At 45.6% G+C, this 556,634-nt stretch overlaps 15 protein-coding genes and 2 long non-coding RNA genes across 84 annotated transcripts; 8 read left to right on the top strand and 9 right to left on the bottom strand.

Annotated features, from left to right (window-relative positions):
• The first annotated feature begins 10,374 nt into the window (after positions 1-10,374).
• On the top strand, positions 10,375-25,600 carry LOC142084836 (uncharacterized). Its single transcript, XM_075155927.1, has 5 exons — positions 10,375-10,471; positions 20,356-20,820; positions 21,910-22,239; positions 22,404-22,570; positions 23,373-25,600. Exons 1-5 carry the CDS (start codon positions 10,405-10,407, stop codon positions 23,415-23,417), a joined length of 1,074 nt encoding a protein of 357 aa, XP_075012028.1. The 5' UTR covers positions 10,375-10,404; the 3' UTR covers positions 23,418-25,600.
• On the bottom strand, positions 15,174-29,749 carry LOC142084842 (uncharacterized). The gene is made up of 2 exons (XR_012674454.1): positions 25,903-29,749; positions 15,174-25,175 (listed from the first exon to the last, which is right to left on the bottom strand). It is a non-coding gene; the product is annotated as an uncharacterized LOC142084842 (long non-coding RNA).
• Positions 29,750-29,759: 10 nt separating this feature from the next.
• On the bottom strand, positions 29,760-39,667 carry LOC142084843 (uncharacterized). 4 transcript variants are annotated; one of them, XR_012674457.1, is made up of 4 exons: positions 39,595-39,667; positions 39,018-39,554; positions 32,688-32,820; positions 29,760-31,211 (listed from the first exon to the last, which is right to left on the bottom strand). It is a non-coding gene; the product is annotated as an uncharacterized LOC142084843 (long non-coding RNA). The 4 variants fall into 4 exon arrangements; XR_012674456.1 differs by adding an exon at positions 34,540-34,615 and having other exon boundaries at positions 39,018-39,644; XR_012674458.1 differs by having other exon boundaries at positions 39,018-39,150; positions 39,242-39,644.
• Positions 39,668-39,844: 177 nt separating this feature from the next.
• Positions 39,845-46,145, top strand: MMACHC (metabolism of cobalamin associated C). Of its 3 annotated transcripts, none has more exons than XM_075155931.1 (4): positions 39,845-39,951; positions 42,414-42,608; positions 42,974-43,126; positions 43,659-46,145. In XM_075155931.1, the coding sequence occupies exons 1-4, from the start codon at positions 39,880-39,882 to the stop codon at positions 43,968-43,970; spliced, it is 732 nt and encodes a 243-aa protein (XP_075012032.1). In that variant the 5' UTR covers positions 39,845-39,879; the 3' UTR covers positions 43,971-46,145. The 3 variants fall into 3 exon arrangements, with proteins under 3 accessions (XP_075012032.1, XP_075012033.1, XP_075012031.1); XM_075155932.1 differs by lacking the exon at positions 39,845-39,951 and adding an exon at positions 39,958-40,721; XM_075155930.1 differs by lacking the exon at positions 39,845-39,951 and having other exon boundaries at positions 39,958-42,608.
• Positions 46,146-54,876: 8,731 nt separating this feature from the next.
• Positions 54,877-62,741, bottom strand: PRDX1 (peroxiredoxin 1). The gene is made up of 6 exons (XM_075155936.1): positions 62,554-62,741; positions 59,324-59,440; positions 58,302-58,455; positions 57,894-58,016; positions 56,900-57,030; positions 54,877-55,260 (listed from the first exon to the last, which is right to left on the bottom strand). Exons 2-6 carry the CDS (start codon positions 59,427-59,429, stop codon positions 55,175-55,177), a joined length of 600 nt encoding a protein of 199 aa, XP_075012037.1. The 5' UTR covers positions 59,430-59,440; positions 62,554-62,741; the 3' UTR covers positions 54,877-55,174.
• Positions 62,742-66,937: 4,196 nt separating this feature from the next.
• On the top strand, positions 66,938-90,672 carry AKR1A1 (aldo-keto reductase family 1 member A1). Of its 15 annotated transcripts, XM_075155869.1 has the most exons (12): positions 67,066-67,492; positions 70,043-70,085; positions 70,937-71,030; positions 71,430-71,525; positions 75,954-76,073; positions 77,845-77,996; positions 80,671-80,866; positions 81,450-81,649; positions 82,687-82,759; positions 84,224-84,310; positions 84,438-84,482; positions 89,889-90,672. In XM_075155869.1, exons 3-11 carry the CDS (start codon positions 71,010-71,012, stop codon positions 84,444-84,446), a joined length of 954 nt encoding a protein of 317 aa, XP_075011970.1. In that variant the 5' UTR covers positions 67,066-67,492; positions 70,043-70,085; positions 70,937-71,009; the 3' UTR covers positions 84,447-84,482; positions 89,889-90,672. The 15 variants fall into 15 exon arrangements, 14 of the variants coding, with proteins under 14 accessions (XP_075011965.1, XP_075011968.1, XP_075011967.1 ...); XM_075155864.1 differs by lacking the exons at positions 67,066-67,492; positions 84,438-84,482 and adding an exon at positions 66,938-67,059 and having other exon boundaries at positions 88,576-90,672; XM_075155865.1 differs by lacking the exon at positions 84,438-84,482 and having other exon boundaries at positions 67,062-67,146; positions 88,576-90,672.
• Positions 90,673-91,828: 1,156 nt separating this feature from the next.
• Positions 91,829-104,019, top strand: NASP (nuclear autoantigenic sperm protein). Of its 4 annotated transcripts, none has more exons than XM_075155860.1 (15): positions 91,829-92,009; positions 93,180-93,230; positions 94,066-94,176; positions 94,750-94,830; positions 95,026-95,123; positions 95,838-96,734; positions 98,592-98,674; positions 99,596-99,672; positions 99,799-99,872; positions 100,940-101,128; positions 101,388-101,554; positions 102,032-102,085; positions 102,175-102,246; positions 103,237-103,371; positions 103,853-104,019. In XM_075155860.1, the coding sequence occupies exons 1-15, from the start codon at positions 91,948-91,950 to the stop codon at positions 103,904-103,906; spliced, it is 2,205 nt and encodes a 734-aa protein (XP_075011961.1). In that variant the 5' UTR covers positions 91,829-91,947; the 3' UTR covers positions 103,907-104,019. The 4 variants fall into 4 exon arrangements, with proteins under 4 accessions (XP_075011961.1, XP_075011960.1, XP_075011963.1 ...); XM_075155859.1 differs by having other exon boundaries at positions 99,587-99,672; XM_075155862.1 differs by lacking the exon at positions 95,838-96,734.
• Positions 104,020-109,862: 5,843 nt separating this feature from the next.
• Positions 109,863-143,323, bottom strand: GPBP1L1 (GC-rich promoter binding protein 1 like 1). 5 transcript variants are annotated; one of them, XM_075155923.1, is made up of 13 exons: positions 143,216-143,303; positions 135,937-136,007; positions 126,910-127,799; positions 125,919-126,033; positions 124,568-124,697; positions 123,921-124,204; positions 121,067-121,139; positions 119,670-119,863; positions 116,801-116,941; positions 112,923-113,081; positions 112,040-112,164; positions 111,040-111,142; positions 109,863-110,789 (listed from the first exon to the last, which is right to left on the bottom strand). In XM_075155923.1, exons 4-13 carry the CDS (start codon positions 125,976-125,978, stop codon positions 110,643-110,645), a joined length of 1,416 nt encoding a protein of 471 aa, XP_075012024.1. In that variant the 5' UTR covers positions 125,979-126,033; positions 126,910-127,799; positions 135,937-136,007; positions 143,216-143,303; the 3' UTR covers positions 109,863-110,642. The 5 variants fall into 5 exon arrangements, with proteins under 5 accessions (XP_075012024.1, XP_075012025.1, XP_075012023.1 ...); XM_075155924.1 differs by having other exon boundaries at positions 135,948-136,007; XM_075155922.1 differs by lacking the exon at positions 135,937-136,007 and having other exon boundaries at positions 143,216-143,323.
• Positions 143,324-143,965: 642 nt separating this feature from the next.
• Positions 143,966-146,415, top strand: TMEM69 (transmembrane protein 69). 2 transcript variants are annotated; one of them, XM_075155929.1, is made up of 3 exons: positions 143,966-144,278; positions 144,668-144,730; positions 145,364-146,415. In XM_075155929.1, exons 2-3 carry the CDS (start codon positions 144,686-144,688, stop codon positions 146,090-146,092), a joined length of 774 nt encoding a protein of 257 aa, XP_075012030.1. In that variant the 5' UTR covers positions 143,966-144,278; positions 144,668-144,685; the 3' UTR covers positions 146,093-146,415. The 2 variants fall into 2 exon arrangements, with proteins under 2 accessions (XP_075012030.1, XP_075012029.1); XM_075155928.1 differs by lacking the exon at positions 143,966-144,278 and adding an exon at positions 144,306-144,504.
• Positions 146,416-148,279: 1,864 nt separating this feature from the next.
• On the bottom strand, positions 148,280-155,669 carry IPP (intracisternal A particle-promoted polypeptide). 2 transcript variants are annotated; one of them, XM_075155920.1, is made up of 9 exons: positions 155,302-155,669; positions 154,757-155,188; positions 154,289-154,444; positions 153,366-153,533; positions 152,414-152,551; positions 152,000-152,122; positions 151,101-151,321; positions 149,870-150,123; positions 148,280-148,724 (listed from the first exon to the last, which is right to left on the bottom strand). In XM_075155920.1, exons 1-8 carry the CDS (start codon positions 155,588-155,590, stop codon positions 149,899-149,901), a joined length of 1,752 nt encoding a protein of 583 aa, XP_075012021.1. In that variant the 5' UTR covers positions 155,591-155,669; the 3' UTR covers positions 148,280-148,724; positions 149,870-149,898. The 2 variants fall into 2 exon arrangements, with proteins under 2 accessions (XP_075012021.1, XP_075012020.1); XM_075155919.1 differs by having other exon boundaries at positions 148,280-150,123.
• An 88-nt stretch (positions 155,670-155,757) lies between these two features.
• Positions 155,758-384,590, top strand: MAST2 (microtubule associated serine/threonine kinase 2). Of its 37 annotated transcripts, none has more exons than XM_075155885.1 (32): positions 155,758-155,870; positions 157,805-157,881; positions 211,180-211,327; positions 215,001-215,143; positions 273,329-273,360; positions 314,574-314,665; positions 321,477-321,552; positions 323,882-323,902; positions 326,488-326,566; positions 331,812-331,966; positions 340,533-340,608; positions 341,911-342,120; positions 347,091-347,237; positions 349,238-349,339; positions 353,014-353,146; positions 354,796-354,857; positions 355,496-355,581; positions 357,555-357,763; positions 359,138-359,276; positions 359,709-359,841; positions 361,192-361,357; positions 362,400-362,501; positions 364,108-364,230; positions 366,448-366,557; positions 368,740-368,894; positions 369,610-369,914; positions 372,607-372,822; positions 374,636-374,862; positions 376,381-376,503; positions 377,557-377,693; positions 377,845-378,032; positions 378,733-384,590. In XM_075155885.1, the coding sequence occupies exons 3-32, from the start codon at positions 211,183-211,185 to the stop codon at positions 380,808-380,810; spliced, it is 5,970 nt and encodes a 1,989-aa protein (XP_075011986.1). In that variant the 5' UTR covers positions 155,758-155,870; positions 157,805-157,881; positions 211,180-211,182; the 3' UTR covers positions 380,811-384,590. The 37 variants fall into 37 exon arrangements, with proteins under 37 accessions (XP_075011986.1, XP_075011984.1, XP_075011990.1 ...); XM_075155883.1 differs by having other exon boundaries at positions 157,805-157,886; XM_075155916.1 differs by lacking the exons at positions 155,758-155,870; positions 157,805-157,881 and adding exons at positions 160,761-160,887; positions 161,655-161,722.
• Positions 166,589-179,370, bottom strand: LOC142084840 (riboflavin-binding protein). 2 transcript variants are annotated; one of them, XM_075155933.1, is made up of 6 exons: positions 179,211-179,370; positions 178,193-178,350; positions 177,364-177,463; positions 176,108-176,236; positions 170,927-171,038; positions 166,589-166,947 (listed from the first exon to the last, which is right to left on the bottom strand). In XM_075155933.1, the coding sequence occupies exons 2-6, from the start codon at positions 178,329-178,331 to the stop codon at positions 166,711-166,713; spliced, it is 717 nt and encodes a 238-aa protein (XP_075012034.1). In that variant the 5' UTR covers positions 178,332-178,350; positions 179,211-179,370; the 3' UTR covers positions 166,589-166,710. The 2 variants fall into 2 exon arrangements, with proteins under 2 accessions (XP_075012034.1, XP_075012036.1); XM_075155935.1 differs by lacking the exon at positions 179,211-179,370 and adding an exon at positions 178,658-178,675.
• Positions 384,591-407,696: 23,106 nt separating the features above from the next.
• On the bottom strand, positions 407,697-487,259 carry PIK3R3 (phosphoinositide-3-kinase regulatory subunit 3). 2 transcript variants are annotated; one of them, XM_075155856.1, is made up of 16 exons: positions 487,122-487,259; positions 485,795-486,491; positions 481,382-481,477; positions 481,058-481,135; positions 472,078-472,209; positions 469,041-469,242; positions 468,603-468,688; positions 418,871-418,982; positions 416,412-416,510; positions 414,788-414,968; positions 413,856-413,981; positions 412,966-413,108; positions 411,632-411,808; positions 410,704-410,778; positions 410,159-410,329; positions 407,697-408,721 (listed from the first exon to the last, which is right to left on the bottom strand). In XM_075155856.1, exons 2-16 carry the CDS (start codon positions 486,105-486,107, stop codon positions 408,520-408,522), a joined length of 2,193 nt encoding a protein of 730 aa, XP_075011957.1. In that variant the 5' UTR covers positions 486,108-486,491; positions 487,122-487,259; the 3' UTR covers positions 407,697-408,519. The 2 variants fall into 2 exon arrangements, with proteins under 2 accessions (XP_075011957.1, XP_075011959.1); XM_075155858.1 differs by lacking the exons at positions 468,603-468,688; positions 469,041-469,242; positions 472,078-472,209; ... (2 more) ...; positions 485,795-486,491; positions 487,122-487,259 and adding an exon at positions 437,292-437,566.
• Positions 487,260-494,635: 7,376 nt separating this feature from the next.
• TSPAN1 (tetraspanin 1) lies at positions 494,636-499,513 on the top strand. The gene is made up of 7 exons (XM_075157042.1): positions 494,636-494,693; positions 495,843-496,049; positions 496,478-496,552; positions 497,277-497,375; positions 497,745-497,882; positions 498,373-498,456; positions 498,732-499,513. Exons 1-7 carry the CDS (start codon positions 494,637-494,639, stop codon positions 498,783-498,785), a joined length of 714 nt encoding a protein of 237 aa, XP_075013143.1. The 5' UTR covers position 494,636; the 3' UTR covers positions 498,786-499,513.
• A 6,296-nt stretch (positions 499,514-505,809) lies between these two features.
• Positions 505,810-522,563, bottom strand: POMGNT1 (protein O-linked mannose N-acetylglucosaminyltransferase 1 (beta 1,2-)). 2 transcript variants are annotated; one of them, XM_075155854.1, is made up of 22 exons: positions 522,476-522,563; positions 521,229-521,423; positions 517,974-518,082; positions 517,470-517,585; positions 517,108-517,173; positions 516,556-516,669; positions 515,772-515,889; positions 515,373-515,471; positions 514,717-514,844; positions 514,050-514,120; positions 513,678-513,753; positions 512,169-512,252; positions 511,971-512,012; positions 511,699-511,757; positions 511,077-511,149; positions 510,646-510,774; positions 510,194-510,319; positions 509,976-510,040; positions 509,554-509,598; positions 509,240-509,375; positions 508,630-508,739; positions 505,810-508,339 (listed from the first exon to the last, which is right to left on the bottom strand). In XM_075155854.1, the coding sequence occupies exons 2-22, from the start codon at positions 521,337-521,339 to the stop codon at positions 508,237-508,239; spliced, it is 1,980 nt and encodes a 659-aa protein (XP_075011955.1). In that variant the 5' UTR covers positions 521,340-521,423; positions 522,476-522,563; the 3' UTR covers positions 505,810-508,236. The 2 variants fall into 2 exon arrangements, with proteins under 2 accessions (XP_075011955.1, XP_075011956.1); XM_075155855.1 differs by lacking the exons at positions 517,470-517,585; positions 522,476-522,563 and having other exon boundaries at positions 521,229-521,403.
• Positions 522,564-522,831: 268 nt separating this feature from the next.
• On the top strand, positions 522,832-530,224 carry LURAP1 (leucine rich adaptor protein 1). Its single transcript, XM_075155853.1, has 2 exons — positions 522,832-523,032; positions 526,408-530,224. Exons 1-2 carry the CDS (start codon positions 522,832-522,834, stop codon positions 527,095-527,097), a joined length of 891 nt encoding a protein of 296 aa, XP_075011954.1. The 3' UTR covers positions 527,098-530,224.
• A 5,816-nt stretch (positions 530,225-536,040) lies between these two features.
• On the bottom strand, positions 536,041-548,457 carry LOC142085250 (uncharacterized). The gene is made up of 3 exons (XM_075157041.1): positions 547,813-548,457; positions 546,658-547,710; positions 536,041-536,597 (listed from the first exon to the last, which is right to left on the bottom strand). The coding sequence occupies exons 2-3, from the start codon at positions 547,133-547,135 to the stop codon at positions 536,422-536,424; spliced, it is 654 nt and encodes a 217-aa protein (XP_075013142.1). The 5' UTR covers positions 547,136-547,710; positions 547,813-548,457; the 3' UTR covers positions 536,041-536,421.
• Positions 548,458-556,634: the final 8,177 nt, after the last annotated feature.

Here is a 556,634-nt window from a genome sequence, read left to right as displayed (position 1 = left end):
ATAGAACTGTAAGTCTGTTAATTTTGCAGACAATAAAATATGCTAGAACTCTGATCTCTACTAAAAAAAAAAAAAAAATCATTTCAGTTGAAGCATAAAGGCTTTTCATAAATTAGCCTAAATATTAGCTGTAAGTCTCTTTTAGGGGGACAAACAGAAAGGTATAAACTTAAATAAAATTACATTCAGTACTCTCTAAGTTTTAGCTTTCAACTATCAAGATACCACCTATCAGAATATCCAAGTGGAAAGTCCCCCGTACTTAAAGCAAATACAGTTCCCACCCTCAAAGGAATGCAACATTAAGAGCGATCATCTGAATTTATACAGCACTTTTCATCTTAAGGCCACAAAGCAAATATATATATGCACATACACCTAACAGTCGAGCCTGTCATTAAAACATGATTCATGTATTCTTACAGGGTAGCACTTAAAATAGCAAAACCCGAGCGAAGCTTTCACACCTCTTGGCAAAGTGACCATTTTCAAGGTAATGCCCATTCGGCTGGGCAAAGATCCTAGCCGAGTTCAGGCAGACCCTTGCCCCCGGATCAGGGCACGGGTTTCTGCAGCCGCCTTTCCCCGCAGCGCTTAGGCGTTCTGCAGCACCCGCTCCCCCTCACACCTCGCCCCCGGGGCGAACGCAGCCCCTCCACGCACCTGCTAACCCAAACGCATCACTCACCCCACCGCACTGCCGGGTGCGGGGGGGCGGCGGGACCCCGCCGGCTGCCCCTCTCCCTCCGCTAGAAGGGTGCCCTTCCCCAGAGCGGCTCCTCTCCTCCCTCACCGCCTCCAGGGGGTGCCCCCCACCCGCAGGGAGCTTCCCCTTGCTGGCTACCCCGGAGAATCGCGGCCCCCCCCCCCGCTCTCTACTCGCGCCCCCCTCCGCCCCTCGCGCGCTGCTCCCAACCGCCGCGCGCGCGCCGGCCGTTACCTGAGCGGCGGCGCCAGCAGGGCCCGCGGGCGGCGCGAGCTTTCATGGCCGCATACCCCACCCGCGGCCAACCCCCAGCCCCTCAGCAACCCGGCGAGGGTCTGTCCCGCCGGTGCGGCAAGCGAGGGGGCCCCATGTGAGGAGGGAGCCCAGCTGCGGGACCCGGAGCCGTGATCGCCGCAGCTCCTCCTCCCCCAGCCGCGGCCCCCGCCTCCTCCTCCTCACGCGTCCGCCCCCCCGCGGTGAGCGCCGCCGCCGAGCCGCCCACAGCGCCGGGGCGGCACCAGGCCAGGAGCCGCCCCTCCCTAGCAGCCAATCGGCGTCGGGCGAAGCTGGATGGACGGTGGCGCTCGACCAATGGAGAAAGGGAAACCGGGCTGAGGGATCCGCAGGTAGTCCACGTGAGCGCCCCTTTCTAATTGGTCATGAGCCACTTGAGAGGCAGGCAGCTTGACCAACCATACGAGCGACAACAACTCCCGAGAGAAGAGCGGGAGCCAGTGGCAGGAAAGAGAGAGGGGCGTTGCTAGGGGCGCCTCGCTTTCACTGGTCAGCCTTTGAGGGCGGATTATAAATAAGAGAGTTAGCCAGTAGGACTGTGGTGCGCGTGGTGACGGGCGGGCGGAAGAGCCAATCCCCGTATGTTTATAGGCAGTGATAGGCGTGAAGCTGTCAGCGGAGCGGTCACGGAGGCCCCAGTGGGCCGGGCCGTTGAGGCGGGGGCTGCGGGTCTGCGCCAGCGGCCGCCGGCGGGTAACCGACTGTCCGGCCGGGAAGCGCAGAAACCCCCGTTCTGTTCGAGAGGGGCTGTCTGGCGGCCCGCGGGGCCTCGCCGCGCACCTCGGGCCTGCGCCGGCTCGGTCCTCCGTGCTGCGGGTTCCGCCGGCTCTTCGTCCGAAAACCTGACCAGCACCGCAGCGAGTTCCGGCGCCAGCCCTCACCCCTCCACCCGCACAGCCGTGTACGCACCGCTGAGGGAATACCCGGCTTTAAAGTGACCGTAATTGGGCTGCGCGGCGGCATCCCTGCTGTTACTGCCTCTAATTACCTGTGCCCCTACGACGTTTCCCGCAGGATTCATCCCTTGTTCTGGTCTCTTCCTCCCTCCGGCTTTCCCAATTCCAGCATTTTACTCAAACTCTCCCCTTTTTTTCCAGCTGCCTGCACCCCAGCCGCGGTGTCAGTCACAGCAGAGGAGCACGCTGCACAGAACATCCTGCTCAGCCCCTCGAGTCCCTGCCTGTAGCCTGCTTAACGCATCTCAAATTTTCTGAGGTTTTGGCTGCCAAGCTGTAATAAGTCTGTGATTTTCACATATAAACTGTTATTTTTCAAACTATGACTTATCCACATGTAGGCAGCTTGTAACAGGTATAGAAAAAGATACCTTTCTTCCTGCTAGGACATGCTGCCAAACTTCAAGTATCCGTTCCAAAGCACGGCGGGACTAGAACGTCTCATTAAATGGTTGTAAGGGGGTTTTGGTTTTGTTTTACATTGGCAAGGGATTGATTTTTTTCCCTGACCTCATCCTTGGCAAAGGCTGAGCTATTTTTACTGAAACGCTTCAAAAAAACAAAGTTCGTTTGCTGTAGAGTCTTGGATAGAATAACCGTGTCCCAAACAGTTAAAAACAGCGGAGTTATAACTAAAAAGGGTCTTGGACAAGAACACATCGCATAACCTTGCCATCCCATGTTAGTACTATGTTTTCTCATTACCCTTTGTCATTAAGTTTACATCTAATCTTTTCAGCTTGATCCAAAATGTGCTTGAGGGTGTTTCATGTTGGAAGCATCAGCACCAACTCTACAAATAATACTGAACAGAGATTTACCCTTACAGTTGGATTAAAATCTCTACTCTGCAATTTATTGATTGAACTTAGCCTCAGAATTTCACCCAAGTCTTCAGTGAAACTTTCTCTGTAAATTTAACTGCAAAAAAAGTAATAATTTCTGCACAGGTAATAGATTAGAAGTATTTTGTGTAGGGAAAAACATTGTCCTGTTTTCTTAATTTTCCTTCTCAATTTCCTTCACAGGAAATTTTCCCACGCTCCCAGATGTTAAATATCAACCGTATGCAAACATCTATTCTAATGACAGCTCAAACACAGGGTGCAGCAAAGCTTTTGTAATTAAGCCATTAAACAATTATCATATCCATCATATTTTAATCAGTGACAAAGCAGATGGAATTACTCAGATCCAGAGTCTTCTGCTCTCTGACACTCAAGCAGAACTGAGCTCCAGAATGGGGCTTTTCATCAAGACTAATTTTTTAGAACTTATTTTTTGAAGTTAAATTTCAATGCTGTGCATTTTGCTGGGATTTACCAAAGCAAGTGTAAAAGACTTTACAAAGCCAACTCCGAAACATCTTCGTCTCCGTTTTCATTCACCATGCCAGGGTGCAGCGATCCCTGCGGCCTTGTACCCCCTTAAAGAGACCCCCAGCCTCACTATTCCCTCAGTATCCCTCATCCCTGCTGGATTGGAAGCCATTAGTTAGCTTCAAGATGACATCTGGTGGTAGCTTTTTATTACTTCTCTTTTTGGGAACTAATCCCAGCACTAAAGCAAATGAATTATCTTTCCCCAATTCCCCATCATAAATTTCACCTCTTTGCTGCTGCCCAAACAAGATATACGTTGTCTCTGCTTTTGGCTTGCAAATGTCTTACTGGTAATATCCAGCAAAAAGCATTTATCCTATGGGCTGATGCAAAGTAACATCATTAAAATATGCCAGTGTGATTCAGTAAAGTTAAATCTCAGTTGGAAACACTCATATTGTATTTCATATAACATCGCTTGAGGTCCTGTGATGCATGTCATAGATGAACCCTGTTTTGAGAGGGAAGCAAGATAGTCTTATGACCCCTCCTACAGCTAGGCCTACGTTTTGAAAGTGGAAAAACGTGTGTTTTGCTGGTGACCACGTGTGTATGTACATCAACAGCAGAACCTTTGTCTGAGAAAGTCCCCCGTCCCTCCTCGCAGCTGGCAGAAGTACCCTAGCAAATCTGTGGCCTTGAAATCTGCAGAAGACGAGTGGCTTTTGCAGTCTTCCTCTGTTTCCCAGAGAGAGGAAAATGAACACTGCATTAGAAGACTCATCAAAGAGACTCATCAAAGGCAAAGTCTTGCAGATGTCACAGCATACTTTGTTCTAACGATCTCTCTCTTGCACCCCAGAAGGGTCACGCAGCCTGTAAATACCGCAGGAAGCTCTGCTCGCGGCGGGTATTCCCCTCTCCTCCAGCTGCCCCCGGGGTTCTGCCCCATGCAAAGACCAGCCACTCCAAAACACAGCTCTGTGGCTTGCGGTTTGCTCCTCTGCTCTCAGACTGACGCTCTTCCCCAGGCAGATCACTCTGCCTTTTCAAATGTAACCGGTTTGGCAAAGGAGCAGCCAAGGGTTAACTCACAGGGTGGCAATAAAAATAGACATGAGAGAAGTTGGGTGAGAGCAGGCAGGAGGGGGAATTCCCTTCCTCTGGGCTGTGGAAATGCCCCGGAGGAGAGAAGTTTGGGCGATTTCTCCTTCCCAAGGAGAAAGATGCTGCAATGTAGCCATGCAATTTTTGCCTCCACTGTTGCAGAGCAACGTTTTCCCCAACGGAGAGGTTTTGTGGGCTCCAAAATTAAAGAAGTGTCAGGCAACGGGGACTGTCTCTCTCCCCTCCCAGGAGACCATGACGCTGGGTCAACTGCACAGCACTGTGATGAGATTGGGCATTTTTAGTGATTTAACCCATGAAATACTTTATGTAATGAAACCCATCAAGGAAAAACATCTTCTTTAGATAGGATTGGTCAAATTCTGCTCTGATTTACACCACTGGAGATCTGGAGTCACGTCACAGGAGCCGAAGGAGAGGGTCCCAGTGGGACTGCTTGGAATTTGCCCTTGTCTAATGTCAACGCTGTCCCTTTTCTAGACCCTGTCCTCGGTGGACATTTAACATGAAAAATGGCTTTCAAATCCCTTTAGGCTTTCAGTCACACACCAAACCCCTTAGATTTTGAAAAGCATCTTAACGGGTTCCCCTGGAGGCGCATTCTCCCACAGGCAGCCTTGCAGGTGGCCTTTGCAAACCAAGATGAGGTTTTCTCATGGATGAGAGGCCATTTCCCACCGCTCTGAGCAGGGGAGGGCACAGCTGGGGCTGCGCTTGGACCGCACGCTCCTTGTCATGTCGCGACCATCCTCCCGGCAACAAGGAGGGCTCTGCGGGGGCTGCCTGCACGCTGTCCTCTGGACAAGGATTTACATGCCTGATGATGAAGAAGAGGGTTAATGATTCTGTCTCTCCATCGATGCGGACAAGGCAACCAGCATGTCCTTGTGCACAAAGCCATGCTGCCGCGTCAGCCCAAACCTGGCACCGCGCATCTCTGCACGAGACCTGGCAACCGTGGGATTGTCAGAGCATCTTCCATGTTCCTCTTCCAGGAGGCTGGGCAGAGCCCAGGCGGGAGGCTGGCAGCAGCGCCAGACACCCTGCCTCCGGAACCAGAGAGGGCTTGTGCTGGGGCAGATGGATGTTCCCATTTTGGCAGCTGCCGTGCTGTGACTGTCTTGTGCTCCCCTGCCGGCTCATCACGGCCATCTGCTGACCTGGCTTCAACTCAGAACTGTCCACACTGCAACAGTGCCATGGCATGGCTATAGCCAAGCTCCTGGTGGTGCCACGGGCATGGAGCGGCACAGAGCCGGACGGCTTGCTCCAGCCTGCTCCACGATGCTCCCAGCCATGCAAGCACCAGGTCAGTGAGCCAGGACTGACCTTGTGTCACTGTGCCTGGGTGGCTTCAGCCCTGGGGAGAGCCCATCAGACCATGCTCCAGCTCTCAGGAGCTGAGGGGCAAAGGGTGAGACCCCAGGGCTCAGGGCAGGCCTGGGGCACGGCTCCTCTCAGCAGCCCCTGAGTTTTTGGGTTGTCCGACACCAAAATACCAATTTTGTAGGGGAAAACCTTAAATATCTGACAAGGGTGTATTCACAGTAACACCCACCAGAGTGCAGAAAGACGGACTTGCACTAGCTTGGACCATGGTGGATACCCAAAAAGACCACGCAGTCCTATTAAGCATCAAGGCCACCAGCCCACATGGCCATCAGTCCCACCCCTCCTGCCCCATGCCAAGGCCCAAAAGGGTTCCTGCATTGCCCGGTGCACTGTCCTCATGCCCCAGCTAAGCCAACTCCTCTCTGGCATGAAAGCACAGCTTTTTGCCTCCCCGGGCTGTGCAGCAGCCTCCCCTCCTCTGGTTACACTCCTCACACTTGCTGCCCTTACCTCTGCAATTACAACGGTGCAGAGACCTGTTGTGGCACTGAAATCAGAGACCTCTGCCACAGCAGAGCTCTGCAGCTTGTCCCCCCAGCCACCCTTTCCTTGGGCACCCTCAGTTCTGCCCCTGCTTCCTCCAGGCTGGGCTTTCTACAGAGCTTCAAGACCTACAAGCACCCAGCTGCTGCCGCCAGATCCCTGCTTGGCTGCCTGAGAGATCCCGCTCTCTGAACGTATACATTCAGATCTCCCAGGCCCTTAATTTTCCCCAGCTCCCTGAGCCAGCGAAGTCCCAGTGTTTATTATTCCTCTGCCCAGGCCGGTTCTCTGTCTCTGATGCTTTGCTGCCTGATCTGCTTTTTTTCTTCAGTTTTGTTTTTGTTTTCTTCCTTCGCTGGGTTACAAAGCTGTGAAGGGCCCTTGAAAAGGAAGATGAGTCAGGACAGATACACAGGGGGGAGAAGACAAGCTCCCAGCCTTGAAGTCAGGTTCACTGCCTGCGTCACTGTTATTAAAAATAGATGAATGGCAGTGCTCTTTGCATTGGAGGAGCCACAGAGGAGATGTAATATCCCGGGCTGCTGAGCAAATGCTCCCTTGGTCTGCCTGCAAGTCACACAGTAGCATCTTCTGTTCTTTGATAAATTCCTTTTTCTTGGCTCTGACTTGTGGGATTTAATTTGCCTTTCAGAAAATACTGGTTTAATGTTTCAACCTTGGGGAGAGGGGGGATGACTCACCTTGAATTAGCTCTTCTGCTGCGGTCAGTTGGCTACCAGCTCCCTCAAGAACTAAAAATCCCTTCAAGTGCCGAGTTGTCTCCCTTTGAGAGCAGCCCCTCTCTCCATCCCACAGAGAAGTGCTTCTGGAGGGTGAGAGCGCAGCCGTCGGGGGGTGATATATTGTCCCATTTACTCCAAGACCAACTCTGATCATGCCCAGCCCTCCTGAACAAGCAGGTTTGCAAGGTGACGTGGGGCAGGCTGGGATCCGCTCAGCTCTCTGCAAGGGCAGGGTGAGATGCGTGCCAGCGGTGCTCCCGGTGCCCGGTGGCGAAGGACAGAGGACAGAGAGGCTGAAGCGCAAGAAATGGGATGATTTACGTGAACCCAGAGCCCAGGTGAACCACCCGCGTCCCAGCAGTGCTGGCCACAGCTGCCATCCCTCTGCCCAGGGCTCCTGCTGCTGCGACCACTCAGCTCTGGGCTGTGTGAAAGAGGTGATCGGTCTTCAGATTGCGCGGGGGCTGCGCTGGGGTGACGGTGGCAGCGGGACCAAAGCTGCGCCGCTGCTCTGCTCGCTCAGAGGACGCTCAACCCGTGTCGTAGCCCAGGCTGTGGGACACAGCCCAAGCACTGAGCTTACGCATCTCTCCCAGGGCCAGCATCTCCCTCCCTCCTACTTATACTCTTTACTTCCCCTCAGTATTTTCCACTCACTTGTTTTCTATTATCTGCTTCTTCCTATTAAATTAACATAATCAACATTATCATCTCTGGCCTGCTCCGCGCTTTGGCCGCCAGCCAGAAACAAAAGGACAGGAGCTAAATAAAGCCACTGGAAGAGAGAGCGTGACACTGGCAGAAGTCGATGCCGTGTTTTTCAAGCACAAAACTTTCTTTTAGAAGTTATTCTAAGTCCTCAACTCTCGTTGCTACCCAAACCTGTCTGGTCTACATGCTGCATGGGTGTGCAAGGGTGTTTTCAGTCCTCCTCGAGAACAGCCCAGGGCGACTACCCCCTGAGCAAGTCAGAGCCCCTGTACAGCCCACATGGGCATAGGGAGCTGCCGCCTGGTATCTGAGGGGAATATTTTTGCTTGCTCCATGAGAAAGTGGCAGTGCACCAGCACGACGTTAACGTGCCCCTTGGTTTTCCTCCTTTCTCCAGGGTGGGAAAGCAGCAGTGTCACTGCAAAGACACTGTCATGCCAAAGAAGTCACATTTCTCGCTCCCAGCCGCCCCTTCCATGCCATGGGGAGCCGAAGGTGCCTCATTAGTGTGTTAATCATAATCCTAATGAGTGCGGAGATCAGCTAAAGTAATAGCAGTGACCTGCAGGGGGGCTCATCTGCCCAGGTTTATCGTGCCGCTCACAAACCCCTTGGGGAGTGCCAGCCCAACACTCTCCTTGTCCCCCAGCTGTTGAAGATACCCCGTGCCATATCTATACGCTTAATTAAAGCAGAGGGACCAGTAACCTTGACGACTGAGAGCCGCTATCTATAAGCCAGCTGAGATGGATATCATTTCAGCGTCTCCAGAGAGACCAGAGGAGAGACCTGAGTCAGAAGCTTGCAGGCGTCGGACGCGCTCGTGAACCGTAGTCACAGCCAGCAGCGCCAATGTCCTCTGGAGCTCATGTCCTCCCTAGGGATGGGGGGGGGGGAAATGCCCTGGTCCCTCGCTTGGTGAGATTTGGCAGGCTCCGAGGTGCCGGGCTGGGTGGTGCACACTGTGGCACCAAGAGCACAAACCTGACTGGCACAAAGGAGGCAAAGGAGGCTTTGCTCTGCCAGGCAGCCCTGTGGCGCCTGGGGGGAGCAGAAGACTCCTATAACTCACCAAAAAGTTGTAAATATGCTTAAAATAATTCCCCTTAGAATGGGGAAATTTGTACAAGCCCAATTACTTCTGCCTTAACAGGATGCCAGAAAATGGTACATCTCGTTTTGGTGGCAATAAGTAGCAAGTGGCTAGAAACACATTTCCAATGAGGGGCTGAGATTTAATTTATTTTTTTTTAAAGAGCCAGTAAAAGATGTGATCAGTTCTACGTGAGATCAACCCTGTTCTCTTTTACCTGCCTCTGAACTGAGGGCAGGAGCTACCAAGGAGCCCCACATTGAAAAAGGAAGGCAACAAAAACATCCGTTTCCATCTTCCTCCTCTGTCCTGTGGTGCCTCAGACACGGGTATGGGGATGGAGAAGGGGACCCACAGCCCCACCTCTGCCAAAGCAGCCCAAGAGAGCGTCAGCAAGGACCATGCCATGATGTGGGGCCCTCAGATGCCTCCGAGACCCCATATTCTTTGCACCTTATGGGTGAAGGGCACCTTCCCAGATCAGAGGACCCCCAAACCTTCTTGTTGTTTCCATGAGAGCTGATGGAGCACGACAGGAGGGCTCACACCAGCTGCACCACATGAGGCTGGGTCAGGGAGGAAGCACCATGACAAGGGATTTGCAAGGGGGTTTTTGGTCCTTCCGGAGAGCAGCCTGGGTGCAGGGTGCCTGGCCAGGTGCCTGGCCACCGCCAGCTTCATAATGGGGTTTCTTCTTCAGAAATGCCGACCAGAAGAGAGCGGTCAGACTTTCTGAAGGATGGCTGCTGGCTCAGCCCTCACAATGCCTGGATGGGGCTGGCCAGCCCCCCAGGGGCTGGTGGGGATGTGGGGCCGGGGGTGCCCCATGGGCTCCAGGATGCCCTGAAAAACCAGCCGTGGCATCTTGAGCAGCCAGCTCAGCCCTGGCCAGGGCAGCATCCAGGGGTGCTTGGAGCAGCTCTGCACCCAGCTGTGCCCACAGACCCGGATACGCCGAAACAGTGCTGGGGCCCCAGGGCAATGCCCCATGTTGGGCTTGGTTGCTGTCCCCTTCCCTGTATGGGGCAGAAGTGGGGGTGCCAGGGGCTATGCAGGACCAGATTGGGGGATGGTGAGGGCCTGGACTGGGGTCGCTTGGACCAGCATGGGGTGACGGGGTGGTGCAGGACTGGACCGGGGATGCCCGGGACAGGGAAGGACCGGATCGGCGGTGCCCTGCCCGAACCAGGGGTGACTGGTCCGAGGATACCGGGGACGGAGTGGGCCTGGACCAAGAGTGCCCTGCCCGAACCGGGGGTGCCGGGGACCAACAGGCGGTGCTGGGGGCGGTGCCGAACCGGACCGAGGGTGCCGGGGAGCGAACCGGGACCGGACCGGGAGTGCTCTGCCCGAAATGGTGGTGCCGGGTACCGGACCGGGACGGGCGGGGACGGTGCGGGGCCGGACCGGGGGTGCCGGGGCCGGACCGGACGGGGATGCGGGGAGTGCCGGGAATGCGGGGGGTGGCAGCGGCCCCCGCCCCACGCCTCCGGAGCCGGGGCCGGACCACGTGCCGCCCGCCCCGCCCTGGCGCCGCCCCGGTGCCGCCGGCGGAGCCAGCGCGGATCGGCCCAGCATGGAGGGGACGCGGCGCGCCCTGCTCCGCCTCGCCGCCGCTTGCTGCCTGCTCTGCGCCCTGCCAGGTACCGGGGGCGGCTGCCCGAGGGGTGCCGGGACGGGGGGGCGGCCCGAGGGTGCCGCCGGTCTCGCTGCGGCGGGGAGCGCAGCGCCGGGGGCAGCCGTCGGGGCAGCGCCGGGGCCCGGGCTCCGGGCTCCTGCGCCCGCTGGTGGGGCTGGGGGAGGAGGGTCTGGGGAGCCCTCCCCAGGGACGGAAACCTCTGGGGAGTAGCGCCCTGGGCCTGGCCCCGAAACTCGTGCGAAGTGCCCCCGGCCCCGGGCGCCGTTGGCCCGGCGGGCGCGCAGGTAAGGTCGCCCGCAGATGCTCGGGGGAGGGAAGCCGGGCGAGCCCCGCGCTCAAGGCAGCAGCGAGGCCGCCCGCCCCGGCCTTGCCCATACAAGGCAGCTGCAGGCAGCGCTCGCCCCGCGGGCGCTGCTCCCCTGCCAGCGGAGCCGGGTCGGGTCCACCTCCCCGGCCCAGCGGGGAGCCCGGGGCGGGGAGGGGAGCGGCGAGCCCGGAGGCATCCAGCTCTGCGAGCCCCCTGACTCCCACCCTGCAGCTCTTGGGTGCTTATGAGCCGCTGCTGAGCTTCCAGCCGAGGGGACCCCGGACAAAGCCCGAGCTCTGCCGCCTCCCTGCAGGCGCAGGGTGCCAGTCCCGTCGTGATGTGGGAGAGGAGGCGATGCCGGTGTCCGGGACGGAGCGGGAGTCAGACCCCGGTCCCAGGCAGCCTCTCCCAGGCTGGATTTCGGCTCGGCTCCACGAGCAACATGTCCCCACGTGGGCAGGCGCAGTCTGCAGCGTGGCGTTGACAACCCCATCCACCGACTCGCCACCGAACCCTGCCGCGTGGCTGGGAGCGTGCTCTGAGTCGGAGGGCTGTCGCCATCCCCCGTGACCCTGGCAGTGACAAAGTCGGAGGTTTTAGGCATTTAAGGGCTTGCCTGAGGCTCGGGAAGCAAACGTGTTTCCTCTTCTTTGTGGCTGAGAAAAAACCCTTGGCCAGACCCTGGTCAGATCACAGCATGGTGGCGGCAGCAAGAGACCAAGGGGTGACACATAGAAACTCGGTTTCTAATAACTAATTGAGCTAATAAAACCCTAGCGTAGGTGCCTGTAGGGCTGAGCCCCGGCAGCGAGAGCAGCGCTCAGGCTGAGGTTTTGGGTGCCAGATGCGATTTAGCTGGGTTTGAGGCTAAGCGCGGGGAAACAGTCCCAAACCAGCCCCCTTTATGTGGACGAAGCCTTGGGTAATGTTGCGCTCCCCGTGCGAGGGTGGCTGTGCTGTGACGGGGTGCGGGGAGGTGACTGGCCACTGGCAGAGGAACAACTTAGGATTTCCATTGCCGAGAGGAGGAGGAGCTCGGGGCTGCCACTGGCTCTGCTGGCCCCGTGTCTCGGTGTCTCGCAGCATTTCCTGCCCCCAGCACACTGGGGTACCCCCGGGGAGCCCCCTGCCCCAGCTGGCTCGTAGTAGCCCTCTCACTGCAAAATCCAAGACTCAAACTGCTGGAATGTACCAGAATTAAGGTTGCGCTGGGTTTTTCCTGGGATCTTTCATGCTTAGTGTCCCAATCCCAAAGTCCCTTTGCAGCCTCAGGAAATGGCACTTGTGCAGCTGGCCTGGCCCGTGTCCTCATGGTTTTTGGATCCACTAGCTAATCCCAGCCACAGTTGAGAGAGCAAATGTTTTGTGAAGATAGATGGCGAGGAAGAGATGCCACCAATAAAATATGCCCCATGGCAAGCACAACCCTTAGTGAGACACCAGAGAATCCCAGCAGGACAGCGATGGGGGAAGGGAAAGGTTTGCCCGGAGGTTGGCCCCAAAGTCGACAGTCCCTAGTCAAACCTGTCCAAAACCAGGCTTGTCCCAGCTCTGTGAGCTGGTCTCTGCCCTGCTCCCGGTGCGGATCCTCTTTCCCCCCCTGTCCGGCAGTGCCTGCTCCCGCTCCCCGTCCAGGTTTGCCGCGGGGCCGCAGAGGGGCTCGGGCTGCCGCATCCCCCGCGCTCTGCCCAGCCCGGCCTCTCAATGCAGCCTTTCTTCGCTGCCTGCGGAAATCCACTTCCTCCAGCACCGTTAGCCTTACAAATAAAACCCCGAGTAATTTTGGTCTGGGCATTTTGCTGCCTCCCCCTCCCACGCCGAGCTGCCTTGCAAGCGGAGGGGACAGCGTGGGGCTGGGAGCGGCACAAGGGCATAAAGCCCCGTCTGTTGGCACCGGGGGCCGTGCACACAGGCGGGCAGTGTGTCCGCTTGCAGAGCACCGCAGCCGATTTGCCATGATTTTTTTCCCCTTGATTGCCCACGGCGAAGGGGAGTGGATGGACCCAACCCCACCCTGGCTGGACGGCTCCAGCTCTCCTGCACCCAGAATTGAGCCACAGCTCGGTCCTCTCCTCAGGGTGGTACCTCCAGCTGCGCGGGGTACCCACCGACCCTGCACTGCCTGCCCAGCCCCATCATGTCGTGCCGCCACTCTTCAATGCCATTTCTGCACGTGCTCTTCCCCTAGCCCCAGGTGCAGGGTGGACCTTGGCTCCCTGCTGCCCTTCCAAGGCCCGACTCCCTGGGCAGGGGCGAAGCACTCGCCTCCTTCAGCTCCCTTGGGCCCAAGGGGAGCAGGGACGATCCAAAGCACGGAGGCCCCTCTCCCTCCTTCCTTTCCACTGAGACCCTCTGGGGGGGCAGACGCAGTTCTTGCTGCAGGGGTTTCCAGGGGGCTGCCTTGCGGTGATGCTGGCTGCCTTCGTCCCCACCCCTGTCTGTGGGGCAGCTCTCATGAGGCTCAGCACCACTCAGGTCTAGGGCCGTGTCCTGAGCCCTGTAGGGCTGCTCAGGGCAGGGCCAGGGCATGCCTTGCATGACCCAAACTGCGGCTGCTCAGGGCAGGATGCGTCCTCCAAGCCCCAGGGCCCACGAAACCAGCAGCCACACAGCTGGAAGGTCCTGGGGGCTGCTCGGGGCTGGGCAGATTTCCTGATGTCCAGACTCCCCCCAGCTCACACCATGCTGCCCTGGAGACCAGGCTCCCTGCTGACATGGGCTATTAAGGCAATTGGCTAATTAATTTTCTCCTAATGACGCGAGTGCTTCCTCCCCTGCAGCTGTGACTCCCAAGGTAAGCGGGGCAGGGCTGGCTGATGCCAGAGCTCCCTGCTCTTGCTGTATTATTGGGGTTACACAGCCCCAGAGGAGGGCAGGCTTCCCAGGCCTTGGGTGCCGTGTGTGTCCCCAGCAGCCTCTGGGCAAAGAGCTCTTCATCACGGCTCAATCCTTCCACCGAGGTACAAAGCAAACAACGTGGAAGCTTCTTGGGCACCTTCTTGCCAAGCAGGGTGTTTCGTAGCAGCATGTGGCAGTGGAAAATAACTGGCTGGTGTGACAGTGGTGGCTGAGCAAGGCAGCCTGCTCTCCCCTTTTGCCCTGCCACGGGAATTCGGGATACGCCCTCTTGCCTCTAAATGGGGGATCAGTGATGGGGCTTCACGCAAACCTGTGGGAAAGCAAAGTTTCTTGCATCTCTCCCTGCCCCGGCTGGGTGGGGAAGGGTTCATGTGGACGTGCCACCCTGGGGTGCTGCATCCTGCAGGCAGGCGCTCGGGCTGGCGCTGCCCGCCTCCCCGGCTCAGGCTCTGGCACCGCTGCATGCTCTGGGCATGTCTGCGCTGCTTTATGGCTTTTCCTAGTACTGAAGAACCTGTGCTCGGCATTTATGGCGTTGTTTCCAGGGCTCTTTGCTCTCACAACTCTTGCTCTGCCCGGCTCTGCTATGCCGCTGTCGGCTGGTTGTCCCCATCCCAAATGCAGGGCCACCAAACAAGGCAGTAGCACTGGCACACTCCTGGCTCCCCTTTTTGCTCCCCAGGGGTTCAAGCTTGAGGCCCAGCACCCGCAGATGCTCCAGGGAAGCGTCTTCCTGCCTGCCCGGGCAGGCTGGGTGCTGGCCTGTCCCTCCTGAGCGCTGCGCTCGCTCATCACCCCATATCTAATCTGAGCCCCGTCTCGTGCTCAGCTCGTGGCCACCTGCCTATCGGGCTGGAAGGAGCTTCTCGGTCAGGAGACCCTGCTTCTATTCCTGTCCCTTACCGAAGCCCTTGATCTGCAGCATGCCTGGTCTGGCAGCTTTCCAGGGCCGCGCTGGGCACTCGGCACCCCCAGTTCAGCCCCCCACCAGTTTTGTTGCCTGCGCAACAGGGCACGGCTCAGCTCGCAGTGGCCACGTGGGGTGCGGTGAATTAACTTGCTGCTGCTCAAGAGCTTCGCTGTGGTCCCCGAGCAGGCTGCGAGGTCCAATCTGTCCCTGCGCCCCATGCTTGGACTCCTCGCAGCAGACGGAGCCCGTTCAGCCTCGCTGCTGGGATGGGGATGGGGACAGTCCTGGCATCAGCCCTGGCAGGGAGCGCTGGAGCCTGCAGCAAATGCAGCCCAGTGGCATCCTGCCTCCATCAAAGTCCTGCAAGATATCAAAATGGAGCTGAGTTTACAAAGCAGTTGTCCTTCGTACTGGATCTGCGTCTCTGAGCCTTGCTTCGTCGTGATGAGGGTGTTTGCTCTACAGCATCCCTGGGTGCATCTGGCACCTACCTGAAGGGCTCCAGAAATCTCTTCTGCCACTTGGGTTTTTTTTTTATTCCAAGCTCTGAGTTAAGAAGAGGTCAGGCTCGGCTGATATCTAATCAGCAGCTACTCCAGTTCTGCTTTTAAATGAAATGAGGAGCCTTGGTTTTAAATCTCACAATCTGGTTTTATTTGCATTTATACTCAAGCTCTTTTTCCTTGAAGAGGTTGTTTAATTACCGTTGGTTGGTAACCATAAAAATGTAATAACTGGCAACAAAAGATAATTTCTACACTTAATGGAGTACTTTGCTAAGCAAGAGGATATAATATAATTGCTTAAATACATATAAGTTACAGCTTATGCTGTTGTTTTTTAAACATTATATTAATTTCGCATTTTACTAGGTTGTTTGCGACTTGAGCTGTTACACTTAAATGGAAATTGAATTCAGTTAGTGCACAAAAATAGCATTTTAGAAGGGTTTGGGTGCCTTTTCAATGAATCAGAGTAGTGGTTTGACATGAATTCTGTAGGAAGCTGATTTAAGCGAGGTGCTATCCACAGACAGTGACAGCCTGCACAGGAGGATACATCCACACCAGGGAGTCCTGCTCCCACGGGCACTTCTGAAATCCTGGTGGATCCTTTCTCGTCTCTGGGCTCAGCTCCCGCCTGGGTCTCTGTGCACCTCTTCCAGCGGTGACTGCAGCCTGCACCCCCCTGCCCTGCTCTCCCTCGAGCCCCAGCAGCCAGCCTGCTGCTGGCTTCCTTACTTTATGTGGCTCTCCTGTATCTCACCCTAAGAGGGATTTTAGAAACGGTGGTAAAGCCTATGGATTGGAGTCGGGTTTGTGTTGACCCTCGGGGAGCTCAGGCTGCCGTTTCTGGCTGAGATAGGAAGGAGGGTGCAGAGGATGCTGCCGGGACTGGGGCAGGAAGGTTGTGACAAGAGCTCGTCCACAGGTTGGTCCAGCTGAGGCCCTGCTCTGTCTCGCTGCCTTGTTTTATTCTGAGAAATGAATAGACTGTGGGGTGGCTGCTGTGGCAGAGGATGGAGGAGACGTCCCCGCTCTTCGTGACTGCCCTGACACAGCGGCAGTGCTCTGTGCTGGTTGTGCAAACCTTCCTTAGCCCCTCGCTTGGCCCCAGCCCTGAAACTTGGGCAGGGAGCACAAATCAGGAATGGCCCCATCTCCTGCAGAGCTAGCTTCCTTCACTCCTATCCGTTATGGCATATTTATACCATGTCTGCTCTGAGCTGGTGGGAGCTCAGATTGATGCGTGGAGGTCCTTTGGTGTCGTCATGCAGCGCTGTAGAGGGGCCGAAGCCGTGGGCTCAGAGCCCTCCCTTCCCTCACAGAGCAGGGAGCCTTTCCCACCCTTGTCCAAGGCAGGGGCTTCTCGGCTGGCTGCATCCCTCCTCCCTTGGGGCCACTCTCTTCCTTCGCCCCTCTCGTTTCCCAGACAGAGGTCACTGCAGTCAGCACTGTCTGATGGGAGCTGCCGCTCCAAGTCCACCAGCCCTGCCCTAATGTGGTCTGAGATCGCTGGTTCTCACCACGCACAGGCTGAGCCTGGTGGTTAGCGCAGACACGGGGCAGGAGCAGGGCTGTAGCCAGGGGACCACCAGCCAGCTCTGCTTTAGCAGGCACTGCAGCGTAACCAAAGCAAACCCACCCTTGGTTCCCCATCAGGGAAACAGAGATGCTGTTATTATCAGAGTTCTTGCTTGCAGCTGGTCCTGCGTCTTCAGTTGCAGTACAGTTGTAGTTGCTTTATTATGGATCCAAGAGTGACTGCACCTTCACCAGCTGTCTTGAGGTGCTGCAACTGCCAGGCCGTGGAAGATCCCAGTGAAGGTGAAGCATTCACACTAACTCCTTCCCTTTCCATCTGAGACAAGAGGGGCATGGTTCCCTCTCGTCTCCAGGAGCTGATGAGGGCGATGCTTTAGGCAATGCAGCCACAGCCTCCCTGGCACGCGGTGCAGGAAGCAGAGCTCCTCCAGCAAGACGCCAGAGTAACGAGCTCTGACCTGCGTCTCTATAAGTAACTGATAAACAGCTAAAAACATCATCGCTCAGTGACTGGAGCAGCAGCGACAGCGCTGGAGCTGGGGATTTTCCGACCTGTCGGGCACCAAGGATCCAGAGCAAACCACTCTGGAGGTGGTTGGACCCTGGAGGATCACAGCTGGCGTGGGGTTTACTGGGTCTCATCCAGCACAGCCAGCCGCAGCAGCTTCGCAGCAGGGCCGTGCTCTCCCCCACGGTGCTGCAGGGTTTGCACCGGAGCTGGGTGGGAATGGGTTGCCTGTCTGGCTGGTAAAACTGTGGAAAACAAAGTTGTGGCATTGCAGCAGCAACGATGTAGCAGATCTTAGTGCAAGACTCTGTGGGGGAGTATTTTTATTTTAAAACAAAACTGAAGTAAAACTCATTAGTGCTTGCACTCTTAACACCCACATGCTCACAAGCACAAGTTGCACCTATCGGGTATTTCCCCAGGTGCTTTGCTTGGTGACTGTGTGCTGGCTTTGGATGTGCCCTTACACCATAGGACCTGACAGACGGTGATGGTGATCTTTTGTCTGTCTGTCCCCGAGTGATCAGGATTTACTCACTGTCCTTTGTTCCTTGCCCATCTTAAGGCTCTTGCCTTGTTCTCTATCTTCCCACCATCATCTCTTAATGGCTTGAGTCTTTGTGTTAGCCTGGTTTAGGCTCTCCTTTGTTTCCTGAGCTGGGTGTGCTGTGATGTGCTGGGCTGGATGACCTGCTAATCCAGGTGCCATCAGCACCTGCCGTGCTCAAAGGCCTCTGAGCGGGTGCCCTGCTGCCCCAGCAGTTCCCCTTCCTGCTCCATACCTGCCAATTTTAACATCTCTTCTGCAATTCTATATAAACCAGGTTTTACACACCACAGCACTCTGTTACGCCAGACCCGGGCCAGCGGCCGCTACAGCACAAGCCCTTCTGCAATGGTCCTGCTTTGTTCCTGTGGGATGCAGGGCCGGAGCAGCCCATCTGCCCGGGCACCACTTTTTTGGCGGTCTTGGACACCGGGCAATTCTGCGGGAAGGAGCCGTGTGGCTACTTACGGAGAGAAGAGCTTAGGGAAATACTACTCCCACTAGCTCTGCCTCTTGCAGACAGCAGGGAGCTGTGTGTACAGCCCATCCTTATTCGCCGGGGGGGGGGGCCGCTTGTCCCCACAAACCCTCCTGCCCCACAGCACCTCCTGGCAGGGATGCCAGTTCCTGACACTGCGGGGAGGTGCCCTGGCGTGTAGGGCTCAGACTCGTCCGCCTTCCCCCTGGCTTTCCTTTCCTAGACAGAAACTGGCACGACTGTTTCAGAGTTGCTCAGGCCTTTGTGCAAGACAGCTCTCCCCAAATCTTTCCTCTGCATGACCCCAGCCACAGCTTGCCACCCCGTGGGAGGCTGTCCCAGGCACAGGCCAGCTATTCAACACAGCACGTAGCCAGGCTCACCGCTGGCCGGGCACCTGGCCACCACCTTTCCTGTTTACCCCACGGTGACAGCGCTGCTCTGTGGGCGTCTCTTGCTGCGTAGGCGCAGGTAGTCGGGTGTTTACAGAGCGAGCATCTGCCAATGCCCAGCCAGGATCCTTCAGCATTGCCCAGTGCAGGCTCTGGAGCTGCTGGGATCTCATCCAGCAGGCAGCGTGCTGAATAGCAATGCTGGGCTTAGGGCTGGAAATTGTCGCATGAAGAGCTGTGAGCTTTGGTGCCTGATCCCAGGAAATGCAGTGCTCAGCTCTTTTCCTTCCAGGTGTTACTGGTGTAACCGTATCCTACACCTTAGCTCCATTTCAGAGAGCAGCTTGCTTTGTTTAGAGGCACTTTCTGGCCACAGACAGCTGGATCCAGGCGAGGCCAAAGGGAGCACCACTTACGCCTTCAGTCTTCACGTTTAAGTTACCCCAGCTGGGGCTCCCCTTGAGGGCTTGTTCTCCGAACGTGCCGAGCGGGGTTGTGCTGCCGCTTGTGCATGTCCCGCAGGAGCTCTCCTGGGACTGGGGCCCCGGGCCGGGGAAGCACAGCTCCGACAGGCTGCTTCGAGGTTTTGAATTCTCCAGCTGGTCAGGGTACTGTGAAGGTCTCTTGAGAGAGATGTACTGTGCCTTTTTTTAGGGCCTGTTAAGTGCTGTAGCTGGAGAAGAGCTCTGATAACTGTGTCCATTCTGAAGAGCTTTTAAAAACTGCTGAGATTTCCCCGAAGCCTTAGTATGAGAGTGGGCTGCTTTGTTGGTGGATGAATGTTTCTTGGTTACGGCGTCTGCCTCAGATGCTTCTCCACTGTGGAGAGAGTGGGCATGAAGATGGACTTTCTTTAGTACCTTTATTTTTTTCTGTAGTTGGCTCATCACGCCTCTGTGGCTTGGGTAGAAACTTGAACAGAAATCATCAAAATATTGACCATGCGATATTTTTAAATTGTCTGGAGAGTCCATCCTGATGTGGCTACATTTCTCTCTTTTCTTTCTGTTTACACCCTAAAAAACCCTCACAGGATCCGTGTTTATGAACAGGCAGTGTAAGAGCCTTGTGGTTCTCCTCCTCCCGCACGCTGTCACACTGTCTAGCAGTTGTGGATCCAGGGGGGAACCCGCTAGGGAAGCTGGTCCTGTTTGCTGTAGTGGGAGGCTGAGTAGCTCCCCATTTCTATGACAACAGTTGCACTTTATGGTGGTGATGTGTTCATAAATAGCTCGTGAAGGCAGCTCCCAAAGTACACCACCAGCTCTCTTAGCTGTAGTACTCTCTTGCTACCCATTTCACCATTCCCTCTAGCAGCAAGCCCACACTACTACTAAGATGACTAGCAATATACGCTTTACCCTTGCCAGCCACAGATGTTTTAATCATCACTTTTCTACGCTTCATCAGGCCGGGGAGCTAGAGGATCTACTTCCACTTTTTCCCCACTTGTATTTTTTCTGCACCACTTCTGACTCTTTCTCAATGAACCAAGGAAGACTTATCTAAGTTTCTCACAGAATCAGGTCTCAGGTGGTACTTTTAAAAAAAAAAATCCTCTAAAAAGGTTTAAGAGGTGTTCCAGGGTAGAGGGGTTAGTGATGCTGACCCCACAGAACAGGAGCACAGGGCTTGAGAGGGAGGAGGGTGAAGACAGGTCCCTGCCTCAGAGAGGCCAGGAGGACAGAGGAGCTATTTGAACCCCTTCCCCAAGTGTGAACCTGTGCTGGATTCGGAGTTAAAGGGATGGAGGGGTTCAATTCCTGGCCTCCTCCTCTGTTTCTCCTCTCAGTGTGGGATCTCTTGACAAAATTCTCAGCATTTCTTAACTCTGTTCCGTAGGAGAGGGACAGAAGACAGCAGAGACCTCGGTGACACCTTTTCTTAGCACTGTGCTAACCTCACATCAGCCAAGGGAAGCCTCTGACTTCAGTCCAGTGACTACTGCCATGCCCGAGACCAGCCTGGAGAAAAACTTGACTGCTGAATCACTCAATGCCACTGGAGTCCACGCTACAGAGGTGGAGGATGCCTCCATCCCTACCACCCCCATGGTAGGCACCAAGGCAGAGAGACTGCAGGGTTCCACCACTGCGAGCCCCAGGGATGTCACAGTTACACAGCGTGAGCACCACAACATGAGCTTGTCAGCCAACAGCAGCACTGAAATCCCCTTCCCTACCCTGACTGCCAGCACTCTGGAAGAAAACCAGCCCAATCACAAAGTCACAGAGCCTTTCAGCACAACGGAAGAAATGGATGACGCCAGCAGCGCAACCCCTACGCTTCCTCTGAACAGTGTGCCGGGTGAGGTTTTGCCTTTAGTGCCTGTGCAGAAAGTCCTGCCCCAAGGATGCACAACCTGGAAACTTCTGTGAACTCTCATGGGAACTGGAGAGAGGGAGAAAAGGGGAATGAGCCATTAAGCAGGGCCAGTTCAGTGGGACTGACTTGCAGAGATGCTGTTAGTTCAGCATCCTCTTTGCAAACCCCATTAATTATGGTATTAATTGTGCTGGCTGCTTTCTGATGAGGACATTGATTGTGTGCAGGGAAATCCTTTATATATCTCATCCGAAACAACGTGCTTCAGCAGTGCTGCCCAGCTGGGCTCTTCCTGCACCAGGGCTGGGGCTCGACAAGAACCTTCCCTGCTGCCTGCAAAATGGGGCAGCGCACCCTCCCTTAACACAAAGCATGGAGATGGGCAAGGCACAAGCATCAGCCCATCCATCCCTGGGCAATCATGGGAACCCCTACCCTACCTTCAGATCCCTCTGGGCAGCATGGGGACTAGCTATAGGGTCTGCAATCCCAGTCTCACACACCTTGGGGCCTGCCAGGCTGTCATACACCCCTGATGCAAGGCAGATATCGATTGACCATTGATTTGCATGGTGTTCATGCACAACCGCATCCTTTGCCCTGGCTTGTGTCACGGGATCCTGCTGTTCTGTGACGCACGGACACAGCCTCGGGGGATGCTGCTACCCAGTCCCTGGGCAGCCCTCTTTGTGCTCCCTATAAGGAGGGATGAGAGATCTTTCCCAGTCTCTTGCTCTGGGGTTATCCCCAGCTCTGTGCAGAGCTGTCTGAGGCTTCTCTGCTTGTCCTTTGTCCCCAGAGGACAGGCCTTGTGGGACAGCTGCAGTTGGCTGACATTGCAGATTGGCGCGCATGAAAACCAAGAGGACTTTCTAAGCACTGTGGCTTATAGCGTGGCTCAGCTGTGGCTGCGCTATAGGACCTGCTTGTTTTCCAAAGAGTTGTCGATAAGCTGCTTTTCCTATAGTCCCAGCAGTCTTCCTTATAGCCTTGCTTCCATCTCGTCCAGTCCCACAGAACAGTGCGCTTGCACTTTATCCTTTGAAATAACTGCTTGTTCCTATTTTGCAGCAACAACTAACAGCTCTCAGCTGGGGCCTTTTGATGGGCAGACCATGCGGCCCACAGCAGGAGGGTCTGAAACCAGGCCAGGAACGAGTCCTGCGGGTGCCACAGAGGAGAGCACCATGGAGCCCAGAACCTCTTCTGCACCCAGCTCCACCATAGGGAGCACGTCCTCTGCTACCGCCTCCAGTACTGTGACAGTGAGACCCCCTGTGACCAGCTCCACATCTACCAGCACAGCTGCCGTCCCCACCAGCACACCTACACTGGAGCAGCCGTTGGAGCCCATGCACGAGAAAGCTTCTGTATTGGATGTTGGTGATGACGAAAATCCAGGTAAATACTCTGCTTTTGTCCCTGCTCTCGCAAAACATGGCAAAGGGTTGGGGGTGCCTCAAATTTCCTCTCGGTTGTACTGAGCAGAACCAGAAAAGACAAGGCTTTGTTACTGCAGCCATTGAAGACTCTCCTTTGGCCTCACTCCCTTGGTATCCTTGCAGAGCTACCCAGTTCTCCTTTGGCTGACACAACGAGGGCTGATCCTTTGGTAATCACCGTGATCTCCGTCTTCATTGTCATGGTGGGCATCCTAGGCCTGGTGGGCTTCTTGAGATACCGCCAGCACAACAGCCGCATGGAGTTCCGGCGCCTGCAGGACCTGCCCATGGTGAGTAATGCCTTCAGCCCAGCCTGACATAGTCTGGCTTACTACTGGCTGCTTTGTAGTTCCCCTTCTGCTACATTAGCAATGCTGTGGGTATTTGCAGCAGCAAGAATGCTGATCACAACTCCTGCTCCCTCTTAGGTCCCCCTCCTTCCATCCAGGGTTTGAATCAAGAGAGCAAGTCTCAAGGTTGACCACTCTCTGCCTTCCCCTTACTCTGCAGGGCAATGCTAAGAGGTTAAACAGAGAGAGGAAGGGGAGCTCCATCCAAACTTCCCCTGAAATTACACCTTCCTAGCCTCTCCTCCTGTATTCTGATATATTTGCTTTGTGACTATGACAAAGCAGATTCTGTGCTCCCTTCCGAGAATGTTGTCTGTCTGTCAAAAAGATATAAAAAGATATGAGGGTTTCAGAGGCTGGATTAGCTCTGGGGAAGCTGCAACTAACGCACTGCGCTTTCTGGGACAAAGGAGTACCTATTCCCTTCTGCAGCTAGCAAGCAAACTTATGCTGTTTCAAGCTGAGTGGAGTTTTCCACAGTCAGGGTTTTCCACATCCCTGCAGCAGGCAGGCTCTTCCTGCATACACCTCTTCTCTCCAAAAGCTGCAGCAGGAGGGGAAAGTGACAGTCCAAAGATCCAGGAATTGCACAGGGACAGCATTTAGGTGGGTTGCTGGGCAGATGGCCACGCTGTGACAGTGTGGATGAGAAGGCTGTGCCGCCTGCACAGCACTTTTCCAGGCTGAGACTGTATGCTGTCTTGCAGACATCTCATTAAAGTATGCTCTTCTCTGCTTCTAGGATGACATGATGGAGGACACCCCTCTTTCACTCTACAGCTACTAGGCAGCCAGGCTGTCCTCTGGCTGTCCTGGCCGGCTGAACTTCCCAGAGGAGAAGGCCTTGAGGACTTGGTCCCAGACGATCTGCTGAGGAATGAGGGGCTGTGATTTGCACACAACTGAAAGATCCTTTTCAGATGGCTTTTGGTTTTAGACATTTTAAATAGTTCAGTGTTGAAGTTTTTATGCTGGGAATCAGAGCCCAAGTCTGGCCCTGTCCTCCAGGCTCTCCTCGAAACAATGCCCTGAAGAGGTGCCTCCTCCTTTTAGTGTGGTGACCAATTAGCCAAGACAGCCTTTGCCATCACGTTTTGCATGGATCTCTTCTGTCCATCTTGGTGGCTGCTGCTTTCAAAGGAGGTGGGCAAGTGATCCACACAAGAGCTCTTAACACTGGCGGTGTCAGCACAGTGCTAGCAAAGGAGACTGCTGTTTTCTGACGGAGCCGAGGATGTGGAAATCAGTTCTCTTGGGCTCCCTCTTGTTCTGTATTTTTAAGGTTGTTTGTTTTGTTTTTTTTCTTGCACTTTTTTTGTTCCTGTTTCAGCTTTAGTCCTGGAATTGGCACTGCCCATCCTGAAACACCTACCAGGAGGATGACAGACTGCTCTGCTTCCTTCCTACAAGAATACCTTTTCTCTTTAACCAGGGAAAACAGTTTTGTGGCCACTGGAGAAGTGCCCTTGCTACTTGATGTTGCTTTGAAGTTGCTGGGAGGAAAATGAACATAATTTTAGCTTAACAGGGCTTGATAGGACTCAGTCTATTGCCAATTAGACACACTAATTTGGTCTCACCAAAATTAGGAAGCTGTGTCTCCCATACTTGATGCTTTCAGTATATGCATAAACTCCTTGCCCAGGCTCAGTAAATGCTTTAGAGTCCATTTCCCTGCCTGGATTGACACATGCCTTTCCTCAGGTACCTCCCATTTTGCTGCTAGCATCTGGTTGCTGAAAGTTGTTGTACAAAACTAGTACTGCACTCTCCCTCTGCTAATGCAAGGTCAAAGCTCCTTTACCTTTTAATGTTGGTCTTTGAGCCAATTGGTGTCTTTTCATGAGGACAGATCCTGGATGTAGGTGCATTCCTCCCCTTCCCTTTCTAGGTTTTAGGCTGATTAGATTCTGCACTTTCGCCTCAAATATCACTGCTGTAGACGCATCCAAGGCTCTTGAGGCCCCTCAAGGAAACGCACGGACCAGAGCCTGTGAGTCTAAGTCTGAGGATCTTTTGGTGCCCTTGTCTCAGAAAGATCAGAGTGTGCATGACATGAAAGTCTTCATGTAATTAATACCTGCTCCTGTTTTCTAATTCATGTTCGACAGCAGGTGAAGAGAAATACATGACTTCTGTAGAGTGTTTGATTTTTGACTAAGCCAGTTGCTTCCTCAGGATACAGCAAGGGCTAGAGATTATCTACCACATTGCTCTTACAAGCCTCAGTCTCTCCTCTCCTTTCAGTAGCAACACTCACTGACCCCACAAAGGACAGATACCAGGCCACACTAGCAAAAGTACCTTTTTTTTCCAGTGTTGTTATTGCTGGTCTTAGCAGGGAAAGGGGAATTTCCCCATCAGCAAGGCTCAAATTATCTGCCCAAAGATGGAGCAGAACCGGTCTGGGTCAAATAGATGAACTGGGTAAGGCAACAGTTCCTCCTTCCCGTGTTACTACTTCCGAAGTGGCTGACAAATGGCTGCAGTGCAGTTTGGGTTCAGCTACTGGCTTTAGCCTTGCATCTGTTTATTGTAAGAATGCCTAGTAAAATAGGGAAGAAGGGTTGGTTCTCTCCTACTATTATTACATGAAAACTAAAGGGCAATTGTCACAACTCCAAAGCTTTTGTATCAAGCATTGTCTGCACAGAGCAATCTCCCTAGCTACAGACTTGTTTCCCCTGCCGGAGGGCAGGGTGCTGCTGGTTTTTGGCACAAAGAGAGGCAAGATAGTGGTGGAAAACAGAACTCCATCCTGGCTGGAACTGGTGCAGGCTGGCATAGCTGGAAAGTGTCTCTGCACACAACCAAAAGGGCAGGGGCTGGTTGTTCTGGTTTCCCATGCATCTCTGTCCAGGGAAAAGGGGTGAGGAAGAACACTCGCCCAACACCAAAGTGCAACTTTCTTTGTAAAATATGTTAATAGTGGATTTTTTTTCTGCAATAAAGTTACAAATGCCAAAGGTGTCCCGGTCCTCGTATTTTCATTGCAAACATCTAACTGAAAAGCTTTTGTAGATCACAATGAATCCTGTGATAGATACACAGCAGCAGTTTGGGGTAGGAAGATTCATAGAGCTGATACTAGTGAAAATGCCAGACAGCTATAAACCATAGCTCTGAGGGTTCAGAAGGACACCACTCCCTGCTTGTGTTGCTTCTTGTCAGGGTCATTCCCTGTCTGGGTTGACTGAGATTAATTTCTATATGGTCAAATCAGATGAAATCTGTCTTAGAGAACCACACTAGACCAATAATCTAACATATACCTTTAGACTCTCTTCCTTTGCCTCGATTGAAGATATTCTTATTCTCATCTGTTGTCAGCTGTAACCCCGAACTCTATTTACAGAAATATCCTGAAAGCCAGCCTAATCCAAACCTAAGTAGCATCATCTGTCATGCTTCTTTCTATAGTACAGAAGACAAAGCAAATTGAAAGGCACGCACTTCTTTTTGTTTAGCTTTATAACTGTTCTGAACTCTTCCCTTTGGAGCTCAGACCCACAGGGAGGTAAGCACTCATGGTTTGTTTCAAAAGCCCAGCTCGTGCTACAGATCTCATAAGAGTCTCTCCTGAGCTAATAAGTCTCTCCTAGCTGTTACAATACTTGGGCAAAATCATCCAGCTCATGTCATAGACTGTTTGTGTTATAAGATTTTCTACTGCAAAAGCAAAATATGGTGGGTGAAACTACTTGGTCATTGGGCTTCTGCTGGTTTTGAAAGAGTTCCCACAACAAATCTATAAAAGCAAATCCCTGGAAGATCTAGAGCAAGGGGAGAGCACAGACTTCTTAGCCTCGTAAAGTGCTTGCTGAGTAATCTGAAGACTTGGGGGTGAACTCTAAACCCTGCAGAGATTTCAGTCCTGTCCCAACATACAACCATACAAAACAGAAGAACTAAGTAACGGAACAAACATGCTACAACTAAGCCAGTCTTCTCAGGTCTGAAGTCAGCATTATTCTGGTGGTTTACGTCGGAGTTTCCTCTGTTCTGCCTTTTTACCACCAACCCTACTCAGAGCTGATTCATCCTTTGCAAAACAAACTGCTGAGCTGCCTTGTTAGAGAGGTAGCACAGAGCAGATCTGCATTAGCTGGAGAGGCAGCAGCAGGACAGGCTTGTGCAGGCAGCCAGCCTCGGGAGGCACGAAGCTTACTGCTTTTGCCCAGCCAAGTTCTGACCTCCCAGCCAGGTGATGCAATCTCTCTGAGGTGGCCAGGTTTGGAGATGAACCATGGGCCAGTTGTGTGGGCTTCATCTTTCCCGTGCAGCAAAGCAAACTGACAGAACCAGAAAACAACTGTTGCCAATTTCTGTATGTCGCTTTGAACACAGCTCTCGCTTTGATGAGGCTTAGTTTTAATGCCTCCTAGGGAAGGCACAATTATATTATTAATTAGCAAAGGACAAGAATCGATCAAATCACTTACGTTTGAAGCTAAATAGGAGGGAAAGAAACCCAGAGAAAAGAAAAGCAGAGTTTGAGACCCATCTGCTTTCTCTGCCTTCCCCTCCTCCCCTCTCCAGACTCATGTTTTGAAGGGAAGGGGATTTGAGCACCTGAAAAGTGACAGTGCTAGAGCTGCTGTACCAAGGGCAGGGCTACCTGTGTTACATGCCAGTTCTCTGCCCACTCGGTTGTCCTTCATGGCTCAGTGCCTGTAGTTTAGCTCTGGACACTGTGTATTTTCACCATCACGTCACATTGCAAGTCTGTAAATAAGGCTACAGACAGTGTTTGGAGACAGAGAAATTGCCATGAGAAACACTGGAGTGGACAAGGCAGCATGTGGATCTGGTAAGACCAACAACCCCAAGAGGCTCTCCCACGGATAATAGTCCCCTGTGCTTGCTACCACTTAAAGCAGAATGAAAGAGGCATTGCACGATCCAGGGAGCAGGAGCGCAGAAGCAAGCCAGGGAGGCAGAGCAGTAAACTTTCAGTAATGAAGGCTATGAAATGATGCATAACCTGGGAAGCTTTCAGCCAGTAGCCAAGCAATGTTCTTCTCATACCCAGGGGAGAACAGAAAATGCCTACTGTCATTTCCCAGACACCTAGGAAGGAAACAGCAGACTGCACGCCTCCGCATTATTTCTACTCAATTTTCTGTAACAACATTCAATTCCGTATAAATGTGGATTTGTCATAGGGGTAGGGGGAGAGTTTTTCTAAGGGTACCTCCTGAGCCTCTGCCAGGGGTGTTCCCATCTAATTGCTACCTCTGCTTCACTGCATAGCAGAAGCGAGAGAGGGATCTTCTCTCCAATCCTCCCTTCCATCCCCCACAAAGAAAAAAGAAATCATGCACTTCCTGTCCATAAAACAGCCAAATCTGTGATCCTACTGATATGTAGCTAAGTGATAGCAGTCATGGAAGACCATGACTGCTAATACAAAAGTCTCCATCAGTATGAGGCCCCCCAAATAATTTGTGGGGTTTTTTTTTAAATCCCCCATCACTTTGTAAGATAATCAAGGTCTTCAAACTTCCCCATCCAACCACATTCGAATGAAGACTCTTACCCGCTCTAATGTTGCAGGGGACATGTTTCCTCACAGATCTGAGAAAAATCAACATTTACCAAAGCACAACTTCAAAACAGTCTCAGAAGGTAAAGCACTTAGAACTGCCCAGAAGAGGACCTTCTCATTGTGGCTGGTGATACATAGCTTGCAAACTAGATCCCCCACCGTAGCTGATTCTGCAACATTAGTAAGCTTTTATAAGCAATCATTAACTATTTCATGAAGGAAGCATAGATAGGGTGCTAGACAGTGTCAAACTTGATAGATTTGTGCATTTTAAAGACAAAGGGTTCGATGTATTCATCTGCTTGACAGCCTGCACAGCCTTCCTTGCGCTTGTTCCCACTTCCTGTCTAATAAATATACTTAAAAGAGATATTCAACACAGGTCTGCTTCACGTGCATCAGCAGTTTAACAATGGTTAGCCTCAGTTCCTCTGTAATAATTTTTCTTTTGAAAGACCCATCAGCCAAATAACTCCCTGAACCACAAAACCAGCATGATCTTGATCAGACGGACACTGGTCACAGCTGCAAGAAAATAAGTATGTATTTGTTTCTACTGTTCAGCTCCCTCTCTGTTTACAGGTAGACCCAATCCCCCACCCACAGTTCAAATAAAGAGCTAAGTAAGTTACCAGAGGTATCCTCCCAGTCATAAAACAGGTCTCCCTGTGATGAACTGCCCAGAATTAATATATCCCTGCAGCAGAAGCCTTTTGCTAGCACTCTTTGAACTATAATGGAACATCTGTTGACAATCTCCCGCAGGGTAACTTCTCCCCTCCCCTGTTTTAGTCCTCTCTCCTTCAGAAGTACTTTTGCTCTGAAATTAGACATATCAGTTGCCACAGGATGACTCTCGCAAGCATTAGACTGTTTCCTTTCATACTGGTCTTTCTTGGGAGCTGTAGGAAAAGGGATGAGCAGTTAGCCCTGTTCAGTATTTTCTTAAAAAATTGCTGTTATGTCTGAATCCCAGAAGCTTTCAATGCTAAATTACAGGTTCTGCTTGGAACAAGACAAGGCTCATGGGTTCTGGAACATGCCTTTCAGCCACATTTAGGCACTCATTTGATTCTGACTGAGAAGGGTTTTACCAGGGACAACTGCACAATTAGCAGTTTTCCGTTGTGCTAATCCTGGCTATGCTTCCTGATCACACAGGCAGATCAAGCCACTAACATGATCATTGCTTCAATTTCCCTACTGATAAGCTTGGGGGCAGGATAAGAATTTTTGCCTACTTTTTTAAAAGGATCTCAATATTTGTAGGTGGAAGGCAATCGTGCACAATACTATTTGCAGCTGGCTAGCAGAAAGGGAACCCATTTTCAAAAAGGGCTGAGAGAATCATAGAATCATAGAATCATTAAGGTTGGAAAAGACCTCTAAGCACTGGGAAAACAGCTCCCGTTGTTTTACAGAGTCTAACCTGGTGGCCCACACTGAGTGATAGAGAATGGGTCACTTGCAACCTGCTCAGTCTGTTTCTTGGATGCATCAAGTCACTTTCCAGCTCAGCTTCAGTCAGATCCAAGCCACTCAAGCAGGCTTTTATATCCCGACCATGATCTGCCAATTCAGGTCCACTCTAAGAAGCAGAGTTGAACTCTGGGAAGCAGCTGTTCCTTGGGGAGGGAAAACTAACTGATCTCAGACTGATCTTCAAAGCAAAAGCCACAGTTCATGCAACTGAATGAGATGAAGGTCACAGGAGCAGCCTCCGCCACTGTGTCCTGCCTTGATCTGTGCTCAAGCCCCCACTTAATGACTCCTACTACTACTTTCAGCACCACCAGCCTCTGCCTGCTTTTCAAACCAGTCCTAACCAAGCCCTGCTGGCCCCCTTTACAGCATCCCTGACTCTGTGCCACATCCCAAGGTCCTTTGTATGGACTGAGAAGCAGGCAGCAAACGGAATCTATCATCTCCTGCACTATCCCATCTGCTGGACTACAAAGCCTTCACCATCAAATAGCCAGTTGTCCTCTTTCCCAGTACTCTAAGGCTTTCTGAACTCAGTATCGTTCACTCACCTCTTCCCTTCTTCACCAGTTAACAATTCTAAAATTAAGTTCTCTCAAAGGAAAATGGAATAAAAAAATTCAAACCACATTAGGAAATTTCACAAGGCCCTTTTTTGCCACTATGGCGCTTTATTCTCATAAAACAAACCCAGCAACATCCCCTTTATGGTGGTCATGGAAGTTTCTATTCAAAAAACAAGATTTCTTAGCCTGTTTTGAGCCACAGAAGGGGAAGCAATTTACCAACACTTGTCAAGTCAGCTGCTCTGTATTGGCTCTCGTTAGACAGGGTAAATCTGTGGCCAGTCCATATCTGTTCTGTTCTTGCTATGTATAGAGTCTCCCTAAATGGCACAATCTAAGCCCAGCTATATATCCCAGAGCTTTAGCTAGCCAACAGTTTAAACAATATCCAACATAACCCAAAACTTGCAGTATATTTAGGGAAAAAACATTTGAAGACATTAGTAGAGACAACACACAAAATTCTCTCAATTTGTTCTGGTCCACCAAGTGAGAGCTCAGAAGACAAGATCACACAGCCCATCCCATGAGAGAGGGCTGAAGCAAAGGGCTGCAGCTAGGAATTCTCTGGCCTTGGAGGAATCCCCCCCCGTTGCAGACAAACACCACAGCATCTCTCTCTTTGCAAGCCAGCTAGCAACTGCAAAAGCTGATTGATGCACCGCAAATCAGGCCCTCCATCAGTGTCTCTCACCGTGGGGTGAAAGAAGAGAATACACAGCACTCTGTTGTAAAGGTATAAGGTGCAGGTCTAAGCAAGAGAGCATGAGATGACAGCCAACAGTTCAGGTCTCAGGTAGAGTGTGGGACCGGGCAGGTCTGTGAATGACTTACCAAAATGGCTGTTTCCCTTCCTTGAGTTGCCTCCCTTGGGTCAGCCCCACACCTCACAGCTTCCAGTTCTGGTAAATCCAGGTAACAAGCAAGTCAAGAAGAGCTTGCCTGCCTAGGGAAGCCAAGATCCTTTCCATCTTTTATTTATTCCCTACAGTAAAAAGGGCATCTTTTAGTTAACATTAAAGGTCGTGCAGCTTTAGTTCAGGCAGGCTGTCAGACAGGTCACTGCTGAGGTCATCCACTCCAGCTATTTCTAGACTCTTCTCCAGCACTGCTCTCCTCCAGCTCAAAACACAGCATGGAGCTATCTTTACAATCTACACCAAGAGAACAAGGAGTTAGCCTTCCCCAGACTCCTTACCCCATATGCCGATCCTAAGAACAAATGATAGCCTATATCTAGCCCCTCCAGCACTGCTGGTTCAGTGTGGACTGCAACCCGTGTCAAACTCTAATTCAAAAACATCCTCATTCATCTTCTACTGAAACAGAGAAATACCAACAAGCATCCTCACAAGCTACATAAGTTCAAATAAAAATAGGTGCCCATATAAGTGAATCATGGTCCCAAGTGTCCTAGCAAGCTGCCAACACAGGTAGTGGGTGCCCCTACTGCAGCATTGGTCAGAGTTTCTGATGCTACTACAATATAAATATTTACTACTAATACTAAGCAACAGGTAACTAGGTTCTTCTTATTAAATGACGGGTACTGCTTGAGCATTTGATCAGTAAAACTCTATATAGGAATCCCTACCTGGCATGTGCCTCAAAAAAAATGTTGAAGAGAAAAACTTAACCCTTTGATGGGACATGAAGACTCCTTAGGCATCGTCCTAACAGTAATCTGACATGTTACCACTGCATCTACAAAGCAGTTAATTGTAGCAGGTTTGCTAGTAAAGTCTGAATCAGCAGGATTAGTAAATTGGAAAAACAGAACACAGGGCAGTTTAATATGCCTTACAGCCTCCATTCACAACAATCTTAAGCATCTTACTAAAGTAGGGCATGAATTTTTTCTTTTAAAGGAACATTAGCCCTTTGTTCCTGATTTCCTGTAATGCTAAGTGTTAATGCAAACACAAGGGGGTTTTATATCCTAAAAGCAAGGCATAAATCCAAAAGGATAAAGAGGCTGAGAGACGAACCTTCTTGAAGTGAGCAATTTTCACCTTCCTAATCTTACTGGCTGTGTGTCAGCACCAAAACAAAATGGAGCCACATTAAAAAGTGGTATCTTGGCGCTGTCAGAGGAAGTGATAAGTATCATAATTGGCCCTCACATGCAGCTTTACATTACCCTGACACTAGACAGGGAGGGAGGATGAAAGAACAGACAGGCACACACATGTTACCTCTGTCCTGGCATAGCAGTAGTGCTCTCAGAGCAAAGTTTTAACTGTGGCCCAAGTGCTAGGCCACTACTCCAAATTGTACTGCCTTGCTGCCTTTAGGTGCCTAATACTCACCCCTACCAGTAAAACTGGGCACAGCAAATTATCAGTATGACCTCTGGAATGCCCTGAACAGCAGATTCTACAGACCTCTATCATTTCCATTACTGTGGAAAATCCAGCTAGGCTCTTCAGAACCTGAGGGTGCAGGAACCAGCCACACTTACCTTCAGGCACCTTGATCTCTGCGGTGCTGGAAAGCTCATCGGAGCTGAAGTCTCTGAGGCTGAACTCAGGTGGAAACCTCACCCAAAGATGGACAAAACCACTCTGCCTCTTTCAGCAAGTTCTTGCTTCCCTCTAAAAGAAATGAAGCAAGCAGCAGATTAGGTCAAAAGTTCAACGATGAACTTGCGGAGCCTAAGCCTCTACTGGCTATCTTTTGTGACACCTCTTATCGCGTGGAGAAACCGCTGCTATTCTGATTTAACAGCATTTTACTTATTTTTGCATGAGTACAAGCAGTGGCACAAGGCAGCAGAAAACAGGTTCCATCATACACAAACCTAGGCAGGAAAACACACTGGCAAAAATGTTCAGGCACTGGATTTCGTCTGTCTTTGGCACCAATGGCTCCAACCAACTCCAGATCATGCACGTTTAAAACACAAAGAATCGGCCAGCTCATTTCTGCTCAAAGCCACAGTCACAATGCCAAACCCTTCCAATACACGGGTCAGTTTGTGTTGGAAAGGGACAACAGGAACCTGACCTGACCATGAGATCTCTAAACCAAAGGGAGGTTGGAATTCCATGTCCCAGAGTTAGTAACATTGGAGTAAGTGCGGAATAGTTCCTATGATCTCTGTCTTTCCCTGAAGGCTCAGTGGACGGCACCTTCTCCAAGAACAGACTTTTCACTTGATCTTTCAGGTCAGAGACTGTAGATCTGACTGAAGCAAAACTGACAGTCCCTTAAGCTTAGCAATGCCTACTGGAACAATTATTGGGGGTGGGGATGGGGTGGGAACCACTTTGACGGGTTTTCTGAAAAGTCACGCCATGTAGCAGCAGAAGGCAGTTCTGCTGAACAATTCAATTGTGTTTTCAGCAGATGAACGGTCTGGAAGCAGAACCTCTGCCTCCCCACCTAGCCCTGTTCACATTGTTATCTCAGTTGTGCCAGCACAATTTTTTCCTGCAGCAGCACTGTGAAGCACACCACTTTAGGGAAAACAAAACAAAACAAAACAATGATGCACTTGTTAGAACCAGCTCGGCTCCCTGATCGGATTTACAGCATGCCAACAATTGCAGTGGCAGAAACTCAGGAGGCAATGTGCTGTGAGGTCAGTGCAGGAAAAAGCAGAGGAGTGGGCACATTTTAAGCTGATGTTGACAGCACAGACACATCTCATGAAATCTCAGCTTGACAATAGGTGGGAGAGTGACATAATAAGGGAAGGCCTTAGGCTTTTATAGAAAGAAATAGGGAATCAATATTTAATTACAGGAGAACTGCAATGAAGTTCCATTATTGAAATATCTCACCAATTTGATAAAATATCCTTTATCAAAGAAAACCTAATAATAGAGCTATGTTGACCTCCACACGCAGTGTCCACCAATACTTCCCCACTAATAAAGATAGACATTAATATGCTTATAGTCAAGAGGGAGAAAGATCAGAAAAACAGACAAGAAATTAAGATATCCTTTAACTCCATTTCAGTTACCAAATTGCCATGAGTCTTCAAACAATTTGTGTGACTACCTCTCTCAGGTGCCTACCTAATGCAGAGCAATAGTTCTTTAACAGGGTCAGAAAAAGGTTTCAAGAGCTGTGGATGGAAAGCAGAAGGGAAGTCCCCTATGTTATAGGCAGTACAACATTGTGTTTTGGTGATACTTATTTACTGTTCCAGAGAACACAGAGAATGAAAGATCCTTTCTGTATGAATACTTTATGATGACACCAAATCACACTGTAGCCCATGTGACATCAGCATTAGCCTGAGGGAGATGAATGGGAATGTTGTGTTTCTCCTAATAATAAAAAAAAAAAAAAAGCAACCATACCTGGGACACAGACACCTCACAGAGACATCGCTGCTTCCCCCAGAGGAGTGATGCATATTCTCTGGATGCTGTTTTACTGTACGGGAAAGCTAACGCTGGGAACAGTGACATGAATCCTCAGCTAAACCTGTGACAGTCAGAACATCTGGCAGCTGTCCGAGGGCAGCTGGGGTTGTACAGAGGATACAATTAAACAGAGCCAGAGAGATCTAAGGATCCTCAACAAAGAAGCTCCAACGTCACTTATTTCTCTCCAGGGAGCAGGCCAGAGCCCTCGGGTAGGGGTCGGGGGGAGAGTGAGGGCCAAGCTAGCGGAGGTTAGAGGCATAAGCAAAGCTAGTTCCCACCAGCTGAGCATGGTGAGAAAGAAAAGTGAGGGCGGCTGGGGAAGCTGGGAAAGAATTAGAGCTTAGGCAATCCAAATGAGTACCTTTTCTTGGAGGCACTGTTTATTATTTCTGGTCATTTCAGCAAAAAACAAGTAAGGTACTGTCCAACTAGCAACCAGGAGAGCGTGTGGAGTCCACCACTGTCCTGAGAGAGGGCTTGGGTAGCAGGCAGCAACACTCCTGACTAAACAACGCAGATGAGATGCCTCAGGGAAACCGTGAGCTAACTCAGACCCTGCCAGCTCAGCTCCAAGAACAGCTGGGAAGGGAACAGCAGGTACCCGTTCTCAACGCCCACATGGAATAAGCTGAAGGTGCTAACCCTCAGGATACAAATGTCTCAGTAACAGAGGCTGCCATTTCACCCCCTTCACTAGCTGTCTCAGAAGCACTCAACGCCTTGCCTGCATTTAGCCAGAGGTCCTCTCCAGGAGAGGGCAGACACTTAAGCCATACCCACTTCAAGCTTTACCAGTTCAGGATTTAAACAGAAGACCTCACCTCACAAAGCTGACAAATCTACTACCTTCAGTATCTGTAAAGCCAGTACCATACTAGCCACGGAAATGAACTGTGCTCCACAAGACAAATACTCTATCCAGGCAGGTACAAAGGACAGCTGGCAAACAAGAACGGCAAGATGAGAGATCAGTCCCCAGCATCTCTGAGCTTGCCAATCCAGCCCCTGTGAAAGCGAACTGTAACAGCAAGGGCTGTCCTGCGGAGCTCTGAACAGCCACCAGCCAGCAGCACCCCCCTGTGACACGCTCCTGCAGCTCCCAGGCAGTTACTCCCCTTGAAACCCAAGAGCTGCACTTGTCCCTGCAGCAGCTGTCCTGTGGCGCGCACAGACCTGGGCATCCCCCAAATTCCCTGAAGGTGTATCCCCTCTACCTGATGTGGCCAAGCTTCTGCTGGGTGCTCCACACTTCCATCCTGAATTTGTCTAAACTGTAAGATTTTGCTTTGTGGCTGCTCAGCAGATCTAGCACCTGAGAAAGAGGGGACAATCACTTCCAAGCATTTCCCAGAGGCAGCCTCTGATCCACTACACCACCATTAAACCCTGCAGAAAAATCATGTCCGGATGAGGCCGGAACAACTGAGAAAAAGTAGAGAGCTGGATATATAACACGCCACCATTCCCACTTCTACCCCCCCTTGGGAAGCACATTACAAGCCCTGGCTGTGCAAGTATCCTCCTGCAGCAAGAGGTTTCCAGAAGAATGGTAACATGCTGCTTGGTGCAAAAGATACAGGCCAGTTGTTAGCCCCACTCTCATTTCAGCCCTTACCCCCCAGCTCTGTCCATTCCCTATTCTTCTCCCATCAAGTCTTTTCTGATTCTCTCTTTTGCAAAGGTCATCTACTTCTGCAACAACTAAAAAATTATCGATTTCATTCTGGCTGCAGTAGGACCTGTTATATCAGAATACATACAAACACTTATCTTTTCCCTCACTCATACTTATTTTGAAGACACCTTTCTAACTGCCCCCCATCATTCAACACTGGAGCAGGAAGGCCTCTTCTTGCTGTTTCAGCAAGCCTATGAGGCAGGAAACGTGCCTGCAGAGCACCTTGCACACCGCCTGTCTTGATCAAAGCCTTCTAGTGGTACTACAATATTTAATAAAAATACTTCCTCTGTTGCAGGCAGCAACAGCATTTTTCAGTCTGGCTCCTATTCACAGTGAATTCTTCATATATCAGTTTCAACATTCAGTTCTCCTCCACAGATCCCAGTAGCAAAGCTTGCTCATTCCAACAGTAGGTCTGCCATGGGCCATCAAACCATCCAGTGCCAGATTTTTGATGGAAGAGCTGTGACTATAAAGCAGCCCACCTTGCAGTGTCGACTTCGAGTTCTCTTAATTTAATCGGTTGCAGACATTTGGTTCAATAGTTCTTCCTCTTGTCGACCTATGCAGTAAAGCAACTTGAACTCACACAGACCAAGAAAAAGGCCATGGCTAAACAACATTCTGCACCTGATTTTCCATCTCTCTATTGCCAGACAAAACCTTACAGAACTATATCCACCCACACCACTCCCAAGGCAAAGGGCGGATTCATAGGCTGCAGGCAAGCCCCACACATGTTCTCCTCCCACAGCTCTCCCAGAGCACAGCATGGGGTCACAGCTTGCCAGCCCTGTGTATTCTTCTTTACTTCTCCTCCAGTGCTGCCTGTTCATCAGTGTTCCCTGGTTTCATTTTCCTGAACAGAGATCCTCAACTATAAAGAACATTACAGTGCTTCCCACCAGGGGCTGTTTCTGCTAGATCACTTGGGCAGCAACAGGTTGTCCTGTGCAGAATCAGAGCTCAGACCATGTGAGGAGCAGAAGACACCACCACTCACTCACTTTACGCTGCAGATGCTCCAGCTCTTTTCTCACACATTCATCATTTTGTCACAGTAGTTTTTCACTGCTTAAAGAAAGTGGGAAATGTTACTTTTTCCTCAGGTACCTCCCCTGCACCAGCCCTGAATCTATAAAGGTCTTAGCACTGACATCTCGTTTATTTCTTGTGGACTGTTGGCATCGGGATACAAATGAGATGCACAATCTCCATACTGCTGGTGAAGCACTTGCTGTTGCTAGTTATGCCATTCAGCTTTCAACTCCTGTGTCCTCCTCAGCAAGGCCTCCAAGCTGCTCTAAGCACTGTTCTGCAATCCCTGAGCATCCTCTGTAACAGCAAACAGGAAAGGCAGGCGGTGTTAAGGTCCCAGTCTAGCTCCCAGTTGCTGGGACAGAAGGGGTAAGAACAGGATCAAGGAACACCCAGTAAGATGGATTCAGTCCCATCCAATCCCTGACAGAGGCAGAGTACAGCAATAGCTCAAGAATGCCCCTCTGCCACTATGCTGTATGCTCAGCAGACCACAGAAACCCTGTCTTCCTGGACCACTATATTCAGACAGAAAAACAGACAAGATGCACATTAAAAATTCAAATATTTGAACTAACCACCCTCAAAAGCAACCTGGCCAGCTGACTAAACATTGTGCATCACCAGTCCTTTCAGCAAAGGACTCCACGTGAGGATACCTGACTCTAGACGAAGCTTGGTCATGGCCAACCAGGAAATCACTTCAACTTGTTCAAGTTGTTTTCCACTGTCCATTTTCTCTCCTGGAAAGCAAAGGTGCTTCTCAGGTTTTCAGATCACTATGGAGCTACATTGTGCCAGGCTACACTCACAGCCTGTTGCTTCTTCAACAGAACTTCAGCAACCTAGACGAGAAGTGATCTGTATAAGAGGCTCCTGTAACCATCAGTGCTTCAGTTCCAGTGCCTTTACCTTCACTACCTTCCAGCTTATGGATCTGCTCCTGTTGGAGCTTTCTTCTGCTTTAGTCAATTCACAGACTGAGTGAATGATTCAATGATCTGAGCGGATGGACAAAACCAGATTTTGTATGAGAATAACTTAGTCCAGGAAAGAACATAGTTAATAGGCTGCTTCAACTTCAGAAGCCGGAAATACAGGGATACTGGGAGAGAAAAAATCTTAATTCTAAACAAGACTGATGGGATCCTTCTGCCCTCCTCCTACAGAAGGCACGGATACAATACGAAACAACTCTTAGGGTTCTAGAATATATAAGGGAACTCCACAAAGAACAAGTTTGCATATCTTGTATGCAAAAGTAGTTCTGTCCCCAACAACTTGTAGATCTGGTGTCCTGACACTTCATAAAATTCAGGACTAACGGCTGGAGAATGTTGCACAAGAACTATAAAGATTATGTTCAGCTGCTATAAAGATTAGGGTAAGGAGATCCAAACCTGAGGCTTGGTCTCCAACGTGGCAAATATGTTGGTAGGGAATCGGGAAGCTGCAAAGAACACATACTTTCAGATGGGGAAGGACAAAGGATTATCAGCACAGAGGCCTTGCTAAGTATTTTAGTGAGCAGTATCCACCCACACAGGCAGGTGGGGCTTTCAAACAGTGTATGATGAAAAAAAAATATGCACAATACAGAGTGGTATAGCATGGATGGGCACACTGTGTAACTATGCTAGGAAAACTTGCTCTTTACAGAGAGGCGATCTCACCAGAGCCCTCAAATCACCTTGGTTTGGGATGGCTGCTAGCTCTGCTGTTGCCTCGCTGCAGCGTGGGAGACGCACGCAGGTACCACACGGCTGCTCAGTGCCAGGCAGGCACTCCTCAGTCGCACCGTTCTGAGGGCCTACTCTGTCAAGCTGCAAACCAACCGTAGATCAAAAGTAACAGACATTACCAGGGGCTGTGAAGGAAGGAGCCCACCTGGGCCTACTGCATCGTTAAACTTGCCTCGGCTAGTGCCTCAGCCGGGGGCTTGGAGAGCGGCCAGGGCACGCGTCGAGATACCGAAATTCTTCCCCTTCCCACTCGAACTACACAATCGCACGCAGCCGTTAGAAATGGCCTCTACCGAGATTATCAGCCCAACCGCCGATCCACCACGGGAGCAATGCGCTACACGGGGACAGCAGGAGTTCACCGGCAGCTCCCGGGGAACGCGAGCAGAGCAAACACCGCTCACAACACCCTGCCGGCAGGCCGCTCTGCAGCCGACCCGCCGGAGCCTCCCCCGCCGCCCCGGGACGGGGGAAAGTAACGGTCACTCCCCCGGGGCGCCCGCCCAGGAGGCCCCGCCGCGGCACGGGAGGCAGGGCCGCCCCTCACGCCGCACAGGCCCCGAGAGCTCCGCACCGTGACCTGCGCGCGGAGCCCGCTGGGACATGGAGTCCCCGCCGGGCGGGCTCGGGCGGAGGGGAGGGAGGCGCGCACTACAAACCCCAGGGTCCCTTGCGCGGCGGGCCGTCTCCTAGGAGACGCGGCGATGTGTTGGGGGGGTTCCCGCCGTGCCTCCCATGGTGCCCGCGCGCAGCCGCGCGCCAGAGGGCTGTTAAAACTACCCTTCCCGTGATGCCCCGCGCGGCGGCGGCATGGAAGGGCGCGTGGCGGAGCGGCTCCGCGGCGCTCTGGGCCCCTTCGGCTTCGAGGTGCACGCCTTCAAGGTACTGACATCACGCGGGGCTCGCCGTGACGTCGCCCGCGGTGACGTCAATCACAGCGACGTCACCATCCCCGGGTTGGCGGGGACGTGGGACGGTGGCCGTTCCCGGAGGCGGGGGTGACCCCCGCGGCCGCTAAGGGGAGCGGTGCCGGGCCGAGGCACCGGTCCCGCCGGGCGGCCCCGCGGCGAGTGTTGCCGGGGAGGGCCGGCCCTTTGCTCCGCCGGTCAGCCTCCGGCCCGGGGGGCGCTGCCCCGCCGCCCGCTCGGGAGGCGCCTTCGCCGCCGTGAGCCGAGGCTGGCGCTGCTTCCGCCAGACTCCCGCCGCCAGCTCTGCCCGCGCCGCCTGCGGGCGGGCTAACGGGGCTAACGGCGCTAACGGCGGCGACGCCCGCCGTGCTCCTCCCGCGGCCGACGGCAGGCGGCACTGCCGGCCCGAGCCTGCGGCCCGCAGGCCCAGCTCAGGGGTGAAGCGGTCCGCCTGCGAGCGACTGGGGGACTGGAGGCGGGCCCCCACGGCGCCGCCTGCACCTCCTCCGGGCGCGGGGGAGGCAAACAGGGCGGCCGTTGCCTCGGGGGAGGTCGGGGCTCCCCTCTGCTAAGCGGAGCCGGGGCTTGGGCCTGGGCGCCGCAGTTCGCGGGCTGGGGCTGGAAGTGCTCCGAAGGAGCCGTGCTGCACCGCTGCTGGTGTAGGTTACCGAACAAGCTGCCCGGTGGAGCAGATGAAGGTTACTGCTGCGCCTTGGCACCGGCGGAGCACCAGCTGAACTAGAGGTTTGCTCAGGCCCTTTATGTTGATCCTAGTCTGATGAGGTCAGGCGAGTTAAATAAAGATACATCTGGACCGACAGGGAGTAAAGTCCTCTAAGCAAGCTTAAATTTTAATCTAAATGTAGAAGCACCTGTATGTTAAAACGCAGACCACTTCATCCATTTGTAAATGGCCTGCGGGCACTCGGCTCGTTCTGACCACTGAAGGGGTCTCTCCCTTGCGACTGAGGCAGCCTCGTCCGCTGTCCTGTGTTGAATTTTATACGCTCAGTTTTCACCAAAACATAGGGGTTCCTTCTTTGCCCACCCCAGAGGCAATCTGCAGTAAATCAATCTACAATATTAAATAAAATAAACCTGACCTTCCCCTCCTCTGGGAATGTTGTATTTGTCACCTGAAATATTTGTATTTACTGCTATATTCTTGATCTGACAGAAAGTAAAAGGGAATGAGGCGCTAAAAAAAGTGAAATCTCCAGAATTTGGAAGAGAATTTAACACTGCTTTCTCAAAACACCGCAGCAGAATGAGGGGCAGAACCCAGATCAAAAAGGCTACAGCTACCAGAGGGAAACCCTGCAGCACTGTATCTCTCTCTAGATTTAATTCTTACAGTGAGCTCTGGTGCACTGACTGATACAAACTAGGAAATCAGCAAACCCTAGATTCACATCTCTCTAATTTCTTGTAACATCTTGATTCAGCATCTTAAACGAGCCACAAAACCGATTAAACTTCGGGGTTGACATAAGAATGTATCTTTATAATAAACTTAGTTTTCATTGTATGTTTCCATACAGGCAGGTCTGGCTGCCACTGTCACCTGTAAAGTCACTTTCAAATTCATTTCACAGATATTTAGAGATGACCGGTATTTTGCAGTTTCAGACTAAATATTAGAGTTACATTACTTGACATCTTTCTGAATGTTAGACCTGGTCTTTATGACATCCCGGGAGAGTGGGAGTTGTCATAACCTATAAAAAGACTGATGTTTTGTGTGATACATTAGTTATGGAGTGCAGGGGTTTTCGGCCATTACCTCCTTCTGCTTGGCAGTTGCTGGTCTGGGCCCTGTCCCTCTGGTCATGTCCTCCTGCTGCCGTGGCTTGATCCCTCATTTCTGGTCTGTGTTATAACACATCCAGCCCTGGAAACAAGTACCAAAATGTGGCTGTGTCACAGTCCACGCGCAACAGCTGACAGTTCGGGGGGATTTTAGCACTGCTAGGAGCTTCACATCCTTCATTTCCACACATAAATGTTTCCTGCTGAAGAAATAAACCATGCAACTTGTCACATGAGCAAAACAGAAGTACCAGTTTCCTTCTGGCTGAAGATGAGAAAAAAAAATGTAAAAGCTTTATCTAAACCAAAACGTCTGATTTGCATTGGCAAGACTGGTTGCTCATACTTCCCTCTACGGTTTCTGAGCAGAGCTAGATAAAGGGCAGTCTTGAGCGGAATGCAGTGGATGATTCTTATCTCTCACATAGGGCTCACAGTACAGCTTCCAGAAACTGTAAATCCCAGTATGCAAAACAACTTGGTTTGAAAGGAAGGCACTAGGCAGGCTGCCTATCTGGGTTGCAAATGAAGCTGGCTACACTTCTTTCCACTTTTTTAAATTCCTGCATGCCCACTAGCAAAAGACTGGTGTCCCTTTTAATGGAGATTTGTTTTTCTTTGCTAAAGGTTGGATGGTACAATGCTGTTCTCCAGCCAGCCTTTCATCTCCCCTACTCAGATGACACACTGGCCTTCGTGGTCCTCAGCACGCCTTCAATGTTTGACAAAGCCCTTAAACCTTTTGTGAATAAAGAACGGTTAAAAATAATCAGAGATCCTGTGGATCAGTGTGTTTCTCATCATTTATCACGTGTGAAGGAGGTAAGAACCTGAAATACCAATTCCTTTTACTATTGTGGCATATAACCAGGTGGGTTGAGCAGTAGACAAAGCCTTCCAGGTTCCTGCCCTTGCTCTTCAGAAGGCTAAAGCATTATTCATGATGGTAAGAGCATCAACAGGCTGTTGACTTGCTTTACTTGCATATTCTGTCTCTTTGCCATTATAACCTGTAGCTATGTAGAGTGCTTTACAGTCATAGTTTGAAAACCCAAGGCCACAAGCGTGCTGATAGATTTCAGGAGCAGTATGTGGAAATCTGCAGGCTTCACGTGTGCCCAGCATCCAGGACTTCTGTAGTGGCAACTCTTCCATGAGCCTGGGCTGATGTTTTTTAATTTTCCCAGAAATTTCCTGACCAGAAGGTGGACGTCATCTTTGATTATGAGATCCTGCCAAGCCGAAAGCCCAAGTTCTTGGCACAGACAGCTGCCCATGTTGCTGGAGCCGCATATTACTACCAAAGGAAGGATGTGAAGCTTGATCCTTGGCGAAAAAAGGTGAGGCAAAAACACAGTCTGGGAAGAACCACCAAACTGCAATCACTGAATTGTACAACTATTGTTTACTCACTGGTTCTTCCTGCAGGGAAATAAAACGTCTAGATCACATATAGATGTATAAAGTGTTTCAGACAGGAATCAGAAGCTTCCAGGATTCTTCAGGGTGGTAGGGAGATGCATACATGGAGAAGAATATCTTGATCTATTAAACCTACTTAGGCAGGAGAACAAACTTCAGCGTAAAAGACCTGTTGCTTGGAGCATTATAAATAGAAAAAAAAAATTGCACTGTGGTTAATTTTTGTGTTAGATTTTCAAAAAGGGACCTCTCCCTACATTCCAGGAAAATGGGAATGAAATGCAATGCTTCGAGCCACATGTTCAGGAAAGAGCTTTCCTTTTTCTCTGTGTAGTACTCCCAACAGAGGGCTAGGAGTGTGAGAAGTTGCATCAAAGCTTGATGGTTTGAACTCTAACCATTACTAGAGACAAAATGAGACATCCTAGATTCTTCTTTTTTTCCTTCTAGAAGATCTATGGCGTATGTATCCATCCCAAGTATGGTGGTTGGTTTGCTATCCGGGGTCTCCTCCTGTTCCCAGATATTCAGGTACTGTTCCTGGAACAGTCTGCCCCTGTTGACTGTGTGAGCACAGAGGAAAAAAGAATTGAGTTGCTGGAGCAATTCAATTTCCACTGGCAGGACGGCCGCTACAGGGACATAATTGAAGTGAAGGAAAGGTACTCGGAGGAGCAAAAAGCCTACTTTGCGACTCCTCCAGCGGAGAGATTCAGACTGCTAGGGCTGACACAAGAAGCCCAGAGAAGCACATTTCACTGAGTAACATGGCTCCATGGAGGGGCAGAGGGCAAGCAAACTGTAACTCATCAGCAGCTTCTTTTCCATGGTGCCGGGAGGATGGCGTGCTGATACAAAGATGGCAAATCCAAGCAGCATGTGCAGCGTCTCAATCCAAACATCAGCTTCTCCGAGTAAGAGGGAGCACTGCATCATAGCATTTGTGGTCTGGAGGAAGGTGGGAGCAGTCCGTTCTGTGCTGTTGCTGATGTAGTGTGTCTTTATGCGAGTCTGGTAAGATGCCGATTAGCTTTTGGTTGGGAAAAGTTCAGACACCCTGGCAATTGGAAAAGCCATGCTGCTCATTAGAGAAGTCATTTTTGTTCTCAAGAATTTTCTTTCCAAGTGTTTTGGTATTACTCTCTGTAAGAGTAAAAAAGTTAATTTTCAGTCATTGTACTCTGACATTTTTTTCTTCAGCTGAACTCAGGACAAATGCTTTTTTAGATGTATCCAGCATTTTATTACCCTGTGTCATAACTCTCCCTAGGGAATAAATGTTCAGTTTTTCAGTCTTGCCTTCTTCAGAAAGAAAATCTGTCCTGTATTCCCTCACTTGCAGCGAAGCTGGCTTAATTTAATTAAGAAAACTTTTAATGTCTCCTTTCCTTAACAACCAAAAGAAAATTCTCCAGAGATTGTTTCACTGAGTAGTGTGGTCCTGTACACGGAGCAGCAGTGAGCAAAACGCAGCCAACAGCAGCCGCCTCCTTCAGGGTAGTTATGAAAGGGAAAGGGACAGTACAAAGGTCACAGCTTGAGTCTTAGGTTTCCACTTCACCCAGGGTCAGCTTCTCAGAACAAGGTGACGTCTTTAGGTCAATTTTAAGCACTTATCCACCGCATAGAGCAGCCGACTAAAATCTTCGGAAGGTGCTGAATAAATCTATGTGAGTGGAGTTTTTACACGTATCAAGATAACTGACTGAAAAAGTCAATTCTCATGACCTTTTTCTAAGGTACGTGAGGTTTGAATTTAAAATATTTTTCAGTGCTGTGCCAGCACACACCCCACACATCGCAGTTTTAATACCATAATTTCCTGTTGTACTTTCCATATGGGGGAGATTGTAAACCTGTACGCACATAAAAACCATTGCATGAAGCATTGTCACATGCACAGGCAAACAAGCAGAGAAGAAAAGAGGGAAAGTTTTCATGATGTTCATGTTGCTTATATTGCTGGATAAAACATCTTCAGACAGAAACATAACATTTTTTTTAGATTACTTTGTCCTGTAAGATTTGTTCAGAGGTTACAATGGCACTGTGAATCAGCAATTAATTTATCTTCGAGTACTTTGAGGCTCAGGCCTCGTTAAAATAATATAATATAATAAATTAGAATAATATTTTGTGGGAGTTTTGTTACTTGACTGCAGTGCAATGCTGCAAATCACTAAGCACTTTTTCCCTCTCCTTGATATCAACATGATGATGCAAAAATACTCACTTTGCAGAGCTGAGCCCTTTATTTTGTGATTCTTCATATCTTTTGGAGACCCAAACACTAAGTTGCCCTCACAACAAGTCACTGCTTGATACAATTTTTCATAGTCTATATACTAACTAAGCATAATCAAAATTCAGCATAATAACAAGTTTGTTTTCCTGTGAACAGAGTAGTGAGCATGTGATCGCTGGGTTTGTTCAGTCTATTTGCTGTTACAAAAAAGTCTTTGTTACTTTCCATGCTTTGTTCACCACATCTGACTAAGGCAGACACCTGACTTACTGTGTGATAGTAGTACTGTGATTTTTAATTTAAGCAAAATAATGAAATTTGTTTAAATTCTGGTTTTTTGTTACAGAATTACTTCTGGTTTAAATGTTGGTTGACCTTCCAGAACTTTCCAACTGAACTGTAATTTAACAGGGACTTGAGTTAATGGTTCAGATTAGTAACATATACAAAATACTGATTCTCTTAGAAGGATAAATACAGAATGGAATCAGATTTATCTTTTTACATTACAATCTAAAGTAAAACATTTCACTATTGTGGGGTTGATTTCTGACAAATATTTAATATTTTGTCTTACTTCACTTATTAAACAGATTACCATAGCCATTTCATTTCAATTTTTGTAATTTACTTCTCTTCATAGTATTTTTGTTAATAAAATATACAATGTTGAAAGTAACCCTCAGTACTGAGTGTTTTTATTTAAGCAATGCAATGATTAACTTGTGGAGAGCTAAAGATGTTAAAGTGAGAATCAATCACTGTGTTTTTAACATACTGAAAATAGTGAGCTACCTAAGACACACAAAATCCAGTATCTGAAAACAAAAGAAAAAGTTAGTTATCTTAGTAGAAGTTAGTAAACTATTATGGCAGGCTCATCTGGGATATCAAAAAATAAAACATACAGCACATTATGAATAAGTCTAATAAATGTTAATCTTTACCGGGTCATTTCAGCAAGATCATTTAACAGCAAGCACATGACAATGCACTTTCATTTTTTCCTCTGTTCTAGCAGTAACAAAAGTTCAAGGTGTCCAGCGATACAAAACTGATCTTTGAGGGATTTTCCCTCTGTAACTTAAAAGTAATACCTGTAAGTACTGGAATTCTTATTTGTTAAAATATATTAGTGAATACTGAGTCACAGTAAGGGCAAATCTGTGTTCTTTGTGCTTCTGGCAATACAGTTATGTCAGGCAGAACAGAGTACAAATTTTTAATATATCCATTTCTCCTACAGTAATTTTGGAGTGAATTGGATTGGTTCTTACTGGCTTTCTCTTAGCCAGGTCACTGAGACCCACAGCTGCAGGTAGTAATTTTCTTTCCTTGCTGGTTGGAGTATAAGAGTTGGAGTATAAGACTTTGTCTTATAAAATTGAAGTTTGGGAACCTGTTTGACTTATCTCTTGGGACAAGACTAGGCATGGTGAGGAACGGATCATTCTTGGATCCTGAGGCATTGTGAAGACATTCTTATTTTCGGCATTTGCAAATGTCAAACAAGTAATTGCAAATACTTGGATAGATTTACTAGTTCAAGTATCACATTTTACATTTTTAGACAAGTGAGTTTTCCCTAAATCCTAATCTTTAAACATTTATTAAAGTATCTTTTTACCTTAGCATAACCAGTACAGTGAGTATTCAAGAGCTGAACAGTAAACAAAAATTAAAAGCTACTTGAATTTGCATTCAGTTTTAGCAACAAGATATTCAGTATATATTCAGCTAATAAAGTATTCTATGGAAAATTAACAAATTTGTAATGTTTTCATGGACATAACATTTATCATTCATCTTCTCCTTCAGTTAAACTTTCCTTTTTTGACTTCATTGTTAACCTTAAAAGAACTGAGATTTTTATTAAGATTAAAGTTGTGACAGACAGTACTGATTAAATGCAAAGCACAATCTAATCTGGTGACAAGCAGCCATCAGGATTATTGCTCAGAAAGGGAAAAAACCTTCTTTTTTTCCTACCAGTTAAATCAGTTACTTCTCAGTGGTGCAAGAATAAGCACTAATGTTTGTTTGGGGTATTAAGTAGAATTTGGCAAACTTAATTCCTGATAATAGCCTTATTTCCTTCTCCTATAAAAAGGATGGCTTGTAACAGTCCTGTCTTCCGCTAAACTGTGGAAGACTGAAAGATGATTTGCTGTATAAATCCGTGTTGGTGTGTCAGACAAAAATAGCCAACCTTATGAGAGTAGTGCACTCTTCTGGTTTTTTTGTGTTTTTTTTTCACGTGGTTTTTTTTTTGTTTGTCTTTTTTAATAGGGCTACATTGCCCTCCTCTGGGTCAGAAGCACAATTTTACTCATTCGCTATAGTACACATGGTCTTTTATTCATTTGTGACCAAAGTTATTGGAGGTGTAGCTACTATTTAACATGGGTGAAATTACTGAAAATGCACAGTGACTTGAATTTGACTAAAAAAAAATCTGAGTAAAGACTTCCGTATTTCTGAAAACAAGAAGTGGCAGCTATTGATCAGCGCCACTGTGGTTATCAGCATTCTTCAGCCCCATGTAAAAAGTACATTTAGAAAGTTAGCTTTGAATACTGATTTAAGCAGCAACAGTTCCAAAGTTCTTCCTCTAAGGGGAAGTGGGTTTTGCCGTTTACTGCAGTGGAGAGCCAGCTGTCCCTCTGCAACCTTAACTTCCACAAATTCATGTATCAAAATGGAAAAATGTGTCCATGAGACTTTTTTGCTGTTAAGTTCCTGTCATGTCATATATTCTGTGACAGATCATCAATCATGTTTGCTTCAGAAAGTGAACAGAGCACTTCCCTTCTAGGATTTCAAGGAGGAAACAGAAAGAACGAAGGAACACAAACGTGCTTTTCTCTATGTGACTGAAAAACAGATAGATGTTCACATTACTTAGGAAAACAGCACTTTAGATGAAAAAATGGTGTGGTATTTTTTTTTCCAATAACTGAAACTCAAAAATGTGAATATGGTAGGAAACTTAACAAAAAAAATGCAGTATTTTATCATAGAATGATCAATAAGATATTTCAATGGAATGTTTAAAATCTCTCCAATAATATACTACAATCTTCAAAATGTGATTATACATGTATAGAAGTATTTGAAATGGCTACTTCCTGAAAAAATAAGTAACATAACTGCCAATCATTAATATTATAATACATTTCTCATTTTATGTTATTTTTGTTGGTATTTGCACATAATTCAGTGAGCAAGCAATTTTATTTTTAATAACTGCGCATGTTTTATTTTCCTAAAACACTTCCTAAAGGAAATTTTGAAAAAGAATTTTTTATGTCTTCAAAGTTTCTGGAAATCATACACCTTTACACTATTTTTTTTAGCTCATGTAAAACCAAGCATGGGTAGGAGAATTCTTGCAAGTAAATTAAAGAAATAGGTGGGGGGAATTTCTGGGTTGAAAAATACCCTATAGAATCTTACATTTGTGTAGAATCATTAGTTTTTCTATTAATGCATAAAACCTCTTATTCCTTTTAAAAGAATTAACTAGTTTTAGGTTTTAATTTCATGTCATAACCTTTCTTCCCAGTCTTGTTCTGACTAGTCTTCCTGAATCATTCACTGCTGCTTCAATCTTTTTAACAGGCTCTTCTTCCAAAATATAAAAAACTACAGCAATAAAAATGAAAAGAAATTAAGCTTATTTTTGTGAAAAGTGAATTTGATTAAATATATTAATTTTAAATTACATTAAGTTTTATTAATTGCAGATTAAAGACTTTTTTCTCTCTTGACAAAGGATACTAATCTCATTTGTCAGTGCAGATACTTCAAAAATATGTTGCTGTAGAATATGAAATAAAATAAAATAATAAATAAAACAAATAAATAAAAACCTACTGGGCTCACAGTTTCAGAGGACAATGCAATCTTAATGACTTCTTATATATTTATATAGATATGGTCAAATGGTATCTTGGACAGAAACAGTCTAAATTCAGATGTGTGTCCCATAATGTGTACAATGATTTAAGTTTCAGGTGAAAGACTCAAGTTTCACATTAAAGTCCAAATCTATCATCACTAGGTGTGGTGAGAACCACAGGCACACTGTTCTGCAGGAACACTGCAAACAATTCACAGCAGGATGGCAACCTGTTCTCCTGCAGCCACGTAAGTGTGTGCAGCACAGATTAATTGATTACACACAGTCGTTCGATGTGCACAGGCTTTGGCCTGGAAATGCACTCTGTAAAATCATATTCCTATGTTCTGTGAGGTGCTTAAATTATACCAATGTTACAGGTGAAGACACTGACTAGTGACCTGATATAAACACAGACATGTGGACAGCCAAAGTAAAATCGGTTCTGACTGTACATTAAAGGCCAATTCATCTGTTTTTTCTGTTCTAGTATTAAAAATAGAAGGTAATATATTAATGATCAAAAAGACACCTGCTTTTTTATTTCCTCATTTAGCGTTCTTTTTGTATGTGCCATTAATTTGTATCAAAAAAAATCCAGTGACAGCTTTAACACACTTTCTGAATTGATGTCCAAATGTGCTGCATTCCTACCAGTACACGCTGGACAGAGCTAACTGCCCTATGGCATCACCCCACTCCTCTGCACTAACCTCATTTCTCCCTTCGCAAAGTAGAACCATGACGTTTCTGTTTTAAGTTCTCTGTCTAGCAAGATACTTCAGAATATGTATTTACACATACTGTCATTTAATACTAAACATCAGACCCACTGAAAATTTCACAGAGGATATCTATGATATTTTTTCAAATATGATAAACCCCATTATTTTAACATAATCTTTACATGACTGTTGATTTGATGTATAATATTACTAAAAAGTACAGTCATGGGGCTTTTGTAAACATACTTTCCTAACCAAAGTGCAGCATTTTGCAATATCTGTGAGATGTAAACTACTTGCTTTTGTTCTTTGAACTGTATTGATTTGTTGGACAATCCAATAAACTATTCATCAAAGGCCTGATAAAAAGGCCTTTGTTAAGCAGCGTTTGTTAAGAAAATAGCACTTTTTAAATTTAGTAACTTTTAGGGTATTTTTCAAAACCAGTGAGATACATCTAAAAATAAATATGCAATTGTTAATTTTGAAATAACATACTCATAAAAAATGTACAAAATCTAGTAAAGGTTACGTTCTGTATGTCAAAAATCACATTCTGTGTATTCTATGATGAACATATAATGTATAGAATTTAAGTCTGATGCGCTGTTTTGTCTTACACACGTCTATTCTCTTTGAAAACTTATCTATCACAAAAATAAGGGAGTAAATACTCTTAATTTTAGATAATATATGAAGAACACAATGTGTAGAAGATTAATTTCCTTCCACTTTTACTCAGCCTTCAATAAGATTAGACAAACCAGTACCTAAAGCCATTGTCTTTAAAACTGCAGTGAACAGGACCTTTGCCATTTATTTTGAGGGTACAATGACACCACCTGAGAGGTGATGTCAGGGCTACTTCACCACAGCTGTTAGTTTCAAAGACTGACATGAGTTTGCTCTTGTTAACTACTGTTGCATACAATTTTGAAATAATATTTAATTACATACAGTTTTAACATTCTACAGATCTCACCAAACAAATAAAATCCCATACATATTTATATAATTACATCTACTATAGCTGCTTACCAGTGTAAACACCTGGTGCTGTGTAGTTCATCCCTCAAAAACAAGAATATCAATATATTTAAAATATAGCCAATTCCATTATCATATTGTCAGTAAATGACTGCTACTACATTTGTTTCTCTGCTTTTGAGAGGAATGCAGTATCATAAATTTCTGTAAAAATCTGTAAAAGATACATACAGGTATTTAAACTGATCCAAATAATTTTTCAGGGATTATCTTAAGACTGAAACTTCATATGCTTGTAAAATGTTCTTTTGCAAAGCAGTAAGCCGGTTATATAAACCCCCACTAATCGTAGCAATCAGCTACAAATAAAGAAAGAGAAATAGAAGAGAGACACAGTAAGATGTATTTCAGTTTCCCTTCATCTGACTATTCCGAGTAAGATATTCTAAATAAATTAATGAATACAAGGTTATTTTTATAATAAGCACCCAAACTAGAAAAAAAGATGTGCAATCACTCACACATTAAAAAAAGCAAACATCACATTCAAGATTCTGTCCTTTCTAAATAGCATCTGCTGTATGCATCTTCAGGAAAAATCCCATTAAGCAGTACACGATACTGCAACAGCTATCAGTCTTGTCACCAAAACTAAGAATTGCTGAATATGGCACCCAATGATCACGAAAGCAAAACCAGTTCGTAACTGTAATGAAAATACAATATGCATCTTGGTACATGAAAAAAACGTTTCTCAATAAATGATTATAGTTATTTGAATGTCTTAAAAAGTACACCAGTCTAAGATGTCACTACTAGGAGTGAGGTGTAAGCCCCACAACACTTAATGGAAATTCCAAGCTGCATCTGAATCAACATTGGGTGTAAGCAAAGAAATAAACCCACACTCTACTTGATTTGACGAAGCTTTGTGTGTTACCCATTTTGTGTGTTATACTCTCAGAAACATTAAAATGACAGCGTGGCAAAGGTTCTCATGAATGCCTCACATGACTGAATAATACAAAAAAAATTGTTTATTTGCATTAATTCCCACAGTCAATCATTTGGTGCAAACATATATTACAGTTCCTAACCCACAGGTATTTTGTTTCTTGGCTGTTTTGAATTTCCACGTTGTCATCATTCACCAGTGACTATGTTGTTTAAATACATACTGTTAGTAGTGTCTCAGTGTACCAACTCCAAGTGGACAGCAGCAGACCAATTATAACTGAAATGTTTTTCTCAGTCACAGATTTTTTTTTTTTAATTAATAGCTACTTAAATAGCTGTTGAGATTAATCACTTTTCCAAAAAGGAAAATAAACACATAAATACACCTATTGCTATTGGGACATTTAAAGGGTGGGAGGTATTAAAAATACGTCATTGGACAATACCAGATCTCACTAAAAGCAGAAGTGAACATAACTGTGTTAGCAGCGAGGGTGAATGTCAACAGCTAGTAAGATCTTCCTGTCAGAACTTGCGTCTCCACACGACCAGTACGCAAAGGGAATAGTGTATCAAACGAAACACGTTACATCAGAGAAGTTGGTTAAATAAATTAAGACCACAGGTATTTTTACAGGACGTTCCTACACCCAGATCTCCCATCGGAGCAGCTCTGACCTCTTCTCCCCAGAGCAGCCACAACGCCGGCGGCGCCGGCCGCGGGACGCGGCTGCTCCGCGCCGCACGATGCCCTTCAGGGAGGCGGCCTCCGCACCGCCCGGTGCAGGGAGGCGGGGCACCGCCTGCGCGCCCCCGACCGCAGCCAATCCCCGGCCTCCGCGCGCCAGCGGGGGCGGGAGCAGCTGCGGCCGTTGGAAAAGCGCGGGCAGCGCGGCGCCCCCGCTGAGGGGGGGGTGAGGCCGGCCCGCTCCGCTGAGCGGCGGCGGGCTGCTGGCGTCAGGGCTTCCGCCTGAGCCGGGAGGAACAGCCGCAAGGAGCTGGGCGCTCCGCCGTCAGACCCTCTTCTTCCTCCGAAGGCCTGGGATGGGCGCATGAAGACTCGCTCTGCTTTTTGGGAGGGAGCTCCGAGACCGGAACATGAAAGAACCCCTTTATCCCCTACGACAGCGCGAGAGAGCGCTGCTCTAGTAAGTCTGTTCCTTTTAAATGCATTTTTTACATTTTAACAGTGAATACACTTGAAGGATTTGAGAAAGGCCGTATATACCACGGTGAGGGGCTGAACTTGGTCATTAATATAAAGGCCCTCACAGTCTGGGCACGGAACAAGCTTATTTGCTACACTATCAGGAGTTAGCAGGACTTCATGTAGCATTATATGATGTAATAGCCCAGTCAAAACCGGTGCAATTTTACTTCTGAATAGGAGCAGAAGTCACTTTAGTTACATCATCAGCGTAAAGATCCCCATTCCACAGGACTAGAGCACACCAATACTGTACCCTCCCAAGAACTGCTGTAATCCATTTTGTAACATTTCAAGGCCAATATAGCTAGATACAACTAAGTTTTACATTAGATTAGCCCTGACTTACTCCTTTTCATTTACTAGGAAACGAAGTTTGATACACAAACAACGATAACTTTGTGCTCAGCCATATCGATTAGCATTCATTCACTTACCTTGAACCATATCCTATATATAGAAGTCCTCCTGTTACTTCTCAATGCCACCCTAGGATGTTAGCCTCATTTGTTATCTTGAGGAGACTAATAGTTTAGATTTTAAATACTAAGCACAAGTGATGCAACAAAGCATCGCTTTCACATATCTTCAGGAAGATTTGTGGCACTTAAGCAAGACCCAGGGGATTAGCTATTTTAGTATTTATTGCAGTATTTGGTAGTAAGGCTTCTGCAATAAGTCTGGTTTTTTCCAACTGCACAAGACAAGTTTACTACTCAAGGCATACAACTTTCACTTCTGACTCATTTAAGTAGCCCTGGGCCTCAACTTTGTTATTGCTCACTTTAAGCATGACAGAACTTGTTTACTGCTTGAGGAGCTGAAGTTAGATGCAAGATCTTGGCCTTTAAGAGTTTAGTCTTTACAGGTACAAAAAGATCACAGGGTTCTAACTCACTTGTATTGCTAGGCAATAGCTCCTTCCCCAAATCCTCAGCTCTGAAGTTTAGGACTTTATTACAAGCCACCTTTGACCATGAAGCTACACAGCAGACAGCTTTAGGTAACTTGAGGCCATAGTCATATGCTTTGAGTTTTACAGTATGCACATAATCATTCGGAATACAAAGATTAAAGACAAGGCTGAGCACATCTGAGTACCAGATTTTATAGTGCTACCCTTCTTTTGATCTTAATCATATGACTACAAGCTAATGGATAACTGGCATATTCTCACTCCCATTCCATGTAGTGGGAAAGACTAGGGATGAATGTTGTGTATCCAAGGAAGTTTGCTTTCCAGAAAGCCTAGTCTTCCACTCCTGTACAGTGTTCAAACTGGATGTTGGATTCCCAGAAATTTAGCATAAACATAGTTTTGACCAAAGCGGATGCAGAAATGACTAAGTTGACATGGTGCATGCAAGTTGCATGCCTGGCCTTTGTCAGTCATATTTATGCTTCATGCTCTGGGCACTGTAGTATTACTTAAGTCTGACAGACTAATATCAAACCATGTTCCTCTACCTAGTAGCGGAGTCAAGAGTGTAGAGTACTTTACTACTGCAACATGAAAACTGTTAATATCTCCATTCTAATGGAGAATTGACATGTCTACAGACAGCTCAGTAGACTCTGCTTTCAGAAATGCAGCCTGCATTGCTTTCAGATCTCCCGATGACTACACATAAGAACAGTAGACAGTATGCTCTTTCCACAAGTTTAATAGAGTTACAAAAGGATACCACTGCTCTATATGCAACACATGGCTAACCACATACACTGTATTGTCACTAAAGTCAACAGGGATTGATGTACAGATACTGATCATTAGGATTTTCTATGAAGGTAGTGTCAACAGGACAAGCTTTCCTTCAAGTAAAAAAGTTACTGTTTATACCTATAGCATGATCCCTTGACTCAGATGCAATGACTTAGTCAAAGTTCAGTAACTGATGCTTGCTCTTTACATAAGGCATACTAGTTTCCACTCAGACGGAAAGTTTATTTCTGCTTGGAGAAATACTCTTTACTTTTCTGAACATCAGGCTTGATTGTGTCACTGCCAGGCTTCCAGCCAGCTGGGCACACTGAAATGATAAGAATGTTTAAGTCTTACCATCTGCTCCTGCAGAACATGTTTTATACAACATCAAAGCAAACTAGCAACTCAAAACTTGTATACATCTTTGCAACATACAGAAGGTGCATTATTCAGTGTGGCATTGTGTTCAGTTTACTTTACTCATTTCCATTTGTTCACTAGGTAGTAGAACCCAAGGAACCAAGTGTTTGCCCATGGAACAGCGGGCCCTTTGCACATCCACCCCTCGCCACCCTGCTTAAAAGCTCCATAGAAGCTTGACAGCAAGATAACCAAGGTAACACCAACTCCAGCAGCCTGGGTCATAAGGCTTTACCACTTATTACAATACACTTCCCTCCTTGAATCCTGTCAAGTCTATATTTTCCTTATCTTTAATCAGTCCTAGTCCCATTCTCCAGTTTAATGGGGAGGGGGAAGAAGAGTTCAACTGTCTCTAGTTCCCCTACATGACTATCAAAAGATGCAGAGGTTGCACAGCCTCAGAATTGCTGTGACTCAGGCTCCATTTTTTGGACACAGTCTTCCTTGTACACAGCTATGCAAGGCTTGATGCTTGCTCCACACAAGACTGGCAATTTTAGCTATAGTATTCTCAGCTTCTGACTGTTGCCACACAATTTATTCTGGTCTATTCTGGTTTAGATGAGACTGCAATCTTAGTTCTGGAGGAAAAAACTTTTGCCAGCTTTTGACTACTCCAGGGCATGGTAAACCCCAAGAAGCTTCACTTGCAAGACATGTGACTGCTCCATCATCGAATATTAGGATGTCTCCTCAGCTGACAGAGGATGGCATACAAGTTCAGAAACACTGACTCCCTTCAGGCTATAGTATAGCCACAATAGCAGCTTGTTTTAATAAAATCTACCATTGATTTACCAGTTCTGAAGCAAGTTAAGTATGACCAGCAGCAATACCATGTCATTAGTTAATGACAGCTGAAGAATACCAATACCTACATAACAATTTTGAGTTTCCATAACCTGGTTCAAACTTTTCATCTGCAGTGCTTTTTTTTTTTTTTTAATTCCTGCAGAAAAGCTACCAGCTTCAAGCACCTTACCACTCTTGAACTATGGGCACAAAGACTCTCATTCATTTTCCCCTCACTACATTTGGCCTCACCACAGATGGACACAAAGATCAGCAGGCTTTCTGGGAATTTAAATGCTTTGTCTAACAGACTGTGTAAAACATTGCATTAGTACTGATTGTCTCAACCTACCAAGTCTGAGACCAAAGTCTAAATTATGCTTACCCTTGCAGGCTAAGTTATTACATGTCCTTCATTTCTGTCTCAAGTATTTTCTGTGTCTAATTGAGAGAGAGACAACTGCTCTGTGCTCGACAAGACATCAAATTGATTCAAGTGATATTTCAACATTAGCAAGAACTCAATGGACAATTAACTGGAATAGGTTAAGTATAGCACTATGGTGTCCTTCAAGTAGCTTTACAGAACCAGCTGCATTTCAAGAGGCACAATTACTTGCTGTGTGCAGATCAATACATGTACTTAGTACCTTTCAGTAAATCTCGATTTAACCTAGTTAAATCCTAGCCTAGTTAATACTGTTCTCTAGAAAAAAAAAATTAACATTAGAAGGAGGAAGAACTCTTACCTTCTCCATGTTTATCTGTAAACTGGAAGGCCTGGACAAGTCTGAGGGTTTCATCAACAGAACGGCCAACAGGAAGATCATTGATTGTTATCTGCCTCAAGACTCCCTTCTCATCAATTATGAACAGACCCCTAAAAAAACAGCCTTAAAGTTAAACACAGCTTTTGAAAGACTGATTAGACTGAAGTGAGTTTCAAAAACTCAAGTTTAGTATTCTGTTGGCAGTAAGTTGTATCATCTAGTGTTATTGACCTCTTGCTAAAAATGAATACCTTTGGTGTATGCATAGCACTGAAACATTAGCAGCTGAAAGCCTAACATTCAGCAGGAACTAGGAGGGACAGGAGGTAAGTCAAAACACTAATGCTTCCTTAAATAGGAAGTGTTGCAGGAAGATACTAGTCGAAAAACAAAATGGAAGAGAAATCCAAGGAAAAAGTGAATTGAAGGAGAGGCATTCTTACATTCAAAGAAAAACTACGCACACTGTTCTCAGAAAACCCAGCCCAGCAATGCCTCATCAGTTAGTCCTCCAAAGTCATGTTAAGAGTTAGCAGAAAGAAGTTCAGCCCCCTCAGCAACTTTAACTGAACAGTTGACTAAAAGAGAAGCCTTAAGTTTTAAATAAACTGTACTTTAATCACTAGATTAAATACATGTAATCACTTCCATGACTATGTAGGTCTTGCATTACCAATGTTTGCAGAAGCTCACCTGCACAAGACTCCTGTGCTGTGCAGATAGGTAATCAAAGGGAAGCAGCAGGCATTTACCTAGCTTACCAAAACCATGAAAAGTCTAAACACTGAGGAGAACCAAGTAGCATCTCCCCTTGTAGGAGTGTTTGATAGCTTGAAGCAGTTTACATCTAGAATAGCTAATAGCTTCAGCTTGCTGCAGGTGTTCAAGTATATGCAAGCTCTGTGTTCATCTGACATGCTCCATGTATTGCAACATAAGACTTGAACAGCAAGTTTACCTTCTTGCATATTACCTGTATGCAATACCTTCATCCTCTTTAAGTACTCCATATTCTTTGGCAATGACACGTTTTGTGTCAGAAATCAATGGGATTTTCATAGTACCCAAACCACCTTGTTTCTTAGGAGTGTTGATCCTGAAAGAAGGAAGTTTAAATGTTAAAAATATGGATAGTTCAGAATAAAGTGTAAGGGCAACAGAAGCTGATCCTTTCTGCAATATCATACTCAGTCTGCCATGAGGCAACAAAAGAACTGAACAGTATGATCAGTTCTGTTCAGAAGCACCTGGCACTACCAATACTTCCCAAGTGCCTTTACTTGATACTTCAGTAAGAAAGTTTGAATACACTCAGGATTCGGTTCCTGCAATAACTGAGGCCAGGCAGAATATTCTATTAGGTTAAAAGGCTGATTCTTACCAGGCAAGGTGACAGAAGTGAGAGTCGACAGAAGCTCCAATTACTTCACAGTTAATTTTCTTGAATTCATCAGCTCTGTCACTGTATGCAATGATTTCAGTTGGACAGACAAAAGTGAAGTCCAGAGGGTAGAAGAAGAACACAACGTATTTTCCTAGAAGAGCAGTATAACCAGTTAATCTCTTACCTTTTATAAGAGTTGTCACATTCAGTATCAACTATTCAAATACTGATAGAGGAGAAAGGGCTTGATGCAACACTACCTTTAAAGATTAAAAGGCAAACTACAGATGCCTCTGTTTTAAGACTTGCTATATAGGGGATTTACACTTCAGCCAAATACCATTTACAACACTCTTCAAGGCCACTCTACAGCTAATAACACAGAACTCTACCCAACTGAATTCTCCAAAATCGAACTGTCAAATTTGACAGGGAATGCCTGTGTCCTGAGTCTACTCCCATAGGTGTGCCCAGAGTACACCCAGTACCTACACTAGAAGACCCTATGGTTGACTACTAACAGAGTGCAGAAAAGCCACAGGTCTGAAAGGCTACAAGCCAAGGAGACATTTAATTGAGTAGCCTATACCTACTCACCGCCCTCATGCAGCCTGAGGGCTGCAGCTTCCAGTTAGAAAATGTCTCTTTCTAAAGCCATCCACATTAGTACTTGAATACTTCAAGCTTTACCTTTGTTCCACACAGTACTTTGGAGATGTTACATCAGTCTTAGAGTATGATAAGACAGGACAAATAAGCCTGATCCAAGACTACAGTTTAGAGGAGTTTTATACTAATTAGCAACAGTTATCATAGCTGGGACATTCAGCCATGCTACTGACAGCTTCCCAAGCATACTCCAGCCACCACTGATAACCACTGAACAAGTGATGTACTTCAGTCTACTGCCAAGTAGTCACTATTACTTTGAAACCAAATCAAGATGTATCCTTAGATGCCCTCCACTCCTGCCTATGGCCAGATTATGTCTGTGTAATTAGAGAAGCATATAAGCTTACCTTTATAGTCAGAGAGCTTGATGTCTTTGAATTGTCCATCTGGCATTACAGCCGTAGCAGTAAAGTCAGGGGCTGGTTTTCCAATGAAAGCCTTTCCTGAAGACATCTTGATTTAATCTAGATAAGAGTTAATGACAATACAGTTTAGATAATAGTACATTTGCACCTGGAAGTATGCATTTATTCAAAGCATCTTGTCAATTTAGATTGAACACCAAAGACAGTTTATCAGCACTTGGTCTTGCAACACAAGGCATAAGAGTGAAATTAGTTTTAACTTTGTCACCTGGGTAGTCCAGTAAAAACACTAAAAAACCCCATTTTTTTCCTAAAGCAGCATCACAGTAAGATGCAGTTCAATAATCGCAGCCTAGATATCCAGACCAAGCCACTACCTAGATTACTAGCACTTCAAGATCTATGGCTCATTAGCCTCCTAATGATACAGTAATGGTTATCTTCGACCAGCAACAGCTCATCACAGTCTGGAACAGGGCTAGCTTTCTAGAGTTTTAATATTTAGTAAATCTTCCAGTTCCACTTGGTGGATGAGTTAGAAAGTCTGGCTTTTAGAACTTTTGATGCGGAAATCCTTGTTCAAGTTTACAAGGGAATTTAAGAATTTAAATTTACAAGGGAATTTAAAACTTTATCTTCCTGTTGATTCCAGAAGAAAAGAACTTTTGTTAATCTCCAGAGAACAGTGCTCTGCATAACTACACTTTACCCTTTCAAAACAATTAAACCTTGTTTTATTTGCAACTAGAAAGACTCATGGTATATATGGGAATCACATTCTCTGTTAGTAATTAAAATTTCACAAAGTCTTAAACCTGTACAGCCAGGTCACTTCCCCCCCAAGTCTACTGAAAAAGAGTAAGAGGGCACACACGGACAAGAAAACTACTTCTGGCTGCCTGCCCTAAAAGCTAGTCATTTGTAATATGCCCTGTGCAGTATTTTTGCTCAGTCTGGGAATGCAGCATTTGTGTATCGCTTTAGAATTCCAGTTACTTCCAGAGCACAATCTTTCAAATAGGTAGCTTTATGAACCTTGTTTCTTCAACTCAAAATCTTCTTAAAAGTGATTTCACTTAAGTCATTCTATACATTGCTACAAGCACTAGCTGCCTTGGAGATAAAAAAACATCTGAAAGGTTAGCATGAGTCTCATGTTGCTAAGGAAAGCCAAGATTCTAGGATTCTTCCAAGTCCTGCCTGCAAGGCACTAGGTCCTTTCTAAAGAAGGTTGAGAGCACCTCATTTCTTGGCTCCTTCCCCCTTGTCAGACACTTTCTTCCTGGAGAACTAGCCCTTAAGTCATAAACGTTTAGCATTCAATTCAAGTTTAAACTAATCAGTTTAGAGTCTTTTCAGTAAAAAGTTTTACCTTTGAAAATTTCTTTTACATACCCTGACAGTATATAGACAGTAATCATCTACCTCTCAGTTTTCATTTTGAGAAATGCCAATGTGCTCAGTGTTTCTAACTGCCTTTTGCAACAAAGCTTTTCATCCTCATGTTCATCCAACAGTTTAGTCTTCAACTGCAGCAGACTAGGAGTAAGTCTTACAAATGAAGGTGGCCAGAACTACAGAGTATTCATGAGATTGCAGTGAAGCAGTCTAGCAGGAAGACATCAATAATCCCTCTGCCGAACATCACATGTAGCCATGAATGTAGGTGCAATTCTGAAACTGCAATTCTGTAAGAGGGATGGGGGGACAGCCATTGCACAATATTTGAGATGCCTCCAACTGGTGAGTTTTATCTTAAAAGCAAGAGCTGTTTTGTCTGGAGTGCATGACCCCACATTTTGTCACTGAATTACTTTCTTCTCCATTACTCAAGTTCAAGGTCATCCTTCTGCTCAGTGCTATGCCAGTCCTCCTATATTTGTTCCATCAGCAATCCCATGGAGTATTTTACTAGGTGTTCAAAGTCAAACAAAAGCTGTCAAACTGCTCTTTGACACTTCCCCTTTCTAAACTACAAGTTATTGCCCCCTTTTTAGGTAACATGAAAAATCTTTACTATTGACAGGAGATTTCAGTTGCCTTGTACTGCAAGAGAACCTTCTGCTTTCCTCAGAGCACCTACTGCGACCTGCCAACATTTCTGCTTTTCCATGCAGGGTTAGCATGTGTTCTGACATGTTCTACTTGGATTTTTAGCCACAGCATTTCCTAATCCACAGACGAACAGACCACAGACTCAAAGTTATTTCCTCTTATTCTAGAGGAAAGGAGAATGGACGCTGCAGATCAAGTACGCTCAAATCAGGTCAGAGTATCTTTCTGTTGCTCATAGCCGCACACGGCCTCAATTATCTTCAAACTGCAATTATAAGCCAGGCCTGCACTCTTAACTAGCAATTCATACCTTTAGGATATCGTGAACAAAAGTGAAAGGCTATTTCAAAACACACCATCAGCCTTCCACTTTGCTACCTTCAGACTGTCACAGAAATGCGGTTAAGCTACTGAGCTGCGGTCAGAAAAGAGCGATATTGGCACGGATCTCCTCGGTTCGAGTATACCGCAGCCAGGTACACACAGACCACGAAACGCGTTTCGCCGAAAAAGCTCTCAAGCGAGATCAAAGCATTCACCTGCGCAACTACGCTGCTCTGCGACAGGGGACCCCTGCCCCTTGCATGCCCCCACCAAGCTGAATTCAGCACTTCTCTTTTTTAAAGACTTAGAAGCGAGATACCGACACGCTCGCCGGCCGCCCCGCCGCTGAGCCGAAGCCTGCGGCCCAGCAGAGCGGGGGGGCCGCGGTGCGAGGCCGCTCCGCTCCCAGCGGGCGCGCTGCAGCCTGGCTGCGCGCTCCCCGCTCGGAGATCACCCGGCGGCTCCTCCCCATGCAGCACCGCGGGGAGATCTGATAAAGGCAGGCGCGTAGGAAGAGTTACCTGCCCCCTCTCCCCCTCCGAAAAAAGGGGAGAACTAAACACGGGAGGAAAGCGGCAGCCCCAGCACAGCGCTCCTTAGGGGGCGGGATGCAGAGAGCAAGAGCTCGCCCTGCACGCTTCGCTCAAGACCCCATCCAGAGGGGGGAGGGGAAAAACAAAACAAAAAACACAAAAAAAACCCACCACCCAAACCCTCCCCCCCCCCCAAAAAAAAAAAAAAAAAAAAAAACAAAACACCAAGGAAAAACCGTACTGTGCAAAACCCGCAATAAACGCCACCCCGGACACTGCGCGCTGCCCCCCCACACTTACACAAAGAGCCACGCAGCCCGCTCCGCACCCGCCACAGGAGGAGAACGCCCCGGACTGCCGCAGCTCTGCCGCGCCGCCCCCTTTATACCCGCCGCGATCTCGCGAGGAGACGGCGGCCGCCGCCGCCCCTCCCCGCCCGCCGCTGCCGGGGCGGCCGCTTGCAAGGACAGCATGACTTGGCGGATTTGCGGCGGTCCCTGGCGGGTTGCTCGGTAGCGGGCTTTCACCACCTTATCTAAACGGAGACACTGCCCCGGACTGTTGGAAGCAGCAATAGAATTTGAATAAATGGAGATAATTCTCTGGATAGTGTCATGGGAGGTGCCGTGGAAATATCCCCTGTAATGGTTGTAAACAATTAATGGGAAGATGATTCAGATGGCTTATTGCAAGAATAAATTACTTCTTTAATGCCTTAATATAAGAAAGCTATAATTATTAGAAGTCCTTAAAGAGGCAGAGGATACACAGGATTTTGAGGGAAAATAAGAAGTGACTGGCATGTCATTTAGGTGAATGGGAGTTGGCCATTGACTTCATCATCAATAAAATCAGACCTATTAACAAAGCAATATGCATTCACAGTGTTACATAGGTGTGGGGTCAAATCTTTATCCTCTCACTTTGGATTATCAACTGGCTCCTCAACCCGATAGTAATTCCCAAGGCTTTCATTGATGCTTCTCCATCAATGGGAAGACTGATCCAAGTCATGCAAGTCAGCAAAAATGCTGAAAACTAAATTAAGTGTAACCGCTGAGCTTCAGGGTTAGGATGGAAACTCTTGGAAGATACAATATTCACTTCAAGGAGTGAATCCTTATAAGCATTGTGTTTGGATCCAAGACTGATTGAAGCAGTTCTGGTACTTTTTGGGGACCAAACCCTGATTTTAAATATAAAAGTTTTATTAAATAATGAACACTAAAGGCCACTAAGGACATATCAATAACAAAACTGCTTGCTTTAGTCAAAAGTGGTAAATGTGTTTACCAACTGATTTCTACTTGTCTGTTTTGCAGTTTACAGTTGTGTTTCTTATACCTGTTAAAACTTGATTATGAATTGTAACGAGGAGAAAACCACAAAGGATTAACAAACTTTAAATGTTTATAATCTACATCACTGTGTAGTGTTGCTGGGTGACCATACCCATGTGGTGATTCACCCAAGAGATGACCGGTTTTGCTACTGGATGAAATTACTCCTTACATAATAAAAGCAAAATAACATGTATATATGTACTCAGTAAAAAACCTGCACTCACCTTAATGCAAATAATTTATTGGTTGCTGTTTCTGCTGTAACAGCATGCTTAATATTTTACAGGAAGAAGTTTGTTACTTTCTTCACATCAATGTTGTGACAATAATTGAGGTCCATGAATTGAGACATGTATATACCTTACTGTCAACTCTGGCCATGAACTCGTGAACAGATTAACCCCTGAAAGGCCAGGCAGTTCTAATTAAAACCTCTAGAACAATGCAGTCTTACTGCGACTCTGGCATGTTTACCAATGGGCAAAGCAGTAATGACTTTCTCATGGTTTCAGACTCCTTTAATGTTTGTTATGCTCATTTCTCACACTTTCAGATGCATAATATACCCATTTTGCCTAGCTACTGCAATGCACTTTGTTCCAGGTTTGTGCCTTAAGCATTGCATTTCCATTCATATGTCCACGGCCTCATTATTTTTCATTAGTTTCTGCACTAGTCTTTGCAAACATCAGTTTCTGGAGGTTTTGGAGTGATAAATTGTCAGGGCCACTCCTTGTTCAGTGATCAGATGGGTTTCTGTAGCCTTTTTCAATCCTTAGGTGTAAGATGCTACTTAGATTAAAAAAAATTAAAATTCTTCAGGAAAGAAAGGGCATGTCTACCCAAGTGGGTGGCTGGAGGGACAGAGTTCTCTCCACACCTTACTTCTCCACACTCTGTTCTTCACACAGCAGCTTAACCGTGGTGTAGTGTTCTGCTAAAATAGCTGCTGGACAGGATGAGCTTGTACCTGATTAGCATGGAGCATCAGGAGCCCCAGTGTAGGCCTCTCTGCACCCATCCATACAGCTATGGCCACAATAAGTAGTTATGTGTTAACAAAGAGGAGCTGGCTGGCCCTGCAGTGCCAGAGCACTGAAACTACCCGAAGATTTCCAAATTGGTAACCACGCCAGATTTTACAGGTATCATTTTGATCACAGCATCTCCCATATATCTTCGTTGGGGATGGGTCCCTGAGGTGAAAAACAAAACTCCCCTGCGTGTAAAAACAAAGGCAAAGAAATGGGTCCTATTTCAGAACACTACCACACATTTGAGTTTCCATGCATTTTGTCAGAAGAGAATTTGAGGATTTTATGCAAGTGTATCCAGGACTTCTAGAGTAAGATGAACCTAGTCGGAACAGTAGTGTGAACTGGGCTTGAGCAATGCTGGGCATGCCTCTTGAGCGTATACACATCAGTTCTACAGCAGAGATGACCCATGCATGCCTTCTAAAGCCAGCACATTAGGACATCATCACGCATGTTCTGTAGAGCTGATCACTGCAACTGCAGAAAGCTTGCTGAATCCTGAACTTACTGTATACACGTGGTACCATCAGGGGCACAATAAGATTAAAATCCTGGTCATGTGGGGACATTTTAATGTAATATATGCAAAAAGTCAACTGAAAAGTCAACAACGGACATGTTCCCACACCGTGGGGCATTTATGCACAAGCAGCTGGTGCACAATAGTTTTAATGAAAACAATTACATATCATTAAATATACAATGCACATATTTGCTTTCCTTGTTTTCCTCAAGTGAAGACTGTATTTCTAGGTCAAAATGTCTTGCGTCTCTTCCGTCTCTGCATATCTTTTTTTTTTAATTATCAAACTATTACTGTATGTTTGGACAATCACTGCCTTTTGATGACAAAATGTTTTAGTCTTCCTTACCTTTTCTCTTTTACTCCCTATTACATTATGGAGGCTGAGGTTTGTTAAAGTTTTCATATGTGATAGTCATCTAATTCAAGCATTTTCTATTGCATTAAGACTGTGGATTTTCAAATGGATTCGTGATTGACAGGGTCTCCATAAAAATAAATCAAACCCAGCAGTGATTCCTCCCCCTTTATTCTTTCATCCTCTCAATTTTCTATTTCCTGTTACTTTTAATTGTCTTGTCTTGTCCTTGCACTCTCTTTATACATTCCTGTATTGTGTCAAAATAGGCTGAACAACATAAAAATCTGGTCATGTGCATGCCCAAGAGATTAATTAACCTTTGTGCTTTTAAGCCTCCCGAGCAGTTCAAGTCTGCAACAGCAAAGAAAGAATCTGCAGCAGAATTGTCTTTCTGGAAATAAGTAACAGCCTCTTCAAAGCTCTGTTGGATATATATATTGCCTTATTTCTGATCTAGTCTTACTATTTTCAAATTCTGAATGTTTATAAATTACTTATAAAAATGGAAGCCTGGAGTAAAAGTCAAAACCGGTCATAATTTTCTTTAATTGGGTTTAAAATTACATGTATAGTCCCATAAGTCTAGGGGTTAGAGGTCAAAGTCTGCTCCTGTTGAAGGCTGTGTCTTTGACTACAACACCAAGATTGTACCTACCCAGAAGTAAGCACTCTCTAAAATCGTTCTGCTTTAATCTTAATCTTCTTGCACAAATAAGGAAGTGCATTCTCGTGCACCTGCAACAGAAGGAGCCTTAGTTCTCTCAGGAAGTGCCACTTCTTTCTCTTTATGCACCTTTTAGCACAAAGGTGAAGCAAAACGAGCGTGACTGGCTTTGGACTTTCCCTGGATTCCTATTATTTAGAGCTGCAAGTAAAACTGGGGAAATTCTGTCTTCCTATCAGCTTCAAGAAGCCAAGACAAATAGCAGATTTTTATGTAAATGCATACACTTTATGTAGTCTTTATCTGTTAGGTTTGCATTCTGTAGTTTCCCTCTGTGGGGTGCAATCCACCGGATTTATGGGAGAGTGAAGGGAGAATCTGGGCGGTTGGGATTTCCTGATGGAAACCGAACAGAAAGCGAGAGGAAAATGAACAGGCAAACCCCAGGAGTGACCCGGGAGCAGGCTGGCAGCAGCCCCGCACGGGGGGCACCCTGCACCCCCGAGGTTCAGACAATGTGCGGGGAAGGCAAACCTGCAAGAGCCCCGCCGCGGTGAAGGCCCGTAGGGAGGCGGGCTCCCCCAGCCCCTGGGAAACCCTCACTGCCGCATGTTTATGTTTTATTTTCTCGGAAGGGGCCACCCCGCGCCGTTTGCGCTGGGTCACGGGCGCTCGGCACAAAACAGGCGCCGCCAGCGCGGAGGGCTGCGGAGGGCTGCGGAGGGCTGCAGAAGCCGGCGTGCCAGCCACCCTTCCCGCGGGGGCCGGGCCGCTCTGCCCGCCGGCAGCTCCCAGCCGGAAGCGGAAGCGCCGGGCCGGGCGGCAGCGGTATAAGCGGCTGGCGGTATAAGAGGGCGGTTCCTGCGCAGCGGCGGGCGGTGAGTGCGGTGGCGGGGCTGGCGGGGCGGCCTTATCGCCTCCCGCCGCGGCGCGGGCCCGCCCTGGGCCCCCGCGATAAGGGGGAGGTGGGTGCCCTGCCGTGCCTGGCACGTTTGGCGCCTCTGGGGGAGCCAAAATATGGGGGGTTAGCCCCCGTTTGTTGGGCAAAAGCGATTCAGTAGCAGGGACTTCCGTATTTTCTATATATACCTATTTGCATATCTATACACATTAATTTAATGCATATTTATGTGTGCTTTGCTGGTGGAAGACTCCTTGCTTTGGTTTAAAAATGAGTTGTGGCTGTGAGCTGAGGCACAGGTGTAGTTTATACTTCTCTGGTTATTCATGTATCCTCCTAGCCAGACTGCTTACATTGCCCTTGAATTACTCTGAGTATTACTCTTTCATGCAAATGCGGCAATAGGCGAGGTGAGTATTGTTAAGCCAAAACCACACCTTACTTGTCCAGAATTGGTTTGCTTCTATGTTTATTTTTGTCTTTGCTGTTCTAAAAAGAGCTTCTAGCTTTTTAGTGAACCAAATAATGATGGCTAGCAGACACTGTAGTTCTTTTACATCCCCTTGTTAGGGGAAGAAGCTGAGTGGAAAGTATTAATTAGTGTGTTTTCTTCTAGTGTCTCTAATTTTGGCGTGTTTCCATTCCTCCAGAGGCTGTAGTTCTGCTCTCTCTGCAATGTTAATATACAACAGTGTTATGTGAGGCAAGATGGTTCTTAGAAAATGTTCTGATGCTAGTTATTGATTAAACGTGTACCTTGTCTTCTGGGCTGAAGTGTTACATTTAAGATGATTGTGTAACATGGTTGTGTAAAGCATATGGTTGTGTCATGTTTGTGTTATAGGCCAATGTGAATCAAAACCCCTTAAGTCTTTAGCTATATTGCATGGATTAAGAAGATACCTTTATTTAGGCAACTAAATTCAGGTAAAAAGCACCTACTTGCATGTAGCTGACTACAAAATTGCTATACAAATTCAGAATAGAAGAGAATATGGTTGTCATTGTTATTCTTCCTTCTCTGACTCCCTGCCTCAAAAAACAGATGTACACCCACAGTTTGGTTCACCGATGATTGCCTTCAGCACTAATATCTGGACTTAATACATCTCAGTGCAAATTCAGAGCCATTAGTTTGTTAACTGCTGTTTTGCACCAGGAGGTGCTGGTCCGTTACAATCCTGATAAGAAAGGCACTCAGACTCTGTAAAGTATCATCTCTAACAAATGCTATTTGTTAGAGCTAACCTTATAAAGAAAGAGGATAGCATTGATAATCTTACATCCCTTCAGGTGCTGGGAACCCCGAGTTGTGCAGCATTGAACAGGCCTCCTCTGATTCACGCACAGCATGTTGTGCAGACCCTGCCCATAGAAAGGGTTACCCCGTTTCAGTCACTTAAGAGACTCAGTTACAAGAAAACAACTCTATGCATCATTTCTACTGTCAAATCGAAAGGATGCTCCCATGAGAACTTCCTGCTTTTTTAATTAAAGGCAAGGACATGTAGGTGGTGTAATGGTGGGTATCAAGTGGGAGCTGCGTGCAGACTCCCCTGTTACAACTAGCTGCTGAGCTTATCCTGCAGCCATGGGTTGTGCGCCCTGCAGCACGGGCCTGAAGGCCACGCTGTACTTGAAGCGCAGCACAAGACAAGCCCGGACCTATTCAGGTTAACTGTTATGAGGTTCACCAGATCCTTGGTCTACCATGGCCTTCAGGTCAGGATCACTCCAACTACTCTATTATGTCTCTCTGTAAGACAAATGTGCACTTTGGGGTCTGCTGTAGATCTACAAAAATATGGCTGGAGAAGCTAAGCAAGAAATTGAAAATATAAACTTTCTATGTGAACACATGCATCATCTGGGACTTAATTATCTGAGGAGAATGATAACTACATGGAGAAGGCAGAGCTATTTTGGGATAGTATGTTGTGTGAATGCTTTGCTTCGAAAACATCCATTCCTCCTACATAGTCAGCCATTCAACCAACATCGCATGCTTCCACTCTTGGTTTGGTTTGTTTGTTTGTTTTTTTAAACAAGTAACATTAATGAGTTTGGACACAGCTGAACTTGGGAAGTAACTTCCTTCTGCTGAAATCAGCTAGCCACCTTTGGAGCTCATCCTGAATATGGTTTCTTTTTAACAGTTTGACCAGAAACGTAGATTGTGTGGATGTTGGGACACACTGTAAAACCTTCCTTTTTGATAAAAAGTTTTGCCACTGTGAGCAGATTGCTGTTTGCAGCAGCTGTAAAGCCAACAACAGGTATTAGAAGATCCTGCTGGACCTTTGTTCTGTTGAATTTCTGTCCTGGTTTTGGCTGGGATATAGTTAATTCTCTTTCTAGTAGCTGGAGTGGCACTGTGCTTTGGGTTTGGTATGAGAGGAATGTTGAGGGCACATTGATGCTTTAGTTGTTGTTAAGTAGTGCTTACACTGGTTAAGGACTTTTCAGCTTCCCATGCTCTGCCAGGTGCACAAGAAGCTGGGAGGGAGCATAGCCAGGACAGCTAAACCAACTGGCCAATGGGGTATTCCATACCATATGATGTCATGCTCAGTATATAAACTAGGAGGCGCGGTCCGGGAAGGGGGGATTCACAGCTCTCGGATGGGCTGGGCGCCGGTCAGCGGGTGGTGAGCAGATGCATTGTGCATTGCCTGCTTTGTATATTCTGTTGTTGTTATTACTGTTTTACTTGGTTTTATTTCAATTATTAAACTGTTTTTATCCCACGAGTTTTCCCACTTTTGCACTCCCGATTCTCCCCCATCCGACTTGGGGGGGGGGGGGGCGAGCGGCTGCGTGGTGTTTAGTTGCTGGCTGGGGTTAAACCATGACACTTTCACAGGGAAAATGCTTGGATATCACAGTGTTAAGCATGAGAGAGGAGCCCAGGCTGAGAGCGACAACTGACTTTGCATAATCTTCTTTCATTCTCCCTTTAGTAACAGAAGAACGCTACTCCTCTGTGAATTAGTGCTAAATCAGGTGCGTGACATTTTCTATAATAGCAATGCTAGCTGTTGCATTCTGTTTGTACTTGAAGTGCATCTTATGCAAGAGTTGAGCTCTTAGTCTTGAATTTCCATCAGAGTCCACATGCAGATTTTGGCAGTATGGGAACAAGGAACCTTTCAGCTCTTTAAAACATAGTGTCCCTTTCTGAATGAGAAGGGAGACAGAAAAGAGCAGGAAGACAAAGTTATTTTGGGATTCAAAACACATAAATATGTAAGGACCTATTGCATTTTAGCTCACTTTGCACACAGCTATTTCTAGTTCTATGTCAGAATGATTAAAAAAAAAATTATATATGCACCAGTTTTATGTGATCTGTGTACTGAGATGTTATTTCCTAGTGTCCACCTTTGAAAGTCCTCCATTTTGTCCACTCTGCTAGCCTCGACTTCACATCAGAGAGGGGTTTTTTAGTGTTTTTTTTTTTTTTTTAAAAAGTAGTCTTCTCATTTAGTAGCATTTGCCTGTTGCAGGTATATAACAATTCATAAACAGTTATGCTTGTTGAAAAGGAAGCTAAAATGTTTCTGGTTTTCTTCACAATGCCAGACAGCCTTGATAACGAGCTGTAGTTCAGTTCTGAGTTGGTGAAAATCGGGATTCAAGAGTGAAAAAGCACATATCCGGCATAAAAAGATGGGACTGATCCTCCACCAGTGATGTTCTTTGGAGCATTATTTTTTTATTTTTTGTTTTTCTGGGCTGTGCCTTCATAAATGCCTTTACCATTCATTCCTAATCAAAACCCTGCCTGTATCAGGTCTTCAAACCTTAACCTGCAGCAGCTGTTTCTGACAAAATACATTTATCTCCAACTGCAGTGGTAATGAGAGCTTGGTTCCTGACCCAGCTGGTAGTGAGTTGTAAAAGAGAAAGACTTAGTGCAGAAGTCCTATGGAATTACTGTACACTAAGGTCAGACAAACATCTCTTGCTGCCTTCTGCCTCATCAATGCTTACTGCTGATTAAAAAAAAAAAAAGCATGTTTTCACCTGAGCTTCTCTATTAATTGTATGTTATTGCAGGATGCTTCTTTTTGTACTTCTCAACTCTGAGAAATCTTAAAATCTGTGCATTGTAAAGGAGAAAAGAGAATAAGAAGGAAGAGGAGAAAAAGGGCTCCTTTTCTAGTCTCTCCAGTGTAGCTATTAATCTCCTTTATACCAGCAAAAACTGTAAAGAACTTACTTAATCTTTATTCTAGCATTATGAGGACCTCTATGATTTTATTTATTTATTTTTGCATAGAAAATGTAAATTGTTGCAACTTACTGAACTGCTACAAAACTCAGTTTGCTCTTGTTCTTCTTTAGGCAAAAATGTCTGCAGCATGCGACTTCGTTGTACTCCATACGGGGCAGAAGATGCCTCTCATAGGACTGGGAACTTGGAAAAGTGAACGTGGCCAAGTAAGCAGAGCACAATATAACGTTGTGCTCTCAACTAGTATTTGTGTTTGTGTACCTTTTTTGAAGATCCTAGATCTGAGGCCTGGATCCTTTGCTGGAATGGTTTTAGTCTTAGGTCCACTGAAGTCAGTGGAAGTGGAAGTCAAGTATGTATGTATTTGCATGACTAAGGCCTTAGGGCACAAAAGCAGCAGCACCAGAAGATCCCTTAAGACTTGTTAACTCAGGCCTCAGGCAGTGGTGCTCTGGGAGATGAATCCAGAAAGAGACAGGTGAGTGGGGTGAGAGGGGAAAGTGCTGTAACTATAATATGGTGCCTGACTCTTCCACTGGTAAATCCTCAGGCTACCAGTTTGACCAGACATCCCTCTGGCCTGAGCTGATGACTTGGCTGAAAGCATTATTTTGGGAGGCAAGAACTCCAGTTTTAATAAGTCCTGTTCCAGCGCTCAGCCTATGTTTAGCAGAAAAACAAAGAACTTGCTTTTGTCATCCTGCTTTTACACTAAGACGACTAATGTGTCATTAGACATTCACTCTGCTTCTAAATGCAATGACTTGGCAAACACCACACTGGGAAACAATTGTGTGTTACTACAAACTGTCTGTGGGAATGTTTGCATGCTATGGCCTGTGCCTCCTATTGTAATATCTCTCCCTCTTGTCTGTCTTTTCCTTTCTGTTTCATTTAGTTAAAAGATAAATTCTTGGGGGAAGAGATTGCACATACTTGCTGTGAAAGGCAATGTCCATTCCTTGGTGGAATTCTTAGCTGGTATTGTTGTTTATAATGCCTCTTGGATTATGTGTGCCATTGCATGTCTGTGCAGTAAATGTGTATCTTACTGCTGCTCTTGCATTTGCTTCATGATGGTTTTTGGAGTGTGTCAGATGACATTGTGCTCATGACTGAGAGGGAAAGTTAAAACCCTTCTCAAGATGTTGTGCTATTCTCTCATGCCAGCTAGAGGAAAAGGTGGGAAACAAGCTATAAAAATTAAATCTATTCAGAACCATTTTATTGTTGGTCTTCCTGTCCAAATAACTGCCAGGACAGTGGATCTGTTGGGAATAGAAGCTGTGCTAATGTGGAAGCTGAATTGGTGTGAGAGCTCAGTCAACCTCTTAAATGAGGACAAGGGTGAACATTCAGCTCTGTCACTTAAAACATCATCTGACAGCTGAATTAAGTTTATTAACATGCAGGAACTTAATGGATGAATTTCTGTGCACCCAAAGCAGTTAAATGTGCGTTGCCTAAAAAAAATGCCTGAAACTAAATAAACAAAATATGAATGTATTGTTTGTTTTGTGCACTAACTGTTCTGAGGAAAGTGCAGTCTTATAAAAGAACTGGGAAACAAATCCTGCTTGTGCATAATTTAAACCTAATTCGGATGGATTTTGCCACAGTAAGCAGCGCTTCTAGCAGCTGAACCCCACACGGGATCCAGCCATCTTCTCTGGGGTCCATGGAAGTCATTGGGAGTCACTTCTTTGGAACATCTACTATCTTCAAAGACTTATTCCTAGAATGTATTGAAGGCAAAATCAAGAAAGTGCAATGAAAATGGCCAGAGTTACAGAAGTTGTTGCTATTCCTGTGGAATAAATAAATTCCTGTTTATCACTCTTGAAAATTCAGAAGCATAGCAGCAATTTGGCACAGCGTCCAAATGATTTACCCTTGAAAGGACATGATGTAGTTCACGGAGAATAATTGTAATTATGAATTAAAGACTAAGGGCCAAAAACCTAGAGAAGCAGAAGAATTATCATTGATTGTATTTAATCTAGCTGTTTCCCAAGTAGAGGCTATTTATTGAAAGCTCTTTTGTGCAAGGGCTGCATTAGAAGCAAGACTGGAAGTGGATGGCTTTTAAATTATTTCAGGTGAATATTTTGCAGATTGTAATTATTTTCCTTGCCAAGCTGCTTTTTAGTCTTGACCTTACTCTCTTGAGTAATTTCTTTATTATTGCTGTTACTATTCCTGATCCTAAACAAGCCTTGACCTTGTAGCCGGATCTTAGCAGTCCAGTACAAAGACACCATTGCAGCCCTAGTGTCCTAGATGGTAGGAATGGGGGGGGAGGGGGGGGGGGGAATTACTGAATCTAAATCTAAATTGGAAGACTATAGGATTTTATAGGGTTTAGATCCTATAAAAATAATAGAATGTTTTCTGTCTTACATGATCAAGCGCTAGAAGAGAAATTTGTTTTACATGTTACCATAGGAACACGATGGAGGGCTCTTGACTGGAAGGGAACACAGTACAGAAGCTTATGAACTCTCAGCATGAATGAGTTCAAAGAGAAGTCCATTCAGACAGGAGCATCAAGCATATCAGTAGCATTTTTTTTTAATATCGGAGCTTGATTATCTGTAATCCTTTAATGCTTTGTTCTCTTCTCTCAAGTGGGCCATGCTTTCAACCTGGAGGATTGATCCCCACCTGATGAACAGTCTAACCTGCTGTGGCAGAGGCTGATTCTGTGGGGAAGAGAGACATGGACCTTAGGGAAGTTGTATTTCTGTGCGAAACTTCAGGAAAGCTGAAGAGGAAATGCATACCTCAGAAAACCAGTCGGACTGCGTGCCTTGTGACAGGATTGCAGCTATGGAGGAGACTGCTTAGTTCTTGGAAAAGTTTGTTAGACAATATAGAGAATCCTGGTTACATTCACAAAAATTCACTACTGCTGGTATATATTAAGGGAGGGACTTGAATTCAGCATCTGAAGGATGGGAGGCAAAGCTCTTGATACAGAAATACGGCCTCCTGTTTATCGCTTTGCAGAGACATGTTTGGAGTGCCTTATCCCTAGTTTTCTGCAAGTGCCTACCTTCATTTTATGGCAAATTTTGTGCCTGCTTGGATTAAAAAAATTACCCTGATAGAAGAAATAGGGGATTAGTACAGACAAAGAACACCGCTGTTTTTCCTTTCCTTTCTGCTTCAGCTCCACACTCTCATCTTTATGGAGGGTGGATATTGAGTCTTAAAAGCCTTTAATATGTCTCAAGTGATTTCAGAATTACTACGACCTTGACTTTGTAGTGACCTCCTGAGGAATGTCTTTGTCAAAGTGAAACAAGGACTGTAAATACCATCCTGCTAGAGAAAGGAAGAGCTTACTTCACTGCTGTAATAGAAGTGCTTTGTCATTCTGGCTAAGGGAAACTGGTCTACATTCCAGTTTTCCTCTCAAAATGCCAAAGAATGCAGTCAGAATAACCTGTGTCTGCCTTTACTGCAGTTCTTGACAAGAAAAATAAATGAAATCCACCAGTAGGAGAGATGTTTTTCACATTTGATTCCCCCTTCTCTTTCTGTAGCATCTGAAAGCAAGACTGTACATGTCTTTAATTGGTGTTAATAATTTTGTCAGCTTTAAAATTGAAAATGGTGGTACCTTTATTAAGTTGAAAGAAATCAGTCTCTCTCTAGCCTTTGTGGACACATTTTTTCTCTTGTCAAGAGAGACATAATCTCTATAAATACATTAGGGCCCTATTGCATCAATCCTTATACACAGAGTAATTTACAATCTCCCACAGTCTTGAGAGACAAGTCAGTGAAAAGCAATTTATAGAAATCCCTGTACAGATAAGATGTGCTCTTACTGTAGCACTTCAGATGGATAGATGTAAAAGACAACACGTGCTTACTGTCCACTGGAAGTTAAATGAAATAGATTTTACTTAATGCTCATCAACCTAACGGGAGATGATGACAACACTGAAATCTGTAGTAATTCTTGGTTGTCAGCAATGTGGAAAGCAAAATGCAAAGTTGCGAGCATCATCAGGAGATCCCCTGCAGGCCATGGGTTAACATTCAGCTGTGTGGTGACTTTCGTTGTTGTGCAATCAGTGAGAATGAGACATGAAGGAAAAATGTGCCATAAAATAGCATTATCTTAGAAATTAAGTGTTAACATTTGAATCAAATCCAAACTCTAGGAATTCCGGAATTAGAAACCAGGCTCTTCCTTTACTGGGAGTGGGAGATATCTTCCAGGCTTGACTGACATTGATCGATTGGTCTGTTAGTTCCAGAAAATTTGTCTTTGTAAGCCATGATTTATTTGAAAACGGCTTCTTAAAGCTCATTTTATCTTTAAGAAAAGTGTGACAACTATTGTTAAGAATGAATCCCTGTTCTATCTGGTGAGTCCTTGCATGCTTGGCTTGTGTGCATGGTCTGTTTTCTTGTTACTCTTGGAGCGTCTGCTAGCAATTAGCTCTTCACTCCTAGAGACTGTGCCACAGAGGACCGTATCCTACTCTGTTTGAGTCTCATGACTTTAGGTAGATCTGTGCTTTGGGGGTGTTCCTCACTAAGGCCCTAATTTTTTTTTTGTCTTCCAGTCATATGTCCCTTTTCACTGATTGCATTGGATAATTTGTTTCTGATTACAGGTGAAAGAAGCAGTGAAGTATGCCCTAAGTGTGGGTTATCGCCACATCGATTGTGCAGCAGCTTACAGCAATGAAACGGAGATTGGTGAGGCTTTCCAGGAATGCCTTGGGCTCAACAAGGTAAAAACACAAGAACCACCATGCTGACTATATGTTGTATCAAAATTTACAACTGTGACCTGAAAGTAGAGTGTAAAGTTAACATTTGTGGCTTTTCCTCCTGGTCTATCCCAGCTGTTTGTTGTTAATCAGGAGCAGGCATGAAAGAGGGCTTTCTCTGCTGTACAACCATCCTGGCTGTCAGGAGGAGAAAAGGTTGTCAGGAATATTTGCATGGAAACTACAGAAAATGCCTTTTTTAATTTCCCTCCCCCACCCCTGCAAAGTATCCCAATTTGAGTGTTCAAAAAATTGGAGGTTCCCAGAATCAGTAGTTAAAATGGAAAATATTTGCCATGATTTATATGAAAAGTTACGCTAGTTTCCCAGTCTAGAATAGCACGCAATGGTGGGTAGCCACAGCAAATTTGGTGACTGTGGGTTTTTTGGTTATAGATCAAATATGAGTGAGTAAATACTTACTTTTTTTTTAAAAAAAAAACAGTGATTGCATTTGAAGGTTTGGTAACTGTGACTCAAGGGCCTGCCGTGAGAGTCCATGGCCTAAATATAAAGTAATGTGACAGGCATTAATATGGATGACCTGAGGTGGAATCTTAAATTCATCCCCTCGCTCTAGTTTGCCCGAGGGGCCAGAAGGATTATCTGTACAGCCTCAGAGCTCCTGGAAAGAAAGTTCTTCTGTTCCTGCGTTCCTCCTGCTCTTGCCTTGGCTTTAGGGCAATCTCTTTGTTATGTGAATAGCTTGAGAGAGGCTGTTTTCATCTTGCCCCAAGGATTCCTTCCTACTAGATATGGTAACTCATATAGGGAAGCATAGGACTCTTTTATTCAGTTCCTATTAGCTAGCTAACTTAAAACTAGAATTTTTAAAACATTTTTCTCTTTGAATACAACAGTCACATGTGAAACATGCAAATAACTGAATAGTTGAAGGAGAGAAACTAAGCAATTAATCGTTCCAACTTCTACAAAGTATAGCCTTGAGTGAAACTTGGTCCTGCATAAGTCAGCGAGAAGTGCCCTCTGATGGTGTTCGGTGCCTCAGCTTGCCAAATATGATCTCCATGTTGTGTTTTATACTTCCTAGTTAACCAGCCTTCCAATTGTTTCATTTCTGCATCTTACCCTTCCAATACAGGGTACAGGGTGCTCAATTCTTAGTGTGTTCCTTCCAGAACCTAGAAACTCAAGTGCAGAGGTTTGGGGAAAATTCTTCTGTTTATTTTCCCACACTCTTTCCATGAGAAGCATTCTTGGTTTATAACATCTGATGAGTATAGTAAGTTAGCTGGTTGTGCCTAGAATGTGTGAATTGTTAAATAGAAATTACAAAATTTATATATGAATAAACTGAGTAATCTTTCTTTTGGCCACATCACACTTAGTAGTGGCTTTAACCCTTAAATTGGAAAGTTTGGAGAAGAGAGTGTGTGTGTGTGGAGGGGATTGTTTTATTTTTCAAAACTTCTAATAAATTGCTAAGTATTTGGTATATTTTAGGACTTGTTAATATAAGTGTGCATTTCTCTGCTCTTCTTTATCCAGTATATTTTTGAAAGACTTAATTTGTAGGTTCCATCTGTTACTTTTTTAAAAAAAAAAAAACCCAACCCAAAAAACCAACCAAACAAAAAAACCCAAACCAACCCACACCCCCCCACCCCCCGAACTTAAATTGTTCTATTTGTTACAAAGCTAGTTGGGGAATTGCTACAATTCCCTTTCCGAACTTCTTCCAGTAAATTATGCTCTCCTACCTTTCTTAAAGGTTATTAAAAGGGAGGACCTGTTTGTAACATCAAAGCTCTGGAATACAAAGCACCACCCAGAAGACGTAGAGCCAGCGCTAAGGAAAACACTTGGAGATTTGAAACTGGATTACTTGGACCTGTACCTCATGCACTGGCCTCACGCCTTTGAGTAAGTTCTATCTGGAAAGGGCCCAGAAAGCAGAAACCCCAGTTTTACGTAAGTGGCTGGTGTTATGTCCTGAGGAGCTTCTTTCTGGGCTGTGAATTTCTTCCTGTAAGATGTTTTTCAGTGTGGCTAATAATGTAGTCCTACAGGCTGTCATACAGACACTCTTTTCTACCCATAACCTGTACACTTACTCATATTTGGTCCATTCATTCACAAAAACAATTGTTCAAATTTCATTCTTCTTTGAATTTCAGTTGGGTGAGAGTTTGTTTACTGTTAGATTTGTAGCATGTCTGAAAACATACAGTAGAGGAGACAAAATTTCTGGATTTGTGTAGAAGTATTGTAAATAGAAAAGGGGTAATTGTTCTCATTATTTAGCAATGATGAGGCTGGAAAAATGGGTATTAAGCCTTCATTTAAAATCTTCAAGCAATTACTTAAATTTTTTAATAGTGAGGACAACTAGGTAATGAAATTAGGATCACGAAACTTCTGACAGTTTGGCATGGATGCCAAAGTTAGGTAACTGAAAGTAGTCTAACTGGGAAAAAGTAATAAAGCTTTATGGGACAGGTTTCTATACTGAAGCTTGCTATGTTACACTAGCTGAAAATTTGGCTTGCTGTGAGGTAAAATCTTTGTTGAGTTTAAAATATATTAGAAGTTTAAAATAGTCTAGTATCTTCATCTAGGCATTGGGGAAGTGTGGCAGCTATTCTTGGTTCTGCTATGACCTACATGATAACCTTGAATAAATCCTGTCACTGCTTTGTGCCTTAGTTTTACTTGTCTGTAAAATGAGAATTAAGTGTTTTGTAAAGACAACAGCACTTTTCACTCATAGTTATTAACTGTACTGAAGTGGCCAAGCACATGCAGTATCATGGTGTTACCTGCATGAGGAGGAAAAGAAAATCACTTCTTATGACACTTTAATTCTACATTTGAGGAAATATGGGTTGAGAAAGTTCTCCAGTTAAGTGCTAAATGCACTTATCCTACCACCCCATCAGAAGCAGAGTTCCTTGCTTTATTTTCTTGTAGTTTTGGAAGCAGTTCTGCCCCCCGGTTCCTACAATCAGTAAAAAGGCAGGGGGGGAATAAATCTCCTGACCAGATGTTTGCATGGAGACTTCACTCAACAGGGGAAACCCTGTCAGTTTAGGGGGCTTCTGTCTGTTCTGCGAATTTGAGAACATTTTTTTCCCCCCTTCTAGTCATATGAACTGAATTTTACACAGCATACAACACTAACGGTAAGAGGAAAGACGCTCAAAGTATAAATGTATTCCTCAGCATGACAGAATGAGGAAGTGTTTTCAACTAGAGCTGGTTGGGAGGAAGAACTGTTAAAAATTCCCCCTATTGTGAAACAGGTTTGTTTTCCAGTTGATTGAAAAAAAACCATTAAACATTGCTTTGATAATAACACATAACACAAATAATGATGTGTATTTAGATATTACTAATATTTAAATATGCTTGATGTTGTGGAAACAGTTGACAAAACTGACGTTCTAATAAAGCAGTTTTATGTTTTCTCATTGGAAACTGGTAACTCTACAGTTTTCCATTAGCTCTACTTCAACTGTTTTAATGCATGGTTATCTATAATGCCTATTGTATTGGGAAGCTAAGCAAAAGAATGTTATTTACACAGAAATTAAAATAGACTTCTGGATGAAAATCACAGTGCCTCTATGTCTTGAAAATTAATGTTTCGCTTAATATATTTACTCCTGACATATGAGGCTGCTTTTCTGAGTTGGGAGCTCATGAGGTTTTCAGAGTTATTTTTGGTTCCAGATCTATCAGTGACATGAACAAGAACCATCTCCCCTTGTTCCCAGCTGCTGCCATTTCTCACTGCTGTTCACTGCTTAGCTAGAGCAATGTAAGACAGTCTCTGAGATCTGAGCTAGCAGAGTCCTGCAGTGGTTATGAAGCAGCGCTCTTCCAGGGTGATTGCTGGCACCCCTCCAAGGGTGGACTGCTCAGAGACCAGTCACCGCCCTTTGGCAGTGCGGTGGTGTCGCCTGGCATAACCAGGTTCTTTGTGTGTGTTGGTTTTGGTTTTAATTTTATTTTTTAAATGCATTGGTATGATTAACTGGAAACACACCCAACCTACATGTACATGCTAAGACCTTTGTGAGAATCTGCATTTATATCGAGTGCTAACACTGCTACAGAATCCAGAGGGGGTGGGAAAGCCAGTGTACTTTGAATGCAGTCTCTCCTAGATAGGTCTTAAACCAAGATCCCTTTGGTAGCAGCTGCAAACAGACTGTGAAGAGTATTAGTCCTCCCTCAAAAACAAATTGAAAAACTAAAGCCGCCCTCTGAGTTGCTGCTCTCTAAATCAGCTGTTTCACTAGGATCAAAGTGTGCAAAGAGCTGCTGCTGTGTATACGGTGGCTTATCAGTTCTGCGTAGTCACTACCGTATCGGTAAGTAGTTCAAAGTACTGTGTAACAAGTTTACATAGGAAAGACTGTGTGTGAAATAATTTCTTATAGGTTAAGTCAGCATAATGGAATTCAACAGACAAATTTGCTCAGTTTGTACTCTATCCTCTAAACTATGTATAAGCTTTTGAGAATACTTTGCGGAAAGTTTCTTTTAGTGAAGAACTAACATAATATAAATAATGTGGCCTTTGATGCTGTAGACGAGGGGACAATCTCTTCCCGAAGAATCCTGATAACACGATGCGTTACGATTACACTGATTACAAGGATACCTGGAAGGCTATGGAGAAGCTGGTAGAAAAAGGTCTTGTGAAAGCCGTTGGGCTGTCAAACTTCAACAGTCGTCAGATTGATGATGTACTGAGTGTGGCTACTGTCAAACCAGCTGTGCTCCAGGTAAGATGAATAAAGGAGAGGACAAATACCTTTCCTATGTATCCATAGGAACAATTTGCAAACCAATGCTACGTGTTTAGCACAAGGGATGCAGCTTCTGATGTACAGGGAAGAATATAGCTGGCTCTGCAGGAGTAGGCACACAGAGGTGGTCTTTCCAGGCAAATTAATTTGTGGGGAAGAGGCCTATATCCGTGTTCTGTGGCCATTCATACCTGCTTAGTTGAACAGGTCTGTGGAAGAGTTCGTCTTCCCTGTGAGGATCGTTTTACTTTATAAGAAAGAAAGACTGTGAGGGAGTAACTTGAATCCCTTCTATAGAGAGCTTCCTTGCTTGTTGGGTGATCTGTTTGGTACATGGGGAAGATCCAGCACTCTAAACTTAGGCGATCTATTCTCCTTTTCCTGTAAACTTAGCCTACCAGACAGCTTTTTATTTTCCTTAACTTAAACTTTATCCTCAAGGTTTTCCAGAATCTGGAATGACCTCCTGTGATGTGTTTGGTTCTCCTGTGCTTTTGACTTCCTGCTTGTTTAGAGTTTTGTGTTGTTTCTAGCCACTCATTGTGGGTCATTTTAATAGGTAGAATGCCATCCTTACCTAGCTCAGAACGAGCTGATAGCTCATTGCCAGAAACGAGGACTGGTTGTCACTGCCTACAGTCCCCTTGGTTCTCCAGATCGCATGTGGAAACACCCAGATGAGCCTGTGCTTCTAGAAGAACCTGGGATCAAAAAACTGGCAGAAAAATACAGCAAGTCACCTGCACAGATCATCCTGAGGTATAGAAAAATTGTGAGGGAGGGTGGCATTTGGGTCCTGGCCTTAAATAAAGCAAAACACGCAAGCTAGAAGGAATCTACTTAAACTGCATGTTCTTCCCCATCGGTGGGGAGTTAAAATCACAGAGAGTGCAAACCCCATTTGGTGCTTGTTTTACAGAGTTGGTAGAGTTGGTCCTGCCTTAGGGCAGGTGGATGGACTAGATCTGAGTGTTCCATTCAGGGCCTGGATCCATGCCTGGGACAGTTCGCTACCTTTTCGGCTGTGGAATAGCAGTAGGACGATTAAGGCAGCAGTGCACCGCATTTGAGTGCCACCTACTGAATTTGCACATGGTCAGTTGCTTGAACCCTTGAGCTCTTGCTACTGCATTCAAATGGGCTCCCAGGAAGAGGGGCTGAGGAAGGGGCCTTCCTTCTTTGCACTGAAGAACCGTTTGCTGTTTTGTTCTTATATAGCAAAAGCCAGCTGCTGGATACTGGGAAACAAGATGATTGAGTGATATCCAGAATATGATCAGCACCTTGTAAAGTAAAATTGGATTTCTATCCTCATTTTTTTTTGTCTGGCTCTGTATCTATCGATATCACTAGTACGGTCTGGACAGCAGCAAGTTACCCTGCCAGCTGAACACGGTCAAGATTTTGTGCTCAAACCACTAGACGGGCACTTGAGGGATCTGGGTTTTCTTCTAGTTTCTCAGTGGTTGTTATGTTAGAACTTGCGTAAAATGCTTAAGTACATTTTTTCCTGACTGTTTATTGGCTTTCTAGCTTAAAGCACCTGAAACTTGCTTGCTATTCAAAGGCATGAACATCTTCTTATTGATTAGTCCAGTGGCTACTGTTTTGCTTGAGCTTGGATGTACTAGATCCTAATACAATACAGTGCTATGTTAGCCCTCTTCTGGGTATTTTTATTTCACATAGAAACGTAAGAGGCATCTTTGATGCCACAGATTATTATTCAACCAAAATAAATATCGTGGTTTTTGAACTACACGCACAGAAAATCTCTCTCCTCCTCCTCCTAACAGATGGCAAGTGCAGCGTAAAGTGGCTGCCATTCCCAAGAGTGTCACTCCCACTCGCATTCAGCAGAATCTCCAGGTAAGTTTAAATGGAGGGAAGGAGTTTCAGCAATGCCCTCTTATTTGAGTAATATACTGTCCTACTACTTGCAGAACAACAAGCTGAGGCACTTGGTTCATACTTGTTCATCAACGTATGCACACGCTTAGAAGGGAGGGTAAAGATTTTTTGGAAAACAAACGATATGCTTTAAGCAACTAAGTGTGTAAGTGTGCGCATATGTACACATGCACAGTCTTGTTATCAAAAGGTAAAGAATGTACTTTGTAGAAGTTAAATGAAACATCTTTACCGAAATTTATCTGAGATACAAATTTATTGAACAAGGGAGTCTTCTAATGATGTTCAGTGGTTCTTTCTTATGAATAACAGTTGCTCTATCCTGCAAAGTGAGGGCTGGTGACTATTTCTGCAGCAAACTGTCATTCTAATGATGCCGAAGGCACAGAATTAGTGTGTTTCACTTCTGGTGTGAAGTAGAAACAGTTCACTCTAGAAATTATTTGAAAACTCTGACTTCCAATAATTTGGAGGGAAGTATCTGAATCACCTCGTGATCTTTTTTTCAGCCCTTAATCATACAGATGGGCTGGTTACATGTTTTTAAGTTCAGGCTTGTTTCTGTAACTGTTACTTCCATGAAACCGAGTTCTGCCATGTAGTATGCTGCTAAAAATGTCAGGAAACTCCAGTAAACTCTGCAGTTACTTGAGGTTTCAATCTACATGGGAACAGAATATTTGATTGAATAGGCAGCACTCGCTTGGAGGAGCTGGGTCCCGCTGCTTTTTATCTTTGTGGAAGAGTGCTATGCAGTATCGGTGTAAACTTAGAGTTGGCAAATGTATGAATATATCAGGCTTTAAGCCTTTGTTTTGGTGTTTGTTATAAAATGAGTTTAATTGCAACTTCATATTTCTAAACAGAAGACAAACTAATTCTGTCTGAAGCCAAGATTTTTGCAGATACATAAATTCTATTGATCAGAGTTCCATGGAAATTCCCTTTATTTGAAGCTCAGACTTATCAAAGTTGCATCTTCTGAAGGTGTTTGAAATCACATTATGTTTAATTTACTTGGGTTTTAACACTAGGATCTTGCAACTCTAATATAGCATGTAAGTTTTCTTTTTGAAAGTACAAAAGAAATATTGTGTAACTGCAGCTTAATAAATTATTCCAGTCTTGTGTGTGTACATGTGTGTGTTTGCCTCAGTTACAACTGTATTCCACTTTCATCTGAAATTAAACACTGAAATAATCAGCAATGTCTCAGGTCACTGGTGCTGTCCTGAATTATTGAGAAGTGGAACCTTTTTGCCTTTAAGTCAGCTCTGTTGCTTGTGGATCTCTGGAGAAATTCACGGTACAAGGGGATGGTTGAGACTTACAAAGGAAACAAAACCAAGAGGCAAAACTCAACATCAATTAAATATGAAAAACCTATGGTTATTGAATAAAGCCTCTTGCTTTTGTTCTCAGGTGTTTGATTTCAGCCTCACAGAAGAGGAGATGAGCCACATTGGAAGCCTGAATAAAAACTGGCGTTACATTGTGCCAATGATTACGGTAAATTTCTCATGTTTCTATTAGTTTTCATTATGTGATGTGGCCACAACTTGGGGTTGTTGCAGTTTTCCTTCTTTTACTGTCCCCATCAGAACTACTTACTCATAAGAACACTACATCTTTTTAGGGTGTCTAAGACGAAAGAATTTTTCAAAAGCTGGGTACAAAAAAGGTAACTTTTTGAAAAATTCTCTTTTCTGTTTTGATCGCCAATGGCTCTCTTGAGTTCTCATTACTGACCTGTCCATGGGCCTTTAAACCAGAGTCCCATCTTACTTCAAATCTCACCAAACTCCTGCTGATTTGTTCTTCTCATGTACAAGCAGGCTAAGGTCCATGCCATTCCTCCAGAAGTCCACCTTGTTCCAACTGTCCCTCTCTACTTTATACCATAAACCTCTAACATCAGTGAAGACTCAGGGTGCTGTTTTGTGTTCTCCACATCCATCGTGGAAGTCACATGAGGGAATTTGTCCACTCCCCTTCCACTGGATGTCCCCCCTTTCAGCATCTGTTGTAATGACCTTCCTCCAATGCAAGGAGTTTGGGTTAGGCTGTTGTATGTTTCTTCCCAAATCCATTAGCCACAACATTTTTTAGCATCAGTAGTTTACTCTGTCACATGAAACCTTACCTCATGTGCTATCAGATGCCAGTCTGTTTTTAGAGAACCAATGCCTTGTAAGTGTTGAAGTCGTCTTGGTCGTTCTTTTCTTATATCAAAGAACCTAACCTTGTTCCCTTCCCCTCACTGCAAAGAAAAAAAAAAGTCTGCCTTGTTGTCTCCTGTCTTTATAGTGTGCCTCATTTCTTATTGTCCTGCTTCTGACTATACAACAGAGAGCTGTTGCCACTCCCTGGTGCATCACTGACCACATATGGCAACTGTGCTGTAATGAGCCTGAAGTGATCTATCACTTCTCTATCATACAGTACACTGCATAGATACAGTAGATCTCTGCAAATTTTGAAGCTGTCAAGCATATCCTTGTCTCTCCAGCAGTTTGTCTGCCTGTAAATTATTCTTCAACAGTCAGTGGCTACTGGCTATAAGAATTCTTTAGGGAAAGCTTTTCTCCAGGATTTATTACTGAGTTTTTTTGAATACTTGAGAGCATATCAGTGACTAGTCTGAGTTAGAAAAGAGAAGTTGTGAATTACTGTCTCATATCAAGGGTAGATACTTGTTATAGCTTTCACTGTTTGTCATGCTGGGGCTTACGAGAGCTTCAAGGCCATGCTTTTAACTGTAGGGTTGCTTCAGTATGTGTGCGTAAATATAAACCCCCACATCCCTGCAACCAAAATTATCTTTGCGCTTACGGATCAGGAGTCTATACACCAAACCGCAAGCTTAGCTGCTCATCTGTGTGAATGTGGTAGTGATGAGCGCACCTGCTGCTTACTGTATGTTTCTTTCAAGTGTTTTGCCACTTGTGCTGCAAAGTTGTTTTGTTAATGAAACTGCAAAATACATTAGAATGTAGCCTGGCTTGGATGAGCTGGGGATAATTAATCTGCTTTTGTTACCTGGGAAACCTGATCAGATCACAGTGATTCACAAAGGAGAGATGAAATACAGTTCAAAGTGTTAGCCCGTCCAACTAGAAAAAGGGTGAATGTGGTGCAGCTGGGCTTCAAAGATATTGCCATACTGTCAGATAACAAGACAGGAAGAAGCAAGATGAGGAGAATTAAAACACAACTCTGTAGCTGTAAGATCTTTAGCAGAACCTTTTGTCTCCTGCCCATCCCTTCTGGGCTTATCGGAAAGAATTTTCATCAACTCTGAATTAAAATTCCTGTCTAACCTTTCATGCCTATCTCCTCTGTGAATGTAATTTATAGTGTCTGAATTTCAAAGTGTGATATGGCAGTGATGTCAGAGCTCCTATCATAACTACTGAAACAGTTTTTACTTGCTTTAATTCATTGATATATAACCACAAATTCTTAATAGTTGTGCCACTCTTCTCCACATTGTGTCTTGTTTAAAGCCTGAGGAGAGGCTGTTACATTGCATGTAGACAATTTAAGTTGCTTTATACTTTAACAGTTCATTGTCTGGATAGAGGTTGGAAATCACCTTGCACCAGCCTGAAATCCAAACTTTTGGAAATACATAATTGGCCAAGGAATATACTTAACTGAAACTTGAATGACTAGCAAGCCAGGAGAGGAGGAGTGATGGTGTTGTACATGTGATGATCTGTCTATTTTTGATAGCGTTGTGGTTTAACACAGCTAAACACCACACAGCCATTCACTCGCCACCCCCTCTGCAATGGGATGGGGGAGAGAATCGCGGAAAAAAAAAAGTAAGATTCATGGTTTGAGATAAAGACAGTTTAATAGGATGGAAAAGGAAGGGAAAATAATAGTAATAATGAGAAAAGAATATACAAAATAAGTGATGCACAATGCAGTTGCTCACCACCTGCCGACCGACGCCCAGCCAGTTCCCAAGCAGCGGCCCCCCGGCCAGCTTTCCCCCAGTTTATGTACTGAGCATGATGTCATATGGTATGGAATATGCCTTTGGCCAGTTTGGGTCAGCTGTCCTGGCTGTGCCCCCTCCCAGCTTCTTGAGCATCTCCAGCCTTCTCAGTTGGTAGAGCATGAGAAGCTGAAAAGTCCTTGACTATGTAAGCACTACTTAACACACTGATGTTTTAGTTGTTGCTATCAACATTATTCTCCTGCTAAAACACAGCACTGTAACAGCTCCTAAGGAGAAAATTAACACTATCCCAGATGAAACCAGGACAGATAGTTAGCTACCGTTGACCTGCAGTGTGTTCACTGCTGATTTTACCTTCCTTCCTTCTCTCAAATTCCTGGGGTAGACTGGAATCAGCTATGTGAAACATTGCTTCTGGCAGCTGCTGTCTTGGCATGCTGCAAACAAGAATGCTTACCTGAAGATCTGTTGTGTGTAGTGAAATATGCGGGGGGAAGAAACAGGGTGGGGGGAAATGAGGAATATGAATTCTAGGAACATGAGGAGGTTGTTGGCTCTCAAGAGAATATGAGGAAACCTGAAGATGCTGTGATAGTTTTGTCCACAGTTTTAAGGGTTGCCTTCAGTTGACAGCTTCATTTCAGCTTTATTTTATTTCAATCTGAGCATCAGTCAAATGTTAAACCTTAACATCTTAGTTTTCTGCTCTCTAGTGCCCCCAAGTGACTAATTTCACACTTCAGTAGTCATTGTAAACAATTCATTACTAGGGATTCCAGTTGTTGCTTTGAAATGCAGGTTTTATACTGAAAGCTAATAAAGGGACTTGCTAGTTGATACTTGATTTGAAAGTCTCTGTGATTCCCTCTGCCCCCATAACATTTTGAGTGATCTCTAACATCACATTTATGTGTATAAAAATCACATTTATATGTATAAAAATCAAAGATTTCTCTAACATTTTATTCAGTCATTAGTCGCTTAATTAAGTTTTAGCTGAGTGATGCTAGTCTGTCACCAAGGGAGGTGTGTCTCTCTTTGCCAATGCCTAAATTTCCCCAAACATTACAGATGAGGAGCAAGGTTTGACCTCAGCTCCTCGGAAGTTGGGGGCGTTGCAATGGACTTAGTGCAACTAGAAATGCAGCTTGTGCATCTGAATGCTTAGAGGTGGGATGTAGGAATTGAGACTTCTGCATGGCCACGTCTGCTTTTGGGCCAGCCTGAGCCTCTGTTTCATTATCTGTGAACATCAGTTTCAGTGTTCCCATTTAACAGCTGGAGAAGCTGGTCTTCCATGGAAATGTTCTTAAACAAAAAGTGCTATGAGTGACACTATCAATGCTTCAGTGAATGACCCTGAACAAGTTATTCAATGTGTTTCATCTTATTCATCTGTAAAATCGGCAGCCCGGGATCTCTCTGTCACGGAAACATGGGCAAATCTCTGACTCCCTAATAAAGTGTTTTGAAGTGTGCATGTTACAACACTTACTCAATAACGGCTACAAAGCAAAAGTCTTTATAACTATTCTTAATCTAATTCTTCAAGCCTCAGCAGCTTGAAAGACTCTTGCTCTAGGCTAAAGAAATCTATCTCTTTTTTTTTCTTTATTTTTTTTTTTCTTTCAAAAAGTGCTAAGAGGACTCGGGATAGAGGGAACAGCTCTTGTTTAAGCTGAAGAAGATGCTCCCAGATGTTTGGGATGTGAAGATTTAGAAATCTAAACCATGCAGAATTTGAAACTGAGAGTAAGAATGGATTTTTATCTTTCTGACTTGAGTCTGTCTGTTTACTTCACAGGTGAATGGAAAGCTAGTAGCAAGAGATGCTGGACACCCCCATTACCCCTTCAATGACCCCTATTAACTACTAGAAAATAAGGTGTTAGTATAACATGCTCCTCTGCATGCCCTTCCACAAAGTAATTGTTGCCACAATTTGTCAAAAAAACTGTCCAAATAAAACCTTCCTTCCTGAGTAGGTTTAGTTACAAGTACTGCTTCTAATTGACCTCCTTTCTGGAGATACTGTAGCTTCCATGTCAAAGTTTGTGGATTTATTACAATGACTGCAAGCTCCTGGAAGCATCAAATCTTTCCGGGATTAGATAAAGAGTGGGGGAGCCTAAATCAAGTTCCAAACACGTTATCATCAGGTTAGGGCAATACTTTGGGTTTCCTGCCTGTGAAACAGTTTTGAAAGCTTTAGTTATTACCATGAGGAAAAAAAAAAGGGGGGGGGAAAGGCATGAAAGTATTTTAAGACTAAATAACTGATCAGCCATCGACTCTGATGTCTTTATTAATATTTTCATACAGGGAATAAAGTGAATTGTGCTACAATTGCACTATGTCCATAAACCCAAGTAACTAGCCATGCCCAGTGCTTTTTATTCCCTTTAGAGTACTTGCGGGACTTAGAATTCTCTCTTCTCTATTTTCTTTTAATTTGCCTGTAGTTTTGAGGAGAATAAATGCATACCCTGGAGCAGGCCTTCAGGGCAATCCTCTCTGTTGCTTGTCACATGGGTAGGTTTCAGCTCTGACAATAGCTCTGATAGTCCTATCACAAAAGCCTCAAGAACTTTTTAGCAAGTCTTGTAGAAAAACGTCCTACTTTTCCCGTAAAGTTGCCCAGTGTCTTTTTACCAAATATGTCCAGTCTGTGTTCTGGAAGGTCACAAAATTAGTTCCTGACTATACAGTAAGAGCAAAGACCTGTCAGAGGGCCCCTTCCATTTTAATGTCACATTTTCAACTGCTGCCAGGGCTGATGCTTGGGAGAGCTGGTCCTGTCTGCTGTTCTTCTGCTGTCCTGCTGGTAACACCAGGCAAGTCATTTGCCTTTTCTGCGCCTCTGTTTTCCCACTTGCCACGTCTCTGTGTTACTGCCTGGCAGGGACTAATTTACTGAGTGCTGATACACTGTTGAGCAGGACTGGAGCTCTAGCACTAACAACGGTTTTATTTTGTTTCAATCTCTTAATGAATTTTCCAGCCATCTGAGTACAAAGGGCATGAGGCGTTAGTACCTACCAGTGCTCCGATGGTGATACCTTCTGTGGCCTTAGCAATGTTAACACTTTATTTTGGTTTTCTCTACCTGTAAAATAGGATTAATGCTCATTTGCCTTGATGCAGACAGGGTAGCGAGGCAGAGTTTCTAAAGGCCTCTTGGATTTAAAACAAAGGAACTCTTTCAGATCTGCTGATGCCATTCACAGACACTCATAGGCATGACTCCTCGTTTGCTGCTGGATAAAGAAAGCTTAACTGACTGTAAGTGAAATAAAGAACACTTATTTTTATTTTTACTATAGCAATAACAAACATAGAATTAGAAAAATAATCCTTTGTATTCAAATAGTTCAAAAATTAAAGAATTAGATTATTTTAGTTTTGATAACCTCATTTACAGTAGGCCTATAGTAAAACTATATATCTCAAGCGTATACTACATCTCAAGCGTAATGCCTCCTCAAGTATTTCCTGCCCTGGGCCTCACAGCGTGCAGCTGAACTGGAACAAACCTGTTTATCGCTTTTTGTAATCCTTATGTAAAATTTAAAGAATTTCTGTTCCTCAGTAAAGTGTTTCCTAATTCCTGCTGAATTTACCTCAGTGGAGAAAGCCATTACAGCTCAGTTAGGATTCTTTACTAGACTGGACATTTTCTTCTAAGGGAAATGAAATCCCTGTTGGTTTTTTATTATTCTAATCAAACACGGGTGACTTTGAATAGGGTTCTTACTGCAAATCAGTAGGGAAGCAATTTTACTTCGAAGGCGCTATGTAGAATGTTGACAGCAGTCATCCTGCCGAGAAAAGTGGCTTTTGTTGCATGTATTTCCACTTGTATGTGTGCATGTCTTAAATAAATACTGTACTCAGCGTGTGACTTTGAGACTTTTTTCCGCCTCTAATGTCAGGGTCCCAATTAACTTTTTTTAGTTACTTCTTTAATCAAAAGTAAGCAGGCAGAGAGAATTCCCAGGAAAAGCAGATTAATTCTGTATCTCTGCTAAGCCTGCAGTTCCCAGCTCCGTTAGCTGCATGGAGTAACACAGCGCAGCTGAGGCTGGAGAACTTTTATCTCGACACAGCACAGGGGGAGATGAGCCTCCGGGTCTCCGCCAACGGCTTCGCTGCTGCTGTGCGAGTTTTGTGGCGGTCTCTGCCTCACAGCCGCAGCAGCCATGTCTGCCTTCTCTGGCAGGTTCCGTGTGCTGCGGGGGAAGCGAAGCGTCTGCCCGAGCTGAGCCGGGGACAATTGACCGCTCGCCTGGAACGGGCTGAGGTTGAACGTGGCGAGATTGTGCCAGGGCAGGGGCGCCGGTGCCTCCCGAAATGCAAGGCAGAGAAATAGGAGCTCTTGGAAGAACGGGCCGGCGGTGGCTGTTGGGGTAGCCGAATGCGCACCGCCTTAATGACCAGCTGCCGGCGCGCTGGTCAGCCCGCGGTGCCGGCCCGCCGGAGGGGCAGGGTCTGCCCGCCCGCCGAGCGGCGCCGAGGAGGGGCCCTGCCTGCGAGGAGGAGACCGGAGGAGACCCGGGGTCCGTGACCCGGGAGCAAGAGCCTGGCTCGCCCTTCTTGCGCTCCGACACCGGCGCCGAGGTGCGAGCCCGGCCCGCGGGGGCTCCCCTGCCTTTGGGGCAGGCCCTTCTCCCCGTGGCTCCTGCGGCGCCCACCCCCACCACACGCTCACCTTCCCCCGGGGCGGGAGGCGGGCAGTGAGGCCCCGGCCCTCCCACCGCCCCAGGGCGCGCCCAGCCGCCGTTTGGGGCCGCCGCGGGGGCGGGCGGGAGGGGGCGGGCCGGGCGGCGCGGACTACATTTCCCAGCATGCCGCGCGGCAGCGGCTTCCCAGCGGAACTCCGTTTCCCTGCGCTCCCTGCGCGCCCCCGCCCCGCCTCACCCGGCACTACACTTCCCAGCGGGCCGCGCGGCCCCGCGGCGGCCTCTCCCTCCCGGGACTACATTTCCCAGCGAGCCCCGCGCGGCGGCGCCCCGAGTGTCCGGCGGAGGGCGGGCGCGCGGCATGCCGGGAGCGGTAGTCCCCCTGCGGCGTGCGCGCGCCGCGAGGCGGGCCGGGGCGTGTCCTCGGGGGTATATAGGCAGCCGGAGGGGTAGGGGTCTGCACTCTGCCGCCGCCGCCCCTCTCTCCAGCAGCTTCTATGCAATCTTCGGCCGTCGCCGCTCCCCCCTGCGTTGAGCCCGCGCCGGCCTCCCCGACTAGGTAGGGCCGCGCGGGCTGGCTGCGGTCACGGTGTGTGCGTGTCGGGGAGGGGGGGCAGCGGGGAGAGGGGGCGCTTTCGCGCCGCGGGGTGGCTGGGGGGGGTGGCGGGGGGCAGGATTTCCTTTGGGGGGAGGGCTGGGGGTGCTGGTCGGGCTCCCGCGGCTGCCCCCCTTCCCCCCCCCGCGCCCCCCCCCCGCCCGGCGGTGGTACGTGCCGCCCCGCTCCTCCAGCGCCAGCTGGGCCCGCTCGCCTCGCGCGGAGCCACCACGTGACCCCTGCGCGGCTGCTGCCATCTTTGTTGGGGGCAGCCGACGCCGCGGAACCTGCCCGTGGGGCGGGTTGGGGGAGGGGGAGCGGCAGGGGGTGGGTGGGTGGTCCTGCGGCGTCACGTGACGCCGGGCCGTCAGCCCGTGAGGAGCCGCCGTCGGGGTTTGGCGCCAATGGCGGGGGGCGGGGCCGGGGGGAAGGCGGGAAAGGCGCCCATTGTCTGTGAGGGGCGGGGGGGCCGGGGCCGCTGCCCGCCTCGCCCGGCCTTTGTTCCGCCCGGGGAGCTCCGCAACGCCGCCCCCGGCCTCCCTCTGCCGGCCGCGGAGGACGGCGGCGGCTGTCAGCTGGCGGCCGGGGGCTGTGCGGTGGCTGCCCTGCCGCTGCCCGGAGCGCTGCCGGGGAGGGGCTGCCCGGCGGGTGGCCGGGGCAGGTCCCCGGGCTGCGCGGGCGGGCGCCTCGGGCACGTCCCCGGTGTTCTGACTGAAAACGCTTTGCAAAACGCCCGGTTTTGTGCTTTGCGGCTTGTTCCGTGCTGCAAGTTGGCGTGGGGCTAGCTCTGAGCTACTACGGGGTGCTTGTGGGTCAGTGGCTGCAAGCTGGCGGGGTGGGTGGTCCTGGTTTTTAGGCAGTAGACCTGTTGGCCAGGCCTAGTCCGATATAGCCTGAATGTGAAAGCATCTGCTTTCCTAACAGCCTTTCATTCAAACAATAAGCAAAACTGAAACTAATAGGGTTCTCCAAAAGACAGCCAGCAGAGTGAACCAGCGTGTGAACTCGCGCTAGGTGGCTGTACACCTGAAGGCAAGCACCGCTCCTGGCTCTGGTTTCACACCTCCGAGAGCTCCGCTCCTCTCACGAAATGGGTGGCCTGTTATAAACACTTATTTGATATTTTGTTTGCAGGATGGAAGAGGAATTGGCAGCTCCTTCCACATCCACAGACAAGACGGACAGGTGAGATGGGAGTCGGAGTTGTCAGTTACTAAAGAACATGAAATCCGGGGGTTATCGAGTGAAACAAAAAGGTCACCCTTCAGATTGGTTGTTAGGCTTGAAGTTTAACAGATGCGGATGCTGTAGATGCTGAAAACTTGTGCTCACCAGTGGTCTGCACAAATCTAGTGCAACAAAACTCTTTCAAGGACTAATAAATACACAAATACTAGCTGTTGTTTAGGAAGTTCTTGATCTGTGAGTTAGTGCTGGGGAAGCATTGGGGAGGTACAAGTACGTGACTAACATGTAGTAGTACTCCTCTGTGGGCAGCTCCCCTTGCCCCAGTCCAAGGGACTGGACTGGGATGGACCTTCTGGAAACGGAGCCGTGTGAGACGCACTGAATTGAAACTAAGGCTTGTATCTATCATTCTTCTCAAATGTATCATGCTGTGCTATGAGAAGTCATAACTTGGATTTATTCTTTTTTTTCTTGGCTTAGCTAGCATCAGAGTCTGGTGAAACACTGTATGGTACTCGGTGTTGTATTGGTGTGCAACTCAAAGTATATTCTTTAGCATCCTTTGTCATACCAGATTCTGATACCCACTTCCTCTAGCGGTTGGTTAAAGTTAACCTGTCTGCCCTTGGTCATCAGAACTAAAAGTTGGTCCAGATTTAAATAAACAACCCTCCCCGCCACCCTGGTAGTTCCAACCAGTGTAATGTATGCAACTCACTCTTATATAAAGCTGACTAGGTATTGAAAGATGGATATGAAATTACTATGGAAACTAACAGAATTCTGTATTTGATTTATTTTTATTGCCCCGTCCCCCCCGCCCACCCCTCAGTATGGATGTGGATGGAGAATCAAAGAAACTGTTGGGGTTAGGACAGAAACACTTGGTAATGGGAAATATTCCGGCTGCTGTTAATGCGTTCCAGGAAGCTGCGAGCTTACTGTGAGTAGTAGAATGTTTTGTTTATTTTTGTAGGTCTTGGTTTTCAGCTTAACTATACTGATGTGGCTTATACAAGAAAGATTGAGATTTTTACCTTGCATATGCTGCTGTATTTATAATACAACCAACAAGAGGATCAACTATTTAAATTAACTCAAGTCGTGGACAATTAACTCAAGTCGTGTAGTTGGTGTGCAACTTGGACAGCTTTTATGATAGTAATTGCCAGTGCCATTCTGTAAAGAAGAAAAGGGATTTGATACTTTATTTTGCAGTATATGGTTCTGATGTCTGTTAATATGAAAATAATGGGATAGTGTTAGTTGCGAGTAACTTGTTTACTAGTCTTGATCAGTCTCTGAGGGTGATGCCTTTTTGGGTTTAGATTAATTTGCTTTGCCAATGTTTGAGAGCCACATCTAGCTCAGTGAGAGGAGCATTCATTATTTGTTTGAAACAATGGGAGACGAGCTAAGAAACTGATTCTTCCTGTCCAGGAATTTTTAGCTTTCAAGTTCATGTATCAAAATCTAAAGTAGGCACAAGGCAAATAATGCTTCATTACTTTTGTAGGGGTAAAAAATATGGTGAGACAGCGGATGAGTGTGCAGAAGCTTTTTTTTACTATGGAAAATCTCTCCTGGAGTTGGCAAGGTATGCTGACAGTTTCTTGTTTGATTAAGAGTCTGCCTGGCATAACAGGATTTCGCCCTCCTATAGGCAGGATTACACTAGAACTTCATGTACGCAGGGTTGCACGGGGTGGGATGGCCCATGGCATTGCAGCTTGTGCAGTTAAAACGGTGTTATTACAAGAGCTAAGGGATAACAAACTTTTGTTCCCTTTAGAATGGAAAATGGTGTGCTGGGAAATGCCTTAGAAGGGGTGCAGGTTGAAGAGGAAGGAGAAAAAGCTGAAGATGATTCTGTGTTACCAACTGTTGATGGTATGTAAAGCTGTCGTGGAGGCACCAAGCTGCGTTTTCTTGTCTAAACGATCCAAGTTCCGTCCATCGGTATCTTAGGTAGCCTGAATTATTCTGTTAAAACTCTTAGCAGCCTGAATGGACTTTTTTTTGTTCTTCTAATCTTGCTTAAAGATTGAACAAAACATGTAAAACCTGCAAGGAACTGGTCACTGAAAGCATGTGTAAAGGGTCACCAGGTGTCTGTGTCCTGAAACGCTGCATTCAAACTTGCTTCTTAAGTTTCACAGTCAACTTGAACTGCTTTGTAACCTTGTAGCAGTACAGCGTGTGTAGTAGGACAGGTCAGAGTCTCTGTAAAAAGTCCAGGAACAGTATCTATATTATACTACCTGCAGCTGGAGATAATACAGGAATTCCTGTCAATCCAGACTATTAAAACACTGGCACCTCTCGCTTAGCTGTGACTAAAAACGCTAGCGCGCAAAACTGCACACTGCTTGAGCGGCCGCTTGCAATAATGCAATCTGGGGAAGGGGAAGGGATTTGCTTAGTTCAAGTTACAATGTTGGTTGTGTCCTAATTCCTTGTACTTTGAAAATGGAGCTTTTAGGAATGTCATCTAACCTGATGACAAACCAACACACTGGAGGGTCTGAGGGTGGTATTGTCAGTGCCCGTTAATGTCTTTATCACTAAACTCGAAGACATGTTTATGCTTCCTCAATCATGTAGAAGAAGCAAGGGAGGAGTTGAGAGAACAGGTATATAACGCCATGGGGGAAAAAGAAGAGGCCAAGAAGTCTACGGAAGAGTCTCCAGTACTATCTGAGAAGGAAATCAAAGAGGAGGATGTGGAAATGAAAGAGATCACAGAAGAAAAACCAACAGAAGAAGCAATTGCTGACAAGGATGTGATGCTTGAAGAGGCTGAAGAGAAGATGGAGGCTTCTGTGGAAAAAGAAGTCACTTCAGAAGAGCAGAAGCAGCAGGCAGCTGTGGAAGAGGACGCTACAAAAGAGGAGGCAGCTGTGGAAGAGAAGGTAGTGGAAAAAGAGCAGAAGATGGTTCCTGAAGACCAGATAGCAGAGGCAACTGAGGAGAAGGAGAGAACGACAGAAGTGTCAGACAAGGAGGCAAAGGCAGCTGTGGAAGAGGCTGAAGCTGGAGAAGCGGCTGCGGAAGAGAAGGGAGAGGTGGGAGAGCAGACAGCAGAAGCAACAGAAAAAGAGGCAGCTGTGGAAAAGGGAGAGGCTGTAGAAGGGCAGGCAGAGGCAGCTGTGGAAGAGAAGGCAGTAGCACAAGTGACAGCAGAAGTGCAGGCAGCAGTCGCTGTGGAGCAGAAAGAAGCTGCAGAAGGGGAGGTGGAGGCAGCTGAACAGAAGAAGGTGGAGGAGAAACAAGAGCCAATAGAGACAGCTACAGAAGAGAAACCAGATGAATCTAAAGAGACAGAGTCCTCAAAGGAACCTGTGCCCACAGAGGGCAAAGAGCCATCTAATGACATAGAAGAAAAGGCTGAAGTAGCTGCTAAGGTAGAGAAAGAGGAAAAGAAAGATGACCTCATGGAAGAGGGTGAAGGTGCTAAGGTAGAAAAAGAAGAGAAAGATGACCTGATGGAAGAGGGAGAAGGTAACAGTGAGAGGAGAAAAGTACTTGTGGGTGGATGACTTGATGGATTTGGCTAACAATGGGTAAAAAGTGTTCCATTCAGAATTTTCTGTTTGCCTTAGAATAAGGAAAAGGCACAGTAAAGGGGCTCTTGAAGGATTTTACATCCAAGTAAAGTTTCAAGGAATAGTAAATAGTCTCAGTTTCTCTAGACTAACGCTTAACTAACTGCAAAGCAAATCTTACTTGAAAGCAAACTTACAGCCCTGTGAAATATGTAAGTAATGGCTAGGCTGGTGGAGAATACTGAATGGATGTTCACTTGCATGTGTCTGGGTTTATTGCACTAACCTTCACATAACTTGAAGCACAAGTTGCCTCTGGTTATAACCATATTTTATTTCAAACAGTGGAGCAGAAAAATAAGAACAGCTGAATACATAACAAAATAGTAAATTTGTTTTTGCTGGAGGAAGGAACTCTCCATTTGAGTCTTTCTGGTGGTAATTACAAGTGAGAATTTGGTTGGCAAATCTAAACTTAATTTGCCCTGGAACCTGAAGGCTTATTGCTACTATCTAGTACAGTCTTCCAGCTATCTAACTTTTTCTGCCATTCTGCTTCCTTGCTTCATTATAGCTGTTTTCAGGATTATCTTAAAGTGATCTAGGAGAACTTGTGCGCTTTGCTGAAGTATTACTTGCATGGTCTTAGTAGGCCAATGCTTTCTATTGCACAAGTTAACTGATGAGCTGATAATTGAAATTTTGCTTGTCAGTAACTCAGCTTCACATGAAGAGCCTTATTTTAGGAGTGGCAAATATTCAGCCTAAATAGTTCTGGACACTGAAAGGATTTGTACTGTTGAGCACGGTGAACACGCGGTGGTGGAGCAGCTGCCTAACGAAGTGTCTGTCTGGACAGAGTATGACTGAACATAAACCAAGAGTAGTTATCCACTCCTCATCCTGTGAAAGGCTGCTTATGTACGCATACTGCTGCTTTTTTATTCCCAACTCTGTTAGTGTGAGGACACTCTTGAACACCGTGGTCTCGTGCCGTGTCATTCCAGACTCCTCCCACTACTTAAATTTTAACTTCCTAACATCTCCTCTGTTGGAGCTGTCCTCGTACTTACAGGTTTGGCCCTCTCAGTGGTAGGTGTGTGCTTTTTGGGAGTTAGACTAACGAGCTCACGGGTTCTCTAGTCTCCACCCCATCAAGCTCCTGTTATTCTGGAATTAGTCAGTGCCATGATATAGGAATTAAGTCTGACTTTAGCATGCAAGTCAACCAATGCTCTAAAGTTATTATTCCTTCACTGCACATTTTCCCAAAATATTTTCTACTGGTAGAACACATCATGTAACGCGCCTATGCAGTATCAGAAGTCAAATCAGTGCTACACAATAGCAGGTTCATTAATAACATTGCCACTTAAATGTCTGACATGAGGAACATCAATTCAGAAGCAGTCTTACTTGCACGCAGCTTGGCAGCTATCTTGCTGAAAACGCTTGTTATCTGTAGCATGAAGCCCAGCAAGTGACCGGTACCTCCAGGGCTGCTCGGGATCCCACGGCTTCAGTGGGAGTTCACAGTGCATTTGTGAGAACTGAATTTTAGGTAAGTTTCCATTCTAGATAGTATGAAGTTAAACTTAAAACAAGGACTAAGGTAGCCTGGAACTACTTTAGTTTACAATGCCTGACGCTTTCAGCAAGATGGCTGCTGCTGCCGAGAATTTAATGTATCTGTGCTCTTCTTGCATCTCACCTGTCACTGGAAGGATAAGGGCTGGACATAATATTCTACCTGACTCCATGTGAAGCAAGCGTAGTAACAAGAAGTGTTCTCATTCATCTCCTCTCCTTGTAGAAACAGAAGAATCTGAAGAGGAAGATAAAGAAAATGATAAAGCTGAAGATGATAAGGAGAATGAATTGACAGTGGAAGACAAGGTGAGATTGCTGAGCTCTGCTCTCGGTGCTCATGGAAGAGTGCAGTATTTGTCTTAATGTCATGTTAATGTCTTCGTAAAAGGTCACTTGTATTTCATTTAGTCCTATGTAGGAAATGACTTTTGAAAACTAGTGTTGCCTAAGGAAGGGGCGGTGTTATGTGTAGTACACATGGTAGTATCTTGCTTAGCTCCGTCTGTAAACTTGGGTGAGTAAACTTGGCTGATGAGTAATGCAGCCTGGTAAATGCAGGGGCAGGCAGGGAGAGTTGCTTTAGCTTGTCACTAAAGTTAGTTACTTGTAACAGTTTATTCTCTGCTTGTTTTGTTGTCTCACTATGTGTGTTGAATGCACCCAGTCCAATAAGCCATGATTAGGATGGAAATTTAGTGGCAAGTGTAGTGGTGCTTAAATCTGAGGCATTTCCTTGATGTAGCAATCAAAACACCTGGAAAAATCTGAAGCCTGTTGGAGTGTGGTACTAAGCATGCTAGACAGCTCTCTTGAATAGTGTATGTCTCTGCCTCAGACTATTCTAATGAAGTTCAGAAGCTCATTTAAAAAGAAAGTGGAACATTAGGTCCTTTATTTAGCTTTTGATTAATCTAAATAGCACCTTAAACAAAATCTTATTCTTACGATAATATTGGTGCTTGGTGCCCTGTTATTTCTGGAAAAAAATTAAGGCCATATCAACTAACAATGTAAGCTTATGTTCCATTTAAAACACCTTCACTGCAGGCAAAGTCTCAGTTGATGCAGTAACCTCTTCTGCATGTTCTTTTTTTTTTTCCTTCTAGTGGTAAACTGTTTACCTCTTAAAGAAATTGATTCCTTGACAACACTGCTTAGAAACTTAGTGTTGTTTGATGTGATTGTAACCAAGTCACTTAATTGTTAACACATTTCTAGTCTTTACAGGAAAGTGAGGAGGATGAAATTGGAAATCTTGAGCTAGCCTGGGACATGCTGGAGTTAGCAAAAGTCATCTACAAGAGGTAAAGACTTAAGTCCTAATTTGGATATCTGCTAGAGAAACTCATTGGAATTTGGGGGATGGCATAAGCAATTAGTGAATGTGGCATATTCTGATCAGGATTTGAAAATACTTCTTCTTGATTTAGACAAGAAACAAAAGAAGCTCAGCTCCATGCAGCTCAAGCTCATCTAAAGTTAGGAGAAGTTAGCATTGAATCTGGTAAGTAATACTAATCCTCCTGTACAGTTCACTTTGTCCGTCTCTATTTCTTACTTTAAAATGAGCGGAGGTGAGTTAAGGCTGTTAAGAGAAAAACAAAATACACTTTGTTTAATTATGATAGTGCAGCCATGTGAGAAGCTCTAGAATCAATGGGTGAACAAGTCAGTGCCCTAAACAGGATAGTCCAGAACAGTGAAAGTGAGCTTCGAGTAAGAAGTAGTAGTGTGTTACCAGATCAAAACCAGCCTTGTGTTCTGCTTTACAGGCAAGGTTTGGTTAGCTTCAGAAACTGAGGAGGACTCTTTCCTTATTGAAGTAGTGAGTCATTGAGTTCAATGGGAGGTGTTGGTAGCAGAACATAAAGATGGCAAATAAAAAATGGTTGACTCTCCTGACCATACCCTAGTATTTTGGAAAGTCTAAGAAAGACCCTGATGCGTTATGCATGAGAAAAAAGGAGTGTGAAGCAAGACTCAGGTTTGTGCCTTCTAATGTGTCTTATCTGCCTTTCATTTAAAAGCATGTGTTTTAATCTTGTTAAATCCAAGTAGGGTGTAATCTTCCTCTATGGCAAGCACTGGAAATAACGTGACAGGTTTCTGGACGAGGGCTACAAAGTGAGGGTTGTGTTTCATGTCACTAGAATACCTCGAATGGAGAGCTTGACTGGGAGGTAGCAGGGGACCATCCCTAGCTCTAGATTCAAGTTGCACTCAGTTCATGGTGTAGGTAAAATAGCAGGATTTGCGTGCCTGGCTTTGACTTGGCCGCTCCGTTCACTGTGTTGCTGTAAATGGACAAAGCACTCTTGAGAGAACTGGAGGAGCTGGACTCTACACAATCTTTTTCTGAGGTGCAGGGGGGACAGTGTTGGGCTGTGAGTGGTGTCGATTGATAATCTGAAAGCAGCCTGTCACTGAACTCAACTGCTGTATTCAGTGGTGGTTCTGTTTTCAGACTATATAAAGTGTAATAAAATACGGAGTAACTGAATAAGGGTTTAGATCTTGCTTGTTTGGATATATGAGAGTGGTTTGTAAAGACCTTACGGCTTTCTCCTATAGAAAACTACACGCAGGCTATAGAAGAGTTTCAGGCCTGCCTGGCCCTGCAGCAGAAGTACCTGGAGGCTCACGACCGCCTGCTAGCCGAGAGTCACTACCAGCTGGCCCTGGCGTACCACTACAACAGCCAGTTCGATGAGGCGGTTTTGCAGTTTGGTAAATCTGTGGAAGTCATTGACAAGAGAATGGGTAAGAGGGTTTCTCAAACTACCTAGCAAATGTGAGAGCTTTCACAAGTCAAAGCAGACTTTAACTGCCCTAAAAGTAGTTGATATGCGTATTACCTTGCCATGCAAATATTTGCTGGTCTGAAACCGGTAACAGGCTATACTGATAATCAGAATTGTTGAAACAGTGTGTGCTAGCAGACACTTGCCTCTGTGGATATTGATAGCTGGACAGCTACTTTGTCTTGAGGATTTTTGCCATGATAACCATTTCATCCTAGCAATGCTTACTGAGCGAATAAAGAAGACGGAAAATGGTTCCCCTGAAGATGAGAAGGAGATTGAAGAACTGAAGGGACTGCTTCCTGAAATTAAAGAAAAGATAGAAGATTCAAAAGAATCTCAAAAGAGTGCAAGGGTAGCTGAGCTGGCACTGAAAGCAACTCTGGTTAGTGTCCTGCTGTTTCCTTTTAACCAAACATTCTTCCAGGGAGACTTGAAGTAAACCAGTAATGGGAGGAGCTCAGACTGGATTGAACAGATGGGGAGCTGGTGGTTGCTCACAAACAATATGGGCTGTGATTGTGAGAAGGAAACTGAGGCAGCTGACATCTAAAGAGAGGATAGTTAGTAAATACACTGACATTAACGGTTCCAAACTAAACTGGAATTTGATAGGCTTCTATAGCAATTAAATGTGTCAGGGCTGGAAATGCTAGGTCAGCTAAATGTGAGAATGGACTAAGTGTTGCATCACTATGCGAGCTTTTCATCTGTCTGTCCTGTGTATGAGTGTAGGAGCAGAATGCAGTGTTGAGACATGAAGGAGTTGGGTTTTCTGTCCCTTTCTAAACAGCGTTATACAGTTTTGTGTGAACAGATAGCCAGAATTTGTTCTACTGTCTGTCTTCTGCTTTTTCTTAAGGTTGGAACTACATCTGGCTTTGCGCAAAGTGAAGACAGTGGTTCTGTTTCCACAGTAAGTTAATTTAAGATGGCTGTTGAGAATTCCTGTCTGCTCTAAGGATTACTGCTTGCTGTTATTCATGTGTCAATATCTTGTAATAGATTCCTGTAAGAAAAGCAGCTGATGGTGCATCTCCGTGTGTTACAGACATCTCTCACCTAGTCAGGAAAAAGGTGAGTCCAGAAATGACTAGTTGAACAAACAGTTTGTTAAAGTACCGCTAGCTTGCTCTGTATAACTGGATTTCTTGGCTTGAAGCTTTTCTCCTTACCTCAGTTCTATAATGGAAAAAACACCTTAAAAGTAAAAACATATATAATGCATGAAACTCCTTTCCACTGGGAGCCAATCAGTCTGGGAGCCGTCCAGCCTCCAGGAGACTAGTTCCTGGTGGTTCAGCGCTCTGCCTGACCCACACCGCTTTAACTTCCAAGCTGAGTTGTGTGGCTTCTGCAGGCGTTCTCTGAACGAGTGCCCTCCTCTGCTGAGGACCTGCAAGAAGAGCAGGGTGGCCTGCAGACCTTAAGAAAAGGGCAAGCAACCAGGCTGAGTTGGGTTCCCTTCTTTCCAAGTGGAAATGGAGAATTGGACTTAATAAATAGCAAAGCCAGTCTAATGGTAGTCATAATAAACTGCCTCTCACTGAGGCACATACTTTAAAGGTATGTGTTTTTTCTAGAACTGTTTGCAAATACAACTAAAATTATCCCCTATGGGATCTTAGTTTTTATTTTGTATGCTGCTGTGGCACAGCCTGGCCTGTGTTCCATTAGCCTCTCAGTCCAGGTTTGCCTGGAGCAACTTTGATCTTTACACAGGTGACTGCAAGTGTCATAGGTGCCCTAAATCTGCCCCCTTAACTGTTATCTGGCTCAGCAGTCGCATGTTTCCTTGCCAAACTATAACTAAGGATAATTCAGCACTATAGATACTAGCACCTAAACAATGTCTTACTGGAAATCCGTTGTGGTTGAGACCTCTATACCAAAGCTTCAGAGCTTTGGTTAAATCTTAACACTTTCCTGAAGTATCTGTCTTGAACCTGGCAAGTGGAGGTTGAATAGATAATGTGCAGTGACATCTAGATGCTAACTTTCTAAAAAAAAAAAAAAAAATTAAGGTTTAATTTGTACATAGTGAAGACTAAACAATTTTGTCTTCAGAGGAAACCAGAGGAGGAGACTCAACAGGGAGACAATGAAGCTAAGAAGTCTAAACCAGAACCGGCTGTCAATGGTGGTGGTGGTGATGATGCTGCTCCCAGTGGAAATGAGGTTGCAGAAAAAATGGAAGAGGAGGTGGGCAGCTGAGTCAGGAGTCTGTGCCGTGCTTCTTTTTTTCCCTCTGCTCAGGCATGGGTTTGTGCCTGGTAGATGTACTGGTTTTATTGCCTGCTGGTCTTCATAAAGTTTCCCAGCTGAGGTGGGGAATATTCCCCAGCTGGCAGGACGCATGTTGTACCACGGTGTCTGGTGCTGGAAAGACACCGGCTGTGGAGACTTCCAAGCTGTGGGGTGGGACAGAACCGTGCTCTGGGTGGTCTACAGTACAGGGCCTTTCCCCCCAAACTATTTTATAACACTCCTGGGTTTTAATACTTATCACTTGGGCTACAATTGTTAACGTCAATATTTTAGAATAGTGTTGGGCTCTGAAGACCAGCAAAGCCCATGTAGTCAGTAAAGTCTTCAAATTACCGACACCTTGAACTGCTGCATGAATTGGTGCTGTAAGGCAGTGTCTTGTTTCTTAAAAACAAAACCTTTTCTTTTCTTTTAGACAGAGAAAAGGCCACAAGCAGAATCAGGGGCTGCAGTTGAAAGCACAGTATGATAATTCTTTAACCTTGGACACTCCTCTCCTTACAAGGAAAATGGTTTTGTATATAGTGTATTTTTTCACTTTTTGGCAACTTTTGTATGACTTCAATAAAGATTGTAAGCAAACGTTCCTTGTCTTGGCCCTCTTTCTGTGTGACAGCCTCCAGCCTCTGCTCCTCACTGCCCTTGGGGTGCAGGTCTCCCTGTCCCTGCGGCCTCAGCCTGTCCATCCACATCTGCCTAACGAGGCAGGAGGGGGGCGGGCGCTGACTGAAGAGATCAGCGAAATCCACTGCCTTTGGTTCTTCCAAGGCTGATGAGAGCTCGTCTGGCCCCTGGACCCTTCCTAACAGTGGGGACACTGGGTGCATCATCGGCTCTGCTCCATCTCCACCCTTTACAGATCTATGTTCATGCAGGGGGAGGTAGGAGCAGGGGGTGATGGATCCTTACAGTAACAGGGCTAGTGCCTGAGTCCCTGTATGTGCCCAAATGGGGCTGGGAGGCTGCTCTAGAACAAATCTATATGTGTTATATATATATAGGAAAAAAAAAAAGGCCAAGAAGCGAAGGGCAACATGCTGGAGTTGTTTATTAAAGACCCTGCACAGCCTCCAACACAGCAGAGGAAATCTTGCCATGGGTTTCGCTCGTTCCTGGGGCCGAGCCATGAACGCTTCGTGTGAGGCTTCCCCTAGAAAGGGCTTGTGGTGGGGAGGGGGGGAAAGGAAAAAAAGTGACTGTGCCCCTCTGTGCCCTCCGCTGGTCCCCGAGCCCTCCCGGTGAACTGGATGAAGCAAGTCCGTGTGTGGGCGCTGTCCCGGGGTGAGGAGCAGCCTCAGGTGGAGGCTGAGCCATGGGGCTCGGTGGCTGCTGGCTTTGGGCTCTGCCTGGCGCTGCCTGTCCCCTCCCTCCCTGCTCTCGCTGCTGCTGAAAAGCCCAGAGCCTCTCTGGTGCCAGGAGGGACCCCGTATGCTTCCCCCTGGACCCAGCACTCTGGGGTCCCAGTGATAATTACTGGTAATTATCCCAGTGATAATTACACAGCTGGTCCCAAGCCCCTGTGCCTGCAGCTGTAACACATACGTTTTGCCATCCCTTCATCACATGTATAGTTAATAAAGCCCCGATTTCCAGCTTGGTGAGGGGACGCCGGGGATGCCAGGGCAGTGCCACGGGGACACGGACCATTCCCGGCTCACCTTCGGGGAGGTTTGTGCTATGCTGGCGGCTCCCGAGCAGGAGGGGGGTCCTCCAGGGCTGCGAAGGGGGGGAGGAGGGGGCCAGGGGGGACCTGGGGGCAGCCAGGGGCTGCAGGGCTGCCTGTCCCCAGCACTGGCCCGGGGGACTCCTGGAAAGGAGAAAAGGGGTGTTAACAGGAGGGGGGTCTTGGCGCCATCCTGCCACAGGCACCGGCAGGAGCTGCCCAGCCACCCCCTGCCACACGTGGCGTTGGGCGTGCAGAGCAAATCACGCCTGTGGTTCGGCACCCGGTGCGGGGGGAACCTCCTGCCCTGGTGGCTCTGGCTCCGTGGGGCACCCGTGTCCCCAGCTGTGGCCAAGGCAGCAGCTCCTGAAACATCTCCCCAAGCCTGTACCTCCACACTCATCGTCTGTCTGGGTCCGCAGCCCAGCCCCATCTCCCCTCGCCTCTGGAGACCTGGAAATAGCCCCGGGACGAGGCTCTTACCGAGAAAAGCTCTGGGGCGGCCAGGGCTGGCGGGAGCGGGGGGGCCACAGGGGGCGGGAGGATGGCGGGGGGCAGCCGCGGCCCCGGCCGCTCTGTGTGGCATCGCAGCATCCCCACCTCTGCCTGGAGCTGGGCCAGCTCCTCCGCGTGCCGTTGGGCCACCCTTGAGCCTGGGGTACGGGAATCCGTCACCACGGGATTTACACCCCCCCCAGCATCCCCTTCCCCTGGCATCCCACCGGGCTGGTGTGCAGTGTCACTGGGGGTCCCGCTCCTGTTGCTGCAGTGACTCTCCCCTCGCCATTTCTCCCCAATGTCTAAGGGAACCTTGTCCCCCCCCCCAGGCCCCCCCGAGAGACCAGAGACCCCACCCTGGGCTGTGCAGTTGCAGCCACCCCCTTGCACATATTTGCATGAGCCGTTGGCAGCCCAGGGGCTCTGTCAGCTGCAACCCCAGAGGCAACCTGGGACTGTGGGGCGCGACTGGGGGCTGCCCCGTTCCCTGGGACCTGTCACCTACCGGCATCGGCTCTCCTCTCCCTCCTGACCTTCAGCACCAGGAGCTCGTCTTCCAGCCGCCGGTTCTCCAGCTCCACGGCCAGCAGCGCCTCATCCAGGCCCCGTGCAGCAGAGCCGGGGGGCTCTGCCGGCACCACTGGGGGTGCCTCAGTTGTCGGCTGTGGAGACATGGTCCCTGCTGGGGGATGGGCCCGGGGCTGGGGTTGGGGCTTACCCATCCTCCTGCTCTCACGCAGCCCCAGGGTTCCTTTCTCCAGCACCGTGGCCTCCACCTGGAGGTGGAGGAGCTGGTCCAGGATGGCCAGGTCGTGTCCTCCGGAGCGCAGGTAGGACAGTCGCAGCGCCCTGCCGCAGCCCCGGAATCAGCCATTGCTAGGGCTTGGCAGGACATTCAACTCGGATCCGCCATCGCCCAGAGACCCCCACCTGGCCTCGGCGGCGAGCGGCCCGGCGGCTGGCCGGGTGTCGAGGCAGAGGGTGGCCCTGGGGAGGAAACATGCAAATGGGGGGGTGAGGGGGCCAAGGGCCCCTTGGTGGAGAGCACCCGGCTCCCTGGGAGCTCCCCCAGAGGGGTGCAGAGCCCTGTCCCCCTCCAGCTGGGCTCACCCTCCATGCGACAGCTGTCCGACATGATCCCGCAGCACCTCTGAGGCCCGGCTCAGCTCCAGCTCCTCCTGCTCAGGGTGGGGGGCTGCAGCCGCTCTGGCCCCCAGCACCGCCAGCCGCCGGCACAGCCCTGCAGGGTGGTGAGGGGCCGCAGGGGCTCAGCATGGCCCCCACAGCCCTGCTCCCCAGGGGTTACTGCGTCTCCCACAGGTGCCTCCCCATCACCCCAAAACCCATGCCAGCGCCTACCCTCTCTCTGCTGCTCCAGCTGCTGGGTCCTGGCCCGGATTTCGGCCACGTGGCGCTCGTGGGCCTCCAGCAGCTCCTGTGGCCGCTGCCCGTGCCCCTGCGGTGGGGCCGGCCGCCGGCTGGGCTCTCCCTGCTGCACAGGGGGTTGCAACAAGCAGGAGGGGCTGGACCCCACCAGCCACGGGGGGCTTGGGGTGTGGGGAGCCGTCAGGGTGCCGATGTCCACCCCAGGGGTGTGGGGTTTGCCGTACCTCTGCCATCAGCCTGCTGGAAGCGGGGTCGGCCACACGGAGCAGGGCCCTCTCACGAGGAGTGAGCACGTCCCCCAGGGGAGCCCCCCACGCTCGCCCCGGCCCCCGCTGTCCCCACATGGCCGGCGGGCGCCCAGGAAGCACGAGGAGATGGCGTGGCTCAGCACGGTCCCCATGCTGGGACATCCCGACCTTGCAGAGGCAAACAGGAAGAAAAGGGGGAAAAAAAGCTTAATAACATAAACTTTTCTGGCTTTGGCAAAATAAGCATCGAGGGGTGCCCATGCGGTGCAGTAGAGGAGGACGGAGGGTCCCCCTGGTTCAGAGTGGGCTGGATCCAGCTGCGGTGGCTGTGACGCCCCAGTTCCTCGCCCGCAGCACGTCCCAGCCCAGCACCCATCCCTGTCTCCGTCCCCGCTGACTGCCCCGTCCCCACGTGCCCCGCACCAGACCCGGCTCCAGCTACCGAGGCATCCTGAGGCCTCCCCGCCGTGCCCGGAGCCCCCTCCACAGGCGGTGGGCTCCCCCCGGGGGGGTGGGAGCCGGTGGCCGCCGGGGTCCCGAGGCACAGCTTCTCCTCATGCGCCCGCAGCAGCAGCCGGGAGCTGAAAGCCATGCGGCAGCGGGGGCAGGCGAAGCCCCCCATGCCCGGCATGCGGCACCCTGGAAAGCAGAGCAGGGTGGGGGTCACCTGGGGGTGCCACCCTGCCAGGGGAGAGGGCTGGGACGCGTGCACAGACCTGCTCGGCGGTGGCTGCGGTGTTTGAAGCCACCGTTGCTACGCTGGGACGGGCGAGGGAGGGCGGCCGCACCCCTGACCCTGGCAATTCCCGCTCTTCACCACAGGCACTGGGGAGGGGGAAAAAATGTCGCTTGGCCACCTGAGCAGTGCACAGAAAACAAGATGGGGGAGGCCCCGCCAGCAGCAATGCTCAGGGAGAGGCCACCCCGTCCCCCGCAGCGCTCCCCCTTTCGTGGTTACAAAGCCCTCGCTGCCGGCCGTGCCCGGCCCCGGGGTGCCCCGGGGGTGCCCCTTTTCCTCCCTGCAGCAGCTCACAGCCCCGCACCGCAGCCTTCAAGCTCATGAGCAACCTCCGCACCGAGGTGAAACGGCTCCTTCTACCCCTCGCCCCCTTGTCGTCGCCACAGGTGTCCCGGGCCCTGCCCTCGTTCCCAAAATGACTTCCCCTCCTTCAGTCCTTACCCCCGCCCTCAGCTCAGGTGAGGAGCATCCGCAGGCTCTTCTCAGGGTGCTGTGGGTCACCCTCCCACACGGCCGCCAGCGATACCAGCCACAGATAACGAGCCATTTGCTCAGGAAAAAGCTTTGTGGGGATTTGCTCAGTGAGGCTCTCCCAGAGGCAGTCAGTAACACTTTAAAAGTTTCATCGACGTTTAAACCACGCACATCCCCTGGGAGCGTCGGGGCGCAAAGGTGGAGGAAGAGTTTGGCAGGAACCACAGGGCGCTCTCGGCGCACCCAGGTCCTGCTTCGCAGTCCCCGCCTCAGGCAGGTTCCCTACTCCAGGCGGGAGTTGTTAGCAATCTCGTTTGCCGTTACAAGAGGTTATCAGCATGGATGTGAAGGACTTTTTTAAACTTACCCCATTTTTTGACAACAGTGGAAATACATTTGCATAATTTTTCTCTTAAATGGATGTAGGAGATTAAATTAAAAAAAAAATGGAGAAGCCATGTTTGATGGGACCAAAGTGGTAGGACCTTCAGAAGGAACCAGACGATCTGTGAAATGTCTTACAGGAGACCGAGCACTTCCCAGAGCATTCCCAGCGACTTGAGCCTGGCTTCCAGAGGGCAGCGATGAAGAAATACCCCTCACCCGGGGGTTAACTGCAGCCCCGGTGTCGGCGGGAACTACAGGCACAAGTAGCAGAGCTACACCTGCTGTCGCCGAGTGTTACCTTGAGTCCAGATGCAAAGATTCACAGCTGAATGTTAAAGTTTTATTACACATCTGTCCTCTCTGCCTGGTCACGAGTGGATTAAAAAAACCCAAGCAAGACCTCAGGTGAAATCCCCCCCCGGCCAGCGAGACCAGGATTTGGTACTCGATGTGCAGTTCCACCCAACCCACTTGCAAACAGTGCGCAACCATGCAAATACTTTCCGATCCAAAACATTTGTGTACAAGCTGAACTTAAAACAGACACTGAAATAGCTTAGGCCACAACTGAGTTGTTTGTAAAATCCTTTTTAATCTAATAGAAATGTTTTCATGAATTTTTAAAAAAGATTTCAATGAAAACAGCTTTGGATTCAGACATTCCCTTGCCATGTTGTGAACATAAACAGCAGCATTGCACTAGGAACAAGTGACACCGACCAGTCGAGCTTCACGATTTTGTATGAAGCGGAAAAAAAAGCAAACTGCTTTAGCGGAAGATAATTTGAATTATTTTCTTTCGTTTCTTTTTAAAAAAAAAAAACAAACATGGGCTATCATCTCACCATTGTTCTCCCTCTCCCTTCTTAAAGGAAGAGTTTAGCTCCTGCAGTCTGAGCGCTACAGCAATGTTTGCCAAGTGGAAAAATACAGCGGGAGAAGAAACTATTTATCCCCAGTGCTATTAAACCCCCAAAGTTGCAGGTCCCTTTAGAGGAAAGCTTTTCTTACATAAGAAAGACAATTAGAATTGGCAAACTGATGCAAAATATTTATTCCAAGTTAGTTATTTTTGATGCAGTAGTTTTTCCCCCTCATACAGACTCAATGTGATAGTCACTTTTTTAAATCTGTAAATAATGTTATCAAAATAATCTTAATCTTTGAAATCTCACAAAAAATTTATATTTTACAATCCACCCTGAATATCAAGGCTGCAAGAAGAAGAACACAAACAATTCCTATATCCAAATATTTTACAGCTGTACCCAAAAAAAGAAAACCACAAACGCCTGGTTAAGTGATGAAGCTCCCCGAGCCGCCAAAAAAAAATAAAATAAAATAAAAAATTCATGTTATTAGCATTAATTTAACATAATTAGAACTTCAATAGCCATTTTGTCATTGACAATGATTGTTTTAGCACACTGTTACCGCACGACATTATGTAATGCAGGCGGCACTGTTAGAAGCTTGTTGTTGCAAAGATCAGTCAGCCACTTGTATCCTGCTTACAAGACTGAACTTGTGCACTGCCCCACAAGGGATTTTTGTCAAAATTTGCTAGCTGCACAAACTTCTATTAAGCATTAGGGCAAAACCAAAAGAAAAAGCTAAAGAAGCCAATTTCTCTCTTCTTTGGGATACAATTATTTCCCTTGTGCATGAAGTATCAACAACAAAAGAAAAAACTGAACAGACTGGAGACAGAATAAACTCTGTTTAGTTTATACAACCCCAAACACATGTTGAACTATGAACTGAGTTTATTGGGTTGGTTTTATTTATTTTAATTTTCTTGTGCCCACTTTCAGGCATCGTCATCTGACGTTTCGCTGCTACTAGTTTCTGTGTCTGAGTCCTCAATCTTTGTCTTAAAAGTGCTTCTCCAGTGGAACAACAGGCTGGAGCCGCGGCCCTGAAGAAATCCATTCTTCCCAAATCCGTTTCTTCTTCGCTGTAGGAACGAAAGCAAGTTTTAAAACAAGCAAAAGTGCGGAGAGTAGCTAACCATCTGTGGACACAAATTATATATTTAACTGTACACACACGCTCTGCATGGATAATGCAGAATCATCAATCGCACTACAACCTCACTTCAATTCTTTGTCTTCTCGAACATCCTTAAGAATTACACCACAGAAGACTTGTGCATGAGAAGGGAGAGGGAGAAGAGCAGTCACGAGTGGTAAGAGCTGTAAACATACCTGCTCTGATTTAATTTGGAACTCTTTGAGCTCATCCTCCGTGAGGGGAAGGTAGTTCTCATCATTTTCAGGATATTCCTGCCATCCCATTTCTTTCAGTAACCTGATTTGTGGAGAAAATAAAAGGGGCATGGGAATTAAAGGACAGGAACAATGGCAAAGGAGAGAACATTTTGTCCATGAAGCACAAGGTTTTGTATTAACTCACTGCCAATTCACCAGGGAATCTTCTATATTAGAGACTACTTCAACAAGGCTTCGTGTTTACCCAACATTTTTCAATGTCTTTTATGAATATTTAATCATCAGCAGTCCTCTACAATGGGTAAATAAAGAGCCTGGCAGAAGGAAAGCAAGGCAGAGATTTGAAATTCTACCCAAGCATGCTGAAGGAGGACATGAGGCAATCAAACCAGTATCGCAGCTCAGAATCTCCTAAAATTTACTATCCGCTTACACCAGATGCTCACACACTGCTTACTCACTGAAGTGAGATACAAGCTGAGATACTAGGTAAATATTTTCCTAACTCTCCTCCACTTTTACAGCATTTAAAGCAGCACAGGAATATTCTAAGTGCAGACAGAAAGTGGTGTGTGTGTGTGAGGGTCTATCTTCAATCTTCAGACCATTCAGTTTAGGACATCTGCTTGTAAATTAACCAGAATCACACAAGATTTGCGCTCAGCTCCTGGTGTGGGCAGGTAAATATCTAGGCAGCATTAACACATAGGGATGTGACACTAGAGAAGCACTGGAATTTAATTACAGACCTTGGTAAAGTCTTGGCTCACCTGTCATCAGTGTCTTGTTTTACTTCCAATAAGACTCCACCCAGTCCAGCACTAGTCATGAAGCCCACACACCTCTAGCTCAGTACACACAAAGCTACTGCTGCTTCCCGGGAAGAGAGTTGTCTTTGAAATAGTTTCCTTCTCCTCACACAGTCCGAGGACTCGCCCTCCTTTACTCCAGACACTTTATTTTGCCATTTACTTACCTGTGTTCTGCTTCCAATGAATGAGAGAGGTTTTCCCCCTCCTCCGGCAAAGGGAGAGAAAGACCATTCTGATGGCAATTCTCTTCCCAGTTTTCCTTTGGTTCTGGTGTGCTGTTGCTCTCCATCTAAAGAAAAATAAAAGCATCAAAGTGTGCTTGCACAGGCTGTGCCAACAGCACAGTTCCAGGTTCAAGTTTCTGCTTTTGGAAGTAAATCCTTTCACCTTGAGTCAGTGTTTTTTTACAGAGCCTGGACCGATAATGGTTGAAAGCAACTTCTACATGGCTGTGACAAGGCAACACAATATGAACGACATTTAGTGGATTGCACTTTTGTGTCAAGGGAGTAAGTGCTGGCATTACAAAGCCATCATCAGTGGCTTCAGAGTGAGAGTAAGAAAACCGTGAGAATGAAATACTCCTAAGGATGCCATTTGCATACACATTAAGCCACAGATGTATGCATTTAGGGGTCTGGTCCAAGCCTCTGAGGCTTGAGCCACTATCCTGCACCTTTCACAAGCACTCAGTTCTACTTTCCTGTGGATATAGTTTTGACAAGGAAGTTTGAAAGCAAATTAAGATGTTAAAATATGGTATTGTTCCACTCCTTAGAGAATCCTTGCAAAAATCTAGATTACCTTCACCATCTGCAACCTTCCCTTCCACCTCATTTATTACTTACCCATTTGCATTTCATCATGTTATGTATCTCCCTTCATCACAGTGCTGTGCACTACTTCTGCTGGCATGTGGGCCAGACCAAAGGAAGTCATTCCTTTCCTCCTCCAGAGCCTGAATTACATACACTGCTCTGTTTTTTTTCAGTACCCAACTCCTTAAATACATAATGATCATATATACAGCAAGGACAGTGATCTTACATCATCCAGCTTGTCACATTCTCTGTTCTCTGTTATCTCCCCATTCCTATCATCTTTCAGTGCCTTCAGGAATTCGCTCTTTTTATCAGTGGTACGGCGCATCAGCTTCGTCAAGCGTGAAGAGCAGATCTCGATGGGAGGGGTGGTGCTGGAAGGACTCTAAACAAGGAAGGTAGAATACAGAGACTTTCAAACTGCATTGCTGTGAAGGTGGGGCCCTCTTCAGGGTCTGTGCTTACACCTTTCAAACACCCATCAGTTTTGGCTGGCTCTTAACCCCTCAAAAAAACCGTAATGTCAAAATCCCATCAAAATACTGACTGGTGTTGCACATTCACTTCTTCCCTTACCAGCACATTGTTCTCCCACCTATCATTATTGACTCTTAATTTTTTTTCTTCCTCTAGGAGTCAATTCTCATGGCCAAGAATACATTTATTTTGTTCCTTGGCAATGTAACTCTCTCAAGCAATGCTGGAGCCTACAACAGAATATTAAGGCAGAAAACTTCACGCAGGACTCTTACCTTACAAAAATTAAAAAATTTAGGAGATTAGGCTCAGTTCAAATTTGCGTCTTAAGCCACCCTGACAGACTGGTACCCTGGAATTAAGGGATGGGGTGGTAACCTCTTTTCAGGGAGTGGTTACATCCTTAACTAACCACAACTGATGTGAAATAGGTAGCCGCAGCCTCGGTATCCTCCCCTGGAAAGCACGCTGCCGATGCCCTCCTATGTACGCTCACAGCCCAGATAGTTCAGTGTGTAGCCAGACACAGACAACCCTGGAGCCTGTGGGAAATCTGCTCAGCTCAATTCATGAACCCAAGGGAACCTCCCATGCTCTTCCAGAGTGTTTAAACTTTCTTAATTATCTTGAATCCGAGAATAGTTTGCACATTAGCAGTGCCCCAGCCATGACACTGCAATAAAAACATTGCTAACCAAGAAGAGCTTTCAATTTAATCTGTTCCATCATTTTGACTAGACACGCAAAAGATATCTAAAAACAGGTTATGTCAAAGTTCCCAATATCTTAACCTTCTGCTCATATATGGAGTTAATGTCTGACTAATGAGGAATTAAGTCATTAATATGGATACCGGGCACTAGAATCTTGCACGCAAAACTATTCTTTTCCTTCACTTATTTGCTTTGATTTTTCTCTCAATATTAAAACAGAGTAAAATTTCCTAAAGCATGTAGTGTTTTTCTCCCCCCCCCCCCCCCCCTTTTTTTTAAAACTAGGGTGGGAAGGTTGCAATTTCAAGCTCTTCAGGATGAATCTCCTTAGCAAAGCGTTTTTACCATACTCACAGTGCTCTGAGCAAAGATCAAGGGAACTAAAATATTTAGCAAAACAAAAACAAGGCAGCAACTGCTGCTTATATTTCTAATGCCTGTTGCACACGAAACACTGGTGTGCAATAATGCCTTTCAGGGAAGTGCATGCTGAAAGTAATGTCTTATGGTAAACATTTCTCAGGTGGCCTTTTCAGATTTTGCCTAATTCAACACAGTAAGGAACAAATCAGCAATTGTAACAGACATAACAAGTGACTGTGAATATTAGGATAAGAAGCTAGCATAGTACTGAAATTAAAGCTCTCAACATGATAATTAGTTTGACTGCAGTGACAGAAGGTAACAATGAACAAAGGAGACTGAAAATTAGATGTCTTCTGGTAATTTGGAATACTCTACTAAAGCACTTCAGCTCTTTGCTAGAAGCAGCTGTTTTAATGGCGCTGTATAGAACTGCTGAGGTAGTAAAACTTAATTTCTACACATTAGGTGAAGACAGTCAAAGCTAAGGTTTAGAAACAACAGTCCTAGAAGGAATTGAATTTCACCTCAATTCTGATTTTATTCATAACTTTCTGTAGAAGGCTTTATAATGCTGAAAGAGAATGTTATGTAAGGGGGTACAAGTAGTCATTTTTTGACATCTTTTCTAAAGGTAGGTTTAGCCCTTTGACTGAAACATCAAGGCATCTCTCGTTTATTCTTTTTTTTTTTTAAATGAGAGCACTATGCATAATCTCAGATTTGTTCAGATATCAGTGTGTTTAACAGGTGTAGCTACTCTAACAGAAAAGTGATCCTGTATCATTTTAAGAATTCAGACTGTATCTTAATTTGATTATCTTAGACTGGCTTGTGGGGCCATGGTGCCGGTGCTAGTTGCCACCCTTTTGGTTCTCAACACACTTTGGTCTCTTATGAATAAAGGTGCTATTGCCAACAGTTCTGCAGGAGGGGCATTATCCCCATCTCGGAAATAAAAAGGCAGAGATTACTTGCAGTAGGCCTGTGGAGGTAGGATTACAGTAGTATTTGCTGGCCACGGTCCTGTGTTTTCATACTGCATGTCTAACAGATTAAAAGAAAAATGTATTACAAATGTTCAATTTTAGTTGGGAAGAATTTTTAAGCCCTTTTTGTTTAGTTGATTGATGCTGGTAATATAAGTAGTATTAAAGGAAGTACTGCTTGTTCTAGGGAAAACCCAGCTGCCTGCTCCTGCTATCAGATTAGTACCTGACATCTTTGCTGACTGAAGTTTCAGGTAAGACCTTCTTGGGGGGTGGTGGAATGAAATAACGGAGACTTGCATTACTAATGTATGATATAAAGTGAATGCCCTTCTTGGTATCTACCTGTAGGTGAAAGCCTATTTAAGTTTACATATTTATGCTGCAAAGGCGTCCATACTATGCTGTGCATTACACAAAAAGGAAGGCTCTCAGTAGCACAAAGGACTCGGTCTGAGCACAGACAAAAGCAAGGTAAGGGAAAGGGATACAATGTAAGATCTATTTGTCAAAGTGGTAGGTGAATACTTGTTTTTAATGACTGCTTTTACACTTAGCAGTGGCTAAAGCAGAAAAGTACAGGGAGTTGCAAAGTAAAGCCTGCAAAGCAGAGAATCATAAAGATAACAAAGTCTTATTTTAGAAGTAAGATCTGTAAAGGAAAAAGACAAATGCACAACTAGAAAAAAACCCACTGTTACACTTGAAACGCAAACACCCTCATTTCATATTATGTGAATAAGTCACTTATCACAGTCTGTTTTATTTGTGTTCTTTTTACACATGATCACAAATCTGTTGAATTTTGATTCCCAGGAGCAGAGGAGAAAAGTTATTCAGTGTCACTTTTCTATTAAGCTTTGTGGAATTTCAAGCTCCAAAACAGCATTTTGTATATAAGCTATAAAGTGATGCATAGAAATGTTGGCCAAGATGTGTTTTGTCACAGTTACTGCTGAAATGTTAATAGATTTATATGCAAGGTTCTCCCCATACTTCAGACCAGAAGTGGAAGTAGGTCAGTTTCCACCTCACCTCCTTCCAACACCAAAATTAAAAACAGACACTGTAGCTGAAGACACATGTACACACATTAAATCCCTTCAACCCTCTCAGAGCTCATTGCTTGCGCTGTTGCTCTCTAGAGAAAGGAAATGAGGCAGATCACCCTCCTTCCCCTTCTTTTTCAATATTAAAGAATAGCATGGGAATCGGTTTACCTATCTGTTCACATCAGTTCTTGGTACCTCCACTCTGATAACACCAAGTCTACGTACGTCTAGTTATGCAATGCTATTTAAAGCATTAGTACTTTTTTTTTTGATATTGGAGGGAAATTCTAATATGTTTGGACAAACACCAATGGCTTTACATCCAGGTAAACCACATTTTTATTCCTTTTAGTGTATCAGAGATGTGGCAGAATGTGCCAAGAATGTACGAGTCATTCTTCAAGGGTGCAAAGGTAGGTATACCATGTACAGAGGACCTTATAATGTTTAAGCTATAGTAGGTGATAGTGATAAAAGTTCCCACCTTATCCTCAAACCCCAACCCCTTACCTCTTTGGGAGAGGTGAGGACTGAGCCACTCGCCAGTACCGCTGGTTTGGTTACAGACACTGGACTGGTAAAGGCAGAGTCACGGCTAGAGGAGAGCGAGCCTGGTTTATGTTCACTTCTGTTGGCTTTCCATGGACTTGGCTATATTGAAGAGAACACAAAACACTGGAGAGTAAATGCTAATGCACAAGAAGGGGTTGCTTGCAAGTAGTAAAACAAATAAACAAACGTTATGTTGGCTGTTGTACGGATATTTTTCCTCCCTCTCCAAGAACAGTCTCAAGTTTACCTTGACACCCATTATTTTTCCCTGTCGTCTTCTATTTTCCCCAAGCCACACACAATTCTGCTTCATGGGCACCACCCTCCAGTAAAACACTTAGAGCTCAAAGAGAAAATCCAGCATTGCTCTTCATTAATTGGAATCACCACCGAGTAATGCACTGCATCTTACAGCTACCCACAGATGGGAAGTAAAATATCCCAATTAAATTTTCACATTTCATATGGGAACACTGTATGTCACAAAGAAAGGGTTTGCATCACTTGACAGGAACTTCCCCTGTGCAAGTAAGAAGCACATCAAGGAATATTTCTGTCCAGGCTGAGAATGCAAATTATTTATTTCCTAGGTCTCCAAAAGTGTCCATCATTGCACTGATTTAGCAACAAAAAAAAAAAAAAAAAAAAAAAAAAGAAAAAAAGAAGAAAAAGCAGACAGTTCATTAAAGTGCATGAGCACTTGCTGTTTTGCTCTGGATACTTTCTGCAGTATCCCTTCAAACACACTGGCAATTTGGCTGAAGAGCAAAGACTTCAAGGTAAGTTTTTGTTACTTGGAATGTTATTCTTGAGCCTCTCTTATCAACCAAGGACAAACACTGTGAAGTGACAGTCTTTACAAAAAGAATCCTAACAAAAAACTTTTATCAAGTAGCACAAGAAATACACCTGTCAGAGCATTAAAACATACTGGTTCCTTTGACTCATTAGACTTCTGAAGCCAACTTCAATCATTAGCAAAACAACTCATGCACAAGTGGGATTCAGTTAAATCCGAGATGCAACAGATCTTGCATTCTGCAAGCAATGAAAGCAGAAGCCATTATTTCAGTATGTTCTCACTCTCCATTGGGTTATTTGATCAATTTTTAAATAAATAAATCAGTAGGGGAAGCCATCAACATTACCTTTCCACTCCAACTCAAGAACAAGGGCAGTCCACATTACTGAATGGATTATTCAGCATCCACAGCACACATTCCAAACGGTCCCTTCAAACCCAAAAAATATCCCCATCTAGGCAATATTGCCTGGTACTAAAATTAGGTGTAGAATTATTATGACAAGAAGTTTCTCTCCGCAGATCCGGTGGTTGCACTGTTTAGATACCCAGCTCTTAGCTGCTGATTGTTGTTCTCCCAGCTTCCACAAAGGGGCAGCTTAGACAAATTCAAAGACAGACCCCTGTTGCTTTCTTAAGGAGGCCACTAGATGCAAGCACAACTAGAGATGAATATCAAAAGGAATCGTCTGCAGATTATGACCTTCATGGATTGATTGACTGTGAACAATTAGCCATCTCAATTAGCCAAGAAAGAATGCACTTGTTTCACTGCCACCAGTTCTCTTCCTTTCAATACTACTTGGTACAACTTAACAGAAACATTTTTCATTCAGTTTGCCTGTGACAGCTTTCCAATATTGCTGACTTTGTCAAAATGAATGTTTTGACCCCTCTGCTACTTCATGCACTGCAATTTCTATACAACTTTCTACAGTCTTCAGAATAATGCATCCTCCCATAGCTGCTTTATGTCTATACCTTTAAGAAAAGGCATCATGCACACAGTTTTTCTGCCTAAGGATATGCTAATGTCCCATCTTTTAGCTTTGCTAATGGTCACCATTCATTAACAAAAGCACTGTTGATGACACCAGCAGACAATCTGATAATCATTTTAACCATTAGGATTTTTCCTGTAGTTGGCAGAATTTGGTCTAAATTAAGAGAAACTCTAAACTTGCTTTCTTATAAAAAAGTTGTTAATCTTCCCTATTTTGGCTTTATCTTTGAAGTGTGTAAGACGAATCTACTCTAATCATAGGGAGGATTTTGTTGGAATGTCGCAGCCAGCATTAGTAAGTAATAAATTATAGAACTCAAAGTATTTGGACACCTTTTTAAAGAACAACCTAGCTATTAATTTTCTTTAGCTTCTTAAATACTTTCACTATCAATCCTACAAAGTTTCTAGGGCATCTATACATGTAGATTTTCAGGAAAAATGGGCAAGATAAAGCCTACAACTAAGAAATAAAAAAAATACTTGTTTTTTCAACACTCCTATATTTCTTTCAGTAAAAGAATTATAGCACAAAACCCATTATTTTTTCAAGTTGTCTTTAAGGCTCAACTAAATTAGAGCTAAATTGCAGGATGTTACAATCTAATCTGATCTTAGCCTCAATTGTGTTTTAAACACATCAAAGTATTGTAACCCAATAAAGATTTCTCCAGGTAGTCACGTGAACAATTCAGGCACATGGAAGCACACATTCCACTTCTCTACCATTGCTTGTGTTGTCTAATTAAGATAAGGATTTGTCTAATGCATGAGAAGGCACCCATTCAAACAGACATTAGTATAGCCAGAGGAGAGGTTAGTTCTCTGTATAGACAAGACCAAATGGCAGTTTCACAGGGAACACCAATTTTAGTAGTAAACAGACCTCTACTATAAAGGCCACTACCCCAGAAACTACTGGATTCCAACTCCTGCTATTTGTTAGGGGGTTGATTCCCTTGTCAAGGGAGAGAGTTCTCCCGCGATCTGCAGTTCACTAACTTGGTTGGAAACCCCTGTACCTTGGAAGGAGGAGCTGCAGGTTTAGGAACCAGATTTTTGTAGACACTTGGGACAATGGTGGTGGCTTTGTTGCCATTTGCCAGGTGAGAAACAGGTGATGTAAATGCAGCTGAGAAGGCGGCAGCAGGATCCTCTTTTGAAACCTTTTTGATGACCAGCATCTTGGTAGGTTGCTTGGCACTAGGGGGGTTTTCTGTAAAAATAAAATGGGAAAGATTCTGAAATACAATTGTTCAGTTTCATAACAGCTTCAGTATACTGGCTCCAGTTTCTCTCCTCTCAATCTTAGATGCTACACATCTGATTCTGAGACTGCTATCAGCTGTTCTGTTGTTTCAGCTTTGAGCAAAGATACTGGGATAAGGATGTCAAAGTCCAATCTTTTTTCATTTAACCACAACAGCTCCCTTGACACTGAAGGGAAAAACCTACAGTGACATCAGCTAACAGCCTTCCACCATACTACAGGAATCAGAACAGATATTAGCATTTTTTTGAGCAACCATGGATCAGCTTTGTTAATTCACTAACACAGCAAAAATACTTTGCATAACTTATACCTCAAAAGACACAAAGTGCTTTTACAAACAAGCAGAATTAATATTTCCTAGGCCAAATCAACACATTTGCAGGAGCAGAACAATTTAAAAACAGTAATAGTATAAACAGTTAAAAGCCGCATAAATGCTAGTTTTCATTATTTTTTGAGCAGAACAATAGCTACTTAACAAACATGCAAGAAGAATACAAGCCGGTACTATAGCAAGAAGTGTTTTCGAGGTTTTTTTTGTATTTGTACTATTTACAGTATCTACTAACCCAACTAATCTAGCTACACTGTAACCAGAGATTAACAAACCTATATTTAGTTGCTAGAACCGGTACCTTGTTTACTCAGGCTTTTTTTGGTTGTTGGTTTTTTTTTTTTAATTTATTTTTTTAAGGCCAATATTTGCATACCACATCAGAATCAAGAGCAAGCCCATTCTGAGTTTAAAAAAATCAAATAAATCCAAACCACAGAATTATAACAGTTTTGCTGTATTTCTAATATGAAGATCATAAGTCAGGAACTAATGTCCAGTTCACTCAAATCTGCCCTGCCCTTCAGGTGATGTCTGCATGAAATTGTAACTGCAGTAAGACAGGAAGCAAATGCAAAACAGTGACATTACTGCCACCAGCAGTTTTTTTTATGACAAGACAAGCACAGTTTCAAGTAGACAAAAAGGCCAAGAGATTAGTGAAGATTGGGGGAGGAAAACAACAAAGGAGAGAAAGCTGCAAACTGCCTGCTTCACTTAAGTGTTTAAAATCTTTAAAAAACTAGCATTTAAACATCAGTTACAACTTTCTGCTTCAGCATCAGCATTCCGATATAAATACCTTTACCTACCCCATACTCCAGAAGGTGTTCCTAAAGGTTTGTTCTGGTTGTTGTGTCTCCCAGCTTCTGGATTCAAAGATGGCTGTAAAAAGACGATGCAAATGAGTATACCATTATATCGCATATAACAAAAAAAAAAATTCAGTGTTAACGTAACATTATGCTTCTAGAAACCCAGAGTACAGGTAGATTTCTCTGAACAGCACCTGAATTAGAAGCAAGTGCTTTGTCACAAGACATCTAAAAATCAAGTTTGTATTCTCCTTGGCTTCTGCTGTATTTGCAACAGAACTATCAGAGAGTTCAGGATAGGCTCTTTAGTCTTCTACTATACAATTAAGTAGATTCCACCAACCAATACACACATAAAAGATTTAGGTATTTAACTGGCAGCTCAAAATAGAAAATAGAATCCACATCATCAGTATATGAAGAATCTGGTCTCATTTCCCAAATATTTTTATACAATAATTATGCATTAACCAATAAAAAAAAAACAAACCAAAAGCAGTACTAGGCTCCTAACGTAAAGGAATAATGAATATATATACATTTACTGACAAAAAAAGCTACATGTAAATTTACGTTAAGCTTCAGAGTCCACTTTTCAGGACTACTGCATGCAGACTCAGCGCTCTCTGCAGACTTACCTTTGATTCAGTACCAGAATTCAGCTTAGTGGAACAACTAAAGACATGTCCAAACTCAAAGCAGAGTACAGAAAATCTAAGCGTTCAATGACAAGTGTTCCTGATTAGCTATTCCTCTTCCCCCGTCCCAAATAACTTCAGTTCAAAATAAAGCCATCTTTTTCCTCTTTTTAATGAATTCTTCATATGCTAGTTACCATGGCAACAGCATAAGTCTCTAATAATGAGCTTCTGAAATAGTAGGCATTCCTGTTCTGTAAGAGTTAGGAAAAAATGTCACACCATAGCATAAATTCCTGCCTCAGACCCTAGAAATCCCTCTGTTTCAGTGCTTCATTTTTTAGTTACAGGTCAGTTTTATAGCAGGGGTGCTCACACCACCGGAGAACTTAGACTAACAGACTGTTTTGATGACCTTTCAGGAAAAGTGGTGCCATCGTCAGCCACACAGGCCTAACAGCTATGCACTTAACCACAGTATACATAAGTTTCACCACTATGGCAAAGACAATACAGGAGTTATTTAGCAAAGTTTGCTGCTAGACAGTGTGTGGTATTACCATCTTAAAAAAAATTGGGGGAAGTAATTACAGAAGAAACAGCCATGTAGCTCGGGAAAGGCACTCTTCAAGGCACTGAAGAAGAGAATGAAGAAGTACATGGAAGAAAGATTTAGACCAAGACAAACTACAACAGTGCACAGTTGCAATCATTACAATAGCCTTCTACATTTCAAAAGGCTTTTGACAGTCTAAAGAACAGGCTTATAGAAATCCTGAATTACAGTATTCTTGAGAAATCAGATTAACAGAAATCTACACATAAGCTTTATCACTGCTCTCCAGGTGTTAAACACCCTGTGATGCAGGGTACCACTCCCAGCAGAAGCAGTTGAACAAGAGCATGCAATCACTCCCCAGGCACTTCACTGAAAAAAACAGCAGCTTAAATTAAACTGGGTCCTGTGGCAATTTAAGTGGAGACTCTAGATTTTGGCCTGAAGCAGCTGTGCGGCATTCATTTATTTCACTCCAACTCCTAACTTCCCGAATAGAAGCAGTGCCATCAAACTGTCACGACAATTTCAGCTGTAAACAGCCTTCCAGAGAGACAAGCTGAGTAACAGAGCTTTTCTGATGACGATACACACAAGCTTGCACGTTATCACCAGAAACTCTAATTCCTGGAGGCAGCAATGGCTTTAGCATTGAAGATGAAGTCAGAGGAATTGCATTAGGTGAAGGGACTGAATTACCAGAACCTTACAGATGATATTGACCCCATTACACTGGTCAAGAAAAGCTTAGAGAGAGCAAGAAACAAGATGCAAAAAGCAAAATACATGGTCTGATAACAATAAAATCCTCATCAGGGGACAGGAGAAAAAAAATTAAATTGGAAAAAGAAAGCAGAAAAGGTGCGTATATCTCAAAGCATTAGCCTTAAGGAATGCTAATGGTAAGGATGAAAGCCATAAACCCAAGTAAAGTTTGGAAAACTAAAGATATTCCAGTAAAAACAGAGCCAGGATGTAAGAAACTATCATACTGATAATACCACGTGAATCAGAATGCTGGATAAGAAGAAAGTTGATGAATTGGAGATACTGATGGAAGAAACGGCTCAAGAAACCCCGATCCACAGATTAGCAGAGAGATAGGAAAACATCTCTGATAACAAAATACTATTCCAGAAGATTCAAGACAGATGGTTGCAAAGGTCTGAGCACCTGTCATGAACAAGCTTGGGAAGGTTATCACAAACACCAACACGTACAGAATGCAGGAAACAGGAACAGCAGGCAGACTGAAGATAGCTGAATAGATGTACTTAGGAGCAAAAAAAAGGCTTTGTAAGCAAAGCCACAAAGTCAATACAACTACTCTTCCTGTGGCAGACCAAAGTGTCACCTTATGGATTTCGCTGAAGATCTGGCTTGTGTGTTACAATGCTGTCTCCAGTTCACAATAACCATTTGGCAAAATATAGTAATATGCCAAAACCCATAATCCAACAGGTCGTCAAATCCTGAGGGCTCTGGGTACCAATTAGCATCCTGTCAGCACTGGAATAATTTTGTTAAATCCGTTGTGATCTCAAACATGGAATAGAATGCAACTCTAGATCCTCGCCACCTATCAATGCTAATAAAAATGAGATCTGAAAAGCCACTTCTCACAGCTGCCACTTCTAGTGAGAAGCTACACACTTACAAAGTCTTCTTCCTCAAATTGCAACTGCTCTTTATCTTCCTTCTTCTCTTCCCTGGATTCAACAGGCAGCTTTTCTTGAAAGGCGGAACTTTTCCGAGAATGGAAGTTGCCATTCCAGTGGCGATGAACTCCAGTTCCTCCTCCACCACGCTGGTTCACACCATCATGGCCCCGTGAGGGACCATGCCAGCCAGGCTGGCTGCCAGAAAGCCCAACATGAGCTCCTTTAGAAACACCAGAATCTACCGAATCATGGCGGAGAAGGGACGGCTGATGCCAGCAGTCTAAACAAAAGGAGATAAGTATGCAAATAAAAAAAGTCAACACAGCGCGCAGAATACTGGAAATATCAGGCTGTTTTTCTTGTTGTTAAGTCAGTGTTCATTAGGTAACTACTAGGCCAAACTTATTAAGCTACTGTGTGATTACATCAGAAAACAAACTAAGCTACACAATGCACATACAGCTACCACAGAAACCCCTTAAGGCCTGAGCACATGGCATGAGAGAATAGCACAAGTTTCTTATAGGATGTTTTGAAAAGGTACAGTTTTGGAAAATGTTGTTTATATTCTGCAGAATTCTTCATTCTGTAGAATATTCCAAAATGTTTGCTCTCAGGCTGCATTCTGATCCTTCCTACTCACCTCCCGCAGTTCGGAGGGGCCCATTATTGAAAAATCCATCAGAAGAGTTGTGTCTCCTACGGCTCACCCCAAAGCGGCCCTCTCCCCGTGGAAGATGCTCTCCATGTTTCTCAAAGGTGGCTGCAGGGGACTGCAGAAAGTAAAAAGTGATGTAATGAAGCATTCATTAGGGCAGTCCAGGAGCCCGTCAGTCCAACAGTGACATTTTGTTAATTGAAAAAAAACCCAAACCCCACATTCCTGTACTAGTTTTCAATACAGCATCCATATCTGCATTGCTTAGCCAACAACAACAATCACGTGAACCTGATCAGAATGGCACACAAATCCGCATGTCTTACGCAGAACCAGAGAGAACCTAACACACTAATCTTACCAGTGGTCTTTGCAAATGCATACTTTCTGCAAAATTCATTTAAGAAATTCTATGATACACAGGTGCTCATTCATTCACTCCCTCTAAAGACCGAAGAGCAGACAGCAATGGAGGATCCAGTCTGACAAATTCAGAGATACTCAAGTAAGTTAAAGCACTTTTGGACTGAAACAACTATGATGCTGTAGAAAACATTAATGCTTCTAGCATTAAGATTCCAAAAAATCTTTTACCCTTCACTTTCTCTCATTTATTAAAAATCGAGAAGTTTGTTTTACATGGATCAAATATCCTGAAATCACTTTTGTGTCCTCGTATTTAAGCACGAAGGTGAAAGCTGTATTCTTTCTTGTACATCAATGTTGTACATCATGATCTGGTTTGCTATCAAAGTGATTTTCTCCACCGCCGTGCACAAGTAACACAAATTGTTAAAGTCCTAAACCAGACTTCCTGGGTCAACCTAAGCTGCTTCTAGAACCAGTTTTAGAAAGAAGGTGACAGGGAAACTGCCCTCATTTTAAGGTTGCAAAAAACTAATGAGTATTTCTGAGTTTGGAGTTAGAGCCCAAGGGCTTATCATCAATTTACTACTCAGCAAGGGTCAGATTATTTTCATAAATCAAACCCTAATTATATTCTGAATTGTAAATAAGTGGCAGCTCAAGTCTTGACTCCCACAGATTTAGGGCCATTTCTTTCATGATTTTCTACTTGGGATCCCACTCAAGTCTCAATGCAAAGAGCTGAACTACTTCCATGTCTGAATGCAAAGATTGTTCCTCCTCTGAAATAAAAAGGATACATTTGTTGAAACAAAGACAACAAAAATGATTTTCACCTTAGTAAGTTTCCAAAAGCCTTCTTTAAAAACACAAAAAATTAAACATTTTAAGTTCAACAAAACACTGGGGCAATTTTTTGCTTTTTATTATTGTCATAGCTGTAAAAGGAGGTGATCTGTATTAATGTTACCTTGGTTGACTGTGGCGTTGAGAAGTTAAGCCAGGCAGGAACAAAGTCATGCTGCGCCATTTAGGTCCAGTGTCTCCCTTCAATAAAATGAGGCATCAAACCTCATGGCCAGGATCTGTAAATTAAAAGAACATTTCCTGACTGTCATCTTTTCCAAACTGAAATAATAATACAATTCATTTCCCAAAGCTTGGCCTAGACAAATAGGAAGGGAAAGTGTTGTAGTTTTTCATATTACATTTAAGCATTTTTTTTTCTCCTGCTGACTTTGTTCCTCTGACTAAAACAGGTAAGAACTTAAACATTCCCGGTTACTTCCTGTTCACAATTAACACACCCATGAAATTCATGATAGGATGGGCACGGAGGTGGGAAGAAAACAGAACAAAGAGCATACAAAAGCAATACAATGCACAGATGTGTAAAATCAAGACATGACAGAATTTGGGGTACACTCCTTCATTGCTCATTGCCTCAGTTTACAAAGGGGTGATTACCACACGTTTTATTCCAGAGGCTGTAAATCAAATATGACCAAACCAGTGATGATGTTACGAGACACTGAGCGCAGATCAGAGACCTGAAAGACAACTATATGCCAGCTCCTGCACCCCCAACTTAAAATTGTATCCAGCTGCACCAACTTCCATACACCAGGGAATATCCTATGCTGAAACTGCTTTCATAGCCAAGAAACCAAATGGTTAGGAACAGAACACAAGCTGCTTGGAAGATCTTAATGGAAGTTCAGCTGAAGACCAGTTGAGGCGTCTCACTGAGGAATCTGAAACTGAATTGTTCTTTCCAACACGTCATAGCAATTTCCACTGCTCAAAATGATGAAAATTCCATTATTGCTCTGTATAACTGAATTCTGCCTTTTTGTGGAAGGTTCTCCAGTTTACCATTTTGCTCTATTTTTCAACCTAAATTTATCTATGAACAAGTCAACACTACATAACCAAAGGAAAAAGTACATATGATCACTTACCCTGAGTTTGGCCTCTGCAGTCCAATGTCCTCAGTTTCTGTGCTTCACTGACCTTCGGGTTCCTTCCTTCTCCAGTATGCTCTAAGGCCAGCCTTGAGGCAATAGTGCGTCTCGAAGCGGAGCACGAGAGGCCACACTTCGTGCCAGCTGTGCCCTTCACCCCCTCAGCTGCTCATTTTAACCTCTCTTTGCACTCTCACTACAAAAAAAAATACCTAAGAAGGTAATTTATATTTAAAAAAAGCCACGACCACGTTCACCTCATTAAATTTCCTCTGGTCGTGGTAGTACAGAAGTCAGCCTTTACATTACAAAAAGGTTTTTCAAGTCTGCATGACAACATTCAGAGCAACACCATGGTTAATACTGAACAGACACACTCAAGTCTGCTGGATAATTCATGATCTGCAGCAGATCAACCTGAACACTCTGGAAAAAGGACGACGTTACATAAAAACGTTTGCCCCAAATGCTGAGATCTAAACAAGAAGGATCTGCCCAAGTGCTCTTAAAATATAAACTTCATTTTTATCACATACATCTGCTAAAAAAAGGTATAGTATTTTAAAAAATGAATGTTAGGATATACTCTGGTCTTCACGTAACTTGGTTAATGCTCCACAGAGCTAAGCACTACTCAATATAAAGCTCAAAAGCAGGCACAAATGTTTATCTCCCCGTTTTTCACCATTTACATGCTGAAACATAGGTCACATGAACAAAAAAATGCCAGGTCCAAAAATAATCTCTTCTACTCTATTTTTTGTAGACTGGGTGTTGCTTTTAAAGGGACACAAATTATTCCACAAGAGCTTCTTGTTCTACAGTGGAGAGTTCACTTCTGGGTCATCATCTCTTCCATCAAAGAGGTGAGACAGGAACTGTAGTCACTATAAAAAAACAAAATCCCATCAATACAAGTAGCATAAACACGGCAAAGTATGACTAGAGAGAAGAACAGGAGAAATTGAGCAACTATAGTGCAAGTGCCAAAAGCTATTTGATCTCTGATCAAAACAAAACCTGAAATAATCTAATTAAAAAAAAAAAGGTCCCTGAAAAGGGCATTTTTGCTTTTAAATGATCACTTCCCAGATTTAGTTTACAAAAGGGCAATACAAACAAGCTGAATCAGAATAAAGGGAAGAGCGGAGAAACCGCATGCAGCTCATGAAAGGGATTCCACACTTCATAGCAATTTTAAAACCTGCTGCTAAAATAATAACGAGACTAGGCCGCAGGTAGGCTTGGCCACTCCACGTGCCTCATCTCCTCTATGCGCCCACATCATTTCTCACCTGCTCCAATACAGCCAGACCCCCTTCTCAAGAGACTCATGATAGTAATACATCCAGTATTCCATTAACTCCTCCACAGAAAGTACCATCAACAAAAAAAAGCTTTTCTGCTATGGCCTTGAACCATCTTACCTAACCAGAAGCAAACAGATAGGTTTACTGCTCCTGAAACGTCTGAAAAGTTTTATTATTGTTTTGATGCCATCAGCTGTTTCTCAGGATCCCTTTAGGCATGCCTTATTATGCCTTTATATTTGATTTATCAGAGTTTGTTTTCCTTGTTTGGATATGGTTCCATTCTTTGACCAGTTTTGGTTTTCGTTGCACTTGTTATGCCATTCTTTACTCTAAGCATGTGGATTTTATTTTATTTTTTTTTTTAAAGTTTTTAAGATGGTTTTCATAGAGGCTCAAAATAAACACACACAGGGAATAGTAAAAGAATCACCACCTTTTTATCCTCTGGGTCATTCCCTTTAATAAACCTCCTCATTTTCATACCATTTTTTCTTTCTGGAAAGAGATGTTACTGTTGTGTAGGGGAGTTTGAAAAGAGGGAAACATTTTTGCACCTAAGCTGCGAGCCATGATCATGTTTCTGGAGGCAGCGTAACAAGAAGCAGCCTCCCAACCCCTACAAAGCCAAGATAAGGCAAAACCCAAGTGGACATGGCCATACACAATACTGACCTGGGAACCTTCTGAGCACCCCACCCTGTACTACAAGTAAGCGTCACACACTGCAGACAACAAAAGTGCTAAGCTATCAAGACCTGTTTTTATATTAAAGGGTAGTTTTTCAGTGTGTATAGGGATGTGCTGGAACATCTGCTGCAGACAGAACAGTCTTCCCACCATGCTGAACTCAGCACAGGTACAGAACTCCTTCAGATGTGATCTTCTGAGGCTGCTACCAAACATTTGAGTAGTAAGTAGAAGATAAAACAGGGACAAAGTCAATGCAGTTGACTATATTTAAACAAGGTTCGTTACCTTCTGAATAAATATGCTTTTCAGATCTAACTGTATAGCAATTAAGCCATGTCAAACTATTGAAGGAAGTCATATAATTTAAAAAGTTGGACCTTGAGAACTATTCACAGTGATGTGAAAAATGGACCTAAACAGAGCAAAGCCCACACAGAACTGTTCTCTGGATTTTAAGGGTATCTAAATAAACAAACACCACAGAATTACAGTTTTGAAGTAGGAACTAGGTCTGAGTACACAACAAAAATAAAAACACCACAGAAGTACAATACCCAGGTTCCACTTCACAAAAAAGGTTCCCAGTACCTTTGGAAAAGGAAATGGAAAGCACATCAACAGTTTGCAAAACTTGTGTTGCTGCAAGACATCTTTTCGTATTTCAGCACAATCAAAACCAAGGTGAAACTTTGCAAAACTCCGACCACCAATTTAGAAAAGATTTTGCAGAAGATTCAGGTCTCTTAACCTGTCATTTTGATATCATTGTTAGTATCAGTGACCAGGGCAGTTCATTAAGGAGCAGTATCCAACACCCACGTAGACAGTCTAGTGCAACTCCTAGACACAACATTTTGGACTGATGTCCAAGTCTTGCAAACACCATGCTTGCTCACTTAGCATAAATTAGGCACTGCTGATCAGAAAACTTTACACTTGTTAAAGGAATGACCTCCACATCATCTCAAACCTTCTATTAAGTATTTTGATACTTCTGTAACCTTTATTCTGAAACAATCTCACTTGTGGGTGTCACAGTAACTGGGAGGCTCTGCACTGAGATTGCAGTAAATTAAAGCAAGAGGCTTAAATTAATCTCCATCCACTTCTCTTCAGGTAGTGTACAGAAAGCACACTTCAGATAGTAAATTCAAAGTCATGTCTTGAGCCCTTCCAAAGCTGTGTTTCCTGGCATGAGCACGGTACTGAAGGCTATATGCCAATACACTATATGCCGACATAGCCTGCAGCTGGCTCCCTATTTCAATAGGTATATATACTGCTCTTCAATCATTGCCTTCCTGTGCATGCAATATCACAAAAACAACAAGGTATGTGACATTAAAATGCAATACTTTTTGCTAAAGCAAAAAACTTGCTGTTGGATGAAGTGTTGTAAGTTATACTAGTACCGAAACCTTCGGTCTCCAGGATTAGCCCACGTACCAGGTTTTACAGCCTCCTCTCACACACACTCTGAATCCTGTCCAACATTACCTAAGACCACTTCATAACCTACCATACCACTGACAACAGTAACATCACAAAATCATAATGGGCATAGACCCAAAGTCTCTCAATTACCTTCTCTGACAGCAATCTACAATAAATTCTTAAGAAAAAAACGTGCAAGAACAAGAGCAAATAGCATCGGGGTCCCAGGATACTTTCTCAGACTTTTAAGCCAGAGGCTGTATTATAGTTTATTACCTGTCAGTGCTTCTACGTAAATCTGTTGAATTGCTTTCTTTTTACATGCATTAATACATTCTTGCTTCCCAAATGAGAGGGGGCAGAGTTTACTTGTGCTTTGTGTAAAAGTAATTTGTGGCTATAAAAATGTCATCCTCAATTCAATTGGATGTTTTCTTGCGCTACCAAAGTCTGACCACATTCTATTCAGTTTTTCCTGATACTTGTGATTTTATACATGAGATACATAGCCATCAAGTCATCTCTCTTCCAAGCTAAGCCAGACTACTTGTGAAAGCTTTCCTAGCCTTTACCATATCTTTTAGATATAAGGTCACCACAACTGCGTAAAACGCATGATCAATTTATACAGTGGCAAAATTGTGCATTTTTTAACCTTTCTTCCTAATACCTAACACAGTTTCTTTTTTTGATTACTATATAGAATTGAAATGACCTTTGCCAGCTACTCAATAATGAATAAAGCGAAGAGATTCCTCAAAGTACAGGTGGGGTCTGCTTTTCTTTGGTCATACATATGAGCATGTGTGTGGAACATGCACTCATGCATGCCGTGAAGGCAAGGTTCCCAGTTCTTCCCACACTGCATTTACAGTTCAGTCAAACTGGTCCCTGCTTCACTATGAAAAACAGCAAGGACAAAGATCATCCCCAGTAGCCACTCCCAATTCCAGGAAAAAAGCAAATGAAAGTGCTCGTCAATGCAAATTTAATTAATTCTCTCCCTCCTTTTAAATGAGTTCAAGTCTGAACTATTTCTGGAAATACAAATCAGAAAAAGAGAAAAATAATAATATCATCACTAAATGAGATGTTCTGTAAAAGCATCCTCCTTTCAGAACAATGAAATTTGCATTAATGAGCTTTGGTGAAGAAAAAAGGTTGTCTGTCTACCCCAAAATATTCTTTCACTGATCAAAATGAAGTCGTCTTTGCCAAGTAATATAAGTACATAAAACATTAAACTGTTTAGCACTTGGGTTCCACTTGTTAACAGTGGAATTGTTAAACTTTTAAAAAATAATTTCAATTACCAATTTTTACATGTTGCATTAAAATTTTTTTAACTGTTATTTCATAACAACAAAAACTTATTAAAAAAGGTTGCTACAAAAGTACTTTTCCCCCTTGGTAAGTGCTTAAGTTTCTCATCTAAATATCCTTCACCATGTCATTTAACATGCAAGTGGAAGAAGTGCTATTTGTCACTGAGTGAAATAAACAAGCGAAAGTTGTCAGATGCTCTTTCATATTATCAGATTTCATTGTGTGTATGTCTAAACAAATATTACAAGTTTGACGTGAAAATGGAAGAAACATACAAGCATATTCAATTTAAAGAAGAGGCACAGACTACAGTAAGGAACATACATAGTCCAGAACTAAAACCCCACCCTCTAATACACCATTAATAAAGTGTTCTTGCTGTGTTACAGTTGAATATAGTTACACAGTTGTTTTAATCCTTCTGTTAACTTTCATTTCTACTCCTAACATAGACTTGAGCAGAGTTAATCTCTTAACCAGAGAGAGTTTCTAAAGCTTTAACTCTCAAGTTAAGCTTTCCATATATATCTGGCAGCAGGAACCAAGGAGGTATTCAATAAGCCAAGACCTATACCGACTGGAATGTAAGACTAAAGAGACAAGCTAAAGATAACCAAGACCCCTGAGCTGCGATATGAAATTACACATTGGGAATGGATCAAGATGTTTCATCTCTTCCATCTCCTACCTTGGCCTACAAAACTGTAAAAGCCCAATGGGAAGCAAAATCTGCCCCGAGACAAAAGATCGGCTGCCATGCTGTGCTGTTCTAGCACACCACCTCTCTGGGAATACCTGGAACCAGGGCTTCTAACCTTTGCTCACATTACTGCAGCGCACATTTCTGAAACAGACAAGTTTTACTGGATGCTTTTCATCCAGTGTTCCTTGCAAACCTCCTCAGGTCCCTTCACATCTGCTGTCTACCTAGAATCGTATGAATTACATTAATTCAATTTCTCGTCTCCTGCAACAGCAAATCACAAAGACTTGGAGCCTCTAGCAGAAAACCAGCATAAAAGTAAACTTTTACCCTTCATGATAAATTTACCAATCCAGCTAATAGCAGCTATAAAATGTCACAGGGACAACATCTGTCTATCCCTGCCACAATTTCAGCTCACTTCACTGCATTTCTATGTGTTTCTCTAAATAGAACATGTTTACTTAAAAAAAAAAAAGATTGTTTTTCTAACTGGCCAACTCAATTGGGATTTCAGTAATATTCCTAAAGATCAGATGTCAGCTGGGTTGCAAAAGCATTCAGAAAAATTAGTGAACAATTTAATGGATGCATAAGGCAGAACAGAATTTACTTCCCTCATCAGTTTTCTCTCTGAGCAGCTCTTTTAAAGTTATTTAATCAAGCAGATACGCCTAAACATACACAACAGGCCTTTCCACTTAGCTACTCTTTAGAGTAGAGTGTCATTTAACAGGTGTATGTTAGTTTATGACAAAGAATTAATACTATATGCGTTCACTAAAATATGATCTCTTTCTAACAACTTCTGATTAATCCAATACATTCACAGAAACACTGAGTCACAGCCTGGAGCCCAACCTAGGAGGAGTCAAAAGCATGCTACTGATTTCCTTAAGGATATCAAAAAGCCACACATGAAATTTCACTATCCTGTTTTCCAAAAAAACAGAACATGGCTTGGTCTTACTATTATTAGAAACATTTTATTGAATAAGATAATCATACTTGGGTGCACAGCCCTTTTAAAATAATGTAATTATAGATCTTGCTTCAACCTCGCATGCATTATTAGGCCTTACTATAAAAGACAGAAGTGCAGCATTACTACAAGAGTTGTTGTAACAACTGGTGAGCTAGGTTTTCTCAAGTTGAGATCGTTTATTTGCAGTTAGTGGCATGTTCACCTACCTAAAGTACCTACAAAACAAACTTACTTTCATTTTGCTTTCAGCTTCCATTAATACAATTGTCTAGACACACCTTCAGTCTGTCTACATGACTGAAATACGGCTACCTTTTGAGAGGACAAATGTAGATGTTCCAGAATGGCACGTACAACTGGTAGTGCTCACACACCTGAGGTATTATGCACCCGAGTAACTATAATACACACACGTCATCAATACTTTTTTCTTTCCATTACATCACACATCTAGACCCCCCAAAATGGTTACTCTAATATAAAGGACAGTTCCATTAATGAAAAATACTGCAGAAAACATTGTTTAAATTGTATCTGGCTGATGAAAAATCTAGCATCTAAAAATGCAAAGTGTCACTCATGTCTGATTTTATAGAATTATGGAAACGTGAGCCCATTAAAACACTAAATGACAGATTGAAACGTTAATCATATACCAAACCAAAGTCTTCCCAGATACAGACAGATATTAAAAGTTCTTGTGAAAACCAGCTATTACGGAAAGATTAACACCTTGTTTTTCAAGTTTACAGCAAATAAATCTATCTTGCAGAATCATCAAAACTGTTTTGTGTTCTAGAAACAACACTGCAAATCTATATATTCCAAGATGAAAACATGCCAGAAGCTTGTCCATACAAAAGTTTTTCCAGAGTAACAGGCTGGGGGTGGGGGAAAATCATATTAACTGTTATGTATCTGACCACTTTTGCAAACCAGATGACTAACTTCAATGAACTGAAAATTGGTCAAGAAAGGTCCAGATGGGCACATCTATATGCCAAAACCCTTTTTCTCTATTGACAGTCCTCCCACTGACATCTCATACAGTACTGCTTCACAACCAACCTGTCCATTTACCTACTTACTTTCCATTTCTCTAAGTTCTGACCAAATCTGACCAAATCCTACCTCCTTCAAAATTTCTGGAACAAATATATGCACCCACTCAACCACATACCTTGCAAAGCCTTAACAGCCTATTCTTCTGAACACATACTGACATCTAGAATGCAGTGGGTAAGCAAATGGTTTTCTTCTTTCTTACAGCAATCAAGGATACACGGGCATACAAGAGTAACATAACTAAATCAGAGAGAAAAGTGACTTCTAGGACTGCGATGTAAGAAAAATTCTCCATTGAATAAGAAAACACTATCGACAAAAACTTCACCTTTAGCAATGCTATTGATTGATTGATGCCTGTCCTTCCAGCCCCAGCTGATCCAAGTTTCTGCCAGCAAGGCTACCACCACATCACTACTAGGTCAACAGTATGGGGTGCACTGAGGAGACCACAGACCCCAAAGCCAGCAAACTTGTCTTGAGAAGCAAGCTGTATTTAACACAGCCCAAGGTATAACACAGCCCAAAGCACTTTTTGGAAAAGAAGACATCTGGGGAACCTGTACAGAAGCCTGTGTAAGATGATAAGGTGGCTCTGGACCTCAGCCAGCAAGTGTGATACGTTGCAACTGAACCATTCCAGCGGGTTTTGATGAATTTACTCCGAGTACCAAGACAGGATCATTTTAAACATGTAAAATCTAAAAGGCTCAACTCCTTATAAGCACAGAATGGGGACAGCACAGACTTTCCATATATTATGCCTACCAACAATTATTCCTGCATGTTTTATACTCTACAGCCACTGGCAATACTGTCATCCCTTATGCCTGTCTCCTGTGCCACTTAAGATTCCACTTCCCTCCAATGCCCCTTTAGCAGTCTTTTATGTTAGCGAACTGCGGTATTTACCTAAACTATTAAAACCTGCTCACTGCTCTGCCCCACTGCAGGGAGTAAGGTTCCAGGCATTGTATACACTTCTATTAAACAAGTGTATCTATTGACACTACTGATAAAAACCAAATATATTTTAAATAGTATTAGGCTTTAAATGTGAACAATGTTCTGAACTTTCAACCAGCTTTAGCATTTTATGAAATAAGGTATTTTGAATCTGGAGAAGGTATTCTGCTAATTTTAATCAAATCCAAAGGTCTTTTTAGCTCTTGAAGGGAACAAAATCAAACATCTATTTTGCAGTGCACTTTGATCCACAGACCTTTTGAAAGTATCTGAGGTCAAGATAAGACTCTATTCTGTCCTGAACCTTACAAAGCACAACACTTTGTCGCGGCTGCCTTTAAAGGTACCACTATCCTCCCCAAAACCTCATGACAGAATGAGTGAAATAGCAACGAAGAGCCTATCTGTATGGTCTGCCCAAAGCCTTAATGAACAAAGTCTCCTCTACTGCTCAGTAGCACACATCAGGATAATGTTCCCCATCATAAGGAAAGAATTGCAAATATGTAATTACTGGCTTATCCCTGCTGCATACTACATACCTCCTGCCTACCTGTCTTCCAGCGATGTAGACAAAGCCTAAGCAGAAGTGAAGTAAGTAGTTCTCCAGTACCTTTTTAAAAAAAAAAAAAAAAAAGGATGGGTGTTTCCCACTAAGGGTATTTTATAACCCAGTATTTTACCAGCGTTACTATCGCTGCGATAGAACATTTACATTCAATTATATTCCGTTTGAAGCTGAGAAAAACATATTTCCTTTGGAAAAGAGCATCAAATGCAACCAGACTATTTATCAAATATTTGTGTCAAGGCAACAGAGACTATAAATCAAGTACAGGGAAGTACAGATCTGCATTCCAGATGAAGGATAAGAGAGTAGAAGGCATGTCACTTGCAAAGAGGAAAGACAATTGAGAGTCAACAAAATAAACAGAGAAGGACATTCAGAAATAAAAGACCATTCTCCTAAACAATATTATAGTAATTCTTCCCCTTGATACCATTACCCCAGCCCTTCAAGACCAGTACTACAAACTGGGAAGGGCGGTACGTTCCAGTTATAGGTACTTCCCGCCCAAGACAACAGGCCAAGACTGGGGCGCTAATCATACCCTCTCTGCCCCTCCCTCCACTTGGACTACTTCCAAACCATTTTACCTCAAGACCAGGACAATATGAAGAAACTCCACATGTATTTGTCTGTGACTAGAACACGACAAAGACACATTCACTCATCACTTTTCAGCATGTGTACAACACCTGCATTACAGTTTGTAAAGTTTACAGTCTGCTATGTTTTTCATTCCACTAGCTTAAAATTTTCAGCACTTCCTCTAATTAAGAAAGTACTATCAAACATCAATGCAGAAAAGTCACTGAAGACAATTCAGTTTAAAACAAGTCCTATACATATAAAATAAATTGCATAAATAATAAATATTCCATTTGTTCAGTCTTGGCTTCAATCTGCAACTGGCAGATACATCCTCTTTGGATGTTCACAGTGTTTTGCTACAACTCTCTCTACAATCTAGTCTGTGAAACTCCTAGAGATAAAATAAAGCAAGGAGTTATGGACAAGGTGTTCTCCAGCTGGTTTGAACTTCATCTTTAGATCTCGCAGAGAATTATTGTGCTGTTATTCTTCAGGGACACTGTGCAGGCCAAGAGTTAAAAATGTCATTCTTCTACCCTAGTGTCCTACAATAAACTAGGGAATACTAGGAAAACATCTGGGGAAAAAAAATAGAGGTTGCAATCTTCAGAGGTTGCATAGTTCATCCCCTTCTCCTGTGATTCAAAAGACTTTAGCTCTACACTCTCCCATCAGATGTCTTTGAAAACAAACTAAGCAACGCCCCCCTCCACCAATTTGAACAGTGATCTTCAGGCTGCAGAGGTCCAAAAATTAATCCTAAGATGTCTCAAAAAGTATCAGAAAAACGAGTTTGTTATCAGCAGACTGGAATTCATTATGCAGCTATACATACCTCCACTGGAATATTTTTCTGGGAGCTGTAAATCAAAAGAGATTAGCATACCAGCATTCTCCATCTCTACAATCTGTTTTCTTTATTCTTATGGCTTGAAAGCCCGTCCCCGCACTTAATGCCTAACCTAAATATATTTTGCTGCAATTTCATCCCATAACTACTTGTTTTATTCATGATGGATATGGCAAGCTGACTAACCTCTCTTTGCAGATACCTTTTAAGACATCTGTTCTCCAGAACAGTACTTCAGTATTCCTTGACTGAAAGGCAACCTTAGCAGGTGGCGGGGTCTTCTTTGGGGGGGGTCATGGGGAAGTCCCATAGACCACCCTGTATCCCAGCACTGTCTGGCAGCAGAAAAAGGATGTAACATATTCTGGGATCAAATATAATCATGTTTTTAAAAAGCAAACAACCCCCCCCACAACCACTCCAATTTTACTGTTGAAGCTACAAGCTTTTAAGTTCAAAGCACTGATGATGAAAAAACTGATGTGATCCACCTACCAAGCATGAGAGCTTGCAGGCAGTGACAGGATGTCAGAGCTGGCTCCCAGTGATACCTGCAGGTAACTTTTGTAAGCTGCTTTATAGATCACCCGCTGACGTCTGATGAAACACAAGTTGTATAAAACCATCCTAGAGTGAAACAATCAAATTTTTTTTCCCCCAATCTTCACTCAGGGGTTCTCTCTTTTACAGACCTTGTTATCTTCTTTACAAATCTTGTTGCCCAGCCATAAATTTCCTAAAGTATGATAGTATTACAAACTGAACGAGATACTTTTAGCTGAAGACCTACCACTCCTCAGCAGAATGGAAAAACTGCTTCATTACCTTACTTACAATGCTCTTTTATATGTTCCAGTATGACAAGTGAATTTTCATGACAGTGATGCTGCTGACTCACGATAATTTAGGAACCACTAAAACCCCTAGGTACTCTCCCACAGAACTGCTGCCTAGCCAGCTGTTACTTGTCTGCATAAGGTAATATTCCTAAACACAGTAATTTGAACCCATCTACACCAAAATGGCTGAAATCAATGCTATTGATTTCAGACCATTTCTTGAATTTGTCAAGATCATATCATCTGTGTGTTCAGTAAGAATATCATTTCAACATAGAAAAGTGAAAACACCAAACAGTACGTGGCCCAGGACAGACTCCCTGATGTGAACACTCTTCCCTTGAACATACCCAAGACCTGTCTTTTTCTAGATGTTGTGAGCGGAAGCGCTCCTCAACACTTTTCAGTATTCTGGAACTTTTCCCACCCCCACAGGCTCTCAGTTTCCTAAATACTGTCAGATACATTCCGTAAGGCCCAGCCTACCTGGAGACATTAAAGTCGTCATTAACCTGTTTCTCTACTTTAACTAGAGTTCAAAGTAGAGGAAAGACAGTCTTCTCAAACTAACAGTCAAGATCATAACCCATTCAACATTTTCAGGGTGAGAGAGTTCCCTTGCTGAGTTTTTTAAGATTAGCATCAAAGGTCTTCTCAGACCACCTCACCTGAATCCTGATTAATCCCTTGATGATGGATAACGCTTTGGAACACAACGGCAGAACACTCCTTTCTGCTGAAAAGCTGGAGACCTGTTGTAATCTTTACCATACAAATTCACCAGCAACTTTGTGAATACCAATAATTCCTGTGCCCAGGATAATACCATATACCTCCATGGCAGACTCAGTCCTTTATTTACAAGTTAATTGTTCATTGAAGAGAGTGACGATCATTGCCACATGCTCCATATATTGCAACTACACTATGAGGGTCACACAGATATAGATATCCAGGAAAGCAGTCCCTGCCACACTAAACCTCCATCCCCACTGCCAGTCATTCTTGGCCATACCATTATCCACCCCTGACACTTACTATCTACCTGAACCTAGAACAGAGCTGAAAATAAAACTGCTCCAAGGAAAATTAATTTACAGTTATTCATTTCTTCCTGTATTGGAAGAAGGGGATTCCTAAAACCAAGGACATGCGTTTGGACAACATTATATACACACACACACACTTTTGCTTATTAAGAGCCACCAACATCACACTACGAAGCTGTGATACTCCTTCCAGGGTGGAGGATAAGACTATGAAAACACTGAACTGGAAGCAATCACAAGATTCAAGGAGAAAAAAAAGAGAAGATGACATTGGCATTTTTGTTAGAATGACTGTAAATCCTAGAACTTCAGTAGCTCCTGGTGAACTCTCTAGTGTACAACAGTCCTTGAGGCACAAGGTCATACACTGCGAAATATTTGTTTCTGAGCACCATTTATTGCAGAAAACCTCAGTTATGTTTGGATGCACTGGTTCAAAGGATTTTTGTTAAGCCAGACCTTGGAAGTACAACTATTTCAGATTAGTCATTTTATGGAACTGCACACACCAACACTTCACAAAGTCTTTCTACTGTTTAATTACAGAAAGGTCTAAAAAGCATAAAGTGATAAAATTCTTCTTCTGATACTTTTGAAGGCCAGCTAGGGAAGGCAGGAACTGAAATAGTTAAGCACACTTTAATCAAGAAATTCCAGTTTGGAGTGATACAGCCTGATAGCTAATATCTATGATTAATTTAACCAATATGCTTCCCTTCCCACTTACTGTCATGCTAATGGCCTTGTCTAACCTAGAATTTTTAGGTCTGCTCAGTGTCTGCACATACATGTATGGGGCGGTGGATACTTAGCCACTATTTCTACCTAAATCCACTCCCCAAAATGTAAATTTATCTTCTGACCATACAATAACTCATTAAAGTTTGGCACATTTTCACAGGAACATATTAACTTACAGGACACAAGTTAAACAACATCCTGGCATTCATGAAGTATTCTAAGCAGGACCATGTTTCTGCCAACTTCACTGCTTTTCATCAAATCTGACAAGTAAAGAGAACATGCACTTCAATTACTCTTACTGAAACAAAAGCCACATACGATTTAGTTGGTCTCCTGGTCACTATGTAAGTGACAGTAAAATGTCTCCTTACATTGCTGTGTTAGCAGAACAAAATCTAAACCAATCGTGCCTCTACAAATAAATTAACATAAAACTTAAAAATCCCAAACAAACTTCCTGATATACAAATCTAAACCAATCCTGCCTCTACAAATAAATTAACATAAAACTTAAAAATCCCAAACAAACCTCGCCAACTGCAAAATTCAGTAACTATGACTTTTCCCTGTATATGTTATAGCAACAGTCATTCCCTGGTTGTGTTTTTACAAAGCCATAAAAACTCCTGTATCCATGCAAGAGCAGCCAGCATTTTACTGGAGAGGTGTTTTATGTTTCAGCTCTACTGAACATAGCCAGCCCTTTTCCAATCTGTTCATACAAACAAACGAATAAAGCACGCCCTGAAGTACACTTCACAACTAAGTCAATTCAGCAGTTATACAACTAACTTCAAACATCTTGTAACACTGAAATTAAATTTAAAAAAGCAACTTTAACTCTTGAGCCAACAGTTTTTGTTCACTTAGTAAAGACAAGAACTACATTATCTGACACCCCACACTCCTGAAAAAATTCACAGACCCAACCACAGTATTTTTCCGTATTAAAAAAAAGTATCCCACAGCTCTTGAAATATTTTTTACATTTCATGAAAATGGTAGTGAAGATTATTTTTCTGTAGTGACTTAATTTCCTCATTTTAAACAGGAATTTCAAGAGGCAGTAATACCACATACAAAGCAGTCACATCTGTGAGACAAGGTGACCATACCCTGCAAAATGTTCTCAAAGTAAAGTATTCTTCCTAACAATTCAGAAAGCATGCACTTCCACTTGATTTGTTATATATCACATCTGCATTCTGCTCCTCTTATTTCTGAGACATCCGCAGAAAAAACAGGACTTGTTTTTTTTTAAAATGCCATCTGTTCCCTGCATATTTTCGCTTTAAGTCCTAGTACGATATCTGCAATGGAAACTTCTGTGTCATATAGGATTAAGACTACAAACCAGATGAACATAAAATGCAGAGGTTGCACTTCCCTACAAATAGCTGTTAAAAAAAAAAAAGGAAAAAAAGAGGGAAGTATCACCTGAAGTTTTCTATTCTAAATACAAAACTTCAAGAAGTTCTTCTTAAGGTACTTTTCTCTAGAAACGATCAGAAAGAACGCGAGAGGAAAAACTGCTCTTCTTAAACCTGGTGATTTTATTTCTTCCTACCACTGCTCTACACCTGTTTCCTTCCTGAGTCAGAGACTGGAAATTTGAAATACCGGTCTCCAAATGGATGAGCACGGGGAACCTTTCACTGAAATACCAGCCATATTCATTCATGAAGTAACATTTGCATAAGCTTTTTTCATAACCACCTAACATTTTTACAGAAGCAATGTCAACTCTACAGTAAACTCAGCTTTGATGGCTCTTCAATTATCCCAGCTGTCTTCTCATCTCCATACCTCCCTTTGCTGTTTCCATACTTTGCTCAGTCACTCGCAATGTTTCAGAGTACTATCAACATTACTAACACTTGTGTCACTCAGACCTCCCCGTCCTCGGGGGCGGGGAAAGGAAGGCTGACTTACCTGGTCATGTTAATATAAAAATATTTTTAAGCAATGCTCTTAAACGATTCTACCATTACTTACAAGGATTTAAATAGCGACTGCTCCTCTAAAGCTGTTTAAAAACTCGTAACTTGTGCAGACACCCACTAACCGCTCTAAAATCGTTCCAAACCGGCTCATTACGAAACTGAATTCAACTCAAAGCCTTAAATGCATCTTTGAAATGCTAGGTTTGAACACAGCTGTTCTGATCAAGCCCAGCTACAGCCGTTTAAGTTAAACCGTGCCAGACCTTAGGCCAACAGGGCATCAAACACACCGGACACACAGAAATAACTTTCACGACGAAAAAAAGCCACCTCACGGTCAGGCCAAGCGCTGTTTGTGTGTGAAGAGATAACGACTGGCACCTGACAAGTTTCCCAGCCTCCGTTTGCCCTCGCCCCCGCACAGGTCGGCCGAGAGGGGCTGGCAGCGTGCTGGGGAAGCTCGGGCTCGGCTGCCCACAGCACACGTGTCACTGCTCGGCGCCGACCGCCCCCTCCCTCCGGGGGCTACCGGAAAGAGCGGCCGTAAATCCCACAGAGGCGAAGGGAAACGGCCCGAGCCAGCGCGGCTCACCCAGTTTCGTTTCCAGCTCGCAATCAAAACAGACGGCAGTGGAGTCGCCCCTGCCGCGGGCGCTCCGTCCGCCCCGGGCCGCCGCGCAGGAAGCCCCGCGCCCGGCCCGGCCCCCGGGGACTTCACCCCACCGCCCCGGCGGAACGCGGTGTTCCGGCCTGTCCTCCGCCCGCCGCCCCGATCGGCCCGCTTGATGACAGGACAAGGCTAAACTCCGGGCGAGAGCCGGAACGGCCGCGGCAGCGCCCAGGCAGTGTCAGGCGCTGGGAACTTTCCGGCTAAGCAGGAAACAATAAACGAGGAGCCTCGGCCCCAACCGCCCTCCCCCGGCCCGGCCCGGCGGCCCGGCCCCGCAGGGAGCCCCTCGCTGCCGCCTTCAGGAGCGGTTCCTCGCGGGCCCGCCGCGGCTAAGGGCCGGGGGTGGGCGCGCGGCGGGGCCGAGGGCGGAGAGAGCCCCCCCGGCGGCCGCACCGCCCCCCGCCGCCGCCGCCAGCGGGGTCCCGGCCTGGCGGGAGGCCGATCCCGGCCCGCTCCGAGGCCGCAGAGCCGGCGGGGGGCGGCGGGCCGGGTCCCGGAGCGGCGGGCGACGGGGCCGCGCGGCGAGGCGCGGCGGGGCGCCGGGAGGAGGGGTGTGGGAGCCGCACTCACCGGCCAGGCCCCTCTCGCTGCCTCCTGCGGCCCCAGAACCATAACAAAGCTCTGCCCAAAATGGCTGCCCGGCCCTGCCCGGCCGGGGGCCGGAGGGGGCGGGGCCTGCGAGCGCGCGGGGCGGGGCCGAGGAGGCGGAAGGGACACGCCCACCTGGCTCCCCCGACGGCCACGCGGAGCGCTCCCCACACCCGCCCCGGCCAAGGAGAGGGGCGCGCGCACGCCCCCGCCCCACCAATCAGAGCGGGAGCACGCACCGCCATCGTCACTTGTCGGGCGCCACCGGAGACTACGCGTCCCAGAAGGCCATGCGCCCCCCGCCACGCCGATCGGCCGGGCGCGGCGCCGCGGGGCAGGCTGGGATTTGTAGTCCGCCACCAGCCCGCTGCTCCTTTTCGCGGGAGCGAGGCTCGCCCGCTGCGGAGTTCCCGAATCCTTGAAAGCAAAAGCGGCCCCCCCGCCCCGCGCAGCAACCCCGGGGGCAGCAGCGGCCCTTGTCGCCGCTCCGCCAGCCCGGCCGCAGCCCTCGGGCTGGGAGCGAGCGAGGCTGCTGCAGCGGCAGGGGAAGGAGCGTGCCTCTTCGGCTCCGCTGTCCCCCGTCTCAAGCACGCCGGGGACCGGGATCGCCGGCTCTGGTGGGTGCCACGCACACCTGGGCGCTTCCCCCGCCCGGCGGAACGAGACGGGCCGCGCCTGTTCCCGCCCGGACTTGCAGCGCTGAGCGCCGGGCGCCGCCGGAGCGCTTCCGGGGGCACCGGAAGCCGCCTCAGCGAGGAGGCTCACGGCCGTGGCAGCTGGGGGGGCCGCGGACGGGAGCCGGTGGGCACCGCCGCGGTCGGGGCCCAACAGCGGGCACAGCCCGCACCCGGCTGCAGCGCGGCCCCTCCGCGTCACAGCCCGGGGTGAGGGCCTTGGCCTGGTGAAGCCTGCATCTCTCCCGGCCATACTGCTTCTCCTCTCCCTCCGGGCTGGGGCTGTCGGCGCGCGGAGCCGCCCCCTTCCCTGGAGCAGCAGGACCGTGAACTGGGGAGTCAAGTCCGCCGGCGAGCTGCTTACCCTCCCGGTTAGTTTTGTACCCTGGGGTGTGGTTAAGGATCGTTTTTCCCACCTGGAAGGAACTGGTCATTTATCAGCTGCGTGCAGCCACTTAGCCCGTGAAAAGGAGATGATCCATAAAGCCATCACCTGTTTCCAGATACTCAGTTCTTTAACTAGAAATCGTTCTTGTAACAGTTATTACAACTTTAGAACTTAAGTTCATAGAGCTACATGAAACAAAATATCCTGAGGTAGGTAAATAAGGATTGAGTACGTAAAATGTTTGTCTTTAAATACACATCTGTAAGACTCTTCCATCTGATAAACAAGTTTAGACTGTGACTGAACTTTGGACATAAGACAAACTCAACTCTTCATCGGTTTCTGACCTTCTCTTAAATTTTTATGTTTCAGGGCCTTGATAAAGCAAATATGTTTTCTCTTATACAACGATGCTGCTTCCACACACCTTTCAAAGTAAGTTTCTGAAGCCTTCTTTGCTGTCTATATTTCTTAAAAGTAAAATAGCAAAAGGTATGACTGGAGCATTGAAAAAAAAAAAGCGACTTACAAGTTGGAGTAGCCACATGTTTATCACTCAGCTTTTCTGAGAGAATTCCTAGTTTCTACAGTAGCTTTTAGCCAAAGCTAAGGTATTTGTTTAATAAAATCAAATTTTATTGTCTAACGGTCTTTTTTCCTCTCTCTTTTGGTGGAGCGGTGAGGGGATAGTAGCTAGTTTCTGGGGTGACCTTGTCCTACTTCTGTAATCATTTTATATTTTACTTTGAAAAGAACTGATATATCTTAACTTAAAAATGCCTAAAGAATGCATGCGTGGATGGAAGGATAGGTGAATACACAAGCCTTTTGTAGTGAGTAAGGTTTGCTTACTCGCTATGAAGGACCTCTTCATCAGCTAGCTTGTGAGAGCTTTATCACTTAGCTTAATTAGTTAAGTTCAAAACAGCTGAAAACCGAGAGGAAGGGCAGCTGTGATGTGACCTGACTTGGAATACTACTTGGTACAAGATTTCATAGGTAGTTTAGGTAACTGTAAATCTGTAAGCCTACATTGTAAGGTGTTCAGAACAAGTTTTATAATTGCAGCTCCAGAAGTTAAACAGTCCCAGACTACTACTGTATGGAAAGAATAAGACAACTTGCTCTTCTCTCAGCCCCTGTCTGCAGAGAGAGGTGTGTCTTCTCTCAAGACCTCCAAGCCTTAACCCAGCATCAGTATATGCAACCAAGCTCCAGGCTGTTCACACCTCTCCCCCCTTCTTCAAGAAGAAAACCCCCAAAGAATCTGACACCAAGGACTCGGGCGTATTGCAACAAAGCATGAAATCGCTGAAGGATTCTCCAAAGCCAGCCCTTTACTTAAGCCTTGCAGGGCTAATTCCATTTGTTTCTGTGCCACTGTCAATGGCCGTCCAAGGGACCTACTACCCAGAGCTGGCGTTTGCTCAGATTACGTATGGTGCTGTAACAGTCTCTTTCCTAGGAGGAATGAGGTGGGGGTTTGCTCTCCCGGAAAACAGCCCGGCCAAGCCAGACTGGCTGAACCTGGCTAACAGTACAGTTTCTCCTCTACTTGCCTGGCAAGCCTTACTTTTTAAAGATACCACTCACGGTGCAATAATGCTAGTAATGGCCTTAGGGATAGCACTACATTATGACCTTTCCCTTCTTCCTACTTATCCTAGGTGGTTTAAAGTACTGAGAGTAGTGGGAACAGTGGTGATGGTATTATCACTATTAGCTACTGCAGCGTTGAAGACTATTTCAGAGGAGCAGCTAAGTAACAGCAGATATAAATGGCAGAACACAAAATAATAAATCGGTAGCAAAAAGCTATTTATCTACCAATAAGGTATTTGTGTTGAGTTCCAGGGGAAGTAAAGACTTGTTTGTGCATGTAAGTCATAAGATGGCAGTGATCAAGATGCTTATTCTCAAAGTAAACAACTTAGCAAGTTTAATAGAGAAGGATTGTAAATACCGCTGACTTGACTTGGCATGAGTCTGTCCTTATCCACAGAAGAAAACGCCACTCTTGAATGAGATGTTACTGTCATATGAATTTAAAATGGAGATTCAAATGACATGGGTATGAATTGCTCTATGCTGAATTATTAAAGTATCTGGTTTAACTATAATGCGTGATAATTTTCTGTGGTGGGGAGAACAACCATGTAGTCATAAACAGTAACAAGGTGAGAGCAGTTCTTCTAGTTTAATGTTTAAAGAAGCAGCAGAGAATTATGTAGAAGTACATACATGTTCAATTCCTATGTTGTGGAAATGCTAAAACTCTTCTCTGTCTTGATTTCAACTGAGATGCCGCCGAGAATGCTATGTGATTAAGTGCTAGTCAGGTAAGAACGGATAGGCAAGGTTTGTTTGCAGTGGCAAACCAAGGTCAGCACTCACCTAAAATACATCATCTAGCTGCTGTGATGGAGTGGGGAAAGCTAAAGGGGAAACTTTGTATCCTTGACAAGGTGCCATAAGAGACAGAAGGCTGGCTTCCTACTCAGGCTTACTTAAATAAAAAGATGCCTAGGCCATCTCTTCCTAGGTTTTGTCTGGACTTGGGGCTGCCTAGCCAAGGAAGCCGCATGCAACGCAGCAATAAAGATCTGTCATGCTCCTAAATTAAAGTACTATCAAATGATGATATGACACATGGACAAATGTATGATATGACACAAGGACTCGATTGCTGGCACTAGGGGATCAGATAATGGGACTGAGAGTAGTTTGTGTCTTCTCCCTCCTCAAAACTCGTTTTATTTGAGCACCCAGGGCAGTTACAAATGGACTTGTGGCCTGCAAACCCTCCATGATGGGCCAATTATTGAAAACACTGCAGGAGCATATGCTCTTTGTACTGAAGTCTTCCTAACACATCATTTAGGGAAAGAAGATACAAGGTACATCACATAGATTTTCTTTTCTAGCCTCAGCTACCTCAGGAAACCTACAAAATTGTATGTGGGCATATTCACTGTAGGCTTTTTATCTTAAATATTCTTTAAGTACAGTATAAGATACAAGAAGAAAGCTGGAAAGTGACATCCACACACATTCTTAGGACCAATTTAGATAATACTCATAGTTCTCTTAAAGCACTGTTCTTCATTGTTGTTCTATACAGAATAAAGCACATACCATCACTTAAAATTTGTTATCTGTTCATTCTGCAAAGAAGAGACATTTAAGAAACCTGCCTATCCTGAAGATAGAGCCGCCATCTTGTATGATACTGCTGAAACAGCAACTATGTACATGAGCCTCTAAAACCTGTTAACCTTCACGTGTTAACCGCATCATACCTCTGAAATGACGATATATTTCAGTGCTCTCTGAATACAAAGGAAGTAAAATTAAGTTTATAAATGAAAACAGTTCTTGTATTCTTTCTTACTTAGACATGGTGTTTTTTAAGATGGGTCCAGAGAAAAGTACTGTCTTTGGCTTGATTCAGGGAAAGAGGTGCTGAGTATCAGAGACCGTAATTGACTGACTTCAAATTTTCATTCAAACATGATAGAATCAACCACAAAAACTGGAGAAGGTAACTTCACACAACAGTGGACTCCCTCAAGCTCCACTAAACAGAAAGTTTATGGGTAGGGATCAAAAATGAACTCCTAGTTCCCAAACTAATAAAATACAGCTAAGGGAATGCTTCTCAAATAGTTCACGAAGGATCCTGAAAGGTAAAGAAGAAAGCCTAAGAAATATTATCTATATCACTGCATCCCAGGGAGGGCTGCACAGAGCTGGCAAGGCAGCCAGACTTCCAAGAAGTCTGAGTGATTTTACACTGAGAAGAGAAATACATGAGTATTTTACTAGAGAAGTGTGTTACTTGCACCTTTCAAATAGTCAACATTTATAACCCATTTTCCTAGTGTCCTACTGGGAAATAGGATCTCCAGTAAAAAAAGAAAAAAAAAAGTGGCAGTGATACAACTCATTATGATAGGAAAGCAACCTATTCAAAAGCATTCCACAGTCAGTTCTGAAAATGCATTTTATTACGAAAAACTGTTTAAAACAAGCTTAAACTTGGGGAAAAAAAAAGACAGAATAGACATTAGTTCACACACAAAAGAATTCCTTCTGAAGTAAAAGCACACACAACATTATAGAACAATCAAAGAAACAAATGCTCCATCATCTAGCATGTTTTAGCCTTGCAATCTCCCAGCTCTATGTTAGAATGTAAGGCCTAGATTCTTAAGGTACCTGCAACACTCACCTTGGAGGCTTTTATTCATGTATTAATTTGTTAATTTTACACATGGGATGTTGACCTAGATAGCATGAAGGCTCCTTTGTCTACACAGCGCAGGCTTCCTGTTTTGTAACATTCCAGTTGTGGTTTTGTGTTCCAGAATAACACTGTCTATCAAAGTTCAAGCAGCTTTACTTCAGACTCCATCCAAATCATCCACAGCTGTGCAGAAAATGCAATCATATTGTGCAAAAAGCAACTTCAAGTACGTTAATTAAATGAATCTAGAAATAACTCCAAACTCCTAGTAGTATTGTTCTACTAAGCGTATCCAAGCTAAATACAAACTCCTTAAGACAAAACACATAATAGCGTCACTTTAATGCTGAATGCAGCTAATTCTATCACAAAACACTCAGTCCGCTCAAATTTGGAAGGGCAGGATACAAGATGTAGCAAGGATGAACATGTAAACCTTGTAGAATAACATGTATTCCAATGCCAAGTCTCCGCATGTGTCACACAGGGTAAAAACACATTTAACTAAGGGAAAAAAAAAAGAGCAAAAGGCTTTCCCTCTATTTTTATACCAAGAGCAGTCCTAAACAGAACAGCTACTCTAATGAATAGCATTTCCATTTAAAATTCATCAGAGCTTACACAAAACGGAGCTCTACTGTCATCACTGATACCACTGAGAAGAAAAGCCTGTGCTGAAGTGAAATGACGATATTAGAACTGTGAGAATAACCTTCCAGAACAGGAAATTCTCAGCCACTTACCATCCAAGCTAGTGGGATGGCCAGAAAGTAAATATCCAATTCATATTTAATACCTGTCGTGTCCAGCAGCAGAAAAGAGGCTCAAATACATCAAGGTCATAAGTAGAGGCACCAAGTCTTCCCCATCTGCTATCTTTCTGTTCCTTGTTTTCCACCAGAAAAGCACAAGTAATGCTAACCAAATAGCCCATCTGCTCTTATCTACAGATAACTCCTAGCTGTCTAAAGTAGCCTCCTTCCAGATTGTAAGGCCAGCTAAAGATGCTAGCTTTGGTGCACCTTAGAGAGTTAACAACACTGATTAATGTCTCTAATGTGCTGGAATGATTTCTTCAGATTTTTAAAGGGCGGATTTGCCATTTATTTCAGTGAGCTTAATCCAGTCATAAGAGGCATTCCTACTTTTAACAGGATACTTCCTGAGACAGACATTGGATAAGCCAATTTACTTTGAAGGGCAAGAGTTTTAATATTTCCTTTTGCTCAGGAAAAGCCCTCTGATCTAATCCTCCACTGTCTACTGAAGCTCCTGTGTTAGAAGAGGTTTCTGCCGACAAAACTGGAAATCTGAGGAGGCAGACTTACTCATTCCTTGAATGAGTTTTCTTTGTGTTTTACAGCACAGCTACACCTCCTTCACAGCGGCTGGTGATCATGTTGGCAATTTCAGTCCAACTGTCCATATGAGGGTTATAAACTTCAACAGAGTCAGAGGTTACCGGAGCAGCAAAATCATGACTGGGAGCTCGGCCTCCCGAGGCATAAAGAAATCCATTCACAGCCACAACACAGACACCAGCTCTTGGTATCTTCATTGATGCAACTTCAACCCACTTTTCCTAATGAGAAGGTGAAAAAGTCAACAAGTAGTTTTAGGGTAAGCCCCGATTCTGATAAACGTAACTTTTAAAGCTTAAAGACTGAAACGTATACAAAGAACACTATGCATGCACTGCACAGACTCAAATATGGTATGTGTACAGTATCAAGAGGATTATCAAGACTGAAACGACACCACTTTCAAAAGTGGTCCAAATCATGCTAGTCACTGAAGAACAGATCACATACTATCTGTACACAACAACCCTCCCTTTCTTCAGCCAGATTCTTTCTTCAGATTGCAAGATGCAATCTGTCTCCAGAATAGTGAATGGTACAGAGTTTGAGGTGGGAAATAAGGAAAATTAGATTCAATTCGAAATGCAAAACAGAATGGCACACTGCATTGTGTTCTGTTTTTAACACTAGCTACTGTTCCAAAGAGCATCATATAAACATGAGCAATAATAGTCAGGAATAATTTCTTATCTTGTTCAAAAGTTTAAGTGTTCAAAGTGATTTTTCTAGTCATGCTGAAACACCACTACATTTTGATGGACAAGGAAGATCTTAAACTTTTGCAACAAAGGGCAACTCTTAAGTTTTTCCAGGGAGTTTTTTTCTCCCTAGTCAGATTATTGACCATTCTGTTGCAGAGAAGGAATCTATCCTCCCACCTTAACCCTAACAAGTATTTGCCAAACTACAGTATATCTATGCATCATCAGTATTGGTTAGCTTTCAGTTTCCCAAAAGCATGCATACAATCCTCGTAAACACTCCACTAAGTCAGATAGCAAGATTCTACAGATTGGTTAGGACAGACAGACCCTGAGGTCACTGAAGCTTTGTTTCACTCAGATTACCAGCCAGTAGTGAAAAGAAAATGGAATTTCCAACTTTTTTCTTTTTAGAGAGAGGAAGCAGGCTACCTCTATAGCATCTTACAGAAAGTTGATGCAAACTACATTTATGAAAGAAAGAGACTCTACCATACCTCTTCAAAGGAGTATCTTTCTACAGTAGCAAGCGCATCCTGAGATTCATTCCAGCCTCCCACAGCATAGATGCAATCATTGAGAGCAGCCACACCAAGATACGCTCTTCGGGTGCCCATTGGAGCGAGCTCAGACCAACGTTTAGATACCGGGTCATAGACTTCAACAGAACGTAGCTCTACTCCTTCATTGCTGATACCACCAATAACATAAATCAAACCTGTAGAAACAGAGTTTTTCCTCTATTAGGTTTCATAATACAAAGGTTTGAAAGACAGAAAATATTTGTCACAATACAAGTTTCAGCCTGACATTAAGATAGTTTAAGAATGCCAGATAAAAGTCCTCCATTTGTCCAGTAGTAGCATACACAAAGCTTTCATATGAGTAACTTGAGGGTCCAGCACTAAAAGCTCTGGCAAAAGCAATAATTAATCAAGTGCAGGGGAGAGAATTCAGAAGGCTGCAACTGCTGACCAGCCTGGATCAAATGCTTAACAAGCTCATTTATAGATCAAGCCTTTAGACATGTCTGTCTTAAAACAACCTGTGGCAACTCTTCAGATTGTCACAAAGACACACACAAACCCAAATATGGGAGGTTAATAAAAGCAGTATCAGGAAGGACCTGATACTGTAAAAGACTAGCTGGATAACCATGCTGGCAGCCACGTAAAAACTGTTCATGAGATAAAAGGCAGAAGACAGAGACAACTTTATAGCCTTTGAGTTCTGGAGAATTAAAAAGACGATACTAGAAGGACAAATAAGTGAGCCACAAGCTTGTGCAACTGACAGCACAGTACAAGACAAAGGGAAAAATCTATGGCTGAAACATAAAACTTCAGAATCCAATGGCTCTTGGAACTGTTATGGATACAAACTTAACAATACTCACCTTGTATTTCACAACACCCAAAGCAGTAACGGGGCATAGCCATGCTTCCCACCACATCCCAACTATTTTCTTCAGGATCAAATCTTTCAATTGTGTTGCCAATCTCTGCTCCAACCCAACCTCCTGCAAATAACAGCAAACACAGGAAAGAATTTAATGGCATGAAATAGCTGCATTTTTAGACGTATGGTGCACTGTTCAGGACAGACTAACTCTGAAACCAGTATGCAATCTACAATGGAAATAAGTTATAACTGAACAATAATTAATCCACAAAGATATACATGAGCTAGTGCTCATGTAACCAACTGTTTTTCAAAACTTAAGTTTGAAAAGTTGCAACACTAAGATGTAATATTTAAGATCAAATCAATTTACAAGTTCCATGAATTAACACCTTTAAAATTAACTTACCCAAAGCATAGATAGCACCATAGCACGTGCATACTCCCAGTCCACAACGTGGATGGTTCATGGAAGCTACAGTGGTCCACTGCTTAGTAACAGGATCATAACATTCAGTACAGTCAAAAATCATCGAGTCCTTCTCACCTGCATAATAAGAGCAAGAACAGAGACAGGGGAAACACAATGTTTTGCACGGCAGATATAGAAGGATTCTTCAACTCCTTCCAGGACAGACAATATTTGAATATAAAATCTTTCTTTTGGCTAGCCAAATGGCCAAAGTAACAAAAGCTTCGTTTATACCTAGAACTGAATCATCACTACAAAGAGCTTTCATCAACAGTTGCCTGAAACATTACTGAAAACATCAGAGGGGTGAACAAGCACAGTACTACACACTTTTTAGTCCGCAGCACAACTGACAGGGTTTTAAAGACCAAAGAATGTGTTCTGCGGTAACAAAAACAGTATACATATGCATTCTTTAATGATGGGCTGGTAGAGCTACTCATCACATCCTTGTGCAAACATACATAACATGCCTTTCCAGGTAGGCAGACGACAAGTGGTCTGTCCTATATTACTGCCTTTTATGCTATGGGCTTCTGCTAGACTACAAGTGAGAAAAGAAATGCTATTAGTGGTGGTACACAAAGTCTGCAGAACATCCAACATCTCTTAGTATATCTGCACATGTCCATATGCTTACCTGTGAGCATATGGACAAGAGGGGAGAGCAGCTTAGTAAAAAATGGCCAACATAGGAGTCCAAACAGGCATTCACAGAGCAGTGACGGTAGAGAACCAAGGAACCCAATTCAATTGTTATTACATCTAAAAGTTATATTATGTACTGTTGCGTTCCTCAGAACCACTTACAGGAAGAATAATTTAAAAAATCCCCATCCATGAGTTCTCTAGTATACATGTAACAACAAAAGCACAATTCAGCTGTTACCTCCAATGGCATAGACCATTCCTCCCACCACAGCCACACCCAGCCCACTCCGCGCCTGGTGGAGAGAGGACACCGTGGTCCAGTAGTGGCTGAAGGTGTCAAATCGCTCCACACAGCTGAGGGCTCTACTGTCACTCCAGCGTCCTCCTTGCAGTCGAGTGTACCCACCTAGAAAGTAAGTGGAAAGATCATGGCTGAGTAACAGCTTCCTGCTCATCCCCATGCTCCTTTATCTAAACCATAGAAAAAAATGACAGTAACAGCCATTAGCCACTTTTAGAAGGAACTGGACTTTTCCAAGTAGCATTGTTTCTCCAGCACACAAAAAATTGTTTACCTTGAAGGTCATGTAACTTGTGCCTGAGCTGACAGCTTCACCACAACACCACAAACATTACTGTTCATGTCCTCAGTAAAATGCAGGGACCACCCAACAGCCTTTTCTATCTTAAGTTGGTGTTACTTCCCAAGGGGTGAAACAAAAGCATTCCCTTCCAATACAAAGCTCCAGCTTTGCTGAAAACTTGCAATTTCAAGTACCCCATCCCATGAACCGAAGTATTCTGGACAGACAAAACTTCAACCTTCAGAAGAACAAGGAGTGTAGTGAATTTGCATACACCATTCCAGCAGTGAACCATGGGCAAATCCTCTGCTGATCTGTACCTTTCCACCCAAGGCAAATAATTTCTAGAATGCAAATCTAGGCTTTGAATGCCATGTCATAATGCCATGAAATGTGAATGCCATCCTTCTGTGCAATTCTAAGCAGAAAGCAGCTAACATGGTAACTCAGCCAGATAAAATATTTTGCTATTTTTTTGTCTTTTGATTAAAAAAAATTCCAGTATCTCTTTCGGTACTGTAATATGAGATACTACTTCATCATTTGTTTTACAAGGTTCAAACAGCCACATTCTAACCTACTGCATAAAGGTACTTCCTGGCTTTCCTCCGGGGACGACCTTTAGAAGCTTGCAGAAAACTGCTGACCTTGTTCTCTTTGGGAGATTTACAGACTTCACAATATTCTTTCAATAGAGTTTGCAGGGCCACCCGAAGGCTGAAATCTGGAATACCTTGAAGAAAAAAGCAGATGAAAAAAGGCATAGTAAAAATTACAGACAATAAGTAACTCTGTTGTAGAAAAGTTACTAGCTTCTCCTAAAACAGCAGACAAATCAAGATTGCCTACTTTTATAAGACTTTTTCAAAAGCACATTTTTAAGTAAGCTGTGCTCATTTATTAAAAAGTAGAATTTGTTTGGATAGAGTAAATCTTTTCAATCATCATGCTATTCATTTTAAAGAGTCCATCAAAATCCAGTAACTCTGAAGGACACATGGTTTGCTCAAACACCTGATACTATTTCTTCTCTTCTTTCACTTACTTTCTATGTATTTTAGGAGCCTTTGTGCTGGTAGCAGAGGGAATCGAACAGGCTCCAGTACTTCTACGACGTATTTCTTTCTTTTTCCCACATCCTTCAAAATCCATTGCATTGCCGCTGTGAAAACCTGGTACTCGTCCTCGATGCTTAGGTCCTCACTTCGCAAGATCTTAATCAGCTGCTCTTTTGTCAGCGCCAGGAACTCCTCCCCGCTCTGCACCTCCAGGAAGTGCGCGTGGATGTAGCTCTCGGTGAACTCCATCAAGTCGTGACAGGCGATCTGCTCGGAGAACTGGAAGAGGCCGATGCAGTTCAGCGGGTCGATCTGTCCCTTCAGGAACTCGCAGCAGAGCTCCACCACCTCGGTGAGCTGCAGCATGTCGGCGGCGACGATCAGCTCCTGAACGTTGTGCTCCCCGATGCTCACCACCCCTGTGGGCACGCACACGACCGCGGGGCTCCGCTCGAGGCTGCGGCCGTCGGGCAACCGCCACCTCGGCCCAGCCGTCGGGCAACCGTCCCCGCCGCCCCCCGTCAGCCGTTACCTGTGTAGATGAAGTCGAGGAGCGTGTGGAAGGTGCCCGCCTCGACGCCCGCGATCCGCACCACATCCCGGCCGGACTCCTTCATGCCTCCCGCGAAGAGCGCCGCGAAGTAGGGGCTGCTGGCCGCCAGCACCAGGCGGTGCACGGCGAACGCCTCCGGGCCCACCTCCAGCCGCACGTCGCAGAAGCTCTGCCCGGCCCGCAACCGGTTGATCTGGGCCAGGAGGAGGCGGGCATGCCGGTCGGAGAAGGAGCTCCCGCCGCCCTTCGCCGCAGCGGCGCACGCCATAGCGTTCCCCCAGCTGGCGACACCCTCCCTCCCCCCGACCCCTGCCGCCCTGAGGAGCAGCCCTGGCGCATGCGCATCGGCGCCAGCGGCGCCCAGCTCTGCCCGCTCGCGGCGCATGCGCGGGCGGGGGGAGGACGTTAGCGGGCGGGCGCGCTCGCCCCGCTGAGGCGGGCACGGCTGGCGGCGGCGGGCTTCGTAAAAGAGGGCCTGCTGAGGTGTCCCGTGTGCTGAGCACCCTTCTCCCTCAGCGGGCGTAGGAGGTGGATCTGCCCTGACTGTGGTACGTCTTCTGATCCTTTGTCTATGTGCTTGCATGGTCACTTGGCCCTGCGGAGCCTGTTCACCCCCCCAGGCAGCTCTTGCCGCTGCACCATGAGCTCGCTGTCTGCTCTGTGAGGAGCCTTCTTGTCTGTGGTTAAAGCTGGTCCCTTGGTAGGTTTGCTCACTGCGCCTGGTGCCCAGGTAACTGGTGAATGGCAGGTGTACCGCCACCTTACTCACTGCCTTCACAATCTCCGTCCCTCAGTCAGTATTCCCCTGAGGCATGCTTTTGCGAACTGGATTCCTAGCCACCTGAATCTGTCCTTTTGAGAGAAACATGGCAGTGTTGGGGAGAGACCACAGCTACCATCTGCCTGGGGGAACCCCAGGGATGGGAGGTGTAGGGAACTGCCTGTCATTAGCTCAGGACTGTGGCATTAGAGTGAGCACTGACTGGAGGCAGAGCCACCCCCTTCCTCTATCGTGTCATGCCATGGTTGGGCCTTCCTCTTCATTCCAGCACAGATGTTTCTTCACAGTGTCCTGCAGCAGTACCATGTGGGCCAGTGGGGTCAGCGCTGATTCTGAGGCAGAGCATGCTTCTGTCTTAGTCTGTATAATTCACTGAGTCACTGCATGCCTGAGCACTGACTGAGGGATGAGCATCACATACTGAGTTACACACACACGGTCACTGGGTCCAGCAGAGCTGGCACTCATTCTGAGAGAAAAGCATCCCTCCTGAGTTTTCCACAACTGTTCCAGCAACATGACATGCAGCCAAAGCAAAAAGCAATCAGAGAGCCTCTTGGAACGCTTCCATATCTATCTACTGTGAGACTGGGAAAGAAAAACATGTCTGCTTACAGTTACAATGGTCGTGGCCTCTCAGGCTTTTCTCATGATTCTGCGTTTTATTGTAATAACTTTTAAACCGGCTTCTGGAAGGAATCTGAATCGTGATACTCTCTGGGGACTGTTGGTTTCTCCATTCACCAGCATTACATTCTTGACAGTAGAGTGGTAAAATTACCTTTCAAGCTAGTCTTAAAAAATACCCATAGAAAATACGGATCTAGATAGATAGAAAAATACGGTTTCTGCAAGCACACACATTTGGATGCATGCTGATATAATGCAGTATAAATTTTAAGCTAGGCCAATAAATGCATTGAGATTTTTCTTTCATTGATGAATCAGTAAAAGAAACAGACCCCTCTCGCGCTGACATTTTATTCATCGGAAGTGGCCTGTGAGTAAAAGGCTTAGAATTCTCCTAAATGCCAGCGGCTCAGTCGCTGGCTGATGTCAGCTGTTAGACACTTGGCCAGTACTAGGATTTCACACCATAGCGCCAAATTTACAGACACAAAATAGCGTTGCTGAGACTGCTAATTTTGCCCTGAAGGCCTGTCCTGTACTGTGTTAATGTGGTTGAATGGTTCTGCCTCCAGAAGAGGGCACTGCTTCAGCATGTTTCTTCTGTAACCACACAGAATCTGTACAAGATGGAGCTAATGCTCCCATATACTATTGTGCATCTCCCAAAACAAGTTGTAGATTTTCTGAAATAAGTCTGAAAGTACATTCGACGGTGTGAAATTGCACTGTGTAATGAGGAGCCTTTTGATTAACTAAGACCAAGAATGACAGTCATTGCAGTGAATGAATTAAAAAAAAAGTCTTCAATTTTAATTTAATAAAGGCTCCTACATGATATTTGCCAATAAGCCAGCTGAATGCTGACTGACATATAGGATAGGTGACAAAAAAGGCATGCCTTGTGTTCCTCAACGTGTCCCACTGCTCACGCCTGTACAGAAGTGCTGCTGTCACAGTACCAAAATCCCTCAGTGGGAAAAATCTCACAAACAAGCTATTTTCTCTTGAAAAACCCCTGTGCTGTGCCAGAGCACCATAAAACATTGCAGTCCTCCTTGTGTTATCCCACAGAGGCCCACAGATTTCCCTGGCTGAAGGCTTCTCAGGAAAACCTTTCCAGATGCCTGGAAGATGTTCTGCTGAGCTGAGTAAGGTGTCCGTCCTCCCTCTCTCAAATCCTGCAGGTGGTGCTGTTTCTACAGGATGACGCATTTGAACATGCAACAAAATGGGTGGCTAAAAGGTGTTGCGTGTGTGGGTGTTGTAGTTCTCCTCTGTTACAGGAAGATCTTTGTTCGATTTAAGGTGTTGGGGTTTTTTTTTTCCCTTTTTGTTCCCCTGAGCTCCATAAAGATGGAGGGCTTTTAGTCTCAAAGAAACTGAAAGAAAAATAATTGATTTGAAAGTGCAGTTTTGCCTTTCTGCCTCTGGTCTGTCCATTATACCTATAGCTTTGGGGATCATTTTGGCTTAGTATTCAAGCAGTCTCCTTACCTTGCTTGGCCGCTAACGTTCTGTCTTGCTGAAGAGACATGAAACTCAGGCCTTGACTATTTGTAGGTATGACAAACCCCGTGGGATGTTTTGTGATAGGGAGCCACTTTCCGTGAAAGTCAACCAGAATGTGCCAGGTCAAATTCCTCCCCCAGTTTCAATGGGTATGAAATCTTCACTTCCTGTTCCAAGCTGCAGTGCACCTCTGCACTTTGTCCTCTGTGCTAAGGCATCTGCTATAATCTTTCAGTGGTACAGTCCGTTGCCGTTTTAATTACTAATTACCCACTGTAGTTACTACTTGTATTTTAATGCACTTGACCTATCAGATGAGAGGTGTTGGACAGCCTCACCAAAACGGAAAGGAATTTACTTTGTGTTTTGGTGTCCAGGTCACAAAACCTTCATAGGGTACAACCATTTTTTCTCCACTTCCTTAAGTTTCATAAGGACTTGAACTCAAACTTCTCCCAGGGAAGCCAAAATTGCAGAAGTACAGAGCCACCAAGAGTTTATGAGGACTAGAAATATCTCTAGTGCACTAAGGTACATCTCTTATACTTCCAAGACACCTTCTATCTGTTATAGCCTACGTTTGCCCAGGTGTCCCATTTACCCTGGATGCCATTGCACGCACAAAGCAATGATGCAGATCAGCAGTCTCTGTTGATGTACAGTTTAGTGGAGTGGTGGTGTATGTGCTGCATGATGAATTTGCAGCCCCTAGTAGGGGTAAGTTAAGAGAGGCTGCTGGAGTTCACACTCATGCAACATGGAGGAGAGAAGAGGCTCCCTGGGTACTTTCAAGGTATTTCTCAAAGACAATGGTGATTAACCCATTATCACCCCAATGGGACTGGTTATCATGTTGTCTACTCAGTCAAAAGCCTCTAATGAGCTACAGGCACTAGATTCTAATTAGATACCTGCATAATCCTGTCGTCAGCTTATGTTTTTAGGTGATACATAAGTTTTAGTGGATGAAGAAGCTTCCCTTCAGGGTCTGAATGTTTCCTATCTCAGTGCGTAAAGGCATTGTGCTTCACAGTGAGATAACACATTTTCCAGACTTAAGCTAGGCACGAGAACACTCTCTCTTGGCAGTTTTGGGCCAGGCCCAAGAGCCATTACCTTCATTCCTGTGAAGGTTAATGAATCTTGATGTGTGTGTTTGTGTGTGTGTGTGTGTGTGTGTGTGTGTGTGTGAAGGGTAGAGGTCTGAACTGGAATTGACCCAAAGATGGAGAGTAAGAGGGGTGCCCAAAGCTAGTCTTTCTGCACAGGCAGCCCCAGAAACTTAAGTTTTCACACTACCAGCAAGGTGGTGATGGCTCTGTCTATTTCGCAGCTGAACTGTTAATGGCTAGGGAAACTGTAAAGCTCATTGAAGTGCCATGCTGAATGATTCTTCTCGTCTCGTCTCTTTTCTCTTCTCTTCTCTTCTCTTCTCTTCTCTTCTCTTCTCTTCTCTTCTCTTCTCTTCTCTTCTCTTCTCTTCTCTTCTCTTCTCTTCTCTTCTCTTCTCTTCTCTTCTCCTCTTCTCTTCTCTTCTCTTCTCTTCTCTTCTCTTCTCTTCTCTTCTCTTCTCTTCTCTTCTCTTCTCTCTCTTCTCTTCTCTTCTCTTCTCTTCTCTTCTCTTCTCTTCTCTTCTCTTCTTTCTCTTCGCTTCTTTTTGTCTTTAGAAGCCTTTGCGAACTCTTTTGTCTATTTTGGAATTTGTAATTAAGTATCTTTATTACTTTCACTGTAATACGGCTTCAGGTAAAGGTGACGTTAAGGTAACTGCTTGATATCAGAGTTGTCAGTCCAGACAAGTTTAGCATTCTTGAACTAGGTATTGAGAAACTCTCCCAAGTATCCACATTGCACCAAAGGTACTGAAAAGCAGGCTGTGCTAGAGTCCAGCTGAGTGGAGTGATGCCCTCCAATGACCAGCCATACCCCAGGGAGCCAGTTGGCAGGCAGCAGCAGTGGGGAGCATGTCTGAGCTGCAAGAGCCTCCAGAGGGAATGTGACATTCCCAGTGAGTAATGCACAGATAATGGCTTGTGATTTCAGAAGCACTGGCAATATTTCACTGCTGTGTGCTCCAGGCTTCACCTTCACAATAGTGTTGGATAGAAAGGTGGTTGGTGTATGATAAAAAATAGTAAAAAAAGGAAAAAACTTTTTCGGTCTTAAAGTATGCCCTAGCAATGAAGGGGTTGTGTCATCTGACCTACTTGTGTGGAGAGGTCCGTGTTCTGGGTACACTTACCTAGCAGGAAGTTTGGAGGAATTCCAGTGAAACTGGGAATGTTGTGCAACATGTGTTGCTACAGTTCCCCACCAGTTAGAAGATTCTTGTGTTTAAGCCATAGATCTGGAGCAATTCCAGGCAATTTGATTTAAAGTAAACATCCTGGATGCAGCGTGTCAGATACTAGCACAATATTGTTTTAGTCTTTCTCATTTCTCCTGTGGGAATAATAATTCCATGAAGAAGGAAAGTGATCTAATGAGAGAATTAACTCAAGAGCTTGAACATTGAATTAATCACAGCTGTCTGAGAGGGGAACCAAGGCAAACTCCACAGAGACCTCACTGCATTTCCAAGGAAGGAGGCCAAAAGAATACTAACACTCGGATAGCAGTTGGTGATCAAAACAGAGGCAAGAGAGGTATGCTTTTAATAGCTAAAGGGAAGCAAAACTGTGCAGCAGAGAGAGTTTCCCCCCTCATTTCTCTGAGAAGTTAAATCTCAGTAGTTGGGGATCACTGCAAGATTTTCTTGGAGATGTTGAAAACTGCCGGATTGTTGGGGTCTGATCCTCACTGTGTCCTCACACTTATCTGAAGTACATGATTGATTTCATAGCTTGGCTCTTTTTTCACTGTTGTCTAGAGTTGTCCTGCAGCTTCACACGGAATTAGACCTGCTCACTAAGGTGATTTTATCAAAGGTGTGAGTTTTTTTTTGCCAAAAGGGAAAATGAGTTGTGCTTGAGAATTACCAGTCTTCAGGGACGTGGGACTTTTAGTCTTGCCATTAGTGAAGTTTGGCAATGTTTCAAATTGTAACCCAAATCCTAATGCTTTTTGGACTCTTTACTTAACTCTCCTTGTCTAAATCACCATGTTCCTTCGGATAATAAAGTAGAGCAAACACACAACAGACCAATGAGCTGTCTAGAGCATGTGGCATTTTTTGAAATAACTCCAAGTTATGCAAACCTTTTGAACAGAAAAAAGGAAGGAAAATAACTAGAAAATGTGCATAAATTCAGCTAATTTTATTCCCTTTATTTTTTATAGTCATTAGATATATACCAGGAGCACGTTCGCTCTCCTAGAAAGTATTGCACTTGCGTTGACAGAGCTTGTGAGCTGATTTCATTGAGAAGATGAATAGAGTTAAACTCTGCCTGATACCCACCACATTCCACAGCCTGTGTGTGCAGTGGGGTCATTCCAGAAGCAGTGCCTCTGTGGAATGTGAGATACGTCACTAACTCCGTGAGTAACTGTTAGTAGGATGTCTGCAGGTCCTGCATCCGCTTGCTTTGTGAGTCAGGACATCCAGGGCTCCGCATACACTGAAGCCTTAAAAGATTAAAATTTCCACAGCGTAACATTTCAACTGTAAGTGGCATAGGTTGCTACTACGCAGCCCAGCTCCTTGGCTGCTCAGCTGTTCCCTTGCCATGTATTTCCCTGGATGAATTTTTTCCTTGATTTACCTTTCCTCAGTGCAAGTCTTTTTCATCTCCCTTTTCAGAATTTCACCTTTGGGGGCTTGGACTAGTTCTCTGGTTAGAAAGATCGTTTTTATTCTAACCTTGTCCTTCAAAGTGCTTGCAAAATCTCTAATTCAATTGTCTGAGTAAACAAAAGGGTTGACTAGAATCAGAACAGACCCTTTGGGATTCCTAACAGAAGACCTGTCTGAGATTAATGACAACATACTCATAGTAATATTTTAATATATTTTTTAACCAGTTGTGCACCCATGTTATGGTGATTTCATTTGCACTTTGGTTTTCTCAGTTTGCTTATCAGAATATTACATCAAATGTTATCAAAACCCTTAAAAAGCCATATCTCATTTACAGCTTTCCCTTTTTCTGCAGGCTCATTATCTCTCAGCAAGTGAAATTAGCCTGTTTTGACATTATTTGTCTTAAATAATTTAACAATTATTATTTTTATAATTTCGTTATCCTTCAAGGTGCATGGAAATGCATTGTTTAATAACTTGTCCTATTTTTTGGATGCTCAGGATTTTGCAATATTTTATTTCATAAAATCTCTTTTATAATTTTTGCATAATAACTTTTGTCCAAGGATCACCTTACAAAGCGCAACTCCATTTGCAGTGTGAAATAAGGCTCTGAAACAGAACTTGTCTGTGCTAGTCCTCGTTCTGCAATACTTGCAATGATCAGATAAGCCTCTTACTGACTCTCTCCCACTGACTCAGTTTGCTTCTCACTACTTATTTTCCTCTCAGGTAGATTTTGAAGATTAACGAATATTTATAAAATGCTCTGAGTGAAACCTGCACATGAAAAATGTCCTCATTACTGATGCTTATTATTTTTTAAAAAGGAAGCGATATTGCAATCAATATCCACAGAGAATTATGACCTATAAAAATAGAGTGAGGACTCTAAAGGTACTACAGGAAATTGTGGCTGGCACAACTAAACTGAAGGTGAAAACAACTGAGTAACCTGACAAAGAAAGCCTTGCAATGGCACAAGATACAGTGGGCAAGTTTTGTTAATAATGCTTAGTATTGAAACATATGCAGGATGAAGTATTTGTATTACAGAAGGACGATTAAATCCTTTTCAGTCTGCAAGTAATTAAAGATGAAGTTCATCATCATAAGTAACATTAATAATTTTAAAGCAGCAGGCTCAGATAACCTATACTAAAGAGCTCTAACAGAACTGTCAAGAGACCTCTCATTTGTAATAACTCCTGGCATGTCAGTGAAATTTTGGAAGGCTCATATATTGTGCTAATGTTTAAGGAAAGAAAATTAAACAGAGCAAGCAGGATGACCCAGCTTGCTGTGTTATGGTTAACATGACACCAGTCCCAAGTAGCACAGTACAAAAAATGATACTTAGCCAGGTGGTAAATAAGTCAATAATTGGCAATAATTTTTATTTTTATCAACATTGTCTTGTTGATAAATCCAATTTAATTTATTGATAAAGATTGTAAGTCTGTTTCCTACAGATTAGTGTAGGAACATATTTCACAACATATTTCACAAAGCATTTGATTACCATTGTGACATTTTGCTAAAGATCTTAGTCGAGTCTAGTGTCACTAAATACAGAGAAATTTCAGTTGTCTGGGCGAGCATGGGTCCAGAAGCAGGGCATGCGCTTTTGAGCTGTGATGCATAGCAGGCACTTACCAAATCAGGTCAGCATTAGCTGGAGATGTCTGCAATCAGAGAATCACAGAAGAGTTTGGGTTGGAAGGGACCTTTAAAGGTCATCTAGTCCAACCCCCCTGCCACAGGCAGGGACATCAACTAGATCTGGTTGCTCAGAGCGCTGTCCCACCTGACCTTGAATGTTTCCAGGGATGGGGCATCTACCACCTCTCTGGGCAACCTGTTCCAGTGTTTCACCACAGTCATCAGTAACTTGGATCTTTCTTTTCCCTGGTTCACCTTCACGGTATATTGTTGTAGTCTAATTTTTAGTGATTTGTGTTATTTTTAATTTTGCTTTATCTGAGCCTTTTGCTTTATCCTAGCCTTTTTGTAAATGTAAAATTACTAATGTTAGCATTTCTGAGTGACAGAGAGATTGTCTAAGATGGAAATTACTGTGAGTATAAAGCAGCTAGACAGAGCAAACAGTGGCTTAGGAAGATTGGTCTATTCACATGAAGGTTTTGTAATACAATGAAGTTCAAAGCAATAAGCCTAAGAGCTAAGATCACAGTTCACACCTCTGGGACCAGGGAGTTGTATAGTGGAAAAGAGTAACGCCAAGAAAAAATGAGGAATTCTAACACATGGACACTGGAGGCATGCAAATAATCAGAATGATGCTCTTGTAGACAGAGGCAGTGCAATTAGGGAGAAGTGTGTAGAGAGGCAGGGACATGGTGCTCTCTCTGTAGGTCACCCTGAACACTGTCACGGAGTACGGCTTTGATTTGTACAATTTAGGGAGGATATTCATGACTGCAGAGAAGAACTGTAAGTATGATTTAAGGAGAGAGGGAATGTCTTATAATGACATATATAAACTAAATAGAGCTAAGATAGAGCTAGTTGCTAAGAAGCAATTTGATCTAGTGTATATGCTGCTGAGCAGAAAAACAATGCTGAATACTGAAGAACTCTTTAATACAACAGGCAAAAAAACAGTGGCTGAAAGCTGAAACATCAAATGTTAAATTAGGGATAATCGTTAACACTGAGGAAACAAATTATCAGGTGCATTGGACAATTCTCCATTATTTGGAGTTTTAAATCAAGACTGAAAGTCTTTCTGGATGGTAACTTGTATTTGAATAAAACATATCTGGATCAATGAAAGAATGACCAAGAGATGTGGGACAATTTCTGTGCTAGGGACAACTGAGTAGTTCTTGACTTTTTGGCTTAGAAAAGAGATGACCTAGAGGAAATATGGTAGCCCTGAAAAATTATTGGTGTCACAAAAGAGTTAAATCGTTTGCTTAGGGTACATCATGAATCAGTGGGAAAGTTATGAATAGGAGCGAAATGGTCTTGGTCCCTTAGCTGCTGTAGGATCCAGTGCTGTTCAAGAGCACGCAGTAACCAGTCTCATGGGTCATCCTGAAACTAAGCATGGAAGAATTGTTTGTTCAGAGTGGTTTCAAGAGTAATTTAGCCAGAGCAAAGAGAATAAAGTGGAATGGGAAGAAAAAGAGCAGAGACATAGGCAGAGACAATTGTGCTATACTTAACAAAGAACATGAAAGAAATCTTTGGCCATGGTGATACAGAAAAAGTTGGTGTTACGGCAGAGAGAGGCGATAATTAATTCCTGAATTTTGATCACAGCAAAATAAAAAGCAGGAAAATTTTCGCTCTGATTCAGGTGCAATAAAGAAGGACAGGAAAGAACGGAGTTAGTGAAATAGGGGGAAAAAGGACTGTCAGAGCTTTACAGAAAACCAAATTCTTGTTCTTTTTTTTTCAAACAGTAGAACTGACAAATTGAGTTAGCATGAAATACAGATGTGGCAAAGTATCATTCTAAAAACAATTCAGTGCTGGTAGGAATTAGTCCATTGTTAAATATACTGAGAAGCTGGTTGGAAGCAGAGCATGACCTAATGGGTCTAGCATTACTATTGCAGCTGTGTGAAAAACAGCCCAGTGAAGAAAGTGTGCTGGATTTTTAAGATTCTCCTAGTTTAACAGGATGTGCCAAGTCATTGTTTTAACTGTGGGCCAGGTCCTTAAATGCTGTAAGGTGCCTAGCTCCATAGCAAGCACTGAGATGATGCTGATTTTCACAATTCAGTAATCTGATCCCCCCAAATTAAATCCTTCTCATGGTTTCCCTGGTGATACCACTATGAAAGGCTGTACAGAATGGCACAGACCTGTCCACTCTACAGCAATGTCAGAGGGCGTATGGATGCATAATTGAAACCACAATTTCATTCATCCTTACCTGATGAGTCCCTCTGGGACTGGTACAAATTTTGGTTTTACTTTGACCGTAACAGTGATGCCGGAAAGCAGAATTACTGATGGGAGAAACCTGAGTGGGGCCCTCCCTGACAGTTCCATTTGTCAGAGATCATTCTGTTTGGAATCATTCAGTGGGATTAATTGCACTCAAAATTATGCTTCAAATTCATATTGTAGGAGACTTTTGTACTGCTGTTGTTTAAGGTAAAAGCCCAGTGCAACAGACTGTGCATACTGTATACTGGCAATATATGATCCAGGGATTTATCTAGTACACCACAATCCCCTGTTTTGCAAGAATGTTTTTGAAATACAAAATAAATACATTTTCAGTAGTCAGTAGCCAGGCTCACTGATGTATTTCTGCCTGCATCATTTCTTCTTTGTCTGAGCAGAGCCAGGCACACAGGAACTTGTGACAGGAGTGCTGTGTGCCTGTGCTAATGAAGGGTTTGGGTTGAAGATTTGGTGCATTACTGGCATGGCCTTCCATGAGGTCTCTAGTTCTCACTGTTCCACCTTAAGTCAGCAGGAGCTGCCTGTGCCTCTCCTCTTTGAAAGTCAACCCCTAGATGTTACCTTCAGGCTTCTAGCTGTTCAGTTCAAGTTACAAGATCACACCTGTGCTAACCTGTCTGGGAGCTTTGTGATGCAGATGCAAAAACATCAGAGAAAGATTAATATAACCAGCCATTGATTTATTATGTTCTAGGAAGTCAGGGATAAAGCAGGCTGGCATGATGCCCTGAGCCCAGCCTCCACGACGATTTCTCTTGTCCTGACATACATCCACCAGCATTTATCTTGTCTGTTCCCCTTCCTCTCCCTTTAGTTTCTCAAACTTCAGGAGTTTCTTTTGGCAGGCATGCTCCTCGCTGCTGCTGATGCTGGAGCTTTCCTCAGAGCTTTCGGATAGGATATACTTGATTGCCATCATGTCCTTCTCGTTCATTTGCAAGCAGAGGCAGGAGGATTCGCTCACCTTAAATGACGCCCCCCACATATTCTGGCACATGTCAGTCCCATTTGCATACATCTGTGTGTCAAATAAGAAATGCATCATTACATTTTAAAAAGAATTGAGTTAAAAATCAATTTGTATTAAATTGATAAATATTTATAACATTTTAAAAATTGGTACTAGATTATAAAAAGCAGCCTGCAGTCATCCATCTGAGATATCTTAAAATGTTATCCAGTCCCACAACTGGCAAAAGAGATTTGGCTGTTGTGGGAGCAAGTGATTACACAAAGTGCAAAGTGATCAACAGCCAGCCCTTTGTTTCCACCCTGGGGCTGACATCCCAGCTAGCTTTCTGGGTCTGACAGACCAAAGCTGTGTGTGAGAGCCTGTACAACTTGTAGCCTGTCAGGACACTCTGACATGTCTTGGGATCTGAGTAGTGCTGAAAGCGCCAGACTGAGTGTTTTGAATACAGGAATCTTTGTATCTACAGGCTAGAGACAGCCCAGTGGAGTCACAGCTCCGTGGGATCTCACTGTGCCTGCTGCAGTGTACATGGTGACCAGGCAGGGCCTCACAGACAAGAGAAGGGACATAACTTAGAAACTGCTTAAAGAAAAGAAGTTTTCTTCAAGCCTCCGAAGTGCTGTGTCCAGTGGTGCAACGGCCTTTCTGGGTCAAGAAATTGTAAACTGCAGCTTCTTGCACTCTCTGCAAGAGAATCTGTCCTGTTCTTGATAGTACATTGTTTTGTAAGGCCTGTATCATAGGACCTGTACAATCGCACAATAGAGATATTTCTTGCTTGCCAAGCTCATGTTGTGACAACCTTATGTCCGCCCAGCTTGAGTTTGCCTAAAGGGTATTAGCTTAGGAATTATCATGTCCAGCCACAGAGTGGGCAGGATATACACTTTATCTAACCTGCATTTCTCACATGTTTGTGGTTGAAGTTCAATCTTTTCTGTTTCTGTAAAGGAAGCTTTAGGTACTCCCAGAAGCAAAGCTAAGAATGAAGTTGGGGCTGGGAGCGATGGCAGGAGTAGAAGCCTTGGGAATTAAGGAGTGGGACTGTTAACGACTGAAATAGCGAACAAGGCAGCAGGACTGCTGGGCTCCATTACTGACTGATTCACCTTGACCATGTCACTAGCATCTCTCTGAAGGAAGCTGTGTTTCATCTGTAATAGTACAAGCAGTCCTTGCTGATTCTTAATCCTACAGTGTTTCTCTTAGTGCTGTAATTTCTGGATGGTGCGCTGATTTACCATCATCACCAGCTCATATAAAGATCTGACACTGTGGATCTCGGAGCAGGTGCCCTGTTTGTGGTTGGGAGATTTCTGCATGGAAGCTGCTCTCTGTGAAAAAAATTAATGATTACAGATTGAAGTCCGTTATGCAGAAGTGGGACTGGGCATCTGTAGTCCTGCAGCTTCTTCTGCTCCACCTATTTTCCACAAGAAGTTCTTCTTATGAGACGTCTCCCTCTCTCCCCACATGCAAAACTATGTTGATCTATACTGTGCAGGAAGGCAGATGAGAAGAAATAATCATTGCGTTTGCCTTAGAAATCTGTCCCTTGTGAATAATACAGAGTCCATTCTAAATAGCCCCAAAGACACTGTAGTCTGTAAAATAGCTTTTCAGTTCACGCCATCTCTAGCCAGGGCTCACTTCATGGATGCTGCAGTTGCTGGAGGAGGAGTGTGGAAGTTGGCTAGTGCACTGGGAGCAGGGTCAGAAATTGAAAGGTTGCTGCATCTAGTTCTCTCCTTGTGTTCTCAGGGATGCAGATCTTAGCTGTTTCTTTCCCACTATTCCTGTGTTTTTAAGCAGCCGTAGACATTTTCTTCCAGCTCCTGTACAGTTGCTGGATTTCTACCTGCTTTTAGCTAATAATTCCAGAAAGTATTAAAAGCTGTCATGTGTGTTTTCTTACGTCTGTATGCAAGAGACATGGCTACATCCTATTCTTATGTCCTGCAGGTTCTGTTACATGTATTCATGCTCTTCCACTTGCTAAATTGGTAATTTTATTTTGACCTTCCTCCTAACTCTGCTTAAAGATCAGAGCATAGCCAGAATACTGCAGCAAACAAACAGTGCACACAGCTCATTTACCAAACGTGTCCCTAAATTACTGCAAAGAATTCTGATTCTTCAGCTTCTTGGAAGATGTTCTAGTCTATGCATTAACATTGCTTTGGGAGCACTCAGCTGAGACAACAGTGACAAAATGTGCCTGATTTTAGCCAGGCTAAAACTGGCTATGATCCATTGTGCATTCTTAATGTTCAGCATTTGTTCCATATTCAGCATTTGTTCCAAATAGTCCCTACAACCACTTGCATATGTAGGGCTGCTGATTGCTCCTCTGTATGAGCTGAGGGCATCAAAAGAAAGTAAGCATCTGTCACAGTGCTCTGACATTGGAGAACCCTTTGTGCTTCTGGGTAACAGTAATTTTCTTTTCCATGAGTTGAGTCCAAACCAAGTGAGTCTAGTGTTTGTATATCATGTAGTTTTCATTTGGGAAATGTGTTTTTTTAATTTCTCTGAAGAAACTTCATCTTTATTTTTACTTACCATGCAAGCCTATTTTTGGTGAAAAACATGGGCAGTTTAGGGTGTGGTTCGATTTAGTTTAGGAATAGCTGTGCCTGGCTTCAAGTGATAAGACCTCTGGATTTGCTGCATGTTTTTCCCTGCAGATGGTATATTTTCTTTAAGAAATAAATACAAGGGAATTAAAGGTTAAAAACTCCTATCTCTTGACCAGGGACAGTTTGAACAGGAATTGGAGGTTATTTATGGAGATTATAATTTCGTTTTTCACTTCATCTGGAACTACTGATGATTTAGCACATCTGGGAAACTAAGCTGTAAGTTTCCGCAGCCCCTTTGTTTTTTGGCCACTTTCCTGAGCGTGATGATTAGTGTCACTTTTGCAAGGCAGACAGCAATCCTGCACTAACTGGACTGTGACTTCCACTTATATCAGTTGCTGAACTGACTTCTGGAAGTACATGCACTTGAATTGAATTCAAAACAATGAATCTGGGATCTCTGCAAGCCTTACTACCAGTCCCTAAGCACTACACTTAAATTTCATTTACTTCTGCAATTTGGACAGTTTTCATGGACTCAGTGAAGTTCAACTGGTAAAAATATTCAAATAAGTGTAGCAGTTTTGAGCTTTATTATATTGCCCTGATGCTAAACTTACTAGAGTCACTAGAAAAAAATCCTACCCGATTCTTGAAAGATCAAGTTCCAGGCAACCTTGTTCCTATAAGTCTTGTCAGTTCTCACTTTATACACTTTTGCTCATAAAATTAGTTATCCCAACCATTAAACCGTCTCAGAAAGATGGGATGAGCTCTCAGAAAGCTTTTCAGTGCTGCTCTTTAACCATTGGAGTTCTAGAGAACGAAGTTAGCTCTGCCTAGCCATTGGCAGACACAATGGAGAACACACATCAGAGATATGATAGGTCTATGGAGAACAAAAGGGAGACAATTAGAAGAAAGTCAGGACTTAGGGATTTGGAGGATGGAGAAAGACTTGAACATAACAAGGTAAAATAGAGAAAAGGGCAAAGATGCCTAATAGACAAGAAAACCTTAAAAATTCCTTAGTGATTTGGGAACTTACATCCCAATTTAAAAAGGCAGAGGTGTGTAAAGCCCCATGTTATGTAAGGAACCTTATAAAATGCATCTCAGTGTCTCTGTTGTATGAACAAAGTTCATTTATCTTTTACTTTCTAAACGCCACTGTGGTTAAAATATCAGTGCTGCTTGAACGTTTACTTTTGTTTCACAAGTGGTATGAATAGTGATTAATTAAATGTATATATACTTAGAGTAAGCGATCTACATAGATATAAATGTTTTAAAATTTATATACTTAAAAAGTCTGCTGTAGGTATGGCTTGAAACTGCTGCAGTAAAAATAATTCACCTGTTGCATTTTACGCTCACATATTCAGGGAAAAAAAAAATTCTTAAGGCCATTTTTTCTGCTCCAGTTGATCAGGTTTTCTTACCTCACTGTACGGAATACATTCATTCTTACAGTGGTTTTCTCCACTTTCATCCCATTCCCAGTCCGTCAGCCAGTTATGAGTACATATGGAATCATCTTTGCAGGCTTCATACCTTCATGGAGATTAGTGTGGAAGATACAGTTATTTCTCTCACTTTTTTTCAGTGGACTCAGATTCGACTTGTCAAAAAGTCTATGTGGGCTATGCTAGTAACGTGGTACAGTTGCACAGTGCAGCTTAGCAACAGATCTTCAAGAAATGTACACATTATCTTAGCTTGACATGTACATAAACTCTAAGCTGGCCAGGAAGACCTAAATCTCAATGAAAACTAAACAGTTCACCCACTACATTTTATACTCACAGGCTTAAGTAAAGGGCTCTTCTGAGGAGCAACACTCATTCAGGCAGTGTTTTCTGCTTGGTTATGTTTGCTGATGTTACTGAGTGGAGGAAAGACTGTGTGGGAGGGAGTTTCAGGAATGCTGATGTCAATATTGTGACAGGGCACAGGTACGCTAAGAGTGAACTGTCACTTGAGGGAGATATGGGGAAAGTTTGTGTTTATGAATTAATATGGGAAGGGCAGAATGATATTTCCTGGGTTGCTATGAGGAATGTTCGCTGAAATAAGGAAAATCCACAAACAACAAAATCATATAAAGTAATAGGCTGTCAGCCTCAGAACAACATTTTCAAAGACATTAAACTTGAAGTGAAGGAGGAAAGATAAAAGTCTTGTAGGGTATAGGGTCTAAAATTTTAAATTTTAAGTTATTTTTAACTTGTAAGTGGTAATGTAAAAAAAAGCCTATAAATGGCCTGGAACGAGTACGGTATGCAACTGACTGGTCTGTGTGATGAGAGATTTCATGACTTACCATTAATCCTACATAATTTCCTTCCTTCCTTCCATTTCTTTTTATGTTCTACTTTTTGGCTCTTACTGTTGTTAAGGATCACTTTCTGCAAATCAGTTAACATCTACTTAAATTTACTCTCAGTGGCTTCAGGTGGACTATTCACACCAGTAACTGAGAGTGCCAAAACCATCAGGCGCAGCTTTCAAAAAGTCAGCATAGTTCAGCACGGTATTTATAACTAATGCCTTTGGATATATTTTCTGTTTGTCATTTTTAATCTTCAGGGTCATATTTCCAAAACTACTTTGATATCATGAGGGCTGCAGACTCACATTTTTAAATGAAATGTGAGGTTGTCACATGGTCACAGAACTACATGAACTAGACATTGCAGTACATTTGCACATGCAGAAAGGTAAGAATATACACATCTGCAGAACCTTCACATAGGTTTTCTGGGCTTCTTGGAGGGAGAAAGAGCAGTAACAGATGGAGGGTAACCAGGGCCTGAACTAAACAGGTCTGGGGCAGGAGACACGTATTCTCAAATGTGTTCATCCATGAATCTGCTGCCAGAGGTAGTGGCTCTGCTAGAAATATAGGCTGCAATTTGATAAATTAATACAATGTGACACTAATAGGCAGATCCTACCAGTTTGTATCACGACTGGATTTGGGACTAGGGACTGTAAGAATAATTGGTTTGGTGTTTGTTAGCTGCTGCATGTACCCTGACTGAGAAAGACACATAGAGGTAACTCCCCAGTGACAGCTGTTTCTCTAATGCTAGTCACTTTGCCTGCTTGAAGGCACGCCAGTTAGAAGCATCAATGCAAACTTTTTGTTAGTCACCACCTATGAACTCTCCACAGACCAGCATAAGATTCAACAATTAAGCCCCTGATTCTTCAAGCCACGTAGGCACGTCTTTTACTTTACACATGCACTTAAATCCATTGCTTTCCATCAAAGTCGATCAATATCTACTGTGAGCTGCGTAATGCTAGCACTTCCACTTAAAGTAGTTGTGCCCTTCCACAGTCTTCTTTTTTGGTTTCCTTTTTTATTTGGCTAAGTATTTTTCAGTCTGATGGGTTCCCAGGCCAGGGTTGCTTCACGGCGTTTCAGACAGTGCCGCTGGCACATGGGTGGGGACAGGGAAGGGGAAAGAATGAGCAGCCCTTGGGGCTTAGGAGAGGGCAGAACTGCTTCTTTTGAAATTAGTGTCACCTTCAGTTATATTTTTCAAATTATGAATATGTATTTCAGAGTTTTACTGAACTGGGGCATTCATGCTATGCATCTGGTTTCCCCAGGAATCTGAATTAAATATGTTTATTGAAGTATTTATATTTTTATTCACTATTGTCTATTGAATTGTCAAATGAAATGTTTCCTAATTATGATTATTTCCTAACTCTGTTTTTTTTATATAAGCAGGTAGCAAGGCATAACTCTATTGTTACAAGTTTTGCTTTATCCCAATGGAAGTCATTATGAAGCTAAATTTATGAAAAATCATGGCTTATGAAAAGTCTGATTTCTGCTGTCCAGAGACCCATAAGTGGTTTCTTCAAACATTAATTAAAACCTGTGAGAAACATAAACATAAATAGTTAAAAGATCCTCCCTGAACATACTGGTTCCCTGTGCACAACGAGCAAGATATTTTTATTTTAAAGCTTCTCCCCCCCCCTTTTTTATAATTAGCTGTTTCTCTTTCACAGGTGGATGAGAAAATGGCTTGTACATTGGGCTCTTTCAAAAACAATAGTTTTAGGACTAGTGGGAGCAAGGAATCCTAAGACAATAGGAAGAAAAGGAAGGCCCCAAGCTAGTCAGATGAATTTCTTTTAAATGAAGTCACTGCTTATTCAGAATCCTCTGCACATTTCTGGCCACAAAGACACACAGTATGCAGCAGGCACACTCACGGCATGTAGAGAAAGTAGGTCACATCACTAGCAGTGCTACAGCACGCTAAAGGGACTTCGGTGAATAGAACATGAAAAAATGTTACTTTAAATCACCAGAAAGAGTGGGAATTCTGTCCAGGCTCTTTTCTAGCCTCAGGCCTTAAGCAGGGTGAGGGAATGGGTTTGACATTGGCATTAGGCAGGCACACAGACTAGCATGCACGGTAATGGGTCATCATTACATTTTTGATTCAGGCCAGGCATCTATGATGCCAACAGGGGCAATAGATCATTGTTCAGTACTTGTTTAGAGTAAAGCCTACTCTCTGCCAGGAGACTCTGTACTGGAAAAGGGTCAGCTTTTCCTGTGCAGCAGCTCTCAATCACCCCCCCCCATACTTTCCAACAACAAAAGTTAAAAATGTGATGGGGGACACTAAGGGTTTTGCTATGTAATATGGACCCACCATATACACTTTGGTATAAATCTCATATATACTAAGCGTGGCTTAAACCAGTTCATAGATGCAAACTAAACTTACAGGGTATATTTTCTTTCGTCCTTACACTTCCACTGGATATAGCAATTTGGTGATGACTTTGTGTGCTCCTTATTTTGGGATACATTTGTTTTAGATATTGGTATTCTATCGCTTTGCCTTGTTGGATCTATTCTAAAGCTCACTGGCAACTCCAATGCTTTAATATCCAAATGCTTTCAAGTTTTGGTAATATTTGGTTCTGAGCTTTGAGATTCTGAGCACTGAGGCAAATTCAAGGTCTCAGTCTTTATCTTCAAGGAGGTCAATAATCTGGATTCAGTTTAGATTACCAAAAATTTAGGAAGGAAGACTGCACAGACCAAGACAAAGACAGACAAATCTGTTCCTGAGGCACATGGAATTTCCTAACATAGAAATAAAATTCATCACTAGAGGAAACTCCAGGGAAGCTAAGAAACACATCAGCCCTTCTCACTGTCTTCCATTACAAATGCAAGCTCTGCTTCTTGTTTCCTTCTCTGGCACAAAGCAATGGAGACATATTTAAAGACAATCCTACCAAAATACTGCACTGCATACATGACTTTGCCCTTGGAGAGAAGATGAGAGTGAAAATGGATCCATGTGTCAATAATATCCAAGTTGCATAACCACTAGGGAAAGCACTGTGCGGAGCAGTGCAAGAGAACCTGACCATACGCTACTGTGTACACTGTATTTTCTGTGCTTCCAAGAAAAGCTCTTTTATAATGTTTTTAGAAGTATTAAAACAGTTTTCTGTGATTTTCAGAGCAGCCTAAGGGATTCAAACATTCACAGTTCATTACTTTCAAGGGATGCTAGCAGTTACAATCCTATAGTGGGAACACAGCCTGTGCTGTTTGTACTATGCTTCACACCAATTTAACCATACAGACAAGTTACTGTAGTTACTAGGCACAACATTAATATGGTACTGAGATTTATATGACATTATTTAAGATCCAACATCTCATAACGGAGGGAGGCAGGGAGGGAGGCAGGGAGGGATATATGGACCACTGAAAAAATGTCAGTACCCCACCTGGATATAATGCTCCTACCCCAAGACTAAGGACAGATACGTGCTGGGTTGTCCCACTACATGTCATGCACTCAAAAAATAATGTGATTCCTTGATGGTGTATTTTGGGAAACAAAATTAAATGCTATTATGCTTGCTCATTGCTATTAATATTTTTTAGCATTACTTGGCTGCAAGTTTCTCTGAGATTCAGGCTTTTAGAAGTGGTTTTAGAGAGAGGGATGATGGAAGGGAAGAGAAAAGGCCAGGGGTGAAAAATTAAGGAATTAAGATAATTTGTTATATGAATTAATTGAAAACTTACAGGAAGTGGCTACTTTCATGATTTTGTAGTGCATTTTATACATATAAAAGAAATCTATCATATCATGATAAAGTATTTAGATTTAAAATTTAGATTGAAAACTGCATAAATGCTAATTCACAGGCATGGACTTTTCAAAGGGTGGGCAGGCCCTCACTGCTGTTGGTGCCTGTCAATGTGGTGAGAGCTCCTCCATCACGTCAGGCACTTCTGATGCCACTGTACTGCATCCTCACGGAGAGCAGGCCAGTGCTGTCCCTGAGTCACTAAACTCTGGCAGACTCCATCCTGCATTCAGCCTGTGTCATTATTATTTTGCGGGTAGTAGCTTAGCAGAGGAAAAAGTAGAGATGGCAAACAAGAAATGAAGAGGAAGAACAAGAGAAAAAGCATAAAGGTGGTGCAACACCATTGAATGTTAATGCCACTTGATTGGGAGATCTGTGCTTCATTCACCCATGGTCCTTGACACCCTAGTAACACAGGCATATTAAAGCTAAATAAAAATACTTTGATAAAAAACTGAACCTACCAATCATCACAAAAGCTTTGACACAGTGGAACAGACTGAATACCAGCAGTAGTGTTGGGATGGATCCAGTGAGCAGCATGTGGAGAACACCGGTAAAAGCACTCAATTTTCTTTGTGAAATCTTCACAGCTGTGGTGGGTGAGAAAAGCCACAAATAAGCCCGTTTCTTAGCATCAAGGCTATAGCCTTAGTTTTCTAGGCCTGCTTTGATGTGGATGCAATACTACACATTAGGAGAAAAACATAGAAAAGCATCCTTTTGCCCTGTTAGTGTCTAGGTTCCAAACTCATTCCTTTGGCATTGTGTACAGACGCTGACTGTGCCATTACCATAGCCAGCTAAAGAGTGCACAAATGATTCCATGCATATTTCAGCCCTATTTGTGTGAACTTTCTGTAAACTTTTGAGGCCTTGAGTTTTCCTGGCAAGACCAATTCCAGGCAATAGTGAAATATAGTTTAAAACTATAGTACAAAACTACTTCTGTGCTGTAGCCTCATGGTTTCACTAATCTTTAGATTTTCCCACAGCCCAGCTGAAGTTACTTAAAAACGCATACTGTTGCTGCTCTTCTGGGAGTGGCAGGCAATAGCTCTTACTTTTGCACATCTGTTTTTGCTTAATTGTTTTGTACTTTCATTCTTTTATTTCTATAACTTGCCATGTTTCACAGCTCTAACATCTAATGGGGTACTAAAAATCTTAATTATGAAGACATTCTTCATGGTTACAAAACCCACAGGACTACAAGAATTTTTATTCTAAATATTCAGAAGTTTCATTTCTGGACTCTTGTGCATTTTGTTTGTGAGATTTAATAATCTAGTTGATCTGCTTTCTAAACAAAAGAAAAAGCCTGGTAAGTGATGGTTGCTTTGGAGAGCTACAGAGGTGCGATGTGGTTGTTACCTACTGGGTTTATGACTGCTTTGCATTGCTAGATCTGGTTCTAGCAATGCAAACCTGAAAGCAAACCTGAAAAAACATAACTCTTTCCTGATGAGATGGCATAAATCCTTCTGCACAAATAGTATATACTTAGGGATTCATGAGCTTTTGTAAGAGGAGAAGAAGAAAAGCCAGTCGTTGGTCAGGTATAGAGACAAGATGATGGGAACCAGGCTGGGTGGCATAATCTCTAGGGCAACCTAGGGACTGTCCATCAGCAACTCTAGGGGGAGTTACCATTAGCTGTGTGGCTGCTACAGCACAGATCTATTGAACCAGGACACAGACAACATGAAAGCTGACTTACGATTTACTGAGCTGCCCACATCTGTTCCAGTAGCTGTTGTTTACTTTAATTACTGGAGAATGAGCCAATTGCTCTGTGAAGTCTGCATAGCAACAGGAAGCTGTTGGGAATGAAAGAGAGATCTTGCAATAAGGATTTTCTTTAATACTGTATTTGGAAGACTCAAAATGTAAGATGAATCTGTTTTGATCCATAACATGATAAAGTCTCTTAGTACTAACTAGAGGATATACTCAAACTCTAACATTTTTCGTTTTGGAAGTAGCACTGTAAATGCTAAGTGAGATGGACTGGGGTCAACAATGCTTTGTTAAGGTGTGCCCAGAGAGCCCCCAGAATTTTACTAGTGTTCTGCCAGGTGTTATATCCTGAAGGATACTAACTTTGAAAGCTACCAAACATAAAAAGAGAGTTGAAGAAATGTAATAAAGACTATACTTTGTTCACTATAGAATTTTGATTCCAACCTTTCCTATTTGGTGTCTGCTACAATTAATTAATTTTTATATTTAATCACAATAAGCCAAATTAATCTTTGCTGTAAGCTTTTTTAAGCAGATGGAGCTACAAGAAAAGTAAACTGCATCAGAATTTTAAACATATTTTAAATAATAAATGAAGTCAATGAGAGTTTTGCAGTTGACTTTGTTAAGAACCAGAATCTTATTCTTGGGTTGCATGCAGCAAAATGCCTATGAAGGAAGCTTTTCAAATGCAACATATACTGCATCTTATATATTTTTGAGAAATTAAGGGAACTGCCAGAATTATTAGTGTGTACAAAGGTGTACTGATAGATTATATTTGGCAAAAATTAAACCACTCTTACATTTAGAGTACAGAGTGCATTCATGCATATTTGCCTCAGGACTTGGCTTCAGTTTGTGGGTATCCCCTTCCAGACATCCATATTTTTGGCAGGTAGATGACATTATGACAGCAAAGAGGGTGACAGCAAGCCTCAGCATTGTTGTTCAGTTCTTTTTCCTGTATGGAGAGAAGTCTTTATTTATATCCTTTATTTCTAGGAGAAGCCATAACATTGAAAGGAAGGACTGCTTTAAAAAAGCTACATTTGTAACCAAATAAAATACGCTCAGCAAAGATGCACACATAAATATTAAGACACACGTTCTCCCTTCCTCTTTGCTTATATCTGAACACTTATACTTCTGCTACCTATTTTTGAGGTTCGGTGGCAAGTGATAAAAGCCACCAATAGTTCAGGCTATTTATGAAAACATGTTATAATTTTCAGTATTTAAGAAAATTATTTTAAATTTCTTACACTGACCTGAATTTACCTTTGAACCCTTCCAAGAGACATTCCTCTGCTTCACTAGATTTGAAGGAAAGATTAATTAGTTCTAAAACTTGCAGAGTTGTTCTGCACACTTGGAAGTTACACATTTAATACAACTGCAAGTGAGCTAGTAGTGGTCAGCACCTGAGCTAGATAAATTAGATCGAACACTTGCCTTTGTTGAGGCTATGCTAGTTCATACTTAAGAATCTGATCCATTATTTTCTGCCTCTTTTGTAGAGTTCTGTCAAAAATGCAAGGTAAAAACGTTTTGTCTGTAAGACTAAAATTTCTCTAAACACAGACTACAGGTTAGTGAGCTATATAGATAAATCTAGAACCTGTTACATAAATCAATGCATAATTCTTTATGCATGTTATTAATTTAACCCTTCATTCTTTAGTTAAATATTCCTGTTATCTTTTTGGAATAATTTTGCCTGAATAAGGACTGCAGCTCCTCTATGTACCTAGACTTTTCAGATGTAAAGAAAACAACATGTTACAGACGAAAACTGTCTCCAGTTTCTCAGAGGTTTCTCACCTCTTTTGCTGTCCTTCTGGGTGATACTTCTCCCTGGAACAGGAACACTGTAAATGGCTTTTCTCATTTTCCACTTTATATACCTGCCATCTGGTATCAGTGCTCCAGAATTTGTTTGCCCTGGAAGAGTTCCACGACCCTTTGGAATGCTAACATAGATTTATCTCAAAAGCAGATGCAATGACCAGCACATAATGCCCTTTTACTGCTTGCAAAAGTCGACATGATAAAGAGGGAAGTACAAACATAGGTTAGAATTAGAAAAACAGCAGCTCTCCTATATACCAAATACAACTAACCCCCTTGCCTGATTTTTCAATGATTCCTTTTATTATTAATTATTAGATTCATTTCTACAAGTTTCATGGGGCTTTTATTACAGATTAGGACTTTACTGAGACATTAAAAACAACGCTTCATATTTCAGCCTGACTGGCTTAATTTTGACTATAGATAACGATGGTTTCCTTGGCTTACACAGTAATTTTACTGCAGTCCCCAGAAGAGAATCTACATCTCCTGATTGCCAGGTCTTTGCTCTTTGTTCACAAGATCCCTTTAAAACCTGCTGCCATTTGCTCTGGTTGCTCTATCCACCTCATATGTACTCTCCAACCAGTGTCACAAGCACTACAAGGAACTGTTGCTTGTACCATTGATAGAGATTCCTGATTGCATTTCATTGTGAGATCTGCTTTCTGCAAAGAGGATTCTGCATCTGAACGTAAACCATTGCATAAGGTAGACATGGTCATTACAAATAGTTGCACTTACTTTCATAGATCAAATCTCGTTGAGTACTGTGAAGAGCAATACTACTCACTACCTTGCAATTATTTAGATGCATAAGGAAAGTAGCATCTGTGTTTAATACAGAACACTGGTTTGTCAGATAAAACTCTGGGACCATTATTTACAAACCTTTTTTGCTTGAAAAAACAAACATTGGCACAGTGGAAGTGCGGAATGAATCTCATTGAGCAAACTCACTGAGCATAATAATAGAACAATCTCTATAAGCTATAAGCACTGATTCCTATTCTAGCTCTAGTAAATGCCTCAAGGCAAAAGTGTTGCTGGCCTAAAAAGAGCCATTTCCAGATCAGTGGAAACTGAGCCATTTTTGTGTTCCAGAATGAATTTAATTAAGGCAAGTTTAAAAAGGCATAAAGTAACTATAGGAGAAACTGAAGTAAATCTAATGGCTTATTACCCATGCCTTCACCTCATGTGGCTTGATCGAGTGTTGGCTGAAATTAATGGAGCTCCTTGCTGATTTGTAATTAGAGGATTCGTGCATCCTGCTCGGCACTTGGATCTGTATATTCATACAAAGTAAAGACCACTGTATAATATGAACACTCACTTTCAACATTGTGATCAGTGGATGGGCTAGCCAGCCTGGTAAAAAGCACGGAAATAGTACATGCTCTGTGCCTTACTGCTCGGTTTGCATAAAATATATGCAGGCTTGTAAAGGTGTAAGGATGCCAGGAGGTTTCTTGTAATGCCTCTGTTCACTGAACTGACATACAAATTATATTAAGCTATAGGAAACTGGGATCTCTTTCAGGCTTTGCGTATGAGCCAAATGGGACCACTTGCTGGGAGATTAGGCAGAGTGTCTAGCAGCAGGAAGGAAAATTGTCATATGTTTGTGATTTCTCAGACTTGGCTTTGGTTAGCAATACATGTAAGCAGGCTCAGGCTAAGGAGGTTTTAGAGATCTCAGCTATACGTCTTCATCACCTGAGAAGTGAATCTTGATTCTTTTTTCTTAAAGTCTTCTCTGACTAGTTATTTGTGTGGTCTTATACTGAGAAATTCCTTAAAGGAAGTTTCTTACCCTTTCCCATACTCGAATGGGTAATTTCTCTTTATTTTTTAAAATTGAACTTATTTTCAAGTACTCAGTGATGTTCTTGTACTTTTAAGACTCCTACAGCCATTTAATTTTAACTTTAATATCAGTGCCCTGTAACTTCTACTCATCTTTTCAAGAGCTAGAGTTAAGGCATGCATGATGTTAAGAGAAAGAGTTAAAGCATGCGTGATGTTAAGATATCGCCACAGACAGCAATTCAGGCACCACAACATTAAATTATTATTATTGTTATCATCTGATGATCTAATTGATAGTGGCCTATGATGATAAAAAGTATGCATTTATTCCAAAACCACAAACACTGCTATACTAGGTCTCAAGAACCATCTACCTGAGCAACTTCCTTCTGGCAAGAGCCATTAGCAGAAAATTAGGGAAAAAAATGTTTAAAAAATAAAGCTAGTTGCTAACTTCCCAGCTTCTGGCAATCAGTTTAGTAACTATGTCAACTGACATCTCCTAACTCAACATAGCGATTCCTTTTTTGTGAGTCAGATCTCTTTAATGGCTGAAGTAAGCTTCTACAGTTTTATATTCTTGGTAACTCTGCAAAGCCGATGTGGTTAAGGGAAAAATTGTTTGCGCTTCCAACCAGTGACAATTGCCAGATCCATTTCCCTTCTTGGCATCCTGAAAATGTAACAACAGTGTGACTGGAGGGAGACAGAGTTTCAGGAGCGTAAATTAGAGCATTTGGCCTATTATAGCTTTATTATAGATGGCAATGTGTGTTAATGAAATTAATCTGTTTGTTCCTCATATCTCAGTGTGAGCCTGCATGCTCAGAAGTTGGAAGTGTTTTTCTCATTAACTGTAACAAGAAATGCAATTAGGAGCGCAGGTTGTTATCTAATTTAGTGTCATTCCTGAAGCTCCTTTGCAGAACTGCATTTAAAGTTGCAACAAGGGCACATTATTTGATGATCAGTTAAGTGTATATTCTTGACTTTCATTATGTTAGACTTCAGAACCAAGAGTTCATATTCACAAGTCTCTCTGCTGAATGTATCATGTCACAAGTCAAGCTGAATGCTAAAGGAGACACTCCAGATGGACTCAGTCTGGCACTCCTGACTCTGGGAAAAAAAAGCTGAGGTCAAATCTTAATGCTGCTGAATTTAAGGTGAGATTTGTTTCTGTTCACTTTGGCGGGGCTGGGATTTCTCCTTTTATTTTGTCTGTGTAAGGAATACATCATAGCACAAAGTAAGGCTTACTTGCTTTATTTGAGTACACAAATGTTGCTGAGCTAGTTCTCCAACCGGGCACAGGAATGACAAAAGCACCAGTAATTTTATATAACCAAGAGAGTGAGTTAGTGGGAAAAAAAAAGCAGATATTTTAATGATTTCAGGTTTAAAAAGCAATCACAACCCAAACAACAAAATTATCATTGTAAAAATGTTATTTTAAACCCCACGTTAGGTTTTTCAAAATTAAAGGGGACAAAAACCTACTTATTTTAGCTTATAACTGAGTTGAAAGCACCTCTTGAAAGCATAACTGAATGCTCTTCCTTTGCCCTAGTCTTTCATTTGCCTTTCACATTCTGCTAGTCTGTTACTGTGAGGTTCCTCAAACCACTAACAATTTATGTTATTTTTTCTACAAAGAATGGGCTTTGGTTTGGATAGCTACTGACTGTGCGGTGTGATGTGGGCTCTCACAAGTGACAAAGAAAATCTGGGTCCAGCTTGACCTAGCTCCAGAATTAACCAACTGCAATCTTGTTTCTAATTTTGACTATTAATATATGATTGAATTTTCTACAATCACTTATGAATGATTAATTTCTTCTTAGGGGAGTATGAATTTTTTTTTTAATTTACACTTTTATTATGGGTATTTATTATTTGTATAGAGGTAATGCCTAGATGTCCCTGCATAAAGTTGTGATGTAATGTTTTAAAGTATTTGATGCCAATACTGGGTTATGGATGGCCATGTCCCACAGCCCCCTTTTCTGCCCTGCTCCTGTACTGCCCCTTTACCTCCACTGTGCAGGCACAACCCAGGTGGGGTTGTACACCCAACCAGATGGGGGAACTGATCTAGCAAAAAGAAATCCAGCACTTCCCCCTGCCTCCAGTGTTTCTAGCCAAATCAATTTCAAATTTGGAAGGAAAAGGGTGGTATATCACAATGAGAGAGACAAATAGGGGAGGGTAGGACTGGCAGTACTTTCAGTCGGAACTGCCAACATCTAAGCCTCATTGTGTTAGCATTCTGTTTATTTTTTTAATTGTTATGTTGAACACCTTGTAATCAAAATTAAGAGCTGACAGGTCTGTAAAGAAAACAAATAATGCAAGCACAAAGTAACAGTGAGATCATACTGGTCAACATACTAAAAGGCGGTGACTGGAAACCACCAGATTAATCATTGCTGAGCTTTTCCTGTTTGTATCACAGCAGGGATGAATTTTAAGGAGGACACAGTTGAGGTCCATGTAGTGTCTCTGCAGGCATCTCTGAGGAATGACTCCCCTACATGTCATTTTAGTTCTAGATAGCTTGACTCATTGCCCTGTGATGAGTCTGTGGTTAGAAAATTGACCACAAGACTCATGGAAAAGGTATTTTTTCCCGAAACCTTTCTTTACATTGTCCTCTCTCTCTCTGCATCCCTCAAATGACTCCCCTCTCTGCTGTACCAATCAAAAACTGCTTTCACTTCCAAATCCCTTCTCAGTTTATCTATGCCCTTTCCTTCTGTTCAGACACGTTAAGTCTCTTGAAGTGTCCTGATGCCAGCCTCCACTGTGCACCTGTTGGATTTCCATGGCTTGCTTTCTTGTATTTGTCATCTCATATTTAGGAGGCATTTCTATAAGTAGCAGTAAAACTATGTGTGATCTTTGCCCTAGTCCTCCTTAAAACTCATCTTTCTTTGGGTGCCCGAAGAGAGGGTGACAAGAGTTAGGATCTGATGCCACTCCTGCTGGCCAGCATCTCTCCATTCCCCATGTGCTTCCTTTTCTGGACCTTTCAAAAATACACACAAATATGCATATTTATATGCATATGTAATTTGTACTGTGTTAACACCTAGGGTTAACAACTCAACTGTGGCAATTGCTGTACAATCAAGTCCAAGCTGACAGTGAAAGCAGCATATTCACTGGTCTCTTTCTGTCTCTCTAAAGCTATAATGAGTTTGATGAGCTTTTGTTGCTAAGAAGTGCTGTTAATTTAGCTATTGCACTAAGCTCTCCCTAAACCTCACAGCCATACTTTTAACTTCTGGTATATATTTGCATATTTACATCTTCTACTTCCTTATCAGATGTAAATATGGTATCTAGAACAAGGTTACACGGCAGTGCAAAGCTGTCACTTTGACATACTGCATCACTGCAAACAAGGATAAATGTCCTTTATGGTATATAAAGAAGGAAAATAACAACTGGAAAGCAAATCATATCCAGTTAGGACTGACTTTTGTTATATATAGATCTAGCAATTGCCATCCTGGACCAGGTTGTCAGTTGGTTTACTTCATTATTCTGTTCCTGAGACTGACTAATAGTAGTAGTTTCCAGTGAAGATGCACTGGAATAATATACTGTATAATATACTTTTACGGAATAACCTGCCTGTAAGAAATTTTTTCCTAATCCTCCTTAATTCAATGATTAGCTTGTGCCCTGAAACATAAGTGTTTATATCCTTCCTGTAAAAAGTCCTCATGTAACTATGAGTGTTTTTATTAATTACATGTCTAATGCAGAACTTCTCAAATAGCAGACCTCACTAGATTCAGATCATAAGTAAATTTTGCCTAGATTGTGTCGAGGTCCCAGATTTACTAATTCTCCTGCATTCTTTTGGAAAATCCTATATTTCTTACAATTTCCCTGGAGCTTAGGGGTGGTTGTGGGAGCTGTGCTCTGTGGCTGCAGTTCTCAGCTGTGCAGGCAGCATGCATTGCTTGGCTAGCCTGGCAGAGCTGGGATTGGTGTCTTGCTTTTTGCTGAATAAAATGATGCATCATTCTATAAAAAGTAATTGATTAGTTTTAGTCAAAGCTTTTCCTAGCAAATCTCACTCTTCCTGCAGTTCATGTAACTAGTTTTTTACCCTTATTTTTTATTTTGCTCATGACTGGTATTCTTTAGTTGTGTCACGCTGTTTTTTTTTGTGAATCTTGAGAAAAGCATGCTGTCACAGGGGTGGAGTTAGGGAAATAGCCAGGAGTCATGGCGATGACGTTCAACCTGTATAATTACTTGTCATTACTGACATTCTAGGCAGGTATAGTACAACATCCCAAAGTACCGTGCCGTCTTCAGGGCTGACTGCATATTGCTGATTGTCAAACATCAGTATTCCAGTGTAAAGACCAAAACTTCTCTGTGAATACCATTAGAACGGAGTCACTAACAGAAGGTGCGTGACAGCTTAACATGCAGAACAAGTAAAGCCGTTTCCTCCGTCTCATACAGAGCAGAAATACGGAGAGTGAAGATTATGTATATAGTGTGAGCAGAATGACAAATGACAAGCCTTAGCGATACACTTGTTTGGTGGCATTAATGATGCAGTTCTGCCATGGAAACAATGAAAACAGGTGATCAACTGGGTTTTGTGCTGCACCAGTTTTGCTAAATGTTCGAATTTAATAGGAATTCAAATTATTAAGTATTTCATTTTGTAGAGGAAATTTTCTTGCTCAGCAGCATCCTAATAACATCTACTATTTAGCAGTTTCTATTCTGTTTGGAATAAAGAGGTCTTAACCTCACAGCTTCAAGCTGTACATCTCTATTCCAGCTCCAGGAATTATTGCTGTAGCTGTGTGCTCAGCAGTCATAAAAATGCTGCAGATGGATTTATGTCATTTCAGAAAACATTATGGAATAAGCTGGACTAGACTCTCTGTTCTGCCTTGCCAAAGTCCCTTTAAACCAGCTAGAGAAGAATGGAAGGGAGCTCTTCCTGGATAGCATCGTTCCAGCTACCTTCTGAATCAGAAGGGCACGCTGAGACCTTCTTTATACGGAGAAAACAGAAGGCAGAAGCCAGGGAAAGGAAGTACCTGGAAATGCAAAGAGAAACAGAATTAACTGAGTATTAGCTGAGTGTCAGTAAGTGAGCTACACAGGCTCTCAGTGGTCCCCTGCTTTTGCTCCATGTTAGTCAGTTTGGATAACATAAGAATTAGCCCATTTATAAGCCTTTATTAATTACTCTTCTATCTTTTTTGGATGTGATGGAATATTTCTGGAGACAAACACTGTAAGCATAGGTGTGGCATCACACCACGCTCTGCCTCATTCGTCTGTACCCCTTTTCCCTGCCAAGCCTCTCATGATTTGTTCACTTTTATTTAAAGTTGGGAAAAAAAAGTTCAGAAAACTAGCTCATACGGAAAAGAAAAATCAGGTCACTCACTCAAATTGGTCTGCAGATTCAGGTCATATTCAGTGTCGAGTTTAAATGGAAAAAATATGGGAGAATCAGTAAAATAAGGAGTATTTTTCCTATTCCTTCAACATGAAACCTCACTGTTCTTTTGTTTCAAAAATATTGGAAAGACATCTCAAGTCGAAAATACTAAACAGAGATTAAACAGAGAAGGAAATAATCCAGAAGCAAACCAAACACAGTCTTTCCACAAGTAAAATGTCCTATTAACCCCCAAACGGCTTTTTGATTCGGAGTGATCAAAAAGATTTTAAAATTGTTTTGAGTAAAATACTGAACCAGAAGGCAATTATTTGCAATTCTATCTAAAACTAACAACTGAAGATTTGTTTTTAGTATGTATCAAAGGCAGGTAGTGTTATTCAAATTCTTATTGTGACTTTTCTTCCCATATTCATGAATTCTTTTTTGGCACATGAAGCGAACAGGTGTGAGCCAGTGCAAGGTGGCCCACAGGCCATAACCAACAAATAACTAATTGGCATCTATGTTGCAACAGGGCAAAGATCCAGCCAAATTATGATGAGGCACCGTGCCATTCTAATAGACTCATATTATCACGGATGCCAAGATTCCATAAATTTGCATTATTTACATTTAGTTAGGGCAGGATTCCCAGCTGGGAAATTCCACATGGTTGTCCATCTCCATCATATACAATTACGATAGAAAAAGATCTCTCTGACTAATCCAGCATCCTGAAATAGTTTTCGGCAAGAATTTAAATATTCTTGATAATTATTTAAAAATGCTCCCACTCATCTACATCAATAAATCGTTTGAAAGGGTATTTTTGTTGTCTTTGTTTGTATAAAATGAATAAAAAATTTATAAAATCTGACTTCTGTTTGAAGATGCATGAGCCTTTTCAGCTTGGTAAAATGGGAGAAAGAATTGTTTTTTCTGCAGCAGTAGCAAGGTTCCTGACTATGTACTAGTGAAAAAAAAAGACAACTTTGAAGTTGCTTTTGTGAAAAATGAATGCAGAAACTGGTAACTTACACCCTCAGGAAATAATTTGCAAAGACAAAAATGCTGAGCGGGTGTGAATTATTGAGATGAAACACCAGATGATGATATATGCTCTGGGTACTCCTTGAGGTAATGAATCTCTGTAGGTTTGTCTTTTCTACTGAGAAGATGGTGAACTACATCTTAATCTGCTCCATAAAAAGGTGGGCTGTAGCACTTGATGGCACAGCTGGTAAAAGGTTTCCTGCAGCTCGGTGCTCCTACGGAGGGCTGGGGGCTGCTCAGAGACGCCCCCGTCACCCGAGCACTGGGGGGGCTGGGGCTTGGTTCCCACCCCGTCACGTTGGAGGAGCTGGTGGGCCTCTTGGAACAAAGAAGCGTGGCGCTTTCCCAAACGCTACCTACTACTGGTGACACCACAGGAAAGGTCCTGCGCTCACCTTACATCTTTAGGGGCAATTAAGAGTTTATTGACATGGAAGCCAGTTGCTGCTGGACACCTGAGCTGATCCCGGCTCATGATGATGGGGGCAGAAACGCTGTCCTCACCCCCAGGAGACACTACTGCTTTGTGCATCCTCCGTCTGCAGCTCTGAGCCTCCTTTTGCGACCGCAGCGAGGCAGCCCTGTTCCTCCTCTCCCGCCATGGAAGCACTACCTCTGCAGCCCGGAGGCGTCACTTGCCTCGGCAGCCCTACCGGGAGCCAGGCTGCCGGACTGGTGTGGTTCCCCCGGTTTATTCCTCCTTTCTGTGAGTGTTCTCATCGGTAGCGGCGCAGGGAGCCATGGGGGGCCCGGCGGCCAGGCCGCCCTCCCAGGGTGCCCCGCGCCCTTTCCCGCCTCGCACCTCCCGCCCGCCCCTCGTGACGAGTCTGGCGCGCTCCTCTCCTTTCCTCCTCCCAAGTCTCGCGCCTCTTCCCCGCCGCGAGGCCGGTGCTCTCGCGATAGGCAGCGGCCGGCGGGCGGGCGCGCGGCGGGGGGGCGGCGCCGCGGCAGCCGCTGCGCCCGCGCTCCCTGACAGGCGGGCGGCGGGAGCGGCGGCGGGCATGTCCCTCCGCCCCGCGCGCAGGTGGTGGCGGCGACGGTGGCGGCGGCGCCGCCCCGGCTGCTCTCCGTGACTCCCGCCGGCCATGGCCGGCTCCGCGCCGCGGGGGCCCGAGTCGTGCCGCAGCCGTCGCTGAGGAGAAGCCGCCGCGATGAGGAAGGGCCGCTCCCGGGGGGACAAAGCGGCGGCGCCGCCGCCGCCGCCGCCGCGGAGGGAGCCCGGGCGGGCGGTGGCCGCCAGCGCGGCGGAGCGGAGAGCCACCCTGCTGGGGGGCGGCGGCAGGAAGGAGCCGGAGGACGCCAGGGCCGCTGGGGCGCCTTGCCGGGAGGCGCTGGAGAGGGTAAAGCCGGGGCGTGGGGCCGGGGGGGCCCTGCCGGGCCGGTGGCGGCCGTTGGCATGGAGACACGCGCCCCGCGTGGCGGGGGACGGTGGCGGGCGGGGGCGCCCGGCGGTGCCGCCCGGCGGTGCCGCCCTCCGCGCCCGCCCGGGCTGCGGCTGCCGCAGTCGCGGGGCAGGGGTGCGCCCGGCCCGGGCGGGGGCTCCTGTGGCTCCGGCGGGCGGGAGAGCGGCCGGGGGGTGGCTGGAGGCCGAGGGTCGGGGAGAGGTGAGGTGCCGCGCCCGACGGGAGGGGTCGACGTGGGGGGAGGCTGCGTGCTGCGCTGTGTGCAGCGGCGCTTGTTGAGACTGCGTCCCCCGAGCATCCTTTCGGGTTACGTACGCCTCCTCAGGTAGGTGCCCCCAGAAGAGGAAGGAATAGATTCAGTGGTCAGAAACGGAGCGGTGGTTTGTCAGTGTTCTGACGGCATGGCGTTGAGTGAGTGTTGGAGGAGTCGTCGTGGTGCCAGAAGTCCTGCCTGCATGCCGATGAAGAAGCGAGGGAGGATGCAGTGAAATCCAGTTTGTGTTGTATGCTTGCTGGTTTTAATAATTACAGAATTCTTCTTGCTTGTAACCTTCGTAGGTCACTCCTAATTGTGACGTTAATTGTGATGCATTTTCCAGCATTTTTTAGGTCTTAATTCTTAACGCAAGAAGTGGTTTATTTAGGAAACATACCTTTGCGGATGTTTGAAAATGCATAGCCTTGTTAAAAGTGAGTGTGTGTAAGTTCAATGTGTCCGCTTTTATTTCTTTCACCCCCACAAAAAAAGGATCTACTGATTGCTACTTAGGGTTACAGGGATGAGAGACCCAAGAGATCTTAAACTTTGTTTCGGTGTATTTTGATATTCCTAGTTTTGCAAGAGAGAAAAATGGGGGATGAGACTTAGCAGTTTAAAAATGTAGATGGCAACTAATGCTTTTTTTTTTTTTTTTTTTTTTTTTTGAAGAGAAGGTGAAAGTATCACAGGTATGAAGACTCCCAGGATACAGTAATTCATTGCTTTGTTTTGCCATTTTTAGGAGCAAAGTAAAAAACTAGCTTCTTTCACTTTTCTTGTCAAAAAGGTGTTGTTAAGTTTACGTCATTGTTGCAGATGCACAGGTTTACTCTATTTTTTTAATAATTTCTTAGGTTTTTCTAGGAAAGCTGCATTACATTGCCTTCAGTTATAGGAGACTTGTATTTTGACTTTGACTAGTGGATATCTCTTGAATATAGATTTCTCAGACTGGGCCCTGGAAGAAGAGAGCTCTATTTTTTTATTTTTTATTTTATTCTGTAATGCCTTGTTAAGCCAGGTGGTTCAGAGGTGCTGCTGCTTTTGATGCTTATCACTTCCTGAAACAATTAAAGAACGCTAATGTCTTTATTCAGGAAAAAAAAAAAATCTAAAAGCAGAAGAGGTGACTTAGTTTCTTCCCAACTGTCCATTAAAATAGTGGTTAGTAGAGCTATCAAATGCATTAGCAAGGTGTTTGTTGTACTGTTTTGACGTATTGTATATGATATTGACATGGAAATGAGAGGAAATTATTTCCATTCTTGGTAGTTGTAAACTAAACTTTTTACAAATCATACATACAGAACATGCTATTGATGTATTGAACGCTCAGGAAGCTTCACCAAAACAACACTAACATTGCAAAACAGGAAAGGCCGCAAATTCAGAAATGCCAGTTTTTGAGATGCACAAGACATTTTAATGGGAGATACTGCCAGTTTGTTTTTAGTTTGGGTGCTTTGACTAAGACCTGATGTGACTCATGGGAACAGACCTTTACGTGCTGGCGAGTATTCAGTGTGATGGAGTCTTTGAGGAGTTTTGCAGCTAGAGTTAAGAAAGCTTCTACTCAACCTGTGTGAGATGCCCTCCAAACTTCAAAGGAGAACCTCTCATCCTCTTTCCCCTTTTGTCTTCCGTTTGAAGTGGTGGAAGTTTTGTAAATGTGTAAGCAACTGGAAGTAAGTAGATATGTTGGACAAATTTAATAAACAGGACATATAAGTCTACTCCCAGCATTTCTGTCTTTAATATCAATAATTCAGTATTTCTTTAAATATCAGGAGTTGGTAGTGTGGATGTGGTGGAAAGGGCCTTCTGAGATGCAAAAGACAGTGTGACACTCCATTTCCACCGATACAGCTTGTACTTTGACAAATATTTCCTTTGGGGCTGCTTCTGATTTAAGTAGCTCTGTTGTTTCCAAGCCTGTAGTGTGCCCTCAGCTGTACCAATGCAACAGTGTGCACAGCTGCAGGGAACCATTCTGAATTAAATTCAGATTTCACAGTTTGTTTGCCATACATTTGCACAAGTTTGTGGTTGGGGGAGATTAAGCTACTCTAATGTTGGAAAAAGTACTTATCACGCTGACTGTAGTAGTTAATCACTGTACTGACCTTTAGGCCTTTGAAAATTTGGTCCTTTAATGTGCTGTGCTTGCAGTTATGACATGTACATACAATTAATGTTTTCACTTTTTTATGAGTTAACGTAAGAACATAAAAATGACTGTACTTGGTCACATTAAAGATCCTCTAGCCCAGTATCCTGCGTCTCTGAACTGCCAAAAGCAGACGCTTGGAGAAGAGTATAGTGTATATTGAGGAAATACCTCTCCCAGCCTTGAGTAATTTGTGGCTCGCAGGTTTCCGGAACTAGAGGTGATATTTGTTTTTAGTGCCCCCAGTGGGTTTTTTCTCCTATGAATTTGTCCAATCAGTATTTGAAGCCATGTATGCTTGTAGCATCCACAACATCCTGTGGCTGAATGCTGTAAGGCTTAAATACATTTTGTGTGGAAAACACACTTCTTTTTGTTTGTTTTTGAACTTTCTATCTGCTTGTTTCATACCTTTTTTGTTAATTCTTGTATTGGAAGAGGTGGTGAAAAAGAGAATCCATGTTCTTCCGTGTGGCTTATGGCTTGGTAACTTTTTATTTTATTTACCATCCCTTGTTTGTGACTTTTCCAGAGGAGTTTTAGAAATAAGTGACTCTATCCTTTTCATTGTCCCCTGCTGTTTTCTTTGCACCTTTTGCAGGTCTGTTCCTGATTGGAGATAGTGATGCAGGGATCAGAGGAACAGGGTTGGGGAACAATAACCAGGACTGGCTACAATATTTTAGCGTATGACACCTTGTAAACTTATATAGCATATTAGGTTTTATTCTTTAATCTTTTACCTGCTTTTTCTTGACAATCTTTAAGCATTGAGTTGGCACTTTCGTGGAACTGTCTATTATAACTCCACAATCACTTTTTAAAGTGGTAATAGCTAGTTCAGAATTTGTCATTGTGTATATAAATTTAGGATTTTTTTTTTACACTAGGCATCACTTTACATTTATCTACATTTAATCTTATCTGCTATTTTACAGCCCGCTTAAACAGTATCATTAAGGTCATCTTCAGATCTTTGGCCATCGCTTTTGCAACCTTGAATAACTTTAAGCATTGTCAGCAAACTCTGTCACATAAGTGTTAAGCATCTTTCTTAGATTTTGCTTTAAAATGTTGAAGGTGTTGATCCCAGAACAGATCCTTGTGGGACTCCACCAGTGATCCTTCTTTTTGGGAAAAAGGCCAATTGTTCCAACTTTGTATTTCCTATCTGTTAATCAGTCATTAATTTGTAATTGAATTGTCCTTCTTATCCCATGGCAGTTTAGTTTCATTGAGTGAGGGCATCTTTGTCAAACACAGCCCACTTGGATTTCCGTAAAGGATCAGCTTAATGGTCTTATGTTTGCTGACTGCATTGAAGGAGAAAAGCGGAAAGTTGAGGCGAAAGTTATTGTTGCTTAGGAGCGACAGTCACCCTCATCCAGAGGCATATTATAAGCATTAGATTGTTTCCATGTCATGCTTACATAATTAGAGACATTGTGATATTTATTGTGAAAGATCCCACATGGATCATAGCCAATATTTGTCAGAGATGCTTCTGTTAGCATTTTCTACTTCAGGTAGAAGTCAGTCAAAGTTCTCATATAAAGGACTCCTCAGTGTCTAGAAGATACGACTTAATGGGGTTATGATGGAAGTATACAAGACCATGGTTGATATGTAGAGGGTAGGTAGCAAACAGCAGCTGACTGTTTCCTCTAGTATTAAACTAGGAGTCAGGCTTAAAAAGAGGATCTTTATGCAAAAGGTAATACATGTATGATTTTTTTTGCCAATGGATGCAAAAAGCATTCAGAGTTGAAGTAATGGAGAAGGGATCTAGTGAAGATTATTAAATAGGCAGACTGCATCCACCTGAGGAAAACAGCTGAAATTAGCTACCATCTAGGAGAACAGTAGAACAGGGCAAATCCATGATGCTTCCCTTTACTTTTCTGTAGGGAATGTCTTTGCTATTTGTACATTTTTTTTTTTCCATGAGGAATGGGTGTTAGCCTGTCCCTAACAAATCTGAATCCTATCTTCCTCTGAAAGCAGGGGGAGAACACACAGATACAAGGAAAGCTGAAGTATTGTGGAAGGTCTAAGGGGATGGAGGTTGAGGATCAAGAGAGTAGAAATAGAGGACACTGAGCACTGAATATTGCTGAACAGCATTCTCTGCTCTAAAGGGATCCAGGGAGCTGGCGGATGCTGCCCAGTGGTGCTTTGCTCAGAGATGTGACAGGGTGAGGGAACAGAAACAGACCCCATGCTTGTCAGCATTTTAGCCCCACTTCTGTGAGGCTTCCCTCTCCTTTTGCTATGGAAGGCCAGGGTCAGGAGAGGATTTATGAGCAGATTCCATGACTTTGTGATTTTGTAGGATAATAAAGAGATGAAAGGGACAACAGTAGCGGAATCTCAACAAGCAGTTCAAGGGGCTGGTGAAGGGACTGCAAGTTGCAGAGGCGGGATTTTGGGTTAGATGGACCCTTTGTCTTGTATAAAGTTTAACTTGGCTGCTGCTGTTGAAGAGTAGGACTGAAATGTTGCTGAATCTGGAGCCTCCCCTGCTGCATGTATGTTTGTTGTATGGGAAATGTTCAGCTGATGCCAACAGGCAAGCTGTATGCATAATATAGAGAAAGATGAAAAACCTCCTTAGTCCAGGCTAGTTTTGTGTTCGGGGAGCCCTTTCTGTGGGGCAGTCAGTGCAGTAGGCTATCTCCAGCGGTAAGTTTTGATGTGCCTGAAGAAGGGAGATCTTGTGTGTTCCCCAGATAGTACATTTTGTCATTTCTGCATTGAATAGAAAGTATTTCCTGAACTTTGAACACGGTAATTGACTTACAATCAAATCATTTAACTATTACCGTCATTTGGAACTGTAGTGCTACGAACTTCCTGAGAGTAGCAAAAATATTCCTTTCTCTCCACCTGTCTTTGAAACTTTGTAGATCTATATGTCGCAAAGCCAAAATGGATTACTGTGGTTATCCAGTGTGATTTCTCCACATGTGCAGGTTGTGGAGTTTTCCTGAAAGATAAATTAAAATATCTCTCTTAGACATTGATCTTATCTTAGCCTTAGATCATGGTGTCTCTGTCACCTCTTCTGGAAAGCTCTGCCAATGTTTAATTATTCCTGCAGTTAGGAAACTAAACCACAACTTATTTCAAGGCTTGTTTTGTCTAATGTCCAAGTTTCAGCTGTGGAATATGCCTATACTAGCACATGCAGTAAAAGTTCTCTACCATCTGATATCTTTTCCATGTGTAAGTATTTGAAATGTAAGATCTAGCTTCAGTTGTAACAGAAGGCACTGAGTTCTTTTGCTTCTAGCACTTTGTGCTTTCCCCCCCCGATTGTTCTTGGAGTGTGTGCACCAAAAGTAGGTAGTATTCTGGCAGCAGCCTGGAATAGTGTGATCACAGACAAGGTTACTTCTCCACTACTGTTTGATACTTTTTACAATTTTGAGAGTTGCATTGCCACAGTTGGGTGTGTCGTATGAGAGAGAGTTTTGTAACATTTTGCCTATGTGGATATTTCTACTCCCCTGTATTCAGGGCATCGTGCAAATTGGTCCAAGACTACTTATAAACGTTAGGTTAGAAAGCTTATACCCCCTTTCATGTTGTCTTTATATTTTGGTGGTGTTCTGTTTGGGTTTTTTTTTTTTTTTTGAGAGGAATGGCAAAGGATCTTTTCCACTGACTTCTCACCCTGTTCGGTTTTTTTGGAAAGCAGTCAGTGACCGGCAGGGAGAAACTGGCCAAACCCCAGAGTGCTAGTCAGATTTGTTTTGCCTCCACAGCTGCAAAGAAGCTGTTACCATGCTTTCCTTGCTGTGTGGCAAGCCTAGAAATTGAAGAGATCTTTCTTTTTTCCTAATCAGAACTTCTGTGCTTCAAATATAATACGCATTTTCTCTTTTTTTTTTTTTCCCTTTTCCTTCTAGGTGCCATCAGTGCTATTAAAGGCAGTACCTCTATTGTGATGAGCCCTGTACGTAGACCGCATAACAGTTTGGTGTTCTTTGGTTATTTCTATCATGAGTCTTCCCTTTTGTTTGACAGGTGAAGAAGCAAGCTTTTGGAGTTCATTTGACACTTTGCTTCTGAGCTTTCTCTACACCTCTGTCCCTCAGGCTGCTGATCAGAGCTCTGTTGCAGCTCCTGTTCTGCTCCCCCAGCCATGGACCCTATGATTAAAAGCTCACAACACTCAAAGCTGTTTCTTCTAACTTCATATCAAAACCTACAAGCTGGGATGAAACTTAATCTGAAGAAGATGGACTTTTGTTTCCAAAATTCAAGCAAATAAATGGAATCAAATAGATGTACCGCTAGCAATGCAGATTGCATTTGCAATAAAGTGTAGTTTTTAATATTCACATTACAGATTCCATAAAAGCAAATATAGATTAAACATAGCCGATTATATTCTGTAAGCATCATTGCCCCTTCTTATCAAAGGAGGGATGGAGTGCTGCTGGCTTTTAGAAGATCAGGAACCATCTGTTTACATAAATACTTCTAGCTACCTGTTTTGGGATATTGTTGTTGTTTAACAACAGGCAATCCTGTCCTGTGCCTGTTTCATCAAGGGAGCTAAAGAAAGTCTTAAGGAAGACATTGGTAAAGACTCCTAAATTACGAACTGTGGATGTGACTTACCATTAAAAACTCAGTTACTCTTTGTAGTCCTCAGACTTCCTTTTCCCATCTCCCTTTCTTTGCTGTCTAGCTGTCTAGCTCTTTTTCTCATTACAGGGAGAGAGCAAAAAATAAGTGAGTTTTTTTATAAGAAGATGCCAAGTTCTAGCCCATAAAGCTTCTGATATGGTGAACCAGTCCAGAATGTATGGTTGGCTGGCAGGCATTCTTACTCAACCTCAAGAGTTTAATTTCTTAAGTTTATCCCCTTCTCTATGGAGAAATAAAGATAGTGAAAGAAACCAGAGTGTAGCTGTGGAAAAAGGAGCTGTTCTCTGTGACATGTATGGTTCTGTCTCTGTTTTCTTCTCTGTCCTTTTCCTGAGGAGGCAAGAAAAGAAGCTGGAAAGAACAAACGTCTCAATGTCCTGTAGATGTGTCTTGTTGCCTTCTGTAAGCTGATTCTTGTTGATGTCAGATCTACTCCTGCTTGACTTCTTCATTAGCCATAGTTTTGCCTTTCTGTATTTTGATCGGGCAATGGCAGCTGCTTGGCAACATGACACTCTGAGTTCACTTGTATGTTCATACTAATGTTTAGAAGTATGATGGGGGGGAATAGCTGAAGAAAAAAATCGTCTAAAAGCAGGCAAAGGGGAATAGAGTCCAGTGAACAATTCCGCAATGTGCTTGTTAGATAATAACAGAATTCAGCCAAAAGATTCATCTAGAAGCAGACAAAAGGGACGTAGAGTCGAGTGACCAATTTGGTCTTGGGCTTGTGTAGATAATAGCAAAATAGAGCCAAAGGGCATACGGTACTTCTCTGGCCTGATATAATAAAAATATCACCTCCCCACCTCCCTCAAAGTTGAATATTAATGGACAAACCTAATTTGTTTAAATCGATTTGTGTAAATCAATAAGTAGGTAGGCATTACATCAGCAGCTTAGATGATTCAGCTCGCCCATGTGAGATTTCAATTTACTGTCACAAGTGAAGAGTAAGAGCAAATGTTGTGTATTAGCCACATTAATTTAATATCTTGCATATTAGAATAGCTAAGCAGGCAGTGGAGAGATTATGAATATATAGGTGTTGATGTTGCTGATGATTTGCATCTGAGTTCAGCAGTGCACTGTATTTCTTGTCCAGAAGGAGTATAGAAGTGAAGGAGCCAAGAGAAGTCTTCTATCAGAAGTGGCTGGATTTGGTGTGGGACTACTTGTCTTTATAATCATAATCAATTATTAGCTTGAAGAGAAAAGCTGCTGCTACTTAGTATTTGTTACAGAGCACTTGAGGATAACAGTGGGGTGCTATCCAGGGATAGGATTAGGCATCTACAAGACACTCAGAAAGATTGTGGATATATTTGTGACTCTATGCTTTGGGAAACAAAGTAATATCCGTGTGTATTGTGTTGGAGGAATGGGTAAGCGGTATTGACTTTACGCGTAGAGATTGACTTACTTCTTGAGCAAGCTCATGTGCCTTCTTGCAGTGCAAAGAATGTGAATGTTGTCCTGCCTGTCAAGGTAGTTCTTAGAGTCTCTAGAAGAGGCAATTCTTTATTTTTATCTGATAGGTTATTTTTATTGCCTGAGCTGCCTGTTGTGCTCCATAAGCCAACATAGCTTTGGTGCTTATAAGAAATGCAGTGGATTATTATAGATACGATGATAGGCATTTATTTAAAATAAGAGGTTTTTTTACTCTTATTTAATTCTTATTCATGGAACCTGAGTAGCTGAAGCTGAGGAAATGGCAAAGACCACCAGGCTAGTGAACTGTTTGAGACTAAAACAAAAAGCTTTATCACCCATCAAGACCTTGTTCCTCAAGAACCACAGTAGCTAAATAGACAGGTCATGTAGAGTCTTAACAATTTAATTTCCACATCAAATAATGATGCGCTGTGGTTAGTGTCTTTTTGTAGTGATGTAGTACTATTTGAAGCCTGGTGAAAATGCTGCTCTTTGGAGGAAGAAGCTGAGTCCATGGGCACTCAAAAAACTTCTATCTTTTTGCAAGGAAGTAGGAAAATCTGTTTCAGGTGAGGAAAATGCACTTGTTTTTTTTTATGTCTTGATAGATGTCTTTTTTGGCGGTAGGAAGTTGATGCTCTGCAATATCTCACTGTAGTAGAAAGATCTGAAGGTCTTGTTTGGTTTGTAATGAAGTAGCTTTGTTACCTGTAAAACCTGCTTTAAAACTTTTTTTTTTTACTTGCTCTTCCTCTAAGCTGTGTTTTTTGTGATAATGTGTTATGTAACTTACAGCTTAGATCCCATGAACCCTAAAACTAGTAATCTGTCAGAAATTATTTTCAAATGTTCTGTGTTTCAAATACATATTGCATTGCAGTGAGGAAAGAGGGTTCAAGACTGAAAACCCAGCAATAATAAAAAAATCTAGCTGTCTAGCTTGTCAGTTTTTTGCTGTTTGGAATTGCTCGAGTGTTAATGGAGGTCCATTATTTACATGGAAAATAGGATGATGCTCTGTTTCTTTCCAGGGAAAAATCATGCCTTTGCTATTAGAACTGTATCGTAAATATTTTCACTTTGTTATACATATAGCAAACAACTTAACAATAAAATACTTTCTAAAACCTTTTAGTTGGTCTGGATTTTCATGAATGTAGAAGCAAGACGGTGCTTTAAAACATTCCGTATATCTGTTTAAATTTCCAGAAGCAGATAGCACTGTTAAGGTTGGACTGTGGGAAGTTTAAGAATTTTTGAAATGTAATTTCTGATTCAGTTTCAGTCCACACAGTCTTCATGAACTATATAGGAATATTTTCTTTAATGTTTTTTACTACATAGTGTGGCAAGTAATCTACCATAAACATTTTCAACAGTACAAAGCCAAAATAAATTATTTAACTACTTAATTGAATGACACTTGGATAATTTGTGTTTTGGCTTTTACTGTGTCATGCTAGTATTTCTGAAACTCTTGTTGTAGGTGTTTGGCATCTCAGCTAATTCTGCTAATAGTAAAAATACTTAACAATAGTTATAATAAGAAGCTGAATTTCAGTGCACTTCTGGAGTGCTGCTTCCATTATCTGTGCATTGACCAAACATCCAGCAATCCATTCAAGACAGATTTCCAGCAACACTTAAATTTATTGCTTATATGAGGCTACATTCTGCTAGCCCTAACTTCTTGCAGTGACTGTGAGCTGTCTTATGGAAATTACTATGTGCGTTTATCACTTTGGTATGTTAGCGGCTAGCACATCAGGATTTAAAAAAAAAAAAAAAAAGATTTTGTAGGTCCTGCCATCCCTGTTGATTTTTCCCTACTGAATTTGATGGAAAAGTTCACAGACCAGTTTGTCTTTCATGACGGAAGAGAAAGTACAGAATGGTTACAATGGTAAACAAATGCTGGCCTGCAGCATATAGAAAGCAGTTTTACTAAAGACTGAATTATGTGTACGGTTGGACCTAAGCTCGAGACACTTTGTCGTCTTTTCTTAATCCAGCCAAACAAAAACTAAGTGCAAAAGGTACATCCACTAAGGAGTGAGGGGAATTCAGGACTATCTGTGGGATGAAAACTTGTGAAAACATATTGTAGCTGCATTTCAGGAAGCTTGAAGATTTTTATGAAATGTAGTACTTGTCAGATTGACTAATTGATGCCCAAGCATGTTTTTTTATCCTTTGAATACACAGCTGTCATGCTTTGAGCTCAATAAGATTAATTTAAAAAAAAATAGTAGTTTTCTAATATGCCTTCCTGGTACTGTGTATACTAATTGGAACTTGATACTGCTGCTTATGCATGCTTTTTTTATGACACTGAGAGTCATACACATGCACAAGGACTGCATAAACACCTGATTTATACTCTACAAATGGTTTAAGCGTGGTTCCATGTTTCCAGGAAGGCTGTCTCCCTGTACATGTTGATGTCCAGTTATCCCAGGTATTAAACTTGGAGTTTGCTTCTCTTTGCATTGAAGAGCATGCAGCTTAAAATCATCAAATTGCATTTCTCTGCACTCTTTCTTAAAATGCAATTTGTCATTACAAAGCAAGTACACAAATCAGCAAAACTGTATAGATATCTTCATCCTTTATGTGGCTTTCAGAGCTTTCTAAGGAAGCATGTACAAGACCCAAAGAATCCAACGTCACTAATGCAAGTAAAGTGTTAAACTCTTGGAAAGGCAAAAGTGGAAAAGAGTATGTAATGGAGACTTGTGGAGCTACTTAAGGAAAAAAAATGCACTGATAGGCAGTGAAATAATCGAATGTCTTGCATTGTTTTTTTGATGTTTTTTCTGTTAATCTCCTGGTCGATGCATGTCCTCTGTTCACTGAGGATTAGCTGAGAGAGCTAGCAACAGCTCTTCTTATGGTTGTATTTTTTGCCATTTGAAATTGAGTGAGACCCCAGTTTTATTTTAAAGAAGCCATTGTAAGGCCCCAGAGCAAGGAAATATCATCCCAAAAATGGAATGCTTAATAATTAAAACAGGTTTATTAGTCACTAAAATCACACCATTCAATCTTTAGTGTATTTACAAACATTTTATTATCACAAAAATCACATTTTAATATGGAGCCTTAGAAAAGACCTTTAAAAGGAAATCAAGTAGTCAGGACTGATGTTAAGTGTCCTGGGCAGCACCAGAAGGTCAGAGAGTACAAATAAATAACTTATAGTCACTGTTTTAGAGGAAAGTTTATAAATGAGTTGTATAGTTAATATAGTGACTGTAGGCATTCAGATTTTTAAACATTTAGTCATAGATGGATGCGGCGACATATTAGTAGCAAATACGTCTTTCTCTGTTGTATTAAATAGCTTAAATTGGACCTGTGCAGTGTGAAGATGGTGGCAAAAATACGTGACCCTGGAAGTTAAATTATGCATTCAGTTAGTTATTTGTATGTTCTTTGACCTTTGCATTGATCCCTGTTTTTAGGACAGAGGAGAATCTGTTTACAGCATTGTTTTGCCAGGTTAGCAGACACTTCAGCAGAAGTGTCTGCTCTCTGTAGTCTTTCAGTTTGAGCTTGAGGCCGGGTGATGTTCATAAACCTATCAGTTGGGCATTGTTTTTGTTCTCAAGCAGAAGGGAAGAGATACATGGCTTGTCCTTGAAAAAATTTTGGCAGCTCTTTCTTTGGGATGGAACTGTATTATGCTGCTTGGTGAGGAGAAGCTTTTGTGCCAGACTATAGAGACTCAATTTCTTTGTGCAGACATTGATAAGAATTGTGAATTAGTTTATCTTTGTCTGCCATTTTATGTGATTTCTGTTAAGAAAAGCTAAGGATTAAGCATTTGTTGTGTTTCCAAAGGTTAACTTCATTTCCTTAAGGTCTAAAGCCATTGGTAGTTTTATTTGCAGTCTTATAATCAAATGATAATTTTTTTTCCCATTCCATACGTGCAGATCTGCTGTTGAGTTTGAGGGAATATTTATTCTCAGGAAAACTTCATGTAAGTGCTTCTTATTTTTGCTGTGCATTGATGTGCTTATCTCATCTGTGGTAGGAAGTGAGAAGATTCCAGATGGTTCATGGAGACAAAAATATTGATGCCAAAACATTGGAACTGTCACAAACAAAAAAAAGTATTTGATTTTTTTTCCTGCTGCAAATAACTATCTTCCTCAGCAATGATAACACCAGATTAAAATGTATCTTGGTCTTTCTTTGTCATGTATATGAATAAATAGTGTTCTAACTCCTAGCAGACCATTGTGCCTTGTTAGATTTTATTTTGCCATTAATCTCTGTCTAACTACAGATGGTTCCACTACTACTACTATTCAGGTGATGGTTGCGATATATAAAAGCATCCTGGGCAAAAAAGTAGCGTAGTTAAAGAGGATTCCTGTAGTGTTTTTTGGTTTCATACTTTTCTTTCTGTGCAGCGTGCGCTATTCAAGTAAGCTTTATAAATTAAGAACAAGTCTTAACATTGTATTACACATCTGTAAGTAGTCATTGAATGTCTAATTAGAAAAGCCCCTTTAACTCACCTGAGCAGTTCCCCGCCAAAGTTCAGTTCGTGAGTTACCTTTTTCTTTTCTTTGTAGGCAGCTTCATTTGAAACAAGCCTTGGAACAGCAGTTGGACATGGATTTCTCTCTTCTCTCCCCCTTAGTCTTGGGACAGTTTTTTAAGGGCTATATCTCATACTGGACCAACAGAGACTTTTATTTGAGACTATACTTCAAACTTAATGACTCTTAACATTTTTCTTTCGAAAGTGCTTTTTTCAAAAGAAGATTAGAACTCCGCACTATTAGTAAATAAGTCATTTTTATACAGCATGCACATTTTAATACACTGTATTATTGTTCACTTGCCAAACTTTGTATTTTCAGCTAGTATTTTAATTTTAAATATATTTTATTTGAGCCTTAGACATAGAAAATTCTATATTGTTTTGGGTTGAGAATCAAATATTAATACAGATAACTTCTCAGTTTTTGAAATGCGACCCAGAGCTTCCTGTCTGTAATATATAAAATTAGGTGAAACTCGCTACCAAGTCCTATTGCTATGAAGCCATTGTTTGTTTATGTAAATTGAATGAACTTTTAACCTATCACTAGGTCTTGTTCATCTCCATAGAAAAACAGGGAGTTTACATTCCCAATGAAAGTGACTTGATTGTAACTTTGTTTATAGGAATTAAACAGAATTTACACAGGTATAAGTAGGTATTTTATGTTGCTTTGCTCTTTCCCTGTGAATGAGACAGTGAGACAATGTTTGCAATGTGAACAAAAATAAATATAGTTGGAGATCTGAAAGCTTACTCATTGAAAAAAAAATTAGCATCAATGTTGCAGCGAATCAAGGCACACTGCAGAGTGTTCTGATAATTTTCATTTTATAGCCAATATGAAATCATAGGTCTTTTTACATGCACAGCTTAAGATACAGCTGTGTTTCTGTTGCTTGCCTGGTTCCTTAAGCAGTTCCCATTCTAGTCTTTCTTTCAGCATAATTGTAATAAAAGATGTTAAATTCAGTATTTTCTGTGTAATAAATATCTGAGTAAGTCTGTAAGAAACTGGCAAACGAGAAAAATTCTGGCTTGTTGATACCGTGGATTATGGTCTTTAGCAAATCTAAACTTGCACCTCTATTTGATTGTATGAAACCTAATAGACAAGAATGTAGAAGATAAATGAGTGTTTGATAATGCATAGGATGTTAAAGAGAACTTGCAGTAATATTAGTCAGTAATGTTGGGACACACACACATACTTGGCACATCTTATGAGTTTAATAGAAGAAAATCGTCAGAGAGGAGGTGTTATTGATGTCTTATAACACCAAATTTTATTACAAATCATAGTTTTGATCATAATTCTTTTAATCCTTACAGCAGACAGTATTCTAATGTACAAATGATGAGTTACAGAGTTGTTCATGGTTTATTTTATCTGGCGCGGAGTTAATATCCCTGCTCTATACAACCTGTTTATGTTTGAAATACTCATGCTAGAATACCAATGATAAAGGAATGACATGGCCTTTAATGTGCAGTGTCTTTGTTCAGACTGGTTTTGTTTTCAGTGTAACTAGTGAGCATGCAGTGGGGTTTTGAGTCTTGATGTATTGATAGTGGTTTCTTTGAGATTCTGTAAGTTTGATACAGACTTCAGTAGAGGCTCTGTTGCTCTTTCTTCCCTAGATGAAATTCTTTTGGCTTTAGACATTTACAATCTGAATTCAAGAATTACACTACCCATTTGTCTCTTAGTAAGGAGGTCCTGAAGTAGGATCAAATACTTTACTTGTGTAAACCATTGTGGTGTTATTTGTATTTTCATATAAGGACCAAACATTCAAGCTGATATAATTTAATCACAAAGTACCGTGTCTTCTAGACTGGTTCCATTAGGAATAAAATGATTCTGTGTCTCAATGATCCTTGAATAGGGGGTAATAGTGTACATAGTTGTAAATATTTACTTTTGCTTTTTAACAAGCTTTTTAATGCGTTCCTGGAGCTGGGAACACTTGGCAACAAAGTTAACAACTTCAACTTCCCTGGTGAAACAACATTAACACTTTTAATTCATTAGTTCTGATCAAACATGCCTTGGAGTTATTTTCTGAAGAGTTAACAAGAAAAAAATCTTCCCATTGGAGGAACAAGATAAGGAGGGTGTATCTCGTAGTACAGGTTTCTGGTACTATGTCTTTCAGGAAACATTCTTTTTTTTCTTGTTTGTTTGTTTTTAGCTGTGGGATTTTTTTTTTTTTTATGAAAGGTTTTAAATTTGTTTTGTAACTTTTCTGTCATCTGCGTTATAACTGCAGATGAGTGTACAGAGGAAGCTATAGGTATTGAGAATGTTAAATGTGTGCATGTTACACTGTATAACTATTGAAAACATCACTGTGGCAATAATGCTTAGCTTTCCAGTCATTTTGAAAACTTAATATTGATGCTAAGTTAAGTTTATATATTTACCTTTACGGGAATGTTGGGATTTATTGCAAAGTTCTTCAAATAAATCTATTAAAGAGAAAAAATATTGTAAAACACTTTTCTGTCTTGAAAATACCGACACTTTTATATAATGTAATATATTCTGTAAAGCTTTTCTCTCTTGTTGATGTAGTAAACCAATATATTATAGCCTCTAAGATGCTATGTTGATTTAATGTAATTTTCCTCGATTCTGCTGTCTGTGACATTTTTCAGGATGCTGCTGGCAAGTACATGAGTTAAGCAGATAGAGTTAAGAAGACTCTTAGTTGCAAGTTCTTATTCAGCCTACAATTTTGGTCACATTTGGGCTCACCTCAGCTTCCTGGTAAACTGCTGGCCCTCTTCACTCAGTATGTCATGTCCAGGCTAGAAAGTTAAGGCAAATTTCAGTCTAAATACTAAAGCATAAATACTATGATTTCATTGCGTTAATTGCTACTTACTTAGACAGATATTTAGTTTGTGATCTGTTCTCTAGGCCTTTAATTTTCTTTTTCATTGTATTTTAAAGTATATTAGAGCAGACCTAATGACGGGATCAGATTTATCTTTTGTTAAGGGTATGTACATACTTTATATAAAGTGATGAGGAAAGACTGAGAAGAAAAAGACGCTTCTCAGATATGTGCACATAATCCTGACACAACAGGCTTTTATCTTTTAAAGGACAAACAGTACTGTATTAAAAAGTAGAAAATGAAGCTTTCAATGTTGACTATTTTTATTGCTTTAAAGAAAATTCAGAAAGTGTCAAGTTATCCTCGAGTTGCATTACTTAGTGGTTATCTTCCTCACAAAATAGGGTAATATTAGAGTATTCTTTGCCAATTTATTGTATTTAAATTTTCATTCTTTTCTTCCTTCCAGCGGTTTGCTAGAATTCACTTCCAGATGACCTTAAGTGGTTGTGCTTATTAGGCTTAAAAAAAAAAAAAAAGATTTCTCATTTTTCTTGTTAATCAATTATCTGTTAATAAAGTTTTTTGTAGATTCCCCCCCCCCCCAGCTAATATTTTAACGTGTTTTGACCTGCAGATTTGAATATTTTTTAGTCACAGTTGAGTATTTTTGCTTGTTGTAGAGGTCTATAGGAAAAATATATTTTTGAGTTAGTTCTAACACAGTTACATGTAAGGAAGCGCTCCTTTGTATGATCTGTTACATCTTAAATGTAGGCCATAAAGACAGGTCTTAAGAAGTTTTTTCTAACATTCATCTGTTGCTGATATATCAATCTCACTGTGTGGTACTTCATCTGGCAGTTCAAGGAAGTACTTTGACACGCATCCACACTTTCGGTATTCATGTGCCATTTGTAGATTAAGGATCTGTTCTGTGTTACTCTCTTGCAGCACCATTAAATAAACATTAAAAAAAAAAAGCTGCTGAAAATCATTGCAGTGGTATATATGCCTGTTCTTTTATTTCTTGCCTGAATTGCTTGGAAGACTTTCCCTTTGCAATGAAATGGAAAAGATGACTGAGAAGGTTCTTTGTAGCTGTATCCTGAAATTACTAGATCAGGATTTTAATGTGGGATATTAGTGTAATCTTCCACATCAGGAAGCACATTTGGTTTCTTGTCTTTTGTCTGCAGCTATTGTTGCAATCTGACTGGTTCTCCATCTTGCAGAGTGTAATAACCTCTCTATGTGAGATTTCAGGCAAGAGAAACAGACTTGTGTGTGTGTCCAGTGCCACGACTATTTTACTGTTTTTCTGTGCAAGTGTGGTAAGTGATGGAGCTGGAAAATGCAGAGCTTCTCACTATTCAAGAAAAGCCTTTGCCATTCTTCTTCATATCCTACTGTTTCAAGTTATGAGAGCAAACTTTTGTATACCTTTGAAGGGACTGATAGGAATAATCTTTGCCTAGCAAATCAAGATTGTTTGTGTGATGCTTTTATCTTCAGCCCTAAGATTTGCAGGATTCAGCTGGCTGTTTGAGCCTGATTTTTAACTTGTGGCAAAAGACACAAGGCCAAAGTAAATTAAGAAGTTTTTTCCTATCACCTTTGAAAAGAAATTAAAGGTGAGAGGCTCATAGTCCTTTTGACACTCTGAGCAAAGTATTTCTGTTACATGCTTACTAATGCTTTCATTTCAAAGCAGCAAGAATTTTTTCCTTTCAAAAGTGGAAGTGGAGTCCTTAAAATTACAGCAGTCTGTGCTACATGATCTATTCTTCAGCCATTTGCTCTGGTAGTCTAACTTAGTAATTTGAAAGCATGTAAGCAAAATTTTGCTCTGTCACTGCAAAGAGTTTCTTTATCCATTGATTTGGAATGTTGTGTAAGATTTTTGTCCTTTGTATGTATTGCATCTTGCTTTGGGGCAAGGACAAGGAAAGATCTCTTCCTGCAGGTTTTTTTCCTTCCTTGTTTAAGAGTAGTAACATAAACCACTGCTATTTCCATGTAGTTCATCTATGAACTGCAATATTAAAGCTGGGTTTTGATGGATGAGTGAAATAAATTACAGTCTTATGAAAGGCAACTCTATTGTTGTCAAGTTGAAACTTTCCCTCTTCATTGTTTTGCTGACACAATATAGGCATAGCTCTTAGAAAATGAAATTTTAAACTGGCCGTGTTGTACTTAGCATTTTTTAAAACATAATAGGCTGTCTCAGAACAGTTCACTGGATTTTTCTTAATATTTGAAAAGTGAGTTTAACAGTATATAAACCTGCAGAGTGTGATTGGGGTCCCTTTCTTCAAAACATTCAACAGCTATGTAGTCTTCTGAATATTGCCCAAGTGTTTAATGTGCTTAACAAAAAAAGGGCTTATAAAGAATTTTCCATATTTAATATGTACTAAGGCTATCTCCTGTAGAAGACAGCATAGATTCTTTGATGAGTGTGGGAGGCTGTTACCTTTCCACTGTTCCTTTCATATCCCCACCCAAAGTCCTGGTGGGGAGGAGTTGCTTAAGCTGGGATGGCCGTTTAAGAAATGCATATGGAATGACGTTTTGAGAAGTAGTATGTACCATTGGGTTGACCTGAAAGGTGTGCGTAGGCAGGATGTTGTAGCTGAGCGGATATTGTGGTATAAGTAGGTGTGCCCTTCAGTGTTGGTGCTCCATGTGCTCCTTCAGTTGGGGTACTCTTGGTTTAGATATTATCAGATCCAAAAAGCTTGTGTATTGTAACTCAAGAAGAAATACTAAGAATTTCTAATTACTTTTACTGATCAGAGACTCTGCATAGAGGGGAAGTGGGTACATTCTTTGCTTGGTAGGGGTATGCGAATATCTATATATTGGGTGGAAAAAAAGAGATGTAAAACATAGAAATTGCTTGTAACATGACTTAGAGTACTTTTGGTTCTGACTTTACTGCCTTTCCCTACTTTGATGCCCCAAATGAATGAATGTTTGTTGTTTTTTTTTTTTTTAGTTGCAGTTCACTGAGAAATATGGGTGAGACGTATATGTGTATGTGTGTTGGAGGAGAGGTGAATGTGCACCTGAAAAAACCAAAGCAAACCAAAACAACAAAACACATAAAACCCCCCAAACCACCACCAAACAACCCCAAAACCTTGAAAAAAGAAAGAAGTCCCAGTTAGAACACTTTTCTTCATATTAATCTTGAAATTTTAATTTTAACTGCTGGTGGGTATTCTTATTAATACAATAATCTCAAAATTGTTTTTGTACAGTATTGTTCTGCTGAAATTTTTTGCAGGCAAAAGAATACCTTGTTTTTCTCTCTCAAACAAAGAGAAAGTCCTGTTTTTTGCATGTGCTGATTTTTGTTCCTGTTGTTGATTTGGATGTTAAATTAATTGTTGACTGGGAGTAAAGTTACTAGATTTATTGGACATTTGTTAGTGAGGTAAGGTGTACCTTTCAAGCTAAGGACGTCACACTAAACCATCATCAAGACGTGTGAGATGTTTGTGAAAGTGAAGCAGCAGCGAAGGAGCAGGCGAGGAAATTCCATGTAGCCTTATCCCTGTTCCCTGATGCTCTTTCCCATGTCCCCTTCCGCAAATTCTCTTTTCTGGCATTTGTGCTGGGTGGGAGGAACAGGACGTAAAGGGAGTGCCCCAAAGCCGTGGTTTAAGTAAGGAGTGTATTCTGTTTCTATCTTGGGTGCAGATGTCTTTGGGGAGTGACGGCCAGCAGCCAGGCGGGCAGGGTATCGTTTCTGCTGGCACTAGCTTCTGTGTACCTTCTGCCTGCCCTCTTCCTCCCCCTGCCCCAACTCAGCTGAACATGGTGGAAGAGCAACTACAGTTGCTGCATCAGCCTGACAAGCAGGACTGTGCTTGCCCTTCCTAAAGGAACCTGAATGCACTGGTGAAGGCAAGACAATCATGGCAATGGTCTGTGCAGGGTGAGAGTGGGGAAAAAAGCTGCCTTTTCTAGGGATTTATGTAAGCAGGCAGTACATGGCCTGCGGGGATGACCAGTAGCATCTTGGGCATAGGGCCTTTCAATAGAGTTATTACTAGTTGCAGGGAAGTAGCTAGATATTGAAGGATGCTGGGAACATTTGTTGGAGTTGAAGCATAAGGAGCATGAGAAGGTAGGCTGGATGAGATTTTTAACTAATCTTGTAACCTGGAGTGCCCGTATTTTTTTTGAGGCATGATAATTTGACTGTCACATGAAACACATGACAGATTTTACATGTTACAGGCATTTAGGACAGGCCATATTAAAAGCATGTGTGTATATTTCTGTATGTCTACTTAGACATATATACACATGTAACCACTTTCTGCCATCCCAAGTAGAAACAGCAAAGACTTTCTGACCTTGGCCTCTGCAGCTTTCAGAGGCATGCTGGGGATTGCTAATGTCACAATTTAAAATTACTTAGCTTACTCCTACGTACAAATGGAAAGTGTGGTAGATGTCTTTTCAGCTCTCCAAATGACAGAAAAACAGAAGTATAGGCTTCTATAATTCAGTACTTCATAGGAAAATGAAGGTCTTCAGTACCTTTGTGGAAAAGGTAAGAGGCAAATGAAAATGTGAGGTTCTTTGCTCCAAGATGTGTATGAGGAACCTTAACATTAAAGCAGTTTTCAGCTCAAGCAGTTTTCTCTACCCCAGGTCACTTGTTTTCATGCCTCTCCCCACTCTTGCGCCAACACAACTGTTTGCAGCTGTGTGATGAAGTGGATAAGTGAACTGACCTACTTTAAGTTACCCAGGTCTCTCTCTTGATCTGGTTTAGACAGTGCGGCGACTGAATGTTTAACCGTAACCAGAGGAAGAAATTGTATCAGAGCAGTACCTCTCAAGCTGTGAAAGGTGCACCACTGAAGCAGATGTGGTGCAAAGCATTCCTGTCCCTCAAACAAATAACAAAGTTATTTACTATTATGAGGTGCCAGAAGATTTCATGATTAAAAGGAGATGGAGTCTGAGAAAGGTTGAGAATGAGTGACTCAGAGCTAAGCGAGGATTCTATTGCAAATCCAAATTCAGTTTTTTTTTCATGTAAAACCACTTTATTCATGTCCGTCCTTCCTTCCCGTCCCCTCCCCCGGCCCAAAAAAAAAAAAAATTCTTGACGTTTTTAGTGTGTAGTTGTGGTCTGGATTTGACAGTTTGAGGCATAACACTGTAGACTGAATAGATTTGAATTAATGACTTCAGAAATAGATTTTGACTGGAATCTGCAAATTTTAATTAAAACCCACTACTGGTAGATTAATTTTTGAGTTAAACATGATTTAAAACTATGTTAAACCATGTGGTGATGTATCATGCAGGGAAAGCATTCCTTTCAGTTTATTTTCTGCCTTGGATGAGATTTTATGAGGATAAGCATGGCTTGAAGTGCTGTATAGCTAGTAAGAGGCATTTGAAATAAAGTGGAGCAATGCATTAAGACATGTGGAACATGTTGCATTACTGCAGAGAAGGGAGAACTTAACCAAGTTCATAGGCTATAATGGAAAGTGTCACATTATCTTCAAATCTGTGTATGATAGTTGTGCTCGTAATTCTTCTCTGGGTGTGAAATGAGAGTTTGACACCTCCAGAACAATTAAATGCATGAAGAAAGCACTGTGGTTGTGCTTGCCACTGTTCTACCTACTGCTATTTTGATTGAAAGTTTGCTGTATGCTGTAAAAGGAATTTTCATGTGTGAGAGTGTTTCTGACAAATACATGTCTAATTTTGTTTATAGTAATAACAAAGACATTACACAAAGGATGATCTCTATCCTAATTATTATTTAGTGATACATATGGTCTTGTAATAGAGCTGTAACTTACAATAGGAGTTTTGGGTTGCAATTAGACATTGCAACAGTTTCTCTATAGGTATATTACTTCTAGACTGGATGGAATAAATATTCAAGAAATTTGGAGAAAATACTCTTTGCTTTAGCAGGAAATAGCTTGAATCAAAGCTGAGCCTGATTTTTCAGTAGACTTTTTTCCTACATACTGTAAGAGCAAATAACTACTGTAGCATAATTGCCTTTTTCTGACTATTATTAATGATATTGCTTACAGCAATAGTGTTCAAGGACCATATTTTACTCAGATCTTGTGATGTGCTTTCCATGCGCACAAAAGAGAGGGATTTACAATTTTAAGCGGGTTTTTTTTTGTGTGTGTGGGTGTGTGTGTTTTTTTTTTTAACAGTCTCATTTATACTTTGGAGATTGTATGTTTCAGAAAAGAGATACTTACCTGCCATTAACAAACTTCTGCTTGTTTTTCTTTCTACAGGAGATGATAACAGAGTCTGCTCCGTTACGTTGCAGGAAGCTCAGCAATCCTGACATCTTTTCATCCGCTGGGAAAACCAAGCTCCATCGTCAGCTAAGTCAAGATGACTGCAAGCTACGAAGAGGTAGTTTGGCAAGTTCTTTGTCAGGTATGCCATTTTGTAAAGACCGTATGACAATTCATTAGTATTAAAGATGCAGTATTACTTGTTGGCTTAACGGTTGCAATAAAAGATACTGGTAAGTCATTTCTTTAAAACTAGAGGTGACCTCTTGTTGGAGGAGCATACAAAATTTTATGTAAGAGAAAAATGCAAAAAGAAATATTAGTAGAAAAGAGTGGAAAAAGAGAGACTGGATTTGGACTAAAATTCTGTGTATTGCCCAGAGTGAAAAGTTAGAAGCTAAGACTTAATGTGCAAAGTTAAAAGTAGGGAGTGGTGAAACTTTAGGGAACAGAGTGATGCATTCTTACCTTTTTTAAGGTCAACTGACTGTAGGCTTGCCGACTTTGCCATGTTGTTTCTTACTGGGAAGCTGACTTTTATATCAGGTTCAAATTATTGTTTAGTTTCTTTTTGGCTTCAAAAGCACTGTAGGCATTTGTGATTCAAAGTTAAAAACTTGCTTACTAACTAGATGTTTTTTCGGTTTGTATAAAGTTTGTTTGTTTTTTCTTGTGAACACAGTCTTCAGCCCTGTCAGAGAATTTAGTTTGTTAACTGTAGAACCATGAAGGGAGCATAGTCTAGTAATTAGCCAAAAAATGGAGGACCAAGCCCAGTAGTTTTCTTTTTCAAAGACTTCATATGTGGGCTAGGGGATGGTTTCACAATTGTTTAAAGCTAGTGTCAAAGTCTGTGATGCTGGCATTAGAACATATAGAGCTGCATGATCAGTCTAGAATGAAATAGCTGATCTGCCTGAATATCACTGTTGTTCTGTAGGGTTAACTTGCAGCCCATTTCCTCCCTAATTAGGCTGACTTTTTGCCTATTTGCATGTTAGTGCAAGAACAAGAAGGGTTGGAAACTCTCAGGTGGGAGGGGAAGAGGAAGAGGGTGAAACCACCCATTTTGGCAGCAGCGTGGGCTTGATATATATGATTGTGAAAATACATCCAGTCTTGGTCCTTCCATCTTTTATAGGGGAAGATAAATATTTTAATGTTTGAGGTGCTAGGTGTAATAGAATTAAATAAGCAGTAAATGATGCACATTTTATTTTGGCTTGGGGTTGTCTTAATGTTTTATTTGTAATAAGTGGCTTGTTTCTGAAAAATGGAAACATTCATAATGTTTTGCAGTCATGTAAGTTTGTTCTCTAAGGTAGGTTAATCACTAGAGGAGAACAGAAGTTTATCAGCTCACAGCTGTTGGCTGATTACAATGGCCAAAGGTAGTACTGTAGCTTTGTTTGTGTTGTGTTTTTTTTTTTTTTTTCCCCTTCTCCCTTGAGTAGAAGTAAACAAAGACAAAGAAAAGTAGATAGGAAGAAGCAGGAAAACTGGAGAAGTTCTTTTTTAAAAATAATTTTTCTGTTTGGAGATAACATTCTTGTAAATTTTCTGTTCTGAAATGGTCATGTTCTCCAGAACTTGTTGCTTCACCTTAATGACTTTTCAATCTACAATAGCCTGATTCAGGAAGGGGAAAAGAGCACCAACGAGACCAGTTTGACCCAACTGGATAAAGAAAATGTAGATGTTTAGATATCTATTTTAAATGTGGATGTTTGGAATGCATGTAGGACTAGAGGCATGGCAGGGAAATGCTTTAGCTTCAAGCTCCATCCTGAAAATAATTCTACCTCATTTTTGCAACAGAAGCAAATAAGTTTAAAGAGTATAGATGATTGTACATGCAAACTGGTTGACTTAGATTTGACTCTTGATGGAATTCTGACTTCCTGGATTCAGATTTTGTGAAACTAAAAGGAGATGTTGATAACTATATCCTATGGAGATTTAAGTAATGTTATTCTTGCTCTCAAGCACTGGCATTTTGAACTGTTAAATAATTATATGATTTGAATTACTATTATAGGATATCTTTGTTAGTGCTTTACTGAGATAAATACAGCAATGTACATTTCTGTAGTTTTAGATTTCTGCAGACAAGAGGAGTCGTATTTACACATAATATAGAAAATGGCAAACCAGGAAAATCATGTCCACAGCTGTAAGCAGCTTGAGTGGGACTGGGAAAAAGGTACTAATATGCTGTGTCTCTGTTTGCTAGCCAAAGTAGAGCCTTCTCATCTCTCATAAACTTTGACTCATTCTATTAATGTGTACTTGGCCCGTTGCTTGTAACCTTCACAGAAAATTAACATAAAGAAGTTTTTAAAAAAAAAAAAAAAACAAAAAAAGACAAAAAAAAAAGAGACACCACTCCCATTCCCTGCTTCCCCGGCATCATGGCTAATCACATTATGTGACAGACTTCCAAAAATTGTAGCCACTTTTATGTAATGAATGTAACATTTCACATCTAATTCTAAGGTGAAGTTGAATCTGTAAAATAGCGTGCTGCCTCTGAGAAAAAAGTATTTTTCTATAATATGTCTGTTGACTTCTTCCTGCTACTTATTGCAACAAATGTCTTAGTCCCCTGTGATTCCTGTTGTAGTATCTGAGCCTGTAATAATCTGTTGAATGCAACTATTGTCACCATGCTTGTAAGGGGGTGTGTGTAATTTAGTCTCACCGTCCTAATTTTAAGGAAAAGAGGTGTTATTCACTTCCATTTTGCAGATGGTGAGACTGAAGTACAGAGATTGACTGACCAAAGTTACAGAGGAAGTCATCTGGAAGCTAATAATGGAATACAGATTTACAGACTTTTTCACTTATGTGTTTTTAACCACAAGACTATCTTTCTTCTCTCTTTTTTGTGAATGACATTGTACATAAAAGGAAACTGTCAAGCTTGATGGAGTCAAAATATGTCCTACTTTGACTTTGGTTCTTTCTCATTGTGGAAATTTACTGCTTGGCATTTTTCAAAAAGGAGTGTCATGTTGACTAGAAAAAAAATGTATTGAGCAGATCCTTTTAAATGATTACTGTATTTCCTGCAGTAAAGTACAATGGTGTGAACTTGTTGAGATAGGAACTACTCTTCTCACTGTTTGCGTCTGTAGCATGGGATATTAGTGTCTACACTAATCAATCAAGGGAGACTTGGGAAAGCCACAGAATGTTTTGCTTTTAAGATAATATGATATTGCTGAAGAATGAAATTTTTTTAGACAGAAAATATCTATCCATGGTTGAAAGCAAAACAATGTTTAAACATACACTATATTCTGATCAGCTGCATGAAATCTACTGCTGAATGTTCCAATGGTAGGAGAAAGTGGGGACATCTAGATGGCTAAACTATTTACAAGAGGTAATATTCTACAATTATGAATGCATTTTCATAAGAATTTTTAAAATTGTACTTAAGAGATTTTGCAACATTAACATTGCCTCTCTATAGGGCAATAAATTGTTTAATTGGCAGCAAATATTGTTTCCTTTTTAAGCTGTGTGAAGTATAACAAGGTATAAAGTGATAGAAGTCTGTTTCTGCAAGGTTTTGGATTTACCCGTTACCTCATGATGTAAACTAGATTTTTTGGAAATACTTATTTTATCAAACGTAGTGAATTCACAGGTAGTGTGCTCTTACAAGTTCTAACCTACCAAAACCTTTAAATTGCTTTTTTTTATTAAATGCTTTTTCTCCACATGCAATATTTGTTTTCAGCATTGTATTTTCAACTTGCAAACTTGTTTAAAAACAAGCTGATAGTATTTTGGTTTTGTTTTTAAAGGAAAACAGCTCCTTCCCTTATCAAATAGCGTCCACAGTGGAGTGGGACAGATGATATGGCAGCCACCTGGAGATACCTCAAACCTGGTCCGCATGAGAAATCAGTCTCTAGGACAATCTGCTCCTTCACTTACTGCTGGTTTGGTGAGTGAGTCTGGGAATACTCATGATGATTTTGTGCTATAAATAAAAAGCGGTGTGATCCTGTGCCTTAGTTTCTACCTTGCTTTCCCTGCTCCTGCTCATTGAATGCAGCATTTTGTTCATGTGGGCCCTTTCTAGGATAGAGGGTGAATTAGGAGGAGAATATTTTCATCCTGCTTTTGACAAAAGGTAGGAGAAAAATGCATGTGTGAAGAATAATTTCTTTTTGGGAACACTCCTTCTCAATGCTACTTAAGCTGCCTGATACCTGAAAGAAAATATCACGGGAAGTGTAGGGAGATGTGAGCATGGGAACTTGACCTTTTAAAACAAGTTTAAATGAGAAACAGTTTTCTGAGTAGCTACCTCTGTCTGTTTCCCTAGAGAATAGCTAGGGGGATAAGCTGAAAGGGATAACTGTCCAAGGAATTGAAGAGCTGGAACTGACATCTGCTCTTCTGCGTGTTTTCCATCAAAAGGTTTTGGTAAAGTGGACATATTTTTGAAGAATGTTGCATCTGTTAAATTAGCATTTTCTAAGAAGAGAGTAATCTATATGGGGGGGAAGCTCAAATGGATATAGTTAAGACTGAATTACAAACCAAAAGGAACATAGGTTTTGTTTGTAAATGTTCCTTATTACCTCTAAATATCTAAAATCACTGAAGTGCAAGGAGAAGAAAAAGGTAAGAGTAGGAAAAGACAGTTATTTGTGAGCAGTCATACATGCAACAGAAATTGTTGCTAAATAGTAGACTAAAAGCAAAGCTAGAAGCTTTTTCTGCCAAACTTCCATAGAGTTGCCTGTATAACAAGTTTTACTCAAATGATGAAATTTTGATGTGCACTACTTTAAGTGAGCTGCAAGTAACTGGGTAAATTTATATTACATTGTAAGGCTGTTTAGAAGCAATGACCCCTTAAGTAAAAGGGTATACCTTGGATATAGCCCTTAGATTGTTAGCCTTTAGAATTTTTGGGGGAGCCTAGACAGTTTGGCACCACCAGGCTATGAAAAGAAACTTAAACCTTTAAAGTTCAAAAACCCATGCATTTATGTTACCACTAATTTTGATTTCACAATGAAGTATTTGTAGTCTTAGCATTTTCAGACATGCTGCTATATTGAAATTCTTCTGATTTGATTTAATTGTATTGTGTCTTAGTTTGGTGCCTGTTCAGTGTTTGCCTTAAATTTCTATTCTTAGCAGTGGTTATAATTTTACTATATTAACAGAAAGGGAAAATGCTCACGTGAACTTGGCATCTAAGTATTTATCTGATGGGGATTAGAAAAAATAATAATTTAAAATACACGCCTGTTCTCTAGAGGCAGGCAAATGCCTTGAAGCTTCATAGCTTTAGTTAATGAAAATAACTGTGCTTTAAAACAAAGCATTGGTTCTCAGATATTTAATTTGGAATACTAGTTCATTGCTTAACAGCTGTGTACAATTCAGTGAGCTGCAGATGTGTTTGCATGTTACAATTCTGCGTGTTATTAATATGATGTATTTTCAGTTTGTCATGGCAGTGTTTGTGCTGTCTATCGAATGTTCCGATACGAAACGCAATGCCAATAACTTATTTTAAAATAATCTAAAATTCTCTGCTTTCTAATTAAAGCAGAGAAGTTCAGCTATAAATCCAGTATTTGTCCCTCTGTGATGGTGTTAGGTACTGAAGTATATGGTCACTTTCCTATCTCTGTATACTTTATGGTGGACTGTATGTTAATTACAGTTGCAGTTAATTAAGCCTAGAAATTAAGAATTTTTATATGAAGTGGGCTTCTAAAGCAATGACTAAAGAGCTGGTCACAAGATGAACACCTAATTAAATGCAGTGAGTCCCGGGATCTTGGAGCGAGTTACATGTTTGCAGCTGTTTTAATATGCTTGTGGTATTGAAATACGTTTCACAAATTAGAATAGCAAAAGGTCTCTTGCCAGTATAATTAATCTCCTTTGAAGAATAGCTCTATTAAGAGATGAGTAGGTTCAGTAATGCAGAGTGTCATTTTAATATGCCAGTCTTGATTGCTAAAGCATTTAATTCTTCTATTATTTGTTATAGTATAGTAGATGGATAGCTAGAGAGAAGTGGGAGTGTGGTACAGGAAAGCCAGAATATTCAAAGCTACGTGCATTGTTTCTGCTCCCTCTTTTTTGGCACTGTAGGTATCAGTGGATTTTCCTTTGCTAAATTGCTTTGCTGGCATTCAGTAATGCGTTTTTTTACTTTCTAACCACTACTAATCCTACAGATTGTTTGCTGTGCTTAAATTGCATTCTTTTCAACTCTGGAAGTATTTACAAAGCAAAAAGATAAGTTAACAATAGCAAATCTATAGAAATTAGTTTGCAGCTTCTGAAACAAGACTGATAGCTAGGCAACTTATCAGCAACAGCTCAAGAAGTGGAAATATATCAAATTCTAACATGCCAAACTACATAAGCACAATTTATTGTTAGACAGAATTCTTCAGCTCATATGTGTGTGATAGTCTGGATTAATGTGTCTGCATAGCAGTTGTTGCTAGATCCTTGACTTGAGAAGGAAGCCACGGCAGATTGAATGCTGAATGCTGTCATCGTGGAATGATAGATGTTGATCTGATCTGTGTGCCTTCTAAATATATGTGAGGATTTCAGAGTATGACCTTCAGCTGATCATCTACTCTTAAGACGGATGGCTGTGATCCTAGTAGATTGAATTCTAGTGGGGAGCGTCCTATTTAAGACTTTTAAATCCCTAAGATAGCCAAGGAAGTAATCAGAGAAAAAAGACATAAAGCATCGTTGTGGGCATCTCAGTGGTGTTTTCTGCTCTCAAGACCTAAATATAGTAAAAACTTGGGGTGCAGGGAGTGTGTATAAAGTGTGTGTACAAGGAACAGAAGGATAATAATGTGGAAAATCTCATATGACTTAGTTCGGGGGCTTATTTATCTGAAATCTCGACCTGCAGGCACCCTAATGTAAAAAGAGTTAGAACTTGGACTGTGTTTTGAAGGCAACTGATGTGAACGATCAGGAATATGGATGCATTCTCTTACGAAGAAAGGCATGAAGAGAATCAGGGCTTGTTAATTTTAGAGAGGAAAAAGAGCTTGTGAAGAGAAGGTTGTGATTGTTGTAGAGGAGGTAGACTGGGAGTGTCTTTCTTGCAAGTATTTATTCTGACAACACTCAACGTGAATGAAATTGGTTGCCAGAAGCAATGCCGAAAGGTCTTAATATTCCAGCGCTGGAGCATTTATGGGTGGGCAAGGAGTGATTTTCCCCTCATGTTTATTGTTACGGACAGGTTGCTCAAATGCAGCACTACACTAATGCTGAATATGTGTTTGCATTTGTGGAGAGAGATGTGGGTTTTTTTGTGTGTTTGTCCCACCCCCTCACTCCCCATAGTGAGCATCTCAAGTGCTGTCTCCAGTGTTTTGTGAAAGAAACATCTGACAGTGTGCTACCCATTAATTAGGACTACATCTTACATGCATTGCTCACTATCTAATGGCCGGAAAAGTTTGAGATGTTCCAAGAATAAGAAACCCTGCATGTTCCTTCTGCCAACTGTGGTGATGGAAAAACATTTGAAGAAGCCTGTTAGTGGGAAAATTAGATACTTTTGTGAAAGAGATTTTGAACCTTTATTTTTGGTGGGTTTTTTTTACAAACTTCAGTTTTCTAAAGTGCTCCCTGTACTGAATTGAAACTTGCTGTACTCCGTGAACTGAAAAACTGAACATCATTTTTGAAAATGAGGTTGAGGATTCTGGCAGGGTGGTTGCAGTTCTTTAGTGTAAACTTTCTTCCTTATATTCTTTACCACATGGTACGTGGTTAGAGCCATTTCTTCATCTTCAGAGACTAAGCAATTGGTGCTCTGTTAATCATTCGATGCCAGACTTGAAGATTTCCTTGTAGGGTCAGTTTCCTCTTCAGAGAATAATTTCAAATGACTTACAGTTTTACATTTACTTTGTAAGGTAATGGTTAAAACAAAATGAGACAATTGTGTATTCTTTGCTGTTGTAGAGAGTGCCAGATAGTTCATCTTTCCCTGGTCTTGTTCTAGAAGAAGTGGTTAGAAAAAAAAGCCTCTCAGATTTTGAATAATGATCTGGAGGATTGAAAGGCTCAAATGCGAAGACTTGAAATTACTAACAAGCTGAAGAACTTTCTGTGTTGAATAACACTGAGCCAGTGATGCTGCCTGTTCAACCTGATTTATTCTGAACCTTTAGTTCCCCAAAGCTGTGCCGATTAGGCAATACCGAGTGGAATGGGGAAAATGGTTGTCCTTGTGATGCTGGGTCCTTGGCTCTGCAAGGAAGCCTGTGTTGGAAACCTGGTAACTGAGACAGACTTCACACTGTGGCATGTTATCTTTGATGTCCAATTGGAGTACGCTTTTTAGATGTAGGAGAGAATATTTACTGTTGATTTTCTAAATTTTTACTCCCTTGCTTTTTTACTTAGCTATAGATATATTAGGAATAGAATAATTTGTACCTATACTTCCTCTAATAGTGTATTTCCCGTGTGCAGGTTGCTCTTTCTGCTGTTCATGTACTTCAAATCTGTATCATTCTTGGCTACCAGGAAGAGTGGCTAGTTGGCTACAGGTTTGGGTTTGTGGGTGAGACAACTTAGGTACTCCCCTTCAAGTTGATGCGGGCTCGCTCCAGCCGAGGCGTTGGCGGTGCGGGCCCGCCGCCTGCTGGCGGCCGGTGCTCGCCCTCCCAGATCCAAGTTAGGTTTTGTAAAACGTTTTTAGAGATCCTGGTAGTTGCTAGTGATTTTACAGCACAGGCATGTTATTTCTGCGATTGTGTTCCACAGTAACTACTTGCTAATAACCTGGCCTTTTTTTTTTTTTAGTTGAAATATGAATTAGCTTCATATTTGAATACTATACTGTGGTTTGCAACATTCTTTTTCTGGTAACAGAGAGATTATGGTTGGGATAATTACGAAGAAAATAAATTTTTTTTTTTTTTTAAATTTTAAATTATTATTTAAAGCTAATTATATAAACCATTGTTGTTTGTAATTTTTGGGTCAGAAGCTGTGTTGCCTAATTGTGTTTTGGTCTATGGCCTGCTAGGTGGTGCTGGAGTACTGGAGGTCTCAGTATAGTGAATTGCATTTTCAACACAAAATGACACAATTGCTGCAGGGCCAACCTAAAGAAGAGCTAGAGGTGTTTTCCTGTAGACTGTAGCTAAAGGAGACCTTAATTCTGTGTTGATTGTCAATTCAGTACAGAAATTAATAATTCAAAAGGCCTGATGAAGTGCAGTGGAACTAGAAATTCAAGCTGCTTTATACTCTGCTTCAAAACCCCTCCTAGTTATAAAAGAAAATTCTATCTCTGGCTCTCTTACTTAGTCCCTAGTGCTTTAATGTAATTACTGTTTATTATTTAGGATCTCCACATTATGCAGGCATCTGGGTAGTGATTGCTAATCTCACAGTGATGAGTTCTTGGAAGGAATAGAGTTTGCAGTGACTAGCAGGTATCTGACTAGCAAATCAAACATTAGTTTGCAAAGCACAATAGCTGATCTTCCACTGCACTTTCCACCGTTCTGCTCGATATGTATGCTGGCGGAGAGGTGAGTGCATAGAGCTTAGATTTCTGCCTCCTCACAAAAGAATTAGATGTAATCTCTGTCTTATTATTGAAAAATAAAATAGTAGTTGGGGGACAAATCATTAATGCCAGTTGTGCATAGAGCTACCTCCTGCTGATTGACTGGGTATTTATTACAGAAGCAGACAATTGAATCTGATGAGAAAACTTCATTTACATTTGTGTGTTCTGGAACACACAGCTGCTCTTTTTCCAAAACGTTTTGTCATAGGTAACCTTACTTTTAGTTTGTATTTTAGGTGGTAACATGTTGACTATTTAAATGTTGCTAATACAGCTGAAAATATTTTTGTCTAGGAAAAATCATTAAAGTTATAGCTGATGAAGACCATAAATTGTTTTAGGGAGTAGAGAACTTTCAATACTTGACTGTACAAGTAGAATTTCATATTTTTATATTGTTAGAAAAGTAGAACATAACAGAAACTATGGTTGTATGAATGAATGGATTTTATTACTGTATGAAGGCATGGAAACTGCATTTTAAAATAGCAGTTGTAATTGTAATAGCCTGAGATGGGAAGTAAGTGTATTTCCAAATTAAGACCATGTGAAATCTAAGTTAATGCATACTAATTAAAAATTTGCATTTATTTATGCTGCAAAGTCTATGGGTAAATTTTTGAGTGTTTGGTACGTTATCAATTTTGGAAGATGTGGCTATAAGGCGATAGAAGATGAGTGTTGCTTGAAGAACTAAAGCAGTGTCCAATGCAATATCCCTTGCATTTGTTTGAAGGGACTGGGTTTGAGGAAGAGTAGGGAGCAAGTTCTAGACAGAGGGCTGAACGTATCAGTGTGCGCTGAATGATAAAACTTAAAAGTAAGAACAAAGAATTTGGATCTGGTAATGCGGAACAGTGGAGAATAAGGCCTTTGCAAAGTAGTAAATAATATTGTAAGCAAACTGCAGAAGAGCTTCTTTGAACGTATTTAAGTATTCTGAGCAAACTTCTGAGCATTGGGCAGTGTTTAGAGTGCTTACAGAGACTTACCTTTGTCGCAGCTTTAAGGTATCTCTGGTAAGAAAACTAAAATGCATATGCTATAATTCTGTGTGTTTTCATGATAGATTCAGGACACATGCTTCACGGTAGCATTCAAAACTGATAGTCCTGATAGGTTTTTTGCTAGTAAACTTCATTCTGAATAATTCATGTGTGTCTGTGTAAAGAACAGCAAATAATTGTGATAAATTCTATACTAAAGTTGTACTTAATATATAGTGCATATTACTTAAACACAGTCAGCATCTTGCTCTGAAGAAACTTCAGCATATTGCTTAAACAGAGTCAGCATCTTTTTACTCACTTCAATTAAGTGAATTCCGTTTTGGAGTGGACTCATTGGCTCAAAAGAGATTTTCATACTTGAAAGAAAATTTGAACACCCCTCTGTGTAACCTGAGGCTTGTCATCATAGGAAATATGAATTCATAAAACTTGCCTTGTGATAATTGTTAGGCTCTAGACTGTCAGTTTGAATGATTGCAGTTCTCATTATCTTCAGATACTGCATGTTATTTTTTTGTCTGTGAATATGTTGAATTGATTTTTGGCACATGCAGTCAGTTCTGTTCCTGACAGCAGCACTATTGTAGGTGTAAAGTGAGAAACTGCTGTAGTGTGCACAGAAAATTAGCTTTTTTGCTTGAGGAGCTGTGGGGAACTTAAGATAAAATATAAAGAATTATTCAGACTGTCTTGAACACACATTGTCACTGAGTGAGGCTTTGTTCCATAAGAGTGTTTTTCTGTGGTTCTTACTGACCTTTATATAAAAACATACTGATGTAGACAATAAAAATTCTGGTTTTCAATTTAAAATATTCAAAAGCTGGCTGGTTTATTTTGGTGATTTTTGGCAGGTATTTCCATAGAAAGGCAGTGTGAGATGTCTGCATTTAGTATTTTAATACGGCTGCCTTCTGTGTCTGGTAGCACTTCTGGTAACCATTTCCTAGGATGCGATAATAAGGAGGATCAGTCTTTAAACATGAAATAGTTCCTTTGCCTAAGCTTCAAACTACTTTGTTCCAGTAATGCAAACTGTTTTGAGCTTTAGGACATCTATAAAAATCCCCCATAACTCTTCAACTAAGCAAAAGCTTTGAAGATGCTCTAGAAATTAGTAGTATAATCCTCCATGTTTGGCTGCTGTTTTTTGTTTGGTATGTTTTCCTATACTGTATCATTTTGGTTTATCCAAGCCATGCAATGTGTCTTTCCAGCCATCCAAACAGTTTCAGCTCCAGAGACACAGTGATTGCTTATTTTACCACTTGGAGAGAAATGGGAATACAGTGGCTTATATGCTTCACCTCTGGACAGCTGCAGCTCAGAATCTTTCCTAAGAGTTAATCTAAAGTCCTTATTACCTTGAGATTACTAGAGAGGGAGAGGTGAAATCTCTTGGCAGAGATAAGTGTAGCCTTGTAAGTGAAACACAGTACTAAACCCTGAGACTTATGCAACAATCCTGGTATCTGCACTTTGATAAACTAAGAGAGGTTAAGTCATTTGGTCACCAGTAGAACTGGGAGTAAAGCATACCTCCAGACTTCTGTAAAGCTCAGTTTACTAATGCTTGGAAAATATGTTAAACATTGTGATGGAACATTGGAACAGGCTGCCCAGGGAAGTGGTTGAGTCACCATCCCTGGAAGTATTTAAGAGACGCGTAGATGAGGTGCTTAGGGGCATGGTTTAGTGGGCATGGTGGTGTTCGGTTGACAGTTGGACTCGATGATCTTAGAGGGCTTTTCCAACCTTTATGATTCTATGTTTGAAGCTCAAATGGACAGTGCTATGAAATAACCTATTCCTACAGTTGCTGTATATACCTATTTTTCATTCACACATCTCCTTTAGTATGAATGTAAACAATACAATATGGATATTCATAATAATTTGAACAGGTGTAGTCACCTGTAGACACAGGCATTTTCTTATTTCTGATTGTTCTAAAGATACTTAGATTTTAAAGTCAGTTGTTCAAAAGCCAGGGAATACCTTGATCTCTTACCTGGCTTTGCTATGTTGTTATTGCTAACCCGAGCGTTTCTGCAGGAATTGCGAGTTTTAACCTCTTCCCTGGTGGGAACTGCAGGGTCCTTGTACTGTGAGAGCATGAGGTATGAAGTCATTCACATCATTACACTAGCAAGCTTGATTTAGAGTCAATATCTGTAGTTCTTCCGTTTGCGAACAGAGACTAGGACAAATAATGGCAAAGCTGTTTTTTCACAGCTTTGTTTATTATAGGAATACATGAGAATTCGTGTATTGTGGCATTTTGGATTGATCAGAATTTTTTTCACTGAAAGCATTTGTGGCCAACTAAGTACGTATAGTGCAAAATTTGCTGAGAAGGGTGCCTTATGTGTTCAAAACAAACCAGCTTACCTAAGCTGTTTTATTAGTAAATAGTGTGGGACAACTGACTGAGGTGCCTCTCGCTTTTGTTTTATTTATTGCAATGACCGAGTTTCCATTTAAAAAAAAAAAAGAAGATTCTGTGTACATCACAAATATAAAACGCTGTCATGTTGAGACTATAGTGTGAGTATGCAAAAATGTGTGTCAATGTGAACTTTAAGTTATTGGCAAGGGGGAAATGTTTATAATAGAGGATTGAAAGATGTGCAGGGTTTCAGATCTGTCATAAAAGGTTGTGAAATGTAATTAACCTAAAATAACCTTTAAAATATTTTTGAGCCTGATAAATTAAATGAGCTGTTGGGATAACTTAATGAGAGATTTTAATTTTATACCTTAAATAATGTCCTATTTAAATCCTCAAGATTTTGCTTTGTGATGTGATTCACTGAGACTTACATTTTCACAATGACCTCACGATTCAGTAACATTGTTAATAAATTTGGTGCATATTTGAGGGGTAGGGTCTAGGTTAATGGCAGCATTTGTTCTTTAAGTGCTTGAAGCCACAAAGCTCTAATTGAAGATATGATTGTTCAAACCTCATTATTTTAATGTGGTCATACGGTATAGTGACAGTAAAAGTAGTTTTATGATGAACTCCTATGGCAGGGTTCATAATTTGTCCATGACAACAAATTATTATATGAAACTTGGAATTAAAATTCTCTGCCTTGCAGTTGAAATAAAACATGAAACTTCAGGTCTAACATGGTTTCTGTATTTGTCTTCACTCAAAATTAGAAACAAGTATTTGCATACCTTTAATATAGAGAATACTGCTATGGGATTTGTTTACACAAAGGAAGTTACAATGCATGCACTAGGTTTTTCACACAAAGACTTTTAGTTAGATACTTTGTTACGTATTTGTTTCAAATAGTTAAGTCTGCAGAGGTACTTTTGGCAAATTTGCATCTCGAATTTTCTGAATATTGGTAATTGAACTAATTTAACGGATGAACTGTTGCCAAGGAAAATACATAGTGTGTTTATCACAATGTCAAGAATCCAAGGGTTGAAGACAAAGGTCAGAATGTTCATTACTGCTTGCATTTCATCAGTATTGCTAACCTTGGTTGCCTGTTTGCAGCTTTGCGTACTGTGTTGTCTCTAGCATGAGCTAGATCCCTTTTAAGATCCCTCCTGCCTGTTCTGATGTTCCTAAGCTCTCCTTTCCCTCCTGTGTTCTCCCAGAAGTGTTTATTTTTCTCTGTGGCTTCCCCTATCCCCAGAAAACAGGAAAAAAGCCTCCCCAAAGTAAAAATTAGTTCTTATTGTTTGATGATAGCCAGAAAAGTTGTGAATTCAAACTGCTTTGTGCACAAGTATATTTCTACTGTGACCTCCTTAATCCCCCTCCACTGTAAATTCTTTGGGCTGTGGACTACTGGTCTGAAAATCTTACAGTGAAAGCTATAGAGTTGTCTTGTATTATGATTTTACTGTTGCTCAAAATTTGCATGTCTCTTTCTTACCATACAGTTACTCATTCTGGTACAACCTTTATTTCTGTAGTATCTTTTTGCTAAACGAAGAGTGTTCTGAATCATGGGCTTTTGATTCACAAGCTCTTTGACTCTGCTCAAATGACAGTATGCAATGTAAAATTAAGTTTGTAAGTATTATCAAATATGTTGATAACTATTTGTGGGGTTTTGGGTAAGTTTTTGTTGTTTTGCCTTAAAATTCATTTGTCAAATAATTTCTTTCAAAATAAAGTAAAATATAGTGTGTTATGAATTTAAAACACATGCATGCATTTCTTATTAAAGAAATCTTAAATCTTATTAGAACAAAATAGGCTAATGAAATAGAGAAGTTTGGCAAGATAAACTGATGAGGTTTTTGAAAGAAAAGAGGAACAATTTGTAATAGCGCATACTCGCGGAACTATCTGAATTGAGAGGAAAAGTACCGTGTCAACATTGTCAAATTACATTGATCAGGCATCAGCATCAATCCTGATTAAATTGGCAGCTGTTTAAAGTGGTATATTTGACAATGACGTCTTTTTATTTTCTATATGATTACTTGCCTGCTGACATGTTTATTTTCTTGATGTAATTTACGCACTGTGTTTAAAATATCGCTGACTGAGAAATAGTTGAATTATACCCGGCATAGAGTAGAAGGAAAATCAGACCACCTTAGAGGTGGTATGAACATGTATGAATATCAGGTAATATCTACAAACAAAACAGTTGATTTATGTATCAACTTAATTCCAAGAGAGCACTCTAATAAATTGAATAGAATGTTTATCTTTTTTTTTATGCTAAAGGTTATTTAGAAATCAGTTATATATAGATTTGATTTAAAAAGAAAATGGCAGCAAATCTTTGTATAAATGAGAGGTGTTGAAAACCTTGGGGGACCCTTTCCATGTGGATTATTTTCATACAAATCTGTGGTATCAACTTCCCTGGGAAAGTGTCAAGAATAGATTAAAACCTGTTTAACTGGAGGGGTGCTTGGCCATTAAACTTGTCTCTACAATGATGTGATAGATATCCCTTACTGTTCTAATTGCTGAATTCCTCTATTTTTCCATAAGCAAAAGGTAAACTGCTGCTCTTCCCCCGGCTTACTATAAATTGCAATAATTTCAAGGGAGAGGTATTGTGGTGCCTAACTTCTTCAATGAAGTACATTAATGATGCATGCCCTTCCACCTGCTATCTGATTTCCTTTTTGTCCCATTATTAACAAAGCTTTTTTTATCAAGCTTTGCCTGTGTTGTGTGAAATCTCCATCTGAGAATAGTCATGGACAACCGTGAGTAATTGTTAGCTCCATTTTTCCGTGCACACCAGGAAACTTTTCCAGTAGTTTGGGGGTTCAAAAGTAGGTAATCACAATTTCACATTCTGGAGCAAGCAGTGAAGGTCGGTTAAACTCCTTTTTGTGTTAAGTAAAATGGATAAAGTTGATTTAAGTCTATTTCACCTAAGCTACATAATTGAGCTTATCCTTTTTGTTCTAAGCTTCTGTTTTGTGTTGAATCCCACAGTTCAGAATAGCAGAAAGTGTATGATGATGTTCACTATCCATAAGTATAATTATTACATTTTCTACTATATGTTTTACAGATAATTACTTTAGTCCCATAAAATGCTCAAATTCTGACATGGCTAGGCTGAGGACTGGCTCTCATTTACATGCAGTTCTGCGTCCCAATATTGTGTCCTCAAAGTATATGGGAAAGGTTAAAGAAGTTGAGGTTGTGGCTGGGTGGTGTTGCATGTTTAAAGACCCTCCTCCCTGCCCCCAGAAACAGACGAAGCATCAGCGAGTAGCACAGACCACCTAAGCGTTGAAACTTGGATCTAATGAAGAAGTAGTAATCTGGGGCCTGTATTACGCACTGTCTGATGAGCATAGGTGGTGCTGACTGCAGTGTGCTGAGGAAGATCGGACACTGTAGGAAGAAATGTTAGTGGGAGACTTCAGTTACTCACTTGTAGACTGGACACATGCCAGACTGAGACATGATGAGAGTAGACTTTACATGTTCAGTGACTGGTTCGTAAGAGACATCAAGCTCTAGCAAACAGCCCATGGGAGGAGAGGTAACATGGCTTTTATCCTTAGCAGTGCTCAGTTCTGGTTCAAAATGTAAGTCAAAAATGCTGAATAATGTTATATGCATGACTGTTCTGTTGACACAGAATGGTCATATTCAGTAGCAATTCTTCTTCTGACAGCTACTTTTAAAAATTCAATTGATTGGCAGATTCTTAACCCAGAAAGTTTTGCTGTTTCCTAGAGATATATTTTTTAGAAATGTAGCTTGCAGGCAAGTTAAAAGATCTGAACAATTCTAAGTCTGATGTCTACATGTTTACTTTATCGGTAGAGGCAGTAATTTAAACACCCCAACGCCCTTCTCCCCCATCCAGAAGCACCTAAGAACTCTTCTCAGAAATTACAGTGATTTATTTGCAACCTTATTTTTCCATAAAAATCTCAACTGATGTTACTTCTACTTTTTCTTTAATTGGAAAAGCTGATACAGGATTAAAATAATTATTTTGCCCAGGATTGACATCATCCTAGAGCTGCTCTGAAACCTCCTGGATAATCTGCTTACTCCTTGACTCTTGTTTGGCCGGGTAGGAAGGGGCTTTTTTGGACTTTTCATCTGCTTCCTGTTGCAAAAGAAGCTTTGAAGGCAGTACTGAGAAGGAAAGGGGGCTGCTAGCGTGGGAAATTCAGGAGCATAGGACAAAGAGCAGACTGCTACAATAAACTGATAATGCTGATGTCTGATAACTTTGAGGTATATTGAGAATCGTGGTGCTGTTGTGTTTGTGTTTATCCATCGCAGCTCGTGCTTACGTTTAGTTGCTTTCTACTTCACTGACTTCAGAAGGAAACCTTAGGAGACAGGGGTTTCTTCAGCTTCATTACCTGTTCTGGAAAGAGCTTCTTTTTCTGTTGAATTCCACCTTGACTATACAGATTTGTGTTCTGCTGTGAGATCATTCTGTCAATACAGGCTTGTTTACTTCACAACTTTGGCAATTTCAGAAGGCTCCTTTCAATATTAAACCATCCACTTTTTGCCTTAGCAGATTATTTTTTCAGCATGTGGATTGCTACTGGTGATTGCCAGTGTTTGTTTCTTCTATGAAGACCTAATGTTTTGGTAGAACTGAATTCTCTGGTTTGTAATGTAGTTTCCTGCATTAATTAGTTTCTTTCTGGATCCTGTCAGACTCAGTATGATACCAGTCTCCTGAGAAGCTTCTTTTGTTGATGCATTTAGAAAAGGCTCTACTTCTTTTATGGAAAGAATTTTGTCTAGAGATGCTGCCAAGACTCAGAAGACCAAGAAATGTTATGGCTTTGTATTTGAGTGTAATTAAACTGGCACTCATCATCATTTTGTCTCTTTAGAGCTGGAACAGATCTGTAGATGAATATGTATTTTTGGCATTGGCTTTAACCAAAATTGAAAGTATTGGTGTAAATGATCATTATTGCCAGAAACATTGAGCAGTGGTACGGAATCAAAGTTTCTGCAGTTGTTCCTTCTTTCCTGGTAACTTCCAAACCACTGGCCAATTTCATCTAGGCTTGAAAAGAAGTGTCAAAAATAATTGTAATTGCAATTTCATAAGAATTGGAACCGAGTAGGAGACACCCCCTCACGTTCTCTCAGAGAGAGATAGTTCATTGTTTATTGTGGCTTGGCAGCACTGGTTGACCCTCAAACATGACTGCTCTTGATTAGCTGAGGGAGATGCTGTCTCCAGTTGGGTGGAGGTAAAATAGAGCCAGTGTTACCCCTGTAAGGACCATGGAGGGAGCAAGATGACAAAAAGACAAACTTGAGTCTGTAGGAAACAGTGTGTCTTTAATTCTGTTGCTTGAGAAGCAGCTTGTTTATATTGCAGTACTGAAGGAATCTGACATCCTGCTGTTTCCAAAAACGTTGATGTTAGTGACCTAACTGTGGGCCAGGTTGGAAGGACAGCTTTTAAAATGCTTCTTGTAATGCTTCGTTGTTGTCAGTTTGGCATATTACTTTTACTGTGGAAGGAATGGTGGGATGCTACTGCAGCGAATTGAAGATCTTTCCACATGCTGCCTTTGCAGTGTTCTGTGGTTGTCCCAAGCTGAGACTGCACTGAAAGGTTAGCACAAAGAAGTGGTGGGTGTCTTTCCTGGACTGTAAACCTGACCTTGCAGAAAGGGGGTAGGAAACCCTCACATTTGGGTTGTGCGTATTGGAGCAGAGCATACTTGTGGCGTCATCTGCAGTTTATTTCTTTGCTTTTCACTACTAAAGACATTAAAAAAATTAGTATTCTACAAGCTTGAAAGAGAGACTATTATCTAATTGGCTTTTGGTTAGGAGGATACTGATTTCTAGGTCAATGTAAAACAAATGAGCATTTAAATTGAAGAGGAGCAGCTGTTCCAAAGCCCCTTTCCATAGTGCCTGGTTTTGTTAAGGATAATTATGTCTAATTTTAAATTATGATAGCTTTGAGTATTGAGCTTTGCCTTGTTACATCCACTAGCTCATTCTCCTTCATCAGTAAGAATGTTCTATCGTGGAGCTAGGTTTCTGATTGGATTTATTTTTCTGGGCCTTTTGAATTATGAAGAGAAATACAGCTTTAAAGATGGGGTTTTCAACACTTTCATGCCAATGTTACCACACGTTTTATTTTTCGAGGTCTCAAAACAGATATAATGTTGTCTGATTCCTGTGGAAAGATACTGCTGGGAAAATACATATTTATGTAAACGTGTAAGATTTTTGTTCATATTTTTAGCTTGAAAATGGAAACGTTAGACTCTAGTGCTGAAAAATCCAAGGAAGCTCTTGTCAGCCCTTGGAAGGAAACATATGCTAAAGGTGTCCTGTGGTTCACATACTGCTTGTTTCAATTAACACATTGATATTCTCTGTCAGTTCTTGAGACAAAAGCTCAGGTGACAATTCAAATGATGCATGAAAATCATATTTCAATTTTTTCTGGTAAGCTTAGATTTTTTTTTTTTTACTTATTAAACAAAGAACAAAAGATTTCAACTCCTAAGCTCAATGTTATATTAGTAATTCAATAGGATGTCTGAACACTTTAAAGAACATATATTGTAAATATATTGCTGTTGCAATGAGGCACATTTGCTTTTATGAAATGTTTGTTGCTGGACATGGCAGTATTGTAGTGTCATGCATAAGAATTGTGTGTTTGAATTGAATTTGGAATAAAATGTAACTATAACTGTCAAGAAGTGCAAAATGTATATTTTTTTGCATTTTAATTTGAAATCCAAGCATTTTTTTACCTGGTAGTTTTATGGAAAGGGGTTGTCTTCACATACCTTTTAAAATAATGAATGTCACACTTTTCCTCTGAGAAATATTCTTTGAGGGTCTAAGTCAACATCTCTTACTGTCTTTTGTTTCTTCTCCCCTGACTAAATATAACAGGTTCTGTTAAACAAAACCAAAAAAGTTTGAGAGATTGCCAAATTATTATTATGCATCTACTTTTTTTGAGGAAAAATAGCTTTCAAAGGAAAAAAAAACCAGGAGAACTCATAAAAGTGGGAGGTCTGACACAGATTCTGGAGGAGAGGAAGAATTTAAAAAAAATATTTGTCATTGCACTGTAAATCTTTGAAATCCTGAATGAATTTATTCTTTTTCTTTCAGTTTTTGTTCTACTTTAGTGGATAAATGTTGGGAAAAGGGATATCTATAAAAAATGAACAGCTTTTAACTGTCAAGCATTTTAAGGGATGACAAAATTCTGAGAAATGAATAGCAAAATTTTGTCTGAGACCAGAAAAGGAAGACTAAAAATCTGTCAGAATCCATCAGTGAAAAGCTGCTGTGAGGTATCTTGCTAGATACCAATGTAAGCTTAGTCTAGTATAGACAAGAAGAGTAGGGGAGAGTAAAATCCTCTAATTCCAAATGTTTTGGCTTATCGTCTTTAAGTGTTTATTTCAAAGGCAGTGTTTGAATATATATCATGTTGGCCTTAAGCAGGCAAAATGGTATGATCTTTGGGAGACTTGTCCAAGCACTTTTATGTCAGCTGGAAACCAAGGTAAAATCCAAGGTATATTGAAATGAATTGCATGTGGATTAAGTTGGAAAAATATATTCAGTGCTGTAGACTATGTTCTGAGCAGAATAATTAAAGAAAAATCAGTTGTTAACTTTCATGGCTTTTTTCCTAATGAGTATGATTGACAGTCTAATTCATTATTTGTAAATGTTATGCTAATGTAATAGAAGAGGTTCCTTGTTTTGCAAAGCATCAAGCGTTTGTTCTGAAAAATTGTGTGTCCAAAATGACAAATCTCCTATAGATACAAGTGAGAGGAAAATACAGTGAAATACAACTTGGTATAGTCTCATACCTCTGCAATTTCTTGTCCTTAAAACTCTAACTCTGTGAAGGAAGTGCTATCTCTATGTAAAAATTGTCTAGCTTGTACTTCAAAGTAAAATGTGGCTTTATTGATAAAGTAAGAATCAGAAGCAGAAAAGTTTGGGAAGAGTTTACAGAAAAAGCAAGTATGTATATGCAAACCACTGCTGCTGTGGTGAGGCTGCAGGAAGAGTGCTGCTAGCCAGGAGTTTGGAAGAACGGAAGAGGATAGTGGAGGAAATCTTATGTATAGTAAAATTTTGGGGGTATTTCTCACCATGTGCTTGCATGAGATATGAGATCCATCCATAATTTGTAGCTTTTATAGAGCCGGTTTCTATGGCAAAATAGCTCCTGGACCAACTGAGTTCATGATGTCTTTCCTGCAGGAGTCTTGAAACTACAGGTTTTGCTGCTTCTATAGACTTTTCAGTAAATATCAATACCTTTCATTAGGGAAACACACACAAGAGTTGATATTGGGTTCTTGAGCTTTGGTTTTGTTGCCATTCTGATTAGAGGTATTCACTGCTGATGTTTAAGTCCGAATGTCTCTAAAGCATGAGGGTTTTCTTATAATCAAGTAAGAGAATAATGATTTTAGTAATGTCATCTAAATGTTTACTAACCAGAAATTATATTTCTTCAGGTTTAAATTTACAGCATATATTGAAAAAGGCTTCTCTGCCTATTAAAAAAGTGTTTCTTTTAAAAATGGTATTGTATTTGAAAGGTAGCATCAGAGAAGCTAGTTTCCATTCTGTTCTAATGCCAGTTTAACTTCAGGACAAGAATGTTTGCATAGTGAATTCAACATCTTCTGTAAATATTAAAATTTAATTGAAGATTCCTCTCCAAAGATGTTAGCTTTCAAGGGGGCTTGAGCCAAGGAACTTGTTTCTGCTTAGAAGCTGGTGTGTCTTCTGAATATACCTTCTATGGTACAGTAGGAAAACAGTTGGTCTGTAGATGAATGAACTCTTTCCTCCATCTTTGTCGACAGCAAATTTACATGTGTATGGAAGATTAGTGGGTGTGCCGCCTTTCATAATGTATTGAATGTGGGGGATGGGGCAGTCTTGCCCAGGAATCTAACCTAACAAACTGGAAACAGAAAATGCACTGTTAAAGCCTGATTACTGTGTAAACCTTGAGCATTTTAGACATTTTTTCAGCATTTCTTCTCCCTGGGACCAAGCCTCATAAGCAGAGTTTGTTGTGGTTCAGAATGAGTTCCTATTACAGTTCATTGTTAATGCACAGCTTTGCTCCGAAGGTCCTAGTTTATCAAACTGAATCTTGTAAACAGGCAGGAAATCCAGAAGAAATTCAGCCAAGCTGTCAGGCGAGTTTCCTTAGGTTGACTGCCAAGTTTGTGGGTTTTTTTGGTGGTGTTTTTTGTTTTTTTTTTTTTTTTTTTTTTTAAAAAAACAATTTACGTCATCAACCTTCCCTGTTTCAGTAGTCTGTCAGTTTATCTCAAAGGGATGCATTTTTAAATCTCCAGATAAACATAGCTTGATCAAAATAAATAAATAAAAAAACCCCAAACACTTAAGTTTCAGATTGACAGTGGAACATTTGGCTCATTTTGGTTGCACAGACAAATGTTACCAAAGACTTAAAAAAATTCCACTGAAATTGTCAGCTGATAATCTTTCAGAAAGCGATCTTTTCTTCCCAGCAGACAATATGTTATGTAAGGAAATGTTATATCTTTAAGGTTTGCCACAGCTTGATGTTCTGTTGTTTTTAGTTTTGACTAAATAGAGTAAGAAAAATAATGAATTTTGAATCATGAAAAATGTGAATTTTGAATCTCAGTATTGTAGATCAGGGAATTGTTCTTTTCAAAGTTCCTTGGTAATAAAAGTATGCACTAAAAAGCATTACATCTTGTTGCAGACAACTAAAAAGCTATTGCTTTATTTTAGCCTGATTTTTGGATGGGAGTACTCTTTGTGTGGCAAAGCACGAATAGATCTTCATCGTTGGATCATCCTATTGTGTAATGTTGACATCCTTCACACCATGTCTCCCACGATAGAGTCCCAGTTGTGTTGAGGGACTTTCTGGTGTTTCTGTAGTCAAGACTAAATATCCCAAGTGGCTTAATACCTTTTCTAAGTTGTCAATGTAAGTGGACTTAGACCTCTAGTGTTAGGAGTTTATGGTGTGCAGCTATTGAATTCACTTAAGCTGTACTAGTGAGTACACAAATTTTTTATCCACAGTGTAATGAACTGATTGCTAAGATAACCTTTACTGGTTTTGCTTTTATGGTAATGGTAGGTTGCCATTCTGATGCAACAGTACAGACCACAAAAGATGGATGCAGTGCCAAAATCCTGAAAGGAGTAGGAAGTCATAGCAAAATGAATTGCTCTCTTCTTCGTATTTTTCTTAATCCTTAATAAACTGGATGAAACTTTTTCCATGAATGTTAAGTGATTCCTGAAATATGCCTCAAGTTTCAATTACAATTTAAGATATGTAAAAGGTATTTTATATTCAGCATACATAGTACAACAAACAAACTGAACACAACTCAAAGATGAGCCATGTGATTCTACACGGATACTTCTTTGCCCATATGTATATAGTAGATACAGACTCCTTTCTTATTTATCTCTCTTTGCACTTGCTTTGGTGATTAGAAAATGTGAGTAATAGGATAATAGCTTATTCACAATTTCTCAATTATTTTTTTGTAAGATGTATTGTACATGAGAACAATCACACTACTTCATAGTGACTTCCTGTGGTCATTGCTTTCCTAACTGTGAAATTGGTATGCCTTTGGTCATCTTTCACTGATGCTATTCAGAAACCTGTGGGCTACAGAATAACTGAAAGAATTGTTGCTTTGATTATACTGAAGTTAATGAATGGAAAACTCCAGTCAACTTCAGACAGTTATTGGAACTGTTCTAACCTTTTAGATTTTTCCTCTTCAAAACAGAGAAGTAATAGATTTTGGTAGCAGGCAGTGGGATGAGGTCTGAATCAACATCGATGAGAAGAGATTTCTTCTTATCAACAGAAATGAAATACTTTTGGAGTCTGCTCCCAAGTATGTAATGTAAAGAGAAGGTACTGACCGAAATCTAAACGCAGACCACTCCTAGAGTTGATGTGCCTTTTGGCACATGAATAGGGAGTGATTGGACCAACAGATCTTTCACCTTTTTGCACTGAGGGGTAGGGTTGGTTACTGTCTAGCATGTAAGGAGTAAAATTCCAGGTCCTCTTAATATTCTTGAATGTCTTGTCATACTTTTGGTCTTTCCTGTGGTAATTAAAGGAGATTGAATTCCTGAAGTCTTTTAACTGATCTTTTTCTATGCTGAAAACATTTCTTTTGGATCTTTCCATTTTATCAATACTCATCTTGAAATATAGGTAACAGACATGATTTTCCATAATGATCTCATCAATATCATATACAGAGACAATACCACTCATTTATGACATGTAAGTTCTTTTGGTCTGTTCAGGGCTTACATAAACTCTCATAGCTATTACACTATTTTTAGAATTATTTTTTCAGTTTACAGTTTCACTGTTACCCCTAGTTCCTTTGTGGAGTTGATGCCTTTTAGGATGCAAGACACTGTCGTCTTCAGCAAGCACTACCTTTGTACTTTCTACCTAAATAAAAACATAGAATGATTATACTGGGTGAGCCCATTAGCTTATCGCTGATACCAGGTGTCTAAGGCAGAGTCTCTTCCCAGAACACTTGCAGCTGTTTGTGACTCTAGGTCATCTTCAGTGTATTTTCCTCTTTTAAGAGTTCTTGTCAGAGTCTTCAGTGGATTTTTCCAAAGGCTTTTAGCCATGCTTGTGATTTTTTTTTCAGCCTTCTACAGCAAGAAATAGCCCAATGTGACTATTGTGTAAGGCAGTACTTCCTTTTGTTTCTTTGAAAATTGCTCTTAGCCTCTTTTAATTCATCCTAGTATTGGCAAGCTGATAAGCTGTCCTTCCCTACTTATCGGACTAACCATTGCAGGAACATACTTACTGGAAGTTCACAGCTCTTTCCATTTCTTGATGTCTTCAAATCAAGATTGAATAGGTTTTTCAGAGAGAGAGCTGCAGCCAAAAAGAATTGGTTGGATTGTGTCCAAATGATCCCAATACCACACTACCCTTTCTCTTTTCTCGTTGCTGCAGAGCAAAGCAAAATTTCCCCCAGATTTGTTAATTTGGTGGAGGAAGGAAGAATTGAAGTAGGAGCTTACTAAAGTATTGGTGAGCAAACTTTGAATTCCCTCTTTTTATCCCCCTTTCTAATTTTCTTTTTAGTGAAATTGAGTGATAAGGGAGATACTGTAATTCTTAAAGGATTCAAATATTACATGATCTCCTTATTTTGAATTTTTCTTCTGATGAACAGATATTTTATTAGACCCTTTCTAAATGCTGCCTGCATCTGAAAACTTTGAGAAATTTGTTTTATGATTAATGTTTTATATAATTGGTAAAATTATGTTTTATGTACTTCAGTTTCTTTAATAACTTTCAGTAATATATCTCTTAGTAAAATGTCTTATACAAATACATTCTCACCTTTCATTGGAGACTTACCTGCAGACCTTCTAAGATGTTAAAATGAATGTCTAAGGATGGCGTAATGACAGATAAATTTCTAAAGGTAATATTTTGTAAGAAAAATTTTCCATGCCAGAGAGTTGCTTTTAAATTCCATTTGTCCTTTGCTTGATTCAGTTTGGTACTAAGTATTCTCTCCCACCCTCTTTCATCATCGCTTTTCTGTGGTAGATTTTGTTGAAGAAAGAGAAAGGGAGAGTGGATGAGTGTTAACAGTTAAATACAAGGGAAGAAAAGGTGGTCACCACATTCAGGATCTTTTTGGTGGTGGTTTTGGATCTGACATTTAAATAAGAATTGTTTGCTCTGAAGAAGGGAAGGGGAGAGGGAAGCTAGAGGAAAAACCATGCCTGCTTTTTTGCAGCAGCCCTGATTGGCTTCTCTACCCCAGAAACTGGGGAAGTGTGGCAGGCAGCCAATTTGAAAGCATTCTCCCCAAGAAAGCTTGAAATTTGGAAGAGAACAGATGATTCTCATGGTATTTTGAGACTTGTGCCAGCCTCAATCAATTATAAGTCACTTATGAAGACATTTTGAGAATTGGTGATGTCTGAATATTAAGGTAAATAATCCAGGAAGGATTAGATGTATATGTGCTAATGAGAATGTACTCAGTTACATTTTAGAAATAAGTGGGGTTATATACTATTTTATCAGGCTTAAACCTTTTCATTTAGTGGCTGATTCAGGAGGAAAATATAATGTGAATGGTATTGCATAATTGTTAAGATTCCTTGATTCCTCTCACAGTATATGTTGTTTAATGCTGGTGGGCTTAGAAGAGGTAAGGTCAATGATCCAGTTAGTGCATGGTCTAATATAAATATTCCTAAAATCTATTATAGACTCAAATAAACTGCAAAATGCGTGCAATATATCTGAGTATGCATGCCAAAACGTTTTGTTTCTATGGGATTTTTTAAGTAAAAATAGAATTTGTTTGACACTAATGTCTGATAAGTGAAGTTATAGTCTTTGGAATATTTTTCCGAGGAACCTTGTTTGATGGCAAAATGCAAGAAGTAATACTGAAATCCATCATAAATATTATCCCAGTGAAGAAGTATGATCATCTTATGTTTCAGTCTGCTTTTAAACAAAGCTTTATCTCTATTTTTATGCTGCTGTTCTCCCTGGTGACACGTTCTTAAGTTCTCAGAGTTTTGTGCATGGCTTGATCTTTTCCAGTTATATTTGCAAAAGAAGATACTGTTCCTTTAAAATCAAGTGGCTCATTGAGTTGTTTTTACTAGCGCGCTGCTTTTTATATGGTACAGTATACTCCATGCAAATGAGCTGCCTGCTCAGCCTCTGTGTGGCTGCTTGCCCTGTTGGGGAGCTCACAAAGACTCTGCAGACCTAATTCAGCATTCAGTTGTTTAAAACGGCAGATGGAAGGAGGTATCAGCAAGATGAGGATTTATTAGCTACTCACAATAAAAGACCACACTCGCTCCGCAGAGGATCAGAAAAAGCCTGGTGAATGGGATTGAGTTGTATCTGCTTTCAGCTGACTTTACAATGATGTGTTTAGCTCGTGTGACTCGGTCACTTAGCATGAAGATCAGCTAAAGATTTCCATGTAAATATATATTCCTTTAAGCACCATCAACCTGTGTGCTTGTATTGAGACTTTTTTTGGTTTGCAGCTGTCATAACTGTGGGAATGGGAACACTTCATCAAGCTGTGGTAGGCAGCCTACGGTCTGGGCTCTCATTGTTGTTGCATTTGCACACTTCAGGATGTCTGGCTGAAATCCCCTCATAAACACAGCTCTTGATGAAGTTTGATTTCTTTTATATATCTTGTGAAATCCTTCAGGGGCTGAAGTTACATTCTTTTTAAATACAGTATTTATATTCAGAAGTTATAAATAGGCTCTTCCTAAGCTTTTTTCAGGAGATGAAATCTGTTGCTTTAGCTTTCTGCTAAAAAAATTGAAGGTTGTTGCGGCAGTCGGTTGTTCATTATATTTGCAGTATTTCCTTTTTTCCTTTTTAATATAGAAAGGACGTGTAGGACAAAGGCTCCTTGACGTGCTCAGTAATTTAAATAATACTGGGATGAACATATCTAGATTTTTATTTTTATTGAAACGGTGTTCGGTATAGCTAGAAGCATTATCGTCGTTTATTTTTCAACACAGGCTAACAGCTCATTTTAAAATGTGATTGGGGTACTGTACATAAAGAGGAAAAGCCTTTTTTGACCTTGCTGGAGTTGTCTGTGTGAAGGTAGCGGGAAAACGGAAACTGCAGGACAGACTGAAAAGCCTCAGCTGAACTGTGCTTTTTCTTTTTTTTTTTTGCCTTTTTGCCATGGATGACGAAGAGGGAAGGGCTTCTTGAGACAGCTCTGTCAGTGATGAATAGATGAATGAATTCTTAAATGTTCAGAACTTGCAACATGTGTTCCAGACCCTTCAGCACATAGGAGTCGCAAGATCTCAGCAATGAACTAAAGAATGTGCCGTGTCTGCTGCATACGAGGAGGAGACCAGCATACCTCAGAGATAGCAGAAACAAAAGAATGTGCGACAGTATCTGAAGAATCTGACATTCGCTTTGGCTACAAAGGAGTAAAGGAATTTTTCAAAATCTGGAAAAATAAAATTTCTGTTTTTTCATAGTGAGGTTTTTCCATATCTTAAGTAATACTGTATCCTGTGTGTCCACAGAATTGATTTTTTTTTTTTTTTTAGTTAAGTGTGACCGTGTGTTTTTTAAAGGAAATGTGACCTGGATTTTGTGAGCTTATTATAAACAGTAAATGAAGGCAGCTGTTGTAGTATACTGATCCCTTATAACAGCTCAAGTAAATTGAAATAAAGCAAAAATATGTGTGTGGGGGGATCTGAATCAAATTCTACTCTTTGGCCTTACATGGAATCGTGGATTATTATATATTTCTAGACAGTTGTGTATATGAGGGGAATGAGACATTCAACTGTGAAAAGATTTAGGAAAGTCGAACAGATTTTTTCCAATGTGACCTGCTAAATCTGCCACAAAAGAGGCAGGCAAAATTATGTACAGATAGTCAGAGACCGTGGCTGCAGTTCTTCATGACAGGCAAGTGAAAGACCATGTCCTATTTTTAGCCAGTGGACAGAAAGAGGGTGGGAGGGGGAGAAAAGTTTGAAAATAATGGACTTCTTTAACAGTTAGAGAGCAAAGCTAGCCAGAAGCAAGCGAGCTTTAGCAGGAATTTGTGATCAACAGAGTCGAAATATGGATGATTCAAGTATCCTTCGAAGAAGAGGGCTGCAGGTAAGTGTAACTTCAGTCTACTTTTTTTTTTCTTCTGCTTGCAATGTCGACAGTCTCGTAAAAATGATGACAATCTTTCGAAGTAAATCAGGTTGACTGCGTACATAAGTGATGCTAGAATTTGATTTTTTCTGTTTTCACCTAGTGTATATTTTATTAATTAAAAGTAGGATTTTGTATAAAGTAATAAAAGAAAGTTTGTTAATTTCTTGGTTTATATCCAATAGTCTTGTGAATGTTCTTATGGAAAGAAGTGAAGTCTAAATATAAAGCTTACCTTATTTTTGAAACTTCACTTTTACAGATACTTATAAAAATCTGTTAAGTGACTTTTCAGACTTGCCTTAGAGTAGCCATTTTAGTTGAGCATTATTTAGAAATTAAATGTCAAAACAGAGTGAATATTTTCATTTATTTTAGAGCTATGCTTCTTTATTACTTCAAATGCACAGTAATCCAAAACCAGAATGCAATTCTACAAATAATATTTATATTTTATTTTCAAGAACTATCATTAAGTTGAAATAAATACTCCTGCAATTTGTTTTGAACTTTAACATACTAGTGAAGTTTTACTTTGTAGTGGTGCTGTGGAAGTTTTATTCAATTGCAATAATATGACAAATATGGTAATCTGGGTTAGTGTCAATGACGTATGACGACTGAACTGATTCTTATGGAGTAAAACGGCTGGAAGTGAGTGAGCTCCAAAATCTTGTGTGAGCTGGGCATGGAATAGATTTTTGCTTGAAAGCACCATATTCTTTTTTTTTTTTTTTTTTTTTTTGATATAGCCTATTACATACTTGCTAGCATAAATAATTGTTTATAGACCATGAACCCTGCCCATTAAACAATAGGACAGTCATGGTTAATTTAACTTCCTTTGAGGAAAATAAATTTACCGTTGTAACATACTACCATTCATACCTTACTGATGCTTTAAGGCAATCAGAGAATGATTGTTGCGTTATCTAAACGTGTTTCATGTCTCACCTTTTTAGTAAGCATATATTTTGATTTTTCTTTGTGTCAGCTTATTAATATTACTGAAATAGTTTGACACAGTGTGCTGCATATAACGTGGTGACATTGTGTTATGGTAGTTCATTTGCTCATCATAAAATTAGCTGTATTTAATTTTTGTATAACTGAGTATATAGGAATAAATAAGATTGTTTTTGGATAAACTGATATTTATTTTCAATGTATTTAACTAGTTAGAACTTCATAACCAAGAAAATTGTTTCTGACCACAGATAATCAAAATTTTTCAAGTCCTATATGCTGATTGTTTAGAGCTTTCCTGAGCTTAGAATTGCTCTGGGATGTTGTATCTGTTTGAGGTGTGGGGGAGTGGTTTTCATGATGATACTTCAGGGGAGTATTGGAAAAGGAAGGGAGGTTGGAGGAGCCCAAATGTCTACCAGTGGCAGCAGAAGACATACTGGGAGTGAGAATGCATTTCCCTAGTTTAGTGTAGTATGGTGGAATTTGATAATTTTAGTAGTCTTGAGTATTTACTGTCTATATGTGGTGTTGTGTCTGTATGCACTTGGGTAGGTATGTATAAATACACATGCATATATACAGGTGTAATTAATGTCTACATCAAAAATGCTTCGGGAACTAAGAAAATATGCTAAAAGGACATCAGGAAGTAAGGCAGATGTGTAAGTCCAAAAGGAAGCTAACGTTGCATCTTGGAGTAGACTTTTTAGAAGAAATTGTGGCTCAGAAAAGTGACCATTTTATAGGTAACTTCAAGTTTAACAATCAGGAAAAATTAAAAATCTGTTGGTTCGTGTTGGCACTGCTAAGGCAATATGTTTTAATTACTTTTTTTGGGGAGCTGGGTGATAATAGTTTGGAAACTGATGAAAAAATTACCTTCCTAGTTCAAACTGGATGTTGATGGCTTTTAAAATGAACATCACAGCCTAAATTAGGTCCTCTAATCCAATCTCTCTGCTCAAAGCAGCGCTAATTCCAAAGTTAGATTGGGTTACTGAAGATCTTGTCCAGGCTGGTTTTGAGTATTTCTAGGGATGGAGATTTTGCAGCCTTTCTTGGCACCTGTTCTGATACTTAATCACTTGCACTGTGAAAATATTGTTTCCTTTATATTTTGGTATAGAAGAACACTTTCCACAACCTATTAGTACTATTTCACGTAACATTTACAGATTGAGTACTGAAGACTGATTGAGATAAACAAATGAATTATTTAGTTTTTTTTTTTTTCCATGTCCAGTGTTCCTGTTTTATCTTGATAACCTCTGATTTTTTTTTTTTTTTTTTGGCTGTTTTTAACACAGTTGACTTAGACTTGTAGTGATGTGGCTTTGCTGAGACTGCCACGTTTTAGGGGTTTTGTCCTTTTCTGTTTTCATACCTTCCCGCTCATTTGGCATCTTAGATGATGGAATCCTTTTTATTTTTTGGTGATGTTTCAATCTTCCTTCTCATCTGCCTTTCCCCCTATTGCTTCCTGTAACTGAGTTCTCAGTATAAAGATGACGAACATACCTCATTCCTTTTGTGTGTTATTCCTGCTGACTAACAAAAGCAAACTGGTTTTTTTGTTTGTTTTCCTTTTTTCTGTCCCTACAGAGAGCACCAGCTATAAGGCTGTAATCTGAATTTCCAGGTGCTTTTCCAATCTCCCCACTCTTTGATCATATCAACAGAAATTTTTAATCTGTTACTGGATCAAACTCCTTTTCTCTAACCTTTCTGAAGTTTCTTTCACTTCGCTTTCTCTGACTATTTTGAAAGTACTGTTGGTCTATACCTTACTTATTTTCAATGGTCACCTGTTCAAGGACCTGTGTTGCACGACTCTCAGGTTTCCTTCTGCTCATCTCACAGGTGGCTTACTCTTTTCAAAACCTGTTCTTTTTTTGCCCTGTTAAGTAAGCCATTCGCCATCACCAGATCTTCCTGTTCTCTAACAAATGCATGCGTATGTAACAAATGCATACACCTTTTCCTTGTGCTGCTTGTTACCTCCATTACCAGAAATATACTTGATATCACTACTGTGATACTTTCTATCTTCTCTCGGGACTCTCTTACTCTATGATCCCCGCAGTAAATAGCAATGTAGTGGTGCAGGCGGATAACCTAAAGGAACAGGAATTGTTCCTACAGGCAAAGTCTATATTGGCGTGTGACTCTTCTGTATCACCTTCTTCATTTGTTCAGTCTGTTTTTGTTGCATTCTCTTCAGTGTTACAAATTTGTCTACAGATTTGTAATAGTGAAATATGTGGAAATGAAAATCCGGGAGGGGCAAACCAGATTTTCTGTGTGTGTATGTATAAATATGTATATATAAATGTATACACACATGCACACACATAGCATGCTCACAGTCTGATGTATCTGTGCAACAGTATTGACAGAAGGCTGAGAAAGTGCTTCTAATAATGGAATATTCTTTTAATTTCTCAGCTTTCATTTTAGCTAATGAACTTGGACTATTGACACAAGTTACTGCCTAGGGACAAGTGCTAATGCGGGTGGTGGAGCTGTTTCTGCTGTATTAGGCAGAGATCTGTGGTTTTTTTAAATTATTTGTCATGATGTAAAATACATCATGATGTTAGCTACAAATGTTATGAGGCTATCTAGATTTGTTGTCGTCCCCTATACATGTGTATCATTTGTTGTTGGGGGTATTTTTGTATAGATGAAAAGTAGTAGTACCCAGTGAATCCCTGTGAAGATGAGCTTGTATTTTGAATATCAACTTGTACTAGAAATTTGTGATTTTTTTTTCTTTGCATTACAGTAGCTGCTGCATGTATGCTTTTACTCTTCTCATACATGCAAGACATGAGAGTTTCTATCCCAAAAATCCTTAGGAGTAAGTGCAAGTAAGGAAAGTAACGAAGAGTGTGACATTACAAATTTCAGATGCTCGTAATGGAGCTTATTTTTGTGTTTGTGGTACTTGAACAGTGTTCAGATGTGGCTGGACATTATCATCACCACAGTTCTCTGCATCCATGTTTTCCTACAGAGTGCTAGCTCCCTTTCATTTTCTGCTGAAATTTGGGCTAAGTTCAACTAGTTCATTTACTTTGTTGGACCTTTTTTGTGCTGGTTTCAGTGCAGATGTGAAACAAACTGCATCACAGTACTTGAATGTATTTATACTGACTAGTGTTTCCTACTACACCGCATGTTTGGCTAAAATATTTATATAAAAAATATAAAAAACAGTAGAATGATTTCTGCATTCTAAAGATAAATCTTACATTTTCCTCCCGAGGGGGGGAAAACAGGGCTTGGAGAATACAATCTCCAGATATTTGGCAGACTTGTTTTTGAGCTTATTTATTTTCCTCAAAGAACTGAGCACTTTTTTGTTTTGTTTTATGGGGAAAGGGCATCAGGGAATCAATGGTTACACAAGCTCATTCTGTTTTAAGCTTCAGTATATTTAACAAGAGAAGGCTTACTGTACTGTTCAGTTTTCTGTACAGTTGAAACTTTCTCTGAGATGTCTTTGAACATAATTTAGAGACCCTGAAAATTGGCGTGCTCTTCAATATTGTTTCCTTAAGAGTATCTTTCATAATTACTGAAGACATTTTTTGCTGGCTACAGAGCTGGTTACAATATCTAATAAAGCATGCAATTAGTAAGAATGTTGCTTTTTACAGTATTTTTATAAAAAGTTAAAAGTAGAAATTGTATTCTATAAAGGAAAAGAAGCTGTTTACGGTGACGGGAGACTGTGAATGGGAGTCAAATTTGTTTTTTTTGTTCTGCTTTTTCAAAACTTTTGAAATATGTATTAACTGAAAGGTTAATACATAAATTTTAAATTAAAGGTTAACTTTAAATTTAGCATGAAAATGTATGCATACATACACATGTGAAAATCTTCAGATGAGTCTATTGGATTTGAGTTTTTTGAACTGCCTGCTACAAGGTATCCTGCTAAGGGAAATACTGGCACCTACTCCCAGGAGAAATCTAGCTTTGCTTTTACAGTCTTTAGAAGAAATTTGACTTTGAGTGGCTTTTTAAAATTACATAGATTACTCTCATCTTCACACCTTTGATTCTTGTGGTGCATTTTTCTTGACTTACATGTTTTCTTGTGCTATGCTGAGTTGTGCAAACCATCTGACAACTTTCAGTTACTCTGCACCCCCCTTTAAACTCCTTCCACTCCCCCAGATCCTCACTTCAGCGTTCCATGAACAAAACTTGGTCTGGCCAGGGATGTTGTTTGCCTTGGTTTGGGGTTTGGCCTGGACTATATAATTTTTTTTGTGCTTGAGACTTGGTGGGAGACAATAGAAAGTGTGCTGAAATGAAAGAAAACATTTAGGTTTTGAAGGGGATTGGTTTCTTTCCCGTACTAGAGATTTATATCCTTTTGGGATACCTCTGATGTGTTTAAAAGAAACAAAGGGAAAAAACCCTCACAAATTGAGGTAAAAAAGTTTGAGCATCTTTCCTTATAATCTTTGAGGGGATTGTTTTAAATAGCATTCTTCTAAAATCTTTGAATAATAAACAATATAAATTGGATAGTATTTCTCTTAATCAAGCTAAACACTGGTGTGCATATGCTGGCTTCCTGTAATTACCAGTAGTGTTCTCATGTATACGTAGAATAATGGCTTTCCTCTGTTCTTAAGACAACAGAAGAATGACAGTGTTATGTTTATATCAAAGCAATGCTGACAGGTCTGATTTGAAAGCTCAAGCTTAAGTGTTCTTTAGAAAGCAAAAAGGCAATTTTATTGGAATTCTGTTTAGAAAAAATGTGGATATTTGTTTGAGTCATGGAAATTACCTCTGGAAGATAACATTAGAAACTTGGGTGTAAAGTTTCACATTTGAAGTCTGGAATAACTTAGGGTGGTTTTCTGTAGTTACTTGTCATTATAGTTACTTGAAGAATTCAAAACTCCAAAAGAAAAAACAAATTTCCCATGGAACATAATCACATTTTCTCTCTAATTTAGATTCTTTGCATTAATAAGAATTATTTTATACTGCTAAGAGATTTACCAGGAGCATAACCGAATCCACGGATCAGATGTCTGCTGAAGGGCTTCCAACAGTGATGATGTAGGCAGTCACCAGTTATATTGACATCTGAAGAAGAGGTGGTAATACGAGAAGATGAATAAAAATAATTTATGCAGATACTGAAATTGTAGTGTATCTTAGGATACAAGAAATTGCATACTTTTTTTTTTTTTTAAAATATTAGTTTAAAAAAAGTCATATTCTTCTTCCAAAAGAAACAAGATTTTATGCTCAGACTTGGTTCCTATTCTCCCAGTAAAATTTCAACACCTAAAATTAATTAAAATTTGGTCTGGAGAAGATGTCCAAAAGATAGTCTAAGTTCTTCAGCTTCTGTGAAAATTAGCAGCTGGCAGGAGAGGGCTCCACATAAGTGTTATCACAGCAGTGAAGGCCAAATGAACTGCTGTTATACATAGGTTGGCTGGTTAATAGCTGTGGGTGTCCAGACTAGCTGGACAGTGTTTTGTTTAGGTGGAGTGTCTGAAGGGACTTGAGGAGAAAAAGGATTGGGGAACACTGGCTACAGATTAATGGTTACTAGAATTCATTAACTAGATCAGTCATAAGCAACTTTTTTTGACTGAACTCAGTCTGTGGAAACAAATTGTGAAGTTTTATTATGCGAGTCTGTTATAATCTTGTGCTTGGATGCCACCTGTTATAGGAAAATGGATTGTTATGATGTGTATGAGTATACTACATCTCATTGTAGGACTGAGGATTCATGCTCAGAGAGGTGTGCAGCATCGTTGATTTTTGGTGGATATCTGCCTGGCACATGAGCTTTCACACTGGTTTGATTTTTCAGGATTGGTGTTTATGGTCCACTTTGCAATGGAGTAGGAAATGGAACTGAGAGTTTGGGGAGCATATGTTTCTGGCATTCACTTTGAAGACATTAGAAAATATGAAAGCTTGTCAGAATATAAAGTCCTTGAAATATTGACAGTGATAAAAGGTTAAATGGTTTGCTCAGGCAGAAAAGACAGCATTTAGCTGCTGTCTTCGGGGTATTGTTAAATTGGTCTAATAATTTGCTATAGTTATGCTTAAATAAGTGCTTTCAGTTTGTCAGTAAGGACTTTGTGAATGTTTGTATAGCTGAACTAAACTTTTTATTTTCAGCCTGTGAGAAAAGTTAAAAATGCCAGTAATTAATTGTATTACTTCAGGAAGAAAGGTTTTGTTAGCAGATGAAAGAATGGTGGTATGTGTGTGCATCTGAGTCTAAGCAGATGTTGGACAAAGGGGTTCTTCCCAAAGATAAACAGTAGTATCTTTTTCATACGTTTCATTGGCTTGAAAGTGTCTGCTTGATAGACTTGCTCATTGCCAGGAGGGCACAATGAAGTTTTTGTTGCTGCTGGTAGTTGTGTAGAGAGTGGCTTTTGTTTCTTTTCCTTGCCATTAGCCACTTGGGGTGCTTCACTTGTGTTAATATCACTTCATTTTGTACTTGCTTAATGCTGGAAATGCCAAATCTTAAAAGAAAACCCAGTTCTCCAACCTAGCAACATAACATGTTGCTACTGTGCCGCAAGACTAGTGTTTAATCTGCTTATCTTTAATAGTCTTCGCTGCTTACACAGACCCACTTACCTCTTTAATGAGAAGAAATGTCCTGCAGTGAGGCAGCATGTTTTTTGCTTCTAGGCCTATGTCATCAGATGAGCCTAGAAGTTGAAATTGGTTAGAGCACTTCTATTTTCCTGTCAGTTCTGCTGATTATGGTTGCCTCCTCAGTTTCTCTAATACATTGAAAGATAGTGGTTTTTGTAAAAGGAAACCTAATTAAAACATGCCAGGTGAAAATCTAATTTTGAAAAGCTATCAGTATTGATTGGGGGCAGGTAGTCCTCTCATATTTTCAAGGGATAAATATGAAGTATCTTTGCATTCTGAATATTTGTAAATTGTGGCTACTGGTCAAATAAATGACGAAAGTGTATTATGAGTTGCATTATTTTAATAACACCTAGAAAAGGCTCTCTAAAATGTAAAGAGACATTTAAAGTCAGTTGTAAATATGTAGCAATATTTCCCATATGATTTAGCAGTTGTTCCTCTTTTACTTTGTATTAAATTGCTTTACCTAACCCATTAGTATTTATGGGACTTCCAGAAGGTACGGGATTTTACCATTTCTGGGATCAAGACAGGATAGGCTTTTCAGGGTTGGTTGTTCTTGAATTTCTAGAAGCTATTATTAAAAAATATGGAGTAATTTGTAGACACCAGAGTGTGTCTGGGCAAAATGTCTGTTGTATTTTTGTGTTATTCTCTGAAGTATATGATATTAAATCTTCAAATGGGGTTTATTTTTAAAAGTTGCATACCCTAGACTTTTTTGATACGCATACTTAGCACAACAGTGAGATGCAGCTCCATGAGCAGCAGAGTCTTTTTGCCCACCAGAGCAGTGTGCAAATGCGACTATTTTTCTCTTAGGATCCAAGACAGTTCAGGTATTCCCTGTAGTTTGTGTTCAACTGTGTGTATATACTCTGAATTTTCAAATCTGTGAATACATTTTAGAAGCCTTTTTCCTTACAGGAACAAACTGTTTAAAGTTTATATACTCTTTCAGGAATCGAAAAAATGGGGTTTGGTGGACTTACTAAAATTTTGTTATCTGAATGTTCATGTTTCTGCTTGTAGAAGGTTTTTCTCAATTATCATGCAGGTTAAGTACTATAATTTCTGGCCTGGCTATCAGTGGCACATTTGAAAGAAATTGCTAAACAAAATAAAAGCCACCTAAAAATACAGGAAATTCAAGTATTATGGAAATGATTTATTAGACTAGGTTTAATGTAGCCAGGTATGCTTTAGAAATACGCGCTTTACTCATATCTTGTGAAAACATTGTATTTATACTGTAAATAATGCAGTGCAGAGTTCCTTAAACTTGGCTTATGAGCTTTGAAATCATTATCTCTTTTTGGAAAATTAATTACAAATCACATTTTGTAGTTTTGTGATTCAGAGCCTAAAAGAAAGACTGATAGGTTATGCATCTATTCATTTGAATTTGCTAGTCATATCTGTTCCACATTAGACAGCTAATTCAGTTTGAATTCCATTATTGTATACTAGAGCATAAATACATAATACATGGCATTTTACATAAATGCTTCTCTGTGATTAAACTTTGAAGTTTCTCTTTTTGCTTTAAGGATCAAGAATGATATCCCATAAAAAGTATTAAGTTGTTTCAGATTTTGATGGTCTTTATTCTAACATTCAGCCTCACTGTCCTTAACTATTCTTCCATATAAATGTTATTGATATGTCTGAAGGTAATAAGGTCCATTTTTGCATGCATTCTGACATTTTGTCATCTGCTGCGGGCATTTGGGTGAAGTGTTCTGCTGCAGGCTTTTCATAATATAGTGAATAAAGAATTTAATTCTTCTGCTTTCTATGCAGAATATCCTGACATAGTCATTGCTGTCCTTTTAATGAATTTCTTCTTTCTTAAATAAATTACTGCATTTATGGTTTTGTATTCTTGTTTCTCTTTGGAGATGAGATACATATCATTAAAATCAGGGCTTTGAAGTTAGCAGCGCTTTGTTTATGAATACAAACAAGTAATTCTTTGGATGGAAAATGGTTCAACTTTGTTTTTACCTGTCTTTGGTCAAATCTATAAATGACTGACTTTGCTAATGGCAGTGCTCCTTTTACATCAGATTGTTTTGGCACAACAGATGCTTTTGTAGCCGAAGGTTTCTCTTTCCAAAATGCTCTTGGATATTAGTGTGATAAAATCATGTTAGGAATGAGGGTGAATATAGTTATTGCCTATTGTATGGCATAGCTTAAACAACTGTAACCTGATACAATTACTTTTAAATTACTTTCATCAAAATATGAAAATATTAATTGACTTTGACTTTTATAACTTGTTTTACATCAGCATAGGCTAATAAATGTCACTTGTATTGGCAGCCAAAAAGATGAAATTATATCAGATGTCATTGGGGTAGGTTAGTGTAGTCCGTGATTAAGGTCCTTTCTGCTCCGTTTGTTCTGTGAGCTGTAGCTTGTACATGCTGGTAATGACTCTAGGCTACGTTGGTTTGAAATAGAACAAGCCAAACCCATGGTCATCTCCTTCGCAGCAAATTTGTGGCCCTCAGACTATTACAAAGTGTTATCCAATATTGTGCTGCTTTTTGTCTTTAAGTATATGTAGTGATCTCCTTCTCTGTAAAAATGTGTGTAGTTTAGCTTTATTTTTCATAATTGTAGTGAGTGATTTGGCCAATGTGGAAGAGTGTGTACTGACTAGAAGAGAGATCCCCCTGTGGGGGCTAATTGTTGGATGCCTCGTGGGAGGGGATTAGGATCTTAAAAAACTTAAACAATGAGGATAAATTTAAAGGCCAGAGGGATGGATTGTGGTGAGGTAAAGGCAAGAAAAAGATTGGAGGTGACTTAAACAGGGACATGAGTGGTTTTACATGTCAGATTGATATGAGGATTACAAAGGCTGTGGGCTGACAGTTTATTCTCTCTAATGGTTTCCAGTCATTTACTATTTGTTTTTCTAGCTTTTATCTTCTCTTCATTTCTTAAATGTGAATGTTGTGCAGCATCACGTTCTTAGCTTTGTTGACTGTTTTGGCAGGCCCTACCTTAAAACTCTGTGGGCCAAATTTAAACCTGGCAGTTCTGTTCAACTTGTGTCTCAAAAGCATTTCTTTATGAAATAGCACCCAAAACTTGTTGTATTGAAATGGGCAAATATTAAAGGTTTTTCTAACAACTGTATGATCGGGGACAGTTTTGCTGTGTACTGGTGGCTGCCTGCTTGTAAATTTTGATAGTTTGACAATGCTGAGCTGATATTTTTCTTCCAAAGTGGCTACCATGAAGAAAGCCCCTCAGGGACATGAGACTACTGTAGACTTTGAGAAAGCAATGTTGTGCTTGATTAAGTTTAGACAGATGATGGAGTGATGTAGTAAAATCATTTTTGTTAAGGCATAATATAACAGAGAATGCAATGTAGTACCATTGGGACTGATAAAAATGAAATACTAAAGAAAAACCATGCCCTTACATATAGCTTTCAGCAGCAGACGCAATAGATGTAATTTAGTTGTGTGGTGCTGGAAACATAATATTGATTTACCATGAATCAAGAGAAATAGCTTGTACCTTGCCTGGTTGTATAGATTGCAGCAATCTTGGTGAAACGAATTACCTAAAAATGGTACTGTAAAAGAATTCCTTCTTTTTGATAGAGATGGGGAGGCAATTGTAGCCAGGTAAAAAAATCCAGTTACATGTCTAAATGAGGAGCTGAGAGGTACTTCATGTACTGTTGCTGGGAACTGCCAATTTCTCATGTACTTAACTCATACTTTTTAAAAAAGAATAATTTATTGAAAGCTAGCCTCCACCTAACTTGCATAAAATTGAAGGAGGAGATTTAGTGGAATGAGAGGGGTTTGGGGTAGAACTTGCCTTGCATTACTTGCTCATATAACTTCATCTTTTTTGTGGTGTTTGTGTACCACAAGATAACCATATTTTTTTTTCTGTTTTTAAAAAAAAGAAAAAAATGAAACAAAATAGCATTTCAGGTAAAATTGCAATGACTTCAGAGAAGGTTAGTTTGGTTACTGCATGGCATGTAACTTCTTTCTATTTTTCTGTTGGTCTTTACTAGGTGAACGGCTCCTTGCTTGTGTTTTTTTGGCAGACAATATAATGCTGACAGTTTTACTGACTTCACCTTTCAACCAGAAACAAATTTGTTTTCTTATTGTTTAAGAAGCTGGTGTATGGCTTTCATTCATTTATTCCTTAATCCTTGGGTGACCTAGTTTCTTCCTGAAGTAAAATGAACTTGAAATACCCTTGATATATACACTGATATTTTAAACAAAGCATTCTAGTATTGGTGTCTTGGGTTCTTGAAAACTGTTGTTTCGGGTCTCTTGATGCACTGGTCACTAATATCAGGTGAAAGTGAATATTCAAGAAACAACTACTTATTTTTATTTTATTTTTGAACTTACAAAAAATTCCCCATTGTAGGCAAATTAAAGCCTTCTGACAAGAGGGCTTTATCTCCCTTCATTACTCTTCTTTTACCCTTAAGCCACAGCGTGCAGATCCTAGTTGTTCTGCAGGTGAAGTCAAACAGCATTGCAGAACTGTGCATGTTGTATAGCGGGACTCGAAAGGAGGCTTCATACTTATGTATGTTCTGTTTTCTGAAAACTTTGGAGTTTAACAACAGTTGTTTCAATATTCTCTACTTTTCTGTCAGGAAGTATGCTTGATTAGAGGGCTGCTAAATTAATGGCAGCAGGGTGCATTGTGCAAATGAAACCTGACCACTTGAGAAGAGAAATCATGTTTTAAATGGAACAGTTGCATTTTTTTTTCCCCAGCTAGCCAACTCAATTTCTCCCCAGGTATTCTTGGTGAAGTATTAGTGCTTCTAAGCTCCTAGGAGGCAGATTTGAGAAAGCATTAAAATAATTCCTTCTGGTATTTCAAGAGCTTCCTGTTCTCCTGAAATAAAAAAATATAGCAAGATATTTAGCTGTAAAAATAGGCTACCTTTGTATGTGGGCTGGGCTTTTGGGTCTGTGCTGAGTGTTTTTGTGGAGTTGGTTGATTTGGCTTTTTTCTATTTTATAAAAAGGAAGAAATGAACAGTTTGTTTTCATGAACCAAAGAGTGGCATAAATTTGCAGTCATTTTGTGTGGAACAAGTTGTTGTTAGAATGTGGAAGGATGGGTGACCCAAATTGTATGTGAAAGCTGCAAGTGCTCAAACAGTTTGAGATGCTGAGTCAATTCTAATAGAACTTGCAAAAAAAAAAAGAAATAAATTAAATTCCTGTTTAATACTGGTGTAACAGGCAGTTTTAGGTATACTGTATTATGCTATACAGGGAAATAACCTTCTATAACTCTTGAAATGAATGGGAATTCTTTCCTAAATGTCAGCCATGTCCCACATTCTCTGCCACTTGTAGTCTTGGATGTGTGTCAGTTTTAAAAAAGCAAAAATAGAATAAAATCCTCTTATTAGTGATACAGATAGTGATTGATAGTTGGTGTTATGGCTAGAAATTGGTTTTAAGCATAATATTTTGGAACCGTTTGAGCAATGCTGTAGGTTTTACTTAACCTGCCTCTCTTACAAATCTTGTTTCTGTTCTTTCCCTCAGTCTTTCAAACATGCAAACAGATGTATTTGAACAAGATATCTCTTTTGGTCCATTTGAAAAAACATTCACTTTACTGTTAAATACTTACTATTCTTTTTCCCCCCCTCTGAATCTTCCGTTTGGGATTTGTGTTGTTGCTAATTTGTGTACTCCTAAAATGTTATGTGCTTCATAGCAGCCGGAAAACCACATAGAAACAGAAAACGAAAAATTATACAGACAAAGTATAAAAATATCTGTAAATATATTTTAAGTTGTAGCAAAAGATTGTGCTTAATTCTCTGAATGGAGTAAAGGTTTCCCAGATGGAGGGCATCTTAAAGACTTGTACTTGGAAAATGTAGACAAGGGAGTCAAAGTAACTCTAAAGATCATAAAATACAGCTGAGAGAGCAATAAGGTAGAGATAAACATTCATAGAATCTGAACATGATACTGGTTTTTAAAGGTTAAAATTTTAAATCAAATTCAGAGGAAATCTGTTTTAATTAAAAATGAGGTAATATGAGAATAATGAATGTTGAAATGTTAAACCAAAGACTACTAGGAACAAAAAGATCATCCACCCATCCAGCTATCAAGTAGCTGTTGAGTTCTTAGGGAAAACTATAGATTTAAAAAGAATAGAAAAATCATAGATGGAAACAAACAAAATGCTACTTTGAAATAATTTTATAAGTTTATATGAGAGAAATACTAAAGGGATTGCTTTGGAAATATGTTCCTTGCCTTTTAGTTGCCCCGTCAGAGAAGATGATCTAGTGAATGGTTAGGTTTTGTTTCCCATATTAAAATCCATGTTTGGGTCTTTTAAATGCTTCCATAGACAATCTATTTGTATTATCTTTTACTAAACTTCGGAGATAAATTGTAAACTGAAAGAGTTGGTTTCAAATGCATATTATGGAAGAAAGGTTGCAGTGCATGTTGAATCTCATCATATGAATACACTGTCTTTTGAACATTTCTGGAAGCAAATCTTATTTTGCTGCTTTAATATGTTTGAAGTCCAAATTAATCTTACACCTAGATTAGCATTACTGGGATGTGATAATGGATTAAATACTGATCTTTTTTGCCCCCTATTTCATCAGCTGCTTTCTTCTGCAGGAGTGGTAATTGCTTTGGAATGGAAATCTTCAAATAGTATTTCAGTTGATAAAGATTTGTGTAATATCCATGCAGATATTCTTTTGCATTAAAAAGGATTTTTTTCTACTGATTATTTTGACACATGTTAAATAGTGTAAGAGATATCAGAATGTGAATCATAATTCCTTAAAGAACTCGTGTAATAGCTATATGAGTAGTCTTGTGGAAATATAAAATCATAACATGGAGATCAGCTCATGAAAACTTTAAACTAAAAATATGAGTATCAAGTAAGAAATAGAACATTTATCATCGTTAATACACCTAATGCCACAGGATTGACTATATACAAAGTAGAACTATCATAAGGGGACAATGTACAGTATTAGCTCAACAAGAAAAGTACAAACGTTAGTACTAACATTAGAAGAAAAGTGCTAACATCACTAATGTGAATAAGGTCTCCTATTTTTGATCCAGGTAAAAATTCATCTATACTATTTTGGTCTGGAAGATTAAAGACATAGCTGCAAATTTGATGGAAATCCAACCTCAGAACAAATAGAAGTCAGCTTTCAACATCAGATGAATTCACCAGAGCAGGCGAGTGTTAAGAAAGTTAATGAAGATAATGTAAGTAAGGCTTGTAATGGACTTGTAGCGGTGCACGTGGCTAGCTACTGCATCTGAACTGAGATGTGGCAGCTTTGTGTCCTGTCCTTACCTGCCCACTCGCAATAGTTTGACCACGGCCTGGTTTGCAGGCAGTTTGAGAATTAACTGAGAAATAAGATCACTTATGCTATTCTCCAAGGACAATCTCAAAACAATGGGAAAAACTTCATTGCAATTTGTAAGAGCAGCCAATATGCCACTGGGATTATGATGGTAACTCCTGCTTGCAGGAAAGAGATTAGAACTCCACTGACAGCAAAATATTGAATAAGAACACCTGCTAAACACAATTTGAACTTTCAATAGAGAAAAAAACATTGCAGAGGACAAAAGTGGGAAAAACCACCAACCAGTGGCATAATTTTAAAATAAATTGATTTTTGGACGTGGGAGGTTACTTTCTGATGACAAGACATAATAACAAGCTAATACTAAAAGAATAGCCAGATATTGTATAGGCTCCCTTTGTCGCCTAGAGGTGGACAAAGTAGAACTTTCTCCAAAATACATAGAATTCTAATTTTTACAAGTAATACAAGATGCTCATCCATTAACAACACTGCCAGTAATCAGTGTTAGAAGATCTGAAATAATCCTTTCTCAGTTTATAAAGCTTGCATCTTCATCTCCAGAAGCTGATCAGGAGAGACCTGTCACTCTCCTTTTATTGCAGTATTAATGGTGGAGATTAATCAACTGGTGTATTTCCAAAGTCCGTATCATAAGTATGTGTAATATGAAATTTAATAACCAAGTCAAAATTAAAGTAAATATTTTCATTGGTGCTAATTCTTTTTTCAATGGTGAAAGCCTTATTGTTTAGAGATGCAAAAACCTGAAATAACCGCTCATGATAGTTGCTGGAGGAATGGAGTCAAATGAGAAAACCTTTGGATTCTTGGTAGCTCGCTCTTCTGGAAAAAATCCTGATCCACAGTGTCGTCTGTCTTCTCCTGGAAAAAATCCTGATCCACAGAGTCTTCTTCACCAGTTTGATTCCTAGCACTGGAGTGCATCCTTTTGTGAAAAGACATGGTGGTTTAGCTCCATCCATCCCAAACGACACATTAGGGGTTTAAGAAGTATTTCAGCTGGGAACTCAGTGTATTGGCAGCAGACAGATCCTTCTGTAGTCTTCATTTGCTGAAAAAACAGGCTGATAGTCTTGCAGTTAATCTCTTATAAGGTAACTTGTAGCACGGTGTACTAACAGAGTGGAGTAAAAAGCCAAAAAGGTTGTATGTAACTAGAGAGGATTCACTGAAGATGAGCCACAAAACAAACAAAAAAGTGTCCCCACAGAAAATGGCAATGGCAGCCGTAAAATCAGATAATAAAGCGATCCTACCATGAAGGCAAAAAAGCAAAAAACAATTAATCCCCCCCAGAGAATCAAACTAAACAGAAAACAAAAAGCAAACAGGCTTAGTGCAGAGAAACACAGGCATATAGCAGCGGCCATGTTGCCACTAAAAAAATCCTATCCTTAAGCAGATTAGGAAAATTCCTCTTGTGCTAAGCTTTCACAGTTTGCCTGCTATATATATTCTAGGCTACTTTTGAATGCCTCCATAAACTGCATGTCTAGAGAATGCATTCCAGAAACCTGTGGCTTTTAAGCCTTTTGTTGTCCAAAGAAAGAAGTCAGTTTTAAAAGAAGGTGTTATAAATAATACTGCAATCTGTGCTGCATCAGTGCATTGGAACAAAATTTGCTCTTCTGGTTTCTTTGAAGTTTACGTATGTACGAATGAAAATTTGTTAGCTTTCCATTTATCCCAAGAAAATAGAATTTCTCTGTATGTGTGTGTATTCATAGAAATTGTATGTGTATATATACATATGTGTCCAATTGTATCTCTTTAGGACCACAGAGAATGTAGGTACTTCATAATGTATGTTGCTACTGTTTCAGAAGCGTGGTCTTCTGAAAATTAGAAACTTCTAATTTCCATTTCCAGCACATTTGCGTGCATCCATTTGTATGCATCATTTCTTGTGCCAGCATTGTCCTTTGATCTGAGTAGATTTCCTTCCATGGGAATTCTCATTTGATTTTACTCAATGAATCCAAGAGACTGTCCTCACTGCAGCCAAAACCTACTTTTGCTGGAATGATGGCTGCCAGCCTTTGAATATTCATTTATTTTAGATGAACTGGAGACACTCCTTGCTGAACTATGGAAGGGACTGCTCAATGCCTGTCCTGTCACACTGCAGACCTCTGAAGCTACCTTTCTTCTTTTGGCTAGAAAGACAAGTCAGTTCCTCTCTTCTGAAAACTTGGTCCTTAAAGTTGGTGCTTGGAGTTTTTTTTCTAGTTTCAGGCACAAGTATATATTACATAGGAAAATGAATTTTAAGAATAGTAGCTAGCTGTCTCGGCTAGGAGTCTGGGATTTGTCTTTGTGAATGACATGACCAGAACCAGACATGGCATCATAGCTGCTGATGTGTTTCTGATTGAGCTAATGGCATTATAATAATTTCCATATTATGTTCCATCCTGTTCTTGACACTGCCTAACAGCTTGTTTGCCTTTTTTTCCAGACTCCAGCTATACATTGTCTTCAGTGAAATGTTCACAGTTTCTCCTTTATCCTTTTTGAAATTAGTGCTAGTTTGGCCTTACATGGGTATATGAGTAGTTAGTTGTGTATATATTGATTCTGGCATTGTGTTGACCACTCACCTAATAAATTCCTCACACTGCCAGGGATTTACAGAAAATCTGCAAGTTTGGTCTTGTGCAGCATCTGCTAAGGTACTGTATGCTGGAATTAATGGAAAACCTTGAGGTCTCCTATCTAACATTTTGCTGTAATAAAATAATTTACTTCTGATCTTCTGCATTTGTTTTTTTTTACTTCTGGATGTAAGATATTTCACACGCCTAAAGCATTACCCAGCTTTCTGTTTGAGCATATGGGATACTGAGAATGCTTAGCCTATTCAGAGATGCAGGAGTGCAAGTAACAGGATTTTCTAATTTGTACAGTGAGCAGGGGACAACAAAAAGGTTGCTTGTCATCAGGGAAGAGAGAGAATGCTGCAAGTCAGCATTTAAAAAAAAAAACCAAAACCCCCCAAAAAACCAAAACCCAAACCCAACAAAACAACAAACCAAACATGCTTTTTTATCTCACCTATTTCTAATTTGCTTAATAAAAGCAGAATATGGTGGGAAGAGAGCAATCCTAATCACTTACTTAAAGCAAAAGCTTAACTAATATTAGCTTCCAATACCTAACACATTTTAAACACAAGATACAAGTAAAAATCTAGTGTCTAAGTGAAGGGTTCTCCCGTTATTGCAGAGAATGCAAAATATACGATTATGTAGTCAGTGAGCAGGCCGTTAACGTGTGCATGCGGTTCAAGGAGTTCCAGCACTAAGAGAACAGGTTTGCTCTTCTAGGCTGAAAGTAGCTGAACTGGACCAACTTAGTAGAGAGGTTCATAGATGAGACCTACGGAGACATGATAGGGTACTCCCTTCTTAACTGTCGCAGCCTCTGTGCTGCTGCTGAGAATGTGCATTTTGGAAAAAGAGGGCAACCTGCTGGCAAGCATGGACCCAATCTTTTGGACAAGACCCACCTTCCAGGTGATGTCACTGTATCCTTCTGTACTGAGGAGGCTCCTGCAGCAGAGGTGATCCCTAAGGCTAAGGGGAAGCTGATTGTGATAGTGGGAGATTCTGTTAGTAAATGCAGTTAAATGGATTTCTGATGTAGACTAACTTCAGGTTGCCAAGTGGGACACTGAAATACACGATTTCTGTGATAACATTCTCTATAGTACCTGCCAGCTCCATGTGTGGGAATTGGTAGACAAGAGATTAGTAGCCCCCATGTGTGGATGACATAATGGTGTAAAAAGAAGGGGTTAGGTGCTGATGGGAGCTGATCAACCTTTTGGGACTGAAGGATCTGCCCAGGAGGAATGCTGCATCTCAGTCAAGACAGAATCATGCTCTGGGCACTAAAAATTAAAAAGAATATAGAAGACTGGAGGCAAATCCAAAACAGCATCTTTTCTTGGAGTTCAGACTGGTCTGCCAGGAAGCAATTATTTTATTCCATCCAAAATATTCTCTCTATTGCATATCCTAATGAGGCACTGGCCCAGTCTGTGTGGACAACTGAAATCTTCCACTCTCACGGATCTGTCCTAACTTTGCAGCTTCCCTAACCTTATTTAATGTTTCTTGATTGTTGTCACTGTCCTGATCTGAGAGTTGGTAGCACAGTCCTGGAACTGCATTTTTTGCTATAACAGGCTGGGATTCCTGCCCAAAGAGATTCCATGATGCTTTTCTTCTGTAATATTTTTATCCTGGTAAACTTCCTGTACAGAGCCACTTGTCTGCCCATACATCTTAATCCATCATTCCTGAAAAGTAGACACTGACAACACTATCCCATAGGTTATCCTTCTGTGGGTAGGTGTGTGGGATGCCTGTTACAGAGGGTGGTTGTTTGATGCCAAATATACTTTTATTTTTCAGGTTTCTAGAATTAATGTGGAAGCACTTGTAAGTTCTGCTTTGCTCCATTTCTCAGTGTTGTACATGGCAGCTAACTGGAATTGTAGGCAGATTCATTTCCCTTTCGTGTGTCTTGCTATTATATTGTTTATTTGCCTGTTGGCTTTTTGAGCCTTTTTTTGCTTCCTGCATTTCTCAGGCTCCAGAGACTTATTTACCTTGATAGAATACCTGAATCTATGAAGGCAAAAGCCTGTTAGGTATGAAGGAAACCACAGATGGAGATTTTCAGACAGTACAATAAACTTAATTTCCCACTTTTTCCATTGCAATTAATGGAAATTTGTGCAGTGAGGTCCCTATATTGTTTTGAAAATACTATCTTTTTGTCAGTCATTTGTTTTATCAGTTTTATATCCTGTTCATTATCTCTCTAGGACTGAACAGGCAGTAGAATGCTATTTAAGACTACTGAAATTAGCAAAACTTGAAGTATTAAGACTGAAAATAAGGTTTAGTACTCTTAAGTAGTTATTTTACAAATAATTCTTTCTAGTATGTTTTACAGTACAGATTCTGTTGCCTAGAACCAGTACACATTTAAACGTTCTGTGTATATCTGCATTTAATGTTAAACTTGGGTAGAGAGGCTTATAAATATTCAATTGCAATTATTGGGAAAATGAAAAGAATATTTTATTCATCTATAATGTCTATTGATTTTTAAATAAGTAGGCATAATGTCTATTGATTTTATTTTTTTTAAAGCAAGTTATACATTGCAATTTAAGCAGACTAGGCATAAATGCTGGCTAGCTTCTTACAGCTTCAGGCGGGGGAGGGAGTATGATTTGAGTTGCTTTACCTCCAGCTGAAAAATATACCAACACCATGTTAACAAAGCAAGGCCCTTTCCCAGGGGCTCATCTCCTAAGACAGCGGACTTACTACATCTGAAAACCTGTTTTTTTTTCCTGAAGACAGGGGTTTTTTTTGGCCAAACCTGTGATAGTTCTTGTCTCTGTGTGAGCCATCTCAGTATTTTTTTAGATAAATGTCAAGCTGATGTTTTAATTTGTTTCAAAGATAAACACTTCTATAAAAATAAATGATGAGCAGAAAAAAGACATAGTCTAATTCATTATTTAAGAAGATAGTGGGGAATTAATAACAGTGAAAAAAACCCAAGAGTGTTACCTGTGACTTGCTTTTTTATCATATAAGTGAGAAAAGACCATTTAAGATGTTAAGTCTAAAATGTCACTTAGCATGTATTTAAATCTGCAGTAACCCCAGAAGCTTCACTGGGATTATTTTGGGTTTATGTATGTTACCTAAGTCCCCCTATAGCCAGTTATTTGTAATTACTGGACTAGATGGTGGTTTTGCTTTCCTATGTTAAAATTCTGAATTCAACAAACACAAAGTCTGTATCAAAAATAAACCCTTAGATCCTGAAAGTTTCTGTCTGAAGGCGTATCTTTCCTCTTAAGTAAACTGAAATGGTTAAAATGCGGTGGTGAATTTGGTGTAATGTTTTAGCCCCAAGAATAGGATTTAAATGGGAATCGCCGTCCTTCCTTTTCTTTGCTGTGCTTTTACTTCGTGAGAAACGAAAAAGTGAAAATATTTTAAGGAGGAAAAAAGTCAGAATATATTGGAACTATTTTATCAATTTCTAAACTTTTATTGAAATGAAAAATATCAGTTACCACAGAATTTAAATTTAGAGGAGGATGAATGAACTTAATTCAGGTTTTGTGTATGCAATGAATAATTTTACAGGATCCTTTAATTCTTTTATTAATCTTTGGTTCTGGCTGCTGAAGTTGCACTTGTGAGAATTTGGTGAGTCATGCAGCTTGTGGCAGCACTGGCTGAGAGAAAACGTTAATGTCTAAATATGGACTAATGAGTTAAACATTTAAAGGAAATAAACTAAGGATTTTCGTGATGGAGAAGACAACTTATCATACCAAAGAGCATATAGGTAGAAAGTTGCTATTGGAAAGCTAAGTCTTGAGTCTGTCTTTGCAAGCTATTTAGGTTATTTCTTCACAGATGGTCACTAAATTTTTATCTCTTTAGCTTTTTCTTTGTAATTTGATCCCTCTCAAACAAAAATGCAAAAGGTTCTGTGAAAAGTTATAAGAAATTTTTTTTCATTAGTATCATGAAAATTAAGCAATTTTAACATCTACAACAAATATTCTTTGTACAAAATGTCCTCTAACATGTGGCAAGCACATCAAAATAGTAACTTCTGCTTTGAGAAAAGCTATTGAATTGGGGCTGACTGTTAGTGGAATGCGATAGGCAAAAGAAAATTGCAACAAAACTGTTGAAAAACAACAGTGAGAAAGCTTGTGTAGAGATATACAGCTGTTTTTTAGGTGCTTGCACCACTTTTGTACTTAATTTTTTTGATGTACTAAAAATTTGCCTCTAATATGGTTTATGCTTTACATGCTACTTTTTCTTTCCAGTATGTGTAACTTTTTGTGGGTTGTATGAAATATGTATTAGAGAAGCACGGACTTAGATTCTGGTATTCCAGTTCTCCTACAGTACAGTAAAGACAATGAGTTAAAACCAATGTATTAAAGACTTTTTGACTACCCAGAAGCTATTGTGAGCTGAATGCTTTAACCATGCATTCAATTGAACCTGAAAGTGTGAACAAGGACATTGACCAGACTAGCTGTTGTGAGATCTGTCAGGTTCATGAAAAGCCCCTTCCCAAATCCTCTTCGGAGAAAAGGACTGTTCAATGACAATTTTTGATGAATTTGCAAGTCTTGCAAAGACTTCAGAAACTTCTTCTGTACCCATAGGTACAAACTGGAGTATACCTTAAAATCTGCCTTTGAAGCCAACACCTGAATGAAAAAAACTTGCAGTTTCTTTCAAAAGGCGTAGAGGATGAAGAGAACTCTGTGCTTGATAGTACGGAAGAGTAATGATGGTACAGACAGTCCCGAGTACCCAAGAGGCTTTTCCTGCTGATGAAGTCAGTGTTTGGTCTAATTTGAAGTATGATAAAGGACAGAACACAGAAGTTTTAGAGATTGATTAATATCTTTTGTCTTCATATATTTTCAAGAGAGTTCATATTTATAATTTAAATGCAACAGAAAGAAAATCCTAGCCAGAACATGTCCTTGTAATAGAATCAGCTGTTTCAGTCAGTCCATTACAGAGCATGCTAATCGCCCATCAGAACTAAAAGTCATTAGGCACAGTCTGCAGTTTCTCAAATCTATGCTTTGGGAGTGAGTGTCTGTATTTTACCAGTACTTTAATTGGGGATGAATTTTCCTTTACTCTGAAACAGATCTCTTGGCACCAAGTAAGTCTGAATTATCCAACCGTATTAAATGTAAGGTTGTTCAGAAATAAATCTGTGAAAGGTGTTTAGATGTATCACATGCTTTTTCATATGAGAAATCTTAGAGATCCAAAAACCTTAGTTCACTTGACATTTGCACAATTTATGATATACCTGAAGGATAGGCCTGGATGTAGTTATTTAAAAATATGCCCAGGGATGAGGTCAGTCAGTGCCTATGATTCCCAGCTCTGCTGGTTTTCATTTTGAAAGCAATAGATGTTGCTTTCCCGAGATACGTTCCGCCTCCTCTAAGCCTGAAGATTGTCTTGCATACACCAGTATAAACCTTTCACCACACTCAGTTTGATCTGTAAATTAATCTTGGGTTTGGCCTAGCACCACTTTGCAGTTTCGTATTTTATATTTCACCTTCAGAGCCTTGCCATGTGTGAACATGACAGCCAGTGTTGTTCCTTTGAAATTAAGATAGTCCCAAGATTACAATTTTAAAATCAGGGTAAGGTTGGTGATTTTGACAGTTCTACCTCATCAAACTTGAGAAGACCACTTAATTGCCTTTTTTTTTTTTGTCTTTATGGTTAATTTAAATATTCCTAAGCAGATAAAATACCTGTTTGAAAGTATGAGTGAAAGAGATGATTAGGAGAAGTGTTTCAATTTAATGTTTGTTTTTCACTGAAAATATGGTTTTCCAGAACTAATTATAAAAAGGTAGTTGTAGAAATATATTGTGTTATAACTCTGAAATGAGTCACACTAGGTGTGTAACCACCTTATATTTCCAGGGGATGACTCTCTTCCTTTACACGTAATACAAATGTAAAACTTCTGTGGCTCTTGGCTTTTGCTGTAAAAAATATTTATTATCTGGGAATGAAGCAACAGAGCCCTTTCTTTCATCACTTCTGTCAAGGATTTATGTTTCAGTTTGACTGCAGTTTGGAGCCCAGCAGATATAAGCAGTATTAAAGACTGTTCACTTTTGAGGGCAAAAAGAGAAGTTAAACTTCTGTTGGCTGCTTACAAAGATGTAAATACTGGCTGGCATCTGCTTATTGCAAATTTTCACATGGTGCTCAGCATGTGGATTTCTTCATTAAGTGCATGATGGCCTTTAACTATTCCTTTGCAAAAAATGATGACAGGCACCCTTTGCTTGTCCTTCCTTCCCTGCTTCTGTTGAGGAGCAGCGATTTGAGAGGGGTAAGCTGAAGTGCCTCATGTAGTCTAGCTAAGCAATGAAAAATTACATCTGCTTGTTCTGTAAATAATGTCCAGTCAGAGCAGATGTAATTAACTACTGAACTTAATGGATGCCTCGTGAGGTTACAGATGCTATCAGTCATAAACTAGATGAAGGCAAGGGAGCTTTATATGCTTGGAATTCCTTTTAGGACTAATTACTAAATATCTTTAAAATTGATTGCTTATGCTTTCAATTTCTGAGAGTGTTTTCACATGATCTGTATGGAATGGACTTGCTGCAGCTTTAGGGGAGGATGGGAGATGCCTCCATTGTGTTGCCTCTTTGAGGAACTAAAAAGTTTCTCTTCCCTAGGACTTTCTCCCAGAGCTGTACTATTACGAAACTTGGTCTTATTTCAGGGGTTGCCAAGCCATCCAGCTGTCTTGGGAGACTGGTCTAACACAGATTTTCTGTCTAAATTAGTTGAGAAATAGACAACTGCAAAGATGAAATTCTGTTGATGTGTTAAAAAATCTTAGCCTAACGTTGACAAAGCAACTGGAGACATACGGAGTGCCTTTCAAAACAACCACCAACACTTAATTTCTGCCTGTCTGCTTCCAAATACTTTACAACCAGGGAGTCGATGAGAAACCAACCTGACAGAATAAACAGAACCCTTTGGACTGTTGCGAGATACCTGCTGATGATGTTAATATTGAGCTGGCCATGTACCTTTTCTTGGTCCATCTACAGTGTTAGAGATTGTCTCTAACCGGTGTATTTCAATATAATTTTCTTTGTAACCTTTAATCTTTGTTCATGGTATGCATTAACAGTGCACTGAATGGATATGAGCTGGAGAGCAGGTCCAGGAGTTTTCATGAGATGCACATTGTTTTATATAACTTTTATGTAGGATAAACCAGAAGGGTCCCCAAACTCACCAAAATTATGCTGGGCTTGATTATTCAGTTTTAAATTCAATAAAGGATGTTTAAAGAGTTTTATAAATAAAATTGGTGGTCAGGTAGCCTTGATGTCAGCTGTCAATTCTCTTAGAAACAATCTTTTAAGGACTAGATTGTATAGTAGAAATGACAACTGACTTAATAATAGATTAATGTTAGTACAAGCCAACACGGGAGAGAATAAAACTAGAATTGTTTATTTGTAATGCTCTTGGCATTTTTAGCAGCTGTGGCTGTTTCCTTGTGATGTGTTGCATGCCCAGTCTTGAAGGAATTTTTGGTGCAAGTCAAGACAGTAATTTTAAGAGCAGTTGCTAAGAATAGCATTGCAGCTGCAGTCCTGTATGTCTCCAAGACGACGCTCTTTGCTGCATTTTCCAAAATTTTGTAGAACGTGACCTTTTGACATAAATTTCTGAAACTGGTGCAGTCTGGCAAAATGAAAGAGAATTTTGAACAGTTGCTCCCATTATTTTGGATGACTGTTCAGTGCTGGGCAGGCTGTTTCACACATAGGGTGGATCAGTAATCTGCTTCATGGCCTTGTAGAACTAGAATTAAGTGATGAGAAAGATTAATGAGCTAAGCTGTGTGCCTTATTCCTCTCAATATTCCCTCTTCCTTAGGCTAATTTATGCAAAAATATAGTACATATAAGGAAGATTTGGAGCATTTATTAAGGATGTTATTTCTCAGGTGTTAAAGTATAACCTGCCTTTTATTTACAGAGGACTACCATGCATCTTGCTTTTTATTTTGTTGATCCACATGCACATTTTAGGTAGCTGTTATTGTTTATTTCAGGGAATAAGTTATCATAATGGTCTTCTGAAACTATTGCTGTTGCAATTTATGGATTGTCTGTTATGAGAGCAAATTCACCTTTTTTCTTCTGCTCTGCTGTTTTTTCTATGCTTCCGTGCCACATCTAGGACTCTGGGTTGCAAAATTCAAGCTGTAATCTTTAAATTTACTTTTTCCTGCAAATGAAATTACATCTTCAAAACATAATGTTTTAAGTGCTATGTATCATTTAAAAATAAGTTTGGCAAATGTATTTGAAGAGGGCTGTGGCTACAGTTTTTTTTAGCCTTGAGGAAAACAATCAAGTTGATAGTAAATTAGTTTACTGACATCTAAGGATTGAACAGCTGAGTTACTGTACCTGCCATTCTTGACGTGACCAGGGTTCTCAGAGGTTGTCTTTAATTTTCAGAAACCATGCGCTTTTTAACCTCAGCTGAAAAGCTTGAAATCAAATACGAAACTAGCTATTTTCTTTAATATGAAAAGAAGGAGACTGCTGCTTGACTGATAGCATGAAATTAGAGTGACCCTGTGCTCTTAGTCCCAAATAACAGAGATAGGAATGAAAACTGCGGAGGAAATGAGACTTGGAGAATTGCAAGTCATTCATTGCGCTGGCTAGTGAGGGATGTGTGTGGACCACCCTGCCCTGGGCTGCAGACGCTTACTCCTCGCGTCATCTGTAGCTCAGCTGTGGCAGCTGGCTTATTCCTGGGGTTGGGCAACTCTCCCTTCACCCACTTGGGAATGTCGTTTGCATGCATCGTTTTTACTGTCATCTGCCTATCCAAGCCATGACGTGTGGTTTCAGTCGTGTTTGTTACCATGAGTGGGTTCAGTCTGGCCCATGGTGTACTGCGTAATGTTGTATTTTGGCCTTGAAAACATGATGTAATATACAAAATATGGAGTAGACACTTCAGCTTACTAAAAATATATAGAGATGTAAATATATATGGGAGCGGGCACTGAAAATATTCTGAGGAAAGTGGGAATTCTCATCTGTTTTGAGATGTATTCCGGAATTATTTTAGGTCAAGTAACCAATATCCTTAATCTTATGGAAAGCCTGGAGGTTAAGTGATATGAAGGGTTAGAGGGCGACTTTTGGAGGCATATGTTCCTGACAGGTTAATGCACAGATGTGACCTGGATCTTTAGCTTCGCCTACAAAGAACTTTGTGTTGCCCAGGCAGGAGGGTGGGTGGGGAGGGAAAATAATTTGCTGTGTTTGAGAATTTTGCTTAAAGTTTAAAGGGCTTTTAGCTTTATTTTCTTCTGTAGTAACTATAATTTGAAATAAAACCAAAGGCTTTTTTTTTTTTTTGGCTGACTAGTAAGGGATTTCTAAGCTGAAGAGAAGAGAAAGGCCGGAAGATGCTAAAAACATTAAATGCATCATTGGCTGATGTGTGACCTGTGGGTTTGAAGACTGATATAAACTGATTATTTAGAGAAATAGGGTCACCTGTTAGTTAAACAGCTGAGGTTTTTTTCCCCATTTGGTTTTATATGTTAATTTACTTTGCAAATGACATTTTTACTGGCATGTAACTTCTGTTGAGGTAGAGAAGTAATCCAAAGAATACATTTAATTTGCTTTGAACTTGTAGTATTTTTAGGGTAACACTGGGTGAGCAGGTATACTGTTAACTATTCTAGTGCCACGCACATTGTCCTGAGGGCTCTGGCAGCCTGTCACCATGAAGGTGAAATTTCTTAGGAAAGGGTGGTTCCAGGCATTTAGACTGGTACTGGGAATATCGGAAGATGCACTGGGACTAAGCTATCCATGGCAATTCAGGATTTGTGTGATTGCAGGTATAAATTCTGTACAGTGTGGAGGAAGGTCTGGGAATTAAGCTCTGTGTTGTCTCAGTATTTTGAATGATACTGGCAAGAGCTTGGGTATTCATTTTCTGTATTTTAAGCATCTCTGTAGCTAAGCAGATGATCTAACAGTATGATCCTGAATTTAGTTTCTAAAAAGTCAGCAAATTATAGAAAATATCTGCAGCATATTCCAGAGGTTAATCTGACATTCAATACAGATATGGTTTTAGTGTTGCTGTTTAAAATTCTTTGCTGATGAGTTTGGGAAACAAGTTCAGATATAATCATTTCTAGAGAGAGAAATGGAGAAGTACTGTTTTTAATAACCATTTACAATGATACGGTGAAAAGAAGGAAATTATTTTTCTTGACAGATTCTGATAGGAGAAAGAGAAGCTTAGTGTGAGGTGTTTTTTTTTTTTAATCACCATGAAAAATTCCTTCCTCTTAATCTGATGGATGGATTACAGTTTGTCCTTGCATGGCCAGGTTGTGTTTTCCATCAGAACTGGAGATTCCAACCCTCATTATATCATTTCTGTAATGCAAATGGTTATGTATAGAAAGAGGTTTAATTAATCCCCTGCTGGATGGTAGTATACCCTAAAGCAAACATAGTCAGCAAAGGAAAAATATTAAAACGTGAGTGCATGGTACCAGGTCAATGAGTGTCAGTGGAATTTCATCATCTGTGAAATATTAACTTATTAACTGAAATGTATTTACTGTTATAGCTGTGAAAATATTTGTCTATTATCCCAACTGCTATGATAGTGAGCTACCTTGCAAGAAAGCCAAGGTCAAAGGCAATCTCAGGAATCATGCTGTCTGCTCTGGCAAAAATGTGGAACATCCTGAGTGTAGCGATGGTTCTCACTTTAATTTGAAAGGACTACATTTAAGCTGCCATCAGTGCAGACTCTAGCATCCAACTTTGCCTGTGGGTCTGTGCCATATGTGCAGCTACATATTCAAGGACAAATTACCAGGCTGAGAGAAAGTGACAATTTTGAGTGATGGGCTCCTGTTTTCTTCACACTTTTATAATGTAACATATCTGTTTAAAAGATACGGGTGTTATTGTAGGTCAAAGAACAAAGAGATCTCCAGACTTCATTTCCGTTTCGTATTGTGTGCATATACGTATGCAAAAAGCCAGCACTCTTTTGCTGTCTGAAACATTCCTGTTTTCAGATGCAGTTTCTGTATACAAAAGATCACAATAGAACAAATTTTCAGTATCTATGCACTAAACAATATACTATGTAAACACAAAAGTGATGCTTAAATGGCCAGTATATTTTGTCTTCTAGCTTCCTTGCAGCCTCAAAAATGATAGGTCCGGTGAGGATCCAGTCCTATTGTGAAACCTGAACTGTAGCATATTACAATGTCCAACTGATTTTATATCTGCATGATCTGAGATGATAAACTTAAGATAAAAGGAAACAAATATAAGGAACTCTTTTGAAGGAGGGTATTCGAACCAGCTTTTTATAAATTATAATTTATAAATTATTTTCCCAAGGTTCATTTTTAACTAGTTGTCTGAAAATCTGCTGCTGCTTTTGTCGTGTAGGGATCAAGTTGCATGTTTAATAATTATGCCTTGAAATATGGAATGGATACAGAAAATTAACTTTCGGAACAGTCTGTTCCTGTCATTTGGGTACTGCAAGATCTAATACACTTCTTACTTTTTAGGATCTGTGAAAATACTTACTTGTTTCCACTTCTGAAAGTTCTGTGTGAATAATGTGCAACAATCTTTTAAAATATTCTTATGCTATTTATCACTTCATATAAATCAAATATAAATGTAAGCCTCTCTTTTGAGGGTTATATTGTTGACCTAGAGAGCAGGTGGCTTGGAGGCTGGCTGAAGTAATAATGGTAATATATATGGGTACTGGCAGCACAAGTGCTCAGGGAGGCAGACGTGCTGTCCGAAGAGGCAGTTTGAAATCTTGAATGTTCATGTGTCGTTCTCATCAGAAGGGTGGTCTTAAATGAAAAATGTCCTTTAGGATAAACTAGCATATTTACTTAAAGGATTACAGCTGCACCCTATAAATAGTGTTTCTGACCAAGTAGTCACAGCTCAGCACTCTTTTATTAGTTATTTTACCTCCTAAAATGTGATTTTTTTTTTTCAGGATACATGGACATGTAAGCCAAACTCCTTTGTGGAGTGGATGGAAACCAGTCAAATCACACGACCTCACTCATCATTTACTATCTAAAACATTTAATCTGTACTATAAAACTGATTTTGAATTTCACCTTTATAGGGTACTTGTGAAATGCTGTTGGTCTTTCTCTTATGTTTTGCATAATTATTCAATCGGTGTTTTTGTAGCGCTACTTCATATGTTTGAAACTTACCCTATCATTTTTAGATGTAAACTCTCAGTTGGTCCCATTGCACACATTATAGTGTTAAGCCATCTTAAGATGCAGCTGAGTCTCCATCCTGTGAGTGTATCCCCATCTCTAGTAGGCATTTTCATTGTCCGCTCTCCCCCCTGGAGATCTGCAATGTTCTCCTCACAGTGGACATCCTCAAATTGGTGCCCTGAAATAGGTCATCGGTTCTGTCTGCAGTCTGCTCCCTCCTTGTTGCCATCTCCAGGCATCTTCTTTCTTCTTCTTCCTTGGGGTGTAACTTTTTTAGACACTAACTCACTGGTGATTCAGGAAAAGCAAAGCCTGTAATTATGCTGCTCGCAGTTGCGCAACTTCCAGCTCTGATGCTTTTGCATTGGCCCCACCATTCCTGGTCTGGTTTGGAGGATTGTAAGAGTGCTGTTACCAGCCCTGCTCTGGAGAAGCAGAAAAGGGCGAATAGCTGGGAGGGTGCGGGCTTGGTGTTTATCCAGAGGACAGGAAAAGTGCTGCGGGAGTCGGGGCACGGCTGATAGGGTTTTTGAAGGGGATTTTAAGACTAACACGAAATGAGGCATAGTGGAACAATAGGTATAAAAATTAATTGCTTTGATTGTGCTCTTTGTTGTCAAGACCACAGAGGTGTTAAATTTGAACTACTGCCTATTGATTCCACAGCTGCACTGTGTTTGTCAAGGTGGAGATGCAGAAAACAATTGCTACATGGATAGATTAATATTTCAGTTGCATTGAGATGTCATCTGCTAGTACTTCCATCTTTATTTGGAAACTCAGTTGATCACAGATTTGAAAGGGTGATTTCAGGAACAAAGCCCAAGTCAGTTCTCCTTTTAACCTTGCATGCATTTAATCCTGAATTAGCTACGTTATAGGAAGTATTAAAGGTAATGTTGTGTGAGTAAAACAAGTGTACAGTAGAGGAAGGGAAAAGGTTTGTCCACTCCTGCTACTGGACCACGATTCCCATGGTCTCTGTCTGTAAGTCACAGCTGCTGGAGCTGTGCTGCTGCAAGGAAGTGTTCTCTCTTTAAGTGACTTTTCAGCCCTAATGACTAGACCAAAGCTTGTAAACATGAACCCTAAACGCTCAGAAATTAGAAGGTAGATAGAGAGATTTAAAGGTCATTGTTTTCCTTTTTCAGCCAGTACCATGAAATTCCAGAGCTTTATTCATTCATTCTGAAAATTTCTGGGGCTGACTGTGTTGGAATAAATGGAAACGCGCTATTTGAATAGGAAAAGTACCCTCTGCTAAGCACCTTTGTTATATCAGATCTTCTTTAAAGAGGATAAATTAAATACATCTGCTCATGTGACGTAAGAGATGTATATGCATGTGTAAGTAATATACTATATACACAAAAATAATATATAATAGATAGTAACTATATTTTACCTATTTATCCATTTGCAGTGGCAAAAAGCTGTCACTGCTACATAGACTTCATGGTTGGAAACTTTAATTCTTTCTAACAAATGAGAGTGGAAGAAGTACCTCTTTAGAATATAAAACACACAACCTGTTATAGATGCTAATGATTTATTATCTTACATACTTGAAATGTTTTGATTAGATCTTGACAAGTTTGTCTGATGACAGGAATTTATTTCTTGATGCTGTAAGCTGTCAGCCTTGTGATAATTCACATGTGAAATTTGCTCAGTACTGTTAAACTGTAATGAAATTTCAAATTGTAGTGACTTGTACTTGAAAATAATAACAGCATGTGTAAGATTTAATGATTTTTTTCCTTTTTTTTTTTTTTTTTTTTTTTTAGTTCTAGTAGCTGTAACTTTTTGGTATCTTTGAAAAACTTTGCTAAGTAATGTCCAATGTATTACTTAACAGCCCAGTCATTGACAGTTTGTCAATAACATGGTTAATCATTTAAGTCAGCATGTACACCATAACTAAATATGGAAAAGAGGTTACCAGATTTTATGGATGTTTTTTTTCAATTGACTTTTTTCTGTGAAAACTGATTTTTTTTCTTAGTGGGGATGAAAAATACAGCACGTAGATCAGTCTGAAAGTCAGAAATTGAATTGGCTCTGTATGTTGTTGTGAACAGCTGAAGTGAGGCAGCCCGGGATGCGCACCGGTACGTTCCGAAGGTCTTGTCCGCTTGCCCTGCCCTGGGCCGGCGTGCCGGGCACGGCAGGCGCCGGCGTGGCCCGGCCTCCGGCCCGTCCGGGAGGGAAATTCCTGGCGTTTTCTTTGTGTGAGGTTCGGTCTGAAGGGAAGGCGCGGGGGCTTCCTGCCTGCGGCCCCCTGGCCGCGTTCCTCCTCCTCTTCCTCCCCAGCTGCTGCGCGGCGCGGCGCGGGGCGGGCCGGGCGGGGGGGCGGTGCCGAGGCCGGGGGCGGGCGGGGCCGGGGTGCGGTGGGGGTGCGGGGCCGGGGGCGGGCGGGCGGCGGCGGACGCGAGGCGGCTCCCACCTAGCGGCGCCCTGCGGAAGCGCAGGGCCCGGCGGCCCCGGGCAGGGGGAAGCAGCGGTGTGCTGGGGTGGACGTTAAAAACCAAACCAAACCCGGCTGTTATTGTCTCGTGGTGCTGTCATCGCTGTCTGCGCCTCGTGGGTGCTCGTGGTCTATTCGCTTCAATAAAACCCTTAAAATTCCCGGTCTTTCTTTGCTTTTGCTGCTTAGGTGGAAAGTGCTGCTTTTAAGTGGGCGTTGTGTTTCATTGGCCTTGGATTTTTTGTGATAATATATAACACAAGTAATGTGTACGTTTAGGAAAAAAAAAAAAAAAAAACAAAACAAAAGAGCCACTCTGTTGCATTAATTTTTCCTTTTGGTGAGAATGTGAGAACATACATGCAGCAGATGCTAGGGCATATTGCGTACCACGCTTCTGGAAGTGGTTCGGATATGATGCTGATGAGGTATGTAGGACAGAATTAATTACTGCCTTGTCTATGTGTAGGCTTGAATTTCAAAGTTATATTTGTTCTGTTGAGTGCTTATGATTTTGTGACCGTGAAGGCAATGATTATTCAGACAAAATGAGTAACTTTTGTACCCCAGACTACTCTGCTATGGATGTGTGCGGATTCACCTCTTACGTGCAGCAGTGCTGTGCACAGTTATGTGCTGAGCATGTGTTCGGAAATGGCCAGCTTTTTATTAATTTTGCCTCAGTCATTTATTTATAAATAAATGAGTAACATATAACAAGTAAAATTAACTCAAAGTTTTCATTCTTTTTTTTTCCAGAAGGAGCTCAGTCTCCCCAGAAGAGGAAGCTTGTAAGTATAATTATTTTTTATTCATCACTTGGTTTGTTTTGAACATATATAGCTGTTCGATTGTGGAAATCATTTAAATGGGCAGATACTCTGTTTTCTGTGTTAGCGTTTTCAAGAATCTGTCATGCACTTGGAAACTGCTAGCTTGCATTTCTCTGAGATTGAAATCTCTATTCATTTCCTTAAGTGTAGTAGGAAAAGTAGTAGTAGTGTAAGCTTACTTCTAATTATCAGCTTGAGCTGATCCTGATATGGAAGTAGCTGCGGTGTTGAGTGTTGCTTGCACTGACATCGCTGAAGTGACTCCACAGAAGTCACTGATTATTTATGTGATACGGACAACTTTGATCACTGCTCTTCAAACAGTCTGTTGACAGAAGTCTAAGTACACAGCTCCTGGGCCATGCAGGTCAGGTGTTTGTGGAGCAGTCGGTGTAATAGAGATATTTTGACAAAGCAGCAAATGTCAGGAAAAGTAGGCTTTTAAAAACGTGGTTTAAACAAATAGCAATTTTTTTTTAATACGTTATGATGTTTAAAGAATTTTAGCGAACTAACTTGTGTTTCAATGATACTATGAGAGCTTAGCTTCTGCTGTGCTTACAGATTTATGGTGGAAGAAATTGCATTATTGATTGCATTATATAAAAGAGAAAGCTTTTGTACTGCCTGCGATTGCATTATGATTTAAAATTGTTTCCCAAAGCTTGTAGACTACAGACATGAAGCTCACAAAAGCATATAACCTTTCTTCCTCAGGTTTCTGGTTCTAATGAGAAATGATTTGCAGTCTTTCAGTGTAAGCTATCCCCTTTGTGTAAGAAACAGTGTTTGGAAAATGCTGTGTAGCGCCAGTGATTTAGGGCTGAACAATGCAACGGATCAAAAGGCCTTTTTTTTTTAAAATGGGGCATGACCAGACCTTTTTGTTTAGTTCATATGACAATGGTAAACCAGTCAGGGAGTTATTTAAAGAACAGGAAACACTGGCTGATTATTTTTTTTTTTAACCAGTATGCCTTTTAAAGGCTAGCTTAACTATATTTGATAGATTTTTAAGAAAGATGGTGTTCATGATTTGAAGATTGTGAAGATTCTTTGAACAAATGGTGGAGCAGTGAGTTACCAGTAAGTTTTTTGTTTAATGTAACTTAGATATTTTTGTACAAAACTTTCGGAATTGAAAGTGAGGATGCTAGAGATATCCCCTTCCCTCGTTCAAGCGTGGAGGTGGGTATGACACAAAACTGCTCATATGTATTTACATTTGAAATATCTGAGGTACAAATGAAGTGCTTCAAATGTGTAGTGTTTTATTTAGTAGTAACTAAACCAAATGACTGAATGTTTTATTTCTATATTGACTTAACACCTTCAGTTTTCATTGCTTCACTTTCATTTTCTTCCACAAGTGAGTGCCTTTTAAGCCATCATTATGTGAAGAAATTCAGCAACCTGGGTCAAGAAGATCCAGGCCATAAATTTTAAGCACAATGTTGCAGCTACTAGTGAGACTGAAAATCTATGAAGAATTGAATGTCTTCAGTTAGTTGCCTGTGTTATCTAGTTGGTTATTTTATTGTGGTTTCTGGAATTACATATTCTGTAGTCAATTCTACCAAATGATTTCTTGCTGTTTGAAAAGCTTAACTATTTAAGAAGTCAGTAGTGCATTGTGGCTTGTGTATATTTGTGTTGACACCATACTGTTAAGCATATAGGCTCACTGAAAAGGGTCTTGTGGAGCTGATGTACATGATTTGCATATCCCAGTATCAGAGTCCTTACCTGATTTAAAAATATCCACTCTTAGTCTTCGAGTCAGGAATTAGAGAAATTTATATCAAGGAAGGGAATAATTATGATATGTGTGTGTGCATATATATTAAAATATACATATAATGTATAAATTTGTTCAACCATTCTGTCAAAAAGTGTGGCCTAACGTGTGCACTTAAATACAGACTGTCGGCAGTTCTCAGTTCTTCTGGAGACTTTTCCTCTGCTTGAATCAACTTAACAGTGAACATCATAAGCAAAAATAAATTCTGAAAACAAAATTTATTCTGAAAAGTTGCTGTTGTGCTGTAGCTAATGAGTAGGGATAGTTATGGATGTAGCTAGGTCCTGATTCATTGACTGTCGTTCATTGACTTTTGTTCACCGACAGAAGCAGAAGCAGGAATTGGCAGAAGGATGAAATATCTGGCTTGGAGCCAGAAACCCTCAAGAGGTGCATCCATTTTCTGCACAAACTCCAGCCTTTGTAGCAGTTCAGTAGCAATTGTATTATATAGAAATATACAGCCACTCAACATTTTTCTGTGCGCTAGTCTGGAGGCTGGGGTGCATTTACTACTGTAAAAGATCATATTTGGGGAGGAAGTCATTATTTTCCAGCCAGCCAGACGTAGAATGAAGACTTGATTATTGGTGCTTGCTAGGTGATTGCTTTGGTTGATTGTTGAGTTAGAAAGGTTTTAGACTGTGGATTAGCTAAAGTATTTGTCATTGCTGAATGGAGAAGGGCGATCTCTTCCTGACAATGCTTCTAACTTTCCTTTATCTGACTTGTATTGCTTCATATTTTCCTGGGTCAGTATTAGTAGCCTGTGTTCTTCTGCAGGAACTGATTGTAGGCGTGGACAACAACAGTTGCTATGCTTGTTTGTACTAAGGAAAAGGAGTGGGGTTAGATGCCTCAGTATTTTTGGCAGGAGAGCATGAGGAATTTTGTCACCTAAAGAAGGTCTTGGGCAGAAGCTGAAGAGAATGAATGGTGGGATGGAGCCTGTGAAGTCTGTTGGTTAGCGACTCTGCTTCCGTATTAGCAGAAGGGAACACAAGCACACCTTTAAACGATGGCTTTGCCCTTGGAGATCTTGCAGTCTCATCTTGAAATAATCAGCACAGAGTGAGCAGGCATGTAAAACAGATGGGGGAATTGTATGCAGGGTGACATTAAGAGGAATGCCTGATTATTTAGATACTTATTAACCTAGATATCTAAATGTAAAATTTTCTAAAAAAAAATATTGCTTTCCCACATTATATCTAAATTTGAAAAGAGTAATTTCCTCATCAAACTAAATTTGCTAAACCAGTTTTTAATTTCAGATGCAAGTTATTTTTGTTAAATCTTTCCTGCTATCAACCATCTGTATCATATATACTTTTAAAGTCTGTGTATGAACAGAAAAAGAACATGAAGGCATAAGAAACATGAAAAAGAATTACAATCCAGAATATATCCAGAATATCCAGTAAAAATACACATTTAAATAAATCAAATATTACAAACTGCTGTTTTGGTGGTGGTAGGTGCTGATAAGAAATAGTATTTACCTCAAGTTTTTATGTCTGTGTTTATGAAATGTGGTAAGCAACATAATAGTGTTTGCCAAAGACATGTGCAAGGCTTTTATGGTGGTCTTTATTCCTTCTAATCTCCTTTTAAGGCAATTTATGTCCACTGTGGGGCTTGTTTTCTGTCTTTCTCTCCCTCCTTCTCTGCCCTCCCCTTCTACCTATAAACCTCCGAAGATTCTTAGTTTCTACAGCCCTAGACATTTCATAGGGTGTTTCATTAAACAAGTCCTCATCATAATTTGATAAACCTGCCCCCAGCTTCCTGACAGTAGAATAACACACAAACACACCAAGGAATTTCTTTGGGAGGATAGGCTGAGTACCAGTTTATATCAGTTCCTACTTGTATTCTTTTTAATGCTTAGACCTTGGAAACAACAACAAGTTTGATGGCAGGAAAAAAAATTTCTGGCCTTTAGTGCTGGTTTATGTCTTTCTTGCCATGCTCAGGTGCTGTGGGAATTTCCTCTGTATCTGCAGAGAAATGGAGTATATCATTCCATTTCTGTTCATCTTGGCGAGTAAGCGTTTCTGCTGGGGATCGATCGATGCTCTTTCCCTGCCGGGAGCAAGTGGAGAAGCCAAAGTGCTGGAAATGGAGAAAAAAATGGTTCTGAAAAGGGATAGGGAGTTTTGCTACTTTTGCACTCTGTTCTGTCTTGGATCTGGAAAGAGAGTAAGAAATAATGCCTCCATTCAATGCTTTCTGCTTGTGATACTTTTTATAGATGGGGAGAGAAAGAGGTGGTATTTTCTAACCGCTCCATCCTTCTCTGAGCTGCATAGAAGCAGTCGACCAAAAATAACCTGGTGCTCTTAAGCTGATATGTGGGGCTGGCTCTGGAGGTGGAACATGCCGAATTATTCCTGCAGGGCTCTGTGTTGCTATTCCTATATTAGGCTTTAAAAATAATTTGAAAGCATTGTTTCTATAAAAGAAGTGATTTAGTGAATAAGGGGGATTGTAGTTTTCTGTATATACTGTAATCTCAGAGACAAAGAATTTATGGAGGTTTTCATCAAGGATTTAAAAGTGAAGAAAGTTGTTTGTGCAGTTTTTATTATCAAGTTTCCATTACTTAATCCAGGTCCTCATTTAATAAGTGTAATAAAAGTATAATAAAATTATACATAACATACCAAATTTGTACCTTTCGTTGCTTGCTGTGCTTTCTCACCCTGAAGGCACAGCGTGGGGGGGCAGGGGTCTGGTTGTTTAAAGAACAGCAACCCTGGGCACCCTGGACCTTACTTTTGAGACTGGCAGTTTGTTCTCCTGGTAGGACATAGCTGTTGAGAGGTGGTGGTCTTGCAGTGTGGGGCACTCCTGCTGTCATTTGTATCATGGGAGGATCTGAAGGTAGGAGTTACAATCTGGAATTTGATTCGGTTGATGAGTACTTGTGAATGGCAGCCTTTACCTGCCTAAATACAGTCTTTAAACTTTAAAGTCTATCAAAGATATATATTTCAAATTTTTTTTGGGAAAGCTACCTTCTTACAAATACACATTTAAAAAACGTTGGATGTTATTTTGGAACAGTTTTGTTAATAGCATTAAATTGATTTTGAGCTGATTGAAATTGCCATTTGCAAACAAAAATGCAAGACTTGCATTATACAAGGGAACATTGTCTTCTAATGAAGGTGTTTCCCCCCCGCCCTCTCTTTCAGCATTTGGCTCCCCAGGCTGCTGCAATTGCTGTTACTCTGTTTTCTATGCTAGAATCCATAAAGTTTGTAGCTGAAACACAGCTTGGGAGTTACAGGAAGATGTTTTAAGATTAAAGTTGTGCGTGTTCTTAAGGGGATTGATTTCTGAAAAAGGGATGGTTCACATGTTCCCCCGCCGGTCGAGAACAGCTGCTCTTTGCGCTGCTGATGACTCTGCAAGGGCTTCGGGTGGGAGCAGTGACTCTATTCCTATCGCAGTGTGAGTTTTCAAGCTGCTATGTGAGATTTCTGCCAGAATCCTTTCAAGTGTGCCATCGCTCCCTTTGGCTTTACGCTTTCCTTTTCATTTGGGGAGAGCGACTGTTGCTGCTCCTCGAAGCCCAGGAGAAGTTTGTCGCTGATTTGCTGTGGGCTCAGCCTGAGTGTGTCAGGACTAGATTGCTGGCTGCGTGACGGGTCAGATGGCCAGTTTGTGTCCTGGACTCTTCTGTGCCTTTGTTTCGTACTGGTGGGCTTCATTTCCTTTCTCTGGATGCTATGAATAGACTCGTAGAAGGTCTTTTTTTTTTTTTTTTTTTTTTTTTTTAGATAATTAGGTCTTTGGCATGAGCCGTGTGATTAATCTGGACCATTACTGAACTCCTGAGGTCTCTGTGACACTGGGGAGAGCTTGGAATTGCACTGATTGTTCTGTTCTCTGCGTTGGAGTGATAACGGTGGGCTCTCCTTCCCGGCTCTAAGCCTCTTATGCTGGGAAGAAACATAGTGTATCAGCACAATGATGAAACGGAGGAAACAGAGGCTTGGAGCCCCATCTCTGCGGATCCAGTAAGGACTGTTGTGAAAAATAAATTGCACTTAAACATTTCAAATTGAAACTATGAAGAAAAACAAGCCAGAATTTTCTGTGGCCAATAGACATTGCTTTTATTTGTTAGAACTTTCTTTCCTTGTCATGCTTATTTGGCTGTACACGAAATTTCATTTAGAAGCTTTAACATTTTACTTTTATGGAGCATTTACCATAAAGTATAGCCAAAAAAGAGCAATATTAAATATTTTTAAATGGGGTACATTGTGGTTAGGTTTTGTACCAAGCATTAATTAATGTGGTAAAACTGAATGTTTGTAACACTGTCTTTCTAGTTCAATCACTCTTCAGATTTAAAAAGTACTTTTAATAATCTGCCAGAAAGCTGTCACAGGGCTCAAATCTACAGAAACCTTTGCTACCTTTATTATCTTTTTAAATTAAGAATGCTATTGAAAACTTTTAGATTCAAAGCAAAAAATCTTTATTTACATTGCTACATGTATTTCTACAAATGAAATCTAAACAAGCAATTCCTTTTTAATGCTTGCATCCTTTATAAATGCTTTGAAATCTACTAACGAAAACTGCCATTATGATGTTCGTAATTATATTTATTATTTTATTAGTTAAAATTAAGGAAATTGTATATTTAATACTATGTGTCTAAGTAGAGGAGGTTAAATGAATCTATCATATAGTCAGTCAAGGGAGGAGCAGGGTAAGAGGCAGGCTTAACCTTTTCTGTCTGCGGACCGTGAAGCTCATCAGCTGTTAAGCAGAGATTGCTAGTGGGGAGGATTTCCAATATGTAAAGGTTACTTACTGATAAGTATTTGGATTCATTAGGAAATTTAAAGCAAGGAACATTGACAAACATGCTTCACTTCAGGACTTTCAATGTAAAATGCCTGAATACTAAACAAAACTGAAGCATGCCCCAGATTTCTCTTTTGCTCACTTTTATGCTTAAGTATGGTAAATAGAAACTTTTTTCATCCCTCAATCAAAATCAAAGTTATAGTTGTAAAAATATGGTGACACTAGTTTGTATTCTAATGCATAAGCACACTTTATAATACCATTATTTGTAAGTTAACTTTTACTTTATTTCTAGTGAAGGACATCTGATCGTGTATAGTTCAATAAAGTAGGTGTTAGAACCTTTATGTTTATGTAGAAGTCTGTTTGCAGCTTTTTGGAAAGCAGCTACTTTGAGAAATTTTCTGTGCTCTCTGTGTATACGAATACGTGTTGGCTGCTAACCCTGCAAAAGCAGGGTAGTTTACAGAACTGAGCACAGAGCTGGGAATCAATGTCCTCAGCTGTAATCCTGATGCTGCCGTGGATGTGCTATGGACGAGTCACTTAACCTCTTTGTGCCTCAGTTTCCCCATTGCTAAAATTAGAATAAAGCCATTTTGCAGTGCTGCTTTCAGGCTTAATTAGTTGTTGTTATAAAACACTGTCAGTGCTAAGTGTTGTTTCCCAGTTAATAATTCGTGTAATTCATGTTTTCACAGTTGCGTATTTCTATTGTTGCCACAGCCGTGGTGTAGAACCACGGCTCCCAAATTGTGAAGGCTGTGATATAAATGGTCCATGTCTGTTACTGGTGCTATTATCAACTTTGTTAATTTTTCTCAATTAAATGTTTTCCATTAAGGATTGACAGTGGTGTGTGTTCCAGAAAGCCTGGGAATCACTACAAAAAAGAATTTGGATAATTCCAGATTGGAAGATTTTCATAGTGGAAAAATAATGTTGACTAGATAGTATATTGACTGGCAAATATATTTTGGTTTGGATGATAATCGAAAGGATGACTTAGTTTATTGCATTTATTAAGAAGATATAACTTGTATTTTGGAAGTTTTTTTTTCATTATTGAAACAGAAGATGTGACATTGACCCTGATTTATTTTTTTTCTACCGTGGTACCTTGTCAGAATCTCCTCTGCTTTTTACTCCCACTGCCGAGGAAGTGATGTTCATCAGCACATGTTCTCTCCTACATCTGCTCCAGGTCTGCAGCACCTTAAATTCCCATTTAGTGCTGACTGTGCACTTGTTACTTCTCCTCTAGTATTTTACCTGAACTCACGACCCCAGAGCAATCCGTCTAGTCCATGCTACGGCCATCCTTTTCAGTGGAGGTAAGGAGAGGTATCAGCTAGGAATTTCTAACCGTTTGGTGTTGGTGTAACCACTTATAAACTTAACAGCTTTATAGTTTAAGAGAATAATATCTAACAGAAGGGAGCAGCCTTGTAGTTGTAATTTACTTCCAGTCATTTAGGGTTCAGGCTGATGTTGCTTGTTGGTCCAAATTTTTCTAGTTCATGTGTAGCTTAAGGCCCTGTGTATGGAAGAATATAAAAATAATTGAGGAATGGAAACCTGTCTACCTGTGTGCGCCTGCAAATTCCTGGTTGTACCTTGGGCTAGCTTCTAAGTGCATGTGCAACTTGTACCACGGAGTAAAGGAACCCTCACAGGTATCGCTGATGTCAAGAAAACCAACTTAAAAGTAAAACAGCCTAGAGTGGGATCCTTAAAAATCTGTGCCTAGAATAGTGGGTCTGGCTAACGTACTGTGCTCTGTTCTATTCGCTGTAAATCCACATTAGTTTCTTGCAGAAGCTAGCAGGCTGAAGCCTCTGTCTCCAGGGTCTGCAAAGGATAACGAGTAAAATCAAGCCTGTTGTTAGGAGGCTTAAATATGGGGTGCAAGAGTTTGTAAACTGAAAAAAGTCCAAACCAGCTCAGTTTGTGTTAAAGCATTTGAGCACTTGGGTGATGTATTTTTCCTTCAGGAATAGCCTTTCCTCCACGTTGTGCTATTATGGAACACTTATTGCCTTCAGCAGTCCCAGTGGAAACCTTCAGCTTCTTCACCAAGAAGAAACTTCACCCAGTGAGATGGTCACTGACAAAGGCTAACACAAGCTAGAGACTTTTGTGTGTGCGGTTATGAAACCGGAGCTCAGTGGTACCTACTTATAACTTGAGCCAGAAGAGCCATCAGAGGGCTGGTTTTGAAGTTCACATGCTGCAGTGTGGATGTAGCTGGTCAAATTTCAGTTACTCATCGGGTGGTAATGCAATAGCCCCTGAATCTAGACTGTTATTTCAGAGGGAGATTGCTCTTGCTGGCCAGCTCTGGGAGGAGTGACAAGAAAATGTGAAGTTCAGCTATTTTAGGCATCTGTCCCTCTAATGGAGAGTAACATATATTACATCTGGTGGGTGGAAATGAGGTTGTCAGCAAAGGAAAGGGATGTTGCATACGTCTGTACTTGGTGTATCGTGCACTGCCACGAAGAGAGGGGTGGTTGCCCAGCGCGCCTGCCGCTTTCCCTGCATGTTGGGCAGCACTTGGTGAAAATTCTTAATCTGGTGCTCATTTTGGCAGCACTTGCAGTAAAGTGAAGGGCAGTGACTAAAGAGCAGTCAAAACATTTTAGTGTCATTGTCATCAATATAATTTTAAATTATCTTTTGTTATTTAAAAGCTGGTATTGGGTAATGTTCCTTTACAAGGGTGATTAAATGTGATTAAATGCTGTTTAGCATTAGGGCTAATTAACAGACTCGTAAGTAGTAATTAATTATCAAAATTAGATTACTGTTAAAGTCAATTGAGAACTGTTCTGTTTGGAGAGGAGATCTAATGATTATCGATTATTTTCAAAAGCCTTTTTGGTACTTATTGCTTTTTTCCTCTGAGAATCCTTCAATCTTCAGGCTTTTGACATAGGCCAGTGAATAATTTTCTCTTTAAGAATAGTTCATATAAAAGTCTTAGTGTCAAGTTATATTCCACTGTTACTATGGACTCTTCTTGATAATAATATTTTTCACATATGGGGACCTTCCAGCCATCTGCTCTCTAAATACTGAATGGTTGATGATTCACAGATACATAGCTCTGTGTAAGAGCTTTTTATTTTTGTCCTTGTTGCTTTCACCTGTGCAGCTCTTGATCCTGTTTTATCCTGTCGTTCTTTGTTGTAGTTTTGTTTACTTGGTTACGGTACCAGTGATAGCCATTCCTGCTTGCTTAAAGCAAAGGTTCATCTTGGCAAGTTATTACCATAATTGATCTACTCAGCTTAACACCCTCAGTTTAGCCAGGCTGTGGTTCATTTCCATGGCTATGCAAGTGATACTAGGAGCTGGTGGAAAATGTAACTAGAAAAGCGTATGCCTTAATGTTAAATCGTTCTCATTTTTTACCATCTGTATATTGTGTTTGCAAGTATCTACATAGGTTTCCCCTTCTTGCCTATTTTTCGTGGTGTCGTTGATATTTTTATATGGATGGATGAACAACTGTTGGTGCATCTGACATGAAGTTTATTATACAGCTAGCATGGAAGTTCATGGCTTCTGAAAGAATCAATCTAATTAAGAGTGAAAATATTTTATATATAGCCTTTGAACAACTGAAAATAATGTAAACCTTTCAAAAGAGTAAAAGGAAATGTGAAGTGGCATGATTACAATAAAAATAAATTGATAATAGGTGAAATACGACTGCTATAATTGATGCAACTGTGGAATTGGTTGGAATTAAGGTCATGTATCTTTAGGAAGAAAAGAGAATGATGTCCAAAATTAAACTGAAGTATTGGCTCTCATATTTGAGATCTGGCTTGCACTCTTCTGGGGGTAGCAGGGAAGTCAAATTACTGAAGAAGAAAATGAGGCCATGTTTCACAGCTGGTCCTCTTTATGAGTTGGCAAGTCTTTGTACACCCATGTTTGCCCTTTAATCGAAATACAGATTTACAGCATTTCTTGATATCAAGTTACTTAAAAGATGTCATGAATTGTTGTAGAAGTGCTGGGCCTTGAGATTAAAGGAACATGCATTTCCCCGTTTCAAAAAACATGCTACACTTTTTGTATCACCCTCAGCAAGATATAAACTAGCTTCAATACTTCAAGAAATGGATTCATTTGTTTGTGGTAACAAGGGTGAACGTGTTCAGGTGCTGTATTTCTGGCCTCTCTGGGTGCTGCAAGTGAGGTGACATCTCAGTGGAAATTTTCTTTATCCTAACAAATTGAGGGAAGAGTTGGGTTCAGCTAGATTATTCAAGGGGTATTTTCTCATGCTATTTTGATTTCATGAATTCATGCCAGTTATGGAACATGGTAGGGATATATGGTAGGGATATATGGTAGGGATATATGGTAGAGATTATTTTTATAGGAATGTTTTCCCTTGGAGGTTCTAGCCTTAATAAAGTCTATTGATAATAACTATTAATTTTTTATAGCTTTGCAGAATAGTTTCATAGGTGTTTTTTTTTTTTTTTTTTTAGCCTGTACAAAATCTGGTCACCATTTCTGAATGCCATAGTAGTCAGATCCTTGATGTCTTATTTAAGTAAAACAAAATGGGAAACCTAATGTTGCTCCAAAACACTCAGTGTTTGAGCACAGTACATAATTACTTGATCAGTCTGTAATTACAATGTTATGAGTTTTATATAATTAGGATTTTATGGACATCTGTGATATAATTTAAGAATATATTAATTTATTTACATAAAAACCCTATTCTAGGAAACAAGCATTTAATCAATAACTGTGGTAAGTAACAAGAATATATTACACATAGAAGTTCAACAAATGTACTGGGAGGGTTGCCTGCCTTTATTTAAAGAATTCTTCGTATAAGCTGTTGCAGTGGATGAAGGGAGACCTATATTTAGAGCTATGGCTTGTTTGGGTGCCTGAGTGTGGTTCGGTGTGCAGCATCCTCAGTGAGTCTGCTCTGTTGCAGTAAACAGATGGGCTTCCTGGGCGCCGCAGGGGGCCGGTCAGCTCACCTTCACCCAGGGTGGGGATGGAGACATCCGCCTTGTTTGAATGGGGTCTTCTTTTAGACTTTGGTTCTTTTTCTTATGTATCAGGATTGCTGGTGTGTCTTGATGAGGGTCTTGTAACTCCAGTCCTTCTCCTTCAAGGCAGGTGCAGAAATCCCTTCCATAGTATAAGGATGTATTCTTGGCACACGCTGCCCCAAATCACCTGTGTTTTGGGTTTTGAAGACTACATATATTTTACAACAGCAGGGCAGCACCTGTAAACAGAAGTTCCATGTTTTTAGGGAAGATAAAAAACATTTCAGAATTCAAACTTGATGAGGTTCTTTATATTTTTTATTTTGAAATACCTCAAGGCTTGTCAAGAGTTGGTGATAGTTTCCTATCTGTATTTAAACTTCCTTTTAGTTTAAAGTCACTTGATACACGTTTTAAGAGTTTATTTTAGTTAGAATTTCCTATTTGACAAATGTCAGAGGATTAATGAAGAGGACTACATTCAGCTCTAATGACATTTGGAAATTGTTCTGTTTTTGCAGCAAGTGATATCTTCCTGGTTTAGTGCTTGATTTGGTACAGGTTCTGCTTTCTTAAATGCACTAAATAATTGGTCAGAGTTGACTGCAAGGCAGTATAATGTCACTTTTGGAAACAATGTAGATAAGCAATTCAGGAATAATGAGTAACAGAACAACTTTGTGAATATATCATTATGCATAATGTGAAATGGTGAATTTTGAGTAGGTAATCTTTTGGCAACTGAATTTTAATCTACATCTCACATTGAATGAATGAATAAGTTTCCCAGAATTCATTTCTTTTTTAATGGAAATTTTTCTCTTTATTCCTTTTCTTTTGTACCAGTTATTATTCTTGGAAATATTTTTTCCCACCTAGGAGATGGAGACTACAGGGGAGGGACATATTGGTGATCCCTAAAACTTGACAGGTTCAGATAACTTTTTGTCTTTGTAATGCTGATTGGAAACTGTCCATGTGCTTGCCACATGGTTGGAAATATTCAGGCATGGTGGCCTGAATGGTAGAATTTTTTCATTTGAAGACATAATGTAAATGCTAAAATCCCTGTGTCCTGCCTGGAGCTGCAGTAGCAGAAGAGTTAAACCCTGGGGCTTGGAGCCTGAGGCGTGAATTCTTCTCTTGTTCCAGGCTCACCGTTTGGCCGCCCTTCATGGGACCACTTGTAAAGGATAACCTGGTGGTTTGACCTGGGAAATCAGAGGCTCCCAGGCAGGAGTATGTATTTGTGACTTCAGAAGTTCAAGAGCTTTAATGTTTGCTAGCCATTTCAGCTATAAACCAAGTGGTTCATAATTGGTTTTTCTATATAATTGAGTTTGAAGGCCGAGATCTGCTGCATATGAGCTGACTCGTTTACTACCCCTGCACTATTCAAAGAGTTTGGGATGGTTGAGACAAGCTAGCAACTTCTAGTGAGGAACGAAAAGCTTAGAAGGTTCTTAACAGACTGTAGTAAATATTGAAGCTTTTCTTTTTCTGTCCTTGTCCCCAAATAACAGTGATTTCCTCAAACAATAGTAGTGTGCTCAGTTCTGTACAAAATTCTTCCTTCCACATAGTCTCTCCCTCAAAGACCTTTTGATCTTGAATACAGATACAGAAACAACCCGTGCGCTGAAAGATTCCTGGCAAGGGAATAATTCTGAGAAAGAAATATATATTCTTAACCAGGCAATCATGTGTTTATTATTGTTGACAGACAGTTCCATGCGTCTTCCAAAATTTGTTTTTAATTGTACTATGAGGCAGCCAGGTGCTATTTTTAGTTTTGACTTGGAAAATCGGTGAGTGTGCAAACAGGCCCGTTAATATCCCGCACTGAAGCACTAATAGTAGAGAAGTACGAGCAGCAAGTACCTAGTGTCAATTTAACGGACTTGAGCTGGGGAGAAACAGAGATTATATGACACAGCTGCTTGCATTAGTATGGGACTATTCCTGCCCATCAGCAGGACATTCCTTTCAGATCTGTTTTCTTAAAAAATTACTGTTTGAAGCCATGAGTTGCAATTTCTAATTTAGATAGGTAAACCATTTAGCAGATCAATATTAAACTGAAAGAGTAAGGAAAGTTTAGAATATAAAGAAGGAAAGAAGATTTCAGGGAAACATTGCACCAGTTTTTAAAATTGTATCCCATTTCAGCTGTGTCTAACTATCCTGAGCTATGTTGAACTTTTGTCTCGGATTTAAGATCTTGTATTCAAAACTGTACCGTGCCAGAAGGCCTGCAAGAGAGCTTCACCCTCTAGAACGTATCCGTTAGTGCTCTTTTTCCTACAGGCTGCATGCACTCCCCTCTTCTTCAGTATCTCTCTATTCCTGTTTTTGTTTGTTCATTTAAAATATGCTTGTTCTAGTCCTCCAAGTTCTCTTTCCCCTCATTTATCTCCTAAAATTTTGCTACTTTGGCTAGTGGTTATTATTCTGTCATTCAATCCCTTGTGTGGTACTTGAGAGCACAATCTTCTAACCTAGTTTACATTACACTATTGTTATGAATTATTAACGTTCTAAAATAAAATGTTCAAACCGTAATCTTTGCTCTGGTGAAAGAGCTCTGTGTGCTTTTGTTTTCTTTCCTGTCCTCCCTATCCTTTCCTTTCTTTAGACCTTCAGGTCTTTAGAGCAGGGATATTGTTGATCCAGCCATTTGGAAAAGACTTGCTGTGCAATGAGAGTCACGTTGTCACATCTCGGGGCTGAGATAGGCATTTATTTATATAAACACTAAAAAAAAAAAAAGTTATGGAAGTAATACTTTTGATTCTATTAGAAGACCTGCTGCACAAGTAGAGGTGATAATGCAAGTTTGGGTTATAGCTTGCCTGAGAAGGTGAATATTATTTTTTGTGCTCTCTATTATATTGTTCCTATTTTTGTGTTCCTGTGATTCTCAGTTTTATTTGTCAATAGATGAGAAATTTAAAATAACAACAGAACAGGTCAAGTTATAATTCTCAGCAAAGTTTTAGGGCAAAAATTTCAACCAAAAGAAATCTGGCAAAGATCCTTATCAGCTTTTCTCCATGCTTCATTTTAATGCTACTGTTTATTCATTCCGCTATCAAGAAATTGGAAGATTCCAAAATCACGAAACATCCAATTTTCCAAGTGAATCAACACAGAAATATTGACCAGAAGTGATCCTTTTAGTCACGAGTGTCTGCATTGCCCTCGCAGAGAACTTGCAATTAATTTGAACAAAATGGAGTTGATTACAGCTGCATTCATCTTTGACATAGAGGAACAGCCCATGGGGACGTGTTCCAGCCTGCACCCCACGGCTTAGTGTGCGCAGCCTCCTCTAATATCAAGATGGATCATAAAACTGTGACCTGTCGCTTCTGCAACTTTCCCCTTCTTATTAAAAATAAGGTCAGCTGCAGACTACACCATAGAAGGCCACAGTCTACTTTTTACATACTGTTGTTGTAAGTGGTTGGTATTGTGAAAAATACTTTATTTAATAATTCTGCAAGTCATATTTTCTCTGCAGAAAGTACATTCTCCGGACAAGCAGGTGGTGTTCGTTTGCATGCATGATCTATGCTGTCTTGGCTTATCTGTTTGTTTAGTAGTTTGTGTGTTGTACCAAATAATTTGAAGAGCTGGGAATATTATTTGCTTTTATTACGAGTTGCATTTTTATAGGTAGGGCAGAAGCCTAAATTTAGTTTTATTAGAAAATACAAAAAATGTGCATAAATTTTGCTTAAATTTTGATTTTTCTTTTTTCTTCTCCCAATCAATAAAATCTGTATAATGCAAGCTCTGCTAATCAAAATTGGGAAGAAAAGAAAGTAAAATGAGTATAAAATGAATATTCCCATTTATCTACATTCTCTTTTTTCTTTATATCTGATATGGTTTAAAAGCTCGTTGCTGAGGTGGGCTATATTTATTTTAAAAATGAGCAATTCTGTTATCTATTTTTGTTTCTAGCTATATTAGTTTAGATTTATTTGTGCTATTTTTTAATGTGTTACAGTAGAGTGTAGTAAGATTTAGCATTGCAAACTTTCAAATTTTGTTTTTAGTATTTTAAAATGAATTTTTTTCTGGAGACTGCAGAAATCATTGAGAGTTCCATATCTGTCTATTCTGTACTTTATTTCAAAGCAGAGAATTTATTTTGGGCCAATTTATCTTGACTTATTAAATCTGCTTCTGTGTTCCAGATCTCTAACATGTGTGTCCCTACTTATATATAGGTAGATGTATAGGTTAGAAGTCTAACATATAAACGAAATGTCTTCATTGGAAGAGCTTCTAAATATTATGTATATTTTAGGGAACATTACTTTTGTAATGTATCACCTTTGTGGGTTTCCCAGAATTATTGTAAAACAGTTTATAGAGATATATCAATCTGTAGTTATACAAAAATCAGTGTTCCGGGCTTGTTCTCATGTTCATTCTATCTTGAGCATTACATGTTTCTCTGAGGCTCACAACCTTGAGTAGTTTGTTTGCCTGCTGGTTGATGATATGTTACCACGGCTTTCCCAGACTTTAAGATTAAAAGCTAAGCTTTTGCTGTGAAGATTCATATTATTCCAAAGGAATGACTGAAATAGGGACCAATTTCTGTTAAAAATTCATGGCCAAATTAGGATGTAATTCTGCCTTTAAAACTGGATGAACTTTTTATCCTCTTTTTTTTTTGTATACCAGCACTCATGATGTTTCCCAAGCATGGTTTTGATTTCTCATGTCTCTTCTGTACCATGGCTTATTTTGTAAAGTCTATTCTTATCCCATGCTCTAACTTCATTAAGAATTTATGCTTGAAAATGTAAAATTCATCCTCGTAGTCTGTTCATTACATTAGCATTCCCCTTGCTCCCAGAATAACTCTTCTTAGCCAACATCCTACAAAATAAGCTTTTTGTCTCAGAAAAGCTGTGGTAAATGCAAGGGCTTTACAATATCCTTAACATTTCAGCTGAGCCTAAGTGTGTTAACCACGAAACGAGAAAACAAGCTGCGGAGTGGAAGGTCCTTGCACTGGAGATTCAGATTGGAGCAAACAGCCTGAATTACACCTAGAAACAAATCAGATGCCAGAGGTCGTTTTAGAGTGCAGGCTTGATTTGGTCTTCTGGGTAGTACCTGTCAAACGGGTGACAGCGCTCCCTGCTAGCTGGTTACCAAGCGTAGCCCCAAGCCCGGAGGCACCATGTTGATCCTTGGCACCGTGTCTGGTCAGGTTGCTGCCGTGAGACGGCTGTTGGATGTTTGCGGTCTTGTATAGATGAGGAGAGCCCTTTCTGCTTTTGTGAGCTAGTAGTTGTGATCCGAGGAACAAAAAGCCCTCTAATTCACCCACTTAAATACAGCTCTGTTCCCTCTCTTTGCTCTTTGTTTTTGTTCATTTTACCCTACTTACTTGCGTGTTGTCTTGGTTTAGTTTTTAACCATCCACTGGTAGTTCCTCAGTCCTCAATCCCTGCGAAGACACGAAGTGTGCCAGCTGCCTTTGCTGCTGCTTTTTCTCTTAATTTGTCCTTTAAGCTCTGCACTGTAGTTTCCCTGTAAAACAGAGGGTAATAACACCTGCTTTTTCAAATCTGCTTTGCCACAGCAGTCTTTTTGGAATGGGTTATGGACAATGTCTATCAAGGACTGTATGTGACAGTTCTTTGGGATATATACAAAAACCCTGTTACGGGAAAATTTAGCAATAGCCCGGTCTTGTTACTCAGTGCAGGGAGCCAGAGGTGGAAGAATTCTGCAAAGAACTGAAGCCGGTGAAGTGCTGTACTTCTTCATGGAGAGGCTGATGCAGGTTGGAGTGGCAGGAGAAGAGATTAAGATATTTTCCTGTTTGCAAATGCTGTTGCACAGTGAATTCATTAACACTGTATGACAGGTTAGAAAGAAAGTTTTAAGTGCATACATGATAAAGATGAAGAAATGCTATGGTGGCAACAGGACGCTCAGTCTATGTTTTCCTTTGGATAAATTTTGGCTGGTGAAAAGGAGGGAGAATCTTTGAATGAGGGCACTGAGGTTATAGCAGACTCTGGATGCTGTGTTTCTCTCAGGTGTTACTGAGTGCCTTCAAGAACATTTTGGATAAAACGTTAGAAGATTTCTGAATAAATGTGAAGTGAGATTTTCATAACTGATGTTTAGTATTGTTATTTTTCAGATAGCATTTCTCGTTTTTTATGGCGTTTGAATCACATATTGAGGTTACATTTGATTTAATCAGAGAACTGACATTTGAATCACACATGAAGAAGACAGAGCTCGGGAAAGAATGTGAGTTCTAGTAACTTATTTAAAGAGGACAATTAACCTTTCCATGGCATCTGAGCTCAATCATTGATTTTGTGAGCTTGAAATAATGTTAAGCTTATGTTATATTGAAGTTGCCAAACATCTTACTAGTGTTATTTGGGAAGAATAGTGTTGTATGGAATATTAGCATACTAATAAGTGATATTTTTGTGAATAAAACTATAAAGAAAGAATCTTTCTTATTAAATATTCGTAGGATTTTGGGCACAATTAACTTTGTGTTTTAGCAGTGCTTGCTTCTTATCACTATTTGGTAGTGTTTTCATTTAGAAAATACTAATCTTGATGGTACAGCTGTAGTTAACATCCTCTATATCTAAGTGAGTACAATTTTGTAAGAGTAGTTTTAGAACTATGAAATCAGAGCAGTTGCTTATGCTTAAGCTATGCAGTGATATAGTAGTGAATTAGATAGCATTTCAGGCTATCCGCTGTGATGGCAATCCCTGTTAATTCAGTAACTGTCCCAGATTAAATTTACATGAGGAGTTGGCAGCTTTTATTCAGGTATAGGAGCGTACAATGCTGATAGCTAATTCTGCCTCAGTTCAGTAAATGTTTCTGATCCTTTCAATCATTAACTATTGCAGTCACTAGGATGTTCCCTGCATGGGAAATGCACACCAGAGGGAAGTTTGGTTGTTCTTCACCCCCAGAAAATTTGGCCATCAGTTCTCAGTTTAATCTCGGATGAATGTGTCTTTGGGAGCCCTTTTATACAGAGGTAGCAATTGAAATCTGCTTGAACCACTGTAGTAGAGGAGTATGGCTCTTTAGTTCTGTATTGACTTGGTGATTTCTGGAGCTAGGGTGATTTCTGCCAAAAAGGGAGGAAATCTAAGATTGTATAACCTAGCAAATAACAATAGAAAAATGAATCTTAAAGATATATTCAACTTAACGTTTTCTGTCAGGCTGTTACTTACATGTCTTGAGATTGCAGTCTGCTCAAAGACAGTCTGTTCTTCATTTGCGTAGGTCACTGTTCAAATAATAATGATGCCCCAAATAGCTCAACACACATCTTCCATGTAATTTTTTTTTTTAAAGGAACCCTCCTTTTTTTAGAAGCATATAGGAAGAACTTTTTTCCTTTCTTTGTATTGAATGACCAAAGTTTTCTGCTGGAGCTTTTACATGTTACACAGTTTTAATATATTGTTAGTGGTATAGAGCAGGTATCTCTTCAGTTCATCTGCATTAACTAACACTTACTTATAGTAGAATAATTTTCTGTGCTTATTGGGTATGCCATTTAAAGTTTAAAATAAAATTGATATTCTCTTTATAGAGAAGGAATGCATTTTCTGGTTTGTGACTCCTCCAAACAATTTAGCTTTGCTAGTAAAACGGTTTTAATTTCTGGATATTTCTACTGAATAATTTGCGGTTTAAAGGCTATTCAAAAAAGTTATATGGCTTTCAAAACAGTTAAGTCTGAAAGTATCAGGTATTTATGTGAGACAATACAATGTAACTTATTCAAGTAATTGAATAATTAGGAAGAGGTAGGTTTTTTCCAAATAGTATTTCAGCTGGTTTCCATTATAAGTTTTCCTTTACCATAATGTGACACAGGAAAATTATCTTCATTTGAAAACTACTGGACTACTACAAGTTTCATCCTGGTTGAAAAATTTAAAAAATATAGTCAAGAATATTTTGTGGGAACTTCTCTTGATGTATAGTTAACTTAAAATGTAGTCAGTCACAAGAGTTTTGACCTTTGGGATATTCTTTTTCAAAATGTCCTCAATGGTCTCCTTGGTACCACTTCAAACTTTACAGGGAGTGCAGTTTACTTTTAAAATGACAGGTTTTATTTAAAAGAAAGTGGTCTTATACCAAGTGAATTTATTTAATGATAAATGTAGCTATTATGAAAGAAGTCCAGAAAGTAATGGGTTTCGTGTGGACTGTTTGCCTAATTGCATTCTCATTTAATGTCAGGCTTAATTAATGTCCTACTTTGGTAATGGTAGAGACAAGAAATTGGGGAAGTCCTTGATATTGGCTATTTATACCTGTCTAGTGGATGTGGTGTCTTTAGGAGGGCCCTGGAAACCACACATTTTGTCGGCAGAGAAATACTCCATCATCACAGGAGCTGCCGAAAAGTTCTGCAGGTAGTCTTTTCTGAGGACAAGTTGGGCATGAAGTGGAGAAGGTGCACTGGGGAGATTGATGGAGACTGAATATCCTGAAAGGTGAGCAGAAGAATTTTATAAGGAAAGAGGTTTCTTCAGGTTTGGAATAGCTCAGGGTCAGGAATTCACAAAGACATATTAACGTTTTTATGAGTTAAATAAAATAGAAAACTCATCTTGTAACCTATTTGTGTGAGTGTGCTATTTTTCTTGACATGCTTTCTGATATGCAGAAGGCTACACTTTTGAACTAGTGAGGAGTTTCTAGTCCTGATTTTGCAACATGTTTTGCTTATCATGCAAAGACAGTAATGTAGTTCCTTAGAAGGATTTAATTTGTCATTGTAGATGTGAGAAAATCATTACACTTCATACATTTGTTACAACTAAAGCGAATTCTCCATGTGACATTGTTGTATTTAAAGACTCGACATATTTTTAAAAGATGTTTGACTGTTTCATTGTGTTCTTCTGTTTTTCTAGCAAAAAACACTGCATCTCCAAGTATGGCATGTTCACATTTTTTGGTACTCTGAACTTCTCTGTAGCTAATGTTTGGGGACAGTCCCAAAATAAGCGCTTTGCAGTTGCTGATTTGCAAGATTAGATTTTGCTATTGGCATATGGAACACACATTTTGAAAAGCAGGAATATGAAGTGTTAAAGAAATTTCAGCTGTTTGTGAACCAGTGTTATATAATTCCCAAAGTGCTTTTTGCAGTTCTTGGGTACGTACATGCTCTGCAGAACCATGTTAAATAGCAAGATGGGTGGATGGACAGGTTTCAGATGGTAGCAAACATCCCGCTCCCCCTGTCCTGCTTGGGGTGCCCCGTATTCCCCAAGAGCAGCGGCGGACGGACAGAGTTTCACTGGGTTAACGCTGCCGTAGAGCAGTAAGTCACTGACGCCCATGGGGAGCGTTCTCCTAAAATGGCTTCTCCTTTTTGTGTCCTTCCTGTAAGAGAGGTGAAAGTGCTGGTGCGGAGTACGGTGATATTATGAGTGATATGTCTTCAACTGCTGAGTTTTCAATCACTTTTGAAAAAAGCACAATGAATATAAATTTAGGGTTTTAGCTGGTTGTGATTTTTATTTGCTAACTATAAGCAGTCCGGAATTTATTTTTGTTGTGATGGGTTTATTTTGTTAGTTAACTGAGCACTTTTTTTCCCCCATTATTGCTTGGGAATTTCAATTCATGTTTTAGCTGACAGAGTAAACCTGAGTATCTTTATACGTTTTCAAAACCAGGATTTATTGGAATTGGAGGGTCGCATAATATCCTGAATATAATGCTAAAATGCTGTTCTTCAGTTTCTATACTTAATTGGTGTATGTTATTATGTGGATACAAAAATGAATGTCTTTATTCTTTCTCATCAGTAGTAGATAGTGGCAGAGTTTTGTCTGGTGGTACTCTAAATTAACTTTGTGAAATCAAACCAGAATGTGATTTAGGTTCATTTGATACAAATGTTTAAAAGCACTAGGAGCAGTGGCTGTGTTGAACAGAGATTTGGTTCCTGCAGCATGCAAAATCACATTTCCCTGTTTTGAAGCTCAGATGGAAGGGCATGCTTTGCTGAATCAGATACTGTGATTCCTGATAAATGTGTATATTAAAAATGTGCTGTTATTTAATGGAAAGTTATGAAGACCATCTAATTCTTTCATGTGATTCTGTGGAAAGCTAAAGGGAGCCCACTGGGATTTCTTTCTCCCAGACATTTATGTGTAATTTTTAAGGGCTGTATTGTGCTTGGAAGGCAGTGCCAGCTGTTGATTGTCATCTTTCTCATGTCTGTGATAAAAAGCCACTCAAGAAGGCTGAAATATGAGAACGTCATTAGCTTTCCTACTGGCAGAAGTGCTTAAAAAAGCCACAATAGAAAGAAAATAGATTGCATATTGAAATTAAAAAAAAAAAAAAAAAGACAGCTACAATGAGGTTTTGTTTAGACCCTGGAAAAAGCAAAAACATGGCAAGGAGCTTCTACAGGCACAAAGGGGGAAAAGTGAACTTGTGGCTGATGTGCAGGGGGTGTGTGGGAAACCTCTGATGTGCATCACACGAGTCCCGCTTGCGTTTTGTTGTCAGAATTCAGCCGGTTGACTTGTTTTGTGGGCACCAGGTGCTACGTAGGAGTTCGTGTTTACTGTGACTGATGTGTATGTGGTGCGGCTGACTTCAGGGGGAGAATGGATTTCTGTTTTTAAACTGATCTTAGGTGGCATTCTAAGCTTATTTTTTTTTAAATTTAAAATCCACTTGGGTTACTTAAGATAAAAGGTAGGATTTGTTTAAAGATGGAAGATTAATTAAAAAAATAAGCAAAATGCCCCTGATGTGCCTCATGTTAGTTAGTTAGGAAGCAGAAGGGCCACCATTTCAAAATAAAAACACAAACTAGGCAGTAAGTGGTGCTCTCTGTGCAGACACAGCTTAAAAACTGTGTGTTACTCAGGATTGCAAACAGAGCCCGGTTATGGTTTTCCTTGAAAATCTTTTGATTGTATTGGATGAACACAGAGAGATGTATATGAAACATGTATGCTGCGTATACAACAAACTCCAGTTTTAAAGTGTATATATGAAGAAGGGAATAAATATCTCATTTTGCACTGCCTCCTAAGGTGGAGGGAGGGAGGCAGGGATGGAGTCGGGAGAAAACGGAGGCAGTGGAAACAGCAGCAATATGTACGCTTGCCTGCCTGTCTCACATTAATGGAACAGCTTGCAAGGTCTACAGGGAATTTACATTGGCTCTGTCACTGGTATTATTTAGTTCCTTATTTATTGCTGGTGGCTTGATTGTGCTGTATTTTCCCAGCAATGAAAGCTTTTAAAGATCATGTCTGACTCCTTTTGGACAGTGCTGTCCAATTTCTCTCTGCCTGCTACCAGCATGTTGAGACGATCCAAAAGGTAATCTAAGGATTTTGCAAGTAATTCTTACGATGTTTTTCCAAGATGCTTGTTTTAATACTGTTTAGGCTTGCTTTCTTCTTTTTTTAATAGATTAATTCATATTTCTAGGTACGATTTCTTAATTTCTGAATGATTTGTAATTGTATTCATTGTAAAAATCATACTGTGCAGATCCACTGATCATTCTTTTTTAAGGTATTTATTTAAATGCATTGTTCCTTACTTCTCATCGTATGTGACTGTGGCAAGGGGTTTGTTTCTACAAAATGATGGATAGATGATTTACTGAGAACAAGCTGCTTTAGTATTCAAAGTAGCAAAACAGTGTTATGGTGATATAGGCAGCACTAGGCAGGGCTTGCAAATATTTTGACTTATAGCACATAGTTTTCTTAGAGATATGCATAACCTTAAATTTTAAGTCATTCTTAATACCTTTAGCTTTTTTTTCTGGGAGATGTAAGTATGTTAACGTAGCAGTTTATAGGATCAGTGTTCGTAGTCACACTACGCTCTGGATTTTGATAAAATCACATTGAAGTGTGTGAACTAATGAATAGTATCAGATCTGATGCAGTACAGTGGTGTCCCTTCAAGACTGGGAAATATCAACATAATTATTGCTCATCAGGTGCTCTGTGGAGCTTAACGTATGTAGCCTGCAAAGTTACTGGAGGAATAGACTTGGTGAGTATGGTAGGTAGTGAATCCTGACTAAAGCAGTATCTTTAGTAAATGGTTGCAGCTGGTATCAGAATTTCTCATCAGCTGATTTGTTGACACAGTTAAAAATCTATGTAAGGCTCAGAATATAAGCTTTGACTTGATTTTTTGGGTGAATTTTCTTCATCAGCTATCAGAAATGAAATTCATCTTTTCTGGAGGATTCTAAACAGAAATATACTGGGGGAGCACTCTATTTCCTGCTATCATTCCACTTTTGTGGTTTAAATTTTATCAAAGTTAATGATTTTTAGAAATTTTACTGGCGATGAAGAAAGATACTGTAAATAAATTTACATCTTATTTGCAAAGAATTGCATTAGAGATGTTATTCTTTTCAAATACAAGGTTTGTTTTCTTTAGCCTGGTTTTTAAAGGAAAAGAGCTCCTTGAGATTCAGGTCGTGTGTTGATCTCTGCTCCCAGCAGTAACTTTCAGACTCATTGAGCGGTTGCAGCAGCGGTTTGATGGAGGAACAGAAGTGGTAGAGATAAAGCTCAGTATTTCCTTATGGGTTTCTTGGCTGGGGAGAGGGAAGGGAAGCAAATTATTGTCCTGTGCCTCCGTTTCGAGAGGGTAAGGTAGGTAGGACTTGGCTTTCAGGTGCTTCTTCCCTGCCGGCCGGTGAGCATGGGAGCAGCATGGGATAATGAGACTTGGCTCACTGTGAGAGCAAGGTGAGATGGGCAGGGCCAGGAGGAGCGGAGTTGGGTCACTGCAGGTGAGGGAGAGGGGGCTTTGGTGGAGGACACTGTTCTGTAAGAAAAGAACCTGTGTTAGACCTGCAGCTTATGGAACAACTTGTTTATTCCTCTTGCTTGCAGAACTTTATTTTTCTGAAGCTCACTCCATTCTAGACGGTGTTCTGCGTGCATAAAGGTAGTATTTTGTGAAAATTCAACCATCATGGACTTCCATACAGGGTGGACACCTATGTGTTTCTCATAACAAAAATAAAGTATCTTTATTTTTCAATACCTTGTTAGTGTGCCATCTTGAATTTAAAATTAGATATCAAGGACAGAAACAATTTGAGAGATACTAACAAGGTTTCAGGTGCAATATTTTGTCAGAAAACTCCTACTCGAAATTTACAATTCCATTTATTTGTTAGTAGTTGAAGTACAAAAAAAGAAATTGATCTGTAAATCTGCTGCACATCTTAATGGAAAAGACATGACTTTTTATTGATTTAATCACATAAATTAGTATTAGATATTTCAAAATGATCAAACAGCTCTATGAGGATTCATAGCAGAGAGGAGCTGCATGAATTCATGTGGTGGAAATCCTATTTCGCACAGCATGGAAACCACAGCCTTCAGTCAGCCTTAGAAATGAAATATTTGAGCGCGTGTGACAGTTTGCTGGGAATATCACCTTCTGCCATGCTCTGCTGGCAGCCTGCCAGCTCTTTGCCTACTGCCTTGGGGGAGATGGGCAGGCAGGTTGGGCTGCTCTTACATGTATTGTGATAAATCGGCTAGTTCATACGACACACTGTTCTATTGTGATTCTTGCCAGGACATTGGTCCTGAAAACATGTGTACACGTACGTAGTGACTTTGCTCCCGAGAGTATCTGGGCTATGGGAGCGGTCACTGTACATCTAGTGCGTTGCAGCGCCGGGACCTGGGTGTTTCTGTGTGTTATTGTTCTCAGGATCGTGGCACCTGAGCACTTGGAATGAAGTACCATATTATTAAATGAATAAATATTTTTCCGTTTTGACTGGCCCCCTTTCAAAGCGTAATGTTTACTTCTTAGTAAACGTTTTACTTTTAAAAATTATGATTGCAATTTAAATTTCTTCTGTAGCATTGCAATCTTGGGCATTTTTAGCAGCAGAGAATTCTTTGCTGTGTCAAGTATTTGATACAATTTTCCTCTGATCTGTTTGTAAAACTTATGTACAGTCCTACTGCATTTGTGATAGCTGATGTGCTCTTAGTTCTGGGCTTCTCTACCTTTGATTTCTCTTAGTTTTTAATTCGTTTTTGCATCGCAAGAGTGGGTTACTAGTGGTATTCTGACTATACGGCACATTTCTCTATAATGATGGCTTCTGATACGTACTAAAAATCCTAAAGGGCTTCACTCTCATATGGCTTTTCCTACATTAGAAGGCAAATGGGAAGGACTCATCTTTCTCCTTGGTACATTATGTTGAAATGAGCTCTCTCGTGCAGCTGGTGGGATTCTTGCTGCAGCTAATGGTACTGTAAAAGTGAACCATCTGCTCCTCTGGTCAAAGTGGCTGGATTGTTTCTTCTTGAGCATATTCCCGGAAGGATAGAGAAAGTCAAGAGCAAACTGTAAATATGTAAGTTTGTCATGACAGGGGTGACATAAACATAAATCAGATTTACCTGTCAAACTGGTTCTGTATAAATATTTATGATTTTAAAGTATAGAAGAAATGTGAGAATTCCTTGGTTCAAAGGGCACGTGGGGTTGGTATTCTAGTATCAGCTGTACTGAGGCATTACCTATTGAAATTGGATTATGGAAAGATAAAGCATCATTCTGACATATTTAAATTAAATGTCTCTGTTTTTAAATCCTTTTGTTTCTTTGCACTTTGAGCATATCTTGAATATACTCTTGCAATCTGATATTAACAACAGCAGCGTAGAATTGTGCAAGTGGGTGTTTGTTGGTCTTGAAAAACTGACTTAGAATGATAATTTCTAATGTTTCCTCATTTTTTCAGCAGTTTAGTCCTGTCTGGGTGGAGCAGGCTGTGACTATGGATTTTAATAATTTCACTTTTGTTTAGTGACTTTCTTTTTCCAATGTTAAGACAGGGGAGATTTGTGTATTGAAGTGACTTGGAAGATAACTCTGGGGGATGACAAAGGTGGAGTTCTGTTAGGAAGGACATGCTGGTTTTATGTCCACAATTGTCATTGATGCTTTAATTCTCTTTCCTCTCTTTTCCTTTCAGTGAAAGGGCATCAGTGATGCAGTAATTTGGTAATTTGTTACAAATCACAGGAATTAACTACCCTTAAAGTCTAAAACAATCTTTAAGTTTCAAGACACCTCTAAAATTAGTGATTCTGTGGAAATAATTGTATTTCATTATAAACAGTTCCTTGGTAACTAAGAAAAATGGTCTTCATTATTGAAATATTCACAAACACTAAGAGAAACCACCTTTCATTGGGATGTAAATGAGTGAGTAGGAAATAATCAGGCGGCCAAGAGCACATAAATGGTGCTTTCTGATGCATTGGTGTATTCGTGCTAACTTTTAAGCTACCATAACAGGACCATGTTAGACAGTGAGTCCATACATAACCCTTCAAATGTATTCAGTGTCTTTTTTGTGCTGATTCATCTAGATTGACATTAAAAACTGTGTGTGTCAGAAGGATGCCACCTCCTCCATATATACAGTGTCACTCTGAAGAAAAACAATTAGTTTGACGCTAGCAGAATACTTACTTGTTTGTGGTAACATAAAGCTAATCTTAAAAATGTGAGTCTATGCTATAATTAACTTTAAAGTGACAGCTGTCATGCCACACATTTCCTTGCTCAAATGAATAAAGTAAGAAATGTTTCCCTTATGTTGGGAAGGATGTGAAAGACCTGGAAATCTGATGCTTTTGGTAATATTTAGCTCCAATTTTTTACCTAGCTTAGTATATTAAATGGCCTCCTGGCACTCCTAATTGGAGATGAAATTTCATTCAGATGACTTTTGCTAGTATTTCAGTATGGCCTTAGGACAAAAACACCGGGGGGAGAAAAAAATTCTGCCTTATCTACTGAAAAGCTCTTTATGAGAATAGTCTTTTGGATTGCATGAAAACGTAATGGGCATTTTGCTCACTAATGGACGAGTTTTGGGGAGCTTCTAGTACACTCTCCATTATGGGATATTTGTGCTACTTAAACACAATGAAAGAGACCGGTGTGCCATGAATGGAAGGAAGGTTCTTCTAATATCCAAAATAAGTGTAATGATTCAGAGAATACACCTGGTTGTAATTTGTAATTACAAAATTGATTCTTTGTAATTTCTAGTTTATTTGGGATTCTGTCTGTGTAAATCAGATTTTAAATTCATTTTCAATACTGTTGGCTGTTTCCCCGCTAGACTAAAACCCAAAGTGTCCTACAGGGTTAACACTGAAGTTTTAAGCCTTGAAAGCTCTTTGTTCAGATGGAAACTCTCTTGTATGAACACTTGGCTGTAGCCCAGGACAAACCAGTTTTTCAAGTCAGAACTTTTGTGGAGAGGAAACCAAGCAACACATAAATTGAGAACGATTTCATGAATTATTTGGATCTTTCTCATGAAGGAGACTGCTGAATATAAAATAATTTTACACTGATGTTTTAAGCGAGCAAAAAAAATATTGGGAGAAGAGACTGGTTTCAGAAGAGGTCGGAAGAGAAGGGAGATTCTGAACTTCATAGAGGACACTGAGATCAGTGCTACTATGGAAAATGAGGCAGAAAAAGTACATACTGGCATGTGTTTGGCCTGGAAATGTGCAGTTCTTGTGTTTAATTGAAGTCGACACATTCGGGTTTTGGAATCCTTACAAAGTCTGTGCATCTGCTTATTTCAACTGTTGTTTGTCTCTGACAACTGAATTCTAAATCCGGAGCACCCATGAGCTTAAAGCTCTGGGATGGACTTGTAGATGTATCTGGTTCTGAGGAACCTTTACCCGTGCTGTGATGTTACTCTTTGCAAGTCCTCGTCCTTCTTTGAAGAGGTGCTGGGTTGTGGTGAGGAGCAAACTAAGAGAGATGTTCTCTGGTGCACTTGGGATTCCCGTTATTTTAATGGCAGCTGAATGCTGATGTTAACAAGGAACTATACAACTTGGGGCAAAATATTTTTTATGAAAAGCAGACCTTATTTAAGAAACTGAGAGAAACAGCATATGACGTCATCTTCTGTCACCATACACCTACCTGGAGGCATATGATATAGTTTTCGCCCAGGTGCTGAACACTTAGTATTGACCACCATCTCAATTACCATATTGAGAAAGTATACATTTTTTCAAGGCATTAAGGAAAACACCTTTGAAGTGATTTGATTCTACATTTGTAGTTAATTATCAGATATTCCCTGAATAGTTTTTCCTAGTCCATAGCCCTATTTTTCTTTTTTTTGCTATTCTTTTGAGGACTGCAGAGTAATACCTAAGTGCTCTTTAGTGTAGATTTGTAGATAAAATAATAAGCACTGCAGTAGTGAAAACACATAGTTTATTCCAAGCCCCTTAAAAGTTTAATTTTAAAGACAGTTCTGGCGTGCTTGCTTTTGCTACTACATCAGCTGAAGGTAGAAGGGTCCAGAGAATTGGTTTTCAGAAGGGGAATGCTTACGAATCCTGCGTGGGGGAATCCTTATGCCAGATGTGAAATCCAAGCCACCTGATACCGGTCGCTTTGGCTAACATTTTGGGCAATGCTGTGCTGTAAATTGGACATGTTTTGAGATTGTAAGCTTAATAAATTGTGATCTTTTCCACAAAATGCCTCAAGTTTGAGGAGTCGGTATTCAACTGTAGTATTTTATATGAAGACAATGTTTAGTCATGTGTCGAAAATCTAAGCAAATGTTATGCTTAGATAGTGATATGATGCTTACATTAGTCTCCCCATATCTGTTGCTGCCTGCTGTGTTTACGTAGAGCTAAGCATATCACTTAAACTACTTCAGAATTAATAGAAGATGTGTCACTTCACATGTTTCATTTGATGCTGAAGAAGTTACTTTTGGTATCATAAGACACTGCCAGTGAGCGTGTACTAGAGGAGAGGCACTGGGACCCACGGCGACGTGAGCCTCTGTAGATTAAAATGTTCTGCAAGCACATATGAGAACAGTCTTTCCCTGAATATTTGATCTCTAAGGAAACTAGCTTGAATCCTGTGGTGGCATTTGGAATGACTTATTTCCAGTATATTGTATGTTTTCCTGTCCTTTAATTTTGTTCCAGTCTTGATTGCATGGTAAATTAGTATGTTACAATTAGCAGACTTAATTTAAATTAAGCATGATTGCTATGGAATTTGGAGACCTGGCTTTCTGTAAGTGTTTGCATTTGTCTTCCTGTGTGTCCTCATTTTTGTACTTTCTGCGATTTTCTTGGGTTTCATTTTGTTTCATGCTGGCCATACTGGTTTCAGACTTCATGGTGGAGCAGAACTGGTATGGTGAAAAAGCTGGGATGTGACAATACCCGGCTCCCAGAAATGTATTTTACAACATTCTGTTATTTATACATTAATAGGCTAATTTTATTTAACAGTCCTATCTTTCCCTACTTTGTCTCAGAGAAAATTTGGGCCATGTTTGCCTGTGCTGGTGAGTTTGTGGTAAAGTTTGTTACACATCATTTGTAAAAATAATACTTACCTGTTTCTAGTTCCTTTAATTATGAATAAGTACATAAAGCATTCAAAAAGCTTTTAGTGGTTTCTTTGTTTGCCTTCTGATTTTAGGCAACTGATTGCCTGCAGTTTTAGAAGAGGTACATTTATTAGATCTCTGCTTTTTTTAATAGCTGTGTAAATTATGGCTCTGTGATTTTACTAGGATTTCATTTTTTCCTATTTTCTTCTATGATTCCTTTTTGTCATCACTGCTACTGTCCATTTATTTTTGATACATTCATGTATTTGTACTTACTGCTCTCCACTGTCTTACTGTAAGTGGAATTGATTTTTATTTTAATCTTCAGCCTTCTTAAGTACAATGGCTTTTAAAACAAGGATACTTTCTTAGGCGATGGCAGAACTGCTTCAAGCTTTAACTCTCAGCTTGTGGCTTTTAATGTTTGTGTTTTTCTTCTGCTTAGTTTTGTGAATGAGTGTTTCAGCTTCAAGCTTCTAAAATTTCAAAACTCTGTGTGTGTATATCTATCTGTAGTATGCATTTGTATAGTTATTAAACTGGAATGACCATCCTTATATGAAAAATTGATAGCAATTGGATAATGAACATTTGGCTCAGATAGCAAGTAAGCTTTACACAAAAGAATGAGGTTTAACATGTAATCAGGCTTGATTGTTCCAGAAACTTACCCTTGCTGGAGGTCTGGGAGCTGCTTTTTGTGCCAGGGTGGGATCCGCACCCTGTGCCTCCCCCTCTCGTTCTGACTTTTTGTGGTTTTATTGCTCCGTTAACTTGAAATGCCTTCTACAGGCATATTTTCTTATTATTTTAAAGTAGACTGCTTATTTGATATGATATACACTGCAGTATAGTTAGCTAATGTATTTTTGTCTATTTTCATGTCTTTTAAGTTTATTGTTTTTATCTGAGACAGTGGTTTATCGGCAGACCTGCCTCCCTGAACAAGTAAGGACCAAATAAATGGATACTTGATTTCCAAATGTAGTGTATCTCTGTACATAAATTTATACCAGTTTTACTTGCCACACTGAGCATCATCTATGTCCACAGAACTCTAGCTCCTGTCTGTCAACTTCTTTAACATTTAGAGCCAAGTCTTATCTAGGTATCCTTTTTCCCTCTCTGTCATTCAATGAATGTATTGATTAGAAGAGTCCCAAGGAGCATTTCGTTTCTCAAAGCTGAAGGAAACAAACTGAGCAAGATGTATTCTCTCTCGATGTCTGTTTTGGATTAAAGCAGCACGCTGGCACGCACGTCTCACCTGTATCTCGCTTTGGTGGGGAGCAGCTCTGCTCAGCCCCTCTTGAGTCCAGGTGGGCAAAGCACAGCATGTCCCTTTCTAAGACAGCTTAGTCCTGAACAAATGTCAAAAGTTTTGTAGCTTACTTGCTGAGATTGCAGTTTTGTTAAGCCTGGTTATTTTCCTAATATGTCCATTAGACTATTATCAGCCTATCTGAGCAACCTCAGGGGTTGCTTGTATTTTGTAGAGATATTTTTGAGAATTTTTCTCCCGTCTTTGTGTTGCAAACGTAATGAGCGGCAAATTGTTTTCAGTGCTTCTGCTTGAAGGGCTTTGGGGGCTGAATGTCTTTTTGTGTGTATGCAAACATACATATGTTTTAATACTTCCACAGGAAAGTGTTCTTCCTCTCTTGAAAAAGAGAACCTTTTTTCTTTAGACTGTCTTTAGAAGCAACCTATACTTACTAAGAAACGTTGCTGAGATGCTGCTGAATTTTTGGGGTTTTGTTTTGTAAGAAGCTGCTAAGAGTAGGTAAACATTATTCCTTTAGAAAGGGAGAGTTTTTTACAGTGAAAATACAAAGTAAACTCTTACCTTTTAGTCTAGAAGCAAAAATATAAATGTAAAGTATCATTGTAAGGTAGGCAGTTTGAGACTGAGACTTCGATTTTCTGGATCTATTTCATTATCTACTATGTTTTGCTGTAGGAGATGAACTTGTGGATGGTTTACACATTCAAGAATTTATTTTTTTTTCTATTGAAGCTCTGCAAAATTCAAAAAGAGGGAGCTGCAGTCCCAGTATGATAAAAGAACACGGTTCTCATAGCAGGCAATGGTTGGAGCAATGCATGGGTCAGAAATGGAGAAGATGTACCAGTGGTGCAAAGCATGATAATGTATGTTGCAGTTTACCTTGGTGGATTTTTTTTAAAGGTCAGATATTTTGGTCACTTTGGCTTCTGAGATAAATCCAAAGTATCTAGGAAGCCTTTGTATCTAAAGCATGTAGAAGTGAAGAATTGAGGGATGGTGATTTTACCCAAAGCTACCTGAAATGGTGAGGAATTGGCTGTAGGTGAGGACTTGAGAAGTGGATTTGTGTGTCTAACAACACACTCTCGCTGGTGTCTGCTCTTCTGGCATGTTTGTCCAGATCTGGTGCCGTGTTCTGTTCAGGCTTTTCTGTACTCTAATGGATTGGAAAGTGCTTGTAAGTTAAATATGCTGGATGGTTCTTGGGAAGGTTGATGTTGTCCATCTTGCCCCTTAGGAGAAATGAGGGTGGCGATAAGTAAGGCTCGTCTGCTAAATAGCAGTAGCAGCAGGGATGGAAGCATGGCCCCGCACTCACTAGCCTAAGAGTTCGCCTAAAAGCCGAAGTAGGATTGTAGTTCTAGCTAGTATGAAAGCATACCATAAACAGAAAATTCTGCCAAGCGGGTACAAAACCTGAATCTCTTCAGCAGGGTTGTTGTTATTAATCTCCACAGTTGGAAAGATGAGTCTCACCAAGAGGGCAAAACCTTTCCAGGGAGCTGACGAGAGCACAGGGCCTCTCCAAACTACAGTTTGGGAATAGTCAGCTCCAGCAGCGCGGAGCTGTTGGTGCAAACCAGGGATGCTGCTGGCTGACGGACAGGGAGATTTGCTTTCCACCAGCGGGCTAAGCCCATTCAGCTTGGCGTCTACTGAACCGCAAGTATTTCTACATTCCCTTTTTTGGAGGGAGGGCAGCATTCGGAGACAGAGAGAGCGAGCTGTGTATATATATATAAAATTGTTTTTTTTTTTTTTTTTTTCATTTCCCATGCTCTCTCTATAGTAGTGTCTGCTCTGGCATTTGCCCTCTCTGGCAATAATTTGACCGGTCAGACCTGACAATTTGTATGAACTAGAGGAATAGCGTTTCGACTCCATTGAGTTGTAAAAATCTATGTAGTTACAAAGGTATCGTTGGCACATCGTCTTTTATGACCTTCTATATAATCTATTGAAAAGTTTTTGGCTGTGAATCATCATGAGAAAATAAACCCTGGATGCTGTTTTTTTAGGGAGAAGATTACCTTTTCATTGGAGTATTTGACACAGGAAAAGTGTAGACTTTATCACCCATATGTATCGATTTTGTTGGTCTAACCTTCAGAATATGTATTTTTAAAATTTGGCAAATAATTTAATTGCAAACATCTTAGTCACTCATAATGCTCCCACCCTGGTTATTACTCTACTGTATGACTATGTGAAAATCTGTGCTCTGTGCAGAGAAGGCAACTCCATTGACACAGTCTGATTTGGAGATTATTTCCAAAATAATGTATTGTTAGAATAGCTTTTAAATTAGATATGTAATTTATCCTCACACTGAGGTTTGAAACTGCAATTAGCTGATAAAGAGCTAATTTGTAACATTTTTTGATACTTAAACTAAGAAAGTACTCTGAAACAAAATGAAAAGAACTGTTCACATTCTATGCTACATAGCAACCAAGTGACTTTTCATATTTTTTTGTGCAAGATTTATATTAAACATCCTCACTTTTGAATCTTGGAAAACTGTTTCTGTTCATTTTTAGCTCGTATGCTTAGTTTTCTGGATGCATCTTTGGGGAGAGTGTTTAGAATGGGTTTGTTATATTACACACCTGTATATCATTGTAAGCCACACGGTTAAAAGATTTGAAACAATATAGAATCACTTTGTCATTTCATTCTTAAATTTGTTTGCTTGGAGTTTTTGGAAGAAAAAAATGTGATAAACTATCTTCCATGAGAATTGCCGAGTAGAGACTTATTTAAAAAGCAGTTATGCTACGTGAAGCATTTAATAATAGAGTTGGAGGAAATGGGAAATGAAAGTATGCAGTTGTGCTTAGTTTTCATTAAATCATCCTTTCACACTTTGTGATGTAACTTCATGGCAGTATAATGCATAACACACTGAAGTAGGAGACAGTAATGCTTGAGAAGGTTGGTGTATGTTTTCTCCCAGTAAATTTCTTTCTTTTTTCTTATTTTTTTCTTTTCATATAAGAAGGAAGATAGGTTTACGAGGGAGGAATATTTCAGAATAAAGTGGCTTGATGTAGTTGAGAATGGCTATACCAGTCATTGTAATTTGTTGTGACATTTCATTTTGTTTGGCTTTGCAGAGTTGTTCCTATGTTGTTAATAATGCAAAAGGTCTGGACTATACAGCATGGTGTAAGCAGGTGTGCACCAGCCTCAAACATTACGCAAATTAGACATAAATTTGGTGTTAACTGGCAATTTTAGCCTTTTCTTTCATGATTTCTTAGCTTGAGGTGATGCTGCTTCTTGAATTTGAGCTCTAAATGAAGAAGTAGAAGGGTTTATCTAACATATAGCTTGTTTTAAATGAAACGAAAATGGTCCTTCATGCAATAAATTAATTCCTAAGTACTAAGATGTTAATTTTGCTTAAAACAAAAGAACCAGTCTACGTGCAACTTACCGCATGCTTTATAAGTCTTGCATTGCTCAATTCCTTGTTCACTTCACTTAATGTGTTCGTTAGCGTGCTGAAACGTGGCATTATGAAAAAAGACGTTCTTCATGTTTTTTACCTCCCGTGCTCTCTTTGGATATCTGTACAGAAGTGCAGCCCACACTTCACAAGTTGACTATATCTTTTATCTCTGTGCTCCTTGTCTCACAGAATTCACATCTTTCCACAGTCATCGCACAGTGACTCTAATTTACTGGTACCAGCATGTGGCATGGGAACACCCCTTAACATCTTACTTTGATACAGAAGGGAAAGGCTTCAACCATACGGGCAGGACTCTTGTTTCATGGCAAAGTGAAGTCTTCTTCACTTTCCGTGAAGACTTTCTCACACCTCATAGACAACTGTGCAAAATTTCTTCCTCTGAAGCAGCTCATACATTGCACATATCTGGATTAATATGAAGTAGGCATTAAAAAAAAGGAGGGAGGGGGATAAAGCTTTTCATCCTGTGTGGAACAAACACCCTCGAACACAGAGTGAGTCTGCAGCAGCCTGGTACAACTGTCACCTACAGCAAGTTGGAAAACTTGGAGCAAAGTGTCCAGTTATAAAAAAATACTTATTTGTCTAGTTTATTTTCTCTCATGAGCTTCAAAACAATGGGCAATGCAAACTCGAGAAGAGCCTGGCTTGTTGAACAACTTGCATCTGTTTCTAGATGTAGTCATCATGGTTTCAGTAACTAGTCCATGCAAGCTTCTTGTGGAAGAAGATCCTGCACTCAGGCAGTTGGTTTTCATTGTCATTTTTCTTTAAGGCTAAATTCCTTTAGGTTGCGGAGTTCAATCCTATTTGAAATTCTTCCATAAGATGGGGGAAACACGAATACTGCAACCCAGTCTCAAGGTCATGGGAGCTGGCGTTTGACCTTCTGAAGGAATAGATGGCAGGGAAAGACTGTCTGGAGATGCACTGGAGAAAGAACCCTTAGTCGTTTAGCCTGGACAAAGTAACCAGGAAGGGATCCAAATTAAGGATGTTTCCCTGCTCATAGGACTTATGACAGGAAATATATGCTGTTTTCCTGGGTGACACTGGGAAGAGAATAGTTCTGTGTCTGTTGTGATGGAGAATCTGTCTGTGATCTTTAAAAAGTTGCTTGTTGGACTTGTGCTTCCATTCTTCATGTCTTAAGTGAGCATAACTGTATTTCCTTAAGAGAAAAGAAGTAGTGTTTATTGTAGGAATGTGCAAACCACCAGACCTACACCATGAATAATAATACTTTTTTACCCAGTTATTCTAGGATGAATAACTCTTAAACTATTCTTGAACATGAAAAAAAAAAATCAGTTGAACCAGATGCTTACTTATTCTTATCTATTTTAGAGAACTAATTATCCCTGTTGTTGGTAGTGCTAAAGCTTACAAAATTGCTTCCATCTTTGAATTACTATAATTAAGACAATAACTTCCACATCTAGTTAACATTGCTGTGCAGCTGGTGCATTCATTGACATGCAGATTTTAGATTTTGTAAATTTTCTGCCATTGTGAATAAAAATTTTAAATACTTATTTTCATTTCTAAAATGTCTGTTTCTCATAAAGAAGTCTTTGTGAGACTGAAATCTCACAAATCAACTGAAACCAAATCAACTGAAACCAAACTCCTGTAACATCAGAGGAGAATCTAGTTAAATTTGGTTAGGTGATAGTACATTTTAGGAAAATATGAAACCACAGATAGCATTTGTAGGTGTGATGGCTCTGAATTTTGGATCCCATTTTGTAGGGATTTGGGCTCACTGAATTAAATGTAAAATCTGGAACAAGGCTGATGCTGGACTTCTGAAATTTTATTTTGAAGGAGTTACGAATTAGCGCAAGAGTTAATCTCTGACAACCGGAGATGGTTTACAAAACCAGAACTCTTTAAAAAAAAATCACTACTATGAATCATATGCGTTAATGATTACTAACCAAAGTGTGATTTAAACTATAATTTTTCTGTACGTCTTTTTACCTCAAGTTGATTTCTACCGAAGTCTATAGGAAGAGTCGTGCGATTGGTGCTAATCTTGTTTACTTCCATATTAAGCAGCTTCAACTATGAGAAATTTTTCAAGGCCTATAAATTTAGATAGATTTTGAGAAACTTCCGTGTTGTTATTAATTTCTAATAACCAGCAACGCTATGAGATTACTTGATAGTGGTGTTGGTTATTTATTTTTAAATTGTTTTTCTGTGGCCCTTGCTTTCATTACATGAATGCCTCACGGATGTTAATCAGTTTTGCTCAGTGAGTTAGAGATGTCCCCTGCTAAAATAAAGAATCAAATATTGTTTTATGCTGAAACTGAAACATTGATTTCTTTTTCAGACTGAAAATGCATATGAAACCAGGTGTACTAATGGTGCTCATTTTAGAGGCTCGACATCGAATTGTCTGTTGGGGCATAGGAGGTTTGTTAGGGTGTCGTTGAAGAGCACCCGGGCTGCGTGCAGCTCGCAGGTACGCTACCAAATGTTCTCGTGAATAATGCTGGCCAAGGGTGCTGGCTCCAGAGCACATTTCAGTGGGTCCAAAACCAGTGTCCAGTTACCAGACCCTCGTCTGATGTCCCGCAGTGTTCAGTTTCAAGAATGCGCTGGGAACGCTTTGGTACACGTAACAAATGTTATTTTTACTGCAGGCAGAGAAGTTAACTCTAGAAATAGTAAAAGCACAATTTCCGTAGTGATGGCAAAGGCATTGTTTCAAATATTTCGATATAAACTATCCATTTTGCTGTGCCTATTCAGAATTAAATCAAGTTGCTCTCATGCTCTCACAGATTTCTAGACTGGGGTTTGGCAGCGTGGGTGTGTGACCTCGGTGGCAGCGGCGGGCAGGGGTGGCAGCGGAGGCATGTCCATGCCGACAGCCCTCCAAAGACTCCGCTGGCTGGAGCTCCACCCTGCAACTCGGGCCAGTACGGAAACTCCCCGCTGTTAAGATCGTATTTTGCCTAAACTGGAAGACCTGGAGGGGGTTTGTTCTCTGAAATGATGAAGTGGGATCTGCGAAAAAAAAGATTAACGAGACCCATACCAAACTGTGAGAGGAAAGGAGGGTCAGGGTCAGGCTCGCCTTATGTTTAATGAAAATAGCAAAACTTTGGCTTATAAACAAATAATAATGCTGGGAATCTCTCTGGACTGGCTAAGAACTTTCTTTTTTTCTAGTTAAAATACTCAGAGACATATAGGTAACCTTTTCTCTTTCTACTTTCTCCTTCTACTCCTGTTGTCTTTTGTAGATGGAACTATTTTGAGGACAAGGAAACATACAGTATCGTTCGGAGAATTCATGAACAGTAGTAAACAATAATTAATGCAATTTAAAGGATTAATAATATGATGTCCTCACTGTCATTGGCCTTGTAGCTCAATATTGAGCCCAGTACTGTCTGTCTGGCTAAAGTGCATCTTCTAGGAAATAATTTTTTCTTCATTTGAACTATTTCTGTCAACACTTAAATTGACTAGTTTGAATTTCTTTGGCACAAAGCCCTGGTTAAAGCCAGCTTTACTTCTTTCATATTTAGCTGTTCTTCTTTAAGAGGTGCTCAAACGCCGCTGTAGTGACTTCTTGGGGGAGTCTTCATGTTACCTCCTCCTTTCTCCCCTCTTTTTGTATTTTGTGACAGGACTTCATCATTCTTGTTCTGTGGTTTCTCGGGGATTCCAAGATCTATGAAAAGTTTTGTGTGTATATCCAGAGAACTCTCTTCAACCAGTAGAGAGTATGATTGTATTTGTTTGTATATTTTTCTCATCATATAACATAGATTCAAGAAATCAGAAATTCTGTTTTCAGCCTCTCTGTTTAAGCTTTGCCTTATTGCCAACACACATGGTTCATAGAAATGGCTAAATTGGCGTAAGTGATGTTCCCCCTTCCCACGTTAGACATCCAGGGAAATTGAAAGTTATCCAATTTTGGGGGTGTAAAGAGAATAATTTTTTATTCCTAACTTGGGGCTAGGCTTTCACTCCAGGCCGTTCCCTCCTCTGGGTACATTTGTGTAAACCTGACCTATTTTAACAGGTCTCAGCTGTGCTTGCTCTCCAGCCACTTAACCCTTTCTCTCCTTATCTTTGCAAATATAGCAGAGAAAATGGGTTTGTAAAACTCGCTTCAATTTGGCAAATGCAGGCAAGCAGTTAAAAAGCTCTGAGTTTGGGACAGTTCATGTTCCCCGTTATGCTGTGATTTAAATACACCAAGTTTCCATAGCCAGCTCCAGACATCGCTGTGGCAAAGTGTATTTTAGGAACTCTTTTTAGCAAAGGCATACGACCATAGAGGACGGAGCTCTGTTTTCTCATTGTACTATTGAGCAAGATTTTAAATTCTTACATTGTAATTTGTATCAAAATAGCCATGATTTTTTTATTTCTTACATAGTAATATATATTATATTAGAATACTCAGGACTTCCGTGTTGCGAAAAAGATTTTCTTGTAATATAAACATAATTTTTAGCTGGTATTTATGTTGGAATTGAGTATTCTGTTTTTTTCAGCCGTTACGGGAATAGAGTGACTGAAAACATACTAAAAAAATCCATGAACCGAGATTTTAAGCTTCTTACAATCAGGCTATTAGTTTTTCCATACAATGTACACAATGGCAATCAGTATTTTGTTGAATAATACATGAATGTAAATGGAGATTGTATGGAATCAGTTGGATAATTTTGAGGAATGCTTTAAGTACACTAAAGAGCCTGAATAGCAGTTAATGGTGCTTCAACTTTATTACTGTTTATTATAGTTGGCAGTGCAGTTGTATTTTTTTTCTGCATCGAGTTCTCTAGTTTCCTATAGAACAGCAATAAAAAAAGCTTACAAATAATAATAGTCAGATGCACTGTATCCTGTGGCAGCAAAATAGTTTTGCATTAAATTGTAGTTCTTGGCAGTCTGAGCTTGTTTATTGTTGGGCAGCTCCAGAAGATCGGCCGGTGCAGGAAGGACCGAGGCAGACGTCAGCATTGGGAGCTCTGCAAGCAAACAGGCTTTGCATGCACTTGCGGTCACCCAGCGTGGAGCTTCACAGGACACCTCCGGAGCTGGGCCAGCGAGCGCCTTGTTCAGCCCCTGCTCCATCTTCCCCGCTCCTGCCTATTCTCCCACCCCCTGTCAAGACCAATATGATTTTAGTTACCTGTTTTGAGAACTGCTGAAGTAAGCAGAAATGTTTCTGCCATCTAGAAAGGAAGTTAGAGGTGCAGTGAATAAATGTACGTAGCTTTAATACTTGGTCGGTTGTGAAATCTTGCTGGGAACTTGGGCTGTTTATTCTGTTTAAACAACAGGAAAAGTGGTGATCAGAAAGGGATTTAAATATCTAGTTGCTCTTGTTCACAGCTCCCATGATTTAAAAATGTTTCCCTTGCCCATTACAATTACTTTTACCGTCTTTAGAGCTAAATGTTTGCTACTAGCAATCACAGGCTGGGAAGCAAATGGAGGAATGCATCGTTCTCTTCCTTTGTCCAACTTCTGAAACTCCAGTGGGGAAAAAAGTAAATCTGAACTGTCTCATACAGAAGTGTCGCTTTCTTTACTGGAGCAAGGTCATGGCAGTGAGTGGAGCTGACTCGGCAGAGAGCTTGTCTGAAACTTGCTTTGCAGAGTTTTCTATCGGTATTGCCGCACGTGTTCGCGAAGATTCTTGAATCTCAGGTTTTATGTTTTATTAGTAATCCTGCTCATCTGCTGAATTGTGCTAACACTTTGCTGTGGAATTTTAACTCTACCCTAAGGAATATGCTCTGGTTTCTCACAGTAATAGCCAATAATTGTAACAGATTTATTTGCTAGGTTGGAGATTGGTAAGAATATCTGAAGCGCTCTGGGGTATTTTACAGTTTCCTGCTTTTTGTGTGATCTGTAAAGCATGAGTTGCACATATTTTGTGAATCAGGAATGTGTTGTCAGCTATCTCTAGTGGTGTGTGCAGCATGAGATACAGTTTTTATCTTGCTTTCAGAGTATTAAACCACTTGTTGCTGACAAAGTACCTTTCGGCCCTGTATGTTTACTTCTTTGCAGGGTCACTACTGAGATTGAGAGCATGAGGAAATACCCACCTAAATACTGAGAGATTCCTCCTTAGCTGAAAGACATTCTACAGGACCTGCCTTCAGGTGCTTTTGTTCATCTGACCATGCCTTATTATTTATTTTCCTTTCTTTCAGCTGTCGGACAAGCAACAGAAAGAGTTTGATTGTAACATCCAGCACATCTCCAACTCTCCCGCGACCACATTCCCCTCTTCATGGCCATGCAGGTAACTCCCTAGGACTGCTTTACCTGGGAATCATTAGGAAAAATGTCAGTGTTCATTGTACTGAGTTTAAACATATTGATACTCTACATCAAAGTATGCTCTTTGAAACTTAATCTGACTATAGTTTTTCACCTTTTCTAACCTGTAAGAGGGTCCTTATAGTTTCAAAATAAATGTTTTATGTCCTCATCTGTTCTGCAATTTCTAGTTCGCTACCATATCCATCCTCCACTCTTTCTGGGGAATTCAGTCCTCTTACGTCCTGCAAAAGACCTGAGATGGAGAATGAAGTAAAATAAAATTAAATAAATACATTTAAGTAAATATCTTGTTTTGAGTCTCCTAGCATGGTTAATTTGTGCTAGTGATTTAACTGCGGTTCTCATGAGAAGAAACCTCCTGCTTGTTTCTGTATGCCTCCGGCAGCCCGTCAGCTGTGTAGTGTGCCATCTTATGGTCTTTCTATCTGCTACTTAGAGCAACATGAGATGTTTAGGATTCTTTTCTTTTTTTTACATTACTGCCAGTTTTACCATGGCAGCAGCTGGGAAATGCTCATTTCAGAGTAAATGGGCAACTGCTTTGTTAGTCATCGAGGTGAAGTGTGTGGAGATGTTCTTTCTATAGAAGAAGAAAGAATGATTGTTCAGCCTACAGTAACTACGGATTTTCAGAAAGGGTCACGCATGCAGATTCAACAGCTTGCCTGAACAGCATGTTCCCGTGATTTTTTATTGCTGAGGGAGGTAGGTGATGTGTGACTACATTGTTTTCGATATTTCAAAATGCCAGAGAAGACGGTTGGGCTTCAGGTATGGCCCTAATGGGCACCAGTCAGTAGCATGAAACAGCTTGAACATTTGTGGCACATCATCCACAGTGGAGCCTGTCTGGAAGCACATCACTGTTGCATGTAAGTCAAGTAACTGTTGTTTTCATTATAATCAGACTTTCCTCCTCCTACATGGCAGTATGTTCTGTAAATACTTTCTGGAGATTGAAACTAAGGAAATGCTGAGAAAGAACAGCAAATTGATAGTAGTTCTGCTAGAAGGAGCCATCTGCTTCTGTTTGCAGAACATTGCATCTTGAGAGGTGACATCCAGACTGTAGAAAGGAAAAAGACGACCAAAGTTATTGTGCAGGGATGCCCATGAAATCCTTAACCACCCTAAGTTTTCATAAAACTTTGTCATATTTGCTTGGGATGCTATAAAGCCCAGTCAGGGAAGGCTTGGAAAGTTACTTTAATGACATTGTTTTATTAAAATGACCCATGATTTTCAAATTAAAATGTTAACAAAATCTTAAAAGTAGTATGTTAAAACCATTTTCTTTTTGCTTCAGCATCTCAGATAAAATACAGGGCCAAAAATGTGCATAGGGCAATTCCCTTTGACTTCAAACTCCCTTGGTTCTGTCGTGCATGATTATGATAATCATGATAATGGTAAAATTTGGTTTCAATGAGGCATTTTTCCTGGTAGATATTCTCCACTTAGTTACATTGTGCTCTTTACTTTGTTCTTAGAGTTGATATATATGTGGGATTTAACAAAATCTAAATTAGCTGTACAAGCCTTTAACTAAAGCGATAGAGAAAGATGCTCCTCAGAATATGGAAGAAGTGTCCTTGCTTGGCAGATTTCTACAAGATGTCGATGTGATCATTGCTCAGAAAATAAATGCAGAAATGTTTACATTAAAACATTTATATATTCTTTTGATTTGCTTTTCTCCTCTGTCTATTTAAAAGATGAAAAATTGGTCTTAGTGGTTTTGATGCTGTCTCGGGCTTGACAAGTTTATCTTTTATTAGAAGTATGCGACTGTCTTCTAGAAACTAGAGTAACTAATCAGTGGTATACCATCTTTCTTCAGCAGTAATTGTCAAATATTTCCATTTTTTGTTCTGATGTTGCATATGGGATTTAAAACTATTAATTAAAAGGATATCCTTTGTGACCTCCAAGAATAGCCAGTAGAGCATACGAAGATAAATTACTTGTAATTTGAGTTCTCTACCAGTACTATATTTAGGAGTCTTCCCTGGGAAACATAATTTATTCAAGAGACAAAAGTAGATGAAATTTAGAGTAGAGTCACAAATATTTTCTTAAGAAATATCATATATGAGATGTGAATTTGAGAACAGGCTGTGATATTTGTTTAGTATTTGAACAGAATCTATCAATCTGTTTGTTCAGGCACATACACTGATAAGTTACTAAGAAATGCTGGAGCCTCTCCCTGGCCTCTTTTGTCTTAACCTCCTCTTCTGAATGCCTGTCCTGAACCTCTCTTATGAATCAAAGGAACAGCAAGCATGCAGAGAAATCAGGGAAGCTTTCTAAAATGTTTCTGTTCAGAAACCGCTCTAAACCCGAGTCCTGTATGGCACTAGCCTCAGGAGTTACTCTTCTGTATGTAATGTAAAAGTCAGTGGGTGTGAATATAGCACAGTTGACTGTCCATCAGGCAAACCTGCCTCCTGATGAACACTGACCCAGGCAGATACACTTACTATCTGAAACAGCATCCAGATAAGATGCCAGGCAATTTCATATTCTAGAAAATTTAGAGGAAAAGTAATACTTAAGAGATCTCAACAACTGAGATGGAAGTACATCCAAAGAATTTTAACTCTGCCATGAAATAACTTCTGATTCAAGAACGCTTGATGGATTTGAAGTTTGCTAATTCAGTTTTCGAACTGTATGAAGTAACATTTTCCAAAATGAGCTGGGACCTTGGTATAGAAAGCTACAGCTTGTTACCTTTGTGGGAAAGTCACCCAAACTTGGATTGAAGTGAAAATCCTCCTTTTATTCTAAATTTTTTTTCTTTCAAAATCAGAGGGAAAAAAGGTATACACGTATGCTCCTTTGTATTTGTTTGAATTCATATTTTAAAATCTGAAAATTACAGGGAAGGTGTGCACAGTACACCTGTTATAGCATCGTGAGGTTGATTACTAAGTTACCATTAGATTACATTTTAAAATGAAAAGCTTAAAATCAATCAAAGAAGCAACATCATCTTTGTGATTCAGTAGGAAAGAGAGAGGTTCTTACAGCTGGATGATTGAAGTTCAGGCTATTTTAAGGTTTCCTTTCCACAGCTGTAAGGTAGCCAGGTTGCTCGCTGGCTTCCAGTGGAGACGCTTGTCTCTGCTGGGACCTTTGTCCTGCTCCCATCTGTAATGGCAGGTGGAGGGAGCTGCTCGCAGGCAGCACTCTGGTGCTGAATTAAATTATTCTGCTCTTTCACTGCAAGTTCAGTTCCACCTTCTGGCAGAAAAATGGCTATTACTAAGGCCTCTATTCATTTATTATTTTTGGAGTGGGCAGAGTATGTAACATACTGCTCTAGATCCTGCCCCGGTTATCAAAGCTGCAATTCATCAGCATTTCATGTGTGTGATCCTCAGATGGTGTGAGAACTATATGTGAGACAGGTGGTACACAGGGTGCTTAAACTTTTTTGGTCATTTTAAGATCCGTGTGTGCTGGAAGACAGCTGATTCTGTAGCATGCAATAAGATCTTTAGCTGCTTGTGTTAATATTCAGCAAATAATGTTAGTATATCCTATATAGAAGACCATAACAACTTTGGTTTTTGTATTTATTTATTTTTAAAATCTCAGAAGCAGGTTTTACAAAATGGTTCTAGTGCAAGTTTTTGGACTTATTACCTATCTGATGAATGTCATGCCTGTAGATGATAGCTGAGACTTTCACCTATCTATTGCCCGTAAGGTCCGGTTTTGTACTTTGATGGTAGCGGATGTACAAACACTTTGGCTGCATCCTTCTTCCTGTGTCCAGAAAATGTAAAGGTTCATGCCTGAATTATTAACGTTCATGTAACTGTTGATTTACCTAATGGGTAATCATTCTGTGTAACAGCTTCCCTTGAGACAGAGTTGTTTCAGGTTCAGTAGTAGCCAACTATAACCCTTGAGCAACAGAGGAATTTACCTTTGCTAACACAATAAATAGGGTTTCGATCAGCCTTGGTGAACGAGACCATTGCACTAAGGCTTTTCTTATTAAAATTCCTTCAGCTATAGCAGATGCAGCAGTACTGGGAAATTTTAGGGAAAGTAGTAATTCCCCTTCTCCCTGTTGTTGTTTTAAAAGCTTCACCCAGACTTGAATTGAGTAGAAAAACTAATAGCTTTTCATTTTAAAACTAGAAGCAACTCACAGGGGATCCAATTAAAATTCCAGTGTCTGGAAGGAAATATGCCATATAAACCTGAAAAAGTAGTTGCTTAAAAATTAGTAGTATCTCTGTACCAGATTGTGCAGGCTGAGAAGAATTCGAACACCCACATACTTAATTTCAAAATTTAAAAACTGTCATTACCCAATTTGCTCAGTTATTCTGAAATCCTATTTTGATCATAATCTGGAAAGTTTACAAAAGATTGATGAAGATATAAAAAGGCAATGACAGTTCATTGCTTGTTTATAACAGCATTGGGGAATGGGCTTTTTGTTCAAAAAGATCATCTTGACACAGTAGGGTTCGTCGGCAGTAAAGCTTGAAAAATGGGAAGGCAAAGACCAAGGTTCCCACCAAAACTGGCAGCCTTCCTGGCTTTGTTAGAAGATCTACGTAACCACGGAAAGGCCTCACTCCTGCTGCGTTTCCTCCTGACCTAAAATGCTGCTTCAGCTTTTTGCTCGCAAGTAAATAGTGACCCTAACCCTAGCTGTATGCTGCTATCAGGACGTGTGTGTTTATGCACCACTGACTTGTTCGCTTTGTGGCTATTGTAGCCTTCTTCCGTTTTTCTTGTAAGCTTGCAGTGCCATCTAGACTGTCAAACCAGTTTTCTCTTAATTCAAAAGCAGTGTAACGTCTCTGTTTTTCCGCTGTGACCGTAAGAATTAAAGTGAGTGCAAGCTTAATAAATGAAACACCAAAAATCATCTAGTTATTGATTTCTGATCACTCTCTCCCCTTACCGCTTGGGATGTACTGGGGAGGGGTTAAATGGTATCCAGTTTTGGGTGAAGACTTGCATTGTGTTATATTACACTGTGAACTCTCGTCGTTTGTTCTTAACTAACAATACAAAAGAAAACCAAGCCAAAGGAAAACAAACCTGTTGCTCAAACCCTTTGTTTTTAATTTAGTTTGCTCCTGGTGAAGCAGATTGTGAAGTGGTCTGGAATTCGCTTACCTCTCCAGTTCTCTCATCACCCCTTGACACATGTTAGATCAGCCTGGGGCTGCTTTAATCTCAACCAGCTGCTATTTTTCCCCTCGCAGACTTGTAGGCCAGATGGAGTTTGCTGGCCTGTGCTGCACTGTGGCCATCCTCATACCCCAGACGGCATCAGCTTGTTCTCCCTCTCCTCCTCCCTACCTGCCCAGGCGTGCTTGCCAGGCGTGCACACACCTTGCTCACGAGAAGTCGTGGAGAGATGCTACTGCAGTTTTTTGTGAACCATTTGTATAGCCTAAGCGTGAGTGATTGTTACCTTTGAGCGCAGTGCTTATATTCCGTTTCTGCTCAGCGCAACATTTAAGGTGTATGAATAGCTTGTGTTGAAATTAATGCAACTTAATTATAAGCGTCAGTACAGTGCTGGATGGGACCGTAACCTCACAAACAGTGCTGGCTTGGGGGGTGAGCTGGGTACCTAGTACTTCTCCTGAAACAGAGACAAGTCCTTCGCACATGATTTGTCGTTGATGTTTGACTTTTCAACATGACTTTTGAAATCCCATTTTATATGGGATCTAAATTTGAAAACATCTCTCACGACCACAGTTATGTACCTTGCAGTGCATTGTTTGACCAGTATCTATTTAGTTTTCCTGCTCTTATTTTAATGTTTTATTGTCTGTGCACAAAGAAATTGCTGTTGACATAGGTTTGCTAAGTATAGTTTCTCTTTTGCGCTTCTATTAAGGATCAGAGAGAGCAAACCACTTAAGAATATGCCTGACAGAAAGCACACTTGCTGACATGAAGCTTCTAATTCATCCATAACTTTCAAAGGTTTCTGCAGGTAGTCTGTAAATGATTCTGGCTTTCAGAAGGGCTTTCTATGAAATGGTTGCTTTTTACTTTAAAATAAAATACGTTGCAATATACCACTTACCAACCATATGCTTACACATCATGTGACAAAGCCCAGAGAAAGTATTCTTGTGCCAAGTGAAAATTAAGTGTTATTTTTTCCTCGCTGTATAAATTCATTGGAACTTTCATTTTCATGGTAGAAATATTATATCAGAAGAGTGGTAGTTAGGGTGAATGCTGATATCTTATAGCCTGGTCATCTTACATGTGTACAGTCCTTTTATTATCATGTGCACTTCCTTTGGTATGTCTTTTTTTTTCCTCAGTGAATTTTGCATTCAGCCTTGACATACATTGTGAAGAAATATTTTCATACTATTTATTATTCTTGAAACTGTTATCAATGTCATTTCTAATTCAGGTTTTTCATTAAGGAAGTGTTAGGAAGAGCTTGTATATAGAAATTATTGCAAAATATTAAGAGACTATATTGTGTATGTGTGATAGATTACTTATCTGAAAGTAAGAAGGAAAATGTACACCTTAAATTATTTTAAAAGGAGGCAAAATACTGATACATCCATATCAGAACATTTCTTTAGCAAACTAATGCTCAGATGATCAAAGACTCAAAGCTCCATATTTTCAATTATTTGTGACTACAATTTGCAGTTGAAAGTCTTTCTGCACAGTGAAAACTTACTCCGTTTATTGCAAATGTGAATGAAATGTTTTTGGGTGGTTTTTTTTTCTACTTTCTCAAACAGGTAGCAGCCCTTTGGACAGTCCCAGGAACTTCTCTCCAAATGCACCTGCTCATTTTTCCTTTGTTCCTGCCCGAAGGTAAGGCAGGATCTATTGTCTTTGGACTGGCAAGCAAATAGTCGATATACTTTTATTTAGAAACGGCCTATAGGTTAGAAGTTTTTTGATTGTCTTACTTTCTCTGATGTTTCCAATTTTATTTTATTCTTTTTTGTTTAGATCTTGGCAGCACTCAGAAAGTATTAGGTGCTTTTCAGACCTAGAAGAAGATGAAGTAAATTAAGTAGTCAATACTGCCTAGGGAGGAGGCAATGTCCTCCCAAAAGGATGACATATAGGGCATGCAATATAACGAATAATTTAGTCATAATGACATCCAAAAAATTTATAATTAGGGTAATTGTATCTTAGTTGTAGTCTTAGATGCTCTTCTCACTGAATAACTAAGGTGTATTCTAAGTGTACCGATCTTTGCTATGTCTGCAAAAAGACGTAAACATACCTAAAATTAGGCATGCACAACTGTGTGTGCATTCATTCACTGCCTTCTGACTGTTAGTAACTGTTTAGTTTTCTGTACTGTCGTGGGCATTGGTGTCAAGAGTACATTAATGCTCTAATGAAGAAAATAGCTGATAATTGAAATTGCAAGTCTACAAGAACTTCTAGAAGAGCAGCATTGAGAGGCCTGAATGTTAAGCTGTCATCTGTCCTGCAGCGAATGCTAGACAAATGCTGGTCGTGCCATATATCAAATGGGTGGAAAGAAATCTGATACTATAGTGATGAATTTAGAGTAAGGAATGGGTTAAAAAGAATAAAGACAGCTGGGAGAAGCAGACAAATGGTGTATTGAATGTCGTATCCCAGCAGGTAGGCAGAAATGGATAATGATACAGAAAGTTAAATTTTGTGGAGGAATAAAGAACAGGAAAAAAAAAGGTCCCAAGCAGAGTTCAGGCATAGTAACAGGATTATTAGATTCAAGTGTGGGGAAGATATTTTGGATTTGCTAAACTCTGCCTCGGCTGAAAAAAAACCCTGTCTGTGTTAAAATGATCTGAGAATGGGAAACATGTGATCATCCTGAGAGGAAGTAAGTTTTCTGAGAATGACAGAGTTAGCTTGAGGACAGTTAGAAAAGGATAGGTCTCAAAACTTCAAAGAAGAATAAAAGGTTAGGATTTGATGAAATAAGGTACACCCTTTATCTGAATGGCAGGTAAATCCTGGAGCGTTTCTCCATTGAGGTGATTTCCTAGAAGACCTGGTGTCCTTGAATACTGTTTGAAGTAGACTTTGGTTTTCAGGTCTTATGTAAGAAAAAGCGGTGAAATGTGACAGACTGGATATGTATTTTCTTGTTGCCTCAGAGGGAAAAATTAGTGTTTTACCTGCTGGTAAAACAATTGAAATGGATTCATGGCATCCAGTTTCATTTTTAAAGAGGTATCTGAGCCTGATCTGGGTGTATTCAATAAGTTCTATTGAAGTCAACTGAATTTTTACCAGTTTTCACAGTATCTGGAGTTCTGGACCCTGGAACACAGGAAGAAAGTTGCAGCTGAAACCATTGTCAAAACTTAACATAATTTTTCAACACCATGTTTCAACTTAATGCTTTCTAAAATGCCAACTGTGGTTCGTTTTACAGTATGCATGTTGCTCTCTATACTTTTTCTGTCGTTGAAAAGAACACTGAAGCACTGCTTGTTTTAGAAACTTGTTTCTATTTTCTACTTGCATTACACCCTGAATAGCTATGCGAGCAGTACCGATACATATTTATTTAGATTATCACATAGTGGTATCAGAATAACTTCTATATGATGGTATTCAGTAATTGAAACTATGGTGCTCTGTTACCCCAGACAAATGGATATTTCACTGTACCCTTTTGATAGGCGTTGCGTGGGTCTTAAGAGATGGTTCTTACCTGATTTCCTCACGTTGCCATCACAGAAATGATTTGTTGCTGATTTTCTGCCTTTTATACTTGGTATAATTTCTTCACTTATTATCCTGTTTGGACATCATTTGTGATTTCAATTCTATCATTTGTGATGAGTTGATTTTTGGGACAGAGTAGGAAACGCATTTAAAAACTCATTTTATTGTAAAGCCAATTTCACTACAATATACTGCAAGATTGTCCTTAGTTTGACTAGTGATTAGTCATAAACCCCTTGCTAGACACCTTTCAATGATTGTGTCAGAGCCACGAAGTTAGCATGTTCAGGAATCCTCCTGTCTGAATAAGGAAATATATGGTTAATTCTATCCATATTCACTAAAACTGGTCTTAGTGGAACACCAGTAACAGAAGATGAGGGTTTTTTTCAGAAATCACATGGCCATCTTTTACTTCTCCCTCTCTCATAATCATTGTACAATTTCTTCCGTACAGCCACGGACACAGAGCAGACAGGTAATGTGTATCGTATTGCTGCTGTTTGTGTATGTGTATGAACTAGGCTTCTGTGCAGCTGAGCCTGTGTCCCTAACAAGTTCATGCTGTAATAACCCCATTTAGGCATTCAGCTTCTATTCTTTGTTAATCAAAACAGGAAATCTTTGCATTTTGGCTTAATATGATAAACGGGTAGTGCTCTGGAGAAGATGCGCGGTTCTTCTAGCACCTTCTTGTTTTGAAATTGATCTACTCTTCATTGAATAGCTGCCATAAAAATACCTCTTTAATTAACTAATTAAAATGTCATTTTAAAGGCAAAATTTGTTGTTCGCATGTTTTTATTGTGCTAGCAAAGGGTCTATAATAAATAAAATAAAAGACCTAAAAATTTCTTTCCAAGTATCTTTTCCTGACGCAATGTTGCATGAGGTCTCTCTAAAAATATGTTTATTAACAAAACACTGAAGTAACTTTGAAATGTTTTGCATAAATGAAGGAGAAATTTTCTTTTAAAGTCTTTTTCCTGTTGCCTTTGATTTGGAAGATTTCTACTCTTGTCCCACTTCTTTCTGCTAGAATAGAGCTGATATGCATTGTCCTGACTGCTTAGCACATTGCTTGCCTAGATTGCATCAGCAGAAAATAGCCCAAGCATGAAGAAGTATCCTGTAATTTTCTGATGGAGAAAGACTTTTTTGATTAATTTTGTCAAAATGAAAATTCTGAAGTGATTTCAATACAGAATTTAGGCAACCCAATAAAAAAGGGATTAGGTTTTCCTTTTGCAAAAAATGAGTGACCTGTGCATTCCTGTCTACTGTTTGAGAAGTCAGGAACATACTGTCTTGCTTTGGGACTGAGGGTCCAAACTGAGGTTGAAGCATTGACCTTAATATTTCCCCACTACCCCTGTATGTTACAAGAAGCTGAATGAAGATCATTGAAGTTTCGTGTTCAGTCACTGACCACATCATGCAGTGACTTTGTAATGCTGGCATTTGTTGTTTTTCAGGGTTAAGAAAGGAATTTAATTTCTCTTGGAATTTTTTGAGATCGTTCTTTTACATGTAATTGTCTTGCCAAAGAAAACATCACCTGTGGCTAAATGGGGTTTAGCTATAACATACGCATGCAATAGAAATCTGCATTACAGCTTGATGTTTTTTTTTTTTTCAAATGCATGAAGCATGAGTAGTCTTAAAAAACTCTCTTGATGTAATATTCTTTCGGTGATGTAGAACAGTGGGTTTGTTTCCCTCTCGTTCTAAGATAGATGGCAATGAGGAGCGGTGTGTATCACTGCCTGAAAATAAAAGGAACTAGATCTGGAAAAAATATAAATAGTCATTTATGTCCGGGTGTGCAGTGAACTTTTTTCTGAAGATGAGGCTTCATGGGTGTTGGATAGTGAGATGAGAAATATTACTGTGAAGATGATAACATTTGAGGTTTTTATAAACACTAAGCACTATTTCAGACCGGTACCAAAATCCTGTTTTATAATGCACTTGCATTAATGCACGTGTACCCAAAAAAACCCAAATCTTTCCAAACTAAGTTAGAACGGTGGACTGTTCTAATTCAGCTTCACTTTATGAGCAGTTACTGATAAATTGCTGTAATAAAACAAACAAACAAACAAGTGGAGACTGATGTGAGGAAGAGACTTCTTTAGCATCCATCCCAACATGCAACAAGACACACTACAGAACACAAAATGCACGCGAGACTGAAACGAAATCAGAGGCAGAAAAAGTGCTGAGACTGAGCTGAATGTAGTTCAGTTTTCATCCTCACGGAGATGGGTTTTGGGAGGAGAAGAGGGTTTCAAGGAGGGCAATACTGATTCTTCTCAAAGCAGTTGTATAGTTCCTCAGTTTTGATGTTGATAAAACAAGACCTTTTCTGCAGTATCTCCAGGATGTTTTGGCTATTTTCCCTGAGGGTCATGTTTCTTTGGCTACGATAGGGAAATAACTACTAATATTATATTGACTGGAGGAGAAAGAGACCCTAGGTGGAATTTCTGTGATTTCTATCTCCTCTGTATTTTGAGTGAACCTCTCGGCTCTGTTCAGATCTGCTGTGGTGGATTTAATTCACCAACTGTGTAAGGCGATGTGCTAGGCAGAATGCCTTCTCACTAGGTGAACAAATAAGTTTCAGTTGATTCTTGATCTAATATGATTTTTTGTCCTCAATTTGAAACTTTATTTGGAAGACAAGGAACTGCATCAGTAATAATCTTAGGCATGACTGTCTTTTTCAGAGAAGTCTGAAATTAGCTGATTTAATTTGTCTGTTTTAGAAACTCCAATTTTTGAACAACTGGTAATATTTACAAAGCATCTACTTAATGCAGGAATCTGATGCCCATTTACTTTATCTTTTCCAAGGTCACTTACTTTTGCTTTTGAAACTTACCCTAGCCGCTTTTTCACGAAGGTCATTGTAAATAGGATACGTAATTTATCTGAATAACTTGAGATTTTAGTAAAAATGTGAGGTTAAAAGATTTGAGGGAGGAAAAATGCTTATTTCCCCCAAGTATTAGCCACAATATATCCCTGACAGTAATTTCCCTTGCTTCTTTTCCCCAGAACGGATGGACGCCGCTGGTCCTTAGCCTCCCTTCCTTCATCTGGATATGGAACAAACACTCCCAGTTCAACAGTTTCAGTAAGTGGCACAGACTTTTTCAAGCAATTCAGTTTGTACAAACACACCCTAACAAATCAGCTTCTGAGTCTTTACTAAAATATCTGATCTTTCTTCATTGTTTTGCTAACATTATTTAATATACTAATTATTTTAAAAATTAATTTAATTATTGGTTCTGCTGCTTTTTCCTCCATTTCCCAGCTCCTATCATCTTGCACTTTGCCTTTAGCATTGGTGAAATCCCAATGCAGCACTTGGCTCGACTGATCAGTTGAGAGGCACAATGTATCAGAAGTGGCAGGACTCTAAGAGATAGTGCATAATTACTAGCCAGCTCTCAGCTTTTTTATAACTGGGAAATGAAATTCTTGTCTGCTTTCAAGTTCTTAGTATGAAAACCTCTGCTAACAGGCTAGCAGAATGAAAAACTGATAATCCACATCTGTCACTCAACTCCAAAACCTGAACCTCCTAATGAAGCTTTTCAGTTCTTACACATGTCATTAGAAAGGCTGGCTGCAGTTTGCTTGAGTTCTGTACTTTCAAAAGGCTGGTATGTCATTAATGCCAGTAAGGTAGCAGCACCGTGTTAACCCTTATAACTCTCAGATACTTCATACAATGAATCTTATTCTTTAGTTCGTGCAAACTAGATGTTGTGGTTATCCATATAACAACCTTGCAAAGCCAAGCATAGAAAAATTAGAAATGTTAAGGCTACCTGTACAGACATAATGTAACACGCTTTTGTATGTGTGTTATGGTGAGTGTCTTCAACTGCGTGGTCACATATCACTGCCTCTTTCCATAATACTTCTACTGATCATTTTGTTTTATATGTACTATTTAGAGTATGTTCCTAATAATTGTAATACCTGCATTAATTAGGACTCAATATTCCGCGTTATGCGAATCTTACGCTGAATGCAGTATTATTGTTTTCCTTGTGAGCTGTTCTATTAAATTAATCCGTAAACTTTCTAGCGTGTCTCAAACGCAAATTTATCATCACAGTTCCTTAGGAGGTGAGTGTTAAATTCAGCCTATATAGCAAGAGAAGAAATCGGCGTCAAAAGTGGCCTTTTAATATAAGTTGATATGATTAAAATTTGATTTTGCAACGTTAATCTCACCTTTATAGCTTCATATGTTTAGACACATTCCTGCAGACTCTAGTTTGCACAATTTCCACAATTTGTTATTTTTTGTCCTTCAAGACAGTTGGTTTTTTGTTGTTTTTTTTTTTTCTCTTTAGAAGGCAGGTGACTTGATTTCAGTCTCCTGTGGGAGAATTCTCTGTGTGTGTGTGTACAGATATATGGGCAGGAGCATAGAAAAATGTGGGAGAAGATTTCATTATCAATATGAAAATGATGCCCCTGGTTTCACTGCCAAGCAATATTATATATTCAAGCACCTGAGAGCAGCTGTTGAAAAGGAGCTCTGCGTTTGCCTTTATAGTCTTAGATTAAATCTTTATGGCATAAGCCATGGCTAAGTCCTCTTCTGAGTGCAAGCTATGAGAGCATGGAGCAAGTACAGACACTTTCTGTATGGATGACATTCAAATAGTTTGATCATTGGTTGTCACTGTGAGAACTTCCAAGATGCCTGTGAAGATGACACCTTTGGAGACCAAACTGCCTGCAGTGTGTAAGTCCTTCTTACCTGCAGGTGTGATCACTAGTTTTTCAAGAATTTATAGTTTGACCAGCCTTTGGGTAGAGCAAAACTAACAAAAAAAAAAAAAAAATCTGTTTGGAAGTATCAGTCCTTTCTTTGAAAAAGGGACATTACTTTTAGAAAGTTCTCAGCTTTCTGGAAAGAAAGCATATTTGTCTCTTGTCATGTTCCCAGAAATAGCTAGATCATTTTGATTGAGATTTTTCCAGGGGAAAAAAAAAACCCAAACAACAAATCTGAGATGGGCATGTCATATAGAAAGCATCAGTTCAAATAGTGTAAGTATTGTAAGGTTGTAAGCAACAGAAAACAAGGTGGTATAATGAGAAACATGAAGTGGTAGTCTTATGTAGGTCTGAATTTGATAAGCAGTATTATTCCTGGGTAGACTTTAAAACTGAAGTAAGAAGTAGTAAAGGGGCTTGTCAAAAGTGCACAATGAATTAATGCTGTAGATGCAAATTTAACAGAATTTTGTGCTTCCATTTGGTGTGATCAGTCCTCTAGATTACATTTCTTTTTGAAGCAAGATAGGAGGAAGCTGGTAGACCTTCTTTCTGGTGTACATCAGTAGGAAATGAAATATCAAGAAGAGGAGTGTCAGTTCTGTGTTCTGCTGGCCTGAGTTTCTGTATGGTAGTTAGAGCTGACCTGCGTCTCTGTGGTTGTAGATCAGCTGCTCTACTGACCAACCAACTGAACAAAGCAAGACATTTACCTATTCTAAGGTCAGTGGAAACCTGTAGGTTCTGCTTTACTTTTTGCTTCCAAATGAGGGATGACACTTTTAAAAAATGCACATTTACCCTTTTCATACAAATCATGAAGACCAGATACATCTCATCAGACCAACCCTGAAAAAGCTGGAGAGACCTTCTTTCAAGTTAGATGAATGTAGAACAGTCAGTTGAATGGGCCAATATACAATTATTTTAAACATCTAATCTGCTATTCATTTTTTAGATGCAGAGTTAATATATAAGCTACTATAGTATTAGCTTGAATTTTTTTACTGGAGAAGAGTTGACTAATTTTGCATCTGTAATTAAGACACCAGGTGATGTTTGTATTAGTCTGCAACAAATATTGAATACAGTGATGTGATTACTTAAAAATCAATACTTCAGAAGTATTTCACTTTGCTTTCATGCTTTTTCATTGAAAGGTTGTATGCCTTAAGACTGCTAGAGAAGCCCTTGGCAGAGGAAAGTCCATTTCTCATCATGGTCTTTATCTTCAGGGCTGTTTTTAATTATTCTCTGGCATTACAAACTTTGTGATCTGATTGCTTTTAAGGAGAGAAAGTGGAAAGAGGATTTTGTTGGGTCATCCATGACTTGACTAGCACTGCTTCCCTAGTGTTTTTGCTGTTGGGAGACATAAAGTTTTTAATGCTTTTTCTAGAATATCAGTTTTGGGTTTTTTTTTGCTAACTCTAGTAACTATGTGCTAACCTTCCTTAATGTGGTAGTTTTAGTTTAATTTTGTTTTGAATAAGACATGTATTTGTAATACCAGAACTTGAGTACCTGCTAATGCAGGTTTGTAAGACAGTGTCCTGCTCTACTGCAGGATTCGTGTTATTCATTATGAATGGGATGTCAACTGACACGTACCTTTTCTTTGAAAAGCGTTACTGCTTTTTCATAGGCAGATACTTCTTCCCGCTCCTCGTATTGTGTAAGACACAAAGAAAGATATCAAAGAAAGCTCTGAAAGTCAAACAGGGCTTGCATAATTCTGTACTACAGAGGGAGAATCTTTCCAGTGTGCACAGCAGAATAGCTGTGGGCAAAGGGGCTATCAAATACCCAGACTCTCCACTTCAGTGTGGATTAGACCAGTGTAAGCTGATACACCATTTGGATAATCATCACTCTGTGGACACTGTGCTGGAGATGACTTCCCAGCATGATCCCTGCACCTAGACCTGCCTGAAGGAAGACATTGGAAGTGGTGGCTTCCTGTTCCGGCTGCGCTTGGGGAGTTATGCATGTCCCAAGGCTTTCAAGGGGGTTCTCTTCTGTAAATACCTCTGTGCAGTGCAGAGGGAGTGGATCTGGGGTCTGGAGCCAATTATATTTTTATCAAAGAATGTGATCTTTAGGTTTATAAGTTCTCACATTCAGATCTCCGTCTCAGTCTTGGCTAGAATTCTCTAGATAAGACTATGCTAGGATCTGCAACAATCTGCTTAGTTTTAATTCAGTTCAAGTGTAGCTGTTACCTTGACAAATTTGGATGTACCTGTTTTAGGTGATTTCAGAGTGTTTTCTCTTTGCTATCAACATTACAAACATGCAGGACTCGGTGAAAAGCCTTGTCAGCATTTGGCTTTCATTGCTTGCCCATACTTCTTAGCTTTCTTTTCCAAAAACCATCAAGAGCAAATAAGTCTAGAAAAGCATGCTAGGCGAGTTAAAGCTTTGGTCATACATGTTATATCATGTATAATTCCCTCCTACCAATACTTCTGGTACTTCTGGATGCAGTGCTTTCCAGTTTGAGTGAGGGTCATTATAGCAAAAGGAAACAGTATGCATAATTAATTTCATCAGATCAATAAGGATCCTAGGAACTTAGATTAGGATGATGTTTTTAATAAGGCCCACTGGTGTTATTCAGTGCTACTCTGGTTATTCAGCACTTCTTCCCTCTCCTCCCCCCCGCCCCCTTTGTTTTTAAAGAGGATTTTTAATTTGTCCTTACATAATATATTTTCTTACTTTTATAAAACGGAAAGGGGCATTGAAAAATCACACAAGAAAAAATGCATTCATTAGTTGACCTACAGCTTTTTCCCCTGGAACATCAACATTTGATGTTATTAACACTTCCCACAAGTATTTGTTTTAATCTCAGGTTTCTTGAGGTTCAAGAATTAAAACAGTTTCATGTCTATCATTATCACAGGATGTGTGTCATATAAATGCATCAACTTACTTAAAAATGAATAAGCTCTTTAACTCTATAACAAGAAACTCTGTTAATCTTACAACTCTGCAAAGTCAGCTACTTTCATTTTATTATTGCCTACTTGGTTAGAGAAGAAGCCTGATGGGTAAGGGAAGGGAGAAATAAAATCCTGACCATTTACAATAGCAATATCCAATGAGAGCCAATAATCAGCAAAAACTCTCACGTCTACACAGCTCCATAGCATTCTGCATGCCAGTGAAACTCCTGAGCTAAGAGAGCATGAGGGAAAAGGAAAGAAAGTTGCTCACCACTCCAGGAACCTCCTTGTCCTTTCCAGAGTAGGTGGTACTCACGTGCCTTCCTTTCTGTCTCCTCGCAGATAGTAAATTACCTGCATGATCAGATGTAATGGTTCCAGAATCGGATGCAGTGGTTCCCTAGCCTCCTCCCGAAGTTTTCTTATCTCACCAGCTCTGTCCTTGTACGTAAGGGTTGGCTTAGCCTAATGAGAACAATAAAAAGAGGCACCTGGTCTGATAAGTAGCTTTCTTTTCCGCTGGAGTGTGCAGTGTCTGGCAGAATCCGTTCCTCTTCCATTCATTAGCTGACCCCTATGCATGCGTTTAGTGCATTTCTTTTCTGTATTTTTTTCTGTACTCAGTCATCATGCTCATCTCAGGAGAAGCTGCACCAGCTGCCCTTTCAGCCCACGGCAGATGAACTTCATTTCCTGACAAAGCATTTCAGTACTGAGAGCATCACTGATGAGGAAGGGCGCCATTCTCCAGCCTTGAGGCCTCGATCTCGCAGTCTCAGGTGAGCTTCAGGTTGTTTGTTGAATTTTTAAGATGCTGGACACATGTATTGCATTTCTATGTGTGCTTTCAGATCTAAGAATAGTCATTTGTAGTTGTTTTATGACATGATTTTGAAATTATTTTAATCAACATTTAACCCACCTCACCTAACCAGAAAGGATATTTTTTTTTTTACATTTGATGCTGAGGTTTTGTATTTTCACAATAGGTCTATGAAAACATGATCCACGAGCATCTCTATAGGGTGTAGATTTCCTTTAATGAAGTGTCTTCTCAGAATTTTGCTGCATTAATATAAGCAAGTGGTTACAGTCACTGTTAATAACTTTTCCAGCAGTGCTTCTGAAGGGGTATGAAAACTAGAGTAGATGAAGTCAAAACCTTAAATGGAATTGCACCCAAGAGCAATTTTGTAGTAGTGCTGAAAACATTTCTCCTGCATTAGCAGTTGAATAATTTTTACTGTTGCTTCAGAGAACTTGTTGTTCAAAGATAGCTATCCAGGGGTTATTTCCTTGTGCAGTTGATTTTTCCGTACTTAAAACTAGAAGCAACTGGAACTTCATCTTTCACAGAATTACAGAATGACTGAGATTGAAAAGGACCTTTGGAGGTCATCTTGTCCAAACCCCTGCTCGAGCAGATTGCCCAGGACCATATTCAGACAGCTTTTTGAGTATCTCCAAGGACAGAGGTTCCACAAACTCTCTGGGCAATCTTTCTTGCAGGTTTCTAACAATTATGTGGAATAAATCCACAAGCATTTTGTATCATGGCAAAAGCCTTAAGTTTTGCTATGCATTTAGTGCTGGACCAAGTGAATCAAAGTCTAGAGATGCATATCTCTAGACACAGCATCTTGTGAAAGAAAAAGGATTTATACAAGCAGGGGACAAGGAGGTAAAGTTTCCCTTCTGCTTCTCATCTGAGGGTGTCAGAGGTGGATATCACCTTTAAATTAATGGATAAGATTCAGAAACTGCCAGCTGGAAATACTGAATCAGTGTGCCCCACTCAGGACATAGGCTGGGGTTTGTAATAGAAGGAAGTGAAACAGGCCACGATAACAAAAAAATCCATGGTGAGTATCGTGTCATGGCAGAGCTGACCTTTCATGACTATTTGTAATTATTTGTATGTTCTAAACTTCAGTGCAGGCTGCATGGTAATTGCATATGGATCTACTAGGTGTAGTTACACAGTAATCTACAGGAGCAGGTAAGTACTTGGGTAGTAGCACACTTAGCCTGTGATCTCCGCAAATCGCCATGTAGTAAAAGAATAGTTATATGATTTGTACTAAGTCTCTTTGACAATAGTTCTACTTCAGTCCTCTTGCTGTCACTCTTAACGCTGACTATTGCTGAGTAGTGTAACTGTAGTAGTACTAATTCTCTATAGATAAGACAGCTACTGTAGGTAGACAACACATCACTAAAGCAATTATTGTCCTAACACATATATATTACTGTTGGCATAATGAAGTATAAGACACTCTTGCTAATGCAAGAATGATATAAACAATAAATGAAGAGCCCAATTTTATTTTTTCCCTTGTTAATATGGATTATCAGCTTGCTGAGTATCTTACCTCTGTAAGCCAATTTAAAAACAGAGTTATCATATAGTAGGTTTGTAATTTGTGACGAGAGTAGATTAATTCAGTGTGTCATATAACTATGTGATTAAACTTCTTCCTCTCTTGAATGCTTTCTCTAGCTCTCTCTGGTTTTCAGCGTGATAATGGCCAGCCTTATTGGTATTCCAAAGCTTAGAATGAACTAATTTAATTTTTTAAACTTACTGTGCCTCATTTGTTTTTCATTTTGCTTATTGGTTGTACTGTGATGCTGTGTGACTTTAAAGCACCCTTCCCACTCCCAAGCATTCATGCTGGCCCTTGCACCTCAAAGAAAACCCAATATGTCAATCCAACCAATTGGAGCAATGTTTGCAGGAGTAAATACCCTCTTTGACAGAGGGTAGTGTGTCCTTGTAAACAAACAAGTACTGAAATACATGAAGAACAGACCTTATTCACTGCACAGCTTGCTTATTCATTTGCCCACATGATAGAGTTAGCTCACTTGGTGAAAGGGTATTTTTACTTACTTAAAAAAATGAAAAAATAAAATCTGAGCCGTTAATGTGTTGAAAATTAAGCAGGAATTCCCTAAAAATGTTATATTTTCATAAGCATTTAATGGTCTTGTTTGATCAGCTTTAATTAAAAGCAGATGAACAAAATACTTCAGACATTTTCCTTAGTCACAGCTTTGTAATTTAAAAGATGGTCTGATATTTATGACTGATTGTTACCATGTATTCATTTTTCATCCTTTATGACTGCAGCCTTATATCTCTTTTTATGAGAGAGGAACTGGTATTTTGAGATGTCACTGTCAAATGCTGGGACTGTTGTTTTTGAGGGTCTGTGTAACCCAAGATTTTTTAGAAGTATCTCATGATCCTTTTATGCTCCTAGATAGAGGAGAGTATTGCCTAGATATAACTTTTGGAAGAATCTACTTCTTTGACTAGAAATTTGCCGTTTTCTTGTATCTAGCTGCAAGTGTTCTGTTCATACAGAGCAGTCTTAATGATCAAACTGGATGAAAAAAGTAACAAAGCATACAGTCGTGGAGGGTAGTGTTGGCTGATGTACACTGACATGTTGGTAGCACCTCTGTTGCTTGAGGTGTTCTGCCAGTGTGACTTGAAGATACTCGTCATTTAACTAATCATGCCTTATTTGAAATTCCCTGAATTTCTACAGCAAAGAAATGGCACTGGTTCTTTCCCAGCTGCTCTCCTGTGCAGTGGGAAGGAGGTAGCCTGACATCAATGGTGGAATCCAAAAGTGTGAAGTGCTTATAAAGCTGGTTGCTAAAGCCAGGAGACTGTTCTCTCATCCATCTCCAATAGATCCAGTATTCACATGCTAAATGAAGGAACGTATTTCCATGTGACTCACCTGTTTCGGTGCTTACAGTGTGTCTTCAGTAGAAGAGAATATTTCTTTATTACCTGCAGAAGTAATTCCTAAGTATCATCTCTCAACTCTTCTCTTTTTTTTTTGTAACGCAACCTTCAAATCCTTCAAGTTATTGACCAACAGAGAGATGCCCAGGCTACATTCACTTTGTTTAGAACAATCCTGGACTTCACCCGAAGATGATCTTTTCTCCCAAGAATAAAATGCACGGAGAGTGTGAATTCTTGCACTAAACCTGGCATTGTTACTCTTTTTAAGTTAGAGAGATGCTGCCCTTCATCTTTTCCAGGTTCTCTTTACTTGTCATCCTTTAGCGGTTGCTAACACGTGGGAATGTGTGGAGAATGTCAGAGATAAAAGTAGAGTTAACTAATAACGACGACTTCTAGAGCTGCCTTTGTGTGTTCACTCAGCCCACCAATCTGCCCATTTTTCTTGATCTCTTTCGTATTTCAGGATAATGTTGTCTAGGGAAAAAGGGTTGAAGATTGTAGCAGTGAATTTTTATATAGTTGAAGCAGATGAGATCATCCTTAATCAAATATGCTCCTTCATCCTTTGCCGGGTAGTGCTTTTTAAATGCAATTCTCCAACCTGACTTTCGACACGCTAGATCCTGCCATTAAGAATATACAGAGACAACTCCTAGAAAATGCCAGTTGCCAAAAAAGGCTTCCGACAAAAATGTACCCGAGATGAGAATGAAGAATAGGTGTTGTGAAACCACACCAGTGGCCCACGTAGTCCATTTTTATCTTAAAAATTGATACTGCAGGTTGTGGAGCTCTCTCATCTCACTGCACTTAAGCATCAGCTTTAACCACTTAAGTAATCTTTGTGGTTTCATCACTTCATGCTGCTGCTTTCAGAAAGTGCTGACGCCACAAGCTGCGGAGGAGCAGGCGGTGCTCCCTGCAGAGTGGCGATTCACGCAGCCACGGATTTGCCAGAGAAGGATAATAGTTTTATATTCTGAAACATAAGGTATCTATTTCTTATGAAAATACATTCTAACTCCATTACAGATAATGTTGGTCTCTTTGTTTTCTCTCTCAAGACAGTGAGTTCTGTGAACTTGATTTAAAAAAGTTCTTCAAAGTGATTGGTTTTAAATTTATTAAATTTTGGTTTCACTCACCATCTTTATGGTTTTCTATTATGAGGAAAACTGGGTATTCTTCTTTGCCCTCTGTACTGCTCATTACTTAAACTTTCTGGTGTTTTCTGTCTAAAGCAGTCTCAGTCTTTGTTGGCATGCATAAAAAAACGTGAAGTATTGGAAAGAGCTAGTTGCAGCCCCTGTGTAAGTCTGTAGAAAAAACTCATTAGTCCTTACTTTCAAAGAGATTGCGATTGAAATGTATTCCCTTTCCCTTAATGTTCTCTCATATATATACATCTATATTATAATTATTATTTATTAATTTATTATTTATATTTATAAATACAAAAAAAACCCCTTACATTCATAAGAATGTCACTCCTAGTATAAAGAAGGGCTGAACTGGAAAACAGTTCAGCGATACAAAACCAATCACAAATAGTATTTGTCCGCAGACTAAACATAGCTGAAGCTGAGGGTTTGTAAAAATGGATAAAAAAAATCAAAAAGTATGTGAACAAACTCAGAAATGACTTTTCAAAGCGGTCAGTGAGAAAGACTCTTTACTGTTCTGTTTCACCACTTGCCTGTTCTATAAGAAGAATAATTACTGTATATCCTGCTTTGCCTCAGATTCCCTTTTTCCTAGCAGCACTAGAATAACTGCCCGGTGTGGACTTTGTGCTGTTTGGTTATGATTATGCAGGAAGAAGGATCCTTGAATAAATACTGAAAAATAATCTCAAGTTACATGTTTAATTTTCTGTGTTATGTCCTCCATGATGTAGATTGTTGTAATTCTGTGGGAAACTGTATTTTGCTGTTATTGTGCATGTTGCATAAATTCAGACTTTAGCAGATGGATTCTGCTCTACTGAGTTCAGTTCTCTTCTGGTCATTGTCCTGTCCAGAAACGGCACATTGTCCTGTCCAGATTAGGCCCCGAGGTCTAGTTGTTGTGGTCTGTGTGAAGCACCAAGTCATATTTGCTCTGAAGTTTGATGGACAGATGTAGATTAGCCATATTTGCTTCTGCTTTATTGTATCTTTTTTCAGGGGGAGTTTTCTGACTGACTTCTAGTATTAATGTAATTTGTATGAGGTCAAAGGTATATATATATTTATTTCTTGGGGGAAGAGGAAGGCCAATGCTCTCCTCACCTTCATCAGAAGGTTTAACTTAGTTTCTATTCATAGAACTTTAGCTCTCTAGTTTTAAAATTCCTTATTTTGTGTGTCTGGAAATGACAGAAAATTAAGGCTTATGGTTTTAATTTTCCTATGGATGCTGACTTTGGGAACATGCTGTACATACATCCTAATGAAACCTCTATGTACAGGGTAAAAGCAGAGGGGAGCACAGTGCTTTCAGCTTCTCTGCTTTTTCCTAATAAATACAACGTCACAGTGAAGGAAAAATTAGGTATTCATAAATATCTCAGTTTTATGTAGTCACAGTTAAACTAGATTTTGTAAGATTTAAGTTATTACTGTAAATGCTACTCCTTGAAATAGCTGTCTATAAGCTGTTTTCACTTTCTAGCATCAGATAAAGACACATGAGTTTTGACAAGTTGAAGGCAAGAAACCTTTGCGGGAGATAGATGTCACTGAAAGTCTACCGCCACATCATTTCATAAAGTGGAGGGAGGGTGAAGAAGGGGAAAAGAGAGAGTAGTTTTTCATTCTGCTGTTAAGCTTAAGGGGACAGATATTATTCTTCTAATGTCTGCTCTGCTGAAATGAAAAACTCACTGACAATAATCATTTCTTTGACCTACCTCTCTACACCAAGAAAAGAGAAGCAGCCTGTTTTTTGTCTTAAAATGTTATGCACGTGCACAGTATGTGTCCTCTGTGCTCCTCTGTGAGGCTTGAAATGTTAGACTGGTTTAGTTCTGTATGTGAAATTTTTGGTGCTAGATAGATGTGTGAAGCTTTTGCATTTGAAAAGCTGTCACGCCAGTAAAACATATTAAACTACTTTTTTCTTTTTTCTAAATTTCCTTACGTTCTCCCTTGGTGGCATTCAGTTATCTGCCCAGTCCTGGTTTCTTTTTCACCTGGTTGTGTCTTAAAGGTGCTGTAAAGTAACCAGCAGTGCCTGGCAGCTAGCCTTTGGTTAGTTAGTCAGTAATCCATCTAATTATTTCTGTAGTTTCCCAGGCTAAGGATCAACATAAAAAATTATGGTGCAGTATATTATGTTGCAGTCTTGCTATAGTCACCTAGACATTTAATTTGACCTGTTATATTGGGCAAATTTTATTTAGAATGACAATTTGAACCTTGATCCCAGGTTTTATTCCGATTTGTTTGGATGCTCTGTCATTTTAGGTGGTAAAAAGTGGCATTAATCAGCTTCCAAAGATGAGAGACAAAACTGCCAATGCCCAAGGAAGCTAAGGGATTATGAGTGTTTGCTTTCTTGCCAATCAGTAGACTCTTGTGCAAAGAAATTATTTTGTTTCAGAATCGTAAAAAACAAAAGCAAACCCAATAAACTCCCATATCATTTTGACTGTTCTTAAGGAAACATTACATCTGCTGGCAGGACAGCTCAAGTAGCATGATTTCTGCATAGCTCTTAATTTCCTGTATTCATATGAATAAAGTGCCTTAAAAGCAAAAGGCAAAAACCCTCATGTTTTATTGCAACCCCAAGACAGCAAATACTTCAGCATGCACAAATTTTAGTAGGACCTTTAGTGTTAAAATGAAGTATGTATGTGCCTCCATATTTCTGTAGTTAGTATCAAAGGGCTTATATATCGTTGTAATTTATACCTCACTTAAATCACACAGAGAAATAATACGTTATAGAAAAATAAATTCTTCAATAAGTATGTTCACCAAGTTCTTCAGCTCCATATGAACTGCAAGTAAACAAGCGTCATGTGTTTGTGTCAGATTGTTTGGTCTTAGAGAAAAAAGGATAAAGATAGCAGGCTAGATGTGTGGGGGAATTTGCTTCTAAGGCTGAAATTTACATGTTCTTACCCTTCTTTTTATTATGTCATACATTACATAAGAATATAAATGTAAGTTTCTTTTTAAAGAAAATTTTCCTTGATTAAAAATAGCTATCTACCAAGCTAAGGGATATATTTTCTTCAAAAAAAAGTTGGTGAAAATGTGTTTTTACTTGGTATCCAAAACATCCAAACCAGTTTTCTCCTTTAACATAAGGATTCAGTGAGAGATTTAATCTGAAGTGCATTGTCCCAAGCTGAGGGATAAACCTTAATAAAAACAAGACACAATGTAATTCATGGAATTCCAGCACCAGGCATGAAAAGAGATTGGTATTGCTGTATTCTGTGAGCCAATGAGTTAAATTTTCTTTGAATTGTAAATATATGTTCCCAAAAGAATCTTTTTTCCTTTAAATAGGTTAGCAGCAAGGTAGTTACTGTAATGCATTCCAAGTTTAAAATGCATTTATTCCATTTAGAGAGATTCATTTCATCCTTCACAAGAAAGTTTAAAATGTTTGAACTCATTCAAGAGAAAATTGTATTTTTTGACATAGAGAAAATATTTTTAGCAATATGTAGTACTCTTAAAATCATAATGACAGTGATCATGTAAGATGCCAAATAATTGAAGCCCTTGCTTGTCTTGAACATTAAAACAAGGTAACCAGAGAAATGAGATGCTGTAGGCGATCCTGTAGCTAGGGATTATCTGCATTACCTCACTCTGGCTGTCCTCAGTGGCATAATGAGTCAGAGCATTGCATACCATCAGATGTGATGAAATGAGATGCAACTCTTATTTTAAAAAAACACCCAAACAGTAATATAAATGCAGTGTGTCAAGATTTAGTGTCCTGTTTTTTGGTGTGCCTTGAAGTTGCTTGCTAACCTACGCATACATGCATATGCATTTGTGGTGTAACATGCCTCAAGGGAGTGCAGTTTTCATAAAAGTATTCTGTTCCTATTGCTTGTGGTATTTATATATAAGATTTAGCTGCTCATGCATGCCTCCTGTAGTGTGGTATTCTTCAGACAAAGGAAAGCAAGTAATCTCAAATTCCTTGTTTCATTTTACTCTGCTCCTTTCTGGCAGTAGAGACTCCAGAGATAATAGTGATTTCTTTCTGAGCAGGGCTGCTACCACTGCCATGGAGGGCAGTAAGAGAATGAGGGAAATAACAAATGTACCTGCAACAAATGCACTGGGTCTTTACATGCTTGTATGTTAGGGCTTGCATTCCCTGAAAATAGGTGGGTTTCTGCCTGAGTTCACGTGAAGACAGGAATGTTAGCAGTTTCCAAATGACTATAGACTGCCATCGCTTGCTAGGATTTTCTCTGAAGTTAAGCATCTGCCCGTTACTGAAGTGAAGTCAGAGCTTTGGAAGGGCTACAGTCAGCGTGGCAGCATTATGACCAGCCCTGGATTTTGGAGGGTTTTGATGTGATGTGTGTAAATGATAACATACTTTCTTTTCTCCTCTAGCCCGGGTCGCTCCCCAATTTCCTTTGACAGTGAAATAATAATGATGAATCATGTGTACAAAGAAAGGTTTCCAAAGGTAAGGAATCACTTTTTGAATAATGCATTCAATGAAATTGTGACCAAGCTTAGAATTAATTTGTAGTGCTCATTGGAGAAGGACCCCAGCTCTTACATCTCATTTCCAAGAAGTGCAGTTTGCTGAGAGTTTGAAGCTGCCTTCTCTGCTTCATGTGTTAATTCTGCAGTAGAAGAAATAGACTGAATGTATAGAGAGATTCATATAGAAAAGGGTGAAAAGCTTTGTGTATTTGTGTATGTATTTCATATTTACTAAATTTCTCATGTCTCTGATTGGCATGACAAACGCTCACAAGGGTGAGGAGAAGGGCCATGCTTTGGCTCTCCATATATTTTTAACTAATCCTTGCCTTCTTCTTTAAATTCCGAATCAGATCAAGGCTGGAAGAGGGATATTTTGCTTATTTTCATATATACTTTAAAAAGCTATTTTAAAGAGTAATTTCAAAATAAGTTGAATAACATTCTCTCAGTATTCCCTGTATAACTGCATTAAATTTGCTTTATACTGATCCAACCTTCTTTGGTTTTGGTAGGCTTTCCATTTACATATTGGAAATGCAAAGTTTCCTTTTAAAGTAATTCCAAATTATACTGGAGGTTTTGGCAAAAACCAAGTTTGCCACTGGGCTTTTGGTAGCAGAGAAGCAATGAAGACAGATTTGGATTTTTCAAAAGTCAATCTGAATTCAGTTGCACTGAAATGTGCTGCAGTGATCTGCAGTGAAAATAAATGTTTTTTAAAAAGCTGTGTACTGAAATCTGTGGAATCAAGCCTTGAAAGTTAACATCTCATTGAAATGAGTGTAGAAGATTATGTATCCCAGAGCTGTCGATATGGCCATTCCTTTCTGTTCTACCAGTAGCAAAAATAGATGTTTCTCTAGAGACAGGATATCAGGGCTCATAGTGATAGAAATGCCATGTGTCTATTGCTTGGGGCAGTGATTTTCAGCTTCCATGGTCTTGCCTAAAAGTTCTGAAATCTGCCTCATATCTTATGCCCTTACTCTGGAGACCCAGGGAGGAATACAGCCTCAGGACCGAGATATTTTTGTGGTCATTTGCATTTCAGAAAGTGTGTTCTGATTAATTTTTGTTGTTTGCTCATGTGAACATAACTTTTGCCTGTGATATGCTATTTTTATTCTCAGCAAAATGCTATTGTATTTTGGAATATTTTTTAAGCGTTGTGCATTTTGGAATTGCGAATGTGTTACTTTAGCACCCTACTTGTTTATGCTTTAAGTTCTGGGATAGTAAAATTTAAGAGTAATTTCTCTTTATTCTGTACTCTTAGGCCACGGCGCAGATGGAAGAACGGCTGGCTGAGTTTATTGCCTCTAATGCTCCAGAGAACGTGCTGCAATTAGCAGATGGGGTCCTAAGTTTCATTCATCATCAAGTTATTGAACTGGCCAGAGATTGCCTAGATAAATCACGTGAAGGTCTTATTACTTCTCGGTACTTTTATGAGCTGCAGGAAAACTTGGAGAAACTTCTCCAGGATGTAAGTGCTCTCTGGAAAGTAGAATATATTATTTTGATTGAAACTTTAAACAATAAGCCAGAGCTTTGATTTTAGGAGAGACAACGTGGATTCCAGGGGAAAGGCAGCGGGTGGGGGTGTCAGAATGTTTGAGTTGTTCCAGTCTGCTGTTGAACTACCACAGGTGGATTTGAGCAAATCACTTCACCTGTGTACTTCGTTTGTACAAAAGTTAAATATGCATATGATTAAGTCAAAGGCGGTCTTTACCATTTATGAAAATTGGGTTCATCCAGATGAAGGAAATTACTGAACTTTTCTTTCATGTACTTCAAGACTCTGAATGACTTATTAATTACAATAGTGCCTTCAAGGAGTGAAAACACCATAGTTTGTAGTGTTGCTATTAATTTTTCATAAAAGATTTTCTTGAGCTGAACTTAATCCAGTTGTGGGTTTTTTAGTACTTCGATGTGTTTTGTGGTGTTCAAAGCGTATGAAAATACACAAGGGGGCACAATTTTAATGCATGCTCAGTATGCTTCAGCTACTCATTAAAATTGCTCTTTTCCTTTAAAATGAAAATAATTTAAATTCAAAAAATCTCTTAGAATTTATGCTATAGCTGTTGCGAAGAGTCAGTGCAATTACCAGTTGCTGGGACCAGACTTCTGTTTGGGAATGTCTTCCTAAGCTTTGATTTAAGGATTAGCAAGCTGAAAACGCAGGATTTGTAAAGATCACAGTCTCAGATAACAAATATCACAGACGCACCTAGAAACAGAACACCTGAAATAATTTATTTTCTGTGATGATTTTTAATCTGTTTGGTGAAGATGTGTTTATATGTCATTGATCAGTTTGCCAGCCCACTGGCATGAATTGCACTAGTTTGTGCCCCTTTGCTACTCTTCATAGAATCTTAGAGGTTGGAAAAGACCTCTAAGATCATCGTGTCCAACCGTCAACCCAACACACCATGCCCACCAAACCATGTCCCGAAGGGCCTCATCTACACGTCTTTTAAATACTTCCAGGGATGGTGACTCCACCACTTCCCTGGGCAGCCTGTTCCAAGGCCTGATCACTCTTTCAGTAAAGAAATTTCTCCTAATGTCCAATCTAAACCTCCCTTGGCACAACTTGAGGCCATTTCATCTCGTCCTATCACTTGTTACTTGGCAGAAGAGACCAACACCCACCTCGCTACAACCTCCTTTCAGGTAGTTGTAGAGCGCGATGAGGTCTCCCCTCAGCCTCCTCTTCTCCAGACTAAACAACCCCAGTTCCCTCAGCCGCTCCTCATAAGGCTTGTGCTCCAGGCCCTTCACCAGCTTCGTTGCCCTTCTCTGGACATGCTCCAGCACCTCCATGTCCTTCTTGTAGTGAGGGGCCCAAAACTGAACACAGGATTCGAGGTGCGGCCTCACCAGTGCCGAGTACAGGGGCACGATCACCTCCCTAGTCCTGCTGGCCACACTATTTCTAATACAGGCCAGGATGCCGTTGGCCTTCTTGGCCACCTGGGCACACTGCTGGCTCATGTTCAGCCGGCTGTCAATCAGCACCCCCAGGTCCTTTTCCTCCGGGCACCTTTCCAGCCACTCTTCCCCAAGCCTGTAGCGTTGCCTGGGGTTGTTGTGACCCAAGTGCAGGACCCGGCACTTGGCCTTGTTGAACCTCAGTTGGCCTTGGCCCATCGATCCAGCCTGTCCAGGTCCCTCTGCAGAGCCTTCCTACCCTCCAGCAGATCAACACTCCCGCCCAGCTTGGTGTCATCTGCAAACTTACTGAGGGAGCACTCGATCCCCTTTCCAGACATTAGAAAATGGCAGATGAATAAAAAGACTATATTAATACACAATTATTGTATTAAAAAACTTTGTGGAAACTGCAGAATCTTCCCTTGTATCAGCTAAAATCTTTGCTACCCCATTTATATCAGTGTGGCTGTAATTTCCCTGGTATTTGTAATGCATGGGAGAAAAGTGACTCATGTTTGGTTTTGTGGTGGTCTGCCTGGATGGGGAATATAATTTTGACAGATCAAGAGAGGTCGGGAACGTTCTTTGAGGGCCTATATGGTTCTCTGCCTATGGGATATCAGTAACCACTGTGGTGCATTTCATAGTAAAAAATGTGTTTGCTGGTAAAAGTGGTGTTCTTTGGATGCTGTGCAAGAGTTTGACCATTGATGCCACCATACAGGGCTAGAAAAACTGCATCTAGTCAAAGAAATTGTTCAGTATTCGTAGTGTTTGAAAGAGAGGAAAACATTTCTGGAGTTTGAAAGCGGCAGCGTAGCCTTCCTGGGCCGGATAAGCATCACCCGGCCGTTGCCGCTGGCCCCAGCGACGGCTGGCTGTGGGCTGGCCGAGGCGCCTGAGCAGCTGCCTGGGCAGGGCAGGCACCGCAGGCTGGCAGGGAAAAGCAGAGATGGAGGGATTTCCTGCAGCCAGTGGGTCCACCTTCTCTCTCCGGAGTCTAGAAGCAGGGTATTGGCACACGTCAGCTATGAAATAAGGGTTCAGGCCTCTTTGGGTGGTGGTTTGGAAGTTGAAAAGATTTCACTAAAAGGGGGTGTGTATGCTCAGCAAAATAGCTTACGTTTCAAGGGACGCAAGGGGACTACAGCGCGTTTACTGCTTCTGGTAGCAGATACTTGGAGCTTGAAATTCTCCCACTCCCAGACTTTCCTCTGTGTGTAGACAATGATTTCTCATACATAAGGAATTGAGAGAGCAATAAATTGGGTCTGGCCACTTCCAGTCTGCACTTTCAGGCTTGTCTTCTGGCCTGAAGAGGTTAATCAGGATCTCAGAGAAAGTGTGGGTCAGATAAATCTGCTTTTTCCCTTTCCTCTCCCCTCCCTCAGAACAAATCCTCAAAACACACTTCTTAAATGTCCTTTTCCCTTTGATCCTACATGCGTGATACTGCTACTCCTAAGCACAGGGAAAGATGACATTGAACTGTCATTAGAGGAGATACAATGGTCATCTCTGGGCTTGTTCAGGGATTGACATTCAAGGCTTGCTTTGACCTCTTCGTCCTTAACATCTTCTGCAGAGCAGGGGTGAGAGAAGGGTCAACTCTTAAGTTTAATTGATTTACTTTAGGAAGTGAGGTGGGCTAGAGACGATTAAAGGGAAAGCTTAGAGAGACGAGGGAAGCAGAACAGGCTGGGAAGGAAGAGGACAAAGAAATTGAAGACAGCAGATGAATGCCAAAGACTTCATTCCACATCTTCCTCATTTGTTTTTTCTGTCCTATCATAGTCCCTTGTCTTTTCTTTTATATTTTAATATTTAGAAAGTACTTGTTTTCCCCTGCTTTCCAGTCTGTGCCTTGCCCTTCAGACTGAATTCTAAAAGAAAATAATGGGGACGTTTCAGTCTAAATATACAGAAATTGGTGATAATATTTCTTTTGGAGGACTTACCTGAAATGCAAGAAGTTTGGAGTCAATATAAGATTATGCCAAACTTGAGTGCAAGGTCTTCACCTTTGCTTAGCTTTTAATGTATCATGTGGAGTTACACACTATATAAAAATACCAACTGGAAGGTCATCAAAAAAGCTCTTCTGCTTGGGAAGTTGTATGGTCTGTGCAGTAGGATATATAGTTTTATGGTGTATTTTTATAAGATATAGAAAGATTGGGAAGATGATTTATTGGTGAATAGGGAAATGAGCAGCAGCAGGTCAGCAAGTGGCAGGAATATCCATGGATTTTCGCACAGTTTTACAGTGAAAGAATGGATTCTCTTGAAATTCTTTTTTACGGTGCTGATTCTGACACGTGGTAACAGACTAAACTCGCACAGTATTTCAAAGCATAGAAAAAAACCTCGATTTAATGTCTTGCAGTTTGAGTCTACTTTATGTTGTACAAATGTATCCGTAAAATAGAGTAACTGAGTACGTAAATAATGAGCTGTTTAAATTACAAAACCAGAAAGCTTTTAAAAGTTTTTAGATCCTGACTTCTGTAAAGAAATACCAACAAATCTCATTAGTTATGGCAAATGAGATCTTTTCCCTTGTTTGGAGCGTGAAATATTGTCTTTTAGCCAGAAAAACCTATTGCTTATTGCATCACTGAAATTATCCTGACGTAAAAATGAATTTAAGAGATTTTCTTTATTTTGGAAAACATGAACTTGAATGTTACACTTCACACTTAAAGTTAAAAAATTGAAAAATAAGATAAAGCACTTAAAGAATATATGACATTCAATTCTTTATCTGTTACTGTGGGGTGAGGTTAGAGGATGGGATGGGAGCTCAGGTGCCTGGGTAAAAAAGGTTATAGTCAGTTATTACTTGGTTGAATTGATGAAGTAAAACTTGCCAGAAGAAGTTTAATGGCTTTCGCGTAGGTGTAGCCAATTGGTGAGGAAGGTGAGGGATTACAGGTGTTTCTGTGCGTGGAACAAAAGAAACAGGGGAGGGTGTTAGTATTATACGGCGGTGACTGATGCTGCACATTGGCCGGTGGATATTCTGGTTGGGATTGCTTCCTTTACACAAGCCTGAGTGTAAATTTATTGGTTCTTGGCACTGCGGGTCTATTGCTTTGGTTTCCATCAGTATATTAGCTCAATTACAGCGTTCTGACTTGCATATCCCAGTTACTGGTCCTGCTGAACCCCAGGGGAGGACAGCGATTTTAATTTCATGCCCCAGTAGCTACAGTTAGTGACGGATGGGTCTCTCAGAGAGGGGAATTGGTTTGTAAATTACCCGTTGCTACCTCCTGTACACGTGTCCCTGGCAATGTGTGTAGGAATGGCATCAGCCTCTACCCACAACCCCTATAGCTTCTCCCTCCTCCCCTCGGGAGGCGGAGGGGGGGAAACCCTGAAATGCCACCAGCAACCTTCAGACAAGCGTGTCGTCATTGGGAGCTGCTAATTAGATGGCATGCCTCATACCAAGACACATGAAGCGGCAGGCAGTGCTTGGCTATATAATCCTCTCGTTTCCAGATACTGTCCTTGGGACAGATTGTAAACAAGACGTCTGTAGGGATGTCCGGGCTGTCCTGCGCGAGAAGGAAACAAGAAGAGGCAGTTTTACTGAGGATCTTGGAAGAGCAGCGCTGTGCAGAGATGATGGCTGAGTGGCTGTTACAAGTTGTGTTTGATTTTTGTAATCCTTTTTTTTCCTTTTGCTTTTCTGTATCATTTGGCGGTCGTGGTCTAGCTTTTCATTTTCAAAACAGACACCTGATTAAATTAGTTACATTTTTAAATTATTTTGCATAAATTGTTGTAGATGAGAAAAGGAGAAAACAAAAGGACTTGATTTGAAAGAAGAAGTTTGCTTCAACAGTATGAATGGATGCAAAAAGATGAATTATTATTTTTTGCATAATGTAACTTACGTGGGGGGGGGGAAAGGACTTTCCAATTGCATGGCTCATATTTCAAATAATGCAAAGTTGTTGATGTTTTATTTATTCATTTCAACACAGCTAACCCCTGGTGATCTGGAATGGCTTTTCAAATATGAAAGCATTAATTTCTTTCTAGAATTTGTATTTTAACTTGTAAGTTTGCGTAATGCATTAGGGGACACAAACCGAATACTAATCATCTTCATTTTGATAATTTTCTATTTTATAATTAGAAAATACCTTTTAGTTAGAAAAGAATCGCTATTTATTTCAATGCTTTCAAAATAATCTTCTTTAAAAGGCTCCATAGCCAGGAAGCATCTCTGATGTTCTTTTTAGATAATGAACTAGTAGTTACATCGTTTTCTTCAAGGTTAAAATTCTAGCCCTAGCTTAGCAATGCTGAAGTAAACAAATAACATTTCTTATTCTGACCTGTGTCAAAATGAGAAATAATGAACTCTTATTTTTTTTTGTTTGGTAACAAAATATCAGGGATATATTATTTAAAATGCTACCTGTGTGTTTCTAGCTCTGAATTTCTGCTTCCCTGTGGTTTTATTGTTCTTTTAAGTGATCACCAGTGTGATTTGACTTCTCACCCATATATGTCTTTTTCTTAAATGGTGCTAATGAACAATGCTAAATGAACCTTTTAGCTTCTTGCTGCTTGCATCCTTGTTGATAAAATATCATTCCTATCAGCAGCTGGCTCATTGCCAGCATAAGCTCATTGGTTAAGTTCTGGACTTTATATATGTGGCTCTGCTAAAGCCTAATTTTTAGACCTTGGGGAAAAAATCACTATACTTTGTTTCAGAGTTTTTACATGTCATTGGAACCATCTTTTTATCACGCTGCGATGAAATATTATTTTATTTGTGCTTCAGGACTCATAATGTAACCATTGTGTGCTTGAGCAAAAGAAGAGTAATTGGGGGGCAGTTGTTCAAATTTGTCTTTGGTGTTTTTCTTTTTACATTTGTTTTAGTGTGTTTATTGTTATAAAAAGACACCCTGTCACACACCCCTCCCCCCTTGAAACTAAGCTTTGAATTTATACTGAAATCTGGTAAAGTAAAGGGGGTGGACAAGAGTAAATTCTCTGAATTAGGTTTCTATATGATCTTTGCTTTGCTTCTGTGCTTGGTATATAGCATATAATACATATAGCATATAATACATATATGTAGGTATATAGGTATATAGCATATAATACATATAGCATATAATACACAGCATATAATACATTGCTGTAGTTGTTCAGCAGGATTTATAAAAATAAATAAAGAGAAACTAAAGTTTAGGTTTTCCTTGATGATGAACAGAAGTAGTTTAAATTTTAGCTGAAAGTAAAGCCTAGAAACGTGTAGCTGTTAATAATATCTAGATGTCAGTATTGTGTGGAAGGTAAAATTGAAAAAAATCAGTATTCCTATTTTCATTTTAAGAAATAAAATAAACCCACATCATTTCCAATATAATTGATAGGTGATATAATGCAAATAGAGCCTTTGAAATATCTCTTGCATGATAAAAGGAGTCAGTTGTAATGGAAAAGCTATATGTAACTTGGCATCCTTGAATGAGCTGAGATCATTGCCTGCCCTGACTCAGTCATGCCTTTGCTGCCGAATTACAGTTACTGAGCTGGTGATTGCTCTGTGTTCAACATTTGACATATAAAAATGAAGAGTTCACTGCTAGGACCATTATGTGATGTTCTGCTCTCCACAGGCCCACGAGCGATCCGAGAGCTCAGAGGTTGCCTTCGTTACCCAACTTGTGAAGAAGCTGATGATTATCATTGCACGACCAGCTCGGCTGCTTGAGTGCCTGGTAAGTTTGGTCCTCAGGAGAGTGCATGTATGATCTAAAGAGTCTGCTGTGTGTTTGAGGAGATAAGGAACACAAAGCCTTCAAGACAAAGCTTTAAATTCTCATAAAAACATTGATGAAAAATAAATCAGTATTTTAAAAAAAGAAGTACTAAAGTGTCTTTTGCATTAATATAGAAGTATCTTTCCATTGGATGTCAGCTGCAATGGCTGAGGGGCCAGATGTAGCTGTTGACATCATTTCATGCTACTTGATGCCACCTGTTTTTCCTCATGTTGTTAGTAAGTACAGGGAAGAGTGTGTAAATGTGTGATGTGTCTATGGTGCCCAGAGAGCCATGCTAAGAAAGAACTGTCACTAAGGAAGAAGTTCCCTTCCATGATATGAACGGTGTTTGGGCTCTTGGACTCAAACCCTTACCATAGACCCAGCAATTGCAGAGAAACCTGATGTCAGGTTTTCCAGCTGTGAACACAGAGGGATAGGTCACTGAGAGATCCAAGCAGATTTGGAAGCCCGTGGTTGAAATCCTTTTCAATGTTATTGGAATATATGGAAAAGCAAGTCTCATTGCTTTTTTAACAACTTACTCTGGCTAATAAGAATGTATGCTTTTATTTAACTCTAGGAAATAGCGAAAAATGTATAGGCCATCCCAATGAAATAGGCCACTGTGTCCTGAAGTCGTGCAACTCTGAAAATATTTATGCAGCCTGAACGTGCATTCTCACTGTGATCCCACAGCAAGAGGGTTAATATTCTTGTATATATATGGAAAGAGGTGTTCAGGCCTCTGGTGTACACAGTGTTGTGATGGTTACTGGTGAATAGGGGTCAGTTCTCTGACACTATTTCAAAAGGATGTTGAAAAATTGGTGAGAATGTAGGGAAGAGTCACAAAAAACTGTTTGAGGGCTGGAGAAGGTGTCACAAACCTACACTGGAAACTTATGAAATAGCAGGATTGAATTCCTTGGCTTGTGTTACAGGAGAGGTCAAAGCTCACAATGTAATTGTTCTTTCTGGACATAAAAATGACAAAGAAGCTACATCTGATTGAGACATTAAAGAAGTTGGCTAAATTAGGAATCTGTGGCTGGGTATAGATGTACAGTTAACATCTGTGTGTAGGCCACACAACTAGAAAGATAGATGCCTACACTTATTTATTCAAGAAGTCTCCACTAGATTACATTGAAAATCCTGGGCACAACTCCATTCAGACTGGGCATTCTTTGGCTTTCAAAACTATTTTTGTGATTTAGAGGAGTTTTGTGACTCCAGTTATCTTCTAGTACTTCCTCAAAATATCCTTTGGAAGTGAAGACAACGAAGAAAGCAACTAAATTTAAGCTTATTGTGTTTGTATTTGCTGTGTTCACCATGGTCATTTATGCTTGCGTACACTCTACTAGTAACACATCGTCTAGGAAGGCATGAAACCTCAGTAAGTTTTGTGAACCCATCCCTATACCTGCAAGCAGATCCAAACTCAAGCCAGCTTTTAGCTGCAAATCAGTAGGTCTCCAGGTTCCTCCACTGTCTTCTGCAGCTGATGTTCTGCAAAATGAGTGGGAGCAGGTGGAAGCCGTAAAGTCATTGAGATTTGAGTAATGAATTCCAAAGCATGTAGTGACAGCCTTGACAATGAAGTGGCTAGCCTTCAAAGCATAAAAATAATAATTGTATCTGTATATTAGTCTTTCCTGTTTATTTAACCTGATTGCCTTTCTAGCAATTTTTTCCAATATATATATATTATTCTGCTGACATGAAGACTTAAGTATTAATGTCCCTTTTATTCCCTAAAATAACAAGAAATATAGCAATGAATAGTCTACCATTTAAATAGCTTGAGAAGGAAATTTCTTTTTTTTTAACTTTTTTTTTTGGTAATTTAACCTCTAGCTTTATTGTTTGTGAATTTATAAACAAATATTCTAAGATTTAATATTAATGTTAATTTTAGTAACACAGCTCATACTTATTTCTTCCTTGTAAATGAAATAACTGACCATATAGGCAGTGGTTGTGATGATTGTGATTGTTTTAATGGGAGTGAAGGCATTTAAGTATTTTAAACTTCAGTTATTTGGCTTCAGTCTTTGTATTACCTATTGGACTGTGAAATGTTTATTTACAGACTGAGTCTCTGAGGCTTCAAGAAGATAATAATGTGTTTTGTGCATCACTGAAACCATACTTTTTGGAAAAAAGTATGTAATTTATTCTTTCTTCAGATTATTTTTCCATAGCATTTGTCTTTGCTTAGTAGGGATCATTCTTCTCCATTTAAGTAAAACTATTCAGACGATTAAATAAATCTACTAAAAAGAAGACAGAATTGGAATTTGTTTAATTTCTGAATTTTTTGTCACTAGACTTTTTTCCTTCTGTCCTTCACTCACCAATAAATGACCTGCAGTTGTATCTTGAAGAGTCCTTCCTTGACTCCACCTTCCCTTTCACTAGTGCAGTACTGTTGACAATCTCTCTCCCGTGGTCCTCTCTGGCCTGGCTTCTGCTCTTTGCCAATTCTGAGGTGGTTGATGAATCCTTTTCTAGAGGAGTTAGGAAGGAATTTACTTTCTTGCATTGTTGCTGTCTTTGGTGACAGCATGTATCTAAGCAGCATTGCTTAAAGCAATCAAGAAAAAGTGCATCTTTTCTCTGTTTCTCTAACCATTCAAATATCTTTACATCATCGTACTTGTTTTTCTTGTTTGCAGTTCTGTGCTCTCTTTTCTCTTATGCTGCTGAGCACACTCAGGTCAGTTCTTTTCTGATGCCCTCACAGCTATATGCTGTAAATCTTCACCTTTTATCCTCCCATTTCACTAGAAAATTTATGAAGAGTTTTGGCAAACCTGCTCATTGTTGGTCTATGATGAGGTTTGTAGGGGAGAGTTAAAGTTAACTGGTGAATGTGCTTCTAAGCAGAGTGCTCCTGCTGCCAAAAGCTTGTCTTTTATTTCCAACTGTACTAGTAAAAGTGACCACACCTTCTTCTAACTGTTCCTGCCTTAGAGATCACATACACCAAGACTGAGTTGATAAGATGATCCTGTACTGTGTAGTACAAGAAATACTGCAGCAGTGTTTCGTATATAGAAAGTGAAATCTTCTCTGCTAATAAAATAGCAATTGCTGTTGTATTAATAATTTTATTAGCAATTGCTAAGGTTGCGACAGTTACAGAATTGGGTGGATTATGGTTTGATCAGAAGTGACATTTGAAAGCAGGAGAGGTTTATGTTGGCTTAACTCACCTGTCAGATGGAGGTGGCAGAAGGCGGCACCTCAGTCCTCATCACAGACCTTTCCCTGGCACACCTCAGTGTGACAAAGCTGGGAGGTGTGTCCACATTGATGCTTACGTTGTCATGACCCTATTATCCGATAGTCTGGTTTTGGTTCATAAAAAGTCCCTACAGTTCTTGTCCTGTTTTGATTTGCAGATCTCAGCCAGTGGACATCCAGCGGGCTGTAAATGTCTGTCATTTTTGCAGAGCAAGTGGAATGCATTGACATGCTTGTTGTAACTGCAAATGTTTTGCATCACTGCTGAGCCCAGAATAAACTTTGGATGTTTCTCCTATATGGGAGAGCAACCTTTTGTAATTGTAAAGCTGAATCATTTACCTCTCTTTGTCTCTCTCACTACCTTGCTGTAGGAGTTTGATCCTGAAGAGTTCTACCATTTGTTAGAAGCTGCAGAAGGCCATGCCAAGGAAGGGCAAGGAATTAAATGCGACATTCCTCGTTATATTATCAGCCAGCTGGGACTCACCAGGGATCCCCTGGAGGGTGAGAACTCTTGTTTTGTACTCTCGAAACTGCTGAAAGGATAACCAGATATCCTGGTCACAACATAGCTGAAGGAGGCTTTTATTTTATTGGTTTAATTTCTAGGCCATTTTTCCTTATTTTCCTGTTTGCTGTCAAATTCTAGACTGTCCTTTGCAGCCCCATGTCTCAAAGGAGCATTGCTGGGGTAAGGACTGCACATCAGCAGTGACAGTTCTTTACTTATGGTGTTAATAATGTCTCCTTGTATTATAACTGAAACAATGTTAGAAAATGGCTTTATGATTTAACTGTTTTCTCTGTGCTGTTGGACAGTAAAAGTAAATTTACCTGTTATTTTTCTGATCTGCCTGCCTGCTGGTGGCCTGGTTGGAAAGTATCCTGTCATCCCACTTCGTTGTCCTCTCTGGGAAAAGTGTATTTGTTGTGATTTGCCATGAGAAACCAGGACCAGTATGAATTTTTAGGTGGATACGAGATTGCATTTTTACATCTTGCATAGTGGCGAAACCAGAGAGAGTAATGCTCTAGAAGAAAGTAACAGCTTTTCTGCTAGGACCCAGAATTGCATATGGTAAATTGAATATGCTGTAAACGTACAGAGGCCCAGAAGATCCTAACTTTGGAATTTGTGAGTTCATATTTCTGCCCGGCACTTTGCTAGCTGAATCTCTTCTCCTATGACAAGTCTTATGAGCATGCATGGCTTGCTCAGCAACAATAGAAAGTGTGACAGAGACTGGAGGTTACTGTGGAATATTTCAGCGATTGAACTATACTTTTTGTTTTCTCAGGAGAGCATAATTTCTGCATAAATTGATAGTCTGGATAGGACTAGTTTAACTTCTACAGTGTTTATGGGAATGACAGTGACAGGTTGACTTCAAGTGAAGAGCTCTTCGGGAAAATTTCTACCAACGATTGCTAAATGCAATTTAATAGCATTTGTTGAAATCTGACATTAAAGGGAAATTTCCTTTGATCCCTGTCATGGGAGAGAACCTTTCCATCACTAATTCCCCTTACTAAAGTCAAATTTTCTTTAGAAATGTGCGGAGATGTCAAGGTGCCTTATTTCCTTTCTGTAAGGAGGGCACCCAGAAATGTCAATGCTGTCTGTGCAGAGACTAGTAGTTAATGTAGGATTTGGTTTTGCAAAGTTTATAGCATCTCCTAAGACAGCTGAGTAGCCTAAACTAACTGAGTTTCTCTCAGTTTGCTGCTGCTCAGCATTTTGCAGAATCACACACATTTCATAGAGAGAGGTTGTTTGAAATGTAATGCTTTTTCTTTTCCAGAGTACAGATGTGCCACCAGGCTATATGCAGACATATATGCCTGGAATAGGTTTTAATATTAACTAGCTAGTGGTTTCCCCAAACTTGCATTTATTGCTTTTACTTCTTATAGAAACCATCTAGAGTAAGTCAGGCTGAAATTAGAACAATTAATTATATTCATCTTTATATAAAATACTGCTTAAATGATGTTAAAGGTTATCACTGTATAATTGGGGTGACTTTTTACAGAGGGGAAAAGTGTCCTTCATCATCTACAAGCACGTCTTAAAATCCTGTTTGTCTTGTATAAACAAAGAGAATAGTGTTTGATTGAGATCATTAGGAGTAATCTTTCCTCTTTCTTTTCAGAAATGGCCCAGCTGAATAGCTATGACAGCCCAGACACTCCTGAGACAGATGATTCAGTCGAGGTAAAGCAGTAATACACTCACTCTGTCTAGCGCTTTTTTTCCTCTGGAAAGAAGTAGTCTACAGTAAAGAATTAATTATAATGCAGAGTAATTTTAATTTAAAAAAATGTGCTGACATTTAAAAGCGCATGTTAAAACTAGAATATACACTCATAAAAATGTGGAAATCTTTATACTGTGGTGGTGAATGCTTAAAGGTTGCAAACAGGCATTATCAAGTTTTGTTAATTTTTTTTTTTTAGAGTTGCAAACAAAAATCATCTGGAGAAATTCTTCATATCTGCATTTGTAAAATGAGATGGGTATTGAAGAGAGTTGACTTTAGTAATGGACTGTTAGAAAAATTTAATTATAGAACTCGCTAGGTTTCAAAGATCCTTTGTTGTTTATTTTATTGGTTTTTCAAAAATGTAATATTGGGGAAAGGCCTGAATCTTATAGTCCACTGACTTTTTGTGCTAATATTTGTGGAGGGACCTAGGGATACAGACAGTTATCCTAATGCTGAGAACTCCAGAGGTTTAGAAATGGATTGAGTTTGGGTGAATGCTGCTTAAAGAAGAAAAAGACAAAAAGGTGACATAAAGAATGAAGTCATTCCTGCTCCTGATTTCCATTTTCTTGTCTTCTTTCCCCAGAGCCGTGGGGCCTCTGTCCAGTCAAAGAAAACTCCCTCTGAAGAAGAATTTGAAACTATTAAACTGATCAGTAATGGTGCTTATGGGTAAGGCTTTTAGACTTTGCTTTAGAAGAAAATACTATTATTGTCCTATCCAGGGAAGGGCTATAGCAAAGTGTGGCGAATGACTGCTTTTTGTTGGGTCCAAAGCATAAATGAATTTTGCTTGGGTCTTACAGGGGTTCCACACTTGTGATGTCTTGTGCATTCTTCTGGGAGATGCCATTTCTTGCACGTTCTTGGGGTTTCTTAGACAATAGTCCCTGTACCTGGACATAGTTCCTGGCTGTGAAGTCCTTACATTGCGCTGAACTGACACACAGCTTCCAGCTCAGGAAAATTAGTTGTCCTACATTAAAGCTTGCAGAATATGGTATTGCTAATCCCTCTGTGGCACAAGTTTTCTGAAGCCCTTCCTAGCTGTGATCTCAAGCCTGTTTTTCCAATAACTATTTCTGCACCGTTTCTTTATGGCAGCTAGGTAAAATATAGAGACTTCAGTGTCTTAGCTTGAGATGACAAAAACATTTTCCTTAAATATAGTCTCTAGGGAAAATATTGTCACTTAGTTTATTGTGAGATTTCCTAAGCAATAGTAAAAAAATGTACTTCCATGAGTCTGAGAAAATTATTTTGCACCCATTTCCTTATTGCTTAGCAAGGCAGCCTGTATTTCCTTTCATGCTGTCTAGTTAACTCCTGTGATTTGTGTTTGTTTAAAGGCTAAATGAGTAAGGGTAAAATTCTGTAGTTGCAAATGTTATTGATGATTCATTGAAACAGCAAGAATATTGAGGGAGAAGTAGTTTATGCTTTTCCATTCTTCCATGTGTTCAGATTATATATGTAACATACGGCTGTTTGTGAGCACTTGAAATACTAAAAGAAATGCTAAAATTACATTGGGGCAAATCTACTGTGAGAAGTAATACAGTAAAAATGCTATTAGATTTTATTATCCCTTGAAGAATCCAGAATGAAGTTGGTCGGTTAAAATTTTAACCGCTCATACAAACCTATGCAGAATTTTAAAGACGTAAATCCGTTCGCAGTTTGTAAATCCTTACCAGTGATAGTCGTTAGGCTGCAACTGAAAAGCAGTGGTATTCAGAAGGTCATAGCAGCAAAACTTGAGCATGTACTTGAGTGTTTTTTTGAAGTGGGTGCCTAGTTAACAGCAGTTAATTTTTTAAAAATTATATGTGGAAAAAGTGTAAGCATGTTTTTTAGTCAGTGAAGACGCAATGGAGCATGTCGAAGAGCCATATTATCAGACAAGAAGATTTTATATCTTTTCAGTCATATTTCTGCACAGGCCCCATGATTTAAATGTAACTTTGTAAAAAGGGGAGAGAGAGGTGGTAGTTTTCCTGTTACTCATCTGTCTTTATCCTGGGTGTATTTTATAGTCAGCTGCTGGTGAGACACAATACCATGTTAAATGTAATATACTCCAGAGAAAAGGAAACAAGTACTGATTCAATAAGGCAGGCAAACTGGATGAAAATTTTATTTGCAAACTGTATTATTAATGTGCAAGAATCTAATGATCTGCAAATGATAGAAATGTAAGAGATACTTTATTGAAGTAAATCCCTGGTGACAGTGTTGCGTCAAATTTATTTTATGGAGCTTGGAAAGAAATTGTGCTGATTCCATAAGTTTTGGACAATTTTTTAAGTGAAATGGTGACTGTAGTGTTGAAAAATACATGCCTCTCTGCAATGACGCTTAAGGAAGTTTGTGACATTTGTGTCTGAAATATCTCCTTGTTAATCATGTCAGTGAAAATGGTGCTTAATTCAAGAAGGCAGAGCAGCTTTTGGAAGGAAGCATCATGGGGTTCCGTCTTTTCTAGGGGAGCTTGGCACTGAGATGGGATTTTATGAAGTCACAGATAAGTCTGTCAGGATCCATCCAAAACAGTTACCATCACTGTTTTTAAAAACAAAAAAACCAAAACCAACAACAGTTTGAACTGAAAATGGAACTTTTCCTCTTGGTATGTGGTTTTCTAGAGCGGTGTATTTGGTGCGACACAAGACCACCCGTCAACGTTTTGCCATGAAGAAGATCAACAAACAGAACCTAATTTTGAGAAACCAGATCCAGCAGGCTTTTGTGGAGAGAGATATCTTGACATTTGCCGAGAACCCCTTTGTGGTCAGCATGTTCTGCTCCTTTGAGACCAAGCGCCACCTGTGCATGGTTATGGAGTACGTGGAAGGTATGGTTGTCATTACCTACACCTGCAAAGGGACCTTAGATAGGATGGACATGTAGTGTGTATGCGGTGTGCCTCCTCGTAAAGGGTGACGTTTCCGAGTGATTTATAAGATGTGTACTTTTGGGTGTAAGACTGGTCGGTGCGCTGCTCTCAACACAATAAACGGGAAGACCGTCTCATTTGTGTGCTAGTCCTTTCTTCATGGAAAGTGAGCTCAGTCAGCCCTGCAGTCGCAGGGGAGGTTGTGATACCCTTTTAGGGAGGAGTGTGTGGACTGCTTGGGCTGAGCCGGAGAAATGAGTCATTCTACTGCTAGTACAGTTTAGCGTAAGGAGATACTCCATTTGTGAATCCCTGTGACTAATACAACATGACTGCAGCGGAGCTGAGGAAACATAAAGCCACACGAAGAAAACTGCTGGGGTCGGAAGCCAGCATGAACTTTCCAGTCCTTGTTGGAAAGAGATCCTCCCGCTCTTCTATGGGATGGCATGGCTAGATCCATAGCACGTTTGCTTGGCATTACAGTTAGAAAAAGACAGTTAAGAAACATCACCAAGCAACACAGTCTTTGTTCTTTAGCAGCCTTTTTTAAAATACAGTGCTATTTTATGCTGGGGGGTTTTTTGTTTGCTTTGCTTATTCTTTGGAATATTATTTGATTTTATTTTATCACTGTATCTTATTGTAAGCAATATATTTCCACTGGTGGATAGGATTAATTTCTCATGCCTGGCTTGCTTGGCTGAATGTTTATGAGAAATAAGCTTATAGTTATTGTATCAGTGCTCTTTCAGATAAATTAGTGGATGTATTGACATAACAAATTTTAATATTAATTCCTATTTGCAAGTAGAGATGAAGGTCGAATTAAACGTGTGGCTAATGTTCCTTAAGAAGCATGAATCAGGGGCCCACAGTCTTATTTTCATGACTACCACTGTGTCGAAAGGCATAGCTGCCTCCCCATATGTAGGGAGAGCCAGTTAGTAGTTCTAGAGGTGTTTACTTATTATTTTAAGAAGCTTGTATTTCAGAAGTAGTATGTGTCTCAGTGGTGGAAAGCAAAGAAATTTATAGAGAGGCCAAACACTCATGAACTGCCCTTTCTTCAAGGCTAGCTTATGGTTTGGAAACGGCGTCTGTACAGTTCTTGAGCAAGCGTGCCCAACATGGATCTCAATTTTCCTGAGATTTTAATATTTATTTGAAGCTCAAGACGGTGTGTAGAGAGAGCTTTAGAATTCAGGCTGACAGGGTAGAGAGAGACAGCCTTTAGGAAACTCACTCTAATCTAGTATTGTAGGCCCGTAGCTGTTCTTTCTTACTGATATTTGCCATTTTACTGTGCTGTATTTGCAACCTTTTTTCTAGGAGGTGATTGTGCTACACTTCTCAAGAACATTGGTGCCCTACCTGTTGATATGGCAAGGATGTATTTTGCTGAGACTGTTCTGGCATTGGAGTACCTACACAATTATGGGATTGTTCACCGTGACCTAAAACCTGATAAGTAAGTCTTTAGCTCTTCAAAAGCTGGAGGGAGAGAGCCAGTTCTTCAGGGGCTTTCTCCATAGGCAAGAGGACATGGGGGCTAGAGACAGTAGAGATCTTCAATGGCATCTGACATGTAGGAGATATTACAGAGTCTCTTGCTACTCATGTAGAACCAGAGAGACACTGAGAAAAGGTGGGAAGAACGTCTTCAGATATGATCTCAAAGCTGTTGCTACATTGATGAAATTATGGCAGAAGGTAGTCTGATTTCTAGTTGCCTTGGCTGCTCTGTGATACTCAGTTGCATAGGAGGTTCCTGCCAGGTGTTTGAATGGGACGTAACACTGAGTACTTGCTTGGCAGTGTCTTCTGTTCTTCTTTTTTTAAATTGCTTTTGGGAAACAATTAATTGAATGTTGGATTATTTTGTTGCTTCTCTTTCTTCTAGTCTCTTGATAACTTCCATGGGTCACATTAAACTAACAGACTTTGGACTGTCTAAAATTGGGTTAATGAGTCTTACAACTAATCTTTACGAGGGACACATTGAGAAAGATACCAGGGAATTCCTGGACAAGCAGGTAAGCTGAAAAATTTTGTCTCTTGTGGGATCAGATGCAGGATTCTGTCTCGGGATAGAACTGGAGTTTGTTAGCAGTTCCTCTCTGCCTCAGTGCTGTGCTGTGTGTTGTAGAATGGGAGGAAAAAATACAAGTCCGTTGTCGTATTCGTGCATAAATTGGTATTGTTTGTTATTTCAACTTCTTGTTTTGGAGTGATGCACTTCAGCCTTTAGTTTAGGATATTGAAAGCATGGCCCAGACAGCAGTGCAGGTGTGAACAGAAATTGGTTTAAGGATGTAACATGGATTTTGCTGGAAGGTTGTTCCACGGTCTCCCCCTTCTGGTGCTTAGAAAGTTCATGGCAAGTTCCTATATGTTTCTTCTTGTAATTTTGTCTGATGGCTTAAACATTGATTTTTATCCCCATGATATTTACTAAGGGTCATTTTTCTCCTTAGCCTTCATTTTGCTAGGCTTAACCAGCTAAGTTCTTCTAGATAACAAGATAGATTTTCCTTTGATGAATGAATAGCTCTTCCATGCACCTCTTTCAGCTTGAGTTGATATTTCCTGGGCATAGTTGACAGGACCTATACTGTTCTGGATGCGGGCTCACTGGTGCCTTGTATAATGGGATTAAAAAATACTTCTCTCTTCGAAAATACCTAGGATTGCAGCTGTGCCAAATGTTAATTCATAATCATCCTGTGGTATTGTCTTCCTTTGCTTCTGAGTAACAATGTTTTTTCTAGCAGGAACTCTCTTTGGTCACTAGATCATTGTCTTGCAGTTTGCAGTGTTATATTTTTTACAACTGTTTTGTTATTGTTGCTGTTTCTAAGCCCAAGGCAACTTAGATCTTCCAAGATTTCCTTAGCCATTGTCTGTGCCAGTTGTACCTCCCAAGTTTAAATGCTGAAGTGTTTAATCGTGCTGTGCTGCTAGTTCTGCGTCTGCGAAACTAAATTCTGCTAGCACAGAGATGTGAGAGGTTTGTCAGAACTCAGTTCCTGATAGCTGTAGCTGTGCCAGTAGACATCCATCAAGCAGACAGACCAATACACACAGAATACGCATTTTTCCCGTATGCTTTACTATACATGCACCAAAGAACTACTGAGCTGGCATGTCCACAGTAGGAACATTTCATAGTATGTGATATAATTTCTGTGCAGGTAATGTGTTCCTCTATATATAGACTCTTGCTCCGTGGAAGTAGTTCACAGCATAAAGTGGTTAGTGACAAAACATTAATAACTTTCTTGTAAAGCTGTGAGGGGCAAAAGAAAAAAAAAAAGACAAAAATAAGCTTTGATGTGAATTTGGGAATTTGTAGGTTTATTGCTTTCATGTGTGTTTCTTTTGAGGTCTGTGGGACTCCGGAATACATTGCACCAGAAGTGATCCTGCGCCAGGGCTATGGGAAGCCCGTGGACTGGTGGGCCATGGGAGTTATCTTGTACGAGTTTCTAGTCGGCTGCGTTCCTTTCTTTGGGGACACACCTGAAGAGCTGTTTGGACAAGTGATCAGTGGTATGTTTCTGTTCTGGTTCTGAAGGGGTTTCAGAGTGTGCTGTGAAGTAAAACCTTGAAACTATTGAGGATCCACAGTTTAGTCAGGAAAGGCTAGGTATAAAATAATGGTTTTTAATTTTAAAATATTTATCTTTCTGTGTCAAAGTAGCATTCATCTGATTCTAGTTATCAAAAGTTGTTGAGTTGCTTAACATCTTGCTAGATAGTTCTGTTGTTGTGCATGGTGTGGGAGTCATGCAAATCCTTGTGGGATTGGGGAAAAATATTTGGGGATTTTTCTGTTCTGTCTTTTAACTTAAATGACAGAGAATATGAAAGGAGCTGCTGCCAACTGGTCTAATTCAGTCTGATTTTGGTTGTTGCCTCTGTAGGTGCAAATGTCAGTCAATTAGTAATTGTATAAATGAAATAAAAAGGGAATTCTAAGCAAGACACATTGAAGCTGTTGTACTCGGTACCTTCATATCTTGTGGCTTTTTAAACCTATCTCCTGCTTGGAGTTTGACAAATGATTGCTTTGTGTTCTCTCAGTGAATATGCCAGTGAAAACATTTCCTATTGGGAATGCTTTCTGAAACAGTAAATTTTTAACACACTTGGCAAATGTCCTTTGTAAAAAGCAAATTTCAGCAAAGAACTGAATATGATGCATGAAATTGTTACCTGTGAATTGTTCTCTCTGTTGCAAGTATAACAAGCGTGGAACGTGCAGGCACGAGATACAGCTGCAGTATTGTCAGTGTCATTGTTTATGGATTGTCATGGAAGTCCCATTTCATACTTTATTAATAGAGTTCTTAATGCTTTTTTTCGCCACAAGCACTGCTTGGATTGACAGCAGCTTTAGCTGACGCTGAATTTTATGCATTTTGGAAAATGTCAATGCTTGAATTATATTAAGTATGCAAGCTGCTGAATTCAAGGTATTTATGATTCTGGGGCAGTACTGAACACTGCGTGTAACAGTACAGGAATGTGAATGGTTATTCAAATTGGTCCTGAAGCTGGTAGAAAACGTCAAGTATCTTTTTGTCCCCAGATGAAATTGCCTGGCCAGAAGGTGATGATGCACTGCCACCAGATGCCCAGGACCTCATTTCTAAGCTTCTCCGCCAAAATCCTCTGGAAAGAATGGGAACAGGTAGGAACCTTGTGCATAGGAAAGTACTAGCCAGAAGCAGGAGGAGAAGCTACCTTGATGCACACCCTCCCATGTTGAAAAATGCTCACCTAGAGCTGGGAAACATTTTATACTGGGTTCAATGAATCCTGTGTGATGAAGCTCTGAGAATTAGTATGGATTGTATATGAGTCAGACAGATATGACTGTCTTGTTTGGGAAACAAGAAAGCAGCACTGTCAGCTTGGCAGCATAACTTCTCAAATTTGTGCTGTTCCATTAAAGGCTTGAGGGTTGTGTCTCCATTTGAACAGTGTATAATCAGATTTCTTTGAAGTTCTCTTTGACTAGGGGCTTAATATTCCCTACATGGATGTGAACTCCTGGGTGTAATAAAATAAATGAAAACTTTCCCATTCCTAGAGGCCTGTACTTGTAGAATTCTCCAAACATACAACAAAGTCTCTTTGGCAAAGTCAGATGTGTATGTCAATCTTTCTGTATTATAATGCCAGATTTAAGGTTTTACAAGTCAACACTTCTCATTTCCTGATAGTAAATAACCATAAATAATCTCAAGCTACGCTCTTGTTTTAAAATCATTTGTGCAACACTGCGGCTTCACGGCATGGTTTTCTGTTTCATTGATTTGATTTATTTGATTTAATTTTGGATTTTCAATTGGAAACTACACTTTAAGGATAAAATAAAAACTTACGTATATAACAATTCCAAAAGGCACATGTATTCAGCAGACTTAACACATGTGCACACAAGGGTGATGAATAGATCATGAATTAATAATGATATCAGATGGTTTTCACATGTTGTTCTTTACTTCAAAACCATGTACATGAAAGATGTTGCTGTCATGGAAAAGATGTAGAGTTTCTTGCCTTATAAAATGAGTTGATGGACTGATTTTTTTGATTTCTTATATAGCTGTAATGCTGAGACTGCTGTTCCACTTGGCATTTCTAGTGCCACTGGCACTCAACAAACCTTTTATCTCTTTTCCTCTGCTATTCTCTTTTTTAAAAAGACAGTAGCATCTTATATGAATATTAATTTCATTTGGAAAAAAATGCATATACTAGTAGACAGATAATCCTTAGTTTTTCCTTCTGGGTACCCAAGCGTCTGAGGTTAATAACAAAAGATACTAATTCAGGAAGATATGTAAGCCCCTGCCTTTTTTTAAGCACACGGATGAGTTTATTCATGAGAGTGGAGGCACACGTGCTATGTACCTTTCTGAGTTTGCTCTCTTTATTTAGCTATGATCAAGATGGTATTTAGAGTTTGGAAATTTTAAATTAAGATGTTAATTAGGTCTTAATCTTGCAACTTGCTGTGGAATGTAACAGCAGATGCTGTTTTCCAGCCAGTTTAGTCATGTGTTGTCATTAAACAGGAAAAGGAGGTGGGAAGGAGGAAATCTTGTTCAGATTTTATCCTGCATCACCACTTTGGTAAAAGGATAAGTTGTTTCTCAAAATTCCTGGAAAATGTGTGACTTAAATGTACTTGGGTACGTTCTCTTAGGCTGTTGATATTTTTATGGTTTTTTTTTCTTGTTATGCAAATGCTGAAAGAAATACTTTGCAATAAAAGATGCTTATTTCAGGTAGCGCCTTTGAAGTGAAACAGCATCGGTTCTTTAAAGATTTGGACTGGAATGGATTACTTCGGCAGAAAGCTGAATTCATCCCACAGTTGGAATCTGAGGATGACACAAGCTATTTTGACAGTAAGACTAAAGACTAAGCCTAAATAGCATAATATTTTTTGTGCATATTTCATTTTTGAAATTGTTGGAGTTAAGTCATTGTTAGAAATCGAATAAAACACTTGATGGAAATTGTTTTAAAAAGTTTCTGTTGAATGCCAAGTAAGGTTTCTTTGAAAGCAAATGAATTTTAAATGAAAAAATGTTGCTGCCGAAGTCAATCGGCCTTTCACTGGTGCCTGTGGTCCTGCCAGCCATGGCTCTGCAGCGAGAGGTGCTGCGGTTTTTATGCTGGGTTTATTACAGTACTTCCAAAGCGTTTGGTATATCCAACTTGAGTTTTTGAGCAATATTATCTTTCCCTGGTGACTGTTTTCAGCCAATGAATGTTTTTAAAAAAAAAAAACAAAAAAACCCAAAACCTTGAAGGCAAGTATGTAGGGAAAATTCTTTAGAGATTTTAAAGTAACTTAAATTATTTTCACTGCAAGTGTATCACCTTTTTTTAGTATTGTTAACTCTAATGAGATATAAAGTGAAGTGCCTGTCTGGCTTGTATAAATGTCTGGGAACTGCCGTGGTATCAGTCCTATGTAAGATTCCTGGTATTTCCAGATAAGCACCAGACAGAGTCGGTGCTCTTGGGAGAGGAGGGAGGAGCGTCATGTGAGGGATGGAGAGGTCTCTGCGCCCAGAGCCGTTGCTTTTCTCATTTCACTTGGGGAGCTGAGCAGGTGGAAAGGACTTGGGCTTGTCACTGTCAGGGGGGTCTTTCCCCCACTCCAGCTGCAGCGCAGGATGATACTGGGCTATTTCAGTTTCCTGAGCTGTGGAAATTTCTTCCCTACTTCAATGGAATCTCTTCCATCCTTCTCCCAGGGCCATGGGGCTCGCTAACTCCGTATGAAGCACATTTTTGCTCTGCTCCGCGCTTTACTCAGGGTGAAGGGAGGGAGAGAGCAGCCTGCCTCCAGCCCCTCGGCTGTCACGCTGCAAAAGCAGAGATCCTGTTTAGATAATGCTCTCCCAGTTTGGGGAAGAGGCTTTTAGGTTAGGGGTTGGATGGAGAGGTAGGATGGAGAAAGAGAGAGATTTAGAATCTCCACATACTCGCTACAGAGAGCAATTTGAGTCAAGCTGTGCAGAGGGGGCAGAGGTGTGTTTTGCATGTATTGAGGTTACATTGGTACAACATACATGTAGAAACCGAGGTGGCGGTGTGTTCCCCCCGTTCATTGGACTTACCGGGCATTGGACTTGAGCTCTGGTCACTGAATTGGGTCAGTGATGGGAGAGGCTCAGCTCAGCACAGTGAGCGGATCCTGGTGGGTAAAAGCACCATGTTATGTTCAATGGTGCAAATCACTGGGTCTGTCAAGTAGGAATGACGGCAAACTCCCCAAGTGCCCAGGCATGCTCAGCGGGTTATCAGGGTGACTTTGACGTGAGTCCTTTATAAAGGCTGGACTTCTCACGTCAGGAAATATCTCACATAGACACCGATAAGAGTTGGCGTTGCTGTTATAAATGGTAATGCAGAAAATTTTAGAATTTACAAAGGTAGCTTTCTGGCTGATACAGTGCAGCAAATTTGGCTCAGTATAGCTATCAGCTTTCTGTAGCCAAAGTTATTAACGCCTGCCCTGCAAAATCCAATGTGGCTGGCTTAGAAATCCAGTGCTGCAAATCTCAAAGCACAAAATCTCTTTGGAGGCAGTTTAGATTTTGCATTAAAAAATAGCTTTGCATATTGGCTGCTTGCCCATTTTCTTTCACGAAATCTAATCCTTTTTCTGGTTGTAGGAGGGAGAAGAGGAAATATTTTTTGGGGGTAAATATTTTTATTTTTTAAAGAAGGCTTCTATGTATGTATGCAGGACAGACTTTTTAAAATCATAAAGCTGTTTATTGGAAATTGGGACAGTGAATTGTTTCTGTGTTTCCTTCCATATGATTGTTTGCTGTAGGGAAAAAATATCCCTACCATGAAGTATCAGCTGCTTTTAGAATATAATATAGCTGATGATAGAAGATAAATTCAGTAGGAAGGAGGTATTCTTCACTGCTAATTGTACAGGATGAGCAAAACTGACAGGGTATGTTTCATTATTAAGGAAAATACCCTGCATGGTGTATGAACACTCAAAGTTCTTTGTAAGTAGACAAGTAGGAATGCTTGAGGTGTGAGAGTTATCAACACTCCCCACACTGACAAAATGCGCCACATCTTGTTCACAGCCCGTTCAGAACGGTACCAACACGTGGATTCGGAAGAAGAGGAGGACACTAATGATGATGATCACGTGGAAATTCGGCAGTTTTCCTCATGCTCACCGAGGTTCAGCAAGGTAGGAGCATGCTAGCTTGTTGAAAGAAAAAGTCCAGAGAAGAACACAGTTTCATTGCTTCGTATGGGGTAGATTTTAATCATACAGATGTTATGTGGGAGTCACATGGTGTTTAGTATTCACTGATGAAAGAAAAAACTGTACGTTGTTTATTCTGTGATCGTTTGTGGCCTATTAGAAGGTGAGTGCAAGAGTAATTGGAGAATGAGATTTTGTATTTTGTAATGTTTCACTAATATGCAGGGTACTGCAGAGGTCTCTCCTGCATCTGATACAGTTTGATGTTTTTACTGATGACTTGGATGCTGGCACAGGGACTGTCCAAAGCTTATTTGCTTTGAACAGTGTCATTTTTAAAGGGTCTTCCAGTAGGTGACAAGATGGCATTAGGATGAAAATTGATTCTGACGTTTTGGAATAACGGTCTAAAATCAAAGGGATCCCATGCAGTAAGAGCACAGGTGAAGGTTACCTCTGCTGTTCATTGTCTCAAATACAGCCTGAGGAACAAAAGATGACAGTTTCAAAGAGAAGGATCTGGGCGTATAGTGCATCATGAGCTATATGTGCCAAATTATTGAAGCAAAAAGGCAGTTACCATACTGGGCGAGCATGAATATTTTCTGCAAGCACTGGCATGGGTTGCCTGGGGAATTTGTAGAATTTCCATCACTGGCAGCTTTTAAGAACAGGTTGGAGAAACATCTGTCAGGTGATTACAAAGAGAGCTGGTTCTGCTTTGAGGTGGGGAAATGGACAGGAAACCCTGAAGAAGTCCCCTCTAGCCATGCTTTCTGGATTCAGTATGCCTTACTCAGGTCTGTGCAGGTCTCTCATTCTTACTCAGATGATCTGAAATAAAAAGCTGGGATTATGGACATTATATACTACAACTCTGCTGTTAGCGTGGAGAAAACAAAGTACGTTTGGGGAGGGGCAGAAGGGAGAAGAAATGCTGTTCTGAGGTCAGCCCGTTCTGTGAACAGTATTTCCCTCTTCTTGATGAGATGGGAGTAGGAATTTTACTTACGGCCTCTGAAAAATGTTTCAGTTTTTCGTGACAGTTCCTCTAGATTTCCACTACTGAAGTCAGTTTTGAAGCACCAGTTCGTTCTTGTTTGTCCTCAGCCAGGCTACAGTGGCTTAAGTAACAGTTACCATTAATTTTATGGAGTTGTTCCTGATTTGCATCACCAAGACTATGTTTAAAATTGGACCTGAGGATTAGTCGGGGTTTTGAAAAAGTTCTCATGAGTACATAAGGGTTTCTTTTTTCTTCCTTTTCTCACCATGAGTATTATTCATCTGTTAGACTGAAGCTTTTCTTTAGGGTTCAGTGTTTTTGCCACAAAGAGAAAAAGTTCACTTTTAATGAATTTATTTTAAGACCTGGAAAATTATACAGCATTTGTAATGTGGGAGGCATAAAAGGCTCATTATATTTTGAAATTCTTGTCTGACAATTCAGCCATATGATTTATTAATAGTTATCTTGTTGATGCTCTGAATTTTTAATAACATTATTTTCATTAATCTCTTCTTATGTAAATTAGGACCACAGTCAAGTGTAGTTTTAAAAGGATGGATTTTTTTTGCTTAATCATTTAATTATTTAAAGACGGCTGTAAAACCAAGAAAGGCACTTTCATTAAGCTGTCAGCATTATAGTAGATTCCTTGAGGAGGGCAGGACTTTTTTGTTCTGAAATAAGCTTGGGGCAATGCTGATAGACTGATGATAATGAAATGGGGTCATGAGCGTGATGCCTATCACTGAATCGAATTCGTGTAGTAAGATTTCAAGATCCAGATGCCAGCCTTCAAGACTTGTGGAGCCTGCTTTAGCAATATCTCTTCTCAGATGTGAGAATCGTTAAGAACAAAAATCAAGTAATTTCAAAAAGTCTTCGTATTTCTGTGGTTTGCTGGGCTGTTTTCAGAGGAGAGGTGTTGGGTGCTGTTGTAAAAAGCATATCTCATGTTTCTGAAGCTTGTTTTTTTCCTTTCCTCCCTGGCACACTTTGAGCACGTCACATCGGCACTGTGTTATTTAGTCAAAGAACATTGCCAAGTTCATGCTTTCAGGGAATACCTTTCATTTCGAGAAGAGATTATGCCCCTTGATCAGAAAAGGCCACAGAGCTTTGCTTTCTCTGTACAGAAGGATCTTTTGCTATATGCAGGTGTACAGCAGCATGGAACGTCTTTCCATCCACGAAGAGAGGAAGACTCCACCACCAACTAAACGGAGTCTGAGTGAAGAAAAAGATGACCGGCTGGACAGCCTTGGTGGCTTGAAGAGTCGAGACCGCAGCTGGGTGATTGGGTCTCCTGAAATGTGAGTTCTGTAGAACTAAAAGTCTTTTGATTTCTCATAGCATCTGAGAAGGACCAACCTGTGCCAAAACTTTCTATGACCGGTGTTAGGTCAGGATTGCTTCATATGATGTATTTTCACAAGTGAAGCCTGAAGAGTGGAATAAATAGCTGAAAATGAATGTGTAGAAGTGATATAGTCCTTAAATGTATCTAATTAAGTACTAACATCTCCTAAATTTGTAGCAAATGCTTTAAATGAACTTAAAAGGATTATAATCTTAAGTAAAGCTTTCATTTGTGGAAAGGCTAGTTATGTTGGAGATGTACCAACAGCAGCTTTTCTTAAACTTTAGCGAATCCAAAGTCTGGTGTTGCCAGACTTTTACCATTTGTCGCAAATTAATGAAACCGTTAGTCCAAAGTTTCTAAAGTTCAGAATATCTAAAAAAAAATCTTGTGTTCTAATAAAAAAGTCAGTAAAATATATGAATGCCCAGAATTTGGTTTTATTCCTTCCTTTCTTAGAAGCTTAACAATGGAATATATTGGAAATCTAGACTCAGGTGATGCCCCAAGCCATTGCTGTTTTAAGTCGTAATGATGTAGCTCTGTCTCCTAACTTCACCTGGTATTGGTTTCAGATGTGTGAGTTGGGTCTGTGCGCTATTTTCACCCTTTAAAGTTCCTTATCCCCCTAACTTAATTGAGAGGCTCTGTCTTGTTTTTTCTCTTAGACTGCGTAAGCGCTTGTCTATGTCTGAATCCTCACACACGGAGAGCGACTCCAGCCCACCCTTGACGGTCCGCCGACGCTGCTCAGGGCTTCTCGATATGCCCCGTTTTGCCATCTCCGCCGAGGATGAGGGAACTGTTCTCAAGAGGCCGCAGTCCGAGGGGATGCTCTTATCCACTGTGCAGTCGCGGGAGGGGCTGCCGGTGCCCATTCCAGAACAGCCTGTGGAGCAAGAGCTGCAGCTGGAAGGTGATGCCGGACCCACCACCCCCTCCACGGCTGTCAGCAGCGCCTCAACGCTGACAGGTACATGCTCGGTGTGATGGTGTCGTGGTCCCCAGGAAAGCCATGTTAGCTTGCAGATGTTAACTCTGTAAAACTGTGGATTTGGATGTTGAGTGATGGGATGTCTTATGCTAAGTGGTTATTTTAGTATAGATTTGTGGATGTGCTTGCCTTTAAAATTACATCGGTGGTTTAATCTCTTCAAAATTACATCTTTTATTTTAGTCCTGTCATTTCAAATAGATTAAGGTCTTCTTATGCTTGAGACCCATATGATCTATGCCTACTTACAACTACTGGGTGCCTACCCGAGGCAGCATTATTTTAAGCATTAGTCAGAGTGGATCACTGCTGAGTTGGGGTTAGAGACTATGGGTGTCAGCCATACTAACAGATCCCTGCTTCCTATGATTTTATTTATCCAAAAAGTTTGGAGTAGAGGCTTGAAATTTGCTGGGGGAGTGGGGTTTGTGTCAGGGACATGCTACTTGCTGTCTCAGCCAAATATCCTGAAATTTAGCGAAGTTGCAGGCTTAAAAAAGTGCAGCCTAGGTTTAGTAGAGTGAGTCTTAGAAGTCAGTGTTTGACTTCTCAGAAGCTTTGTCCATCCTGGGGTCATTCTTCAGCACTGGGCTGAGCAGGACCTTTCCTGCGATGGTGCCCTGGGCTGCTGCGGTGCAGGGCTGGGCTCTGGGTGCTGGAGCCCCCAACTCCTGCCCTTTCAGGGCACTGGGAAGGCAGAGGGTGAAGCTGCCTGTTTCTGAGTACAGAGGAAGCCAGAGCTGGGAACTGGTCGGAAGTAGTAAGGAGGAAAAAAAGGAAATTTGGCTCAATTGAAGAGAGTGTGGAAGTTGAATTGAAGGTTGGCAAGATAATATTTGAGAAGGAAGGCATATTTAGGGGAAGAACTAGATTGTAGCGTTGAAGAACAAGGACTAACTGGGTAAGAAAATAAGAAGTTGCTGGGGGAAACTGGGAGCAAGCAGGCAAGGCAATTGTGGATGCATTAAGGATGGAAAGGAGAGGAAAGAGGTACTGAGCAAGGAGTCAGAGTGGCAGCAAGACTGGACAAGGACAAGGTGAAGGGCGCTGGGCAGATGTGATGGTGGATTGATAGCAGAAGGTGGAAATGCTTTAGAGGAAATTTGCCTCCAGACTAGAGTAAAGCCAAAGATCCCCACATCTCATTATTCCTCTTCTGCAATGCAGTCTGTGAAATTTCCTCCAAAATTGTCCCGTTCCCCTCTATGCTGATCCTCCCAGAAGAGGCCCAGTGCTGCCATCACATACTCCGTTAACCCATGGGGAAAGGTGTAGGAGTGAAGGTAGTAAGCTACCACATACCTGGGTGACATGGGTGCCATAGTGGAACCTTAGTTTCTCAATTTCACACTAAAAGCCTAGAAACATGCTATTAAAAATTGCAAGAACACTTTCATTGCAAATTTGAGTATCTACAAGTTGAAATAAGCAAAAATGAAGCTTCCCTGGGCAGCCTGCTCCCCTGAGCCTAATGCATTAGAGCAGTCTTTAATCCAGCGCATGGGATTCAGGGATACCATTGATTCATGTCCCCAGCCTGCAAAGTTAAGCCAGAGGCAGGGGATTGCAAGAAGAGAATTTCATTCCTGTCACTGTCTCAGAGTGCTTCTTTAATGCATATCGCAGCCTTTTCACACGCAGCCTCCGATTCTGGGTTCTCATTGTCTGGGAGCCTTATTTGAAACTCTGTGGCTGTTAAATGTTGAACTGGCATCTGGTACTGAGGTCTATGGGAATGGTGCTTTGAATTTTTATTTTCATGGTACTTCCTGCTTTACTTAGTATGCAGAGCAGTTGTGCCCACTTAAATAACGATGATCAATGTTTTGTGCTGTCCTCATTGTTCAAAATGTGGCCCTTAGGCTTTATTTATTGCACACTGCCTAAAATTTGCTTTTGAAGACAGAATGATTAATTTCCCTTGTGGACTTTCTGTGATGCTCACCACTTTCATTTCTGAGCACCTTGTAAATCCTAATTAATGTATTTTCATAGTGCCCCTTTAAGATATTAGATGGGGAACTGAGGCACCGAGCTTGAGTACAGCACCCCCAGCCCCCAGCATCTGCTGCTGTTGCATGCCCAGTCTGATTTTCAAGATTACTTTGCATTTTATATATAAGTATAGCAGGTTAAGTAATTCAAGACTAAATTGCAATGGTGCACAGAAGGGGGCAAATTAAGGTTGTCTTTGCAGTCTACATTTTTACTTTCCCTGACTTTAGTACCTTAGTATTCTCTTAAAGTGGTTTTTTTGTGTGCAACTCTGTAGAACCTGGCTCTTCTATTACAGGCAGTTTTAACTTTAAGATTGACAGTTCTTGCTGTTGTAAAAAAGGAGCACTTCCCATAAACCTGTTTTCATCTGTGAACGATCCCATTGAAATGGCTTGCCTGCAGAACTGCACCGCAGCTTTAGGATTCATGTAACTGCTACCGAGCAACGTGATTTCATTAGTGAGCTTTTCCAACAGAACAGAAGCCGCTAATTTTCTGTATTCAGAATAACACCATTTCTGTAAATAAAAATTCAAGCCCTGGGGTTTCTTCTTAGGAAAATTTACTCTTGGACTTCATGTAAACATGACTTTGATTTAATGTATTTTGCCTGTAGGGGAATAGACTGTTAGGAATTCCCTGTGGTTCTAATCTGTTTTAATTTAAACTGTAGCTGGGAGCACTGCAGATTTCTCTGATCCACGCGCTCGCAGTAATAGCAATGAAGGCCCAGACCTTACCACTCCAAAAGCCATCAGCGATTTGGCAGTGCGGCGGGCACGACACAGGTTGCTCTCTGGGGAATCAGGGGAGAAACGTACCTCAAGACCTGTCAATAAAGTGATTAAATCAGCATCCGCTACTGCCTTGTCTCTCCTGATTCCCTCAGGTAAGAAATGCCTCGGGTGAGGCATTGTCAGAATCTGCAAGCACTAAACAAAAGGTCTGCAGAGAGATCCTCCCCCTTCGCTCTCCTGGAATAATGCCCTCGCTGGCAGGAGGGGAGACATCTAACTTCTACAGTCGGTTTAATATTTACTACTCGGCAGGATAATGAATACTGCTTTGCCACAGACAGGAGTATTGTGTGTGTGGTCTGACTGCAGCTTCTGCAAATGGCAGCTGGGCCTTATTCTTTCCCTAGTTTTGTTTAAATTGGCTCCTAGCTGGTCTCTAGACAATGGTGCAGCAAGGAAGTATAATAGGGATGGAACGATTTTAACCCTCAAGGTACTATTTTTTTGGGGTCACAGGCTAACTACGGCATTGTTTGGGATCTGTATGTGTCTGGTGCGTTCATGCACCGGGAAGTTTCAGTAACTCCAGATAACTTGGTTGAGATTGGATGTTCAAGAATTCATTAGCGTAAGTAACTCACAAAGCAAGTTAATGCTGAATAGCTTACCTTGTTGGCCCGGCTCCGTCTCGAAGCAGAGCCAGACCTTGACAATTCCTAATGCCAGGTGGTAACTTCTAGTGAACAGCCCAACCATGCCGAGCTATGACAGCCAGTTCAGCAGAAGGCTCTCCCCACAAGGACTTTGTCCCTCTTTCCGGAGGATAAGTCCTTTCTATATTTCCAGGGCTGTACATGTTCCTGCCTAGATGGGAGCAGGAAATTGCAGCTGAGCCACGAGTGCCAACCCAGCAGAACCTGCTGGCAGAGCAGTGCCTGCCTGCCCCTCTCAGCCGGGGAGCTGGAGGCAGGTATGCAACTGCTTCTTGGCACCGTCGTGGTGATGCATGTTACATTTCTTGTGGTTTGGGCATTGGTTGCTTTTTGAACTACAAACTCCCTCATGAAAATCTCTAAAATGTGTATTTAATCACCCAGCAAAGGTTCCTCCAGAGCTGCTCTCATCTGCCAGGTAAATATGTGCTGGGCGATTCAGCAGGTGTTTCTTAATGGATTAGGGATTACCTTTTACAGCTGCATTTAATATTCCTGCTCTTTGGGTTTATTTTACTGATATTGACCAGCTTCACTTTAAAATGAGAGTTCTGTATTTGGTTTGTAGTTTTAAAAGTGGATGTTGTTACGCTAGCGAGCAGAGTCAGATAGCTTAGTCAATAACCCAGCCCTGGGCTGTTTGTTTAGGAAACGCACTCTAAAATACACTTGTGATGTTGTTTTTCAGTAGCAAAGTCCCTGCAGTAACTAATTTTTTAGGGTTAAATATTTTTGCCCCTGTGAATTTAAAACACTAACAAAACTACCTAGATGCATATGTTGTCCGATTGCCCATTGATTTTTTTGTTTTAATACTAACTGATTTTGATTTATCTCAGCACCAACATGTAACTTGCACCAAGATCTAGAAACTATCTGATCTTTTGGAGGGGGATAATATATCATAACCTTGAAATGGGGTGTTCTAGGATTGTGCCTAGACCAAATGCTTATGATGGGTTGTAAATCCCTGAAAGAGGAGAAGTAAACACTGTGACCCAACCATAATCCTAGGCGAGCAGTGCTGCTGTGTTAAATACACAATTCCAAATGTGCTTTTTGGAAACTCTGCTGATTTTTGTATTTCAAAGCATGAATTACTTGAAGCTGCAGGCAAACCCAGCTCTGGTGAAGATCACCAGCTTTAAGAACATTGGGAGAGATGGTTTCCTAGCTGTTCTCTAACAAGAATTTTCTCTCTTTTGGAGGCCTGGTTTCCTAATTTTTGCCCACCTTTGTGTCATCACTGTAGATCACCACACGTGTTCTCCATTGGCCAGTCCAATGTCACCTCATTCTCTATCCTCCAACCCATCTTCGAGGGACTCCTCACCCAGCCGCGACTTTTCTCCTGCTATCGCAAACCTGAAACCACCAATCATCATCCATCGGGCTGGAAAGAAATACGGTTTCACTCTCCGTGCCATTCGCGTCTATATGGGTGACAGTGATATCTACACTGTGCATCACATGGTCTGGGTATGTCTCTGCTTTTCTAAAAAGAGTACCCCTAGGGCCAGAAATGCATTTAGCCAGGGTTGTGGGATTTAGCTTTATAAACTATATTTTGCCACCCTGTTTTGTCTCTCCTTATTTGGACCCAAAGTTATCTTTTTGGGGTGGGGGAAACCCTTTAAAAATAAATAAATAAATAAATAACAGCACTTTGGGTTTTACCTGTAGCAGTTTTCAACCCCATCACAGAACCACAACAACCTTTCTTTCCTTCTTTCTCCCCTGGTTACATGAATCCACCTTCTTTCACCTGTAGCACATACTTTAAAGCATGTTTCTGTGTACATACCCTCTTTCTCTTTATTGGGGTCATTGCATGAGGGCTGGTCATAGCTAATTTATTCAGCCCTGTGTTAGCGATTATAGCCTGCTTCTGATCAGTTCAGTCTGCTGGGGTTTTCCAGTCGCTTGGAATTGATTACAAGCCTTAAAGCATCACTGCTGCTATGCTGATTGCCTAGGGGTTTAGCTCTTGGCTTGCTTATGTGCTATGCTAAAAGGTCTGGTTTCCATGTCCGTATCTCTTCCTTCCCGTTACTTCTGGTACTTGATCTGTGTGTTCCTTTTTTGTTAACATATATGACTTCTAGGAATGATCCGTTCCCCGAAGCAGTGTTGTTTGAATTGTGTAGTTAGAGAGAATGGAGTCAGGGTAAAGGTGGTTCATTTTTTTCCTTGTATCTCCGTGTTCATTAGACAATTTGGACTTCATACGCTTCGGTCATTTAACACTCATTCTTACCTAGAAAAATAATCTGAAGCTGCATTTTTCCCTTGCTCCTCTCTGCTTTCCTTGAAAAATGCTGGGTTTACCAAGATACTGATTTGTAGTCTTTTCTGGCTAGAGGGAGAGTTGCAGTATTCTCAAGCGTATCTGTCTCCTCACTGTAAAGGAGGCTTACCTTAGTGAGCAGTGATGGGGAAAGGCAATGCGTTCATGTGGGAAAAATCTGGTGTTGGATAGGTTAATAAAGGATGGAAAGTGGAAAAAGAAACTCTCTTTGGGATGAGATGCAATATAGGCACTCTAAACACATGGCACAGGGTCTTATTGAAAAGTTTCTTGGCCTTTGTGGATTCCAGCATGTACATGGAAGGCTACTGGATTTGGGATGGCAAAGAAATTGAAAAAGATTGAATGCTTGTCTGGAAATCAAGAGTATCTAGTTAACATTCCCGAGTGCTGAAAATTTTTGGAAGTGTGCTAAGCCTTTTGCTTTGGGAGGAGCTGGTCTCTTGATCAGCTTAACCATCCTGGCTGGCTGCCTTGGATCGGGAGAAGACTGGCAGGATGCTGGGGGAGGAGTGGAAGAGCGCAGATTTTTGTGCTTGGCTGTGCCAGTCAGTGGTTTCTTTCACCCTCCTTTGAAGCAGCTGATGCTGGCTGCAGAAAGAGATGAGATGGATGGGCTTTGAGTCTGATCTGGCCAGTGATCTTGTACATTCCTCTTCTGAAATCAGTCATCCCCTTCTCGTTGCCAGCATGTGGAGGAAGGCGGTCCAGCGAACGAAGCAGGTCTGCGTGAAGGGGATCTGATAACCCATGTCAACGGGGAGCCGGTCCATGGACTGGTGCACACAGAAGTGGTGGAGCTGATTCTGAAGGTAGGGACTCAGCACTGTTAGAATTTGGAAAATAGGTAATATGCAAAATATGAGACAGCTTGTTTAAAACGCTGTAGGTATCTAATCGGCGTTGTCTGAAATACAAGTATGTACACAGCACCTAGCCTTTGTTTTGTGAAATGTGAAAACTCATTGCTGTAGCTTGATCCGTAAATCTCCAAAATTGTCTGCATGTAATTTAAGCTGAACTCAGATATTTTATGTAAGAAATAAGGATCTGTCAGATATATTTTTATAAGCAGTAGAGACAAAGGTTAATAAGATTTAAGTATACCTTTCCTCAAACATCACTTTAAGAAACAAATACCTTAAAATTTTTCCACATTACTTTTATTTTTTGCCTTTAGGCTGTGCTAATGTTATTAGCTCTTAATACTGCTTTCTCAAGGATTATTCCTAGTGGTATTTAAAAGCAGCTTTGGAATGGTTGGTCTTAAAATTATCCAGTTAAATGACTTGCGTTTTGATACCTTCTCTGAGCTGAATCCATTTACGGAAATAAAACCCAAAGTTTTGGACCGTTCCAAGAGACAGAAGTCTTTGGGATTGCAAATAGAGGAGCAATCAGGATTTTTTTTTTTTTTTGAGATGAGCGAGGCAAGCCATGCTCTGTGTTACAGATTCATCATGATAGATGCCTGATATGCTCACATCTGCCATCAGTCAGAGCACTGGGAATAGGATTGGTGACAGAACATCGCTTTGTTCAAGTTTCCAAGTATTACAAGTATTAAATTGGAGGCAGTGGGGATCTCAGTGGGAGAGGTCAGATACTGTGTCCTATCTGCTCTGGGAAGCTTTACCTACCAGCTGGGGTCTGAGCTAATCATTTGTGAAAGCCTGACTAAAGAGGGCTCTCTCTCAGCAATTCCTTAATAAATGATAGGTGGAAATGCAAAGGGGGAAATGGAGTTTGACAAAGGATTACAAAATGGCAGGCAGCAATAAACTAGCAGCCTACCTGCTTAGCCTGCAGATCTGCTTCAAATAGCCACGTTTTAAGCAATGTATCTTGTATCTTGTTTCTGACAGAGTGGAAATAAAGTGTCCATCTCCACCACGCCATTCGAGAACACATCCATCAAAGTTGGTCCAGCTCGAAAAGCCAGCTACAAATCCAAGATGGCTCGTAGGAACAAGAAGAGCAAAACTAAGGATGGTCAGGAAAGGTTCGTTTTGATATTTCTCTGTGAAAATTAAATAGTAACCGAGATAATGTAAGAGAGATCTTCTCAAATCAATTTGCAGATAATGTATATCAGCACGTGCATCTTTTAGTTCTTCTTTTGTTTTTGTTTTCTTTTGAATGCACTTCCACAGTAAGAAGAAGAGTTCTTTGTTGAGGAAGATCACTAAACAAGCATCGCTACTTCACACCAGCCGGAGTTTATCTTCACTAAACCGCTCTCTGTCTTCTGGAGAAAGTGTGCCTGGCTCTCCAACTCACAACCTGTCTCCTCGGTCACCAACGCAGAGTTACAGATCCACTCCCGAGTCTGTGCACTCAGGTAAAAAAAAAAGAAACAAAACAAAACAAAACAAAAAAATCCACACAAACAGAAAAAAACTTGGAGAAGATTTTTGCTTATTGATTAATTTTTGAAGTAAAATACACAGCAGCAGGTAGTAGGTCTGTTTGTGAAGTAAAATGACAGCTGTCATGTCGATTACCTTAAGGATGGATGTATTCTCATTCATTGATTCATTTAAAAATGAAAATCCATACATCCTTTTAAGAATGCATTCGCTGTACTACAGCATCCTTTCACTTTGATGCAAATGTGTATTGTAAGGTGCAATGTTTTTGTAGCAGTTTGACACATTTCCTATATTAGTTCAGAGAAAAGGAATCAAAACAGTATGGCAAAGTCATTTGAAAATTGGATCAGCTGATGGAGTAGAGATTTGCATCTTGAGAATAGCAATGAAAGACATGGTTCATCTGCTTGGAGGTTTTCTTCAGAAAAAAACGTTCTGATAGCGGAGTGTTTCTTACTATATCCTGGCGTTGCATGACAATGATGTGAATTTTCCATCAGAAGCCATGCAACATTACCTTGTAATACTACTGCAGTGCTTTGTGGTAACATGGCATTTTGTCTTGACTTTGCGTGTCTTGCTTTCAATAACTTGTTTTAGTGGCCAAATATATGTTTATATTCTTAGTCTGTTTTGTTGTTTTTTTTTTTTTTTCCCCCCTCTTTTAAGTTGGTGGCAATTCTTCCCAGAGCAGCTCTCCCAGTTCCAGTGTTCCCAATTCTCCAGCCAGCTCTGGACACATCCGACCCAGCTCTCTGCATGGACTAGCACCAAAGCTTCAAAGGCAGTACAGATCTCCAAGGCGTAAATCTGCGGGAAACATCCCTCTGTCACCACTGGCTCACACTCCGTCACCAACCCCACAGTCCACATCACCGCAGCGTTCCCCATCTCCTTTACCAGGACACTCAGTTGGCAGCTCCAGTATTATTCAGTCTTTTCCAGTAAAACTACACTCCTCTCCACCGCTGGTGAGACAAATTTCTCGCCCCAAAAGTGCTGAGCCCCCTAGGTCTCCTTTGCTAAAGAGAGTGCAGTCGGCCGAGAAACTGGCTGCCTCGCTGTCTTCTTCTGAGAAGAAGCTGGCTTCCTCACGTAAGCATAGCTTGGATATCTCTCACTCTGAATTTAAGAAGGAGATGCTACAGAGGGATCCTAGTCTCCAGAGCTTACAAGAATCTGCGAATGAAACAACAGGTGGCAAACTTGGGCTAGCGGAAAAAGGGATGTTGCAGAAGCCGGGTTCACGGAAGCTGGGTGCTATTCGACAGGACAGGGTGGAGAGGAGGGAGTCTCTGCAAAAGCAAGAGGCCATCAGAGAAGTAGATTCTTCCGAAGATGAAACGGATGATGGTTCAGAAGATAGTCAGGATGGGAGAAGACTGGACAAGCCCCCTGACAGTGGAGACCAAGGCTCAGATTCTTTTAATGAGGATAGTAAGTTTTCATCTAAATTGGAAAGCAAAGATAGTATTGAAGATGATGCTTTTCTACCTGAAGATCCAAAAGGTACAGAAGATTTGCAGAAGGGAAATAATCAACAAGCCAAGCCTGTTTCAGAGCCATTACAAATCGGTGTGCACCCTTCCCCATCAGCGGTCCTCCCAAGAACTTCTCCAGAAAAATTAGCTGATTCAGAAAAACCATTCCTAAGATCAGAAACAACTGCAAAGGAACATAAATTGCCAGAAAACAAAACTTTTGAGTGTTTTGGTCCAAAAGACAAGACTTCCGAAGCAATCAAAGACCTGGGGAGAACTACAAGTACTCAGAAAAAAATAGATCACACAGAACATATACAATGCCCGTCTGTCAAACTCCTGGAACTTGAAGAAGGTGACTCTTCAGGGGCATCGTGTGGTAAGCTTGACCTGAAAGACCCTCTGCTAACAGAAAGCAGTCAGAAAAAACAGGATTCCCAACCTCTGCTGGCACTTTCTTCATGGTGCACGGCAAGCGTGAGCACTCCTCTCTCAGTAAGCCCCGCAGATCGCAGTGAGAAGGATCACAAGGAGACGCTTCAGCCTGCAGAACAGCACAGCACCTCATTTCTGTCTCCTGGAAGCGCGAGCGAAATGTCCCAAAAAAGTCCTAGTACTGAAAAGCAACCCAGCTCGTCCCAGGCAGAGAGTGCTTCAACTGCCAGCAAAACGAGCCCAGCAGGTCCTGTATCCTCCACGCTCCTCGTCCCCGGTGCTATCGAAAGAGCTCTCTCTGTGTCTCAGTTAGTGCCGCTAGCTCAGAGTGTGTTAGGCCCTTTGAAGCTCAGTATGTCTGGTTCCAGAGAGGTGGAAAAGAGAAAGGATTTCCCCCATTTGGGTGGCTCCTGTAAAGAAGAGAGAGATTTGAAACAAAAAAGGCAGGAAACTTCACAAACAGGAGCATGTCAAGAGAAAGCCAAACTATCTAGCACAGACGCTCTGCCCACGAGGAGCGGATCCTGCGCAGAGTCATTAAACTCAGCAAAGCCCTGGGAGACAACGTGTCCTGTGGTGGCAAAAAAGGAGGCAACTTTTTGCAGTGCTAAAGCATCTGAAGTATCGGCAGGTAGCTGCAAAATCACTCCATCGAAAGAGCTGTCTCACACTCTTGGACAAGCACCTCTGAAAGCCTCTCCTCTGCCAGATGGCAGCACGAGGCCCTGTAAAGAAGGAACTCTCGCGCAAGCAAAAAGCAAAGAGGTTGGAAATCAGTTAAAAATACAAGACTTTCCCCTGTCACATGATGGTGCTGTAAAGAAAACATAGCAGCATCCCTGGTACACGTGGACTGGAGCATTCTACATTCAAAATAGAGACTGCATGTTTGAATTTTGTAATATACACTAATATAAAATAGAACTTGTGTACATCTATTTTTGGGAGGGTTTTTTTCATACTGTTTTTTGTGTTTTTTCATCCTTGCTATTCTATTTTTGTACACAGTAATGCTTGCCGTTTGAGGTCTCTTTAGAACAGGGTATCTTTAAAGCAGGGCTTAAGAAACAGTTTGTTGATTTTTTTCCCTTCCAGACCTTTTATTTTGCCTGAGTTTAGGGCCTGTTGTGCTCTTCCCTCTAATCCTGCATTTATTTGAGATCCTGAAAATTCTGAGTACAAAAAAGGCAGCTTACTTTTAAATTTCTGCTTTTCAACCTTCTCTTTGAAATGCCATTGAAATTCACAAATTTCAAGTTTTTTCTTTGAATTTACATTCTGATGTCCTTTGACAAGGAGAAGAAACTCCTCTCTTGTCTGCAAGTTATTCTGGAACTGCAAACCCTCTTCGGAGCAAGTAAGACCTTTTTGTCACCGCGTGCATTCAGTCCTGCACGCGTCCTTAAAGGGTACAGAGGCAAAGGACTTGGCTGGAGGGGTCGGTCGGAGAGATATCCCTGTCTTCTCTTTAAACTAAGTAAAACTAAGTATTTTTCAATGGAATCATCAGAAAGAGAAATCTCCAATCTGTAAGCTGGTTTTTTTGGGATTGTTTTTACTTATCCTTTATGGGACACATGGCAACTTTTCCCTCTGTTTTTAAAATTTTAGTGATGTTTTATCTTCCTTTCTCTGGCTTCAATTCATAACTTGCCCTGCCTCAGAATAAATGACCCCAGGAAAGGGGTGCCTTGTAGGTTGATTTTAAAGTAGGGAAATTTGTAGTCGCGTGTTCTCCAGTATGTCTCGGACAAAGTTATCTCAATGATGAATGACCTTTGGAGACTTTTCCTTCTCTTGGTGAGTCTAAAGAGGTAGGGATTTTAAGGTGTTCCTTAACATTTCTGAATTGGGGCTTGGGAAACTTGCTGAGTTTTCTGAATCTGCCCGTTTTAGAAACAAAAAAACCTATGAAGAGTTCAGATTCCTCGAGTTCTGTGGACAAGCTGCAAGCAGACTTCAAAACACATGTGATATTTTAAGATTTCAGCTTTGATAGCTAGATCATTTCCACTGCTGAGGTCACTTTCCATTAAAAAATTACTCTTTGCTCTTAGGTTTAGACATTGCTTTGCTTTAAGTGTGACCGACTCTGGGTAACAGTGCTCTTTGCTGAGGATTAGATCAATAATAATACACCAATAAATGTGTCGAATGGTGATACCTATAGCACTGTAAGCCATTTCTTCATCCAATTAAAGGCTCCTCTCAATGAACACTCCCATCATTTGTCCCAGATTGTGCTCAGCTTTTATTCTAGTCTTGTCTGAGTGTATCTCCCTGCGGATCACCCGCAAGGTCTAGTATCCTGCTCACTGGCTTACTCTGTTAGAAGCAGAATGACTGTGCAACAGTATTTCAAGCTAAACCTGCCTCTGTTGGTCTGATTTCATTACACCACCGCCTTCTTCGTTGTCTTGGCTTTTTCTGAACTTGAAGTTTTGATTCGCTTCCCCTAAATGCAAATATGTTTTTATATAGGAATATATTTTCTTCATCTCTTTCAACTTGATTTCAGCCCAATCCACAAATCACAAAAATCTCTGGAATCTCACCCTGCTTCTTTGTGTATAACCATTGTTTCCCCCCATTATATACTTGATTTTGGCTGCTTGGATTTCATTTCTGGACCAAGTTTTGGTTTGGTTTGAGCTTTTTTTTTTTAACATGTTTAAATGAGTGTTTACTTTGTGTGTCTGTGTGAACATGTATGGTGTTGTTAATGCACTAACCAAAGCCTCAATGCTCCCAGATAACATGTTAATAAATCTTGCTGTGATGGTATTGAGAGCAGAGCCTGCTGTGCTGTCTCTTTGCTCTTTTTCCTGGAATTCATAGGCTACTCATATACAGTTGGTTGCAATTGTAAACCGCAATATTTCCTCTGCCTTGTCAGGGTCCTGGGTATCTCCAGCCTCTCAAAGCACTCTGTTGGTGAGCATCATTCTGTGCTGATTTGGAGCCATAGCAAGTAAGGAACAGACTTGGCAGGATCTGGTACTTACCTGGCTGGTTTTCTCCCCGATGGGTTGGTCTAAAAAATGGCTGAGAAACAAGGTCCGATTGGCAGTACAGTAGATGATAAAATAGTGGACAGGAATAGTGAAAAATTGATTCAGCATCCCGAGTCTGTGGTAATTGCAAAGACAAGCCTCAAGCCTATCTCCTGAGAGCACCGAACCTCGGTGAATGGAAGTCTCTGCATCAATTAAGTAGTGAGCCCAGAGTTGCGTGAGGACGTGGTCCGACCTGGCTGTTCCCTGGGTGGCAGGTCCCCGTTTCCTTCTCTTTGCGGTGACACAGCCTCTTCTGTGAGCGTGCTCCTGGGGCATCCATGAAGGGCTCTGTGTTCAAAAATCCTAAGGGGATTAGGACCACCGCTCTTAGGAGAGAGGGCTGGTAACCTGGCTCATCCCACGCGGGTTGGGGTGGGACCCTCGGAAGGTACCAGCTGTGTTAGCTGCTGACTCCCTCCCTTTGCAGCTGGTGGTTCCAGCGCTGAATTGCAGAGTTATCCTTTCTTACGCCTAAAAAGAGGAGTGAAAAAACTTGCTATGTCACAGCTTTTGCTGCTTTTGCCTGAATTGGCCAAAGAAGAGGTGAAGTATGTTTTTCGTTACCTCTTTTGTAGCTACGGTACAGAAAGTGATCAGTGCAATTTAAAAAACCCTGGTTTTTTGGAAGCCAAAGCCAAACAGTGTTACCAGGAAAGCATCCTAGTGAAACCCCGCATCCCTTGCTCCTAGTCAGTCCTGCAATTTCCCTCGGTGTGCCAGGTGCCCCATTGTCCCGATTCCACCTTCTGTCAAATTTATATGGTGCACCTTAGCAAAAAGTTTGGGCAAAAAGACTTTTTCTATAAAATTTTGATTATAAACCAGGTAGATACACCAAGACTTATCCTTGCTTTGCTAAGAATTGCTTAAATACCTTCTCAAATGAGCTTGTAAAACATGTTGGGGAGGAACGAGATGTTGGAAAAGCTGTGTGTGAAGAATGAGAGTGTTCCCCAGCGCAGGATCAGACCTGCGGTACCCGAGCGAAGCATTCAGCAAGCCGAGAACTTGGCCTCAGTAGATAACCCTGAGTCAGACAGGCGGGAGGTGGAAGCTGCGTGTGTGTGGTGTGCGTTCGGTGAATGAGCCGTGCATATAGCCATCCAAATACGCTGCTTTCCTGCTTCGTTTCCCTGTTTCCTTCTGTCGGCTTGGATGTGTCTCCTGCTCCTCATCCGTGTTGGGATGACGGCATCAAAGCTGGTTCCAGCCTCTGCAGCTTCTCTCTGCTCCTGCATCCAGCCGCCGCATTCCTGCCCTGTGCCTCATTTCAGTGTTATTTTTCCCTTTGTCTCTTACTGTTGCAAACTAAGAGAAATGGATGATATTTATTGTAAATATTAGACTTTAGCATTGTAACGGCCACTCCTGGGTCTGAATGTCAGGGGCCTTTGGCTGCTAATATACTAAAGAGCGCTTGCCGGGGAAGGGGTAGGAGTGACCAGTGGTTTTGGTTGCCACACTTGCATTAAGGTGTGATTTGGAGTATTTTAATTTTTTTTTTTTTTTTTCTTCCGAAGAGGGGAGGATAAAGTCTTTCTCTGGTTTTCTCTTACTGGATGTGAAGGATAATTCTGTACTTCTAGTAGAAGATTTGACAGAAGTGTGTGTTTACGTTGTGTTCGATTACCATATCCAGGTGGCTGTGAGAGCACCTCCTGAGCTGGGCTCCGCCGAGCTGTGTCACTCAGCACTTAGCTAGATAAGAGAAAGTGTGGAATTTCTGTGTTTTTAGAAACTTGAACAATTGCCACATAATAGCGGTGCAATAATTTTTATTCATGTTGTACCTGCATGTCGATGTTCAAATCCTCCTCCAAAATAAATTTTTTTTTTTTTTTTTTTTTTACATAAATTCAAACTCGTGTGTGTTTCTTGTTCGGTCTCCCCTTGCTCTCCCGCAGCGGCGGGGGTGGCTGTGCCGTCAGCCCCGACGCCTCAACCGGCTGCTTGGCGGGGCAGAAAATAGCCTGCGGAGTGTCTGGGTATCGGAGGAAATCTGCCAGGCTATTTGGGATTTTCTGCTCCACAGGCCAGATGTATGGATAAGTCAAAGCTTTCCACTCTGAAACTCAAGCCGAGAATTTACCATCCTCCACTGAGAGTCCCTTAAGTATATAATGTCCTGTGTCCTGCTAATGCCGGGTCCTAACAGTCAGTCCTTACTAAAGGGGTAAAAACATATAAGAAATGGAACTTAGATGACCAGCAGAGGAAAACAGCAAGACAAGGAGAGGATGCGACTGACCGCAACTGAACACCATAGCCGACGGGTGTACGAATTGCATGCACAATAAAATCCAAAGGGCAGCGGCTGCCAGCGGCACAGGCACGGCATTGGCTTGGATTAGCCAAATGGCATGAGGCAGCAGGAGCTACGTAGCCCCCTTGTGCACCCAGTTATTTAAACTGTCTTGATAATATACCATCCAAAACCTTTCCAGAAACAGCTCTTTGCTTTTAGCATTTGTAGGTGCGCACTCTCCTTCAAAGGCTTATTCCTGTCCTTGGAAATAAAGAGCTGGGGAGGTGCTCGTGTCTGGGGTTGGACTCAGCCTTGTTCACTGCTGCCGAGGTTGCTCACAGTACCCCGTGTCTCCGTGCTCTAGAGAAACTGCCGAGCAGAAATTGGGGGTGAAGCACAGCTCTGTCCACGGGAGATTTGCAGTGCCTCTGCCGGCAGCCTCTGGCCGTGCCGCTGTTCGTCATCGCTGACGTCCATTCATAAAAGAGCGATGCTCCTGCTCACACGGAGAGGGTCGGCACGGCTCAGAGGGATGGGAGGCGCAGAGCACGCAGCGAAAGGATGCTGTTACATCTCCTGTAGCGTTGAACAAAATGGCCTTTCGCTGGCAGGGCAAGGCTCGCAGCTCCTGCAGCCGCTGCTGGCTCTGTGCAGGGACCCGGGCTGGCCGTGCCTCTGCTGCCCGAGTCCAGAGCATCGCGCTCCGTCGACACGGGGGGCCAGGAGCATCACTCTGGTCCTGCTCTTTGGGGCCGAGCAGAGATGTGCAATAAGAGCTTTTCAAATTACGTCTTCATGGAACATCCAGTCTCTCTCCTTTTTTAAGACTTGCTGGCTGAAGTTTAATTAGGGTTAAGTTTAAAGTCTGCAGCCCTCCTGTAGAGGTTCCCCCAGTCAGAAATAAATTGTTCTTAGTCCACAGCAGTTTATTCTCCCAGAGGATTAAGCCACAACAAATAAGGGCCATTTTCCTCCTGAATGACGGCACGCACGTGGGCCGCTCTGCGCGCTTCAGCGCCCGCTCGCTGATGCTGATACTGAGATTTGAGTCCTTCCCCCAGGATCAGAGGGTTCGAGCAAGACCCTGGGCAAAGTCCCACTACTGGCAGCCAGGCTGCCTGCAGCGTACCAGGAATTTTGAAGATGGGAATTAGGGGGAAAGCTGAAACAATCCGCACAGATGCACTGTTGACAGCCTGTCCCGCATGGAAACTGCAGCTGGAATTGCTGTCAGATTCACCAGACGACAACTCGTGGCCCCATCAAAATCTGGCATCTGCAGCAGCAGTGCTTGCTGCGCCCTGCGAGTGGGGGGGATCGGGGCTTGTCACCTCTGCAAGCCTTTTCCCCCTTTTTGGGGGGCCTTTTAATAATAATGATGATGATGATGATGATAGTAGTGGTGATGATGATGATATAATAAATGGTGTGTGCCGTGGGAGGGCTGGGTGACATTGTGAGTGGGGGAAAGCGTCGCCCCACGGGAGGTTTTGCAGCACCCTTCAGCCCCGCAGCGCGGGGGGCAGGTGGGCCGGGTCGGGCTGAGTGAGGGGCACGTCCCCAGGGCTGGGAGGGTTTGTGCTATCCCGGTGAGCTGCGTGGTGCTCCTGTGAGCTTACAGCTCTGACTTCACGTGGGTTTAGGTGAGACCAGACCGGCCCAGGCTGTTTCCCCACAGCCAGGCTCCCAGAAGAGCGACGCACGTGCGATGTCTGGACCCCAGCCCAGGCGCCGGGGGCAGCTAAGAGGGGAACCGGGTTGCAAAGTGCCGATTCCCGCTTGGTTTGGAGAGAGGCTGGACCTGGAAAGGTGTTATTGGGCAGGTGATGCCCAGTAATACCTGCCAGCAGTGCGAGAAGATGAGTTTATTCTGCCCTTGTGTGCATTTAAAAAAAAATTCAATGCATTTTGCTTCATATTGGCAGAACCAGGCTCTCCCAGGGCACTGCTCCTCTGCCCCTTCCTGGGGACCTTTCTCCTCTGGCCTTGCCTGGCACAGTGGGGTTGGCAGCCGCCCACGTCCTGCAGCCGTGGGGCTGTCCCCATCCCCTCGCAGCCGCTGCCTGGACCTCCGGGTCTGCCCCTGACAGCAGCAGCAGCTCCGGGCCCCCAGACTTTGCAGCCCGGGGGCTGGTTTGCCCCCAGTGCCGTGAGGCAGCAGCAGCCTGCGAGGGGGGACACGCCGGGGGGGTTGTAGCCACCCGTGGGTGCGGGGTGCACGTGGCGGGGTGCTGCCCGGGTGCCCCCCTAAGAAATGGCACCACAAGGCCCGAGGGTTCGGCAGGCCGGGTTGGGGCAGGGCAGCTGGACCAAACCACAGCTACGCGGCGCAGAGCCCTGCCCAAACCCCGCAGGGCCGGGGCAGAGCCGGTGGGGCCGGCGGTGGGAGCGTGGGGCCGGCATGTGGCAGCGTCCCCGGCAGCCGGTGGCTCACTGTCCCTCTGACACAGTGGGGAGCAGGGCCAGGTCAGCCTCGCCTGCGGGTGCTTTTGCCTGGAATTTGTCCCAGGAATGCCACATGCGTCACCCTGGACTTGTCATCCCCGCTTGGACACGTTCAGCTCACCAGGGTTGAAACCCACCCTAAAACCCCATTAAAACCCGTCGCCTCCCTCCCCTCCGGAGAGCCCCGGAGCAGGGACGTGGTGCTAATTGCCGAGGGGGGCCCATTGCTCCCCCATCTCTCCTGCTGCCAGTCCTCGGGGACACGAGGGTCCCTGTCTGCGGGATGGCCCGTCTGGGGCTTTCCAGCCGGGAAAGCCTGGTTGCAGGGGGCAAAGCGAGAGGTTTCGGTGTGGCAGAGGGATGCTGCGAGCCCCGGGGGTGAACATCCAGCCAGTTCAGCAAAGAATGGGACTTGAGAGGGACCTGGGACATCTCATGTGCTGTCACCCCAAACGCCACTGCCTGCGCCCGGCGTGGAACCGGGATGTGCGCCGAGTTGGGAGGGGGGGCTGAGGTTTGGGGTGTTGTGCAGACGTCCGTGGCCCCGTGAGGTTTAACCGGTCACATCTGGCTCTGCCCTGCGTAGCCTCATCCCCCCCAGCCATGGAAGCCCTCGAGGCTGGCCCGCAGCCACCCCGCTCTCTCCCGCCTCCATCACGTGCCAGTGGGCTTTATATTTTAAAACACTGATTAGGGCTGACCTCATATTTCAGAGCTTACTTCATAGTCGCTAATGAGGGATTAGGAATGTTAAGCTAATTAGCAATCAGCAAACGAGGGCTCAGTCAGTCTTCTCAGCCTGACATGCTGTCAAGGAACCAGTTATTTGATGATTATCGTAAACCCACTCGAACAGGCTGGCTAAGTCTGATGGGCAGCAGGGGACCAGGGCCGGGGCCAAGGTGATGGGAGCCCACGGCCCTGGCTGCTCTCCTCAGGCTGAAGGGTGCAGGGCACCTGCTCCTGGGGTCAAGGGATTTAAATAAATATACAAATTGGGGTTTTTTTTCCAGCTGAAATTTATTGAGTGAGAGTCCGACCTGCCCAGCCTCGCTGCTCTGGGAGAGGCGTTACCTGTTGGGCCACCCCTGGATGCTGCCCGGCTCCGCGGTGGCTGGGAACCTCACGGCAACGTCGGGGCTTGGAGCTGGTGACAAGCCCTGGGAACATGGGGACATATTAGTCCTTGTGCTTGGCTCATGGCAGGGGCTGTGGCTGCCTTTTGGGGTGCTGCCCCATAACAGCCCCCCCCCCAGCTTTATCCAGGGCCGAGCCTGGGGGGACAGGACTGGGATCTGATGGGAATTGCACTGGCATGACTGCCAGCATCAGCCCACGCAGCAGCCCTTTGGAGGGGGAGGGAGAAGCTTACGCGCCATCACCTCTTTATTTTGTTTGCCTGCCCTTCCCCAAAAATACCCTCCTGCGAAAGTGCTCCCGGGTGCGACCTCCCCACCGCTGGGAAGCTCCTCCCGGGCCAGCCGGAGCAGCTCGGCTTTCGGCTGGGTTTCAACTCCCTCGGTCATTAATTATTCTTTTATTTTGATTTACTCCCCCACCCTCTGCTCCAGCAGGGAAGCACGGCAGCCGGGCGGCGCGGGGGGAAAGCTTAGCAGCGACCTCATCAATAATTCACGCTAGAAAAGGAAAAAAAAACCCTCCAAAAATCAAATCCCAGAGTCCTTGTGAGAATGGGACTAACTGGCTGTTCTGGCCCAGGAGGGCACAAGGGCTGGGCGGTGTTGGGCTCTGTCCTGGCTGCTGTTTCCCAGGGGCTCAGCCCCATTTGGGGGACACGCTCCTGCTGTACTGAGGGGCAAGGGGGGAACGAAGGAAGGGATGGGGACTGGTGGCCTTGCTGCCAGGCCAGTGCCACTGCGGAGGGATGGGTCTCCGAGGGACGGGGGAGCTGCCTCCGCCCTGCACAAGCAGCGCTTTGTGCTGGGTGATGCCAAAAAAGGCCGTTTTCAACCCTGGATGGGGGTCAGGGTGGCGGCAGATGCTCGTGGATGGATGGAGGGCAGGGATGGGGCAGGGATGCTCCTATTGCTCCCTGAAACCTGTTTCCCTGCCTTTCTGGGGAAAAAAAAAAAATCTTCCTCCTCCTTTGCAGCCAGTGGGGACAGAGGTTTCCTTCCCACGGGGAGTCAGCACCAGCCAGGGTACAGGGCCACGGGCCCCCCAGCCCCTCCAGCCCTCGACGGGGAGCACCGGCCGGGGATGGCCCCGCGGCCGTGCCATTCCCCATGTGCCACCCCGGCTCGGCGGCCTGGGAACTAAAAATAAGCGAAATGCAGGGGATAACTGGGTGCCTAAATATATCCCTTCTTTAATTAGCACCAGGCAACTGCCTCGCAGTCACGTCCGTCTGCCCACTAATCCCACTAAGCTGCGCCCGCGTCAGAGGGCTCCCCCGAACAGCCTCCCCTGAGCTCCAGCCCGGGAGCCGCCGGCCAGCTTATTCGCACGGGCCCTAATCGGGGCCTCGGCGTGACGGCGGGCTGCCGGGGACGGCCTGGCGTGGGAGGGCTGCGTGACCTGGGGGTTAAATCGGCGCAGAGGGGGGTCCGCGGTGAGGTGGGGAGCATCTCACCTGCTAGTCTTGAGATGTGCAAGATGGGGGGACGGGGTGCTGCGTGCCGGGGATGGTGATGCCCCAGGACAGGAGCACCCACAAGCTGCTACATTTTCCTGTGCAACTCCTCCCTCCTCCCTTTCCCGTCTCTGGTCTGAAATACCTGTGGTTTCCTCCGGCCGGGGCTGGCTGGGAACCTCTCCGGCAGTGGGACGCTCTCCCACGCCGCTGCCCAGGGAGCTCCTGTGTGCGGGGCTGTCATTGAACTCAATGGGGTCGGACTGGGAGAGCATCCCGCTCCCCCAAATCTCACCGGGGAGCATCCCTGGCTCTCCCTGGTGCTCCCCTGGTGCGGTGGGTCAGGCAATATTTAACCCATCTTCATCAGGCTCTCTGGTCCCTCAGTGGGGCAATTGGGTGAAAGCCTGAGTTGCACCATGGCTCTGGCTGCTGGTTTCAGCATCCTCTTGCATTTCCAGCACATACATATACATATTTCTGTTTTGCCCCTTTGCAAGAGCCCTGGGTGCCAGCAGGGAGGGATGCAGGAGGGGATGGGTGGACCTGGTGGCTGCAAACTCCTCTTTGGCCAGCAGCCAGCTCTTTCCCTTTACTACAAGGCCAGATTCCCCCCCAGGCTGGCTCCTGGGAGGCTCTGCAGGCAGCGCAGTGGGGGGGCAGCATCCCGGAGGGGTTTCCCTTGAGGTCCTTCAAAGCCTATGACCAAGCCGCCCCCGCTGCTGTCAGCGAGGACACAGGTCGCGCTGGGCTGGGAAGAAGTCTGGGCTTTGCTCTGGCAAACCCCGTTAATCCTGGAGGGGAAGGTCTCTGGGAAAGGTGCTGCCCTCCCAGGTCACCAGCAGCAGAGGGTTACGTTCCCAGTTAAACGAGCCCGGCTCACTGCCTTTAATCTCCCAGCCTGAGCCGAGGCCCTGGGAGCCAGCCAGGCGCTAACCCTCTGAGCCGCCGCTTTTCTGCAGCGTCCGCCTCCCCGCCGGCCTCTCTGGGGCCGGATCCTGACACCTCAGGCACAACCCAGGGGGTTTGCACATCTTCCCCCGCTCCCTGCCTTGGTCTCCCCTTGGCAGTGCGGTCCCAGTGGGGTGCCGTGCCCACTCTGCCCACGCGGGATGCTCCCCTGGGGCGGCTGGACTGGCTGGAGAAGGGAGCCGCGCTGGGGGGGCAGAGCCCCACATCTGCTGCAGATGTTTGCCTGGGCTCTTGGTGGGACGCACAGCACCCCGGAGCATCGTCCTGGGGTTCACCCCACCGGGAGGGCTCAGTTGCCCGCGGCAGTGCTGGGCGGGGACTGGGTGGCACTGGGCTGGCTGTGTGGCTCTGCAGGAACCGCTTTGTCGTGCGGAAAGTTTTCCAGCCAGAATATAAAATTTCCTGCAGTCCTTTCCCCTGCTTTCCCTCCATGGGAAAACCCTGGGCAGGAGGGGGAAGCATCAAAATGAGCCCACAGGGATGTTACTGGCTGCAAATCCCCAGCCCTTCCTGGGAGCCCGGTGCCACAGCCGGCCCTCTCCCAGCTCTCGCTGCCACCTGCCTAACTGGGAACCAGTGCCTGCCCCTGCCCGAACGCCTTTGCTTGAAGAGCAGCAGCACCCGGGGCTGTTACGCTGCCCTCCAGCCTCTGCTGCTTCTGCACTGCACCTCCCGAGGTTTCGGGTCCAGCTCGTGGGTGGCAGCTGCTGAAAATGTTGTGCTGATCCCGGTGCCCCTCCGAAGTGCCCGGGGTGGCTTTGGGGAAGAGCTGCCTCAGCCCCAGCCCTTCCCAATTACTGGTGGGGGAGAGAAGGAAGGAGAGAAGCGGCTTTGCAGGGAGCGAGGCTGGGGGATGGAGCGGGATGTCAGGCTCTGCCTTTGCTTCCAATAGGGAAGGGGAAGGGATGGATCCAGGGCCCTGAAAAGATGGATGGTGCAGGAGTTTGCGAATAAAAATTGCAGGAGCGGCGTTCCCAGGAGGAGGCAGCTTCCAGGGATTGCCATCCACATGCAGCATTGTCCTGGTGCAAGCCCAGAGCTGAGTGCTGCTGGGGCCTCATCCCGTGGTCCTGCGTCGCCCGATCTTGCTCCCTCCCAGCCCCGGTGCCGGGACAGCACCTTCCCCTGACCCTCGCTTGCGATTTTTGGCTTTACAGGCAGACACCTGACGCGGGACCTGGCCGGGACGGGCGCTCCCCGGCCCTGGCTGCTGCTCACCGCGCCGCCGGCTCCGCTGAGGGTGTTTGAACAATTTCAATCAGTCCCCAAGAAAAACAGACTGGAGCGGAGCGTGGGCACCTTCTGCGAACAGGGCGACATTAAAAGCCCATTTCCTCCCCATCCCCATCCCCTCGTCCTCCGACGGCCACGTCCGCTTTGCTGGAGTTGAAAAGGAGAAGATTAAAATCTGCTCCTAACGGTTTCCAGCCCCAGGTTTGCTGCTGTCTCACCCCGGGCTGCTTCCCTGCTGTCGTGGTTTAACCCCAGACGGCAACTAAGCACCACCCAGCCGCTCGCTCACTCCCCCCTGGTGAGATGGGGGAGAGAATTGGAAAGGTAAAAGCAAGAAAACTCGTGGGTTGAGATAAGACAGTTTAATAGGTAAAGCAAAAGCCGCGCACGCAAGCAAAGCAAACCAAGGAATTCATTCACTCCCTCCCATCGGCAGGCAGGTGTTCAGCCATCTCCAGGAAAGCAGGGCTCCATCACATATAACGGTGACTTGGGAAGACAAACGCCATCACTCCGAACATCCCCCCCTTCGTTCTTCTTCCCCAGCTTTATATGCTGAGCATGACGACATATGGTATGGAATATCCCTTTGTCAGTTGGGGTCAGCTGTCCCAGCCGTGTCCCCTCCCAGCTTCTTGTGCACCCCCAGCCTGCTCGCTGGTGGGGTGGGGTGAGGAGCAGAAAAGGCCTTGACTCTGTGTAAGCACTGCTCAGCAGTAATGAAAACATCCCGGTGTTATCAACACTGTTTTCAGCACAAATCCAAAACACAGCCCCATACCAGCTGCTGTGAAGAAAATTAACTCTTTCCCAGCCAAAACCAGCACACCCGCTTGGCTGCTCACCAGTGATTTTAAAAGCAGACGGGCTCCTGTTGCCTCCCTCCTCGCCCGTCATTATAGAAGTTGATGCAGATGCTGGAGCCAGATCGTTAATTTTGGAGCTGTCATTAATTAGGGTAGGGTCATTAATTAGCTCCTTAACCCTGCTGGTGGTGTTGGGTTTCCCTGCGAGGCTGCTTGGGGATGCACGTTCCGGGACAGGGGGACCACGCTGCTCCCCAGAGCTGCCCGATTTCCCTATTTCTCTTTTAAAAAGATGAGGATGTTAAGAGGATGAGGAGGGGAGCAGGACCCCTTGTGCCCCCCCCATGCTCCCCCAGCCCCTGCATTTCCACACGCCCGCTTTCCCGCTTGCTTTAGCCATGAAGCACTTTGGGCCAGGAGGAATTTCCCCCCCCTTCGCCTCTTTCCCAAGCCTTCAGCCAGATCTGCCGCAGTCCGGCAGAAAGCTGCGGGGCCGCGGCTGCTGTCACGGGAAGGAAAACTCCGCTTGGGATGTAAGCCTTTAAATGCAAGGAAATGGTGGGGGAGCAGCGCCGGGGAGCAGCCGAGCCCTTGCCCTGCCCGCGCCGTGCTGCCGGAGCAGGCTGGGGGCACGGGCAGCCCACCCAGCTGTTTTGCAGCTGGATGGGGGCCCCACTTTTCCTCTTCCGCAGGAAAATCTCCAGCTGCTGGAGTCAGGCCAGCACTGCCCGTGCAGCCAGCGGTGCGAGGCTTTCTGGTTTTATGAAAATCCCTATCTAGCACCCAGGAAACCCCCTCCTGTTTGTGGGACGCTCATGTTCCAGCCCTGCTTTTCCATCCTTGCTGTGGAGGGGTGGGCACGGGCGATGGGACGGGAGCGATATTCAATCGATCAAGAGACCAAGTGTGAATTTTTTGGGGTCTTTGGGGTTTGGCAGCTTGAGCCGGTGTGAGATTGCAGTCGGAGCTGGGCTGGCGCTCCTTTTCTGCCTGCCTGCCGGGGCCACCCTGCGCGGGGGGAGGACACGCACACGTGTGTGCAGGCGCACCCCAAATTCAGGGCAATCCGGCTCATCCTGCCCCAATTTCTGCTCCCTGGGGAGCAAGGCGGAACTGCCCCTGCCCTCCAGGGATGCTCCGGCCAGGCACTGGCGAAGCTCTAGGGGTGGTTTGCCCTGATGAGGGCTGTGGACATCCAAGGGATGGATGAAGAGCGGGGGCTTTTTGGGCAAGCGCTGCACCCGTGGGTACAGGGGGATGATGCTCTGTTTGTTGGATGGGGCATACGCTGCTCAGGGAGAGGGGGATGAGCCCCAAATATTGTCGAGGCTAATGGGTCAGAAGAGGGGAGGGCTGCAGGGATGTGCCTGAGGATGCTGAGGGATGCGGTGGCAGGGCTGGAAAATGCCCTGCGATGCCTGGAGCCCCATCACACGGCTCGTCCCTGCCCCAGCGCGTCAGGGCTGCTCCAGCCTTCTGGGGCTGCGCCTGGTCCGCAGCATGGCTGGGACCCATGGCACCAACCAGCTGGAGGGCAGGCGGCGTATTTCCACCCGGGAATACCCACCGCTCCTCCCAGCGAGCTGGCAAGGAGCATCCTCCACGTCCCGCACTACGGAGGCACAGACCCATCCCTCGGCAGGGGGACAAAGCACCCAGCGTGGGGCTGGCCCCGGCTGCTGCCGTTTGGGTTCCCTGATCCCGCTGGCACCTCCCCTCCCCAGCCGCTGCCGGTGGCACAGCGGGGTCTCCGACTGGATGCTGGTGCCGGGGAGTGGGGGGACCCCTTTGCACCCGCAGGTGCTCCCCTGGAAAGCAAAGTGCTGCGGCTGGGGTTTGGCCGGCGACCCCACGCGCAGCCGGCGATGGATTCCAGATGGCCCACGGGCACACGGGCCTCACCACGGAATTTTTTCGGCAGCTGGGCTTCAAGAGGGTCCTGTCCAAAGGCAACATCCGTCAGAAGGCAGCTGGTGGGGCTGGGAGGAGGAGGAAGAGGAGGAGGAGGAGGAACGGGAGGGTAAGGATGGGGGTGGTTTTATTCCCTTGGCCACCGGCTCAAGGGCAGCAGTGGCCTTGCAGGGCTGACTCCATTTCTCCATCCCATCCATCTCCTCCCATCCCTGCACCAGAGGCTGGTGGCAGCGAAGGAGCATTTCCTGCTGCCTAAAAATATTTGGGATGTGGGCAGCGGACGGGGGGGCTTGGCCTGCCCGCCCTGCCGGGTGTCACGTGCGCCCCGCGCCGTGTGGGTGCACGGGCTTGTGGGGACCCTCCCTCGTGCTGCAGGAGGGGAGAGCCCGGAGCTGGGCTCAGCTGGGATGGGGGGCCCGTCCCTTCCCTCCACGTTTGGGGTGGGGGAGCAGATTTTAGACAGGTGGTGGAAAAACCAGTTGGAAATCCAGCAGGTTTGGGGGCTGGTCAGGAGGAAGACGCTCGTCCTCATCGTCAGGGGGGGTCTGAAAGGCCACCTGAGCGTGCAGGCTCCTGGGTCCTCTGGAAGGGGCATGGTTTGGGAGGGAGGTGCACAGCCGTGGAGCTGTTTGGGTTTCCTACCCTGAGCGAGGCTGGGATTTATCAGATGGGTTCAGAACCCAGCCTCTGAGCTGAAAATGATGGTGATGGACACCTGCGCCTGCCGAGAGCCCCGGGGGGAGGGATTCCTCTCCCTCGGGAGGACCTCGGGTGCGAAGGAGGGGTGCCGTGAGCTCAGAGGGGCTGTGGGAGCTACACGCTGTGGTGCTGCACCCAAAACGCCCGGCAGAAAGGAGAGCTGAAGCCTCGCTCTGCGGGGGCAAGCCGTGAGGGGCGAAGGGGCCGTGCATCGCCTGCACCTTGCTCCCAGCAAGAGGTTTCCTTCCCTCAGCAGCAAGAAATTTCTCCTAGAAATTATAAACACTCACAAAAATTATGCCTTGAAGTAGGAAGAAAAAAATAAAAGCAACACGGAGAAGGAAAGAAAAAACCCAACAACCCGCCCCGTGCCCGGGATCAAAGCTAGGTGCCGTTTGGAAGCCCTGGGACAGAAATATTCCCCGGTTTCTTTGGCCAAGCCGCTGCCGTGAAAGGCCGCTTTGTTCCCGGGGCCTCGGCCTCACGTTTGCCCCTGTGGACTTCGCTCCCGCCGGCAGCCGGGGAGGCTGCGCTCCGCCGCCGTGCCGGCTCTGCCGGGGGCAGGTGCCGGGGGCCGGCGGGGACCGGCCCGGCTCTGGCTCAGCGGCAAGACTTTGATGGCCGCAGAGGAGCAGGATGAGGAACCGCTGCTGCCACTGAGGGCAGGTATAAAACAGCCGGAGCCATTTGTCCCATGAGGGATGTGTGTGTCCAAGGGTCCTTACTTTCCTGCTCACCCCCGCTTCCGCCCCGATTCCTGTCTTCTCCTCATGTCTTCCCAAACTTTAGGCCAAAGTTACACTTTTTTTTTAAAAGCTCTTTTTGTTGTCCTGGCCTATTTCATAAGCTGCACCACTCCATGAAACTGGAATTTCCCTCCAGCAGCCGCTTCTAGCTACAGGGGCTCATCATCTCTGCAGGGCCGGGGGCACCCAGGTTTGGCCAAAGTGCCCCTTGCCAGAAGCAAGGAGAATTGGGGTCCCACATCTTCCAGGTCCTGTATCCTCCAGATCCCACATCCCAAGGTCCCAAATCTCCTGGGTCCCAAATCCCCAGGTCCCTCATCCCCCTGGATCTGCATCCCCAAATGCCACATCCCCAAGGTCCTGCATCCCCAGATCCCACATCCCCCTGGACACACATCCCCAGCTCCCGTGCTGAGGACGGGAGGGACTCCAAGGCTGAATTAAATCCCTTTAACTCTGAAGTATCTCACATCAGGCCAGTTTAAACCCTCTCCAGGTCTGGAACATGGTCACGGTGACTGGTTTCGGTGGATCTAACATGGGGCGGGAGGGGCGGCTCTGGCCGAAGCCCAGCCCGGAAAGCTCGGCCGGGCTCTCGCTCAGCCCGGCGGTGCGGTGGGGAAAGCTGCCCAGAACAGGCCGGCCCCGTGCAAAAATGGGAACCTGTGTTGCTGATGAAAAGTGCTTTCTTTGGGTAGGATGTTTGTGTTTCCTTTGGCAGAGCGGCCGCGGGAGCGTGCACAGCACCTGCCCGGGGCTGGCGGGCTGGCTCTGCTCCCAGCGCACCCATCCAGCCCCTTCCCTTGAAAGTGGGAGGAAAGGGAAAAGGTTTGGGAAATGCTCCAGCGCTGGTTCTGCTTGAAGCAGGCTTGTGGCTAGCGAGTGCCCCACCTGGGCAGAGACCTGCGACAGCAGCCCGAAAAGCCAGGATCTCTCCCAGGATGCGATGCAGGAGCCCAGGGAGAGGTTTATCTGCCACCCCGACAGCACCCATGGGATGGGGGGGCACATCCTGGTCCCTGCCCTCCTGGCACCCCGCTCTGCCAAGATCCTCCATCGCAGGACGTGCCTTTGCTCGCCCCTGGGGCCCTGCAACAGTTAATGCTCCTTTTCCTGCTCCTTATCCCTCTTCTGGGAACCGGCCCCTGGATTGCTCTGGTTTGCATCAGGACTTCGAGGCTGAGCCAGCCGGGAGCGAGGAGCCAGGGCTGGAGGCTGCCTGTGCTCCTCGTCCCGCTCCAAGGGAGACTTCAAGGCTCTGTCCTACGGCTCGGGTCTGGCGGGGATGGGGAAGGGAAAGGGCTCCGGGGGCAGACGGCACTGCGGAGGGAGAGTGGGAGCCCATGGGGGAGCTGGAGTCGGGCTTCGCTCCGTGGTGCACGAGCCAGCGTTCAGGCTGGGGGAGAGCGGCCGGGCGGTCATGGCTGAGATGTTTCCCGGGAGCCACCACCGGCACCAAGGATGGGTTTGGGAGCGGGAGGGTGGGCAGCAGCCCGGGCTGGTGCTCTGCACCTTTCCTTCCCTGCTCCGCCATGTCCTCTGCCCCAGGGAGCACAAAGCCGCCGTGCAGAGGGTGCCCCGGCAGCTTGTCCCCTACCCATCACTTCTCCGCAAAAGCCAGTTTGACTTCCCCAGGGAGAAAGTTTTGCCATCAGAAAGTGCAGTTTTGATGAAAATCCAGAGAGAAAATAGTAGCCAGTGAAGCCTCCGGCCTTCAAACCTTCCTGGGCGTTTGGATGGTGTCGGTAGGGAAAGGCTAACGCTGGCGTGGGACTGTGCCAGCTGAACCAAAACTGGTGTGTTGGGGTTTTTTCCCCCACTGAAAATATTGTCCAGAGTCAAATTTTGTATTTTAACATTTCATTCCAATTTGGATGAAACCCGGCGAGTGAGATGACGAGATTTCCCGTGAAATGGGGATTCTGGGTCCGTGGCCAAGCCTAATCCACCGGTTTACTTGAAAGCTGCCGGCCCCTGCTCCAAGCTTGGACTTCCTGCTCCAGGGAGGGAAATGCTGCATCTCACGTCTCGCCGGGAGGAATCGTGGCTCGTGGCCATGGCTCCTCCATCCTCCTTGTGTCTCCTTGGGGCTCGGCCAGGTTGTGCATCCCTGGAGGGGTCCCGCTCCCAGGGGATGCAGGCTGCACCCTCCCTCTTGGGCACCTTCCCACCCACCCAGCCCCCAGTCATGGTGAGGACTGGTGTGAGAAGAAGCCGCATTTGCCTGGCTGCATTTCCATGCTCAGTTGCTTTGTTCAGCCTGATGGGTCCCATGCAGCAGCCGTGCATGTTGGAGCGGGATGTAGGGGACAGGCAACCGTGTCCCTCATGGTTTCCATAGGGAACCCCCCACCCTTTTGGGCAGCTCAAGGAGCCTTGTAGCCCACTTTAGCTGCCTTGCCATTGATTTATGGCTGTGTCTGTGGTACTTTGAGCTACGGCTGGTGGTTGTGCTGCTCCCCTTGCCCGGCAGCACGGTGTCCGTTAAACTAAACTATCAGACTAAAATAAGTCAATTTTGAGAGCTGAAACCAAGGAGGGGAAGCGGAGCAGCTTGGTCATTGCAACAAGCCCATGGCTTTCGAACCAAACCTTGATGGTCTGAACCAAATCCTGATGCCTCACACCGAGGCTGTTTGGCTGGGGAGGTCTGGCCTTTGGAGATTTTTTTTTCCCCCCCAGATTTTTTTCCCCATGGGGAAAATCATCCTCCCGTGAATCTCCCACTGCAACTGCCTCCTGCCCTGGGGGAACAGGAATCCCATGAAAGCATCCCAGGGGTGTCTGTCCATCCATCCCACACCCCTGCCCTGTGGTGCCATTCCTGGGGGGTGCCGGGCCATCACCTGCCCCCGGGAAGGGTCCCTTGTGTGAGGCGGGGGGGGGACCCCGGGGACTTGCAGGAAGCTCCGCGGCGTTACCGAGGATGGAAAAATCCTGGGGATCTGCCCTTTCTCTGAGAAGACATCTGAGCTCGGAGATGTTTTTCTTTCCATCCAGTCAGCACAGCCGCTTGGAAATTTCCTATGCCGGCTCCCAGCTGTAATGTTTTCATAATGAAACGACCCGTCTGGCAAAGCCCTGAAAAATGATTCGCCAATTAGTGACTTACATCTTTCCTGTAATTCTACCTCATTAGCCTTTATTAAAAAGAAATAAATTAAAAATAATAAAAAAGACCCAGTCCCCAGGATCGCCTTGCAGGGTCCTCCCAGTTTCTTGCTGATGTTTCCCCTTCGCTCTCTTCCCGCTTGGGTGCCCGGGGGTACCGATGTGGTGGACACCGGCCCACAACACCCATGGCTCATCCGTTGGGAGCCGTGTGGCTCCTGATGCCTCCGGGTGATGTTCCTGGGCCGGCCGCATCCCTCCAGTGCTGTGCCCCATCCCTGCAGGCAGGACTGCGGGAAGCAGGAGCACGCAGCAGGCAGAGGGGACCCAGCCTCGGGGTGCTTTCACACGGGGCGCCCTCCTTGTGGGGTGTAAAGATAGATGCCTGAGCAAGCCCTCAGGGGCCACGTGGGTGCTCCCCGCTCCCCTGCACCATGACCAGGGCCTTTTCCGCCCTTTTCAGTGCTCCTCGCCTGCTGGCGGAGGGGGCCTGCGGCTCGGGCGATGGAGGGATTGCTGACTCAGCGTCCGGAAAGGCTTACTTGGCAATGTGAGAAAATGCTGGCGCAGCATTTTTTTTTAAATGGTCGACTCAGCAGTCTGCAAAAACGTCGACTCATCGGGTTGCAAAAACACTGAGCCGCTTGCAACCCCGGCCAGCTGAGCCATGCACGGACCGGTTCTGCCCCTGCCCTAATTTTCCGAGGATGCTGCTGTGGCATCCCATCGGACTCCCAGGATTGAGGGGTGAGCCCCCAGGTTTGCCCTTGCTAGCCCTCAAGCTTGCCCAAGCCCAAGCCCTTCGGCTGGCCACCCTCAGGCTGCCCCGTGCAACTTGGGCTTCTCCCCAGCAGCTCCCGAGATCTCAGATGGAGAATGCAAAACGTGCGCGTGGAGAAGGGTCTGCTGTGGTAACCCCCCCCCCGAGCGCCCGTGGCTGCAGGGGGGCTGTGTGGTGCAGCCTGGGGCTGTGGGTGAGGGGCTGTGCCGCTGCAGTGCCTGAGCTCGGCTGCGCAACACCGCTGCTGCACCGCGAGCGTGCCGGGACGCTCCTGCTAACACCCGTGGCTGAAATGGAGAAGGATCAGCAACACCACCCGCCAGCTCACTGATTTTTCAGTGGCCCCAGTGCCTGGTGCTCATGAAGGAATTGGGAAACCAAACGATGATTTCCAAAACTGCTGCAAAATTAAGGATCTAAGCGATTCGATCCAGCCCAGCTGGGTCTTTCGGAAGGCTGCTTCAGCGCTGCAGCCCCCCTTCTCCCCCCGGTAACGGGAGCGGCATCACCGAACGTGGTTTTCCCCGATGGCAGAGGAAGCAACAAGGCATGCAAGAACATTGCTGATGGCTCCTGCTCTCTCTAAAGACGCTGTAAAAGGAACGAGGAACGGCTCCATTAAGGAGTGCGCGTGTGCTACGTGTATTGCTCCCTCGTCTCAGCCCCGAGGGGGTTTTGGGGCCTGGCTGCTCCAGCCGAGAGCAAATTGGACCTCTGCGAGTCTTTTTTTAAAGTCTCTGGTAAAGATGATGCTCATGGCTTCGGCCGGGAGACACAAACACAGCTAACACCATGACAGCCCGACCACGCTGCAGTTCTGAATTTATTAGAAACAGCTGTCAGTACATCCTTCTAAAACATTACATGTCAATGTGCTTTATTGCAATTTTTTTATTGCATTTTTTTTGATCTAGAGCAAGTAGGCCCAGGATGCTTAGTGTCTGGGATTTAAAAGCCCAACCATCTAGTAAAAGAAAGTACAGCAAAATTGTAACACACCTGGTGACAAGTACAGTGTTGCATTACTGAGCTAGAAACTACAGGATGACTTGTCCGAAAACACTAACATACAATTGGTTTCCTTATGAAGCAGTTTGTTTCTTTTCTTTAAAAGTTAAACTACATGAATTCCTTTTTTTTTTTTCCTTTCCCCCCCCCCCCCCCCGACTACACCATAAACGACAGAAGAACAGATTTTACACAAATAACAAACAAGAGTACCAAAGTTACATGCTGGAATTCATCCGGAAAACAAAATAATTCAATAGCTTCTGGAGAAGCAGGTTCTTAACAGATGCAGTTTCCCTTAAAGAAAATAGAAGTCAAAGAAAAGCGGAAACATTAATGCAAAGGTTGTACAAAGGAGTGTGCTGTTATTTCAGCCCTCGATACAAGATCAAACACCCACTCATGCTTTACATATTGAACCACACCTTATACAAAGAGTCCACTCACAAAGGGACACGTACCAACACCACCCATTGCACATCAGCTCTGGCCAGGGGGTCTGGGTGCAAACGTTCACTGCACCTCGCAGGAGAGCAAGAGGGTTTCTTTTGCTAAACCTTCGCTCGGAACAAAGTTGAATGCTTTGTCCCGGAGTAAATAACACCCCAGTTCAATTCGGTTTACAAATAAAGTAGTGACCCCCCAAGGAAATCCAGAGTTCAGCATTTCAGAAGCACATATGCAAGATGAACACAATAAACTCCTTTTCATTTGACGAAAACAAACCCAATTCTGCCTAAACACGTGGCAGAATGTGCTAACAGTGAATTTTGTTTTATTTTTAAGGGGCAGTGCCACTTACAGCTAATGCATATAAATGTGTACGTGAATATATTTTACATATATCTATATACATACAGTACATATACACACACACGCGCACACATACACACGCACACACAGATGATGCAGACCATTACAATCCCGTGGTGCAATAAACAGCCAGATACACAAAATTAACAGGTTTCGTCAAACGTATCTTTGCTGGATGTAGAAGTCACTCACAAAAACAAAACAGACCAAAACCCCAACCAGTCGCCTGAACACGAACCCCCACCGCACCCGACGGAGACCCGCGGGCAGCTCGCGGCTGGCCCCAGCATCCTACAACTCCCCTGAAGTGACGAGACTGATGCCAGGGGGTGATATTCACCCTTGGACACTTTTTTTGTCTTTGGATGCAATCATTTTTCCCGAGCCCCTTGCTACGAGCACTTGGCAAGCGCACGGGTACAGCGCTGCTGAAAACAGGGGGAACTCTCAGCCCCCTCATTTGCCAACGCTGATCTCACAGAAGCAATCCCAAAGGAAGGCGGTGGAGGGGGGCATCAAATTAAAGCTGCTTTCTCTAATACAGGTTGATCAATGAGGCGTTTTTTCTATCAATAAGAGCCTGTTCTCACTTTTTTTTTTGCCTCTCAAGCTCGTCTTACAGTTTTTAAAGGCAAATTTTACAACAAATGGTGAGTCTAGTCAGAAAATACGGCGAGTCTGTGCCAATAGCAATAAAAAAAATATGCAAATTCTGCATTAATTGTATGGAGCCAGCCCCAAAGACCAGCACTTCAAGCACTGTCATCATCTGAACAGTTAACAAGCTGAAGCTCCCTATCTGCCCCTGTGAACAAACAGGAAGGAGCTGAAAAGATTTCAAGAGATTTTTTTTTCCCCCTTCCCATTTGATGGAAAGTATTTCTGCCCACAGAATGCAAGATTCACAAAAATGTTGGACAAACTTCATCTAACCCCATCCAAAGCTACTCCTCACGCAGTACTTAACTAGCCGAGCTGCTTCACGAAAGGCCCATGTTTATTTGGGCTAGTAACTCGGTTCCCTTCTCCCGGCTGCACGGGTTGTGCCAAGGGAAACGAGGGGATCGGCAATGCGAGTTCCCTTCCAATACAGAAAGAGGAGCAAGTCCTTAAGGACTTCTGCTAATTCCTGACTATCTCCTTGCACACACATTTGAGGAGAGTACAACCGATCATTCCAAAGGGAAGGATCTGCTCTGGCATCTCCTCTTTCTTTCGTGGTTCAAAGCGGAGGTCCTACTTCATGGTCTGTCTACTGCTTCATCGAACTACAACCGGAGGGATGCTTTAGGATGCTGACCCTTCCTCTTCGTTAAAGCTATTTGCTTTGAACGCTGAATTTGAGCAAGCCTAACCCCTCCTCCCTTCAGAGTATCTTTGTCCTTTGGGAACATTTTGATTTTGCTGTTCCAAAAGCAGAGGTTGCAAATCAACATAAGGAAACTACTCGTAAGAAAATCTGATTTTAAACATGATCTAAACAAAACAACCCCCAGCCTATCATAGTGCTTTGTAAAACCGCATTTTGAACCTGTCTCTTACCCCTCCCGATCCACAAACAGTACCTGTTTCATGTCTGCACAATGCAGCAAGCATACAAGACTCACTAACATTTCAGATTTTTATTCCCTGTTAGTGTAACAAAAATAAAAAATAAAGAGACATTCAAAAACAGAAGCGAGATTGTTCAAGTACCAAATAAGGGGCTTTTCCAAACTTAAGGTGTGACACTCCTACAGCAATTCTGCTGTTTTAAACAGCCACAGCGTTCAGTCGCCGGACACAGTGCCACCCAAGCCTGCAGAGAGCCCAGGATCTGGGGCAACCAAGACCCCCCTCCTTCCCGTCCTCCCCAGAACAGCACCAAGTGTCAACATTCATTTCCACAGTCCCCATTACAGTTGCCTGGCTTTGCGAAGGACAAACTTTTTGATTTTTGCCCTGCTGTGACTAGAATTCAGGTTTGATTAAATACAAGCTCTTTTCCTGGGAATGGCTTTCGGTAGTGGAAGTCTTGCTTACACTAGTGTCAGCGAGAAAAGAATCAGGCCCATCACATTAAATGGAAAACTTCTTGACCATCTGCCACATCAAGAGAGATGAGTGTGGAAAGAGCATGTTATTTTTGGCATAGAGCGCTAGACTGGATATAACTCTAGATTGCAACTACCAATGGTGCAAAGCAGCGAACCAATCCACTGCTGATGAGAATTAAAAAAAAAACCAACAAAATACAACCCCCAAATCTAGAGCACTCCAGTATCAGAAGGTGGACAATCACATATTACTGCTTCACATACTAGTGAAGTGTCTGTCGGGACATCCCTCTGTTTCTAGGTTGGTTATAGCCATGCTAAGATTACTTGTAATCAATAAAGAAACGAGTGGAAAAAGATTTGTAACTTACTGACTTCAAAAACATGGCACTCGTGGCTGACACAATGGGGCCAATGGCAACTGTGGAAGTAGACCTGATTTCCATCTATACGAATACAAAATACTGAATCACCCCTGATCCCTGCAAATATACTTCAAAACAGATTAGAAGAAACTGTGCATATTCGACTTTCAACGTTTCCCCCCCATTTAACACTGTGCAAAAGTTATTTATTTAAATCTACATACATATTTAATACAGTATGGGTCAATGAGATCAGTACTCCTCTAACTGCAGTCCGCTAACAGACGGCTGCTACAACAGTGAGACTATTTCCCCCTTTCCTCCTGACGTTTTGACTCTTGAAACCAAAACCTCGCATCTTACTGTTTTAAAAGAACTTGAGTTCCTTTGTTTTGCCTTTATGTTCATGTTTCCTGTATTTGTTTTAGGCTTAACAGCTGCTTTTCATACTAGGATGTAATCCTGCACATCACAGGCCCATTTCGGATTTCTCAGTCACGCAAGTGTAGAACAGCTCCTGGAAGCCGTGGGTTTTCTCACCGGTCTAACCCTACCGAGCAAATAGAAATAGGCTGAGCCCAATGAGCGCAGCAGGACCAAGCCCTTTCCCCATGGATCGCACCAGCTACACGTCAGTGGGTTTTATACCCATTTTCATTTGCCCTACGAGTGCAAAACAGATGCAAAAAGAATCTGCGCAATGGCATGCGAGAGTCAAAGGGAAGCAAATGTAGCAGCTGGGACTTCAGGTGCCTAAACCAAACACAGAGATACGCAGCGGCAAAACACAGCCTCAGAGAGACTGCCGAGGATAACGGAGCCAAACACAAGGAACGTGGGCTTAGTCTGCCCATAGCCCTGATCCGAAGGTTTGGGCAAAACAGAATTTCAAAGAATGCTTCAAGATGGCTTATTGGCTCTGAGTGCATCATTCGCAGCAAATACATCACCTGTGATCAGCGAAGAGATCTCAGAGAGTGAGGGGCCAGAATCCCAACTCACTCACACCACCATAAAGCCAAGCTACCTTCACGGACGCCAATGGAATTACACTGTATTTACCTTGGCAGAGCCGGGGCCGGAGCCTGGACCAAGACCTCACAGGATCAGTCAGATTCCACAACAGGGAAACTTCAGACAGTCCTGCTTTGCTGTCCCGCTGCTGTCAGTACTGCGAGGGTGTGCCAGGATTTATGAGCCTGAAAGTAGACCTGTGCTTGTTTAAAACAAAACCAAGCCCTACCTAAAAACAGGGCAGATGTGAAACACTTCAGCCAGGTTGTCCCTGTCACAAAAACAGGGATCAGAAATACGTGCCCCATCAGCCCCAAACGTTACCATTGTAAGAGGCGAGCACAGTGAGATCGCAAGGGCAGAGAAAACAATCAGACGCTCCTCTCGCACAGGTTTTTCCACAGGCATGAGGCACCTGGCTATCACTTGTGGCTTTGAACTGATTTCCTCATCAGGCATTTGGACTCTGCCCAGCACCAAGGGAACGCTAGATGCACAAGAGGTGTGAGAATGACAGCTTTACAGCTACCAGACTAGAACTGCAAATTATCCAAGAGGTCGGGCAAGTTTCTTTAAAAAGAAAAATTTCCATGTCCATATACCACTGAGGAATCCATTCCAGATTTTCACTAAGAGCAAAGGCTACGTCTCGTTTTTCCTTTTCTTGGGGAAGTTGGAGAGAAGGGACACACGAGCAGATGTGGGTCACGGACATAGCAACTTGCATGAATTTTCTTCTCCTCTCATCCAGTTTTGGTTAAGTATTGTAGTGTTTCGTTTAATTAGAAAAGTGGCATCTACAGAATTCTTTGCCTGAAGATTGCACTCTGGCTGATTACAAAGTGCCTAGGATGCATCAGGGTCACTAGTGCAAAATAAAACATCTCGCAGGCATGCCAGGCAAACAGACTACCCTTCCTGCAACGGCTGTCAGTGCTCCAGCCTTGTCCTTGCCCTGCTTGCAAATTCATAACATTTAGCGAAATAATACTTCTAGTGTAAACACTAAACATCAACAAGCCTGGCACTACTGCCCAGGCATTATCGAAAAAACCCCATTTGAACAGGAAATAAGCCCCAGGGTCAGAAACAGGCCTAGGGCATTCTCAGACCTGCATGACTGTCTGCTTCCTGTCCTGCACAATGGGTGCATTGCAAGGGAACTGCTTCCAGTAATAGGAACAAAAGTAACTTTCAAGGTTGCACACTGAACAATTACTTTGCCAGTTGTGCTTTGATGCCAAATGGTTCAGTTTGCCAAATTTAGCTCTTTTTCATTTTAGAAGCTTAGGGAATGGAAATAAGCTGCTTTGTATACTTTCCAGGGAGGGGATTTATTAAATGATTGCTTGATGAAGCCCAGGACTACCCACTCCGGTATTTGACAGCAACCCTTGCCAAAGGATGGTACCAGACATCCAGTAACTGAGGAGTACGGCTCTCTTCCCTTCCTGTGTTTTGCATCATGTCTAAAATAACTACAAGGGAATTTAGAGTATACCAGTGTAAAATCTTGCTTGGCTGCAGTGGTGTGAGAGTTCAGAACCTAGCTTGCAAAGAACAAATCAGAGGAGATCTATAATTAGCATGCTCACTTTTAGACAACTGGAAATGACTACACCTCATGAAAGAGTTTGGTACAATAAGCCATCCAGAAGCTTCTATTGCACCTACCTCTTCTATACCAAAATCAAGCATTACAAGAGTCTGTCATTGTTCAGCAAGAGAACTGCAACAGGTGAGTGCAAGCTTCATTCTAATTTACATTCGAAGCACAGTATCATTAAAAACTGAAAACAGAATCCCAAGCTGAAAAATGGGAGGAAGGGGGGTGAAGAAAGAGGAGAGTGAGCAATCAGATCAGACAAATTTAGTGTTTTGAAGCCACACAATGTTTAGCTTTTCCTTTTATTTGTTTCAAGTTTTGGTGTAGAAAGTATGTGCGGATGCTAATGCAACCTTCCCCGTAAGTGCTCAATCTAGCAACGAACAAAGTTTTGGTGTGTTCAATTTGGTTATAAATGTTTCCTTTAAGTGAAGACCTGTAGTGCCATTGAAACCAAAACTTTGTTACTGTTGGCAAAAAAATAAAGCAACTTTTCTTTACAAGCATTTTTCCATTTAAATAAAAACCTGAAGCTTTTCCGTAATTCCTTTGGTCTTCTCTCACCAAATTCCATGTACCTCAAGACAAGCCCTCTTTTGGAAGTTCAGCTGAATCGCAGTGAAGCTGCTAAAATTAACAGAGAAGAATTGCTGTGATAGAGTTTCCCCCCTATTTTCTTGGGAGTTTAAGACTGAAAGACATTACTGATGCCTCAAACAGAGGCTTCAATTTGTCTCTACAAGAACAAGAGAAAACAAAATCCAATTAGAAGTTCCACTGAAGGTGCCTGGCAAAAAATTATCTCCATAAAACGATGTTTTACTTCCAGTATTTTTGTACGCATTGTGTTGAGTTTATTCCCCTCATAAGGAAACAAAAGTATCAGTGTAAAAGCACAGCTAGGCTTTTAAGGTAGCACCAGGACACCTACACCCAAGTTGTCGTCTTGTTGCTGCTAGGCCTCTTTTTGATTCACATTCACAGAATCACTTCTTGTGCAAAACAAGCAGTCTAAGGAGAAAGAATGCCCTCCAAGTTCTAATAAAAATTGTAGAAAAGAATCCAAGATAAGCCAACACTTTCCTCCTCCCCATAATTTATCTGCAGAGAGAGGGGGGCATCTGTGCGTAGACAGGATAGGCAAGCCTGACATTTAGGGAATCGTTGTGTTGGACAAGGGATGTCTGCTGGTAATGAAGAACCAAATCCTTAAGTGTGCTGTACAGGTTATACGGTTCTGCAAACCCGTAACCTCTTGGAGTGCTGTAGATCACACAGTGTTTCACTTCTCCATCAGCTCTGCAAGGAAAGAAACCAGGAGAGTTTAACATCAAAGGACAAACCCAAAGCGACAATCTATTAACAATTAACTAATGCAGCAACCCTGCCAGTCACTAAATCACATAATGGAGGACCCAGCAGATGCAAGTTGAGGAGATTAATATAGTCTGTGAAGAAACAGTGCTTCAGGGCATGTGATTAAATACTCTTGCATAATAATCCACATAAGAGGCCTCTTCTGTCCCAGCAGTACAATTCCCTACTGCATTGTTCTCCGAATGTTTCTTGGAGAAAAAAGTCAAGAGCTTAACCAAGAAGATAAGCACCTGAAGTCAGCTATGACTTTGTGCTCAACTTATCTGGAAACCTTTCCACTAAGCAAAGATGCCAAAACCCACAAATTCTTAGGACCTACAGAGCATTTCATGAAATGCAGCACTAACCTTCAGTGTGCATTTTTTAATGTTAAGCATGGCATGGGTTCAAGTTGGTTCATTATCTGAAGTCATAGCGACTGAGTCCTTAACTTGGCAAAGCAGTTACTGCAACACAGTCTTTCCAAAGCTGCTAGAAAAACTTATCTGCCAGAAAGATCAAGTACTATGTAATCCCTGTACTGGAGCCTATTACAATCTGAGCCACATGTAGGAACAGGTAACATTATGCCACCCCTTTGCTAGCTTGTAGTATGATACCAACGAAGCAAAAGTATCTGATGAACCCATCACTTCAGTGACTGTGACAAACAGTATCTTGAACATAGCAGATACTACAATCTTCAGTTACCTTGAGGTGATATACCTTCACATATTCATTTCTCGGACTTGCTTTCAGAAGCAATTAACCTCATGTGAAATAAATCAGTGAAAGCCATTTTGCAGTCCAGTACAGGCTTAAAGGGTTTTTAGATAATGGAATAAAAGTACTTCTGACCTCCACTACACCAGCACAAAATGAAGTGAAACACAAGAAATCAATGCAAGACTGTGTGAATGTCATAAAAAGTACTGCTCACAAATAACATCTCCTCTGAAGCATCACCATTATCTTAAACATACAAGACAAAGCATCTAGAATTGGCCATGCCTGAAAATGAGAACGGAAGATGTTACAGCTTTACAGCTCTGTTTTTCTTCTTTCCATGTGTTCCTTGGCAGCGAAGAATATGGGAGAATTTGGCCTTCATTTACTTACGACTGTAGAGCTTCAAGTTGGGATACTTCAGAATTTTGTACTAGCTACTGTGGTGACTGAAGAGACTGCTAGGACTACAATTATTGCACATTCAAAGCACATTTTCGCAACAAAGCTTATACCATGCTAGTCTTCCTGCAAACACGTAACATGTTCCAATGGGTAGGCCTAGACTAGGCCTGGCTTTTGTTCTCCAAAATAAAGAGCTGTGGTAGAGATTTATGAATTGAATAGTTAGAATAAGAAGGAAAATAGACTTACACCACAGAACAAGCATAACATCCTTTCTTGCTACTCTCTCGAATTAAAAATGCTCCATCAGGTTTCCCACAGAGCAAGTCTTCTGCTTGGATACGGTTGAGATCCCCAACAAACCAAGTTTTCTCATCATGATGTGGCAGGTTTTCATCTTCTTCATTCACAAAGTACATGCTGAAAGAGAGGATAAACTTAACCAGTGGTCAGTAAAGGAGTTAATAAGCAGAGTGATTTATTTTTGCAGCAATCATTCAAAGAAATGCCAGAACACACCCAACTTGGGAGGTCAGGCTCCTAATGGACAGATATTAAAGTCTTCAACTTAGAACTTAATTGTTCCAACCTTGTTTAATCCTAAATGCTTCAGCAGAGTTGCTGCCTCACATGACATACAGTTCCCCTAGAGAATTTCTCCCTTTTTCTGCAATCCTTCCTTTTTCTATAGTCATTTATTGAGAAACTGGTGTTTCATATTACCAACCCCCACAAGAGAAAACACTTATTAATGGAACACTTCTCAGTAAAATCGTATGTATAATGACACTTACTCATCAATATTTTCATTTTTGATCCCCAGCCAGTCGTTTATTCGCTTCTGTCTTACCCCTTTGTGATTGAGCCATCTGCCAGAAGAAGAGAGCATTAATACGTTACTTTAGAGTACATGTACACGTTTTCTTACTGGGCAAGCTGAAGCTCAGACACAAGGTCCCACAAAGAAACAGTCTGGAGCTTAGTTTGTTCTCCAGTAGCAAAACGCATAGAAAGACCATAGATTCCATAAGAGTGCTTCCTTGCATCATCTTCTGAGATGCCCCCTTTACTGGGCAACAGCAAAGAGAAGCCATGAAGCAATCTCTTAAATGGAAAAAGAAGATGGTACAGCTGAGGAAGAGGTACTGCCTCTGCACAGTGCAGACCAGAAAGGAAGCGGAATACAAGCGGGATACAAATTGCGTCTCTTGGGAAAACAAAATGGGTATTGCCACTGCTGCTTCTAACCTCCTCACATCACCTTCTGAGACAGTGTGTTTCCCTCTCCCTTCTGCCGGAATCCAAGTGCACTGAGTCCAGCCCAAGGACATTAGGAGCTGGGTAACAGGGGTGTCAGTGAAATCAAGGGTGGGTACGAGCAACAACTGCTGCACCCAGCACAAAAAGTACTAACCTCTGTTGTATCAGCAGGCACAGGTTTTGTTTATAACTCACTTATCTTAAATGTTTTATTTACAGGAGTTGCAGAACGTGCACCTAGTTGCGGCAGGCTCTTCTAAGTCTGACAACAGCATAATAAAGGAATGAAGTCATGAAGAGGCCAACCAATTACTCAGACATCCCATGCCAGAATGTAGTACCTGAGCACTCACGGAACTTTGGTTATGAAAAGAAAATTAAATTCCCATTATCCTGATAGAAACAGTCATTAATGAGGTTCATCAGAGATACTATTCTGAGGTACAGGTCAGGCTTACTTACACAAGATACTGATCTCTGATTTTGCGGAGCTGAATTAGGTCAGGCTTGATACTATTCATTTTCTTATCAGTCTCCCTGTTGTCCAGAGCTTGTTTCTTCAAATCTTGTTCCAGGCGCATTTTACTATCATGGATCTCACCCAGGCGTGATTTTAATTTTTCATAGTTCATCATTATCCTGCAAAAAAGTGTAATATTTGAGAGGTAAGGCCAAACCAGTCTAGAAGGACTCAGCCTTACCGGTAGCACTTATGTAAGAGTATCACAAGAACTACTGTAACAGCAGCTCCTCCCTTTGACCGCCTCATCTTAACTTGAAAATTACTGTAAGAGTGCCAGAAAAGACCTCTTGCCAGAAGGCCTATCACCCTTTTGCATAGTTTGAACCTTCAGTTTACCTTAATATATTTCCTTCTGGCAGAGATGCAGGAACAAATTATCTCTAGGAGGGTAAGCTAGAACAGATTTCACCTTCACTGTCAGATTCACTTTTTGGTATATCAGTTATGCAATCCCACCATAGGTATCAGTACTAGCAAGATTTCAAATGCAGACTTCAATTCCTGATCAAGAGCTACCAGGAAGTAACACTGCCTACCTCTTCATTCAAGATTAGTTTGCAGGTTTGGTACAATTCAGGAAAATAATGTATTTCCCCTGTTAATTGATCTTTAGTCAAAATGAAGCACCACAATCGCATAGTAAGATTTTTACAGGTAACTGTTTTCAGTCTAAGAATCTCCTTGAGGCTACCCTACCATAAAGCACTGTGTCAAGTTAGGCAGCATAGCTGGCATTTCTTTAAAGGCCCAGATACAGCTTTTTCTGCTAGTATCTTCAGAGAAGGGCAATTTCAAATGAGGCCCTTACTGAATTTCTGTTAGATGACCACTATCCACTACCAAGTAGTGGCAATTAAATACTCACCTTCTTTGAAAGTGACTAAAACTGACTATGGACTATGAGATTTACCAGATCTATGCCCATTTTGCAGTTTACAAGTGAAGATTTTTCTGAATTATATTCTGAGCAAATCCAAATAGAAGTGGGAGAAGCAAATACAGCTATTATTTCCTGATCTTCATCACAGATCTTGATTTACTGAAGTTAAGAGAGAGAATAATTCAGAGATCTCCCACCTCTTCTGTCTACAATGCAATTCCCTGACAGAAGAGGGCTTCACTGAAAGTTCAGACGCCTTGGGGGAAGGTCTCAGAGTAAATACTGAGTTTACAAAGTGGTTTATATGATGCAATATTATATAAAAGAATTTCATGGGAGTGTCAATGTGGACACTAGTTCTTCCTTGTAAGCAAACACAACTTGAGAGCCTACCGTTCAATTTCTTTGTCATTCCCCTCCCTGCGAAATCGCTCAATGTATTCTTTGCTGTATCGCTCTTGTGAGTGGCACTGTTCCTCAAATATCTTAATAGTTTCATTAAATGCTTCAATTGCGGTCCTCTTCATCTGAATTTCCTATGTGAGGAAAGAGTCCTTCATCATTCGTTCATGATACAGATGACAATGCAAGACTCGATTATGTTCCCTAAATTGACTGAGAAGATGAACTTTTCTCCCCCCGTAAGTCAAAATGTGATTAATCAGTTTTAAATTTAGTAGAATGTCTGAGTAGAGTCAGGGAAGTATAGGGAAGACTTACTCCCTGTAAGTCTACCCTCCTCCCCCACATGATGCTCTCTATTAGGCTGCAAACCCTCAAATATTTTAGTCGTATTTTCCATCTTAGTTTGCAGGAAGACTGCCAGCAAACCTCTTCCCCATCTATGAACTATCTTATTTTACAAGAAGCAGTCTAAATACTGTATTCACACTTCCTTAATGCATAATATATGGTATCTGATTTGAACGTGACTTCATAGAAAACCTGGACAAACCCCTCTACAATTCCCACTGCAGCATACAGCAGCTGGAAATACTCAGCAGCCAAGGAAGAAGTCTGCAGTGCAATGCTTGTAGGTGATGGCCTTTGCCGCCGCTCTACCTTATACTAGGAAGTTCAGCTCCTCTTTCTTCCTTGCCCCACACCATACCTCTAGGACTATCAGCAACAAGTAATATTCACTGTTTCCATCAACTTTGAAACCACCTTGCTCTATTCCACAATTTACTAAGTTTTTTCCTTGTGTTTTCTGACCTTGGACTGCCTTTATTAGCCATGACAGGTTAAATTTAGACTCTACAGATAGCTAAAGTAGAACCAACCTGTGATGTTCTGGTATATTCTTCATACAATTTGTCGTACTCTTTACTCTTTTCCTGATACTGAGCATGGTATTCTTGAAGCTTTTTACCTACTGCATCTATATTATCTTCTTTCACCAACTGATCCTGTACATACAAAAAGCTATTAAGTCTTCAAGCAAAGCAGCTTTTCCTTAAGAGTATTCGTTTGTCCACTTATGCACATTTGCATTTTACAGCTATTAGCATCACTTTAATCAGGTTTCTACAGAACATAAATACCGTATCTAAATCCCCCTTCCCCCATGCAACAAGTTCCAGAGATACAGACAGTAGGAACTGGAACTATGGGACACCAAGAACTATGCCAAAATACTAAGCTTCCAAAAGGTCTATGATTGCTATCCCCTGTTGGAGAAAGGAGGAAGTGAATTGCTTGGAATCTGAAGTTAAAGATCAGAGTCTCTTTTTTTCCAAAAACCTCTGCAGTTCTTTTTCCTTAATGCAAGACAACGTGTCAGGCTACTGAATAAAACTTTAAAAAATAGTCTTGAAAAATTTAGATGGCTATGCACAGAATGAGCAGCTGCATGGCTCGTATGTGCTCCAAGGGCAACACTGTCTAGAACAGTGCCCTGTGGGTCCACGAGGACCCAAGAGGAAAAAAAAAGCTTCTCAGGATAAGTCTGCTGCATGTCAGGGTTTCACTTCTCTATTGGACTGCTCAGATGGAGACTGGAAACTTGATAAAATGAAGAAGCTTAAATGGCTAGACAATTTGGGAGACCCATTATTACAAGCAAAGTGAGGTCAAATGTGAAAAGTCACTTTTTTTTTTTCCGTTTAAAAAAAAAAATAATCAGGTTTCACATAGAGAAAACAAAGCCATATACACATTTGCAATTTTTTTCTTGTCTGCACTAATAGCTACTGGGGTCCGATGAAGATCTTACCTGCTGGTACCGGGACACTGGATACATCAACTTCACATCAAGCTTCGGGTTATACTGAGCAAGAGACTCATTGCGGTAGTGGTTAATCAGTTCCACAACTGAATTAAATGTCAATGGATCAGAAAAGCCATATTTTCCATCCCGATGATAGATCTTTATCAGTTTATTGTTGCCACCCTTCCTGTAAAGCAGTACAGTAATTTAGAGGTTTTACTGTGTACCTCCTATCCCTCTTCAACACTAAGGCTGTTACAAAGACACCAGTGAAATTCCTGGGCTTTGACACTGTACACCTTCATAGTGATTCTTTACATACTAGCAGATATTGGTCGTTTAAGAGTCAATATACACAGAATTATCAGCAGATGTTATTTGAACAGGAAAAAAGCCCAAAGTAAATCTCTTCCTATGTGTTCATTCTGAAGTCAGCTTATGGTATTTAAGATCTAGCTTTGCCAGAAGTTTTGCAAGGGAAAAGGAGGATGCTGAAGGCTGAATAAAGGAGCCATATGAAAACCCAAACCCACTATTTCCTGCAATTTGGTGTCACTAATAATATACAACTGAGTATACATTTATACAGTGATTAACAAGTCTTGAGTTATGGATGCTAATACAGGATACATGAACCTAAACAAAATCCTTCGAGGATTACAAGATGGCTGTAAGTTTAGGACTTTACATTATCCAGATTTATACATTCTAGCAGTTTCCACAAATATAGTGGTTATTTCTTCCTTTTTTTCACCAATAGACTGTTTAGACAATATCCTGTCCTTCCTGCACTCTCAATTTTGGTTCCTAAAGACATCTGCGTTCAGCAAGATAACCAAATCATGCCAAACCTTAGTGAACTTCAAGGCAGAAGTCAAACCAGAATTTAAACTACACTTTTGGGGTCAAACCTGCCATTAAGACAACGGAATTTCGCGGCAAGATCAAATAGCTACCATATCATGGTAACTCCCAAAGGTGCGCTACAGAGGCAGTGGCTTATGCGGCTCGCCTGTTTGCCTCTAACAACCAATCTTGGGAGCCTGGCTGAGGCAAGTGGCTGGACAGGCCGGGCAAGGCACCAGCAGCTAGTCACATGAGGTCTGCTGCCTAACTGCAGTAGACAGGGCTGGGGCAGCTCTGGGAAGTCTGCCACTTGCAGACAATTTTAATGAAGAAAGGAACACGGCTCCAATTCAGTATTTCCTAAACTTCAGATCAGAAAGCACAAGATACTCTTTTTACAAAGACACTGTGTTCAATTCTCCAGAGCTGCATGCTGACGAGATATTCAACACGCTCCCATTAATCAAAGCCCTAGTTTATAAATACCTTTTACCTTAGCAGTTCTGAAACTATGAAGCACTACTGAGTAGCTCTCCTTCCTGAGTCCCATCTAATCTACACAGAGATCCTTACAGTAGTGTTTAGTGAGGGACAGGATTCAATGCACAGAACAGAACTGACTATCAGACCTGGCTGATTTATTTGCTCATTCTGTGATCTGCAGTACCTTTGGGAACATCTCTCTACTTGAGGCACGTCAGCTTTACACAGCCACTGCTGTCACTGGTATAGCAACTAGCTACTCAGGGTTTTACTATGTGGACTACAACTGCTCAATGCTTACCGTAATGTCAGAGTGTAGTCTCCCTGCATCTTGGTTGATGCATCGCGCACCAGGAATGTTCCATCTGGCATGTCTCGTAATTTGTCATTTACTTCTTCCCTGGAGAATGGAAAGAAAGGCAAAATTAGAAGCATTAAGGACATGATCATCTTTGCCACAGGTATCAATATTGGAGCCAGTAACACCAGCATGCATAAGGAATTCAGTCTTCAAAATATCAGGCAATCTTCTTTCACACTCAGGCCCTCTAGTCTTTTAGGCCATCTAAAGCAAGTCTGAACTTGTGTAGTTATACTAAAAAATAGCAGCTGCAGTCAACTGCCACTTAGGAATAAGTCTCTGTTTAAGCAACAGTAGCGGCTGTGTCTCAGAGTTCACAACCTTTCCCTGTAATCTGCTCAGGTTTTAAAGTCCACACTGGAAACAGGTGCCCTTTGAGAAGCCAGTCCTGACCTCTTAAGAAACGGTCTCTAGCATCATAGCTCAAAGGTGTCTATAGAGTTTAGCACAGTTTTAGTCTCAAGAGACTCATTATTGGCTTAACTCTGATCTTATTTACAGCAGTTTTAAACCACTACAACCTTGCTAGTTTCAGTGCAACTTTTCCTTATTTACAACTGAAGCAAGAGGATACTCAGTCCAGAGCTTTAAGCTAAATCAAGAAATCTTTTCGTGAAAGTAAGTACCTGTAAGCATTTAGAATATTATTTCAGCTGAAGAGTTAAGTGTCTTGCCAGGTTTGACCATTTTACCCAGATTACATATCTCACTTTATAACAGCTCCCTCACAGGTTCTTAGAACACTAAGCACTTTTTAATACAATCATTTGGAAACTAAAGTTTATCAGGTAGCCTCAACATTATCTAAGTGAGGTAGGAAGCCTACTTGAATCTTACAAAGAAAAATCAACAGCAGCTTTTTTGTTCAAATACTAAGGAACAAAAGTGTTCTTACAAAATAGCCTTAGTTTTGATTTAGCTACCTGAAAACCATTCTGTTAGTAAAACTGACTCCTATTCAGTATCATGTGCATATCCGCTTACTCCTCTCAGAACATTTTACAGATTGGACCCAGTTAACTCAAATGGCCTTCTCCTTTTTGAATGGATAGATATGATCTACGGGCTTGGGCTTATGCCTGCAAGTTGCACCCTGGAGCTCGTAACAAAATTTTCAGCACAAGATCTTGACTGAAAAACATGGCTCCTGCCCTGACAGCCCGATGCAGTGCGTCCCTGCTGGCTGTCAAATTAGAGTCATAAACAATTCCATATTTACATGCGTGTGTATCACATTTTAATCTAATACAGCCACTCCAATGTGATTTATACTGCATTAGCTCCTGCCATCACGTGCACTGTTAACTGAGGAACAAATCCACAGTCAATAAACTGATACCAATATCAAGCAGTTTTAAACAAACTCTGCCTAATAGGTTTTGTGATCAGGTTTTGCCACTCTGCTTCAGTTTAGAATTAACAGAAAAATATCACTACTGAGGCCCTTCAAAAGCAAGATCTATGCGGGTTTGCTTTATAAAGATAAGGGTGGTACAATAAAGATATGAAAACTTTATTTCCCTTCTCAGAACTTCAATGAACTACTGTGGCAAACATGCTCTTCTTGCCGCTATCTGACAAAGTGTTTCAAAGTATTATGTGCACAAGTTTGAGCAATTCCTGATCACACTCCCAGCATGCTCATGTTTCCCTTACGGTTCCAAATTCTAGACTCCTCAGAAGTGCCTTAAGAGGGAAAGAGATGACTGGACACTTCAGTTCCTTTATGCAATTAAGTATATAAAAACTGGCACTTCATTTTCTGAACCTAACCCAAGCCATCTATTTTCTCAAGCGCACAGAAAAGGGTTTCCTTAAGAGGTAAAACTTAATTTATTTGGTATGTATCTGTATCATCTGCTCAGTATAGCTGGCGATGGTTAGCATTTGTAAGAGCTATATTTATACCAACATGTAATAGAAATTCATACAGATGCAATTTTAACCAAATGTTAAAGAAACAAAAAAATAAGAACGGAACTCCTTTTATTCTGAGCAAGCCTCTTACTGAAAGTCTGTTGAACTGCATGCATCCCAGCATTGTAAGCTTACAAAACCTTATTAGATAGCACGTTCAGAAGCACTTTTCTTTTGAACGAAATAATTTTCTCTTTTTTAAAGACTTTGTGTATCTGGAGAAATTTAGAAACCCAAAATAACGGTCACCAAGAATGGCAATATCTGCACCACAACAGTAACAACTTAAACACAAGTCCTGAATCTAGTTGAATACTTTCATTTAAGTGCTTTGCTAAGTATAGTCCTGAAGTGTTTCCCTCCTGTAAAATGCTGCCTGAAATAGGCATGTTCTTCTTCTCTTGAATTCTAACAGGCTTATTCTATTTTTAATAACATATATTAATATATTTTAATTAACATATTTTACTAATACTACTTACCTTGAGATGTCCCCCCAGTACCACTCTGCTTCCTGCAGAGAGAAACTGGAATTGTCCTTTATTCCATTTGTATTGACTGGAGTCATTGGTTTGGGGGGCTTTGGAGGAAGAGCTGAAAACGAAGAACAGATTAAAGAAAGGTAAACAGGGGAAAATATTCACTAAACTGTTAATGAAATATAACAATGAAAAAGCGAGAGAAAATGTGCACCTTGAACTTGGATTTCAAGCTCTCGCAAAGTAAATGAAATTAGTAATTTTTAAAAAATTTTGAAGTCAACAGCTGCACTGTGATCCCAGATTTCCTAGTACTCAAACCAAACACGCGCTTGAGGGAGGGGAAAGGGAAGGAGTATGAGGAAACATGAGTTTTTGTTAAAAGGAAGACTGGCTCAGGCACGACTACAAGGGCAATCACCGCCTAAACCTCCAAACAAGTTACAAAGGTGTATTGTGTTTGAAAGCCACAGCCTGGAGAGCACCGTGCACCGCTATGGAAAAACTCCAGCTGCTCAGGCATCACCAGTCTTTATGGCAACCCGTAAGAGGAAACGGGTGGGCTCTTCTTCAGAGGGAGAAATGCTGCTAGTGAGAGAAGTGGTGGCTGGGCAGCAGTATATCCATCACAGACCCAAGCTTCATGTTTCATACTAGATTTACTGTTTAGGCTCCTATTAGGAACATAAGCTATGACTCTTTGAATACTACAGGACATGAGGTGACAAAGGAAGGGGATGAAGGAAGGAGAAAGGGGACATTAGGTCATTATTAGAGTGCCTGCACCACTTTACATAGCTGAAATGTTTACCGCAGGAAAGGGGATGCTACAAATCCCCCAGAGACAGGCAGAACTGCACATCTGTAGGCCTAGTGCATACCTGCCCAGAATTCCCCTATTCTGAATTCAAGGCAAACAGGCTTTTACTTCTGTTCTCAAAACAGGTTACACAATGTAAGGGCATACAACCCACTGAAGCTCTTTCTATTTGGTCAATTTTTGCTCAAACAACTTTATCACGGTCTTGAATGTAAGCCCTATATCAGGAGTAATTCAGCAGCCACAGGCATGCTCATGTATTGGTAGAGACTTGTCTGTCAGCAGAAATGCATTACACTATTTTCTTCGAGAAAGATGTCTTGAGTGCTCTGCCCTGCTTTGCAGAGGCTGACCGCTTCATCAAGAACACTATCACTGAAACTGAGCATTTTTCAGGCATTTCATGAGACAGAGTGTTTTAGAGGGGCACGTAACATTTGAATTCAGAGTAAGAAAGCAGCTACACACATTGATTTGCTACTAGCAGATTTTTAAGTCAGACCCTGAACATCTGTGCTCCCAGCCCTATGTCCTAGCCATCAGATTACACAAGCATCAGCAAGCAGGCCTGACACACACTGACAACAGTCATCTTTCAGATGCACGCAATCCCGGTGTACACGCAGAAATACAAATAAAGGGAGCAGAAAGAAGATTTTGATTTCTAGCTCCAGTGCGGAATGGCTTAACACTGAGAGGTGTGCTACTTGGCACCATCCATCTGCTCACCTCCGAGCCACACCTCCCACATTAAAGAAGAGAAAACAGTGTTCCAACTGCAGTTCCAAATACTGTTTCATGTTGAATATCCGACACAGTAACTTCACTGTTCTCAGACAAACCAGTAGAATCTTTAATCGAGCCAATCTAAACTAAATCTGAACCTTGACCCAGACGTTTGCACCCTGGGGTTGCTGACCAAACACCTGATTCAGATAGCAGCATTCATTCTGTGGGACTGAGCATTAAACCATAGCATACAGGTTCTTTTTATGGGGCGAGCTGGGAACTTTCAGGTGTGCACATATCTAGTGAGGCAATAACAGGTCTTGTTATAAAAGGAAGGTAAAAACCTTTGGATTCAGTGAAGTAGTTTCCTGGTTAGGAGGCTTCAGTTACTCCTAGCTCAACTACTACAGTTGTTTGTATAGCACCTAAGTATTTGTACAAAGCACCATTGAGAGTAAGACACAGTTCTAACCCTACTTTGCTTCTAGCGCTCAGCCCTATCCCACTTTTGCGGGGTCAGAGGAGCATATATCCAGGTTAAGCTCGTAGAATCAATTCTATTTACTGTGCCCTATGCTGTTCCATCTCCCCCATTCAAAGTTCCTGAATTAGAAAGTGTCTTCGGGTCTTCCCTCCTCCCCACCTCACATCTGGGCTGTGCTACTCTACACACTCTAAGCAAGCGACAGGACAGACGCAGGAGTTCTGAGTCTCATCAGTGTCTGCACATGGCAGTAAACCCGAGTTCAGAAAACCTGTAATGTTCTGATCTACTCCAGAATCTTTTGTAGCTTCTGAGTCACCAACAAGCACATGAAGATTCATGTAAAAAACACACAACGGTGTGGAGAATTCTTAGAAAGCTATACCAGCACCAGCACTTATTTCACTGGGTCTTGCAAGTTAAGGCTTGGACATATCAAAAACATCAAGGTATTTTACAGTGTAAAAGCCTATTTTACATTGGTAATAGGGGCTTTCCAGAAGAGACTTTCAAGTGTTCTCTAGAGTACTTGAATACTTCTCTAGCCCTCCTTGTAAGATTAAGTCTTGCTCCTTTATATATTGTAGAATTATTTAGCAGGCTTTGTTAGGGCTCATTCCAAAGCACTGGGCACAGAAAAGCAAACTAACAAAGACCAGAAAGGTAAGGAACAGGAGTTTGGCATATGGACACAGAACACTAAACATTACACCAAGTGTCCTTACTACAGCTCCCTTAACAGGTAGGTATCAGTTCTCATTCTCAGAGGGTTGTCTGCAGAACTTCATTCTGCATGAGAAAATTGGAAGGAAATTCTTCCAGGGAGAAGAATAAGGCTTAAGTTCCTGTAAAACCTGACTCATGGAAGCCAGTCCTTTTCACAATAGACTTTTGAAAAATGCTTTTTAATAGCTTGCACATTTTAAAAATACAAAAGTATTTGCAAGGGTGGATCCTGTTTCCAGACAGCTATGGATCTAATTCTTTACTTTCAATATTTTAAACTCTTTGAGTCATAATAGATTTTCCCCTGTCTTGGATACAGAACCAGGCCCTTGCTATTGCTTTACCCAGTAGACTAACATGCCGATCCATTTCAGCATTTCTCAGCTGCCCTCTCAGCCTGATATGACTGCAGTCTGTACAAATGGAGAACTGAGCACGAAGGTAGTTTAAACCCCACAGCCCAGAACCTGTGATGACACCAGAGGAGCATTTTGTAATAGCATGGCAAGTATACTGTAACAGACCAGCATCCACCCTACTGCTGTTCTCAACGCTGCCCCAATGGGTTGCTAGAAGAGGCATCCTAAAATAGTTTTTACTAGTACCTAGACTACTAACCACCCTGCTAGGAGAAATCCTGTGATGTTTCTATGCTCTTCTACATAGAGCATTAAAGAGTTTGCAGATTTTGATTTAAATTTTAAAAAATCCAGTTTTATATACCTTACTTGCTGAACATTAGAGAGCTAAAATCCTACAGTAAAGTAAAATAAGGCTGGCTTGAAGTCCATGGAAATGCTTTCAAGAGCAGCCGTGTTTCTTTCCACGTCACTGGGTCCAATGCTGATCTAGCCACAGGCACAATCTTACTTTATCTCAAAACAAGCTCTGATTAGAGTGAATGATCCTGATGGTTTCTTGCCTCCTTTTTGCTGAGAGAGAAAGAATATTGATCTAAAGCGATTAACAGCAAAATGGATCTATCTGTTCTAATGAAAAACTTGCTGTTAGCACCAGATACCCAAGCATCCTTCCCCTACCATGTCTCTAGGACAGCTTTACGGCACAGACCTTTCCAAAACCCAAAAGGCAACAACTCAGCTGGACCCTTCCACTTCCACATGAGTGCATTCCCAAGATCAGGCTCAGCCCCCAGTGACTGCCTGGCACGCAGCGATGAGAGCAGACTGGCTCTCCCTCACGCACTAGCAGGCATCTCTGGTTTTTCTTTCTTTAGCAACTCTAGTCCCCTCTTTCTAGCTTCCCCAAGCAGCCTAGCTTGAGCTAAATCCCAATCCCAGATCAGTGTCACTTAGAAGGCGGGAAATAAAAAGGAGCTGGTGATGGAGCGGAGGCGGCGGCAGCCAATGCTGGCCGGGCCCGGGATCGGATGTTACTGACGTCAGGGCCCGGAAGGCTGCCGTGCCGGCTCCAGCAGGTAGCTTCAGCTGAGCTGCTCTGCAGAGCTGCAGCGCAGGTCCTTAGAGAGAAAAGCCTATTGATTAGGCTTTGCCAAGGTAATTTTTTGGATGCTTTCTTGACTGTGTAGAATTGTTTTTTAAAAAGGCTACTCAAGATTTAACTGACTTGATTCCCTGAAATTCAAACCACCTCCAACACCAAGACAACCAAGAAAGCTGGCAAGTGTCTGAAGTTTAGCACCATTGTACTTTTTTTAAATTAAAGTCTCTTGTACAAAAATAGTAGGCTATATTAATCCCAAATTTAACTTCAGCAAAGTACACCGTGACTTCCGTGAGATATGCACTTTTCCCAGTCAGGTTTAGAATCAAAAAATTCCCAAGTTTACATGATCTAAGAGCCACCGAGCCCTATGTGTGAGGGTTTTCAATGGCACTAATTCAGGAGTGAAAAAAGAAGAATGCCTTGGGTCTCCAAGTGCTACATCCCACACAGCATCCAGTCAAGCAGCCCGTTTCTTCTCTGGCTGTAGTATTTGTGTACAAGGTAAACCTGCCAGTTTATGAAACTCCAATTTGCAGTTTTAAGGCAGATGACACTTAGACTAAGAATGGCTCCATAACCTATTTCTTCCAGTATTTTCCAAGAGCTGCAGGCCAGATACTTAAAAGAATAGCAGGTTTAAATGCAGTATTAACTCTATCTTACTGTTACAAATAATCACAACTACCAAGTACTCTGATAAATTTTAAGTCACTCAGCACTTCCATGAGCTTGTTTACTAGCCTTCTTTCTGATGCTCTCAATCTACTCTCCCTCCACATTGTGACAAGCAGAAAACAAATCAGAGGATTTCCCAGATAGTTACCCAGCTTCAAAAAGGCTGACATACAGTAGATATCCTACAAGCTGTAATATAAAGCTCTAGAAAGTGTCATTACTATGGAAACATGCAAGTAATCCACGGTTAGGCCAGCTAACATTTTAGTGACATAGTCCTTAAGGACAGAAGGGTTTTCCCTTTGGAGGTATAGATGAAGACTTGGAATGAAAATGTAGGCTAGCTTTTTTAAAAATAAAAAATCTCCCCAATCTTTAACTGCTCTCTGTTGTCTTACTCAATTTCTCAAACACTTCTCTCAATTTCTCTAACACTTTTCAGGCAAAGCCGCAAAATCTTTCCTTCCCTCAATCGTCCTGTACTTGTCTCCGCTGCATGAGATCCCGTCAAGACACCCAAGAAAAAAAGCATATGCTGAACAAAGGTGCTTTTTGGACACCATTTCCATGAAACTGTGTACCATGTGTGCAAGGCAGAGCAGTAAGGCACCATGCTTTTGCAGAGATCTTCCAGCTGACAAAGAGGAGGCTCCTGCGCACCTGCTGACAGCAGTTCATTCCCCACCGCTGGCAGGTAAGTTATCTTGGCAGCTCCACATCTCAGCTTGTCAGTTCTCTTGCCAAGACCCCTTTCGCAAAGTACTGAGCACCAATGCCCTTCGAAGCTGCCCTTCCTCAAAGGGCAGCTAACAGGCACTGAGAACTCCTCAAGGGACGGAGAAGGAAGCTACTTGATCGCATTATTGCTGGCCACAGAACCTCAGGCATGCTCACATTCTCGCTCTCCTCCCCCAAAACAGGCGAGATGCCAAAGAGCAAGACATATTCAAAGAACTGAAGTCTTTCAATATCTCATTACAGAAAACAGCAGACAAGTTGGCAGAAAGCCAGGCAGGCTTCCAATGAAAACACTCCCATTATAGCTTTGCTTGTGTTTCTATGAACTTTCATAAAAACCAACACCTTTAAGAAATATTTCAGTTTTGATTAATTGGCTTTGTTGATAAAGATCTGTTTTGTTTGAAAACTCCCCAGCTATCCAGTCCTCTCCCACACCTCCCAACCACTGTTTCACCTCCTACAGTCTGCCAAACTTCTGCTGCACTCTGTTCTTCATGAGCATCCACAGCTACTGCACAGGTTAAAAGATTATCTGCTGTGGGACACCTGCAGAATGGTGGACAACAACAGTGTGTGAGGAAGAGGCTGGCTTGAATTCAGAATTCTGGGCATTTCACAAGCACCCCTCACTACTTTGGAAGGCTTGTTACTTCATGGGCTGAGACAGAAGAAATGGAAGATGCTCACTGTCAGATAAATGACACTGGGATCTCTGACTTCTGTATTATAAAGTAACACACCATCTCCTCCGCATTCCAGCCTTTGCATGAAGTTGCAAAGCCAAAAAACCTCTGCTTCCCAATTATTTTTGCTGCTTGATGAAAAACGGTTTTTGCTTTCAACCCAGACCATAGTGTAACAGCTGCAAAGCTACAGCAGTGTCAGAGGTTCCCTGATCAACAGGGTTGAGATGACTGTCCCAAAGTTAACACGAGGAGGACAAAAAGGATAAGCCCTCTTTTACCTACCAAGCATAATTAGCACACTATTAACAAGCTGGATACATTTTAGAACTTCTGCCATGTTTCATCACTCAAAGATTGTCACTAACCAGCATCACATGCTCGGCTCACTTCAGGAAGGAATAGCTTTCTCTCCTAGCCAGTAGGCCCAGGCTTTTACCAGTCTTTGGATGAAAGTCCGCAGCAGACATTTTATTGTACATGAAAATCTGAAATATTCGATAAGAACAATTGTCCTTTATAGTATCCAATGTTAGGTCTAGAAGACTATACGATAAAAGTAAATCTAAAATGCAAGGAGCAAGTAGGTTCTCCTATTCGCTTATTAACTAAAGCAGTTCCTCATCTGCCTTCACAGAAGAAATACCATAGTGCGTTTTCTACCCCTCCACAGGTAGAGTCTTCAAACGGCTATTAAAAAATACTCTTTGGTCAATACATGGAAATAGACTTTTGGATAAGAGTAAGGAAAACACAAAATTTAGCATAAGCACAGAGCTACAGTGATTGAGAACAAAGAACTAGCTTTTCATTGTGGAAGACAGAGAATGAAGTCAGGCCTGAGCAATGACACACTATGGCTAGGAGACCTACCAAAGCCAAAAGAAAAAGCCATTTTAAATAAAAACAGCCCAGGGCTGTTTTCCCCAGATATTTCAAAGACTAACCATCCATCCAGGCGTCAGGTACAAACCTCATAGGAGAACCAATTCACAGAAATAATTGGTGCTACTGAGAAGTTCGCTGCACAAGAGCCTACTTAAAAATAATAATAATACAGCTGTAAATACATGTGACACTTGCTCCTCTAAGCAGCATTTTATTTCAGCTTACTACTAGCTCACATCTTTCAGAGCAGTATGTAAAATTGTTCCTCATACAGCACCTGTCCTTGTGCTATGTCAAACTATTTTCTAGTTACCAAAGTAGAAATATTTCAACACCACCTAAATTGCTAACAGAGAGCCATCTAAATCAAGATCAAAATGTGCATTTCAAATCAACACTCCGGAAGAAATCTGGAAGTAGGAAAGTATTCAGAGCAAAACTGTTGTACGTTGTGTCACACATCATCTTTTCTAAGAACCTTGATCTTGAAGGAAGTTCCACCAAGGCAGAAGTCCCAACCCACGCAGTCCTTCGCAGTGCCCTCAGCAGAAGCTGAGATTCAGAGCAGGCCTGGAATAGTCTACCCAGACTCAGAGTGCACGGCCATTGCTCATGCTGAGATCTCAAGGTGTAACAAAAAAAATGGATCCAATCGCCTCACTCAAGTACACTGTGATCTTCAAAATATTTTAATGAAATCAATTTCACAGCAGCAGTTTGACTTCTTTCACTGTCCCAAAACTTATCAGTGAGCCTGTACTGTACCCTTCAAAATGGAAAGGATCTTAAACATTCACCTCATTGATTCAAGCTTCCTTGTATCCTTCAAGAGACTACTTTTGGAGACAGGAGATAAATCGGCGTAAAGATGCCACAAACACCAAAGACTTCTAGTTTGACACTTAGGAGCAGTTCCTCGGAGGGCCAACAATCTAGATGCCTATAATGTCCCCAAGATGATTATACAGAGCAGTGCAACGTGAGTACTGACAGCCTGGGAAATTTAATTGCAATGTACAAATTTGGGTTGTAACAGACAACAGAACTTACATACACAATATTGCCAGTGAACTTCTCATCCATCTCACCTCTAAAACATTTTCCTGGGGCAGGTGCTGGAGTATAAACCCTACTGCCCACACTCAAAGAAAAATACACCCGAACAGTGGGCTGTGTTCCCTCATTACAGCAATTTTTTCTCTAGCTCCATTGCAGCAGCTCTGGTTTTGGGGTTTTTTGTTTGGGTTTTTTGAGGGGAGGGATGCAAGGAAGGAAAGAATTCCTCCAAAAGCAAAGATGATCATGTGCAGCATGAGATTTTAGGGACTACAGAGGCTGAAATTTAGGATAAGGCTACAGAAGGTAAAAACCCTGGAAAAATGGCTCCTGTAGATTTTTTTCTTTCACAGGGAAGAGGAGGAAAGTAACAGAGAGTAAGTAGTAGCTAATAGAAGGAAATGGGAGGTTTACGTTTGGAAGGAGAAAAACTGACCCGAAGTACCAGAGTCCCAAAGTGACACCAAACCAAAACTCAAGTTATTCTGTAGTGAAAGAACAAACAAGATGAAGGGCATACAGATTGATGTTTTTTTGATTTGTCCAAACCCACAAATTTTTGTGCTGAGAAACATGACATTTTTCAAGCCTTTCCTAAATAACCATGCGTCAGCTTCAGGGATATCTGATTTTATAAGTAGTAACAGTCCTATGAACTATCATTAAAAAAATAACATTTTTCCAGTTCACAAAAACTGGTAGAGAGTCTGGGCGAATGTTGGAAGCAGTCACAGGTTGAAGCAGTTGAAGTATTTCATCTCCTTTTTCAAAGAGCACTGGATGGAAGGTAGCCATCTCGAGTGCGCTGCCAGACTCAAAGCCAAAGAAGAACCTAGATCTCGTTCAGCCACAGGAAAGCTTCAGAGCGCATTGTGCTTCGGCATCAGGATCCACCAGGCAGCTGGTGAGTGTCCGGCAGGGCAGCTGGGGTCCTTTTTGGAAAGCGCTACAACAGGCACCACTTGCACTTTGCTTGTTTTGAACTGTATGAATTCTTATAAAACTCCCTGTATATAGCCACTTTTCTTCAGAAGAACTAGAAGAACTTAAAGTACTAGAATATACTCACTGAAACATTGCAAAATCTTTGTCTATTGAGTAGGGGACACAGCAAATATGAAGGACAATGAAAATCTCTTCTAAAGAGGTCACATCCACTCACATTATTTGGGGAGCCAGCACCAGCTCATATGCTGTGTTTAGATTATGTGGAGAAGCAAATTCTTGCTTACTTAGCTATTGTGCAGATTTTAACCTGTCAGAAGAAATGAGATAAAAAGCAGCAGAAAAAAAGAAAATCTGACTCATTTCCATAGGGGCATTTAGTACACGAGCAGAGACTGTTCTTTAAGCATTACTCAGCAACCTACTTTATGAAAACGAGTTTCCAAAAATCCAACTAGAACACACCTATTGCTTTAATGGGGCCAAAGTTTTACAGCAACCTGTTTCAACACAGTTAACAGGTTTTTTTTAACAATAATAAAGCCTAAGCTCTAAAACATACAGGGAATGCTGATAAAAATATTCCTTATGCTGCTGTTTCCAGTGTTCTCTAGTTCTCTGCCCAAAAAGTGACTCACTAAACAACCAACATGAGATGATGTATGACACGCAACTGCTTTTAGTACTGGGCGCAGATGTGTATGACCAGCTATGCCTCTCTGTTTTCCCAAGCTGTAGAGCAAAGATAAGCCCGAATAGCTTCATTCTGGAATAAGATATCACACAGGCAATGGCAAAGATAGAAGTCAACTCTGCTGCTTGGGAAAACAATATTCCCCAAAGGAAACTCCAAGAAGAGTCTTCTCCTTTTAAACAGGTGAGGTAGAAGGAAGCAACGTAGTGATTAACTCCTGTCAGGTATAGGCATCATGCAATACACAAAATTGTTCGGAACAACAATTGCAGAAATAACATTTGCTACAGGTTTTGCCTTCAAACACGCGGTGAAGAGCTTGGTTTCTTCTCAGAACTTTCTCCCATGTTTTAGTTTGCATAAACCTACAGCTTTACAGAACACAGAGCTAAACAACTCCCTTCAGCAAGCTTTCCCTCCCCAACTATTTCCACATATCTGAAAGCCTACTGATAAACAAAAATGTCAGCCTTTTTAAAGCAGGCTCTCCCATCTCAAGCAAAACATTATTTCACTTTTAAAAATAAAAATATTTTTACAAGGGCATGTAGTGATAGGACAAAGCGTAATGGCTTTAAACTGAAAGAGGGTAGATAGAGGTTAGATACAAGGAAGAAATTCTTCGCTATGAGGGTGGTGAGGCACTGGAACATGTTGCCCAGAGAAGTTGTGGATGCCCCATCCCTGGAAGTGTTCAAGGCCGGGCTGAATGGGGCTTTGAGCAACCTGGTACAGTGGAAGGTGTCCCTGCCCATGGCAGGGGGTTGGAATTAGACGGCCTTTAAGGTTCCTTCCAACCCAAACCATTCTACAATTCTATGCTATTTTTTGTGTTCATGTGTTTAACTGAAAGCTGAAGAGTGATATTCTTTAACAGAGCCATCAAAATGAAAACCAAATGCAAGGAATGCAAAAGCAAGCCTGAAAATGCAATCAGAAATAAAAAATGGTTACAGGAGTCATTAAATGAAAAGGCCAGTAGAGAAATCTAGGTGTAACAAGATCAGAATACAACCATTTCACATCACTGTCCTCACAGGAGCTAAGACTTCAATTCAAACCATTTTCCAGGATATGCAGAATATAAGTGAGTGAGCCTTATTTATTCCCTGCTCTACCCCAAAACAGGCTGCACAAACTTCCCTTCTGTAAAAAGGAAACTCAACCCCCAACATCTGCTTTTTGGAAACATGACTTTCAGCAAGACTTAAATTTGCAACAAAGACAGTTGCTGCTACAGTGCTGCTGTCTTAATTACATGTGCTAGTAGAACTACTATTTTTTTTTAAGATGTGTAAGAGCAGAACTTTTCTTTGATAAGCTTCTGGAGTCAGCTCAGATAAGCTGAAGGACAATACTGACAATGCTATTAAAATTTGCATCTGTTCTCCCACTGGAAAACTAGTCAGGCATAGACATGCAGTGTTCACCTACATCTGGCTACTGCGTACCACAAACCCCATTTGAGAAGCCACATTCAGTTTCCACTATAACGTTGATAATGATACAGCAGGACTGGTGTCTGAGTAAACACTGCCCTTGAGATCAGAACCCTATGTTTTCCAAATTACAATTATAGTATCGCTCCCCTAAAACAAGGGTTGTCAAATTATATGAGAGAAGAAAATAGAAACTATAATGAATAAATACACTTTTTCCCTTGAATACTTGTCTCACTCATACAATGGCAGTGCTGCTTTTGCAAAGTAGACTAAACTAAGCACCCTATAGATTATTCTGCCCTCCCTTCATTATTAAAAGATTTTGTAACAACAGCACTGTTACAGCCGGTCTCAGCACATGAGGCAAGGAAGAGTAATATTCTTGAAAAAGACACTTGGATCAAGTTATAAACGCAGTCGGTCATATTTGGGCCTAACAGGCTTCAAAAAGGTAGCTTTCATATAGCTTTAGGACAAACATTCTATTATCTGCTTATAAATAGACAGAGCCCATTCTGCATTAGTAAGCCTACTTTAAACTTGTGGTTTTCTTCATAACCCACACAAATGAAACTAACCTCTAATTTGTAGTTGAGCCAAATATCTTTGCTGACATCTGTGTCTGAAATCCCAGTGGAACACTCTTACTGATTTTCATCCAACTGTGACAAAATGTATTCAGTGATTACACATTTTATCATAAACACAACTGATAATATATCCCAGATCTACAGAGGGAAAGACATTACTTAGTCCTACTTATTAGAATCGAGGTAATACACAGGTAGTTATGCTTTAGGTACTCTGGTAACTTTTGCAGTCAATTCAACGTCCTCCGTTCAAAAACTTAATTTAAGGCAGTAACAACTTTTTGCAGACTTGAACAGATGTTGTTAAATAAAACCTAAATTCAATCCAGGAACCTATTTCCTTGTCTTTTCAAACAGCAAGACCCACAGCAAGAACAAACATGCAAGTGAACCCCTGACAGCCAGTTTCCTAATGGTAGAACCAGCATATGATGCTGCTATGGCTATAATACTCTAAATTAATCCTAATTAGAAAGTTTAGAAGCTACTATGCTAGCTATATGCAACTGATGGTTCCAGTTTTGTCTTTAGACATTGAAAGTTATTTAATTGCACCTAATATTATTTGCCACATATAGATCCTACCTTATGCCAGCGATACATTTTGTTATGCCAAAAGCCATGCAAGCAGAAGGAAAAAGCATTATAGAATCATAGAATCATTTAGCTTGGAAAAGACCTTTAAGATCATCGAGTCCAACCGTTAACCAAGCACTGCCAACTCCACCACTAAATCATGTCCCTAAGCACCACATCTACACGTCCTTTAAATACCTCCAGGGATGGTGACTCAACCACTTCCCTGGGCAGCCTGTTCCAATGCTTGACAACTCTTTTGGTGAAGAAATTTTTCCTAATATCCAATCTCAACCTCCCCTGGTGCAACTTGAGGCCATTTCCTCTTGTCCTATCACTTGGGAGAAGAGACTGACACCCACCTCACTACAACCTCCTTTCAGGTAGTTGTAGAGAGCGATGAGGTCTCCCCTCAGCCTCCTTTTCTCCAGGCTAAACAACCCCAGTTCCCTCAGCCGCTCCTCATAAGACTTGTGCTCCAGCCCTTCACCAGCTTTGTTGCCCTTCTCTGGACACGCTCCAGCACCTCACTACCCTTTCTTGTAGTGAGGGGCCCAAAACTGAACACAGTACTCAAGGTGCGGCCTCACCAGTGCCGAGTGCAGGGGCATGATCCCTTCCCTAGTCCTGCTGGCCACACTATTTCTGATACAGGCCAGGATGCCAGTGGCCTTCTTGGCCACCTGAGCACACTGCCGGCTCATGTTCAGCCGGCTTTTGATGGATACTCCCAGGTCCTTTTCCGCCGGGCACCTTTCCAGCCACTCTTCCCCAAGCCTGTAGCGTTGCACGGGGTTGTTGTGACCCAAGTGCAGGACCCGGCACTTGGCCTTGTTGAACCTCAGTTGGCCTTGGCCCATCGATCCAGCCTGTCCAGGTCTCTCCGCAGAGCCTTCCTACCCTCCAGCAGATCAACACTCCCACCCAACTTGGTGTCGTTTGCAAAGTAACTGAGGGTGCACTTGATCCCCTTGTCCAGGTCATTGATAAAGATATTGAACAGAACTGGCCCCACTTGTGACCAGCTGCCAGCTGGATTTAACTCCATTCACCACAACTCTCTGGGTCCAGCCATCCAGCCAGTTTTTTACCCAACAAAGAGTAAACCATGAGCCATCCAAGCCATAAGCAGTCAGTTTCTTCAGGAGAACGCTATGGGAAATGGTGTCAAAGGCTTTACTAAAGTCTAGGTAGATGTGCTGGTTTTGGCTGGGATAGAGCTAATTTTCTTCACAGTAGCTGGTATGGGGCTGTGTTTTGGATTTGTGCTGAAAACAGTGTTGATAACACCGGGATGTTTCGTTACTGCTGAGCAGTGCTTACACAGAGTCAAAGCCTTTGCTGCTCCTCACCCCACCCCACCAGCGAGCAGGCTGGGGGTGCACAAGAAGCTGGGAGGGGACACAGCTGGGACAGCTGACCCCAACTGACAAAGGGATATTCCATACCATATGACATCATGCTCAGCATATAAAGCTGGGGAAGAAGAAGGAAGGGGGGGATGTTCGGAGTGATGGCGTTTGTCTTCCCAAGTCACCGTTATATGTGATGGAGCTCTGCTTTCCTGGAGATGGCTGAACACCTGCCTGCCGATGGGAAGTAGTGAATGAATTCCTTGGTTTGCTTTGCTTGCGTGCGCAGCTTTTGCTTTACCTATTAAACTGTCTTTATCTCAGCCCACGAGTTTTCTCACTTTTACTCTTCTGATTCTCTCCCCCATCTCACCAGGGGGGAGTGAGCGAGTGGCTGGGTGGTGCTTAGTTGCCAGCTGGAGTGAAACCACGACAGTAGACAACATCCACAGCCTTTCCCTCATTCACTAAGCAGGTCACCTTGTCATAGAAGGAGATCAGGTTAGTCAAGCAGGACCTGCCTTTCATAAACCCATGCTGACTGGGCCTGATCACCTGGTTGTCCTGTACGTGCCACGTGATGGCACTCAAGATGATCTGCTCCATAGCCTTCCCTGGCACCGAAGTGAGACTGACAGGCCTGTAGTTCCCCAGATCCTCCTTATGGCCATTCTTGTAGATGGGCGTCACATTTGCTAACTTCCAGTCAACTGAGACCTCTCCAGTTAGCCAGGACTGCTGATAAATGATTGAAAGTGGCTTGGGAGCACTTCCGCCAGCTCCCTCAGTACCCTTGGGTGGAACCCATCTGGCCCCATAGACTTGTGTGTGTTTAAGTGGTGTAGCAGGTCGCTAACCATTTCCCCTTGGATCATGGGGGCTTCATTCTGCTCCCCGTCCCTGTTTTCCAGCTCAGGGGGCTGGGTACCCAGAGAACAACTGGTCCTACTATTAAAGACTGAGGCAAAGAAGGCATTAAGTACCTCAGCCTTTTCCTCATCCTTTGTCACTATGTTTCCCCCTGCATCCAATAAAGTATAGAGATTCTCCTTAGCCCTCCTTGTGTTGCTAAAGTATTTATAGAAACATTTTTTATTGTCTTTTATGGCAGTAGCCAGATTAAGTTCTAGTTGGGCTTTGGCCCTTCTAATTTTCTCCCTGCATAACCTCACGACATCTTTGTAGTCCTCCTGAGTTCCCTGCCCCTTCTTCCAAAGGTCATAAACTCCTTTTTTTCCTGAGTTTCAGCCAAAGCTCTCTGTTCAGCCAGGCAGGTCTTCTTCCACACTGGCTCATCTTCCAGCACACGGGCACGGTCTGCTCCTGCGCCTTTAAGACTTCCTTCCTGAAGAATGTCCAGCCTTCCTGGACTCCTTTGCCCTTCAGGACTGCCTCCCAAGGGACCAGTCTCCTAAACAGGCCAAAGTCTGCTCTCAGGGAGTCCAAGGTGGCAGTTCTGCTGACCGCCCCCTCCCTTACTTCTCCAAGAATCAAAAACTCTATAATTTCATGATTGCTGTGCCCAAGATGGGCATCACCCACAAGTCCTTCCCTGTTTGCAAACAAAAAAATTAGGTAACAGGAGTCAACCTGCTGGTTGTCACCACCGTTGCTCCTATGTTCGTTGTACTGCTGTAAGGCATGCTTTGCAAGGCCGGCAGAACTGAATCCCTAGTTCCACTGCTCTGTTTAGGAGAACTGTCCCACTCCTATATTTAGGATGGATTAAAAGCTAGCAATCCCTTGTTGCCTGACCCTGCCTCTGCTGGAGTTGGAAAAAACTCCTGCATAAGAGAGTCACCAAGTTTACTACAATTTTTGAACTTTTGAGCAAGCGTTCTAGCAGAGAGGCTTCAGGACCTGCTCTGAGCATCCATTTACACCTACAACCCCAGACAGAAAACATGAGCACACTGATAAGCTGGTGCAGGTGCACTGAGGCCTGACAGAAACTACGGCTGCGCTGCAGGCTGCCTGCCATCACAGGATTTTATTTCTGCATTATTATTGGGCAACGCTAAGGTGGGTATTAAGACAGCCTGCCAAGATAAATTAAAGGTCTACTGGCCCTTAAAAAGAAACAGTATCCCCACCCTTGACTTAGAGGCTGCGGGTGACACTGCACATTATGTTCACCTTGCTTTTGTCTTCTGCCTGAAGTTTACACGTACTAAAATGTAGTCACGAGCAGTCATGCGTGATTTGAGACGCTTGGCTCCTGGCATCAGTAGGTGCCCAGTCCTGCGGCATAAAGACCAACCAGGGATCTCTTCACGCAAGTTCTGTGAACAAAAGACTGTGCTGCCTCCTTTGGCAGCAGGGACACTCGCTGCATATTGTTAGTTTGTGCGCTGCTGAGAAAACATATTGCCACCATTCAGCTGCTCAGGAACTCCAGCCACCGCGCGGGGGAATGCTATACTGAAAACCTTCACAAATTTTTGTTGGAAGTGGGCCAAATGGAGTTGCGGTTGTTACCGGGTGCAAATGCAGTGACTTTATCCCAAGGCATGCCGAGTGTTTAAGTCTTCCAAATAAATTCCTCCACACTCCCCTTAGGGATGACCTACCATCCCAGACCAGAAAACGCTTTCCCACCCCACCTCTGGACAAGGAAAAAGCAGACCACCTCCGCCACACTCTCCCTCCCTCCTCCTGCAATTTAAAAAGTTATAGTTCTATGAAATCAGGACATACACATGGGGATCACCCCATGCATCATTTCCAGCTCTGGCTTTTCTAGTTTAAAAATATGAAAGATAAAGTTACTGAACACTTCAGGGATCAGCATGTAACATTAAGTCCTTTTGCTAACTGATGTTTGGACCGTGCAGAGCCTTGATCCCTGACAATAGGGTGTCCGTGGTGGAAATATTGGCATTATTAATGACAGAAGAGCTGCTTCTTAATGTAAATTTCATAAGGCTGCATGGCCAAATTCCTGCAGAAATACTGGAAAGTTGTTTTCTGATCAGTTCAGTTAGGCCAGCCCCTTTTAGCAGCCTCCTCGCACTAAGCCATTCACGGGGCTTTTTTTTTTTTTTAATAAAAAACACCACACCAATTGTTTTAAGTCACCTACAATGGAACTTGGGTTTTTGTTCGCTTCATACAAGCGAATACAAATACTAACCTCATGAATAGTTAAAATCAAAAGCATTTACGAGAAAGATACCCTCTGAAAATCACAGAAGCAAATGGATTTGACTGAACTTTACGCTTTCAGGACTAACGTCTAAAAATAGGTAGTGTCAGCTCTGCAAGAATTTAACGAGTAGTGGCCAGTATTGTGCGTCTGAGAGATCTGTCCAATTTTTAAAGCATCAGAGTCACCAGAGGAAGTGAGTACAGGTCCTTGAGATCCAAAAATCTCAGGGTGATCACCTCCTCCTCTTTTAATTAAAGTACCACATACCTAAGGAGAGGGAAAAAAGAGCTCACTGCACTGAAACAAAGAGACTAAACCACACTTGGATATACAAGCACAGATTGAAAAGCGCATTTCGAAAGTCTAGCAGTATATGCCACACAGAAGCACTTATTTGCTATCAATTTCTCTGCAGGCTAGGATTTTTGATGCCTATTTTACTGTACCTTCTGGCTGTACAGATCAGAGACCTGAGAACATAAAGGCCCTTCAATTACCTTACTGCTCTCAGCCTGTTGGACTCTTACAGGTACAGATATGGTTTCACCAGTACCCATTTATGTTTACTTTAATTCATTACCAAAGAAAGACTCAACCTCTTCTTGTAAGCTTTCCCTCACTCTTCAGACACGAAAGAAACTTTCTGTCCCATCTAAAAACTTCAGGCAAGCAAGGGGACAACACATTTCATTTTCAGCACTGGCAATCCATGGGGAAAAAAAAAAGTTGCATCAAACCCTTCTGAACAAGGTTATTAAGCATTATCAAAGTAACAGTGCCTCCAGGGATGGATTCCAGCCTGTTCCCAAGTATTATCCCCCCAGCACCAAAACCCAGTGACAACACACACCTCATCTGCCAATGCTGGAAGAGAGCTGGCGAGAAAAGGGTCTTGGAGGCTGTAAAAGCGATTAAAGTGGAACTGAATGGAGGTAGGTAAATCACTACCATCAAAGTGTTACAGGCACATAAAGGCACACAGGTGAGGAGGCTAATAAAAACGCTCCTCTAGAAGTGAATACAGCCAAAATATACGGTTTTCAATAAAGGCTTAAATAAAAGGAGACTCGTGAGAGGGGCTGCGAGCAGCTCTCCTCCTCCTGCCTCCTTCCACCTCCCAAAAGGCACCATAAATTGCAGTTATTCTCCCACCCCCCCAAAAAACAGTATTAAAATACTTTTGCCCAGGAGACAGCGGGTTCAAGTCCCTGAAAAGTTTACACAGGCATCAAAGTTTAACTACAGATATTTTTCCCCCCCCTCCCCCTCTGCAGATTCCCCCTCCTTTTTCAAACGGGAAAAGTCTGCAAGGAGGGAGCACAGGCAGGGGAGAGAAGGCAGGAATGAAAGGCGGCCCCGACCCGCTGCGAGGGGTGCACAGACAGCACCGCAGGCTTCGTCTCCCTACCTGGAGGGTCCATTTCAATGTAAAATATCAGCTCAGTGGAATAGGGCATCATCACTTCCCTCCAGTCCGTGTCATCGCGGTCCATATCCCACACCGTGTTGTACATCGCGACAGTCAAGTCCCGGCAGATTTATAAATAAGAGATGGGCTTTCTCGGCTTTTAATGGAGGGGGAAAAAAAAAGGGGGGGGGGGGGGACCAGCCGAGAAAAATCCACCCCACTCTAAAATAACACTTCTAGTAAAAAAAAATTACTAAAAAAATCGCAAAATTAATTAAAAAACCCCCACCACACAAGCCACCTCAGCAGCTGCCCTGCAAGAACTAAGATAGGTAGTTATATATATAATATATAGAGTGCTTCTTTTTGTTTAAAAAGACACCTTTCCACAGAAAAGCCACTTTCCTGAATTCTCTCTAAAAATCGCCATTTTCAGGGTATTTTTAAAACACCGGGCTGAAAGCAAAGCAAAACCCCCACACAAAAGCGGGGGGTGGGAAGAAGCGGATAAAAAGGGGAGATTTCGGTCTCTGGATGAATTCTTTCCGCCGGCGGAGGAGGAGAAAGGAGGGGGCGGCGGGCAACAATAACGGCGGGCGCGGAGCCCGAGCGGGGCGGGCAGCGCTGGGGGCCGCTCGGCCCGCGGTCCCCGCCGGCTCGGCTCTCAGCGCTGGGCGGGCAGCCCGCGGCGGCGTCGCCCGCCGTGCCCAGCTGGCAGCCCCGCGCGGCACAGGCGGCGGCCCCGGGCGGCTCCGGCAGGTCGCAGCCCCGGGCTCTCTGCGGCGCTGCCGGCCCCGCTAGGTTTCATTTTAAGAGGCTCTGAGGGGCCCAACCGTCGCCAACCGCCTCTTGCCGAGGACGAGGCCACGCCCCCCCGGCGCCGCGCGGGAGGGGCCCGGGGGCGTGGCTTCGCGCCGGCTTTTTAACCCCTTCGGGGGGGGACGGATGGGGGGGGGCCGTGCGAGCGGGCGCTTCCACGGGGCAGAGGAGGGGGTGGGCAACAAAACCAGAAGGGCGAAACGTCCTTCCTCACGCCGGCGAGCCATGCCCAGAAAGAAAGCTTGGCACAAAACGAAAATCTATTTCCCCACTTCCCTAACTTTTCCCCGGCTCCCTTTCGCCACTTCGGTCGCCTCTCTCGCCGCCTTTTCCTAGCGACCCCCCCCTCTTCTGGAGAGAGAAGGGGAGGTGGTAGGTCCCTCGGCTGGCCTGTCGCCAAGGGGCTGCTGCAACGGAGCACGCGCGGGGGGCGGGGGGAGTCGAGCCCAGTTGCCAGAGCTGCTGTCTTTGTCTGAGGGAGCAGCGAGCGCCGGGATTGGCAGAGGGCTCCGGGCCGCTCACCCAATCAGCTGGCGGCGAAGCCGGCCGGCTCGATGGCGATTGGCTGGGAGCCCCAGTTACTAAGCGGGACAAAGAAAGGCGAGCGCAGAGGGGGAAAGGGGGGACGCGGCTGAGGGGGCGCGCGGGCACCCCCGGGCCTTGCACCCCGGCCGGGGCAGCCCGCGGGCTGGGCCGTGCGCCCCCCGCCACAGCCGGCCCCAACGCTGCCGGGGGGGAACGTCCGCTGCCCACACCGACGGGGGGCTGCACCCCCCTCCGGGCCGGTGCCCCGCAGGGTCGGGCCTACCTGCTACCTCCAGCCAGGGCCGGACCCGCTTTGGGGATTGGGTCTGTGGGAGAGGGTCGCGGCCCAGGCCCAGGAGGCCCTTTGCAGGTAGAGCCGCTGTCCCCAACCCCCGCTGGGGCCTGAGCTGGCCGACGCCCCCCGCACCACCTCCCAGCTGCCTAACCTGCTGCTGCTGCCGCCAGAAACATGGGCTTTCTTCCCCTGCCTGCCTTCTGCAGGTCGCTGGCAGCTGCCTGCTGTGTATTCCAAATAATAGCCCGAGCGTTTCAGAGGGCATCATAACTGTCCACTAATTAGAGTGTGACCCCGGGGAAACCCAACACTCTTTCTAGCGACATAACCAGGGAAAAAAAAAGCAGAGGAAAAGGCACCAAACCGGATGGCTGCCTCTCGCAAGCTTTGGGATAAATCTGAGCTGCAAACACACCCGAAACTGAACCTCAGCCTGCCTGCCAGCCACATCCCGATGGCCAGACCCTGAGCCCACAGCCCACAAGCACCGGCGGGAGGCAGAAAGGCAGCCAGCTCAGCAGCCAGCCTCGGTCTTAGCGCAGTGAAGCATCCTTAAAGAAAGGCAAAATGACAGCTGTTGAGAAATTAAGGAAAAGCCCTTTCCGGAGACTTCCAACCAGTGTCGCAGGCACAGGGATGGACGAGCACCTTGATCTGCTGTGGAGGTGTCAGGGAACGTTAGAAAACCCAGCACTGAAGTTGTCTGCTTTATTTGCACTTTAAAGCATGGAAGAGAAAGTTATGAATAATTTCTCCTGGTCTAGCAGCAGGTGGAAAGCTCCTGAAAACATACTCCTGGCTTAGGTGAACCGCAGGGCGACTGCAACATGGAACTGAAAGGCTATACCCAACGTAAGAGTATGTGGGAAGAGCTGGGCGCAGAGCATCTGAAGTTTGCTGATGTATCACAACTTCCACGGCAAGCAATTGAGTGCAGCGCTGCTCCAGTAATAGAGCTCCTTGGGGGACGGACAGCTGCAGAGGAGCACAGGGCTTTGATTCAAATAACTCACTGTAGATAAATTAATTTTATATCCCCATCCACGAACTCTGATTAATCCATGATAACCAGATACGATTCCTTTTTCTAATTTTTAAATTAAATTTCTTGGGCTGATACAGTATCTCAGCTCAAGCTTGCTCAAAGTGAAATGCCCTCCTTGGAAGCACACCCCTCTCCCCCAGTGAAATTTAAGTTGGTACCGGGTACAAACCACGCGCTGCCCACCGACGGTGCGCGGGGCAGGGCTGCAGAGCAGCCCCACGAGGGTTGGGCGGTGGGTGCAGGTGGAGATGCGGACACCGCTTTGCAGAGCCTGCGGAGCTGAGAAATGGGGCTGCTGTCCCTACCGCAGCCCCCAAACTTGGATTAGCAGCTCTGGCGGGGGCGGGGGGAAGGAGGAGGCAGGCTCGGGTTGAAATTCATTTTCCCCCTTCCTGCACCTCATTATAAGTTCCACCCACATAAGACCTAATTACTTGGCTTTTATGCTGGCAAAGTGGATTTCATCCTTGCTGTTTCCCATGGTGGTTGCCTTCATTTTCATGGCGGCACTGATGGTTACAGCTTATTGATGTTTTCACTTTAGTGATTTAAAGCAGAATACATTTTGTTATTAGCACTGGTTTCTCTCATTGCTGCTTTAATCAAAGATGCAATTTAAGGCAAAGGATTGTGTGTAATGGTAAACAGTAGGATAATGCCTTGAGAGAACAGAATATTAATGTGTTTTTATTTCTCAAAACTGGGCTTATAATATATCCAGGATTACTTGGCTCCCAACACGCACGGATGGGGCGCTCCCTTTCCTACCACACCGCCTGCCTTGCAATAGGGGCGAGCGGTTGTGTGCATGTGCGTGCCGGGGGAAGAGGGAGGCACACGTGTTGCCTTACACACTGCAAAATCCCCTCTGCCTGCGTGTCTCTTCTCCACGGGCACAAAGTCTGAGCATCCAGCATCACAGCAGTGCCCTCAGAGAACAGAAACAAAACTGGGAGCACGCCGAGTGCTCAGGGATGCTCGAAGTCTGGCCCAGCCCTACATCACCCCAAGTTGGGAAAAGCTATATTGAAACACTGAAATAAAATAATGGCAATAATGGCAATGCTTGACCAGGGGGCACAGTGCTTGAGAAAGGGTCCTGGTGCCCCACGCTAAGTGGGAGAGGGGCAGCCCCTGCAGCCCTGCACCAGCCCCTGCCGCAAAGGGAGGCTGAAAGGCAGGAGGTGAGCACGGCGTCTGCTGCTTCCCCGACGTCCCCATGTCGATGGCCATGTGTTTGCTTGCTTTCATTTCCTTGGATCTCACAATTTGCATTTCAAGGCAAGATTAAATATTGAAGTTTTGAGCGCTTCCATGTGCTTCAGGAGGAGCCGAACGGACCCGCGCTGGAACAGGCTGAACACAGAAAAGCCATTTGTGCCAAACTACTTGGTTTCCTCTTTGCCGAGCCATGATAATGTGATATCCAACAGCTGAATGTAGGCCACAACAGGCTTTTATAGTTGGAGGGGTGGAGGAAGGAGGGGGGCTGAATCCACAGTGCTGCCAGCCAAACACTCTAAAATGATGAGAGATTTTTGGGGCAGGCTGGAGACTCCTGGCCACTCCCGAGATCCAAATATTAGCTTCACCGTTAGCACAAGCTCAGGGCCTGCTGGAGGGGAGCTTGTAGAAGGTAGAGCTGCATTCACGTCAGAAAGGACGACTCCCTGGCTGGTAGTCAATGCTACACGAAATTACTAGCCTTGCACTGCACAGAGACCAGGATTTGTGGAGTATCTGCCGTAGTTGGTGGTCAGCTTCCCACGGGGGCAGCCGCATCTTGCAAGTAACAGCACGAGAACAACCAGTCGCAGCAGTTTGGTTTAGTTAACAGATTATTCCTGCCTGTTTCTCACCTCCTGGTGACGAGGAGATGAGGGAAGGCAGGAGGCTTAGTCGTCTTTGGCTCAGACACTGCCTCTAGGGTCTCAGCGCGGCTCAGTGCGCTGCAAGCTAAACCTGGGGCTTGCTGGCAGGAGAAGAGATGGTGGGAAAGGCGGCGGTTCGTCCTGTCTTCCTGAACCAGCGCAGTGCTGGCAGCATGGGGTTGGTGCAAGCACCATCCTTCCCTTGAATTGTACAATCTGAGCCCCAAAAACACCCCAGGACCACAAAGCATTTGCCACCAGATTAAGAGTAGTAACCCCTGCGGGGGTGAAGTATCAGCAGTTTCCCTCCCCGCATCCTCCTGCACCTTCATGTGAAACGTAATGGGTGCTTTTAACAAGGACCGTGCTGCCTCCTCTGTGCTTTAGAGTCTTTTTATGTCCTAATAGGCTGCAAAACAGTTGCCTCGCTCCACCCCAGATGCGGCCGCATTTCTGTGGTGAGGAAAAACTCTGGCAAGTGTGCCAAAGTCGGGTGCTTTGGTTTGAAAATTATACATTGCATTAAAAACCTGTATTAAAGAATAATATGCGGTCTGCAAAAACATTCAAATGAAACACTTCAATGTTAGGAAGTGTCTTATTTACAGCTGTCGGAGCAGCTCGTGCCCTCTTCCCTCCCGTGTCCACATGACAAGGAAAGAGGTCGAAATAGGGGCTCACGTACGTAAAGGTCGTAGCACAATGCATGCACACAGAGTTGAGCTTGCGAGGAATCATACATTAGGCATTTCCTAACTTAAAAGCACTTGGCTTTGCGTTGTAAACAACATTCTTTTAGCATAGGAAATAACGTTAAAAAAAAAAGAATAAGAGCTTTTAAAAAAATGTCTACAACGTAGGTTATTGCAGCTGGACCTAACATATTCCTCAGCAAGGTTTGGACTGGCCTTTCCTCACTGCTCCAGAGGTTTCTGCCCCAAAAATCGCAGGAGTAACGGTTGGGGCTGGAAGTGGAAAGCCACTCTCCTGCGAGGGGAGAGGAGGTGTGTGTGGCTTTTGCAGCCGGGCAGCATATGCCAACCCCGTGCTCTGCCCACTGGTGTCTGGGGTGGACATGTCTGCGCTGAAGGGTGCCTGGGGATGGGTGTGCGAGGGGGTGGGCACGGGGGGGGTGAGGGAAAGGACACGCCGCACTGAGCTGTGCTGAATTGCTGCTTTGGCAGACAGCACCGGGCCAGCTCTTTAGAAAGTTCACGTTCAGTTATTGTTTTGACAGGCTGCCAAAGTTTTCCTGAGGAATGCAGGCAGCAGAAAGGAAATGGCGATTTTCAAACTTTTTTTTTTATAAGTCAGCCAAACCAGAATGGAATTTCATGGGAAAAGCGAAAGGTACATCTCTAGCCTCGGGGCATTGTGGCTGCCAAATTTCAGAGGCTGGCTGCGAACAACGGAGGTGTCGGAGCGTCTCCAAAGCAGCGCACACTTGCACGCACTCACATGTGCTCACGCACGCTCACACTCACACACGCTGGAAGCATCTTCTCTAATGGCGAGTGCTCCCGCCCTACACCCAACACCCCCAGAAGGCTGACATTAACCCACAGCGCTTAAAAAAAAAAACAAGTGTCCGTGCTGTAAAAGCAGAAGACAAGCCAGTTTGCAGCTCATGAAGAGTTTGCGACTTGGCCTTGGGCGGAGGCTTAGGTGCTCTCCCCACCCCGATCCCAGCCTGCAGCCAGCAGTGCACAGCAATTCAGGGACCCCACAGCCATGGAGGGGACCCCCCTTCTCCCCACACACGCTTCACTATGTCAATCCCAGAGCCACAGGGTATTTTTGCGGGTCTTCCAACCCCTAGGAAGGGCAGGAGGTTGCAAGCTCCCCTCCTCCTCCTCCATGGAGGCGGCAGAGCAGCCGATGACGGAGCGGCACCCCAGGGTCTGCGGGGCCGTGGAACCGGGCTGGGGAGCTGCCAGTTACCTTATATTTTCCAGTACACTAATTTCTCTTGTCATCTTGCCAGTGACAAACAGAGAGAGTTAAACAGAGCAATCCATTAAAGAAGCAGCCTGACAGACCGATTGTTAATGGTTTCAGCGATCCCCATTTACATTGGCTTGAAAAAAATTTCGCCTCGAGCAGCTCCAATTACAGAATTATCGGACCACACTCCAGTCCCTTTGTGCACTTCGCATCTCTGTCATCGTTCCAGGCCTCTCTCTATTTAGTCTCTTGGAAATGGTGAGCAAAATGGAAGGAGACTTGTAACAAGTTCAGAGAAATTAGAGGGGAAACAAGAGAGAGAAAAAAGCCCCCCCCCCCCCCACTTCTAATGTCCTAAACCAGGACATTTTTGAAATGTAACACTGTATAGGAATTTAAAATATTTTTCACTTCCTCTATTCATTGCTTTAATGCACTGGAACTACTTGCTCAGATTTTTCTTTTTTTTTCCAAGGAATGTACAATAACCACGCTGTAAATTCCTCAGGTCTGATTTTAAGAGGAACTGTAGAACTTTATTTATGGACGAAAGAAATAATCCCAATACCTTCCTGCAATAACTCTTTCTTTTTAATAAACACGGCAGTGTATGTTTTGATCACAGCCAGTGATGCAAGCAGCAGGAAGAGGAAATCAATGGCACGTCTAGGAAAAGTGAGGGTCTCGTCCCTGCTCTGCTGCCATCCCACTTGGTGACCTTCAGGCTGAATTGCCAGCACTGGTTTGAAAGTGGCACCATTCCCGGTAGGAAGAATTCTGGAAAAGCCCAGATGAGTGGTCACTTCTGCAAATGCAAAGCTTGAACTCTGTAGATTTGTTATTACTATGAAAAAAAAAAACAACACAACACAATACTTTTCCTGCTCTAGGACGCAAAGCTGAAGGGTTCCCTAACCTTTCACCCGAGTCTGAGCCAGGCCCTGTCACCCATGACGCACCAGCTGCGTGACGTGGACGTTATACCCCCAACCAAATGTGACATCACCTATTTATCTTCCAGCAAACTCTCCTCTTCCTGGCTTCCCAAACGATGTTACGATCCCATAGCTAGTGTTATCTTTGTACTAGTACCCTCGTATATGCATAACGTGTTACCCCACGGTAAGAAAACACCCCCCTTTCCTTGCCGCGGAGATTATCGAGTTTCACAGGGAGGATAAGTGAGCAAAGCCATCCCTGTGTACTGCTGGGGGGAGATCAGGCTGTTGAGATCAAGCTTCAGTGCTAATGCACGAGTGAATGCTGGCTTCACTCTGGCCCTAAACAGAAGGAAGTTTCTGATGGCTGAGTCCCCAGTCCTGCCATGGGGACTCCCTTGTCCCCGTCCCTTTCCCTGGGATGCGATGGAGCTGACCCATCCCTCTTCGGGTCCAGGGAACCTCACTGCAACGCATCCGTACTCAGAGCTCTGCCCAGCCGCAGTAACAGAGACTCCCACCCAAGGTTTTGGGTGGAGATCGAAAGCGGGAGAAAAAACCCCATAACAACCCAGGGAGCTCTCAGGGGTATTGAAAAGTCATCTCATTGCTTATTAATCGCTTAGGCCAAGAATTCAAGCGTCGGCAGCGTGTTGGCTGGGGTTGTTTTCCTTGCAGTTATCCACATGCAATTCATGCCTTGGAAAATCACCCATTTACCATCATGCATTGTTGCTTAGCTACACGCGCTTTCCCTCTAAGTTTTCCCAAATGGAAACATGGCTCTATTTGCTTTGGAGATCATTTTCCCTGGCTTTCTTTGCTTTACAGTAAATAAGTGCAAGAAGAACAGCCTCTGAACGCTAAGCGGGGAAATAAAACAAACAGTGCTGTGTAGGGTAATCATTTAAAAACCAGCACATAAACATGATGCCTTCCTTGTCCAGCCAAGGTGACGGGCAGGAGGGGCTTGAGCAAAGGCAATTTGCAGATCAGCTTCTTTAAGACTGTTTTTTGTCTGCCCTTTGCATTAAGGTTCTTTCCCTGCTGAAGATTTCCAAACCCGAAGGGGGAATTCGCTTGAATAACGCTGGGTTTATTCCCAGAGAAGAGAAGAATATTAATTTCCTGGAGGACAGGTGGGACTTTAGGGCACCAAGAACTCACTCCGTGTCCTTGCTGCCACGCTTGCCTTGTGGAGTCCTAGGCATCCTCTAGAAACAGGCAGGAAAGCACCTCCCTCGTCCCTGCAAACCACCACGCCGCTTTGCACCACCAGACAGGACTTCATCCATCAAACCCCAAAATTTCACAGATTCACTAAGTCCCGGCTGCAGTGGCATAGCTGTCGGTGGGCATGTGCTGGCAAATCAGCCACCGCAGCATGAAGTTCAGCTTCCCAGCACACCAGGTAAATCCTTCGGCCATTTGCTGGAAGCCTGAGGCCCTCAGTGCCTGTGCAGCACAGATGTCCTCTAAACGTGCAACAAATCCAGAGCATTTGGAAGGCATCAGCTTTACTGCCCGTGCACAGAGGGACTGCGCGGCACGTGTGCGGCTGGTCCCCTGCCTCCCAGGAGTGTTGGTCTTGCCAAGCACGTGCCTTAGGGCTGAGCTGTGCCAGCGTGGTGCTCGCATCCAGGATTTCCAGACGTCCGGCAGTTCTTCTGTTCCTTGATGATCAAACAAAACTTGCAACGTCTCCAGATTTTACTGAGGACAAAGCTTTTGGGTAAAAGGGCGGCCGGGTCTCTCTCACAACACGTAGGTTGGTAGTGACCAAAGTGCAAAACCTTTTGTTTCTCGGTGCCATGAACACGTGCTGGACGTGAGCTCTTTGCAGAGCGTAGGCAAAGCTGGCAGCTGCCGGAGCACTGGGTGCCTGCAGCTTCCAGGAGAAGTGGTACACCCCGAAGGGTGAGCTCTCGCCCTGCCTTCTGCTGACAAAGCATAAAATGTGTATTGTCTCCGAAAAGAAAAAGGGGAGAGACAAAGTAAATAGTGCGATACTGATTACCGGGCCAACATACTAGTCTAAGGTTTAATACAACAGTTTCCAGGCCAAGAACCTGCCAGAAAGTGAAGAGAGGTATTGTACCTATGCAAATCCCGGCCGGTGGGTTAACACATCGCAAACACTGCGCGCTCTGTGAGAGCTGCCAGCACCTGAAGAAGCCACCTTTACTGCCCCGCTGCTTGGAAGCTCTTATCTTGCTTTGACCAAACGTACACAATACAACTTTGTTTTAGGCAATACCTCCCAGATGAACTGCCTCTTAAAAGTGCTTTGAGGAATTAAAAGAGAGAAAACGGTAGGAGGGGGAGAGGCAGGAGAAGGAGAGAAAAGCTTGCTGCTGCCCTACAGGAGGCAAAGCTGGTGGATACTAAAACCACTAGATAAGGAGCTAGGAGCAATGTTAGACTGGAAGAAGCAAACGAGTGGCCAGGCTCCCTGCCACCAGAGGCACCCCGAGACAGTGGCTTGGTCCCAAAGCGAGTATCCACTTCACCGTCCCCTGTGTCCCTGCAGCAAGGATGGGGATGCTGTCGCCTGCAGATGCTGTCGGGTCTGCGGCGCTCCAGCTAACCTGCTCCTACCTCCACACACAATGGTCATTGTCATCCTCACGGCATGGCCCCATGGCCCCAGCTCCCCGCAGCGGGTGGGTTTCAGCACAGGCGTTTTGGAGAGCCTGGCAGGTGATGGGCTCAGCCAGCGTGTCCTCTCCTTCCCTTTGCCGTTGCATTCCTGCAGCTGAGGCCAAATTCTGCTTCTTGCACTCCCCTCTGGTCTCTGTGGTTGATGGGGAGCTGCCAGGTCTCTCTTGCCCTGGGCAAAGAGGTAGAGACCTGCTCTTAGGAAGCGTGAGTGTCTCCCGGCCAGAGCCACGGGCTCCTGCTGTGGGCAGTAGCAGGGAGCGGGCATGGCTGGTGCAGAAGGCAACGGGAGGACCATGCTTATACGGGACCGCAGAGCTCGGTGCCACCGTGCTGTCAGAGGGAAGGCAGCACGGACGGCCAAGGGCTACGTCCATCACTCCAGCTCACTGCAGGCTGGGCACTCGCCTTAGGTCCTGGAGCTGAATCAGGCCAAGGGCAGTTTTCGTGAATGGAAATCCCTCTGGTTTTATTGTGTTTGAAGGCCTGGAAACTCCTGCCTGTTGCTCAGAGAAACGACAGGCAGACAGGATAAGGGTCTGGCAGCACCTCCCCTTTGCCCCGTGTTGTCCTTCTTGGGCACCCTTTGGGGCCCAGCCTGTTCGGCACCCGGTGCCCCCCATGGTTGGTGTGAAAATCAAAGATCAAAAAGGCTCTTTCAGCAAGGGCTATTTCCACATCAAATGCCTACCTCCGGTCCTGAGCCACCGGGGAGAGAGCTCTTCATAAAAGGAGAGGGAAGATTAATATTATTTTTCAAAAGTATAATGGGAGGTTTCCACTCCCCGAGCTCTTCAGAGTTGGTGTTTGCACAAAGCCAGAATAATTCCAACCCCAAAGGAGTGAGAAAAAGAAAAACACATTAGAGGGTGTTACAAATGCCTGAAAAAACGGTTGGTCTGAGTAGGAACGTTGACGTCACCGTCACTTTGGGGGCTGGAGGAGGCTGCCGCTGGATTAGCCTGACTTTCCCATGGGGATGCGTGTCCTCCATCCTCACTCGGAGCAGCAGGGTTGTTCCAGATGCCTGCTCAAGCACGGGGAGACGGGGAGGTGGGGAGAGGCAGAGATGGGCTGTCGGAGTTGCAAACTTGTGGGAGGGGGAAAGAGAGGACAAGGGGACAAGATGCCGGGAGCACCCTCTTGGACAAGTGGAAGAGGGTTAAGCCTGCTGCCGGGTACAACCCTCCTGCAGCTCCACGGAGAGAAAGGTGGCACGAATCCGGCCCAGCGACTGGCTGGCAGTGTGCCTGGACCATGGCATGGTTCTGCCTTGGAAAGGCACCTGCGGCCTCAACATCTTCCTCTTAAAAACAAGCCATAGCATCACGGGGGAACCACATCCCAGCAGCCTTGACAGCAAGTTTCTGCTCCCTGAGCATGAGTTGTTGGGCCAGACGGGTGTATAAATAATTATTTGATCACTTCCACTGCAGGAACCAACTTGAAAAATACCTCCGATTCACAAGCTTGCAGCCTGCTTCTGAAAAACCAGACTAGGCGCAAGCCCTCACCCTGGAAAATCCCTTGCCTGTGTCTGTTGTGCATCCTTTCCCATGCTGGGAAGGGTTGGGCCACATGCAGAAGACACCGTGGGGCTGGCAGAGCTGCTCTGGGGCAATGTCCCCGGGCCGCTGGGTCAGGGGTGGCAGGGCTGAGCGTCTGGGAGGTGGTCTGTCCGTGGGTGACTTAGTGCCTTGCTTGCTTTCTGCTTCTTGGTCATTCAACAGATGGGGCTGAATCTCTCGCCAGCGTGTACCTCACTGTCCTCTGGACTCAGGGTGCAAATGTGAAGTGAGGTGTGGGACAGCCCTTGCAGCCCCAAGCCTCACAGTCACCGGTGACATGAGACCCTCAGTGGTTTTCACTTAAGAAGTGGGTAGGGAGAAAATCCTTGTGGGTAAGGCAGCGAAAAATGCAAAACGTGATCCTGAGGGCTCAGAGAAACTCTTCTGGTTAAGCCAAATCTTGCCTTTTCCCAATGCTTGGAGTTGCCCATCCATGAAGAGGGCTGGAGCAGGCATCTTCACCACGTAAATCCCACTTAAGCCCTTAAAGAAATGCTTGAGAGGCGCTTGAGGTTCATCCACTGGCCACCTCAGGGGCAAAGATTTCACATTCACCCAAGAAAGCAGAAAAATCCCCCAGCCCCTCCACTGGAGATTGCAGCCGATGGCCGGAGGGCAGCGATGGGAGAAAGAAGCAGCAAGAGGGTGGCCGAGCAGCGGTTTGTGGGACGGTGCTGGCAAGCACCGAGTGCCTCAGCATCCTTCCTCACCGGCTTTCCTGCACACCCAGAGCCAAAGCAAGGGGGGGTGATGGCAGACGCAACTCCTCTCCCCGAGACACCGGCTGCCTCAGGGAAGGTGGGGAAGCCCTGGGAAAGCGGCTTTGCACCGATGACGGAGGCTGACACGCGGCGGGTCGGTGCTGGGAAAGCCAAGGGGTGCGCTGGAAACGGGAGACGCCTGTGGCAGATGATTGTGCCAGTAGGATACAGCTGGTTTGCTGCCTGTGGGACTTCAAATGCACTGTCCAAAACAACTTACTCAGATTTACTGTAAGCGGCAGCCGGGCCATCTATAGCTTGTGGTGAACATACCAGCCCTGCCTGCAGAAAGGGCCGTGGGAGCCAAGCTGGCCCCCTGCCCGGCAGGCTGGAGGAGGGGAGTGGGGGGGCTCTGCAGCCCTGCCTACCTGCCCCAGCCCCCGGCCCGCGGGAAAAGCATTTCCCAGAGGTTGTTGCTGTTTGTTTGGCTTAAGGCATTGAAATTTGGTGGGTTGAGGTGGATGAGGAATACAAGTGATGAAAGGGGAGGTGGGCTCCTAGGTGTGTGTAACACACACGTATACACACACTTTCCACACACACTGGACCCTGCTCGTCCGCCTCTGCGCTGGCTGGAAACCCTCAGCTGAGGCAAGTTCTCACCATTTCTGGGGTCCCCGTCCCCCTCCGGATCTCGTGGAGCTGCACCCACAGGTGCCAGCCCTGCCAGGGCTGGGCAGGGGAGCAGGGTGTGCACGGGGGGTCCCGTGGCTGGGCACGGGATATCCTCCTCCTGCCTGCAAACCTGCTTCTCTCCATAGCCAGGTCCTGCTTTTCGTGGCCTCATGGCGCAGATCCGCTTGCCACCTCATAGCCTCAAAACGCAACCATTTGTCCCTGGTCGGAGCCCCCCGTCTACGTGCCGGACACCTTGGGGCACACTCACCTGGGGCTGGGTGCATGGGAGGAGGAGCTGGAGGGGGGATGCTGCTGCAGGGATGGGATACTGTGGCATGGCCATGGAGCTCGTCACTAGGGATGGCTAATTTTCCACTCACACCAGGGCTAGGTCACTGTGAATTCAGGGCTGCCAGCGAGGAAGGAAACCTGGCTGACTCTTCTGACCTGTGGTCCAGCAACAGTCCCCCCTTCACCTCCCGCTACGCCAGTGTGCAGCGCTGTTGGTTTCCAAGGGGAAATTCAGGAGGTTTTTTCCCCTGGGAGGGGTTTTTGGGGGAGCCGGTGGCTGGCGGGGGTGGCAGAGCACAGCCAGAGTTTCTGATATTCAGAGGCTCTGCATGGGTTCAGACAGGAGGGACCCACCGCTGCCCATGGGCATCACTGCTCAGCCCTGTGCCAGGCAGCAGCTAATGAGGTGCGGCAGAGGCAGGAGCCCTGTGCTTCGACTAGGAAGGCAACAGTCCCAAGAGGACACATCATCATCACCCAAAAGCTTTGGTGACCAAATCACGCTTTCTTGTTCTCCAGCAACAACCCCCATCCCAGCATGGAACTGGTTGCAGAGTGTCCTAATGCACCTGGTGGCATTTGTAGAGCTCACCCACAGGAGCGAACATCGGAGATGCGCCTGAAACCTGCCTAGATGCCTTCAAGGTGCTAAGGGCACCTTTGACATAGGATTTCAGGTGATTTCTGGAAGCTGGCATGCAGGAGGCTGGAGCACGCCGCTGGAGGGGACCCCCGTCTGCCGCCCCAGCGCTACGCACACGGTCCCTGCCGGGATCCTGTCACCAGAGCAGCCGTTTGCCCCAGGACACATCCCGAAGGGCAGAAAACCTCTTGGCGGGGCCGGGACCTGCTGGGGGCTGACGTCCTCCCCCGCTGGTGCAGGCTGGCCGCCCCGCCGCTGCCGCTGCAACTCGGTGCCCGCAGCCCAGTGCAGGTCCCAGCGCCAAGTTCAGAAACGCATGAGGTGGATTTTCCCGTGCCAGGTGCTTTCTGCCGCCCAGCGTAACGCTCGACGGCGGTGCTGTGAACATTAACCCCAGATGGAGCGGCTACAGCTGCTGCCATGCCCGGGGGAACCCCCAGTCCCGCACACTGGTTCCAGCGCCGTGGCACTGGGGCAGCCGGCTGTGCCGGCAGAGAAAGGCAGGGAAAGCCCCAGCCCCGGCAGAAACCACTTGAGCAGCTCGGCAAAGGCACGCAGGGGCCGGGCCGGGCACCGGCTGGCTGGCAGCCGGCTCAGTCCCGGGGCACCCACGGCCGAGCCGGGAAACCCCCCGGCTGTGCCGGGCTTCCGGCCTTTGTGCGAGGAGCCGGTGCTGGGGCGGTGGCGGCGGCGCGGCGGTGGCGGCGGCGCGGTGGCCATCAGTGTCACCCGGCCTGGGCTGCGCCGGAGGCTCGCACCCCCCCGCGCCCCGGGCGGTGCGGCCGGATGGAGGGAGACCGCGCGGGGTCTGGCCGAGGGGACTCGCCGTCCCCCCCCGTGCAGCCGTGCCGGGAGGGAAATTTTCCGATACCGCCGGGTTCCCAGAAGTCAGGGGCGGTTTCAGCCCCGGCTCTGCTCTCTCGGCTCACACTTCCTTCCCGCCTCAGCCCGCAAACCTGGCACTCGGGGCTCCGCACTGGCGGCACGGGGCGAGGCTGAAGGCGGGCAGCCCTCCAGGCCGAGTCCTGCGGAGCAGAGCCGGGCTTGCGCCAGCGCCGCCGGCTGCTCCGGGCCTGCTCCTGGCCCCTCTCCCAGCCGAGTTGTCTGCGCCGGCGGATCGCACCGGCGGGCTGCGGGCCGCTGCGGAGGCGCTTGTGCCGGCAGCGCTGCTGGAGCCGCAGGCTGCCCGACACCGGCCAGCTCGGTGACGTCAGCCCACGCCGCGTCCCCGTGCCCCTGCCCCAGAGCCTCCCACCGAAATCCCGTAACGGGGCACCGCGGCCCCCGGCAGTGGCGGGGGGTCGCTGTGCCGTGGGGTGCCGTAGAGGTGTGCTGCGGGGCCGAAGGCCGGGATTTTTGTCTCTCCCCTCCCTGGCATGGAGGCGAAGCATCCTGCGAGGGAATACTCATAAAGGGCCGCATCCTGCTTGCACGCAGCTGTGGTGCCAGTGCCTGCCAGCAGGCATCAGTGCCCGGGGCTCTGAGGACCGAAGGGCCTGATCCAGTGCAGGCGATGGAGGGCTCTGGGGTGGGGTGGGGGAGTCAGGGGACAGCGGCCACGGGTGTCAGGAGTGTGGCCGTATCCTGCAGCAGCCTCCCCCCGGCCTGCCCCAGCCACCCAGCACCGGCTGCGGATGTTTTCTGTTCTTGCAAGAAATCCAGCTGAAAACAAGAGGGGCTGCGCCTGCCAGGTGGCTCCTTCAGAGCGCTCACTTCTGCTCTGCATTTAAGCAGCAGTGATTTTTGCTCAGAAATGTCCAAATTTGCACAGGCTCTGATTTTGAAGCCACCGGCACCGAGCTCCCAGGGACCGAGCGCCTGCCCCTCTCCTGCCCGTCCTGCCTGTGGGACCGGCTTGCCAGAAAAAAATTGAGTCGGGGGCTAAAACGTCCAGCCCAAACCTGCTGTGCCTGGGGAGGAGCGCTGACCCCGGCCCCCGCAGCCCTCCAGCACCAGCTTGGGCTTAACTCTCTCCTCTGCGGGAAGAGTTCAAGCCTTCCAGTTAAATCCGAGAAGGAGTTAGCAAGTCTTTGTGGCAGGCAGATTAGAGGCAGAGGTAAATGCTCCTGCTAAGTGTAATCTGGCTGGTTAAAAGCTCAGCTCAGCCTCTATCCCAGCATTGTCTTTGCTGCTTATAAATATAGGAGACACTTCTGCAAACAGGGATTTTTTCCTTTTGCCTATTTAGAGACCCAAGAGACTGGGGAGAGCCTGTCGCCCTCCTCCTCTCCCCAGGGTGTCATTAGAGTTTATTACCACCGCCCGGTGCCCCCTTCTCTCCGGGATGGGTTTGGTGCTGGCAGCCTCTGATCCTGCGGGTGCAGCAGGAGGGGGATTACAGCTCGTGGGGCTGCGGGTCAGGGCAGGTGAAGGCAGCAGAAGCTCCCGGCGTTGGGGAAATGGGGCTGGGGGCAGAGCCAGGGCCCTCTTTCACCCCACAAGCCGCGGCTTCCTCCACTTCCATGCCCTGGGGAGCCCCCTTGGATGGATGGGGCAGGGCTTGGGGGGGACGGGGACTGGGAGGGTGGGGGCTCTGCTCACTGTGAAGCATATAGGAACCCAAAACAGAAATAAAAAAAAATCATAACTATATAAAAATAGGCAACAATTATCTGGTTCTCTCTAAAAACCCCTGTTCCGGAACTGGTGGCACTAAGGTGGGTGCAGGAGGGTGGCAGCTCCACCTGTGACCCTCCCTACCCTGGCCATCCCACCCCATGACAGGAGCATCCCTGGGGGCCCTGTCCCCACCGTCCCCTGTAGGTGACAGAGGACTCCCTGGGCAAGGCTAACCAGCACCCGCGCGACAGCCCCAGAAGCTTGCGGGCGCCCTGGAGAGGGTCCCTTGTCCCCAGGGCTGGAGGGTGCGCAGATGACCTCTCCCTGGGGATTACAGCCCGAGTGGGGGGCTCTTGCGGGGAGCACGAGGCAGGCAGGGATCAGGGGCTTACCAGGGACTAAGGTATTTTCCATGCCTTTAAACTAGTTGTCACGATCCGAGAGCTATCTAGGAACGAGTGACCCGGAGCACAGCACCCAGGGGACAGGGGAGAAGTGGGGGGAGAAGCTAATACCCGCTCCGGTCCCCACCCCAGGGCTTGCAGGGAGCAGAGGGAAGATGCTCACAGAGGCTTGGAAGTCCCCAAAGCCCCAGGGATGGCCCGTGGGCTCCGATTCGGGGAGAGACGAACACGTGCCATGCAACCCCCCATGCTGGTGGAGGAGAGGTTGTGGGGGCTTGGGGGGGGACAGCAGCAAGTCCCAGGGGGACAGCAGGGCACGATGCCCTCTCTGGGGCCAGGACAGAGTGGTCCATGCCAGGAGGCATGAGGGCTGGGTGGCTCCAGGAGCTTGTTAACCTTAATCCTCCCTTGGATTAATGCGCAGGGGAGCTGGGGACAGTGGTTAAACCTGCAGGAGTGAGCCCTTGTGTTGAGCGCGGCACTGCAGTGGGGTCAGGGGGGGACAGAGGGTACAGGTTAAGGGCAAGGAGAGGGGCAGGCAGTCCCGTGGCCCAATCTGACACGTGGTCTTGGATTTTGTGGGCATATTCCTGGGCCCTGCCCTCCCTGGGAGCAAAGGGATGCACAGCGTGATGGCCAGCTCCACGCCGGGGTCACGTCGGGCAATGCTGTGCGGCTCCAGGAGGCTGCTGCTGGGTCTGGCTCTGCAGGGCCACTGCGGGCTGAACCCCTTGGGATCAGAGCAGCCTGGAGGTGCCAGCCCGAGGTGGAAACCGTCTGCTCTTGGCAGGATGCTCTTCTGGGGCAATGGGATGAAGTCTTTAGGATGAAATCCCTCTCTCGGGCTGAGCTGGGTTCCCTGGGGCTGAGCTTTCAGCCCGGCTCAGAGGAGCGATGCGAGGATGCTCAGGCATGCTCAGACAGCCCACGCTCCTACCCACGCAGACCCCAGGCTGACCCCAGACCGCAGCAGAGGACCCCCTAGCTCGTGGCATTAGGAGCCACCCCCTCTGCAGTCACCGGCCATGCTGTGGGGCTTGCAAGCCCACGCAGGGGCAGAGCAGCCCGGCTGGCATCCCTGCAGATGGGGCCACCCGTCCTCAGAGCAGCCCCAGCCCTGACTCCCCCCACAAAGCAGGTACCAAGAGCCCCATGCAACCCCCTCTGACACCCTGTCCCAGCCTGCCGGGGACCCCACACCGGGTCCCCAGCCCCAGCTGAGCTGCAAATGCCACATGGATGCCCTTAGAGGAGATGCCCATCCCTTGGCAGCGCAGGTGCAGCTCCCACCTGGGCATCCCCTGGTCCAAGCTGTTTTGCCAGGCAGCTGGCTTCAGCACAAAGGTTACACCAACATCCCCCGGACCCCAAGCACCAGTTACACCTCCTTCACCCCTCCACAGGCTTGGCCCCTTGTGGGAATCCCTGCCCTGCGCCTGATCCAGCCCGTGGCTCCGTGCTCTGGGGCTGGCACCACCCAAACCTGCCACCTGCCCCAGGGATGTGCCACAGGACATTGTCACCCATCCTGATGCGGCCAGTGTCACCTTGGGTGCCTCCCTGGCAGGGCAGGGGTGGCCTTACAGGGGCTGTGGGTGCCACGTTCCTGTCCCCTGGGGCAGCGAGGCAGGATGGGATGTAGTGTCCTAAGTGGCATCTAACTAGATCTGATCCAGCCTTGCAAAGCCACAGCGCCTTCAACTCCCTTAGCACTCCAAATCTGCTACTGTGCATCTAAGCGGATTATTTTAAATACCCCATGATGGACTGCTCCTTTGTAATATAATCCAGCCTTGTGTGTCCCGTTCCCCTCCTATTTGCTGTGATTTAGCTGCAGCTGTGACAGCTAGAAACCTCCCCAGCTCCCCCTGCTCCCTAGGAAACCTCCCCCGTACCAGCTCCTTCCCCTGCTCTGCCCTGTGCGGCTGGATCCTGGGGATGCTCCCGCTGCCTTCCACACACCCTTGGCCTGCAGCCTTTCATGTCTTGGGATGAGTGGTGGCCGTGGGATGTGCTTTCTCAGAGCTGCTTCATCTGCACCCAGAGCTGAGCCCCTGCTCCCGCCGTGGGGCACCGGCATCGCCCCCAGCCGCACCTTGGGGCCAGATCCTGCCTCGGCTGCTTTCACCCAGAGAGGTGCAAGAGCCCTTTTGGGTGGTTTTTACCAGTTTTTCAGGCCTCTTGCTCGAGCTGACTGGCTCTGACACCTCAGCCCTGCCATGAAGTCAGCCGAGCTAGAAAGCATCCTGCTTCCCGCTCCCGCCGGAGAGGGAGGTTTGGGGAGGGGGTGGGAGGGGGGCCCGGCACGGAGCCCACCCAGCCCCGCTCTCGGCAACAGCAAAGAAGCCGCCGCTTTTCCAAGTGCTTCCCTTTGGGGCTTGTCTGATTAATGAGGGCTTGTTATTTCCAAACTGTTTGAAATCGTGTTTATTTTATCTGCCGCCGGATTCCTCTGACTCAGGGCTCATCGTTAAATGCCAAAGATGAGTGACAGATCCCGCTAATTACAGCTAATGATGGCCTTAAAGGATCTCTGCGCGTGCATGTGTGTTTGTGTGCACACATGCCAAGGGCCATTTATAATTTAAAGTGGGGAGTCGTTAGCATAAACCGTGCCCAGATTAATTGCAGAGAGCGGCCTCTCCGGGGAGGATGCTCACCGAGAGGTTGTGGTTTCAAGCGCTGGATGCTCAGGACGGCACAGGCTGCCCGGGCAGCAGCAGTGTGACCCCAAACCAGGTGTCAGCCATGGGGACACCAAATCAAAGCCACCACGTAGGAACCGTTTGGCATGGAGCCACCGAGCAGCCAGCGGGGACCAGGGGACCCCAACATGTGGCACGGGTACAACCAGCTCAGAGCCGCGCGGGGCCGTGGGAGCTGACAGCCATCCTCTGGCACAGCTCTGCGGGGTGTTTTCCAGCTGGGAGGAGTGCTGTGCCCAGGAGACCCAGACGCTTTTTATGGCCTCCCTGAGGACAAAGTAGCTGCAGGAGCACAACCCCTTACTAGACACCGGAGACCTCACCTGGGGGGCTGGGGTTAGTGCCCCCGCCTTGGGGAGAGCTCCCCCATTTTAGACCCTGGGCGATCCAGCCCTGGCGTTGACTTCTGTGCTTTTACCTTTCTCCCCAGGAGGGAAAGAGGGAGGATGAAGACAAGGCTTTTCCCACCCCTGGACTGGAGGACGGGCATGAGAAGCAGCGGCTGCAGGAGCTCACGGCCACCACCCCGGCGAGGGGACGGAAGGGCTGACGGGGGGACTTCCACCACCGGCACAGTGGGGTTTGTTCCCAGCCCTTCCCTGAACCATCTCTCCACTTGCCCGGGCTGACTTTTCCCCACGCCTGCAAAGAGGGTGCACAGGGACAGACCCATGTGTCCCCCGGCTCCATCTCCTCGCCCTTCCCCTCCCCGGGGGTCTGAGTGATGCCCTTGCCCCTCTCCCAGCCCTGCTGACACAGGCCGTGGAAGAAGCATCCAGAAGGAAACCAAAAGCTGTTCCAGATGGCAAAAGGCTCAGCAGAGCAGAACAACTGCTCCCCAGCCCTTATCTTTCTGCAAACCAAATCCACCCTTCTTGGAAAAAAGTAATTCAAGCTCCTGGGTCTTCCTCGGAGCTGGCGAGTGGGAAGAGCGAAGCGCCGGCGCCGGCTCCCCGGGGAGGGGAAGCGCCATCCTACAAAGTGCTTCTATATCGGTCTCTGCCACGAGAAGGTCTAAATTGGAAGTGATGGCAGCAGCAAGAGATGGGATGCCGAGATGGACTCTGGGGCCAGCACGAAGGGATTTCAGGGGCTGGACGTGCTCGGCATGGGGGGACGCCTGCCAGCGCAGGACACTGCGGTTCTAATCCCACTAAAAGCTGGGAGGAAACAACTTGGACGAGGGCTTTTGGCTTCCTCGCTGAAAAGACCAGATTCAAGTCAAGCCTGATGGCTTGTGAATTTGTCTTGGATCTTTTGAATTGTTCTGGACCCCAAAACACTCAGGTTTCTCTTTCTGAAACACTCCAGATGTTTCAGTTTAAGGCTCTTGCAGAAACAGCTGTTGGAGGCTGCGGAACAGAGCTCCCCTCAGAAATGTTTAGCGCTCAGCAGTTACGACCGTTCCCGAAATGGCCCAGCCGGGCAGGGCCAGCTCGGGCTGGTGCTTTTTGCATTACCAAAACCCTGTCACTGGGGGTTTCAGTCCTCCAAACCCCGTCACACAGAGGTCCTGGGGCTCATGCTCTCCTGACCCCACTCTTTCCCCTGGGGTGGCTTCCTTTGCCATCGTTCCCCGCTGGCATCTTGCAAAGCCTTCTCCAGGCACCTTCCCTATAGCTTTAAATCCCAATGTAGCAGGGTCGGGAGGTGACAGGAGAGATGCTCTGGAGAAGACACAGGCTGGGAGTGGGAGGCACCGATGTTGGAACAAGAGCAGTGCCAGCGATGCTGGGCGCCTGCTTCCGTGGGCTCAGCACCGTCTTGCTGTGGACCAAGAGCTGCAGCGGCACTGGTGACCTTGGGGACATCAGTCTGGGCAGTCCACGTCTGTGGTACACGGAGCCACACAGCCCGTGGGAGATGGGTGGCTTTGAGGGTGACTTTGGGATGTGCAGAGCCAAATGGTCTCTCCCAAGCCCAGCCAAATGGTCTCCCCCTGTGCCATGGCAAGAGAGGGTCAGAGCCATCCGAGATGTGGGATACACGACAGGGCAGGCCACCATGAGGTCCTGGGTCCGGGCACCATGCTGCAAGCTGCTTGCTCAGCGGCACGCTGAGCCCTCCCCAAATAGCCCCCGCGATCGCCGTCACCCAGTGAAAGAGCCCGATTGCAAAGAAAACAGGGAAGCAGCTGAAAAAATAAAAGGCGCTGCCATGGCACTGTGCGTGCCAGGTCGGAAATTTGGGATGGTGCCGAAGCACAGCCCCGGATGCTCCTCCCGCCCCACGGCATGAATGGCCAATGGAGGACGGAGAAATTAGGGGTGTCAGAGGCCAGCGGGAGGGCACCCTGTTGACAGCACCGGGGATGGGCAGCTGGGACTCGTGCGTCCTCCAGGTTCTTGGGAAGAGCCGAGGATGCTCAGCAAGGATGCTGCAGCCACGTCTGTGTGGCGTGAGGTCGAATGGTCTAGCCCCAACCCCGTGTCTCCTGGGGACGATGCAGTGCCAGGCTTCTCAGGGAGATGCCAGCCTCTGTGCGTACCCCAGCTCCTTCACCACCTGCACCCCTCCCCAAATGCCAGAAGTATCCAAAAGATGGAGAAATCTGCTCAGCGACCCCAACGCATGGCCACGAGCTCCCAGAGACTTGGTGTAGTCCCCGAGCCCTGGCCATGGAGCAGTAACTCTTTCAGCTGAAGGAAAGGATGAATGGAGATGAACTGGGCAGACACAGCTTTGCTGGGAGAACTGGAAGATCACCGAGCCTTGAGGTCAGGATAAGAGGCAATGCCAGCGCCTGCCGCCCAACCCTGCGCGTACTACTGCCAGAGACTGAGAACGCCAAACTCATTGCACCTCTGCCCTGGGCCTCTGGTTATCTCCAGCATCAGCCGGCCTGGGGGCAGGAGCAGGTCATGGCACAGCTCCGTGGCCCTGGCCCTGCCAGCGCAGGCAGGGTGTGGGTGGAGGCAGCGGTCTCTGCCCTACCTGGCAGCCCCTGGGATTAGCCGTGCGGCATCGGGAGCAGCTCTAGCAGTGGCTGGGTAGGAACAGATACACACAGATAAGGCAACCTGAACCCTGGGGACAGCAAGCCAGCTTCATTAATCCCCACGCGCTGACGAAGATGCTATCGTCCCCTTTCCCTCCCCAGCAGCTCATATGTGGCCGTCAGTCCTGGCTCACACAAGGACAAAACCCGCCGCTTGCATGGGTGGCCCCTCTCTCCCGGAGCTGCTGAGTGGCTCCCGTGTCCCTCTGGGGACACTGCTGGTACAGGGACCCACAGCCTGCATGGGGACAGAGCTGGTACAGGCGTCCTCGGCCGATGTGGGGCCCCACAGCCAGTACAGAGAGCTAAGGATGGTGCAGGGACATGCGGCCAGGATGGAGACCACCGACAGTACGGGAACAGGCAGCCAGGGTGGGAACAGGGGACCCAGGTGGCAGAGGGACATGAAGCCAGGATGGGGACCCTGCCAGTCCAGGGGCACAACGCAAGGGATGGAGACCCATGGACAGTGTGGGGACACACAGCCAGGGCAGGGACCCAGCCGGCATGGGGACACAGTGATGCTGCAGGGCAGAGGATGACCAGCAGTATCACCCACCCCTCTGATGGCCTGGGCCCCATCCCCATCCCCACATCCTTCCCTGGGCTCCGGCTCTCTGGCTGTGACGGGCAGGAGGGTCCGGCACCGTGCGGGCACATTGAGGGAGAGAAGCACCACCAGGTCCCTGCCCGCATCCCCATCACGGGCATGCCGCGGGCTGCGCGGGGACGGGTGCAGCGTGGCACTCCCCGTCCCATTAGCTCCAGCATGAAAGCACCCGCCGTGGCGGCAGCCGGGCCTGGCCACAATCTCCGCTTCCAGGTAAACAGATGAGGCAAGCGGCTCGCCTTCCTTCCCTGCCCGGCAGCCCCGGCCGCACAGACCCGCCATTCAGCCCCGCCGCCCCGCACAAACCCCCAGTGTTCGGGAGAGGGCTCGTGCTCCCCGGGGGGCACCGGGGGGGACATGCCGCGGCCGGGCGGTTGACACCCGGCCAGGCTGGAGCGGGGCCAGCGGGTGCAGAAAGAGCTGCTGTGTTTTGGCCGGCTCTCTGCCGTGCTGGGGCGGGGGCAGAAAGGGCCCCTTGTGTGCGTGGGACCCAGGGGGAGCCACTGCAGCTCGGTCACATCCAGGGTCCTGCGAGGCTGTGGCCATGGTCACCGGTGGGTCCGTGGGTGGCGGTGAGGGACCGGGAGTGGGAGCCCAAAGGGGTGAGGGGGTCGGAGGCGGCAGGCGGGGGAACTCAGCCAGCGCACCGGTGTGCACGGCGCTGCTGCTGCCCTGCTGCCATCCAAAAGATTTGCAACCCCAGACTATGGGAGACAAAAGCAGTGGGGGGGGTTTGACCAGGGACACATTCAAGCGGTGGCAGAGGCAGAAGCAGGAGGCAGCTTTCCCTGGGTGTCACCCTGCGAGCATCCTCCCCAGCCGGCGGGAAGGTTGGGCGCGCTCCCGGCGCGTTCACCCTGCGCTCCCGCTCGACCTCCGGCGGCACAGACAGCAGGTCACCCACTGGAAGCGTGCCTGTGGCACTTATCAACAGGACCAAGTCAGGCACTTGCAAGGGTGAGAGTGGAGGGTCCCAGCTCCTGCCCCCCGGGGCTCTTTTCCCCCTCCAACCCCCTGACCCTCTCCCCAGGCTTTCCTCGGCACTGCCGGGGGTGTCTGTCCTGCAGCATGGCCTGGGGTGCTCTGGCCGCGGCAGGGCTCAGAGGGCTGCCCATTCCTCCGGGGAGCCTGGCACCGAGCTGAGCGCATCCCTGCCTCAGCCACGAGCATCCCCACGGGGCCAGGCTGAAGGGGAGAGGGGAAAGCAGGAGGCAGAGCCGCGATGCTCCATCATCCACAAGCGGCCATCAGTGCCTTCGCTGGGGACAACGTCCCCTTTTCCACGCCTGGAACCTTCCTCCCTTGCTGCTCCCCTGAGAAGGTGGCTTTCTTCTCCAAGGACTGCAGGGAAAGCGTTTTCCACCACAGCAGATGAAAACAGATTCGCAATCCAATTTTACCCTAGTACCACTTCAGTGATTTTGATGGAGCCGCCCTGGATGGGTGCCGGTTTGAGCCAGAGGACAGCTGTCGTGGCTTCATAGACCAGGGGTTTCTTATCTGTGTCACCTTTGATTACTGTAATTGAAATCCTGCTCTGATCTGAGCCGTGCCTGAATGTTTCTGCTGCCTGTGCGGCTCTCGGCTCGAACGGCAAAATGACATTAATAGATTTTAAAGCCAGGCAAGGCCTGCGAGAGCATTCCTGCCTGACCTCCCGGATAGCAGCCGACAGTCACCGCTTACCCTGGTCCCGCGCTCAGCCACTGGCACAGCCCTGCCATCCCCCCGTGACTCATTTTCCCTCTTGGAAGCACAAATCCTGCCTTTCCCCAGAGCTGCTCATGTGTGTGTGCCGGGCAGCCTGCCTTCTCCCACCCCTTCAGAGCAGAGCCGGGGTGCTCTTGAGGGAGGCAGGGTCCAGGGGTGCCGGAGGGATCACGGAGGCATCAGCCGCCCTTTAGCCCTCCTGCTCCAGCATGAAATCCCCCGTGGGCAGCATTGCCCTTTTCTGGCATCTCCTGACCAAAAGGGCAGCGGGGCGACATGCTGCTGCCCATCCGCCGCCAGGCAGGCTGCAGGGGACAGAAATGCCACCGCGCAGGAGAGGATGCTCCTGGCTTTGGTGCCAAGCTGGAAAACCGGCTGTGGCTGGCGGTGTGACCGGCGCTTTGTCACCCTCCCCATCTTCTTTTGTGAAGCTGCTGGTGGTGTTTAGCCGGAGTCACTGCAGCAGAAAGAGCGACTCCAGCTCAGACAGTATCCGCGGGCAAGAGCCGGGAGGACATGTGTGCTGGCACACACGCTCCCGCAGTTTGGCTCGGCGAGCAGCCGGCATGAGGAGCGAGCCAGCCCTGGCCGGGCTGTGACAGCAAAGCCGGTGGCTCCGACCGGGATGGGGAGGGTTTGCTCAGCCAGCCTGGCCTCCGGGAGCTGCCCTCCGGAGCAGGCAGGGGTATCCCAGCCGCCCAGCCCCGGCTGGAGAGCCCTGCACACCCCGAGGGCCAAACCCTGGCCGTGCCAGACGACCTCCCTGAACCCCTGGGTTTTCCGGACCGGCAGCTTTCGCGGCCATACAGCCGGGAGCTGGCCGGCACGCGCTGGCACAGCGGCCTGGGCTTGCACCAGTGAGGGTCTGACGGAGCCATCCCAAAACTTCATATGCCGGCAAAAAGAAAGGAAGGCTGCCCAGACGGCAGGGCAGCCCCAGCACGCCCAGAGGCTCCCTCCGAATCCCAGCCAGCCGAGCGGCAGCGTTTCCTCTCCGGCAGTAAAACCCCCGGCGGGTCATGGGCCAGCGGCACACACAATGCTTGGGGTTATCCAGGCCGTTATCAGCTCCAGCCACACGGTGCGGGGAGGAAAAGGGTTTCAATCCCAGCTAAGTCATATTTCCGTCGGGAGCCGTTCCCCCTGTCACGGGGGAGGGCTGGACCATGCCATGCTTTTGACACCGGGACCGGTGGAGCAGAGCTGTGGCTGCCATGAGGAGAGAGGGACCGTGGGGCTGTCACCTCATATCCCCACAGCATTGCCAGGGTCCCTCCTCGTGCCAGGGAAGCTGCAGGTCTCCGAGCAATGTCGTTGCTCCTGCCCCAGCTTTGCCTGGCAGTGCTGTGCCATGGCCTGGGCATAGCCAACTGCAGAGCTTAGGGATGGGAAGGGGCCCAAGCTGGTGACCCCCAGGAAAGGGGCTGCCACTGGGGCGTGCGGCAGAGGTCTGGGCTGGCTGAAACATCCCTTGCTGGGTATCACTGCTCCCCACCCCAGGGAGGCATCCCGGAGCCCTGGCTTGCCAGGAAAATGCCTGCCCGGAGCAGTACAGGTAACCTGAAAAACCCCACCGGCAAAAGCCACCTCTGCCAGCCAGGAGGGGAAACTGAGGCACGAGAAGATGCCGAGGGAGGCCTCCCGCCCCCTTGTCCCTAGGCTGCCATGGGACATACTTCCCAGGGCTGCCCCAGCCCTTTAAAGCCGGCTGGAGGAAGGGCACTGCGGCACGGGGTCACTCCTAGTTCCTCAGCCCAAAATCACGGGGTGGGGGTACGCCCCCTGCAAGCCCTCCCAGCAGTGAGCACAGGGCAGGCAGGTGAGCGGGCAGAGGCACCGGCAGAGGCTGGGTTTGCTGCGATGCCGCGATCCCCTCCCGCTCCATGATTAATTGAATACTGGCTAAAATTAGCTGCGGCGGCAGTACCCCTGGGGTCTCCCAGCAGCATCCCGCTGCCCGCCGGCTGCCTGCAAGTGGGTCAGGCAGCAGCTGCCTCCCAGCTGGGCACCCTGGGGGCTTTGGGGGACACCCATCCTCTGGTGCGGGTGGGAGCATCGCTCGCTGCTCCACGGCACGGCTCTGCACCTCTCGCCTCCCCGCTGCTCCCGTCTCGGAGGCTTTTCCCTCTCCGGATTCACCGGGCTGGGCTGCATTACGGCCAGAGGAGCCGGGGAGGCAGGAGTGCGGATCCCTGTCGTGTTCCTCCCCGTGCCTTCGGGGATCTGTTATTTTTAGCCACTCGCGTCGCTAGCTAGGCTCTGGCTCTCTTTTCTTTTTCCCCCTCTTCCCCAGTGTTAATTTGTTTTCTCTGTATTATTTGCAGATTAGGGAAGGCAGAACCAGGTGTCTTGGCACAGGGGACCACTTGGCCACGGCCTCCCCGTGCTGCCCTCCACCCAGGGGCTTTTGGTTGGGTTTTTTCCTGGCTGTTTATAACCCCCATCGGCAGCCCCAAGGGGATGAAACACCAAGGGGTAACGCAAACCGCAGGCACCCCGCGGCCGACGTGCCAGGTCACAGGGCGGGATGCTCGTGGCCGCGCGGGGATGCTGCCACGCAGGTAGGGCAGTGCCCGGACACGGCCCCCAGCATCCCGGGCAGGCGGGGGTCTGCACCCCCCGGGCTGGCCCCTCCTGGCAAGTCCTCTGCTCCCTCCTGGCCCCCTGCACATCTGAGTCTGCAGCCTCCGCCGTGGCAAGCTGACACGCGAGGCGGGGAGAGTGAGAGGGTGGGCTTTTCCCTTGGATTCGGAAGAAAGCAAACAGGAAAAAAGTTAATAAAAAACTTCAAAGCCAGATACTTCTAATTTGGTTTAACGCAGCAGTCCTGCTTGGCGGCGATGCTGTCAGAGAGCTCGGGCTGGGAAGTGCCCAGCACGTCATGTCATGAGATGTCACGGGATGTCACACCACCAGCACCACTGCAGCCCTGGGGCCTCCATCCCTGCTGAGCACTGGGGCGTGGGGTGCCATGGTGCTGTGCTCAGGGGTGGGCGTCTGGGGACTGACCCCCCCAGGGACCGGATTTTGGAGCCAGTGGGAGAATGACTCTGTGGGGAGGCCGTGCCTCAGTTTCCCCATAGCACGGGGCTGGCAAACCTGCTCTTTGGGAAAGTGTTTTCAAGGCACTTGGGCTGGGTGCTGGAGCCTGATCCCCACCCGCTGGCATTATAGCCCTGTCCCACGCAAAACAGGGGTCCTAGGGGAGCAGGGGGTGCCTGCCTCAGCAGGGTCCAGCAAAACAGCAGCCTCCGTCCTGGGGTGAGGAGGGGACCCTGGCACCGCTGGTCCTGTCCCCGCCAGCCACTGCTCTGAAGGAGGAAGGGGACATCTCCCTTGCCTGATTCTCACTCTTTTCCCCAAAAGGAGCCAAAATCCTCTCATTTTCTCCAGAAATCTATGCCACAGGACAGCGATGCCCCTGCCCCCAGCGCTCTGCCGCTTTTCCCTGCCTCCCACCCCTGCTTTTGGGTTTTTTTTGGTGGTGGTTTTTTTTTTTTTTTTGCAGAATTCTGTGCTGCATGGTGAGTAAAGGCATCCTGCTGTCTGAGGGCTAACGGCTTGCTGGAGAGATAATAAAGCAAAGGGGAGTAAATTAAAGTGGCTATAAATAGCACCAGGAGAGGAAAAGGAGATGAAGTCATCTTCCTTCAGCTGAGCTGGTATTTGCATCACTTCTTCCCTTTGCCTTCCCCTGCCCCCTCACCCTGCTCGGGAAACAGCCCCCCCCCCCGGCTCTGGGGTCCTGCTGTGGGCTCTGTGTGCCCCCCGGGTTCCCATGGGGCTGGGGAATGTCCCCGTGCCCCTGGGCTGGGGCTGGCTGCCCAGTGCCGGAGGCTTGCTGGAGAGCATGGTGAGGTGGCCTCGATGTGGCCGCCCAGCCCCAGGCTCCGTCCCAGCTTTGCCACTGATCCATAGCATTGCCCTATGCAAACCAGTGCCTCCAGCATGATCCCACTGCTGCATCCCCCAGTCACTGGGAAGAGCTTTCAGGAGCCATGACGGACCCATCCCATGCCATTCCTCTTTGCAACCTGTCCACCCGTGGCTGCAGAGACCCCCCAGGAGCAGTGCCTGCACGAAGGGGTGCCGCAAGCTCAACAACAGCGAACCCGCTCAAGGAAGCCCCTCCAGGAACCAGATTTCATAACTGACATTTTTATTCTTGATGATATTCACATCCAAGCCTCCTCCATCAGCCCCAGGACATATGGGAGAGGAGGGACCCCGACCCCACAGGAGCCTCCCCAGGGTTAGCAGCCAGCTTCGGACCTCACCCAAAACATGACCCTCGCTGCCAAGGCGGCCACTGTCCCTGCAGCCCCAAAACCCCCCCAGTTGCCCCAAAACCCCCCCCAGCTGCCCGCTCGCACGAGGTATATTTACGCCTGAGTCAGAATGAGGTCACACCGCGGTTTCCTCCGTGTCAGCTACCGACTCCTATTCCTGTGCTATGCGCACACACCCGCTGTGTTATTGCAGGGTATTTATAGCTATTTTACATGTATAATTATAAAACCACAACTCCACACACGCACGAAAATAATCATGGTGCTGGGACGCGGGGGCAGCGGGGGAGCGGGGCCGGGGCGGTGGGAGCGGGGCTGGGGCGCGGACCCCACCACTAATAATAATTCTTTGCACTTTATATATAGCGCCTTTCATCCATGGCTTTCAAAAAATGCTTTGCAGGCATTTAATTAAGCTTCCCAACATCCTAACGTGATGACAGCCAAGTAATAATATCCTCGCTTTTAGGTACAAAGGGAGGGGAGGTGGCAGGACTTGTCCGAAGTCCCGCAGCGAGGCAGCCCGTGGGGCGCTGAGCCCAGGTGCCCCGTGCCCTGCCCCACACTTACGGGGTGCCCACGTCAGGACGTGCCCAGAGAGGAGATTTTGACCCAGAAAGGGGATGAGGACCCCAGAATTCTGCCCAACCCCTCTGCTCAATTTGGGCTGCGGGCAACCGGTGACAGCGGAGGGCCTGGGGACGGCAATGGGGACCCTGGGGTCTGTCGGGCTGCAGCTGCCCAACATCTGGATCAGCGGGTGGAAGAGCCATACGGATCTCGACAAACTCGTGGGCGAGAGCTTGGGGGAGAGCAATAAATAAGATGACAGGTCTGAAAGGGCTGATTTATGAGGAATATTGAGAGTCGTAATCCTGCCTGGCCCGGCCGCCCCCAGGGGGGCAGGGTGATGACAAGGACCTGGATACACCACAAGGAGACAGGATTCACTGGGGCCAACGCCGACATATCTCCAAGCAGGAGGGCTGGAAGCAGTTGTGCCTCCCGGGGCTCTGGGCAGCTCGGTGTGGGGACACAGCCGGATCTCGGCGGCTGCCTGGAGATGGGATCCCACAGGGATGGACCTCTGTGATCCTCAAGGTCTGCGGTTTGTGCTCCACTGAGCATCCTCCCTCCCTCCCACATACATCCCTGCCTGGATGGACCACTTGCCTCCCATCCTTGGAGTGCTGCAGAGGGCACAAGGGGCATGCGCTTCGGTTTTGGACACTGATGGGACATAAGATGCCACCAAGCAAGAGGGACACGGCAGGAGAAGGTGGCCAGCAGAGGGCTGGGACTTCAACCGCCAGAGCAGAAGTAAAGAGCAGAGGTGCTGGAGGCAAACGCTGGTGTTGGTAATAAAAGGGGCAGAACTGCAGTCCTGGGGGTGAAGGCTGGGTGGGGTCATTGACATCTGCAGAGAAACACACGCTCCCGGCTCCTTTCCCATGCATGGAGAGGCGGGGGACAAGTGCCCATCCTCGTCCCCATCCTGGGGATGCCCCACGGGGGAGCAGTGGTTTGTCAATGGACGCAGTGCGATTCTGCACACATGAAAACTAAATGCAAGTCAAAAATCATAAGCCCAGACAGGATCCTGTAGCAAGCACCATCCTGCCATTTTATGGTTGTGTCGGTATTTTTTTCCCTCCCAGATTGCAGCCAGATCCCTGCTCACCGAAACGAGCTGCGCAGCAGCCCCCGACCAAGAGCACCCACACCTACCGAGCCCCCAAAATGGGGGAGCGGGACCCGCTTGCACCACGCCAGGACCAAAGAGCAGCAACACAGACAATAAGCAAGAAAACAGCTGCAAACCTTCCGAGGGGCTGCAAAGAAATGCCCCAAAACCAGTCTCTCCGAGGAGAAAGGAGGGAGGGAAATGGGAACAGCGTGCCTGGCCAGGGAGCCAGCGCAGCCCAGGCACCGCCACAGGGACACGGGCACCTTCCCGTCACCGCGTCGGCCACCAAAACCGTCCCACGACCTGCTGCTATCGCCTCCCCGAATTTCACTCCCGCTGCCCCCCCCTCCGCCCCCAGCCGGGCATCTCTTACCAGGGGCTGCCGGCACCTCCGCCGCCTCGCTGGCCACGATGAGGGACTCCAGGATCCTTGCACGGAGCTCGGGGCTCGCCTCGGTGCTGCGGGGAGAAGGGGGGGGTCTGTGAGGTGCCAGCACCTCAGCAACCCTGGAGACCCCCACATCCCTGGGGCAGGAGCCAGCCACCCCGATGGATCTCTTGTGGGATTGGGGCAATGCTGTGTATCCCAGTCCCGTGTGTGACATCACGCCTGGGCACCATGGGAACGGGTGTGATGTCAGAGCATCACAGTTGGGACAGGGGCTCCCAGCTCTGGCCTCCCCTTCGGAAAACGCCAGGGCTGAGCTGCAGGTGGGCTGTCATCCAGCAAAAACAGCTTGGTTGGGGGCCGGCGTGCCCGTGCCTGGCTGCCGGCACCCTTCTCGTCCCGTGCATGGCAGGGGCACCTCACCTGGCTGCCGCGGGGCGGAGAAGCAGCTCCCCGAAGAGCTCGCCGAGGAGCCGGGGTGAGAGGCGGCTCCTGCGGGTGCCCTGGCAGAGGCGGCAGAAGTGGCGGGCGAGCTGGCGCAGGAGCAGTGCCTGGGGCTGCGGCAGGGCCGGCGGGGCCAGCAGGGCTCTGGCTTGCTGGCCGCACTCCTCCAGGCCCGGGGTCTCTGCAGCGGAGGGGAAACAGGAGAAGAAAGGTCAATTTGGGAGGTTGGGGCATCCCCTTGCCTCTTATAGGAGCCTGGCACCTGCCAGCACATGTGGCGTGAGCTGTGGCAGGTCTCTACTCCCCACAGAGCCCCCTAAAAAACTTGACCTCAACCTCTCCCCCAAAACCCATGACTGTTTCTTTGCAGCCCATCCTTTCCCACAGACAGGCTCTGGGACACGTGGGTACCCCAGGGCACGCAGAGGTGATGCCCTGCGGGGTCTCAGCCACCTCTCGCTGGCGGCTGCCAGCCCCATTTACCCACTCACACCACCCCAGGTCAGATTTTAGGGTGACTTTAGCACGTTCCCCCTCTCAGCACAGCCAGGGAGGGAGCACTGGGGGCTGAGCTGCTCACCTGGCAGGGGCAGCACCTAAACACCCCTCGCTGCTGCTCCAGCGGAGGAGAACTGCGAGGGCCCTGCCCTGGTGCACAGCAAAGCCGTGGAAAAGGCAGAGCAAAGCAGCGGTGGGGAAATGGGCACCAGCTGGAAGATCTGCTGAATTTAAAGGCTCAGCCCTCCCCTGCAGAAAAAGCAAACTGGAAGGGAAAAGGTTTTTTAGGAGGAAAAAAACCTTCACCTGGGCTGAGAGCTACAGGCACGGCCGTAGCGAGGCCCCTGCAGCCCTCCCGGCGTGGTCTCTCTCGCCCCCCGAAATGCAGCAGCAGGGAGGGCTGACCGGGGGACCACTACTTCCAGCCATACTTGAATTGCCCACGTGAATAAAAGCAGGCACCTAACGGTATTGCACATCACAGCCAGAACCCCTGCCACGGGTGCCCCGAGCAGCCCACAGCCCCGTGGTGTTCCCACCAGCGTCCCCCTCGTGTCCCCAGTGCCCTCTGGCAGCCTTGGCCGGGGCTCCCCAGTCTTGTGAGCTGTGAGCTCAGCGGCCTGGGACCGCGGTCCTGCCCCGGGCTCGGGAAACAGCTGCTCTCCAGCCATCCTCCATCCCCGCCTTGGCCTGGCCCTTTCATCTGCGGGGGACAGGGAGGTCCCCAGGGCTGTGTTGCTTTCAGCCGGCTTCAAAGCCCGGCTCGGCCGGGGGCTGACTCAGCTCCCCGCGGCTCTTTGCACCAGGGCTGAGGCTTGGCCCATGCCCAGCCAGCTCCCGGCATCCATCCTCGGGGCCAGGGTGCACCAGAGCCGGAGGGGTAGGGGGTCCGGGATCCCCTCCGAAGCAGATCCGCAACCAGGCTGGAATGGCGATGGGGTGTTCGTGTGCCCCCGTATCCAACAAGCTGCTCCCGCGGGATGTTTGGCTTCGCTCCAGGCCTCCCCTACCCCAATCAGCTGCTTATGGCACCTTTTTGTACCCAGGGGGTGCCGCAGGGAAATGTCCACAGCCAAAGGGGAATTTGGGGATGTGTTTGACCTCCTTTTGCAGGTGGTCAGTTTGCCACTTTTCTAGCCCGCTCGCAGGCTTGAGTGGGGCAGAATGAGCCTGCTTGCAGGGCAGACTGCCAAAAACCAGCACCGTCTCCTAAAAGACTCGTGTTTTTATTTTTTTTTAAAGCCCCAGAGAAATCCCCATCGGTTTTGCCTCCGTTCCTGCCCCCTCCTCCTCCTGCACCCCTTGTGCCAGGAGCAGAGCCCGCTCCGGCGCAGGCTGCGGGGAAAAGGCGCTTCCCTTTGAAGTCACTTAACGAGGCAACCCAGCTAATTGCTTCCTAATTGCGTTTTTATCCTTGGAAGGGAGGCAGCCTTTGATTTCTCCTCTCTCCGAGGGGTGAGAGGAAGGCAGCATCTTGGTGCCACCAGTCCCGGGGGTATTTCTCCTGGCTCCGTGTCTGTGCGCAGGGCCGGGACGACGGGGTGTGAGTTATCCCTCATCTTCTCTGTGTGTCCCTCCTGCCTTACCAGAGGCCACGAAGAGCCCATTGCTTTTTCCCACCAGGGCATGGTAGGAAAAGGCCACGCTGGTCTGGCCACGGGTGATCTTTTAGTGCCTCTTAAGGCAGCCGAGAGCGTGATCTGCCCAAGCTCTAATCTGGCTTAGGACGGGGATGGAGGATACTGCAGCGAGCGGCAGCGAGACGAGAGCTGCTGTGAAAGGGGAAATCCTGGTTTTGAAGGCGGCAAGGGGTTCCGGTCCTGTCTAACACAGTGGGCAAGGGCTTTGTGTGTGCCTGGTGATGTCCACGAGGTCTTGGGCTGGGAGAGGCTGAGCCGCTCTACGAGGACTGATTTGAAATGGGTTTTGATCCAGGCTCCCTGTTGGGATAGACTGTGGACTCTGCTGACCTGGTACAAGTCCTGTTTATTTGAAAAAAATTCAAATAAAACCAAAACCTTGACGTTCTCGTACATTTGCACAGAGGCTGGAAAGCTTGCAGGGACCTAAAGGCACTTCCTAACGGCACTAAGCTGAAAAAGCAGAGAATTTTCTATGCCCATATAAAGCCAAGAGTTAACGAGATTACAGTAAAAAATTCCCAGGCAGCAGAGCCAAAATATTATAATAATGCTTTCTTCTGGGACCAGCATCACCAGCCTTGGCAGCCGCCCGTCCCGGCAGGCAGCTCTTCCTCCTCCGGGCACAGCGGTGGGAGAGGGCCATGCTGTGGTGGGGACGAAGCTGCCCACCGGCTCTCCCCTCGCTTTACCGGAGCATCTCCCAAAAGCTGCTGTGCCGCTCTGGCACAGGGGATGTTCCCATGATCCTTCTCGGGATCTGCCCTTAGTGCAACATCGGGCAGGGGATGGGGTTGGGAGCTGCCCTGGAGATGCTGGGGAGCCTTTCTAGGGGCTCACAAAGGTCCTGGGCATGGGGGGAGCCCGGCCGTGCTTACCTTGAGCCATGTGGACCAAGTCGCTGTAGAGAGCTGGAGGGATCAGGGGCGACGGGAGCTCCTGGAGGTACCACTTCAGGGCATCTGCCAGTGTCTGGGCATCGTACAGGTCCATGTCCACGGCCGAGGCGTCTGCAGGGAGAGACCCAGCGGGACCCCTTAGCCCGTGGTGCTGCCCTTCTGGTGCGGAGCTCGGAGATCTTCCATCCCTGCGGGCCTTCCTCCAGACATGGGTGCCGATTTCTTTGCCCATGTCCCCATCCCCCAGGTGTGGCAGCCCATGATGTCACTGCCAACCCCCCCAGCAAATATTCCTGTCCCAGTTTCCACTGACCCTGAGTCCCATGTGCACATGGAGAGCACGAGGCAGGACTCTGCCTCGCGTGCACTATACATCCAGCGTGTGGGGCAGGGGCTCTCACCGTCCCACCGGGTCCCGCTGCAGGATAGCACCCATGGGATGGGCTGAGCAGCTGCCCCAGGCACCCTCAAGCCATCAAGGGCCAGGCACCATGGGCCAACCCCAGCCCTGGAGGAACTGCTTGGAAAAATGCATCCATGGAGCAGGGTTATGGTCCCCAGGCAGCGCACGTTGCTGAAGACCCACGTCACCCCCAGTGAGCCTGAAACGCTGCGAACGCGCCCCAAAAGGGAGCTGCCCCAGGGGAGGCGGTGAAGGATGCTCCAGGGATGGGGCAAAGCACCCGGGGCCGGCTGAGCCCACCCGGCCTAGGCTCGGGACGGGGACAGCGCTCCGAGCAGAAATGTCCCACGGTCCAGCAGGAGGCAAAGGGTGGGACACGGCCATCCGAGCCCCACGGCCGGGCCAGCACGGGGACATTGCTTCACCGCGGTCCAGGGCGAAGAGCCCTTTCAGCATCCCTTGGTATTGCCTCATGCGTTTTTCTTGGAGGTCTCTCAGCCTGGCCGGGCCGGGAGGTGGCTGCCCGGAGGGTAACGGTCCCTTTTGCAAAGATCTGGAGGTTTCAAAATCTGCCTTTGAGTCGAACTGGAGCCAAATGTTTTGAAATTCTCCTCATAGGAGAAATCTTGGGGGGGAGAAATAATAAAGAAGCCCAAGATATTTAGGATCGTTTGAAATGGTTCATTTGTAGAAACTGAATTTCTCGCTTCTTCTAAATGAGAATATTGAAAAAAGAGCAAATTTTGCACCTTCTTAAAGATGATGTGTCAGGCCCCAAATGGCCTGGTGTGTTGTGATTGAGAAGGCGGTGGGCTTGCCCTGCTCTGAGCCCCTTCCCCTCCCCTCTCTGGGTCTTTACCCTCAGATGCAGCTTTACCGAAACTGGTGCCATTTGGGAGATGATCCATCTCCCGGCCCAGCGTTTTCCAGCAGAAAATGCCTCGAATCTCCAACCATTTCAGCTGACCACGTGTGGCCATGCTCCCTTCTGGGGTGATAAGCCCAAAAGAGCGGAGAAAAGCTGTTTTCTAGGGCAAGGCTTCGGAGGTGCCCGGCCAGCGGGGCTGGGATGGGGAGCAGCTCCCTAACTCCTGGCAAAGGCTGGGTTTGGGCACCTTGACCTTGATCTCATCTCCTTGGGGTGTCCCCACCGTGGGCCAGGCAGCCCGGGAGCCTGCCCACTTCTCCCTCCGCCCGCTTGGGGACAAGAAACCGTGGTGGGTCCCTTACGGACAGTGCCTGCCATTTGGCTTGGAAACCAGAGAGAAAACAGATTGACCAATGCCCGAAGCGAAGCCTTTAACCCAGCCGTTGGAGACGCTACCTCATTTTCAGGAGAAACCGCTGGGCCGGCCGGGAACCGTGCCCAGGGGCAGCACGGGGATGGCTGGGAGAGATGCCACCGCGCCGGGGCAGGCAGCCGTCCAGCATGGCCAAACACAACCCGGGGCAAAGGCGGGCGCTGCCTTTCTGGCAGCCCCCGAAGTCACAGCATCACCCCATGGACCAACTCTGCCCTCAGCACCCTCGAGGTGTGCAGGGCTATGCCAGCTCTTGCCTGCTGCACCCCGGCCCCGCTCTGGTCCATGCTGATGCTCCCATCTCCCAGCCACAATTCTGCTGGCAAAAAGGGTTATTTCTACTGGGTCTTGTGGGGGGATGACAGCCCGTCCCCATTTTTGCTAGCACTTGCCCTGGAGAAGTGAGCTGGCAAGTTGGCTCCAGCTGGGCAGGGGGAGGAGAGCGGGATCAGGGATCCCATGAGATGCTCCAACCCCTGTTTTGAGCCCCACGGTGTGTGGCTAAAACCCAGGGATGCTGCTGGGGGGGTCTTGGGGTCTCGTTACTTGGGCTGCATTGCAGAGAGCTGCTCCCATCAGTGGGATGCACCGGGCAAACCCCAAACCCCTTCTCAGCCAGGGGGAGCCCGGCTGCTCCCCCCTGCCCACCGTGGAGGTTTCTGCAGGGACCTGTCACTTGCCTTAAGGATGCTGGTGCGGATTGGGGAGAGCAGCCACAAGATTTTTCGGTGCAGGGGAGGGGCCGCTGCCAGGCGCTGGCCCCAGGCGATCAGCCCCGGGCTCCACCATGGCCTAATTAGCTCGTTTGCATCATTAGGCATGGGCTTGGGAGGGTGTTCAAAGGGAAGGCTCAGCCAGTTTCAAAGCAAGACTCAAAAACATCTTTACATCCAGAGAGAGGCGTGATGGGGAGACCGGGAAGCGGGGGGATTTACACCCTGCTAACAGGGACTGATTGCTGATGGCACTGTTTTCCTTGGCACGTTGGCTAGAAATAGCCATTAGCCTGTTGCTCCCATCCTCTTGGAGATGCAGTGGCATCCTCCTGCCCCAGCTCCCCTCCTTCCCCTGGAGCCGCCGTGGTGAGCTGGGCTCCCCGCTGGGCTGAGAGCGTGACCCGGGGGTGCTCCGAGCTGCTCCCCGGCACCGGCTGCGCCCCAGCAGCTCGGGGAGGCTCGGCCGGCAGCTGGGGAAGGGTTAACCCCGGAGCCTTCCCAGTCAATTACCGCTGCCCTGACCCCACGGATGCTGCTCTCTCCTTATCAGAGGGAGATGATAACCAGCTATAAGAAGTTAATGATGCTGCAGGATGAGTCACGGCTCTCCTGCTGCTCTCCAGATGTTCCCGTCCCGTCCCTGGGGGAATGACGGAGGGATTCCATCCGTCTGCCACAAATAGAAAGAAAACACCCCAAAACCCCAACCTCAACCCCATACTAACCCCCTCCAGCACACAACCTGCTTGCTGACCTGCTGGCAGAGCAAGCAAGCAGCCAGGGACCAGCAGAGAACATCCCTTGCCCATGGGGGATGAAAAGCAGGAATAAATTTGGGGCTAGGGAAGGGGTGTGCGGGATGACCTCCGGCCCAGAGGGAAAAGCGATGGGTGCTCCCGGCCTCCTCCCACCGGGATGCCAGACCCTGCATCCCAGCAGAGGCAGAGGGGTGCCAGGGCTTTTGGCTGAGTCAGGCTGGGCAGGAAACGCCAGGACCTCTCCCGGCAGCTGCAGCCAGCCGGGGAGGTGTGAGTAAGCCCGGAGTTTCGGTAAAAGCGGAGGATGTTTAGCCAAGAGGTGGCGGGGAGGAGGTGGGGGGGTTTGTTTGGAAGGAGAAGCTTGAGTGGGTCCTGGTAACCAGCTGTCCCTTGCACGTGGACACAGGTGACGGCTGCGCCCACGTCCCCGGCCAGGGCGTGGGTGATAGGGTGCAGATCCTGCCCAGCACCCACGGCCCCTCTCGCAGCAGGGTGCAGCAGGGGGTCCTACAGGCTAGGCTGGACCTTGGCTGCCAAGCACTGCCGCAGCATGATGCTCTTGGGCGCATGGTCCCCGTGGTAGAGGGGCACCCAAACCACCCATACCTGGGACTGACTTAAATACTGGCTTGGGAGTTTCCCTACCCCTTCCGGACCTTTTAGGTTTAATCAGATGGTGCTGCAGGGGTGTCCTTGTTCTCCAGTCCTGGGGCTATACGTTCCCATCCCCACGGATGCTGCCTGCACAAGGACCTGTACATCCCCTGGACCTGACCAGGCGTCTGACACCACACTGGGTGTCCCACAGTGGGGCTTTACTGGGGAACTCTGCACCGAATCAGGGAATATTTCCCCAGCTTTGATTCAGCATCATTGTAACATCTGTCAGCCAGCCCGCTGGGACCTTGTGCTGGGGACTTGGCAGCTGCCAGGACCCCCCCTGCCCATGCACGGGAGCTCCTGCCATCCCCAAACACCCTCCCAGCTGGGTTTCACCTCGGCATACCCCCGGCTTGCCCTCAGCCAGGGCAGGGGTGCTGGGACCCCCTTTCAAGGGTGCCCAGTGAGGCTGCCTTCCCCCCCCTCGGCTTCCCGAGGGCAGTTCCCTTCCTCAGTTTCCCCAGCGGCTACAGGAGCGGATGGCAAAAGCTCACCCCCAATTCACCCTGATGGGTCTGGCAGGGCCGTCCGTGCCGCTGCCGTTTATTTATCCTTCTTTCATCACTACCAAATATAAGAGATGAGCTCATGCCTCTTGCCAGGCTCTGACGACGCGGGGTTTATTTCCACTGCAGGTATAAATAAAAAGCAGTGCGGCAGGCACCGGGGCACCTTGGGTTCGGGAGTAAAGTCATCGTGGTGGGGTTAAAAGCTTGGCCAGGGGAAACCAGAGCCCTCAGGGACCTCCAACCCCCTCTGGCTTCCCAGGGATGAGGATGGGGATGCGCTCCCTCCCTGGGCATCTGTGCCTCAATGATGGGGAGGGTGGTGTGAGGCCCCCCCGGGCTGCTCTCCCCTCCAGCCCAGCCCTTTCTGCCCAGCAGCAGCTCCCGGCAGCCCCAGCGAAGCCCCGGGTCCCACCACCGCTCGCTAATCCCCACCAAGCCCTGACCTAATTCCTGGGCACGTGAGCATGTCTCCAGGCAGACTGCTCTGCGCCGGGGCCCGAGATCAAAGCGCGCAGGATGGCAGCGCAGGCACGGCACGCCTGGAGACACCGGCTCCGATCCGCCTCGCGCTGCCGCCGCATTCGCCCCGGCACCCCGGGGTGCAGGCAGCTCCTGCCTAGCCCTGCCAGTGGCGGAGGCTTTTCCCAGTGCTACCTGGGGAAGGCTCATGGTGTTTGCATCTGCCGATGGACCCCAGAGCCCAGATCGGGACATGGGGTATCCAAAATATGGGAGGTCTCAGTGCTGAATGGGTTCAGCCACATCTGAGCCATAAGGGGCACCCAGGGAGCCAGGGGGTGGGGAGGGGGCCCTGCAGGGTCTCTGCACCCCATGCCCCACCAGGGAGGAAGGATGAGGATTCAGACCATCCCTCACCAGTGGTGGCAAAGCACTGCCTGGCTACTCCACGCAGGACTTTGCAGCCATCCCCACGCCAAGCCTCCCCCAGCTCGGGTCCCTCAGCTCCGAAGGGCTCCAGCACCCACCAGCCCACCTACGGCTCCATTGCCACCAGCCAGAGAAGGTCCCATGTTTCCAGGTTCAGTGGCAGCCATGAGGAGAAGGCTGCCTGCCACATCTCAGGGGGAGAGGGTTGCGGGCAGGAGCCCGAGCAAGCACAGGGTGAGAGGCCATCAGCCCTGGGTGCCGGAGGGGCTCGTACACCTCATGTTAGCAGGCACCAGAGACTTTGCAGGTGATTTGCCCCATCCCCTGCACTCAAAACAGCCCGAGAGCCACACACAGGGGACAGCAGCAGTGCTGGGGGCTGGAAACCCTCGGGGTCAGCCTGTTGCCCCTGGCACCATGGGCACGGAGATGCCCCCAGGCCATGAAGCAGCCCCGCAGGCGGGCACTGCAGGGAGCACTGGGGGCAGCCAGGGCGAGTGCTGCACCCTGCCGCTGCCATTTAAAGTTCTACTTTCTTCTTTTTTTTCTGCCCATAACTCTTTCCCTGCGGCTGCAGTGGGGCTTCTGGCTGGCTGGTTGCCCGCAACCCTTTGGTGAGTCCCCCTGGACCCCGTGGGGCTGCGGCTTTTCGTTAAGTCCCTTTTTGGTGCCACCAAGTGACTCTGACTCCCGTGTTCAGTGATATCACATGGCCCCACTCGCCTCTCGGGGCATAAGGGTCTGAATTGAGCACCAAGTGTCCCAAAACAATTAGTTCTCCTCTGGAGCCAGCATAGCCCAGCTGCGAGCCCAACCACCCTTTGGTCTGTGCTTCACCCGCGGGCCCCGGTGGCATCTCAGCTGGGTGGCAGCGGAGGTGCTCAGTTCACTGACCCCCCTTTATCAATGACCTCTGTCTTTGCTTTCTTTTTTTTCACCTATAAATAATTTTTCTTGCATCATCCAACATGGAAATACCAAATTTGGTGCACAGGCTCTAGCCAGCAGTCAGATGCCACTGTCCTGCAGGACATCACCAGCACCGGGATGGGGACAGGCTCAGCCCAGGCTGTAGAGCCACGTGGAGATGCGTTGTGTTCAAGTCCATTGTGCCCAATGCTACTGCAGCCCCACGAGGATGGGAAGCCTTTACCCCAAAGCCTGCGTGATGTTTGGCTTGGGGGCTGCCCCGTCAGGCTAGGTCCCCCATGGGTAAGGGCTCCGAAAGGACCAGGGAAGGGGTTCAATCAGCACAACTCAGATGGGCGCCTGCGCTGCCCGGCCCCAGGGACACGATGCCCGCGGGCTCCCCGGGACAGCGAGGGCTGCTCTGACCTGCATGGCTCCTTGTCCCCAGAGAAACCTCCTCCTCCTCCCCACTGGAAGTTCAGATGCTCTTTCAGTGTAGAAGCCCTGTTTTCTCCCACACATTAAGATTTGGGGGTTAGAAAACCAACACCCAAACTTTTCCAGCCCCTGCTCCTTTTTCCTTGCACTCTCTAGCAGTTTTCCTGCCACCACTGCCAAACACCAGCCTGATTTGGGTGTTCGCAGGGAAGCTGAAATCCCCGATGGGAACCCAGTTTTCCCCCCAGCCAAGATGCAGTTTGGTTCCAGCCACCACCAGCCCCAGCTCTGATTTCTCCCCGTTCCCCAAGATGGAGCTTGACTTTTGCAGGCTGCTGGCAGAGATGGGGTGCTGGAGGGATGGACCGTCAGGAGCGCGGGGGGAAGAGAAACGCGACCCTTGCCACTGCCAACTCATGCATGGGGCATGCAAACTCCGATTTTTTGGCAGGGATTTTTTACGCCACCAAATGCAATGAAAGGGCCTATATGGGAGCCAAAGCAGAGATGCTCTCTTGCCCTCTCCAGCCCAGTTTGGGCTCCAGCAGGGCACTGGGGAAGCACCACTGGGTCTCTGGTCCGCAGGAGGCTGCGGGGGGAGCAGGCTGCCAAGCCTGGGCTCTGCTGGGATGCTTGGCCCTGGCAGGAACATCATCCCCATCCTGTTTGTAGAGCATCCCTCTGGCAGGGCTGAGCATCAGCACCTTCAGCTGAGAGCTAGCAAACACGTGACATGTCCTACCCCCTCCAGCCAGCTCTGGGGAGCTCCGGCTTTGCCCAGCTCAGTGTTGCCGAGCACATGGGGCAGCCCCCTGAGTTGCCAAATGAAAGAGCTTATTTGGATCCTAGAGGAGATGGGGGGCTTGGGAGCATCAAGTCACTCAGGGCTGTTGAGGATTTTTCAGGGCTTTCAAATGGTTTGAAAACAATGACGGCATTTCCCTGCCTGGTGCTGGGTCCTGCAGTGGGAGATGAAAACCCAGACGGACCCAGCAGCTGCTCAGAGCTCCAGCCCAGGCTCTGGCAAAGCCAGTGGATTTTGCCCCTGGGCTGGAGGAGTCTCCCGAGGCTGGGCAGGATTTTGGTAGTGACTGCTGCGGTGCTGCCGGGGAGCCCTGTGCCTGCCGGGGATGCTGCACCGGCTGCGCAGGGAGGATGGAGGACCCGTAACTCCTGCGTGCTTGGAAAGCAAAGCATCCTTCTCATGCTGTTGTCGCTGTCCCTGCCCAGCCTCGGCATCAATGCCCAGGGCAGCCGGGGCTGCGGGGATTGATCTCCGGGTGCCTTCACCTCCTCCGGAGATCAGCCGGGAAACCTGGGCCGGGGGACAAGGCCGTGCGAAAGGGCACCTCGCGGCTCCTGCCTTTCCCAGCACTTCCGCAAAGGGAGGAAAGCAGGGTGCTGGGGTGCGCCGTGCCCCCCATCATCCCCGGGGGAGCAGAGCCCTCCACGGCCAGCGGGGACGAAGCAGCCCCGGGACCCCCAGCATCTCCTCTCCCGCATCCCTTCCTTCTCCGCAGCCCGGTCCCCCGCCCGGCGGGGACTCGGCTCCCGGTGCGCGGGGGAAGCGATGAGGTCATGTTGCTTAATATAGCGATTTCATCACAGCCCTTCTCCCCAGCAACACGGCCCGGCTGCCGCCGGCTCCCGGCGCTGGCAGAGCCGCTGCCCCTCCCCGCGCCGTGCCGTGCCGAGCCGTGCCGCAGGCCCCGGCCGGCAGCTCCCGGGGTGCGGGGCCCAAGGGCAGGCGGGGGCGGCCGCGGTGCCAGAACCGGACCGCGCGGGGCTGGGCCGTGCCTGGAGCCACAGTGCCGCCCTCTGGGCACCGCGGCCCCGAGGATGGAGATGCTCGACGCAGCCCCCCTCCCCCAGATTTGAGGGGCATCCATCATGTCCCCAACGCCCCCGTGCCATCCCAGCAGTGAATTTAGGAGCAGGGACGGGGAGATGGTTTTTCTCTCTTCCCCACCCTGCTCATGCCCCCCCAGTCCTGCAAAATGCTTCCCATTCTCCTAAAAAATGAGCTTTTTCTTCCCCCTTTCTTTTTCCCTGTCGCACCCACAAGAGGTTTTCTTCCTGCCCCGCTTCTCAAATAGAAACCTAAAGGTTTGCAAAACAAAAATTTTTTTCTCCCTAAAAAAAATAGAGCTTCTAATGAAGAGCCTCAGCCCCGCGCCCACATCCCTCTCATCAGCATCACACCGGGGTATTGGGGGAGCAGAGAGGAGCCAGCATGCAGGCAGGGCCTTACAGAGCTGTAATTAGGGCCATAACGAGGTCGGAGCCAGAAATCCATCCCTGCTGTGCCTGGGTAGCATCACCTCCACAGCCCCCTTCCCGATCGGGGACACGGGGAGGGACGCGTTCTGGGACTTACCTGCCAGAAGAGCCTGCTTCAGCTCAGCATCCCCTAGTGCCCCAGGCGCAGATCTGTAGAGCACCTCACTGTCAAGACCTGGGGAGCAGCCAGGAGAGAGGGGTCAGTCCTGAGCCCCAAATCCTCCCTCCAAAGCAATGGGAGCGGGCAGGGACTGAGACCACCAAGCTCCCTCACCCAGCCCACGCTGCATGGGTACTGGGGTACGTGGGGAGAGGTTTGGCTCTAGCGATGCTCTCGGGGCATCTCCAAACACAGGCAGAGCGGGTGGTCGTGCGTGTGCACCCACGTACGCCCTGCGGATGGACGCGCGGCTGCCCGTACCTTGTTTTTCCAGCGCCTCGATAAGCCTGGCCACAGTTGGCAGCGCCTGCTCGGGGAGGGTGGGGTGCTCGGTGAGCTCTGCCTGCCCGGGGAGCCCTGTGAAGGAGAGACAGGAGAGGGGGCTTGGAAATTCCTGCCTGCGGGAATTCCAGCCTTTTTCCTTGGCTGCCCCAGGACAAGATCAAGCTGCTGCTTTGGCACAGCCACAACCAACACTTCGGCTCACGTGCGTCCAGTTTTGGAAAATTTCTCCCTTATTTTATCCTCTTTTTGCAGTAAGAGTCACTGTCAGGGGCTCAGCCACTTGCTGAGATGCAAAGACCCGCTCAGGCACGCGCCCTGCCCGCAGGCAGCTTCCCGCCCTGAGCGTGCAGCTCCTTCAGGCTCCTTCCCCACCTCTCCTCCCATGGCACTGAGACTGTCCCCTCTCATCACCCACCGCCCTTAGCAGCACCAGGCAGGAGCTGGGGGCCAGATCCATACCCGGCACGGACACGGCTCCCTGCAGCTCTCACCCACTTGGATTCTCTGGTGTCTACAACAGGGTTGAGCACAAGCCCAGGGAGGACTCAGCTGCCCCCTTGGCTGGCACAGACCTCCACCAGCCCTTGAGGAGCCTTTCAGCCAAACGTGGGCCAGGATTCCCACAGCGCAAATCCTCAGGTGCTGCTGGCTCCTGGGTTTTATACCAAGGACAGCTCACCCCAGACCCTGCCAGAGGAGCAAACCCCTCTTTAAGGAGAGCGGCTCTCCTTACCCCAGGGCACGCTCCATCCACCCACCCCTCCCTTCTTATCACCCTGGCTGATAAACCCCTCCACCTGTGTGGGTTATACCTGACAGAGACCCTGACAGTGTTGGGACTTCCCCCCACAGTCTCCCATTAGTGGCCCTGAAGCCCCCCCGGGAAGACGGCAGGCAGGGGCAGGCAGGGGCAGGCAGGGGCAGGCAGGGGCAGGCAGGGGCTGCCATTGGCGGCAGCACATCAGAGCCGCACGCGACCGCCGGGGCGTGGATGGCACCTGGGAAGGTTCTTCTCAAGAGCTCTTCTGCCTGTTTTATGTGGTGAGTGGATCTGTTCTAGTGGAAATATATTTTTAAAAATTATAGCAAAATAAATAAAGCCTGAGCGTGACTTTTCCCCCCAGCGAGGCACACTCCAGCTCGGCCAACTCCCTTGTTACGTTCATTCTATCTTTGGTTTTTGCTGCCTGGCAGCTGCTGCCTGCCTTTGCTGCTCCCTTATGAAGCCAATAAACCCATAACAATTTTAAGGAATTAATAAGAAAGAAAAAGGGACTTTAGGCAGGGCCACGCTGCCTTTGACCTTTTGCAAAAACACAACCTGGCCGCGATGGGTGGATCCAGGCTCTGATCTTCGCCGCGGTGATGCCCTGGTGCTCCCTGGAGAACAGGGAGGGATGCAAACCTCCCGCTCACAGGTAGCTTATCCAGTCCCTGAGCACGGCCGGCGACCCCCGAGCCTGGCAAGAGGGTCCCCTCCGCCGCCTGACGGGGATGTGCGGGTATGTCGGGTGGGAACGGGGAAAATTTCCGGGTTTAAAGCAAAGCAGGTGGTTGGGAGCCCATGGAAAAGGTCCCCACCACACGGGTGGTTTTTTAATTAGGGAAAACTGGGTCTTTGCCTCCAAGGTAATGGCGTGGGGAGAGGTGGCAATGGCAAAAAATAACCGCCTGTTTCTCCTTGCTGGAAACAGCAGGAATGGCCGCAAGTTCAAGTTGGAGCTTTAGCCCATCCTCTACCCTCAGGGTGCCAGGCTCATGCACCGCTCGGCTCCGACCCCGGGTGAAGCGGAGGTGATGCCTTGCAGCAGCGAAGCTGCCCGGGACAACCACGCAGGGGCAAAACAGCTGCCGAGCTCCTGGGAAGTCCCCCAGGGACTCGGCTCCGCTGTAGAGCCATTTTTAGGATATTATTTAATTAAAAAAAGACCATTCCTCCCCACAGAGCCAGCCCTGGCTCCAGGGCATGGCTGGGAAATGCAGTATCTCTCTCCCATTCAGGGCTCCCCCCACGGCTTCACCTGGCTCGGGGTCCCCAGCCGGCACTGGGGCTCGGTGGGCACTGAGGGCACACAGGGCGGTACGCTGCTGTCACAGAAAAGTAAGCATTCGGGACAGCCAAAACAAATGTCCCTCAAAATCTCCATCTGGGAATGGAAACAGTATGGGAAGAATTTTCAAAAAAAGGAAAAAAAAAAAAGTCCCTTCTCTTCCAAGAGCACGTTGGAGATTTTTACTCTAAAGGAAATCCCGCCAGCCGGGAGGTTTGGGTTTAAACCGACATAAAATGGTACTCACTGCTCTGCTGCTGCAGAAAGACGTGGTCGTGGGCCACGAGTGTCCCACGCACCATGGCCAAGGTGCCCACACCCCCCCGGCATCGCCCTAGGAAAAGCACCCCACGGAGGGGCACCCCACGGCACAGCACCGGGGAGGCAGCACCCAATGTCCCCCTGGGGATGTGGGGCTGGACACAAGGCCACGGCCAGAGCATGTCCTGCAGATGGCAGCACCCTCCTCAATCTACCCCCAAAACCGGTTTTAGTGGGTTTTTCCCTATTAAAAAAACCCTCAGTTTTATATTTTTTTTAATTTTAAGTTGTTATCCTCTCACCCAAGGGCACACAGGGCTGGGGCTCCTGCGCCAAGACCTTCCGTACCGGCCAGGCTCTCCAGCCAGGCTGCGCTCGCTGCTGGGAACGTGCCTGGATCTGTGAGGCATCGCCACGTCCCTGGCACCTGCGGGCAGGGGTCCGTGGACACATCTCCCAGCCCCTCGGGGAGGAGCCCATACCACCTCCTGTGCGGGGCAGGCACGAGGCAACGGTGATGGGCAGCAGGGTCAGAAACAAGAGGGTGGCTCCATGCTCTCCCATCTCTAAAAACCCCAGTGAACGGGGCTGGAGAGCCCTTGGGTCTGCTCCTGTCTGACCTGAGTTGTCCACACCACAGCACTGAGTTTGCTAGGGCTCTGCCCACCAAACAGCCAGGGGCAGAGGGCTCCTCCTGTGCCAGTGAGCTTGGCTGGGAAGGGGGCTTACCCCCAAAAAGTGGCCTCTTCCCGCTGCGACGGCAGCACGTAGCTGCTTGCCAACCCAGGACTGCGGCTGCCTCGGTGCACTTGGGGCATTGATCAGGGAGGAGCACCCCTGTTTCAGTGAGGGGATGCAGGGGGGGGTCCCAGAATCCCTGCCTCCCCGTTTGGGGGGGGCCGAGCGGCAGGATCCGCATGGCAAATGCCATACGCAGTGGTGGATGGTGTTGGGGGAAGGACTTGCTCCACGCCAGCCGAGCTCTGCTGTGCTCAGCCTGGGGGCTGGGTGGTCCCCACCCTCTTAAATCACAGTAGCAAGGGGGCCTTGAACCATATCTTGGAGGGGGGTGGACTCCTTGTCAGCGTGTGCCCCTCTAAACTGCGGCCAAGGTACCCCCCCATGCGAGGGGGTACCCATGGGTGAGGATGGTGCCCGAGGCGCCGGGCCAGCAGCCGGGCAGGTTTTGGGCAGCTGCGGCTAAAGGTGGTGCCGCTGTCCCCCCAGCAATGTCTCCTCCGTTGCATCCCGGAGAAGGAGAGCACCACGGCTTTGGCTGGGGTCAGCAGGTCGTGCCTGGCTGGAAGGGGGGTTTCTTACATTTTTTTTTTTTTTCAGCTTGGGTACATTATGCAACTGCTGTGAAATCCCTCCCTCGCCCCACGGTAAGTGGCGAGGGCAGAGCTGCTCCATGAGCTCAGCAGATCCCAGCGGAGAAATGGCTGGGCTCCCCATGCCGGGAAGGGCCCTACCGAATATTCGCCCCAGCGCCATGCTGCAGCCCCCAGGGATGGAGAAGTCCCCTGGGGACTGACCCCACTGTGTGTCCAGACCGTCCCCCGTCCCAGCTTGCACAAAGTGACCGCGAGGCCAGGAGCTGGCTGGGTGCCAGTGCTCGCCCGGGCACCAAAAGCAACCAGAATTGGGTGCCACAGCGGGGGGGAGAAGAGCAGTTGGAAGAAAAGGTCCCCAGGGACTGCCATGGGGCTTTCTGCTGCTCCCTGTGGGGGGCAAAGGGCTCCTGCATCTTCTCCTGTGCTTTCATAGACGCGGACCCCCTTGGCCATCCCACGCCGGCGCAGCAGCCAGCCCGGCATGTTGGAGAGGAGTGATCCCTGCAGCGTGTTTGCCTGGGGGGGAGCGATACCCCGGCCACCCCCCGCCCCTCCTGCGGCTGCCTTGGTGCACCAGGGTGAATAATTCCCAGGGCAGCTCCTCCTTCTGGGGCTGGATCCCCATCCCAAGGGAGGATCCCTGCTGAGCCATCCCAAAAGCAAGCATCCACCCGGGCTCCTTGCCACCCTTGCAGGGGACACCCACCCATGGACTCCCACCTTCCCGCTCCTCCAGCACTCACCCCAGGGCGTGGGGGTCCCGGTGGGCGGTGGGGGCAAGGGCCGTGGCCTGGCCTTGGCGGCGGCGGCGACGCGCGTGGGACCCAGGTGCTCTACGTAGGTGCCGGGGAAGTCGCCGCGCTCCTTGGTGAGCTCGTTGAGGCCATGGAGCCAACCCTGGGGGCTGCGCTCGTCCCCGTCCTTGTAGTCGGGGCCGGTGAGCAGCCCGGCCCTGCTGACCGTCAGCACGTCCCCGGGGCACAGCGTCAGGTCCTCCTCCGTGTCCTTCTGGTACTCGTAGAGAGCCCGGTACTGCAGCCCATCCGAGGAGGCCATGGCGATGGTGTGGTGTGGGTCACGCTGCCCGAATCCAGCCAGGCATCGGAGGGCTGGGGTGCCCGCACGGGGCAGGTATGCCGGGCTGGGGCAACGCAGCGGGGATGGGAGCGCTCCCTTCCCTGCGCACGCAGAATAAAAATCTCAGTATTGGAAAATCTCCGTGCTGGACAGCAGTTCCTGACCTCTCCAGCCCCAAAATCGCTGCGGAGCCACGCTGGTGCCTGGGGCTCGGCAGGGTTGGCTCAGGTGTGGGTAGGAAGCCTTTTCATCACTGGGGCAAATGGAGGGGAGCAAACGAGGCTAATTGGGGTGCTGGGTACAAACGTGCCATCCTCTTCTCAGCCTGGTCTCATCCGCATGGCGCTGAGCACCTCCCTCTCCCTGCCGGAGAGAAAGGCGGTGCTTTAGTGACCAAATTGCTGTCTTGACCCCATCCCCACTGCCCAGTCCCCCATCCCAGGCACCCGACGCTGGGGAGAGCCCAGCAGCTCGCTCAGCTCCGGCTTCCCAGGGAGCTCCGAGCTCCCGCCAGCAGGGCTCAGCTGCTGCATGCAAGGAAAGTACCGGCAAGAGTCTGGAAAGTAGGGCAAGAGATCACGCCACGGGTTTTTAAAATAGACATAGGTGCTGAGAAACCTCCCGCCGCACGCAGCGTCCCTCCGGCAGCTCCAGCCCGGCATCGCTACATGGAGCCAGTGGATGAAAACGAAGGATTTTCGGGTGGTTTTGGGTGGGTGGTGGTTTTTTTTTTTTTTTTCTTCTTTCTTCCTTTTTTTTTTGGTACATTTTAAAATATTCCTCCGAGACAGCCAGCTGCCTGGGGGAAAGGCTGTGCTGCTGCCAACCCGGCTTCCCACAGGACCCCACGGAGGAGGGATGGAGGGATGGATGGAGAGGGATGGATGGATGATGAGCAGCAGCCGCGGGGCCGTCCGTCCGTCCGTCCATCCATCCACCCGCCACCCAAAGCCCTCCCGCTGCTCCCCCCCCCCCCCGCCCCGCCAGCCTTACCGGGCGCGGTGGCTCCGCCGGCGGGAGCGGAGAACGGGAGCGGAGCGGAGCCAGCCCGGCCGCCCCGAGCCGCGCTCCGGCGGTGATGTCAGCGTCCCTCCTCCCCCTCTCCGGTAGCCGGGCGCCCCCCCCCGCCGCAGCGCGGCGGGGGGGGGGGGCGCCCGGCTACCGGGGAGGGGAGGGGGAACTGTAGGAGTAGGTGGATGATTTCATGCCCAGATGCAGCATCTCTGCTCCCAAAATGCTTCCTCTGGGGGTGGAGACCCCCCATCTGTGGGTCTCCATCCATCCTTAGGGATGCTAAAGGACAGGGAAGGACCAGCACTGCCCCCCCGCCCCATACCAGCCCACCCACAGAGGACCCCATCTTTTAGCTGGGATCAAAAACATGCACAAGACAGGCAGGAGCTGAATCCCAGCGCAGGGATGCTCCAGTTGCTCACTCTCCTCCTGAGTATTTTCCCAGAAATATTCCCTAGACCTGAGGTAAGGGCTGGGCACCCCATAAACCAGCGCAGGGCGATGCTGCAAGAGCTCCCGCATGCAGCAAGGCTCCTTAAATTTAATGAGGCAACAGTTAAAATATAACAGGGCAGAGAACTTGGAGGGGGCTGGCAGGGCTCATATGGAAAGGGCCAAGCTCGCCACAGTGGGCACACGCATTCACCAGCCTGTGGCAACAGCAGTGCCGTCACATGCAACAAGAGCATCAGTTCTCAGCTCACTTCCAGCCGAGGGACACCCATGCTGGGGGTGCCTCTGCCCTGAGGTGGTTCATGTCTCAGTGAGTCTCAGCAGAGCCAGTTACACTGGGGCATGGACGAGCTGTCCCAATATTTGATTGTTTGTGGGGCACGGCGAGGTTGATGTGATGTTCCCAGAGGTTCAGAGGCTTGGGGGTTTGTTTCTTAAGCCTTGCTTCTCACGCTGACTTCTCCAAACTGGCAGTTGCTCCTTGTCTTTGCCGCAGGTTGGGCATCCTAAAAATAGATGGTACCTAAAACACGAGCTCTGAGAAATGCACTCTGGCTGAATCCAGGCCAGTGCTGGAGCAGTGCAGGGGCGGCATGGGGGGGCACCCCAGATGCCGGGGGAGGGCTGGGAAAACTGAGGAAACTGAGGCATGGAGGCCAGCAGAGCAATGCAGGAGATATACGGCCCTTCTCACCCATAATTTCAGCAAACTCCCCCCTCCTTTCCCTGCAGCGCGTGGCCTGACCATGCAGCACAGCAGCATCCCGAGGGATTTCATCCCAGCTGCATTTCCCCAGGCAGCACGCAGCCCCCGCTGCCGGCTTTCGGGGACGAAAAGGGCTTTTTCTCTCCCTCATCCCATTTCTGCTGGCACCGTGCTGCTGCCGCGATGGAGCCAGATTCAGCTGCAAACAGCCAGGCGCTGCCTTCCCCTCACGCCGTGCTTCCCTGCACTGGGCTGCCCCAGTCGTGTCCCCTGTGGGGCACTGGGGATGATGGGGTTTTGCTGAGTGCCTAAAGCCCTGCTTGGTCTCCCCAGCCTGTCCCACAGGGGCTGTCAAGCCAAACAGGGCTGGGCATGGTGCCAGCACTCTAGGGGCTGCCTGGGGAAAGGCAAGGAGGTGTTTTCCTCCTGGGAGAGGATTAGAGTTGGGCAGGCTGGTGGGTACATCACTATCTGATACTACCACCCATCCTATCCTAGGATCAATCCTATATACAGGCCAGGAATTGACGCAGTTCCAGGGCTCCGGGGCAGGGGAACACCCTGGTACGACATCCACCATCTCCCCTTCCCAGGCTGCTGCGTGGAATCCCTCCTTCCCAGCAGTACGCATCTTCCTGTCCTGATGTGCCTCAAGGTCCCCAAACCCAAAGGCACCATCTCCTGCTGGACCCAAGTCCCCTTGCCCCCCACCACCGGATGGGTCCGAGCATCACCCCAGCCCTCCCCAGCATGGCCAGCTCCTGTCCCGGGCCCCTCCTCGTTGCTTGCCTCCAGACATCCCCCAGCCCTCAGAGCACCCTTACCCCCTACTCCAGCTGCACTGCAGCAGGATCATTCCCCAAACTCCCCCATCCTGTGTTACCTGCACACTGTTAATTTAACACCCCACCTCACTCCAGCCCGGAGATGGGCACATCCCCCAGGATGAGCAGAGAGCCCTCAGGGAGCACTCTATGAAGAAGTAAAAGGTGCTTCAGGCCTTCACTGCTATTTATTGAGCAAGCAGAGGAGCTGCCTGTCAGGCCCTAATTAGCTACAGATCCTTCCTCGTTTGCTTAATGAGCAGCACTCATTGCAGTGAGAGCTTTGCCTTTGACTTGACTGGCCTTTGCTTTCCTGCAGGGTGTGCAGGAGGAGGCATCCTTGCACCTTGCACCCCACATTCCCCTTCAAGCCCCCTTTGCTCACCGTCTGTACAGCCCGGGATGGGGCTATGGGGGGCAGAGCGACACGTCTCCTTGCTGGGGTCCCCATGTCCTGCTGCAAGCCCCTCTCCTCTCTTGGCCGGAGGGACAGCCCTTGGTGGGAGCGTCTTCAGGGGATGCTCGGCAAGCAGTGCCTCAGCTGCCCGTCCCGGCCTTCCCAAAGCGACAGGGGCGGCCCCGCTGCTCCCCTCTTTGCTTCGGGGGCTGCCCAGCGCCATCCCGCCCAGCCCCAAGATGTGCCGGCCTCGCTCGCCCTGTGCTTCCCGGCAGCGGCCGGGGGAAGTTAGCCACACGGCTGTGAATAAATAGAGCATAAATAGAGTTGTTAATGTGCCTGGCTGGAGTAAGTGAGGCTGCGAAACTGGGCTGAGCCCTTCCCAGCTGGAGAAATCGGAGAGAAACAATGTTTGATTTCCGCTGACATTTCAGAGTCGGCTTTTTTGGTTTCATCTGTTTCCCCCCTTCGGAGGGGGCCACGCTTTGCTTTCTCTTCTCTCTAAGAACAGGAAAACTCCCTCTCTCTTGGTGTTCTCCCAGTGTGCCCAGGAGCGAGCTCTGGCCTCTGTGGGTTTTGGTTTAGGAAGCGCCAAGTGCTTCTTCAAACCTCCCAGCGCGGCGCCCGCGGGCAGCCGGGAGCCGCTCGCTCCTATGGCCACGCTCTGCCACCGCCGCCGAGCTGCCCGGCTGGGCTGGGGCTACCCCCGACCTGAGGAGGGAGAGGCTGGAAAAAACCCGAGGAACGTAAGGAAAGGCTCAGGCACTGCCCGGGGCTGGCGCTGGGGCTCTTTCCTGCACCTCTCTGCAGGGTTGAAGCTTCACAGCACAGTGGGTGCCAGGAGAGAGACAGCAGTGCCAGGCAGGGCATCCCGGCACAGCACCGGGACGGACAGCCCCTCAACGCTGCCTCCCTGGGCAGGGGGTGCCAGCGCAGCCTGGCACGGAGCCCGGAGCTGGGCTACGTCCTGCACCCTGGCCCGTGGCAGGAGAAAGCTCCATCAACCGGGCGGCCCTGGCCATCCTTGCTGGTGAGACAACGGCGAAGGCTTCGCAGCCCGGCTCTCTCTGCAGCAGCCCCCAGAGCATCAGTGCTCGGGCATGGGGTTGTCCTGATGTGACCCCACGGCGCAGCCCTCCGCAGCCCCGAACCCACCTGACTTGGCTTTACAGCAGCTGGTGCCTCGGCATGGCCCTTGGTAATTAATTTGGGAGGGATTTGCCAGCCTGGACACATGTGAGAAACAAGAAAATGTTATCTGGAGGGGCACGGGCAGGTGGCCAGCGGCCGGGGGGACTCGCTGTGGGGGGTAAATGCATGGGAAGAAGCTCAGCCCGATACACAGGCAGGGAGATGTCATCGAGCCCTTCTTTAATTGCATTATTAACACACAGCTAGGAACAGCATCATGATTAAAATCAGCTACGTAAGGCGCAGGGCCGGATCCTTACCCTGAGGGGCTCACACCGGGGGGGTGCACTGCTGGGACATGCTTGCAGCACTGCTTATCACCCCCGTATTTACACCCCGGGCCCCGCATGGCACCAGATGGGGCAGATCCCCTTTCTTCTACTCAAGTTGTGGTTTTGCACATAGCCACGGAAATGGGGCTTATCACCCCCGAAGTGGGAGCTGCAGCCGCAGGGAAATCGGTGCAGTCCCACCGCCCGGTCCCTCCCAGGGCGGGGGAATCGGTGATTTCCGCAGTTCTCCGGCCAAAATGCTTTGAGTCCTTTCGAAGCTGAGAACTGAAATATTTCATTTTCAAGATGTCAAAAACTTTTGGCTCCTGTAGATTTTCATTTCTCCCCAGCAGAGGGAGGGAAGTGAGGAATTGGGCACAAATCGGCAACATTCAGTAACTTCCACCTGCAAATCTGAAGGCAGTTTCATCTCTGGCACTTGCAGTGTGTCCACCCATCCACCACTCTCCAGGCGACCGGACGCCGGACAGACAGCTGGACAGATGCTGCCAGCTCAAAACATGCACGTGAAAGCCCTTTGCAAGGGGCTCACCTGGTTGGGGCTACTCCGAAATCCCGTCAAGCCCAGGCTGGTCTGGTCTCCACGGCTGGCCCTGCTTGGGGCTTGTTACCCGATGCTTTACCAGGAGGGAAACCGAGGCACGGGGGGGAGGTCCCCTGTGCTGAGTCCCTGTGGATGGCATTAAGCCAAGCAAGCCCAGCTCAGCTCAGCGCCTACCTGGCCTTGCTCGCTGGCAGATTGCTCAGGCTCGTTAGCAATTGCTAATCCACGCAGGGGGTGAGCAGGCTCCAGCAAGCCCCGCTGGCAGGAGGGCTGCCGGGGCGCCCCGTGCCCCGCTGGGTGCGAGATGTTAGTTTAGGTTCCCCCCCACCTATTCCCAAGCAGATGCTTCGTTAGCATTGCAGGCTAATTTGCCTGTACAGAGGAATTGATGGCTGCTCTGAAATGCCTCCTCCGAGCACCCGGCAGCTGCCTGCACCGCCTGGCTGGAGCCCTGGGCGGGAGGGTCCCGAGGCAGGGCAGGGGGGGACGGGAAGGCCATGCCTGCAGTGAGCCCAGCCGCTAACCGGAGGATGCCAAGGCCCGGGATCACCAGCAGGGTGGGAATTCAGCACCTGAACACTCAAAATGCAAACACGAACTGGAAGAGGCATGAGGCTGGGAGCAGGGCTTGCAGCTTTTCCTTGAAGAAAAGCCCAGGGAGGGGTTTTCGGTGCAGACGGCGTGGCCGGATCCTGACACCAGACACGTGCCTGGCTCCCACACTCCCCCAGGCATGGGCTAGCGGCTGGGCTGGGGACAGAGGACCTCGGGGGTGACCGCTTGTGGCCACTTTCCTGCTGTCAGCCTCCCAGGGCCGAGCGGCTGGGGAGGAGCTGTGCTACCCACGCCCCAGTAAGAGGCATTCCTGCGCTCCGGGGAAGGGGATGCTCGGGGTCCAGCCGGGCTGTGTGTGGGGATGGGGACAGCGGGCAGGTGGCAGGGCCCTGCTGGGCAAGGAGGGACACGGGAATGTCACGGGGCTTGTCCTGCTGTGGTCAGGCCAGGCCTTCCTGGAGAGCCAGAAAATCCAGCCCCGGCTCCCTAATGGGGCTCGGATGGGCAATGCTGGGGAGTGGCCAAACCCCAGGCTGCGGCGCCAGGCGCTGGGGAGGCAAATGCAGCAGCCTGTGGCTCATCCTTTGATTTTTCCTGTGGCTGGGAACAATTGGGAATGAGAGCAAGTATTTACATATTTGCCAAAAATTATTTTTGGGATGGGGGGATTGTGTGCAGCTAATAAGGTCAGGCTGGGATGGGGCAACTGTTGGGAGAGGGGCAATACAATGGGGGTCTTCATTCACATTTAGGGGGCAGCGGTCCCCCTTCGGGAGAGGGATGAAGGCTCAGCCCCTCTCTCCGAGCGGCTTCGTGGCAGCTGGGCTCACACCGCTGGACAGGCAGCTGCTGCAGGCAAGGGCTGGGGCTGCAGGCAGCGAGGGGGAAAGGGTTAAACCCCCCGGCTCCAGCACAGGTTGCATTAATACCCAGGGTGCCTGGGAGGGTTGAAGGCTTCCCCCAAATGCCACTGGGCTTTGGCTGAAGCCCAACGGGGCTGACTTCATCTTGCTGAAATGTATCATTATGGCCAGGCAGGGAATTTGCTGCGGGGTTTCGGGGGAGCCGGGTGCGGAGCTGAGTGTGCCGAGCACCCAGAGCCTGTGTTTGCTGCCTGCTGTTGCGGGATGAGGGCTCCTCAGCCTCCTGTATCACTCCTCAGTTTGATGACAAGCTGAAGGAGCAATGGTGGGTGCTGGGTCCTCGAGACCCTGCCCCAAAGCCATGCTGGATGGGTGAGGATCACCCCCACGGTCAGGCCTGGGGACGCAGCATCCCGCCGTGCTCTCTTTGGCTCCCTGCTGCAGCCCCACTCCAGGGAAACCAGCCCTGCTTCAAAGCATCTTTCCAAAGAAAATCACTTTTGGCAGCCCTTAGGCAATGGCAGGTCTCCGCTGACCTGCTCCAGTGCTGGCATCTGTTTTTTGCTGGCGGGGGACACAGCAGGGTGACAGCAGGACCGTCCTCTCCTGCTGTCACCCTGCTGTGTCCCCCGCCAGCAAAAATCTACCTCATTGCGCAACAGTTAGGGACGGCTCGTAAATCTTTGGCTTTTCCTTTGCAAAGTGCCTCGCACGGCCGTTCCCCTGTGCCCCCCCTTCTGTTTTGGCCCAGGAGGTTGGAGATTTGGGATTTGGAGAGATCCCTGCCCGAGCGGTCCTGGGCAGTGGGGCCGGCAGCGCACCCACAGCATCAGCCCGGGAAGATGGGGTGACTCAACCATGGTCGTGCCAGGAGTGGGTGGCAGAGGGGGGCTGTGACCCGTGGGGCTGTCCGTGGCTGGAAAATCCCAAGCACAGAGCCCAGCACTGCTGCCGAGCGCCTGCAGAGGAGGGCAGCGGGGTGGCACCCCCGCCACGGCTGCAGCATCCGCCATAGGGTGAAGCCCCCCCAGGACTTATACTCTTGCCCCCCAAAGCCCTCATGCTGGGGGTGCCAGCCTCCTGCTCCGTGGGGCTCTGTTGAGTGGGGACATAGGCAGGGGCACGTGTGTGGGCCCCGCGAGGGCTGTCAGCTCACAGCAGCAGCAGCACGACAGGGACATTATACCCCCCACCCCACGCCAAGAGGCCGCGGCGATGGGCGCAGGCAGCAGCCGGCTGGGCTACCCGGGTTCCCCCGGGCGGGCGGCTCCGGCGGCAGAGGGCAGCAAGCCACCAGGCACCCAGGGGCACGCGTGGCTTCGCCACCCCCAGGGGGTGGCCCCGGCGGGGGCCGGGCCGGGCGGGGCGGGGGGGCTCCAGCGGCGGAGGCGGCCCCGGGGCCGCGCCCGCTTTAAAGGGCGGCGGCGGCGGGGTGGGGACGGCAGTGCGGTCGGGGCGGGCTGGGTCGGGGCTGTGGGACCTGCTCTGCACTCAGGTAGGCTGGGTTCGGCGTTTCGGGGAGTGGACCCCGTGGCTGCACCCCATCTGCCCGTGGGGAGCACCCAGACTCCCTTGGAGGGGGGCTAAGCCCCGCTCGCAGGAGGGCAGCGGCTGTGCCAGGGTGGGGGCTCCTCCTGATAACCTCTCTCTGCTCTCCCCAGCGCAAAAATGGGGTGCTTCACCTTTATCAAGGTCATGATGATCCTCTTCAACCTGGCCATATTTGTAAGTGCACCCCAGCTGCTGCCTCTGCCCGGGGGGCCCGAGCCTGGCAGCCCCCCCTGGCTGCCCTGGGGAACTGGGATGAAGGGCTGGGGTCTGTGGGAGCAGCTCCTGGGGAGCACCCTGAACTGGGCATGGAGTGGGTGAAGTCTGCCCGTGTGGGCTCTCCTGCCCCTCCGTGTCCCTTCTGTGGGGGATGGAGTGGGAGATGTTGGGCGTTGGTGGGACTCATGCTCCTGGGACCTCGGTGGGGTGCGAGAGCTGGTCTCTGGCCCCAGGCTGAGAACTTAACCATGTGGGGGTCTCTAGCTCTGGCCAAGGCCCAGGGGACCATGCTGGGCTCTGGGGACGGTGGCTGTTGCATCAGCCACCCATGTCCCTCCTTGTGCTGAAGCTCTGGCAGAGGGTGCTGGGTGCCCTAGAGCAGGGGGGTTTGCTGGGTCCCTGCCTGGGGGACTCCGTCCCAGGGCAATGGGTAGTGCAGCTCCTGAGAGCCACCCTGGCTCTGCAGGAGCAATGGAGCCACCTGGAAGGGGGTGCGGTGGGATATAGCCTTGGGAAGGGGAGGTGCAGAGCCCCCAGGCTCGCCCTGCCGAAGCATGCCCTCCTTAAAGCTCCTGCTGGGACTCGGGGCTGGTGGGGAAGGTCGAGTGGGTGGAGGGCAGGGCTGGGGCAGCCCTGAGCTGCCCTTGCCGGGAGCGTGTGAGTGTCTGAGGCCGAGGGCTGCTCAGCCGCTGCCCCGGGTGAGCGGGCAGCTTCCCTGGCTGGAGGAACTCGTGATGGTGGCCAGCGTCCAAACCGGCTGCGTGTTGCCCCTCTGGGACCAGGGAGCGGCCCGAGGTGCCGCTGGCTTGGCCGCCCTGCACGAGGGTTACTGCCCCACTGCTGGCACTGAAACCCCTTGGGCTGGGGAAGGGGGCAGCTGCGACGCCGCAGCTGGGGGTGTGCTGGTGGTGGGGTGTGTTTCGGGGTAGTGACCCATCCGGCTGCCCCAAGCCTTTGGTGGCAACGCCTTGAGCTGCCCTCAGTGGCCACAAAGTCTTGCTTTGGCATGGTGACAACTTGCAGAGGGGAGAAATACCTGTGCCGGCACCTTCCCCAAAGCCCAGATCTCTGCCTGGCTGGGAGCTGACGTTGTCTCTCTCCTCCCAGCTTGGTGGCGGGACCCTCCTGGGAGTTGGCATCTGGGTCACAGTAGATGGACAGTCGTTCCTGGATATATTTGGGTCGCTCTCCTCTAGCGTCCTGCAGGTTGTGAATGTGAGCTACTTCCTCATCGCCATTGGTGCCATCCTGCTGGTAATTGGCTTCCTCGGGTGCTACGGCGCCCAGAGGGACAGCAAGTGTCTCCTGATGATGGTATGGACTTGGCTTATCTCCTTATCAAGCCTTATTTGAGCTGGGTCTCTGGTGGGGGTGGTCTGAGGGATAGATTTCTCTATGGAGATGTCCTCCTTGGATGTTGCCATATGGTGAAAGTCTGGGTGGACCTTGGAAAGGCAGTGCTGGAACCAAAGTCTGCCCTGGGCAAGGGTGAGAGGAAGCAGAAGCTGGTGCTGAGCAGAGGTCTCTCCTGGAGCATGTCCGGAGAGGTCAGCCCCATGCAGATGGAGGGCTGGAGGACCCCAAGGTTATGCTGCTTCTGCCTTGGAGCAGAGCTGAAGGCATTGAGACAGGGCTTGAACCCTGAGGGAGGGTCCTGCTGGCCCTTGGGAAGCAGATGGGCTCCTGGGGGCCCTGTGGACTCTGGCTGTTGCTTTGACCTCCCTCCCCTTGCTGTATCCTAGTTCTTCTCGGTGGTGCTGATCATCTTTATTGCCGAAGTTGCTGCTGCCGTGGTGGCTCTGGTCTACACAAGTCTTGTGAGTGGCATATCTGAGTCTTGAGTTGGGCTAATCTGGGACCTATCCTACCCCTTGGGAAAACAGGAGACTCTAGGGCTGGCAGTGCTGCCCACGGATGGGGAAGCTGAGAGGTGGGCGCTGCTGCAGGAGGAAGGGATGCCAGTCCCTGCCAGCACCAGCTACATGGGCAGGCTGGGGCAGCCTGGCCGGGATGAGGATGGTGGGAACAGGGATTCCCATTGCCCTAAAGAAATGAGGGTTATGGTACAAGTTTTGCCCGTTTCTTCCTTTCAAACCCCTTAGTCCAGTACCAGCCTAGGCTTGACACCTCCCCACCTCTGCTGGTAGGAGCCACATGGGAGAGGAAGTCCTAATGCTGCATGCTAAGCAAACTCAACCCCTTATTAGGCACCTGAGAAACCACCTGGGGGGAAAGGTGACTTTGCCTCATTAGGCACTGGGGAAGTCAACCGCAGGGCAAACGTCATTCCTGGCTCCCTCAGTTATGCTGCTTATCAGATGACTCACTGGTCATAAGTGGCCTCGGTGCCATAAAGCACTGGTTAGTGGGGAAGAAGGGGCCAAGCTGTCCTCAGGCCAAAGGGACGAGGTGTGCCGTGCTCCTGGCCATGCTAGGTCTGCTTGGTTTCCTCACCATGGGCTGAGACCAGTATGGGGGCTCTCGGCTCTGTGGTGCTCCTCAGGACCTTCTCTGATGGTGTTTCTCTGCCTCTTCTTCCAGGCAGAGACGCTGCTGACAGCCGTGGTGACCCCTGTCCTGAAGGAGAAGTACGGGGCAGATATGAAATTCACTCACATCTGGAACGTCACCATGAATGAGGTGCGCTGAGCCCTGGGGCCTGCACCTGTGGGTCAGGATGGTCCCAGCACAGGCTTGGTGGTGCATACCCGGGTGGGCCAGCGGGGTGGGAATGGGGACACCATTGCAATCCTGGATCCACCATCACCACCCCATCAGCTTCCCAGGTGCCTGGGACCTACCCGTTTGGGATCTAGTGGTCCTGCGGCTGGGGTGAGAGCTGTACATGCTGGAGTGTGGGGCAAAATCCTGGTCCCAGGAGCGCCCCCGCCCCGAGCTGGGTTTTGCTGGGTGACCCCCTCCATGGGGCAACGGGGTCCAGACTGTGTCTGACCCAGGAGGGAGACCTGCAGGATGCTCTCTTCATCCCTTCCTCTCTCTCCCTCTTAGGTCCATTGCTGTGGCCTGAATAACTACACAGACTTCACCGACTCCCCCTGGTATAAGGAAAAGGGAACCTACCCGGAGCCCTGCTGTAAGGACCTGCAGCCCTGCAACAACACGCTCGCCGCAGAAAGTGACGTCCAGGTACGGATGCGCCGGCGGCTCTTGCCTTCTGGCAAAGCGTGGTTTGGGGTGTGCCCTGGCACGGGGAGGGAGACCCGTCCTGTAGCTCCAGCCCCGGCTTTGGACGTGGCGGTGCCATGAGCTTCAAGTCCTGGGGGATGCTGTGGTGGCCTTGGCTTGTCCCTGGTGGAGACAAGCAAAGCTGCTACCATTGCTCTGGTCCTAAAGGGAGCTCTGCAGCAGGGTGGCATGCCTGGGGCTGAGCACGAACCCAGGCACCACTCTGCATTTTTGGGTGATTTCCCCGCCTCTTTCCCTCCTCCCCCCCAATACTGTGCTTGGGCCTGAGAAGTGGCTGAGAAGAGTTGCCCCCTGAAGCCCCCAAACCTTCTCCATGGCCGTGCAGCTCTAGGCTGGAGAACCATACCTCCCTTTCTGGGGATGTTGTGCCCCAGAGGTTGGGGGATCTCTACCCCTTGCTCGTCCTCACCTGCGTGGTTGCCTCCTGCAGGGTTGTTTCCATCAGATCTTGGAAGAAATCAAGACGAACGCAGGTGTGGTGGGTGGCGTGGCAGCCGGCATCGCTGCCTTGGAGGTGAGTGCCTGAGCATCGCTGTGCCGCCGCCTCCTCCTTGTACCCGGAGGTGAGCGGTGCGGCTGGGACCGGCCTCGGTGGCCGAGGGACTGCAGGGGGCTGGTGCAGCCCCATGGACCACCATCTGCCCCACGGTGGCTACTGAGCTTTCTTCCCTGGGCACACCTGGCTATTCCTCCTTGTGTGCGCTGGGGGTGGATGCTACGGGCTGTGACCCAAACCCAAACTGGGGTGGGGTGCTTAGGGGGGGCTGACTTGCCTCTTGCTGCCCACAGATCGCAGCCATGGCGGTTTCCATGTACCTGTACTGCGAGCTGGATCAGAAATGACCCCATGAGGCAGGAGGATGATCTGCCCCCCCCCCATGCTGGGGTGCGCCCGTGGTGTGCCGTGCTTTCGGGGGACGTCATCGCTCCCTGGACCTGATGCTGTCCTGTGCACTGTGATTTATAGCTGCGTTTTGATCTACTGAGCTGGGATCTGTAGAGTTCATGTGTATATTTTTATACTGATATGGCACACTGAGGCTGTATATAGAGATTGGGGGGTTTTTTGAAGGGGGGTGGCAGGGGGGAAGCTGCTTGGTCTGCTTGGCCGATGCCGGCAGGAGACAAAGCGGCACAGGGGCCGATCAGGGCTGCTGATCTGGCAGGGGCACAGCGATGTCTTGATTAAACCCTTGCAGACCTGTACTGTTCCTCTCCCACGCTGTCCCCACTGTGTCCCTGTGCGGGGGTGGCAGGGCAGGGGGCTGGCACTGGGTTGACGCATCCCCCCCTGCATCCCTCCATTGAACTGCCAGGGTGTTGTAGGTGGTAACTACACCCTCACAGGGGGATGTATCTAACCCTACACCCATTTTTCTGCCAGCCCTGACCCTGTCACCGTGTTGTCCCCTGAAAGAGGTGCTGGCTGGTCTGTCCCTGCCCTGGCATGAAGACAGCCCTGTCGGTCCCTGGCCCTGCAGTGGCTGGGGCTGCCCTGTACCCCCTGTCATTTCATGGCTGAGCCCCTCTCCATGCTGTAAAGAAAAATAAATAAATTTTTCATCTTGGATACAAATTATTTTCTGGAGTTGATCTCGGTGCTGCCTTCAATAAATAGCCTCTGCCTTGCCTTCCCCCCCCACGAGCCCCATGCAGGCAGCACAGCCCTGCCCGCAGCCTGCCTGCCCTCCCTCCGCCGCGGCTCCTCACCTGCTCGGGTGCTTTGAAACAAGCAGCCCGGTGTTTGCAGAACAGCCGGGGAGCCGGGGGGGGGCTACCATCAGCCTTGCCAACCCGCCCTGCCCTCCGCAGGACCTGCCGCTCGCTCAGCAATGCACCAGCTTGGTGTGAAAGGCAGGGCTGGCTCTGGGGGGGGTTGTACTGGTGCCTGTATCCCGAAGAACCCGAAATGGGGTGGTGAGGGGGAGCGGGTCCTGCCAGCCCCATCTCCATCCCAGTGTTGTCCCACACCGCCCATATCATGCACCCACAGTCCCTCTGTGTGTGGGATGTTGGGGGGACAAAGGCAGGACGGGGGGGTTTCCAGCCACCCCCTTTCCCCAGCATCGCTCCCTCCCTGCCTTTTGCACCACCCCACCTTGAGCATCCACTCGCTGTGCCTCAGTTTCCCCATGTCAAAAGCGAGGCCAAGGCAGGTGGTTTGGAGGGTGGGTGTTGTTGAGGGCTGCTTCACCCCATTTTTGACATGAGGCTCCCCACCTCCCTGTTTGTGGGGCAGACTGCGAGGGCTGTGGGGCAGCCGCGGTGAAGGACGGGGCGATCAGCAGCGGGGCAGGAGGCCAGTGTGCAAACAGCCTCCCCGCGCACCGCCTCGCTCCGTGCCCGCCATGGCACCCCCTTATCAGCTTCTGCACTGGGTACGGGGCTGCACCGGAGCACTGCTGTGGCCCCTCAGGGTCCAGCATCTCCCCTGCGCCATCCAGCACCCAGCATGCTGGCGGGAGCAGCCGGGTGGCAGCGGGATGGGCATGGGGACCTGCTCCCCACCCTGGGTGACTCAGCCCCGGGGACGTGGGTTCTGGCCCTGCCCCACCGCAACGCGTACGGTGAAGCTGCCAGCAAATGGCCTCCTCTTCCTCCTCCTCGCTGGATGGGTGAAGGTCCCAGTTCTACCATAAACTAATGACCTCATGGGTGACGTCAGGGCTTTTATTCCTTTTTTCCCTCTCTGAGCACACGGGAGCCGCCTGGACCCTGGCGCTGCCCAAATCCCTTCCCGGAGGTGTTGTGATGCCCAGGAGCTGTGCCGGTGCCAAATAGCACCAAGCACTGCCGGTTGGCACTGAGCTGGGCACCGCTGGGCACGCCTGGCCTGGCCGTATCCCCCTCTGCTCCTCTTTTTGGGGCTGCCTTGCACAGCCAGCTCCTTCTGCCATCACCCCCATGGGGTGGAGCAGGCTCGGGGGTGATGCCCGGCCGGAGGCTCCCGGCTTTGCACCTCTTCCCTGCTGCAGGGTTTCTCCCGGACAGGGCAGGCAGTTTCTGTGGTGCTGAGTTTTGGCAACAACTCTGCAAACACCGGCTTTGTTCCTCCCCTCCGCCTGCTGAGGAAACTCGAAGGACCAGTTCCTCCTCCCGGGTGTGATTTCTCCCCATCGCCCTCCCCGGTTCTTGGCTCCCTTGGCAGCCGAAGGGCAGCAGTGGGGCAGCGGGGGGTAAACCAGGCTGGTGCAGCCTCCCCTGTGCTCCCACTGGGCCCCTGCCCTCTGCTTCCCACTGCCCAGGCACCGCCGGAGCTTTGGGGCTCCCCGGAGTCAACCCCATCCCAGCTGGTCCCCCACCAGCCCCGGGACTCACCCCAGCCCACCACCCATCCCCACCAACCCATGTGGGTGCCACCAGGCATCTCTGCACCTTGTAACCCTTAGACTTGCCTGATTCCCGCAGACTGGTGCCTGGCAGCACCCCAAAAGCTGACAGTTGTGCTGTCAGAGTGGGAGGCCAAAAAGTCCCCAGGGTTACGTGGTTCCTTATTGCCCCTGGAAGGGCGTCCTTGGGCTCGAGGTGCCTGAGCAGCTGTCATGACGGGGTGTTTCTGCCGGGGTGGGGGTTCCTCTTTTCCACCCGTGACACAGGGTGGGGGAGAGCAGGAGGGTAAAGTCTCCCTGGCAGGGACTGCAGGCAAGCGGGCAGCGCCCAGCCGCCTGCCAGAGCCCGGGTCACTGCTGCCTCCGGCCACGCACCCCCTGATGCTCCCCGGTCCATGCGTTGTGCCCCGCTCCTCTCCACGGTGGGCAATAACCCCTGTGCGGGTGCCGACCAGCCTGGCCAGCCAGCGTGGGCAGAAACCCTCCGGGATGGGAGAGCCGGCGGGAGCGAAGGGAAGAGTGGCTGAGCCCGGGAGCAGACTTTGCTTTTCTCCTGGGTCTGGTTTGCCCCTCTCCTGCTGGGGAGGTGATGAGGATGGTGGGGAGAGACCTGGTTGTGCGGGGGGACGCTGGGCAGCAGAGCCGGGGTCACTGTCAGGACCGGGCTCAGCAAACAGGCGGCATTTCGTCCCTGTGCTCCGGGGTTTGCTCTGTACAGGGAAACCGGGGTGCACACAGACCCCCGCCCACCCGGAGCCCCTGGGAGCGGTGTGGCACCTCCGGCCTCATCCTGTCTGCTGAGGCCCCACAAACCCCCATGCGATGGGCACCAGCCCAATGCCACTGTATTGCCCCCTCCTGCAGCAGCCTTGGACCTTCTCCCTGTGGGAAACAGCCACTTTCGGAGCCCACGCGGAGAATTTCCCCCTGCTTGGGGAACGGGATGGCTCAAGGCTGAGCTGCTCCCTCGGCGGCGATAAGGGGCTGGTGCGTGGGCTGGAGGCTGGGCTGGGTGGGGTGGATCCGGCCCCCCGGCAGCCTCCTGCTGGGTGGTGTGTTTAGCATCCCCGTGGGCACCGGGTGGGAAAAATGAGGGGCTGGACCCCCCCGGCCATATGGGGAAGGCGGATACCTGAAGAGCTCCCTTTCACCCCTGGCAGCCCCATAGTGTGCTGGCTCAGGTGTTGCCCCGCCATGATGGGTGCCATGCATGGGCCAAAGTTCCAGGAGATTTGCAGGGCGCGTTCGCCACCAGCATCACCTGCCCAGGGGCACAACGGGCAAAACCCTGCGTGGCAGAGGAGTGTGTGCTGGCAGGGAGCGGGCAGCGCTCAGCGCTTCAGCAAACGAACTGCCTCCTCCCTCCTGGGAATTAGTTTTGGTGGGGGACAGGGTCATCATGAGCGGGAGGAGGAATCGCAGCTCTTCGGGTTTGTGCTGGTAAAGGGAGTGAATGGGAAGCAAAAGCAAACTCATCCGGCATCAGCTGTCCAAGGAGTGCCCGCTGCGGGGGTTTTCCCCCCGCCCGCTGTAACAGCCTGGCCAGGACGTTCCCGGATCGGGGAGGAGAGGACATCCTTGAAGGGCATGAGCTGGCCCAGGGGAAGAAGTGAGGCAATGCACCCTTTCCGCAACACAGCCTTCCTCCCTGGCTCCCCTTCTCCTCCTCTCCTCCCTGCCCCAGAGATAAACCATCCTGCGTGCCCACCCAGCCCCAAGGGTGCTTTCTGGGCAGCTCTGTGCCCCGGTTATTTGTCGGGATATCAGAGGAGGCGATGGAAGGGCTATTCAAAAGGGAGCAGGCAGTAGCTGACATTGAACCTGGAGAGTTAATCATTAACGCCGCGCCAGGCAGGACACGGCGTAATAACCATCACAGCAACAATCCCGGGTACCCAGTTGAAGATTAATTCGCTGCCAGGCTTTGTGAGGTCCGGGCAGAGGAGGTGGCAGCCCCGCGCCGGGAGGCGCAGCAGAGGGTGGGGACAGGGACAGGCTGGGCACAGGGGAGGGACCCCCCGCAGCCGGGACCAAGGGGAGAAGCCAAGCAGAGCCCCTTCCTGGGAGCGGTTTGGGCACCTCGGCATTGCAGGTTTCTTTATAAAGCAGAGGATGCTGAAAATTGGGGATCAGCTCCCTGAGCTGGGAGGCAATGGCTTGGGCACAGCGTCACTGCCTCCCTCCCACGCAGGGATGGGGACGGGGCCAGCACGCCCGAGGCACTGGGGTGCTGAGATTCCTCTGTTGGAGACGACTGTGTCTGTTATCCCGGAGGACGCCGGCTGGAGGACGCTTCCCTCTATCTGTGGGGCACAGAGGGACCGATGTGCCATGGGAAGGGTCAGCCTGGACCTTGTCTCCCACATCCCAGCCTATCGTCAGAGCACGGGGACTCCCCGCTCCCCCAGCACAGAGATCCCGGCCAAACAAGCATAATGCGTAAAAATAACCCCCACCAGAAATGATGCAAAATTCCCCTTCCCCCCACCAAGCTCCTGAAAGGTCAAGTTTCATGCCAAGGCTATTTTGCTTTTGTTTAATTATCAGCCAGCTCCTGGGACGCGGAGCAGCCCGGACAGGTTCTCTTTTGAACGGCTGCACAAAAGAGGGAGGCCGGGCTGCAGGGGGGCTGCGCGGGGCGGGCGAGACCTGGGAACCCACAACATGGGCAGCACGTGCTAAACCTGGTGCCACGTGGGGCCGAGACGTGGGAGCCGGCGGGTTGGGCTTCCCAGGCAGGGCAGGCGATGGGCCAGTCGCCCGGCCAGCTCCCGGACACCCGGGGATGCTCCAGCAGCTCTGGGCTGAACCAGGAGGTGAACAGGACCCCGAGAAAGGGCAGGATGGGGAGCTCCCCAGGACAGAGCTCCTTCAGACAATGAACCTCCACATCACCATCACCCAGGGGGGACGAGCCAAAGCTCTCCATCAGCCTGGCACAGGCAACTCCCCTTTGAGGGGGTTAATCTGCTTCTAGCATCATCCCTCCATTTCTGGTTTGCCCCTCTCCTGCTGGAGATGCTCCTATAAACGCAGCAGTTTGCAAACACCAGTTCCTCCAGCTGGGCAAGATGTGGTCTCAAACCTGAGCCCACATCACCCTGCAGGGCTCTGCCCATGGGCATCAGTCCCAGCGGCCAGATCCTGCCCTCGCCCACGGTGCCTTGGCAAGGGCTCAGCGCCGCAGGGTTTGCCCTCGGCAGGAGGCAGATGTGGGCGGGGAGGCTGAGAGGTGAGAGCCCACTCCGGCACCACCAAGCAAAGCTCCTGGAGCTGGGGAAAAGCCTCTGGCAAGGGGGTGCACCCCCAAAAGCTGTGCCTGGCCCCGGGGAAAGGGTGGGAGTCACCAAGGAAGAAGCCCAGCCTGGCCGCAGGGAGTGGGCAGCGGAGCAGGGGGCAGCCGGTACGGGATGCAGGTCACAGCTGGTCCGTGCCAGTGACCAGCACCCTCCCATCGCAGTTTTGTTTGGGTCCTGTGGTCCCTGGCCCAGAAACGGGTGCACCCACAGCCCTCCCAAGGCTCCCTGCCCCATGGGGGCAGAAATTTTGAGAGGTCTCTTGGGCCTCCTGCCAAAGGCACCCACACAGGGCTGACCCAGAGGCTCTGCGGCTCTTTTTTCTCACTGCAGGACCAAGCCGGCTCCTCACTTGGCTTCGCTTCACCCCTGCCCGCACCCACCCCCGGGGGGATGAGCGAAGGCTGCTGCGCTCCAGAGTGGTTTTGCTGGAGGTCCCTCCTGCAGCCCCTGCTTTTGCTTTGCCATGCCCGGCCACAACCAGGCAGGGGCTGAACAGCTCCGGAGCAGCGTGGGGGGAGGCTGGCTCTGCTGTGGCACGACATGAATTGTCAGGTCTCAGCTCCAACTGTGGCTGGTTGCTGTCAGGGGCCTGCTCCCCTCCAGCTACAATGTCCCTTCCTTCTGCTGTGACCTTGGGTAGGGGGTCCTTATTCCAGGACCCCATTTCCCTCAAAGGAACGAAACCCAAATCCCCCAGAGAGAGGCCCGAAATACAGCCCAGCCCTGCGGGGCTCAGACTGCTGGATGGCGGGTGCAAGCACCGGGGCTGTCTTCTCACTGCCCCCACCCCAGGACGAGCAGCCGCTTCACCCTGCTGACCCCCACGGGGACACCAAGCCGGGAGAGGAGGGCCACAGGCCTGTATTTCTCAGGGGACGGCAGCCGGAGGTGCTGGGGGGAGCGCGGGGCTGGTTACGCCAAGGAAGAGTCCCCAGGCAGCTGGTCAGAGTTTCCGCCTGTAACTGAACTGAAATAAAAGTGATAAAACTCGAGGAGGAAACAGGTCGCAAACCTGCGCCAGCTGCTCTGGCGCCGCATGGCATGGCACGGCACAGAGGACCTCTGCTGGCGTGGGAGCCACAGGGCAGGGGCCACTGTTAGCCCACAGCTAGCCCTGCTGTGCACAAGGCAGAGACACCACAGAGGACAGGGGTCTGTCCCTTCCAGGCAGATGGCCAGAGCTGGGGACCCCAGCCCTGGGCCACGCATGAGGTCAGCCATGAAACACACGAGGCTCAACAGCTTTGTAGTGTTTACTCTTGAAAAAATAATCCGATTCGGAAAGCGGCAAGCCCTGGGGATGCCCACGCACCCAGCCCTACCACGGCCACCGCACCGGAGCCTTGCTGGAGGAAGGGGAAGGACGGAGAACAGCACCCAGTGGGCCCATTGCGGTGTGCGGAGAGGGGGAAGCTTGAAGCCCACCAGTTTAGTCCTGCTGTCGCCGAGAGCAGGGAGCCAAGGCCCCAGGTCGCTGCAGGGCAGGCAGCAGAGAGGGGAACTCGCATCTAGCCGTTCCCCAGCCGTAGGACCACCTCCCCCAGCCCCAGCAGGAGCTAGGAAGAAGCCAAGCCTGAACCCTGCCAGAGAAGAAGGGAAAGGGGGTGCATTTAGTTTCAGGGAGAAGGGAAACGGGGCCTTGGGAACAGAGATGCCAAGGAAAGGGCATGACAGTGGAAAGTCGTGGAAGTTTTTCCAAAGCAGGGTATGGGAAAGGGAGCTGCTTTCCCCGGGAAGAAGCCGAGTCCCTTTCCCATTGCGCTGAAAGCACTTGCTTTACCCCCAAGGACCAGCGCAGAGAGGCCGCCTGCCCACTGACTGCCAGAGCAGAGTCCCAGCAAAGGGCAGCGCTGGGGGTGGCAGAGGAGGGCAGGGTTGAACCCAAGCCTGGTACCACAGTCTCAAGGGTGCCACCCTGCACCCTCCTGTTCCCCTCCTGCATCCGTTCTGTCCCTGCTGCTGGGGGGATGCTGAGCAGCACGTCCCTGCTGCTCCCTGGGACAGGCATACAAGGGACCGCGAGGGTCAGAGTCCCTGCGGTCACGCTAGAGCTGCGCTGTGTCTGCACAGGACTCATTTTGGCCAAAGATTTCCCAGGTTCACAACTATTCATTCCTACACTGGGCAAGGGAGGAATGAGGGAAACAGAGGATGGAGTCAGGGAGACGAGAGACAAACCTCCCCTGACTGCCCCCATGCAGGCTGGGGGCTGCCAGCTCTCCACGCCGCTTTCCTGCTATCCTCCCCTTCCCACAAGCAATAAATAAATAAGTTAGTCTAGTGTAGACCCCGACACTCAGTTCACAGTGAGAAAATGAAGGGGAAGAGCCCCTGTGACCACAGGAAAAGGCCTGAGCAGCAAAGCCTCCTCTCAAGGGCAAGCCAGAGCGTAGCACCCCTGCTAGAGGCTGGGGGACCTGGGCAGAGAACGGATCTCTCACTGCATGGATGAGACAGGGAGGTGCACTGAGCAACGGGACTAATGCGGGGGGCATTAGTACCAAGTGGCTGGGGGTGCGAGGGTGCCCTAGGGTCCTTCCAAAGGCACAGGAGGGGGGATAGGGACTCGCCCCCTCCCTCTGCATGAGGGGTGTACCACAGCAGGAGAGCCAGGCTGCCCGTCCCGGCTCAGCTCACAGCTTCTCTGATAGTAACGTACCACGGTAAGGGTGGGGATTCAGGAGAACAAACCCCCTCTGCCTTCAGCAAGAGATGGGGGGTACCTGGCCAGGGAGGAGGGAGAGACAGGGTACAGGCAGGGACCACGCCAGAGCACAGCATCTCTCGCTCCACAGGACCCCGGTCGATCCTGCTCCTGCAGCTGGGGGATGCCCATTAGCTGCTTCCATCTCACTCTGCAAGGCACTTTCACCCCCTCTCCCACAACTTGGGGTGTAGGGACGGTCTGAGCCACAGCACATAGCCTGGTCCACTTCCATCTATAGTCATCTCCAGCTCCCGGAACTGCAGAGAAAGGAAAGAGGCATCTGACTGCCCTCGTGCTGGGTATGGGGTGTCCCCTACGTGTCCACAGCAAGTTCAGCTCCTCTTCAGTATTCCCTTTTGCCTATGAGCTGGGCTGCACCAGTTGCTGCAGCCTAAGAAGCGAAGCCGGTGTGCGGGGAGATGTCCAACCCAGCATACAGTCTTCAAGGTGCATCCATTGTGCAGGAGATAGGAGAAATGCTGGAAGATCCCCTCTTCACCACCACGTTCACCACTGGGCATGGAGCCAGCCAGGCAAGAGTTAATAAATAACGCCCAGCTGGTAGGCTGCAGGACTTGCACATGAGCATGCTGCCTTCTCAGGACTCAGGGGCCAAAAAGGGAAGCAGAGGTGTTTCTTGAGGCCACCTCTAGCCCTCAACTGAGCATCTCCTTCCTCCAGCCTTGCCCAGTCAGGGGGCAACGGGAGCAGCGTTAGTAAAGAGTCTGTGTTAAAAAAAAAAAGTTCCTGGGATGGGGGTGGCATATCTACAGGGAAGGACCCTGCGAAGGAGGGGGAGACCACAATAGGGGCCTGGGGGGAGCCCGAGGTTTCATTTTGTAGCCTGAAATGGGAGTCTGTGTCCGGTCACCAGCCTCCAAGAACTGTTGCCAACTCTGTCTCTGCACCGTGGAGGTCTCCGTCTTCTCCTGGTCCCCCTCGATTCCCAGCTACCAGTCTCATGTCTGCTCTGCTGCAGCAACCGCCGGCACTGCCACCGCCCCCTCCTCCTTGGCAGGGGGCTCCATGTAGATCGGTGTCACCGATGAGGGCTTCTTGGACCTGCAGGTGAGGAGGCTGGATGGGAGCAGGCAGGGGTGGTTGTCTCCCCCTCAGGACCCCAACTCCCAACAGCCCTGCCTGCCTCCCTGGCACGATTTCCTTCCCACTGGGACATCCTCCAGCCCTGGGCATGTATCCTGTCCTCCCCCCACCACAACGATTCAGAAGAGGGGTAGTTTGCCCCAGGATTGGGCTGGGACTGAAGCAGACGATGCAGTGCCCCAGGCAGGGGACAGTGCCATGAGGATGGCGGGGGGGACTACCCAGGTTGCTGTGCCCCCGATACTCACGAGTAGGGGGAGGCAGGGACCCCCACCACGAGGAAGTGGTTCTTCTTGCGGAAGAGCCGCCACAGCCCCTTGTGGTTCCCGCGGACGTCCAGGTCCCAGATGTGGAGGCACTAGGATGGTGGGGAGGGAAGAAGAGGCATCAGAGCCTAGGGACAGACACCAGAGCCAGGTGTCCCCTGGCGAGGGAAGAGCCACCACCCCTGCCCTCATCGAGACACAGCAGAGAGAGGATGGCCCCTTGATCAGGGCAGCACCCCTCCAGCCACCATCAGTGAGAGAAGAGGGGGAACCCGCTCCCATTCCTGCCTCAGGACAGGGGGTCTGACCATCACCTTCAGGCAAGCAATGGAATCATCCGGACAAGCTCAGACCCTGGGCTCGCACACAGGGAGGGCATAAGACTTATCTCCACTTAGAGCCAAGCATCTACCCTGGATGACCCAGTGCCTTCTGTAAACCCCAAAAGCTTAAATACCACCCAAGGGCAGCAAGAATCCATTTGCTGAGCTGCATCCAAAGCCACGGACAAACCCAAGAACAACAGCCAGATGTTTCCCAGAGATGCCAAGATCGGTGCAGGGGCGAGGATGGGCCATGTCAGGAGCCTCACCTTGGCAAGCTGAGTCCAGGTGGTGAAATCTGCTTCCTGCTCCATCCTGATGAACATGACGTAGACCCTGCCCTCAGTGTCAGGCACAAAGGAGTCCTCGCAGGGGTTCTTGCTGTGGTCCAAGACCTCAGCCTCGCTGTGGAAACGGAACAGGGAGTGAGAGGGGACCCCACCTCCTCCCTGTTCCCACTGCAGGGTACTTCAGACAGGCAAGCAGTGGCTGGGGCTGCCAGGGCCACCTCCACCCTTTCTTCTGTCCTGGTTGGTTCACCCAGTGTGCCCTGAGGTCTCCCAACCTCCCTGCAGGCACTTACCCCAGGAGCCGATGAATTTCAGTCTCGTAGGCATCCTTCCTCAAGCTGTTGGAGGAGGAGAGAGCACAGAGATCAGGGCAGGGTCAGACAGTTTGATAAGCAGGGATCATCCCAAGATGATCCAAACTTAAGACTGCCCCAGTGTAATACAAAAAGGCAGGTTGGAGCCAATGAATGGAGAGCAGGGACTGCCACATATCCTGGAGGATGTGGCAGCAAAAACATGACCCTTCAACATGTCCATCAGGAGCACAGGTGGTGCTCACAAAAACCACCGCAAGGATTCCCCAGCAGAGGCCACTGTGCTGGGGCTGGAGGTGATGGCTGTTGTTCCAGAAGGAAGGGAGACGTCCTCAGCACAAGGGGACAAGGGTCAGGTCAAGCAACTGTTTCATACAGACCTCATTCTGACCACCACTCACCTCTCCACATTTTTAAGCTGGACATTTGGAACTGTGTTGAACTTGTGCTTCTTGAAATAGGCTTCCTGGGAGGATGAGAGAGGAGGGAAGGAAAACGGGGTTCAGTCAGGAGTCAGCAGTACTTGGAGGTCACCTCAAGCATCCCCCTTACCTGGAAAGGTGGCTGAGTCAGAGCTCAGCCCCAGGATGGGGCTTGGGGGCTGAGGGAGGTCACTCACGTGAAAGTAGCCGTTCATGTTGAGCCCCACGATGCCGAAGTGGTAGGAGCGCGAGATGTCAGGGATGATGCACTCCCGGCCCTTCCGCTGCTCGGGCATCCGCATCCACATGTCCCAGTCCCAGAGCTAGGGAGGGGAAACTGCCACTCACACTCAAGTTTGGGAACACGATTTGGTAGTGTGGCCACCCAGGGACCTTTCTGGCTGCCCACACCAGCTCTAGCCCCTTTGGCCCCAGCCCGCCTGGGCTGTTCCAGCCAGCTCTGTGGCTGGTTACGTGGTCCTCAAGTTACTGTCTGTCCCAAATCCATTCTGCTTGGGCATCCTTCCCAGTGGAAGCTCAGGGAGAGCCAGGATCCAAGAGCTGTACCCACAGGGACTGGGTGATGATCAGGGACTGCTGATGGGCAGAGATCGGGGTGCAGAAGACAGGGTCCCTCTAAAGTACTCGCCTTCTCAGGGGTTGGCCACTTTGGCTCCAGCTCGTCCTTGTACAGGCTCTTCCGGAGCACCCAGCCCAGGCCTGGCATGGTCTCCACACGGTACAGGAGCGAGGGGTCCTCAGCTGTGTGCTCATAGCCCTGCGATGTTAAGGGGAGCATTCAGCACCCTGAATGCACCCCTACCCTGCCAAAATAGGAGGCATCTTGCTCCATGGAGACTCTCAGCATGGGGAGCAGGGGACAGCCACTAGGAAGCACACGACAGGGACAGGACGGTGATTTGCAGGGACACTTCTGAACAGTTCAGGGCTGGGGAGACGGACCCACCTAGGATGATGACGGGGGAACACCCCGCTTTACAGACAGAACTAGCACCCCAGCCTGACATGGGAACAACACAGGGCAGAGGTGTCCCTACTGCACCGTCCTCCCTGACCCACCTGGTCATTCCAAGCCGAGATGCAGTACAGGCTCTCGTCCTCCTCCAAAAGGTGTATTGACTGGCTCAGAAAGCTGAGGAAAGAGTTGTCCAGTCCTTGGTCAAACATCCTCCCCCCAGGCAAACCAAGGCAAATTCTCCACAAAGGGACAAGCCACCCCCTACTGCTAGGACTGTCTCTTGGGCTGAGATGGCTGATGTTGGCATGAGATCAGAGGAGGAGCACCCAAACAAGCTAAGCTGCATCTTACCATGGGGAGGGGACAATATTGTCTCCTGCTCCACCAGAGTCCCTCCTCCTTATGAAAGAACTGGAGCCCCGGTAGATGCTGTCCCTGTCCTCTTGCCATGGGGCAGTTCTAACCATGTGTGTACAGAATGGATCAGTGTCCCCAAAAACCAAACCAGGAAGAGATCCCAGACCTCGAAGTCATCCTGCACTGAGTGCCAGGACAGTGGACTCAAGACTCTCTGCAGGCAGAGCTCAGTTATGGCTGTCGCCCAGGGACTGTTCAACCTCGGATAGGTGCGGTACAGCATGGCAGGGATCTGGCCTCTCCGGAGCAGCCAGAGAGCTTCTAGGAAATGCCCCACCCAAACAGCTCAGGGACCCACAGCTTTACCTGAAGAAGTCAACAGAAATGTCAAGGTCCTCCTCCAGAACCACGGCGAATTTAGCATCCTGCGGGGCAAGGAGAGAGGTCAGAAGGATAGGACCAGGACAGAGCAGAGACACCAAGCAGCGTCCCCTGCCTGTGCTGTTCCCTGCCCCACAGGACCAATTCCAGCTCCCGTGAGATGGGGGTCACAGATGCCACTCTCCCAGGGAAACCCTGCGCTGTCTTGCTCCCATGGGCAAGCAGCTAGACAGGGCGCAGGCAGAGGTCTCACTCACCGGGAAGAGGTTGAAGGTTGCAGTCAGACTGGCTTTGTAGTGCTACAAGAAAAGACAGATCGTTGCCTGTGTTAGCATCAATCCCTGGACCAGAGGGAGGGGTAGCCTGGCACAGATGCGGGGCTAAGCCTGCCTCCCTCAAATGCTATCCCAGGTCCCAGGAAATAACTCTCCCAGGATTTGGGAAAGGTCTCTCACCTGAGAAACTCTGGCATTTTTAATGCTGATGGGAGTGTGCTGGATTCCTGAGAGGCCAAACAGCTCCACAACATCCATCGGCTCCTGCAATGGAAAGGTACAAAGCTCATCAAATGTGTGGGTCTGGATACATTCTCCCCACCCTCCAACAGTGTCAGCTCTCTGGGATAACAAGAAAATGACTGTGGGATCCCCTGCATGTGGCTGTCCTCTTGGGGGAAAGTGAGGCTCAAAATAATGCTGTGCTGTAGACCCCGCAGCAAGGAACTCGCCAAACCCTCTTGGCCCTTCAGCCCTTAGGTATTGCCACAAGTTTCTGTTAGCCCTGCTAGTTTGCAGACCCAAAGTTGCAGGAATACCTGAGAAGCCCAAATCCCCAGTCCCCCATGGACAGTGCAGAAAGAAAACAGGTATAGCCAGGAACACCTACTAGCTGCTTCATGTCAAGACCACAATCAACTTAATTTTCTCTCACAGTTGCCAAGAAAGAGACCTCTCTGACCAAACACTGGGGTCAGAAGTAATCCATATTTGGGCTGACATATCTCTGCCCCAAGAAGGCCCCACCAAGTCCCTCTCCATCCCACCTCCTAGCCACAAAGGAGCTCCCATTGCACCAACCGTTCCCCCTTTCCCTGATACCCACCATGGCAGCACGAGCATCCAGGCTGCCCCCTCGTAGCTGAGGGATGCTGCTCCAGTTGCCATGGCAATGGATGCTGCTATCTTTAACCACTCTGATGTGCTGCAGTAAGAGCCTGCATAAACAAACCAGCTCGCCCAGCCCCACAGCCTGGCAGTAGTGGGAGAGGCCTGCAAGGGAATGAGCCTGTTCCCTTCCCCACCTCCATCACAAGGCAACCAGACAATACTTCATGGGCTGCTGCAGAGATGAGGGCTAGAAAGCTCCTGAGACCTGCTAGGATGCCAAAGGCCTGTCCCAAAGCACATCCCGCTGCCAGAGAGCCAGGACTTGCAGTGGGACCCCCGAGGGCTTTATACGGTTTTGCTGACAGGAAGGTCTTTGCCCTCTAAAGGACCAGCTCTCCTCTACCTGGCCATAGCTTTCCTGAGCCTTGTGAAAACAGATCTTTTTGGGTCTCTTCACCTCTTACTGAGAGTGGACAGGCACAGCTGGACTGGTTCGTTCTGCTTCATGCAAGGGAGCTGGACAGGCGGTGTTACACCCAGGCTGGCGATACTCATCCAACAAGAAAGGCGGATGGGCAGAGCCCAGCATGACCACCTCATTCCTGCACACCAGCCTCTTTCTGATGCGGAGATATAAGATCTGGGCTTTGAGAAAGACCAAGGCAGCTTTATCCACACCCATGGCTTGGCTAAGCTGACTGACTTGCGTGGGAGCAGGTGAGCAGCAGTGTGACCCACAGCAGGAGGAAGGGTGAAGGGGCTCGTAGCCTGCCACCCACCAAGGACTGGGCCAGCTCCACATACTCTTGGCTGGGGGACCAAGGACCTGGCTACAGGGACCTCTGGGGGTGGTCTCACCTCGTAGTACCCATCGATGAAGACTGTGATCATCTGCGGATTGACGCCCTGAGCCGACAGCAAGGAGCGCAGCATCCTGGGGAGAGATTGCGGGGCCTGAGCGCACAGTGGCCCCAGGCCGCTCAGCAGAGGGTTATGGATCCCTTGGGGTGGGGGAAAGGGCGCACGGTAAGGGAACAGGACCTACTGCCCTTGGGCTCTTCCCTTTCCCATGGCCAAGGACCCTGGGATCTGTCCAAGCGGGTCTGCCCAGCTTGCTCATGCAACCCCAGGAGGAGGCTGGATCCTGCCAGCAGGACGCAGGGGAGGGCTTGGGCCAGGTCTGGTCTTGTGGCACAGAGCAGGGAAGCCGTGTCCCCTGGAAGTGCTTACCTGTACAGGTAGTTGGGGCGGTTCCCTGCAATAACAGCTACAGGCACATCGAAGACTTTATTGTCCTTGAGCTGGAAGAGAAAAATGTGTGTAAGTTGGGCTGGGGAGGCCATGCCAACCTAAATGATTCTATGATTCTATGCCACTGAGAGCAGGACCCAAGGGGTAGGGATCGGCCCCGCTAAACAGGGCTGCATAGTCCTGCCCCTTGGCTCAGGACCACACCGACCAACTAGGACTGCACTCAGCGCTGCTGGAGACCCTGCCAGCTTTCCCCTTTCACCCCACCTCAGACACAGCTCCCAAATCCCGACTTGCATCCACCCAGAGACGTTTGTCCAAACCCTTCAGCACTGCACCAAGGACAGCCCCAAGGCCATGACAGCTGCTCCAAATACAGACTCTGCTGCTTACACTCATGTCCCTAGAGCCATGGTAACCCGGCAGCTCAGGGCAGACATAGGGCAAGGGAACTCCCCTTCCCCAGCGTGACCTGACCATATGTATTCACCTTACCTTTGCTGGGGTTAAGGGCTTGCCCAGGGGCAGTTTTCACCACTCAGCTGGAGCTTAAGGACAGGGGTCTGCATCTGAGCTGCAAACACACCCGGTCCAGCCCAGCCCTCCCTCCTGGAGCCTTCCCTGAATATTCTGCCCCTGTACTCACGGGATCAGGGTTGAACTCAATGGGTGTGGGGTCTTTGCAGCTGCAGACGCTGCCGTAACCTTCTACTTTGCTGCAGAACCTCTTCCGGCGGCGGTTCAGCTCTGTGTCGGGCCAATGGCACTCAGCATCTGGAGGTACCAAGGAGAAAAATGACTGCTCATCCCCATGGCCTTACCTTGTGTGCTCCAGGCTGCGCTGCCACATGGACGGCTCTCCCTGGGCTCAGCCATCACCAAGCCAGTCCTTACTACTATGAACAAGCAACACTTTTGGATATAACCAATAGGATATAACCACAGGAGCCATTCAGAAGCCATCCCTACCATATGGCCTCTCTGAGCAGCAATGGGCCATGTTCAAGGCCAACAGTCAGAAAAGACTGGACTAGGCCTGGTTTGGAGAGGTGACAAATGGCCAGACCATGTCCCCACTTCCCCATCCTCACCTTTCTCAACAACCATGCCTGGAATTGCCATGGAAGCAGGAAGAAGGGAAGCTGGCCCCATTTTAAAAGTTACCATCTCCATTTCAAACAGCCTTAAATCCATCCTGGGATGTTGCTAACAGACACACAGCTTTGACTCAAAAACACCAAGAGCAGCAGGCAGACATGTCCCAGAGACACCTGGCACCGCAGAGCAGATCTTACTTCCTACCTTCCACGGATGTCAGATGAACTTCTGTCTTCAGCAGTACAGGGTCACCCCATGTCGAGAGGGCGGGCGACTTGGCGTGCTTCTCCCCGTACACTTCCCCTGGAGCAGGGACACAGGGTCAGGACTGTCTGGAAGGGCCCGTCCCCGCTGTGTCGAGGCATGACCAGGGGCTGTAGCTCAGAGTGGCAGCTTGGCACCTTTTCCCCATCGGCCTCTGGCGAGCTGCTGAAGGGACAAGCTCTGCCTCCATCCCCTCCCTCAGCCCAGGAACAGAGTTGCCTGCTCTCTGTGACTTGTTCCCTGCTCATACAGCGTGTTGGGGATGGGCTGGGTTTCTCTTCCCCGGCTTCTCCCCAAAAAAGGGGCCATGAACACTTTCCCGGCCTGTGCTAGACTCACCCCCCTTCTTCCCCACAAATGTCCACATATCTCTCCAGCTCAGGAATGGTGCAACTTGGCTCCCCAGGCTTTTCAGGACATTCTTGGCTGTGTCCTTGAGGTGAAAGGAGCCTTCATCCTGGAACGAAACGGAGCAACCCTGCAGCTGAGGTCTGACTCCCGATGTAGACAAGGAAAGTCTCCTATCAATACCAAAGAGGTACAGGGCCCGCTCCTACCCTTGAACCAGCTGAGCCAGACACCTTCAAGAGCAGGTTCCTACAGTCTCTGTGCCACTAAACCTGTTGGTGGCTCCACCATGATGCACAGAGAGGTCAAAGGAGTCACAAACTCCTGTCTCCTTGAGACCAAATTGTTCTCAAGCAGGGCCATGTGTTCAGCAACGCTTCACATAGCTAAACCCAAAACCTGCTGCTCACACAGCAGCCCAGAGCCAACACAGTTCACAGTGCCCCCCCTAAAGCCTGGAACTGGGACCCAGAAGGGGCCCACCACATCCTTCTGTTTCCTCATGTCCATTCTCCACCTAACCTCTTGTTTATTGCTGCAGGCTCTGACACATCTGCTTTTTGCTCTCCTGCCTTGCTGGGCACACAGCAGTATCTGTAGTAACAAGGGGGAACAAGAGGACAAGGGAGGGGATCCAGACAGGGAGGCATAGCCCAGTGGGGATGTGACATTTAGCCCTGGGAATGCCGATGACATTCAGGAGGCAACTGCCCAGATGAGCTTTAGGGTGTCCTGACTCAAGGTGGCTTTTTCTTTTCACACTAAGGTCACATACCTTAATGGTGAAGATCAGGATCCGGCCCCGGGCAACCATGTTGAGGAAGAGTACCATGGCTTCATCTTCATGGGGAGAATATGTGTCAAAGACCCTCTTGGCCATCACATGACCCTGTTGGTATTTAAACGTCAGAGGCATCTTAGATGCTATACACATCAGACACGCAGAATTATGGAAATCTATCCTGGAAGCCTCAGTTCCTGAACAACATGATGAGTTACTTTTCTGGTATGCCAGGGAGTTAGTCCCCAGGCAAATTCAGCCCGTGGGCCTTCATGCATGACATGAAGTGCATTGAGGTCCATCGGACAGCATTACCCAACCTCACAACTCCTCTCCTGCCTGCTCCCCAAGGACAGCTAGGCAAGCACAGGAGAAACGCTGCAGGGACCCTCTGGGCGACCACGTTGCGCTCAGGAAACTACAGGCAAACAAGCAGTCGGGGACTTCTCTCCTGGCTGCCCTTTGCCTCATGCACCCAACAGTTAAAGAGCAAGGACAAACACTGCCCAGTGAGAAAGACAAATGCAGACACGCGGGATGCTTTACCGTAGCCTGATTTAAGACGATGACGTGGATCCCTCTTCCCTGCTCCCGAGCCTCATCTTCCAGGACCTGCAAGTGGAGAAACGATGAGAACCATACACCAAGACCTCTTATTCCCTGCCCATTCAGCACAGCAGAGCCCCCAGACAAGGGGTAAGTCTCTCTCCTGTAACATTTTGGCTTTGCTTGTGCCAGACTAGAAGACAATGTGGGACAACAGCTCCACAGTCCTGTAGGCAGGAGGGGGATCCACTCCTGACCTTCTTGCCAGCCACCGAAGTGCTTCACCACCCACTGCTTGAGGCTTCACCCATTCAGCTCCATCCATCCTCTGCTCACAGGGACAGCCAGCACCCGTCACTTACTGTCGTCCCATCCACAGCCACGTAGACCTTCGACCGGCTGGAGTACACCTCAACATCCAAGACCTTCTTGTTGCTGACAGGGTGCCTAGGGACCTCCACATTCAGCATCTCATCATCTACAGAGGAGAAATGCCCAGTCTCAACCAGCCAGGGCACCCCTGGCTTGTCCCTGCTCGGTGCTAGCCCAGCCAAGCCTCCAGAAGGTCATGCCCACCAGGTAGCCCAGCCCAACAAGCCATGGGTCAGAATCTACAGGGATGGCAGGTAAGGGAAATCCAAAACGGCAACAGGTCTGGCCCCAGCGATCCCCACACAGACCTCTGCAGCCAAACATGCTGAAGCCTTGGAATGGGAACAGCCTTTTCTATTCATTTTCGTTAAACCCATATGCACAGACCCGTCTTTCATGCTGTAGCTGGTCACAAATTTGCCCTGACTTAAAGAAATTACTTCCCTCCCTCCAGTTTCCTTGCTTTCAAAGAAAAGCAAGATGCTGCCCCTCACCGTAGTCCTGTGCAGACTCCTCTTCCTCCTCATAAGCAGCTCTCCTGGTGTCCAAGATCAGCTTGATGTTCACAATTACAGTCACAAGCAGGAAGAGGACAGCACCTGTCTGTAACGCAGGACGTTTTGCATTAGCAACTTGTAAGTAACAACCCCAATATCAGGCCACCTCCTCGGCAGAGGCTGCAGGGCACCCCAAGGAGATCTTGAAAGGGATCACAAGCATCTGTTATTTCCCCTGCTTTCTTCTGGGGGAAGGAAAGAGAAAGAAATTCAGATGACTAAGTTTTAGGGTGAAGTGCTTTCATCAGCTGGAGAACACTGACTTCTTCATACGTGAGAATTAACCCACTTCCAAGGTATCCCCGCTTCCAGATCTGTGAGCAGATTCCTGCTAAAATATTGCATCAAGGTTGAGGGTTTCTGCAGACAAAGAGTTTGCTACTTCAGAGTAACAGCTCCCACTGTAACTTCTGCCTCTCCTGCAGCATCACTACTCTCACCCCTCCCTCTGCAACCAGAAGATGTGTTCAGGGTATTCAGAGGGAGAGGAGATGCTGTGCGACTAAAGCAAGGTAAAGGGAAGAAGCTGAGGTCTGACTTCAGGAAACTGCACTGTGCCAGAGAACAGCCCGCAGCCTTACTGTCTGCAGCAAACTTCAAGGCAAGCCGCGTGGATGCCAACACAGAGGGCTATGGGAAGGTCCAGGGGCTACGGAGGAGTCCATGGGAACCCCCGATGTGACCATCGCCATTGCCCACGGCCTTGTTGCTCCCAGACCAAGAGGAGGGATAAAAGACTACAACATTTCTACAAGCACCTGTATTTACTTAAATGCATCTTGCTCCTCTCTTCCTTAATTTCAGTCTTTTTCCTGGTATTTGGACCCAGCGTAAAGTAGAAACTACTCCATGCCAAAACGGCCTTTTCTGAGACACAGCCACACAGGAAGACTTGGACCACAAACATCCCATTGGGAAATAATCCACCTGCAGGTATAAGCTGCAAAAACACGTCTGGCCACGGCCAAGAGGATAGTCTTAGAGCTGCAATGCTGGCCTGGGATGCAGGATTGAAAGACAAGACCTCAGCTGAAGGAATTTGTCTTTACTTGACCCAGGGAGCTTTGTAACCCAGGGCCCAGGTGCTTCTTCATGGTGGAACGGTGACAGCAGCCTGTGGTGGCCACGGGGCTCTGCATGGGGACAAAGTCCATGCCCGGCAGCTACAGCCCTGCCTCAGGGCTGAGGAACAGCTCTAGCAGGGAGCCCAAAAGCTGCCCTGGACAGTTATGCAGCGAGGGAAGGCTTTGCTGTTGGATTTAAGACACAAAGCCCTGAGCAGCCATTACCCCCAAAGCTAACACTGCTGCAGGGCTCCACCACCAGCCTCCATGCCACGAGGGTCCGTCCAGCTCACAGCAGAGCCACCGCAGAGGCCCAAATCTGACTGCTATGTGCTGCTGACAGATTCATCCCACGGCCCAAAAGCTCTGGCCCCTTGGCCCAGCCACGCTGTGGACGTACCAGATGGTTTCCAGTTTCAGCCGTACAAGCTCAGGATCATACTAACCTCCCTGGAGCATCCCAAGACTCAGCGTGGAGATGTCACAGCAACCAAGGGAGAGGGGAGAGGTTGGTGGAGACTGCTCATAGCCTGGTCCTCCCGCAAGGGGATGCTGAGACAGGTCTTGGGTGGTTTTGAGACTCTTCCTTTGCCCCTCAACTCCCCAACAGCTTGTTTCCTAAAAATCTGTGCCTTTTTCAGCTCTAGGACCCTTGATTCTCTGAGGTCTGGTATAGGGTTGAGATCACACACAGGCCTGCCCTTGGTGAGAGGTACTACAAGGATCCCCGCCCTACCTGGCCAGCTACTCCCTCAAAGCTGTGTTGCTGCTATCTCTGCCAAGCAGCAAAACTGGTTCAAGAAGTAACTCAGGAAGATGGAAAAACAGCAATAAGACAAGAGAGCGACAGGTAGACAACGTGATAACATAAACATCACTATGGCATTTTGGCTTGTTGATTTGCTGTTGACTCAGGAGTATGAGCACCTTTCGGGATCTGGGCACAGAAAACTTTTACTTAGGCAAGAACAGAGCCTTGGGCTCGCAGCGAGGAGCAGGCTGTGCCTGGTGGCCAGCAGCAAGGCCACCTCACCAACCTGCCCAGGCCTCTCACCTTGGTCAGTACTGGTGACACGGGGGAGCAGCCCCGCAGCCCAGGTGACCACAGTGAACAAAGCAGCACCAAGCAGGACCAGCAGCCGGGTCTAGCAAGGCTGGCTCAGTCAGAGCCGCTGAAAGAGGCCCAGCTGCTGTAGACGTGGCTACGCCATAGCTGCAGCCCTAGTTTACATATTTTAAGCTCAATTTTCATCTGTGTTTTAAACCACAGCAGTGCCATGAAGGAGAGAGATGACAGCAGACAGGCTCTGGCCTGTTGCCCCCAGCACGATGAGCAATGCCTGCCAGAACGACCAGGCCCATTCCCAAGCCCTGAGCACCCCAGGGGACGCAGGACTGAGCAGTCTCCTTCCCCAGGAAGCCCTCGCGAGCCCTCGTCCTCCCAGGCACAAACAAAACCCTCCCCTGCTCCCTCCCACAGAAACCAACTGCCAGATTTCACCGAGCTCTGCTCATCTCAGAAATGGTCCCTTTTCTGCAGCTCGCTGCCATGGGGCCAAACCCTCCCTGTCCTTACGCCCCCAGACACCCCCCATGCTGCTGGCTCTGCTGAGGATTAGCCGTTTTACAGCACAAGTGACCAAGCCTGCAGCTTTCCCAGACGCCAGCTGCCTCTGGGTATGAGATCCCATTACTCAGCCCTATTTTCTCTGTCCACCTGTTGTGCGTTACACCAGGCTTGATTTGCAAACCAAATGGGGCGGGGATGGTCTCCCACTGCAGGCACAGCCCTGCTGCACTCGGCACGGGTCCCAAACCAGGAGGGGAGGAATCGGTCAGGTTTCTAGCTGAAAGCCTCCCAAGGACACCTGGATAATTGTATCTCCTGTCATAGCCACCCAACAGGTCCATTTGCAGCTGGAAGCAGCTGCTAGACATGGCAGACCCTTCCACACATGAGCACAAAGCCACTGGAGGTAGCTTTTTGGGGGACAAGTTATGCTTCTCCAGCACGTTAGGTCACCCAGGACTGCCAGCAGACCCACCGCCGCCCATGCAGCTGCTCCATAAGCTTGTAAACCCTATAGATTATCCTCCCTAATCCACCACAGGCCTGCGGGTGACTCACCTGGCAGAGCTTCCGCAGCGCACGCTGGTTCATCAGCTTGTACTTCCAGGCAAGGTACCAGCTCCGCTTCTTGTGAGGCTTGATGGCGGGGTTGGGTTTCCACTCGTCCATAGTCGCAGGGGCTGGCACAGAGGCCGCCGCGTGGCACAGGGGTCAGGACGGGCTCTGATCCGCTCTTGTGTCCATCGGGGCTCCCTGCCAGGACAGTACAGGCGCAGGGTGAGGGAGGTGAGTGCCTTCAAACCCTCTCCCCAGCAAAGACGGAGCCTGGCACAAGCAGGGGCCACGAGTGGGACTCATGTACCACAAGCAGAAGCCCCACGGAGCCTCCCTGCCTGCCAGCACTCCCAGCCCCACGGGGAGCGATCCAGGAGGCCAGGCTTCGCTGGAGGACTGTAAGCGGGGTGATGGGAAGCCCTTGAACCCATGGGCCAGCAAGGACCTCTGCTCCAGGCCAGCACCTTAGCGAGGCCGCTGCAGTGCGGTGGGCCCACTCTCACCCTCTGGAAGAGAAAAGTGGCCAAGACGAACGAGCCAGCAATAGGTCCCGGACCAGCAGGCGTTATGGAGGTGCCAACACTGGCCATATGGGCCTGCAGGGTCCCTGGTGGGGAGAGGCACCCTCCCCACTTGCAGCAACGGGACTGTGAAGCAGCACCATCCCCACTAGTGCGGACGCAGCTAACCCAGACATGGGGACCAGAGCCGGGCCACAGTCCTGCTGCAGACGCCGGCACCCCTGGGGCAGAGGGGCTGTGCCCAGGTGAAGCCAGGCTCCCCATGCAACCGGCTGGGCCTAGGGCAGGATGCGGAGGCCCGGCAGAGGCAGGGGCCTGGCTGGAGCACAGGCCTCCCCCAGCGGAGCCAGGTAGGGTGGGGAGCCCCAGTTACAGGGCAGGGGCCGCACAGCAGCCTCCCGGCTGGGGAGAGGAGGGCTGGGGGAGCCAGAGCCCTTAGGGGAAGGACCCGGGGGATGCCGGAGCGGGGCATCGCGGATGGACCCAGGCACTCGGGGGGTGCGCGGGCCCAGGACTGCGGGGAGGGGTCGCGAAGGGGACCAAGGCGCTCCGGGCGGAGGGAGGGGAGAGGCAGGCGTCCAAGGACGGAGGCGGCAAGGAGTGACGGCCCCCCCGGAGCAGCGGCGGGGGGTATGAGGGGGTCCAGGCGTTTCGGGACCGCGGAGAGCCGGGGGAGGGCGGGAGCCGGGCGGTGCGGCCCGGAGGGTGAGTGCCGGCCGCGCTACTCACGGTCCGCGCCGGGAGGCTGGGGCGGGCCGGGCAGGGCAGGGCCCGGCTCGGCGTTGCCGCCGCCGCCCCGCCAACCCTCAGCGCCAGCGGGGCCGCGCCGCTTCCGGCGCCGCAGAGACGCCGCGGGGGCGGGGCCGGGGCCAGCGCCAGTCCCGCCCCCGGGCCCCGCCCCCCAGCGCCGCTCTGCGCTCCCCGGCGGACCTCGCTGGTGCGCGGCCGGAACCCGGGAGCCGGCTGCGGGCAGGTGGAGGCGGGGGGCGTGGCTCGGGGCGGGGCCGGCGGGCGGGGCGGGGCCGGGGCTCGGGCCGGGGTGACAGCGCGGCCGCCGCCCCGCGCGGCGCCGCCGCCCCACCCGCATGGAGGGCGGCGGGGAGGCGCTGCCCGCAGACCTGCGGGAGCTGGCCAGCAAGGTGGGACGGCGGCCGCCCGCCGGGCTGCTGCGGGGGCTGCGGGCCGAGACTACCCCCGCACCACCGGCACCGCCGGCACCGCCGGCACCGGCCCGCGGCGCCCGCCCGCCGCTCGCCGATCGCCTCCGGGCGCTCCGCCTCGAGCTGGTGAGTCCCGCGGCACGGGGGCACCCCGGTAACTGCCTGCCCCCCCCCGGTAACTGCATCCCCCCCGGTAACTGCATCCCCCCGGTAACAGCCCCCTAATAGTGCCCCGCGCTCTGCCTGCATTTTGGGGACACCCCCCCCCTTTTGCTCTTTCCTCTATGGGTTAACAGCCCCCAGCTCATACCCCCCCCTCCGGCCTTTCTCTGCCCCCACGGCCCACGCAGCATCCCCCCCCCGGGGTCCCATGGACCCCTCTGCCCACCTCCGTCCTGCCCCCCTCACCCCATGCACTCCCCAGACCCTGGCTCCGGCGGAGACCCGGGTGTCCCGGGGGGTCAGGATTTAGGGCAGGGACCTTCGCCAAGGGCACGGTGGTGGGTCCGGCCCTGCGTGCCTGTCCCCCCCCCCCTCCCCCGGGTGTCACCCCTTCGGTGACAAGGCACAAGCATCGCCGGGAGTTTTCTCTGGGTTCGCTTCCTGCTGGGGCTTCTCCTGCTGGGGCGAGTGAAGGCTTGGGCTCCCGTGGCAGCCTTTCCCGCGGACCGTGGGAGTGCCGGTGGCAGCTTTCTCGCCTCCCTCTCTTCGTGGTGGGAGCAAATACCGGCGATGCCTGCGCCTCCGGGAAACGTGGCGAGATTGGGCAATGGGTTCAAGTGCTGCTGGGGGAAGGGACTCTCCCACGCACCCACACGCGAGCGGGAGGGAATGAGCATCGTTTCTATAGGGAAACAGGCTAAATATGCCTGCATCCCTGCCTGTCACCCGGGGGCTGGGGACCCACCCAGCCTGAGCCCTCCGCACCCGCGCTTTGGCTGGTTCGATATTCCCCATCGGCATAAAAGCTTTCATCCTCCCTCCATGCCGGCTTCCAGACTGCACTCTGACCGGAGGAGAAAGGTCTGAGGGCCCTGGGTTGCTTAGAGGAGGAGGAGGAGGAGGAAGCAGCCGTGGTGTTTGCCCTGCCTAGGTGCAGGCAGGGTCAGCAGGTCTGCAAGGCCTGGCTTTGGCCGTGTGTTATTAACCTCGGCTCAGAAAGGCTTTTCCTTTCTCTGCCCTGGCTCTTCCCACTGGCCGGTGAAGAAGCAGGGTCACCTTGCACCCAGGTCAGCAGCCTGGGAACAGCACCCGGGTACCCAAAACCCAGCATGGGGCTCCCCCCATCTCCCCATCCCCATGAACAAGAACCAAAATTCCCCTCCCAGCAGCAGACCAGCAAACCGAGTGGTCAGAGGAGAAACTGGCCTGGGAGGGGGCCGTGGGAGGCGAAGACAGCAAATTCCCACTCTCGCCTCCTGGTGCAAGGAGGATGTTTTATCCCTGGGGCTAGATGTCTCGACGGGAGATGGTGCCTGTGGGTTTCTCCCTTGGGGAGGGGAGCAGGACCGTATCCGCCGGAGGGATGCTCTCCCAACCTCTGCTTGCCTCTAGAGAACATGGGGAGGAGCGCGGCGGTCCCCCCAGCTCCTCTGGCCTATGGGGTCCCCTTTGAAAGAGGGGGAGACATTTGTGGATGTGGGGGAGGACAGCATTGCAGGATGCATGTGGGGAAACTGAGGCACGGAGCAGTGTAGGGTGTCACATCCCGGAGCAGGGATCCAGGCGGGTCTCCTCCGCCCCCAGCCATGCACTCAGGACCACGGTCGCCTTCCTCTCCTATGGATGCTGCTACCACCCTGGGTCCGGATGCCAGTGGGTACCGTGTGGGGAGCACCAGGCTTTGGGATGGGTATGGGGTTGGTGTGGTGTACCCATCACTGCATCTGGAGGAATATAGAGAGTATAGAGAGCAGCTGGCCCTCGGTCTCCTCCCACGCTAACCTTGCCTTGCTGGAGAGGGGGTTTCTCCGGGTGCAATGGGAGTGGGCAGACTGGCCTGAAATAGCAGCAAATCAACGGCTGACTCTTTCCAGCAAAAAATATGGAAAGTGGGGAGTGTTTTCCCACCCTCTGCTCTCAGGGTGCCTCCCCTTGCATCTCTGACCACCACAGTCACGTTTGGCAGAGAAAAAAGGGGAACCCCCTGTCAGGGGTTCCCAGCCTTCCTCCTCCCGCATCTTCTCCCTGCCAAGGCCCGATGCTTTAGCAGCGCATGCAGAAAAGTCCATTGTAGGCAGTTTTTGAAATAACTTGCCTAGAAAGGAAGTTTCTGCACTTCGAAGCTGGCTCCTGCCCCAATCCAGGCATATTGCTGCTATTTTTTATTTAAATCCAGCTTGAGGACCGTGGGGAGGGCATGCGGGGTTTGGTATTGGGTCTCCACAAATCTTTGCCCCTTTTTTTTTGTATCCTCTGGACTGAGAAGTGTCAGATGCCGAAACCCTGGCTGGAGTTTTCCCAGGCTCCTTCCTGGGATGCTTTTGTTGCTGCACTCGCTGTGGGACCGGAGATGGGGGTCTCGAGAGACCGGCGGGTCTCCAGTGGGCGGGCGGGTGACTCTGAGGGCACCGGATGCTGGGGACCGGGCGCTGTGCTTGGAAGTGATTCCGGGGAGCTGCATGGATTTCCTTCACAGCTTGCTGGTGCTGGGGACAGAGTCCGTGGGCATCTGCAGCTCCCAGGCTGCCTGTACCTGTCCTGCAATGGGTTCCTCTCCCCTCACCGCCGCCTTATTCCCTTTCCTGGCAAAATATTTGCGTCCTGCGCAGGGGAAATCCAGTGGCTTTCGGCGGCCAGTATCACACAGACAGGAATGTCTTGGCACGCGGGGCTTTCCGTTAGGAAAACAGATGTTTCTGCAGCAACTGAAGTTTTGCAAAGAGCTTTCCCCGGGCTCGGAGGGGCAGGAGTCGGCGAGGCGAGCGCTGTGATCTGCAATCCCTGTCCCCCTCCGCCGTCCTTTTCCATTTTGGGAGTGATTTGGGTCTCAGGCTTCAAATGCTGCCGTGTCATGTTGTCACCAGGCTTGGATCAGACCCTAGAAGGGGGGAAGTAAATGCATGAAGGCCCAGCCGAAACAGCCCAGGGAGGTGCTGATGGTCCAGCCAGACCCTTGCCCTAAGCAATGCCTCAGCACGTTCCTGCCTGGTCCCAGCTGCCTCCCAGGGCTTGGGGGATGCTCTGGGCTCAGATCTGCACCCAATGCCTCCAGTTCCTTGCTTACTTCATAGGAGACAAGGGGTTGATGGCCGCTGGGTGCCATAAGTCGTTGGTCCCCAATGGTTGTGTCCCCAGGTCTTGGACAGGGTCCCTGGAATGGTTCCCTGCAGGCTGTTCCCCCATGCCGTTCCCCCATGCTCTTCTGTTCATCAAGCAGCTTGGGAGACCTGCGGCCACCGCGGTGGCACCTCTGCCAGGATGGGCTGGGACTTGGGGCTCTCGGCCACCGGGGTCACCTTGGTCCCCTCAAAAACCCCCCACTCTCTGTCTCCCTGCCAGGCCTACCTGCGAGCGGTCGACGTGAAGATCCTTCAGCAGCTGGTGGTGGTGAACGAGGGCATCGAGGCAGTGAAGTGGCTGCTGGAGGACAGGAGCACGCTGACCAGCCGCTGCAGCAGCCTGGCCAGCAGCCAGTACAGCCTGGTGGAGAGCCAGGCGGCCTCGCGGCGGGGCAGCTGGGACAGCCTGCAGGACCCCAACGACAGGCTGGACAGCATCTCCGTCGGTAGCTACCTGGACACATTGGCCGATGACATGGATGAGTATTCCCAAAACACCGCCGAACCCGCCGCCGCATCCATGCCGGGCAGAGCCCTGGTCAGAGCGGAGCAGGATTGGGTCAGGATCAACCCCGAGAGGGGTCTTGCAAAGCAAGAGAAGGGCAAAGCGGAGCACGAGTGGCCCCACGTGGACCTCTCCCCGCCGGGGCTGCCCCAGGATCACCGGTTTGCTAAGGAGTCCCAGGTGGCCAACGGGTATTTGGGCCAGCAGCCCTCCCCTCTGGAACCAGGCAGAGACACCAAATTGCCATCGGGGGCTGGGGAGAGGCTGGGGAAGGGGAACGCGGCTGGGAAGGCTCGGAAAGCCGAGGCTGACTTCGAGAACTGCAAACTCAACAGCAAACTGCACCTGGAGTACGATGCCCACTGGCGCTGGCTCCAGTCTCAGGATGATGTGACATTCTTGTAGCCCGTGGCTTTGCCTTCCCAGTCCAGCTCTCCCAACTGCCTGCTCTGCTTCACTTGTCTCTGCTTGGGAGAGTTGGGGTGGCTGGAGAGGGGGGGACAGGTTGGCTTGGTGGTATTGCACTGTTCCTCTGACCCCCCCATCAATGTTTGGTGATGCAGCCCTAAGGGATGGGGTGCCCGCCCCATGGCAAATTTCTGGGAGAGGCGGGATGAGATGGGTTCCCGTAAATTTAATCCTTTGCTCTTGGGGTGGTGCTTGCAGGTGGCTGGTCGCTCCTCTGTTGTCCTTTACGTTGGTGGTGGGGAAGGGTTGGTGGGGAAACCTGGGACAGCGGGACTGCTGGGATCTCTCCCTGGCTCCACCTCTGCCCTCTAATCCTCAGCTTCCCACATGCAAAAACTGGGGACGCTTCCCCCAAACCAGCTACCCAGGGAGGACAGGAGATGCTCCCACGCATCCGCAGCTCAGTGGCACCAGCATGCGAGGTGCGAGGTGCGGGGCAGGACCATCAGCAGGGCATCCCTGCTGGATGTGCTCATTTCCATCATTGTCTTCAAGGCCAGTGTCCATCCAGGGTAGAGTTGACCCGGGGCACCTTGGGTTTGGCCACAGAACATGGTGGATGCTAAAACCCCCTTCCCGGCAGGTGAAGCCCTGCCTGGTTTAAACACCTCTGTGAAGCCGACCTGAAATGGGATCAGGGCGGTCACTGTAGCTGCTCCTGTTGGGCTGGGGAGCCCTTGTCCGTGCCCTGCGGAGGAAGGATGACGCTGCAGACTTCCCTTCCTGATGTGATTACACGAGAGGGGCAAAACACCGGGTGGGAGATGGAGATCCAGTTCTCCCAGTTTGTTTCTGGACTGTCTCCCACCTGGGGACCAGGTCCTGCAGAAACCCTGGGACGTGGCAGCGTACGGGCAGCCTGGCAGAGCCTGCGGGGCTCAGACTCAGAAAGGCTCGTGCTTTCCCCTGACGCAACGTGATGGGGGTGATGGCCGGGATTCTCCGTCTGTGTGATGTATGGTGCCAGGTCTCTGCCCCCTACCAGCAACACGAGGCTCCTCTGCCGGGGTGGATTTGCAACGACCCTGCCCTGGAGACATCTTCTCTGTCCTTTTAGCCTTGGCTTCTGCCTGTGCCTTTTACTGTCCACCCACCATGCCTCCCAGCACACCCCTCGCCCCTCGCTGGCTTGTAGAGCATGGCTTGCAGCTGGAGCTGTGTGTAAGCTTGGGCAGGACCCGCTTCCTTCACCGACGATGCATCCTGCAGCCCCCTGCTTCAAGGAGAGGGGCACTTCCATGCGCGTGGACAAGCCTGGAGGGTCCTGGCTTCACAACCCTGCATCTGTCCCCAGCTGAGTGCTGTGATGGCTTTGCTCTCGTGGTGCTTGTGTGGGTCGCAGCCTGGCTCTTTCCTTGCTGGGTTGGTGGGAGCGGGGACAACATCTCCAATGTCAATGGGAAGCCAAGAGAGAGGAAAGATCTGGCTGTGACTCTTTCTAGATGCGAGATGTGAGCTGGCCGTGGTTAGGAAGGTGGTCGGGTGCACGACAGGTTCAGCTTTGGGTCTTTGAAGCAGCACCTTCAGTGGAAACTACCCTCCATACCGAAACCCCCGAGCACCCTCCCTTCCCCTGCAGATCCTCAGGGCTTCCCTGGATGGACATGGAGAGCAGGACAACGTCCAAAATTCCCAGAGATGGCACCTGCCGCGGACCTGGGGGAATCCCAGCAAACCAGGACCAGGCTGCCCTATGCGAGCGTCTCATCTGCCTGCCCCGGAGCACGGAGCAGCCGTGCTTGGCTTGCCGTCGCCTGTGAGCAGCTCGTGGCTCCCTGCATAGCTCCACCGCTGCCATTGAGCCACTATGTCCCCCAAGCCCAGCTGTCCCCCGCTTTCGTTCTAGCCCTGCATGCAATGAATCAGCTGAGGGTCCCTGGGGGAGACGGGGTAAGTCCTCCAGCGGTGTTAAAATCATTCTCGACAAAAAATAACTGGCTTAATAAATGGTAGCGTTTCTCCCAGGCCACACTGTTGGTGCTTTGCCGAGCTTACGGGGGTTTCTAGGGGAAGGGGAGAGGCTCCGGTCTGAAGTGCCCTGGAGCTGCCAGCAGCTCTGCAGGCAGGGCAGGTTTAGCCCCCAGTCCTGAAACATGCACAGACCACGTGTCCGGGGATCTGTCCCTTCTCCCATCAGGGTGGTGACACTTAAAAATCACGCTTCCTGAAGCAGCCGGGTACCTGAGCACATCTGCTGGGAGCGAGGATGCTGGTGAGACTGGATCTCTGGGAGATGGGGCATTTTGAGCTTGGCTGAACTATGTCTCCAGCTACAGATGGCAGCTTCGCCCTTCCTGCCTCAAATTTCTAGGGAAGATCTTTCTAGGTGTTTGCCAGCCCTGTTAGCTGAGCCTCTCTACCCAGGACGTTCAATGGGGGTCTGGGTGTAGGGCAGAGACGTCTCCAGCCCAGCCCGGGGCAGGAGCAGCCACAGCTCTGATTTCAGGCTGTTGGGATTTGCTCCTGGGTGGGTCCGTTTAAAACCACTGGAGCCGGTGCTCATGCAAACATCAGCCTTTCCAAAGCAAGCACAAGCTGCTTATCCAGCCCTGCCATCCCGGCCTCAGCATCCGTTCTGGCTCCTGGCTTTGAAACCGTGAGCTTTTGCAGATGGAGAGGGGGCTGCTGGAGCCAGCAGGACTCGGCAGGATTTCCCCATTTTCTGCTGGGTGGAGGTAAAAAATAAAAGAAAATAAAATGGAGAAAACCTTAGAAACAAAACACCCAGCCCATTCCTCTTCCAAACCTAGTCCCCGGTGGTCGGATGGCTCTGTATCGCCGCAGATAAGCCTTTGCTGGGGCTCCTGGGCATGGACTCTTCAGCCTAGCTTGCTTGAGCCTAAGTTGCCCATAGCCCCAAAATCTGGGTATCCCCCAAATCCCAGCCCCTGGAGCTGGAGGGGTGGCTAAGACCTTCTCGCAGTTTTCCTGCCATTCCCTGCCCTGTCTCCGGGCTGCCTGGACGAGGGGTCACCCACCTCTGGGCTTTGCCCAGGCACATGCAGACCCAACGTGTCCCAAACCTGCCCTGGGGAAACACCCTGCGGACCTGGGTCTTGTTGTAAGGTGGGTACAGCAATGGGGTGCAGAGCACCCATGGGTGGGAAACAGCCCGCAGCGCAGATCTGCAGCCTCTCTCCTCGCCGCTGCCCGGGGAGGAGCGGTCTGCCTGGCCCTGCCTGCTGCTGCCCTTGGGCTGCTCTTGGGCTGTCCAGTGCCGGGATCAGGTAAGAAAACAAGCAGATAAAAGCAGGCAGGATCCCAGGCGGTGCCAGAAAACACCCACCTCTCTTACAATAAAAACACCAGCAAGCCAATTTTTTTGTTTTTTAAGATATACAGAGAGATTAGACTGTCTTAACGAGGCAGTAAAACACTTTAATAGTTCCCCTCGCTAGTTATTAAAAAGTCCCCTGGGCTTTTCCCTCCCTGCGTGCAGCTTGGCTCCGAAAGGGCCTGTCCCCTGCGCGCTGCAGCCATTTAAGCAATTTATGTTAGGTCCTGCGGGGAGGCAGCGTGAAAGTTTTTCAGGGGGAGAAGAGCCTGGCATCCAACCCCTCTGCCTTTGGTCCGGCAGCCCCATGGCCCCACACAACCCCGTGGGCTTGCCGGCATGGGGTGCATCACTGGGGGTGTCCTGGGGAGCGGGTGCAGGGGATGTGTGGGTGCAAGTGCAGCCTGTGGGGCCAGATCCTGGCACCCCCACCTTCCTCGGGGCTGAGGGGGGGGGATGCTCCCTCTTGTCCCTTGTACCGTTCCGTGTGCATTGCTCAGGGATCAGGTGCTCGGAGGAAAACTCTGTGTATTAGGGCTGCTTGGGGCTGCTCTGAAATGCACCCTTTGGGCCATGCACAAGCACCGGCTTGTCTCAAGGCTTGTCTCGGACCTCCCCGCCGCGGCCGTGCCTCTGGCACCCGCTGCTCGGAGCTGAACAGTTAAAAAAGGTCCAGATGAAGCAAGTCTAACCTGGGGCTGACGGTCTCCTGCCCGCCGGTTCCCCCAGGCTGAGCACGGGGTGCTTTGCAGGGTGACCTGCCTGAAAATCAAACCCCTTGAGAGAAGGTTTTCAGCCAGAGCGGTGTGATGAAGTGACTCAGTGACACCCGTGGCAGTGGGGGGTGTCCCCTGGGCCACCCCAACCCCTGGGGGAGCGACGGGCCAGTGCACCCCAAGGTTCTCTGTAAGCCTCGCCAGGGAGCAGTGCTGGGAGCAGAGCCCAGGGCTTGCGCTGCCTGACCCATTGCAGGCAGCGTGGGGCAGGAGAGGGCAAGAAATGGGGCAGGAGGGGCTGGTCATGCTCCCAAGCCCTGCTCTCAGCCCTGTGATGTTTTGGCAGCAGGGATGGTCTCCTGGGAAAGGCTGAAGTGTTGGTGCCGGTCAGAGCAAAGTGGTGATCCCCAGGGAAAGCCAAAACCACCTCCAATTCAGGATGGCATCCTGGGGGACCTGGCACCCAGCCTGGCCCCATCGTCCAGCTCTCCTCTGGCCAGCACCTCTCACCCAGCCTATTCCTCACACCCTGCCCAGGACCCTCCCAGGATGGGGTTAAACCAGCCCAGAGGAGGGTTCTTGTGTCCTGGGTTTCCAGCCGGTTTCCAGCTTTTCCTTCCCACTGCCCCAGGGTTACAGGAACCTCCAAAGGGACCCCCTGAGCTCCCCCCTGCTCTTGGTGTCAGCAGCTGAGTGACCGGGAGGCTGGTGAACACAGGGACAAAGCTGGAGCGTGAGCCAGGAGCAAGCTGAGCCTTTGGGAACGGCCTCCCCGGGCTGTTCCCTGCCTGGGCTGGCAGCGGGCCAGGCCTTTGCTTTGGAGACTAATCCTCCGGCTTTAGAGCTTCCCGGCACTCCTTGGGAATGAAAAACAAGTGTGACTGCTCCGGGCCTCGTGGGCACGTGAGCATGGGTGGATGACGAGGATGGGCTTGGGCTCGGGGATGCTGGGTGCCGAGAGGGAGCGGTGGCACAGCTCTCCCCTTCCTCCTCCCTGGGTGGCGGGCACCCACCCTGGCCCATCAGGGTCCCAGCTGGGCCACCTCCTCCTTCCCACTTGCGTGCCCCGTCACTTGGCAAGAGTCGTCGTCCCCACCCCCTCCAGGGCTGGGAGCTGGGGATGTCCCCACTCAGTGCCACCCCAGGGGTGACACCAAAAGCCGTGTGTGCCCAGGAGATGTGCGTGCTCCCGCCCGCCAGCCCTGCTTCGGTCCCCGGCGGGGAGGGGAAGAAAAATCTGAATTGCTCTTCTGAGAAATTAATCTGCTTTCACCGTCTTAGCGCAGCCTGACCTAGAAGAACCCCCCTGGGTTTTTTTTTCCCCGTGGGGTGTTTAAAGGGAAAATTGCAGCAAATGTGTTGCAGAGAGGCTCTGGGAGACAGGGGCCAGACTGCAGCAGGGGGCAAGCGGTGCAGGCAGGGTCTGAACAGTTTTAGGCAGGATTTCCCGTGCTGCCCTCTCCTGCGAGACCCCCCCGGTCCCGGGGGCTGGAGAAAATTGTATCTGCTGTGGGCAGTAAAACAGAAGACGTGTTGGGTTCCCCCTGGCAGGGTGCAGAGCCAGGGGGACATTTGGCTGGAGAGATGTAAAAGCTGAGCTGCTTAAGGGAGAAATCGTGCGGCAGCCGGGAGGGCAGCAGGGGCTGGCAGGGGAGGGCAGGGACGCTGCCTGGCCAGGGCTGATGGCTCCTGCTGCACGGCCACCTCTCAGGGGGATGTCGGGCACACCAGTGGGGAAGGATGGGGAGGAGGACCAGAGGGGGATGTCCCCAAATGGAAGTGAAGCAGCTGCAGCGCTCGCTGTCCTCCATGGATAGTCGTGGTCCTGGGAGGGGACCGGGACTGGGACTGGGGCTGGGTGGGGGGACAGCGCTGGCCACCGGGACAGGGACCAGAGGTGGAATATGCCTCTCCCAGGCACCCGCTCTGGTCCCATCAAACCTCCTGCTGCCCCATTTGACATCCCTTCTCCCCAGGCTCCTCCATCCCCAGGGATGAAGCCTGGATGGCCCAAATGCCATCCCTGGCTTTGTGGGCGTAGCCCAGGTAAGGGAAACCAGCCACCCCAGCACCAAAACCACGCCGATAAAGCACCAAAGCTTATGTCTGGGGTTACATCCAGGTGTGGAGCTTTGTTGGCCTTTAAAACTCATCGGCTGCCCTGCAAAGGGCTCTTCTGTGCTGCGGGGCCAGGAGCGCTCTGCCCCTTGCCCCCTCCCTCCCTGCCTCAGTTTCCCTCTTATTAAAGGTGGGGGAGATTAGAAAGGAAAGAAACCTCCAGCCTCCCCCAGCTCCTCCTGTTCCTGGGGACTTTCTTGTGGCTGTGCTGTGGGGTTGATTCCAGCTCCGCAAGTCTCAGAGCAGAGTGGGGAGGCCAGGCAGTTGCTCCGGTGCTCATCCATGCGTCTCTGTACGTCTGTCTGTCTGTCCCTCCCCAGCAGAATGCTGTGACTGGGAGGGGGGTGCAACACTCGTGGCTCTCCAATGCCTTCTGCAAAGGGGTTTTGAGCCCAGAACCAGCCCCAGCCGGGATCTGTGCTCTGGGAGAGAGGCAATGCTGGGAACCGAAGGGGTTCGAGGCGGTTTTTGGGCAGCAGCTCTCGTTTCGGAGGCTCAGCCCTGGGCCCTGGGGCAGGAGAGCGCAGGCGGTGTGAGCAGCAGGGATTATGACTGCTATAAAAAGCACCAGCATCTCTCACCCCTGCTCCCTAAGGCGCTTAGGGGAGGAAAGAGGGACTTAAAGAGCAACCTCCTGCACTGAAGAGGTGCAGGGACTGGAGCAGTCGGAGCGGAGCAGCCCGGCACCCTCATCAGCCCCCCCTCCCTCTCAGCATCCCCCAAAACCTTCCCTGAGTAAAGCAGCCCCCAGCGCCTCTTCCCATGGACCTTCTCCCTGGGCCCCTGATGTTGGATGGCCAGACCCTCGTCCCCTGCTCGGAGGACGTGGAGGACAAGGAAAGGGCTGGGGAGGGACAGCCCAGCCCGGAGCAGGGGTCCTGGTGGGTGAGAAGAGCAGATGAGGTTGCTGTACCATTTGCACCGGCCCCCATACAGCTCTCCCTTTCCCATCCTCGCAGCCTTGCTCGTCCGCCTGGTCCTGTCCTGCCACCCTCCTTCAGGGTGCTGGACACGCTCCAAAATGCAGCCAGCTGCAGGGGTGGGCGGCTGGACTGAAAGCCACTGATTTCTTGAAGGGAGAGGGGCTGCTTTCAGCCAAAAGCCATGCTCTGCCTCCAGTGTCCAGAGGCAAAATGGCTCCACGGCTTCTTGGGACTCTCCGACAGGCTTGCAAACATCCTCAGAGCTCAGCGCTAGTGCAGTGTCTGCTGACGTGTTTGGGGACAAATCAGGGGGAAGGCAGGTGCCAGATGACGGCAGTGATGCGGGGATGGGGGAATGCGAAGGAAGGCGGCGTGGGAAACTGCTGTCCTCTGCGGTTTTGCCCTGGCATGTGGCAGGTTACAGCGGGGTCAGTAGAGAAAAGAGCTATGGCCGCGGGGTCCTGCACAGCTCCAGTGCCAGCCTGGCTCCTGGCACTGACCGGCCGTGACCCTGAGCCGGTCGGTGGTTGCCCCCCCATGCACACCACTGTACCCGAGGGCTGGGTCAGTCCGGGGGATGGAGACAGCACAGGATCCCTCCCTGCATCCCTGCAAAAGAGGGTTTTCAAAGCGGGGGTCCTGAGTCCAGGAGGCTGAGGAGGGGAGTGGGCCGAGGGCGCTTCCTCGTTGGCCCCTTCTCAGCCTTGAGCAGCCCGGTGGACCCCGGTGCAGGCGGCCACAGGAGGGAGCTTGGCTCCTTCCTTCGCCTCCTGCTTGGAGGACAGTGGCCTGGGGTGGGTGACAGCCACGCTGGCCCTGGGTGCGAGCTGCTGCTTGGTGCAGGAGCAGCTCCCCATGGTCCAGCCACAGCATGTGGGACCCGAGATGTCTTGGGAAGGGAGCAAGAACTCGGCTGGAGCAGAGGTGGCTGCCTCCATCCTCAGGGAAGCCCCCACCGTGTTTCCAGCAGCTGGTGGGCGATGGGTCCCCAATGCAGAAGAGTTGCCAGGGCTGTTGCCTGCAGCTACAGGTGGACCAGTCGTGCCGGTGAGTGGCATGTCCCCATGGCAGGGACCGGTCTCTTTGAAAGCGGTGCCAGTGCCGGACACGTGGTTTCACCGTCCCCCCACAGCAGCGGCTGGGGGCACGTGGGTGACCGTGATGCCCAGCCTCTAAACGTTGAAAGGTCAGGGAAGCAAGGAAACCAGCTCCCCCCCAACCCGTACAATCTCCTGTCCCCCAGGAATCTGGACCTTCCCAGTTTCCCCAGTCCACAGCCAGCTTCAGCGCTGCAGTCCCGCCCCCAGGGGCCCACAGACCTGGGATCACCCCCCAGGATCCCCTTGCGCTGCCATGGCATCGCTGCCCGGCTCCCCTCGACAGCTCCAGCATGGGAGCTGGCTGGCAGCTGCCAGAGCAGCCACGTTACAAACCCAGGGCCAAAAAAATGGGAGAAAAATGGTGGTGGCAGCGATGACGCATCTGATTGGAAATGGTTAATTACTGGGGGGAGGCTTGTGGTACTGCTACTGCCTTTGCTTGCTGCGAAGCTGACAAAGCCCCAGCGTGGGACCGCTGGTAATGGCTCTCATTAAAAGCCATCAGAGCAGGAGGTTGAAACCACATCCATTTTCCCTAAGCGCTTTCAGAAGGGGAAAATGATGCTCCGGCCCCTGCTATTAGGGGTGCGCTGTGTTCCTCAGGCTGAGAAAGGCAGGGCTCGTTTCCCTGTCCCCAGAAACACAGACACCCCCATTTCTCACGCAGCCTCCTCATCTCCTTTGCCCTTTTCAGCACCCCATCCCCAGGACAGCCGCACACCAAAGGACCGCCCAGCTCCTCTCTGGCTCGTTTCTCTTGCGAGCTTTGTTTGGTGGGTGTATTTTGCATTTGCTTTTTTTTTGCTATTCACAGGGAAAAAAGGGAGGTCACGAACCCGTGGGCAGACGTCAGGGCAGGACTGACAAGCCCGGGAGAAGGGGCGATGCCGCCCGCCCCGGCAAGGTCCTTAGAGGTTGGCAAAACTGGGGCGAGGAGGGTTTTGCTCCATGGTGCGGGTTCTGCCCATCCCTTCCTCTCACTGCCCGGTCTGGCAAGATGGCTGCTGCACCGTCCTGCTACACCGTCCCGCTGCTCCATCCCTCCGCTCCATCCCGCTGCTCCATCCCTCCGCTCCATCCCTCCGCTCCATCCCGCTGCTCCATCCCGCCTGGCCCGGCCACCGCACCGGTCACGTCTGCTGCGGCAGGTGGCAGGTCTCGCCGATGGCAATGACCACGTCCTGGGACCGGCGGTCCCGGTGCTGCAGCACCTCGGGCATCTCACTCATCTCGTTGACGCTGTTGCTGATGCAGTTGACGTCACTCTTGTTGCTGTTGTCATCCGGGTTGGGGCCGAAGATCCAGTCTGGAGGAGGGAAAAGCACAAAACGAGCCCTTGGTTACCTCCGGCTGGCCCCGCAGTCAACGCTGGCTGGGAAATCGCTGCCCCCCGCTACATCCTACCCCTCGCTTTGGGGTCCCAGGAGGGTCCCTCGCCCTCCCCTGCCCCTTCAGCCCCCTCTGCTCCCATGGTACTGGGGTCTCTGCGCTTCCCAGCTCTGGGCTGGTTTTCAGGCTGCTGGTTTCTGGAAGCCCTCCTGGCTTAGGCAAATGAAGTCACCCTGCTAATCCCAAAAATGAAAATGAAGCGTCTCTGAAGTGAAGTGCGCATCTGGGCTCACCAGCACGGGAAAGCAGTTATTTCCTACAGCAGGTTTTTGCTGCCAGAAACGGAGGGGACAATTAAATAACTGTGTGACATCCAAATGGGGTTGGAGGCATGGCCGGGGACACGGCTTATCTGCCATGGGAGTGTACCACAGCCACGCCAGGGCTTCAAACCCTCCATGGGCTGCTTCGGGGCTGCGCTGCTGGCAGGTCACCGGAGCTCCAGGACATGGCTCTGAGCTGATCTGGCCACTCTCACAACCCTGGGGGTGACCGATCCCCCTCCAAAATACAGTGGTTGCTGCTGGATGGCGGTGTGACCGAGATGTCCCCAGCAGCACAAGGGGCTGCAGCTCAGCGGAGGCAGGTGCTGCCACTTCCCAAATACATATATTTTTTTAAAATTTGACTGTTGGTGTGGTGAGAGGCCATGTCCAGCCGCCATGGGGAGGCACCAGCAATGGGGAAACCAAAGCTGGGGAAACCCAGATGAGGGGAGAGGAGCCCCTAGGGCCAGGCAGAACCTGACAGTGGTGGGCAGTGGAGCACCAGGACCCCTCTGCTTCAGCCCTGCTCCCAAAATAAAGTGGCGATGGCTGTCGGGAGGCAGACAAAAGGACCGGCCTGGTTTAGTAGTTTCTGAGGGATTCTGCTTATTCACCAACGGATTGCTCTCGAGAAATAACATTTCTCTCTTTCGTGGCATGGGGTGTTTCAGAGGCTTTTCTGTCCCTGAGGAGGATTTCAGTTGCAGCTCTTTGGTGGAGGAGGCAGGCTGCCTGGTGGAGCAGGGACAGAGAAACGCAATCACAGCGAGATGTTGGCTTCTTTGTGGGCTGCGGAAAAAAGTTTTGCAGCAAAACCGAGGCAAATTGTGGCAAATACAAGGGTGGGATCCCAGGGATGAAAGGAGATGAAGGTCTCATTTCTTGGGTCACCAGTGGTGAGGAGGAGAGATTGGAAAGACCTGTGGTCTTCCCTGTGCTTGGTGTGTGCACCATAGGTCGAATTTTGGGGCTTTTTCAAAAGCCCCAAAGCTTTTCCTTCTTTTTTGAAGAAAACCCAGAAGTTTTGTCATTTTTGCTATGCAATATTTGACTTTATTCTCCAGCCTAAAGCCATTGGGCCATGCCATCCCCAAGGGTGCGGGGCATGGCTTTCGGGGTGATGCTCGTGCTGTGGAGCCAGGGTGGGTGTCCGTCCTCCATGGGCAGGGAGCAGAGGGGCTTGTGGCCCGCTGCCTGGCGTGGGCTGGCTGGATGTGGGTGCAGGCTCCAAGGAGGAGAGAGCTCCCACCACCCTGGGCGCAGGCCAGAGAGTGACTGTCTTTTCCTTGTTTTTCCTTCTTTGTTCACCTCCATCACCGTGCCAGCGGAGTCTGCTGGTTGTGTGATGGGAAGGACAGGAGAAGAACCACCACAGTCCCCACAACTACCGCGGTGCTGGCAAGAGTGATTGGGGAACTCAGCAAAGACATGGTCCAAAGGCTTTTGGGGAGCCCCAGTCCCAACCAGGACATTTAGCTTTCACTTGCGTGGTCCACAGCCCCCACCAGATCCTGGGCTCCCCATCACAACCCTTCCCCGAGGAAATCAGCCAAGCTCAGGAGGCTCATTTAGGTCTTTTTTCCTTTATAGCCTCCATTTTGCTTGGATTTACTGGATTTAGACCAAAGCCAAACACTCCACCGGCTGCTTCCCAGCCTGGCCCTGCAGCCCGGGCTGGGTCTGTGCTGGCCAGACGACCCCTCCTGCCTCCAAGACCTCCCAGGCTTGTGCCAGCCCCCGTGCAGCCGCTTGGCGTGAGGAGGATCCGGAAGGCAATAACAAGATTTCCTCCTACAAATACTATTAAAGATCTCGGCTTGTTTTTCTTGACGTCAGCGGTAAAACTCCAGTGGGAGCAGGGGCTGGTCCGGCAGGGAACAAGGGGAATAACCTGTAGAAAAAGAAGTGACAGGTCCCCAAATATCCCGGGGGCCATTGGGTGAGGGTTGTAACGGGAAGCAAAGACCACGGCTTTGCATACCTGTGAGCAAGGGGAGGTGGCATTTGGTGGCCAAGCAATGAACCCTTGGGGACATCTGCAGGCAGCAGAAGAAGCAAGAGCTGGGCATGGCACCATGACAAAGGCAGAAACACAGAGGATGGGTGTTTCGGGAGAGGGCCGGGGGGGCTCAGCAAAAGCCATTTCCATTCCATCGTCACCAAAGGGGACGTGGCTGGCCGGGGCGCCCGGGGAAGGCAGCTTGCGTGAGGCTGCCGCAGTCTAATTCCTGGGTAAGTGCGGGCTGGATTGTACGCGTTAATCCGAACCTCTGCTTCCCTGGGAATTATTTCTGGAGCCTGCTGGATCTAATTACCCGGTAATCTGCAGGAAGATGTAATTAGGCTGTCATTAGAGGGTATTTACTGCGATGCCTTTATGATTTGACTGTGTAAGTAAGGAGTGAAGTAATTACACAATTACACGTTATTTGTGGCCATTTATGGCCTGTAACTTCAGCATGTTGCCATGTGCAGAAGAGGGGAGCGAAGCCCCATGGAGCCGGCGGAGGATCTCCTGCCAGCAGGACCCTGGAGAAACAACCATAAAAATGTCAGCGCTCTCATCTCCCCCGCCAGCCGCTGCTGGCCAGCTCTGTCCCAGCTGTGCACGCTCCTCCTCAGCTTCTCCCTCTGGCTCCTTCCCAGCTTGCTCAGTCTGCGGGTGAGAAACTGGGGTCCCCCCAGGTCTCCCATGGGATGTCTGGAGAGGGACGAGGGGGAGAGAGAGGGGACCTGCACATCTTTGGTCCTGATGTGATTAAACCTTGTTCTGATGCAGAAGGACCTTTGCAAGGGATGGGATGCACAATGTCACGTCATGCACAAGCATGTGTTAGAAACCTCGGATAATGAATCCTGCGGGGGGGTGTAATCAGGTGATGGAGGGTGCTGAGGGGCCGGGAGCCGAGGGGCAGTGGTGACTGACCGAAGGCAGCTGAAGCCCGTAGCATAATGACAGGTATTTCTCTCTTCATCCCTTACATCTGGCAGGGGGTCTGCATGAGCAACAGAAAATGGACACAATTGCCACCGAGAGGAAAATGAAATCCTCTTTTGGAGCAAAGTCCACATCCAGGTTCACACAGGCTCCAGCCAGAAGGCAAGCAAAGTTGGGCTGAACGAGGGTGCCCAACGGACATGGGGCACCCAAGGGCAGAGCTGGGGTGAACAGGGGTCCCATGGTGCGCTCTTGGGGCAGGGGCACCCCTGGACCCAGGATGGTCACACTTTGGAAGTAAGGAAAAGCATCGCCTGCTCCTACCCAGCGCCTCCTAACAAGTGCTGCAAAATCAGGGCATGCACATGGGCACGTATGTGAATGCCTCAGATAAAAGAGAGGGACAAAGTGACGTTCTCGGCCAGGTCTGGGGCAGCAGCATCTAACCCAGAGACACCTCTCCCCACTCGCCAGGTGCTGCCAGGGCTCAGCGTGCCTGTGGAGGTCTTGCAGGGTGAAAGTCGAGGTGGAAAGTGCTGAGATGGGGTGAGATCGATATGGAGCGATTGATCCAAAGCAGCTGGGGAGAGGAGATAGGGTAGACTGGGTAAATCAGGAGTTGCGGAATGGCATCTCTCCCTAAATAGCAGAGTGATGTGACACAAAGCGTTCCTTCACCTCCCTGGCTCTGCCTGAGTCTTCGACAGCATCCCTGGAAGCAGGACCCTTGGGATGTACTGTGTTTTTTGGGGCAGAAAAACACTGTTCGGGTCTGCCCAGATTTCAGAGTGTGTTTTACCCCTCCTTGTACCAGCAGCACAAGGCATGGTCCTCGCTCGGAAACCCCTTACAGTGCAGGCAGCGGGGAGCAGCCTCCTGCTGCCTGCATGCAGAGGGGCACAGGGATGCTCTATGTCCAGTATGACCCTGGTAGGGTGGCCTGGTCCCCTGCATTCATCAGTGACAAGGTGGGATGTCCATGAGGCACTTCAGCCACTGGAAAAGAGATGTCCCTGACAGAAAAGCAGAGGGAGGTGGGAGAAAGGGCTGAAATTTAAATGCAACCCAGTGAGACATTCGCACTCCCTGCAGCGATGGAAACAAGCAACGGAAGGGGAAACGTCAGATGAACAAACTCGTGCTCTAGTTTTATTTGCTTTAAATGGAGCTGGGTGTGAAAACAGCTGCTAAAAAAGCCCTTTTCCCTACAGCAGGAGCAGAAGACCTCTTTGAAACAGGTCGTGACCCAGCGATCGCCTTGTACTCTGCAGCAAGGCAGGACCAGCTCTGGCCAAAGCATTCCCGACGGATACAAGTTCAAGGGTATCCCTTATGTGTTTGACACCATGCAGCAGTCACAGCTGGACACCAGCAACACACCGTTATCTGTCATTTGCAGGACAGACTCTGCTTATTCATTAGCAAAATCAGCAGATATCTCCCAGGTTTGTTCTGCTGGAAAATCGCTGTCTGCCTCTGGCAGTAGTAATTTGTTAGCAAGAAGTCCCTTTTTTCCCCCAGATTCACGTCTTTCTAAATTAACTTGCTGTTGGAGCCTGTTCTTCCTCCCCTGTTATGCAGAAATTTCTTAGGTTAGCTGTGCTGGGTGAGTCAAAACTCTCCCGCACCCTGAGCAGCTCAAGCACGCTGCTTTGCTAATGGACAGGTAAGGACACCGTCCCTCTGCAGAGCTGTCAGCGGCATGAAGGGTCTGGTGGGGAAAGGGGTGACAGGGAAAAGGCATTCAATTAATCATCATATTCTCTGAAAAATAGCTTCTCTGCACCAGTATAACCCTGGACCCTTGCATTTGATCCCAGTCCCATCCATAGGGCAGTGTTACTGCTCCGGAGGGCGAGTCTCCGAAAGGTGATGGCTCAGGTGTGGTACGTGGGAGGCAGGGATGCTCCCGGGGGTGGTTAGCTGCTCTCTGCATCCTCCAGCCTTTGTGGTCGCCATGGAGGCAGAGCAAAGATGCCCAGAGGGTGAGGAGCCATGCTTGGTCTCAGCTTGAAGAAGACCAGCAGTTACACAGGAGTAGAAAGGTACTGTCCTTGCCCCAGGGACCTGACGCAGCCCATCACCGGACCACGCGATGGCAGGAATGGAAATGCCGGCACATCGCCGAGGCCAGCCCTGGTCGATCCCCGGCAGCACGTGCTGGGAGCCATCCCACTGCTCGGGCTTTGTGCTTTGAAGGTTTGGCTGTGAAAGCAGCCGTCCGTGGGGCCACCTCTGCCTGCTTTTCGCAGGGCCAGACCACTGTGGCCGCTTGTCCAGTTGACAGCCGCAGCCCGAAGCCGCGGCAATACCAGGTGGATGCAGGGATGGGGCATCTGCCCGTTGTTACAGTAGCTGGAAGTGGGAATTAACCCGATGAAAACCATCCTAGAGCAGCCGCTGCTAGACATCAGCACCCCTGAAACAGCGGCTAAGGAACCCCTAATGCACTCCCATGCACAAAAAGGGAAACTGAGGCAGGGGGGTAGTGTCAGAGGGGGGTTAGCGCTGAGGTGGGGAAACAGAAGGGAACCTGACATGGTTTCTTCTTTTCCCATAACTTTGGGAGGCAATGAATCATCCTCAAAACAGAACTGGAAAAGAAGACGTGAGTCCTCTCTGACAGGCCTGAGATGCTATCTGCAATCCCTGCCATGGGCTGAATTATCCTAGGAGCCCTGCGGTTTTGCGTGGGAGCAATTAAAAGCAGATCCCGAGTCCCTGCAGGATCACCCAGCAGCTATTTTCAGCAACACTACATTTATGCACAGTTTCTTTGTTCAAGGAGATGATTTCCTAAAAGAAGCCTGAAATGTGGCCGGTGGAGATAAGGCTGAAAAATAAAAATACAGCTGGAGGGTCAAAAGAACAAAGAAAAGAAAGACCCCACTCCGAGACTGGCTTAGGGTTTTGAGCAGTCCTGAAGCCATCGACCAGCACAGTCCCGCTGGCGCCGGCGAGCCTGCCCTGCCTTACCCCAGCTGGGCATCTGCCGTGGGCCCATTCCCGAAGGAAAAGTTTCATCAGGGTCTCCTCCGGAGATCAGCAACGCGGAGGAGATCTCGGCTGAACCACGTGACACCGACAAAGGTCTCCCCGCAAAGCATCAGCTCCCATGCAGACCACAGACCCTTCCCGTGTGGTTCCCGTGCAGGCAGCGAGATGCTTTCCTGGGGACCACACGCGCCGCAGTCTCCATGCCAACTGCTTTGTTTCCAGTCAAACTTCCCCCCTCCCCCCCCTTTTTTTCTCTTTTTTTTTGTGTGTTTAAATAAGGGCGATATTCAGCAAACTGCTGGGGACGGGGGAGGGAGGGCGGGCTGATTCCCAAGGATTACGGTAATTAGGCGCTTCGTTCATTGGCGACAGGCTTGTCATTTCCCAAGCCGGCACTTCGCCGCAGCGCCGTCTCCGGCAGCTCTCCAGCGCTCCTGCGTTAAGCTGCTTTCCAAATGCTTCGACCCCATTTGTCTTAACTGGTAGTCTGGTCTGATCCACGCTCACGCAGGAGCCGTCCTCCCGCCGCGGGGGGCTCGCATCCCTCCCCGAGCAGAGGCGCCTGATGAGTTTTGGGAAAGTCGCAAACATGAGACACTGTCAGCTCAGAGCAAGTGGGGAGGGTCCAGAGAGAAATTAAGGTATTTTGGGCTTTCCTTGGCCAGGTCTCTCCAGGAAAGGCTGAACACAGGCTCTTGCAGAGCCCTTTTATCCATACCCAGGTGCTCTGAGGGACAAGGACAGACAGGATCCCCACCCTGGCCGGAGGGGAACTCTGCCATCGCCCTCTCTGACAACACATCTTTCCCTCTCCGCCGACGCAGCCTCCCATTTTCCCCTCCTCCCCACCCCACTGGGCATCGCAGCAGCATTCATCTCCCCCCAGGGATGCTTGGACAAGTTTTAATTGGAATTTTAAGAAGCGGCTGTGAGAGAGGTGTCGGTGTCTCAAACGTTTGGATTTTGCAGGGCGAAGGCACCAGGAAGAGCTCGGCAGCATCCCAACAGCCCCTCTGCCATCCCGAACCGAGCCCAGCGCCCGCTTCTCAGGGTCCCCGTGAGTGCACGGGGCTGGGTGATGCTTTGACTCCCCCAGCCGTGTCCTACAAGCTGTTATTGAGGAGTCAAAATCATCCCTGATGTCTCCGAGTGACTGTTTAAAGTAGCGATTAACTATTCACACTTTAATCTCCCCGAAACAGGCTCCAGCCCTTTGGCGTCTTATTTCCATCCTTCTCTGTATCCTTCTAAATATGATTAGCACAGAAACGCTGATAGCAGAGGTTGGAGCTGCTGCCGAGTATATAAATCCAGGCATTGTGTTAAGGCAGCTAATACAGAGCTTCTTATTTACTATCCCTCGGTCCCTCTGTCCTGTCCCTGAAGTAATTTTATGCAAACTCATTCAAATGAAACCTTCTCTTTAAAGGCTGCTGCTTGGCAGTGTTAACAAACACGGTCTCGTCCGTTCTCCTCTGAGGACTGGCTCATTTTAAGCGTATAAATGGTGTGAAGACTGGCCCGGAGTGCTAAATAGGATGAGCCGGAGCCAGCCTTCGGCACTGAGGGGTGCTGCTGGATTTGGGAAATGTCTTCTCCTCTCTGTCTGGATGGGGCAGAAGCTCACATCTGGATTTCTGATCCTAACTCGGAGAGATGTCACCTCCACCCAGGGCAGGGAGGATGCTCTGCCCTCGGCGAGGGCGTTCAGCTGGGAAAGGGCTTCTTCCGAAGTGGCAGAAAGCGGGCAGACCCCAGGGCTCTCCCTGTGCCTGTCCAGCCCCGGGACAGCCGCGGTGCTGTGAAAGGCTGTGGAATTCCCTTTGCAAAGGGCTTTGCCAGGGAAGGGACACCCCGCTGACCCCGTCCCACGTAGAGGCAAAAGCAAAAGGTGCCCAAGGTCAGTAGGGCAGGAGATAGCATCGCAGGGGCACGGGTGCCTCCGACCGTGGCTTCAGCCTCCCTCCCTGCCCAGGGAGGGCATGACATTTATGTGGATTTTGGCCCTGCTTTGCAGTACCCACCCAAGGGGTGGTTTTGAGCACCCACATCCATGCTTTTCTGCATCAGGGACCCCAGCAATCGGGGGCAGGGGTGTCTGCTCCGCGGGGCACTGCGACTGGACCAGCTCCTGCCTCGGGGGGGTGTCTAACCTGCTCTGACCCGGTCCTTTGAGCATCTCAGGGCAGTGTATATTTTTAGGTGCTGTCCCTGCTGCCTACCTTTGTTGGGAAGGCAACGCTAAATCAGATGAGTGGCAGAGCCAGGAGACGTTACAGCCCCAGCAAGCTGCTGATTAAGTGTTATATTTAACACTTTAAGACAGTATCCGTTCCCTTCCAGCTGGGGTGAAGAAAGGCTCCTCAGCAGCAGCTCCCTGCCGTTTTCCTGGCTGAGCTTCATGTGAGACTTCGAGCACTGCTCCTTGCCAGCAGGTTTGACCCTTCTTGTCCCAAATACCTCCTCCCCAAATATCCGTGCCCTGGATCTGCCAGCCCCTGCCAGGTTGGGACCCCCTGCCCGAGGGTCTTGGCTTGCCCTCCCATCAGCAAGGCATGGGTGCTGCCTGCCCTGCAAGCGGGTCAGAGTTTTGGCTGGTGTGTATCTCCTGTGGCCCAGGAGCAGGGAAATAAAGGGGAATCGTGAATGAACGCGTGGATTTTGCTCCAGATGAGTGTGATCTCCCTCCCGCTGCAGAGACGGAGCCTGCAGGACTTCATCTGTGGCTGGGGTGGGGGCAGGTTTGGAGCAAGGGGTGTGCAAAGGGATTTCAGCCCTGCTCCCCTGCAGAGGACATTGTTCCTCAGAGCTTTCAGGGAAGGTATGCGCATCTGCAGGAGCCAGGAGCTTAAATCCCTCTGTGGATCCCTCCTGGCCCCCCGTCCGTGCTGAAAAACTGCCACCAGCTCCCTGCAGCAGGACGCTGTGCCCCAAAAGGACATGGCGAGCTGGCTGCTGGGGTGTGGGGGCCAAAAGTACCGGGGATTCAGAAGGGAATTAGGCACATCTGCGCTCCCCGGCACCCCCAGCCATACAAATTATGGGGCAAAGAGTAAGAGTACCACTGAGGGCTTGCCGTAAACAGCCAAGCACCTCTGCCTGCCACTTCTGCCTGCCCATGGTGGCCACAGCCAGCAGAGTGTTTGCGCTCTCGTCCCCAATGACAAGGGACCTCGTTCATCAGCAACAGGGTGGAATGAAAGAGCCAGGAAGCCAGTTCTGATAAAAATGCGTACTCTTTGGGCTATCATCTTATAGATTTGTTGCAGCAGCGTCAGAGGCTGTGATGGTTGTGCTAAGTGCTGTACAAGGGAGCCAGACTGCGTTTCCTGGGAGTTTATGGATTCACTGGTGTCTGATGAGGGGTTAAGCTTTTATTTCACAAAGCACTAGTGGGTTGTTATCCTGCGCTCAGGTATCTGTTGCCATGAAACTTTTCATTCTGGAGACCTCTAATCCAAGCTCAGTTGAAACGGGCCAATGGATTTTACAATCGTTCGGCAGCACAGACGTACGCACGAACACATTTCTACACACACACACGCACAAGCATCGTTTCTTTAGGAAAGGGGTTAAATTGAAGGATTTTCTCTGGGAAGCTGATTGACACAGAGTTCACTTTGGAGAACCCAGCACATCGCACTTGTAAACGAGAAAGGGTCAAGGCTTGGTCTAAACCCCACCCAAATCAAAGGAGACACCCCAGCCAGCATCCCCAGGCTTTGCACCGGGCTCTTTTTGACCACATACACACAACGCGTGATGCCCGCACTCACCTATAAAGTCGTGAATGAGGTCCTTGATGAGATGCCCGACGATGGCGTACGCCACTGCTACCACCACCAGGGCTGCCATGAGAAGGTAGAGGACAGCCTTGGGCAGAGGAATGGCGTCTCGAGGAGGGGGTTTGTACTCCTTGTAAAGCTGGTCATTGTCCGAGTACGAGTACTGGAACAAGTGGTCCAGGCCAGCCGTGAAGTTGCTGGAGTTCATGGACTGGCTGTTGGACAGGTAGTTGTCCTGCTCGGGGTCCTGGAGGACACTTACCACCGAGCTAGTGGTGGCTTCCACTTGCTGTACCAAGTTCAGAGTCTTGTTAACGCTGGGGAGGATCTGGGAGAGGAAAGTGCTCCAATCTTTGATGGCACTGATGTTGCAAATAATCATAATTGCAATGAGGAAGGAGATCTCCAAGCCCAAGAGATTTAAAAGGGAGAGAAAGAGGCAAGAATTGCCGTGCTTACACCAAACCATGTACTGCAAATCAGGCAGAGAAGGTCTTGCTGGGGTAGGTTTCTCACTTGCAAATTCTTACGTGATCTGGTAGGGATGCAACTGTGGTACTTCGGTCCTCACTCCTGGAAATGCCCGCAGCAAACCCCTACGGGCATGAAGTTCCTTGGGAAAAAGTAGGTGCTGGAATGATTTTGGCTGATATCATTTTTGTTCCTCAGCTGTCTCTCCCTGATGCTACTCACGGATGAAAACTGCAGAGACAGGATCCTGTAGGTATTTTCAGTCATCTGGAAAAGAAAGATAAATTGCCCTTCTCCAGCTTCTTTTCACAGGTGATGGTCCTTGGAGAGACAGAAATCCCCCCTTTGCTGTCCCCCAGGCTTGGTCTGGGTGATAGCAGGCGCAAGGTGTGCGGTGCCGTGCCGAGACTCTCCCCGTAACGCTGCCCGAAGCGTCCGCAGAGGAGAAACATATATTCAAAACCCACAAAGTTCAGTCGCTCCCAGCGTGTGACGGAGCCGGTGGCATGCAGCTCCCGGCCGTGCCAGCCTGGCTGTCAGCAACTTCTTTTGCCGGCATCTCCTGATCGATTCCTTTAAAAACAAAATCATAGTCAGAGATGACAACCGCGACAACAGTGAGCCCAGCGCCCGGTCTCCGAAGGGCAGCCGAGACGAGGAGCTCTCGGGTTTTACCTTAAGGACTTTTGCAAGAGAACAGATCTGCTCTCCTGATGCTCCGGCTTGTTCTATTCAGCGCCCGGCTCCCTGTCGACCTCCCCGCAAACAGCAACCGATCCGGTGCCGCTGCCTGCCGTCTGCGGGGTGTGCGTGCATGCGTGTGCGTGTGTGTGTGTGTGTACACTCCTCCCCGTCCTCTTCCCCTCCCGGCCCTTCACCCTACAGCCCCGCTCGCTCTTCCCAGCCGCCCCGGCTGCCAGCAGCGAGGGGGATTAGCCGCCGAGAGGTCAGCTCCGCAACTCCCAGGCGTGCTGTGGAGCCGGCGGTGCCCGGTGGGAGCGTAGGCTCAGCCTCCGCCGCTGCTCCCCGGGGAGTTAATCCTTCCGATGCCGAAAGACGTGCCTTGATCCGGCCGCTGGATCTTCCCGGAGAAGTGGAGGGGAAGGTGGGGAGCAGCCGGAGCGTGCGTGGGGGTGCGCGTGGGTACACGCGTGTGCACGGGGGCACAGCCGGCGTGTCCCAGTGGCAGCCTGGGCTCAGGCAGCGCTGGGGACAGGTCTGGCGTCCCCTCGGGGACGAGCCCCCAGCTCCAGCCCGGTCGTGAGCGCTCAGCGCAGGCTTTGCCTGGGAGCTGCGCCGCCGGCAGAGAGAAATCGAATCGCGGGCGCTGCCGGGAGGAGGGCGGACATCATCAATCCCACCGCCGGCATCCCAGGGGAGCAATGCTCCCCCCCCCAGCCTCCGCCCAGCGAAGTTTTGGCATCAGCAGGATGCCTGATTTGCAGAAAGCCCAGAGGATTCGGGGCTGAGCTCCCTCGCCATCTCCCCTCCCTGGTTAGCTGTCTGTGTAAACTGGTAAGTGCCAGCCTGTCCCTGGTCACCTTGATGATGGGTTTAAACTGGTCCGGGTTCCCTACCAACACATCTCCTCATCTGCCTTGGCAATGGGATTTCGCTGGGGTGCTGACCTGGTTTGAAGGCACTGGGACTTATTTAAAGAGGAGGAAGAGGAAATCTTAGAGAGGGGGAAATTGTCTTTCTATATTTGGAGGTGAAAATAAATCACAGCTCCATTTTTCATATCTACATTTTTTTTTTTGCAGCTTCCCCATGTAAGAAACAGCTGTCATGAGGGCAAGGAAATCACCACATTAGGCCTAAATACAGCCAAATGGAGCTTCTGAGAAATAATAGCAAAAGACTAACTTTTTTGTGTGTGTGTTTTACCAGCCGGCAGCAATCCTGCCAGCTTCCTGGGGGTTGGAAGGGTATGGAATAAAATGGCAACATCTCTCCCTTACAATAAAATCCAAGGCTCAGGTAGGTGATGGACAGATTGTACAGCCCAGGAGCAAAGAAAATGTGGAGGAAAAAAGCTTCTCTGCCCCCCTTGGAGTGTGCATGGACAAGGTCACAGTGACGTCTGTCCCCCAGGACCATTTTACAGCCTCCTAAAATTTCTTTTCACAAGTGCGACAGAGCTGTGACTGGTTACAGAAACACATCTGGTAGGTGATGAGCAGCCGTGCAGAGACATGTCCTGCAATGGGACATGTCCTGATGTCCCCCTGCCCCAGCGTCATGATGCCTGGGGTCGTAGCTGCTCTTCTGCCTCTGGAGCATGAAGCTGCAGGGGTGCTTTGAGGACCAGGGCAGGAGTCAGGAGCTAAGGGCAAACAGCTCCTTTCTCAGACTCTTGAGTCCTGCCATGCTAGATTTTATCTTTCCAAGAGTGAAAATGTGGCAAGATTATATTTTTTAAAGAAACTCTTCGATGCAAGGTGAGTTTTGGGCTCCACGCAGGGGTACCACAGTGCAGTCTGGCTTTCCCCACTCTGGAGGCACATCTTTGGCTGAGGTACCCAGGAGGAGAGGATAACCCCCGGGACATGCCCACTGCTCCTTGGGGACTGAAGCTGCTCTGAAGCTGTATTTTCACCGCAGCTGTTTGGTGTTAGCAGTTGCCATGGTACCAGTGCATCAACTGGGGGGAAAGGGAGAGTGTCTGGTCCGGGCTGAACCATCCCTGTGCCTGGCTCTGCTACCTGGGGCTCTGGGTGCAACTGTCCCAGGTGGGCTCCCACCACGCTGTGGCCCGATATTCCCAGGAGGGGATGGAGCTGAGGGATTTGGGGTGAAGTATTTGCAAAGGTGTTTGTGCGGTGGGGGGTGGGGATTAATCAGAGGAACCGAGGGCAAAGGGGGATGCTCTGGCTCTGGAGGCCTTAAGGTCCTCACCACCTTCAAGTACTTTAATCAGACCTGGGTTAGAGTCCCCGGGGAGCTGGGTCAGGGTCTCTGCCCTGTGTGATACGGGTCAAAACAGCCCAAACAGAGGAATTCATAGGCAGTGAGGACTGTCTGAAGGGATGTCTGAACAGGGTTGCAGGTGAGAGACTGCCTCCCCACCTATAAAACCAGAATGACAACAGCTCTTTCCCACCTGGGGTACCATCAGCCAACTGGTTTTTATTCATGTGAAGACAAAGGGAGAACGTACTGAGACCTGGCTGACTCCCTTCGCCTCCCCACTGCTTCACAAGTGCTGGCCAAAGGAGCCGCGGTTCTCGGCCATTTCTGAGCCCATGTACCCCACTGAGCTGGGGCTGTCAGGGGTTCACTGCCTTTGGGCACCCTTGAAAGCTGAGACCCACAGAGACCCCCTTGCTGAGCCTGTCCGGACTGCCCAGCAGCTCGGCAGCGTGGATGCTGGTGGTCCCCGTCGTGCCTCCCTGTTGGCAGGGGCTTGCGGCACAGCTGGCACAGCTGGCACAGCTGGCACAGCCCCATCTCCCACACCTCACACCCGGCTCTCTGGGAAACATGTGGCTGTGAATCAGCACGACGGAGGATGAAGCAAACCATCAGCCGGCGGCCCTCCACTTGCCTGGGGACAGCTGGTGACAGCAGCCCGGACCTCGCTCCAGCGGGATGGAGGGCAGCCCCCATGGGTTTCCCAGAGCTCCACCAAGCACTGCTGGAAAGAGGCTGGAAAAGCACTTGGGGGAGCTCTGAGGTCTGCTGCAGGCACTGAATTCATTAAAGGGGCTTAGGGTAATACCAAAAAACCAAACCCTCCACCTTTTGCATTTCCCTGCAGTAGAAGTAAAGTTGGGCTCTTTCATTTTCATTAACACCCATATCAATTCAAAGTGACTAAATAGATGCTTAATTGTTCATTATACACCCTCTGCATCTCTTGTCTGAAAGGGAGGCTTTATTTCCACGATTACGGTTTCCATCCCATTACAGAGGGAGAAAGCACAGAGAAATATAAAAGTGTGGATTTTAACAACCTTGTATTTCAAACCCTCTGTTATTAAAAAGTTTGCATTTGCTGTGATGGGGGAAGAATAAAAGGATTGCTATGGATTCCACTTAGGGAACATTGCTAATCATTTAGATAAATCACTTTAAATAAAAATCACAATCTCCACAATTCCACCCAAATACCATTTGGCAGAGGGATTGATTATGGGAACAAAATGAATTTCAGAATTAGCTGCTTGTCCTAATGCAGTTGGACAAATTAAATTTAGGGATATGCACATATCCAATGACACACATATCTCATGCAGAAGAGCGGTGTTTTGGCCCCTGGGAACAAGAACAAATAATGTTTTAGTGGGTCAAGAAAGATCTTGTCCCTCATGATGGATGTTGAGTGTTTGTTTCAGCTATTTCCTTAGCATTTTTATTTTACGGCTTACTCTCCCCAGTCAGAGCACCGGTGTTTTATTTCCATACAGGCAGGATCAAACTGACTACTGGGACATGCCTTTGATAATGCTGATGTCCATGCAGAGCTGAAAAAACCCACTCTGACACATTGCGAGTGATGCCCTGAGCAGACGGTCTGGTTTCTTGTCTGTGACTGGGACCAGATATCAAGGTTTCTACGGAAGGTGAAGCCTGAGGTTGTCCTACAGCCCATGGCTGGAGATCTGCTCCTGCTCCCAGCTCCGCTGCTGGCTGCGTGGCCTCCTTTGCGGCATGTAAGGGATATGGAGGCTGTGGATGGATGTGGCAACGACTGTCAGGTGCAAACTGAGCTGCAGGGTGGAGAGCAGTGTAGCTGTTCATCGCTGTGAAGTGTGTCATGGCATAGGAAGGCTTTGTTTCTCGCCCTGGCCAAGAGCTATCCAGAAGTTGGCTGAGAATATAATCAGGAGGTGCCGCTCCAGCAGCAATATGTCTATCCATACTTTTGAGCGAGACATTCATCTGCCCAAGGGTCGTTTTTCAGTCTTAAGGTTTTTCTCTGTCTCTCTTCTGCGCTGGCTGCGGACACCATACCCCGCTCCCCACCAAAGATGCCACCGCGTCTCTTCAGCAGAATAAGAAGCACAAAGATTTATGCCCTCACTTGGCACAAGGTAAAAACGGTCTTGACAGGACTTCTTCAAACCATTCAAATTTTAGCTATGCAGGGTGACATCCACATTCATATCCAGATGCTAGCTCGTGGGGGCTGAGAAGCTCGTGTCCCAGTCTCTGCAGCCTTCGCACAGATGAGGCATGCTGACCTTCATCCATCCCTGGATGGGTCGGATGCTCTTCCCTGCCTCCCTGCCGTGGCTGTGCATGGCTGCTGCGCTACACCCTGGAGCAGCAACTTCATTTCCAAGCAAATTCCAGACCTGTTCCAAAGTTTTGTCAGCAGCCTTCCTGCATGACAAGAAGTTGTGAAATATAGGCTTATCCTGGATTTCCATTCCTGGCATTCCTTTTGCCCAGCGATTTTTGCTTGAAACAAACAAATACACACAGAAAAACAGCAGTTTTTAGCAGATGAATCAGAATGAGCCATATTTATCTATCTATATATAAAAACACCTTTAAAAAAATGTTTTTTTAATGCTGTATTATTCATGCTCCCAAAGCTGAAGAAGTCCAGATTATAATAATAAATGACATCAAGAACATGCCGTATTAAGTGCACTGCCTAGGAAGACTCTTCCCTGTCTGCTGTCTCTGGTAAACAAAGTGGGGTTTTAACTCTGCGTGTGGCACCATCTCACGGACAGCTTGGCTTATTCTACTTTACTACCCTACTTCAAAAAATGTCAATGGATTTGAGAGGCTGAAGGCATTCACAAAAATATCCAGCATGAAAAGCTTGCTTTGTGAAAGGGGAGAATTTCCCAAGTAAACAAGCCCAGGCCAATGGGACTAATTGCAATGGAAGTGAGGTGGGAAGAGTGAATTATGTGAATTCTCTTTCCATCCCTAGAAAGCACTGCTTGGCCACAGAACAGGTAAAAATAGCTGAAAATTATTTGCAGGGCTTATCTATGGGTAAATCCGATACATATGGGCCAAACAGAACAGGAAGTCTTCATCCCAACAGGTGGAAAAGTGCTGGTTTTTCCATGTCCCTCTCCACTCACAGCTTCACTATCCTGAAATCCAGTGAGAAGGCGAGCCAGGCTGTTGGCATCCAACACCTCCCAAAGCCTCTCAAAGGGATCTGGAGGGAGAAGCTGGCAGTCTCTACATTTTCTGTCTTCTCCGCCATCTAAGCCGGATATGTAGAGCTAAAATAAAAAAGTCACCAGCTGGTTCTTTCAAGCAAAATGCAGCAGAAACTGCATGGATGCAAACCCTGTTTGAGTCTTCAGAGAGTTTGAAAGGGCAGGACTGAGGTGTCCGTCCACCTGCTAAGACGTGGGCTCCAGGAGGAAACTTTAAATGTCAACAACGGTAGCAGGTAAGGTAGAGATGCAGGAATTCAGCAAGGCAAATAGGAAAACTTACCTGCTTTCCTGAAATACTTCCCCATCGCAGCTAGAGGTACAGAAATAGAGACCTCCCCAAACGCTAGTTCTCTTTCCCCTACAGACACACATCGGGGTGTGCAGCTCTGCTGTCTGTCCCTTGCAAAGTCTTTACTCTGGTGTTTTCTCCTCCCAGAGCAGGACCTGCTTCTAACATGGGAACTGTACAGTCATGCTGGTGTTTCAGGTGTGGAGGAAGAGCTGAGTAGGGTTGAGCATGTAAAATGCAGCTGAGTTTCCAAATACACTCTGTGACTCCTGATTAATCCACCACTGCATCGGAGAGGTGATGCAGTGCTCTCTTCTGCATTGCAGATTGTGCTCCAGCTGTGCCCTTTCCCCACCACCTTTCATAACCCTTACCTGCTATTTCCCAGGCACCCGTTCAGCTCAGCATCAGTGCATTGCATGCCTGATCCATGCGTTGTTGCCTGCTTGGGTTGTATCTGTGTCTGCAGACTGTTCCCGTACTCACAGGTGGGAAACCAACCCCTGGGGCCATGTCCTGGCCAGCTCTGCCATGCCAGGCATGCTTACATTAAAGGAGCTCCCGTTCTTGTGCTCCAAAGCAAATGATGGATCACGGAGGAGAACATCCAGCTGCTATGGGTACATGGGTACTGGAATGGAGGAAAGATGCGGGCACAACCCTTCTGGACTGAAATTGGATGTTTCAGGTCAGGTAAGATCAGCTAACTCCTCATGAACTGCAGCAGCCCTGGACTGAGCGACAGGAGCATGAAGAAGCTCCAGCCTGGACTGAGCTCTGCTGCGTCTCAGCAGGGACACTGCCTCGAGCACCCTGTGGTGCTCCACCTCTAGCAGCAACACTTCTCTTGTCAGCAGCAGAGAGCTGTGATTGGCAGTGGCAGCAAAACACTTGATTACTTTGGGATAGGATAAACTCAGGAGCAGAACCAGCAAAAGTCAAAAATATGTATTAACAAGTATGGAAACCACTTTTAACCCACCTGCAACCAGAGGTGTGATTGCACCCCTCCCATCTTTTTATTTTGTAATGATAGTGCTGTACGTTGTATTTTCCAATCTGCCTGCTTGATGCTACCAAAGAGTAATTCAGCCAGGGAAATGTTCCCTTCTAGGAACTGAACACCCAGGAGAAGGCTGAATTAAGACTAAAGATGAAATTCATAATGAGCAGGGCATGATTTCATTGCGTAGGCTGTTAACCACACAGAGACATAGTCCTTTGACTCCTGCACTTCCCCACCATGAAGTATTAAATGTCCACTAATGTTACATCAAATAGTCCAGAGCTCACCAAAGCTCTTGGCTTTCAAAACGTTGATTTCATGGCATGTTCTCCTGGCTGAACCTGCTGTTCCTCAGATGAGGGAGGTCCCTCATCAGTGAGGAACTGTGCAGTCAGTTCTTGTCCTTCAGTGTCGGGTTATAGCTTTTCCCAGTGAATCCAACTTGAGTCTTCTTCACTGCAGGCGGCGTCCACATCTTGCTCTGTCCCGTCAAGCACAGAGACCTGCCTACTCCCTCCTTCCCTGGAGCACTGTGATATTTTTGATGGACAGAGGGATCTATAGATTAGTGTAAAAATGACCTTACCTGCTTTATTTCTTTTATAAGAGAGAAGGGAAAAAACTAAGTCACATCCACTAAGTCCATGCACATTTAGACAGTTCAGGAAGAACAGGTGAGAGACGGAGCAGCAGCCCCTCCGCTGATGGTTCTGCTGAGCTTCCATGAAATTGCACACAGACCTTTTCTCCAGAATGGGTCCCTGCTGAAGGTGACCCTGGGATCTGACTGGTGAGAGAGCACAGACACTGAGATTTCAGTCTCAAAACCAATTCTGGCTGTGGAGCTGTGCCCCAAGGAAAGGAAGCCTGACCCTAGCAATCAGACATCATAGACCTATAGTTCCCATCCTAGACTATACCTGTCTTCACTGTTACTGTATGCAACTATTGCCTCCTCATGTCAACGAAGCAAAAGTCTCCCCTTTAAATAGCTGAACGCACTCTGCTCTTCTGCGCATCTCATCCCATTCCCAAACCTCCCTTCCCTGCCCGAGGCATGCTGCGCACCGGCTTTCTGGCCTTAGATTTGTTTGGCTGTCGTGTTTTGCCCGTGCCAGCCTCTAGGCAGAGAGCAGACAAGCGGCCCTTCATCCTCCACTGCTGATGATTTATAACCTTGTCAACAGCTCCGGGGCTTCCAGCCACCGTATGGGTTAATGGCAGCTACCAGAAGACTTTGCAGTTTCAGGCTTTCTTTACCAAGTGTCCAACATGCACCTGAAATATAAGTGGCTTGCTTTGATTATTCTTTTGTCCAGCTCAGTCCAAAGGTCAAAGCCAAGAACAATACAGAGGAGCAATACTAAAACACATAAAAGCCTTCTACAAACTTCTCTGCGGGGCTCCAAAGCACAAGTGTATTTTTATTCTCCCCGCAGCTTTCAGAGGGAAGCTGGGAACAGCATCCCTGTGTCACAGACGGGGAAGCTGAGGCACACAGCAGCCGAGCATCAGATCCCAAACTTATTCAAAACAGGGATTAGATCCTCCTTGGTTTCAGTTAACTTTAATTCACAGAAAGCCAGGTGAGATGCAGTTCATTCACCGTAAACAAGCTTTCTTAACCGAAAACAAGGCTGTTTCTTTAATGAAGGAAAGAAGCAGTACTGGGAAGGAAGGAAGCGTGGCAGCGGAGCCGAGCTGCCGAGCCTGTGTGAGGAGGGAGGGAGAAATAGAGAGATCTCATATCTGAGACCCCAGCGTTAATTCATATGTTGATGAATGCCATAAATTAGATTGCAATCAGCCTGCATTCTCCAGGGATCTATTCCTTGTAACGAGGCAGAACTGAGTCTGTTCCACATCCAGAGAACTTCTGGAGACTCTGAGTGTGGTTCCTTCCTTCCCCACCCTCAATAAATAAATAACGTTGGAAAAGAGGAAGGTATCAGCTGTGAATGGATTGTAATTGAAGCAACGGTAACTTCATTTCATAATCTTTAATTAGCAGAGATGCTTGCCGGAAATGTAATTTACAGGAAACTTGCTCCTTCGCTTGGAAGTC

Source organism: Calonectris borealis, chromosome 8 (genome assembly GCF_964195595.1).
Source record: "Calonectris borealis chromosome 8, bCalBor7.hap1.2, whole genome shotgun sequence".
Lineage (NCBI taxonomy): Eukaryota > Metazoa > Chordata > Aves > Procellariiformes > Procellariidae > Calonectris > Calonectris borealis.
Note: the sequence above shows the minus strand (reverse complement) of the source record. Positions and strands in the feature narration are given on the sequence as shown.

Excerpts from the sequence above, each read along its gene's own strand:
- LOC142084836 (XM_075155927.1), top strand. The coding sequence starts at position 10,405 with ATGGAGGGGACGCGGCGCGCCCTGCTCCGCCTCGCCGCCGCTTGCTGC. Across the intron at positions 10,472-20,355 it reads CCTGCTCTGCGCCCTGCCAG|GAGAGGGACAGAAGACAGCA; the intron begins GTACCGGGGGCG and ends TCTGTTCCGTAG. Across the intron at positions 22,240-22,403 it reads TGGTGATGACGAAAATCCAG|AGCTACCCAGTTCTCCTTTG; the intron begins GTAAATACTCTG and ends GTATCCTTGCAG.
- MMACHC (XM_075155930.1), top strand. The coding sequence starts at position 42,312 with ATGAAGCTGGCTACACTTCTTTCCACTTTTTTAAATTCCTGCATGCCC. Across the intron at positions 42,609-42,973 it reads ATTTATCACGTGTGAAGGAG|AAATTTCCTGACCAGAAGGT; the intron begins GTAAGAACCTGA and ends TAATTTTCCCAG. Across the intron at positions 43,127-43,658 it reads TTGATCCTTGGCGAAAAAAG|AAGATCTATGGCGTATGTAT; the intron begins GTGAGGCAAAAA and ends TTTTCCTTCTAG.
- PRDX1 (XM_075155936.1), bottom strand. The coding sequence starts at position 59,429 with ATGTCTTCAGGAAAGGCTTTCATTGGAAAACCAGCCCCTGACTTTACT. Across the intron at positions 58,017-58,301 it reads CACTTCTGTCACCTTGCCTG|GATCAACACTCCTAAGAAAC; the intron begins GTAAGAATCAGC and ends TCCTTCTTTCAG. Across the intron at positions 55,261-56,899 it reads TACAGATAAACATGGAGAAG|TGTGCCCAGCTGGCTGGAAG; the intron begins GTAAGAGTTCTT and ends TTATCATTTCAG.
- AKR1A1 (XM_075155864.1), top strand. The coding sequence starts at position 71,010 with ATGGAATTACTGTACACTAAG. Across the intron at positions 82,760-84,223 it reads GCATTCAGCAGAATCTCCAG|GTGTTTGATTTCAGCCTCAC; the intron begins GTAAGTTTAAAT and ends TTTTGTTCTCAG. Across the intron at positions 84,311-88,575 it reads ACATTGTGCCAATGATTACG|GTGAATGGAAAGCTAGTAGC; the intron begins GTAAATTTCTCA and ends TTTACTTCACAG.
- NASP (XM_075155859.1), top strand. The coding sequence starts at position 91,948 with ATGCAATCTTCGGCCGTCGCCGCTCCCCCCTGCGTTGAGCCCGCGCCG. Across the intron at positions 94,831-95,025 it reads TCTCTCCTGGAGTTGGCAAG|AATGGAAAATGGTGTGCTGG; the intron begins GTATGCTGACAG and ends TGTTCCCTTTAG. Across the intron at positions 95,124-95,837 it reads TGTGTTACCAACTGTTGATG|AAGAAGCAAGGGAGGAGTTG; the intron begins GTATGTAAAGCT and ends TCAATCATGTAG.
- GPBP1L1 (XM_075155922.1), bottom strand. The coding sequence starts at position 125,978 with ATGGCGCAGCATGACTTTGTTCCTGCCTGGCTTAACTTCTCAACGCCA. Across the intron at positions 124,698-125,918 it reads CAACGCCACAGTCAACCAAG|TCCCCTGCAGCCACCTTTGA; the intron begins GTAACATTAATA and ends TACTTTCTGCAG. Across the intron at positions 111,143-112,039 it reads TCATTGGAAGCAGAACACAG|GTTACTGAAAGAAATGGGAT; the intron begins GTAAGTAAATGG and ends TCCACAAATCAG.
- TMEM69 (XM_075155929.1), top strand. The coding sequence starts at position 144,686 with ATGTTTTCTCTTATACAACGATGCTGCTTCCACACACCTTTCAAA. Across the intron at positions 144,731-145,363 it reads GCTTCCACACACCTTTCAAA|CTCCAGAAGTTAAACAGTCC; the intron begins GTAAGTTTCTGA and ends TTATAATTGCAG.
- IPP (XM_075155919.1), bottom strand. The coding sequence starts at position 155,590 with ATGGCGTGCGCCGCTGCGGCGAAGGGCGGCGGGAGCTCCTTCTCCGAC. Across the intron at positions 155,189-155,301 it reads CCTCGACTTCATCTACACAG|GGGTGGTGAGCATCGGGGAG; the intron begins GTAACGGCTGAC and ends GCGTGCCCACAG. Across the intron at positions 150,124-151,100 it reads AAAGATACTCCTTTGAAGAG|GAAAAGTGGGTTGAAGTTGC; the intron begins GTATGGTAGAGT and ends CCTTCTCATTAG.
- LOC142084840 (XM_075155933.1), bottom strand. The coding sequence starts at position 178,331 with ATGCTGAGGCTTGCTGTCACCCTCTTTGCTGTCATAATGTCATCTACC. Across the intron at positions 177,464-178,192 it reads ATGCACTCTGTACTCTAAAT|CTTCCTGTTGCTATGCAGAC; the intron begins GTAAGAGTGGTT and ends CATTCCCAACAG. Across the intron at positions 171,039-176,107 it reads CAAAGCTTTTGTGATGATTG|GTATGAAGCCTGCAAAGATG; the intron begins GTAGGTTCAGTT and ends ATCTCCATGAAG.
- MAST2 (XM_075155918.1), top strand. The coding sequence starts at position 188,691 with ATGAGGAAGGGCCGCTCCCGGGGGGACAAAGCGGCGGCGCCGCCGCCG. Across the intron at positions 281,371-314,573 it reads GGCCATCCTTTTCAGTGGAG|CTGTCGGACAAGCAACAGAA; the intron begins GTAAGGAGAGGT and ends CCTTTCTTTCAG. Across the intron at positions 368,895-369,609 it reads GTGATTGGGTCTCCTGAAAT|ACTGCGTAAGCGCTTGTCTA; the intron begins GTGAGTTCTGTA and ends TTTTTCTCTTAG.
- PIK3R3 (XM_075155856.1), bottom strand. The coding sequence starts at position 486,107 with ATGGCCTCCTCGGATGGGCTGCAGTACCGGGCTCTCTACGAGTACCAG. Across the intron at positions 472,210-481,057 it reads GAAGCAGGCTCTTCTGGCAG|ACGCCTCGGCCGTGGACATG; the intron begins GTAAGTCCCAGA and ends CTCTCCCTGCAG. Across the intron at positions 468,689-469,040 it reads CTCCGCCCCGCGGCAGCCAG|CACCGAGGCGAGCCCCGAGC; the intron begins GTGAGGTGCCCC and ends TTCTCCCCGCAG.
- TSPAN1 (XM_075157042.1), top strand. The coding sequence starts at position 494,637 with ATGGGGTGCTTCACCTTTATCAAGGTCATGATGATCCTCTTCAACCTG. Across the intron at positions 494,694-495,842 it reads TCTTCAACCTGGCCATATTT|CTTGGTGGCGGGACCCTCCT; the intron begins GTAAGTGCACCC and ends CTCTCCTCCCAG. Across the intron at positions 497,376-497,744 it reads GGAACGTCACCATGAATGAG|GTCCATTGCTGTGGCCTGAA; the intron begins GTGCGCTGAGCC and ends TCTCCCTCTTAG.
- POMGNT1 (XM_075155854.1), bottom strand. The coding sequence starts at position 521,339 with ATGGACGAGTGGAAACCCAACCCCGCCATCAAGCCTCACAAGAAGCGG. Across the intron at positions 514,845-515,372 it reads TCATCTGACATCCGTGGAAG|ATGCTGAGTGCCATTGGCCC; the intron begins GTAGGAAGTAAG and ends TGGTACCTCCAG. Across the intron at positions 510,775-511,076 it reads TCTCGGCTTGGAATGACCAG|GGCTATGAGCACACAGCTGA; the intron begins GTGGGTCAGGGA and ends TTAACATCGCAG.
- LURAP1 (XM_075155853.1), top strand. The coding sequence starts at position 522,832 with ATGGAGGGCGGCGGGGAGGCGCTGCCCGCAGACCTGCGGGAGCTGGCC. Across the intron at positions 523,033-526,407 it reads GGGCGCTCCGCCTCGAGCTG|GCCTACCTGCGAGCGGTCGA; the intron begins GTGAGTCCCGCG and ends TCTCCCTGCCAG.
- LOC142085250 (XM_075157041.1), bottom strand. The coding sequence starts at position 547,135 with ATGGTTTGGTGTAAGCACGGCAATTCTTGCCTCTTTCTCTCCCTTTTA. Across the intron at positions 536,598-546,657 it reads CCTCATTCACGACTTTATAG|ACTGGATCTTCGGCCCCAAC; the intron begins GTGAGTGCGGGC and ends TCCCTCCTCCAG.